General features: G+C 34.9%; 3 long non-coding RNA genes and 1 other non-coding gene across 6 annotated transcripts; 1 reads left to right on the top strand and 3 right to left on the bottom strand.

Annotated features, from left to right (window-relative positions):
- Window positions 1-9,974: 9,974 nt before the first annotated feature.
- Window positions 9,975-17,968, bottom strand: LOC119259647 (uncharacterized). Of its 3 annotated transcripts, XR_008554248.1 has the most exons (5): window positions 17,931-17,961; window positions 14,901-14,976; window positions 14,070-14,291; window positions 13,686-13,796; window positions 9,975-10,447 (listed from the first exon to the last, which is right to left on the bottom strand). It is a non-coding gene; the product is annotated as an uncharacterized LOC119259647 (long non-coding RNA). The 3 variants fall into 3 exon arrangements; XR_008554249.1 differs by lacking the exon at window positions 14,070-14,291; XR_005128517.2 differs by lacking the exons at window positions 14,070-14,291; window positions 14,901-14,976 and having other exon boundaries at window positions 17,931-17,968.
- Window positions 17,969-257,349: 239,381 nt separating this feature from the next.
- On the top strand, window positions 257,350-423,543 carry LOC129146892 (uncharacterized). Its single transcript, XR_008554245.1, has 3 exons — window positions 257,350-257,414; window positions 390,987-391,122; window positions 423,347-423,543. It is a non-coding gene; the product is annotated as an uncharacterized LOC129146892 (long non-coding RNA).
- On the bottom strand, window positions 406,790-566,262 carry LOC119259741 (uncharacterized). The gene is made up of 6 exons (XR_005128543.2): window positions 566,242-566,262; window positions 565,672-565,726; window positions 481,889-481,925; window positions 411,527-411,620; window positions 408,856-409,031; window positions 406,790-407,262 (listed from the first exon to the last, which is right to left on the bottom strand). It is a non-coding gene; the product is annotated as an uncharacterized LOC119259741 (long non-coding RNA).
- A 7,844-nt stretch (window positions 566,263-574,106) lies between these two features.
- LOC119260029 (small nucleolar RNA SNORA41) lies at window positions 574,107-574,239 on the bottom strand. Its single transcript, XR_005128669.1, has one exon. It is a non-coding gene; the product is annotated as a small nucleolar RNA SNORA41 (small nucleolar RNA).
- Window positions 574,240-576,716: the final 2,477 nt, after the last annotated feature.

Genomic DNA, 576,716 nt, shown 5'->3' with positions numbered 1-576,716 from the left:
TATATTTATTTCCTACTTCCAGCCTTCCTCCACCCGTCCTCAGTAATAATACTAATGATTCTACAATTCTTTGCTTTTCTAATTCTTCGAGGAAATAGGTCTTCTTGCCTCCTGAGAGGCGGTAACACCCATTCAAGCAATGAGTTATCATTTAATCCTGTTGGCCAGGTAAAAGACAATGACCACTGGGAAGTAAAGATTGAGAAACAATTTTTCCATTACTGCCAGCTCACTCTTGTGAGAATGTGAAAGAGAGGTATAATGAGAGAAGTAGAAATAGTGTATTTAAATATTATCAGCTTCGGTACTACATGAGGCATGCCAGAGATCATTATATAATTAAGATGATGGTGTATGTGATTTTCCTTCTAAATTTTTCCTTAGAGCATAAGCATAGTTGAATAACTTACTGTATAATCACAAACATTAATGCTCTGATGAAGTACCCTGTACACATTGAGAAGGGTGTCTTACAATGTGAAGAACATTCTCAATTTATTTAAGGTGTGTCCTTGCACTTGTCCATGTATATATGTGCTTGTGTGTTTGAGAGAGAAAAGAAAAGAGACTATCCCTGGGTGTCTTCATTTAATTAATATAGCTATTATAAATTACAGGTTAGTAACTATATGCTTCACTGCTTCTTTATTACTAATGTTGTCTTACACCAATTCTAAGATGAATGTGTTATTCGCCCCCCACATTTTATCTTCTCTGAAATCCAGAATAACTTCTTGTGGATGGTGCCGAGGAGAAGTTTTGCTCTGGCTGTCATCTCCTGCGCACACTCACATTCAGCATCATGCTGGGGAAGTGCAAACTTTGGACATGACAGGCAAAATAACATTTAAGGGCTGATTGAGAAAGGTATATGAAGATGTTAGTCTGAAGCCCTACCAAGAAATACCAATATGAAATGTGGAAGAATAGGTGTAAAGAAAATCCTATAGATAATAACAGGGAACTTGGTCTCTGCAAATTAAATTATCTATGCTCTTTTCTGAATAAAAAGTAGTTTAGAACAGTCAATTTCTGCACATGAACTCTTTAAACACCTAAACCAGATTATTTGGTTTATACTTTCTTTTATTTATATATATATTTTAAAGATTATTTATACAAGCACTGGGTACAGGCAAAAGTGTGGGAGGGTAAGAGAATTAACCAGAGCCAGACTGGGGAACAGAACAGGCAGACTGACAAAGTACACTGCTAAGGGGAGCAGTGGGCATAGCAGGAGAGGTCTGCGCACTATGTGTGACCCTTGCCTGCGGCTGGGGATCTAACCATTGCTGCAGCAGCTGCGGGCAGCTTCGCAGCCCAGCACTCAACTGCTGCACCACTGGGGAGGCCCCTTTCTTTTATATTGAACAAGAATGCTACATGAAAAAAGAAATTTTGAATTTTTTTTCAATAAATTTAAAGTAGAAATCCTATAGGGTCAGAAAATGTAGTTTAATCAGCAATGTAATACTTTGTGGTAAATAATATAGTACATTTTATAATCAATGATGTTTTAGAATCAGTAAAATATGGTGTTTAATCATCCTATCATAAAACTGAATATATTTAAAGTCAAGAGATTTGGTGAGCCAGTTTAGCTTCTTCATTTTATAGAGGAGAAAATAAGATTCAAAGAAATTCAATTATTATTTTTCTGTAATCATATAAGTATCTTGTATAGAAGGGTCACTAGCAAGATTGTAGATCACCACCAATGACTGTTGTGAACTACACTTAGTTTTGATTACATGGTGTCATTTTGCCCATACTGCATGATTACTTCTTTGTTCTTAGTATATAAAAATGATGATGTAAAATTATATAAAATAAAAAAAAAGAATACTGTGTGCTCTAAATCTAAAGGAAAAATATTGGATGGTTTCACTTATAGGAGGAATATAGGGGAACCAAGTAAGACATCAGGGGGAAAAATAACAATACAAACAACAACAAACAAAAACAGACAATTATAAATCAGAGACATACTGCAGGGGAGGAGGAGGGAGAGGGATCAGAGGGAGGGAGGGAGGAACACAGGGGACTGAGGTGATGGTGCACAGGTGCATTGGTGAAGAAACTCTATGGGACTACACCTGAGGGGGTGGAAAAAGCAAAATTGTTTAAATATGAACAATTATGTAACATATATATAAATGAAAAACAATAAAGCAAAAACAAAAAAAAAAGTAAAGTGTTAAAGTATTTCTTATATTTAAGTTTCTTCCAGAGGCATAAAAACATGACTTTTCTGACTTTATTGAAAGTTCTTTGGGGAATAGCAGCAGTTTCCTGAAATTTTAGGGACCATTATTTATGGGGGGGGGAAAGAAAGATAGTGTTCATTTAACATGTAAAGAGAATTCCTGTTTAAAACAAATAAACAACAGGGGCAATGATCAGTTCCCTAAGAATATAATTACGTAGTTCAACTTCTTTTTTTGCACATTGCTATGTAGTATTTATTAATGTTATTGTGAAATTCCAATGGTTTTAAACCTTTGCAGTGTATCAAAATTCCTCATGCATTTCCCTTTTCTTCCCATTTTTATTACTGCAATATACTATATATAGTTTTAAAGTCTAAAATATAAAGGACTTATAATGAAAAATAGCTGTCTTCTCTTTTACTTTGAACTCCAGCTATATTCAGTGAGCACAGATACTGAATTCTTGAATTTCCCTTGGCATTTCTAAATGATATCTATCAAGCAAAAGAGGAAACATGACTTCTTCCTTGTGCAACAATATGTTAGTTAAACAACTTTACTGATGTATAATTGACCTACAATAAATTGAACCCATCTTAAGTGTTTAGTTCCATAAGTTTTGGCAAATGTACTGTAAAACCAGGACTGCGATTGACATAGCACTTATACGATCTCATTTAACATTCCTCTGGGCTCCTTTTTTTTAATATTTTATTTTATTTTCTATATTCTTTACATCATCCCATCCTACCTCTACTCTCTGCATCTCCTTCCCTCCACCTGCCCCTAAGCACTTGCTAATTTGCTTTCTATCACTATAGATTAGTTGACATTGTTTAGAATTTTATGTTAATGGAATCAAATAGATAATTCCTCTTTTCTGTTTTCTATCACAGAGCATAATTTCAGCATCCATGTTTTTGCATGTATCATTAGGCTCTGTTTTTGGCTGATTAATATTCCATCATACAACTACACTATATTACAGTTTGTTAATCTGTTTACCTCTTGGTGACATGATAGTTGATTCTAGTTTTTGGCTATTGCAAATAAAGCCATTAACATTTATATACAAGATTTTTTAATGGAAATATGCTTTTAAAAAATATTTATTTTTATTTATATTAGAACCAGGATATAGGCCAGATGCCCGGGAGGATGAGAGGATTCACCCGGGACAGAGCGGGAAACAGAACAGGCAGACTGACGAAATACACTGATGAGGGGAGCAGTGGGAGACACAGGAGAGGTCTGCTCACCATGTGGGTTGGTCTGAGGCTGGTAGGGATTGAACCGGCACTGTGGAGGCTGTGGACAGCTTCACAGCGCTGTGCTCAACCGCCTGCGCCACCAGGGAGGCCCCTGGAAATATGCTTTTGTTTCTCCTGCATAAATATCTAAAATGATTTGGTTACATGATAGTGATATGCTTAATTTTTTAAGAAGTTCCCAAACTGCTTTTCCTAGGGGTGGCTCTATTTTACATTCCCAACTCTAATATCTAAGAGTTCCATATCCTTACCAACACTAGGGATGATCAATCTTATTTTAATCTTAGACATTATAATAGGTGTGTAGATGTATTGGACTCTTACTTTAATTGCCTTTTGTGTACTTACTGATGATATGAAGTGGAGTCAGTAATATGATTGAATGATTGAAATACTAACCTTGGGCACAAAATTTGAGGAAATGCCAAGAAACTGAGTAATCAAGATAAAAAATATACTACTACCATAGTAAAAAATATGGCTAATATTCACAGTGAACAAAATATTATCATTTTATTTTATTTTTTTAAGATTTTTTTTTTATATATTTATGTATACAAGCACTAGGTACAGTCAGAAGTGTGGGAGGGTAAGAGAATTCACCAGAGCCAGAGCAGGGAGCAGAACAGGCAGACCGACAAAATACACTGCTGAGGGGAGCAGCAGGTGCGGCAGGAGAGGTCTGTGTGCCATGTAGGACCCTCGCCGGTGGCCGGGGATCGAACCGGCACTGCAGAGGCTGTAGGCAGCTTCGCAATGCAGCGCTCAACCACTGTGCCACCAGAGGAGGCCCAAAATATTATCATTTTAAAAACAGTACTAATATTACTAATTGTTCCTTTTACTTTAGATTTCCATATGGCTTGAAACTGCACTGATGTTTGAGATTTTCTCTTATTAACGTCTGTATATTTTCACTATGAATAAATCTTTTCAAAGGTTTTTCTATTTTTTCAGGTTATTTTTTATTATTGACTTGAGAATATTAATTCTTCACTAGCTATGTTATTATACATATTTTCTCCCAAACTGTTGTCTGTTTTTCCTTAATAAAGTACTTCAAATAAATTTCTTAAATTTAATGAAATTATCAATTTATCAATTTAATTTTATCAATTTAATTTTATGGATGGTGCTTTTTTAAAGCATATATTTATGCATACAAGAACTGGGGTACAGGCAGAGGTGCAGGGGGTGAGAGGATTAACCAGAGACAATGGGGAATAGAACAGGCAGAGTGACTGAAATACACTGCTGAGGGCAAGATGGAGAGGTCTGCTGAGCCATGTAGGTAGCTCCCTGGCTGGCCAGGGATCAAACTCGTGCTGCAGAGGCTGTGAATGGCTTCACAGTGCTGTGCTTAGCCCCTTGCACCACCAGGGAGGTCCCAGATTGTGCTTTTGATGTTAGAAGAAAACTTTGACATTAAAAGTTGCAAAGATTCTCTCATGTCATTTTTACTGGAATTTTTATAACTTTAAGTTTTGCTGTGAGGTGTATGATTCATTTTTGAAGGTTAATATTGATACTGGTCAAAAAAGATTTTTTTTTTTTGTCTTGCATATGACTATCCTGTTATCCCAGCACAGCACCATTTGTTGAAAGGTTATCCTTCATTGAATTGCCATTGAGAATCCCACGAAATTTTGTTTTTCTCCAAGTGTTTTGGCTACTTTAAGTACTTTATCATTCCATACGCAATTTAGAATCAACTTGTCAATTTTTACAGCTTGTCAATTTTTACAGCTTGTCAATTCTCACTTGATTGAGATTTCATTTAATCTATATCTCAACTGGGGAAAAATGATATCTTAATTATAATGATTCTTCTGATTCATGAATATGATTTATATATCTTTTTTTTATAGATGTTCTTTAACTTTTTAAGGATTAGTTTTCAGTTTTCAGTGTATAGATTTTACACATCTTTTATCAGCTTTATAGTGTTAGCTATAACACTATAGCTATTGTGTTATAAAATATAGCTATAGCTATTGTGTTATATATAAAATATAACACTATAGCTATTGTGTTATAGCTATGAAATAGCTATTTTAATGGTCTTTAAAATAGCTTCCATTTCTGATTATTTGTTGTTTGAATATAGAAATAAATTGATTCTTATGTCCTGTACTCTTGCTAAACTTGCTTATTAAGTCTAGTACCTTTTTGATAGTCCATAGAATTTTTTCCAAAGATGGTTATATTATCTTCAAATTAAGAATGCTTTTTTTTTTCCAGTATGGATGCTTTTATTTCTTTTACTTGTTTAGTTCTGCTGATCCATCATGGATATGCGTGCATGTGAACAAGTGGGCCATCAGTCATAATTGTGCACCCTAGTAGGGGAAATGAGAGCAAAAGCAGGTGAGAGCTTTTGCTAGCTGAAGTTGCTGGGAAAGGTTAGATGGAGGGGATGTGCAGGTCTTGAATATAGAGAAGTAACTATAGGGTAGAGGACACATGAGGCAAGGTACTATAATTTGGAGCAAAGCTAACAAGGCAGCAGTATCTTAGAATGTGGAAAAGATAGTTGCTGGAATATATAGGATGAGGTTGAAAATTAAAGGGAGGGAGGACATCACATCTTAGAAGAAGTCTATTTGAATTGGCTAATAGTGTGTTCTGATGAGCAGGGAGGAGATGGATACACTTTGGTTCAAATCCTTGTCCTGACACCACTAAGTGGGAGACACTGGCTAAATTAATTCCATAAGCTGCTCTTTGCTGAATTTTATAATGTCCAAATAACACTGAGGATTAAATGAATTGATAGATGTCAAATACTTGGCACATTATAGATGTTCAATAAATAGCTAGTACTGATATTTTAATGTTAACAACACATCTGTGTACAATATAAATCTTCTTCCCATCAAAATAAAACAGAAAACCTCCAGTGCTGTGTTGAATAGATATGAGTAATGGTGAAACTATTCAGGCTTTTACCATTAAGTATGTTGTTATCTGCAAATATTGGGGAGGTTCCTTCTATTTTCTTCTGTTTCTAGTTTTCTAAGAGTGTTTTAATAGAAATGCCCGTTTAATTTTGTCAAAATTCTTTTTTTGTGTTTATTGAAATGACTATATGCTCTTTCATCTGTAGTTTGTTAATATGGCTTGTTACATTGATTAATTTTAGAATGTTCCACTGATCTTCCATTCCTGGGGTAAAATATACTTGGTTGTGATATAGTGACAAACACCCCCAACCCCAGTCAGAATAGTTTCTAATATTTTTTAATGATTTTTGCATTTATATTTATGAGTGCTTTAGTCCTATAGTTTTCTCTTAACACTTTTTGTCAAAATTTGGTTCCATAATATGCAGCCTATGGAATGAATTGGAAGGTGTTTCCTCTTTATTTTTCTAAAAGTATATGTAAAATTATTGTTGTGTTTTTTTTTCTAATTCTTAGAACACACATAGGGATGCTCTATGGGTCTGGAATTTTCTGTGTGGAGAAATTCTTAACTTCAAATTCAATTTTTGAAACAAGTATAGGGTTATTCAAGTTATATATGTCTTATTTAATAAATTTTTGTTGTTTGTGTCTTTCAAGCAGTTTTTACATTGCATATGGGATGTCAAATTTATTGTACATGTTTGCTTACAATATTTCATTTTTTTCTTTAAATGTCTTTAGAATATGTAGCATTGCTATGTCTCTCATTTTTTACATTATTAATTTATGTCTTCTGTCTTTCATATCTAATCAGTCTGTTAGATGTATCAATTTTATAGATATCCTGAAAAAACAGCATTTGACTTTTCATTGTTTTGTTTCCTGTATTATTAGTTTCTATTCTGATCTTTATAATTCTTTCTTAGTTTTTGTTTACATTTTTGAGTTTTAGAGATAAAAATTAAAGTCTTTGATTTGTAACACTTATTCTGTAGTAATATATTTATTTAATGCTAGAAAATAAATATTTCTGCTTAATTACTATTTTGATTGCATCCCCAAATTTAGATATGTCATGTTTTCATTTGAATTTAGTTAAAAAAACTTAATAATTTTTCCTTTTTAATGTTGGTTATTTAAATATACATAGTTTTTAAATATTTAGAATTTGCCACATGTTGATTTGTTATTGGTTTCTAATTTTATTTTATTGCCATTAAAAATATAGGTGATTTGTACACTTTTAAATTTACTTAGACTTCTGGATTTAGACTGCCCTGTGGATAATCTAGCTTGGTGAATGTTTCATGTGTGTTAAAGGAATGTACTTTCTGGACAGCCATATGTATAAAAGTGAAACTAGACCACTATTTTTCTTTTTTTCTCCTTTTTTTTTTTTAAAGATTTATTTATTTATACATACAAGAGCTGGGATACAGGCCAGAGATGTGGGGGGTGAGAGGATTCACCAGAGACAGAGTGGGGAGCAGAACAAGCAGACTGACTGAAACATACTGCTGAGGGGAGCAGCGAGTGAGACAGGAGAGGTCTGCTGTGCCAGGGGGTTGCTCCCTGGCAGACTGGGGATCGAACTCGTGCTACAGTCTGAGGATTGCTTTATAGTGTGGTGCTTAACCCCTTGCGCCACCAGGGAGGCCCTGGATCACTATTTTTCACAGACATAAAAATTAACTCTAAATGGATTAAAGGCTTTTATGTAAAACTCAAAGCCATATAACACATAGAAGAAAACATAGGCACAACATCCCATGGCATTGAGTTTAAAGATGTCCTAGAAGACCTCAACTCCAATATCAAGAGAATCAAAAGCAAAAATAAGCAAATAGGACTATGTCAAACTAAAATGTTTCTGCATAGAAAAAGAAACTATCATTAAAATGAAAAGTCACCCTACTGAATGGGAGAAAAATATGTGCCCTTTATACATCCAACAGAGGGGTAGTATCCAAGATCTAATATCTGTAAAGTACTCATGCAGCTCAAGAACAAGAAAACAACCCAATAAACAATGGGCAAAAGAGTTAGACACTTCTCCGGAGAAACATACAGATGGTCAACAGGTGTATGGGAAAATGCTCAGCATCACTTATCATCAGGGAATTGTAAATCAAAACCACAATAGGATACCATCTTACTCTTGCAAAAATGTCCCATGTCAAAAAGACCAGAAACAACAAATGTTGGCAAGGGTATGGAAAAAAGCATCTCTGGTACACTTTTGGAGGGAATGTCGAATGATCTAAATCTTATGGCAAAGAATATGGAGGTTTCTTAAAATATCAATAATAGATCTACCATATTATCCAGCAATTTCACTCCTAAGTATCTACTCAAAGAATGCAAAAATGGGCCTCCTATGGTGGTACAGCAGTTGAGTGCTGGGCTGCAAAGCTGCCTGCAGCCTCTGCAGCTCCAGTTCAATCCCCAGCCACTGGTGAGGGTCCCACATGCTGTGCAGACCTCTTCTGCCAAGCCCATTGCTCCCCTCAGCAGTGTATTTCATCAGTCTGCCTGTTCTGTTCTTCGCTCTGGCTCTGGTGAATTCTCTTACCCTCCCACGCTTCTGTCTGTACCCAGTGTTTGTATAAATAAATAAATAAAATAAAATAAAAGAATGTAAAAACATTAATGTGAAGGGATATGTGTTCATTGCAGCATTATTTCCAATAACCAAGCCATAGAAACAGCCAAAGTGCCCAACAATGGAAAAGTGGATCAAGAAGATGTGAGATACATAAATGCACACACAATGGAATACTACTCAGCATTAAAAAGGTGAAATTCCTTGCCATTTACTACAACATGGATAGAACTGGAGAAGATTATGCTAAGCAAAATAAATTAAAAAGAAAAAAACAAAGTACCATTAGTTTTCTCATATGTGGAATATTGTAAACAAAAAAAATGAATAATTAAAACTAAACCAAAATAAACCCTAGAAATTTGAGTATAGAATTGAGACCATTAGAGGGACAGGGTGAAAGATGATGGTCAAAATGTGGCTAGAGGGCTGGAGAACATAAGGAGGAGGTGAGCCCAGTTGACTATGGGTTCTTAAATTGTAGATTTGTTGTAGTAGCATACAACTGAAGAGGTGTGACCTTATACCTCTGTATCAAATACAGTGTTGGAAACCAATGTTACCTCAATTTAAAAAAAAGGAATATATAATCTGCTGTTGTTAGGTGGTGTTACTAGGTCAAGTTGATTGACAGTGGTTTTCCAGCACTCTTTATACTCAATGACAGGTTTATCTACATGTTCTGTCATTTATTAAGAAAGGGGTGTTGAAATCTTTGACCATAATTGAGAAATCCAGAATGTTTCATTCTATGACTCTTCTTTCCACAAAAAACCTTCATCATCTTAGGCCTTGGACAAGAGAGTGTAAAGAACTTAAATCACCCTTCAAACTCTTGCACCAGAAATGTCATAAATGGTTACTAACCATTGGCCAGAAATGCATGCCCCTAAATACAGGAAAGTTGAGATTTATGGGAAATGCAAGGGGCATGTGAAACATTTGCCAATGAGTAACCATATTTCCTACAATAAGTGTTATCCAAAGTTAGAGATGAAAATGCTCACAGATTTATTATGGTTTGCCATGTAGGTGTGACTGTTCAGATTTCTTCAGTTTCATAAATTTTGCCTTTGTCTCATGCTGCACATCTTGGACCTTGTGACTTATTTATATTTTTTTATATAAATAAAAGTGCAGTCTTATGAAACCTTTGGGGTGGAACACAGTCATTTGCATCTTAAGAAAAAATAAACTAATTAACAATTTTTTATCATTGTATGCAAGGTATTGCATGTCATCATATTGCTAATTGTATTGTGTCAATAATCTTTATAGAAACTATATTTTATCTCAATTTGTAAGATGATGGTGCTGAAGTGTAGAGATGTGAGTACTTAATACATTGACAAACAGGTACAAAATTTGCAGCGCTCTTCTTTAGACCCAGCATCAAGTTCATTCTTCTCTAGGTTTTCTGTATCACTGTTCAGATGAATTCATTCTTATCCTCAACTTCTGGCAAGTAGATTCACGAGTGTGAGGATGAAAAGAGATTAAAAAAAGATGAGTGATAGTTATATCTCACTTTTACTGATAAATGACTATAGTAATAGATAATTAATGTGTTTCCCAAAATAATTGTAAGTTTTTTGATACATTATTAGCATGTTAATATAACTATCTTTAGATCTTTAGGGGACTATCATGAAGAAAAATTTAGCTCATGAAGAATGTGGTCACATATAATCAGTTTGTATAGCATAATGAATGATATATCTACATATCATGCAAATTATAATGTCAGGTCCATGCTATACATACACATGTGTATACACACATACATAGGTACATTTCGTGTGTGTGTGTGCGTGTGCGTGCGTGTTTGTGTGTGTGTGTGTGTGTGTGTGTGTTCCAAGCTTGGAAGATTCTATCTGGGAATGAGACTATCTCCCTGAAGAATCTGCACCTTGAATGAATTAGAACAAATCCTTCCAAACTCCAGCAGAGGGTATTTGCCAGGAGGAACTGGAACTCTGTCTTACCATTCACAATAGCAGAATCCCTCACCTATGAAGTATAGATATTATGTTTCTGCTATGATGGTGAAGGTCTATAACTCAAAAACCCTCAGGCATGAGGGAGTTACTAAGATCTTTCATACAAGCGATGGAAACATAATTATCACTCTTCAAAGGTGAGATTGAATTCATTTTTATTTCTTTACAAAAGTAGTAAGTAAAGAGAGTGAAATAATGTGAGACACAAATTAACCTCACCAACATGAATGGAAAAATCAGCAGGGATGAATTAGGTACTCTTCTAAATTGAACTGGAATCTCTTCTATGTTTGGTAAAGTTTTGCTTAACTTTTGTTCATATTTAAACAAATAGCTTTCAAGCCTGTATGTACTTGGAAAATTTAAGTACGGTGAGATAACTTTTATAGCATTGCAGACATGTCAGAAAAAGGAAGTGTTAAAAATGACAGGAAAAATTATCTGCTTTCTTGGGCATTTTAGTTTCAATTTCTAGACTTATATGTATCTTTTCCAGGTATTTAATTTTCCTTTTCCCCTGAGTTGACATTTTGCTCTCTTTTCTTCATAGCCTGTTCAGATGTCCCCCCACCTCCATTTCTGTTCTATGCAATTAACACTTGAGCAAAACCATGTATGGTACTCTGCAGTTTTTCTATCCAGGAATAGAATGAAAATCTGTGTCTGTTTTTCCAAGCTCTAAGATTTTACACTTGATCTTAGGGCTTGACAGTCACCTCTTGGCAATTCTGTTTTCTAAAGGAAACTCCAAAACAAGTATCAGGTCTAGAATAGAATAAACAGTTTACACTGTAGGTTGTAAAGCAATTAAAAGTCTTTTTAATAATATTTTTTAGGAGACTGCCAAAACTTTTCATTAATAGGATAGTCATTATCTTTTTGAACAACTCCATTGCTATGATAGATATATAAGAAATACAAGATTTCTATTGTATTTAGCTGTAATATATTTTTCCCATTTCTGTCTCTCTACATCTGTATCTTTTGAAAATGTGCTGGCACAAAATGCCCTCGGTTGTAAATTCAAACCAGTTTTAAATACGGTAAGTGAATTCAAATCAAGTTTCAGTCAGTCAATTCAATGATTGCAGTCATATTAACAAACTAAGGGTAAAAATTTGACTAACTCTACAACCTATATAGGACTGACATTTTCAAAGGGCTAAAAGTTCAGGTCTAAACTAATGGAGCTTTAAAAGGAGATACAAACATTTGTGACCACTGGGTATGTCCTATGTTGTGAAGTATGCTGAGTTAATTTAGTTAAGGTCAAAGTCATGTTTTTAGCAAGGTTGATGCTTTTCTGTCAACAAAGAGAATGAGTGACAATTGCTAAAGTGACCGTATTTTTGTGGAATCATAGTTTTCAAAGAATAATTCAAGTTTGTAAGAACTGAAAATTCCTGAAGTTTCAAAATCTTTAGGTGAAAAACTAAGGTAACAATAAAGTTGCAGTTTCTAAGACTGTATTTGAGAATAATAGGAGTCGTACATGTCCATATTTTGGTCCTTAATTTTCCAGCTATCGATGGTGTCTTTAGAAAGATGTGTTTAACTTCTACCTTGCTTTTCATAAAGAAATACCACAGTGCATATCCTTACTGTGTGAATTATCTAAACAATACGTTATGTAATTTACTACTCATTATGTTACTCTTTGTGCTTATTCACTCCAACCCCTTCACCAGGCCCTGCAAGTACTATTATGCTCCCTACCCCGGCACACCCAACATGCACACCTAATTTAGTCTAACTGCTTCTTCACCTTTCCTTTCTATGCTTGACAATGATACATGGTTTCTCCTCTTCCAACTAAGTCCTGACTATTCCCCTGACCACCAGATCCTCTGTCATTTCTTGCATCCACCCCCCATACTATTTGGACTTGTGGGAGGAAATTAGAGCAGGTGACTCTGTTTATACAAGAGCACTATGATACAAAGGATGAGATGTGTTCCAGACTGTTCTGATGTACATACAACACTGATGTCCCAAGGAAAGTAAAAATCCATGTTTTTTGTTTTTTTTTAAATTTGGGAAAACAAAGAGCAAGCTGACTTCTCTCCAAATTCCTCTAAAGGGAATATAAGCAATAAGAACTGAAGCTCTCACTGATCCCTGAGAATTGAACAAAATAATGAGAGCTAACTCACAAAAGGATCTCAACTAGAAGCCAGGCTAAACTAGGAAATACCCCAGGAGTCCTCACAAATTTATGGTGCATATCTAATCATACCAGAATTAAGGAACTTCAATAAACCACTTTGAAATATTCATTTATAAATGGAAATAAACCTTGGACAGAGAAATACAAGCTGTTGGCAGGAAAGTCTCCCGAGTAAGAAATGGGGTTTCCTGAGTGGAGAAATTCTCCTTTCAGTTCCTGAGGGATGATCTTGCATCAATCTAGATTTCAAAATTATACACCTACATTTTTAAGAATGTTACTGGGGATATAGTACTTTTTTCTCAATTATTTTGTTAACCTGACAGCTTTAGCAGTAGAGGAGACTCATGGTGACAAAAGCAAGTAAAATACACTATTATTTGCCCAGCACCTGTTATGTGCCAGTACAGTGCTCATGTTGGACTCTTATCATCACAGTCTTCTCAGTAACCTTGCAAGTGGGATGTTATTCTTACTATTTGAATGAGGTTCATAAGAAGTGAGTGTGTTTCTAGCGGGGGTGACTCACCTCCATCATGGAGGTGAGATCAGGCTGTACTTCAGTCCATCAGAACTCATTTTTAACCCAGTGTATGTAGTGGGTAACATGAGCCAAGTGTCTCCATGGCTTTGTTTTGACCTGCAGATATATGCAGTATGTTTAGTATTTCAACTCTAAACTTGCAATTAAACCCTTGTAAGAATTATGACTTAAAATATCAATTTTTAAATAAGCAATTCTAAATTCAAAATTCCTGGAAAAAGATACTCTGTAAGACTGTAGAAGGTGCATCCTCATCTGCTATTTTCAGATGGTCTGGAGACCATAGCAGAACAATGAGTTGGTTGCATTCTAACATAGGGCATTCAACATGCCTTTTACTTCGGTTGACTTATTTCTTAACTGTTTTACCTCTTGTTTATCTATTTCCTTTGACTGAAATGAAGGTATCTGTACAAATCCTAGGCTCTGAAGCCTGGAGGTTAACATGTAGGTCTGCTCTGTGATTTTCTCCACCTCTGTAAGTGCACGGGCCTTGTTCCCAGCCGAGAGCAGCTCAGCACTGGGTTCAGTGAGATTTTCCTCTTGACTTCATATAAAACACCAGATGTGAGCTGCTTGAATTAAAGTGGGCTGGAATTGGAGAAAGATAGAAATAATCTTAGCCAAATCACATCCTTTTCTCAAATCTTTGAATTTATTCTGTTTTATATTTCTGGCATTGGTACGTCTCTTCCCATTCAAATAAGTAGAGTGTATCTGAGTGCTGAAGAGTTGTAGGTTTGGCTGTATTTTCTTTCTGCTAGTCTTGGAGAAATGAAAATCCTCCCCTTTGGCCCCTTTGATATTTCTCTTCCTGAATTTTTGGCAACTTCAAGAATACAATAACTAAACACAAGGAGTTTTTCTTCGTGCTATTGCTTTTGTAGGCACTTTGCTACATACATCTCTGCAATATATGTGAATGATATAGGTGATTCCTCTCACCCTGAGAATCACCTGGGGTAATGTTAGGTTGCTAAGATGTTTACTTTGGAACAAAATAATGGTGTAAACAAGTACACTATACTCTGGTTCTGGAAGGGGTGGGAGGCCAGGAAGGGAAGGGGTACCTGCTTTCTTCACCCTCTCTTCAAGTCCAGTGGAGGCTTACATTTCATAACCTTACTGAGACATTTCTGCCTGCTCTTTTAAAATCTGATTCCATAGAAGGCTGCATCTTTGATATTTCCATTTTCTTACCTTTTTGTAACTTTGGAACTGAGACACAATGGATTAATAGAAAGATGAAATAAAGTAGAAATTTCAATAATTCTACCTAAAGAGGAAGAAAAACCATAGCCTTTAGTAAATCTTCCCTTATGGACTGAATGGTCTCCCAGATTCATATTTTAAATCCTAAAGCCTAATGTGGTGGTATTTGGAGATGGGGCCTTTGGGAGATAATTTGATTGGGTGGATGGAGTCCTCAGAAATGGGATTAGTGCCCTTATATCAGTTTTTCTTACTCTCCTGAGAATTGGGAGACTTTCTAATCTCATGAAATATGATAGAACCCCAGGAGGTCCCTTGACCCTTCTGCTCTATGAGGACATAATGACAAAATATACCTTGAGAAAGCATCTCCTCATCACACAGGGAATCTGCCTACACCTTGATCTTCAATTTATTGATCTCCAGAAATTTGAGAAATACACATACCCTACTGAGTCACCATTAAGTATGTTTTTGTTGTGGCGGCCCAGGCAATCTAAGACACTCAACTTTTACTATAGGTGTGATTATTCCAGGCCACTGATAAATTATAATTTAGCCCACTTCTTGATGTGGGCACTGTCTTATGACACTGACTAACCATTATATCAATAATTAAAATATTATTTTGAATTTGGAAATTACAAATTTGTACATCACAAAGACATTTCGTGAATATTTTCTTATTCTAGATAATGTACAATTAAATATTAAGTATGAATAAATATGCATGGCAGTGGCTTTCAGTGGAATGTAAAACACCTATAAAACACAATTTTTTTTAAAAAAAAGATTTTCTTTTTTTCTCCTGGGTATAGGCCAGAGGTGTGGGGGAGGGAGTGGTGAGAGGATTCACCTGAGACAGAGTGGGAACAGAGCAGGCAGATTGACTGAAATGCACTACTGAGGGGAGCAGCGGGTGAGTCAGGAGAGGTCTGCTGCGCCATGTGTGTAGCTCCCTGGCAGGGGATCGAGCATGTCCTGCAGATCAAATTCGTGTATACATCAGGTACTGTGGACAGCTTTACAGGTTGCATCTTAACCCCTTGTGCCACCAGGGAGATCCAAAACACAATTTGTTAAAATATCTAGACATCAAATTGGTTTTCAAAGATGTTGGTTGGGTTGACCAGTGGAATCTCTCTCAAAGGCCAAATATTCCCTTGGTAAAACCATATATCTGCCATTATCTGGTATTTTAATGTAAAAAGGGTAAGCATTTTGGGAAGGAATTTTACTCAGAGTAATTTAAAGGTGATAATGAAGAAAAATAATCCATTTCATAGAGTTGGGAATGAGTTGTTGAGAAAAGATTTTGTCTCTGACATTATGGGTAAGAATAACAAAATGCACTTTGTGCTTATTTTCTTCCCTGGCAAGACAGAAAGAAAATAACTTTTGGACTAAAGCAGAATCTTAATAAAAGCCACAATAACAATAAATTGAAAGCAGAGTTTAATTATTGTTTTTCTCTGCATGATTCGCTCTTTGCCTTCTTTGTAAACTTCCTAGCACTTAGTTTTGATTCTTCTTTTATCCTTCATCTGCTGATGTTATTTACATACAGAATTGTGATGTGTTTACCATATTATTAAAATAGAACTGGATTTTAATTAAATATCATTTCAGGATCACAGCTTCACACTACTTGCCAACACTGATGGTGATCAATAGAAAATGTTGAACAAAGAAGATAAATAGATTTTCAAAATTGTCAAATATTTCTCATTTCCCTCTCCTTTTCCTTCTCCAGTTTTTCCACTTTCCTATTCCCCTCTAGACTAGTTCACTCATTCTCCTCCTCTGTTCTTCCACCTGCTTAATTTTTTGTACACTGCTTATATTTAATTTCCTGTGTGCTTTTCACTCATTCTATAGCATCCATTCAAATGCTGGGAACCGGAGATGTTGCCAGATCATCACGTTCATTAATTCACAAATCTACTTCCAGTTGCCAGTTCCCTTGGATTAGACATCTTTGAAACATTTTCTATTATATGCTTGTTTCAGAATTATAAAATGTTACTTGCTTGATTGTGTATTTATTTTATAACAATTAATTCACCCTGAGCTTTTATTTGGAAAAACCATTTCCTGCAAGAAGTAAACAGTTCTAAGTATTCTGGAATATTATACCTAATTATCCCTTTATTTTAGTAACTGTGCACCATTCCCTTCCAAGTTTAGCATTTTGGTTGATTTAACTCTTGAAGAAATTAAAGCTCTTTGTGAGAAAGGTTTAGAAAAATTCAGAACTGTGGATATGAAAGCACTATGCTGTATTGGACATATGCTTCATGGAATGAGATTTTGCTATGTACTAGCATGAACTTATGATAGATTTCTTCATATGTAGTAATTTGCTTCTTTCCTTAGGCATGCATGTAATTTTGCAAGATTATCTGAATATAAAGAAAGTTTAAAAACAATTCATTAGCAGTAGCTCACCGTTTCTCCAGCCAGGAATGTATTACACTGTAAATATATAAATCCCACAAAATACATGGAAATAGTAGTCCTCATTTTGTATATAATGGTAAAGAATTTCTATATTCTTATCTCCTCTACACACACATGCACACACACACATGTATCTGTGTATACATCATGTACTGGTAAAATGGATCTGGATTTTTAATTTTGTTTTCCTTATTGAGAACTGTCTTAAATTTTTAAAAATTTATCCACTTTTATTTCTGACTAAAATTTCTTCTTAATTCATTTTCTTTTCCTTGCTTAGGAAGATACTTGTCTACCTTTTTCTCTAGAACAATTTCCAGAGAATATTACTGAGTGATTCTGAATTCCTAGTAGTATTGTTTCTCTTGATTATTATGCATAGAAACATATGCAAGTTCCTTTTTAAGGAACTCACCATTTTATACATCCCTCCTCCTTTAGCTGCATACTTGCTCCTGCTTCTCATTTTTCTCAACAATTAGTGGGCAATTGATTATTGCAGACAGGATTTCTCTTCTTTCCCAGATGGTATCTGATATTATTTTGTTCCACAATTACCTCTTATTCAGGGACTGTTTCTATCTTCCATCTCTTTCCTTTTATCTTGAGTAGAATACTAGTATTATAACATCATCATGGATGACATAATAGCATAGAGTGGGAGAGTTGTTTCCTCTATGCTGCTGGAAGTAGTGCTCTGTGGTCTCTGGCTGGTGTACATGGGTAGAACTTATTCATAAACTTTCTTGATAAGTAAATCTGTGTCTTGCCTTCCTACTGGTACATTTACCTCTGATATGTTTTAATGATTTTTAGGATGTAGGACAGTATGAATGAATACATATGTATTATTCTGTAACTTTTAGTTGAGATGTAAAGCAAGCACATTACTAATAACTCGTGATTATGTTTAGCAATGAAAAAATGGTAGGATGAAAAGTAGCAATTGCAGAGTCATAGGAACAAAAGAAAAATATCTTTTTGAGAAAAGCAAACCTGACAGGCTAGATGACTAACAGGAAAAGATTGATAAGTACATTCAAAAAATTAAATTTTAAATAAGTCATGGTAGATTATATTGGAAGTCCAGGAGACAATTTTTCCTGCTAATGTAACCTTTGAAATCATAACTAAATTATATGTAATATTTAAAGATAATAAATATGACATGTCAGACAGAGAAGAGGTTGAATAGGCAGAGGGACCTATGGAGGTGTCAGTATAATCGTCTTCAATAATATTAAAGGAACTGATGTCTAATCAGATTAAATGTTCAAATTGCTCCTTAGAAGTCTTGTAGGTAAAAGTTACTTTTATAAATCTGCTGACATTTTTTATTTGATTTTGCTGGCCGGAGAATCTGACTTTCTGAAATCCTAAACATACTCTGTCTAGCCATCTTGGCTAGTGGACTCCCAGTCATATGTCTCCCCCACACAGTTCTGGGAATGCCAATGAAATACTAGACATAAGGGATTCATATTTTTCTAGGGAAAAATTTCACAGTCTTGCAAAGGCAGAATTTTATTTCACATTGATTAAAGTCTATTCATATAACATTATCTCCTTTAAAAATTTTTGGAAGGAAATAAGAATTATGATCAGGAATGGTAAATGTTACTGAAATAATTCAGGGAAATAACTCTTTCACAACAAGATAATTATACCCTTCAATGCTAATTTGTTGCAGGAATTTGCTGTAAAATTGATGGCCCACAATGACCATTTTGGGGTAGATTAGTTCATAAACAAAATACAACTTGTTTAAATACTACTGTTATTTTATTTTTTCAAAAATAAAAATGTGTCTCTGGGTGAGAATGAATCACCTTGTAAATGAGTCACCAAGTAGCAGGTTAAATCTGCCATTTAAAGACGAGCAGAAGTATCTCTAAATATGTATAATCCCTACACACAAACATTTTCCAGCCCTTTAAATTGGTAGCTTTTTTCTAAACATAGAAAGGATAAAAGGATAAACTTTCTAGGTATGCAGTGACTTTTACTGGTTGCCATTTAAAAAGAAGCTTAAATTAGGTAAAGAAGTGTTTCATCTTGTAGCTCATTGAATCTTTTATCTTAACTGCTTAAAGTATTAATTTTACTCTCTCTTTTTTAGTACAAATGACTATTCCCTACATGAGACACCTTTCCTCCTTAAATTTTGCCATAGCCCCTAGATTTAAATAAAATTAATTCTGAGCAGGCTATCAGTCATTATCTATAGATACTAGGAAACAGGTAAATAATGGAATTATGAAACTCTGAATGTCATCCATTACTCCCTGTGTAAGTTAAGGCAATGGTCCCTCCTCAAGTAATTATGTATTAAAATATTGATGGAGGATGAATCTTCATTCTATCTATTGTACGTATTTTCAGGTTATAGATGTAGCTATTGAGATAGAATGAATATGAACAGTTGTTTTCACATAAAATATTTTCAGCCTTTTCACCCTTGAAATAGTCTATTGTCAAGAAGAATTGTAATTGTCTTTCTTTTTCAAGGCATACTGAATGAAAATGTTGGTGCATTATTATTCTAGATCTATATTATGGACAAATTGGCATGTAAAATCTTTCCAAGAGTAGGGTTATCCTCTTTACCAGTGAAAATGTATGGCACATTTCAGAGAAAATTTTGCTATAAGCAATTCAGGATCACTGAGATTGAGGTTATCTATCTTTAAATAAACATGTTTATGCCTAGGATAGAAGATGAAATCATCTTATATTAACTTGCCTTACTTAGGGTGTATCCCTGCTCAAAACATTGTTCTTATACTTTTGACTTGTTACTTGAAATACTTACCATTAGATTCACTTTTGGGGAGGTTAAAACTCCAGAAGGCTCCTATTTAAATAAAAATATATTACCAGGAGAACTGATTCATCAGTCCACTGTATTTACTCCACCAGGTATGAAAATACCATACCTTTCCCACAGAAAGCAGTGTTTTTAAGTAGTGTGTTGGGTAACATGCTAACATACTATTTCTCTCATTCTTTGATACAACTGTATGTGTTAATATTCCCATTTCATAGATGAAGATAATGTGAGATTAAATAATTTGTCTAAAATGACATAATGATAAATCCAGTTTTTCTTTGATATCTCGTGTAATGAGTGCTGACTTTTTATATGGATATGACTGAAAGAAAAGCTTTGTTGTATTATCTTCATACTAATACCCTATGGAGAAAACTCGCCCTGCTGAGAATGGTGTATATGGGTTAAGTAGACTGCGTAATATTCGGAGCGTCACCCTTACTGTGGCTGCTCCAGAACATGTTCTTCATGAAGTTTTCTTGTTTTAGAATGTGTGGGGGTGGAGGCAGAGAGTGAAAGGTGACTGGGAGGTAAGAGTCACACAAGTTTATCTGAGAACTGCAAAGTGTTCGTAGGAGGTTAATGGAGAACTGGAGTTCACTGGTGGTGTTATGCTGGAGGAAGAACAAAGCCAGACAGCAGGGCCTCAAGTTTATCAAAGCTTTGTATAGCTGCTATTGCCCCTGGGGAAGGAGAGTTTACAGAAATATGTGGAGTTTACAGACAAAGTCTACATAATAACGATTTTCTGTCCAAAGCTGTGACAATTTTTTGATAATTTGTGTTAAAAAGGAATTTGAGTTTCTCAAGAAGAAAAGGCTGAGAGGATGACTTAATTACTATCTTCAAGTATGTGAGGGATTGTTACAGTATTTGGAAGATGACAACCAGCTGTACTCTGTCTCCAAGTGGAAAACAAGAGAAAATGAATTTGCAAAGTGGCAAGGACTTAGAGTAGGGACAAGAAAGAACATGATTATTACATATATTCTTAACCATGGGGACTGTTAAATGCTTAAGCAGGTGGCTTGGGTATGTGGGTGGGGGATACTGCTGACTTTTCTAAGCTGAGGTTTAGGGTATCTGTCCTCTGGCCCACTCCTTTCCCTCTGGGCCAAAGATACACAGTTATTGAAAACAAAATTCTTAGGAGCACAATTGATATGGCTTTGGCACTACATGACTTTTATGATTCCTTTCTAATCCTCTTTAAGTCTCTTAAAAATTTCCAGGCAAGAGAATAGTTGCCCCGATGTGATCATAGCGTTTGGAACAGAATTTAATATTTACCTTTTTCTTCACTATGGCTCAGTTTTGAACATTCACAATTGAAAAAGAATGCCATAGGATTCTTAAATTATTAGAGAACTAATAGGTTTGTTTATCCTGCCACCTGGGCATTAGTAAGATAGCGTTAATGTGTAGATAAAGAAAGTTCCTATAATAGTAGGTCTCTTTTTTGTTTTGCTAAGGTTTATAATGATTTTCAGGGTAAAACTCTCTTCGCAAGATGAAACTCACAGCTGTAAGTCTTCTACCTAGAGAGGAAAAGATTCTGGATGGTATCTGATGATTTTGTCGATGTGTGTGTTTAAGCTCTTAACTGAGAAACTATAAAGTAATGCAAAATCATCTGGGATGACTCCACATAGATAGTCACTTTGGCACTCTGGTCAAAGTAGCAAACAGAAATATTTTTATTTTCAAAGAAGGTAACAATTTTTTTTTATTTTTTTAATTTTTTAATTTTTATTTTTTGTATAAATTTTTTTATATCCCCCATACAATAGAAGGTAAGAATTTAAAACTGTGTTGAAATCTTTTGTTTTCAATCATTTGTTATTATAAACTTACAATTACCTCTATAAATTTTATGCTGTCTTTTTTCTGGTTTAATAAAGTTATATATTATATAACTAGATATTTGTAAATGCAATTAATATAGGCATATGTATGTGCATATCTAAATACATGAGTATACATATAGAGAGTGTTTTAAATAACAACATACTCATAGATAAACTCTTTCCTGACTACCTTTAGTAAAATGACAAATTTCCAATGGTAACTTAAGTTTTCAAAACCCTAAATGATGGCAGAGATTTATTTCATATACACAATTGAAATTATGGTTTATTTAATAACTTTATGTGCATTACACTTAAAAATGTAAAGTATCAGAGTTTACTACTGTTTCCTATGTACATGAAAAGGAGGGGCAAGCAGCTTTATTAAATATAGCGGTATAACTTTTATTTTTCTTAAGGAAACCGTCATTTCACTATAAAATGGCCCTCCATGTACTTTGTGATACCAATGTGAGTTGTTTACCTGTCTGCTAACAGCAATTAGATTTCTTGTTAATGACCAGTTTGTAATTGAATGCTGCTAGCTAGTCATTAAAACCCAAGAGATCAGAGGAAACAATTTCTCAGGCTCCAGGCATCCTGCTTTAGAGGTTTTAAAATAGTTCTATGGATAATTTTTTTTTCCTTTTAAATTTGCTACTAGCACATAAGGATAGTCAGCCACTGCTGTTTTGTTCACTATAAATGCTGCATTAAAATAAGTCATTTTCTTGTGGAATTTCCATTTTGAGATATCAGTTCTGTGGTATATTCTGAAAGCAAGGAAGACTCCCACAATGTCTTAAATCTGACTAACCATGCTGATACTGGCATGCTCCAAGTCTGTCTTAGCACAGGACTTCAGTAAGGACAAGGGACTCAACATTGTCAACACTTCTATCACCCTTTCCTAGCAAACTTGATTTCTTACCCTCTACAATGGAATTTTAAATGTTTCTCTACAATCTCTGAGAAAGAGTTCCCTTTCCCCTCACAACATACTTAAAAATGAAATTGAGTCAATAAAAGTAGACAAACTTCATCTTTTCAACTCTGATATCAATGACAAAATAAAGGAGGCAGATTGAGGAAATTCCCTGTTGAAGAACACTGGGGAAATTATGAATGACTGACCCTTTACCGTGGTTTGTAGAATGGTCAGTGCCCTGCTGTCTCCTACTCCCTGGCAAATTTGGGAAGCAATTTTTGTTTGGGATCAGAACATGTCAACAGAATCTCTTTTTAGGAATTGTGCCTTGGCTCTGAAACCTGACTTTCACTCAAGTTGCTACTCTGCAAATTCCACATTTGATGTGTAGAAGAGTACATTGCTAGTATGTTTTATAAATATACCTAAATATATACATAAGCACAAATACACATACCCGTATAGATAGATAGATAGATAGATAGATAGATAGATAGATAGATAGATAGATAGATAGATAGATCAACATCCTTCTTAGAGTTTTAGAATTTCTAAGGATGTTGGGTTATGTTTTGCCAACCTGATAAGAAAATTTCTCATTCTGATCTAGTCAATAAAGCAATGAGTTTTCCTGAGCCTTCTCAAGGGCTGATTGCTAGGCAGAATAAATGCTTTAAAACTTTTTTGCCCTTTAACTTTATTAAATTCCTGACATTTAACACCATTAGCTGATGGCAGAAGATGAGCCCTGCTTCGTGTGCTGTATCCTGGAACATGATGCAAGACATAAAAAGAAATCTGGACGGAAATGTTGCCATTAGTTTGGAAGTTGCTGTTTAATCTGAGTTATTTTGGGGAGGAAAATGACTCACAGAAGCAAAGTGTTCATGCAGATTGTGATATTGTAGGAGGCTGGCATGGCTCTTCATTAATCTTATTTCAATTAGAACTCTTCACAGCCTGCAATTAGAATGTTGCTGCTGTGATGAATCCATACTGTACATGTTTCAGCGACTGTTTTCTAATGAAGAAAAACAGGCCAGTTGGCATTTTAAAGACAAATTTCCATTTTGGGTAATTCAATAAATGTTTATGCTTTGCCTACTCTCCTTATACTTTTAGATGTCCCTCAAAGCTACTAAAAAGTTTTCAATTAATCCTAATCATGTCAAACATAACTCTTGAACACATTTCTTAGAATTTGTCTTAACTGTGATGGAAACCCTCCCGTAATAATTAGATACTTGTATGTAGTACTAAGACTAGGAATCTCTGACATTTTTCTCAAAGCACCAAATAGTAATTATGTAGCCCCGAGGGTCTTTCCAGTCTCTTTTGGCTGTTCAGCTCTGTTTCAACCGTCCATCAAGAGCAGCCATGGACAATATGTAAACAAATGGGTGTGTCTATGTTTCAGTAAATATTTATTTACAAAGAGAGAGAGCTGGCTTCTGAGACATAGTTTTTGGGCACCTGGCACCCCCTCCTGTTTACCCATTTTTCGGAAGCTTGAGGAACTGAAAAAAATGTTACCACTTAAAATGTTCTATCTAAATTGTCTATATTCTTTAGTCAAATTTATCCTTATTCTTTTAATACTTCTTAACACTTTCAATACTGCTATTTTCTGGATGACTGGAGGATTACACATGAATTTGTATCTACACATATATTTTATTCCTGCTTCATACCGATGTATTGAACTAAATTGGACAAATCATCATCATTTCCTTTTCATAGTTTCCATCACTAGAGTATGAATTTTCTGAGTCATTAAGAATGTCAAGGTGTAACAACAGGAACATTACTTCCTCTTTCAAATGCTCAAACGAAAGGAAAATATTTACTATACCAAATGCCTTGGTTGTATAGTAAAAGAAAATGGACATGTCTTAGTTCTTGATAGGAAAATAGATTCTCAAACAGAAAAGAGGGCAGAGGTCATGTATCCCAGTGTCTCATTTCAGTTTGCAACCTTTTTTGAGAAGGCTAGACAGTTGTTAAGCAGTTAGTAAACAATATAAACCTATTTCTGAGTATTACAGTATATCTTCACTTAACGTTGCCAATAAATTCTTGGAAACTGTGACTTTAAGGGAAACAACATATAATGAATTAGGTCATTCAATAATGTGTCTTTGCTTTGGATTTTTTTTTTTTTTTGAATTCTCCTCAAGGTTATAACAAAACAATGTTATTTGTAGAACTGCTGTTCATATGTAAGTATGGTACTAAGGACTTTAGCAATTCCCAAAACGTTATGGATACCAAATTGACAGATGCTCTACCATGAACACAACTCAAAATTCCATAAATTTCAAAGATGTCTTCCTCAAAGAGCTGATTATTTTAAATCTATCTTGTTACTGACAAGATTTTTCTAAATGGATTCATGTCTTTCATATGCTTTTATCAAGTGAAAGAATTATACTAAATATTGTGGGGTCACCAGTAAAGATGCCAAGGATCTCAAACTTAAGGGCTTTATGGATTAGGAGAAAATTAAGACAAGGTATAATGTGAGTACAATTAGAGAGGAATAAAATATCTGAAACACAGAGGATGAGGGTATATGAATGACTATCCTTTCAAAATTGCAATGTGGTTAGATTACAGGATGATGACATTCATTCATTCATTCATTCAACCATTCACTCAAGGAATTCTTTGTTATCCTTAATCATCATGGTATACCAGGCATGGTACTGTTACAGAGAGGAATCTCCATAAAAATTAAATGTCCTATGTTCACCACCTAATAAATGGTGAAGGTGAGCAGGGTTTAGATGACTTGGAAGAAGACAGAGAAGACTTTAAGGAGGCAAGTGAAAAAGAGGCATATGAAGGCATCCTGCTAAGTTTTAGTCTTGATCCATGGATTTGGGTGACATGGAAGGAGATACATGGAGTCAAGTCATGTAGAGACACTTGGAAGAGACATGGGTGAGAGACTCGTGGGGAGACTGGCAATTCTCTGTCATTACCTTGATTTGTACTTTGATTTTGCTCCATTTGTCTCAGACTTGGCTGGTCCCTTCAGCTCCTTTTCTGTGGTTCACTGCAAGAAGGTGCCTTAGACTTGTGGCAAATTTTCAGGCCTCAGCAACCCTGCTTTGAACCAACCTGTTTGGTTGGGCATTTACCCACGAAGAGATGGGTAACTTTGGGTGTTTCTTTGGGAAACTATATATGTTCTCTTCTTCCCTCTCTATGTACACCATCTATTAAAGTTCTTACACGTTAAAAGTATGCTTTGTTTTTATGTGGCAGATCACTGAACCCACTTAGAACATGTGAGTTTGGGTGCCCTGTTCTACCCCTTAGCCTACACACTAACAGTATAGTGTGACTATATGTTGGAATAAAAGAGAACAGAGGCAGACATGTACTTGATGCAAGGAGGACAAAGGAAGGAAAACTTAATAAAATCTGCAAAGGTCAAGAGTATTTCTCCAGAGAAAGCATATAAACTGAGTTTTGCCAATCACAATAAAAAGAAAACATTGAAAGGACCATTAAAAAAGACAAGAAAAACAGCTGAAAGTAAATCCTACTCTTACTCAAATGAAATAACAAGAATATTTTATACCATGATGTAGTGAAATAAACAATGGACTAGGATTTATAAAGCTCTGTGAGTGTATAAAGTTTATGTTAGCTCCAACTTATCCTTGCCTGAGGCAATAAGGAGTGTTGCAGGACATTAATTTCAGTATGTGCTGCATGTAGGAAAATAGGTCTGTTTACCTGATTTTACTACTTACTATGACACCTTAGGAAGTTATCAAACCTTTTAGTATCAATTTCTTTATTTATATAGGAAACTACAAATAGCTGTCAACAGTTTTTAGGTGCAAATCACTACACAGTGGTTTCAAGATGGCTGATTGTCATCAGTCATGACAATATCAAGAGGAAGAAAGGAGTAGATAATTTCATGTGGCTTCCTTTATAGTTAAGACATTTTCCCAAAAACATCTCACTAGATTTTCTTTTGGTAAGATTTGATCACTTGCCTATTCCTGAGACAATCATTCTCAAGGGGAATCAGATAAACCCTAGGCCAGCCAGTGGAGGTGAAGGTTAGATCTGAATTACCTGAAATGCTTGGCTCTGTGGCTGAGGGCCAGGGACTTATAGAAAATCAGAATTCTGGCAGAAAAGAATGAGATACAGAATTGATAGTGTTATTATTATGAATATTAGAAGTGATTATGTTGAAAAGGGACTAGGACAGCACTGGTACAAAGAAGGCACTTAATAAATGATAAACCATTGTTAATTTTATCATTTCAATTGTTATAGATTCATTTTTATTAACTGCAAAAGTCTTCTCTGTTTTAACATTGATTTTATATGCCAGTTTTACTTTTCTAGTTTTCATATGTGATACTTTTCTAAAGCTTAGTTTTATTCAGGTATAATTTAAAGACAGTAAAATGTTCATAATTTAAGTATGATGTTTGATGAATTTAGACAAATGAAAACATTCTTGCAGCCAAAACACCAAAAGAATATTCCAGTCATTCCAAAGCATTACATCATATCACTTTCCACTCCATTCTTTAAATTCATATGTATGAAATTATTCAGTATGTTATCTTTTGTTTCTGGCTTTTCCCCCTCAATATAATGATTTCAAGGGTTTTTTTTTTTCATGTTTTTGCTGATATTAGCAATCATTCCTTTTTGTTATTGAGTTGTATTCCATTGTATGAATGTTACAATATCTTTGTCCATTCATGTTAATTGACATTTCATTTTCTGGTTTATTGTGAGTAAAGTGGTTGTACAAATTTGTGCTCAGCCGTCTTTGTAGAACTGTACTTCATTCTTATTTAATATACATAAAATTACAATTACTGACCCATTAGTGAGACTTTATAAGAAAAACTTCCAAGTCATTTTTCAAAGTGATTGTACCATTTTACATTTCCATCAGCAATGACTAAGAATGACAGTTATTATACATCATCACCAACACTTGATAAATAATCTTTTTGTCATTCATTGCAGTTTCAATTTATATTTCTCTGATAATTAATGATGCTGACCCCCTTTCATATGCTTATTGGGAATTCATTTATCCTTCTCTGTGAAGTGGATTTTCACATTTTAGTATTTTTATTATAATTGATTTGATGGCATCCTTTATAGATTCTGGATACAAGTTCTTTCTCAGATATCTATCCATATTTAACTCCAGTCTATGTTTTCACTTTTTTTTTTTTAAAGATTTATTTATTTATTTATTTATACAAGCACTGGGTACAGTCAGAAGCGCAGGAAGGTGAGAGAATTCACCAGAGCCGGAGTGGGGAACAGAACAGGCAGACTGACGAATTACACTGCTGAGGGGAGCAACGGGCAGCAGGAGAGGTCTGTGCGCCATGTGGGACCCTCACTGGCAGCCTGGGATTGAACCGACACTGCAGAGGCTGCGGGCAGCTTCGCAGCCCAGTGCTCAACCGCTGCGGCACCAGGGGAGGCCCCTATGTTTTCACTTTCTTAATATTGCCACTTGATGTGCTGAAGTTTTTAAATTAAAGAACTCTAATTTATATATTTTTTGGTTTAGTTTGTATTTTTTGTGTTTCGTCTCTTACATTATTTTTTTCCTGGGAATTTAGCTTTTCTGTTTTGAGAACTTCTTTCTAGGTAACACTTCTAAAACATCTTTCAGCTTCTTGGTTATTGATCAATTCATATTTTCTATTTCCTGAATCAATTTTGGAAACTGTTTTCCACAAAAATAGCCTTTGATTGAGGATTCTATATGTTGATTTTACATATGTAAAAAAATATAATTTGCGTTAGTGAGTGTTATCATGCACGCATTTAAAAAAATGTGTCATTTATTTTTTTCTCTTTCTTGTTCCTCTCTCCCTACACATTAATATACCTCTGTGTTAATAATTTAATCTCTATATATCTGTCCATCCATTCTTTGATCTAATCCATCTACTGGTGACTAGCTTTCATTCTGCAGGTATATGTATCTAGACTTGATAGAGGATCCTTGAGTTGCAGTCTTTTACTTCTTAAGTTGACTTAGCCTTCCCTATTTTTATTGTCATTGGAGTTTTTATTTTTAGTCCTTACAATTCAAATATATTGTCAAACTAAATCTAGATATACCTATTCTATCTTGAATTATGGTAGGAAAGATCATTTTAAATTTGCAAACAATTCTCTCGTTAAGTTTTTTCATTTTTTAATGCATATGTTATTTGTATGTTGTTTTTCTCTTGAAATTGAAAAAATGTATCTCCTGTATCTGTCTGCTAAGACTCTGAAACCTTTTTTCAAATTATTTTTATTGCTATTATTTTCTCATTAATTATTTTAAGATAATTTTTGATCTGGGTGTTTGATATCATATTCTTGTGTGTGTTTGTGTATGTGTAAGCTTATGATTCTAGTATGTGTGTTTATGCATGACTTGAGTAGTGGGTAATATGAAGAGATATTTATTATGTAAATAACCTCAGCTTACTGTGCCCCTTATTGAAGCTTTTCCTAAGCCTGTGACTATTTACACAACATTCTACCTTCCAAAGATACCCATGGCACTTCTTGGTTGATGCCACAATGGTTATTAGAATAATAATCATGTCAAATAATTTTCTCTTGTCTTAGAATATTCTTCTGTTCTAATTTACTCTCAAGCCATAAAACATCAACTTCAATAAAAAGAAATGTATCAATAGCTGTGAGGGAAAATTTTCAAAAGCTCATAGTATGGGTTTCTGTATTATTCATTCTTCCTTCTTGATGGGCAATCTAGCAAGGCTGCAGTTATGAATCATTGTATGTCAACATTAAAATACTGAAATTCATTTCTGTTCTAAGTGCTTTAATGTCACTGTAATGTATATATAGCCCAAATTCTGAATTTTTGTGATCACAACATGTGACATAGGGTGGGACATGTTCTTTCTCTTGTAGAGAGACAGGGTAATGAGAGGTTGGTTGACTAACTTAAAGTAGTTCATCAGTTAAACAAGGTGTTCCATTTAGAACTCAGCTTTCCTGGCCGTCACTGTTTGGGGTTCAGGCTGCATTTTAACATAACTCTTAAATATGTATGACATAATTCTTAGTTTGCCATGCTGCGTTGCTTGTCCAGAATTTCCATTCATCTCAATCTCGTGCATGTCTGATGTCCCATCTTTCCTTCTCTTAACTTCAGTTTAAAATTATAAGTAAAAAAATGCATTATGCATATTGGACAGAATATATGATTGTATTTGAATAAGTAGGCTAACTAATAGAATCAAGCTTTTTTCTTTGCATGTTGGGGTCTATGGTTGCATTTAGCAATATTCAGTCTTTGTGATACTGAATCACTAATTTGCTATTTACTTTGAATATTTACTCCCACACAATGTACTGTGAATATTTTCTCATTATTTACTTGTGATTGAAGTCATCAGGGGAATAATTGACTTATATTTTTAGAATTTTAATTGGCAAGTGATATTCTCACAAATCATAAAGTTATTTTCTATTGTGAACTAATAAATTTAGTGCTAATTGCCAGAAATTAATTTACTCCAAAGCACAATTCTAATATTACAGAAATTCTGCATCCCATCCACCTTGGATATGATGTTTATATAGCCCAAATTTTGACATTTTTATAATAAAATCACTGACATTTTTCCATGTTATTAGCTGTTAGTAGTATATTTAAGAAATGTCATATTGAACAAAAATTTCATAAGTTGTAAAAAGGAAGCTCATAAGACTTCTACCTTATGGATCAATCAAACCAACAATAACAAGCAAAAAACTTGCCCTACTGTGTTATAGAATCTGACTGTAATGATTATTTGAATTTCAGATAAAATAATTAATAAAAAAGAATCAACAACTCTAAGAGCTTAGGTTCTTTTGTCAGGGGAATGGACAGCTAAAATGCTGTGAATATGTACTATGTAATACTAGGTAGTGGTTGGAAGTAACGAATTGGATGTACATGCAGCACCATACTTCTTAAAATGTGTATTTTGAGAAGAGGAGTTAGAACTAGAACTATGTCTTTACCATTTGGGGAAATTAAACACACATTTATATGGACTTAAACACACATACAAAGTTCAGAGGAAATTTACATATTGAGGATCATGTATTGGTCACATTTGCATGGATTCCTGACTGGAGTGGGGTAATAGGAGTGGGGATCAATTATGAAGAGGAAAACTAAAAACAGTAAAAAAAAAATTGGGGCCTTTATATGGACTAAGATGAAAATTACAAGGAAGTCAATGCTCACCACCAGTGGGCTGAATTTTTGCTCTTCTGCGAAGACTATTGAATTGAGACTCAGAAAACTTGATTCTAAAATAGCTCTACCATAGTTGCTATACTACTAGCTAGCAGTACAAATTTCACAAGCCATATAAACTTTTGGATTTGAACTTCCTTTCTATAAGTGCAGGTATCTGCCATTATGCTCCATTAGATTTCTTATAGTTTTAAGCTTTGATATAGATATGTTCATCTATGGCGCAGCGGTTGAGCGCTGGGTTGCAAAGCTGCCCACAGCCTCCACAGCGCTGGTTTGGTCCCCGGCCGATAGGCGAGGGGTCCCACATGGCGCGCAGACCTCTGTGCCGCCCGCTGCTCCCCTCAGCAGTGTACTTCGTCAGTCTGCCTGTTCTGTTCTCTGCTCTGGCTCTGGTGTATTCTCTTACCCTCCCGTGCCTCTGACTGTACCCAGTGCTTGTATAAATAAATAAATAAATCTTTAAAAAATAAAAATAAAAAATAAATATGGATACACATATGTATGGTTACCAGAGATGATATATTTCATTTTAATGATAAAATTCTTGGACAGTAGCCCTTTTCTCTTTTACTCAATATTAGGAAGGAAGTCTCCTCCCCTATAAACTGCAGCTGCAGATGTATATTTTTGGTGCCTGTGATTTGCTGGTGATTCTTGTGGAAACAATAGAACTCACATTGTTTAGATAAATCCTTACTATGCCTAAGAATCATACACTTTCCACAGTAAGCATTGGTATGGGGCCAATAGTTGGATTAGGACTTTAGAAATTATTCACCACTGCAAATATGCTGTCAGAATAGGTTTGCCTCCTGGATGCATTCTTGATGCCTTGCTGCTCTCTCCTTTGTCACTCATGTCTGGTGTCAGACTGGTTTTCTCTTACCTGCCTGCCTGATGATTTGTTGTGATTGTCTTTGTGTGGCTCTGGCATAGATGGGATGCCTCTTTCATACATTTGGTGGTAGTTAGTTGCAGTTGTCTAATACCCAACAGCTTCTATAAAGGAAAGGACCAGATCCCAATCCAGTGTCCTGTAGTCCTTTGCTGTCATTACACTGTCTTATTTCAACTTGGCATGCTGGCCTCTTTTGCATTAAGTAATTGATGATATCTGCCTGTTAATACTGTTGTGTTTTAGCTCAATTAGGTTAAGTTCCACCAACCATTCTTATTTGGTACATTCCTGTAGCACCAATTTCCTTACCTACTTGGCAGAAGAAAAACATGTCAGCTATATAGATACATGTAAATATATATATATATATATATATATATATTACATCTAAACATATCTAGACAAGATTTTCTTGTACTCATATTTTCCTATAATTTTAAAGGAGTTTAAATGATTACCTCATGACAAGTTTGCATAAAATCTTGGGGAATTTCTCATTTCTTTTTGAAGGTTTTTTCATGAAAATCTGCCCTCCCCATTACCAGAGTTAGAGGGGAGACTTCTGACTTCCACAACATGAAGGATTGATTTAACATAAGCCTCTGGAGGGGACCAGTGAAAGCTCCTATGAAAAATCAAGGATATAAATGGTATCATGTTTATATGACCAAATTGATATTTTGGCATGATGTAGACATCCCCAAAGTAGAAATTACTTATCAAAATTAGTTTCATACTAGTAAAGTCCAGGGCTCTCTCTGTAGAAACAAATGCATGACCAATTGGTAGGGACTCTTCTATAACACATGCTATATAGAAATAACAGAATTTTAAAAATCCTGGTAAAATACACAAATCATAAGAGGAAATAATCTATTGTGTATAGCCAGAGGTTACCTACAAAGAACTTGGGGCGGGGAGGTGGAATATGAACCACATTATAAAATATATACTAATTATATGATTTAAGGGATAAAGGGACAAGAATATAAATCAAAATAAAATAACAGAACACTGTGAAATTTAAAGAAGAAAGGACTAAAGGGGGAAAGAATGATGTCGGCCCTCATATAATGTTTTATCCTTGTCCTCATATTTTGTCATGTCTTCATACGTATTTACATTTGTATTTTAACAATACACACATGTATATAGTTGTGTGTATATAGCTCACATTGGACCAAGTTCATTCTAACAAATCTGCTAAAACCAAATTGGTAATAAGAACTATTCTTTTCCATTTAATGATTACTAATTAATCAACTACTTTAAAAAATTCTCATAATGAACAGTTCTTTGTGCTTATGGAAAGTTTCTGAGAAAAGTTCAGTGTTCTAGAAATCTAAGATTTTTGCACCTATTTCTCATGAATAAAAACCTTTCACAAAAAGAGGCAATATATTTATATTATTTAAATATTATAACATAATAAAGTACTTACCTTATTGCAAGTTTGAAACACATGATGTTTTAGGTGTTTTAAGATAAACTCTATCATGGGCAAGAGAGTTTTTTAAGACCCTTTAACTACAATCACTCCTTTAATGGTCTTTTTGTGAGTAATCTTATACTTTATTTCATATTCAACTCTTTCATTCTAAATTCAGTGCTGTGATTACCAAAGTCTCAGTTGAATTTCAATGCTAGCCTTTCCAATTGTTTCCTAAATGCTCAATTCCTTACTTATGTGCAGTAGATTTCTCATACCTTATAGAATTCCAATCAACGTTCCTCAGGGCACTTTGCATTCTTTCAAAATGTTCTTTTCCAAAGTCAGAAATGCTTGCATTGTTTCTCTTCATAAGCAACATATTCTCTTGAGCATTTCAAATCAAATAATAAGTTGATAACTAGATTTGAGATGCTCCCCAGTTTCAACCTGATTTATCATACTTGGCTGAATTTTTAGGAGAGGTTCCAGGAAAAAAAATTAAAAAATAAAAAACAAAACCCAAAAAGCTTCTCTCCATAAAGACTAGCCAAAGAAATTCTTAGAAACAAAAACAGTGTGATTTGAGAGAGATCTTTTACTCCTTTCTATAATTAAATTGCCATTGTCCCAATCAATATTAGTGTAATTAAAATCTTTCATGGTCGATTTTCCTGCCCTTCTATAATTATTCACTGTTACTTTTAAGAAAAGTTACTCCCTTAGTTTCTACAGGTTGTTTTGATATAAAAAGTGTCATTGTCAAGATTAACTGAATCCAAAATTTTGAGAGAGAAGAGGAATAGGGGAGAGGGAAGGAAGATGAAAAATTAGGGATGGAAAAAGAGAACGTTAGATATTGCAATGAATAGACTGGTTTTTACCAGTAGTTATTCTTCCTGGATACTTGTTCAATTCACTGCATTGTTTTTCTAAGTAAACATGAAAAAGAAGACTGGCTTAGTATCTATTCAAGGAATTTCATACATCACATTTTTTATATGCTCAAGAATTTATACTTGTGCAATGGTGTTTTTATAGCTATGAAAAGGAAATTAACACAAAAAGCCCTAAAATTTAATTCTTGCCTTAAAGACATTTATTTTCTTTAGTGAAGTCAAGATAAAATATCAATAGGTAAAACAAAACTTTACACTGGTCATTTTATCTATCGGATGCCAAGCAGTAGAATAACATGCTATTTTTTCTTTATTTTCAAGGACTTGATTTATTCAAATCTTTGTGCTGATTTTGCACATCACATGGCCTTTCTTGGTTTATAATAAGTAGACACAAATTCTGAAGGCTTGAAGATATGCTTTGTGGGATTTATTGAATAATTTTAAGGCTTTGAATTGGAGTTCAACAGTTAAAAATTAGGAAATTGGTAAAAAATTCTAGATTTCTAAATAATTGCAAATATATTAAAGATCCATTGACAATGAGCTTGAAATTCCATAAATAAATAGTTATAGAGGGGAAAGGGTTTATATTTTAGGTTGGGCTTATTGTTTCCAATTCCTACCTGGTCTGTTTTTACCAATTTATGTTAATTGCCTACACACCATGAATCACAAGCTTTCGCTCTCTATTAGAGTTATCTCGAGATTTTTTAAAAGTATAGAAACCCAGACTTCTCACTTGCTGGATTCCATTTACGTTTGTTGGGACTTACATGCCCAGTGGTATGTGGTTATTCTTTTATCTATCTAATCTATATCTATCTGTCTATCTGTCTATCTGTCTCTCTATCTTTCTATCATATATCCCACAAGCAAACTAAATTAAGCAAAAAAGTGGTTTTACTATGTAAAAAGTATGATAGAGAACCATAGCTCTAACTTTTGATTTTTCATCTATTATTTTATATTTTCAGTGATCTACACATTTAACAAGATTGTTTCTTTCCAGTTTGGTCTGCTTCTGGATTTTCATTTTGTAGCACAAATCTCAAACATGAGCCACACTGCTCAGTATTTGTAGACAGTGGAGAAAGCATGCTACTTTACATAATCCAGGATCTGGTCACAGTTTGGCAGTCCAAACTCTCATTTGGGTTTGTCTTTGTGCCCAGAGAGGACAGAGCTTGAGGGAGATGATTCTGGTTAATCAAATTCATGGCAAATTTGTGCATTTCTTAATTTACAATAAAAAGTTTAAAGTAAAAATCACTTCCAAATGGAAGAGAATGCTTGTATTTGTGGGATGGCAAATCCCTTCCCCAGGTGAAAGCCTAGATGGAAAGTTAAGATCAAAAGGCTCTTTTGTGAATCTCAGTTGTCATAACTATTGAGTTGAATGACCAGAACATGAGTGTCCACTACTCACAGCTTCCTAGACATCTGTCTCATACACAAATTCTGCCTGGCATGTTTGATTGAAGTTATGTTTTTGCCAAACCACCTCAAGATGGCATTTGCTGAAACTTGTTAGTATTGGCTCCTTTCAACAAATTGTACATTTCGTTCATTAGGGTTATAACTTCGCTAGTTTAATTTCAGATATAAAATATGTCTTCAAATTCTGTGAGCATCTCAGTATAAATCTCTGAATACTAAAATATTATGAATTAGCTTTTCATGAATGAGTATGTTTTATACTCTAATGAAGTGGGTAGTTCCTTGAGGGCAAACATATAGTGTGCTTTGTAATTCTCTTCAATTGTCACATCCCTATCTTGCTATCAGAAAAGATTTCTGCATACAGAGGAAAGAAAAAGTACATTCTAAGCAATTGGTAATAAACTGGCACATTATCTCATTCACAAATAACATCACATGATATTTATCCTCATGTTACAAAGAAGCAAATTAAAGAGGAGAGAAATTAATAAATTTTTCAAATTTTCAGCTAGTACATAGGCAGAGTGTGGATTTAAATCTTTTTTTGACCTGAATTCTGTGTTTGTGTCTCTGTGTAGTGTTAATATGTGTTTATGGTGTTGTATGGGAGAGATAAATTGTATTAGATTGCCTTCTAATAAATATACTATGTTGCCTCATAGGATATATGATCAATAAAAGTGTTGGCTGTTTGATTTATGATTGAAGAAGTCATATTTAACACTTCATCATTTTCTTAAAGCTCCTAATATTTTCATTTGCTGCTCATAGATATTTGGAAATGGGGTTGAATTTAATTTTTCCAATCATTTCATAGTTGGCATTCTGAGCACATAGTAACTGCTCAATAAATATCTCGTGTGGGAAAAAGTACAAGAATTATAGGGGAATTTTGACTGTAACTAAATTTATGAGGTATAAATAGCAATGGGTGACTTCAATCCTTCTCTTTTGTCTTCATTGAAAATGTAACATAGAATCATTTTTAATACAAAGCTATTGCTACATGGAAAGTATCTAAAGAAAGTACTATTTAAAATGATCCATTGCAAATAGGTTAGAAAAGTAGGAAACAGGGCCTCCCTGGTGGCGCAGTGGTTGAGCGCTGGGTTGTGAAGTTGCCCACAGCCTCTGCAGTGCCTGTTCGATCCCTGGCCACCGGGCAAGGGTCCTACTTGGCGTGCAGACCTCTCCTGCCGCCCGCTGCTCCCCCAGCAGTGTACTTCATCGGTCTGCCTGTTCTGCTCTCCACTCTGGCTCTGGTGAATTCTCTCACCCTCCCGTGCTTCTGACTGTACCCAGTGCTTGTATAAATAAATAAATAAATCTTAAAAAAAAGAAAAATAGGAAACATTTTATTAGAATACCAGCACATAGAGATACACACACACACATCCACACAAACATGCACGCACACATGCACATACTTACACACACAACAATCTGTCTGTAGAATGAAACTTTTTCCTATAAAGTGATTGGGTGGATGGTGATACTTGTATGACTGAGCAATTTCAAATCAGGAAAGTCAAAAAAGCAAAAGCTGGGAATATATGGGCATAAAATGCCCATTTGACCTGGCATGTTATCCATAGCCTTGCAGTACACTGATCAGGGGTGCTTAAAGAAGCAAACCCCAATTTCTTCTATTATATAGCAAATTTGTTCCTAATAATTGCAGAGAAGTATTAGAAAAACACTTCAGTCACTAGAGTGACTCAAGCGCCACAGACAGTCTTTCTGCTTTCGCCCTAGCAGTTTATTTGAAATGTCTAGTGTAGATACAAGTGAATGGTTCCAGATAAAACTAAGTGGTGGTTGGAAATTGAACCAAGATCTCATGAAACATCACTGCATTCTGCCTTTCTTAGGCCAGTGTGCTCCATTTCCTCCCTAAGCTCCCACCTACTGAAATTCAGCAGTATTTGAAATCCTCTCTGAATAGTAGACAACCAAGCTATTTCTGCACACTTGTGTCTGTGTAAGCATCCTCTCCTTTTCCTAATAAACCTGCCTTTGCAAAGTGTAAAAAATAAAAAGGAATAGTGTGCAATATTTTATCTAATGAAAATATTGATACAACACATTCATGAGTTTTATTCTCACTTGTAATTTTATTTTTACAGAAGTTTATTTTCCAAACTCTGTACCTGTTACAAAGTTTTGTGTCTGCATGTAACAAAATGACATGTTGTATTACCTGTGTATAAAGTCCCCTTCAAAAGTCTTTTTCGTTGGTATTCCTAAGGCAGTTAATTACTCACTAAGGATTGTTCTCAAAATGTTGGATTGTTGGAAACGTCATGATGAATTTTGGTAAAGAAAAACAAAAAAAAAAAATACGTCCTAACTTTTCCGACAACCCTATATCTTGAGTGTGTTCTTTATTTTCTGTCTTCTTTTCTATCAAGCCTGTTAAAGATGCTCATTTAAAAAATATTCAAAACTCGGGCCTCCTCGGTGGTGCAGCGGTTGAGTGCTGGGTTGCGAAGCTGTCCACAGCCTCTGCAGTACCGGTTCGATCCCCGGCTGCTCCCCGGCCACTGGAGGAGGGTCCCACATGGTGCGCAGACCTCTCCTGCTGCCCGCTGCTGCCCTCAGCATGTACTTTTGTCCTTCTGCCTGCTCTGCTTCCTGCGCTGGCTCTGGTGAATCCTCTCACCCTCCTGCGCTTCTGACTGTACCCAGTGCTTGTATAAATAAATAAATCTTCAAATCCTTTAAAAAAATATTCAAAACTCTATAAAACCTCAATGAATAAAGGTGATTATAGATCCTTACTATTCATATTATGCTTTGTATAAATATGTCATTATTCATATATACAAAATCCCAAACATTTCCTCCAGGTGCTATAAAGCTGATCTTACACAGTACCAAGAAGGGCCAACAAATTAGTATTTTTAATCCAATTAATTGCGATCAACTATTATGTTGAATTTATAGCTTTTAAATTGGAAAAATAGCTAACATTTATTGAGTGGCTACTCTGGTAAGTCTAGCACTTGATGTGCTTCACAAACATCCTTGTGTTAAATGGACACAGTTCTTTGAGGCAGGTGTTAGTTACTATATCTGTTGGGTAGACAAAGACAAGAAACTTGACCTATGTCACCCTGCCAGGTTAACAGTCTGACAAATGTCAATACACTTGCTGATTTTTCTTTTACTTTTTCTGTAAATACTTTTTAATATGATTTTAAAAATTATTTACAAAAAAAATATGATAGCTATATTCTCCAGTACAGATATTTTATCTGCTTTGGTGTTCATGTTGTGTGGCTTGGTAACATTTTGATATATATTATGAACCTCTGAGTCTTCTTGAATGCATTCAGCTAGCACCCACCCACAGTTACTACTCAATTATATCAATTATCTCCCTTATATATATTTGCATCCTATTATTCATACTTGTTTTTCCCGTTAGCCTCTATTTTTGCCTTTATTTCGAAATGTGCCCTCCCTCAGCAAACATTGAAGAAAAGCTGGGATTATAGTTTTTAAGCATTTTTATCCCAAAAATATTTATGTCCCAAATTGTCCTCCTGATGATACTCATTTTTTAAATGCATGGGTGAAAATGAGTATATAGAGAATAATATAAAGACAGCTATTTGCTCTCTTGCTGGTGGTCAAAGTTCTGCCTAGATCTCTTTGTCCTCAGACAAGAATTCTTATTGAGGAGTTAGCATGGACATGAGAAGACATATTGATTAATACACTAGGGGCCTTAGTGGTTGGATCTCAAGAATCACTAAGACTACCAACTTGCTTTAGCAAGATAGATGCCATTTATTAAGTTACCTTCAATGCACAAAGTATCACATATGCACTCTAAACATTATGTATCTTAAATACATATTTGACTTGACATGTATAAGCACTCACAACGTCTGCTAGTAAAATTAACACAAATTTTTGCTTTTATCATTTTCATTCTCTTCATCATCATCTCATTGAAAGTCTTCAATGATGCAGGCATTATTGTTTTGTGGCTTAGAAAATTGAAGTTAATTGAAGCTGAATTACTTATCTCACAAATAAAGGGTTAGAGAGTGAATTCAGTGTAGATGAATTTCACTTCTGAGACCATTTTCATTCTGCTCTGTTATATTGTGTCCCTTAGGTGGGAATGACCATAGGAAAAAAATTGTTTCCCTGCTTCTGACCTTTACCAGGTGGCAACAACTTCCAACTTTCCCTAGGGGTGCATGTCACAGAGGAAACTATTCCAAAAACTACTGCTGATGTTTTTACTGCACAGACCACTGTTCAGAGAAGTCCCTGTGGCTTTGAGGAGTAAGTACAGGGCTCATAGGGGACCCTCTGAATGTCAAAGATGTTTTGATTTCTTTGCTTATTCCAGGAAAGATAACCACTACCTCCTGTCTTCCCCAGGGCATTCTGATTTTCCACACAGAACTGGACTCTGGTCCTATAAATGCTCATCTTGTCCTCTCCTTTGTCCCTTGTCATTTCTTCTGAACCTGACACCAGCTGTGTGCCACCTATTAACCTGTCATATTCATTGATCTCCCTAAGAAATCAAACTGTCCCTCTAATTCCCCTGTCTGATCTTCACTTGGCAGAACTTACTGACAAAATTGTCCCCTCACAAAAGAAAAGGATATAGTCCAGTCATTTTAGCCTGAATAGCCTCAAATGTTGTGTAGTCAGTGCATGATTTTCTGTACATTTTAAATTTTATGGCCTCATTGAAAATGAAACTGTTTGCATATAACTCTGATTTGACCTCCAAAAGCTGTATGAAAATACAACTAAAGTAAACAGAAGGATTAAAGAAACTTACAAAGAAAATTAAAAAGTCTTTCCATTGGCACTTTCATTTTTCAACAGAAAATAGACAGGGTGTACTTGATACTTCTTAATATCCAAATTTACACTTGGTACTATATTTCTCTTCTTTCACTTGATGGAGATTGATGATGGAGGATAATACATCCCCAGCCTGGCTTAATATGCTTACCATGAAGTTGCAGTCATTTCTGTGTCTGTTTAAATATCTTAGGAAATTCTCCTTATAGAAGGTGCTTCACCCCTACAATGTCACTTCTTTGCCAAAACTAGGTCTTAATTTAGGAATATCTTCATTTGATTATCATTTATTTGTCTATCTAGTCATTCATTCATCTACAGATTCTTTCATTATTAAGCACTGACACTGTGTTTGGGATTCTTGTTAATGTCCAATCATGATAACGTGAGTTATTCCAGGCATTTCAAGTGGAGAGAATGCAGCACAGAAAATAAGTTTAATACATATTGGAAGGGTCAAAACAGCAAAGTAGAAAATGCCAAGTTATTCAAATCTTGGACCTGCTGCCCTTCCTTTGAATTAAAGTTAGCTGTCCTGCAGCCAGTGGCCAGGGGTGGGGGCTGCCATTGCATCTGCTAATGCCAGTGTCTGTAAGGTACCCAAAAGGAGAGCTAGGAGCCTGCTCTCTTGTGGCAAATGCTCTCCTGTGGCAACTGCCCCATAGGTTGCTGGGAAAGGAGACCTCTAGAAATCTCTCTACAGAGCTATTGATTGCCTCTTTCTTGTATCTGGAAGTCTCTTGTGTTCCTTCCACCTTTCATTGCCCTGGCCCTCCTTAGCTAGCTTTTCAATTAGTATAAAAAATAAAAAAAAAAAAAGTCTGCTTTTCAACACCTAGCACAACAACATTATACTGAAAAGTCTCCAACTTTATCCTTCACTTCTCTTTCCCTTGTATCTATTGTTGCATGTGTCACAGTATATCTCAGTTATTTATGGACTTGTTAGTCTATTTAATTAAGGGCTTCCTGAAACTGCCTTTTTTTGTTTATATCCTCTTAAAAAGCACAGTATCTATTCTCAACTAATATTTGTCAAATTTTATTTAAACTGTTTTGAAATATGCAAAGACAGAACTATGCTATATTTTAATGGATGTAACATGCTGGATCTGGAAATGAAATGTTACCCTGCAGGGAATGGGAAGTTGAGTGGGTGCTTTGAAAGACCTTCACGACAAGACGTAACTTAGTGAGTCAGAGGTGGAAGAAGTTAGAGAAGGGCAGTGTGGAGTGTGACTCCATATTTGTAGTGTTTGATAGGAGCTGAGCATACTCATTTTAGCCCATCTCTTCAGTGTCCAACTGTTCTTTTCAGACTTTGGGACTTGAGAGAGTGTTATTTTATCTAACTTATTGTGGAGGTGGGGCTTCTTCTGCAATTAAAAACTATTCATTTTAGAGCTTCCAAAGGTGTCTGGCTGACAGGCTGGCTGAGGTTTTATAATCAACCATTTATAATCATGAACTGTTCTAATTATAAAAGGTAATGTAGTCAGACATTCTAAATTATGTTCCCATTCACTTTGCCAAGTACCTTTTCAAAACCTTTTTGCTCTGGCATTCTATTTTTTTTTTCTTCGTAATTTTCTTTTTATAAGAGAGAAAACTGAGGAGACTCTAACTTCAGAAACAATATAACTTAGAACAAATTTAAAGGTGTGAGTGCAAATGGTCTAAGATAAATCACAATCTAATACTCTGCCTGCCAAATTGAAACTAGTTTTTTCAGGAGTCCCTCTAGAACTCTGGAACTAGGTGCCTGCCTGACTGAACATAAAATAACAGTTATAACCCAGTAGTCCTTCCTGACTTGAAAAATGCACTTTCTATTCCTCCCACAAAGTGTCATTCGAAAGACTGAGACCCGTATGATCTAGGCCAAGGGATTTCAAACCAGGTTCCACAGATTCTTGATGTGCAATGTCCACCAATGTGAGGAAAGTGAAGCAGGGCAGGCAGAACTCCATCTGCCCTGCCACATCTATCTTCATTATCAGCAGACTCATTCTTATCCTTTTATTTTTTTTTATTTAAAGATTTTATTTATTTTTGGGTAGAAGAACTGGGGAGCATGCCAGAGGTGTGGGGGTGGGGGTGAGGGTATTTATCAGGAATAGAGTGAGGGCCAGGCAGATTTACTGAAATACAGTGCTGTGGGGAGATGTTGGTGAAACAGGGGAGGTCTGTTGTGCCATGTGTGTTAGCTCCCTGGCAGGGGATCAAACTAAGGCCTTTGTGGTGATAGCCACCAGGGAGGCCCTTTTTATCCCTTTAATATATAAATCAGTCTCTACAAAAACTCATTTTTAAAAGGAATGCAGATATGTCATTATTGATAAACTTTTTAAAATGCTTATCAAGAAGTTTTTTGTTTGGGCCTCCCCAGTGGTGCAGTGGTTGAGCGCTGGGTTGCGAAGCTGCCCGCAGCCTCTGCAGCACTGGTTTGATCCCTGGCTGCCAGGTGATGGTCCCACATGGCACGCAGACCTCTCCTGCTGCCTGCTGCTCCCCTCAGCAGTGTATTTCGTCAGTCTGCCTGTTCTGTTCCTCGCTCTGGCTCTGGTGAATTCTCTCACCCTCCCGCGCTTCTGACTACACCCAGTGCTTGTATAAATAAATAAATAAATCTTTAAAAAAAAAGGAAGTTTTTTTGTCAGCCTGTCTGAGGAGGTGCCAAAATAGTTTTGTGAGGTTTATTAGGATGATAATAACATTTAAATTGGTGGACTTGAGTAAAGCAGATTGTACTCATAATGTGGGTGGGCCCCATCTGATCAGTTGAAGGTCTGAACAGAGAAAAATATTGAGAAATGAGAATTCTCCTGCCTGATAGTCTTTGAAATGGCCTGTCACCTTTCCTGGTTCTGTAGCAGTTTCTGACTTTGGAACTAGAAGTGAGATTTTTGAACTTACCAGCCTGTAATTGTGTGAACCAATTTCTTCACTTGCACTTAGCCAAAAGGCTGTGAAGTGATTGAACCAATTTCTTATGATATATGATAGGTAGGTAGATAGGAAGGTAGGTAGATAGGTAGGTAGGTAGTAGGTAAGTAGATAGACAGACCGACAGAAAGATATGCTATTGGTTGTGTTTCTCTGGAGAACCCTGACTAAAACCCTTCTGGAGGTAATTTTGAAATAGTTTCACAATTTGTTGGCACTCTTCCTTAAAAAAGGTACAACTTACTTTTCCTCTCCCTTGAGTATGTGCTGGACTTTAGTGACTTGCTGCAAATAAATAGAATATACTGGAAGTGACAGTATGGGGCAAGATTATAAAAGACACTACAGTGTTCATCTTTTTAATAAGTTTTCATTGAGGTAACATTAATTTATAGCATTATATAAGTCAGGCATGCAGAGATGTAATTCTGTATCTGTAAACACTGTATCATGATCACCACCAAAAATCTAGTGTCCATGTGTCACCATGTACTTGAACTCCTCCACCTGTTTCAGTCACCTTATGGCTTCCTTTTTTATTTCCTATCTTACATAACTCTCTCTAGGGGAGAAATGTCCTGAAAATATTCAAACATAACTATAAAAAAGTTCTCATGATGAGGATTGAGATCGTCAGCCAATAGCCACATGAGTCATCCAGAAAGTAGACTTTTCAGTCCCTCTAAAGCCTTCAGAGACTGAAACCCTGGACATCATCACTGCAACATCACGATTGCCTGAGCTAGAAGTTGCTCCCAGTTTCCTGATCCATAGAATCTACCTGAGATGACAAGTACTTACTATTTTGAAGACATTATGATTTAGGGTAATTTGTTTCACAGCAATAGATAACTGATGACCTGTGTTGGGTATAGCACAGTGCTCTGGGCCCTCCATCCCTGAGCTTGGAATTGTAAATGGTTAAATGGACAGACAGAGAGCCAGCATGGAAATTTTCATCCCATTTTCTGTTTGCACCAGGATATTGGAGAGTGGCCGACATCCAGTATGTCTGGGTCAAAATCTGAAGTGCCCTTGTTGATCTGGGCAGGAAGTCAAGACAACTCAAATGAGGATCAATGAGGGCAAGGGCAGGGTATAGGGACTTGAACGGAAATGTAAACCCTTTATCACTACAACGCGGAATAATTGGCTGTGGCGAAACCAAGGTCAGATTCCCTGTGCACTTAAAATAGGTGGTGTTCGATACACATGCATTGATTGACGTTGGTTGATTGATTTTGAATGCTGGACAGACTATGAGTCATCGGTGTTGCAATATAGCTTAAATAAATATGAGTTGTGCCTGGAAAAATAGCAATTCAGCAGTGAGGACCACAGAAAATCATTCAGTCTCTCACTGTGCAACTTAATGGTTCCACCTGCCACAGACCTCTGATTATGATGGAGAGGGAGGAGCTTTCCAGCTGGAAGATGAGTCATGCTACCAGGGGGAAGGGAACAGGGGTTAGGAATGAAGGAAAGCCTTCAATGGGAAAATCTTTAGCAGTAGAGCCTGACCAAATGCTCTCTATTTCAAGTGAGAACCTGAATAGATTTCCCTCTAGATAGACTAGCTGTGTGATTTGCAAAGATACTGAGGCATCAGTATGCCTGGTGAGAGAAAACAGGATGATAAGGGTTGAGTGGGGGTGATTTATGTTTGTAGTAGAAGAGAAATTTGGTGTGATACTTGGTTATAGTTCACACAAAAATGTAATGCAATTTTGTTTTTATTACTCTCTTGATGAAAACATTGCCTTCTTAAGCTTCAATGGAATGAAGAAAGTGTGGTTTATATTCTGGATCATGTTTGATTACTATTTTTGTCTTTGGGGAATTAAGGTGCGATGTGTGGTACCAAGGGGTACATTGCTGTTAAGGTGCTGGTAGAATCTCTGTTTACACATCTTATCCTGGTGTCATTATTTTAGTGCTACTTTTACTCAAAAGGATCCTGATTTGTACAACTGGTTAGATAACAATTTATTTTTAGTCTTAGTGTAAAGGCAACATAATGGAGAGGGTAAAAGTATGGGAAGACCTTGAATGACATCCTTTGTTCAACATTGTTTTGCTGTAATATTGAGGAAAAAATATATTCTAGCTAGGGTTACTGTCTGCATGAAATTTGCACATTCTCTTCTTGTCTGTTTGGGTTTTCTGTTGGGTACCCTGATTTCTGACCCTATCCCAAAGAGGTGTACATTAGGTGAAATGACATGTCTAAGTTGTCCTGTTCTGAGTGATTATGGGTATGGGTGTATCCCACTATGGAAGGAAGTTCTGTCCAGGGCTGGTTCCCACCTTGTACCCTAACCTGTAAGGATAGAGTCCAGCCACCATTGTCTCTGAACTAAAATAAATAGGTTGGAAAATGAATGAATAAATGAATATAAATTGTTTAATATGAGGAATGTTTGGGGGCTTTATTAAGAATTTTGGTGATGTATTTGTGACTAGAAATGTTCTGTAAGAACTTAACTCTTTTTTTATTTTTTAAATATTTATTTATTTATGCATACAAGAGTTGGGGCACAGGCCAGAGGTGTGTGTGGGGGTGAGAGGATTCACCAGAGACAGAACGGGTTACAGAACAGGCAGACTGACTGAGATACACTGCTAAGGGGAGCAGCAGGTGAGTCAGGAGAGGTCTGCTGCACCATGTCGGTTGCTCCCTGGCTGGCTGGGGATTGAACTCATGCTGCAGAGGCTGTGGACAGCTTCATAAAAAGGTTGTGTCTTAACTCCTTGTGCCACAGGGAGGCCTAGAACTTAACTCTTATTTATACCAATGGTCCTATGGTAAAATTGGTTTTGTTTTGTTTTATATCCTTTTGCTTAAAGTCAGTTTTCACAAATTATGGATGATCTTAAATGAGGACTAACTCTACAATATTCCCTGACGGAACATCCCAGCTCTACTATTTAACAGGATTGTGACGGAGAAATTCCTATATGTTTTTTTTCACTATGGTTACTATAAAGTGGGAATAATAGTAACTCCTATTCACATGGTTGGAGTGAAGATTAAATGAGTTATTATGTGCAAAGCCCTGCCAACAGTGCCTACCAAATAAAAATCTTAGCTTTAGGTAGTAAATCTCCCACAAAACTCTTGTACAAAACTCTTGTGGGCCTTCCCGGTGGTGCAGCGGTTGAACGCTGGGTTGCAAAGCTGCCCGCAGCCTCTGCAGCGCTGGTTCGATCCCCGGACACCAGTGAGGGTCCCACATGGCACACAGACCTCTCCTGTTGCCTGCTGCTCCCCTCAGCAGTGTATTTCGTCAGTCTGCCTGTTCTGCTCTCCGCTCTGGCTCTGGTGAATTCTCTCACCCTCCCTCGCTTCTGACTGTACCCAGTGCTTGTATAAATAAATGAAATAAATCCTTAAAAAAAAAAAAAAAAACCTCTTGTAATGAAGTATTACTATACCCCTTTGCAAATGGCTGTGAAGTAATTGAACCAATTTCTTATGATATGTGTTAGATAGGTAGGTAGGTTGGTAGGTAGGTAGGTAGGTAAATAGACAGGCAGATATGCTTTAAAGTATAAAGAGATTAAGAAATATTTTATACATTGGCAAACCAGAAGGTAATAGTGTAGCATTTGGTCTTGATTCTAACCTCAAGGCTGGTATTTGATAGAGTATTCCACAAGGCCAGTTATCCCCACAGACTCTTTATGCTTTTTCTTCATTTTCTAGAAACAAATCAGTATAAAGGGTTATGCCTGCATTCTTAATCTTGTTCAATTTTCAAAGCATCTCCAGTCAGAGGATGTTTTTGTCATCATGGGGGTGCTGTGAAAGGAGGTGCTTTCCATCATCAGATGGTATCTTGAATTCATATCAGATTCACAGAGGGTGGAACCAGGTCAGCTATACACCCAGTGTAATGCTGCTTTCCTTAACCATGTTGCCTAGAGCAGTTGAAAGTCTAGATTCATTCTCATTGTAGAACTTAGAAGAAATGTCCTGTGGGAAAGAAGTGGAAAAAGACCTAAGAGAGCCCCACAGAGTCCCTGTGACTTGAGAAAAGCAAGAGGAGGAATGATTAATATTCACCCAAGAGCAGAATGGACATGGCAGAGAGCCAGCAAACATGGCTGCCTAAACCAGTAGGTTAAAGCATTTGCCTGTGTGATCCAGTGATCAAAGACCAAATGGAATGGGCATGTCTTAGTGAATACAACTTGGATGGAAGATCCACCAGAGCCCAGGGACGTTCCCTCCTTTTAGATCTTCTTACTATGGAATCTTCTTCCCCAACACTTAGATGAAAATCTATCCAATGGACAGAAATTAAGTATTTGGCACCAGTGAAATACAGTATTCCTCCATAATTTAATAAAAATCCAACTTAATGATGGGAAAAAAGTTCCAGTACTTGCATATTTAAGTTTATAGATTTTATATTTATAGATGTATAACTGCTATGCCATCTTGGAAGAGAGTCTTACTCTAGTCTTCCCAATTCCAATTCCCTGAATTTGTTTTCTCTTGTGAGCCTGGATTCCTCAATTTGAACTTTTCAATAAGATATCAAACCCTTGCTTACAATCTGTGTCCCATCTATAAAGTCAGAAGAATAATATATTATCATGGTCATATTGAATATTTGAAGTAATTTAGAGAATAAGCCTATCCTACAGGGTCCAAATACCGTAAATGCCCCAATACTATCACTCCTACTCTTTCTCCTCCTCCTACTACAACAACTAATTATAATAATAAGCATGAAGATGACACCAGGGCTGGTTCTAATAGCATGAATGTTTGATATTGTTATGCTAGTTTATTCTACTTCATATTTACATTCTTAATAGTACACTATTCAGATAATCAAGGTTAACATGTTTACCTAGAACACAATTTAACTTTGTATCTAGGACATATAATGTCTTCACCATATGCCAATTATTTTCCTTTATGCAAAGAGAGACAATCCAGCTCATGTCTACAAGAGTGTGTTTCTTTTATATAGGCAAGCATGGAGAGAATATTTTACTTTTTTAAAAGAGCACATTTCCATACTTATTAAGGAAATAAAAGTTTTTCAAGAAAATTTCTGTGAAAAGTCTAAGATTATTAAAAGTATAGCAGTTGAGGAAAAAAAGAAGCCAGTGTTTAACCTTTTTCCTGAAAGAGTTTAAAGTACTTCACAAAAGCTTCTGCAACTTCCAATTTTATTGAAGCGCTAAAGAAACTAGCAGTCCCCAAGGCTCCGAGATTTAATTTCTATTGCATAGATTGCCTTTCACATCAGAATTAATCAGACTTCATTTTCACTGTCGTGTTTCCCTTCAGGAATCCTATGGTATAAACCTCGAAGGTAAACACAAATATTCATCTACTCACCTGTTTTGAAGAGCCAAACGTTCAGGGACGTAAATCATTGGCAGTGATGGGTCTGTTCTGATTTGGGCCCTATTCATCTTCTCTGTCTAAATGCAGAGTTCCCTTTAACCTCCCCCGAGCTCAGAAGAGAAAATGCTTTTCTCCAAGATTTCAGGGCAAATGAGTGGACATTTATAGTTTTTGCTGCTTGTAAGTAGATATAACACATTTTGATTTTATTTATTTTTTAAGATGGGGAAGCAATCAGATGTATGGAGTAGTAGCACAATCTGGGTACCCAGTTTTGCTACTTCTACAAATCTTCATTGTTATCCTAGAATAATAAGAAAATTACTTCTGAGTTTATAAAATAACTTCTGGCAAAATCTTCAAACATTTGTGGGCCTACATTCTTTGACTATCTCTTTGTTGGTAGAAGCTTCAGGAATCCTCAGAAGCAAAGTAAATGTTGGCCACAGCTCCAGGACTGTGATGTGTTTACAGAATCGGGTACTTATTTGTTTGCAGAAGGATGGGCCTGGTGTTATGTATCCACAGTGGCTCAGGTTTAGTTTACCTGTGTGTTTTCTTTCCTGTACTTGCGCTGTGCACTGCAGAGATGCAAGATGGGGTTTCCCAGAGTGGCTTCTGTAGCAATAAAGGACTTAACAGCCTGCTTATCCCTTCTCTGTTTCTTGCTATTTCAATCCTTAGCTAACTCTGGCAGTTATTCCAGTTCCTAAAGTGGACAAAAGTGTTCTTTTTTCAAATCCCTCTTTTAGGAGAGACTATAGGGAATCAGAAAGGATGAAGTGTGGCTTTGGAACATTTTCTTCCATGAGATAATTAATATTCTGTTCAAATTCATTGATCTCTGGGGAATTTGTTCTGTGTTTGGGTTTTCTCTAAACTATATGCTGGTATTACAAGCAGTAAAGCTCAAGGGATGTGCCTTCAGAGCATACCAAGTATCTTAAACTTAAAAAAATAAAGTACCTTAAACTATCTTTCTTACAACACTTTTTTTTAAGTTTTTTTTTTTTAAGATTTATTTATTTATACAAGAACTGGGGTATACAAGAACCGGGGTATACAGGCCAGATGCGTGGGAGGGTGAGAGGATTCACCAGAGACAGAGCGGGGAACAGAACAGGCAGACTGAGTGAAATACACTGCTGAGAGGAGCAGCGGGCGTGACAGGAGAGGTCTGCCGCGCCATGTGGGACACTTGCCAGCCAGCCGGGATGGAACCAGTACTGCAGAGGCTATGGACAGCTTCACAGTGCAACGCTCAACCTCCTGCGCCACCAGGAGAGGCCCTTTCTTAGAACACTTTTACTAAGGTTTAGAGTCAGGAAGTTTTCTAAGTAAAAAGTTAATTTCAAATTTGATTGTACAGGCAACTTACTCTTCTTTAGTTCATTTTGGAGATAAAGATAACCATTTAGGAATAATAACGTGGCTTAGACTTTCATTCCTGAGGTTTGACCAATAAAGGGAGGAAAATATAAAATGTTACTTGTTGCTGGAGATTTGTGTAAGCCGATACATAGGTCAGCAGCAGAAGTTACTTCTGACTTTGGTGTGTCAGATAACAGGACTCTAAATATGGACTCATGTTGCTCTTCCTGACTATTAAATCTGTATAAGTCCTAGAGACATTATTGTGTCCAAACAAGGAGAGACTTCTGTGGAGCAGGGTGCCTTATATAGGAATCAACCAACTCTTCTCAATGTAGTGTGTGGAACTAATGTGAAACCACAGGGAAAAATGTCTCCATCCTAAAATCCCCTCTACCAAGAAGATCTAACTTTTATATCCTTCTACTGCACTTATGATAACCTCACTAAAATTCCATAAAAAATGGCTTTAAAATTGCATTGCATTTGTGGTTTCTAACTAAACTGCAGGTTTCCTTTGGGTAAAATCTCACTGTTATTGACTCAGAACTCACCACTCTAATATTGAATGGGTGTATGCATTTGAAAATTATTTATTGAATTAGTAAATTGAACTGTGTTAAAGCAAAACTCTGACTCAAATCAGCTGACACTTTTCTTTCATATTTCTATCCACTAATAATAATAATAACATTCAAGTATTAATTATATATCTGACACTGATATGAGAAAATTTTGCCAACAGCCCTTTGGATGTTTGAACCAAAAATGGTCAAACTAAAATAGCTTTGGAATCAGAAAAACCTCAGTTCAAATTTATCCTCTGTCTCTTATTAAGTCTTTGAGCTTAGTCAGTCTATGTGACACTCCAATCTTAATTTACAAATCAAGATTGGGTTCATGATAACTTTCTTAAAGAATACTGTTAATAAGATTAATCTTTGCCTAGCATGCAGCTTGCACCCTTTAGTTGTTATTTCTTTCTTAAAATTATTTTATTCTTTGTATAAATTAGTAGTATAATTGTATAATTGTTAGTTTGATGTAGAGAAAGAAATGAAATATTTTCTTTTAGCCTACTAGTCTCCTAATAGTGGGCTAATTTGGAAACTTTTTTTTTTTTTTGCTTACTACATATAACCTCAATTTTATAATAAGTCATAATTACAATTTAACAGAAACGCTTCTGATTGTTGTCTGTTACTTATTCTACCCAGGATCTTTGGCTGGTTTTTAGATATCTTCTTCTTTTTCAATATATGGTGTGAGTTTTTCGTAGAAGAATATTGTTGCAAATGACCCCAACATTATAGATACTTGACTTTGACTGTACTACCCAGAACAAGAATAAATGTACTACTCTGCTATCAGCAAGAAAAGACAGTAAGGATGCATGTCCAGTCAAAGCCATAAAGAACTGGTACCCATAAGTACAGCCACTGTAACCATAAATAGCTATCCCATTATGTGTCTATGTGCCAGCTAAGGCCAACCTGCTGACCTGTCACTTCTTTGCTTCCCTGTGGCCTTTTTATAAATGGGCAGGATTCATTAAAATCTGTAACAAGCCCTACTCAGATGCTTTTCTTAATGGAGCTTGCTGATTACTGTAATAGATCAGTTCAAGTCTCTTCTAGGAACCAGTATTTCCACAGAAACCAAGAGACCACTACATAAAACATTCTCCACAATGATGCTGCCCTTGGTGAGCCATATGTTGACTAAATAATACAAGCTACTGAAGAATAATTCAGCATTTTGTTCTGAAAATTTGATTCAACACCTCTATACAGACAAAATTTAAATATCAGTGAATCTTGAGGAAGGTAGGTTTATTGGCTGTTCAAAAATGGCTGAAGGATGGCTTCAAGAAGTATGAAGGAATGAGGTGCACCCTACTTTCAAGTTATCACCTTAACCCACCACGTTTTCCTAAATGCTGGCAGCAAACTTGAGATTCCTGAGTCAGACATAAAGGACTTTATTGACTAGTGATGCAACTGGCATCCCACTGGGTCCTCATGTTTCCCAATTTCCGCAGAAAACATGGGTCAATATAAATGAATACTGCATAGGAAGTTTGTTTCAAATTTAGGCAGCCCCAATCTCTTATCATGAGCCACAACAAAGCTCTGTAGTCTTTGCCCCAGACAGAGATACATGATCTGTATTACACAGGACAGGAAACAACTCCACCTTCCGTTTTGGAGGAAGACAGTTCTCATGGATGTTCTCTATCAAAATTTCCATAAAAAAGATAGTCCAGTACAGCACTTGTAGTGCATCTACTTGGAAGGTATACAGAAATGTGAAAAACCTGTAGGGAATTCTCGCTCAACTAATGAAAGCCCAAGGAATCATCTGGCTCTGAATTAACACTGCAAAGAAGATTTGAACTTTTCCCTGTCTAATCAGTCTGCTTATATCCTCTCTCTCTTTTAACTAATATCCTAATCAAAATTTCATTTTGGAAAGAATCAGTGCTAAGGGTCCTTCTTATGGAAACTGAACATCTGAGATGCCATTTAGCATTACATTGCTGAGACTAGTCAATTTGTTGTTTCTCTGGCCAACTTTGTGCATTTGAACTTCAAAGGTTTTGTTTTCATGGTCTATAGCACATAGCACAGGGGAAAATGACAAAACCAGCTAAATCCTCTATAAGCAACAGAGAAATGAAAGCAAAATCTTGTTGTTCAACCAATTTGAGCCCTTTTTTCTTGTATTCTAAGCCCTGCTTATTCATAGTTGATACAGGAATCTATAGAAGAAAGACAAGGAAGACCAAGAATAGGCTCAAAAATTTGAGTGACAACAATGGGTTAAAAGAGAACAGAATTGTATCAATGCAAAATGTATTTAGAAAGAACTTCAGAGAATCAAGAAGAGAAAAGGTCATGATGTGATATTTCTAAGAAATCAGAAGTGAGCTACTGATGTGTCTTTATTACATTTATATTTGTGAAGCATTTCTCACTACTTCTTAATTATTTGTTTTTCACTTCGAAACTTGGTTTTATTATTTCAGCAAACTTTATATCATACTGCTGTTTCAAATGAGTTCATCTTAAATGGAGGTTTTGGCACAATAGCTCAGGTTTTAAATGAGGAAACAGATTCTTTTTAAATTCAGGCATTGGCATAAGAGCTCATTATATTTGAGCCATGTCAAATGTTGACCTGAAATAGGAGGAAAAGTCTTTGGGTTACCACTTAAATTTAAGTAACCTATTTTTCTCTGGGATTTGATAATCCCTACAAAAGCACATAAAACTCTAGCTATACGGTTAGAAACTTTTATCATCTCATCTGAATTACATTAAAAGGAATAGTTGTAATGTCAATATATTGATAATAATTTTGAAAAATATATACAAGCTGAAAGTTTCACTTTCAAAATATAGTAAGAAATAGAGAATATATCTTTAGCAAAGAATCAAAAGACTGTCTAAATGTAATATGTTCACAATTCCAATGTACGCTCAAGGTAACTTCTTACCTAAATATGGATAAAGCATCTTTATTAACCAATTTATCAATCCAAAGTGATCTTTTACTCTATAGTTTGCTTTCATGTAGATGCTACATTTCTACATACATTAGGATTTTATATCTATGGAGAGCAATAAGTGACTGTCTCATCTACTTTTCAATGCAATGTTTGCCAGAGTTAAATGCATACTATCTCTGATTTTGTTGTTTCCCCAGTTCCTTCATTTTCAACTTAAGATGGCTTTAAAGAGAAAAAAATTACAGAAATTCCCTTATCGTTACTCTCTTATCTTCCAGTTAAATGGCATGTAGATAGCACATTGACAATTAAAAACACATATTCTTTAATTTAGGATATATGTTTTCTTTTTGTTTTTAAGTGCTGCTAAAGGACAACCAAAATACTGTTCTTTGATTAAACCACTTTGCAATTTTTAATCAAAGCATGTTTATGGAATATCTAAATGATGTTGAAATTGTGTACTCAGGGACCAGAAAAGAATCGCTTTAAAAATGAGAGAAGTTTCAAAATTAGTATAACTGGCTGGTCTTTAAAAGGAAGTTTTTAATGTGTAAATGGTAATTATTCACTGCAAATTATACACATGGAAACCATTGCTTCCAAGAACAAAGAGTATAGGTGAAGGCATGCAGGCAGGTAACAAAGTGATTTCCATCTGACTCAGAGAATGGGTGCTCATAGAGGTTATAATGGTATCTAATGGGCAAGTAGGATTTTGATAGATTTCTGTTCTTGACATGACTTTAAAGTAAGTAGGGGAGAGAAATACAGATTCTTGAAAATACAACTAGGCAAACATTCAGGGAAGGATATTATGACTCTTCTTAGAATTAAAAATATTCATGGATAAAATTCTCTCCTTGCAGAATAAAAACCAGGAATCTCAGCACCTGGTGAAATAGACCAGGGAATCTCAAAATGAGCTCTGGGCAGTCTGAGAAAATTCTGGCTTGGTAAGGGATCCAAGGATTTCTCAAAAGTTAGTGTGAATTTGAATCACCTGGTTATTTTTTCAAAGTGCAGATCTTGATTCTCTTGCTCTAAATTTCCTTGCTCTAAGGTTGGGCCAAAGATGCTATATTTCTCACAAAGTCCAAGGAAATATCATTAGTGTTCAAAGAACAACTTTGAGTAGATAAGGATTGTTTTCTAGTGCTTATTATAGATTAGGTCTTTAAATATACATTCTATCATGTATTTCACCTCTCATCACCAATACATATGCTTATATATTTTTTCAGAAGATAGTTCTCTATTTGATATATTTTATTTTTTCCCCAGTTGTGTGCTCGCAGCCTGTTTATCTTTTCATTTTCTTTTTTTTTTTTATTTTGGTGAAGCTTAACTTACCACTTATTTTATTTAATGACTTGTGCTTTGGGTGTCATACCTAAATAATTTTTGCCTAACATAAGTTTACAAAGATTGTCACCTCCATTTTTCTCTACCATGTTTTAACTTTCAGTTTCATTTTCGGAATAATTATTTTTTATGATCCATTCTGAGTTAATATTTGTAAATGCTAAGAGGTATGCCCTTTAGTCATGATTCAGCTTTTCTGGAACAAGTTGTAAAAAGAATATCCTTTCTTCATTGAAATGCCGTTGCACTTTTGCTGAAAATAACTTTGTCTGAGGAGTGTGCATCTGCTACAGGGCAACCCCAAGGGGAAACAGGGTGAAATGGATGTGAGTACTCACCTCTGCACTTAACAACTCAAGACAAAGCTCTAGAGCACACACATAGGGAAAAGTTAATGGAAGGTTTATTTACAAGGAAAACAAGAAGAGGGCACGTACAGAGAGAGATTAATTGGTCAACACATCTTATCAGTAACACAGCTAGGACCCTAGGCATGTGCTGAAAGCAAGAAATAGCAAGAGTGTATTAGCCCACTTTTTAAAAAAGATTTATACAAGAACGGGGGTACAGGCCAGAGGCGTGGAGGCTGAGAGAATTTACCAGACAGAGTGGGGAGCAGAACAGGCAGATGCAATGAAAACGCTGCTTAGGGGAGCAGCGCAAGACAGGAGAGGTCTGCCACCATATGGGTATCTCCCTGGCAGGCCAGGAATGCAATCTGCGCTGCAGAGGCTGCGGACAGCTTCACAGCGCTGCGCTCAACCCGTTGTGCCACCAGGGAGGTCCTATTATCCCATTTCTGTTCAGTTTTTTTTTAAGATTTGTTTTATTTAAACAAGAGCTGGGGTACAGGCCAGATGCACGGGGGGATGAGAGGATTCACCAGAGACAGAGTGGGGAACAGAACAGGCAGACTGGAAACACTGCTGAGGGGAGCAGCAGGTGAGACAGGAGAGGTCTGCCCTGTCATGTGGGATTCTCACTGGCTGGCCAGGATTGAACCCACACTGTAGAGGCTGCGAACAGCTTCACAGTGCTGCGCTCAACGCCTGCACCACCAGGGAGGCCCTCTGTTCAGGTTTATACCAAGTATGTCTGCTTAAGTAAATCCTTAGTTCCCGGCAACCCCATCCTCAGGGATTCAAGAGTCTTGTATGTATGTGAGAAAATTCTGTAACCATGAACTTAGTAAGATGTTTTAGATACAACCCCAAACCATGAAATAGTAAAGTATAAATTGTTAAATTTGACTTCATCAAAATTGAAAATTATACTTTTCCAAAAAATAATCTATTTAGGAACTAAAAATACAAGTTACTAGCCATAGTTACTTTGAAACTCACATGCTAAATGACTTAGATGAACATATAGAAGTAATCCTAAAACCCAGTAATAAGAAAACACACAGTTCAGTAAAAATGGGCAAAAGATTTGAATGGTCTCTTTTCAAGAAACAGATACATATGGCAAATAAATAATAAGAAAATTTTTCAACATTGCTAGTTATTAGGGAAATGAAAATTAAAACCATAATGAAATACCACTATGTCTCATTTAGTTGGAATGGCTAAAAATTAGAAAATACAAACAAAAACTCTAACCACATGAAGTGTTGGTGAAAGTATGAAGCAGCTGGAATTCCCATACAATGCTGCTAGGAATGTTGGAAGAGAGTTTAGTATTTTCTTTTAAAGTTGAACATTATCAACCCTTTGACCCACCTAATGTATTCGTAGGTATTTACCAAAAAGAAAGCAGCACATGTGTCCATATAACGATATGCATACAAATCTTATAACTGTGTTTGTAATAGCTCAAAGCTGGAAATAACTACCCATGAATGGGTGAATGGATTATCAGGCTGTAATATATTGTTTTCATGCAATAATATTCAGGCATAAAAAGGAAACAACTACACATGAAACAATAAAGGTAAATCAAAAGAGGATCTCATTATTATTTGCTATGTAAAAGAAGCACAAGAGAGTACTTTATATATGAATCCTCTTATTCAAAATTATTATAAAATTAAACTGGTTATTATTCGCAGAATACCAGATGTTTATGGGCTAAAAATGTGAGACTGACATAGACCAGAGGAAGGGCTTACAGGGGACTCTGAGGAAATATGTGGGGTGATCAATATGTTAATTATCTTGATTCCTGTGATGGTTTCATGGTACATAAATGTTTAAGACTTATCAAATTGTCTATCTTTAATATGTACATTGTATGTCAAATATATGTCAGTAGTGCTATTAAAATAAAATAAAAATGAAAGGTCTAAAATGGTATTAAATCATAGTATTTACCTGGGCCTCCCTGGTGGCACAGGGCTAACGTTCAGCACTGTAAAACTATTGCCAGCCACTGCAGCATGAGTTTGACCCCTGGCCAGGGAGCTGACCCACATGGTTCAGCAGACCTCTCCTGTCTCACCCTCTGCCTTGCTCAACAGTGTATTTCAATAGATCCACCTGTTCTGCTCCCTACTCTGTCTCTGGTGAATCCTCTCAACCTCCCCCCGCCCCACCGGCACCTCTGGCCTACATCACAGTTCTTGTATGCATAAATAAATAAATCTTTAAAAAATCATAGTATTTCCCCCCATATGTCTTATTTCTAACATTATTATTGCAATCATTCTGAAGAGTAAAATCTGGCAGGATATATATTTGTATTTTTAAAATATGAAGCAGAGGGATTATCCAATATCCTTAAGAAAATTATAACACTAGAGAATACCCAACTTACCAATACCATTTTAGAGTGCATTTCTAGAGATTAAAACTGTTTAATCATAGATAAATAATTTAATGTGCAACAAATTGAATATAGGTAGGGGTGCAGGTTTTAGTAGTCATCAACTGAGCAGGTTTTTCTAAGGAAATATCTAGGAGTAAGTAAATTTTCCTCTTGTGGCAAAACTTTCTTACCTGTAGACTCTCAATCTCAGCTAAGAAATTTGCAATAGCGCTTGAGTGGGAATTCAGTGAATACTCTGACACTCAAGTATACATACTTTTCTGTGTCTCCGTACATAGCTGCCATTTCCCATGCATATATTTTTTTGATGTTGGATTTAAGAATATGCAGGATGGTCACTATTATCCTTAAAATGGATTTGATTTTCCTAAATGAGTTATAACTTTAGTGTGCTAAAGGGCAGTGTTTCATTGCTTCGTGTAACCTTTAAACGCTATAAATCAAAACTCTTCAGACTTGTTCAGAGTAGTAAAAATAACAACTGATATTTATATATTTATGAGTATACTCTATATGTGCTATGTCTCATGTGTTAGTTCTCAACTGAGCCTCATATTATTTTTGCCCCAGTTGTTAGGGATTATTATATTGGCCTCCTTTCTTTTGTCTTTACCTAAACACAATGTTGTCACAGTCCAGAGTGCAAATCATTACATGATGGGTATGCAGTGTTTCCAATTCATTTTTTTCAAATTTTAAAGCATGCATTCTTTATCCATCAATACAATAAAATAATTATGTTTTATGTTAATTTATAGTGATATAATAATGAATTCTTATACTTCAGTGAATAAATTTAAACTCATGAATGCCCCATGCAATAATCAGAATGCTAAATGTGTGAAGGTTGTTTCAACATGTGCAAGATTATACTGCATAGAGTATGTAAAATTAATTTGCATAAGAATGAACAGATTCAGAGTAAACGGAGTTTCAAAATATTTTAGGGTTAACACAGTGGAGAATTAGGTACTTGGTAGAGATGAACATTATTGAAATGCCTGTTAACTGCCTCTTTACTGAGGAAACACAACTGCACATGCTATTTGGATGCATTTTAGCATAGTAAATCTATTTCTATGGTTGATTCGTAATGTAACAAGGAAGACAACATGCTCTGCTCTTAACTTCAAGAAACATGTGGGTGCGATGCTGGGTTTTGATGATCCATTCAACCTGGAATTTAGCCTAGACATGATTCACTAAAACTTAGATTGAAAAGAAACAAAACAAACCTCATCTTCCACAGACTTGTGTTAAATTTTGCTTTAGAAACAGATGGCAAAGTAGAAAAGCTGGTTGAAAATTGATTGAATTTGAAAAATCAGATGTGGGAAAATCAAGTAATTCAACCAGTCCAACATAGATTGTTTTGGGGTTTCAGGACCATTCTTCACAACATACCTTCAAGAATGTTTTGTCCCGTGTAATTAGGAACAACAGATGGCAATTATTATTTTTCTATCCTTTCCCTTGAGAAAACTTTATTTCTTACTTTCAAAGTCTCCACTCCCCAGAGCATTTCCTGCAACAAAGCATACATTTACCATCTCTTAACTTCATGCTCTGGATCCTACTTAAAATTTTTCTCACTCCTTGATGTGAATGCCTTACAACAGTTGTAGATAGTTATCATGTCTGTCAACTTTAATCACTGCTTTGCCAAACTCTGTGTGTGTGTGTGTGTGTGTGTGTGTGTATGTATCACTCTCTGAGAGGGATTCATAAATGAAACCTATTTGTGTAATTTTCTTTTCTTTACTGAATTCTTGTTAACTTTCATTTCTAGATTTTATATCCTATTATTGTCTACCTCTTTTCAGACCCAGTTTTCTGGGCATATTCCTATTCATTATGAGAGAGACTTCTGAATTTTAGGAGAAGAGAATAAAGCCAAGAGATGTAATTTGGAAAACATCAACATCAATTCAGAAAATAAAATAACAAATATACAATGTAAGTTGACAATAATGCAAAATTTTGGCTCTTGAGTGACAAGAATGATATATTAAAATGAATTCATCTTTTTTTCCTTTTAACATATGGAATAGTGTTTATTGCTAGACCACACAATCCTGGTGTTGACTTCATTCCTGTTACAAGTGGAAAGGCGACATGATGACCTACATTTTCCTGGAAAGCCAACAGATGAGGCTGACTACTCCTCAGAGATCAGACAAGTTCACCTGTAGAAGTGACAATTTGGAAAAGAGCTAAAGCAGTGGCCTCCAACAGCAGAGATGACACCCTCTAAACCATGTGCAAAGCATTCCATTGGGGAGCACCAAGATAGAACTAGAGCCTATTTTATCTACAGTTAGAAACATCTTGTCTGACCCTTATTTAACAATATGTGGACCCCTGTGGGCACTCAACATTGCTCTTTAGATCAGAACTGAGCCAGATTCAGGACTGAGATGTCCTGAAGGCAAAATAGAAGTTCTCTACTGAAAAGCTCATAATAGTGTGATCCTATGTTTGTTTGTTTGTTTTTATTGAGCTATATCACAATATACTTTTGGCCAGGTCATAACATGCAATATTCTATTATCACTAAATTATACCTCATAAAATCATTATGTTGCTTGATAAAAGTGACTACAAGGAAGAATACTAGTGTAAGGAAAGTGACTGAGAAAATGACACAGCTCATGCTCCTGTCCTTAGTTTGAGCTCTTTGTAAGATGTACTCTGAGGTAAAGCAATTGTGATACACTCATTGAGTATATAGAGTATCTCCAGAAATTAGCTGATCACACTAGGCAGCCTAAGAACCCAGAATAGAAGGACAAAGTTCTACAATGTTTTCAATTGTGTTTCATATTTTGTGATACCCATTCCAGCATTCTGACGTGTTTACAAATCTCTCTTGAGAGCACCTGTTTATTAATGGAATTGAAAATACTTGGGTTTCACAGATAATAAAAATGACTGAAACCCAATGTAAGTAACAATAAAATATATTCCTAAAACTAAAATATATTCCTTTACCAGTAGTACTGGCACAGAGAAAATACTATTTAACATTTGAAGAAAAAATGTTAGAACATATTTACATTGCAGGAGGTGAAAATGGATGGATGAAGGAACAGATGTTTCTACAGTGATTGAGCTTATAATACTTATAAGATTTTGTTTTTATAATGAAATATAAAAGTAATTATTTTTGTGAGCTATTTGATAAAGAAAAGGTAAACTGGCCTATGACTTCCTTAATTAAGGCATTTTATAGAAAATTTTTTTGGTATAAACTCATTTGCAATAGCAGTATGACTGAAATTTAGAAGAAACGATTATGGGGCACTGACACTAACTTAGCATCGTACTTAAAATATTTTCATTACATGGTAATTCATAGTGAAGTAGACAAGATGAAGCCAGAACTATGCAAAGTGCTGTAGTATCTCTCTGAGTTTATAAATAGAAAAATTATGTTAGCTGGCATCAATAATCACTTCTTCTGTGCCAGGTTCTGTTCTTAGTGATTTACACATACTCATTTATTTTGTCATCAACATTTTGTGGTGGGTGTATAATTATCATGTCTTTTTTTCTTTTTCCAGATGAGCTAAGGCACAAAGAAGTTAGTAACCTGCAGAAGATCCCATAGCTACTTGTAGGTGAGTCTGGCTGTGGGGCCAATGCCTGAACTACACTGCGTTTCCAAGTAGGTACCTTTGCGAGTTATCTTTTTTCAACTATACCAGTCATTGCTATAAAAAAAAAAACCCAGATAACCAGAATTTACAAGCTGCAGTCTTTCTAATCACTGCATATTTAGTTGTATTCCTCACAAAAATATTATTGAAAATTTTTTAATGAAAAAAGCTTCTTAATCATTAACAAATACAAGTAAAATTACATTTTTAGTTCATCTTAGACTATCCTTTAAACTTTGGATTTTTATGTACAATTCATCATATACATTGCATATTTGCCCCGTATGGGGTATGTGTGTGTCCTGGTATGGGGATTGTTAAAATCTAGTAAAAGGACGTGTTATTATTATTCATTTTTTTCCCTTATTGTAATTTCTGATACTTAACGAAAATAACTTGAAACACTTCGGTAGTCAGTTTCTCACTGTAGGAGATACCTAATAATCTATAAATAAACACTGAAAGAGAATAGTGATTTTATTTTTTTTTGTAAGTTAAGGTATTATTTTGTATCCTGAATAATTCTATCTTCTCATTTATGGGTTTGTAAGGCTGTAAAGTATTCTTTTTAATCATATAAAAGTCAGAGACACATCTCAAGAGAAAAATACATTAACATAGTATGTTCACAGCTTTTTTCTCTGAATATATATCTATATATATATATTAATATCTTTTCGCGTTGACTTCTGAGATTTTATCTTAATCACTTCCTCCACAGAAGTGAAAGAAAAACCTCTCCTCTTTTTGGTGGTAGGATAAATGATGGTGGGGTTGCTGGTGGAAATAGCATGGATTGCTAAATTCCCTTGCCTGTCATGTAGTGCTGATGGGTGAACTTGAGCTCCAAAACTTTTAGATTGGTGGTGATACTAGAGAAGTATTATTGAGAATTTTGGTGTCTTGTCTCTCAACAATGTTGCATTACCAACACTGAGAAAATTACCAAAGCTTTGTTTATAAAACATCTGTGTTGCTCTATCTCAAAAGAGACATTGAGACTAACAGTCACCAGAAAGTCTTGTGTAAATCTTTTAAAAAATAACTTTTTAAAAATATTTAAAAAAATAATGTAAATAAATAAAAAACATAATGAGAGGGAAGTTTATAAACTTTACAATATTGAAAGAAAGTAAAATTAGGCTTTACAGTGACAGATATCTTATTAACCTGAAGTTTAAAATAATAGATTCTGTGAAATTTTATTGTGTATTTTAACAGATAAACTTTTCTTAAACTTATTATATTCAATATGAATTAAAAAAAAAACAGCTGTTCAAGATCATTTTGGAAATGCAGTATATATTGACATATTCTAGGGAAATACAGTGTGCAGAATCTGTCAGATTTCTTTGACTTTATATGTAAATATGAAAACATTGTGTAACAGGGTGGTCCCCAGGAAAAGGGGAGGTTCTAGGTTTCCTGACCCACCCAAAAGGAGGGTGGAGCTGAGCAGGGAGAGAAGAAGCTGCAGAGGAGACTGAGAAGGAAGGAAGCAGGATGGAGAGCCAGGAGGAGACCTGGAGGAGGCACATGGAATGGAGAGATGTGAAGAAACTGTGCTTGCCTTTTGGTCGTGGACTGGGTGACACAGATGTGGATGAGAGACCCATAGGGAAGTGACCATGGCAGCTTTTATCTTGATTTTGATTTTGCTCTTTTCCTCTGGGCTTGTCTGGTTGTTTCTGACCCTTTTCTGTGGGTCCCCACTGAAAGATGCTTTAGACTTGTGGAAGGCTTTGGGACCTTGCTCTGGGCCAATCCCATTTGGATGGAGTTTTACCCACGAGGGGACGAGTAACTTTGGGTGCTTGATTTAGAAACTAGATTCTTTGCCTTTCCCGTATTGTTTTCTAATTTTGTATTAAAGTTCCTTCCCATTAAAGTCTCATATGTTTTGTGTTGATGTAGCGGACGGCAGAACCCATTTAGAATAGACAGGTTTGCAGGGTTTGGGCTGCCCCTCTCCCTGCCCTGTAACAATTAGAATTAATGGCTGCTTCTCTGTATCTAACAGATGTAAGTGGTAAGAACCTTTAAACCAACTCTGTCCCTCAAATGGGGCAATATGGAACTGTTGTTATAAAGAGTGAAAGATGTGAGGGTCGATATTTTATTTCATGACTCTGTAGAATATAATAGCAGATGGCTAATTAGGACAAGGATTTTTTAGTTAGGCATTGAAATTTTTGAAGTGCCCACTTTCTTTTTATTTTATCTTTTTTTTTTTTTACTTTATGTCTAGAGATCTTCATGTTAAGTTAATATTAAGGGCATGGCCAGGTGAAAATGGAATTACTATCTTTAAACAAAATTTGGGTTCATCCTGCTATTGTGACTTATCTACATTTTAAGTTTCAAGGGTTTTTTACTTCCCACTTGGACCTCTCATTAGTGGTTCATGAATGAGACTTTTTTTTTTTTTTTTTTAGTATAATGCACTTTTCCCTTATCTGGGTTAGGTGATTAGATGTACTTACCCAAGGTCAGAAAAAGGTATCCATTTTGGCACAGGAATGCAGAAGTAGATTTAGTCATTAAGAATTTATTATAATTATTTTTTGTTCTTGGCTGCCAAACAAGAATGGAACATTTATTGTATTTTAATCACTGTAGAATTTAGGAAGGGCAACACACATTAAAGATGATAAATAGATAAAAAAATGTTTTACTCATGTCCACTATCCTCTCCCAGAGAAATGTCAGTTATTGTTAATAAAGTCCAAAATTTCATCCCTGCTAAGCTTCATACTCCTTAACACAGACAATATCAATAACTGAGAGATGTTGTATGGACTAAGATACATATGCCATGCCTACCTTCAGTGGGAAGGGAATTCACTGGAGGCACTTGTAACATCACCAGCCCAGATGTGGTATGTGAAGTTGAGACTATGGAATCTTTTGACTATGAGATCTGCTAACCCAGTGATTCCATTGGTGCATTTCCTGTTAAGTCTGATTAGAAAAATAGGAAAGCTTGATGAGAAAACCAGATTTGGGTTGCATGGAAAGATCCTGGGGATCACCACTGGTACTGTTTGAGTTGCATGAATTTCTTTATATATTATAGAAATTTTAAAGTACGTCTTGATTTAAACCATCAATGTTATTTTTCCTCTAGAATTTGCCATGTGGTATTAAAATATCACTTAATTAGAAAAAAAGATCTGATTAAAAAAAGTAAAAATAAAGTAATTGCCAAATTATGCTTATAATTATTAAAATGGTGATTGACAATGTAACAATGAACTTCTAAGTGCTAGGATTAGGGCCTGTTCATTATTATAGGTAAATGGTTATAATTTCAGGAGATTGTTATAAATTTAGAAGCAGAGTAACCAAAGACTCATGGATACTTGTGGTACTAGCCAGCATTGTGAATTCCCTAGGAACTTCCTACACATGGATCTCCCAAGGTTTCTACAACCATGACTCCATGATCAGAGTCAAACAAAGACATTTCCACTTTTCTTTTGTTTTTCAACAAGAGAAAATCTGAGTGTTATATCACTCAGATTTTAAGTTCTCCCTTGACTGTATCTCCTTTCCTTCAGAATATCTTTATTTTGACTTTAGTCAGGCTTTACTTGCACACAGATATTTTGCACAAATGTTTCCACTGAGGACACAAAATGTAATTTCATCTGGATATCAAACTTCCTAGGGATGAACAAGAATGGTGACAGTTCTGTGATGATGTGCTAGTTACCTATTACTATATAAAAAATTACCCCAAAATTTAGTTACCTAAAATGACAAATGTTTATTTTGTCAATATTTCTGTTTGTCAAGAATATAGATGCATTTTATCTGGGTGACTGTAGTTCAAGATTTCTCATTCATATTTTCTTGGCTGCAGTCATCTCAGGGCTCAGTTGGGGGGTGATTTCCTTTCGTGTTTACTTAGTGATTATTGATAGGGCTCATAGTTGGCTAGTGGCCATCCTTGCCATGTGAACCTCTTCATAAAGCTGTTACAACATGCAGTTGGCTTCCCTCAGAGCGATGCAGCAGGAGTGTAGGAAGGACAAACAAACTAGGGAGAGACTTCTCAAAATGCAATTCCAGTAATACCTCCAGATATTTTTGCTGTATTATATTCATTAGAAGAGTCATAGGTCCAAACCATATGCAAAAGTAAAGGGTGACAGAATATGAATGGGTTAATGAAAACCATCATAGAAGTTTTTTACCACAGATGACAGATAGTAATACATTTCAAAGCCACAATTTATTTTTATTTATTTATGCATATAAAAACTGGGGCCTAGGCCAGAGGTGGAGTGGGGTGAGAGGATTCACCAGAGAGAGATTGGGGAGCAGAACAGGCAGATCTACTGAAATACATTGCTGAGGCGAACAGTGGTCCAGACAGGAGAGTTCTGCTGCTCCATATGTAGGCTAATTCCCTGACCAGGAATCGAGTTAAGGCTAAGACCGTGGCAGTGATAATTTGATAGCAGGGGAGGTCTGCTGTGCCTTGTGGGTCAGCTCCCTGGCCAGGGATTAAACTCATGCCATAGTGACTGGCGATAGCTTGAAAGTGCTGAGAATTAACCCCTGTGCCACCAGGGGGGCCAGCAATTTCCTTTTTATTTTTATTTCAATAGATAATTTTTTGAGCATTATTGGAAAATTAATGATAGCTTTTGTTTGTTTATTAAAGCTAATTGAGGTATTTGGGCAGCAACTAATCAATAATTACATAGGAGTTATTTTTCTAAGTACAATCTGGAGAAAACATCAAATAATTTTTCTTAAAATAATGTTAAATGGGACTTATTAGTAGAAAAGAAGAGAGATTATTAGTTCTGGAATTTTTATTCAAAGGAAAAATAATTTTCAGGTTTGGGTGTTTTACAACAGATTCTTTAAAGTAACATGAGTTTTTGTTTGTCAGCTAGCTTCATTTTATAACCTCTTCCAAATTAGTTTTCCTCTTTTCCTGATTGTTCAATCCCTTGGAAAGAAAAGTATTTCCTGCCTTTTTTATTCTTAAACAGTTTCTGAATTTAAAATAAAATTGCTCAAAAATAAATATTCTTTGAATTTATGCAAAAGATATTGAGTAACTATAGTAACTCTGAAAGAATAGACAACAATGAATACATGTTTGATATCAAAACTCTGATATTTTGAAAATTGATGATCCTTCAAATGAGGAACCATTTTATACAATAGGACAAGAGTGTTTATACTACATTACAAATGAGACCTGCTTTGCCAGCCATTATTTAGTAAAACATCCAAAACATATCTGTAATTTTGTTTAAAAATCTTTGCTATATATCTGGTAGTGGCAATCATTAGGGTCTTCAAGACTTCAAGACCTTTTTAGGACATTTTAATGTTACATGTACTATTTTATATAACCAAATATCTTTCATTCAATAACAAGCAAGTTCCCCCTGAGATATCCTTGAAGAGTTTTTCTCTCATGTCAATAAGCTCATCTCAATGACCAGGCATCTTTTGGCTATATTATTTGTATTTAGTATGGATACCTATTTTATCTTCATAGATTGAAAAATTATTAGTACGTATCCACTTATAAGTCAGCTTATATTTTCTGAATCATTTCATATCATTTTGATATGTTTCAAAGTAGAAGTTATATGCATAAATGGATTCCTCCAAACTACTGTTATTATCTGCTAAAATTTACTAGTTTCCTATCCTATTTTTTTTTTTTTAAAGATTTATTTATTTATTTACACAAGCACTGGGTACAGTCAGAAGCGCAGAAGGGTGAGAGAATTCACCAGAGCCAGAGCGGGGAGCAGAGCAGGCAGAAAGACCGAGGTACACTGCTGAGGGGAGCAGTGGGAGGCAGGAGAGGTCTGCGTGCCATGTGGGACCCTCCTCCAGTGGCCGGGGAGCAGCCGGGGATTGAACCGGCGCTGCGGAGGCTGCGGGCAGCTTTGCAACCCAGCGCTCAACCGCTGCGCTACCGGGGAGGCCCCCTATCCTATGTTTTAATGATCCTTCATACTCTTCATTGCTAATAATTTTTCTGTGCTCCCTAACTTTATAGTTATTTATTTGAAAGTGTTTTCTATTAGATGAAAGTAAGGACTTGAGTCTATTTAAATTTACATATATCTTTCATGTGTAATTTGAATTTAACTTTATGAAAGAGAAATATAATTATAATTTTAATCTATTTAGTGGTTTTTTTAGAGATTTATTTATTTATTTGTTTGTTTATTTATTTATTTGTTTGTTTGTTTGTTTATTTATACAAGGACTGGGTACAGTCAGAAGCGCGGGAGGGTGAGAGAATTCACCAGAGCCAGAGAGGAGAGCAGAGCAGGCTGACTGATGAAGTACATTGCTGAAGGGAGCAGCGGGTGGCAGGAGAGGCTGCGCTCCATGTGGGACCCTGGCCCAGCGGCAGGGGATTGATGGGGATAGAAATGGTGCTGCAGAGGCTGTGGGCACTTTCGCAACCCAGCGCTCAACCGCTGCGCCACCAGGGAGGCCCTATTTAGTGTTTTTTTTTTTTTTTTTGAAACTTTGTTCATATGATCACCATAAACATGGACTGCTAAATTTGGTATTTGATTTGGATATGAAGCAATATTAATTCAAAGACTATTAAAAAAAACTAAATGAAAGTTAAGCCTATTCTTCAAGATTATTATCAATACTTGGGTCTCCCCGGTGGCGCAGCGGTTGAGCGCTGGGTTGCGAAGCTGCCCGCGGCCTCTGCGGCACCGGTTCGATCCCCGGCTGCTCCCTGGCCACCGGAGGAGGGTCCCACATGGTGTGCAGACCTCTCCTGCCGCCCGCTGCTCCCCTCAGCAGTGTACTTCGGTCCTTCTGCCTGTTTTGCTCCCCGCTCTGGCTCTGGTGAGTTCTCTCACTCTCCCGCGCTTCTGACTGTACCCAATGCTTGTATAAATAATAAATAAATAAATAAATCTTTAAAAAAAAAAAAAAAGATTATTATCAATACTTAATTTGGGACTGAACAGTAGTCCCACTGAAATGGAGCCCAGGAAAGAGGAATCTCCTGTTACACTAATTTTAAGAAAGCCCAAGATCTTTAATACTTAGATAAAACAAGGCTTAAAAAAACCAACAAACTGAAAATACAGCTGTTGCACAAGTAAACATTGTCATGAAAAATTGGACTCAGACATTGCTCTGACAAGTATTATCATACATCTAATAAAGTCCTGTTTACTAAAACGTAATCAATTAACCTGAGGGACCAGAACACACCTAACCATGCTTGTGCTTACAGTGTAACTTACTGTTCTCAGGAGTCAGAAGGTTTTAGGGTGAATGAGTAATTTACTAGGTCCTGATGGGGAATGTGGGGGGTCATTAACAGCTGGATATCAGGAGTGGGAGGGCCCGCACAGGTAAACTTTTTCTGAACCCCCTGGTGAAGCAGCATATTGTCAGCCCGCCAAGTTCCCTCTTGTCTAAATCTCAAGATCAGAAGAAAGCCACAGGGCTAAACTGTCTCAGAAAGGCTTTTGTGTGCTTTTATGCAACTTCATAAATTTCCAAATGTGTTGTGCTCAAACCAAACAGAATATATTTCTAATTTACAATTGCTGCTTTGTGAGATGGTGGCCAGTTTTCTGTGCAATAAAATGGTACATCAAGATTTGTAGGCAGTTCTCATTCGAACATAGTGCATTGGGACAAGCATAAATGATACCATTAAAGATTCATTCCACAACCCTCACTAGAGTTTTATACAGCTACATGGCATTACTTATAATACAGATTTAGAATATATTTTTTGTTTCCTTTCATTTTATAGCTTAAATATTTGTGGTTTGTTTGGTTTAGTACCTGTTTCCAAGTTGATGTTTGAAGATAGAACTCCTCCCATTTAGGTTTCTTCTCAGCTATTTCTCCAGACTCTAAAAGGAATGCTTGTGAGCATTTCCTTAAAAGTAAGTGCAGCTCATCTCCTCTGCTCATGGCCTTCTCAGAGACTGAGAACCCCACAGGGCTAGCTGAGTTGCCCTCTCTCAAGCCATTTCTAGAGCAAGAAAATTAATAATGTTTGCACTTAACAAATGACTTTTGGCTTGTGGTTGGGATCCAAATTCATGTGGTGGAACAGGGGGAGAGAGGCAGAGAGAAAAAGAGAATATTAATAAAGTGCTGTTTGTAAAAATTAAGGGATTTTCTTCAAGGAATATATATTAGTCCTTACCTTAGGAGCTGACAAATATACTAGTAAGGTAGATTTGTTTTGGCCATACCCCATTGTAGTCTAGTCATCTCAGAGCTAACTGAGATTTGCCTGAACATACTCTGTGCATTATTCTTTTGGGTCTTCCAAAGCTTCTATTATTTAATGTTAATATTGTTTTACCCAGTATTATATACTTATTAACTTCCATCTTTATTTTACTTTTAAAGTTTTTATTAACTACTTTTGAGTCACAGGATTATTTTATTAATCTATTCATTCGACATATTATCTGGGTCTTTGAAAAATGGCTCTTTTACCTAGAAAAACCAACTTGCATACAAAAGTATGCACATAATCTTTGCCTATAATTCCTGGGATTTGTGGATCCTCTTTAGATCATCTGGACATTCCTCAAATTAAGAACATCTATTCTGTTTCTTCTTTCTCCTCAGCATGTAAATGTATTCTAGAGTGACTCTTCACTAGTTAAAACAAGTAAACAACACAAAAATCTCTCTTAATTTGAATGTTCTAGACTCACCCATAGTTAAAGCACACATTCTTCTTTGGATATTCATTGTCTTCTAGCTGCTACACTATTTCTTCTTTCCCCTTAACAGTTAAATCACTTTCTCTAGTTTCCTTTGTCTTAAACATTCTGAAGTCTGCTGCCTTCTGGTTTCTGTTCCATTGTAATTGCTCTTGGTGAGATCACCAAATAACTTACTAGTTTTTTTATACTAATGATCATTTTTGAAATCCTTCTCTTCATTTCCCCTTTCTTCAGCATAGGCCCTTTCTGTGGAAAGGAAAAAGAAAAGAAAATATTTTCTACTGCCTGTTTTTAATTTGCTTTTTGTGTCCTGATCATCTTGATGCCCTATTTCCTGGTTCTCTTCATCATTTTTTGTTTCCTCTATTTCCTGAGTAAATGCATGTAGTTGATGGTTTCTCATATTTCTATTTCTAAGCGTGCTCTAAGTACTTAACTCTTAAATCTAGCAAGTAAGGTACATTTTCTCTTGACAGACTCACAGATATCTCAACGTCAAAAATTTGACATATAACACCATTCCTTCTGAAAAACATCCTCACCTTTATTTTGTGTCTCAATCAAAAATTATTCCCACAAACTCAGTTAACAAATACAAAAATCTGGCCATTTTATGCTCTTCAACCCTTTTCCAGGACATCTAATTGACCAAGTCTTATAGACTCAAACTCTATCTTTCCACTTCCCTCCTACCCCCATTTCAGAAATATTTATAACTAATTGAATTTGACAAGGGAATTTTAGAAAAGAAATATTTCCAAGTTGTCTTCCAAATATGTATGTGTGTTTAAACACACACACACACACACACACACACACAATCTGCATTGTTTTTTCAGTTTTGAGGCAGAAATTTTTTTTTCTGAGAAATGTCAGTTTTTGCTCTTCTGGCCAATGAGACCCACCCACATTTTCCAGTATAATTTCTCTTATGTAAAGTCAACTGATTGCAGATGTTAATTACATTAGCAAAATACCTCCATCAGCAGCACCTAGATTAGTATTTGATTAAGTAACTGGGTGTTTTATAGCCTAATAAAGAAGGTGACATTTAAAACTAGTCATCATTAATGAGAATAGTTTACCAGTTTCCAACACAGATTTGAGCCACCTGGGGTCTCTATGTTATGTTATCATTTATAATAGACTCTTATCAATTTTCCTGTGGATAAAAGGAAAGGAGATAGGACTGAATTTAATAGTACAGACTTTATAAATGGTCTGTGATGTGTTTTTTGTATCATTGAAATCCTAAAGAAAAGCAACTTGATTATTGAATTCTTATGAAATTACTTGTCCCTGCATGAGTTACTCTTCCTCTGTATACTGTTTGCAAAGTGGGAGACTAGCAGACAGTAAGGAGGAATCCTGAATATCCAAATCTGAGCACTTTAAAAACCTGTTACCTTCTCATGTCACAGCTTGTGGCCATCTTTCTAACCCCACGCCCTCACTACACATACTACACATGGGGCTAAACATATAGGACGTACTCTTTTCTCCTCGAGACCTGACATAGCTTATGGCAGAAGTCCATCGGACTCCCTAGAGGGCAGTGGGCCCCAAACCATTGTAATTAATAATGACACAATCATTAATACTCAGAGGTAAATGGATAGTAGGTCATCAGCATGCTACTAGTGATGAAGGAACAAGCAGAAAACAATGGTCTAATAAAAGAAATGTCCAACTTGAAGGATGTGGTCATGATTACATTCAGCCCATGATTTTTTTGTCAATTTGTTTGACTTTCCTTTTTCTCCCCTGGCAGTTGAATTGTCTGCTTTTTCCTTAAAGCTGTTAAGGCTTGAGAAAGAAAACAACGTAGGCATTTTAATTAACTTAGATGCAGTGTTTGCTTGAAAAATAGTCACTTCGAAATAATATAGTCTCCTCTGCATTGGCAGCTGCAGTTTCAAAGGGTCTACTGGAAGAGTAAGGAATGCTTAAGTTTAAACTAAAAGTAACACGACAGTTACAAGCTCTGCATTCATGCTGTGTTCAAAAGCTTCCTCTATTTCAATTTCCCTTCCTTTTAGAATAAGTAGGGAGGAAGAGAATAAATAATATCTCGTAGAAGGTTTCCTCCTGCGGGACTCCATCTTTCAGCAGTGAGCTACTGCACATTCCCTAGTCAAAGGACATAAATGTAGACCTCCAGGGGGGTTTTAAAGAAAAAGATCACCAGAAAGGTGACACTTCTAGAAATAGTATCATGTTGTTCCCTCATTAGCCTTGGCTGGTGCTGAGCTTCCTCTTGAAGAATTCCTCTTAAAATCCTGCACTTCTAAACTTGGCATCATAAAAGGAAGTGGAAACTCTTCACTTGAAAACAATTTATGTTCTCTTACTATCTGACTGGCTTTAAGACTAAAGAAAGCACAGAAACTAATTTACCTTACCTGCTATTTTTAATTGTTTTTCCTACTAATTTTCTATTGATCTTGTGATGGGTTCTTTTAGATGTGCTCCAGTGATCCTGCCTCTTGGTATAAACACCTTTCAGTAATTCTCTACCCTAGTACGTAGACTGTGACACTTTTCCAGTGAAAACAGATGTGGCAAAAGTGATGGCATGTCACTTCCAAGATTAGGTTACAAAAGGGCTGTGGTTCCCATCCTAAGCACCTGCTCTCCTTTTTTAATGACACACTTTGTGGGAAGACAGCTGCTGCATTCTGAGCTGCACATGGAGAGGTTGATATAGGAAGGAACTGGTATTTTTAGCCAACAACCAGCACAAACTGAGGCCTGACAGTACTCTTATAAAGGAGTTTAAGAATGTTTCCTACCCCTTAGTAAGTCTGGGGAGTCTGTAGCTCAGTCAATACCTGTATTGTAGTCTTGAGAGATATCCTAAGCCAAGGGATGCTGCTAATCTGTGCCGGAATTTTCAGCAACAGAAACTGTGAGATAATAAGTATTTGTTTTTTATGCTGCTAAATTTTGGCTTGATTTTTTTATTTAGCAGTAAGATAACTAACATGCTTTCTATAATACAACCAAAAGACTTGTTTTTGCTTTGTTAGAATATAAAATCCACATACTTAGGGATTAAATTGGCTTTATTAAACAATTAATGAATCTGCAAGTATCCAATTTGTATACTGCAACTGTTGACACAGAATGGAGGATATTTATAGACACAAAGAAGGTAAGACAAAATTATTAGCAAAAGATAAGATTATTTAAGGTAAAGTTACCTTTCCATGGGGAAAGTATGGAGAGTGGATAGGCCTTATTATGCAGATTACCTCACCAGTGCTGATTAGGAAATTTCATATTGGTTTGTTTAGGATTAGACTTTGCCCAGATAATTAGGATTAGTTGCATAGATGATTTGATAAATTTAATAGACTACATTATTAAGCATCAATGAAGAGGTTCTTTTTAATACAACCACTATTTTAATTGATTAAGTTAATTTTAATGCTAGCCAGATTCCCCTCTTCACATTTTTATGACTTAACTATAGAGGCTATATAATTCAGGGTCATTCTTTTTTTTTTGCCTTTAGTTTATATATTTGGAAGAAAGCAGCAGTTGTCAATAAAGACTATATTATATATATAGTAAGGACTATATAAAAGGTGTTGAAAGGGATGTTACTATCACTATTTTTTAATAAAAGATACTTGAATATTAAAACACACAGGAGAAAGTATTTCAAAGGTAGAGGCTTTACCAAGCAGAATTTCCAGATCAGTTATTTACATAAACATGTATTAATTAGCTTAAGCCTAAGATAGGACACATAATCATGCAAATGAGTAGAGAAAAGGAGAATTTCACTATTAGAAACTATTATTACGTTTATAATGGTATAAATGATGGAAGTTGTAGGATACAAAACTGACACACAAAAGTCAGCTGTGCATTAACAATTTGAAGAGGAAATTAAGAAAACAATCCCACCTACTATAGCATCAAAAAAAAAGTGATAAAACACTTATAAATATACTTATTTAAGGAAAGTGTGTCTAATTTACAAGAAATTAGAGACACAGATAAATAGAAATATATCCCGTGTTCATGGGTTGTAAAACGAAATATTGGTAATATGTCACATTACTCAAAGTGAGTTACAGATTTAATGAAATCCTTATCAAAATATCAATGGTATTTTCTTCAGAAATAGAACAAAAGTCTTAAAATATATGTAACTTGAGATGACCCCTTATAGCCAAAACAATCTTGAGATAGAAATCAAAACTGGAAACTTCACAGGTTCTGATTTTAAAACATATAAAATGATAGTAATCAAAATGGTATGTTACTGTTATGAAGATAAACATATATACTACCATGAAACAAAATAGATAGCACAGAAATAAATGCTTTCATATATGCAGTGATTTTTGACAAGTTCTAAGGTTACAAAATGGGGACAAATCATCTCCTTAATGAATTGTATTAGAAAAATTGGACTGGATGTCAACATGCAGAATAAATTTGAATCTTTACTGTAAGCAATATATAAAAACCTAAAGTGAACTAAAGGTCTAACTGAAACACCTGAAAATATAAAGCTCATAGTAGAAAACAGGGGGAAATCTTCATGACATTGACATTGGTAATAATTTTTTGTATGCCATTCCCAAATCATAGGAAACAAAACCCAAAAATAGATGAGATTGCAACAAATTAAAAAAAGTTTCAGTAGTATCTATTATAACTTCTGTTATGATTTTGTTCATTGGAAATGCTAGTCTATAGTTTTCTTTTTTGGTAATGTCCTTGTCTGATTTCAGAATCAGGGTAATATTGACTTCATAGAATGTGTTTGGAAGTGTTCTTTATTTTTCAATATTTTGGAAGAGTTTGAGAATGATAGGTATTAGTTATAATTCTTCTTTGAAATTTTGATGGAATTCAAAAGCCCATCTGGTCCTGGACTTTTATTTTTATGGAGACATTTGATTATTATTTCAATTTCCTTACTCTTGTTGGGTCTGTTCAGATTTTCTATTTTTTCCTGATTTATTTGTGAAAAGTTACATGTTTTTAGAAGTTGTCCATTTCTCCTAGGTTGTCCAATATGCTGCCATATATATATATGCCCATAATAATAATATATATATATAATATGCCATATATATATGCCCATAATACTTTGTTATAATGCTATGTATCTTTTCAGGTTTAAATAGAATAAAGAAAGCAGAAGTCATTTTAAAATTGTTCTGTAGTATGGACATATGAATAATACTTCCTGTAACTTTGTAAAAAATAATTGAAAAACACCTAAAGTTTCTTTCTAATGTATATATTTTTTGAATCAGAAGGTATAAACATGGCTGTTGCCACTCTAACTATGTCATTTGCACTCAAACATTAAATAAAAAAAAAATTATACTTTGACAATTTTTTAACCTAGTGGAAGATAGTTTTTTAAAAATTATGGTAAGTATTTAAAAGCAGTTTATCTACATAGATATAGAGTGTACACATTTTTTAATGGGGGAAATCCAGTGAATTTATTGGAACTAACTTGTGGTGTTTTAGTTTAGTGCTTCTCCACTGGTTTTGTTCCTGGGGACATTTGGCAATGTCTGAATGACTGCTGACATTTTTGATTGTCACAACTGAAGGGACAAGGGCTGCTGTCATCTAGTGGTAAAGTCTAGGAGTGATCTTAAAACTTCAACAGTGCACAGGACAGCCCACACAACAAAGAATTATGCAGTTCAAAATGTCACTGTGTAGCTGTTAAGAAATGCTGCTTTCGATGATAGTGTGTAACAGACAGTCTTTTAGATTAAGCTGCCCTCAAACCTTAACCACAAAACTATAAAGACTGTGGGAGCACTCTCCTTTTTGTTTCTTTCCCTCCCTTTGCCATCTAATTTAAGACCTTATCTCCACTAACCCAAAAGACTGTTCCATCTTTTTATGTCTTAAGTCAAAATTTTTGTGGCACCACTGTGGAAACTCCTAAGACTTGACATACCATAGAGGCATTAATATGCTATTGAGTCAAGCTGTAAATTTTCATCTCATATGCTGACAGTGCTATCTCAAAGATTTCAAAGAGCCTAAAAAAAAAGTAGGTTTCTTAATTTAAAACAAACAAAAAAACAACAAACAACTTTCAGATTTCCTTCACTTATCTTTACTCTCCAGTCTTACTATCCCATATGTGGTCTACCCCTTCTTTTATAAAGATCAATATAAAGTTACATATTGCATGTGATAGTTTACTTTTGTAATGCTTTTGTGACTAGTTTGTTCCCCAAAATTATATTAACCAAAGACATGGAGAGATTTTTCACTGTTGACAATTAGGGGATACCTGAAACCTTTAAGTGGAAATCCACTGACCTGCCACTTCCTTCACGACAGTTTATCCACAGAGCCCAAGCTCTGAATGAACCTGCTTCAACAATTACCACAATTACGTACTTGGATACAGGAGAGATGATGGATGAATGCAGAACATGTTATAACTGATTTTCCCTCATGCAAGCTGGACTCATAGTGGACTGCAATGCAGAGAAAACTGTAACCACATCCTCTGCAGTTTCATTTTAAATGGAAAAAAATATGGGTTATAATAGATGTATCAGTAATTGGGAATAAATAAATATTTTTTCATCTTTAGGAAGTTGAATAGGTTATTACATGCCTGATTGAGATTAACAATGAGCAAGGTCCTCATTGCCATTTGGAAAGTCTACATGTATGACTACATTTGCAAACTCCTCCCACCATTTACAGAATGTTCTGAAGTGGAATAATCAATGATTATTTTCCTGATTATGTTCTTTTGATGAGGTTGCCTCTCATAGTATTCATTCAGCCACTTGACTAGTTGTATGGTAGACTGAATGTCAAAGAGATCTGAGGAGGAAGAATTAGTATTTTTTAAAAGCAGATACTTTAATCAAATTAAATGAGAAAGAGATTTTGCCAACTGTATCTATTTCTGAAATTTACATTGAAAGGGTGTACTGTGTAATCAGAATTCTAACAAGGAGTCAACATAATTCTCCCAGTGAAAAAATGACTTTTTAAAATTTGTTTGCTGAAGCTGAACAGCCTTGAGAGAAGATGAAAAGGTAACCAATAAATTCAGTGTCTTACTGAGAGACTCAGCAAATACTGAATATCACTATTCTAACAAATCTTAATGAAAAGCTAAATCTACCTGTGAACAGAGGGAATTGATTGGGAATAAATTTACTTCATAAAGACTAAAATCAAGTGGTCATGCAGTACTGTTTTGTCAAGTTTGGAAAAGCTTTCTCATTAAAAAGAAGAGAATTCTGTTGGACTTTATCTTCATGATTGCAGGAGGTTCTGAAAAGATCTTGTTACCAACAGCATGACCTGATGTGGCAACTAGAGAAAAGGCAGGAGTAATTGAGACTCAGAGCTAAACACAGCTCAGTTTCACACAAAAGCTGGGATATAAGTGAAAATGGTCCCAGGAGTCTTCCCTCTCTACATTGCCCCCAAAGAATTAATTACAGTGTCTGGTTTAAGGATGTCTTTGGGAAGGAGATGGGCATTCTTTCAGACCTGTGTGGTCTCAGAAGCATATTTGTGCTTAAAATGGCATGTAGAGAGATTTGTGCTGCTTCATTTTAGAAAAATGTGTGCACTGGCCTATAAAAGATTTTTAAACAAGTAATTCAGCATCCTCTCCAGGTTAAAAAGTAAATCGTTGATCCAAAGGTTGATGTTAAGTTGCCTGGTTCATAGATCTGTATAGACTTTAAGATTCAAAATACCATCAAACTGAACTCTCTTTATTTTAATCTTGTAAATATTATTTTCAAATAGGATAAATGCTTTTCTGTGGGTTACCACATGTTTTCAGATTAGTCCTTAAAGTTTAGCATTCCTTTTTGGTCACATATGAAAATTTATAATTACATATACTTGAAAATTAAAATTTTCAGATGAAAATTAAATGACAAAAATAATACTGGGTTAAGGTTACAAATTACTTACCAGGCATTGGACACGGAATTTCCAAAGCTACCCTGGCAAACTTTATACTCATCTCCTGCCCAGTTGATGAGCATCTTGATAAATGAGAAGTAATGATAAATGACACATTCATTATGGCCAGGTTTTGAAGGCAGTTCTCTGGATCTGTTGGTAAAGTGGACATTCTAATACCAAACCCCAGGATTAGGGGGATTACCTCACCCCCATATCCCCAAAAGGAGGAAAGATAGCACTGAACTGAATATGACTAAGTAGTTGTTCTCTCAAAAATTACCGGTCATAAAGTCAGTCTACTCTCTTACGTATAGAATGAGTCAAAGGCAGAGAGAGGGCAGGAATGTCCTGAAGAGATATTCCAAAACCAAAGTGGATTCCTTTTACAATTCAGAATTGAGTTACTCTCCATATTTGAAAATATTTGTGTATGTGTCATTGTTTTTTTCTTATGAAAGAAAAGATTCCTGTGAGATGGTTATTTTCATAGCTTAAACTCTAACAAGTTTGGAATCTTTACCAAATTTCAAGTGAGACTTTCCCTAGGAATTTACAAGATGGAAGTAAAACTGTTTATGGAGATAAGCAATAAATAAATGTCACATCAGAGTAGAAAAAATGCAAAATTGCCATTAGGAGACAACTATAACCTGTGTTGAATATTTCAATACAATTAAAAAAAGAATATGTATGATCTTAGTGGATCAGCTAAGAAAGAATATAGGCAGGATATTTGGACAGAGTTCATGAAAACACTGTTCCTAGAAGAGGAAATCTTAATCCAAAGTCTCAGAAACTCAGGCTCCAGTAATAAGACCGTCTCGCTGGTTGTGTTAATCACTTGATTTCTTTGAATTCCATTGCTTCAATCCCTTGATTGTTGAGCCACATTTGGCTGCCCATGTAAGTCTGTTGAGGGGGATAATGTCCTGCTTACAAGCTCCAAGCTTGTTCAGTACCTGTGAAAATAATTCCTCCAAGCATCTGATTTTCTCTTCCCACATGCAGTCTCAACTGAAGAATGTGATCATCATGTTAATGCCAATATCCTGACCTATACGGAGAGTTACATTTTCTTTAAAAATTAGCAAATTCTCACTCCATTTTATGGACAGGTTTTGTGAGCCTGCTTGAGTTGAGTATGCTCCCAAGAAGAAGATCCACTATTAGAATGCTGACTAAATAAAATTTCTGTGCATCAAAGCTGAAGGAGAAAGTAATAGTGAAGTAGATCACATGATCAAGGCAGAAATTGGGCTATGGGATAATGAAGTATAAAAGATCAAATTTTGCAATGATTACAAGGAATATAGCTGCATAATTTCATGGGCACAATTCCATAAAATTTCCTAAAACTTCTGAACATTCACCAAATGTTGTTTCTACAACAAATTAGAGAACATAAGGAAGCATGATCTGGTCATGCAAATTAGGGGAACATAAGGACATCAATTAAAAATGTGAAGACCTAGAGATCATTTCCTGTTGTCTCAGAATTATTGGGAAGGCTAAATAGACATGGTATATCTATATTAGCAGAGATATGATGCCCAGTGGCACTTGTTACTGAGTCATATTTAAAAAATTCCCTGATTGATTATAAAATGCATCATTGGAAGTATTTTTTCATTTGAAACTTAACAGAAAAAATAGATACAGCAATAAGAAGAAATTATTAAGAGAGGTTATGGGTTTATTGTATATAAAGAAGAAATGAGAAAGAAGAAAAAAGAAAGAAAAACTTGAGGGAAAAAAAGAGGCATATAACTGTGATGGCACTTTGCTGTTTCATTGTAAAGCCCATACTAATGATATTCATGAATATCATAATATTCTCTGACTGGTATTTATTGAACTCTTCTTTATGGTATGTTTTATAAAGTTATTTTTGTTATGAGTTATTTAATCTTTAGAACCTTATGAGTCAAGTGTTATCGTTAGCTCCATTTGACAGAGTTGGAAATGGAGGCTTGGAAGGTAGGGCATTTGACCAATATTACACTAACAATGAATGAGGTTATTACTCAAGAACTCAACATTACATTTTATTATCAAAAATAGTAATAAAGTATATAGAGACATACCAGTGTTTGTGTTTTATGGGGTACTATATCAAATGCATTTTTATGCAAGCAACTTAACTTAAAAGACAGACTGATAACTGGATTTTGAGCAATACTTTGAAGGATAGAAGCTATGCAATTTAGTAGATAAAAGAAAATAGTATTTTCTTTGTTTCATAAAGTACAGGCAATTTATCAGAGTCTCTTCAACACAAAGCAAAATTTAGGGAATAAATTGCACCAGATAATTTTGAGTCTTGTGTCTGTCCTTGAAAACTATACATAGAAGGTCACCAATACAATGTAGAGGAAGAAACAAGCAAAGTTTAAGGTACTTTCTCATAATTCTACGGTGCTTTACACATTGTGATGTACTGCATTTTGTATTTTCTAAGTGCTGGAGTAGATTATTTGGATACAATAACCTCATTAAATTATGAAAACACTAGGACTTGCCTAAGATCAGACAGCCTGAAAGAGGACAGACTTAGGGTTATTGCTCCTGTATCCATTTTCTTTTAAAAGTGCTGAATAGATGAGTCATTGATTTTCATGAGTTCACCATTCAGCACAGGAAAAGAGGTTGGATTTAGAAGTGGAATTAATCAGGCAGAGAAATCATATCTGAGAATATATGTAGAAAATATGGAAAACTGAGAGGACTAGGAGAAAAGCCATTTACTTTCCAGTGACTTTTATTTGAATATTGGACTCATCTTATTGTTACTGTTCACTGTGTTTGTCTTTATTTCCCGAAGCCAAGGGACTAAGAGGTCTATTGAAGGCTGCCTATGGGGGGAGTCGGGGACTTAGCTATACTCTACATTCCTAGGAATACCTTTAAAATATAGTGTCCTTGCATTGTATAATCCTGAAGAGTACTGGTTTACTGAAACCCCAATGCATCAGAAAATGTTCCTGGGAAAGTTGCATAACCTGTCTAAGTGTCACTTTCCCCATAAATGACATGATATAAAATACTGAGAGGTTTGCTGTGGGGATTACGTAGCATAATGCACATGAAGTCCTTTCATAGTAAGCACATGAAGAAGTGCTCAAGTGTTAGTGATTATTTTACTAGAATGTGCATGCTAATGTGCACACTAGAATGTGGGAATATGCGATGTTTCTAACATACCAGCATTTCACTGAGTTTTAAATGCTCTAGGGTATAGCTAGACTCTTGCTTACTAAAGTAAGTCCATATGGATATCCCAAAGTCACATCAAGCTCAACCTTTCTATAACTGAACTCATTTAATTTTCTTCTATTTTTTAAAGATTTATTTATGCATACAAGAACTGAGGTATAAGGCAAAGGAGCAGAGGGTAAGAGCATTAACCAGAGACAGAGTAGGGAGCAGAACAGGCAGATCCACTGAAATACACTGCTAAGGGGAGCAATGGGCCAGACAGGAGAGAGGTCTTCTGTTCTATATGTAGGTTAATTCCCTTACTAGGGATCAAACTCCTCTAATTACTTGAAAGGTACTATCATTCACCTTACTGTCAAATCAAGCACCTGGTTGTAGGAAAGCATCCTTCATTTCCTCCACTTTTGATTAGTTATACACTTCCCCACCCCCATTTGGTAGTCTTAATTCTACAAACAGATTTCTCAGACTTGTGGTTGGTTTTTACATTTTTCATGTCTGTATATTCTCTCCTCCAACTTGTTAAATATATGGAACATATGTTTGCACACCTGACAGTTTTTTACTATAAATATTCTTGAGTTTTGTTCTGGGACACATTTGATTAGTTGGAAACAAGATGGTCCTTTGGGATTTTGCTTTTAAGCTTTATTAGGTAGAGACAGATTATCATTTATTAAACTATTGATATGGCAAAATATTTCTGAGAGCCTTTCCCAGTTCCCCATGAATGATGAGATTTTCTTCTTTGCTTTGGGAATAGGCATTGTTTCCATCCTTCTATGAACACCACAGATTATTTCCTCTAATACTTTTGCATGTGGCTTTCCATGTATGGGTGGAGAAGCATTCAACTGAATGATCTTAGGAACTCTTTGTGCAACTCTCTTCTCTCCAGTATTAATCACATGAAACTAGATATCTTATATCAGGGATCTCAGCTCCATTTCCTCAACCCTGGATATCTGCCATGCTCTGTGTGGGTTGTCCTGCTCTATGTCATGGCTTAGAAAATTTCTTAGGTGGTAATCTGGAACAATTGGTTGGCTCATTTTATTCATCTTAGGAATCAGTGTTTTTTATTAGCTGATGTCAAATATCTTGAGAACTGTTGTATACTATCTGTTTTATTATTTTTTTTGCAGAAGAATAAATCTGTTTCCTCTTACTCCATATTTGCTAGAAGTAGAAGTTCTCCCAATATTCTTTAAACAATATGATAAAAATAGAAATATGAGATCTACACTGTTAACATCCTTTTATGTAACATCCCTTTATGTACAGTATCATTAACTATAAGCACAATATTGTATAGCAGATCTCTGGAACTTACTCATCTTTCATAACTGAAACTTAATACCTATTGAACAGCAACTATTCTTTTCCCTTCTCACAAACCCTGCTAAACATAATTCAATGCTTCTATGGGTTGATTACTTTTGATAATTCATATGAGTAGAACCATGCAATAGTATCCTATAACATTTTAATTATGTTCATTGAAAAAAATTGTGCTATAAAACTCACACAGACTTATTTTAGTATTATAAAAAATATACTTAGCACATGGAGAATGAAAATTAAAAAACCCCTCATAATGCCATATTTCAGAAATAATTGCTTACAGTTTTATAGGTATCTATTTTAAATAGATGGATCATTTTGTGTGATAGCTCACTTTCATTTGATATCTGGAATATTTTAATATGATTAAATAATGTCCTTAGGTATTATTTTTAATTGTTTCATAGTAGTTCATTTTATGGATATACCAATAAATTATTGGGTATAATTGTGCGTCATAATTTATTTGTGTATAATTGTGTGTCATAATTTATTGAATCACTTTTCAGTCAACATTTATATTGTATCCTATTTTTCACTATTATAAATGGTGCTTGGTGATCATTCTGGTAGATTAATCATTTTGCTATTTATCATAATTTCCTCAAGAAAAGTTCCTACAAGTGAAATTACTGGCAGAAGTCCTCCCAATTTCAAAATATGATAAAAAGTGATAACATCTACCTTTTTAACCACCTATTAAGCATATACTACAATATCACTAACTATACCTGCACATTGTGTAGCAGACCCCTAGAACTTATTATTTTCACATAACTGAAATTTAATACCTGTTGAATAGTGACTCTCTGTCTCTTTCCTCCAGATGCTAGTAAAAACAATTCTACTTTCTGCTTCTATGGCCTAACTATTTTCATCAGTATAGGTGCATTTTTAAGTAATTGAATATTCATGTCAAAATGTCATACAACTGGTATCCAAGCAGAACAATAATCTGCCTTTTCTCCTATACTCCAGGCAATCTTAGGTATTGTTTTTAAAGCTACTTTTACAAATACTAACTTCTTGTTTTATTTATATAATTAATACTTATGATCTTTGAATCAAGAAGTTCTTCCTCAGCATTTTAACCCACACCCTCTCCACCACCCACAGCATGCCTTAAAGCTGCCTAGAATATTTTATTTTTTTTTAAATATTTATCTTTATTTATTTTATTTATTTATACAAGCACTGGGTACAGTCAGAAGCGCAGGAGGGTGAGAGAATTCACCAGAGCCAGAGCGGGGAGCAGAGCAGGCAAAGGACCGAAGTACACTGCTGAGGGGAGCAGCGGGCGGCAGGAGAGGTCTGCGCGCCATGCGAGACCCTCCTCTGGTGGCCGGGGAGCAGCCGGGGATCGAACCGGCGCTGCAGAGGCTGCGGACAGCTTTGCAACCCAGCGCTCAACTGCTGCGCCACCGGGGAGGCCCTGCCTAGAATATTTTAAACCAGAACTCAGAAAAGATTCAGCAAACATTTTGACTTGGCATTGTTGGTTTTCTTAATACTCAACAAATTTTAATGCCTGAGTATTATGACTTGACAATTAACACTCTGACTTTTGTTTTGCCTGTGTTTCTTATTTCCCCTCAATTCTTAGTTCACTTTTTCCCCCAATATATTGATTTATACGTTAGCTGCAATTTCTTCGTTTATAATGTTGGATATTGTTTATGGTGACTGTAATACATTTCTACAGCCTTAATTATCCACCAGCCTGCTTAGGACTTGAGAGAAGGAATTCAGAAATTCAAATTCCATTCAGAATGCAATTTAAAAGAAATGGCACATCAAAGGGAAAGAGAAAGACTAATTGCCAGGTATGCATCTTGTATTAGGGCTCAAAACCCTGGAATTAGTTCCAGTTTAGTAGGTATTCTGAATCATTAAATATGAAAGCACAAATAGAATTAAAAAGAATAAACATGGTTGATCATTCTCAAAATTGTCAGTAGTAGTAACATAAGCAAAAATGCAAACATTGGCTTCATGATGTGAAGAGTATCTCATTCAAAGTCTTCTTTTTTCACATGGATCAAGATTTATTACCAAAAATTAAGTGTTACTTAAGTGTTACAATCTACTGATTAGATTATTTCTCCTTTCTCATTCCCTCATTTTTTTCTGTGACATTTATTGAATGCTATGTTTAGGCATTCCATGATGGATGAGATAGCTTCTTCATGCCTCTCCAGTGGCTTATTCTTTCCTGTCACCTGCATGGTTTCTGGATGATTCCATCGCCTTTTTCTTTAGCATCCTCCAACATCCCTTCCTCAAACAGATGAAGTCTGCCCTCAAATCAAGACCCTGATTCCTCTGTTTAGTCAAAAATTACAGTCTCAAATGGATTACAAAAGGGTATGCATATGGAGTTTATTTCATAGCTGTTTCTTGGATTAAAAATAGATTCTACAGGTTATTAAAATGTTACACCTTTTTAAGAATAACCAGATAGCTTAGAATAACCTACTGCCAAGGAGAAAAATAGTTACTTCAGGCTTGACTATCCATTCATTATTTTTTTGCCTGACTCGAATCTTACTCATGAACTAATCCTAAATAGACTCTTAAACCTTGCTAGAATTCTTTTAAAAAGAATCAAATTAGAATATTGGAAGACACATTATTCCAAATTATCAAAATAGAATTGTATCCAGCTTTTAGAACCCTAAGAGAAACAATATTATGTGAAGTTACATAAAGCTTGGTAATTTTTATAGTTTTCCTTTATTTTCTCATGAATTTATTGATAAATATCTGTTAAAACACAAGCTCAAGCCCTTTAGCTCCCATTTCATTCTGCTCTGTGGAGCTGGTTTTCTTCATTGGGTATATTCTAACAATCTTCTAGTAGCCACCAAATGTCCCTAAAACTGCTGAAATGTACTGGCTTCCATCTCTGTGCTGTCAGTGCAAAATAACATGAATGCTTACATTTCACTAAACACTCTACGCAATATAAGAGCATATAGAACTCTAATTTAGTCCAGATTCTCTCCATGTTTTCAGACAGAAAGAAAATACTCTGTTCTAGGCTTATTATTCTACCCACACTGATCCCCAAGTCCTGACATTTCAGGATAAGGAATGATGACAATACTTAAAAATTAAAAGAAAAAATAAAAAGGCTTATTTGGACTGAGTGCCATTATTTTTAAAGTACTTATTCACATTTGCTTCAATTTTTAATTTAAGCAAGTGATTGAATAAATAAATTAGCAAATTCTTACTAGTTTACCTGGTTTGATGATTCTCAACATTGTTTAAATGGTGGAACACATGATAAATATAGTATGCCTTATAGAATCCCATAAATCTGGGCCCTCCTTGGTGACCTGGGGGTTAATCTCAGTGCTACCACTGCAATGGCCTGAGTTAGATCCCCAGCCAGTGAGCAGGCCCACATGGCACAGCAGACCTCTCCTGACTCCCCCATTGCTCCCCTCAGCAGTGTATTTCAGTAGATCCACCTGTTCTGCTCCACATTCTGTCTCTGGTGAATCCTCTCACCCTCCCCCCACCTCTGGCCTGCATCCCAATTCTTCTATGTAAAAATAAATAAAATCTTAAAAAGTGAAAAGTATCCCATAAATCTTAACATCAAGTTTGCATTAGCCAAGTATGTAACTGTGTTCTAAATTTTAAAACATGGATTAGATTTTAATATAGGGAAATAAGTAAAGAAAGTCATGTGGTCAAAATCATGGAATAAAAATAACATTGAAACTATTTTCCTCATTAGATTTACTCTCCTGCAAAATGAAAGTCTATAATATTGATGTAAAAAAGAGACTGACTCCATTTTTTATTTTTTTTTAAAGATTTATTTATTTATACAAGCACTGGGTACAGTCAGAAGTGCGGGAGGATGAGAGAATTCAACAGAGCCAGAGCGGAGAGCAGAACAGGCAGACTGACGAAGTACACTGCTGAGGGGAGCAGCAGGCGGCAGGAGAGTTCTGCACGCCATGTGGGACCCTCGCCTAGCAGCCGGGGATCGAACTCGTGCTGCAGAGGCTGCAGGCATCTTTGCAACCCAGCGCTCAACCACTGCGCCACTGGGGAGGCCCCATTTTTGATATTTTACTGGTTTGGGTTTCAAGTCCCACTACTATTTCTTCCCAGAAAATGCCATTATCTTTCATTCTTTCTGGGTATGTGTGGATTTCAAGTGTATTTTAACACACGTTTCTTGGTGTATAGCCAATTTCAACATCCAACCCCAAATTTGGAGGTGCGGGAGCATGTCCATCTCTACCCCATGGTGGTCACAGTGGATTTTTAATTAGAAATGCATTTTGTTCTATTAATATCATATTTTAAAGTAACATCAGTGAGACTTTTAAGCTATAAGTTAGTTTTAGGGAATAAAAAGAGAAAATTGAAAGCCAGGAAAGAAAGAATGGCTGAATAACTATGAAGAGATTTTTTCAAATTTTGTTTGAATTTGTAGTTGACATTTTTACTTAAAATATTTTGGTTAACTGTGTGACAATTAGATACTGCTGACATGGGGAGCAACATTTAAAATTGCAATTTCTTAATTTTGTAATATATGTAATAATTAAAATTTATTGTATACTATATTGTAGATTCAACAGTATACTAGTACTCACTTAATATTCACAACAATCCTCTCAGATCTGGGCTATTATTGTCTCTACTTCACAGGTTTAGTGAGGTCAAGTAACTTCCCCAAAGCTGAATAGCTTGTATAAAGGAAGCTAAAATATAAAACCCAGGCGATTAAATTCCAGAGTCTTTACTTCCAATCACTGAGTCTTAAAAGAATTATACAACCAGTGCTATTGATACTGTGAAGGTTGTTTTCTAAGAAACCTCTTGCTTAATTTTTCAATTTAAAAAAATAAAGGTGGTGGTTGTTAATGTCTAGATTCAAACTCACAAAGCAATATTATTTTACATTGTAAGAATTTTTATAATAATGGAATTTACTTTTATTTTTAAAAGTCTAAAAGGAATGTTATGAAATAAGTATCACTAAGCAAATCTAGTATTTCCTTCTAACTTTATTTGAAGAAGAATAGTGGACTCTTTTCTGATTCTCAAAGCTATAATCATTAAAATCCATTATTACCTGTTCTTAAACATATTAAAACATAAATTAGCTCAAAAATGGCATTTCATATATGCTCTATTTTTAACTACTTGAGAGATAATAGTTTCTGATTTCAACGTCCATATCGATCTCAATTTCCACAGTGAAGTATAAATCAAAACGAACTGCATTATGCAAACAATGCTTCCTAAGAAATTAATTACATTATGGCAATTTGTTATCAAAACTTGTTCTATTTGAGAGAAGTGCCTGTATTAAGTAAAGAATGGTTTTATTTTTTTCAGAGATTTGCTATTAAAGCACTTTATTTTCAACTATTACAAGAATGTATTTACTACTAATAATGAAAATATTTTTGTAGCCAAATTCTATTTAATAAGAATATAATTATAATTTTATAATAAATCAATGATTATGTGTGTGTATATATATATTTCCATGTTACTGGAGTAATTATAAAGTGTGCATATTTCCTACTGAGCTCATTTTTTGTGAATATAAAATGTTAGATTTTTTTTCCCCTTATCAACAACAGAACAATTTAGGGTCAATGAAACTGCAATGTAATACAAAAGATATGAGAACTAATTTCATAAGTTTGGAAAGAATTAGGTAAGGGTTAGGAAATAGGCTTATAAAATTATGGATAGGTCACCCAAGCCAGTCTACTTACCATTTCTATAGTAGAAAAATTAGAGGATGTTAAATGAAATAAAGGCTGCATCATTGAAACGAATGAAAGGAAAATACACTTTTTACACAGAAGATCCTGTAATTAACCTATGGGCCTCAATGTGATTATAAATTATGGGAGTAAATTACTGAGAATGACTCAAAATAAGCCACATGGAAAACAGTATCTGAGTAGCTCCTGAATAAAAATAAAGATGATATACAATAAGTTGACCAGCTAAGGTCAGGAATAAAATTTCTTGTCTTTTTTGTGTTTGATAATATTATACAATTAGGGTCCCAACCTTTTTCAAGGCCCAGACTGTTATGGAGATGAAACATTGTACAGAAAGGCATTTGTCAATTTTTAATATATACATAAAAGAAACCATTAGCTTTAAGAAAATTACCAACAGGAAAGAGTTTTCAATCCCCTAGGATAATGCAGAAAATACACTCTCAGCCTTAGAAATTTTTTTTCTAATGAGCAGCAAAGGTGAAAATCTTAAAATGTAAAATAAACTGTTTAATGCTCAAGCAAAGTAGAGCTTCAGAGGTGAAAGTATGCCTTCTCTAATGTCTTTCTGGGTTTGGTGGCTGTCATATTGCTGGATGCCATAGAAGTTGCATTGTAATTAAAAACCTACATTTTAAATAATAATCTAACTGCAAGACATCCAGATGGTAACTTAAAATTCCCAATCTGTATTTCCTTGACAATGTAGAGTTGGACTGTGGCTAACCACTGCCTCACTAAAGTGACATAAAGCCTGAGTCAGATAATTTTTCAAATCCCAAATTAATGTGAGTTTAACGAACTTGAGTATATGAATGTAGAAACTCAAACAACAAGCTGGTAGTTCAGAAAACGGACCATCAGTAGTGCACATGGCTCTGATTTCTTAAGATGATGTTTCTTTAGGAAGTCTCTGCATGTTTTTTCCCAAGACCCCCCTGTGAAATATATACGTAGTTAAAGGGAAATACAAGGTATTACTTTGCTGTGTCTCATGCAAACTCTCCAGATTTTGACTATTTTCCTTCTTTTCATTCAAGAGGATTGATATCAATTTCAATAGTATACCGTCAAGAAAGAACTAAAAAAAAAATCACTTCAATTATTCCTTTTACTTGCCTGTACCATATTTTCTGGAGTGACAGTAAGCGCAAAAGATCTATTTTATAAGTTAATATTTTTTCTTCTTTAAATGCTAATGAACTGTATATAGGAATTTATTTTCCATAATGGTATTTGTGATGATGGAAAGAATTGAGAAAGTTTTCAAAATAACTAGACATCAACAAGGCAAATAATGTAGGCAATTCATTAGGGGAGATGATTGTAATAGTGAATGCAATACACTTTGGGAACAGCAGTCTATTTGTTAATTTGCCCAAATAGCATATCTGTGGATCAAAGATTTATTACAGAAATGACTGAGATGCAGAATTTCTTGAAAACATAATTTTCTGCATGTTTAGAAAGCATTTTGTAAGATAGCACAAATGACAAGAATTTGGTGACTACAGGTAGAAAGTCTATGCTGCCTATGAAAATCAATCAAGAGAGAACACAATATTTAAAAAGACTTGATGATAACAAAGATGCAGCTATAGCAACTGCCCTGTGATAATGAAGTGAACAGATTATCAGGCACGACATAATGAATGCCTTGTTTCCAATCAGCTTTTATAAACAAACAATGATGGATCCATCATCCAAAATTAGCAAAAACATCAGAGTGCAATGATGATTTAATTAAAATAGGCAGAGTAGATAAATGCATCAAAAAATAAATGCTGTACATAAAATAATATGCTAGCAAAGTGTTTTGAAATAAAAATCTTGAAGCAGAATTCCTATATAAATCCAATGCTGCTGCTCAACATAATAAATTAGAACCATGATGTATCAATTATTACAATTACAGATTTCTCATTTAAGTTTGAATGAAAATAATGACTGTTTTTATAAGAATGGTTTGAACTAAGATGAATAGTGGCACAAACCTGCAGTAGATAATATTTTGGGTATAGCTTACTATTTCTTATATGAATCATTTATATACTCATTGACACCCTTAAAATATGATGAGACTGCAATTAAAATATGGCATAAAAGTTTGGAAATTAATAGCATTATACAGTGAATTATTTTCTTACATACAGGATGGAACTGATTACTATCTGTAATTTTATAATTTTAAATATTTAGAATGTAGTGTAGTGTTTCAACTATTTTCATTTCATTTCAGTGATACACTTACCATTTCTTGGAATTTAATTTTCTTTTTCAAAAATATGATATGTTTGGCTCTAGAGTTTAAAAATATTAATTTCCATCTTTTATAGCAATTTAGGAATTACTTGAAGCCTGAAATCATTTTAAAGATTTTTGTTTTTGTAGAAAAAAATATTTTTAAAACTTATTGTTTTGACTGGCATAAGGGTCAAACATGTTCAAAAAATATTTTACAAAGTTATCTAACACTTCAATAACAATTTAACATAATATTAAAATATAACAAATTATGTTAAATTTTATATTAACAAATATGTATTCTCACTTAATTTTGAATTATTTTTGAAGTAAAGTAATTCTGAGAATAACATGAATAAGGGATTCTATACCAAAGTTTAAGGGTCAAATTTGATTCATGCAGGTGAAATTTGGTGTGCATATAATTTTGAATAGATATTCTTAAGTCTCTGTTATTTTAAGCAATATAGAAATTCATTGATGTATGCCTCTGTCATTATTTATGTAAAATAGTTCCCATGTGGTCTTTGTTAAAAATTTAGATATAATTCTAGAAAAACATATACATAGAGAAAACTGGGAAGTATTTTTGGAAAATGATCTTTAGCATCCATGTTCTTAGTCTCAGCAAACTGCCAGTCCTTGACATGAGAGACTCCTCCCTTTGAAGTTGGTTCTTGCTCTTTGCAGACATTTAGGGCATGAAAAGAACAGAATCTGAGAAGTGGAAGATAAATGACTAGCTAAAAGGGATATCTTTTATTACATCGGTATACATAAAAGAAGATAGAGCTTCTAGGCTTTGATGAAATTACATTTCAAAAGGTTTGAAGAAATATATAGATAAGAAGGACAGTTTGTGTAGAGTACTCGGTCTCAGAAAGTCAGTTTCCACTTTCAATTCAGACACTGACTATTTTTTTCTTTCACTTTTTTCTGCACTGAGCCACATATTGTCTCCTGTGGACTGGAGATCCTACTACATGGACTTTCATACTTCATCTATCCTGCTCTCCACTGGAACATTCAACATTTTGCTTTGTCTTAGTTCTGTAATCTTGGTACATGGCTTCACTTTTTATCAATGCATTCATGTTCTATCTATTCTTTCTCTCCTCTTTAGATTGTGTTTTGCCTCTTTTTTTATCTTTTTTATTGACTGAAAAGTAGACTTTAAAAATTTTAACAATATTTACCAATGTAGCAAACATATAATGTAAGTCTTCAATGGTATTTCATTGATCATTGAATTCAAGAATAAAATTGCACCTTCTGACATATTTTCTTCTGCACTTTCCTCCTCTCCTTCAGCATTTCAACCTTTCTTAATAGAATCTGAGTTTGGATCAAAGTATTTGTGGTATTTTTTTTTCTTTTCATAGTGTCCGGCATTTCATTGATATTCATAACAATATTTTATTGAAACCTGTCATTCCTTTTCTTGTGTTCAATTGATGTGAGTTCCTCTCTTTCCCAAGAAGAGCAAGTTTTAAATTCATTTAGTAGCTATTCATGCCTTTAATTTCACCAAAATATAATAATATAATCTTGTGTTACTATATTTTCCATAAAATATATGTAGGATTTTTATTACCTTCTGGGTTTTGGTGCTACAGCAGAAAAATCTGAGTTCAGCCATTTGTGTTTTTCATTCAGACATGTATTTTGTTTCTAAATATCTGTGAAATTTAAAAAGTTTTTATTTACAATCCAAAATTTCTTTGGATTGTGTAAATTATATTCCTTTAATTTTTACTGAACATAATTCCTTTCCAAAATACCTTCCTCTGTATTTTAATTAAAAAAATAGAAAAACCTATAAAAAGTAGAAAATTAGACAACTAACACCTGTTTGCCTTTAACATATTATTAATATGGTGCTACATGTATTTAATTTTCCTATCCAGCCATCATCCATCCATCCATCCATTCATCCATCTATCCATCCATCCATGCAGCCAGGCATCCACCCGCCCACCCATCTAGTCATCTACCCATCTATCCATTGTTTTAGATATGGATTTGTAGATAGATATAGAGACATGCGCAATAAATTATGGATAGATGTGTGTCTGCATATATAGGTTTGATTAGTTGGAAGTATGATATAGTCACATCTAATAAATACTGTATAATTTTAGTAGCATCTAATATACCATCTTCCTCTGTTTTATCTGTGTATGATCTCTTTCATCATTTGTAACTCTTTTGTGCTTTTTCTCTTGATTCTAAGAACACTTGGCAAATAGATACACTATTTTTTATCTTAGCTTATTCAGTAATGTTGCTCTTCTTTGATTATCTACAATGGATAATTTAATTCTGCCATTTTCTGGTATATTATCCTCTTTTTGCATATCATCTAGTGTTATTTAGTATCAACCTGATTTGTATTCTCATGATTTTCTCTTCATTTTTCCTATGGCCATTTTAAATTGTATGATGTTGAGAGTTCCAACTTGTATTTCATACTTCCTTTGCTATATTTCATTATGATTTTGAGATGAATTTTTCCCCTCTTTTAAGTGCCCACGATGGTGCTTCTTTTGCTTATGCAATGGGATTAATTATATTTTCTCCAACTGCCCTTACTTTTTAAAAGATGAATCTATTTATACCCAATGCTGACATTTTTGGATTGCACACATCTTGTTCAATATGCACTTGCTTAATAAATGACTTTTCTGATCTACATCTTGAAGAGAGACTGGGATTCATAATTCATTTTAATATTTGGTTTCTGAAAATAACTTTTTTATGCATATTTTTGATAGACTGACTTGCCTAGTTATGTGCCAAGGAAAGTTACTATAATTTAAGAAAAAATAAAATTCCTAAACACCACTGACAAAGGTCTTCCTCCTCTAGAATTTTGCTTAAGGATACCTGACCTCCCGAGAAAAATATGTTCAAATCATCCCAATTCTCTCCACTCTGTCTACCCATTCTGCTTTACTGGGTTCTGGAAGACCAAAAAAAGTAAAAACAAAAACCAAAAACAGAAACAAAACCCACAATAGATAAAGTTACATGGAGGCAGGATTATTATTCTGTCCTCACCACACCAAAACAGTATGTTGCTAAATGACACCATGCAAATAGAATGCATAGTGACACAACAGCTACATTGGCCCACAAACTCAAGGATACTCGAGGATAGCTGTTTAGCTTTCTCACTGGTACCAGCTTTGGTTTCTGAATCTTGAGCAGAAGTAAAATATGGGACAGACATGCATTTTGTAACTTTCTTTCATAATATGATTATAAGTAAAATTCTTATCACTATTAATAAAATTTAAATGATGCTGGTATTTGATAATGTGATTTTTGTCAGTATTTCAAATCATGGAATTTTCAGCATTTTTGTATATATTTTGGGAGATTTATGTAGTATGAGCAAATAACCTAAGCTGTTTTAAACTGGATATTGAAAGTTGTATTTGTTTTGAATGAAAATTTGGTCATTGATCTCAAGCAAATTGTATTACCCCATATTCTCCTCTTTCTTTAAGAAAAGATCATTTTGGGCCTCCCCGGTGGTGCAGTGGGTTGAGCACAGCCCTGTGAAGCTGTCCACAGCCTGTGCAGCAGGGGTTCAATTCCCAGCCAGAGAGACACCCACATGGTGCGGCAGACCTCTCCTGTCTTTCCCGCTGCACCCCTCAGCAGTGCTTTCGGTCCGTCTGCCTGTTCTGCTCCCTGCTATGTCTCTGGTGAATCCTCTCACCCTCCCATGCCTCTGGCCTGTGCCCCAGCTCTTGTATAAAAAATAAATCTTTAAAAATAATTTTAAAAGATAATTTCCTCAGCATTTGTTATTCATGATGTTTTACATTTAATTATCTCATTTAATTATCATGATAATGTGGGGCAGCTATTACTATTGCTTTCATTATGATAGAGTATAAACCTGGGTCTCTGAAAGCATTTGCCCCCTCCAGATTTATAGTGGAAACTTCTATTTCTAAAGTTCTTTCTACCTCTAAAGGGATATTCAAAAGAGAAGAAAATTTGTTTGGTGTAATATTAATTCCTAGTAAATAATTCCTCACATAGATATCAAATGTGAAATCGTTATAAAAATCCATAGTCTTGGGAAAATTCTGTGCAATAGTTTTTGTTTGAAATGATGAATGGTCTGAAGATATCGGTACTTATTTGAAACAATGTATTTTTCTGAAGAAATCTAAATACCTAGATAAAGGAATATTATAAAACTACTTTATTTAGTGCTATGCAAATCAAATATACAGCAAAAAGGTTTAATTACTTTCTAGGCATCCAGGTTCTCCCAATTCTTTCAGATATTTTCCTGAAAAAATGACTATAATATTTAATCAGTTATTGCATTCCCTCTCTATAAAACTCTTTAGCAAAAATCTACTTTGGACTGTTCAAACATAAGTGAGTGTACTTAAAATGCTTCATATAAATGCAATGGAAAGGGTATGGTCTTTTCAATAAAGGTGCTGAGTTAATTGAATATATTAAACAATTCATCTTGCCTTCTACCTCACAACACACAGACACACACTACACTTTAAATGAATTGCAGATCTAAAGGTAAAAGAGAAAATGATAAATATATAGTAGAAAATTTAATAAGGGTATCTTCACTAGCTTGCAGTAGATAAAATTTCTTCAGCATGGTATAAAAATAGCCTTAAAATAAATAAATTGATAACTGGAATATTAAAATCCAGAGCTTTCTGTTATTCAGAAGACACCATACAGAGTGTGAAAGACAATGTATGACTGGGAAAAGTTACTTGCAATATATTAGAAGTTATTTGTAATATATTAGAGAACTTTAACTGGAATATATAAAATCTCCTACAATTTTATAAAATAAATACACATAACCAATGAATAATATCTGCAAATACTTTTTATAAAAGAAAATAATTAAGTAAACCTGAAAAGGTACTCTACTTTATCAATAAGGAAATTTACAAATTTAAATTCACAGTGTGATTTAAAATATAAATTCACATTGATAACACAAAAGAAATGAACATTACATAGCAGTATCAGTCAGAATGTGGAAGTGTAAATAGATGTAATAACTTTGGAAACTTGTACTAATGTGGAACTTAACATTCCCCTGATCTGGCATTTTGACACCAAAGTAATGTCTGACTGAAATGCAAATACGTTCACCATTAGACATATGCTACGATGTTCACAATAATAATTATTAGTAACCTAACATTGGAAGTTACAAAAAGTCCTAGTGGTAGCAAGGATAAATAAGTTCACACATACACTTTGGAATGCTATAGTGGAATGCTGTACATGAGAATGAATGACTTACATTTACCGTGCAAAAACATGGGTGAATATTATAAACAAAGTCTAACGAAAGAACCTAGAAATAAAAGAATGAGCTAAGGCTTGGTTTCACTCATGTGGTGTCAAGATTCAGAAAAGTAATTTTGGTTTGGGGGCAAGAGCTTTTAGAGACTAAAAAAAAAATGTGTGAAAATTCATGATAGCTGTTCTTGATCCTGGCTCTGGTTACACATGTTTACACTGTTTTGGAGAATCCATTAAAGAAAACATTGGTAATACATGAACTTTTCTGGATCTAATTATATGGTAAATGAAAACCTCTAAATATTTACCCTTTAATCTAAATATTGACAGATGGTTAAATCTTCACTTTTTACTGATAGATAATAATATAAAATTCTTGAAATGAATTTTGTAAAAATAAATGTAAAAAGCATTTATTTTTCTTAGTGATATACTACCACATTTGATATACTACCCATATGATGCCATTACATGGAAAATGATCCAAACATCCTAGAACTTAAAGAAATTGTGAAATACTGTATTCTGATATATGGTTTTGAAGCAATTATTTACTGTTGGTAAATAATATCTAGGGGGCCTCTCTGGTGGCCAAGGAGTTAAGTCTCAGTACTACCACTACGAAGTCCTAATGTAATGGCCTGAGTTGGATTCCCGGCCAGGGAGCTATCCACATGGTGCAGCAGACCTCTCCTGACTTGCTCACTGCTACCCTCAGCGTGTATTTCAGTCAATCTGCCTGCTCTGTTCCCCACTCTGTCTCTGGTGAATCCTCTCATCCCCTGTACCTCTGGCCTCTACCCCAGTTCTTGTATTCATAAGTAAAATAGCTTTAAAATAAATCTTGTCCCTGTGCTAAATGTAGTTCAGATTTGTTAAGGAGTAGCTTTTTTTTACTTTTCAGTTTTAGGTATACAATATAATGGTGCTATAATAAGTTTAGTTAATAATCATCAGCACACTTTCCTACTGATAAGAACTTCTAAGATCTACTTTCACAACTTTCAAATATACAATAAACTGTTGTTAAATATAGTCACCACGCTATATATTATGCCACTGAGTTATTTATCTTGCAACTGGAAATTTGTACCTTGTGACCTCTTTCACCCATTTCATCCTGCCTCACCTCTTCCCACCTTTGGCAATTACCAGTTGGTTCTATGAACCTATGAGTATTTATTAGTTTTTATTCAGTTGGGACATTTTTATTATTTTTAAAGTTATGTTTCTTGAGGCAATGTTGATTTATAATACTGTAGGGCCTCCCCGGTGGCGCAGCGGTTGAGTGCTGGGTTGCAAAGCTGCCCTCAGCCTCTGCAGCACCAGTTCGATCCCTGGCCACCGGCTAGGGTCCCACAAAAAAAATAATACTGTATATGTTTTAGGTATATAACACCAATACAAATGTGTGTTATCATTTCACACCCACCACCAAAGCACCAATATTCATCATATGCATGAGTTTTTTTTTTTAACTCCATATAAGTTAATATTACACTGACTTAATTTGTCTTTGTCTTTCTCTGACTTAATTTGCTTAGTATAATGCCCTCCAGGTCTATTGAGGGCAACATTGCCTTCTTTTTATGACTGAATAATATTCCACTCTGTTTGCATCTCACATTTTCTTTATCCATTCATCCATTGATGGACACTTAGGTTTTTGTTCTTGTCTTGGCTATTGTAGATGATACTGTGGTGAACACAGGGGATGATGGTATAGTAGGGGGGTGTTCAGATATTTTTGAAGATCATGATTTTATTTTCAGATAAATATACCAAAGTGGAACTGTTGGATTATATGGTAGTTCTATTTTTAATTTTTTGCAGGATCTCTGTATTATTTCCCATAATGGCTTCACCAATTCACAATCCATGGTATAAGGATTCCTTTTATTCACATCATCATCACCAACATTTGTTATTTCTTGTCTTTTTGATAATATTCATTTTAAGAAGTATAAGGTAGTATCTCCTTGTGCTTATGATTTATACTTCCCCAGTGATAACAGTATTGAACAACTTTTCATGTACCACTTGGTCATCTATATTCTTTCTCTGGAAAAATATCTATCCAGAAACTCTGCCCAATTTTCAGTCAGATTGCTGGATTTTTTTTTTTCTATTGAGTTGAATGAGTTTTTTATGTATTTTGGTTAACTCCTTATCAGATATATAACTTGCAAATATTTTCTCCTATAAGTTGCCTTTTTGTTTAATTGATGATTGATTTCCTTTGCTGTGCAGAGCCTTTTAGTTTGTTGTGGCCCCAATTCTTTATTTTTCATTTACTTAATTTAGCTTCTGGTATCAAATCCAAGAAAAAATTGCCAAGTTCAATATCTAGGAAATTATCACTAGGGATAAATTTTCTAGGAGTTTTAGTGCTTCAGATTTTATGTTTAAATATTTAATTCATGTTAAGTTGATCTTTTGTGTATGGTATAAGATAAATGATCCAGTTTAATTCTTCTGCATGTGAATATCCATTTTCCCAGCACAATTTATGATGAAACTATAATTTGTTCATTGTATATTCTTAACTTCTTTGAAGTAAATTGTCTACATATGTTTGTTCTACTTTTTTGATCTGTGTCTTTATGCCAATATCATATTGTTTTGATTACTATAACTTTGTAATACAGTTTTTAATTAGGAAATGTGATGCCTCACCTTTAAAAAAATATTTTTGTCTTGAGATATCATTGGTTTACAACATTGTATGTGATTCAGAGGCATAGGCTCTCACTTCCTCAAATGCATGTCCTCAAACCACACCAACCACCAAGGCACACAAAATCCTTGACTATAGCCCATTGTGCCCTTCTCTTCCCTCCCTTTCTTCTATCTTCAGCTGCATATTTTTCTAGAGTTTCAAAAATTTTAGATTGTATCTGATCCTTTCTTTGTTTCTTCTATATTTCAGGAATTAACCAAAAGTATTGTAGATCTCCACAAGGATTTATGATGTACTGATCAGCAGACTAAACACATATATACTTAAAATTACCATCATATCAGTGTATGATATGCTTTGAAGTCTTTGTAAGCTTGAAAATCTTTCCAAGCATTGTTACTTTGAAATTTAACTGAATGTCATTAACAAAAATTATAATGTAAGACTAGGTAGAGGCACATATTCTCTGTTCACCTACATTTCTCATCATATGGCTATAATTTGTAGAACACATAGTAGAAATGGCAAAACTACAATCACAGCCAGGAGCAAAAGAGCTGAGTGCCTGCCTTGTTTAAATAGTAGCTAGATATATGATGATAGGCAGTTGTTAAAATTTCTCAGGGCATAATTTTCATCACTGGTTAAATGAAAGGATTGAATTTGATGATCATTAATTTTCTTTCTAACTTCAAGATATGTAGTTCTCATCATAGCACTACTTTTTACATAATTTAAATGTATTTGATGCTTGCTTTTCTTAAAGTATGTATCTCTTTTCCTCTTTTCATTTCTTTTACTTTTTTGGACCCAAATTTTATCTTTACTAAAACCTGAAATTCAGCTAAATTCAAGCTTATTCATTTAATGTTAAGTATGAGAAATATAAATAGAAAATTACTAATTTTGCAACTAATTTAAGCACCTCTAATGATCAGCAATTATCAGAAATAAAAGGGTGTGATTAATACTTTATAAGCCCAGTTAATTAACAAAATCTTTGCTTGTTCTTGACAAAATTGAATACAAAGGAGACATTTATAGATAGTCTCAAAATTACCACAATAGGCATATTTATAAAAATGTCAATTCAAACTCTGGCTAATGTTAAGAAAAGTTGAATTTGAACCAGAGTTGAAATAGTAGTAACACTAAGTTTTTGAAGAATTTACCATGGGGCCTCCCTGGTAGTGCCAGGGGTTAAGCACTGCACTATGAAGCAATCCGCAGCCTCTGCAGCACAAGTTCGATACCCAGCCGGCCAGGGAACAATCCACATGGTGCAGCAGACCTCTCCTATCTTGCCCGCTGTTCCCCTCAGCAGTGTATTTCACTCAGTCTGCCTGTTGTTCCCCACTCCATCTCTGGTGGATCCTCTCAACCCCTTCATCTCTGGCCTGTACCCCAGTTCTCGTATGCATAAATAAATAAATTTTAAATAAAAAAAGAATTTACCATATACACTCTGAAGTTATATCTAACTAGCATTTATGTTCAATTTTTAATCCCCTTTTTTGTAAATCAACTCAGTAGAAATTGTTCAGAAGAGTCTGAAGCTGTACTGAAAGCACTGTTTTGTTAGTATATTTATTTTGTTTAAGGTTAAACTTAATAAAATAGCTCTGCTAATTAATATTAGAAAATAAGCCCATAAAACAAGGCGCACAATAGACAATTTGAAGAATAAAAGGTAATAATGAAAAGGTAATAATTTAAACCTTTTGAACTTGTTTATTGAAAAATTCAGCTGATAATGAAGATATGAGCAGAAAATCTTTCATTTGTAGATATCAGATGGAATTGAGAAGTTGGAATACACAAGAAATATAAATTTCTCAGGCAGTACTTACATTCACTCCCTGATTAAAAAATATTAAGAAATGAAAGAACACCTAAGAGAAAGTGTATATATATATATATGTGTATATATATATATATATATACAATCCATAAAGACTGTGAAAACAATGAGACATTGATGAGGAAAATAAAAGATGGAAATGTCTGACACCAAGGAAAGTAATTTTTTTAGCATAGAGAAAATCCTTTAACAAGCCTATACAGGTGAATTTGATTTTTTTTTTCTTTATAACATCAGCACAGAAGGATAAGATCATGGAACAATAAAGAGGTAAGTTCAAAGAGTACAAGCATCTCTACTTGCCAAAGAGCTTTCAATAGCACCTCTATTCTGCTTTGGAAGAAGAGCTGAGAAAATGGACAATTTCTGCCCCACTGAAAACCTGAAGCTATTGTTGCCAGTATAAAAAAATACATAGATATGGATAACAGAGCTAGAAACTGGCCTTGGCAATTCCAGGAAATGGCTTGAAAGAAAAATATATCTCTATAAATGCAGAGATAACCTGGTCCAAATGAACAAATAATCCAATTACTGTGTAGGAAGTTCCTAAATGCAAAATCATCTAGAGCAGGTGCTACATAGACAAAGACTGGAAAATACTTTAGGAAGTATATAGCGGTGATGTTAAATGAATGATTTGATTTCTTCAAATCAATTTCTTTAATTACTTTTGCAAAATAATTTTGAAATCTATAAGTTTTAAAGGTGGTACTTATTAACTCAACAGCTACATTTTTATAGCTTGAGTATGTTGCAAAATATCTGAAGTAGCAGATGAATGTAGATAATTTGAGTAATAATATTAGAATGATTTTATTTTCATGTGAAGCTATTAAAATATATTCTTTGTTATTTTACTTATGCCCTATTTAAATCTACATGCATTTCAAAAAAGATTCAAGCAAACTTTATGATTCATTGCGTTTTATTCATCAACACATTGCTTTTTAAGAGTTCTTTGATGTTTGAGAAATCTTGTGTGTCTTTTGGATAAGCCTTCTTAAGCCTTTTTCCCTCAAGTCAGAAAGTTATACTTCACTAACTGTAAAGAAACATCCAAGGACTAAAAATTTGCTTTGCAACAGAGAACCAAGGATGTTCCAAGGAGTTGCCGACACACATCTCCTTTATCCAAAAACCAAATCGAAGTCAGGGAGCAAACACTTGACAACTGATCAGTGTATTGGAAAATAATCAAGTGCAGAAAAAAGGAATTAGAAATCATATTGCAAGGCTAGAGGAAAACTAAAACTAAAAATACTGCTACAAACCTAAGGATATTGACAGAACATATGATGAAAATGCATTTTAAATGGGAAGTGCCCAGTGCAAAAGAAAGCATAAGGCAAAGAAAAGTTGTTATTTTTTTCCCTTTGGGTTAAGTTTACTCAAGAGAAAAATATTTGTGCTCTACAATGAATGTTTAAGAAAGAACTTGAAACAAAAAAGATATTGTTTCTCTTTCATTACATATATAATCACCACATTGCTCACTAAGAAGAGATCATTAGTCATGTTAATTGTACTGTAGGTAATATTTACCTTTGATTAAGGGATACATTGGAAAATGGGTATTTATGACTCATATATTTTTATACAATGGAATATAAACTGGAAGGTTTAACTTCAGAAAAGCAAAACAAGTCAAACATGTTCCATGAAGAGTAAGGGCAACCCCAGCAGGATGTAACAGGAAGTTAGTTGGATTTATGTCAGGAATTTATGGCTATAAGTCCTGGATGTAGTTCATCATCCTCAAAGTCACTTTCCTTATTTTCAGTATGAGTAACTAGGTAATATTAAGAAGTAAATGAAAAAATATGTGTACAGGGCTAAGTAGTGTGTTATTTCGCAGTAGAATATCCTTCAAGCAACCTGAAGATGGATTTTAATCTACAGAGAGCTGAAAGGATGACCTTCTCAATAGAGTTGGCAGGTTTTAGAGGGAAAAGCTACAGACTTCCCCGGGTAAATACAGTTTGTACACCAGATGAGTCTATGGTGGTCCCTTTATTTAATTGCACATGTAAATGAAGTACTAGGAGTGTGTGGTCAACCACTTCCACATCCATCATGACAGCTCTGCAAAATGCCGCTCAGATTGTGGCACCTTGGCAACTCCTTTTCTGTTCAACTTTGTTCAGTACATGTTTATTGCTGGATATGAAAAGTTTCAAAGGCAAATAGTACATGATCTGTTACTATTAGAAACTCATCAAAAAAGTTATAATAAAGAAGCTCTTAATGCTTCTAATAAAATTTTAAAGGGATTTCTGGAACAGAAGAGATATTCCAAATCAGCCCATTATATGACTTAAGCTTACACAATGGTATATATATCTACTATATCTAAATACATCCAGAAAACAAAAGAAAGTTGATCACACCTAATCCAGGATTTTCCTACTTACTCCCATTTGCCCTATAAAATTCAAGCCTCTTGTTATCTTTTACACTACCCCCTTTGCTGTATATATTTTGGCAACTTCTCTGTAACAGTGGATTTCCACTGTACATAAACACATTCAACATACTTAAGTTCAAATAAACATGTTTAGAGAAAAGCAAACATTCTCCCTCCCCTCAGTTCACCACTCAGGCACAAAATAAATTACGAACTGTAGCCTAAGAAACCGGCACGGTTTGTGAGTCTTTCCCTTCTGTTTGGTAACATGAGTGTATAATCCAGGAAATGGATGCATTCAAGCCTAAAGTAGCAAATGTCTTGACTAAAACCAATGGGAAAAAAATGAGTCATTTTAATATTTTCTTGACAATTAATGAACTGAAATCTATTGTTCAGCTGGCTATGAAATTGTTTGTGATGGCTTTTATTTGCAGAATTATTTTGCAGAATTTTTTATTTGCAGAATTATTCATAGAGAAACTATGCCTAATGAAGACTCTAATGAACTGAATAAAGATATGAAAGAACTGTTTTATAGAAAAGACTTAAAAATAGTGTATAGGAAAAAATAACATAGACTAGAAATGTCATATATTTACTTAAATTTTTATAGCAGCAAAACAGCAAAATAGCTAGATTTCTAAACGTAGTTTCCATCTCACATTACTTACCCTTGACAGCCACACATCCATAGTACTGTGTAGGGTAGTATATATAAAATGTATACTGTAGTTAATAGGTAAATATGATTTTTCTTAATGATAATTTTTTATGAATGAATTTTGCATTATTTGCTGAGCTTAGAAATGAACTCTCCACCTCTACCTTTTATGCTGAGAGTGCATTTTACTCTGTAATAATCAGCCCCGATTCTACTTTGTTTATGAAATCATCCTTTGTTTGGTTTTTTGATTTTGTGTTTTTTGGTTTTTTGTTTTTTTTTTTTTTACTTAAACCTGTCTGGATAAGATTCCTTCAGATATTGTTGGCAATTTGATCACCCTCTACTGTTTATCTCTTTTCTCTCCAGTTAGATGTTTGGTTAGATTGTGAGATTTTTCCAGAACTGTGATTGACTTTCATTTGTTTGTTGCTTCCATGTATCCCACAGCATGATGACTGAAGCATGTTATATGCATTTTAAATGAAATGCTAGTCTATTTTCCAAAAGTGCACTATGAAGACTCATATACCTATAAAATAAACACATTTCAAACATTTTATTCAGTTGATTAATTGATGGAGCAAGAAGATAATAAAAACAGTTTAAAGAGACTTGTGAAGCTGTGTGTGTGTGTATGTATGAATACAATTTTCAGAAAAGTTAGGACTCTTTCTGGTTAGATGCAAAACAAGTGAAAATCTTCCAACATAATAAACCATAATCTTTGAAATTATTTGTTTTGTAAGACAAATTACTGGTTTCTTTTCTAGATAAAAGTCTACAATTTAACAGGAGTTCACTTAGTCTAATGACTTTATAGTAAATATGATTCAACTTCAGTAGATTCTCCTACATAATGCTTATGTGATTTTCCTGAAGGATATTGAAAGAGGATGCTTCCCTTAATCCACAGGACTGCTGCCCAAGTCTCCAGAAGACAGTCAGATGCCAAGCCTTATATAGTTAAGAAGATGCTGGAACTGGTGTTGAGGTTTGGTGGTAGTCTAGACTCTACTAATCTGAAAGGCGTACTTAAATAGGATTGGAACTATCCGAAATTCTGGAAGTGACAAGACTGTAAGTACAGTAAAAAATTTTGGTGGTTGTTAAAAGTTAACAGGGAGAGAAAGATGAGTAAGTGCAGCATAGAGAATACCTAGGGCAATGAAACTATTCACTATGATACTATATAGTGGTAGATACATACCATTATGCATTTGTGTAAACAGTGCATTTGTCTAAACATTCAATGCACAATACCAAGAGTGATCCCTAATGTAAACTATGGACTTTGAGTGATAATGTGTTGTTGTATTGATAATAGGTTCATCTTTTATAAAAATGTCCTACTTTAGTGTGGATGGTTGATAAGGGGAGGCTATGCATGTATATTAGCAGTTGCTATATGTGAAATTTTTGTCCTTTCTGTTCAATTTCCTGTGACCCTAAAGTACATTAAAAATTAAAGAAACAGGGCCTCCCCTGGTGGCACAGCGGTTGAGCACTGGGCTGCGAAGCTGCCCGCAGCCTCTGCAGCACCGGTTTGATCCCCAGCCACCCGCCAGGGTCCCACATGGCATGCAGACCTCTCCTGCCGTGCCCGCTGCTCCCCTCAGCAGTGTATTTCATCGGTCTGCCTCTTCTGTTCCCCGGGTGGCTCTGGTGAATTCTCTCACCCTCCCGCATTTCTGACTGTACCCAGCAGTGCTTTTGACTGTACCCAGTGCTTGTATAAATAAATAAATAAATCTTTAAAAAAAAATAAAAATTAAAGAAACAGAATTTTCTATTGAAAAGGAAATGTTTCCCACTTTTTAACCTTATTTCCAGTTTTATCTAATTTTGCATAAAAAAGTGAATTAGCACATTCTTCCTACAGGTATGTAGGGATAGTTTTACTAAGGGATTTGCCATGTTGGTGCTGATCCCTTCATTTAAAAATGCAGTCATAAAAAAAAAATGCAGTCATACAAAAATGACCAATTTTACTACTATGCCCACATAATTGAGGTCTCACTGTAATGGTTTAGTGATTTGATTTCTCACCATTCTTTTAAATATGCTGTATAAGTTGCTCTTTGAGAAGGGATTTTTTTTTAATGCTTAGTGACATAAAAGTAATGATTATGATGCAGAAAATTACCATTAAATTCTTTGAACTTTAAGTCAACTTGGAAATGGGAATGGGAATTTATATTTTTAAAAAAAATAATTTGGAGATGGTTATTTACCATATCAACAACTGATGAATTTATTAATCATTTTTAATAAGAAATAAGACATATATATGCAGTATAATTCTTTTAGTGTTCATATAAAAATAGATATTAGAACTACACTGATCAGGGAAGACTTTATAATCCTTTCATTTTACAGATGAGAAAACTCTTCTGTTAGATAGATCACAAAGTTAACATAAAGGCCAGAAATCAAGACATGGAGAATGGGCAGGAGCTAGTGAGTGCTGGGCATCAGAACCATGCTGTGGTTATGGGTATGACTTAGTTACACCTCTGGCACCACAACTACTGCATTTCTGTCACTGCTTCCACTTCATTCCTGAGGTGATAGCTTGTGCTATCTCTAAGAGCAACTTCTCAATCATTCTTTCATTTTTCTGCTTTGTTGGATCTTTCCAAATTCCTTTCTCAAGTAGGAATATCCATTGACAAACTATCTGTGCTTTAATTTCCCCTACATTTGTACAACAGGATACTCACCCCAAAGTGGGAGAATATTTGGAAACTAATAAGAAATAAAGAAACACTATTTATTATACTGATCCCGCCCAAACCTATTGAATGAGAATATTGGAAGAAGTGATAAATATCAGCAACACATTTGTTCCTGTAAATCTCTGACTTTTCAAAAACCATACAACAAAAACCACCAGGTTTATGAGAAAAGTGGAGTGAAGAACACAACACTCAAAATCTTCATTAATCATGTGTAAAAAGACAGGAAGAGAGTGAATAAAGTACTAAAGGTTGACATATGTTAAATGGCTAAGAAATACACAAATACTACAATAGAAATGATACTTTACCCTGCAAAAATACCTGAAATTTGCTTGTGGAAGTGGGTGTCAGTGGATTACAATTTAAGTTATTGGTGTGTTTTCTGAATCAAGAACAATGTTGTAACACCAGATGTGTATGAGTTTGGCTGACAACATGTATGGTGAAGTAAGGTAACTGGTAGGAGTTTTAAGTGTATGCTTGTGTGCATTAGAATATTCCAGTGTGACTTAGTTCCGTTAGATTTTGGAATTCATCTGTGTTTCTCCAGATAAAATCTCACATAAGCAGAGCAAAAATTTGCATCATGCTCAAGTGGTTACCTAATACAGAATAATGTTGAAACAGATTTACACTTCAAAGCAACTATTATGCAAAATTGACTCTACTCCTGTGTGATTCTTATGTAAATCAAAACATTGACATTAGGGGTTTGAATCTCTCTGTTCCACAACTCATCCTATTTAATGCTCTCTATAATGTAGAGCTCATGGTTTCACATTCTCTCTCATTTGCTGAGTGTTAGGTATGGTATAAGGAATGTGTCCCTCTTTTCTTTCCTGTATAGCTTCTCTCTTTTCTGGAGTTGGTTTACAAATCTTCCTTAGAGACTTAAATCACTGTCACCTTTTCTTTTTTCAATCCAAAAGGACTCACTACCCCACCTCAGTGATTTCAGAATTTGTATTTTTCTTCTCAGCCCCAAAGCATATTAAATCTTCAGTGCTTTTTTAGCTTCTTTGATGGTGTCTCAGTTGATGCCTTGATCCTATAGATCTAACTTACTGAAAAGCTACTGATCTTCACCTTCTCTTCATAGCAGCATCTCCCAACTACCTCACCCCACCATGTCTTTTCCACAATGTCTCTGATGCATTTTAGAAAGCCTAAACCAAGTTTTTGTCATTTTTCTTGCTTTTCTCTATTTCTCAGGTAAAATTTAAGCATGAAAATATTTTCTGTAGTGACAGTAATGACATTTAATATTTGGTCTATCTCATTTGCCTACATGCAAGCTTCTAATGTAACCATCTAACCCTATACCTGGCCACGTCATTTCATTGTCTTGCTTTACCAAATGTAATTAAGGCAAGATATTGGGATTCAACTAATACTAAGAATACTGCAGGCTTACATTTTCTTCAGATGAAAAACTATATGAATATCCTTTTAATACAAAGACTTTTCTTCTGCATTTCAGTCTTGACTGCTGTGTTTTTAACTTTTCATTCTGCTGGGGAGATTAAAGACAGCGGATCATTATGAGTCTTCTTAGAAGCCAAGGGACTGCGGTTAGATTAAAAACTATTTATTCTGCACTTTGTATTTTCTTTGGCCCTTATTTTCAGATTGAACATAAGGTATCTGCAGCACAGATTGCTTTCAGAAAGATGAATTTGACTAAAAATCGTACTATGCACTCATTCAATAAACGTTTATTTTTTAATGCGTCCTATAAGTCAGGGTCTATATTAGCCAAAGGCACATAAAAATGAATGAGAAAAAGTTTTTGTCTTTAAGGAACTGCTTTGAATTCCATGCTACTCTGCCCAGAAAAAGTCAATCCAGCTACTGGGAATATTAGTGGCTGACAGTTTTAACTGTGTCTCTTTTTGGACCTTGTCCATAACTAGAGGAAATCACCTGACCCAAGGTAATGCTTACTTCCCAGAGATAGACCACATCCAATGATGGGTCAATATGGCGATGATCATTTCAGGAAACTCTGAAGAGCCAGTCCAACTTTAGAGCTCCAATAAGATAGACTGAAGCATTTGTTTTAATGGAATCAAATCACAGTTCAATTTTCCCCTCTGTCCAATCTTGCTTTTTCCTTCATACACCCACAATCCTTGATTTTGAAAACACAAAAACACACTTCAGTAAATTTCCTACACGAGTGTCTGCATTTCAGTGTCTGAATACTGGGAAATCTGCTTGCAATGAGAACTCACTTGTTGAAGGGACCACTATCTGCATTAGTAATTGTGATGATATTCTGTAAATTACTCTAGCAGAATAATCCCATGTTACAAGAGATGATTCAGATGAAAAGGGTGAAAAAAGTTTTCTAGAGAAGTGACTTCTGAATTTAGATTTTATTTATTTATTTATTAAAGATTTATTTTATTTATACAAGAGCCAGGGCACAGGCCAGATGCGCAGGAGGGTGAGAGAATTCACCAGAGACAGAGCAGGGAACAGAACAGGCAGACTGATGAAATACACTACTGAGGGGAGCAGCAGGCGAGACAGGAGAGGTCTGTTCTCCATGTGGGTTGCTCTGAGGCTGGCGGGGATCCGGCACTGCAGAGGCTGTGGACAGCTTCACAGTGCTGCACTCAACTGCCTATGCCACCAGGGAGTCCCCTGAATTTAAAGATTTATTTATTTATTTATTTATACAAACACTGGGTACAGTCAGAAGCGTGGGAGGGTGAGAGAATTCACCAGAGCCAGAGTGGGGAGCAGAGCAGTCAGAAGGACCGAAGTACACTGCTGAGGGGAGCAGCGGGTGGCAGGAGGGGTCTGTGTGCCATGCAGGACCCTCCTCTGGTGGCCTGGAAGCAGCCGGGAATCGAACCGGCGCTGCAGAGGCTGCGGGCAGCTTTGCAACCCAGCGCTCAACCGCTGTGCCACTGGGGAGGCCCAGGCCCCTGAATTTAGATTATAGATTTAGTGTCAACAACAGTTAAATTTCAGAGCTGTGGACAGGGAGGTAGAGATGAAAGCAGTACATGACAAAACTAGAAGTCAGTTTGACACATTCAGAAAATTTCTTATAGATCAGTTTGGCTTATTCTATATGCTAGAAAGAATGCAGGGAGACCTGATGATGCAGTGGTGTACAAGCCCTAGTTCATGGGGGCCTTGTATTTCCTGTTGTGTAGCTTGCATTGTATATTGAGATCCCTGGGACTTTTAGAGCTATAAATGAGAGATTTAGAAGGTTATATTCACAGTAATACCTATAGGGTTTAGATTAAGGTAGGGTAGAAACAAGGAAACTCAGGTAGAGAAAAGTAAATGACAGCAAGGCTTAAGTTAGGAGTAAGGAGAAGAACTGAGGGTGAACTGTAAAAATTACAAGGGAGAAGAATAGAGACAGCATTCTAGTGTGATCTGGTAGGGCGCATGAAAGATGGGATTTGAGGGACAAATATTCTCATTTTAGTTCCAAAACACTGAGTGTGACATATGTAAGGGGCATTGAGTGGATATCTTTAAGGGAAAGAGGGTGTCCTTGCAACTGCAATGTGGGCTGCTGGGAATGGACAGAGTTAGGAGAGATGTAGAGAAACTAGATCTTTGGAGAATTCCTTATGTTTAAAATAAGAATGAAGTGGAGAGTTCAAACAAACCAAGCTTCTGCAATTGGTATTTATGGGGGTAGTTATCATCTACTTCATAACCATGTAAATATGTTTTAAGTTTTCAAAGTTTTCACCCACTTAATTATTTTTCACAATAGTATTTGTTGAGGCAACTACCTTTACAGTTACCTACAATTCTGTATAAATGAGGAAAGTAACTTAAAGTTAGATTCTATTAGCTACTTGTATTATATAGTAAGTTGATGATTTGACCAGGCCATTTATTTTAAAGAAGACTGGAAATAAAGTTTTAAAGAGAATTCAAATGGATTTACAAATTAATCCTATCTGCAATAGAATGTGATTTTAATTATTAGAGACTCACCAACCCAATGAATATGAATATATTTTAAGATAATCACATGCATGCCATTTTCTATATCCCAAATTTTCTTCATTCTTTTTCCGTTAATACTTTTCTGCCTTAAAGTTAATATCTATCTGAAAATACTGCATACAACAAAAATGTAAATATTGATGATACACATATTTTTGTTATTTTAAATCAAACCTTTTAAAAATATACACAGAAAGTTATATAATCTCACATCAGATTATATATCTCACAATATGGCATATGGTTTCACTTATTCTCAAAGGATCTGTTTTTCATCCCATATCATCCTTAATATGGATGCATATGGCACACCACATATTCCAAATAAGCTGTAGTTCTTATTTTTATCTTTTTTCTTTAGATTTTTTAAATTATTTAAGAAAGACTTTCTCATTTGCTTTCAGAACTTACAGGTATTTAATTAAATTTAGGTGGTATGGTACATTAGTGACCATCAAACATTATGTCTTTCAGCAGGCAATTAAAAAGGGCAAAATATTCTAAATGAATTTTTAAATACCTTCTTCCAATCATTAAGCATAGTAACCACAACCATATTTTGTAAATGTAAAACACTGGCGTACTCACAAGTATGCTCGTCACAGTGCTTTTTATTGATGATCTATCTGAGCTTCATTTCCTCGCTGAGAAACCTTGTCGGTCAATTTATTCCAACATAACACCATTTGGTTGGGTAGTTATTAATCCTGTAATTGTTCACGGCATGCCAGGAATAATTCAGTTAATTATTACAATATGTCTTACTTTGCTGTGCTTCTCGATGTCAAAATACCCTTTGCATGTATTGGAAGAAAAAAAATCAGATGCTTATTTAAATTCTAGACATAAAAATTGATTAATAACTAAAAATACAAAAGAAAGACATTTTTTTGGTTTGTCCTACATAGGATTTCTGCTGGTCTAAATGCAGTTTGATGAATTATCACCTCCTGATTTTTAATTGATCCATGACCTCCATTTTTATTAAAGAATCTGGAAGAAGGAATCATTTTAACTGAGTATTAGTTTCAATTAAGTTCCATAATGCAACAATTCGTCCTCCATCATATTAAAAAGGTAATTTCATTTTTTTCAATCCAATATATGGAAATAGAGCTAATGTCTACAGTTCCATTACAGTCATGAAATTAAATGTTGTGCAGTTAGGTAAAAAGCATGATGATATATATAATAACTTTCATGCACAGAATTAAATTTTGTTAAAGGTATTTGGGGTTGGATATGCCTGAATGGATTCCAGAATGTAAAACCCTGTCAATAAAACATAATAATGTATGGATTATTACATTCCAACACACACAATAGGTTATTTTAGTTCACTATAGAAATGGAAAATGCAATATTCATTACGCAGCACTATTCCTGCATTCAATCAAGTTCAGCTGAGGCCTTCCATAAGAGAAAGGAATATCATTGCTTTACAGTTACTTCAGTAGCTAACTTCTAACTTGCAATAGCAAATAATCACTTGCTTGTTAACCAAGTTAACATCCTTCTGTTGGGTCAAAGGATCAGCATGATTAATTGACTGTGACCAAAGAACTCAGAGGATTATAAAGGCAAAGGTGATTTTACCCCTATTGATGTTGGTAGGGTAGCATAGAAACCAAATAATAAATTAAAAATGCATTCTATTTCATTTGATAAAAGTAGTAGTAAAGTATAAACTCTGAAGTTAGTTTGAGATCACTTAATTTGGAGTCAATTTGATTCTAGATTTGCTACTTAGTTTTATTAGTTTATGCAACTCTTGAAATCTTAATTTATCTAAAAATGCATTATAATATTTTGCAGGTCGGACATAGCAATGGAATAAGACAGTATTGGAGAATCTGCTTTTTAAGTTTTAACATTGTACATGTGAAAAAATAATGTTAAGATTATGAATTTGAAGTTGTTTTTAGAATTACTAGTGTTAATACATATTAGTAATGAACTGACCCATTGATTACAATATTGATTATATTATTGCATATTTTATAATGCCTTATTGTGCTATAAGAGTATAGAGGAGGATACTTTCTACTCTAAGTAAAGACATCTCCCTTGAAGTTACCAGAGCAATGTACTTTGTTTGACTTTGAGAGTATTTGTCCATATGGTGAAAAATGACACCTAGAACACCCTGAAGGACTATTCTACAAATGTAAAGGTAATTGTCAATAAAATGTTCCCTATGAGACTACTGCAGGAAGGGTCTTGGACCTTGGCACTGAACAAGGAATTCATATATAGAAAGTATCAGTTCCAGAATATATTGAATTATATATATGCCTGTGATTGTTTTATTCTGTTCAAATTGTTACCACAAAATATCACAGACTGGATAGTACATAAACAATAGTTTATACTCTCACAGTTCTGGAGGCTGGAAGTTCAAGATCAAAGCACCAAAAGATTCAGTACCTATTGATAGTAAGAGCCTACTTCATAGTTCATTACATACTCTTACTGTAGCCTCCCATGTTGAAAGGTACTAGGAAGTGCTGTGTGATCTCTTTTATAAGGACACTAATTCCAATCCTAAGGCTTAACTCTCATGACATAATCACCTCCCAAAGTCTATACTTCCTAATAGTATCATATTTGTGGTTTAGGGTTTTAACATAAGAATTTGCTGGGGGGCACAAACAGACTACATCCATGATAATTTACAACTAGATTGCTACAGAAATTTACAACTAGACTGAACATAGTAGTATGGAGTATGAAACTGTTAAAATGACAAAATGATCTGTAAAGCAACCATATAGAACTCCTAGAAATTAAAAAACCCGAAATAGGTTAAAGACAAGTTATGTGAAATGTTTAAATATTGTCCAAAAAATATGAAAGACTTTTCTCCTTAGATTTTAGGTAGGGTCTGAAATTCATATCTAGACTCTTCATAGTGAATTTTTAAACTTAAATACACAGGAAAGATTGTTATAACTGATGAGAGAATAAAATAGATCATTTTTGATAGATTTTAATTTTAATTAAAACATGAGTCTTCAATAATAATGAATACCAGGAGATAACAAAAAGATACTTCCAATGTATTAGATAAAATAAATGTCCATTTAAAATTGTATCCATAGTGAAAAAAAAATCTTTCAAAATGGAGAAACAATGAAGATAATTTCTGACAAATGAACATAAGAAGGTTAATACTAATAGACATATATTTTGGGAAATTAAAATGAATTTACTTTTAACAAAAAGAAAATGATTACATGTGCAAGCAAAGAAAGTAGTAAATATCTGGCTAAACAAACATTAATTATAAGAAGTAAAATAATATTTTATGAAATTTTAATAAGTCTATATCAAAAATATGAGACAATTATAACCTGTAAGTTAAGAAAGGAGTGATTGATAGCAAAGTAACATTATGTGTCAGTCAGATGTTATAATGTATAGAACTTCCAAAGTAGTAGAGAAAAAATATGACATAAGAGATATCTGTGCTCTATTAAAAACCAATCTCTGACTAGATATTGGGGTTTTAAAAACACAATTTTCCTTTTAACATTAGAACTTAAAAATAAAAAAAGAAATTCAGGGTGATGACAAAGAAACTTGTCAGTTCTGTCTTAATTCAGTTCTGTCTTGGCAAAATGTACCAAGCGTAAAGTTTCCCTGAGAATTTGTTACTATGGTAATATATTTCACATCATATGGGGGTTACATTTACATTACGTTCATGAACCAGGAAACTATGATGAGAATATTATCTTAAGATTGGCCTTCAACTAGTATTATCACTGTGGGGATTAGTTGAAGCCAAGGCAAAATTGCTTTGCATACATGAGACCTCAATTCGGACTGCACGGGGTGGTGAGTTCACAGTAACAAAGCATACACAAGAAAGCAATATGCACTAAGTAAGAGTCAGCTGAAACAACAAACAGCAGAGTTTTGATAGGTAATTTGAGAAAGATATTTAAACCAGTATACTGGAAATCAATGAAATAGGAGAGTGATGTCAGCAGGACGGCAAAATGGAAACCTCAAATATATTTCCAAAGAGATACCTACTTAACAAATAAAATGATCCAGAAAGTTTCTATGAAAATTACAAAAAAAAGCCAAGAAGTTGCAACATTCCAGGAAAGCTCAAGGCAGACATCATATTGAAATGAATAAGGAAATTATTATATGTCAATTGGATCTGCCCATCCTCCAACCAGTACAGTTCACTGTTATCTTGAGGAACATCCCATTCACACCTTACCCTCAGGAAGGAAAGAGAAGAACCTATGTCCAAATTTCTAGATTTTGGAGGGTCTGACTGAGGGAATGTTTATGGAAAACTGATGGAAATGGCATACTTTGGAAGTCTTAGAGCAGCAGAGAGAAAAACAATTCAGCAATTTTTGTCTAGTCCAGAATATCCACAGTTACATAGATATGTAATAAAGAAAGAAATTATAAGCTCCTGAAAAAGAAACTAGTAAACCTCTCAAATTTGGATATTCCACTCATAAGCCTAGTGAAGATGTGTCATCATAAAATGTTTGAGAGGCTATCAGAATATTAAGTGCAGCTGATTGGCAAAGGTCTTTCCTGAATGAAGAGTTCACAATAATTGTCTTAGAGAAATTGAAGATACTACAAGAGAACAAAAGTTCAACTAAATGAATCAGAGAAAAAGACACATGTACAACAGAGATACGAATGAAAAATGAAAAAAGAAACCACTGGGACTAAAGAATATAATAACATTTGAAAACTTCTTTAGAGGGCTCTACAGCAGATTTGATCAAGCAAAACCATCAGTAACTCAAAGAGAGATCTTTTGAAATTATCAAGTTAGAAGAACCAAAAAGGAAAAGGAATGAAAGAAAGTAAAAATAGACTAAGGGATTTATGGGATATCATTCAACAGAATAATAATTCCAAAAGAGTACCCATAAAGAGAACCAAAAAAAGTGAAAGTCAAATTACTTATTTTAAGATAGAATGGCCCAGAACTTCCCAAGTCCAAGGAAATAGGGAAAAAATGAAATGGTAATAGTAATTACTGTGTTATTTTAAATGTAAATGGATTAAATTCCCCTTTTAAAGACAGAGTGCTTGAGACAAAAAATAAGATCTAACTAAATAATGTCTATAAGAGACTCACTTTAGATATACAGACATACATAGCATGAAAGTGATTTTATATATATAAAATATATATCATGAAGGTGATAGCAGAAAGAGAGTAGGAATGGCAAAACTTATCTTAGACAAGATAGCATTGAAGTGAAAATGTTATGAGACAAAGGAGATTATGTAATGAATAAAGGACCAATGTTCTTAGAAGACAAAATCATAAATAGGTATCTAATAAGAGATCATCCAGGGCCTCCCTGGTGGCGCAGGAGGTTAAGACACAACCTATGAAGCTATCCACAGCAACCGCAGAGCAAGTTGTATACCCAGCCAGGGAGCAACCTACGTGGCACAGTGGAGATCTCCTGGCTAGCCCGCTGCTCCCCTCAGCAGTGTATTTTAGTCATTCCTCCTTTTCTGTTCCCCACTCTGTCTCTGGTGATTCCTCTCACCCCCTGTACCCCAGGTCTTGTATACATAAATAAATCCTTAAAAAAATGAGATCATCCATATACATAAAGTAAATATAGTTAAAAGGAATTATAAAAAGTAATATGATAATAGTAGAAGATTTTAACGTTCCACTTTCAATAATAGAGAGATCTACCAGATAGAGGATCAATAAAAAATATGACTTGAACAACACAGTAGATCAATTGGACTTAACAGACATGTATTTATATATATTATGCATTCTTCTCAAGGGCACTTGAAACATTTTCCAAGATAGGTCACATGTTAGGCCACAAAACAAATCTTAACAAATTCAAGAAGTCTGAAATCATATCAAGGATTTTTTTCAATGGCAATGAATGAAACTAACAATTGATAGCAAAAGAAAAGCTGGAAAAATCACAAATATGTGGAAATTAAACAACACATACTTGAAAAATAATGAGTTAAAATGTAATCACAAGGAAAACAGAAAATATCTTGAGACAAATGAAAAGGAAAGCACATATAACAAAATTTGTGGGATGCAGCAAAAACTGTAGTATGAGAAATGTTTCTACTATAAATGTCTACATTAAAAAGGAAAGAGATCTCAAATCAATAATCTGGTTTTATATCTTAAGGTCTAAATAAAGGAATAGCAAACTAAAATGCAAAGGTAACATGAGGAAGAAAATAGTAATGTATAGGGCAGAAACAAACGCAATAGAGAATAGAAAAACAGAATTAAAAATGACAAAGATAATAATTAGCTTTCTGAAAAGATAAACCATCTTGGGAAAACTATAATACACAAAGTAAAAAGGAAGAGTGATTTCAAATGAAAAAAATCAAATGAAAGATTTCAACTGATGCTGCAGAACTAAAAGGGGGTATAAGAGTCTGAATGGTACATTTCTAGAAAGATAGTATCTATTAAGACAATATCACAAAAAATTAAATATCTGAATAAACCTGTAAACACTGAAGAGACTGAATCAGTAATCGATAACCTTCCTCCAGAGAAAACCCCAGAACTACTTGGCTTTTGTTGATGAGGTTACCTTTCTCCATTGTATAGCTATAGATACCTTGCCTGAGAACAAGTGATTATGATCAAGCATACTGTATACTTACAAATGGTTGCAATTGTAAATTTTGTTATATGTTTTTACTACAATAAAAGAGAAGATATAACTGAAGATATAACTGACAGAATAACTGAAGATATAACTGACAGAATAAGGAGAAACAAAAGAATAGGACATATGTGAAATGATAAAGAATCACATAATACTTTTATAACTAAAGAATATTGTCACAGAAATTTGAAACGCAAAAATGGGTTAAATAGAAGATTATATGGAACTTATGAATGAGTTAGTTAAAGGAAAAGCAGTATGGAAATTACACGGAATGCAGTAGAGTGAGATGCAGAGATATAAATTTTAAACAATTCAAATGCATGGAGGAGAAATATCTAATGAAATATCTAACAAACATTTAAGTTCCTGAAGGCACAGTAGAAGGAATGAGAGAGGTATAAGATTCTAAGTGATATATTTGAAGAGAATTGCTAAAAGATCTTGCAGAATAATCTGATTAATCAGATTTAGGAAATACAAAGAATTCCAAGCATATTAAATATAAGAAATCCATACCCTGATACAAGTTATTTAAATTGTATAATTTAGAGTCCAAATGAAGATATTCTGAGGATTCCTCAAGCTTTGCTCAAAGACATGTATCAGAAGCAGAATAGAATTGAATACTGATTTCTGTGGCAGTTTAGAAATCTTATCATGCTCTTGGCAATATCCTGCTTGAGGATTCCCACTGCTGTCCAGTTCCTCTCAGAGTGTGAAGAACAGTTCAGCATTACACAGATTTAGTCATCTAAGCAGTTGTTTCTTCACGGTTTTTAATTTTGTTGTTATTTTACTGCTCATAGCTTCTGTTAATTAAGGTATTGATGATAAAAGATTATTACAGGCCAAGGAAGATTTTCTTTGTTCTTGGAATGTGACCTACTCTGCTAAAGTTTGCTGTACTTGAATCTTTAGCATGACAAAATCATTGGCTTCTTTTCTGGAGGAACTGAGTTGTCTACATTGTGCATACCCTGCCTTTGAGTTATTGAGATGGTTTATCAGTATAGATGTCAAGACTTTTGTTGATATCATTCACCTGACATAGATCCTTGTCCTTCCTGGGGAGTATTTGAAAGCCATATGTAAATAATTTTTGGTCTTCAAGTCAATTTGGCATATATGTATTGCCTCTCCTATGCATTTATGCAGATGTCAAAAATTATTGTGAGAATTCTTGACCACATTCAAGTGAAGGTGTTTAAAAAGAGAAATGCATTCATTTCATTGAAATTGGATACAATTTTGACTTGAAATTCTCCTGAGTATATATTAAGTTAAATCATGTGACATTGCTATCTGATCATTTGTTCTATAAAAAGCAAAGTATAAATACAGTTTGGTAAAATAGTTGTTTATAAATATTTTATCCACAAAATGATATCATAGTATCATAACACTTTATATTTTATTTGTATATACCCAAAATATTTGGTAGTGACCAATTTTCAGGTCACTCTGCGTGGTGTGGATTTAAAAAGAGAGAATCAGATTGAGAGAAAGTATCTAAAATTTTTCCTTATGTTATAAAGGTAATTTTGAAAATTTTATTACTTGTCCTTAAGCCTCGAGGGACAGAAAAGACAGAGGCTAATTTATTCTCTTCCACTTTGAATGCTCAGCACCCATAGGAGTTCTGAACTAGAAGATAGTAAATAAGTATTTTTTTTAAGATTTATTTATTGATTTATTTATACAAGCACTGGGTATAGTCAGAAGCGCGGGAGGGTGAGAGAATTCACCAGAGCCAGAGCGGGGAGCAGAGTAGGCAGAAGGACCGAAGCACACTGCTGGGGAGCAGCGGGCGGCAGGAGAGGTCTGCGCACCATGTGGGACCCTCCTCCAGTGACCAGAGAGCAGACGGGGATTGAACAGGCGCTGCAGAAGCTGTGGGCAGCTTCGCAACCCAGCGCTCAACCGCTGCGCCACCAGGGAGGCCCGTAAATAAGTATTAATGTGATTACACAAGGAGTGCTTGTATATTTATAGTTGGCAAATTGGGAAGATAAAAGAAAGAAACTGATATTAACTGAGTACCTACTATGTTGTAAGCATTTTTTACTTTTTAATATTTATTAGAATTTCTTGTCACAAAATTAGTGTTTATTGTAAACAACTTCAAACATTTTAGAAATGTGTAACCAACTGAAAGTCCCTCTAACTTAGATCTGAAGGATTTTAGTCTATCATATGTGTTCACATATTTATATATACATACATTTATTTTTTTAAAGATTTATTTTTATTTATATAAGAACAGGGGTACAGGTCAGAGGCATGCATGGGAGGGTGAGAGAATTCACCAGAGACAGAGTGAGGAGCAGGACAGGCAGATGGACCCAGGACACTGCTGAGGGGAGCAGCGGGTGGCAGGAGAGGTCTACCACACCATGTGGGTTTCTCCGTGGCTGGCGGGGAATCAGGAATCGAACCGGCACTGCAGAGGCTGCGTGCGGACAGCTTCACAGTGTGGTTCTCAACCCACTGTGCCACTGGGGAGGCCCCATACATACATTTAAAGCTACCATTATATTCAAAGCTCAAGCCATTGATTAGGGGTTAGTATCATTTTGTTCTTTCATTAGAGTCCTTAACTCTTTGTGAAAATGAGGTGAAAGCTTGAGGAGATGCCTTATGAATATGATCTAAAACATTGGTTCTCTTACCCTCACAGCATTCTCAGGAGGAGGCATATTAACCCTATCCTTAGTAAAGAATTGCAGAGATGTTAAGAAAGGTCACAGTTGAACATCTGGGCATGCTCCATTAAAATTGCACCATGGATCTTGGCTTGTTTTTCTATATAATAGCAAAATTCAAAATAAAAAGAATTCAGTTGTTCTAGACACATATGGTTAGTATTATATTTTCCATTTATATATTGTGATAAATGTTTCAATTTTTACATTTGTTGCCAGCTATGAGAATAACGTTTGGCTTTAAATCCACATGTCAACACTTTAGTTTCCAAAGGAAAACACAAATGGACCAGTTTGGTGGGGCAAAGGCAGCCCCTGGCACCAGTAGAATAAAAATATGTATATGTAATTAAAAACCTTTACACACTAGCATAAGTTAAAATATTAAAAATTATCTTCGGAGGAGAAAAAATTACATTATAAGTGCTAAGAAAGGGTGTATTGTAAAATCAGTAATAAAGTAATTGTCCTAAAAGGTTAAAGAACCCAAAGAGATTTATCCAGAGACCCAGAACAAATTTCATTTGCTTCTGCAGGTCTTAGAAATGCCATTAATGCCTATATATCTGTATGTTAACCTGAGAGCTAGTTTTATGAGAGAAAGCATACCTGAGGCCATTACAGAAGAAAAAATGGTGACGCGCTCTAAACCTTTAGAAACAGAAAGCTGTAGGAGGCTGCCTAGTCATTTGTCTTACAAACAGAGCATATGTTCACATACTGGTGTCTTATAAACCTGAAGGCATCAACTGCATTTGTCACTAACTCCAACCCAATATTTGTTTTCAATCATTTCTAACCCAAGAGGCCTGGATGATACAAACCCAATTTAAAGGCTAACAAAATTGTCTTCCCCTCTCTGTATTGAAACAAGTTATATACCTCATATAAAGAGGGAGGCCTTTACTGTCTCTCTGATTTGGCAGCTCTTATTTTCTTTCAGCGCTTCAGTAATAGTCTAAAAACAATTGTACCAAAGATTTAGATGTGTTCCCGATGCCCAGTTTATAGAATCTGTCTGTGTGTTCACCCAAATTGGAACATAGTCATTTTTATTTTCTTTGATGAAAAAAGAAACCACAGTGATTTTCTAGACATAAAATTAATACATCTGAATTGGTAATAGGATCAACATAGTAGCCTTTCTGGGAGGAAATAAAGCAGGAGAATCAGGAATTGGATTCTGCAGCTAGAGGCCTCTTGAAAGTTCAGACTTGGACAGATTACCCCAGCATACAGTTTCTCATTTTCCCTCTCTCTAAAATGAGGACACAGTTACTTATGCCATGGTGCTATTATGCAGATTAAATCAAAGAATTTAGCACACAAAATAATTGTATCGTTTCTGTGACTTCCTTTCTCATCCATGGATGTTGATTTGATTAAGTTCCACTTGACAAAAATATAATGTTGACCTTTTCCTTTCCCTGAGTGGGATATGGAGTAGAGTCTCCTGGATTTCTGCCTAGCAGAGTTTTATGCTTGCCAACATAAATTATAGAGATAGTTTGGCTCTATAGTGAAGATAGAGCACTAAGAAGTTGGGTCCATCGCTGTCATTTTCCTTTCAGATTTCTCTCATCTGTCACAACACAGTAGTTATGAAAAATGAAACCATAAATTCAATTTAGAGGGCAATTTGCAGCTAATCTTTGGAGTAATTCCAGTGTGAATAATGCAGCAATTTGGATGCATGGTCAGTCAATTCAGCCCTGATTTATTAGTATTTAAGAAATCTTTCTTTCATTAATGATAATTACTAAACAAGAGAAAATAATTTCTCCAAAATTATCTACCTCCCTATCAGTACTTTCAATTCTGAAAAAATGGCTATATTGTTTGTTAAAATTATGGCAAAAGTTTTTTTGTATCGTTATTTAAAGATACAAGATGTGTTTGGATTTTCAGCAATATTTTTTTTTCCAGCGCTTGTTGTGAACTGCTCAGCCCGAGGTTATAGCTGCCTTTTTTATTGTGATATGACTCCCATTAGAGTTAACATTTTGAATATCTCAACAGAAGGACCGTGGGATTTGCCATTGATTTCCCACATTCCTTACACCTTGAAGGATGTATTAAAATCTAGACACAAAAAGAATGACATTTTGTTCTTGTCTGAGAGTCAAGTTTATCTGAGATTTTTTCCTAGTTATTAAAACTCTACATTTTGACACATCCAATATACTTTGAGTCAGTGAACTTGCAAGCGTATGTTTAAATAGAGGGTAACATCACATTAAAATCTATAAAGAGCCATTCTCAGAAAATGTTTACATTCATTTTCTCTTCTGTATTTTATTGCATGGACTTATCTGTTAGGTGGTTAACTGTAGAGACAGCTATTTCAAAACAAAACAAAACAGATATAGAATGCCTTCTCTTTAAATTTTTTTCTTCATTAAAAAAAATATCCTATTAATCCTTCCCTCTCCATTTAGTTTAAAAGAGAGGACCATGAATTACCTGTGTTTTGTAGTATTCGTTTGAGCATGGACAGTGCTTTTGGTCCTAGGTGTATAATCTCCCCCTTTAGTTTTAGCATGCCTTAAAATAAAGGAAATAAACAAGAGATGAGAGATGGCCTCAAGGTTGTCATGGTGAGTCAAGTTGATGGAGGACAAGAATAGAAAAAAAAAAAAAACAAAGCAGAAACAGAGGTACTGCCACAAGACTAGAAACTTGGCTCACAAGAAGGTGGGGGTAGAAGAGATTAACATAGCCATTGACACAGCTATGGAAACCAAGATCCTTAGGAGCAGATGATGCAGTTGACACAGTTGAGGAAACTAGTGTCCTTAGGTGCAGCAGACTAGTATCCTTAGGGGCAGATGCCTAGATTACAAAGCAAACATCCAAGCAGGTATCGGAGGGGAGGGTGCATCCAAAGGTAAAGATATGGAGATTGAGCCCATTGTAGAATCTCAGGTCCCTTTCAAATTCTACATAGTTACCCAAAATTAGCAAACAACTGGCAACTCACAAAGAGTGAGCCTCCCCCAAACAAAAGCAGACTACATCTTTTCAGTCTCTGCACAAGCTTGGGGCAGCAGTCCCACTGCCCACCTGTGACTATGCAGGTGCCTCTTTTCACCAACTCTCTCCCTCTGCAGGGCAGCAGCCTTCCTGCCTGCCCATGTTAAGGCCGCCCGCCTTCACCCATGCAGGCCTCTCAGCAAACCTGTCCCTTCTGGGGCAGCTCTGGTTGCCCGCTTGTGTCTATGCAAGTGTCTTTCCCTAATGAACCTGCCCTTTAAATATAACTAATGTCTCTGTCTCATGGGAAACTCCCAGCGTGTCGCTGAAATGGGAGCTCTGGTGAAATCTTTCCCAGAATGAACTCAAGGACCCCCGCACTCCAAACTCACTGACTCCAAAACACAAACAAACAAACAAACAAAACAACCAAAACACCACTGACAACGACAACAAAGTCATTATAGGTGTTAGATAAGGCAAGCATGGGAGAGCAAGTACCTGTCTGATTGCTTTGTAGATGTGATGGTATTACAGTCTATGCAATGTGATTTAAATTGCAAACGGATCAACATTATCATGAAGTTTCCCCAGAGGTTATATAGTTGTAACTTTTATATATAGTAGGTATTCAGTGAACACTGAATATAATCAAGGAAAGGAGAGGAGAAGACAGATTAACAGTTTAGTCACTGCTTCAGTTTCAGAGACATAAATTGGCAATGCCGTCCTGATAATTCCTAACATAAGTACTCTATATAGGGCACTGGGTACTTGTTCAGCTCATTAGCAAAATATGGATGTCTTTTCCCCTCTGTGGGAATCATGCTCTTGTTGAAGGTTCAAAACTTTCCATCTGAAGAAGTAAATGACCATGATATTAAATTTGAACTCTACATACATTTGTTTGTTTGTAATATTGCTGCAATTCCTTTCTGATTCTTGTGTCTTGAATTTCTAAAATGAGGTCTGAGGTTGAGGTTAAAACCAGAGGAGCAAGGAGAAGATGCCAGTGTTTGTTCAGAGGTAGCTTAGTTCAGCTCTAGCCATTTCTCACCTGCCAAGAGTTAAAGGTCAATTCTCTTATCAGATAACTCTTATAAAACTGGTATAGCCCTATCTTTGTTTTCCTCCTGCCCAATAGCATAGCTCTTAAAAATTGTCCACACACAATAATATCATTACTCTCTTTACTTTCATACCATGAAAATGACTTTAAATTTCATCAGAAATTATTTTTTAAAGTGCTGACTATATTATTTGCACTGGTGTTTTAAGTCATAAGTTGTTTCCCTTTTTAGAAAGGAAACACAGTTTTCTTGTTGCTTTATTTTAATTTCCTATGGTCCGTAAAAAAATGACCGGTGGCTGAAAACTTGGGAAGTTTACATTTTCCATAGCAGAGGAAAATATTTCTCTATAAGACTTCCAGTAGAACTCACAGTCTGCAGTGCCCTGAGGCTGAAGCCCTCTTATCAGGACAGAGAATGTTTGGAGGTAAAAATTCCTGGCCAATCAGAGGTCTCATCAGGCTTTAAATGTGGTGGTTGAGCCAACTCAGAGAGGATTCCCTTTCCTAGGACCTGTGAGGAACTGGTATGTTTTTGTTTAATTTGGCCTATGTGGTTTTTTCATGGCATATTCTGGAGCATTGTTTACCTTACCTGAAGTCATGTAGGCTTATTTTAATTTCTTACTTATTTTAGGTGGTTTAAGCTCTTTGATAGGTGTGTTTAGGTTCATTTAAAGTGAAAATGGTTGTTTGGTCTATTTAAAGTGGTGATTTTTTTTCCTCGCCTAGCATCTGTGTTAATTCAAACAAATTCAGAGTGCTCATATTGCATCATAGGTTTAATTTTTCTGAGCCTTCCAGGGAAAATAACTCAAATTTGCATTTCTTTGAGGAAAAACCTATCCCTCTGTGCTCTTCTCAAACATTCCCTTTTAGAGCTAACTGGTTCATTATTTGTGTTTCTGTTCTGCTTTTTATTGTGTCTTATCATTGCACTTAGATGTTTGTTTGATTTTCTGATGTCCTCTCAATTTTACTGTGCTTACAGAGTGTAATTTATTTTGGGCCACTAGTAACTTTTATATTGTATAATGCATAGGAGGCAATCCATATGTTTGTTCAATTGTTTCAATTTTGCATATCTAATAGCTTCCAGGTGATTCTATTATAGGCATTTCTACTCAAATTGTTTGTGGATCAGGTAAAGCAACATCACCTGGGAACTTCTCACAACTATAAAATGGCATGCCCTATCCCAAACACTGAATTAGAATATGTATTTTCCCAGATGACATTCCTAGATGCCATGTTATTTCTAAATTAGTATTTTAGAAACATTGTGATAGATTTATAAGTGGGTATTCTCAAAGTGTGGTCACTAGCATTAACATCACCTTGAAACTTTAGAAAAGACAAGTTCTGGGCCTTAATCCCAGGTGTGCGAAATAGGAGACACTGATGGGGAACAGTAATAGTAACCAAATCTCCAGAAAATTCTGATGAATGCTAATGTTGGAGAACCCGTGTTCAAAATATCCTCTTTCCCAGCCTCTGAGGAAAATAAAAAAATCAACTAACACCTGGTCTTAACTATGATTAATGCAAAGTAGATTCATGGCATGAATTTTATGAGTGATTAAAATATTTATTTACATTGCAACTATAGATCTGGCCAATGAAGTCATTGATGCAAATTTGAGAATGGAAATGAATTAATTAAATGAGTTAAATTTAAAAACAAATATATAGTGAAAGGGTAATAGCCAAAGGGCATTGAGTTTCTATTTTGAGATGATGAGAATGTTCTAATATTGATTATGGTGATAGTTGCATATAATTGCAAATATACTAAAATTGTTGAATTGTACACTTAATTTTTTTTAAAGATTTTATTTTAGCATAGAAGAACTGGGGTGTAGGCTAGAGGTGCTAGGGAGGGGCGGCGGGACAGTGAGAGGATTCGCGAGAGACAGTGGGGAGCAGAGCAGGTAGATTTACTGAAATAAAGTGCTTAAACTGCTGAGGGGAGCAGCAGGCAAGGCAGGAGAGGTGGGTTAGCTCCCTGGCTGGGGATCAAACTCAGGCCATAGTGGTGATAGTGCTGAGACTTAACCCCTAGGCTACCAGGGAGGCCTGGATTGTACACTTTAAATTGATTAATTGTATAGTACATGAATTTCATCTGAATGAGGCTATAAAAAAAGATATACTTACTTTGGATCAAATTATTTCATACTTGTAGGGTAAATGGAAGTTGTTAGGTTTTTTCCACCCTCCTGCCATTAGCATCTATGACTGGCACCTGTGGTCTTATATGCCTGCCTAATGGCAGACACCTGGAGTTTGGTGTGGGCATGCATAAGTGGGCATAACTGAGAGACCCAGAAAAAAGTACCTCTCTGTGAGGTGGAAAGCATCATAGGGATTTGGGGTGGGGGAGAGGGGGGTCAAATTGCTATCTCCCTGATGGCTTGTTTCCCCTAACCTGTGAGGATGCCAAGGGCTCCAGTGTTCTCTTTCAAGATGCTTGAACTGACCATGAGCTGACCTGGCCTGGGATGGTTGCAGAATACTCTTAGTAATTGAAAGGAATATTAGGTTAAATTTAGTCCAAGCTTTAGGTTTTCCCTGATACTCTAAACTGGAATGCTCCTATAAGAAATGATTTGAAAAGTTACTTGGAGTCTGAGATTGCTCCAAAAATTTCCAAATAAATAAATTTTTCCAGACCCCCCCCAAATATCCTACTAAATCATAACTAATAAATATATTCTATTTGCACATAGCAGGGAAAACCTGTACTCAACCAATGAGAACTTGAAGCTGACAACTTAAGTGATTTACTAGAGATGATAGAGGTAATAACACCTAGACCAATGATTTCTCCAGCGTACCATTTTGTCTGTAGATGTCTTAACTTTATTATTAATAGCCATTTTGGTTTTTATAAGTGAAGTCATCACTTCTGTACAAATATCTTAAATGAATGTAATTAGAAGACAACATAGCAACGCCCTTATTTTGCAGAAGAGGACATTAAGTTGTGGGAAGTATTATGAATATTTTCATTTTACTATATGGTTAAATATTCTGAGCAAAAAAAATGACATGATATAAGTATAGAGAATTATATATACATAGGTTTCCATATCATTCCTCAGATCCCAATGGATTCTGAGCTAGAGTTGCTTATCTTTATAGTGGAGCCATGTGTTCTTGTTCAATAGATAATAAAACTTAGAATGAAAGGCTTGCTTTCTTCTTTTTTTTTGAGTGAGAATAAGTTTAGTTTCTGAAAATTTCTCTCTTCTCAGGAGGGTGCCAACTGAAAGGGCAATGTGTAGCTTATGTAAGTTTCCATAGTCATAACTTTGGGAGTTCCTCTCATTCGCATAGAATATATTTGGTTCTCTGCAATGTCCTGAAAGAGGAAGAATGATATATGAGCAAACATACATGTGAGTAAGTAAGTAAGTACATACATATGAGTAAGTAAGAGTTGTCTCTCTCTGATCCAGAAAACTTGGGTTTGCTTTCAGGATAATATAAACATTTTAAAAATGTGTGAGAAGGTTCACAGAGCTGAATTGACCCACCTGCAACTCAGCAATGTTACAAAAGGGAAAACTTTCTCTCTCTCTTTTTTTTTAATAGGTTATTCTGTTATTTTACTTGGACTTTATCTGTAACATACTTGTGTACTTGACCATGTAGTTACTAGTCAAGGAAATACTCAGACTGTTTGAATCATGCATTCAGTGAGTCTGCTTATTTTAGGAAAATATTTTTTTAGAAAAATAGTATTTTTAAACTATCCTGCTGAATGTAAGAATCAGGCAGACCTAAGTTTTTCCTGTTGTATCTGACACTCACCAGTTCATAAGGTTTACTGTATATATAAAATGGGAATAACACTTCTTATGTGGGTCTTGTAAAAGTTAACAAATGGGCCGTGTTTAATGTCTGGTGCTTTGTAAACCAATGGTTATCTTGCTTCCTAATATCGCAAACTGGATATTAAGATCTTAAGATGTTAAGATCCAGGGATCAAATAAATAATAATGAGAAGAAAGAATGGAAACTAATTTGGGGCTCATGGTTCTTTTTTCCTTTCTTGTAATAGTCATTTTTTTCATGATACATTATGAAGCATAACTAGCAAAGCCTTTCTTAGAGTTTTGAGGGAATTTTACCTTGATCCTCTGTCTGGGTGTGTAAATAGAACTGACAAAAGTATTAGGGGGAAAGCATACAAATTTATTCAACATAAACTTAATGTTTCATGGGAACATTTAAAAGAAAGTCTTTGGAAGTTATATGTATGGAGGCACTCAAAATAGAAGTGACAAAAGTAAAAATAAAAACAATTATGATTAATAAATTAAGATTTCTCTTTTCCTAAAATTGAGATGTGATGATTGGTCTTGTAGGCTACATTTTAATTATCTAAAAGTGAAGACTGAATCTCACTGATTTTTTTTTTTTTTAAGGAGGTACATTGATATTTTCAAGACTTTAAATACTGGGGGAAACTAACTCATATGATTATGAGTTTTTCTCATAATTTAAGATACTAGAATGAACACTTTCAAGTTCTATTATGATTGATCTTTCATTGAATAGTTAAGAAAATTAGATAAAATATGGGTAAATATGTTAAATTTTAAAAATCTACAACAGGAATAAATATTAACTTCACTAATATTTGAATAAAAGAGCGGGGGCTATTACCTGTCTTTGCTTTAAGTTTTCCTCTAAAAAAAATTGTGCTTATATAGCAGATAGCAGATACTAATATTTTGAGTTTGGTTTCTCTCTATGGTATAGTGAACCTAACGGCAGGATACAATCCATGGGCAGAGCTTTTCTCTATTTTTATAATTATTAGTCTCTTTAGTTAGTTGATTAATCCACTCATAATTTGGCAGTGTTTTTTTTTTTTTTTTTAACAACTTATGCCTTTGGGGATTTTCCAAAACATTCATAACAGTTACCAAAAATCAGAAGAGTTCTCTATTTTTTGCTCATGCTTCATCAACTTATATCTTATTAAATTACATAAAGTTTTATGAACAGGTCTAGAAACAAATGTAACTAGAAACAAATGTCTGGAAACAAATGTAAATCATTATGGTTTAACATAACTTTCAAGTGGAAAAGGTAATGTTCATTAATGTACTAGAAAGATATGATTAACTACTGATTTCCTTGGAATTTAATGAGAGTCATGGATTTATTTTTTTAAAAGATTATTTATGTGTACAAGAGCTGGGGTACAGGTCAGAGATGCAGGACGTGAAAGGACTCACCAGAGACAGAGTGAGAAAGAGAACAGGCAGAATAACTATAATACAGTGCTGAGGGGAGCAGCGGGTGAGACAGGAGAGGTCTGCTGCGCCATGTTGGGTTTCTCCCTGGCCGGGGATTGAACTTGTGCTGCAGAGGCTGCAGATTGCGCCACCAGGGAGGCCCTATGGATTTTTTTTTTTTATAACAAATTATTACTTTAAAATTTCAATTCCAAATACTGGATATGCAAAATTTAAAAATAATTTTATGGTTAATATTTTTAATTTTTAAATATATTTTATTGATGAATTTATTGACATTTGTTTTGTGACACAATACTTGGTCTGTCCTCGATGATGTTCCATGTGCTCTTGTGAAGAAGGTGTTCTCAGTTTTTTGGGCAATGCTACATCCTATAAATGTCTGATTTATTTGTTCAATTATGGCTATGGTTTCATTGCTGATTTTATGCTGGCTGATTTGTCTGTTGTGAGAGTAGGGTGTTGAAATCTCAACTACTGTGTTGTGACCAATATGCATTTTTAGATTTGTTAATATCTATGTTATATACTTCAGTGTTTTTCATTTGGTGCATGTTTATTGAGATCTGTACCTGATAGGATGATCAGTGTCTATGTGGTTGAATTCTGTAAGGTTTTCCTCACCTTGTGATCAGTCCCTTGAGGTCCAAGCTGCCATGTGTTGTATTTTTCTGTCTACCCATTTTGCTGATTTAGATGTCCCTATATTTTTAATAGAGCTTCTGTGCCTGTAACTTAGATATGTGTGATTTGGTCACTGGTGGAATTCGGGTCAGTGGCTAGCTCTTGTTTGTGGTGCCACCATTTGCAGACACTAGTCGCAGTTTGCACTGTCAGTGTGCTTCATAGGGTCAGTTCCAGTACAATTGGTTGGTGGGGAAGTGGATTGCATGGAGGGAGTACAGCCAAGCACACTGTCCTCTTTCTTTTCACTGGAGACCCGGCCTGCTTGTAACACCCACACTCCAACGTACGTATTTCCCCGCAGTCAAGCATGTGTGCTTCCACAGTGCTTAGCTCTTCTTTCCCCAGGACCACCAGCCAAATGGTAGCACTGCAGTTTGTATGGCAGCCTCCCACCCTGGACCACAGTCTCCAGGTGTTTCTTTCTACCCATGGGTTGTTCGATGAAGCATGAATCACTTCAGTGTCCTTTTTGGTCTTGTCTGTGCTAGTCTTTAAGATTCCAAGATATGTGGCTGTTTTTCCCCAAATCACATGACTCTCTGGATGTAGTGCTACACTGGGCTAACTTTGAGATAATTCTCCTGTGTGCAAAGCAAGCAATCTCCTCTGACACCATCTTTGACACTTCCCCTCATGGTTGTTAATTTAGATTGGCAGTCTTGTAAACACATGGGTTGCAAACCTATTCAAACAACTTCATGAGCTCTTTTAAAAAATAATATTTTTGAACTTTGGCATTAAAATGTTTTTGGCTGAGTACTGGCCCTAAAATGTGTCTGATTTCACTATGTTCTATGGTAATTTAAGAAATAATCAAAACTGGGCCTCCCTGGTGGTACAGGGGGTTGAGCACAGCACTGTGAAGCTGTCTGTAGCCTCTGCAGCACTGGTTCCATCTGGTCCGGCTGGGGAGATACCCACATGGAGCAGCAGACCTCGCCTGTCTCACCCACTGCTCCCCTCAGCAGTGTATTTCAGTCAGTCTTTCTGTTCTGTTCCCTGCTCTGTCTCTGGTGATTCCTCTCACCCTCCTGCACATCTGGCCTGTACCCCGGTTCTCGTATGCATAAATAAATCTTTTTTAAAAAAGAAATAATCAAAACTAATAATTACCACACTGACAAATTGCTTTATACCACCAAATTTACATATTAAGATGTTTTTCCTCAGTTATTTGAATCCACCTCAAACTATATTACTAATAGGTTTATTTTTTAAAAAAAGATTCTTCAGTTTTGAATCCCATAACTATAGAGATAACTATTTCTTAAAAGCTTTGGATGATTAATCAATGATTTCTAAGTGTGTTACAGATAGAAATTACAGACCTCAGTGATGAAAATTATAAATTATGCTTGTTCTCACCCTTCACCTACGGAGACACATTTGAAATACCAGATGAGTTAAATTTGACTGATTAATGGAAATGAAGATAAATTTTCAAAAGCATCCATGAACTCATTTTAAATTGTTAAAAAGAAAAATATATGTATACTCACTCAAAAGAAAGATTTTGTAGAATGATAATGTGATTTGCAGTCAAGAGGATGAGAAGCAAATATGCTTTCTTAGTGTAAGGTTTCTACTACTCAATTGTGTAACTTATGAAGTCTAGAGGAAGAAATTATTTCAACTCAGTTTGGCATTGTCTAAAAGCTAGTAAAAGGAGACGTTCAAAACCAGTACACCCCATTATCTATATTTCATTTCTTCAGGTTTCAGTTACCCTCAGTTGAAAGTGGTCCAAAAATATTTCATACAATAAGGTACTTTGAAAGAGAAAGAGCAAGATTTGTATATGTTTTCACATTTTATTTAAATTTTATTTTTTATATTCCCCATACAATTACAACCCCCTTATCTTGACCGCAAGCTCTCCTTTCCCCGTCCCCCACGCCCCATAGAGTGTCTCTGGTTCATAGTTGTTTGTCGATTTTGATATTTTCTTTCTTATAGTTATTCTTTTTCCTGGTCTCTTATTTAAGTTTTCTAGGTTCCTGCTATGAGTGAGACCATCCGGTATTTTTCTTTTTCTTTCTGGCTTATTTTGCTAAGCATGATGCCTTCCAGCTCCATCCATGTTGCTGCAAATTGCATGTGTTTATCTTTTTTGAATGCTGAGTAATATTCCATGGTACATATGTACCACATCTTCTTGATCCAGTCATCTATTTTTGGGCATTTGGGCTGTTTCCAAAGCTTAGCTATTGTAAATAATGCTGCTATAAACATACGGGTGCAGGTGTTCTTTGGAATTGATGTTTCTGTGTCTTTTGGGTAAATACCTAGGAGTGGAATTGCTGGATCATATGGAAGCTCTATGTTTAGTAGGTCCAGAAATCTCCACACAGCTCTCCATAGTGGTTGGACCAGTTTGCATTCTCACCAACAGTGCAGGAGAGTTCCTTTTTCTCCACAACCTCGCCAACATTTGTTGTTGCTAGTTTTTTTAATATGTGCCATTCTCACTGGTGTAAGATGGTATCTCATGGTAGTTTTGATTTGCATTTCCCTGATTACAAGTGATGTTGAACATTTTTTTCATATGCCTATTGGCCATTTGCATTTCCTCTTCAGAGAAGTTTCTTTTTAGCTCTTCTGCCCATTTTTTTACTGGATTATTTTCTTTGTTTTTGTTGCGTCTCATCAGCTCTTTTAGATTTTTGTGATCAGTCCTTTATTATTAGTGTTGTGTGAAAAATGTTCTCCCAGTTGGTGGGGTTTCTCTTTGTTTTTATTATTGTCTCTTTTGCTGTGCAGAAGCTCTTTGATGTAGTCTCAGCTGTTTATCTTTGCCTTCACTATCACTGCTTTGGATGATGTGTCTGTAAAGATGTCTTTGATGTGCATATCATGTAGTGTTTCGCCTATATTTCCTTCTATGTATTTTATGGTTTCAGGTCTTATATCTAGGTCTTTAATCCACTTTGAGTTGGTTTTTGTGCATGGTGTTAGGTAGCAGTCAAGCTTCATTCTTTTGCATGTAGCGACCCAGTTTTCCCAGCACCATTTATTGAACAAACTTTCTTTGCTCCAATGCATATTCTTTGCTTCTTTGTCAAAGATTAGTTGACCATAAATCTGTGGGTTTATTTCTGGATTTTCTATTCAATTCCATTGGTTTCTTGTCTGTTCTTGTTCTATTACCATGCAGTTTTGATGATTAAGGCTTTGTAGTATAGTTTGAAGTCTGGGCGTGTGATGCCTCCATTCCCCCCCCCCTTTTTTTTTTTAGGAGAGCTTTGGCTATTCAGGGTTTTTGGTGATTCCATATGAATTTCATCAATAATTGTTCTATTTCTTTGAAGAATGACATTGAAATTTTTATTGGAATAGCATTGAATCTGTAGATTGCTTTTGGTAGGATGGCCATTTTAATAATGTTTATTCTTCCAATCCATGAGTAGGGGATGTCTTTCCATTTCTTTGTGTCTTCTTCATGTTTTTTAACAGTATTTTATAGTTTTCTTTGTATAGGTCCTTTACGTCTTTTGTTAAATTTATTCCCAAGTATTTGATTTTTTGTTTTGATAATAAAAGGGATGGCTTTTTTGATTTCTTCTTCAGATTTATTGTTTGTGTATAGGAAGGCTACTGACTTTTGCGTGTTGATTTTGTATCCTGCCACTTTACTGAACTGATTGATGAGTTGAATTAGTTTTTCTGTGGAGTTTTTGGGGTTCTCAATGTATATTATCATATCATCTGCACATAGTGATAGTTTGACTTCTTCTTTTCCTATTTGGATTCCTTGTATGTATTTCTCTTGTCTTATTGCTCTGGCTAGGACTCCCAGTATTATATTGAAAGCAGTGGTAAGAATGGACATCCTTGTCTTGTTCCAGATCTTTTTTTTTTTTTTATTTTTAGATTTATTTATTTATACAAGATTGATTGATTAATTGATTTATACAAGCACTGGGTACAGTCAGACGCACGGGAGGGTGAGAGAATTCACCAGAGCCAGAGCGGGGAGCAGAGCAGGCAGAAGGACCAAAGGACACTGCTGAGGGGAGCAGCGGGTGGCAGGAGAGGTCTGCGCGCCATGTGGGACCCTCCTCCGGTGGCTGGGGAGCAGCTGGGGATCGAACCGGCGCTGCAGAGGCAGCCGGCAGCTTCGCAACACAGCGCTCAACCACTGCGCCACCGGGGAGGCCCTTGTTCCAGATCTTAATGGGAATGCTTTCAGCTTTTCGCCATTGAGAATGATACTGGCTGTTGGCTTGTCATGTATGGCCTTTATGATGTTGAGGCATGTTCCTTGTATCCTGAGACTTTCAAGGGCTTTTATCATGAATGGGTGTTGCACTTTGTTGAAAGCTTTCTCAGCATCTATTGATATTATCATATGGTTTTTATATTTCTTTTTGTTGATGTGTTGGATAATGTTGATTGATTTTTGGATGTTGAACCATCCTTGTGTCCCTGGAATGAATCTTATTTGGTCGTGGTGAATTAACAAGATTTGTATATTGACATAGCTTTTATCACAGTATGTTTTTATGTTATTGGTAATATTGTTAATATCTTACTATGCTTAATTTATAAGTTAAACTTTATCATAGGTATATCCAGATAGGGAAAAATGTAGTGTTTGATGTACAGTTTGATGCTGTCTATAGTTTTAGGTATCCATTGGGGGTCTTTTTAATTTTTTAAAAATTTATTTACTTTTGCATATAAGAACTGGGGTACAGGCCAGAGATCCAGGGCAAGGGTGAGAGAGTTCACCAGAGACAGAATGGGGAACAGAACAAACTGACTCACTGAAATACACTGCTCAGGGGAGACAGGAGAGGTCTGTTGCACCATGTGGGTAGCTTCCTGGCTAGAAAGGGATCCAACTCGTGCTGCAGAGGCTGTGGATAGCTGTACAGGGCTGTGCTTAACCCATTGCACCAACAGGGAGGCCCCTTTGGGGGTCTTGTAATATATTCAGTGCTGATAATTGATACTGCTTTAATTGGTATACTAAAGTCCTTTAAAATGTGAGAGGGCTAACAGAAAAAAAACAGTGACTAAAAGAACTATATAAGCTCTTGATCTTTAACTATTTAGGAGCCACATTTCTTTCTTCCTCTGCTTGGAAATTATTCAGAACCAGTGCCCTGGAAAAGTGGTCTGCTGGCATCCAGGAATACAGTATTCTTTTAGAAGATAAAGACACAAAAAGCACTGCTATTTTGAGACTTTTTTACTAACCTATCTAAGATATACTTGATAAAATAACTAATGATTTCTATTTATTTGTTTTTCTGAAGAATTTATCAAATAGGAAATAGAAAAATAGATCTGGTTGCAAAGATTGTTCAAGATTTCCTTCCTTGTGTGAAGATATGAGAACTTCTGAAAAAAAAAAATGTTAATCTGTTGGGGAGGCTAAAATACTCTGATATATGGTATATCCAAAGAAATGCATTTCTTGTGCATCAAGAAAATAACACATTAATGCAATTTTAAAAAAGTGTTTCAGAACCAAACTCCAAAGAAATTCACACAATAATTTCTCTTGCTATTTTATCATCTTTGTTGGTTTCCTTCCAAGGTCTTATGGAATGCTTTTCTTTCCTGTTTCTTTCACCAATAGAAAATTTGTATTTTGGGAATCTTGATTTTTATCTCAATTTTGAATCTGGAACATATAGTAGACTCTTCTTCTGAATTGAAACAACATTTTGGCATAGCTTATAAACCAAGATTTCATACTATTTAACTTCCATTTTCACCAATAGATTGTGAACTTGAAGTTTTTTCACACCAAGCACGTGCCTGGCACAAAGACAATAGTTATAAAATCCTTTGGTAAATGGATGACTGTTATTTGCCATAGTTCTGGAACATTCATGGGGTATGAAGAATTTTGAACTCTTGCAATTGAAGAATTTATGTGTAACAATATGATTTTGCCCTCACAGCTACAATTTTGTTGGCTTAATGATAAGTGTTTATTGATGATGTTGTCAATGACAGTCATCAGAATAAAAAATAAAGCAGCACAGACCTCCTTGCAAGAGAAGGATGGATAATAAGTTTCTCTTTCCTATTGAATTACATATTGTACAAACACAGAACAAATATTTATATGAATAGGAAAACAATTTCTCTTCTTTAGACAGGTTAAAATAAGATTTCCTACATGGTGGAAACATAGTCATTGCTTTAGGTAGAATATACAATGCCATGTTTTACAGCCTTAAGGGAATAATGGTTTTTTTGGTCATGCTTTTTATTTCATTTGCATTTGCAAAGTGATTCTTCATTTCTGGAGCTCAAATTGATTCATTTGAGTAGCCTACCAAATCTTCCACTGTGCTTACATTGTTCTCTGACATGTATTTTTTTTTTTTTTTCCTTCATGGCACTGCAAGAATGCTCTATCACCCACCCCTGGTAGTTATTGACAGGCTGCTGGGGTAACTTGGCAATTCATGTGTTTATTTTTATATGAAAGAAAGATAACATTTTTGTTGTTACTCTTCTGCTTATGTAATTGCTGTGCTTAAAGTAAGAATCTTTTGTTTACAGGTTTCAAATTTTGTGTTTATCCATTAAACAGATTTGGAACAGGTAATGGGTATTGAGCTGAGATTTGTACCTTTCATACCCTGTTGATTTTGAGATAAATCAAGATTTCATCATTTTATGAACAAGATAGAAATCTGATTTATAGAAATATGCAAAAAGTTATACACATTATTTCTATTATACCAGTGAGATTTTTATGTTCTAATATAGTTTTCTAAAAATTTCTTACATAAGATATTAGAGCAACTACACAAGCATATTGGGAATTGCCTGCTGTTACGGTGTAAAACAATGCAAGACCCAGGAATCCAAGGCTAAAGCCTAGCATTTTGATTGGCAGTGCCAAGAGATAGTGAACTTCATGGTACATGTTTAAGAAAAACTTGGTGAAAGAAGAATGCAGCCTAATATAAGCAGTTTTACAGGGAAATGCATATGAATTTTTAGTCTTGAAAATTCTTTTTCATATTTATATATGAAGTTTCTCTAGGAATAAGAAAATAACTTTTTGAACAGTTACTTTATGCTGGGCAATGTGCTAAATGCTTTGTGTAATTTAATGTTTAATTTTGAGTTCAATTTTATCCCCTGTACAAGATGAGGAAAATTGAGGGAACAAAGTATATCTGGAGTCCTTTAAAAGCTTCAGGGTCTTTTTCATTTGAAATGGTATAAGTGTGGCTGTGAAGTTAGATGAGAAATACGATACATTTCTTTATGCTTTTTGATTCTGTGAAACTGCTATTCAATTAATCTATACCTGACTGTACTGTGTTGACTTAGAAAAATGACTTACCAACATACAATTTTTTCAAATAAGTAGAATATAAAATGAAGTTAAAAGCATATTTAGATAATTAAGCAACAGTACAATAATCTATTCTTCTTAGTAGAAATGGTTTAGGTTTATAATTTTAAAACACTGGGAAAATAAAAATGTAAGCTGACACCAAAGGCCAAAAGAATCACTATATTATCTATTTATGTAATTTCAAGGCAACTGGCACCATGGTGTCTGTTTTCCCAGATAGCAATATTACTATTTAATCTGTTATTATAAATTTAAGAATTAGCATTAATAGTTTATGCCATTTGATTAAAATGAAAATCACCCCAGACCTTTGGGGATCGTCACCCATTCCTTGTTTATGGATGCATGAAGCTTGAACATTTTCTTTTAGATTTAAGGACAGTGACTGTTCTTGGAAATTGTATCACTGACCCATGTAGTATATAGCTTTCAGGGACTAATAAGTTGAAAGAGGAAGCAGAAAAATTGCCTTGTTGATAATTAGCTGTTCATCATGCAAAGTTAGGATAATAATAAGGGGGCAGGGCATAGAAAAGGAAGTAGGATGGGGAAGGAAGATATTCCTAATGGTCTTAAAATCCAAACATCATATTTTCTTGATCACATGAAAGTACATTTTTATTTGTATAACACAAAAACAATGAAAAAAGTGATCAAGTACCAAAAAGAACTTGATTATTGGCCATTTTTATGATAGACTTTCCTGAGTGTCATAGTCTCACTTAATTTTCATCTAATGTAGAAATTTGAGAGGCATGTTTCTCCACAAGCAGATCCTGGGTAGAAAAAGAACCAGGCCCGGGCCTCCCCATTGGTGCAGTGGTTGAGCGCTGGGTTGCGAAGCTGCCCGCAGCCTCTGCAGCACCGGTTCGATCCCCGGCTGCTCCCCGTCCACCGGAGGAGGGTCCCACATGGCGCGCAGACCTCTCCTGCCGCCCGCTGCACCCCTCAGCAGTGTACTTCGGTCCTTCTGCCTGCTCTGCTCCCTGCTCTGGCTCTGGTGAATTCTCTCACCCTCCCCAGTGCATGTATAAACAAACAAATAAATAAACAAATAAATAAATAAAAATGCATGCCTCTTTAAAAAAAAAAAAAAAGAAAAAGAACCAGGCCCTACTGCAACCCCTGAAAGGACTTTCTTTTGGCTCTTCTGTTTCTATCCAGTGTTAGATATAGATATATCTTGTTTTCACATTTATCAGTTGAAAAATAAGATTGGCACCCACCTTCGTGATAAAACCTGGGGTCAATTTAACATGCAATGCAAAAATACATCTAAAACAATAAAAGATTATTTTAAATACTAGGGAAGTTCTATATTGAATGATTTTCATAATGTATTTCTGGTATTCTGTATAAAAAAAATAATTCCTGTTCGCATAGAGCTTTGTGTTCGCATTTGTGTTGAGAATTGTACTTACCCTTTTTTTATAACTGAGTATATTCCATAGGTGTAGTACATCTGTATGTCTTCTTTGGAGAAGTGTTTGCGTCTTCTGCCCAATTTTTGATGTTTTTTAAAAAATTTATTTATCCATACAAGAGTTAGGATATAGGCCAGAGGTGTGGGGGGTTGGTGAGGGGATTCACCAGAGACAGAGTGGGGAGCAGAACAGGCAGATTGACTGAAATACACTGCTGAGGGGAGCAGCAGTTGAAGCAGCAAAGGGCTGCGCCTTGTGGGGTAGCTCCCTGGCTGAGGATTGAACTCATGCTGCATGGCTACCCATTGCTTCATAGTGCTGAGACTTAACCCCTTGTGCCACCAGGGAGGCCCACGATGGGTTGTTTTTCATGTCACTATATTGTATGGGTTCTTTGTAGATTTTTGGATATTAGTGCCTTATTAGATGTGATGTGACACCATAGTGTGTGCAAGCAATGTATCATCTTCCTCTGATTGTAAAGTTTCTCACCGTCATCCCTACTTCACTGTTGTTACTGTCATTACTTCACCTGCCCTGAATGTCTTTATTATTGAAACTGTTCCATTGACAGTGGTTACTCTTGATGTCTGTGATGTATTTCTAAGATGGTTTATTTTTTTTAACAATTTATTTATTTATACAAGCACTGGGTACAGTCAGAAGTGCGGGGGTGGGGGGTGAGAGAATTCACCAGAGCGGGGAACAGAACAGGCAGAGCGATGAAATACACCGCTGAGGGGAGCAGGCGGCAGGAGAGGTCTGCGAGCCATGCGTGCCGGTGGCCGGGGATAGAACCGGTGCTGTAGAGGCTGCGAGCAGCTTCGCAGCCCAGTGCTCAACCACTGCACCACCAGGGGAGGCCCATTTCTAAGATGGTTTATTTGTTTTGCTAGTACTGCTCCTCCTTGGTCTTTCAGTCGTTGGCCCTCTAGTTTCAGTGTGCTGTCTTCATTCATCTATAGCTATATCAAAAGTTATTTTAGGAATTAAATGGTAATTATATTCCTTCTATTCTTTATACCCTTTTGCTCTAATCCATTCTTACTCTCTCAGTTTTACCTCCTTCCAATGGTCTCTCAGATTTTTATTTACACCATTAAATTTTCCTCAGAGATGTAAGTCTGCATTTTTTGCTTCTAGTGGACATTTCCACTTAAATACCTCATTGATAATCATAATAGCTCCTTCCCTCTTCCCACCACAACCACATTCCCCTACTCCTCCGTTCATCTTCCCACTGCCAGTATAATTGTGAATGTTTAATCTGTTATTACTTTTAATCACTTAGTTTCCATTATGGCTGCTTTATTTCTGTTATTTCTGCTTTCATAAAGTGGTCTCTCACATCTTAGTGCTGAGATTCTTAGGAGAGTTTCTAAGTAATCTATCTGCTTCCATACCTCCCTTCCACTAGGACATCTTCTGCCTCCCTTCCACAGGACATTTTCTGTTTTTGTAGGATTAGACTTCTGAAAATCTAATTTGTATTTATTGCCCCATATTTACACAATTCCAGTATCTCCCTATTGTGGTAGCCTAAGAGCCACACTTCTTTACCTCAGCAGCAGGCCCAAATTACTTCTTAGTGGGTTTTTTTGTTTTATTTCAAGGACATTTTATAACACTTTACTCATTGATCCTCAATAAACTTGCTTTTCTATCATTGATTTCTTTCATTTTTACTTATTTTTATTTCATTTTTATTGAAGTAATAAGGATTTGTAACATTACGTAGTTTTTAGATATGACTTTTTTATAATTTTATTTATTTTTTAAAATAAATTTTATTTTTATATTCCCCATACAATTGCAACCCCCTTATTTTGACCCCAATCCCTCCCCTCCCTACACCCCACCCCCCATAGAGTGTCTCTGGTTCATAGTTGTTTGTTGATTTTGATTTTCACTTTCTCGTAGTTATTCATTTTCCTGGTCCCTTATTTAAGTTTTCTAGATTCCTGCTATGAGTGAGACCATCCGGTATTTTTCTTTTTCTTTCTGGCTTATTTTGCTGAGCATGATCCCTTCCAACGCCATCCAAGTTGCGGCAAATTGCATGTGTTTATCTTTTTTGAATGCTGAGTAATATTCCATGGTATATATGTACCACATCTTCTTGATCCAGCCATCTATTTTTGGGCAGCTAAGCTTTGGAAACAACACAAATGCCCAAAAATAGATGACTATATCTAAGACTTTTTAATTTGCCTTATGCACTAGGTTATGATTATCACTATCACCTAGTTTCCATCTTCCGTCATCCAAATGATCCTTTTTACCCAGCATATCTACCCCCCTTTCCTCATTCCTTCTGGTAAAGACCATTTTGTCCTTACAGTCTGTTTAGCTTGCTTGCCTGCCTGTTTTTATTTATCTTCCATGTGTGTGAAAATGAGGTATTTGTCTTTCTTCCTCTGATATAATACCCTCAAAGTCCATCCATGTTGTCATAATCGGAAAGCTTCATCTTTTATAACTGAGTAGCATTCCATCGTAAATATGCATTTGTGTATTTATAAGAGCATCTTCATCCATTTATCCCTTAATGAGCATTTAAATTGTTTCCAACTCTTGGCTATTATAAATAGTATAAAATGAATAGAGGGGTATATATATCCTTTTTATTTAGTGTTTTTGTGTTCTTTAGATAAATACCCAGAAGTAGAATAGCAGGATCATATTGTATTTCTATTCTTAGTTTTTTGAGGAATTCACCATACTGTTTTCCATAAGGGCTGTACCAATTTACAGTCCCAACAAGAGTGAAGTGTTCCCTTTTCTCTATGTCCTTACCACTCCTTTTTTTCTTGTCTTTTGATAATAGTCACCCTCTCATTTCTCTAGTGATAAGATTACTGACCATATGCCTCTTGGCTATCTGTCTATTCAGATCTGCCCATTTTTAAACTAGATTATTTTTTGTAGTTCTTTATATAATTTTAATACTAACTCCTTGTGGAATATGTGATTTGCATATATTTTCTCCCATTCAGTAGCTTGCCTTTTTGTTTTGCTGATTTTTTTTTTTTTAACGTTGTGCAAAGACTTTTTAGTTTGCTGTAGTCCCACTTATTTTTGCTTCTGATTACCTTGCTGTTGGAACCAGGTCCACAAAGACTTCATATTGGCCAGAGCTATAGAACTTCCTATGTTTTTAAGGTTTCCACTTTTGCATTCAAATCTTTAATCCATTTTGTGTGTGGTATGAGATAATGTCTAATTTCATTCCTTTGCACATGACTAAGAGACTTGCTACTGTTTTCTCCCACTTGATTCGGAGGCCTTTTTACCTCTCTCTATCTTGTTATTCAAAATCAAATTTCAGTAGTAATTTTCCCATGGATCCTCAGACAAATCCACCGAATGGATCTCAGTGTTTCCTGGACTATCACAGTTTCAACCAAATTTTTATGTAGCTGGAGAATTTAAGAATATCACAGTCATTTCCAGTTGCCTGTAGGTCATTACCTATCAAAATGACAGGCAGAACTGATCAGGGAGTTCCTTCATTTACTATCAAGACAGCCAGCAAAAATGACTCAATCATTTGTGATCTGTCATGATCCTGTCACTTTGATAGTAAAGACAGACCCTGTGACAATGCTGTTCTTGTGGCTCATCTACCAAGTCTTTAAGAGGGAAAATGGCAAATTGTAACTATCACTATTCCTCTTCATACTTTGTTTGAAACTGTGTCACATACATTTTTGGGTGTAATTATAAGTTACTACATTTTATTGGTGTAAAGAGATTACAGCTTTAAAAAGATGAATTTATTTTTGGTTGCTGAATCAAATGCAATTTAAAGTTTCAGGATGTTTACATTTTATTAGTAACAAATTGGTAGCACATGGTTTTCTTTCTGTTTCTTCCAAGTCAGCAGCCCTACTTTCACTCTCTATTTTGTTCTATTATCAGAGGAGTTTTTTGATACATGTATAAGCAAATATTTTCTTACAGTGCAGCAGAACTGGGATGCTCAAATGTTTTAACAAATCAGGTTTTCCAGTTAATTTGGGTATATTCAAACCCAAGATACTGAATGTCTTTGATTACTTAGGGGTATTTCTAGATAAGAGACATCCTAAGATTGTATTTCAGCATATTCATCTGCATATCATGAAGTTTTCATGAGTATAAATTATTTCAGTTTTATGGGAACTTCTAATCTCCATTGAAACCAGCAAACTTGCTTGTCACTGCTTTGCTTTCTAAATCTTAAGTAAAAGTACAATAGATGAACAGCTAATATTTATTGACTACCTGGTACAATAAAGATATAAATTAGCCATATTTAGTGAATAAAAATACAAGATATCCAGTTACATTTGAATTTCAGATGATAATAATATTTTAGTATATTTATATCCTGATATTGAAGCAAACATGCACTAAAAATTATTCATTGTTCATCTGAAATTCAATGTAGTTGAAAGAGATAACTTGAATTTTCTTAAAGATTATAAACTAGTAAGTGAAAAAAAACTACTTGTGATCAGGTCTGTTTAACTTTGGAGCTGAAGCTCTTAATCTTATTTCCTTACATTCAATTCCTAGAATTGGAATTTCAGGGTGGGACATTACAGATATATTAGAGACTTTTGATCATCACCAATTAGTCATCTAGTATGTGAACACAGTTATACTCCTACAAATGTCTGCTTTCCCTGAACCCTGGCTAACACTGCCATGATTTTCAAAAATCATTACTAGTTTAATTAATAAAGTAAAAGATAGCACAGTAGGCAATTATTTTCTACTAAGTTGTACTCTTCTAATTATATTCTTCAGTTATCTTCTACTTGTATATCTACTTATATTCTTTGGTGAAGTTCTTCTGTTTTGTTTATTTTTTTAAAATTTGAAAGCCATCAGCTATTATGTTTCTGCACCTTGACTTTCAAAACTCAGTACCTGTCATCGTCACGTGGAGGGCTTATTAAAGTACAGATTTCTGCTTCAGTTTCAGATTTTGATTATGGTGTTCTTAGGTTAGGTCAGATAATTTCCAGTTTTTAGTTTGCAGGTGATGCTGTTGGCCTGGGTGCCACACTTTGAGCATCACTAGTTTTTAGGAAGGTCCAGTGCTTATAGTGTAAAGAATTACAGCTACATTTACCATTCATTGTTTAGCACATTTGTCACTGATCTCAGGGTTGTCACTCTGTGTGAGACAGGTGAATCACTTTAATAGAAATATGAGGGGGCCTCCCTGGTGGCGCAAGGGGTTAAGACACACAACCTATGAAGCTAACCACAGCCACTGCAGCATGAGTTTATCCCCGGCCAGGCCAGGGGGCAACCCACATGGCTCAGCAGACCTCTCCTGACTCGCCTACTGCTCCCCTCAGCAGTGTATTTCAGTCACTTCCCCTGACTGTTCTGCTCCCCACTCTGTCTCTGGTGAGTCCTCTCACCCCCTGCATCTCTGGCCTGTACCCCCCATTCTTGTATGTATAAGTAAAGAAATCTTTTATTTTTAAAGATTTATTTATTTATTTATACAAACACTGGGTACAGTCAGAAGCACGGGAGGGTGAGAGAATTCACCAGAGCAGGGAGCAGAACAGGCAGACTGATGAAGCACACTGGTGAGGGAAGCAGAGGGCAGGGCAGGAGAGGTTTGCCCGCCATGTGGGACACTCGCCAGGAGCTGGGGATGGAACTGGCACTGCAGAGGCTGCGAGCAGCTTCGCAGCCCAGTGCTCAACTGCTGTGCCACCGGGGAGGCCCAAATAAAAAAATCTTTTAAAAAAATAGAAATGAGTATCAAATTTGATAGAGAGCAGCTATTATCTGTTTTAAATAATGAAATGAAAGCATTTTTCAACTAATTTGCTAATGATAAGTAATAAAAAGCATCTGCTTGTTAGGCTATAAATAAAACTTCAGTACTTCTCTTTTGTATAAAAATCTCACCAAGTCTACTAGAACTGTGACATACCTATCCTTAAGTGGTTCAGCAGCTATTATGCATATTTGCATTTGCACACATGTGTACACACACATTTAACATATAATTTGGCACAATAATTGCAAGCACTGGTGAGTAATTAATTAGTGCTGTAGAGTGATGGACCTTCAAGAACTCCAGAGTATGAAAATATACTTCTTTAGAGTATAGGCTTTGTAGATAGGGTCATGCCTATCTTATTCATTGTTTTATTTCTAGCAGCTGGCAAAGAACTTAGTAATGGTGGTGAAGGATATATGTTGAATGAATGTAGAAAATGGTTCAAAGTTGCCTAAAGATTAGATTTAGGATTGCTTCAGAGTTTATTTCATAAGGGGTCTTGGAAAGGGTAAAATCAATAAAAGGTCAGTTCCCAAGAATAAAGACTTGAACTGTCCTTGGGAACACAGTTCTGGAGTGATTTCGTCAGAGAAAATGAAGGGAAGACTTGATATATTTGTAGAGTAAGACAAAGTGAAAAATAAAATGCTTGACTGGAGACTGGATCTAACAAGGAACTACTTTTTAGGTAGAAGAGGGTAGAATAAATGAGTCAGAAATATGTTAAACTATTTCCATCTCCATTTGAGGTCAAAATAACTTTTTTTTGTCTTTCGTAGTAGTGGCATATAAATACGACTATGTGTTCATTTCCAAGACACTGAGCCTTATATCTTGGAGGGCCCAAAATGTTGAGGTATGACTTCAGAAGAGAGACAGAGTAAATGCTTTCTGAAGCAAGGATAAGTCTACTACTTTCTTTTACTTGGCACCTTACAAATATGACCTCTGGCTGATTAAAATCAAACAAGAGGGCGCTGCAGTAAGGCAATTATATGTCTCTAATTGTTTTGCACTTTCTAGAAAAAAGAGCTAATTCAGTCAGATAAGGAAAATATACGACATTGTTCCTTGCTTACCACCTTCTCTTCTTTTACATCTCTACCATAGCTCAAATCCTATTCCATGCCTTACAGGCATATATATATATATATTTTTCTGTTTGAAACTTTGAATATGCCCTTCCTTACCTCTGTCATTTATCCACCTCAACATTTATTTATCTGCCCCGTACATTCTTTAATTTTTAATTTGGAGTTTTCATTTTCCAATCCTTCTTGACTTTCCTATCTAACTCTACATTAAATGCAACAATTTCTTACGTTCCCTTAGCAACCTGTGCTCACTTTCATCATAACGTTAACTTTATGGTATCATTGCATTATATATACATGGTTCCTAATTTACTTTTACCTTTAGCTTTGGAAGTTTTCTTGAAGTCAGTCATCATTATTCATTGAATTCTAGACATTCAGAAAGCAATATAGATGTTCACTACATCACAGCTGAATGAATATACAAATGAATGGAGCCAGCAAAGCTCAGGAGCCATGCACATTTCCAAAGATAGTTTGAGGGGAAAATAATCATGGGAAAATAGGTACTGTGGAAAGGACCACCATATAGTCTTTATTATATTTAAGCTTATACATCTTTCAAAAATCAACTGTTTGAATTTTCATTCAAAGGCAAACATTCTTAGTTGCAAAAAATGTAACCAATTTATAAAAGATATTGAGAGGTATCCACCTTTTTCAAGAAGGAAGGTAAGCTCTGATGGGCAGTTAGGAACTCTGTCCATATTCTATATCAAGCTATTCTAGAGCAAATTACAGCTGGATCCACACACAGGTAAATTATTCCAGGGCCTCTAAGCATTAGGATCCCTGCTTAGTTAGACCTCTATTATGCTATTTTGGGCAATTGAACATCTTTGTATTCCTTGCCTCTTTTATGTAATTCTGCCTTCACATCACTCCATTCCTAAAAGCAGTCTCAGGAACATGTTTCTGACTGGCCCATCTACAGAACCTGCTTATCTGTGTCTTGGTGCAATAGAGACAAGCAAGAGGCTTCCTACTGGGAATGCATAACTAATTGGGTAGAAAGTTACAGAAGAGAAGGGATGCTCTGAAGGTGCTGATAAGATAAGTATTCACTACTTTAAGAGCATACATGGGAACTAGTGGTTGCTTTAAGTAGCTTGTGAGATTCCTTTTCCTATATATAGGGCTTAATTTTATCCATTAGTTTTTACTTCTGGCTTTCATAAATTCTGAAATGTTTTTGAGGCAGAGTAGAGAGTTAAATTGTAGAGATTGTTACATCTTATGACTCCTAACATCTCAGTGCTAATGTTCTTTTCTCTGCTGTTCTGTGAAAGACATAGCAGTACTTAGTTTCATTCTGTGATCTTAGAATGCCCTGACAACCCCAACATTTTTTGTTGTTATTTGTTTGATTTTTAAACAAGTATTACCAATGTTTTACAAGTGAACAATTTGACACTGAAATTACAGCAAATGATGGTAAACTGCAGAAACTCACTTTTGGACATGCCAAGCACTTGATGGCTATCTGAATCTAGGATCACAGAGGAATAAAAAGGCCAAAATTATGGGTTGACACAGGAAAAGGAGCATCTGGTGGCAATTTTAACCTTCAGAGTCTCTTAAAAGGTCATGAGGATGCTCACCTACAAGTTGAAATTATAAAATAATGTTTACTCAGTTTATCTTTTCTTAGCTTTCTTCAGGCAGCTTTGTGGGTCTCAGTTGGAGTCCATGACTGCTGATGAAGTCTTGGGCTACTTCACAGGCTATACTCACCAATAAACATTTACTTTAAACAAACACACTATCTTTCAAAGTATCTCTTTTATTCTATGCAACCAGTGTTAAGATAAGATCACATATATGAACAGGGATTATTTGGCCTAACCCTGTTTTATTAGCTGAAGTAAATAAAGACTTAGAGAGTAGAAAGCAAAGACACTCTCAAATCTCTCAGCAAAACCAGAACTTCTAACATACTGTTTATATTGTAACTATTTTCTTATAAATTTCCATTCATTTTTCCCACTTTATTGTATGCATTGCTCTGTCACAACGTCAAGAAATACAGTGTCTCCGTAGCACAAAAGCCGCTTAACCCTGTAGTGTTAAATCTGTGGCCCATGTTCCTGTTACCCTTTCCCCCTAAAATTGTATGCCAGTGTAGGCCCTCATTTGTTTTAGCTTTTTTTTCTAATTCTATCAACCCTGCTCCATTTATTTGTCATACATGTTTAACTGAAATAAATCATGGATGTGGAAATCATTGGCATTTAAGTGGTAAAATGATAAGTATGGAAGGGGAAATGGTCAGGAGATCCTCAAAAGTCCATTTATAAGTTCAGGTTGTAGAAGAGCAGACTGCATAGTGACTCTTCCTAGACTGTAACCAAAATTAATGAGTTAATTTCTCATGTTTTCCATCCTCATGACTACTTAGATCATTCTGCTCCCTCTGACCATGTTATCTCCTGCCTCATGACCATCCGTTTCACATACAAACCCGATTGGCACTTTTGATGTCAGTCCAACTGGCTTCCTCACTACCTGCCAACTTGGTGTTGAGTTTACCGTCTTTGTTTATAAAGTTTCCCTACTAAAAAATGTAATTACTTGGGTATCTCCCCAAGTAATATGTAGTTTCTCTGGTGTAAAGTTTGTGTCATGTACAACTTGGTCTTCCTCAGTCCTGATGACATCCTACCTTCCCTATTGTTGGCTGTGGGCATGTGAGAAGTGAAGGGGAGGATGAGAAAGGAAAGACAGAAGGAAGATTGGTGAGTAATCTGTTCTGTAGGAGACGTAACACAGTTGGAGTGGTTTAGCACAGATGTAAATCTGCCAGCCAGAATTGTATTTGTTTTCCTGACAACTATGATTTATTTTCTTCATAGAGAAATCTTGGAGTCAGAACCTTTAGTGTTTTTCTGGCCTAGTCCCCTCCATTTACTGATGAAGAAAATAGACATGGGGAAGTAGTGTGCCCCGTGTAAGGTCTTCATGGAAAGCACAGGAGGCAGTAGTAGTCTTAGACTTGGCTTCTCACTCTGCCTCTGCTGTTTTGTTTTGTCACTTGAAAATCTCTAAATCTGTGTATTTTGTTTGTTTGTTTGTTTTTAATCTGTGAAATGAGCTGTCATGTATCCACATTTGTGAGCAACTTGATGTTCAACAAAAGTATTCTGTGGTGGTTGAGGTGGTGTTTTTTGTCAGTATAATTCAGCAGTGGTATGTTGCTCACACGAATTCATTTGAAGTGGCAGTGTTGGTGCTAATGGCTGTTTGTTTAAGAGATGTCAGGCTCAGTGCTAGAATCTTATACACTTGATTCTTAATGGGGGGGGCGGTTATAACACTATTACTTGGTGACTTGTTATATCTTGTAGCAAAAGATAAGCTAACTGTGACAACAAACCCCAAATTTCAGTGGCCTTATATAATTGTGTTTCTTACCCATGTCACAATACTGTGCAAGGCAATGGGAATGGGCCGAGGTCTATGTTGTCCTCTAAAGACGTACATACCTTTTTGTCCTCTAGATCCAGTTAGAAGACTGGGAAGGAAAGCTAAGTGTCAGAGCAAAGGATTTGTAGCAATCTGGTGACCAAGTAGATACCTTCCTACTGACTTTATCCAGAGCTCAGCTTTCTGTGTCCAGATTTTTCTGAAAAGAAAGGCAGTACAGCTGTGTGTATGGAAGGGAATGGGAAGTTTGTTGATAACATGCTTTATCACAAATGCTATTTTTCAGTTTCCAAATTAGTTTCTATAAAAGATGCTGTTTAATCTTCATCTTAAGAAAATTTCAGGTCATGGGAATTATATTTTTCTAAGTAAGACTTTATCAATGCTGCTATCATATATTCTTTAAACAGAGTTCATAAAACTAATTGTAACACACAATAGATCTTAAAAGCCTTTGGCTACATGGCTCTTTACACTTTTTAATTAAGGATACTACATTGTTTTCTTGGGTTTTTATTTTGTAGAATGTAGATTCCACCCTTCTGTACAATTTTTTTTTTTTTGCTTTAGTGCAAGTATGGAATTAATAATGTGTGTCACTTGCACATTTTCCATTAAATGATTTCAGTTTTTGTCAAATTGGCTTCATTTATTAGTTTAGAATTTTGAATACTAAACACTAAAGTAAATTTGTCCTAAAATATCATGAACATTAAGGTTAATCATTGAAATCAAAATCCCTGACTAATTGATCGATACAAATGTTTTATATGACTTAGAAAACATAGTACAGATGATAGAAATTTTGTCTGAATATCTAGGACTTCACAGGAGTATCGTAATGAAATGTTATTTACACACACACAAAAGACATCTATAACCTGTGTTTAAAAAAGAAATCAGCTATTTATAGTATCTTTGAATATATAGACCAGAAACTCATAATTTCTACTTTATGGAATGAAAAGTTAAAATGTTTGATGAATAACTCAGGAAATTATAACTGTTGCTTTTCAGGAAATGAGTTGATTCAAAATTGACAGAGTGACTTTGGAAGAATATAAAATCATTTACAGCTTATTAAAGGGATAATACATTATTTAAGAAATATGAAAAGGTAGGGACTATTATATAGAGATATTGTTGTAATAATAAAGATGTGTAGAGTTACATTAAAATATCCTAGTACTACTAGCAGACTAGCAAGAGTGTTTTTCATTAAAATATGTTACAATTTTTCTTTTTAGAGTGTCAAAGACAATTAGAAAATATATTTGCATTTATCATGTATATAGACAATTAGATAATTTATTATCTTGAAAAGAAGTGAATATAATGCTATGAAATAAAGTTTAGCATTTTAGAAAGATATTTTTCTTAGAGAACAAAATGTCCTATTGGGTTTGCTTATTCTAATAACATTCTCTTTGTATTTTAAAAAGTTGTTAATTCCTTAATGAACAAAAGCTATTTTGAATATTATCTTTGTTTATGTTCTGCTAGGGACCAGACTATTTTATTAATACCTTAATGAAACCACACTTTTTTTTTATTTTCTTTTAACCAACACAACTCTCACTACCCACCTCTGAAGCCCTTTTATAATCTTAGCTCCCAAAACTTTATTGTTTTTGAATCAATGAGGAGAAGCTGCATTACATGTGTCTGCAGATACATTTAGACTTAGGCTAAGTAACATATTTATCTGTGTTCTCATTCAGATAGTTTGTGTTATGATTTTTTATTTTTATATTTTGAATCAAAGTATGAAAAATTGATCCAGGCACATGTAAAAATAAGTCCTTAAAAAGAACAAAGCAGTAGTCTATTAAGCCACTTTCCATAGCTGATTAATCATTTTTTAAATATTTGTATGTCTGGTAATTGCTTCTAAGCTGTGAATAATCATCATTTGACCATATATTCTTTTTAAAGAAAGATTGAGTTCTACCTTAACATTACTTAACCCCATCAATTTCTCCATTTCCTTTATAAGTATCAAATTTTAAAATATCTCTAGTATTCCAATGGTTTATTATTGATGCTTTAAATAACATGCATAAACTTGTACTTCTTGTCTCAGCAAGTCTAGTTCACTTCTCTTGACTAAGTTTTGTGTGCATGTGGCTGTTAGTACATTTATTCTTTCTATCAATATCTGTTGTTCATAACTTTAAAATGTCAAGTTAATAGATTTTAGAATCTTGTAAGTTCAAACCATTATTTACTTTGTGATAAGGAAACCTACAGAGCTAATTGGTATGCCCTGATTAGATTTACTACAATGTGTGTGAAAAAAAATATATATATTTGTGTATCTACTTATATATGCATATATATTAAAACATAAGGAATTCTTGTCATTTAGAATACAAGAAATTCCAAATAAAAGGCCTTTCTTTACCAAAGGAGATATGTATAAGACTGTTTATTTCAACTCTGTTTTAATAGCAAAAGAATTGGAATCAACATAAAAGTACAATAGAATTAGAATATTGTATGTAATTGCAAATGAAATATAATACACATCTTTAAACATAGATAAATTTCACAAATACCATGAGCACATAAAACATTGCAGAAGAATAAATATACCAAGACCTTTATAAGGCATTTGAGGTGCACAAAATATTATTTTTGTTTGTTTATGGATCAGTGTACAAATAATAAAACCATGAACACTCAAACAACTGATTATTTTCTAGAAGGTAGAGTTGGAAAGATAAGGGAAAGGGATCATTAAGAATGTATGCATAATAACAGTAACTATATTTGAAATTGTTAAGCTGGGTTTTTACTTCAATATCTAAATGTATTTTGATTAATTCAGAAAAAAATAATCTGATGTGGATGACATCATTTGAACTTCTGCATCCAAATAAGTCCCAACGCAGTCTAGCCTTGTTGTGGGCCACCATTTGATTTTTGTGTTGTCAGTTTTAACAAATAGAGTGCCAATATAACACAGGCAGGTACTGCCAATTGTTAAAAATTAGAGATCTGGATTTGCAATTGGGAAATGTAAAGAGCCTTATTCAGTATTGGAGAGCTTGGAGGCACTTAAAACCATGCATAGCTGCTGCTTTGAGGATGATTTCCAAGTGGAAATTTCTAAACTTTTCTTAGATGGAAATGGAAGAGCAAGCAATGCTGTGGAATTCTGAGAAACCTTATTAAAATCTGACCTTATAGAACTCAGACAAGAAAAGTGGAAACCAATACATTAACCCCTTTTCTTTGTGTATATTTGAGATTTGACACTTGAATGTTTGTGAATGAATGCTCACATAAGGGTTGACCCTTGAGGTCCAAGGACTTGTTAGCGTTTGTAAGGAAAGGACTCCTCCCAACTAGGTTATATGTTAACATAAAACCCCCAAATATGAGTTCCTGGTATTTCTGGCTTCTTCAAATTGTAAAATTATTATAATGATTTTAAAATGCATTTGACAAGGATTTCAGGTTATATACATGCTTTTTATGTTAAGCACATTTTAATTTAAATGGTCAGTGGTGATGATGAGTGAAGAAATGTCAGCATAGCTACATAAAACATTAGCTTCATAATTACTAGTTTTCCAAATGTTTATATATGAATAATTTATTAATATTCTCAGATCCTACATTGAATCTCCAAGTATAGTTTAGAAATGTGTACTTGATTCTTTTTAGATGGTTCTATTCATTAACTGATTTTGAGGGGGAAAGAAATGGTTAAATGATTTTGCATCAACACTTATATTTAGATTTCTGGTTATTATTTTATATTTCATTTTTACTTGCATATTGATTTAATGTTGATTATCTGATTTATTTGCATTGCTTGATTACAAGGTATGTCACTCCATACATTGATTTGCTCTGCTGTGCCACATGAGAAGATTAATTAAGTTTTGTGAGCAATCATAAACTCCAAGTCATCAGGACTCTAAATATATATATACACACAGAAGCAATGCGTTCTCTCACAACCCATAACCAGTGATCAGCATTTGCTATTTTTATTTCCTTAGTAAAATACTTTTATTATTTAAGAAACTGAAGCAGGATCTAGATAAGTGCAACCGAACCAGATGGAGCTGAGATATTTAAACCTAAGAACATAAAACAAAATTAGTTTGTCAGACTATAGGTGCATTCTAATTTCTTATCTCTGAAAGGGTCATCAAGAAGGTTTAGTGAGATTATATCATGGTTGATCTTCATGGTAAGAACTTCTACAGTGACAGCCTAGATCCCAAATTCTTTGTTAAATATTAGTATAGACTAATTTTCCCATGTATTTTCTGAATCACTTTTATTTTTTTTTCTATATCTTAGCTCTTCTGCTCTGTACACTTAATGAATTCTGTATTTTTATTACCTACTCTATAAAATAGTAGGGCTTGAGTTTTACCCTAATTTGAATTCTGTTGCTTCAAGGATTGCTCCCTCATATAAACATCCAGGTAACGATGCAAGTCTGTGTCCACTTTAGTCTTTCTGTGGTGACATCATAGATAGACACAGCCTTTTTAGATACAGCTAGTAGCTTTCTGAGTAAAAAATACTTTCTTAGAAATGGAAGCTACTGCATCTCTGACTATCTAAGTTTTCTGTTCAGTGAAAATTTCTAAGTCCTGTGTTTCTTCACTAAAATATACAAGTCATAGGCAAACTAGGTCTTTTGCACAAGTATTATACTTTTGGTTTTATTTTTGAAACCTCTCATTAACACTATTAATATACTGAAATCAAAAGTATTTATAAATCTATTTAACCAGGAATTTCACTGGCAATGATTTATTGCCCTCTAGAAGCTCCCAGTTGAAGAAAACTTACGTTAGAGAATCTTTTTTTAATTGATTTTTTTTTAAGATTTATTTATACAAGAACTGGGGTATAGACCAGATGTGCAGGAGAGTGAGAGGATTCACCAGAGACAGAGCGGGGAAGAGAACAGGAAGACTGATGAAATACACTAAGGGAGCAGCGGGCAAGACAGGAGAGGTCTACTGCACCACGTGGGTTTCTCCCTGGCCAGCTGGGATTGAACCCATGCTGCAGAGGCTGCAGACAGCTTCACAGTATGATGCTCAACCACCTGCACCACCAGGGAGACCCAAGAATCTTTCTGTTTGACATGAATTGTAAGTCAACACATGTCTTCTGAGTGTCTGCCATGTGTCAGGTGCTGGGGATGATGAGGGGAAACAAATCTATACTTATGGAATTTGAATGCTGTGTGTGGGAGATGTGAAAGAAAATAATTGGACAAGTAAATAATAGCATGACAAGTAATGATATGTGCTAAGTATGAAAAAGTAGAAGTGGGGAGGGAGGGTAGATATGTAATATTGAAACTAGAGTGAAGTTTTAGGTATATGCCAGGAAAGGTTTCAGAGAGATCACTTTTGAATGGAAGTCTGAAAGTATTGAGGGGACTAATGAAGTAGCTAATTGAGAAAAGAGTATTCTAGGCAGAGGAAAGAAACTGCTCAAGACCCTAAAATGGACACATGCATGGCTTGTTTGTGTGACAGTGAGAGGGTAGTGTATTCTGAGCAGAGACTGAGTTACAAAGAAGTTATATAAGAGAGGTCATGATGAGTAGAATCACATGGGCCATCTATGTAAGATAAAAGAAAATTGTCCTTTTAGCAATAAGGGTGATCTTTGGTGGATTTTAAGAAACTGCCTAACTTTTAAAAAATAATATTCATCTATCTACATTCAGACAAGAATTCAAGATGGCAAAGTCTTAGAAGTTAGAAGATCAGTATGCAGTCTGTTGCTTTGTTAAGTGAGAGATGATGATGGTTTGGGCAAGGGTAGGGGCAGTGGACTGGCAAGAATTAGAATGTGGGAGTAATGAAATAGACTAGTTGAGAGAAAGAGAATGCTTAAAAGAATTTTCTTGTTTTTTGATTAAAACCATTGGAAATAAATTATGTTAATTGAGTTAGGGAAGACTATAGACTCTGTTGCTCTGAGGGGCAATTTCAGGAATTAGTAGTGAAACCATAGCTTAGCTGTCATTAAATGGGTAGTTTTAAATCCTAAGTAAATCTTGTTCTACAGATATGTATGGGAGCCTAGTTCCAGTTCATTCAAAATTGATCTATAGGGTCACACTATTAACTATACATAGCACTTCCTGGGAGTACTGGAAATATTTTGGAGAACTTCTTTTCATATCCTCTTATCTCTCTCTGCTTTTATGTGAGATCTTTCCTTAGAGTTATTCCTTACCTTTCCAGAAAAGTCAGCCTAAGTAAATCCTAAATATTCTTTAATGGGTATTTTCTGGGAATGACTGCTGAGTTTCTCCCCCAGAGAAGCCTTAGGCTGACTTGGAAAGGACTATATATTGCTAGATTCTTATACCACATGACAATATTTCATGAAACTTCTGTGCAGGCCATGGCAGTCTGAAAACCCAATCCTGTGTGGATAGGCATTTTCATGAACTAAGATAAAAAGCTATCAATAGTATAATACTTTGGTGGTGTTCTGGCCCTTCCTACGTTAAGACAATGATAATGCTTATATAGCAGTATTTTTCTTTGTCATAAGGGTATATTTTATATTTCCTTCAATAATTGTATGAATTTAGAGAGATTAATCTTGAGGAATTTTGATTTAACAAATAAACTAGGTAAATGCAAGAAAGCAGCTCATTTTCAGAATATGGGTATTCTAGGGGGAAACTCAGTGCTGAAGAACAGGTCCAATAGGGATAGGATTCTGGTTCCTCAGCAGTGCAGACAATGGCATGATGTATAGCCTCACATGGGGTCATGACAGAAGTAACAGAACTCCATTCTCACTGGGTCCACTGCATAGGTCAGTCCTATTCCCCCGCATTGGGCACATGACTGACTTTCGTCCACCAAAATGCACCAAATATAGTGATTACATCTGAAAAAGGAGGAATAAAGACTGAAGAGCATATATGATAATGTGTCTACCCCAAGGGATCTTTTGATTCTGAAGAATAATTACTAATCATGTTTTTGAGCACCCTTTGAAAAAATAGCATCTAACAATGTATAGCCCTTCTTTCAAAATCTGGATCTCTGTAGTCAGCATAAGGCTTCCTTCTACTGGTAACAATTCCAGAGGAAATAAAGACTGAGGTCTATAAATTAAATCTTTTTAAAAATCAGGTTAAGAAAGAATATCCAATATAAAGCTAAAATTAAGAAAATAAGTAAAAAACAAGGATTTATTATTTAAAGAATAATAATTCCTGTCAAAAAAGGACCAGAATAATTAGAATGTTTATTATAAAATTGGCAAATCTGTAAGGTACTTAGCAAAAAAAGAGTTAATATTTCTAGTAGATTCTATAAATCAATCTGAAAAAGGTGAACACCCCAATAGAAGTATGAGTGAAGAACTTTAACTGACATTTTACAAAGAAGAAATGTAAATGGCCAAAGAGTATGTGAAAATACATTCACTCTCCCTAGCATTCAAAGAAATAAAATGAAAATAACAATGAGATGCCATTTTCACCTACTAAATTGTCAAAGATAATAGAAATTATTATACCAAGTATTTAGGACAGTACAAAAAAAGGCAAGTTCCCTTGATAATAGTTAAGGTTTCTGGACTTAGTTGTTAAGTAAATGTCATCTTAAACTGAGGTTTTAATAGTACAGATTTTGTTGCAGTTCATTTTGTTGCTGAAAGTAAAAGAAACCGACCCTGATAGGTTTAAGCAAAATAAATCAACTCTGGGTGGACTGGGCTAGGGTATCTCATGGAATCTAAAATTGTGCTGAACAGTCAGGCCTTGACAATAGCAGTAGTCTTGGCAGCTCTGGGAAGATGACTAGCAGCAGCCTTGAAAGTGAGAAGAATCTAGGCAGCTCATGAATCACTCTCTAAGATGCTGTCAATGTCACACTGCCCCACTTGGGAAGATCCCTGGAAGGCTGTTTCTAGACAATGTTGTAGGACTCTCACTGAAGCCTTGTCATGTCTTGTGATGAAGTATAATTCAGAGAACTGATCTAATTCATGTTTTTTTTTTTTTTAAGTAAACTAAAAAAGGGTTATGGGAGGATAAGGAATCTAGGTAGAATGATCGGGAATACTACCACCCATCACCTGAGAATCAACCAGTCAATTCGTATCTATTTGATGCAACTATATATTAAGATTTATGCCAGGGCCTCCCCAGTGGCGCAGTGGTTGAGTGCTGGGTTGCAAAGCTGCCTGCAGCCTCTGCAGCGCCGGTTCGATCCCCGGCCGCCAGGCGAGGGTCCCACATGGCGCGCAGACCTCTCCTGCTGCCCGCTGCTCCCCTCAGCAGTGTACTTCGTCAGTCTGCCTGCTCTGCTTTCCCCTCTGGCTCTGGTGAATTCTCTCACCCTCCTGCGCTTCTTACTGTACCCAGTGCTTGTATAAATAAATAAATCTTTAAAAAAAAAAGATTTATGTCAGTAGAAATTAATTCACCCCATCTTACGCTATGCATAATTGTCACTCTTGAAGAAAAATAACATCTTGATATTTTGCAAGCTAAGTTCATTAGATGTCTTCATACATGCTTTTTGGTGCCATGTTTTTGTGGTGGTTCTTTATGTTTTCTTGAAATTTATTTTTTTAAATATTTATTTATGCATACAAGAAGTGGGGTGTAGGCCAGAGGTGCAGGACAGTAAGAGGGTTCACCAGAGGCAGAGTGGGGAGTGCAACAGGCAGACCTACTGAAGTACACTGCTGAGAGGAGCAGCGGGCAAGACAGGAGAAATCTGCTGTGCCATGTGGGTTAGCTCCCTGACTGGAGATTGAACTCATGTTGGCTAGAGCTAGCTTGATAGCACCGACTTTAACTCCTGCGCCACCAAGGCAGCCCCTATTTTACTTGAAATTTAAAGAAGTAGTTCATATGTTCTTTGTTTTACAGATGCTATGTAATTTATTTTACAGAAAACTATGGCTCGGAATTTTCTTTATACATTATGGAAATATTTCAAGTGCACTCAGGAAACTACAATTCTTTTTATAAAAAAGTATGATTAGGGCCTCCCCGGTGGCGCAGCGGTTGAGCGCTGGGTTGCGCAGCTGCCCGCGGCCTCTGCCGCGCCGGTTCGATCCCCGGCTGCTCCCCAGCCACCGGAGGAGGGTCCCACATGGCGCGCAGACCTCTCCTGCCGCCCGCTGCTCCCCTCAGCAGTGTACTTCGGTCCTTCTGCCTGCTCTGCTCCCTGCTCTGGCTCTGGTGAATTCTGTCACCCTCCCGCGCTTCTGACTGTACCCAGTGCATGTATAAACAAACAAACAAATAAATAAATAAAACATGCCTCTATTAAAAAAAAAAAAAAAAGGTATGATTACAAGTAATTCTCTAATTATTCTCTAATAATATTTTCTGTTAATTTACTTGCTAGTTTCAACCTCTAGGCAACATACATCATTAGTTAGCTTTTGAGTTACTAATATCTCAATTTTAAATAGCTATATCTCAATTTTGAATAGTTATAACTGAGCAGTATTAGAATGATTTTGCAATTTATATATGGAAAAAATGATATAAGAACGGCCTCCCTGATGGCGCAAGGGGTTAAGCACCACACTATGAAGCAATATGTAGCCTCTGCAGTACCAGTTCAATCCCCGGCTGGCCAGGGAGCAACCCACATGGCATAGCAGACCTCTCCTGTCTCGCCCACTGCTCCCCTCAGCAGTGTTTATAAGTCATTCTGCCTGTTCTATTCCCCACTCTTTCTTTGGTGAATCCTCTCACCCCTTGCGCCTCTGGCCTGTACCCCAGCTCTTGTATGCATAAATAAATCTTTAAAAAAATGATATGAGTATGGCACAATAACTAAAATCATGTAGACTTTCATTTAATAGCTGAGTGATGAAAGGTAAATTATAAAACTACTCTGGGTCTCATTTTTAAATATATAAAAGTGGAGATATTAATAATTTATGTCTCATAATTGTACATGGTGATATGTGAACTAATGGATATTAAGATCTTAAAAGCAACTGGTAAATAACATTAGTCAGTTTTCATATTATTAAACATAAATAGCAAGTACATTGCTAGATTGCAAATAGCAAGTATAGGGCATATGTGTTCCTATTGGTTAATTTATGACCAAATTCTTAGTTGGGTTAATTTTTTAAGTTTTAAGACTTTATTATTTTTCAGAGCAGTGTTAGGTTCACAGGAAAATTGAGAGAAAGCTACAAAGACTTCCCATATACCCCTGGTTCCCTCACATACATAGCCTCCCTCACTATCACCACCCCCACCAGCATTTACAAGTCATGAACAAATATGAACACACTATAATCACCCAAAGTCTGTAATTTACCTTAGCATTCACTCATGCTGTTGCACATTCTATCCATTTGGGCAGACTTAATAACAACATATTTCCATAACATTGATTTTTAAACAGTATTTGTTGGTATTGTGAAAGGTTAAACAGTTGTCTACCACTGATTATTGTAGGTCATGTTATCCAAATTCACCTTCTGGCCTTTGAAGGCATTAGTATCCACTGTAAGCAGCATTTACAGTGACAATTATGGAGTCTTAAGAGTAAGCTCTTTAAAAGTAAGTATTTATTTAGCTTTTATTTACCTATAGGAACTGTTGACTCAGTTTTCCAGAGATATCTCAAAGAAAAGCATAGTAATCAGACTTAGAAAGGAAAGAGGAAAATCTTCTGAACATAGCAGTAATGTGTGGAATTTAAAAGTAATGGGTAAGGAGGACTAGAGATTAAATAGATGGATTTTCAAAGGAGCAACTTGGGGAAAAAAGTAAAACTTCTGTATGAGATCAGATAATCTGATTTAAATGTGTATGCTTGCATTCTTTTGACAGAAAAGAAATGTAACGGGAAAGTAAAAGCAAGAATGTCATCACACATCAATGAATTTTATATTCAAGGGATTCATTTGAATTCATATTTAGATGTTGAGTTTAAAAAATATCAACAACAGACAAAACAACAAACAGGTGGTATTGAGAATTACATGAAAATATTAAAATATCCTAAATTGAGTGAATGCATGTAATTATAAGATAGGCTTTAGGCCACTTATCAATTATACATTTAAAGGACTGGGGGACAGGGATTGCAGCTGACACATCTTTGTATCCCCCAAAGCACTGAATGCAGTGACTTGCATATATCAGATACTCAGCAAATATTTATTGAAAGAAGAGTTCTTCATGGAATACAAAATAGGTGTAAAGCATTGTTCCTACACAAATAAAATGTCCTTTTCAGGGACAGACATAACTAGCAAATACCCATTTACTGAGCAATATTTATAAAATGCAAAATACATGAAAGTTTACACAATGGTAAAATAGTAAAGCAGTACATTTTATGATTTGTAGAGTCAACAGTCAAATAGAAATTTTAAAAATCACAACTCTGAAGACTTTATGGAGAAGTAAGAATGATTTGAACTTTGAAGAAGAGAAAGTTGAGAAAAGTAGAATGAGAAAATAAAGTAAAATGCTGTTTTAAAACTATCAGCTTCAAGGTAAATTACTAAAATGGTCATTAATATTCATGGTGTTGGAATGAATACAAAGGAAACAAATAGCAATGAATAGATAATACTTTATTCTGAACTTATTAATTCTATAGGAAGCTGCTATTTAAAGGGAGCCTAATTTATATCTGCATGATGGTACTAGTAACTGTCACACTGCTAGATCTATTAGAAGGAAATATGTCTTTTGGTTCAGTTAATTCAATTCCACAAGTATTTATTAAGCACTTATCTGAGCAAAGCACTATAGAATCATCCATGTACAAGCAATTAAAATTTAACTGGTTCAGAGAATATTTGCTACATCATTTCACTTTAAAAAGAGTTAACTGTTACCATATTCTTTCTTGATCTTCTGTAGAAATGCCTTAATTTAGAGGTATGAGATTAAGATAAATGTAATATCACCCAGGCTGGGCATTTCAATTTTCATATTCAAACTGGGCTTAAAGAGATGCATTATTAAAAAAATAACGGTTTGTCTCTTTAGAAAATGTTTTAGCCTTTAGACCGTTGCGTCTCTTAATTTGTTGGATCCTCAGAGCAATACATTAAAGTTGACTGGATAGGTAGAAAGTTTTATTTTGCATATCAGGAAACCGAGGCTGAAAGTGGTAAATGACTTTCCAAGAGCTTTTTATTGGTTAGTTGTTTGAAATAACATCTTAAACACAAGATTTTCTTCTTAGAAGATAAAAATCAAATGTTCTTTGAATTGTATGGCACTATAAAAGATGTCATCCAGTGAGGAAGTACAGAAGCTTTTCAAATTTTCTGAGCAGATTGAAGAGAAATTAAAAACTTGGATGGTCATCTCACTGGTCTGCAAGTGTCCTGGGTCTAACCACAGTGTTATAACTAAGAGAGTAAAATTAAGGGGAAATTAAACCAAATTAAAAATATTTTGATTAGTGTGCACCAGTGGTTTTACCCAGGGAATTTTGCCCTCTCTCCACTCAGGAGGTAATTGGCACTACCCAATATTTCGAATTGTCACAACGGAGGGAGGGATAGGTGTTCCTGATTGGTAAAGGCTAGGGATGGTGCTAAATATTGATATCACAGTGTATAAGACAGTACCCCACCACCAATACTCCTTCCCCTGACACACACACACACACACACACACACACACACACACACATATTTGGCCTAAAATATAAATAGTACCAAGGCTATGAAAAACATACATAAGCAATCAAGATAGGTCAGATCAAATAGGTTGACATTTAAAAAAATTGGGTGAGTTTTGATGTTTCCAATGATTACATAATCTAACTATGTTAGAATTTCTGATTCTTAAATAAGAGATTGGGAGACTTGGTAAAAACAAATTTGCTTATTAAATAGAAACTAAATTTTTATTTCCTGGGTGAAAAACAAATTTACCTCTCATAAATATTTTCTCTAGATAAATTGAGAAATAAATGAGAGAAAATCATTCTCATGTGACCCTTTCCTCATATGTTTATAATTATTATCTTTAAAAACCAGTAATATCGCAGGATGAGGTTTCTGTTTGTATAACTCACCTTTGTTCATTTAAAAGAGAAATTCAGTAAAATAATTCCCGGTCAAGAAAGGAACTGATGACATAAAACAAATGTAACAGAGATGTCCTTGGCAATTTATCACTCCTTGTTTGAATTTCCTGTTGAAATAACTCAGAGTGCAAGGTGGTTTAGTTAGGTCACTTCTGTATTACACAAATACATATAATAGAATCAGTTAATTTAGAAATTAGCAACCAACTGATGTTGGGTCCCATCAATTTAATATTTATAACTATAAATTTTGAATACCAAAGGAAAGCATGAGACTAAAAATGACAGCAGAAACCATTTTATGGTGAATCCTTCATAGCGAGTAGAGGAATATAAATTTTACCCATCTGGTGATAGGAGACATAACTTGGATTTAATCAGAGTTGTATCCAATGTGGCCAGCTCTGCTATTGATATAAATCAATTTGATTGTGGGTGGATAATGGATTTTGTACATCAAGATGGAATAGGAGAGAATTAAAAGATTCTAAGTCTGTTATTGCATCCATAAATATTTGATGAATGAATATAGTAAATGATAAAATTGTATAAAATGAACTTTACTAGCCAAGATATGTAACATGCATACTACCTCCATTTGTTTTTACTCAATTCATTTAAATAATACTGAGTAGTATGTTAATGATATCTGTGTTTTATGACTGGATACAACTCATTTTGGAAATTATACAGCAAAAAAAAAAAAAAAAAGGGCATCTTCTCTTCTCTTACATTTCTAACACACAGGGTAGGAAATGACCAGGACAACTGTAATAATCACACCTATTTGATGAGGGGAACGAAGCGAATCACAGTAATCATTGATTCACACTATCTTGAAAACATACTGAGAGAATACTGTGAGGCCCCCTTTTTTTCTGGGTATAGAGAATATTCCTTGATAAACTTGAGTTCTGGTCCTGCGTGTGGATCCCAAATTATCCGAGCTTTTAATACTACCTTCGGGCAGGCTTTTCTGTTCCATGATGTCCACATCTGAAGGAGGACTTGATGAAAGGGTCCTCCTTGGTGGCTAAACTACATTCACAGCCTGCCCTTTGTCCTTAAAATTTGGTGCCAGTGATTGTTTTTATTTATTTTTGGGGCCTATGTTTCTAGTGCTTTTGGCACTATAGCTCTCTCAAAAACATTTTTAAAATATATTTGATTCCAGTTACTATTATGTGCCAGTATGTCTGTAGACATTTTCACAGAATTATTTTATTGAAAGAAATTTCCAGATGACATCTTAAGCTAAGCAGTTGTCTTAACACAAGGTGGGACAGTGTTGCCTTAGCTTGGTCTTTCTTCTCAGTTCTCTCTTAATCTGACAACTATTTGAAGCCTAAAGATGCTAGAAATAAGAATCAGTTGCATCTTTACTTTGAAATACCAGGATATATTATTCTCTCCTTCCCTTTTATTCCTTCTTGTAAATAGGCCAGTTCTTTCATGAGCTCATTTTTCTCATGATATTTGTTAGCTACAGCAAACAGCAAAGAACCCATGTTAATATTCTATCTCAAAATATCTTTGCCTAAGCCTATAGCTTTATTAGGTATATTTTCTGCCTTGTGAATTACTACAGGTGATATTTTTGCCAAATATTCTGCCATAAATGATGTCGCCATTTGTTTAATTGCAAATAAGTTTCCATGTTTCCTTTCACTTTGCTCTAAAGGCACATGCCACGTATTTTAGGTTTTGCTTTGCCAGCCCACCTCTTCTTAGAATCAATTTTTATATTTATTTGCAGTTGCTGACATGGTGCTAGGAACCCATTACTCTGAAATCTCAGTGGTTTACAATAATGTATATTGATTCCCCATTCACAAATCACTGGTTTGACTGCAGCAGCTGCTAGGCTATAGGTCAGCATTTGATTTGTACCACACCATATCTCATTCAGGATCCTGATTTGAAGGAGCAGCTCTTATCTGAACATGTTGTCATGCAGAGGGAGGAGAGCAGAAGGGCTGAAACTTCCAATGTCTCTTAAAGACTCCACCTGAAATTGGCACCTCTCGTTCTCATTCCACTGGCACCTCACCTCTCATTCCATTGGCCAGTGTACATCACAAACTGAGTCCAAAATCAATGAGATGGGATGCCCACTCCTCTTAGGGCAGGTGGACAAGGGAGAGTAGATCTTGTTGAACTCTAATACAATCCTCTATAAGAAGTTAGTAGATGTCAGGCATATGGGGTGTGTTTAAGTCTATATGTGATCCACTGGAATCAATGTGTCCATGGATTCATGAATATTTCTGTTTTTAAAATCAGTGGCATTTGAAAATGATCACCAGGACTTTCTATCATTACCTTATTCTTTTCATATACCAACAGATACAATTGAGTAGATGAGAATGTATCTATTTTGTCAATGATTTAAAAACATACGGGCCAGAGTTATTGTGTTCAAGATCACTTGCACATTGTGAAACTCAATTGAATTGAAAGTTTCATTTGTTAGCTAATGCTTATTCTTAACTGAGTGAGAATAATTACCTTTCAGAAAGTTTTAGAAAAGACTATTTGTTTTAAATTGTACATGTCCACAAATGTAACACGCTTGCAATGAAATGAAGATCATAATTTGCAACAGATTTTAAGAAATGGTACATTAAAACATCACAGAAAAGTCCAGGTTAATTCTGGTACAGCACCTAAGAGAAAAAGAGTATTCAATAATCAATTTAACATGGGGAAAAGATGATTTTGTTATTAAAAAGCAATCAAAAGTAAACTTCCAAAGGTCAAAAATATAAACTAAAATTAAAAGTATAAATTAAAATTAAAAATGGCTTTAGGAATGACTTTTATCAACAATTTTACTTAAATTTTAATAAACTATTAAATATGATTCAGGGCCTCCCCGGTGGCGCAGCGATTGAGTGCTGGGTTGTGAAACTGCCTGCAGCCTCTGCAGTGCCGGTTTGATCCCTGGCCCGCCGGGTGAGGGTCCCACATGGCGTGCAAACCTCTCCTGCTGCCCGCTGCTCCCCTCAGCAGTGTACTTCGTCTGTCTGCCTGTTCTGCTCCCCGCTCTGGCTCTGGTGAATTCTCTCACCCTCCGCACTTCTGACTGTACCCAGTGCTTGTATAAATAAATAAATAAATATTTAAAAATAAATAAATAGATAAATAAATATGATTCAATGAATGAGAATAAGACTGACATTTGCCATTAAAAACCCCCTTTGATAGGAGAATCAGAAATTTTGATGAAAAAAATTAAAACCAAGAGAAAAATGATGCAATATTGATGATGAAGAAATATGGGAAGAAAGAAGTTTAAAGTAAAAATAATAGTTACTGTTTACTAAACATCAAAGGAGCTTGCAAATTTGCAAAAGTAAAAAGGACACATTGGAACTGATCATAGTGGAAAATATTTTTTCCCCTGGTTTTCATAAATGATCAAATATTGGTCAAGTCTCATGCTACAAGGATAGCATGTGATAATGCTACTCCATGTGTGACTTGAAGGGAAGGGCAGTGATTGATTTGAGTGAGCTTAGATAAGCTATGCATTTCTAAAACTGACTGCTGCCAGATTGTGGGATCTTTGGTAAACATACCAATTTATTATAGAGTGTGGAAGATGTTGAGCTGAGTTAACCAACAATCATGCCAGGCAGGAAATACCTTAGAATTCCACAATAATAACCAAAGTAGTAGCATAATTTTAAATGAAACATGTTAGCAGTTGACCATTGTGTACTATAGGAGATGTATATTAGAATCTTAGTTATTTTTGCTTATAGGTTATAGGTGACTTAAACATTCCAATATTCCTTCACTTGTAAAATGGGAGAATCCATTGTTTTCTGGAATTCTCAGTGAGATGATGGGTTCAAATATTACTACAGTGTTAGTGCCAATTAAAGTCAGTTTTTTGACTTATTATCAAAGATTAGTAACATAAGATTTTAGAATTATGTAATATTGCTATATAAAGGGCTTTAAGACCATATTTTTCCTCTGACTCTTCATTTACTGAAGTTCAAATCATTTGAATTAAGTGGGGTTAGAAGCACTGAAGAATACTCAAAGACCTATTACATTTTGTGACAAAATAGGAATTAAAACTCAAACTTACTCTCAGTGCTCTAGAATACATTATTTTTCAACTGAATTTTAATGAGTGCCTCTGAGGTAGCAGGTGCTATCCTACGAATTTTAGCTCTGTCGGTAGAAAAATTAGAAATTTCTGTCTTGTGAAGATCATATTCTCAATTGGAGGGACATGCACAATGAGTCAATCAAGTAAATTACATAATATAGCAGAAAATGATGAGGGCCATGGAATATATAGCAGGTATGGTAAATAGGGAGTGTGATATTGGGGTCAGGGTAATTTTCAAATAGCAAAGGTCTGATGAGAAGATGACCTTTCAGCAGGATTTGAAGGAGGTGGAGTTACAACTGCAGATACCAAGAATGGATATTCCAGTCTGAGGGTGCAACAGGGTAAATGTTCTAAGTTAGGAGAGTGTCAATGTGTTGTGCAGAAAGACCAAGACTGCCAGTATAGCTCTAGAGATGTAGATTGGTCAAAGCCAAAGAAGACTGGGTAAGAGATATAAATGGATATATTATTATGAGCTATTAGATTTCCTTTCTGAGTTAAAAGCAGGTGAAGAGGGAATGGTTAAGACATGAGTATAATTGACGAGTCTGATCCTGACAGTGTAAAAAATGTGGACTGCGGGAAGCAATGTTGGTTTTAAATTAATGTTTTAGAAGGAAAATGCCTGTTTAACTCATAAGCTGCTGTTCTGTTAATCCAGGAGAACAATCTGGGAATAGGATGGTGAAAGAGGGGGAGTCCAGATAGAGATAAAGAGGGTATGAGAGATCTTTAGAAGGTAAACAGACAAACTGTAGTGACTAATTCCATTTGGGAAGTGAAATGCATGGACAAGATTGTGAAGTGAGCTTTGGCTCTGGGTTGTTTTATGGACAGATACTGTGTCTATTTATTGATAATAGTGAGAAAGAGAAGGCTTTATTTACTTTTGTGTGTGTGAGAGGAATTGGTGTAGGAGAAACAAGATAAGTTCTACTTTTGACATTTTGATTTTGAGGTGTTTTATGGTCTTTAAGTCATGTTGACCATTATATATATTGCAAGGCTTAGAGTGCAGAAGAGAGATTTGATTTGGAAACAACAGTTTTTAATAATCATGCAGGTGAGACTTGAAAAACATGCGATTCAGTAAGATTTTTAAAGTGAGCAAGATGCCTCTGCTGATTTACTCCAGGTCTTTCTCTATATAAAACTGAATATAATGAGCAAAATATTTATTTTAAATGTAGAATACAGCAATGAATTTTGAACAAGTCATCAGTATATCAATAATTTTTTATATCAATCATTTATGAACTCGGTACTGGTGGCATTTCTAAAATTTCTGTAAAGAACTCTAGATATAGGGACAACTTCTCATGGGGATTTTTAATCCTATTGAATGCACAACAATGTTATCCTACTATTGAAGAATAAGGAAGTAGTGTAGTATTATGAATAGAGTTCCAAAATGGAGATCAGTAGAAATTGTATTCTCTTCTACTTCTCGAACTGGTTGTGCTGCACTGAGAAAGTCATCTGATGTCAGTGGAACCCTTCTCACCTACAAAATGGGAGAGTAAAGACAAGTATTCTGACAGTATCCTTTCTGCTCAAATATTCCACAAATCTTAAGTATTTACTAGCTCTGAGTAATTTGTCTTTAAATAATTTCATCTTCTTTATACTCTTGACATTAAATGATGTGGTAAGCAGATCTGATGAGCTCACAGTGTGCTTTAAAGCAAACTTAGAGTTATAGGGAAATTATTAATCTGTTTAGACACAAAACTAATTTAATCAGTTCGTGGTTTTTTATCATTTTAGCAGTTGATTGTTGATTACTGTTCTTGATCATTGCTGAGGGAGAAAGATTAACATAGAGTAAGAAGTTAAAATTTACTCCATGCTTCCCTGTTACCAATAACTTAGCACAACGTGTTTGGGGATATGACTATCAGTTTAGTGAGACTGACTTCATCTTTAGAGTTAAATAAGTTTATAATTAATTCAAAATATTGAAAGTAGCATTTATTTGTATCTATTATATGCATATTTTTCAATTTTGCCAAAACATTTAACTTCAAAAATTTTTTCCATAAACTGGACAGCTGAGTATATACAGCATGTTAAGTCATATTTAATTATAAAATGTATTTTAATCATGGAAACTGCCACCATAATAGATAGAATTATTAAAGAGAAGAACACACTATCAAGTAAGGAATGATTGACTTTTCAGAACTCACAGAACCTGAAAAATATCAAACATTATAAATAAAATGTGCCATTCACTTTTGAAAGTAGGCGAGCAGAGTGAATATTTTACTCAAATAAATCTAATCCTCTCCTTAGTAAAGTAAAATAACAAATTTCAAGAAATAATTTGTGTAAAATCTCAAAAACACAGCCAGGCATGACTCATAGGTATCTTGTACAATTATAGAACACCTGTTTGTCTCCAGGCCTTGACAGAACTACAGCATTAGTGAATAAAGGTCATATACTGGATGTAATATATATTGATTTTAGTAAGACATTTGATGTAGTGTTTAATGAAATCTTATTCCCAAAATAATTTAAATTGGCTTGGCTATGAGAGCAATCACATGTGTTGAAAACTGGCTGAAGGATCATGAACAAAATGTGGTGTGAAATACCTACCTGTTGTAGAATGAAGTACAATTTCAGAAGGTTTACTGTGTTAAAAAGATGTCAAAGTAATGCTTTCACTAAAAAAATCCTTCAACTCAAATATGTATTATCTATATTCTCATTTTTTGATATCATATAAGAATAATATTCTGGGAATCCCAACAACACATGTCCAGATGATAGCTTTCATAAGACTGAAAAATAATTCTTAATAGAAGAAAGTTCTTAATATCTATACAGAATAAGAGAACTCACTATTAAGCTTTTGTGAATTTTTTTTTAAAAGATTTATTTATTTATGCATACAAGAGCTGGGGTACAGGCCAGAGATGCCGGGGGAGGGTGTGTGTGAGAGGATTCACCAGAGACAGAGTGGGGAACAGAACAGGCAGATTGATTGAAATACACTGCTGAGGGGAGCAGCAGGCAGTCAGGGGAGGTTTGCTGCGCCATGTGAGTAGCTCCCTGGCTGGCCATGGATCGAACTCCTGCTGCAGAGGCTGCGGATTGTGTCATAGTGCGGTACTTAACCCCTTGTGCCATCAGGGAGGCCCATTGTGAATCTTTTTAATCAGTGGTGAATTACTCACTCTGTTAATTTATTATGTTTTCCTGAAATAATTTTTACACAGAAGATTCATAGCTCTTTTCAAGATAAGGATTATTTCATTTCAACACATTAGTATTCTCTACATTTTATAAAGAATCTGGGCATGGTCAGGATGAGAAAATTCATAAAAGTGTTGAGAAAGATGGGAAAGTAGCTGAAATTTGTGTATGATAGTCAATTTTCTTCTGATTTTGCGAAAAGTAATCTTTCAAAACTAGGTGTGTTCCTATTAATAGCGACTTCTTTAATTAAATGTACTCTATTGTTAAATATTTTAAACCTGCCTCTGACATGGTAGTTCAATAAAAATACTCTGAACTTCTTGTAATACTTGTTTTCAATCAATAACAAATTATTTCTATTTGTTTATTTTGGTCCTTTGCAGGGATAGTTAATTGTTTATTTAATTTACACTATTTTGTTCCTAGTAGAATTCCACCTATACTGAAAGTAATAGGAAATATTATTACAGCCTGAGACATAAAAGAAAATGCTGTTGTCTTAGAAACAGCGTTTCCACTGTTACCTTCCTCTGGTGGCGCAGGGGCTACCATTGACACACAGCATTAGCATAGGGCTAGGAGAGTCTTTGTAAACTGTCAGAACATTCTATTCTTTTAACTTATATCATCATGTTTTGTATCTCAGAGGATAAATACAATTTTTTAAAGGAAACATTGAGAGTCTCTTGTTTCCAACAAAATAGTAATATTATAATACAATGTTACTTCAGTTTAAAAAAAATTAAAAAAGCAAAGAGATAAATGTGATACTATTAATTTTCTTTCAACCTTTTATTAACTGTGACTCCCCATACATACAATGCTGTATCAGAGCCTGTAGGTTCCAAAATACACACTTGAGAAGAATCCTGAATAATGTAATGATAATAGGTTATCATGATAGAAATGCTTATCACCTAGTGAAGGTATGGTAACCCTTAATGAAATTACTGAATTTAGAGAATGACCATTCAGGGTGCTAAATGTATTTCAACTGTGATATGTTTCTAAAAGGTGTCAAGAAAACAAAGCAAGTCATAGGACACAGAGTGAAAGCTCCTTGCTTGAGAGACACTGCAAATGTAATTACAGATACAGAATAAAATACTCATTATTTCAGCACCTATTTGTCATATTTACTGAGTACCTCCCACTTGCTAGATGTTGCTCTAGGCCACTGGTGTTGCATGATGAAAAACAACTAAATACTTCTGTTCTCAGGAGACTTACAGTCTGATGGGAAGAGACAGATATTAAATCTGTAAAAAGAAAAATAGTTTGCTATTTTGTGTTGTGAGGTAGGGATGATAAGGCAGGAGGGTAAAATCAAAGACAAGAATGAGAGGTAAAGATGAGAAATGTTAGGGTGAGAGGTGACCGTTGTGAGAATAAGGGGTGAGAGTTAAGAGGGTGGGAGGGTTAGAGAGTTAAAGAAGAGAGATGAGACTATATAGAGGATACATTTTTAAAAATCTCTAAGTTAATCCTTAAAATACTCAGATTTCACTCATTCCAGCATTCCAATTAAGATTATTTCCACTATTACACATTTATAGTGCTATATATTCAGTACAATAAAAATGTACAACTTTTCAAGCTATTGGCATTAAATTGAATGCACTGAAATAGAAGTTACAATGTCCAGGGTTTATTACTTGATGCATAAGCATTTGTTGAAATAATAGATTTTGAACTCAATTTTGTAACAGAAGAAGGTATGTATAGATGAAGCTTTGTGGTTCTTTTGCTGTTTTGTATTGTTTTCTCAGATACAACAGGGAAATATATACTCTGAGTTGTACTGTTGTTGAGTTTCTTGGATTTAATAAATACACAGAAGGATATTAGCTAACCCCAAAAGATCATGAGGATATATTTTTGAGTCCTAGCCCTGCCTTTAGTCATTTCCATGTATATTGGTTTCACTGGCCCTTACATTAATCATTCCTTAACAAAAAGAGATGAGCAATACTAGTGTCCCTGTTCTGTAAATAAGAAAGAGGATGATAGGTAGGTTAAAAGATCTGCCTCAGGCAATTCTAACTAAAAGGCTCTGGTAAAGCCCTTAGAAGAAGCTATTTGTCTTAAATGACAGTTCTGAGTTTTAACCACTAGGGCCCAGAGTAAACTAAATCTGAAACAGTATATTGTAATAGAAAGATAACAGGACTGGGAATCAAGAGCTCTCAATTCTACTTGCATTTGCACCACTAACTACCTCTGTGACTGTTAGAATTATTTTTTAAATTGGAAGAGCACTCGTATTATCATTTATTAAAATCCTGTTATTGAGGGTCTTTTCTATACCAGGCATGGCATAAAGTAGTGTCAAAATTTGCTTCCTATCCTGAAGGAGCGCGTGTGCTCACAGGACAAATGCACAAAAAATGAGAGGGCAGCGGGCTCAGCACTAACCAAGAGACAAGTGCAGGATGTGTTGGGTGGAGGGAGAGGCACCTGCCCAAAGCAGAAAGCTGGCTTCTCGGCTACTTGGCTGCAAAGTCTATTGAAGTGAAAGAGAGTTGAGTTTGATTGATGGAGGAAGTTATCTTAGGCAGAGAGAAGCAAAGTGCAAAGACTCAGAGAAAGAAATAATACAATTTTAGATCTATAATTACTTCTGTATGGTTACATGATAGAGGATAAAGATGAGAAGTGTGAGGAAAGTTAGGCTTCTAAGTGTGGGTCAGGAAGAGTGATTTACTTTGATCCTGAATGCAGGGGGACATTCGGGGGAGGTGCATTTAAACATGGAAAGGGACCGACTGACCAGTTGTAGTTGAAATTTACAAGATATACTAGTGGCAGAGTGAAGGATTTATTGGAAATAAAGGAGTTATGAGACTGGAATATTCCAAATATTAGGGCCTGAACTAGCACAGTGAATGTAGACTAGAAGAGGTTGAGTGAAAGGAATTTTAAAAAATAAAATCTATAGAATGTGATTACTACAGGAAGGAAAGTAGAATTGATAATTATGGTAATTTTGACTAGTAATGTAGATAAGGTAAAGGTTTTAGATTTAGCCTGGTATTGGAAGAGAATAGTCTGCAGTAATCTGTAGTCATTTCAGCTGTGTGTTATTGAACATCAGTTTAGGTTAGCATACTAAATCTTATTTAAATATCAGAGTCTCTAGAATTAGTGGGCCACAGGTCCAAAGTCACTCAGATTCAATTTTTAGCCATCCTCTATAATTATCCTAAAGGTAGCCTTCCTTCACAATCTCGAGAGAAATCTAAAAAGCCACATCCAGGGCCTCCCTGGTGGCGCAAGGGTTTAAGGTGCAACCTGTGAGGTTGTCTGCAGCCACTCCAGCACAAGTTTGATCCCCGGCCAGGGAGCTACCCAAATAGTGCAGCAGACCTTTCCTAACTCGCCGGCTGCTCCCCTCAGCAGTGTATTTCAGTCAATCTGCCTGTTCTGTTCCCTACTCTGTCTCTGGTGAATCCTCTCACCCCCCACACCTCTGGTCTGTACCCCCATTCTTGTATGCATAAATAAATAAACCTTTTTTTTTTTTTTAAAGATTCATTCATTTTTATACAGGAACCGGGATACAGGCCAGATGCACGGGAGGGTGAGAGGATTCACCAGAGACAGAGTGGGGAACAGAACAGGCAGACCAATGAAATACACTGCTGAGGGGAGTAGCCGGCGAGACAGGAGAGGACTGCTTGGCCATGTGGGATTTTCACTGGCCGGCCCGGATAGAACCTGCGCTGCAGAGGCTGCAGACAGCCTCACAGTGCGGCGCTCAACTGCCTGTGCCAGGGAAGCCTATAAATAAATAAATCTTTAAAAAAAAAATAAAAAGCAACATCCAGAGGTACAGAGAAGTCTCCGTTCCCAGTGTTCCCCAGGGCTGTCATCCGCCTCCCTCGTACAGCACTCCACCCATTACTTCGGGGAGACCTGGGTCACTTGCCCAGCCTCACCTGATATTCTGAGATAATGACAATTAATTTAGGCAAGTTGGGGTTTAGACTTAGGGCTGGGTAAATACTTCCTCTCTCCTGAATGGAGCATGAGAAAACAGAAACCAATTAAGCTCTGACTGTAAAAGGAAGGAAATCAACATTGTGACAGGCAATATCTAACATGGCTTAAGAATACCTACCTTGAAACTTTGTGAAAAAGGGGGAGGGTGGTAGTGTGAACATGATTTGCAAAAATAAAGAGATGAGGCAAGATTGAATGGAGACGCCAGAAGTGTGTATGTAGTAGGTGTTCAGAAGTTGAGTGTATATATAAAGTGAAAGACTAAAAACTTGATACATTATTTAGTGTGAATCTATTGATCATTCACCTCCCTTTCCTACTGGCCTTTCCTTTAAAAATATTTATGCGTGGCCTTATTTTCTAGGATTCTAGTTTTAAAAATTCCTTGATTTCTCTTCTTGATAATTTTCTTTATCATTTCTCATAACAAGAAAACAGTATTTCTGGTTTTCACTCTAAACAACATGAAGAAATTTCTAAGTGTGTAGCAGATCCTAGGGAAAAATAACCCTCGTAGATATAGGTGTTATTGCCATTAAATTACTACCTTAAGTAGATGTACATATAGGAGATACAGTTAATTTCACATGAAGATGGGAAGGACCGCTTAGGTAATGAACTTTATTGAGAGTGCTTTTAATCCCATTATGCACGTTTGAGGAGCTTTCTAAGCAGGGAAGACCACTGAGTGGATAAAAGAAGCATTTAGTTAGCAAATGCCTTTGTGCTTCCCTGCTCACTGGTATATTTGCTTTAGAAATGAATGTTAGTCACTCGGTAGATTCAGACATGCTTCTCTGACTTGTCTCAAATAAAGCATGTGTGTACATATTGGAGGGGGTGCGATCAGTGTCACGAAGTAACTAAGGAATACATCAAGCAACTTTCCATGCTTATGTGGATTGCATAATTTAAGAATATCCTGGGGTATCCATAAATTATGCATAGGTTTTGTTTTCTTATTTTACATTTTTAGAGTGGAGAAAGATACTTGATTCTGCAATTTCTATACCTTTAGTATTATCAAAATCTTTCACTGTGGAATGCTGTGCATCCACAAGGAGCCATGCCATCTGCTGTTTAAACCATCCTCCTGAGATCCTTTCAGAGAACTCATTTCTCCCTCAAACCCTGTTGTCTTTTGGAGGAATCAACTTCCCATGATGTGTCAAATGTGTTCATTAGACATCGCTTGTTATAACTACCGGAGACCAACTCAGTAATGATTTGGAAGTGGTTAATGATTGGTTTATTTGATATTTTATATATCTATTTAACCTTATGAATACAGGATTTAATATCGACCATATTGTATAGTATGCCAGTTACAAAATACTGAATTTTCCAGTGTTCCAGGTTGAATAAAACTTTCGTGGCTGTATATACTCCATGCTATAACATGAGATATATTTTTCAAAGCTAAGCGTCTCCTTTCCACTTATAACCAACTCCAAGTTCTCTCAGCACTTTGGAACAGTACATATATAGATAAACAACAGATGGCTTTTAAAAAAAAATAAAATAAAAAGCCTAAGAATCCAGGGAAGAAATGCAATATGATTTTGTTTGCTTGGGTCACTTTGTTTTATAAACCATCAATCAGGAATAAGATAATTAGTCAACAGCAAAGGGCATTGTTTAGTTGTTTACTGTTTAAACATCTCACATCATTAAAACATTAATTTTAGGTCACTTTTAATAACTGCAATTGAGGACATGTGTCATATGCTTTAATTGTCTCCTTTTTAAACTGAAGCCAAAGTTTAACAAATTGATATTCCTGTCCCTACAGATAGATTTACTTTTTCTGATGAGTGTCGCTTTTGCTGTACCGCTAGGTGGCAGAAGAGTTTTACAGTTTCTAGCTCTGTGCTTCAGATGTGCTACTAAGTACCCTCTCGGCTCATTCCCACAGCAGCTGAGGCTGATATAAATGTATAAACAAGCAGAAGCTGTATGTGACATACACTACCATTATTAAAGCATAAAGCAACAACTTGAAGCCAAGTTCTTGGTTTCTGATGGTCTGGTGAGGGCAAGGCCTTGCTAACAGTTTGAAGTAAAGGAAGAAATGCTGGGAAAATAACTGTTTCCAGGCCAGTCTTTGCGTGTGTGATTCTCTACCATTGTCCAAGACTAGTTTATGAGAGGGAGACAATTGTCAGCTCATAAATCCACTACTGCTGCAAGGACTGGTGCTTTCACTTGCCTCTGCTGTGGGTATACTGCTTGAACCCCTTTGGAAGAGCTGCAATGAGGCAACATAGCATGAAAGACTAGCAAAACATGTGGAAACTAAATCTGTTCAATTGAAAAACTTGCAGTTTTGAGCCTTCTTAACAGTGAGAGGTTAGTTATGAAGTTGAGTAGGAGTGGAATGTGATAGTAAAACATTTTATTTGTGCATAAAGATGTGCTAAGTTGAATTTTAGGGTATCACCCAAGAAATACATAATTTCTTGCAAACTAGGAATATTAGCGATAAAGTCAGGGAACTGCTTGAGTCATTGAGAAAGACAGGTACTTGCATTCTTAGGCAATGTATGCATGGTTTGGGGAGAGAGGATGGACATTTTATTTATTGTAGGAGGCCGTTGTACTCCAAAAATAAAACCTTTCGAGGCAGTAAAAAGAAAAGAATGTGTGTTCCACAGGTAGGGGAGAGGCACAACCACTGCATTATTCTGGAAAGGCAATAATCTGTAGGTTGTATTCTTAACTGATCTGCCTACATCTGCCATCGCAGCCAGCACCTGGTGCAGGGTGAATGACACACAGTACTCCCCAAATGTCACTGTCCAGCCGTGTCCACCAATTAAAACTAATAAACATTCCTCCCCATGCTGAAGATGAGCCGCCAGCACAGCAAGCAGCAGGGCAGGGGATGGCAGAGCATAATAACAGCAGTGGCAGCAGTGGCAGCCAGAGCCCTGGGCAGCAGGTGCACTTGGCTGGGAGCAGGGAAGGGCACAGTGTGGCGCTGGCATGGCCTGCTCACATATTATGCAGGCAGAGCTGAGTTGTTTACAAATTGATAGCAGAGGGGATTTGGTCGGAGAGAGACAGTGGAGCACACTGCATTCAGTGCTCAGAGAAGCCTGCATGGGGCTTCAGGCTGGCTGGCCGGGAAACATTTATTGTAGAAAAAAAAAATACTTCTAACCCCCAATACACCCCCTTGCCAGGTAGCAAAGACCCTATTACATAGACAGATAAGGAACCTCTGGTGAGAAACTCAAGGATCTTTGAGGTTGAGGGACAGAAGCTCTCTTTCTTATTATTAATTCTGTCTCTTCCAGGCCACATGGATATGGCAAATACCAGAGCAGACCACTCTGAAGAAAAACTAGAGGAAAACAGGGTCATTAAGTGGGAAGAAAGTAAACCTCCAAGAAGATAAGGGGCTACCAGCTTGTAAGGGATCTGTTGCAAGTTCTCAGCATTCAACTAGAGGTAGGTAGGGCTTTGCACAGCCTTCCTTATCAGGCTTCTCTGGGAAAGAGTTAGAGAATCCTGCAGCGGAGTGTGGGCATGTGAGCACTGAAATCTGGGGTGTGGGGCTCAGGAACATCAAGCTTTAGTGATATGGAGGGGCAGGGTGGCACAGAGGATAAAGCATCCGTGTGCAGTTAAACATGAATGGTGTGCAAACTCAATGGTGGGACATCAGGAGTGACTTTTTCTCGGTTTCACTGTTATTTCTACTAAAGGCAGGAAGAACATGTCCTTTTTCCATCTTGTCAGCAGTGCAGCAACCTATGTCAGTCTTTGTTTTCACCTCTGCTGGTTTCAACTCTGCTGTCTGGTGGTGTCAGTGCTGTCAATTTAAAATCATGCTTCTCTCTGTGCGGGCTGTTATGATACAGGACACCTGAAGGTGTCATTTTCCTGTGGTTAATTAACCTTGAGACCCAAGGAACACCAGCTCAGCCCCTTAATTACATTTATGTGTAACCCTGCAAACACAGGGTGACAAAGGGCCACTAACACTGCTGTCATCTCACTGGCCCACCTCTCTGACCCATAAACTGGGGATTGTTATACAATACTGATTTCTGTCCTTGACAAGGATTGTTCTCCATTCTGAGTACAGATGGCAAAGCTTTGCGTGTCTGAGTGGAATCTTTTGGCAGGTGTATGCAAACATTTGTAAAGAATTTCTGTATATGTATATAGACAAAGCAACCTCTCTGCTTCTGCCTGTTAGGGATGCTTGACCAAAAGCTAAAAAAAATCTTGACTAGAATCAGGGTAGTGAATGCAGCAGAGAGTGTGTTTCTGTTCTACTGCTGTCATGGTTTCTAAAATTGAGTCAGTTCCCTAATTGATACACAAATCTTTTTTTTTTTTTTATTACAGTGTTAGATAGTCTGTTGGGTCTTAGACTACAGGAATTACGTGGTTTGATTGGGACTAGAGTGGTGTGGAAGCAAAAGAGAGGAGAGTGGCAGATGGTTGTGTTGTCAAATCAAAAAAGGTGGGAAAGAAGAGGAAGAAAGCAAATGTTGAAGACGTGGAAGTTTAAAATATAACTAAGGAACATGAGCCCAGTCTAGCAACCTGAAGAGATAGATACAAGCTAAGGATTTGGATCACAAAGAGCCAGAAAGATGACTCAAGTGCTTAACAGTGGACTTGGTTTAATTCTGGACAAGGGGACTAACAATGTATAATGTGAAACAGAAGAAGCCAAAATGCAGACTGGTCTTATCAAAGTGCACAGTCCCTGTCTGCCCTTATCTGTCATGCTTGCAGTGGGTTCGTTATTGCCTTACTTAGACAAAATCTAATAATTGCATGTATCTACATATGTGCAAGATAGAAAAAAAATTAAAAAATAATTTCATGTAGATCTAATTTCATATAGATCAATCTGATTTTTAGATTTTACTGTATAACATTGCCTACAAATTGTTTTGCATTTTCTGCTTTATATGTTCCTTTCCAGTCACTGGTGTTTTCTGTGTATTGGCTGATCTTTTGTTCATTCCAGTGTAGACATTGTAGAGCTTTTCACTCATAGGATTCCGTTCTGATTCTGGTGCTAGGTAAAGCTTTCTTATCACTGTAGCATGTAAAAGTTTTTAAAATAATTGAAAAGATGGCTCATATTCATCATTTAACTCATTTAGCACCTCATCAATGCCAGTTCTTTTCTGAACCCTGGAAATACAAGAATTAATGTGATGGGATCTGGGTTCTCAAGCAGTTTGTATTCCAGTATTAAGAACCACAGGTCAATCAGCAGACATACTAGAAGGACATAGAAATGAGTGGACTGACTGAGCAGAACATTTGGGAAGGCGTTACACTTGGAGGATAAGTAGGGTTTAGTGGCCTAGCTGTGAAGTGGTTAGAACTCTGAGGTTTGCGGTGAGAGAGGAGGAGGAGGAGGAGGAGGAACTCCCTCCTTGAACAGGAACAGGAAAGCAGTACCAGGAGCTCTTAAGACATTGAAACTGTGGGGCCTCCCCTGTGGCGCAGCGGTTGAGCGCTGGGTTGTGAAGCTGCCCGTAGCTTCTGCCATGCCAGTTCGATCCCCGGAGGCTCCCCGGCCATGGGAGGAGGATCCCACATGGCACGCAGACCTCTCCTGCCGCCCGCTGCTCCCCTCAGCAGTGTACTTCGGTCCTTCTGCCTGCTCTGCTCCCTGCTCTGGCTCTGGTGAATTCTGTCACCCTCCCGCGCTTCTGACTGTACCCAGTGCTTGTATGTATGTATGTATCAATCAGTCAATCAATCAATCAATCAATAAATCTTTTAAAAAAAAAGACATTGAGACTGTGAACAGCACCCATGTTTTCTCAGGGAAACCTGTGCTAACTCCCCACTTTGGTTTTTGAAATATATTTAAAGAGAAGTGTTTGCAGTGGCCTGTCTGGCATAAATTAGTGATTAGGTCAGTAGCTTTAGCTCTGCTTTAAGAGAGAGTCTGGGAAGAGGGCGGGCAGAGTGAGCCTTCTAGCATATTTGTTCGTATTTACTTATGATTTTTCTTGACTCTGGTTTGATGCAGCCAAAATGAGAGAATGGGAGAAATTTAACAAGATATCTAGTCTAAATATTTTGAGGACAGGGGCCATATTTTAAGATATCCTGTTCCTGCGGTACGTTTGCAATTGTACACAAAATAGTCAACAAAAATATGTTGAATAAAAGCCTGTTTTAATAAATTATCCTGCAAAGTTAATGTCTTTAATGCCATCATCCCTCTTGTAAGAATTGAAATGGTTTTCCTTAAAACTGTAGTTTTATTATATGAATCATTACTATGAAACATATACCCTGCTCTCACATGCCTTTGTGATTTAACCTTCAAATCTACCCCTCTCTGTGTTGCAAATGGATCATGTAGAGATAGTAATGCTGGTTAATTTAAAGAGTATGGGATGTTAAATTGCACGTGGTTTATCCCAAGGAAATTGAGAAGGAGTCATAAATCACCATGGTGACATAGCACATTGTGGTCCTTTGGGGGATAAATACTGTAAACCTTTTCTAATGATTTACGAATCTCCCAAATGAATTTTCATATTGACACAACTTGGGCCACAGCAGGGAATAATTGTTCTCAATAGTTACACTTCCTAAAATTGAGGGGCAATCTTACACTAAAATTCTGCCTGCTAGCTCAAACCACTCTTTACTGTACTGTTGGTTCTTAGTTTGTTTAATAGTTTTAAAAGAGAAATACCATCCATACCCCCAGGGCTATGACTAAAACAAGATTTCCTTTTGTAATGAGATGATACAGTGAGTGACTTTTTAAACAATCCTGATTTGTACTTTCTATTGCTTCTAATCTGATGATCCTCAGGTTCTAAACATTAACATTGCATTATTGGGGTCCTCTGAGCATTCAATCACAGTAGCTCCATTTCAAAGATAGCAAAGATGAGGAAATTTGTCTCTAAAAAATGCAACCTGGTGTCTTTAATTTTATCCCAAAGTAATCTGAGAATCTTTTCTTTACAGTGAGTTTCTCTTAGTACTCTGGTGATGCAAACATCGCAGTTCACAATGGAAAATTTTCAGTTTTTAGAAATTCAAGGAGATTATAAGAACCAGTTTATCCTTGGAAGAATTAGATCAGAGTTGAGAGAAAAGCTTCTTTTGTTAGTTTTGATTATTAAAATTAAATCTGTACCAGGTACTGAGCACTGTAGGAAGAGGCAGGAAAGTTTATCCCTAGGAAATTGTCATTAACATATAGAAATGGTCCTGAAAATATGTTTTTAAGAGAGGAGGTGAAAGAATGATGTCTTAACGTGCCAAATCCTGCAACCTCAAGTAATCAGTGGTCCACAAAGACAGTTTCACTGTAGCTGATATACAGCTGTTCCCTGGCATCCCTTGGAATCATTCTACCTCTTTAATAATGCAAGGTACTCTTGGGATCTAATTTCTGCCTTAAATAATTCATAATGCATGCTTTGTATTAAATGAACAATTTTAATGAGAAAACCATATCTATTTGACTGGGGAATAACTGTTGATTCGATTTGAATGTTATTTTGAATGAACTAGCATCAGATTAACAAGATTTTACTGTATTGTTTTCTCATTTATATCCTAGCATTATTTTTGGCTGTATAGATTTGTCTTACATCTTAGTAAGTTGAGAAAGTGAAAAGAAATTGAGGGACAGAACTTTGGACTAAATGATAAAAATATTCTGGGGTGAATCATTGAAGAGTAAATAACATCAAATACAAACTTGCTTAATTGTGTATTCTTTCAGTGCTCTCTAACCTTAGAATTCTGAGAATAATAGTTGTGCACCAAGTCTGTTTCTTAATATGGGAAAACAATGAGGTCCTTGTAGCATTAATTCTTCTTTGAACCGTTTATCAAGATTTTACAGCTATTTGTGAGATTATTTGAATAATGGCAAGTAATACAATAATACAATAGATTAAATCATAGAGAATACATAATGTTGAATTATGAGTTATAGTAAGTATAGTAATTATAAAATCCATGAGTGTACAGATATAAGTTTTGTGCAGCTAGCATGTAGGACAGCTTCTTCCATATTTGATAACCAGTAAGTGTTTGATGAATGCATTGTAGACAGTATCAGAGGAAGCATTAGTAATATAATAAAATGCTAGCCAGTGTCAAATGAAGAATAACCATGAGCAGACACTGGGCAAAGATTGTACATACCTTAATTAATGATCAGTCCTTACCGCAGATAACCAATGGGGTAGGTCCTATTTCCCTCCCTATTCTGTTGCAGATACTAAGACGGAAATGGTTGAAGTAAATTGCTTAAGTTCACACAGGAAATTTTGATTGTGAACTTAGGTTTCCCTATCACTAAATTGTATTCTAAACCACTAGATAATGCTGTCTGATCTTAAAGGTTTATAGGACTTGGTGTTCATAGAATGTCTCCCATAAAAACACTGAAAGATGCAAATCTGCTTAGCACTCATAAACTGAGTCTGGATGTGAATGTAGGCATTATTCCTAGTTAATATCAGACTGCTATTAAAACGTTCTGCTTAGTTTTAATTTCACAGCTTAAAGTATAAGGAGAATATGGAGACAATTAACTACAGTATCTGAGATATTAAAAAACAACATATTTGTATTCATATAGCCATGCATTACTAGAATCTCACTATCTTCATCTCTCAGTACTTAAAAAGTTTTACAACATAATACAAATAGAAAATACAGTTGCCATCATGAAGATGTTTATATAGTGTTTGAAATAAAGAATGAGGCATGTGGGAAAGACAACATTTACAAAGCAACTTGTAGATGAAATTCAGTTTTCTATCTGATTCATGCTGATTAAAATTGTTGCACATTTATCAAAGTTGACAATTTCAATATGGAAAATAGAGGTTGAATGTATATCTATATAGTGTAGAAAAATGTTTTAATTACAAGAAGGTTAGCCAATATCTTAATAATTAGATGTGAGAAAAAATTTTATATGTATGCATACATACTTACATATGGTAAAGCAAGTATTAAGTTCCTTCAGATTCTTATATTGCCCAAATCTGATTTTTTACTATACATTAAAAGAGAAAATATCATATGGAAACAATATAAGATATATAGACAGAAACCCTGAGTTTCTGTTCCAAGTCCCTTATTCTCTTGTAATTAAAACAGTTTTTGTATAAATCAAATAATATAGACATTGACACTCATATATTTATATGTTTAATATACATATGACCTTTAAAGTATTATGCCCATATTACTATGCTTGGAAATATTAGTCATGGTTTTTTATTAGAATTGACAGTTTTTATTTAAATAGCAATGTTACAGATTATCTGTTCCTGTCTATTTTCAGGTTATAGCAAGGAAAAAAGCGTCCCTCCTACTTCATTTCTCCTTTCAGAGGCTAGCAGGAAATTAAAAAAAGAAAGGAGTTCTATGTAGTATTTCTGACAGCAAATTTCTCAGTATCCAGAAATACTTCTTTTCTCTGCAATAAGTTGCTGCAGATACAAAGGAGCACTTGTGATTGATGACTATCTCTGAGTGCTTGAGCAATAATTCCTGAACACACAGTTCTCGATTAAAATACAAATGCATTTTCAACTGCATATTTCTTTATCTATGTTTTATTCTTACATGACAAAATATGAAAAGAACCAAGTAAAGTTAGACTCTGGTATATTGCAAAAGTGAAACTGAAGCTGATGCAATTTTTAATTGAGGATGGAAGATCTTTTGCCATCCGTCTGACTTATGGGTCCTGATCTCCATATAGTTTTTTCTTTTTTTTTTTTTTAAGACGTATTTATGCATACAGAAACTGGGGTACTGGCCAGAGGTGCAGGGGGTGAGAGGATTCACCAGAGACAGAATGGGGAGCAGAACAGGTGGATTGACTGTAATACACTGCTGAGGGGAGCAGCGGACAACTCAGGAGAGGTCTGTTGCGCCATGTGGGTAGCTCCCTGGCCTGGGATCAATCTCACGCCTCAGTGGCTGCGGATAGCCTCATAGGTTGCGTCTTAACCCCTTGCGCCACCCGGGAAGCCCTAGATACAGTTTTGTGGACTGACCCTTTGAGGAAGATTAGTCTTTCTTGCTGAATAATTTCCCAAATACCTTTTAGAATACAGGTGATCTATTTTTGAATCAAAGCATTAAAAAATGCTATTTGATTTAGAGAATTTAAAACTCTTGGTATGTCTGCTTTGAAGGGAATACAACAGCACCACTGACACCCCTCACAGTGTGGGTGCTGAGACTTGGCACAAGACATCTGAAGGACAGTGGTGGCTTTCTCAAGGAAATCAGATTTAATATTAGCACTTATATATTATAAAGCAGAGATGAAATAAAATGTGGGCTAGATTACTTAGAGACATCGAATGTAATGCCCAGATGTTCAAGCTAATTACTCTTACATATAAGAATATCAGGTCCTTTGACTTATTATGTTTTTTTTTTTTTTTTTTTGAGAAATGGAAACTATTCTGTCATTAGTTTTTTTAATTATTATTGTACAAGAACTGGGTTACAGGTTAGAGGTGTGAGAGGGTGAGAGAATTCAGCAGAGACAGAGCGGGGAGCAGCACAGGCAGATGGAACAAAGACACTGCTGAGGGGAGCAGAGGGTGAGGCAAGAGAGGTTTGCCATGCCATGTGGGTTTCTCCCTGGCTGGCTGGGATCAAAGCCGGCTGGGATCAAACCCTTGCTGCAGAGGCTGTGGACAGCTTCACAGTGCAGTGCTCAACCTGCTGCACCACTGGGTAGGCCCATATTTTGTGATCATTTGGATTCAGAAATCTAACATCCAGATCTCATGAGTGAATTGACAAGGTCTCATTACTGGTAACTGTTGTCACTGAAACTAGAATAAAGAGGAGCATGGTTGCCAGATGTTGTGTTAGATACTTCTGCATCTATTTTTCATTGAATTTATACCATGATATTGTGAAACTTGTTATTTCATGGGTGAGAAACTGAGGCTTGCAGAAGTGAAGTGAAATAACCTATATGAATAGCCAGTAAGAGGCAGCTTTAGGAGTAATCAATTTGTTTTACCCTGTAAGTTAAATTCTGTTCACTGAAACTTGCCTTTCAGATCTACCAGTGCTTGGTTTAATGACTCTGCTCAAATATGGGATATGTATTAAAGGCCATTTAAACTAAGTGATCTATTTAATATGACAGGAATGTGAAGTCCTCATTGAGAGAGCACAGTGAAATTTTAGTTTAAGAAAAGAATTTCCTGAAACGGGAAAGCAAAAAGAACAAATGAAGCTATCATTTGGATTCATTTGAATGATGTAGAATGCCCCTAAATGTCTTCTGACATTTTAGAAGACCATTTAGTTCATTGGCAGATAGGTGCAACTATTTGCCTACTAGGCCATTATCACATGTTGAGCATATGCTACCTGCTTGAAAACACAGTGGAGAAAAAAAAAAAAGATGTGAATTATCTTATTTACCTTTCAATTCTGAAAGATAATTATTTGTTTAAGTAACAAGTTTGCCTTGATTACAGGATATTAATAACCATTAATTATTAAAATATGTTTGTATTCTCAAATATGTTTGCATTTTGCCAAGTCTCATCAAGAAACCGAGCTCAACTAGCCCTGTCTTTTGGTAATGCTTGTAATCAAATTTACTTCCTTAATAAGCTTTTCATTAATAAATGTAAATAAGATTTGGGAAAATATGATGAGTAAACCTTTATTCCACATGTCTACATAAATTAGTATGACAAAATAAGAAATTTTACCTTTGGCAATATGTATTTTTATTTTAAACCTTAAATTTATAATAGTTTCTGGTAATATACTTATTGTAACTTAGCTCACAGGTCACTTTTTATTTAAAAAATATGTATTGGTGACTATGTTTGCTATAAATTGTCCCAACACTGGTCATAGCATGTAAACAACTAACACTCCCAGGGCTCTTAGAGTTACACTCTAGGTGGTAGATATTGATAACAACCAAGGAGAATAAACAAGATAGTGTCAGATGATAAATGTAATGGCATAAGTAAGACAGTGATGATGACTGACTTAGAAAAGAATGCCAGGATGGGCTCTAGGACAGTACTATTGAGAGGACACCTACATGGGCAGAGAATCCAGCCGTGCATAGCATAGATGTAGGAATGGTGAGAATTACTTGGCAAAATATACTCCAGAAGATTAAAATAGTCAGTATGCAAGGGGAATTTTTACATAAACAATCAGGCAAGGATCAGAGCTCACAAGTTGAGGAAGCCATGATAAATCAAGGTCTTTAACTATGCTGTGTGGAGAATAGATGGTAACGAGGTGGTGGTCAACACAAGCCCTGATGAAGGCAGTTCAGGTCTGCAGTGGTAATGTTTTGAGGAAGACAGAGATTCAGAATAGGGTTTGGAGTCACAGCTGAGGATACTAAAATTTGATTAATATGAGTGAGAAATCAAGATTGACTTAACTTTTTGACTGGGGAAACTTGGGAGAGACTGATACTACTTAGATGGGAAGCATTCTTTCATAGTTGAAAATGCTTTGACCTTGACTGGTATGTCCACATTCTCCTTTCATAGAAGGACACGAGTATCACTAAAAGATTGTCGATGATTACAACTGTCCCTGCTTGTTATCTGGATGATTTTGCCATTGTCGCTAGCAATTGGCTTCACTCTTCATGTAGAGCCTTGGGTGAGAGGTTTTTGGAATGCATCAGTGAGCAATGATATAGCAATGAATCATATGGTATCACTAACTTTACACAATAAGTTTATGAAGATATTTCCAGAATATTTTGCTTGGCCCCATAAATGGTAGAGAATTGATGAATGAACCAGGGAATAAATCAGAGATAAGAAATAAGCAATTGGTCACTTTAGGAATTGCTGCCATCCAGTGGGAGCCTGCCTCTGTTTAGAGGCACTATCTATATCCTTCTGGATGCAGTGAGAGTCAAGGACATTATAGCATACATTTATAAAAAAAGCATAAGTCACATGTACCACATAACTGTGAAGTAAAAACCATCCATTTGTGGAAAATTGTCAGTACTTTGCAGCCACAATTCTAAGACTGACAGCACCCTCAGACGACTTTCCACAACTATTTACAGTTCTTGAAGACTATTTAATTGCAGCCTCCGGTGCCCTTGTTACATGACTGTCCTACTCAAAATTCCTCGAGGACCCTCAATTCTTTGCCTTTTAAACTCTGCTCTATATTATGGATCATTTTGAAAATCAGTCCAGCATTAAAGATGAAATATTCAGGGTTAAGAAGACAGAGGTCAGCAAATAAACTGACCCCACCATAATGAAATCTCAAGAAAAACAAAGCATTTAGCTGTAAAAAGTAAGCTTATGCTCTAATAAAAAATGAGGTGTGAAGTTTACTTTATGTGTTTTTAATCCAGTAAGTATTGCAAATCTGTACCCCTAGCTATTGCCCTACCTATTGCCCTACCTATTGTCCACCCGGCGTTTCAATCAAGCATTCTAGTTCAAGTTCTGAAAGCAGGTTTCGGTGTCTTCATCTGAATAAGAGCATTACCAAACAACCTTTAAAAGTGAACTTTGGGGACCTCCCTGGTGGCCTTGGGATTAAGTCTCAATACTCTCACCACTGTGGCCTGAGTTTGATCTCCAGCCAGGAAGCTAACCTACATATGGCACGGCAGACCTCTCATGTCTCGCCCGCTGCTCCCCTTAGCCCTGTATTTCAGTAAATCCGCAGTTCTGCTCCCCATTCTGTCTCTGGTGAATTGTCTCACCCTAAAGCCTCTGGCTTACACCACAGTTACTCTACCCCCCGAAAACACACTTTGACTTAATATTTTTTTTGGGTAAATACTCAGAAGTGTGATAATAAAAGATGTTACAGAATATTTATTTTTAATTACTTCTGGAACCTCCATACTTCCCATAATGGCTGCATCAACTAAAAATCACTCTAAAGGTGTGTAAGTTTTTTTTTTTTTTTTCTCTCTTTGCAACATCTCCAGTACTTGTTTCTTGTCTTTTGGCTAATAACCATTCTCACATGAGAATGGGAGAGCATGTTTTCAAGTGTTTACTGGCTATTTGTATTTCTTTGGATAAGCGTCTATTCAGATCCTTTGCTCATTTTTTAATTGGGTGGTTTTATGGGTTGATTTTTAGGATTTCTTTTATATTTTGGGTATTAACTCATTGTCAGAGATAATATTCAAATGCAAACATCTTCTCCCATTCAGAAGGATCCTTCTGGCTTTGATGCAAGTTCTGTTGCTGTACAGAAGCTGTTTAGCTTGATGTAGTCCCATTTGCTTATTTTTGCTTTTTATCTCCCTTGGCCTTGGAGGTGAGTCCCCAAATACATCTCTAAGGCTGATGTCAAAAAGCTTATTGCTTATGTTTTCTGGTTTCAGATCTTAGATCCAAGTCTTTAGTTCATTTCTAATTAATTTCTGTGTGTGTTTTTAGATAGTGGTCTTATTTTTATTCTTTTGCATGTGGCTATTCAATTTTCCCATCACCATTTATTGAAGAGACTTCCCTTGTAAACTCTTGGCTCCTTCATTGTAAATTAATTGTCCATATGTGCATGATTTTATTCCTGGGCCCACAGTTTTGTTCCACTGTTTCGTATGTCTGTTTTTATTTCAATAATAAGCTGTTTTAATTACTATTACTTTGTAATATAGTTTGAAGCCAGGGAGTGTGATACATCCATTTTATTTTTTATGCTCAGAAGTGTTTTTACTAGTTGGGGTCTTTTATGATTCAAATTAATTTCATGATCTTTTGTTCTATGTATATTTCTGTGAAGAGTGCAACTGGGATTTTAATAGGACTTGCACTGAATCTGTACTTCTTTAGATAATGCACAATGTTAATGCTGTTAATACCTATGATGTATGACCATGGAGTACCTTTCCATTTTTTTTTAATTGTATTTATGCATACAAGAACTAGGGTGTAGGCCAGAGGTGCACGGGGTGAGAGGATTCACCAGAGACAGAGCGGGAAGCAGAACAGGTGGATCTACTGAAATTCACTGCTGAGAGGAGCTGTAGGCAACGCAGGAGAGTTCTGCTGTGCCATGTGGTTTAGCTCCCTGGCCAGGGGTCAAACTCATGCTGCAGTGGCCACTGATAGTTTGATAGAGCTGAGACTTAACTACTTTGCACTACCAGGGAGGCCTACCTTTCCATTTCTTTAAAGAGCTTTATGTATCCCCATGTTTATTGCAGCGCTATTTTACTGAAAACAACCCAAATGCCTATCTACTAATGACTGCATAAAAATGATATGAGGTACAACATACAAGCACACACACACACACATTGGAATACTATTTGCCTACAAAAAGATGAAATCCTGCCATTTGCAATAATATGGATGCACCTATAGGGAATTATATTTAGTAACGTTCTTAGAGAAAGTCAAATACTGTTGATTTCACTTACAGTTTTTATGTAGATAAATCAAAAAACATGAAGTAAATAAAAAAAATAAACTTTTGTACTATGAACAATTAATGATTTTAGAAGGGAAAGGTGTAGAGGTATAGGTAATTTGGGGGTAAGGAGATAATGATAAATTGAGGGGTAAAATTGGAATGATAAACTGAGGGTTCAAATTGGAATTTAACTTAGCATAGTATGCATACATGTTGATTCTCAGTGATACACACCTGGAACTTATGGAATGTTATAATACAATATTACTTTTTTAAAAAGTTGTGTTTTGTGGATTAGGGTCTTTTTGATATACCCTGTGTTCCCCTTTGTCTTGGAGGGTAATATGTAGCTGGTTTCACCAAAATATTTGTATAGTCATTCTGTCCAAAGTTAGTATGTAGAACTGCAGTGGACTGAACTGATTGCAGAGGAAGTGCAGGCCAGAGAGCATTGTATGGTATAGATATGTGGTCTGAAGCATGAACTTGCAAGGAACACCTGGAAATGGAATTAGCTTGTTTATACAGATGTATCCTTGGGGATAGTATCAAGATGTTAGGACTGTGAGTAGCATGTACTGCTTTAAACTGAAATGTTTGATAACAATTTCTGTTTCTGTTTTTTCTTTTTTATATTTTGAGATTAGTTATTTTTTCAGTGGTGGCAGCATGGTACAATGGGGGGACAAACCTGGACTTCAGATTACTGTTCTGATTCTACCACGAAGTGTATGAATTATCTTAGAAATGTTATTTCAATTCCTTGAGCTTCAAGTTTTTCAATTCTTAACTGAAGGTTGTAAGAATATTCAGAACCTAGGGGTTGTGTGATATGATAAAGCAAGTAAAAACACTTTGAAAGTAAATGACCCCTATCTCTAGTCATTAGGAAAAATTGGGCCCATGTTCTGATATTTATTATTGTGGACATTTATTCTATGTCTAATAACTTGAATATAGGATTGAGTGTTAATATTTATTGAGTTCTTACTTTGGGCTAGGAATACGAATCATTTCATTTAACCCTCATCACTACCTTTTGGATATTGGATACATCTGACAGAAGAGAAAGCCAAGGCTTAGAGAAGTTATATAACTTGATCAAGATTACCCAGCTCGTTAATGCCTGAGTTCACATTCTTTTTTAGGTGTATTCAATTCCAAGCAAGGATTTTGCTCTGTATTCTATTTAGAATTGTAGCTCCATGAAGTCACACTCTCAGAATATAAAGCTATAGGATTCCCCCAGCAGTTTTAAAATAAACTATAGGGCCTCCCCGGTGGCGCAGCGGTAGAGCGCTGGGTTGCGAAGCTGCCCGCAGCCTCTGCGGCGCCGGTTCGATTCCCGGCTGCTCCCCGGCCACCGGAGGAGGGTCCCACATGGCGCGCAGACCTCTCCTGCCACCCGCTGCTCCCCTCAGCAGTGTACTTCGGTCCTTCTGCCTGTTCTGCTCCCCGCTCTGGCTCTGGTGAATTCTCTCACCCTCCCGCGCTTCTGACTGTACCCAGTGCATGTATAAACAAAACAAATGAACAAACAAATAAATAAATAAATAAAAACATGCCTCTATAAAAAAAAAAAATAAAATAAAATAAACTATAATAACTCAATTTAAACATGGACTTCAATGCTCATGAGACAGATTATAGTGCCAGCACTGTACTACAGAATTTAATATGACTGCTTTCTCCACAAAAATTATTTGATTTATAGCAGTTGTTGAATGTATAAACCAACTCACCTTAAGATTGCCAGTTTTTAATTTGAAAGAGGAGACATGTTTGTGGGGAACAACAAGGAGAATTAAAAATGTGTTGAAGTATGTATGCTTTGTTATTAGTCACTGTTGTCCCTATTATAAGTGGCTGGGAAGGTAGCATTATCACTTATAAAACTCATCAGAATGCCACAATTTGCAGCTACATTCAGAGAGTAGACACAGAAAGTTCCCTGAGTGCCAAGTAAGGATGTGGTAGTTGCAAGAAAGAGGGAGCTGTTTAATATTTAAAAGCAGTGTGTATGAGTGTCTTCTATGTATGAGTGTATCTCTAATGCAGCGATAGCATCACTTTTATCATCAATTTAGCTATCAGTTTCACTTTCTGAAATTGATTACTTGGGTGTCATTTGGACCATACCGCTGACTTCATGATTACGGAGATAGGAGATGACATAGCATGTATGTGAGTAATCTGATGTTGAAGTTTAGGGATTGATATTTTTATTGTCTTTAAATCTTGGTTTATTTTGTTCTGTTGCTTTGCCCTCCCCCCAACTTGCCCTTCCCCAAAGATCACTTCTTTGCTCAGAAAAGCAAAGGCTGTAATTTCTTCCATTTCCTAGGTGAAACAGTTTCAGCTGACTTTAGCCTGTTTGGCATGGCAATGCATGAAGATTTGCATTTCCTCTAAAGATCCAACTAAGCTCTCGGGTCAGAAACACACAATTGTCTCTGCTCAGAAACAATTTCTTTCTACTGATAACATGTACTTATGGTTTAGTCAACAATATATGGTCAATTATGCAAAAAAAGATTATAAATAATAGAATTCTATATGCAGTAATTTTTACTATTAAGAATATCCTAATGATATTTGATGTACTGGCATAGTGATAGTATCCCTGACACCCTCAAAGTAACTTGCTTTGTAGAGGATTTAGAATATGAAGAATAATAGATGAGAAAATATTTAATGTAGGGCATAATTTATTCATTTAGTTCATTTATCCAGGTATACTAAAAAGAAAGGGCACCAGAAAAAAAAAAGGTCTGTGCTTTTCCTCACTAAATGTTTTATTGTCCTTTACAAAAATATGCATGAAAAGGAATTCTACAGAGCAGAAGAAACATTTATTATAGAAAATGATATTTTTTCTTTTATTAGAAATTATTGGAACTGAAAATGAAGGATGGTGTATAAATGCATATAATGCATGTAAATATTTCAATAAATGTTATCTGCTTTTATTGAGAACGTACTATGACAAAATTTTAAAATGTCTTTTAATCTTTACAAGTTAACTAAATTGGTTATCTATTACTACATAGCAAATCACATGAAGTTTAGTAACTTCAAGCAGTAATGATGGTTTATTCCCTCTAATGGCTTGCATGGATTAAGAATTCAAGAATGAGTTGGCTGGTGGTTCTGGCTTAGCGTCTCCCATAAGGTTATCATCCAAAGATGTCTTCATTTTCATATCTGGTGCCTTGTTTGGAAAATCTCAAACAGCTCTATCTCAGTTTGTCTCTTCACATGGTTTCTCCTCCTTGGTAGACTCAGGGGAACTAGGCCTCTTACACAGTAGCTCAGGACACAAAGGTGCACATTCCTAAATGAACCGAGTGCCAGCTGCTTCACCTTTCATGGTCTGACCCTGAAGTCAGGTGGGATTACAAGGACCACACTCTATTTATAAAAACAGCTAGGAAAATACATGCCTCTTAAAAAAAATTAAAAAAATGTAAAAAAAAAAAAAAACCAGCTAGGAATTTTTGTTCACATTCAAGAGGAGGGTAATTAGATTTAGAATTTTGTTATTTCCACAAAGATATAAAAAGCATGTAGGAATAGAAATATTGCCGTGGTCCTTTCTGGAGAGTACAATCTGCCACAGCAGACTTTATCATGTCTGTTTTGAAGATAAGCAACCTAGGCTCTGTGAGCTTGAGATCCCAAATCACCTAGTAATATGTGGTCACAGCATCTCAGACTTGTAGTGCTATTCTACTTTACTAACTTTAGTGCTTTGGTCTATAGTCCATGCATCATTGAAATCTGTTCTTACAAGAATCATGCCAGATTGCATAAAAATCCTCTCCACCTCTAACCTCACACCTTTGGAATAGCCAGGTGAGTTCATGTCTGCATTTCTTGGCTTTGAGCCAGAGGCCTTATTTCATCACATTAATGCTAATTTGGTAGTGGAGAATAGTAATAACTGTCTTTCTTACCTTGGTAACTTCTGTTTGTATCCATAAATTTACTTTGACTGTCTGTACAATAGACTCATGGAGAGGGATTATCTGATGTGCATGCATCATGTCTTAATGAAAAGTGGAAATGCTCCTGGATTAAACTGAAGTAAAAAGCAGATATAGGAGAGAAAAGAAGAAAGACATAAGGAACGAAGAGAAGTTAATTTTTAAGGGTTGGCAAATTCTACCTGACACAATTAGATTTTAATCTGAAGGAAATGACAGAGCCGATTCTTTCTGAAAATAGATCTTTTAACAGTAAAGTAAATATTCTTGTGAAATCTGCCAAGCTATTTGTGTTTTATTTTAAAAGCTTTTATACATTCCCCAGCTATACAAAGCATTTCAAATATTATGAGGACATTTTTGAATAGTGTACTTAAAAAATAGAAGAAAAATGAGAATCAAAAATTGATTCAAGTGAATTGATATTGAATCAAAATAACATTAAGATATTATTTTGAATCTATGACTTGCTGCTATCTAAATCTTTAAAATATAACAAGAACAAATTCTTATTAATGACTTCAACGTAAAAGTGAGCTTTATAGTATTTGAATGCTCGTATGAATTCACTTGAATGCTTCTATGTTGATACTTAAATAAGTTTTCTGTCTTGCAGGAGTTATGTCAGATTGGAAAGCATTTATGAATTATAGAAGTCTTATTAATCTATGGTTATTGGTTTCTTATGCTATCGTCCAGAGTAATGAAAACTTTAGAAAACCACAGGTTATTTGTTGAGTGTTCTATGTGTGCAGAGGTCAATAACTGTCATAGCTGGGAAAGAATTATTGTACTAAAGATATAGTCAACACGTTATCCATTCTTGAGAAACTTACCACCCGCTGAGCCAACATATGAAATTCCATCATCAGTTTTCTGTCACTAGATCTCAGGGTTTAACACAGCTGTGCACATCCTTGCTCTCTGCCTCTTGCTGTCACAGGACTTGTCTAACCTCTTACCTCAAGTCTATCGTTCAACTTTGTTCTGAAAACTGATGAGATATAGAACACCATGTAATTGGAACATGTGTATCAAAGGTTTTCTATCAATTTACTATACTTTGAAAAAGTCATCATCCCTCCTATAGATAATACACAGGGATGTTATATTACTTTTTTCAATGCTTCAGTATTACTTCCTTTTTTAAAAAGATTTATTTATTTATACAAGATCCGGGGTACAGGGCAGATGTGTGGGTGGGTGAGAGGATTCACCAGAGACAGAGCAGGGATCAGAACAGGCAAACTGATGAAATACACTGCTGAGGGGAGCAGAGGGAGAGACAGGAGAGGTATGCCACACCATGTGGGACCCTCACCCGCTGAACTGGCCACTGCAGAGGCTGCGGACAGCTTCACAGCGCGGTGTTCGACCACCTGCACCACCAGGTGAGGCCCCCGTATTACTTTTGAGACTGTGGTGTTCCTGCTTACATGGGGCCTCTAGGCCTACCTGTATTTGTTCTAGTTGATACTATATCTGGAGTCTGAGAGCTTCCTTCCCCTCTCAGGTGAGACGTGTAAAACAATGGCAGTAGCATGTGTAGAGTGTGTAATGTGGGTGCAGTTGTAAGTACTTTTCTGGTGTTAGGCCACATAAACCTGCCAGCAATCCTCTAAAGTAGGGGATAGTTTCTATTCCACCAATGCAGAAGGTGGTACAGAGAGGTGATTTTCAGAATATGAAGAACATGAGGCCATTGTATGAAACCATGTACTTCAGAACACATGATCTTTATTGCTACTGTAAACTCTATACAATCAATAAGTATATAAACATAATCAAGATGGCAAGAAAATAACAATTACTGCTTAGTACTGGCGGTGAAAACACTAAAGAATCTGTTTCAGAAGTTCAAGTACAGCCTTTTTGCTTTATATGTGCTATTGGTCCTAATTCAGGACTTAGCAAAATTTTGGATATTTTTCCATAGTTTTTCAGTAAAGTGAATTAAGAAATATTGTGATGTGATTATATGGTTTTGTATAATATTGGTCCCCATTACTTTGTGTTCTTTCTTTAAACTTTTAATGACTGCTTTTAAGTTAGTCAAACACTGAACCACCTTCATAACAAAATGAATGTTGCCCAGTATCACTAGGCATTTATAAAGCACAGTTTTTAAGAACTTATTACAAGGTAATAACTTATTACAAGGTAAATAGAGATACTGCCTTTATGTTTTCTCTGTCACTGAAAAGAGATAAAAATATGATTATAATGCCTTAAGCACTTTAAAAATTCAAAACTGTCCAATGCAGTATGAGAATATTGTTTTATTTTGTGGAAAAGTGATCTTAAGCCTATAAGCCAACATCATTAGACAATGGCAGACTTACAGATTTTGGGGTATGAATAGAAATGTGGTTATAAAAGTTTATAGTGCTTTAATCTAATTTATAACTAAAAAAATAAACCTTGAGATATTTCTACGATACAGAGCAAAGTGTCAGTATTCTAGGCCATACTTTGGAGAATTTAATTTATTATAAGTTTTATAAAGTATCATATTATTTTAATGTATCTGTGAATCTTCATGCAACATACAATTTAGTTGTACTAGAACTACATTATCAGGAGAAAATGATTTAGCTCCATGTAAGATTTTTATTTATTTCTATAGAAAGAATTGTTTCCCAAAGAATTTACTTACTTGAAAAAATTATTAATGTTGTGAGGCAAAGTTATCTTTTGACCATCCCAAAAAGCCTAGTTCCCATTCTCCATCATACAGTTGATTCCTTTTACCCTATTTACTTAACCCTTTCTTCCCACTTTCCTTTTGATAACCTCTATTTTGTTCTTGTTTTCTAAATATTTTTTATTTTGTTTCATTTCATTATCTACCACATATGAGAGAAATCATAGTGGTATTTGTCTTTACCTGATTTATTTCACTGAGCACAATACTCTATAGTTCCATCTATTTTGTTGAAAATTACAGAAATTTCATTTTATTTTATAGCTGAGTGGTAGTCCATGTGTTTGTATGTGTGCAAACACATATACACATACATCATATCTTGTTTATTCATCTGTTGATGGACCCTTAAATTGTTTTCAACTCTTGGCTACTGTAGATAAAGCTGTGAAGAGCAGGGGGGTGCATAACTCTCTTTGTATAAGTGTTTCCATAACCTTTGAGCAAAAGGCAGCTTGGTAAGTATGGAGTAAACTTTTTTTCTCCCCTCCAATATTTAAGTATGGAGTGAAAATTTGTTTATCAGTATTTTGTTTTCATCTTTATAATTGTGGTTTCCAGTCCAGCGGTTCTGATAATTTTTCTTATGTAACTATGAACTACAGAGAATCTGTCCAGTACTGATCTTATATTCTATTGACTTCAAGATGATTTTTATATTTAAGAAAGCTAGATGTTTACTCTTTTTTAAAAAGATTTTTTTTTATTTATACATGCAAAAACTGGGGTACAGGCCAGAGGTGTGGGGGTGAGAGGATTAACCAGAGACAGAGTGGGGAACAGAACAGGCAGACTGAAATACACTGCTGAGGGGAGCAGTGGGAGAGTCAGGAGAGGTCTGCTGTGCCTTGTGGATAGCTTCCTGGCCGGCCAGGGATTGAACTCTTGCTGCAGAGGCAGGGGATAGCTTCTTAACTCCTTGTGCCACCAGGGAGGCCTAGGAGTTGTACATTAAACTTTTTCATTCCCACTCAGAGTGCCTCCTGATGATCACTGTTTTACACCTGTGCATTGAGACCTTTCCAGTTTATTACTAAAAAGAAAATCATTTATAAGCTTTGATGTATCATCATCAGAATCAACTTGCACAAAACATACCTGAGAGATTAGACAATTGTAAACTCAGCCACAGCAAGAGATTAACTATTTTTTAATAGTGAGCCTAGCATCCCTGCAGTTCCCTAGAAGAGGCTATGGAAGCTAAGGAGAGTAGCTGTGCATTCTGATTAAGTATTTATTGATATCTTATCTAATTCCTACAAAGCCCCCCACAAGCCAAGAAATGTTAAATTATCCAAGGTCATCTTGAAAGAGGAAAAGTTGAGAACTGTAGGAGGTTTATCTGATTGCAGAGACCCAGTTATTACCTACAGAGCTATACCATAGGTCTCTTCATGTATTGGCAGTATTTCTGGAAATTCTACCCCTTTTCCATTCAATGTTAATCTCTCGATACAACAAGCAAAGATCTGAGAAAGAGAGCACATGGCACTGGAATATATTTCTGAAGTTGATATAATGCATTATTTTATTGTTATATCAAATAATAAATAATGTAAGTATTTTGTGACATAAACCTTAAATGTAGGCAATCTCCAGTCATCTAGACTATGATTTTTATTTGCATTTCTTTGAAGAGTGCATGGGGTTTAGGGCAATGCAGAAAACTCATTTTAATTCTTGAACATGTCCTGTCATTCTGGCAGAAAGGTTCCCAAATGCAGGACCCTTTCCTTGTGCTGAATGTAGCTGTGCTCCTTGTAGCCACGGCACATGAGAGTTGTGAAATTACAGGTTCAACTGGCTGTGAGAGGAGAATGCACAAAGGATTAAGAAGCAATAGTACAGCAAGGATGGTGGACCAAATATAATCAAAGAGCAATGTTGTTAAAGCCATAGCTGCACTGATTTTTCTGAGAATGTATAGGGGTTTTCCAAATACATTGTATTGAAATTAAGCACCTCCTTAAAACAATCTTTTATTGACATTGAAAGAAAATAAGTGTTTAATTTCAACCAGACTTGACAGGATATTTATTTCTACTATAAATTACCAACTGCAGGAATTTGTAAAAATTTAAGTCTATACTGAAGAGAATGCATATATTTAGCATCCATATTTCCTTGAATAGCTGTAAGTGTATTTATTTTTTGTTCTATCCACTTCCCTTTGCATGTTACAATAAGAAGAGCTATTTTAAAAGTCTAATATAAATGACCCTTTATGATCATATTACTGAAACACCTCTTTTCAAATCCTTTGTAGTATTCACATTATCTTTGGATATATCTATTCAAAGTTGATGAGAATACCTTTTCCATCTACTTCATTCTGTTTCTATGAAAATATTTCATCACTGAGCAGCACATTCACATTCATCAGTAATTACTTGTACACTGTCCAATTTGTATCCTGTGAGGGCTTATGGGAGAATAATTGCTGTACTATGTGAAGATAAGGATTTAGCCAATGCTAGCTTATAAAATCAAAACATTCTCCCACTCAAAAATGACCCTGAAATTCTTATTGGCTTTAAAATGTCTAATTATGTGACTGCCTTTCTATACAGATCATTTTGAATGAAAATGATTCACTACTTTCATCCAACCTTTCATAATTATTCCATTTTCATACCTGCCCTCACTTCTTTCTTCTACTCACCTCTTACTTGCAGTCGCTGTGATATTGATCCCTGGTAACTTGAAGAAAGCAGTCAGGGTAGCCATTCAGAACTTCCTGAGCAAAAAGAACTTTACTCTCTCTTTTGCTATTTTAGTTTCATTGAATTATGCTTTTATTGTGTTGGAGGAATATTATTCAGGCAAAGGAATTTAGTCACAAGAAACTTTCTTCTGTATTTGGTATGAAACATTTAGATGTTTAATCACCTGAAAAAGCCATTTACTTCTTTATATATACCTTCCCTATGAGCATAATCCTTTAATTATTAATTGAATTCATAATTCTGGGCTTATATATGGCTTTGTGTTTGACTGCACCAAGTGTTACAGAGTATCTGTTTCTTAATAATTACACATAACATTTTTTGTTGTTTTTAAAAATAATCTCAGTTGTGTTCCCATCCCCTTCCCAGTTGGCCCTTCCATCTGTCTTAAAGTGTTTCTCAAGCTCTGTCTCCCCTTCTCTTTCCCGCCCTCTGTCCTATCTAACTCAATGAACCTCAATGGGCATCTTTCATCTCTACTTCCTTCCCTCTCGCCCTCCTTTGTGTATCTTGAGTTTCATTTTCTAAAAAGTTGACTCAAAAATTATTTTTCTTCTCCAGCATTGATGCTTTCCTTTTTATCCCTGAAGAAAAGCATGTAGATTTTTTGCCTTTAAGAGGGTGACCTTTTCTTTCCATGAATAAAGAAATGTCATGCAAAAACTAAATATAGTCAAGTAACAAAGTTTTCAGAAAGCTTCCAAAGTTTGTGTATTTGTCTATATTTGTAAACTTACATTTTATATTCTTTGAGTAACTTTTTTAGTCCTAAGATTATAATTCATCAAACCAGTTCCTTCCTTTGGTGCTTCTCCAAGGAACATATCCTAATGTCAGGAAATTCTTGTTCATAAGATGTGTAAAGATGCTATCGAGGTGGTAGAACAATAGCTAACAATCTTCCCAACTTCATCCAGTCCAAAGTATAATTTTTATTTGAGTAAATTTAGATGGAGCGTGTTCATGCAAAGTTATTTCCTGTATAATTAGCGATCACCACTAAGTGAAAAGAACTGGATGGATAATGGTCAAATGAATCTGTATTATGGTAAGGATTTGATAAGAAGAATGCGAGGGTCTGTAATTTATGTGTATATATGGAAAGCATAAGTTTTTCTCTTGAAAAATATGAGCACATGTGAAAGTACTGAATTTTAGTATTTTGTGTACACATACAAACACACACACAGTGTGGAGTATATTTAGTGTGCAAAGAACAGCATGAGAAGGAAGCGCCTTGCTATATAAATAGTATATCTTTTCCAAGGAAAATTAAATCATTTCAAATAATATATGAAAAGGGTGCTTACTTAAGTAAGCAGTTGATTTCAAGGCAGAAAATGATGTTCTTCCATACTGCAGCAAGACTGAAGTTTAGAAAGATGGAAACTGAAGCTATAGCTTCACTGTTCCATAGAATCACATACTCATTTTCTTTCCTTTTTTATTTTCACCCCATACATCTCTTTGCAGATAGATTTTCCCTTTTCCCCAATTTCAACTTGTATACGGCGTTCCCTGTCGATTGCTCTAGCTTTGAATAGGACAATAAGACCTTATGTTTAGGGACATGGCGTTATCTAACAGACTTCATGTCACCTGATTCCTTGACTCTTTACTTTAGCAACTTTGGGTCATACACTTATTTTATGTTTTGGTTTATTTCTGATTTGATTCAAATTTTTAATGTTTTAGGAAGTTTATACTAGACCTTAAAGGATAATGCTGTTTTGGTTTAAACTCTCCTCTAAAACAATTGCTTTATTTTGAAACAATAGGTAATTGTATACTTTTAGTTTCTTGGACATTGGATAGTAAACATTATACATATTTATTTATTTTAGAACAGTTAAACTTTCTAATCACAGTGTATGAATTGGAAGGTGAATCAACGTCTCTAGTTCAGAGTTTGACACGGGTCTGGCCTTTTTTTTTAAACTGAATCCTCTCCCGACTGAGTCCTCTGACTTGCCTGGCTGGCAGTTCCCTTATCTCCCTCTCTCCCTTCATACCAAGTATAGTGAGAATAGTCATGAAGAATTTGCATTCCTATGGCACTAACATATTTATTTAGCGAATTTAATTTTTATTTAACATATTTATTTAATGAATTATTTCCCACCCAACTTATTTTTATGTAGCACTTCAGATTTTCTAACTTTTTCAAATGGAGTATGTAATTCACCAAATTCCATGACCAACATTCTGAAGTTTAGAAGGAGAGAAAGTCAAGACCAAGGTTGGATTTCCTTCCTGTGGAGCCTGGCATGATTCTAGAACATTATCTAGTTTATATTGCCTTTTAATAACATGGGAGCCTCCAGTAACCCTCTGCATTTTCTCTTTCTCCATCACTCTGGTATACATGATTAGTTGTTTTTTTTTTTTTTTTATAGAGATTGAAATATGTCTGGTATTTTTGACTGATGAAATTCTGTGGCAGTGGGAGAAGAAATGAAAAATGGCTGAAGATTTATTTTTACTACTTGACCGCTTTTATGTACTAATTTGAAAGAGGTTTCTTCAGTTTTGTTATGTTTTACAGGTAGATGTTGAATACCTGGGCCTATTGCAGTAGTTTTGCCTCATATGTAAACAAGTGCACAGGGCAAATGTACCTACTCTCAGAGAATGAGTAGGTTTGTCGACAGTTAGTGACCACTAGTCATCTTTTACCCTCAGATCCTTTGTTTCTTGACAGGTTCTAAGAACCTGGATGCAGATGTTTTTGGCATTTTCAGGCACTGTGAAAACATCATTTTAAAAAGGAAACAAATTGAAAATGTTTATCTTGATCTACCCTGCTTTCTTCCCCATGACTACTTTCTGGCAATTTAATGAAGATATACTCTACATCTTCCAGTTGAGAAAGAAACCACGAGTGGTTATTAAAAAAAAATAAAAAAGAAAAGGAACAGAACCAATCTTTGTAGTGGGAATACTGAAGATGCAGAAGCTAAAGAGAATCAGCTAAATCTCACCCGCTGGGAAACAGTAAGAGTGGGTAGTTAATTTAGTGTTGGAATCCGTAAAGTATCCTATTAAGGTTATTTTATTATTTTCCTATAATGCTAACATGAAAATGCACTCAGAATCACCAGAGAATAAATATTCTGGAACATGCATCAAGTTCCTTTTTTTCCAGAACCTATGAATATGCCTTCACTGTAAAAATAATTTTAATTTTTTTAGTGCAATCTATAAATGTGGCCTTTGGGCCCAGTGTTTATGGCAGATGGAATGGCTCTATTTGGACCAGCTAAGAAGACATCAATGTTCAGTGGTATTGACACAGCAGCCATAAGCTTCCATCTGGCTTTATGCCTGCACAGCAAGAATAATTTAGCGTAAAATTTGAAAACATATCTTAATGTGTAGTTACACAGGGATTTCCCCATTGACATAACAATTTATTCACTATAAATCCTTGCTAAAATTAGCTATCTATGGGATATGCATATGCACATATATTTGTATGTATGCATGCATATATATCTGTACATACATAATTTAGTGTTGGTCATAGATATACTTTTAATTTCTTTTTCATATATTCTGGAGGTTGTATCTATTACTTCTTCTTGATATGTCATGTTTTCTTTAAGGTACTATTCAACCTAAAAATACTTCTATGTTTAAAAATGCTATTAATAAAATACTTTGATGAATAGTCTTTTTTCCTCTGCATCACAGCAATTTCCTTCATTGTGATAACATTAGTATACAGACAGATGTAATTTCATTTTCTTATTTTTGTGCTTCATTCATTGAGCATTTATCTGAGTCTTAAACCTAATTTCCTTCCTCACTATTTTCAGACTTGCTTCAGTCTATCATATTGATCTGTCTAATAAATATAATTCTTTAAAGATATGATTAGATAAGGCTACCTTTAATATATTTCTAAAACTCACTACCTTCAGTAGAAAATTCTGCTCTATCACCTAGCTTGGCATCTTGACTCAAATTATATTCTTAGACTAAAAATCCTTAGACCGTCGAGAAATTTGGAGTAAAATTTAACCCCCACCTAATTGCCTCAGTTCCCTTTTGTGTGATAGCAAATATGTCCACAGAGGCAGTGAGCTATTAAATGTAAGAAAATAAAGATTAAATTGTCTCAGTGCTCACTGAAAGATGGAAATTACTTACTAATAATCAGTTTTATAATAAAGAATGCTGTGGTCTGGGCTGTATTATTTTCTCCTATCAGCTGGATTTTACTCACCTGTGCCCTACTCTCCCCAAATTGGAATACTTATAATACAGGCATCTTGACTAAGTGGCAGAGAGATTCTGTATCCTTAGGAGAGGGGTTGAGGTGGACTCTGGAACAGACTTTCATTTCAACCCTAACAGAATATGAATTGGAACAGTGATTGCCTTCCCAGTTAATTTCATCCTGTTGCTGCTTCTCAGAAGGAAGGGAGTTAATTTTTTCTCTTCAGTTCTTTATATTACATAGCTAGCAACTGACTTAAAACAAAGATTTTTTTTTTGTCCCTGTTCCCTCCTGCAGTGTAAAAAGAGATTGTGTTTATCAATATAAACAGCATGGATTGTAAACATTCCTTTAATTCCTGACATTTTTTGAGACTGAATTTATGTAGCTAAGATGTTCTGGAATGATTTTCTCTGCTGAAAACTATCTAGGGAACTGTGTTTGGGAGTCATTAGTGTGTCCCGCGTAGGCTCCAAATATGCAAAATGCTCAAAACAGGCTATTGTATATTTGAAATAAAAGTGAACTTCTATCTCAACAAATCTTAGTTAATTTTGACTGGAAATTACTTCATTAAATTTTAATTTTAATTTTTCCTGCCTCGTTCTCCTTACAGTTAACTTTTGAATTTACGAGCTCATGTTGAGAAAGATATAGACAATTATATTTTAGTTTTATATGTTTGTAATCATAACTGTGATAATTTCATAGATTGCCCAAAATGAGAAAAGAATGGAATGGAAAAGTATAAAAGGAAATGGTATTTCAGGGAGAGAAGTAAAAAGAGAGGTTATCAGTTTGATGAGCAAATTTTCATTTCAGGTCACTTACTAGGCTACTGGGCTTTGTGGTAATTTGTTCATTCTTGTTTCATTAAATTGTAATTACTTCTGATATCTCGCTTTATCCCTTTGGCTGGCACCTCTATTAATTAAGCCTTTGGATCCTTTAGGAGATGAATAATTCTCTACTGGACAGTGTTAAGTTGAAGTCAAGAGGTGATAAAAGAAAATTAAGAGTAAAGTCAGAAGTTATTACTTTAAATAGTTTAAGATGTAAAAATGAGAAAGGACAATGTACTTTTCTCCCTTCCATTATTCATTTTCCCATTATTTTTCTTTCTTTTCCAGTTTTCTGTGAAAACACCTGTAGTCTAGCCTCTATCAAATATTGTTTGTAGGAGTGTGTGTGTATTATGATATGTAGTTTCTTCTAAAAGTCAGATGAATTGCTGAATTTGGTGAAGTAATTGGGAGCATATCTACGATGTCATAGCTAAGACCTTTCTGGAGATGAAATTTCAACAGTTGAATCAGTACTGTGGTTAATGGCCTATCTAGATCTGACGCCAGGCTTTCCAGATTAAGTGATGTTCATCTACATGAATGAGTGATGATATACTTGGACATACATAATAACGATTTTTCATTTGATTTTTTTGGTATTATAGACTTAGTGGATTATACACAAATTTAAAGATGTCATTTCATCTATTCTCATGATTTGGTTTATTTTGCTTTATAAATTGTCAGGCTTTGAAAGGCTCTTGATAACCTTACTCAACTCTTTATAAGAGAAGAAATTAAAATATGGAGTTTAAATGATGGACTCTAGTTTCCAGCAATTTGTTTTCTTTTTAAAGATTTATTTATGCATACAAGAACTGGGGTACAGGCCAGAAGTGGTAGGGGTTTGAGAGACAGATGGGGAGCAGAACAGGCAGATATACTGAAATACACTGCTGAGGAGAGCAGCGGGTGAGTCAGGAGAGGTCTGCCGCACCATGTGGATTCCTCCCTGGCCCACTGGGGATCGAACTTCTGCTGCAGTGGCTGCAGATAGCTTCATAGGTTGCTTCTTAACCCCTTGCATCACCAGGGAGGCCCAGTTTTCAGCAATTTGAAAATTCATTATTAACAAATAGCAATAGTAACAGTAACTACATGATACTAAGACTTTTAACTTTTGAATAAACTTTTTTCATCAGGTCTTTTGAAAGGAAGGTATTGTAAGCAGCCATGAGAATTTTAAGGAAATGGAGCAAATTCTAAATGAAAAGGAATTCCCTCCAAATAATTCCTAACTGTAATGTAATCTAAAACTTCTTGAATATAAACAGATGTTTGGGGCACAAAGATGAATTGTATTTGGAGAATTAAGTGAGTATTAAGCTTAAGTTTACCAAAAGTTAAAAGTCTTAGATATTATGTAGTTACTTTTTTTTCAAGGTATACGAGACTTTTCTTTTTTTTATTTTTTGCATCACAGTTCTTTTTTTTTTTAAATGAAATTTTTTTTTAAAGATTTATTTATTTATACAAGCACTGGGTACAGTCAGAAGCGCAGGAGGGTGAGAGAATTCACCAGAGCCAGAGGGGAGAGCAGAGCAGGCACAATGACGAAATATACTGCTGAGGGGAACAGAGGGTGTTAGCAGAGGTCTGCGCACCATGTGGGACCCTCGCCAGTGGCCGGGGATCGAACCAGCGCTGCAGGGGCTGTGGGCAGCTTCGCAGCCCAGCGCTCAACCACTGCGCCACCCGGGAGGCCCACTGTTCATTTTTAAACAATGTTTGTTCCCCCCATCCCTTCAGGTGTAGTCCCCATAGAGTTTCCTTCACCAATAATTGTTACTGTTAATATTATTTGTTAATTATGAACTTTCAAATTGCTGATAACTAGGAGTGCTTCTCCTAAAAATTTAATTTTGCTTAGGTCACTTTTTCCCCAACTCCTTGGTATATATTCCTCCTCTATAGATTGATATTATGAAACTTTTTGAGATTTAAAAATAATTTTCTTGGATTCTGTTCTTTGATTCTTCTTCCATCAACTTGAGTGCCATATGCACTAAGTCTCCAATCCATATTAGGCCATCCAAAGTCATCTGCAATCTTCCATCTTTTTCACTTCTCTAGTTTTAATTGGAGATGTTTTAAGCAAGCCTCTTATCTGCGCTCTCCACACTTAAGTTATACTTGTCTTATTTGTATTTCTCAAATATTTATACTTTCCCCTAGGAATTTTGGCACACACTATTTCTTTTGCATTTAGCAGTCTACTCACCATTTTCCAGACACCTATTATTCATCTTTCAGCACTTAACTGACATAATACTGTGCCCCTTTGGAATAAGTCACTTAATCCCCAGACTAGGTAAACTCTTCATATAATTAGTTTCCGTTCACTAAGATAGCGATGGTTGCTGAGCACAGGAACGGTAAACTAAACATTTATCAGAAGATCATCTATAAAGCATTGTGATCAATTGGCTATACCTAGTGAGTTAAAAATAGACAAGGTGTAATCGAGAGAGAGAGAGAGAGAGAGAGAGAGAGAGAAGTTGGTTATTTGGAAAGACAATAAGATTTTGTGATTTGAATTCAAGGGAGAGAAAACCATTTAAAAAGTTGACTATGAGACAGACCATAGAAAATACAGTAAGATTCTAGCAGATTGGTAAGGTAAATCACCAATACAGAAGTAATATTATAAGTCAAGATTGAAGATAAGAAGGTGGCCAGGGTCAGGAGGATGAGTGTAAAGGAGGATCCAAATTGGAACCATGGAGAGGAAAATCGTCACTTCAAAAAAGAGCCTGGGAGGATGTCTTCTGTTATCCTTGTAGATTTACTCCCTATTTCTCCCCAAACTGTTCTGTGCCCTGAGAAACTGACCTGTTTGTACCATGTGAAATAACTCCCTTGCAGTCTAGTCATATGGAATGTTCACCCAAATAAAGAAGAAACACTTTCAAAAATATATATATATAAAGGAAGAAGAGTGAGTTCAGGCTTTTATTCTCTCACATCTATCCTTGTGGTTTCTCAAAGAATCACCTGATCCTGGATGGAAGGTCACATTTCCTGTAGGATTCAACAACGCCTCTTTGTTTTCAGGTTCTGGTAATAACCTTTGCTGTTCTCATTCTCTGTCTGGAAGTGGTGCTTTCAGTGGATATTACACCTAGGGGATGCACTATCTAACTGTAACTCTTGTTTGCATTTGTGTAAGTAGTCCCTGTCTTCCCAAATTATCCATTTTAAGTGCAACATCTGTTTCCTGCCATGTCCTACCTGACACATAAGCCGATATGCAGAAGGGAGAAATTGTATCATGAAAATCAAATGGGAAAGAGCTTCCAAAAGATAGGCATGGTCGACAGTGTCAAATATTGCAGGCAGGTAAATTGGACCTGGCAATTAGGAGGTACTTAATGACCTCATGTAGTAAGTTTCTAATTCAGGTTTATAGCAGACTTATGAATTCATTAACTGTACTATGACTACCATATAGAAAAACATTGAAGAAGGGTAGACAAAAAATACAAAGTACTGTTTGGGTGACCTTGACTGTAAATAAAAATGAAGAGAATTAGAGGGTTAAAATGATAGTTAAGCTATGGAAACAATCCAAATGTCCAAAAATAGATGACTGGATCAAGAAGACATGGTACATATACATAATGGAATATTACTCAGCAATCAAAAAAGATAAACTCATGCAACTTGCAGCAACATGGATGGAGCTGGAAGGGATCATGCTCAGCAAAACAAGTCAGAAAGAAAAAGAAAAATATTGGGTGGTCTCACTCATAGCAGAAATTTAGAAAACCTAAATAAGGGGCCAGGGAAAGGACTAATAATAATAAAGTACATATCAAAATCAACAAGCAACTATAAACCAAAGACACACTATGGGGGGGTGAAGAGGGATTGGGGTCAAAATAAGGGGGGTGGGAATTATATGGGGAATATAACCAAGATGAAAATGCATACATTGTGCAAAAATGAAAAATGATGTAAAAATATATAAAATTAAAAGATTGCTGGAGGAGACTTGAATATTTTTATTTAAGAAAGGAAAGGTACCAACTGAGTGGTTAAATACAGTAGGTGAAAGGAGAGATCTGAGAGGAACACAATACATTGGGCCAGGGAGAAAGGATGGATTCATGAGCTAAATTGGATGCAGAAAAATGAAGTGGACAGAATCAAATTACATTTTGAAAATAGAAGTATAAAACAAGTAATGATGACTTAATAGTTTCTGCATATTTCATCAAATTATCAGTTCCCTTATATGCTGTTAATTTAGATGGACAGTAATTTATTTTAAGTTCAAACATTTGCAAAGGTTAAAATAATTTTTAAGTTTTGTATGTTTATGTGTTAGAGTTATCTATAGGTTAAGAGTGGAAGGAAGCCCTTTACATTTGTATTTACACATTTTTAATTTCTTTGATATTTCTGTAAATGTAGTAGGATCTTCTATAATGAAATAAAGTACATATTTATATATCTTACATAACATCAATAAATCAAACATTAAGTATAATGTGATAGCATTTTCAGTTAACCTATGTGGCAACATTAAAATAATTCTCATGTGTTTTATCCTCTTTTAGGCGACAAGTAAGTCCTCAAAAATTATTATTTTACAAATCCAAGAGAACAATATTGTGGGTGTATAGATTTAGCTGGAATTGGATAGCATAATGTTAAAAACAAAATTTCTGTTTAAATAAACACTCAAGTAAGTTCAGGCTGCTGTTTTTCTGCCCTCAGATTAACTCTAGGAAAGTTAAACATGAAGGAATTATGGATTCCAGGAACTAAAAACTCCACAAATAACAAATCACCTTGAGAATACAAGAAATACTTAAAGTTTTTGAACTGGCAATGATTCTTTCAAGAAAAAGTTCTGTTTTTGCACAGAATGTCAACTTTGCCTTCTCATAATTTAATGAGTTTGGAGGAAATAAATCTGAAATTTTCTATAAAATGACTGATGGTAAAACTATTGGCCAGTGTTATAAACATGATAAAGACTTAGAAGTGTTAGAGATTTTTTTTTTTGGTCCATATACTTTAGTTGAAACAATGACAAAGGTATAAGAGAGTGACTACAGAACAAATGAACATTTAACAGTGCTAGAAAATAATTTTTCCTGAATATACATCAAAGTTTTGAAAGTGAACTGCTAAAATTTTAAAATGCAATTGTGATAAAGTGTTTATAAAGGCTATGTTGGCATGATAAAAGTAATTTCTATTTATTATGGAAAATATTTGATATATACGGCCCTGCCATTTAGGGAAAAAATTTGCTCCTTAGGCTACTACTTAGTTTTTTCAGCACTTGCTCTGTGTGTATATTTTTGCACAACTCTGAATGTTATGTGCATATTGAAGAAAATAGTTTTGCAAATCTGATTATTTTCATTAACTGGGAAGAGACTCACTAATTGATAACTGCTGCATTGATGTTGGCTTAATGGGCATCTATTTATTGGATACTTTTATTTAAATAGTGTATAAAATCAGCTAACATTGTCTGTGAACACATCCAGTGATCCCTGAAGACCCTCTTAGAAGATCACTACAGGGGGCACTCCTTACTTGGTCTGTTCCCCCAAGGAACACCAAACATCAGAGTGCAGATTTTTGATTATTTAAATGACTGAGAATTCAGGAAACATCTACATGGGCAAAGAGTTAAATGCACCCCTAACATAATATCTGCAACAATTAGGAAGCACCAGAGGCTATAGTCTCATTTAGTAGAAATAGTATGAATTAGTTACTATTTATATATGTCATAAAAAAACAAATTAAGTTACAGATAAGGGGATATAGCTAAAAGGGCATATTCTGAGCATTAATAGTCTACTCTGTGGTATATGCAACTCCTCAAAATCAAGAATGGATTTTAGGTTATACTTTTAGCCTATTTGAAAATATTTGTAAACTGTTCTAGTTAAGCTAAAGGCAATTAAGCAGAGAGCATTATTATAATTATTATTAATAATAATAACACTTAGAATTACTGAAATTGTTATTACCTAATAGTCTGTCAGTTCAAGCATTGAATTTCTTCATAATCTTAAATGCAAACTGTGATATTACATTCAAATTGCCATTTTTTTCTATTTGTCATATGAGGACTGCAAAGTTTATTTAAGTTGCTTCATTACCCAGAATATTTCACATAATTGCCATTAACCATAGCCATCTCTTCTCTATAATATGGCTGAAAGAAAAGAATTTTAATTCTTTTCTCAATTATTAATCAATTTCAGTATTCATTTCTTAATAGGGAATGCTTAATAGACCACTGCTCCCCCTTCTTGACATCTTCCCCTTTCACAGCACTGATGAATGGGAATCAAACTACAGACCACTTACTGATTAGCTGAAAATTTCTAATCATGTCATTTTGGAGTGAGAGTAATTTGTGCAATGGGGTAATAATTTCTTCATAGTAGAATGCCTATTGAAAGTGATTGGTAGGGAATTAAAAAAAAAAAAACTAGACTTAAAAACAAACTGAAAGAATGAAGTCTTTTGATGTTACCAACTGCCTGAAAACTTATATTGCATCTTTTTTTTTTTTTTGTCTGGTTTATGGAGTAACGTCCACTACAGCCCCCTAGAAATATGTGCAATATATATAGATATTAAGGCTTTTTTCTTTGAATTTTAACAGGCTCGGGTTAGACTAGGGAAGGATGGAGCAGTGTACTTGGATCCCTTTTGCCTTTCCTTTGTCTTCATTCTTTTCCTCTCAAATAAGGAGACTCTAATGAAAGTAAGGGCATAGATGATCTCTATTTCATTCCTGCCATGTTCTCTAAGTGCTCTTAGGTGTCTAGCAGATAATAGGAAATGAGCAATTATTTATGAGTAAATGAATGAATCAAATAATTGCTACATTGGGTTAAATTGCAGTGCATTTTTTTTCTCTCAATTCAAGGAACAATTAAGTTTCTTGTGCATCCAATTAGATTAATAAGCACGTTAAGCAAAGTTACTAAATTTCAGAACGCTTCAATTTTTCTGCTACAGAAAAATAAAAATTGACTGTTTTAAAATGAAAGAAAAGATGAAGTGACTCTTTGGTAGATTTTAAAGGAAAATTGGTCATAATGATCTCTGGTTGCAATATTCCTTAAGGTTATATAAAGTGGAATGTTTCTCCCTGAAAGTTGGTAGAAGTGATCATGGGGATAAGTTGAATATTCCAGGAGATTGCTATAATGAAAGAAGTTGAAATGAGAGAATATTGCTAAAATAAAAATCCCAAGTATATTTATGAAAACTCTGCAAATAATTTTGTATAGACAAGAAACAATTGAGATGACATTCTTCAGACTACATTAAAGGGCTCATTTTATATAGCAGTACCTTTGCAATCATCCATAATTTTCACTCACGCCCCCCAAAAAATAAAACTCAAATAAATAAATAATGGAGTCAATTGGCAATTCAAACTGATATGTGAGTAACTTAAGGATGGGAGTGTCACGGTATTTCCTGATATCAATACTGATTCTTTTCCATTAATCTACGTATCTTTAAACTATATTCAGTGATGTTCTGTTCATCAGATATTTTGGAAATTTCCATATGTTTTAGAATTATTTTAAAGGGTTAAACTGAACACATATAAAATGCTAATTCTAGATAATTTAAGATGATTTCTCTCTCTGACTAGATTTCTTAATATTTTAGCATAAAACTACATCAATTTTATTATCGTGGGACTGCAGTTAGAGAACAGTCTACAAGTTTGTTAGGCAGTGACACAATATTCTGGTCTTTAGCAAGTATATCCTAGTATCTTCTAATGTACAGGTACCATTGAAATCCAGCTAAATAAAAGTAATTCTTTTTCTAAACTCTTTATGATGACATTTATTCTTTAACTTCAAGGGAAGCAGAGGCAGTAACAGTATTTTTTTCCCCAAACTAGTCATTGAGCTACAACATTTAAGTGTTATTATATGGTACAGTAAGTGTTATCTTGCAAAAAGAAAATCCCTCTCTTTTTGAACTGATAACTCTCTTAGGTTTTAAGGGTGACTATATAGGTCCCTATTTTTATCAGCAAGTCAAGATATCCTGAGAATAGAGTCTTTTTGATAATCAATACAGAGGAAGCTGAACTCAACCATCCCCCATCCTATATTTTGCTGGGAGAAAGGAACTTCCATGTAATCTATAATTTCCGCTCAAGTACATGTCCAGGAATGAGACAGACTATGTGTGTTAAAATATCTGTCCTAGCCAATTCCTCTCCTTCACTTTTGTTACTATAGCTCAGTCTTCCCAGAACATCTATAATCTGAGAGGGAGAATGGGTTACTGAATGAGAAGGCAAATGAAGGACAATAGTCCATTTTGGTTTTAGACTAAGAAACACCTTACACTAGCTCTCTCACTGACACAAAAATTGGCTTTTCTAATTCAGTTGAGAAGTAAACAAAGTTCAGAAAAATTCAACTTTGTGATTGAAATGTATCCTTCTTATAAGGTAGACTTCAGCTGCTTTTAAATTGTTTAACAATTCCTAAACAGAGCAGATCCCATCTAACTTCTTGCAGAGCAAAAAGCAATCATTTGTCACAAGTCATTTTATTTCCCCCCCCCAACATTTTGCATTCCGCTGTTTTGTTCTAATCCCCCTTTGTTTTATTTGGCTGCTGAAGCCAGAGCGCCTTGCCTTTGGCAATAAAAGCTTATGAGCAAACATTCTCTGTGCCTTGGAAAGCAAAAGCGTCACCCCAGTCTGCGCATCCAACTGTGCCCATCTCGAAGTCCTGAGTCTGTTCTTAAATTGGAACCTGAGGAGGTTTGCCAAGGTAGCATGCTGTCAGGCGGGCTCTGCCAGGCAGGCTCTGTCGGGCTGGTTCATATTGATTTGTGTTGGTTCCCCTGTTTTGTGTCAGTTAGTGATCCTGTCTCCAGCTTTGATTCTTCATTATCTCAATTGCAAATTCCATGAGCACATCATCATGCTGCTAGTGCACCCAGGATTTGAAACTGACAATACCGGATCAATGTCTCAGGGGCACAGCCCTGAATTTCAATAATACAATTAAATTCCTTGAATGTGAGATTTATCCAGATTGTCAATTCTGCATTTTCTGCACGTTTGGTATGTGAAACTACCCACACACAGAACCTGAGCATAGTGTTCCTGTCAGTGCATAATGAAGGAAAAAGACTTGATCGTGAACCTCAGGGAAAGATAATCAAATGTTGAACCTGCTGAGCCTGTTAGATGAAACTGTTAACAAGGCTTGCTCAAATCACCTGGGAAATGCTGTGCAGGGATGGAGATTGGGGTTCAGTTCTGAAATATGTAAGCAGGGTTAGTCTGGATAAGGAGGTCTCAGTGCTTGTTGCTGAGAGCTGTAGCAATCCTTTCGAAGGATATATATTTTCCCTCAGGAATCACTTCAGCACACAGATTCACTTGAATCACTTAAGCTCAATTCTGAGAAACATGCTGACAGAGGAGGTGGTGTCATAAAAGAATACTACATGTTTTAATTCTAATTTTCACCAATACAAAACAAAATAACAAAGTCAGAATAATCACTTCCTTTTGTTGGACTTTTAAAGGATAGATGAGGGTGAATGAAGTAAAAAACAATCATTGCTCTGAACAGGTGCTAGCTATACTTGATGGAATAGAAATGTGGAAGACTCAAGTAACATAAAGTGTTCCTTTCAGTAGACTTGACTTTCAATTTGCTTACATACTTAAGACAATGAGGACTTTATAAACCTGCATCCTTCCTCTACTAAACAAAACTCTATATTCTTCGCTTTTATTTCACTCACTATCCTCCATGGAGCTGATTCTCTTCCTACCTGTGACCTCACTGAAGGATATTAATGAATACAGTCAACTTCCTGCATCTGGTGTGAGGCGACTAAGCCTCTGGGACTGATAAAGCATTTGCAGTCCTGGAGTCATTATCAATTTTTATTTTAGATAGTGCACCATTGAAATCAGAGCACGTGTTAAAGTTCCTCTACCTCTGAATTTCCTACTCCAAGAAACCTTGGCTATTCAAATTTGACATCCAAGGTCACTTAAAATATGCATTTAGCAACAAATGTAAAATTATCTATCATGGAAACATGCTAAAATTTTATGGACACTAGGAGGCTGGCGTGACCAATTACATTGAGAGCAGTGGTCTATTTTAATAACATTGCATAAGTTCATTTTAAATATTTGAAAGATTTAACATCTCAAGTTTACCTGTTAGTATTGTGCTGCAGTTTCTTGAAATGCCCTGGACTTGTTTTTAATACATTTTGAGAATTCTCGTAGGAGGTAAAACTATTTTCTTAAATAGTATACATTCTTAATTTTTATATATCCATGTTCAGGCATTGTGCTCATGTAGGATGAGGAAACTTGGCTGAACAATGTGTTGGCACTTACATCCTGCATAACATCAGGACATACACTTAAACCTCTTTTTGCCTCAGTAACCATATCTATAGAAAGCTGTATGAATTAAATAATACTCATGAAAGCATTTTGCAAATTTTAAAGCCCTAGACAAATGTCAATTTTAATATTAATTACATTTTACCTTCAAAACTTCCTCTCCTGTGACTTTTGAGCATCCACACATTCTGGCCAACCCAAATTCTTAACCACTTCGATGACTTAAAAAATTCTCTGCTTCCAACCCATATTTTAGTCCAGAATTTTTACTTTCACCTATCTAAGGTCACTTTAAAAGGTATTTTTAAGATATCAAAAGTTGAGATCATTATCTTTTTTACCCTTACCCCCATACTCTCATGTATACATCCCACGATGCCAGTGTTATTTTTTTTAAGCCAAAAGAAATCCAGGTATAATCTTTGACTGATCCTCCTCTTCATGATCTTATAACTCCTTACTGGTATAGCTGTATCCAATTCAATCTTCTGAGCTACTTTTATTATTGGCCCATTTCTCCATTTCTTGGACAATGTTCTATGACAAAGCATCAAATTTCTTTGCCAGGAGCATTAAAACTTCCTATTTGAACTCCGTTGCTCTACAGGCTTTTAATCTTCTACTCAAGAAGGGGATGTTACTAAACATAAGTCTTATTTAGTATGTTGGTAAATTCTTTCAGTGATTTCTCTTTGGCTCTTAAAGTCCAAGGCACAATGTTCAGTGGTGAGGCAACTGCCTTTTCTTTTCAGACCTTATCTGTGCATTTTAGTGCCTTAGTCTGGCTCTTATTTTGTCTTAAATATCTGAAATATTTTAAGTATTTATTTGAATTGTAAATTTAGACCTTTTCCCTTTTGTATGATGGGGTAATGAGTGCATGAATATGTTAAAGATATTTGTTATTAAAGCTATTTGAATTTAGGTAAGTAGGAAACAAAATCAACAATTCCTTTCAGCCAGGAGTATAGAGTTCATCAATATAAAATAGTATAACTCAATACCGTTTCCCTTTTTCACCAGTGTCAGAGTTTCTCAACCTTCATAATACTGACATTTTTTTTTTTAAAGATTCATTTTATTTATGTATGCATATAAGAGCCAGGGCATAGGCCAGAGGTATGGGGCTTGAGAGGATCCACCAGAGACAGACTGGGGGGGGCAGAAAAGGCTGAAATACACTGCTGAGGAGAACTGCAGGTAAGACAGGAGAGGTCTGCTGTGCCAGGTAGGTCAGCTCCCTATGTAGGGATCAACTAGAGCCCACAGTGGCTGCTGATACCTTCATAGTGCTGAGACTTAACCCCATGTGCCACAAGGGAGGCCCCTACTACTAACATTTTTTTTTTAAAGATTTATTTTTATTTATTTATACAAGCACTGGGTACAGGTAGAAGCGCGGGAGGGTGAGAGAACTCACCAGAGCCAGAGCGGGGAGCAGAGCAGGCAGAAGGACCGAAGTACACTGCTGAGGGGAGCAGCGGGCGGCAGGAGAGGTCTGCGCACCATGTGGGACCCTCCTCCGGTGGCCGGAGAGCAGCCGGGGGATTGAACCAGCGCTGCAGAGGCTGCAGGGCAACCCAGCGCTCAACCGCTGCGCCACCGGGGAGTCCCCTACTACTAACATTTTGAACCAGATATTTTGCAGATGGGAGCTGTTATGAGCATTGCAGAATGTATAGAAGCATCTCTGGCCTTTATCTATTAGCGTAGTATTGTTAATAAAAATGTTTTCAGACAATGCCCAATACGCCTTAGATCGCAAACCCATCCCCATTTCAGAACTGTAGATCTATGTGTTTGGATCCCCAAAACGTATCACATAAGATGGGGGCAATGGGAGGAGAATTTATATTGGTATACCTGATTGATTATTAATGATTACCCACACTAATAAGCTAACTATTTGGAGATTAAAATGACTCCCCTGAAGCAGAATGTGTAAGGTAATATACAAACAGCCATTTTCAATCCTTTCTTTGGATTAGAATGAACTTTGGGGGCCTCCCTTGTGACGCAAGGGGTTAAATGTCAGCACTAAGAAAGCAATCCACAACCTCCACAGCATGAGTTCCATCCCCAGCCAGGGAGGTGACCCACATGGTGCAGAGGACCTCTCTTGCCTCACCTGCTGCACCCCTCAGTAGTATGTTTCTGTTGATCTGCCTGTTCTGTTCCCTACTCTGTTTCTGGTGAATCCTCTCACCCACCCCACACTTCTGTCCTGTACCCCAGTTCTGGCATGCATAAATAAATAAAAATCTTAAAAAAAAAGAATGAACTTTGGATTTCAGAATCTGTAGGATCAAAGGCTTGAAACATGCCTAGTTTAGGTTCAGATCTATTTTTAGTATTTCAAGCAAAGGGCCAAGAATACTTACTTTTGTAGTGTATGAAAAAGTGGGTAGGTGGTATTTTATATTTTACAAAGTACACAAAAGTAAAAATAAGATTAATTAAAATGGACAAATATCACCAGAGTTATTGAACAATCTACTATGTGTCTATAGCTAGTAGAAATCATAGTGAAGTATGCTGAATGATATTAAAAATGAAAAGCACATTATTAAAACTATTTCATACAGTTTGAATCAATTAGAAGACAAATAGTTTTTAAACCTCTGTAATTTCAATATATTTATGCATCTTTGAAAGGGTCAGAGGTGGTCTTTTACCTACTATAGTGTTGCATTTCTGGAATCTATTTTTTATCATGGAAGAAGTTTACTTTTTAATATCTGTGTTCTGTGACTGCTCATCTGATCAAGAAGAACTATATTGCAAATAATTGTGATCTGGACTTTTGTCTGTGACTGAAGCTGAAGCCATCCAATTAATATATGGTGTTCAGGGAAAATAGCTCATTTTAAACTAGGGTCTTAGGCAAAAGAAAGGACAGGCTTTTATTAACTTTGTCCCTTGTCTCTAGACATATTTATTGCATTCTTCTGGAACAGAAATAATAGAAGCTCAGACATAAGGCCATGTGCAAAAAAAAAACCTCTCAACTGCTGTGAATGTAAATGGCTCTGTCATTTGGTGGGAAACACTATGGTTTTAAAATTTGAAAATGACTCACAAGATTTAGAAATTTCTCCTAGAAAATGAAGACATTTGATGATTAAGAAAGAAGTTTATGTGGAGAGAATGATAATGTCTTGTTTTTGTCCTTGCACATTGGTTCTTATTTGAGTTTGATTTATCTCTGTACTTCTAGCCAGCATGGTCAGATATTTCTATTCTTTAATTTGTATATGAAATAGATCAAATTAATTTGATACTATGAATTTAAGATTTTAGTATATCCATTTGCTGTAAGTTTGTGGTTATCGAGTCTCCAAATTCACTTTAAATTTTTGGCATGTGGTTATTATACAACATAGGTTTTAGCCACTATTTCTTAAGTTACTGTATCAACTAGTGTTATTGATTTTGAGTTCTACCCATATGTGTCAAAATTTTTCAAATATGTTTCAATATGGGGCTCTGAGAGGAAGTTATACAGTGTAATTTTGGTTCATGTCAAAAACATTAAGTTAGAGATATAGTGCTGTTAACACATCTCGGGAAAAAAAAACTGCCCAGGGAATTGGGTGTTTGTGTGCAGAAGCCTAAGCCAAAAGTTGTGGAACTAAAGGCACTCATTCCAAAATTATTGGAAATAATTTTGAAACAATAACAGGTAGAGTGGCAAACCATGACATACATATGAATACATTCTATAGTCTAAGTATGATTATATATATATATTTATTATATAGAAGGAATCTGGGACTTTTTATGATGAGGTTTGCCTATGAGGTCATTTTGAATGTTAAAATCTTGTTATTTTATGCTGTGGAAAAATCATGAGCTTGGGATCATATAGGATTTATAAGATTCAGCGATATAGGCATCAAATTTCAGCTCCATCATTTAATATTCTGCTTAAGTTATAAACGGCAAGTTACTTATGCTTTTTATACTCCTATAAAAAGAGACTTGATTCCTAACTCACAGGATTGTGGGGATTAATTGAGTTAACAAAGCTTGTAAGTGATTAGTGTTGAGTCCGACACATAGTAAATCTTCAACAAGTTTGCCTGGTGACTGCTTGAAGCTGGAAAAAAAAAAATTGAAGAGAAACATGAGATAAAACATTAGAAGAATAAATATCAGGGGTTTCTTTCAGAGCCACACATTCCTTTCATGATAACATACTACATTTCAGAAGCACAAATTGTGATTTGGCTGTGTTAAAACAATTACTCTCTTTTTGGGAAATGTTGTCTCCTTACCACCCCCTCCAGTTCCTACTTTACTTTGCCATAATGTGAATGGCTGCTGATTTCTTTAATTACCAAAATATTTTCTAAAATCAAACAAGCATTAATTTATATTCTATTTTTATCAAATGAATGTTTGTTAAGCACAAGAATGCAGCCTGATTTGTTATGTTGCAACTACAGTTAAACAAGTATTTTAAAGTAACGTACATCCTAACGCACTTTAAATAACTAGCTTGAGTTATGGGGGTGTGTGTGTGTTTGTGTGTGTGTGTGTAGTTTGGAGAATTTGGAGAGTGTTTGACTTCTTTGATACTGTTTTTTACAAGCAAATTAATTTTAGTCATGTAGTAATAAAAATGAGAATCCTGTATATTTATATAATATTTCAAAAATTATAATGTATTAAAATTGTAAATTGAGGCAAATTTAAAAGTTAAATAATAAGTTTATCGTTTTCCTGGTTATTTCTGAGTGACTTTCAATTGATGTAATTTCTTAAGGTCATTCAATTTGTGTCTCAGGTATTTTAATTATTAAAATATTTCCCCAAGAGTGTCACTCAATTAGATAATCTGAAATAAATAACATTAATATCAAGATTTTCAAAATAAGTTAAAAATTAGATAAAATTCATCTAGTGAGAGTCATATTTTCAATAACATCAATAACAGAATTACATGGGTGAACAAATATATAACTCAAATTGTTAAAAACATGTATGTTTTAAAGTAAAAAAGTAAAAGTATTTTTGACAATTTCATATTTTACATTAATCAAATTAAAGACATGTAATTAGCAATAATAACACAATGTACACTGAGCATTTATATACCAAAATTACAACTAAGAAGTGACAAATGTTGGGAGAGATGTTATTCTGTTATTGCATAGCGAATAGTGTAAGTAAATTATGTTGTGAAAAATGTTATTAGAAGTAACATTTTTAGACTCATTTTTATTTATTTTTAAAGATTTATTTATTTATGCATACAAGAGCTGGAGCACAGGCCAGAGATGCGGGGGGTGAGAAGATTCACCAGAGACAGAGTGGGGAAAAGAACAGGCAGACTGACTGAAATACACTGCTGAAGGGAGCAGTGGGCAAGACGGGAGAAATCTGCTGCACCATGTGGGTAGCTCCCTGGCCAGGGATCAAATTTGTGCTGCAGTGGCTGCGGATAGATCATAGGTTATGTCTTCACCCCTTGCACCACTAGGGAGGGCCTTTAGACTCATTTTTAGACAAAGTTGGTAAAAATGATTAAAACCAAGTGTACTTGAGTATTATTGTGGCAACTAGAAGATCAGACCTTTGAATGACTCTTGAATTTTAATTTGCATGTCTGAAAAGTGAAGTCATAAAAACAAACAAGAGTAAAATTTTTAAACTTTCAAAGAAATACTGGCAGAATTTTTTCTCTGTGATTAGTAGTATAAGATAATTTTAATAAAAATTAACAGTGTTCCAGTAACAGTAAAATTCTGAATGACCTATAAAAGCAGAACTAGGAGACAAAAAAACCTAGATTATGATTTTTGGATAAAAATAATTATCTAGTTTGATGAGGAATATGTGAGTCAGTAACGGTTCCTTTTCTTCATGCTAGCATCTGATGGGAAATATTTTTATCTCTCCACTGTATGTATATGTAAAAGATAAATCTTGATCTTCTCCACTAAAACTGCTAAAATTCATAAAAAATAATGGTTTCCACTTCTGGTCAAGTTGGAATACAGAAACCAGATTTTATCTTCCTTTTAAAGTAATTTTTAAAAAATAGTGACTGCAATAGATAAAATGATCATTTTAAATAAACAGCCTTCAAATAATGAAAGACAGATATAACTGATAGATGAGAGGAAAGTGAGGTATTCCATTATACTGATTTGCAAAGCATTTTCAGGATAGGGTATCCAAAGGAATAATCCAGTTAAGCCTAAGAGTATCCAGAAGTTTAAAAAGGGGCATTCAGATTTTGAGGAATATGAGGAAGACAAAATATACTGAACAGAAAGAATTCTGGTGAGTGGTTAGCTAAACACATATTCAATTGGGTACTGATTAGCATATGTCTTAGAGAAATTTATACAAGGGTGAGGGAGGGGAGCAGGGAAGAAACTAGAAAGAATATGAGTAAATAGTGTTTGTGCTCACACAGGAATAGTTCTGTTTCTACCAATGAGACTTGAAACCTCATTATTTATGGGGATTTGTAAAGGTTACTAAAACTGCAAAGTGCTCTAATACTGCTTAGTCAACCCTGTAAAAATGACCAAAAATTTCTAAGTAACCTATTTAGATACCTAAAGATCAATATTTACATAAACAAATACTTCCTACATATGAAAAAGAAAAATGCCACAAAGGAAAATTATCAGGCAGCCAAGTGAAGTAGCAAATAGGATTCATCGTAAGGAGAAACATCATTTATAATTAACAAAAAATAAATAGTAGAATTAACAAATAAGCTCATAAAAAAGTCATTGTAAATGAATTCAGTAGGATCAAAGATCTGGAGGTGACAGGAAAGTTTAAAAATCAGAATGACTTGAAGTAAAAATATGCTCAGTGGAAGTTAAGAAAAAGTAGACACAAAAGAAAGCGAACTCATTACTGAAATTGGACAAAATAAAATACACAGATCAAACAGAATAAAAATAAAACACCAAAACATGAACAGCTATGAAATGTGAATCAACATAAAGAAATTCAATATTCACATAAGTGGAGGACAGGAGAGAAAAGAGGAGAGAGTAATAACTAAATGTATAAAATAGTATTATTGCTTTAAAATATTTATAAATTACTAAGTTAATATATTACATGAATACAATTTTTAATATACATGATGATATGCATGTTATGTACTAATTAAGGAATATAAGAATGACAGCAAATTTCATGTTGAAAGAGTGCATGGAAGAAGATAATGGAACGATATTTTAAAGTACAACAAGAAATTATGTCAGTCTAGAAAAAATGAATACTTTTTCAGACATAAAAACTGAAATAATTCAGGTCTGATATGTACTATAAGAAATGTTAAAGTAAGATGCTTAAGCAGAAGGAAAATGATACTGGGTTATAATCAAGATAAGCATAGTAAAAAAGTTTGGTTAATGGTAACAGTAGTTAATATTACTAATATCTTTACAATGCAAGTTTAAGTATAAGGAAGAATAATAGCAGTGTAATTTATAACATATAAATATAAAATATCACAAAATTTCAGAGACTGTGATTGTGGAAATAGAAGTATACTATCATAAACTTTGTGTTATATAAAGAGTGGTGTATAATATTTAAAAATCCAGTGCCAAATTACACATATCAACTGTAAATTCTAAAGCTACTACTAAGATTAACAGATTCTAGATAATAAAATAACACTGGAGATAGAGAATTTAAATAAAAGCTATAATAAAGTGATATGGTACTGGAACAAAAGCAGACTCTGATTAATAGAATAGAATTGAGATCTCAGAAATATACATTTAAATCGACATTTAATCAGTGACAGAAGAGCCAAGTGTATATATTGGAGAAAGGAAAATCTCCATTAAATGTTGGGAAAACTGGAGAGCCACATTCAAAAGAAAGAAACTAGATTATAATCTTCATACCATATGCACACACACACACACAAATACAAAATAGATTAAAGACATGGATATAGACCTAAAATCATAAAATACAGAGAAGAAAACATGCAAAATACTCTATAACACAGGCTTCAATGAAGTCTTTGTAGATTTTTCTCCAATAACAAGAGAAACAAACGACAATATGAACAGTTGGAGTGACATCAAACTAAAAAGCTACTGCACAGCAAAGAAACTACCACTAAAACATCAAGTTTCCCTAACTGAAGGGAAGAAAATATTTAAATACCAAATATCTGACTGATATTCAAGATCTACTCATAGAACTCAACAAAAAATAGAGAAATATTAATGAAACAAAATTGATCCTTTGAGAAGGTCAATGAAACTATAAAAAATACTATAGCAAAAGATTAGGAAAAGAGAAGAGGATTTTAAAAAGGTACATAAATGACCAATATAAGGAATGAAAGAGGTTACCGATTGTGTTACCGATTCTATACTAGTGTTACCAATAGTGTTACTGATTCTATACTAAAGGTGTATCTTCAACTTCATGCCAACATTTGTAAGATGAAATAGACAGCTACCAAAACTCAAGTTCCACATACAATTTACCAACATACCAGCACTTGTTATGACCAGGCTTTTTAAGTTAGCCATTGTAATAATTTTGTTAACAGTGATATAGAACAACTGGAACTCTTATACCTTACTGGCATAAGTTAAAATTTCATACAGAATTGAGCAGTTTCTTAAAATGTTCAGTATAACTTTCCATATGAGCCAGCTATTCTTTTAGGAATTTACCTGAATTGAAATGAAAACCCGTGTCCATATTTGAACACCAATCAATTGTAGCTTTTCTTACAGTCGGCGAAATTTGGAAACACTTTAAATGTCCACAAAAGGAGATGGGTAAACAAGCCCTGAGGTATACATATAATGCAATCTTACAAAACAAAAACAACATTAATGAATCTCAAGAGTTTTCTGGAATGAAGCTGTACAGACCAGTATGTGCTATATGATCCTGCTTAGTGAAATTTCTGTAACATGGAGAACAATCTATAGTGATAGATCAGTGCCTGCTTAGTTAGTGACAAGATAGTGACTATGCAGTTAACAGACTCTAATAAACTTTTGTGGCTAGTAAATGGGTTCATATCTTAAGGGATCTGTTCACAGGAATTGTCAAATCTTATCAAATTGTCAACTTTAAATATTGATACTTTATTGTTGATTATATAGCTCCTAAAATGCTATGTAAAAAAAAACAGTTCTAATTATGCAGACATCAGCTGTTACAGTCCTACAATTCCCACGTTTATAAAATAGAATATGGAAGTAATATTTTCTTTTTTTTAATATTTATTTATTTATACAAGCACTGGGTACAGTCAGAAGCGCAGGAGGGTGAGAGAATTCACCAGAGCTAGAGCAGAGAGCAGAACAGGCAGACTGATGAAATACACTGCTGAGGAGAGCAGCAGGCGTGGCAGGAGAGGTCTGCGCGCCATGTGGGACCCTCGCCAGCAGCCGGGGATCGAACTGGCGCTGCAGAGGCAGCGGGCAGCTTCGCAGCCCAGTGCTCAACTGCTACGCCACCAAGGGAGCGCCTGGAAGTAGTAATTTCTTTGGATTTGGTATAGGTCAGGCTTTCCAAAATCTGCAACACTTAAGAAACTTAGCAATTATTTGTTTGAGTGAATCTTATTAATAGAATACAATATTTTTACAATATTTTCAACTTTTGGGGCCTCACTAGTGGTGCAAGGGGTTAAGCACCACACTATGAAGCAATCTGCAGCCTCTGCAGCATAAGTTCAATCCCCGTCCAGCCAGGGAACAACCCACATAGTGAAGCAGACCTCTCCTGTCTCAACCTCTAGTCCCCTCAGCAGTATCTTTCAGTCAGTCTGCCTGTTCTGTTCCCCACTCTGTCTCTGGTGAATCCTCTCACCCCCCCTGCATCTCTGGCCTGCACCCCAGCTCTTGTATGCATAAATAAATAAATCTTTAAAAAATAATTTCAACTTTTTTCTCATCATGTTTCTTAAATTGCTTTTTTGGTTATCTTTATTCTTCTCTGTTACCACAAAATAATTGACAAACTTGCAACTAATTAATGACTATGGGTAGTGGTTTTCCTGTATAAAAATATTCTACTGCCACCATATTTTAATTAGATGCTTCATAAAGTTCTATAAAATATAGCATGATTTCAAAAAAAAAGTTACCAGAACTAGTTTATGAAGTGCTAAATAGTCAATTTGTGTGGTTTATTTTATCCTTTGTGCTTTATTATGAATATTTAATAATACACTGTTTCTTTGCCTGTCACAAACCACCATCTATTAGTTTGCATGCATTAAATTTTAATTTTCATTGTTTGATAAAATTTTACAGCACGTTCTCATTGGTTTTGTGTAATTATATGGGTAGATGTGTTTTTTTATTTTCCTAGAGGTTATAGATTCATAAAGATAACTAATTTCATCTTTCCTCATAGTATTCCTAATGTGACCTCAGCATATACTCTAAAGTAAAAGGAATTACACTTATCTCCAGTGAATTTTAAATTTGCATTCTGGATTTCTCTGTGGTGACTCTTAAAATAGAATAAAATTCTGGTATGCCTGATATGATACCAGTATTTGTTTTTATGCAGCCCACTACATGTAATGTCTATTTGTTTTAACTGACTTCATATAGAGGAGAGAAGAGGTTTGTAGTAACTGAGCAGTAACCACACTCCAGAGTAACCTTAGCTCCTAAGGTTACTGTCTGGTGATATTTTAAATTTTGTCTAAGATGTGTCTTCTATCAAAATGGAAAAATATGTAGTTTTACGGTGGTTGCCATACTTGGACATACTTTATTAATGCTCCTGTATTTTTATAGAAATTTCCATATTCTTGTTAACCTTTGTTGAGCGAGAGCAATAATTGTCAGAATTGCATTTATCATCTGAGTAAAACTAAGTAGGAGAGACAACTTAAACATTTACAATACAACAGGGAAAATACTCTGTTATCAGAAGTAAGGATTACACATGCCTAACAAGCTCTTATTTTCTTCATAAAGTAGCCCATTTAATAGATGATGTGTCTATGAAGCATAGATGCCAGCTAAGATTCCATCATAATTTAACTATTATAGATACTAGAGAAAGAAACTAAACATACATATTTAACCACCTCAAGGCACAGATAACCATGAACACAGAGCGTCTCGGTGCTCACAAGTTTCTCACCCTGTTGTGCCACAAGACACATAGATTTCCCATATTTTCTGCCAATACATGTTGTTTTCATTTCCCGTTTTGCAGAGGAACTTCAGAAATTGTGTGTGATTTGAAATTATAGGCAATCTGTTAGAGAGGTAACAAATAGTAGATCCAGAAAGCACAGATTCCATTTTATAAGCAGTATTTTTAGACATACTATAATGTAAATAAGGGCACTATAGTAAAATGGAACTCTTCTCATCTCATGCTTTCAAATATTTTCTATATGAACAGAGAACATTGACCCATTCCTGAAAATATTTAATGTGGTTGATATAGTAAAAGCTGATTATATGGTCAAAATGCTGATTCTAAAATTAATTTTTAACTGCAAAATATTTTGCAATTTTTACATTTTCTAGACAGTCCCAACCAACTACTTGCTGGGTTGAAGTGAGTTCATTGAGTCGAAGGCATCCGGAGATAACAATATATACTTATTGAATATATGAGAACACAGAAAATTTTGTTTAGTTCTAGAACTGAGTTGCTTGCACATAAATAACTCTCCTATAATTTCTTCTGCACTATGATTTGACCTTAAAATATATCTCTAAATGTAGAGTGACAGTCATTTCGATTTTATTATTTCTACATGCAGGTAGAATTGACAGGCTGGCCTTCACTACTCCAGTCAGTCTAAATTCTATTCTGACATCAGAAAACCCATATTTCTTGGGTGATATTTATCTAAAGCCTTTGTAGAATTGCTATTGGGAGTGCGTTTGGTATATCATATTTTCAACTTGTATCAGAGGACACTATAGAAAATGCACTGTTACTACATTTGCTACAGATTCTAGAGGCCATTGTTTACTTTGTGATCACAGGGAGCATCCTGATATAAAATTACACCTGAGCAATTTCTTCTTGAGTCAGTTGCTAAGATGAACTTTGCTGCTTCTGAGAATCTCAAATGTTTTGTTTTTAGTATTTTTTAACAATCAGAAATAGGGAGATGATTATTTCTTTTGTTTTGTGTTGGCAATACATTTTGTAGTATATAGTTAAAAATACTGGATATTTGTAGCTATTTTATTTTTATACTAGCTTAGCTTACTTTTATCCTTTGGATTTGAAAACAGTAAAAAAGAACTAGTTATGTGCCAGTTAACTAGGTTAAGTCATCATTGATTTCTGAATACTAAATCTTATATAAAACTGAATTCAGTAGAAACTGAAGGGTTATAAAATTCAGGGTAGTTCTCCTGTATAACAGGGACATGTTTTGACTGCTACTCTTTAAAAATTTGTCTCTCTCTGACTTGTTTTTCCCCCAAGATCTTAATTACTTGAAATTATTTTAAAATTAGATGGTTATATAGTAACAATTGAGGCAAGTAATCTTTTCTGCATTGGTGAAATTGTGTATTGATCTGTTTTCAACAAATAATTAGGTCTCTCAACTACAAAGTTTTCTCTTTTATGTTATATGTAGTTTATTGATATACAGTTAATTTATAATTTATATAGTAAAATAATCAAATCTTAAATGCACAGCCAGCTGGATGGGCATATATGTTCACACCTGTGTCAAAACCCCTCCCTTAGGTTTTCAATACCCTTCCCTAAAGGTGGCCGCTATTCTGACACTATCATGCTAATTTTAATTCTACCTCTTTTTTCAACTTGATGGAAACAGAACCATAGAGTTTGGAGTTTGTCTTCTTTTTTTTTGTTTGGCTTTTTTTTTTTTTTTTTACTTAAAATAATGGTTTGAAGATTATTTTCATTGTTGAGCGATTGAGAGCTTGCTCTTTTTAATTAATAGTGAATTTTAGATTTTAACTATGTAATCTTCTGGTGGTTGACATTTGGATTATTTACAATTTAGCAATATTATGAATGAAAGTATTGTTAACAATCTTGTAAAAGACTTTATGAGGACACAATACATTCATTTCTAAATACAAATATATGCAGGAAGGTATACTGATTGATTTTAACCAGTTATTGTTCATTTCATCTGTGTATTTGGGAAAGTGAGACCCCCCTAAGATGGGGAAGGGGGAGACAAACACTGACAGGGAACCGGTAAACATTCACCATTCTTAAATTCTGGTCTTGTTGCTTCCTTGTGAATTTTGACAGAAAGTTCTCTACTTCCAGATCTGTGAGACAGTAATCATAATCGAAGTATAGTTAGTTAACAGTGTTAAACTCTGATAAACTCCCATCACATATCTCATAGCAGCCCTGTGTGTCCCTCCCCTGGGTACATGCCTTGTGCTTCTATAGTTTAACTATTAGCTTTATCATTTGTCTGCACTTGGGCTACTGCTCTTCACAAAGGTCAGAGAGCTGTACATGCCTGTGTAGTATTCTTAGTGTTAGGAGATAATCCTTCATGACTTCATCCATCCTGATAATGGACATAAATTCAGATGCTATAATCATCTCAAATTTCAGATATTCATTATAAACATAATTCCCAAATAGGGTTTTAATTTGTAATTTATTTATCATGGAAGGTAGGTTTCAATTAGAAATTCCATGTGCACTTTATTGGTACATGTGCACACACATTTTTTGTGAAGTTTGTGGCTAGTTTATACATTTGGGAACTTGCATATTAAAACAACATCGATGGTGCTTTGTCTTATAACTCTTATCATTATTGTCCAATTATCCATTACTTGGTGTAGATGTAGGTGTAGGACTAATTTCTGAAGAATTAGTTTCAACAGGTTTACTTATCTCTAATGGTGGGTTGGTCTTCCATTCAGGCATAAATCTTCATTTTTCTCCTTATTTTGTATTTATTCTTATCAGGTGGTCAGTGGCACAAAGGGATGTGCTTTGATCCTAAACACGGAAGTTCTCTTTCATAGATTTTGGCTAAATTATCTTAAAGTTCCTGTGCTCAGATTGTTGTTATATGCCTGTTGTGAGACACAGCATTTAGGGAGCATTTCCTGAAGGCCGTGCAGTTCAACCAATAAATGTCTAGTACGCTATGTTGGGCTGTATTATTTTTACCCCTCTTAGGTTTACTATTACTGAATTATGCTTTAGTTCTAGGTCATTGACCTATGTTGAAAGATTTGATTTGAAATGCTATGTGCAATGCATTACTGGAGGAATTGTAAAGACTCCTAGGAAACATTCAGCTCTTTGTCACACAGAGTCCTCTTTATGAGAAAACCAGGAGGAAATTTGCCTCAGGTTTACCAATCAAGAAAGCTCTGCTTCTACTGAAAAACTGATTCAATTTCATATTATGGCCTCTCTGAATGTGGTAGCAGGCCATGCTTTGGTCGCTAGGAACTGCATTTGTGGATCCTTATCCCCCTTTTCTATACTACAACATGGAATGCTTTTTATGTGTGCTTAAGAAACTATCAAATGTGATTATTTTCCATTTATATGACTCCTTTAACTCTGTTTTTTGTTTGTTGTTATATTGAAATATTTGGAAGCTGTTTCAAATCTTTGTAAAAAGGAGTATCAGGAATTAATCACATAGTTCTGTTTGATTTGCCTTCTCTTGATTTTCTATCTTTTAAAAATGTATAATTATTTAATAATATAAATTATATACATGGTGCATATATTCACTATCTAAAATCTGTCATTCATCTATTAATTCAGACACTTTTATATGCCTCCTAAGATCAGGGTTAGTGCTGAGGAGAGATGAAAGGCAATTCCTGAATGAAGAAAACTTGAAAGTGGTAATGAGAGCAGTTGTGAGAACAGAAAGGAGGGACTCCTAAATCCAACTACTTTACATCAGACAAAACTTCACAAAATATATTTGAATTGAATTTGGAAGGATTTATTTTAGCCTAGCCAAAATGGGATAAGAATGGTATGTGTGGGAGAGCTCCTATCAGAGGGAAGAGGCTGTGGAAATTCACAAAGACACAAAAGACATGTGGCCATTTCAAAATGGCTGAGAGTACTCTGCTAGAGGCCTTTTAGGAAGCCATGCTGCATCACTTGAGGTTCATTTTTTTCTGAATCATCAGGGGCCCCTAAAGATTCTTGTGGGAAAACATGGAGCCAAACAAGCAAAGAGACACATTTCTTGTATCTTCTTCCAGTTGTCATTGTGACTTGAAAATATTAGATTTTTCTATGAATATTGGTTGAGAAGTTTGCTGCTCCAAGAAGCATAGCTGTATATCTCATTCATAATCTTCTCAGTTGTTTCCTTTATAAGCCTTTCTGTCCATGAAATTTATTAGAAAAGGAAGACTGTTCTGTCTCCCCATTTTGTCATATTCCCTTTTTTGTTCATTTCTTTAACTATTTTATGGTGAAAGTACACTCTAGAATCAGGTAGCCAGGATTTGAGTCCTGGCTCTGCCACTAATAATGTGCACACCCTAGACAAACAACATAAGCTCTTAGCTTCTTCCTCACATGGCAATTGGGGCAATTAATGAGTAAAATGGGTGTCGAAGTGAAAATGGATGAACGCTTCTTGGCATAGAGTTTATAGTTAGTATAATTCCACTAAAGTACTATAGCAGGATGATTCTATTTCCCATCATGGCTTTTTTCCCCCACACAACTTTCTTCATCAATGTATTTTTGCTTTAGCAAAGTGTAGTCTCCTTTATTTAATTTCTATTCTAAAGCAATTATTTCACCTTACAAGCATCTATATAATGTATATAATCAGTGAAATTTTTAGCATACATGGGCTTTATTTCACTGACATGAAGACAGCATTTGTCTCAATGTCTGCTTTTTGCTTTAATTCTGAAATTTTCACATTAGTATTCTTCAGTCTCATTCTAAGAATCTGAATCAGTATAAACACTTCTACAATTTTTATTTCTGTTAAATGCTTTATAAGTATTCCCTCACAGTAAGCTTTGTGAGGAGGCAATTGCGAACCTTAAACAACTGACTTACGAAACTAATCTTGTTTTATTGTGAGTCACATTCACTCTCTTTCTGTCATAGGAAAAAAAAAATACATAGTATAAATATATATTTTATGATACATACATTTTTATTTTAATCTTTATTTTTTCTAATATAAAAACCTATGAAACACCAACATTGGATGGTATTTTTAAAAACTGTTATTATTGTATATTTATTAATATTAACGTTAATATTAATATAAATATTTATGTATATCCTGCTGATTCCCCAATATGGTTTCAGGTCATTTACAATAAAAAAAAATAGTTACAATAAAACAAAAGCACATAAAAATCAGCATAAAACAACAAGATTCCAAAAGTAAAGGAGAAAGAGCAATACCGAGATCTGGAGGAAAACGTTCTGTAGACATCTCTTTTGTTCTTGAACAAAGAATCTAGAGGGTTCAGTGAATTGTGTTTCTCCTCTAGAAAGCCACAGTTTATCATAACTAACAGCTTGCTTTAAAATATTCCCACACAGGGAAAATGGGAAGAACCTTTTTTCAAGATTTTGCTAAATCATTACTTCCTTAGCTCTGGTCCCACCACAGCCTTCAGAGGCCCATCTTTGTTTTCTCCTGCACTGGTCCAGCTTCCACTTCTCACTTAGGGAATTCTATCAGGTTTATTGCACTACGTGTTTGCTTATCACTCATTACTGTCTCTCACTTTCCTAGATACAAAGCAGTATTTCATCTTCAGAACTGGCATCTGCTTTCTTTTGATATATTGTTGATACAATGTCTCTTTACCTGCATTTTTCTTTTGTCCACAATACAAGTAGGAGATGCAGGCAGAATTGATGGGAGTTATATTTGCTGACTCTTTCCTTTCAGTGTGGGTGATCTTTGTTTGAATTCTGATCCCACAGCTCATTCCATTTCCTCTCCCCACTTCTCTGACCCTGGACTTTTAGATTTGCTCTTCTTGATCTCAGGTTAGCACTGGAAGTTTGGTTGCATAAAGAAAGGAAAAAGAGAAACATATGCATATTATTATATGTAATTGTTCTTCTTGCACATGTGAGGGCTCCTGAGTACCCCTAGCTGTTTTCTATGATATATAGTAGCTATGTAGAAACTTCTCACAAATTTCTATGAACATCCCAGTGCCAAGACTGGACTTTCATTTTCACACATGCTGTATATCACTCATAATGACGTTGTCCAATTTCAGTACTTTTCACACTGTTCACTGCTCCCTGATCTTTCAGCACAAGCCAACAGTCTTGTGAAAAATATCTTTCTCAGTTTGAAGGACAATTAATAAGAAACATACCAGAAAGGCAGAAAGGTTATTATGCCTATTTTCTAGCCAAGCCCTTTGAATCACCCAAAGGCACACTAAGTATTATTTTGACATTCATTATTGGCTGAACACCGACTATGTGTTTCTGAAGACTGGCAAACTGCTTCCACAGCCGGATCCACACAGCATGGCAGGTGCTTGTGAAAGGGACTCATCTGGTCTAAGTTTTCCTGCCCTTACAGCATGCAGAGTTCAGCTGGAATTTGAAACTTGAGTAGAATTTATTTTCAAAGGCCATTAACTGTCCATGAATCTAAAAGTCATTAAGAGCAACAATATTCCATTCATCCCAGACTTCTGACTTATCATATTTCTAATCATATATAGCACTGTAGACTACCACAGTTGTTATTTTGTTTGCCAATTCAGAGATGATTTTTTAAGGTGAAAAACATCAAATGACCAGGTCATAATATGATAAAAATTAAAAAAAAAATGTTATAAGAAAAAGATAAAGAAGAAAAATACTTGCATTAAAACTTATTTTATAGTCCTCAGATTCTTTCCAAATCCCAGCAATTTTTTTTCCCCATCTTGTTTTTTTTTCCCTAGGTTTCTAAACTTTTGTGACACTTTTCCTACACATTTATCTTAATAAATGTGCCTGAAGTCCCCTGGGAACCTCTGTTTTTCCAAATATTCTGCCTTTGGAATATTTAAGATAAATCCTTCTAATTCCTAGCAAGTTTTCATGCCTCACCTTGTCACACACTCCAAGCATTTTGCTGAAAGTCCTTTCACCCCAGCAAATAACCCAAAAAGGTGCATAGGACAGGTGTGAATATTTAAGCCTTTTTCCTGTCCCACTGCGTGCGTCCATCATTTCTCTTCTTTTTTTCCTTCTTAAGCTGTTGCTCAGCTCCATCATGCTGCTTTTATAGCTGCTGTTCAAACTTTAATGAGGACAATCAATGCTTGCTCTGCCTTTTTAAAAAACAGATTAGAATTCTGAAATTACAATGTCCAACAACTTCAATTGAGTAAACACAATTATATTAAAACTGTGAATTAAAAACAGTATCTTACAAATTTAATACCTTAATTTACAGACAACCAAGGACTCTGTATAACTGTTATGCATCCTAAATTGCTATTCAGCTGTGGTGACCTTGCTTTTGCAAAGAGCACTCAAACCCATTTATTCACTTTCCACCCAGAGGAGACCAGTTATAGTTTATCTCCCATAGGGATGATCAGTATCAGGCCAGCTTGCTTCATGACTGTCATTTCAAACCTTCTGAAGCCAGATCACTCATGTTTGAAGCATCAGGTACAACCCGAGAGATCTATGCATGAGTGCTTTTTTTCCCCTGACTGTATTTCCCAAACAAAAGGCATAAGATAAAAATAAGTGTCTTTTTCCTTCTGACAAATACTGGGTGATGTCACTCATATGTGGAATACTGAGAAACAAAACAAGGAAACAGACAATATTAAACCCTAACAAACCCTAGAATGAGGATGGCAGAATTGAGGCTACTACTGGGGGAGAGTAGAAATGGAGTACAAAGGGAGGAGGGCCCATGATGGATGTGGTAGTCCTATGGGTGCCTTGGTGTGGTGAGTGTGGTAACACAGATCTGAAGAGGTGAGAGTCTGTACCCCTAAGTCATTTGCTGTATTGTAAATCAATGTTACCTCAATACAAACAAGTTTAATATGCGGATGTTTGAGCATCACTGTAGCTCTCAGTTGCTTATGAATTACAGTTGCAATTCTCTTCTATACATTTATTCCAAGGCCTGACCACAAAACAAACTCAAGTTTAGAGATTAAACCTGAGAATTACCCAGAGATGGCCTCAATGAGGCCTGTGGGCTCATTCGGGTGAGGGTGGAGGCAGCTGCTGCACCTTCACTGTGTGACTACTGTTGAATAGTGAGCCCTCATGCAGATAGAGTGAATCCCTCTTTTCTGTAAATTGAAGATGAAATGACCTGAGTCAGTGAGCATGACTTCATCTCCAAAGGCAGTGATGACAGACTGTGAATGGTTGGAGAGGGAGGGCCACAGACTTGGTATACATTAGGAGGATTAAATATAAAACCCGGACCAAACACCACACTCAAAAAAAATCCCTTGAATCCTGCACAATGCTTACTTTATTTGCACAGTGTGGAATATTTTACTGAAGCATAACTGAACGGGTCTTATATATATCAAGTACAAATGCCACATACTAATCCTTCTGTGAAGGCTGGGGAATTAGGCAGGCTGGAATTATGCATGGGCTTCCCCTTATGTGCATCCTTCCTTACTTATGTTGGCTCTTTTGTGTTTCATCATGTTTAAACAAATACTCTTGCTTCTCTGGCCATGCTCAGTAAGATGAGGAGGTCCGAGTCAAGCACTGGGAAAATAGGAAGACTATGGGACATCATATATTCAGCTTTCCCCTATTGGGCAATTTCATATCCTTCTCTTTCCCATTAGAAACAATTTGCTTAGAGTTTGCTTTCTTCATTTCTTTAAACAGTAGTTGAATTCCACCTTTGTTGTATTTGTACTTCTATCTAAAAATGCCTGTGACCCTTTACCTGTCCATCCCACTCTTTCTCATGCTATAAGGTCCAGTTCCAGTAAATATGACATTTTCACATCTAGCTTTAATAAGCCCGAATCACACTGTTTCTCATGTTAGCAATCAGGGAGAGGCGCCCCAGGACTGCCAGACTGGCCTGCTCTGGGTGGGTTCTGTTAACCACCTCATCAAGGCAAAATATAGTCTAGTGCATGAGACTTTCAATAAAATAACTTTAATGTGATTAGTGTGCAATAGAGATGAGAAAGAACATAGTTAAAATAGTTTTCAGTTAAAAACCCAGTTACCTATCCTTTCATTGGTAAATGCCCAGCCAAACAGGGTTGACCTAAAGCAGGAACTATAAGGCCCAAAACCTCGCCACAATTTAAGGCACCATCTGATGGGGAACCATAGGAAAGGGACAGAAGGGATCAGGCAGGTCTGGAAGGAAAAGATCAAAATAAAGGCTGCCATTGTCAGCCTCTCCACTGGTCACTTACCAATGTCTCTGTCTGTTTCAAGCATCTCCTTTCATATCCTACGAGTCCCTGGTACAAGTCCAAGCAAGTAGTTTCTTCTTCACATGCATCTCTACTCCATGTGCCTCCTCCAAGTTGTCATCTTGATCTCCTTTTCAGCTTCCCCTTGCTACTCTGCTCCTCCCTTCCTTGGGTGGGGCAGGGAAACTGGAATCTACTGCTCCTGCATCATCTTCCTACTTCCTCTTATGGGCACCCTTAGTCTTGCAAAGTTTCTAGAAAATGCCTCGTAGTCTTGATGGTGGCTTCCCATGCCCTTTCCTGTCTCACATAAAATCTGCCAGATTCTCTGCTATGAGTCTGATATTTTGTTACTCTCTAGTCCCCTGTTCCCAATCAAGTGCTAAACCTCTGGTACCATTTTACTTTAGTTACCAGCTTAATATCTCAAAAGTAAAGATAGAAAATAGAGTTAAAATTTTCCTCCAAATTTTAACATTTCCTCAAACTCTTATAACTCTTGTTTAAATCTTGTGCATTTTCTGAGATATTATGCAATAACTCTTTTCAGTTTCCTTGTGCAATGGCCTGTACACAATACCTTTATTGTGGCCCCAGCTTCTGTTCTGTCTTTCCATTTGTCTCTGTTACCATGTCACACAATCTTGTAATTGAAATTTCTCCTCACCCCATCCTACCTCCTTAACCTGGCACCATTTTACATAGAGAAAATGAAAATAGAGAGTTGCGATGTCACATCTGATAGCTGTCAGCAAGACAGAGCGAGAACCCAGTTCTTCTGATAACTACTTTGCCCAGTTATCATACTAAATTATGAAAGCAGACCAACTCACAACAATCAACAACAACTGATTGCTTCATTAAATGATCAATTCCTCAAATAATTGGAGTAATTTTCAGCTTTATTTTCTGTGGCGATTTGTCAGTGCTGCTTCTTTGAACATCACTTTCTCATGTACTACCAATTAAGAAGTACACTCTTACAGCATGAAAAGAAATGTTTCCTTATGCAAGTTGTTATTTTCTATATATTTCTTGCTTATTAATTCCTTGATCACCATTTTCCTTTGTTCCTCCCTTTTCTCCTATCCCAAACTCTTCTGACCTATTGTTTAGGCCCTGGTCTCTATTCTGGCCTGCTGATCTGCCAGTCTCTCATTATCTCTGATCTTTCCTACCCATTATCTTGACCAGTCCCAGCTTTTGTTTTTGATGGTGAAGTGGATGCATAAGTTATTTTAGACCTGTGTTATAAGTATTTGTCAGTTAATTATTTGGTTATTTCACTTCTATATTGACCTAAAACAATGAGATATAAAATATGAGGACAGGACAATTTCTTTTTCATCTTGAAATACCCTAAATAGGAAATTAAAACAATAGTTTGTAAATAGTGTGCCTAATAAATGAGTTTTGATTTAAAAAATAAATGCAAGACTAAAGTCTATATTCATGGAGTTTTTGACTTGAACTTAAATGAAGACTAAAACAATTGTTTCTTAGTAAAAGCAAAATTTAGAATATTTCTTTCTGGCATAGTGCCAAAGTATAGAAAAGTGATGTGAATCTCATTTTATTGATTCATCTTTGCTAATCTGAAATATATACTTTAATTTTAAATTCATCTTGAACAATTTTGGTATTGTAAGGTTCACATTTTAAAAAACTCCTATCTTCTTTATCATTTGAAAGAGAGTGGGAATTATTACAACTTAATAAACAACTTTAGGGAAAAGAAAATGCTCTGATAGTAGAATTTACTTGATCATAGTGCATCCATGCTTTACTGTTGATGATGAGTCACACTTCAAAGTCTATGTGCTACTGAATTCAGTATGTGCAATGGGGGAATAGGTAACACCATAAAACCTCAAAGTTTCAGTTCCTGTAAGCCTCCTTGGAGCAGACAATCATATCCATGGCAGTTTCTACTTCTCTGGACAGAACAAAAGCCACATTTTCTGTTTAGCACCAGTATTGCTACCAGACAAAATTTGGGATATAATTTAAAATGCAAAGCAGCAACCAAATTAATTAATACAGGTAGTATATATAGCTAGATTACACTCCTAAAATGAGTGCTGGACCTCAGAGGAAGCTCCCACTTTCCTTTGACGGGAAGGGAAGTTCTTCCTTGCATGGTTAATGTTAATGTTCAAATGAGCAGACTAAAATGGACTCTGATGGTTATAAGCTATGCTAATTTGATTTCCTGTCCAATGCTGGTTTTGATGGGAGCTTAGAGAGTTTTTATGTAAATATGGGAATATGGATTTGAAATCCTGGCTTTGCTACTTGCTGTCCAAGTCACTATTTCTTACAGTCAGGGTAAAGAGTGGTTAAGAAAACTGCAGAATAAATACTTAACCAGAAGCTTATGAGGATGGAACTGTGCTTCTTGAATTTGTTATAACTCCACAAGTCACTCCTCTGCCCTGAGAAGTTTGAGAACTATTGATACGTGTCATTTGGGGCAGCTTTCCAAACCTGAAATTTACTTTCTTTGTGTGATATTGGAGAAAATGACACTGCTGCAGTTCCCGGGAAGTCCACAGAAGATAATCACACGCAAGTGGCTAAGTACAACCCAATGTCCTTGTCATTATTACCTCATACTTTAAATATGACTTTCCAGGCGTCTCTATATGCCAGACACTGCCAGTGGTTGTATCCCGTCTCTTCAGGATTTCTTATGACTTTTTGGTTTACTTGCTCTCTATTCTCATTTTGACTGTCAGAATTTATTAGTCTATTCCATGTTGCTAGAAAAATAACTCATTTTAATGGAAAAATCTTGCTGTATCTCTAAAACTATTAAGCTGAAAGACCTTTTTATTAGTGGAAATGTTTCTAGGAAAACATCAGCACAAATTCCAACTTATGGCAAAAAAAAAAAAGAAAGAAAAACTAGAAAGAAAATTTAATCAAGGAACAGTAACTATGCAAGTAAACCTTTACAAACATTTATTTTAAAACTGATTCTGCTCCAGTCTTGTTAAGAATTGTAGATCTCATTTGTATTGAGCACCCCTTGGAAAAAAAGTCTTCACAATGAATTATGGTCTGGATATAAAGTAGCTGTTTACCTATTTCTCTTTACCATAGCAGTATTTCAGTAATCTGGAAATGAAATGACTTGTAAAGGAAGAGTTTTACTAAAATAATCACAAAAATCTTCTTATTAAAATGTTAATTGTCGATGAATAATTGTAGATGAAATAAATACAAGAACTTGCATTTTAAAGACAAAGTAGCTTTGTCTTTAAAATAAAAATTAGATGCAATTTTCTAATATAGCTACTTTGAACCGATGAACATTGTGAACACTTATTAATTACCCATACCAGGTTATTCAAAATAGAACTAAATTGTGTAAAACTTTTTCTTTTGATGCCCAAAGATAGCAAATGAATAGCTTATGCAATGATCATGTGAAACAGACTTGCAGGTATAAGTTTAGAATCTGTTTTTACATCAACAATGGAGTAATCACTGTGAGGCATGACTTGAAAGATGTGGAGACAAATCCTCCAAGCACATCTGAAATGTGTTTTTATTTCAGAAGTAAAGAGTATTAGGGAAAAAAATCATTTATTCAATAGGAATGGATTCCAAAAGTTAGAAACCCATTACTTTGAACTTAACATGTATGAGGGGAACTAGCATATCTAACCATCTAGCTATCTGCTTATTTCAACTTAGTTCAACCTGGGTCTGAAGTGTTAATAATAGTAGCCCTGCACAGTAACTTGGAATACAAAACTAGGCTCTGGAAAAATGGCATATACATGCCTCTGAATGAAGTTTATATATAACACACTTTTCAGATGTACACTAAAGAAGTAACTTGAACTGTTATTCTAGACTACATTTACCTTTGAAGGAGCTGATATTACTGCTCATTGTAGGTTTTACTCTTTTCCCTGTAGTGGCTTACTGTAACCCCAACTTTTTTTGAGAAGATAGTTAATTGTCTTTAATGATAATCTATCCTCTGAGTATCTGGCAAGCAATAGTAAATTGCAAGCAATAGCAAGCAATTTCTATCTACCTGTACCTGCACAAGTCACAACTTAGCCTTTTATGAATGAGTTTGTGCAAGTTTGTTTTAAAGTGTTGTGGGATTTCTCCATAGGTCAGATTCTAAACACACAACATTTTTCTTATATTTTTGCAGGTTTTCTTTTTTTCTGACATGAAGCACAGTTTTACTTTCATAAAAAAACAAAACAAAACAAAACAAAAAAACTGTAGGAACTTTTCCAATACAAACATATGAGACAGTGTATTCTAAGTTTCTCTATAATTCTTCCTGAATTAGTTCCTTTAAAAAAATGCAATCAACTATATTCTTTGCGTTAGGAAAAATAACAAGGATTAGGTTTCATTGTAAAAAATGGTTAATCATTCTAAAGGACAGTTCTCCTTTTTGGTACTCTATTACAAATATACAACAGTATGTAAAGCATGTAAAATATACAACAGTATATAAAGTATATGAAACGCAACAGTATATAAAGTAAAATATTTGACAAGGCCATACCACATCCTACCCTAACTTCTATTTTTGACCAATTTAGCTATTCCTTTTGCTATTTGTCATCTTATTTCTTTTTTTTTAAATAATAAATTTTATTTTTTTATTCCCCATACAATTGCAACACCCCCATTCTGACCCCAATCCCTCCCCTCCCATCCCCTACCCCCCAAAAAGTGTCTCTGGTTCATAGTTTTTTGTTGATTTTGATTTTCACTTTCTTATAGTTATTCATTTTCCTGGTCCCTTATTTAAGTTTTCTAGATTCCTGCTATGAGTGAGACCATCCGGTATTTTTCTTTTTCTTTCTGGCTTATTTCGCTGAGCATGATCCCTTCCAGCGCCATCCATGTTGCTGCAAATTGCATGTGTTTATCTTTTTTGAATGCTGAGTAATATTCCATGGTATACATGTACCACATCTTCTTGATCCAGTCATCTATTTTTGGGCATTTGGGCTGTTTCCAAAGCTTAGCTATTGTAAACAGTGCTGCTATAAACATAGGGGTGCAGGTGTTCTTTGGAATTGATGTTTCTGTGTCCTTTGGGTAAATACCTAGGAGTGGAATTGCTGGATCATATGGAAGCTCTATGTTTAGTGGTCCAGAAATCTCCACACAGCTCTCCATAGTGGTTGGATGAGACTCAACAACAACAAAGAAAATAATCCAGTCAAAAAATGGGCAGAAGAGCTAAAAAGAAACTTCTCTGAAGAGGAAATACAAATGGCCAACAGGCATATGAAAAAATGTTCAACATCACTTGTAATCAGGGAAATGCAAATCAAAACTACAATGAGATACCATCTTACACCAGTGAGAATGGCACACATTAAAAAAACTAGCAACAACAAATGTTGGTGAGGGTGTGGAGAAAAAGTAACTCTTCTGCACTGTTGGTGGGAGTGCAAACTGTCATCTTATTTCTAAATAACATATTTGCATTACTATTTTTTGACTTCTTTAATAATTTGTCTTTCAAAGTTAAACATTCAGTTTAGGCAGCTACCTAATTTATCCACCGATTACATTATGTTGCTAATAAAAGGGGAGAAACCAGAATCACTATGTATTTTCCTTGAAAAAGACAAGTGCATATAGTAACGATGGGCATGAAATGCAGATATAACCAAAATAGGGTTATAAAAATAACATCCTAGGTTCCCTCTCAAATTTTCCCTGACTTCCATGAATCCTGTACAATTGTTGGTGTCCTGCATGCCAAGTGAAAGAAATGTGTCAAGAGGGAAAGAATGTTCTGCCAGATGCTAATGATAGTCCCAGACCAGGAGGAGTGGGATTGCAATTGGATTTGGGAAGATCATTGATAACCTTGACATCAGCAATTTCAGTTCACTGGACTGACTTGAAAGGCCGATGGGAGTGAATTTTTTCCCCCAAGATCATATAATATTTTCAGACGACCTGCCAGTGTATGATTTTAAATTTTTTAAGTTATGTTTATTGTGGTAGTATTGGTTTACAGCACTGAGTATGTTTAAGGAGGAAAGAGTCACACCTCTACAAATATGTATTGTCACACCATGCCTATTCCTGACTTTGCTTCAAAATCCAGCCCCGGGCCTCCCCGGTGGCACAGCGATTGAGCGCTGGATTGCAAAGCTGCCAGCAGCTTCTGTAGTGCCGGTTCGATCCCCGGCTGCTCTCCGGCCACTGGAGGAGGGTCCCACATGGCGCGCAGACCTCTCCTGCTGCCCACTGCTCCCCTCAGCAGTGTACTTCGGTCCTTCTGCCTGCTCTGCTCCCCGCTCTGGCTCTGGTGAATTCTCTCACCCCCCCGCACTTCTGACTGTAACCAGTGCTTGTATAAATAAATAAATAAATCTTAAAAAAAAATTAAAAAAAAAAAATCCAGCCCCCTCTTTTGGTGGCCTCAGTTGTGAAGTCAGATTCCCAGGGTTTGTTTGGGTTTGTTGTTTGTTCTTTTGTTTAATTTCCTTATATTTCACCTATGAGTGAAATCATCCAGAATATTTACTTAACATAATCCCCTCCAGTTCCATCTATGTTGTGACAGTGAAATTTTATCATTTCCCATAATTGAGTAGTATTTGATTTAAACGAATTTAAAAGCTATTGGAAAACAAGGAATTAGAGACATGAAACTAGACAAGTATTTTCTGGGTTGTGTTATAAAGAGAATGATAAAATGGCGTGATAGATGAGTCATATAGTCAAAAGTTTTTCCCCCTTTTTAAATGAGATGAAAAACTTCATGTTCATGTGTTGCTGATAATTATTCAATAGAGAAAAAAATGTTCACATCAGCGTGACACTATAATTACAGTCACTGAGTGGAGCCAGTGTAGAAATTCAGTGGACTAGGGGTAAGGGCTGCACTTAGTAGAAACATAAATAATATTCCGAAAAAAAATGGATTAACACTGTGAATGTCTTTGATATAAAAAAAAAGTTCTAACATTTACAGATCATTATTTTATTTTTTTCTTTTGAGTAAAGTTAATTCCAACATCTTCTCTTGTTCAGAAACATTTTAGTAAAAAGCACCTCCTCCAATTAGGTCAACAGCTTTCTGACTTTTAAACATGAATGTTTTAGCCCTGGTAACACTTTATAATTAGTAAAACACTGACTGGATTTCTTTTAATTACTATAATCCTAATACCATCCCCTTGGTGCTGGGATGGCCAGATGTTCAGCTTGTATTTTACAATAATTGTGTAGCTGAATCTCTAAAGAAGTTTTATTTTTCCATGGAAAGTAGCTCTTGCACATTGTGCTATAAAATTTCAAGTGAAAACTACATATTCTCAAACTGAATGTTATTTAATTTTTCCAAGAGCAATGCTGTATTTATTTCAAATTACAACTTTTGTTTTCACTGTAAATATGAAAAGATGCTTTTTTATAACAAAGAGAAAAAGGTAAAATTAAAATCCAATGATTGTGCAGGCCTGTCATTGTAACTAATTTCAACCATATGGTTGTGTGTGTGCGTGTGTGTGCTAACGGTGAATAAAACAAAGGGTAGAACTGAACAACCTCTTTTAGTTAGCATGTTAATTTCTCATTTAACAAGACCTTTTTTTGAGATACAATAGTTGACATGAATCCCATAAGTTTCATTACCTTTTTTCTTGCCCTTTTTAAAAAAACAGCTTGCACATCTCCAGCATTGCATAAAATACCCATTTGTAATTATGCTTAACCTTTCCAAAGCCTCTGGGTATAGTCTGCTCATTAATCTTTAACCTGACAAGCCTTAGGGGTTGTGGAATTAGTACTTCTATGTATTAGAGATACAGAGACCATAGACTAGGGGTACAAAAGGGGTAATTAAAAAGAGGTAAGAAAGGAAGTAGAACAAAACTAGAGGGATATGATTATATTGTGGTAGGTGTCAGCTAATAGCAGGGACAATAGAATGCAAATCATAATAGATTGAGTTCAAGAAATAAATGAAGCTATACATTTTTAAAAGCACAACCAATTTAATTGTACCCTGTTCTACTCAAGTGAAAATTATTTGCACCAAATTGATCTAAAATAAAGATTTGCAAATATAATAATACAAAGTATGCATTAATTGTGCTTTTATAGAATATTCCTCATATGCGTTTTTGCATGTTGTACAGAAATATATCAAAGGACATATTTTAAGTAAAACCAACACCATTGCCTAAAAAGTTACTCTTTCATGATGAAAAAGTGCTGTATTTTTAGCTAAGCAGATATTCATTATTTTTGTATTGGTTGTTGATAAAGAGAATTAACATAAACAAGATATACATTGCTTCATACCACAGATCCCTACATATCAAATTTACTACACATTATTTTGTCAACTGTTGAAGATTTGTTGTAAAAAAGATTCATGTATGTTTCTGTAAATAATAATACATATTAAATTATTTCATCTGCCTAATAAGGCAAGATTTCAAAAAATTTTATGTTGACATGTTTTATTTTTAAACATTATCATCCTTCAGAAAAGGGAGCCACTTTATGATTGAATCTGTAAGTATTTATCATGAGGAAGAAATGGAGAAATATATTTAAGTCTTTAAACAAAAAAATTATAACCTGATTTTTATGATTATTTAATGGCATTTTATAGTAACAGCTAAAACAATGAGGTTTTTTTCCCCTAATTTTCAGTGTACCTTTTCCTTTACCTCTTTGGTTAGGTTTATTCATAAGCATTTTATTCGTTTTGTTTCTATTATAAATTGATTTCCTTTTTTTAAAGATATATTTATTTATGCATACAAGAGCTGGGGTGCAGGCCAGAGGTACAGGAGGTGTGAGAGGATTCACCAGAGACAGGGTGGGGAGCAGATCAGGCAGATCTACTGAAATAACCTGCTGAGGGGAGCAGTGGGTGAGACAGGAAAGGTCTGCTGCACCATGAGGGTAGCTCCCTGGCCCAGATCGAACTCAGGCTGTTATAGGACAAGGAGAGGGGCAGCCCAAACCCCGCAAACCTGCCTATTCTAAATGGGTTCTGCCATCCGCCGCATCAACACAAAACATAGGAGACTTTAATGGGAAGGAACTTTAATAAAACTAGGAAACAATACAGGTAAGGCAAAGAGTCTAGTTTCTAAATGAAGCATCCAGAGTTACCCGTCCCCTCGTGGGTAAAAGTCCATCCATATGGGATTGGCCCAGAACAAGGCCCCAAAGCCTGCTACAAGTCTAAAGCATCTTCCAGTGGGGACCCACAGAAAAGGGTCACAAACAACTGGACAAGCCCGGAAGGAAAAGAGCAAAATCAACATCAAGATAAAAGCTGCCATTGTCACCTCCCCACGGGTCTCACCCACATCTGTGTCACCTAGTCCACGACCAAAAGACAAGCACAGTTTCTTCACGTGTCTCTAGGCTCCATGCGCCTCTTCCAGGTCTCCTGGCTCCATCCTGCTTCCTTCCTCAGTCTCTTCTGCAGCTTCTCCTCTTCCTGCTCAGCTCCACCCTCCCTTGGGTGGGGCAGGGAACCTCCCCCTTTCCTGGGGAACACCCTGTTGCAAGGCTACAGTGGCTGGGGATAGCGTGATGGTGCTGAGACTTAACCGTTTGAGCCACCAGGGAGACCCCTGGATTTATTTTCTTAATTTCCTTTTTGATTATTTTTTAGTTATGGAAACATGGCCAATATTTTGCATATTGATTATTTTAACCTGCAATGTTGATGAATATGTTTATTAGAGCTAACACTTTGATCAGTTCTATTCTAATGTGTATTAGTTACTTTTCTTTGGAAATATCCTAGTTAGAGACATCTAAGTTTCTTGAATCTTTATCTTTATGTCCAATTATTTACTAAGATTTGGGGTCTTTTCAGGCATTAATTCTTCAAGTAATTCATTATTTTCCCCTCTTCTTTTTCCATCTCATTTTTCATTCTGGAATGTTTATAATATGAATGTTGATTGATCTTCTAAACAATGTTCCATAAGTTACTTAGACTTTATTTTACTTTATCCTTTTTTACTTATCCTTTTTTCTCCTTTGACTTGATGATTCCAAATGACTTCATCAATTTGACTGATACCTTTCTGCCTCATCAAGTCCTCTGGTCAGCCACTCTAATGAATTTTTGGATCAAATGTTGTGTTTTTCAAGTTTGGAATTTCTAGTTCGTAGGGTTTTTTTTGGTAGTTTCTTTATCTTTGTTAATATTCTCAATTTGTTCATGTATTTTCCTGATTTTGTCTAGATAACTACTAGCATTCCTTTATTTCTTTTTAGCTCATTGAGCATCTTTATAACAATTATTTTAAATCTGGCAAGCATCTCATACTTCTGTACTTTTTATTGTTGAGAAGTGTCACTGGTTATATTTTAGTTGCTGAAGCTGGGTTATGTTTCCCTGATTCTTAGCATAGCTTGTAATTTTTTGTTGTTGTTTTGGAGCATATTAAAAATATCTGGGAATTTGGGCATATTAAAAAAATAAGTCACCTCACCTAGTCTTTGTGGATTGACTTTGTGCAGAAAAGACCTTTAAATGGTGAATGTGTGGTCAACTCTTTTGTTTCTATCCAGAGGTAAGGCATCTAGTATGAAGATTTTCCTCTTGGTTGCTCCATGCTGTGTAGAAGGTACATGTATGAGCAACCTACATGCTAGGAATGTCCTCACCCTTTCACTAAAGGATGGAAATGCTATCTTGTCTTGTTCCACAATGGTTTGTGAGACAGCTGCTATGGCCCTTTATACGAACCTTTGGGAGGGGGGGAATGGAGGTAAGACAGGTGTATGAGACAGCTTTTGAAATGTCCTGTATCACATCCACTCACTTCAGTTGATTAGAACTCAAGTCATTTGGTCATACAACATTGTTCTCTGGGTGGTAAATCTGGAAGAAAAGGAAATGAATTTTCATTAATAATCAGCATCTTTGACCATAAAATCTATCATCTGCTTAGGTTTAAATGAGTATAATGAACACTGCTCAGTTATTGAATATGCAAAGCACAGTCTATTCATAGAGTTGCTAGCATACAGGTTAGTTATTTCATGTAATGGACTGTGTATCTTCCTTTAGAGAAAAGGGTGTTTGAAACTCTGATAACAAACTTCTTGTAGCTTCTACTAAGTCCACAGGAAGAATCCAGAAGAGTAAACATATTCAAATATATTATTCTATAGTTTTGCCTTCATTAATCTCCAGAGATAAGCTTGCCAACTTCCAGTGAAATGTGAAGGGAAATAATTTTTTTCTCTATAGTTACAGTCACATCACTAAATTGGAATCATCTTGCAGGCATAGAGGGACTGCTCCTAGTTTCTTTAGTTCTATCTTTATAGGATTTATTTCTGAAAACAATTCCTGGGAATTAATGGTACCAGGAAGAGAATGTTTTACACTTTATAGTCAACAAAGATTTTTCAAACATATAAATAGTTTACTTTTTTGGACAGCAGTATTAATAAAAAGGAAAAATGTTATTGTGTAATGCACATTTCCTCTTGATTTTCTCAAAGTCTGTAATTACAGAAGTAATTAGAATTAAATGTTATAAAAGATGGCATCATTAACTGTCTGACGAAGATTGGCTAAATTATAGCTTTGCAAAGGATAGTATAATGTGGAATGTGAAAGTGCTCAAATATCCAATTTTTCTATCAGTTGAAACACCCAGTTACTAGTGTCTAAAATGTTAACATAATTTGAAAACATCAAGGTTAAGATTTGCAATATCATTCTAGTATTATTCTGTTTTAAATAATGAGCCCATCCAATAAGAGTTGAAAATTAATAGTCATTGGTGTGGGGTGGGGGGTAACTGAGAAGAGAAAGAAAACACATTTAGATAGCCAGGGCTGCAACTGCTATAGAAAAATTATTAGTATAAATAAGAATTTTAGTGTCATATTCTTTACTTCCTTATAACTAAAAGAATATCAGTTTCTTTGAGTTAACTAAATTTTAATTTATCAACATACATGTATAAATATATAAACATAGCTAAATGAAAAAAGCAGCTTTACAATGTGTTAGGTTTTAAAAATCACTTAAAATTATAAATGTTAATATTCAGGATATAACTAAAATATTTTAAATAAGAAAATACAACCATCAATTATAAGGAAATTATCTCAATAAATAACTGTATAGAAAGGAAAATCTTTATTTTTTTCAGTTTTTTTTCCTCTAGTTCAAATTTCTTTCTGGTTCTCATTGTTGAATAATTCTATCAAAGCATAGTTTGTTGTTGTTGTTGTTGTTGTTTTTTACAAGTGCCAGTATTCCTTAGCTACCAAATTATAAAGTTTGGTTGGATTACAACTTGCCTTTTTTTGCTCCGAAGATGTTTTGTTAATGATATAGTTGATCTATTTATCAGTACCAGTTCAGGCTTTGGCTAGCGCTGTAACTTAGAGCAAATAATATATCTTATGTCTGAATTAGAAGTAACAATACCTAATAATTTAGAATGATGTTGTTATTGTTGGGCAAGATGTTAGTTTGCTAGCACTATAATAGCAAAACACCAATTACTAAGTGAATTAAACAGTAGAAATTTATTTTTTTATGGTTCTGGGGGCTGGAAGTGTGAGCACAGGGAAGGAGCTAGCACTTCGGTTTCGCCTTTGTTTGTGGCTTCACATGGCCCTTTATGTGCACACATCTATGGTGGCTTTCTCTTATATTCATATTTGCAATATTCCCAATGAGATAAAATATATGCCAGTACTCAGGAGGCTTTTATTTAGCCATAACCTGATAGCCAAAGGCAGTTTTTAAAGCAAATGACTGCTGTCTATCCAATATTAAAAAAAATGGAAATGTCATTTGAGGAATATATAGGATGACGGGATGGTGATGATTATGATAATAGTCAATGTGATGATGATAATAATGATCTATCATAATTAGATATTGGTATTAATCTGTGAGAATCCCTTTAAATGCTCTTTTTCTGTAGCTGTTAACTTCATAAGACTCAGAGAAATTTAAGCCCTTCATTTATTTGTATATATAATTTCTGCTAAAAGTACATATTTTTTAATATTTCTTGTTTAGAGGTTTTTAAAGTCATTTTTTCATTGTTTTATTTCATCAGACAAGTCATCAACATATCCTTTTATATTTATGAAAATGAAGTTTTCATCCCATCCATTGCTCACTATAAAATCCTATATCAGGCCTTACATGCTTCCCTTATAAATTTTTCATAAAGTGGATCATTTAATATAAATTATAGATACATTATCTTGTAAGATCTTCAACCTTGTAGAAAGTTCTTTTTAAGTAAAATATATCAACAGACACCATGAAAGATGGCATGTAAATGTAAGTTGGGTATTAGACAATGGAGATTTTGATATGTGATGGAATTCTAATTGATGAAATCTATCTTTCTTTATTTTCAACATTGTGCGACTGAAAAATGTAATTTTTTTCATTGTAATTTTTCAAAAATGTAATTAGACAATTGTTGACTGCTTAGGAACTTTCTTCTGAATTATTGATGCATTATATGATCCATGAAGGTAAGGGATTTGTCTTGATCCATTTATCTCTAACCTTTAGACATAGTGTCTGATGCATTAGATTCTTGGAAAATGTATACTGAATGAATGAATTGTTAAAGGAATCAATATTGAGTCTGTGATTCACATTAAATCACACTTCTTGCTTATCGCATATCTGTGGTTGTTCATTAGAGGTGGCTTTGTATTTTCTGGGAATTTGGCAAGGGATGGAGACAGTTTACTTGTCATGACTCAGCGCATATGCTACTTGCATCTGATGGCCACAAATGTTGTAAATCATCCTAAAATGCCCAGGTCTTTCACCCACAACTAAGTTTTATGATCTAGAATATTAATAGTGTCAAAGTTGAGAACTGAAATGTCCTCATTGGCCAGGGTACTCTGATGACCCTATCCTTCCAGCCATATCCCTGGCCTGTTTCTCCTTTGTTTACTATACTCAGGCTATCTTGAACTTCTGCCTGATGCTTAAAAACAATAAGCTTTAGAGCATTTCTGATGGTGGTGTTCTGCTGGGATTTTTCTTTTTTTCATGTTTTGTGTGTTTATTTTTTTTTTATTTTAGGTTACAGCTTTTACAAACATGATGCTAATTTCATCCTAAATACTTGTTTTTTTTTTCCCCTACCACACACTATTCAAAACTTTATTTGCAAGCATGCATATGGGTATGTGTGTCATTTTCTATTATAATTTTCTGCTTATGAGGAGAGGTATTTTGCTTAGTATAATGGTTCCAACATAGTAATTGCTCAAATACTTACTAAGTAACAAAAAAGTACAATGTTGTTGGAATATAATGAGTATGTAGCCAACTTACTCAAGATGAAAACAAAGAAGTTGGCAAGTCTTACAGGCCTTGGAATGCCATTTGGAATTTATCCTAAGTGCAATAGGAGGTCTAGAAGTAAGCCTTCTTTATTGTAACAGTGTTGCTTGACTGCATTGGCCTAGGAGCCAGGTGGAGTCTTCAGGTGCCTGGGGTGAGCATGGATGTGTGCCCCACCCAGTGCCCCAATATCGTTCATGGCAGGTCCATTTCTCAGCCTTTTCTATGCTGGCAAGTGGTCTCTTTCTTACCTCCTTGTGAAGACACTGATTGTCAAGTCCTCAGCTCTCTCAAGTGTAGTTGTTCCCTCCCCGAAGCAGGTCTACTATGTTCTTGGAAGAAGAGACAATTCCAGGGTACTGCTCATCTGTCCTTAGATATGAGTTCCAGGATATACCAAAGTAGCCACAATATCTATGTACATTTTATGGATCTGAAAAGTGGGTCACAAAGAGTCCAAGTTATACAAATCACACCGATAGCTAAGCGCTGGAGCCAGTTGCGTCTAGATGGTTGTCTTTAGAGGTGCTAATTTTGCAATGTAATGATTTTTAATATCCATCACATTCTCCTGGAAAGAAACAGACTTGGAGTTGGAGCTTGTATAGAGACTAGAACCAGGCAAGGGAGGGCAAAAGGATCCTTTATTTCAGAGTCTCTGAACAGTCTGGCTTCTCTCCCTTGGAAATAAGGACACTGCGATTTACCTCTGATAGTCTCTTTTATAAGATTCCTTTGATCCCTTACCGAAGAAAATGCATTTTTTCTTTAAATACATTGATAAATTAAAACACATTTTGGTCTGATGGAAATCATTGTCTCATTGCAATTTATAGATTTCTACCTTTAAGATTAATGCTCAGGAGTTAATTTATCTCCCTCTATTTCAAACTGAGGCTATGCTACTATTGAAACACTTAGAAACTTGTTATAGAACACACATTTTCCCAGGCATCCTCCAGGTTCATTGCTTTAATAAAGTGTCTTATCATTACCCTAGGCTTTTCAGTTATACTCCTGTCCTTAACAGTTTTTGTCTTTGCAGTTAGTATCATGTATTTATTATACAGTTTAATCTTCCAATAGAAAATTCTTAAATACACAGACATCTTTTCACATCTCTGTGATATCTCCTAAATCACTTAGTATAATGAACTGAATTTGTAGAAAAAAATAAACCCAATTTAGAGATAACTCATTAGCTGATAGAAAAGTCTCTTTAAAAATTATTTTTGAGGACCTCCCCTGGTGGCGCAGGCGATTGAGCTCAGCGCTGTGAAACTGTTGGCAGCCTCTGCAGCGCTGGTTCGATCCCGGCCGGCCAGCCGGCGAGGGTCCCACATGGCACAGCAGACCTCTCCTGTCTTGCCCGCTGCTCCCCTTAGCAGTGTATTTCGGTCAGTCTGTCTGTTCTGTTCCCTGCTCTCTCTGGTGAATCCTCTCACCCTCCTGTGAATCTGGCCTGTACCCCGGTTCTTGTGTAAATAAATAAATAAAAATCTTAAAAAATTATTTTTGATAACCCTGTCATACATACTGTTTAAACTTTTAATGAAAATTCAGTTAATATTATTGTTTACTCTTGTATTTGTACATATTTGCTGTATTCACTTAGACATTCCTAATAATTTTGTAGCTTTTGATAACACCATAATTATATATTAAAATCAGAAGTGCACATATTTCATTTCTGATCACTAGTGAAGCCAATTTATTAATTCTTTAGAAACACCATTTGTATCCCTCTAGGTAAGGAATGATCAAGTTAGTGTTGATAGAATTTACTATTCTAAGTTTGGTGATTCTATAAAGATATATGGCAAGCAAGCATATGGTTTTGATAGTGTTGCTTTTTACATCTTCTCCAGACTGGAACATAACCTCTGCATATTTATATTAAATTTTTCAGTGCTGCTCTTGTCAGGGGCTTATTTGTTACTTTGAAAATCATCTAGAATTTCTGCAACCAATCTTTTTTCTATCCCTACTCCAGGTGCTTTTGTGTTTCACTTTGACATTTTCCTATCCAAATAGATCCATTGTTTGTAAAGGCAAAATTACCTCTGTCTGATATTTCTAGTTAAGTTAATACATATTTCATTTCCACATACCCTCTATATCTTTAAAATCCAGGTATTATTTTAATTCTGAGTGGAAAGGGAAGTCATTTCAGTGGTCTCTCATCTTATTAGCAGATGTATATTTGGTTTCCTTTAGGAAATATGTTTGTTATCTTCTAAAAGTCTCAATATTACAATTTGTAGTGAAACTATCCATACCAATAGGTCCTTAACCAGAATATATAAATGTGTTATAAATATTTATAGTTATCAGTTGGCATTCTGAATGTATATGTGTGAAAACTATTCACATACTCATTCATGTAGCTACAGATCACCAATCATATAGTTTATGTTATTGAAATCTAAAATCTCTTTCAACAAGTTGCCCAGACAAGATTGCCTATAAATCATTCATTTTTAAGTTTTTGCTGTTATCTTAGGACATAATAGAAATGGCAACATTTCTTGCCCTACTGGTCTCTCCATCTCACTTTTGTCCCTTTGTTAATTAATGGTAAAGTAAGGCATTTACAGGACTTGTAGCTAATCAGGGAGTTTCATTTATTGGTTTAGGTAAAAGCTTTCTAGAATGTTAATGCATCACCTGAGGTGAGCCTGGGAGCACACTTTTGGCAGGAAATATTTCCAAAGCGGATAGTCTGGAAAGAATACTTAGGTCAAAGCTTGGGATTTACCTCTCCAGACAATTCATATCCTTTGTCTCTCCCCATTAAGTTATTCATTCATTTTATATACTTATTTTAATTGAAATGAGTTTCATTAGATTAATTTTTTTAGAAATATTTGTATGTTGATGTTCCAATAGATACTGGACTTCCCTTTAATCATATCTCTCATCCTCCCCAAAAACCAACCATCACTTTCTTGATACATTTTTCCCCTCACTTTTGATACTTTCATTTGGCAAAGTATTATATTCCAGACAGAAGTTTTTGATGCCCTTTTCACTGTAAGACCTTTACCTTGGCTGATGTCTCCCTAACCTAAATATTTGCACATGATCTCTCCAAATGTTCCAACAATTCTGTGCTAAGTACAATACTTTTCCTCCACAGTGATGGTAATATTTCTTTCTTTTGGCCATTTTGTTAAAGATTATTGCAGCACCCACTTCGTAAGGCACTATAGGCCTGATAGATTATAGAATCAATATATGTAAACTCTATTTCATACTAGTTTTAGCTCCTCTTCTTTCCCAAAAGAGTGAGCAGTGCTTATTATGAACTCCCAAAATGCTGCCACTCATTTATTTCAAAAACTGAAGTTTTCAGATGTTATGTAAGTTATGCTATGCATTCAAAAGTACCAAGAAGCAGCACTGCAGAGCCTGGTGTGCAGAGCCCTCAGGATGCTGATATCTCTTTGACATTGCAATGCTTTCTATAAAAGGACCGGATTTCTCAATTGATGCCATGCCCTTCCCCCCATTAGCAATCCCCCCATCTGGCTTTCTTCCCACTGGGTTTACTGTTTTAGACTAGCTGGGAAAACCCCATGGTACAGAGGCTCTTGCAGATAGCTGAAAACACACAGCAAGACCCACCCACTGATTCCTTTGGTTTCTGATCTTTTGAAACAGGTCTGATTTGGAGAGCTCCATAAGTGGAAAGTTTTTAAAAAGTCTCTGCTCCGCAGTTTTGCAGTCCAAATACATGGCCATACTTTGAATCTGAAGGCACACAGGCAACCTGTTGCTTGTGGATTTCTGAGGCAACCAGCGTTTTAATTTGAAGCATGTGCTTCACATTTTGGAATAAAGACAGTGATTTGGTACCTGCACAGATACAAGCTGTGTCTCCCTCAGGGAACATGCCCCATGGAGTGTGACAATTTAAATATAGTAACAAGTATAGCATTTTGAAATTGATCTCAGTATTTCTAGAATTGTTTCCTGGGGAGACTAACAGGGCACTAAAAGAGAGAGTAGAGGAGTTTTGAGGATATATGGAGAAGGATTCACAGTAATTTATTTATAGTTTCTAAAGGCAGTCTTGATAGTCAGAGCAAACTTAACAGCTTTGTTCCTCAATTTATTCACTAGTAGAGAGAGGATATTTACATATATTTTTCATGGCTGAGGAAATCCAAATTAAAAGAAAATGTTTATTGTTGTTAATGATATTTTGCCCACTGAGGAAATTATAGGCAAATACTTTCTTGAATACAATATTAAATGTTCCTCCGCCCTGACCATGAATGCTCAGCCTTAATGGGCACCTGGCCCAAGATTTTCTAATCCAGAAGCTTACCACTTTGTCTGCTGAATATAAGACCAAGTAAACCGAGCTTTGGATTTGAACAAATTAAAATTCTATATTTGCTTTAGTAAGCTTTCAGAGAAACATGGCAGCTTTGATACTCTGGAATATTGTAGTCGCCAGATTGTCCTGTTTCTTTGTTGTATCCTTTCTACGATTCTATTGCAAGTTTTCTATTTTCAGATTTGTTGATTTTGCAAAAAGTCCCATTTCCAGAAATCATTTCTAACCAAAGTTCTGATTGCATGCCCATTTTTATTCAAATTTATTCTTGATCTGTGCTTTTCAGTACAGTAGCCACTATTCACATGTGTTTATTGACATTTAGCTAAAATTAATTAAATTTAATTAATATTAAAATTCAACTTTTATGAAATTTCTAAAATAGTCAAGCATATAGAAACAGGTGCAGAATGGTTATTGTGAAGACCTAGAAAGAAGGGGACTTAGGAAGTTGCTGTTCAACAGGTGTAACATTATTTGTTAAGTGTTCTTACCTTAAATTAAAAAAAAATCATTTTGTCAATCACACAGCTAAATTTAAATAGCCATACATAGCTATGACATTAATATTGGATTTGCTCAGACATAGAACACTCCTATCATTACAGAAATTCCTATCAAATAGTACTGGCTACATTCTATTTGTTGGAATTTTTTTTCACATCCTAACACAAAAAAAGTCTTTGAAGCAGACAGAGTAAATAGGTTGTAAGTAGCAGACAACAAAATTCAAGCAAGTTTACCAAAAAAGGAAAAATACTCATTCATAAAACTTGAGGGTTGGTTTAACCTAATTCCATAATAAGTTGTAAAAGTGTATTTTTTGTTTGTTTTTCTTGGCATTCTGATTTGTGTCAGCTTTAGCCTAAGGGTTATCTTCTCTACATGTTCATAGGGTAGTTGCCGCAAGTAAGTAGTCCTACAAATGCAATAGAATTACCAATTTTCAGAAGTGTTTTTTTTTTTTGTTTGTTTGTTTAGAAGTAAACAAACCTTTGTTGAAAATCATCACTCCAAATTGCTTCTGTTTCCATTTGCCAAACAAAAAAGAATAGAATTAAATGACTTAGTTTAGGCATCAAAGCAAGGAATATGTGGATTGCATGAATGAAGACGAGGGTAGTTCAAGAGAAGGAATTGTTTGGGGGAAGTTTCCCAAAATGTCTCTGTATGCTATGCTAGTGGCTCTCAACAGAGGGTGACTTTGTCTGCCAGGCAACATTTGGTGATATTTGAAGGTATTTTTAATTGTCATAACTGGAGATATTCAACTGGCATCTAGTGGGTAGATACCAGGGATTACACTAAACATCATCCAATGTATAAAACAGTCCCCCTTACAAAGATTTACGTGGACCACTGTCAACAGTGTGAGGTATGAGAAATTCTGTTCTGTAAGATTGTTTGAAATGGAATTTAGCTTAAATTTTAAAAGTAACTTTAATGACTTGGATAACTTAAAAATACACAGATAAACCTGGCTTCAGGCATGATCTGATCCAGAGATTTGCAAAGTCTTATGTGCTTTTCTTGCACTCCCTTGTAGTTTTCTTGGTTTTTCCATCATCTAGAACTTCAAATTATCTCCCTCATGATAGCAGCAATTGTTGCTACGCTCCCACATTGTTACCTCCCTGTAGCAAGTCATCTGTTGAAGAGAAAATTACTTTTCCAATAGCTTCCCCAAAAGAGAGGAAACTTTTTCAGAACCTGCCAGCAAATAGCTTCTTTCAATTAGCCAGAGTTGTATCACAGGTCCATTCTCAAACCAAGCTATGACAAAGAATTGGTAACTCTCACCTGTTTCACAACTGACAACAGGAGGTGAGTAACTTTACAAAGGAAAACCTGACAACCTGTTTGGGAATGGGTGCATAGACACCTACCAAATATTGACTATAGTATTGGTGGATTGTATGACTATTACCTGTAGCACATAGCAGGATAGAAATGGTGTGTAATTCTAACAGAACTGAGAAGGATAACTACAGAAATGGGAATAGGAGAGTCAAGTAACTTCAAGAAAAACTTGAGTCATATCATAACCAGACAATTGCTTTCCCATTGGTTCCTTGCTATATGATTCTTTTGAATCATCTGCCACAATTTATATAAAACTCCATTTCAAAAATGAGCAACAAACTTGGGAAAAGACAAAGTCACTTTTCCTCATATGAAATTTTCAGAATCATTTGTCCCTTTACCTTTCATTAGTAGAACAACTTGGATAAGTCACTAAATCTCGAGTGACATAGTTTCTTCATTTGAACAATGGAAAAAACAATAGTACCTTCTTCATAGTGCTTTGAGAATTTTAAAAATGATTTTAAGAAGTAATTGTAAGTTTGCAAATGCTCAATCAATATTGTTATGATTGCTGTTAGTTGTACTTAGATATCTAAGGCCATAAATATTCCAATTTCATGTTTTTAATCCAAGAATTACCTGACAATACTTCCATGATGATTTTTTCTAGATTATCTGTGTTGAACTGTGTAATGTCTTTAACTTTATGCCATTTTTTAATATCCTGTTGTCTCAAAATTATTTTATTTACTGTTATTTAATAAAGACTTATGGAATGTTTATTTTCTAGATAGATACAATTTTTCCCTTTTCTCTGAAAATAAGACATTCCTATTTAGTCTGATATGCTAGATTATTTTGGGTATCTGGGAATATTACCATTAATTTATAAGGAAAACAATTTTGAGCAGTCCCAGGCCCACTGAATAACTTACCAAATCATACCAAATTGGAATGTCTGCTTTCAGAAAACAGGATACCTATAGATAAATATAATTATTTAGCACATTTTAAAAATTATTTTTCAAAGTCATAATCTTTATTGGAAAAAAGAGAAGAAAATGTTTACTCCCACTAAACTTAGAAATGTAAAGCTGATATGTGCTGCTGTTGTTTATAATTCACCTTCTTTTACACATTTATTAGCTGAAAAAGAAAATTAAATGTGATTTGAAAAGTTGGGGAAAAGTTTCGATTTAATTTATCCAGCCTAACAAAAAAGGGTTCATCTACATTAAAATAACAGATGGTCTGATGTTGTCTCCACACCTCTTAAAAGAAAAAATAATGAAAATTTCTTGGGTATTCAAAGAAATGAACATTTCTTGGCTATCCCAGACAAGTAGTAGGTGATATGAGTGGTATTATCTTCATTTGGAGCATTTGGAGAGAGCAAAATTGAATCCGAAAAGTTCAGTAACTTACTGATAGTTGTACGTATAGTAAATGGAGAAACTGGGATTTGAACATGAATCTATTTGACTTCCAGTTTTCATGTGTGTGTGTTTCTACTGCATCCTGGCTGCCTCAGAAGCATAACCACAAGGACCAATATAATTTTATTCTGTCAGGAGCTCAACAAGAATTCCTTGTGCTTTCAGTCTGTGTTCACATTTTTATTTTGCATGGAATGCGGGATGCTGTGGCTTTAGTATGTATATATCTTCCCTGGGAGGAAGTATTTATCTCTTTCTAAGGCATGAATTATGTTAAATTACTTCTGCTTATGTTTCCTTTCAGTGTATGTTCTTTTATTTGCCAGCCTTCTTGATACCAGTTCCAAATCCCCTGTGTCATTTGGAATTTATTTTTATTATGGTTCATTAAAACATACTTTCCCTCTATCTAGAAATTCTTTACCCTCTGATTAATTTAGCAACTGTATATGTGGAATTATGTGATAGGCACCATGTTGATAACTAAAGAACTCCCCAAGCTTATATCTACTTCATTAGTAGGGACTACCAGCTTGCAGTTAGACAGTTTGCTTTTATTTGATTGATTTTTTTTTCTTTTCATGAATTCAAATGATTTCCTTCCTTAGTTTTAATTGTAAGCAATTGCATATTTTTGCTCTTGATATTTTAAAATAATGTGTCCAAAAATTTGAGCCTGCTATTTTACTGTAAGAAAGTTTATTATCATAAATTCCCCACTCTTAACAAGCAAATTTATAACATTATAGTATGTAAATGTAGTATTTTGCATGACTTTCAAAGCTATATAGTAGTAGACATTTATATAATTTCAAAACATTTTCATTTGCCTGAGAAAAGATCATTACTAACTTTATCTGAGAATGACTTTTAGAATGAAAAGAGAATAAAATATAGAATGTCAATGACAAGGATGGTGTTAAAGAGGAAAAAATATAATGGGCAATCAGATGCTTACATTTATATTTGGTTGTAGAATTAACAGACAAAAATATGTTTCAAGTAGGTTAGTAGAATAAACATTGTACAGTATAATAAATAATTAGATCTTTAAAATTTTTTTAAAATCAAATCTTTAAAAAAAGCAACAGAAGTTTTGATACTTTTTTCTTATTTTGGGTTATCTATTGTTGTATAACCAACCACTCTAAAACTTAAGATTCTTAACATCAAACTTTTTATTATATCTCCAGATTTTGTGGTTCATGGATTCAGTCAGAAGTCAGCTGGCAGATTTTTCTACTCCATGTGAGAACAACCAGGGTAAGTAACTTGACTGTATTCAGCTGGTGGATGGACTGGTTTGGAGCATTCAAAATGAATTCTCATGTATCTGACACTTTGGCAGGGATAGATTGAAGGTTGTGCTTAGCTGGAGCGTTCAGTTGGTCTCACAACTGGCCTTTTAGTACTGTGGTCTCAGAAAAACTTATTTAGAAACTCAGGATTCTCAGAAAGTGTGTTTCAAGAGACTTGGGTAGAAATTGCAAAACTAGTTTTGACTTAGATTCACAATTCCAGAATATTGCTTGAGTAATATTTTATTTTTCAAGCAAATAAGCTGTTTAAGTCCATAGCCAAGGGAAGAGGAATTAGACTCCTCAATAGGAGGAATACTAAGGTATTTCAGCCATCTCTAATTTATTACATTCTTCTTTTGCTGTGTATAGTATATACTAAATAAGTCAGAGTATTAATTTTCAACAATAATTTTTATTTTTATTTTTTAAAGATTTATTTATTTATTTATACAAGCACTGGGTACAGTCAGAGGGTGAGAGAATTTACCAGAGCCAGAGCAGGGAGCAGAGCAGGCAGACTGATGAAGTACACTGCTGAAGGGAGCAGCGGGCAGCAGGAGAGGTCTGCGCACCATGTGGGACCCTCACCTGGCAGCCGGGGATAGAACCAGCAGTGCAGAGGCTGTGGGCAGCTTCACAGCCTAGCTCTCAACCACTGTGCCACCGGGAAGGCCCTCAACATAATTTTTAACCGTGAAGGAATTATAAATGTTGAGATAGATACTATGTAATGAAGCAAAAAGTTAAATATATAAAAATCACCCAGGTGCTCTTTAGTTAGCATTACTAAAAATTGCCTTCACTGACCACAATCCAATTTTTAATATTTACACATAATAAATAATATTTATTTTTAATGTTTAAATCAACTAGAAATATGTTACAGTGAAATGGATATGGTGATAATACTGGAACTTACACCTCAGAAGAGTGTTGCTTAAGGTTTATATTTTCTCATATTTTGAATTTTTAAGCTCTGCTAGTGATCTAATTTGCATACCCTATAATTCAGTGCCAAGTTACAAATCAGTGAGTGTAGCAGTTGTTTTTAGGAATAAGACTCCTTTTTAGAAAAGAAAAGAGAAGCAAAGAGCTATATAATCAAGAGTTCTTACCAGCTGATAAACTTTGACCTCAAAGCAAATTTCCCCAAGATGTATGAATTGAATTCTTTTAGTCTCATTTCTCTAATGAAGTTACTGTTGGGTGGACATCTCAGGTTCTTCCTCCAGATGTCATGGTTACTGTTCATAAACTTTTCACATTTCTATTCTTGGCTAAAATGATACCTACTGCAAAAATTAAACCCAATTGACAGGAACCAATATGAGATGAATCCTCTTTGCTCTCTCCTAGTAGAATATTTGTTGGATCTTTCTATATGGTTAAAAAGCATCAGAAAATGAAATGAAGATGGCCCAAACTGTTTTGATAATGACTATGGAATGGTTATGATTGTATTTAAATTTACATAAACATGAATATATTAAGCTAGCAGACAAGAATATTACAACTGGAGAAAATTGAAATAAAGCTGAAATATATTTAATTATCTAAATTACTGTTGACATCTATCATTACAAAGTACCAACAGCAGCACAATTTTGTCCTGAGCCTCTAAACACTCAAAGAGCGAGACTACATATATTCCTACAACCCCCAGTGGAGGTATTGAGATTACACATGCTTTCACTAATTTAAAGCGGGACTTTCACACTGGGATGCATTAAAAAGAGAACATTTAAATAAAAAGCAATTTGCTTTGCCTGTAATTGAATTCCCCTTGCTGTTATTGCTAATTATTGACAATATTTGTGATTGACTAAGAAGCTTTTGCATTCAGAGACAAAATTATGTTTCTGCTGGATCTTAGAAGACAGTGGCTGTCTTTTCGATATCAGAGGCTGTTACCATGGAAATGATTGTAATTTGAGAAATGTATCAGCAACATGCAAAAAATTGCTTTGTACAGAGAATTCCCTTCCCTTCACTGCTCTGGGCATTGTACAGTCTTGCATAGTAAGTACATGATAATGACTTCTCGCATTTATATAATGTGCCTTTGTTTTACAAAGTACTGCACAATAGATAGAGCATAGTATATGCAACTAGGAGGGAAGGAGTAGAAACATAAATTGAAGGCAATGAGATGAATTGTGTATTTTAGGACAAATTTATATTTAAATTAGAATATAAACTATGCTTTCAAGCTTCTTAACATGGAGACATGTTTGCAAATAGCAGTGATAGCAATAAGAAAATATCTAATCAATGTTTTATTTCAAAACACATTTCCTATTCATGGAGCTATTACCATTTGTTTTACCATTTATTATCTTTTGATGTGAATAAATGGACTATTAGTCCATTTATCTGATGTGATAAACCTCTTTCCAGAACACTTGAAAGAGGCTTCCTTATTTTCCATATACTTCAGTCTAGTTGAAATTTCCTGAGAAATTCTTAAAAGAAGTCATCCTATAGGGAATTTGGTGTAAGATGGCCTTATTAGAAGTTACTGCATATGGCTCTTACTTGAAAAAGAGAGGGAATGGAGAAAATAAATGGAATTTTTTAGAATAAGTAAGAGAAGCAGAGGTTAGATAGGTAGAAGAACTTTGGTTTCCAACTTTCTGATTTCTTGCTCAAACTGCTGGAGGGTAGGAATTTCCTGCCCTTTTACTCCTTTCTGTTCATCTGAGTTCTGTGAGTGCATTTTTTTAAGCTTATGAATATAACAGATTTAACTCAAACTAAAATAATAGGTATAATGGAATAGCAAGCAGCATATTGACAAAGAAAATGCAGAACTAGATATGAAATAATGGTGGAGGCCAAGGAGAATTCTTCAGTCTGGATCTAAGTCAGAGTCTGTGTGCAGAAGAGAGACAGCTCATTATAGCCTGTCGCTCCTGGAACTGATACTGCATAGCTGATTGGGGCCTCCACTTCCATGTGGCCAGGCTGGAAGCAAACACTGACAAGGACACAACTCAGATATAAACTCCTCAGGGAAGCCCTTTATACTCATGGTCAGCTTCTGTGCCTAATCCAACTAATATTACAGACTTTGGAGCTCAAAAATAGAGCTGCATACATACAAAAAGTAGAAATGCAGTGACACTGCAAAGTAGTGGAGGAGAGGTGGCTCATTTAGTAGATTATATTTGGAAAATAATATTACATGGAGACTAAAGAAAGCTTAATCCCTATTTTGTAATATATACAAAGGTGTAGGTATCAAGTGGATTAATATGAAACGATAAAGCTAGTTGAAGAAAGTGCTGAAGATTATCTCCAAGAGTCAGGGTTTAAAGACTCTTTTTTAACTTAGAAAGACTTGGAAAACACAAACTAGATTTTGAAATGATGTATTTTAATAATCCAAATTTTTTAAAAATTGTCTCATTAAATTTATGGATAAATAATGTCACAATAAAATATTTGCAGTGTTCTAAAACAGGTTAATACCTAGAGTTCATAGGGAACTCTAGCAAAGCAAAACTACAATAAGAATACAGGAAAAATGTGGAAAAGCATATGAATAGGTATATAAATTCACAGAAGATAAACTCAAAGGCTGGTAACTAAATGAAGATGTGTTCAAATTTACTCATGATTCTGAGAAAGGCAAACTATAACCATAAGTAACAAAAATTATGAGCAGGGTCTCAATTTATTTTCAAGGATGTAGAAAAGAACTCAGTAGTGCCCTTTGTGACTTCCAGTAATATCCACAGGTTCCTAAGTGACCTGGCAGTATTTACAGACATGGAGATTGTTGGATTTCTTGTGAACCAGTAGTCTTTCTCCTGTTTATGTGCATATGACTTTGTATAGACTCACATACTTAAATTTTTATAATTTACAATATATTTACAGTCATCCCACATCGCTGACAAAATAGATATGACTGTTTTCATCTATGTTTTGCCTCTGATGGGTAGGAGTTAGGAATCAGAGATCTCCGTATATACTAGCAAGATGTGGAATAATAAGTGATCATTAAAAGCAGAATTTTAATTCAGGTGGCGCTTAGAAAGTGTTTAATGGCAATACTGTAAAAAGAGAATGAGAAATACAAGAAAATATTTAGAATAATATTAGAAAGAATACATTTAAAATGCATACAACACTACATGTTACACAAGATACCTATATATATGTGTGTTTGCATAGATCTTTAAAGTAATAATACATTAGATTGGTCTATCAAAGAAGAGAAAATTGGGATGAAAGTGGGACACAACATAAAACGTGTAGAAGGCATAGCTCCATGAGATGCAGGCATGTGCTACATATTGAGAATATAGTCCTTTTTATACAGGCTGTAAAACCAAATAAAACAAAACAAGGCAATCAGTGCAGAGGTTGATGGTAATTCTGAATTTCACAAAAGATGATTGTCATATAAATGTTAACTTTCTGAGAAAATTATCATCTGATGGATGTTTCTTGTTAATCTGAACATTCACAAAAATGATCTTATTAATTCCTAGACTTCTTTAGGCAAAAAATAAGATTTTTCAATTATATCATTGTATGTGCCTTAGCTGCATCATCTCTTCTCATTACCATCTCTGTTTTAAATAATGTAAAGAGAGGCATGTAGAAGGTATAGGACTAGTTTCAATTCAGTGTTTTCATTCTTATTGTTTCTACACTGTAGTAAGTGCTATCTACAGTTTAAGAGAGGTTTTTTTAAAGAAAGGCACAAATTGAGATTTTTAAGGTGAGCGGATTTTTTTTTTTTTAAATCAGGTTAGTCTCTGAAGAGGAGAAAGCAACATTTCTGTTTTATAAGGAGTATAGGAAGCAATTGCCTTTAATAGTGCAAGCTGAACATGAAGAGGCAGGAGACAATTAAATGTTGGGTGTTATATTTCTAAGGCGGTTCTTAAACTACTTTGTGTGAGCTATTGCATATTTCAAAATTGTCTTTACTCAGTTTCCTTCAGTTTTAGTGGCCAAATATAACATTAATGAAAGAGAGAGAAAATGAGACAAGAACTCATAAACCTATAAATAAAATCTTAATATTTGTTCTGCTAAAGACGCACTCACTGGAAGAGTGCACCACTGCTGATCAGGGAAACATTAAACAGGAACTTTGATACTTTCTGGGATGAGCAAGATTCATAGTATTCATCTTTCCTTCACTTTTCTCCCTTATTATTAAAATAAAGCATTTTCTAAATATATTTCAGAAAATTTAGAACATACTAAACAATAAAATGACTCATATCCCCAGATAAAACTATGGATATGTGAAAACATGTGTAAAGCTAAGAGCTTTCTGACACTTTATAATCTGCTTTTCTGACATTTTTAACACTTTCTTATATCTCTATAATATGCTAAAAATAATATCCTTTCAGATGGTAATGTCTTAAGTTATTTAAGAAGGTTTATAGATTTATTAAAATTATATTGAGGATTTTGCTATTGTCAGTTACATGGTGATGAGTGTTCGAGCATTTAATTTGTTTTGCAAATTAGCCCTTCTATGCCACTTTATTTTAGGTATGCATTTTGTCAAGAGAATATTGCTAAATTTTGATTTCCCCCATGTGAGTCTGTGTTTTAATTGTGCTTTTTAGAATTAATTTAGGGTTATTGATGAATGGATATGCATGTCATCTTAACTTGCTTTATGTTTTTTTTTTCTTTTTTCCTATTTTCTTCCTTTCAGTCTTTTGATTTGGACGGAGGTGAATATTCACATATTTCCTAACTAGTGGTTGCCTTCACATGTCTAGAAAACATCTCTTATTTTTTTCCTAGTAAAAACAGGATCATATATTCTCCTAAGATTTTGAATGTTTGATTTCTTCTAATCTTTCTCCTCATTTTACAGTTATTACTGATATGATTTATATATAACACAGACTATTTTTGAATTTGATTGTTTATATCACATATCCTATGACTACCTATCACATGTCCTGTATTTAGGTTTTCTTTTTGATTGGCATTAATATCTTAGCAACATAACACTACTTTAAAGATATAGCTCACACATTTCCAGAGTTTCTTTGGGTGATCACCATTATCATGGCTTCATATCTATAGTTTCCTATTCTTTATTTTAATTAATTATTCAGCCTTTAAGTACACTTTAGACATAGACATGGAAACTTAAGCTATTTCCATAACTTAGCTATTATTGTAGCAAAGTTACAAAACCATACCAATAATAAACTCTTAGCACCTAACTGCAATACTGAGGCATCCAGAAGAGGTGGGTGGCAAGGAGGGAAGAGGGCTAGTGGGACATGGTAGAGGATTGACATGGGGAGGGTGTGAAAGAATACATTTGTAGAGGTTTGATCCCATAACTTCCCCCAGAGCAGATACAAAGATGAAAAACTATTTTGCCTTAGTAAATAATATTTTGGGGAAAAATAATATATGTGTGTGTTCTTACACCATTATGGTCATCTTTTTTTTTAAGATTTAGTGTTGCTTAGAAGAACTGGGATATAGGGCCTCCCATGGTGTCACAGGTGGTTGAGCACCAATCTGTGAAGCTGTCTGCAGCCTCTGCAGCGCCAGTTCAATCCTGGTTGTCTGGCGGCAAGGGTCTCACATGGCGTGGCAGACCTCTCCTGTCGTGCCCGCTGTTCCCCTCAGCAGTGTATTTTATCAGTCTGCCTGTTCTGCTCCCTGCTCTCTCTCGTGAATCCTCTCACCCTCCTGCACCTCTGGCCTGTACCCTGGTTCTTGTATAAATAAATAAATAAATAAATCTAAAAAAAAAGAACTGGGATATAGGCCAGAGGTGCAGGGGGTGAGAGGATTCACCAGAAGCAGGGTGAGGAGCAGAACAGTCGGATCTACTGAAATATACTGCTGAGGGGAACAGCAGGCAAGACAAGAGAGGCCTGCTGTGCCATGTGGGTTAGCTCCCTGACTTGACATCACACTCATGCTGCAGTGTCTGGCTATAACTTGATAACTGAGACTTTAACCCTTGCACCACCAGGGAGGCCCTCTATGTCCATCTTGATGTAGTGATCACATATAAAGACAACTTTGTAGATTTTTCTATAGAAACATTTTGTTTTTCTTTTGTACTAACATCACTATGGAATTTCCCAAAATATCTTCATACATGTAATACATTTAAAGTGAACATGTCATTTAAAATATTGAGATATTTTAAAGTTTCTGCTTGGATTTTTGTATCTTTTTCTATTACTGCAATTCTGAATTTTTAGCTGATAGGTAATGAATGATCTCTTCAGCAGTTTCCCCTGATACTTAGTAAACATATTCAATTTGTCTGCTGATTTACTTCTACAACTCAACATTTTATACATATGTATTTCCCCCCCTATATTTCCTTTAATTACATTTTCTTTTTGCATTTTTGCTCTTTCCAGTTATCAGTATATTGAAAACCCGGCTCTGTCATGTGTATCCATCTTCTTTTTCGTATGTTCATATATCTCCTCAGAGTTCTGGGTGGGCTCCTTGGGGATGTTTTTCAGTTACTATTTCCGTTCTGCAATTTTCTGTGTGTTTCTTACTGCGTAGCTTAGTTTAATTCACAGCTACAATTTTTGTCTTTAAATACTCTTTCCTGATTTTAGATTAATCCTTCACTGTGACAGTGCAAAACTTTTGAAAACCCAGTTATTTTGTTCTGGAACATTAAGCGGTACATCTATTTCAGGGTGTGATGCTGCTGCTTTTAATTCTTCTGCTTCTTCAGCATGCCCTTCCACCTTGCATCATTTCACCAATGTGATTTCCACTGCTTGCTCATTTCTGTTTGTTGCAATCACCCATGCCAGGATGGGATCAGGTCTCTGAAGCCTTTCATGCCCTTGTAGCCCCAGTCAAAATGAATTTTGACAAAGCAGACTTTTTGCTGCCAATCTGATATGAAGGATTCCCTAGTGACCTAGTATTCACTTCAAGAAGGAGCTCTGCCATGTGACCTTTCTGTTCCTTTCATGCAATGCACATAATTACAAGTCTTAACTTCATACTGACACCTATTTGTGGTCTGATGGCTCCCTTTAAAGTGAAGAAGTGGCCATGAAGCTTTATCAAGGTTCCCTTTGCTTACTTTCCAAACTCTTTAATGAAATAGCTTGACTCTTTTATCTTTCAATTTGTATCTAATCTGGCAGAAATGCATTAAGGTTTATGAAATGTGAATGGTAAATATTATTCTAACTTTTTAGCACTGAGCATTTTCTCTTCCATTTTCACGTTTCATTGGTAATACCTATGAAGTTTTGAGGGGTGTGTACGGGGGATAAGAAAGGTTGTTTGCTTTTTAGTCACATGGTCTCATTGATGCCTAAATTTGATTGAAGTCTTACCAATAAGATTAAAATTGAATATCAAGCAGGTGTGATGAAGGGTAAAATTAAGGAATTTCAAATATTTCCAGCTTGCTGCTATACATGGATGTATGCTACTTAGTAAATCCAGCTTTCTCTCTTGTGGTGATGGTGAACTTGCATATTTTGTTAGCATTGGGTTGTCCTGATTGGCCTTATTTAGTGACAGCCAATACATTTTAGTCAATTTAGAAAGATACTGTGTAGTGAAATCAAGAGAAAGCTTTTGCAAAGCAAGTTGAACTGAGATCTGTGGGCTATCCACATCACTCTGCATTTCAGCTTTCTCCTTCCTCCTGAGATTTGTTTGGTCACCTCTGCATCACAGCCCTTTGAAGACAAGCCCTGATAGCATCAGTGACTAATGATCAGTCCTTGCACTGGGAGCTGAAGAAAGCACCCCAGATTCAACCCTACTTTTCCTAATTAAAAGTGGTTAATAACTCTTTTATTGAAACTAGATTAAATTCTTATTTGGGAAACTTAATTTAAAGTATGACCTGTCAGCTCTGTGGCACTTCTATCCAGTCTCATCTCCACTCAAATTGAAGGAGAGAGAATTGCGTTTTAATATTCTCCAAAAGAACAGAGTGAGCAGGAGAATTATAAAGTATAGTGGTCACTTTTACTTGATATGCGGAGAAATCATATATAAGGAAACTAAAATGCTCAGTTTTCCTTTATGTTTATATAGATACGTGATTCTAAAAATGCTGCTATGACATCCCAAGGCAGATTGCTTTTTATCCTAAAACTGCTGACTGGACATCTCTTCTTACATATCTCTTTTTCACAGACCCCATCTGGTTTTATTCCTTTTCTCTGGACTTCTTAAAGGGTATCTCATTGCACACAGTCTCTGGCCCTGACTTAGACTCTATCCTTCCAGAAGAACTTTCAACCTTGTTTATAATGGGCTCTTTCAGACTGCAGTGGTGCACAGCTAGGTTCCTAACACTCCCTGGGATTCCAAGTCCTACTTAAAAAGAGCAGGCTAGAGGGGGATATTTCTGGGTGAGGGATAAGGACAGAGTTGCTAGGAGCTGAGAACAGGCCTGACAGGGAGGCAGAGAGATTGCACAGTGTTCACCACAACCTTATAAACCTAGAGAATAATTGCAATAAGTAATGCTCTCAGTTTGATCTACACAGGACTTCTGAGAAGGTCAAGATAATATATGTCTATCTATAGAAACAAATAACATAAAGAAGTTGAAACATTTACTTGAGTCATTGTTTGGTCTCCTGGGTCAATGAGAGAAGAGAAAAATTGTGAAAATTGGTACTTTTCAACACTGTTCTTCTTATTGTTCTTTTCAAATAACTAGATGCTAAAGCATTTTAAAATAGAAAGTTACACCCTATCAAATGTTTCACTGAATATTTAATGAACAGGTCTTATAGTCTTATGAAAATATATTCTCAAAATGTGAATAAAATTTTTCATTTAAGGTAGGAGCAGAAAATTGACACTGTAATTCTACTCATACATATTTCCCCTTTCTACATTTATTCTATATTTCTATTATCATATCTTTAACTTCAAAAGCACGACTTTCCTGGAGTTGCCTATTCATTTTATTTAGGGATAGCTGTACCCTAGTGTAAGAGTTTGGCATTAAATGTTTGCCCTTGTGTTTTGACTGGGAACTCACCTTTCTTTCCTATTATAATTTTCATTTTCTTTATTTGTTTGAATGTGTTTTTTACTTTGCTTAGATGTTTTCATTAACTTATTTTCATGGAAGTTAATTGTCTGTAGAGATTATCTGGACATTATATTATGGAACCTACTTCATCATTTTTTGTTATATCAGGTAAAGCAGCTCATGTCTTTTCAATATTTACTGATTTTTTTTTAATTGGCTTTCTTTTTTTAGGCTCATATGCCATATATCGCCTAACTAACATTTATTAAGTCCCCACACTGGTATCCAAAAGTCTTCATTTTCTAGTGATGAAATGTTCGACTTATCTGTGCTTTTGTCAACACTAAAATCAAGCAAGATAGGAAGGCAAAGAATGTGCTAAATTCTGAGTACATTATATCAATATGTTTTTAATGTTTACACTTTAGGTAGTCTCCTGGTAAAGGTCTGTTAGACCTAATTCTGTCCATTAGAGCTTTATTAAAACATTTTTCAAATATCTGAGAGATTTGTTACTCATGAAAAATTTTAGTCATTTAGCAGCATTATTTCCAGAATTCATCTTCATTTCCTAATTTATAATCATGAGTCAATATTTTTTTAATTTCATAACTGCTCAAAATTATGACGTTTGATAATGCTAATTTATATCAATTGTATTTCCCTCCTTGATGGTCCACTTCCCTTGGGGGCATTTTGCTCCTTGGATATTTGAGAGTGTGTGTTGTCTGCGTGAATGTGTGAGTATGTCTCATTGGTTCTGGTCTTCATTCTACATTTGGGTGATCATCAGGCCCACACCACTTTGGGGAAAGACTTTGAGGAAACAATTTGAGTTCTTTGTGGTTGCTCTTACTAAGTTTCTTACAATTTTCCTCTCTTCCTCCCTTTTTCTTTTTGTGTTATTGCTTTGTCTAGTATTCTTTTATTTTATTTTTTTTATCTGAGGTATTTGAATCCATGATTGGATGTTTGAAAGATTTATTTATTTGTTTGTTTGTTTGTTTATTTATTTATTTATTTATACAAGCACTGGGTACAGTCAGAGGCTCAGGAGGGTGAGAGAATTCACCAGAGCCAGAGCAGGAGCAGAACAGGCAGACTGATGAAATACACCATTAAGGGGAGCAGTGGGTGGCAGGAGAGGTCTGTGCACCATGTGGGACCCTCATCCAGCAGCCGGGGATCGAACCTGCGCTGCAGAGGCTGTGGGCAGCTTCGCAACCCAGTGCTCAACCACTGCACCACCAGGGAGGCCCCTAGTATTTAAAAAAAAAAAAAATTTCTGCACTCAGTCTTGAATGTGCAGCATCACTTTACCTTTTTTCACTAAAGTCTCATTCATAGAGCTGCTAGTTTTGTAAGGAGCAACCCATATTTCAAAAGTAACCAATGACATTACCTGGTTAATCATGTTTTACTTCACACATAATAGTGCCCCATTTCTTACCATAAAGGGTTGTACTTTGTCCTATGAAGTAATTTATTTATGGGAAAAAGCATAAAGTTAGCAAAGTCAAAAAGACCTCAGTTTTGTATACATATTTAATTACCATGAAATGAATGTCTTTTGTTATTAATATTTCTTATTAGAATAGCCCCACTAATAAAGTATTTCCTATTAAATAGCCATTGTTGAGGCTTGTATTTGAAATATGAATGACTGCCTTCCTTAGGGAACTTAGTTACTAAGGTCACAAAGAAAGCAATTGTGCAATATCAATAATAATAATAAAATGCAATATTTAATTTATTTATTCATTTACTTATATTGAGGAAATGCTGGTTTACATATTGGTTGTATTTTAGAAGTAGAAGATCCCTTGCTTCATGTGTTATCACCAAGGTGTACGTTTCTGCAAAGCATTCGGAGTCTAGCACCATAGCCCATTGTGTACCCTCCCTCCCTATTTGTTCTTGCTCCTCCCTCAATTTCTATGGATTCCTCGGGTCTGTCATCAGCTCTTAAATGTTATTTGTAAAACTTGCTTTTATCTGACTCTTTGCTTGATTTCTCTATATTCCACTTACAAGTGACACCATTAGGTATTTGTCTTTCTCTTTCTGACTTATTTTGCTTAGCTTAATATTTTTTTTAAGATTTGGGGTACAGGCTAGAGGTGTGGGGGGTGAGAGGATTCACCAGAGACAGAGTGGGGAACAGAACAGGCAGATTGACTGAAATACACTGTTGAGGGGAGCAGTGGATGAGGCTGGAGAGGTCTGTTGCGCCATGTGAGTTTCTCCCTGACCGGGAATCGAACTCGTGCTGCAGTGGCTGTGGATAGCTTCATAGGTTGCTTCTTAACTCCTTGTACCACCAGGGAGGCCCTAGCTTTATGTTTTCCTTCTCCATACAAGTTGCCACAGATGGCATGAGTTTGCCTTTTTGCATCACTAAGTAGTATTCCATTGTGTATAAATACCATATTTTCTCAGTCCATTCACCTGTCTTTGGACACTTAGGTTGTTTCCATATCTTAGCTATTGTAAATAGTGCAACAATGAACAGAGGAGAGCAGGTTTCCCTTCAAATTGATGGTTTCGTGGTTTTTTTTTTTTTTGGGTAGACACCTAGGAGTAGGTGCTAGGCCGTATGTCAGATCCATTTTTAATCTTTTAAGGACCCTCCATACTGTTTTCTATAGGAGCTGAACCAGTAAACATTCCCACCCGAATTTGTTGTTTCTGGTCTTTTGAGGTGGGCCATTTTACAGGAATGAGGTTAAAACCCAACATTATAAAATGAATCTTAAAAGTGGTTTCCCTGTGGTTCTTCCATATAATGGTGTTGTTTTTTTGCAGCTAGTAGTCTCAAATATACTTATTGTAGTAGTGCTAGAATTGTGTTCAAGAATATAAACTTATTGCACCTAGAAAGGCACATGTTCTTCTCGTGGGATCCCTAATCACCAGGCCTCAACTGAGCTATATTAAGGAAGCCAAGTAGCCTGCTACCATAACTGACCTTTTGCCATTTTTAGCTAATGAGTTGTGAAAGGAAAGACCATTAACAAAAAGGAAAACTGACAATTGATAAATCTTTAGTGCTATAACACTGTATTCCTATCCTGAGATGAGTCTTCTCAACCTTTCACACAGTCTGTCAATAGGACTTGTACCTTGACCTGTTGCTTCAGTGGGCGGTGATGGATTTTCATTGTTGCATCAAAACTCTCTCACCTAGGTCCCATTGTAACTGACAGCAAATGTTTCAGGGCTACTGATTTGGGTTGGAGTGAAGTCCACGGCCCTGGAGCACAGCCAAAGTATGTGGGCCCCTCAGGATCCTAAAGCATGGCCTCATTATCACTCCACTTTAATAAAGTAAGCTGCCAAGTTGTTGAATCACTGATGTCTCCAGAAACCTTGTTATGGCCATTTGATTTACTCTTTATGGTATTTGAGATTTTGGAGTAACCCAAGTGGACTCCTTTTTTGCTGTGACCTCATTTTTTTTTCCCCACTCAGGATTGTCTTTTTCATTAGGTTGTGCCTGTGAGTCAGATAAAACTTTTTCATTTTTTTGCAGAGTGATCCAAATTGCTTCAGTAAGAGTTCTGCCTTTCTACAGAACTGTGCTCAGTAAAAAAAAGCAAATCTGTTACTAGTCTTGGAAGCAGAGTACTTCTGCGTTAGGATCTTGATTGGCATGGCTTCAGTTTGGGATTTTGTGTGCTTGTCAGAGGTGAACATTTTTGGCTAAGTAAATAAGCCCTTCATCAGGACAGTCATGGGATGAGGCTGTTGCTTTTTCTGGAAATCAGGTGGGAACAAACTGAACTGGATGTCTGTGTGGCACATAAGAAAAATATGTAAGTTCATTAGCATTTGCAAATTCCAAGTAGCAAGATAAGTCACAGTTCAATAGAGCCTTTTAATCAGAATTCTATTACCTGCAAGGAATTATTGTGTATGCACTTGCATTTCTAAGGACAAAAACAAGCAAATAAAAAACTAGTGAGTAAGCCAAGACATTTTCTTCTAATGGTTACAGAAAAAACACAAGAAGGCAACACCAGCCATTCATTCCAGCACTGCACAGATCCTTCCTTGAGGCTTTTCTGCTAACACCCTCTAGGCCAAATGAAATCACATAACCAAAACCAAAGCCAAGGTTGTCATTATAATCCTTTCTTTCACCTTGCTGTTCTATAATTTTGGACCTATATGTTTCTGTAGTTTTCCTAGTATAATACTATTTAGCAAAAGTAGAATATGGATGATTTATAATAACTTCAACAAGAATCAATTAATAGATTGTGTTTGATTTTAGTTTAGTGATTTTTTTTTCTAGTTTTTAAAATTCTATCTAAAAATTGTGTGAACATTGTTTTGATCTTTAGGGATATATACAATTTCCTATCCTCAATGAGTATATATTTTAGGGGGGGTTTAGAAAAGTAAACAAAAGCTGAAAATTAATATTGTAAGTATTATGACAAAAAGTCACATAGAAAGAGAGAGAAAGTAGCCCCTGCTCACTTCACAGAAGCTATGGTACTTACCCTGAATGTAAGAAAGATGAGGAAAATCTCATGCATGGGGACAAAGCTAGATGAGGCTGTAAATCTTTTGATGGGCCTTTGGTCTGGGCCAATGCACAGAGGGAGAGAGAATATGAGAACGCTGTGTACAGGGAACTGAAGGTAATAGAATAAATAGTATATACACATCTTAATGGTACATCAGAAATCTGGGACGATAGAGATGAAAAAAAAAACTCTTGGTATGCCATGCAATGGTTTGTTTTATGCCAAAGAGAGAGAAGTCATTAAAGCAAGAAGTACATAATCAGATTTACATCACAGAGAGATTATTCTGGAAGGAGTGTCAATTAAAGCCAAACTGGGAAGAGAAACAAAGAAGGATGGTTCAATAATCCAAATACGATGAAAGAAAGAGGGAGGTATAAATACATTATGAAAAAACATACTGCAGCTCTCGTTGATGAATGCTTAATAAGAAATGTAGTGCCTGGAACATGGTAGTTGCACAAGATTTTGTTAATACTGTCGTGCGTAGTTTGAGGTAGCAATATCATTTTATTTTTCTCTAGGTCAATAAAATTTTTCCCAGTATCATTTATGGAATTATCCCAAGTGACCTGCAAAGTCAACTGTGTCATGTATTATTTTCCTTCATAGATTGGTCTTAGATCTTCATATATTTTGCTTCTCTTCATATCTCATATTTTCTATTTTTTGAATATATGTATATATTCATCTCTGTGCTAAACTGTGGCTTATTTGTGAAGAACCCAATATACATGAGAGACAACTTTTAGTTTCCTTAGAAAATTAAAAATGACTGCTATACAAATTTTATATTGGGTTGTGGTACTGATCATAGCAAGCATTTACACTCAGAACAATGCAACATCTAGTTTCAGCTCATTCTTTGTTGTTGTTATTGGTGTCTTTAACTCTTCCCTGAAACTACTGCCAATGCACATTACCATCTGATTGTCACTCTATTTGTCTTTCTTTCACTGGACCTCTTGACAGAATTTCTTCTGTAATTTTTCCCTTTCTCAAAATATTATCTGGTTTTTATGACATTACCCTTTTTTTATTTGCCTCATGCCAATCTATCCTCCTCATCACTTTTGGACATTTCCCCCTAAATTTCTTATATATATATATATATATATATATATATATATATATTTTAAAGATTTATTTATTTATTTATGCAAGCACTGGGTACAGTCAGAAGCGCGGGAGGGTGAGAGAATTCACCAGAGCCAGAGCAGGGAACAGAACAGGCAGAAGGACTGAAGTACACTGCTGAGGGGAGCAGCAGGCGGCAGGAGAGGTCTGTGCACCATGTGGGACCCTCGCCCTGTGGCCGGGGATCAAACCTCCGCTGCAGAGGCTGCAGGCAGCTTCGCAACCCAGGGCTCAACCGCTGCGCCACCGGGGAGGCCCTCCCCCTAAATTTCTAACTCGTAAATATTGCTGTATTTAAAATTCTCTATTTGTCTTCTTCCTACACAATACAAGGCTAAAATCATCCAAAACTATGAAATCAGTGCCATTATTGAGGCTATATTAACCATCTTTTGCTGCATAACAATAACCACCCAAATTTAGCAGCTTAAAGCAGTAAGAGCGTATAATCACGTAGTTCCTGAGGATCAGTCCTCTAGCAGCAGCTTAACGAATGTTATGGCTCAAAGTGTCTGAAAATATTGCAAAATAAATCTGTTTATGGGATTTTCCATTATCTGAAGACATGACTGAGGCTGAAGGGCCTGTTGCTAGTAGGGTTCACTTAGATGTTGTCAGAAGCCTTTAGTTCCTTGGCACCTTAAAACATGGTTGTTCTTTTGGAGTAATGCAAAATACCAAGGAAGGAGACTATAATACCTTTTATGATCTGTCCTCTGCAGTGACATGTTATCTCTTCTCTTATCCTGTTGGCCACCAAGACCAATGCTGATGCAATGTGGGAGGAGATTGTAAAATGGTATTGAAAGCAGGAGGTAAGAATTACTGGGTGCACTCCTGGAGGCTGGCTTTCATTGTTCCATATTTCATGCATATATTTAATTATCAATAGGTGTTAGACACATTATATTTTCACCCGAATTCTCCATATTTTATCAAATCAGCCATCATTTCCTCTCCTTCTGATAGTTTTAGTCTGAATGAGTGACACCATCATCCACTAAGTTGCTTAAGCCAGAAATGTGAAATTATCTTTAACCTGTTCTTCACTACATTCTATTGACATATTATCCCCCCCAAAAAAAATATATATATTTAAATATTTTTACTCCACTTTAATTTACCTAGTTCAGGTCACCCTGGTGTCTTACCTCTGCACTCATCCCTTTCTCTCTTATTTTCTCTCATCCTAGTCCCATCCATGACCCTGCAGAGAGAACATTTTAAATGGAAACTGAAACTTGCATAAAGAACAAATTATATGTTTACTACATCAAAGTCATATGCTTACTACAGATTAAAAGGCAAAGTTTGCCAGGGAAATAGGTTTCCAAAAAAATCTAAAAGACTTCTATAATATCGATTGAAAATAAGAGTTGAGTTATTCAGTTGGATTCTGTATATAACCCACCAATATCTTATAGTTGCAACCTCATTCTCCAACAGTGAATAGTGACATTTCAAGTAGTGTAAATCAGTTAAAAATTGCACATGAATAAAAGTAACAAGTGTCCACAGAGAGGATGCCATTCTTTCTGTACTATAAGTCATTCCAGAGGGCAATAATTGTCAGCAAAATTACATAATTTGCTCCTCCATAGATAGTAAATGAGAATACAATAAAAGTAAACTTGCTATATATTTTATTATATCTTCTTAAAGGGTAATGAAGCAGTGCCCTAGCCCTATTCTTTCCTGTCTACTGTTTCCTCAATATATACAAAACTTGGAGATGTTAAAAAAGAGAAGTATCCTCAACATAAGTTTTTTTGTGCATGTGCTGTAAGTCACAGTACTGTTATTTACACAAGCTGCATCAACATTTAATACTAATGACATCATAATGCAATATGAAGCAGGAAATAGGGTAATTATGTAGTCTTGGTATTAGACATAGTTTTCTTAATAAGAGTAAAAAAATTAACCAACATTAGACATGTGAAGACCCTAAGGTCACCTAGCCCTCTGAGACACAAGGGAAAAATTGTCATAATTAAAAAAAATCACAAACATGTGAAGGCAACAGACTAACTTCAGAATGTGCTTAACTCCAAAGAACCAATGCTTTGAGAGAATTCTGTTATGTCAAAAAATTAAAATAATTGAAGCACATTGTATTTTAAATAAATGATAACAAAAGACAGTTCTTATAAATCACACTAATAACACTAGCAATAGAAATAGAAAACCCTGGGGTGGATGTGGGATGGGAAAATACTCAGTGAAATTATTTGTGGTCATGAGTATTGAAAATATAATGTAGTAACATTAATGAAAAGTAAATATTAATTTTTTTTTAAATTATAAAATAAACTCAACCATTTATTTTAGAAAATAAATTATGCTAATCTTGGTAATCAACTAAGCTGAAAGTGTTAATAATTGATAGTTATTTACAGAAGGAAACAGCTGAATGTTAGGACTTTGTAATATAGGAGTCAATCAAGGAATTATAAATTTACCAGAGAAAACAATTCTGTGACGTAGAATGTGTAACGATATTTATTTCATGAATAATCCAGATTCTCATGCAGAAAATGACATAAAAATCAATATATACTTTTTTTAAATGCATCACTATTTAAAACATTCATGTTATTTAATAACATTCTGTACATTATACTTAAATATTAAATATCATAGCGAATACTGCCTTTCAACTTTATAAGAAATACTTCCTAAATTTGTCTCTAACCTTCAAAAATGAAACTCATCCACATTATCTTTAAATCAGTGCCTTCTGTAAGTATTCAGTGTTATCACAGATTTAGCACTTTCTCAGTACACTCAGGTACAATCACTTGGAGCCAACTTTCATTTTTCCTTTATATTATGTAAATTTTAGAGATTCTAAACCCCATATTTTCTCACATATGTATCTTTACATTTGATATTTAGATGAACCCAGGCCTTAATTAATTCTTGTCTCTTATTTTGTAATCAATTCTTCCTATACTTCCTATTCTTACTCAACTTCATAGGCCCAGAAAGTTCTAGTGTTCATAAAGTCTCATCCAAAATGACAATGTCAACACATATCCACCAAATACCTGCTGAATTCCAGGTGCTGTGCTAGACTTAGAGATGTAAGTACAAAAACAGTAAGCTTAGTAGGGAACCAGCTTTCATAACAAGAAATGATGTTATTTACAAAATCTAGAGAAAGAGCAAATGGCAAATATGATTTTGAGGTGCTTTAGGTATATTTGAGAATTACAATTCTTGCAGTAGATGGAAACAAGGATCTAGAGCTTAGGAATGGGGGTTTATGATTCAAATTAGAGAAACACAATTGAGTCATCAGGATGTCACTGAAGGTTAGCCTTGTATGTAAAGGACATTCATCCATGCGGTCATTGAGAATGTCTTGAATGTTGGCCCAAGGGTATCATCCTGGGGAATATCAAAAAGAACAAAAAAAAAAAAATACACTTCCCCAAAAGGAGGCTAAAAAGTATCAGTCAGATAGTATGAGAAAAGCAAAAATTGTTTCTTATGCTAGGTATCCTATGTCTGATCAAATTGTTTACAAGAATTTTCTGCCTATTTGTATATCTTCTATTTCCTCTTTATACTCCCTATATATTCAAATGGCTTACTCAAGTAGACTTCCAATTATTACCTAGTAATTTTATTCTTGCTGAACTTTTTAATCTTGCTTGTTCTTTCCTTGTCCCCATAATCCTCTTCTTTCTAATTCACCCTGTTGGAATCAATTTTATCTTGTAAGACACATCTCAGATCTGCTATATGAACCTGTGTTGTTTCTAACTTTCTCTTCCATGTGATTATTAATCTACTTTCCATATACATATTATAAAGTTTTAATCTTTTGAGAACCCAGACAATGTTTATATTGTTACACTTTTATCACTGGTACTTAGTAGGTGTTCAAAAATGTTAAGATTGACAAAAATCTCATGTACCAGGAGTATCATTGCCTTTCCCACATTTTCTCTGTATTCTTACTTGCCTACCTCCTAGGAAACAGTCTTAGAAACCTAAATATATTATGGCTTCCCAGTAAAAGTTAAAGAAAAAAAGCAAGTCTTCCTAGAATGATTTTTGACAGTAATCTGATATTTGATGTTTTATTTTCATACATAGATTAAGTTGCAGAAAGGTTTATCAAGACAAAGTCAAAACTTATTCATGCCATTCCTAAGTCTTATGCTACATCTTACAGAAACATGTTTAGCATCAATGTTCTTTCTTCCAGACATAAATACAGAATGCATGCTAAAATAATGAAAATAATTAAAATTAGTATTTTGGACTATCCCAAATTTCTCGAAGTGCACAATCAAGAATTGAAATTATTATGGTAGATTAAAATGAAATTTGTAACACATTCAAGTGTCCATGATAGGGATTTTAATATATTTTTTCAGACTTTATGGCCTTTTCTTTCTGTTTTTATTTGTTAACGATATTACCTATTTGTCAACAATGGCTTGAACGACTAGATGGCATTAATTTTGCCGAGTGTGTGTGTGTGTGTGTGTTTCTAAGTAAGAGGTGAGAGAGTGAGCATGGATGTAGATAATCATATACACATTTTTTTAAAAGATTTATTTATCCATTTATACAAGCACTGGGTACAGTCAGAAGCGCGGGAGGGTGAGAGGATTCACCAGAGCCAGAACAGGGAGCAGATCAGGCAGACTGATGAAATACACTGCTGAGGGGAGCAGCAGGCAGCAGGAGAGGTCTGCGCATCATGTGGGCCCCTCACCTGGGAGCCGGGGATCAAACCTGCGCTGCAGAGGTTGCAGGCAGTTTCGCAGCCCAGTGCTCAACCGCTACGCCACCAGGGAGACCCTCATATACACATTTTTTTTAAAAAGAGTTCCCAGCTGTTAATATCATCTAATATCTGTCCATGCTGCATCATTCATTCAATTATTCATTTTTGCAATTGCTTGTATCTAACCTGTAATTATTCTCCCAGTGGTCTCTTTCTGTTACTGGGATTCTAGTCAATTATGGCTTTCTGTTATATTCTCTACTAATCTCCCCTCATCCATCTTTACCCCACAAAGAATGAAATGCATGGCTAGGTGAAAGGTTGCTTTTATATATATGCCCTTGTTTTATTTCTTTTTTTTTTAAAATACATTTGAAGAATCTCTATTTTTTTAAAGATTTATTTTTTTTATACAAGGGCTGGGGTACAGAGCAGAGGCGCGGGAGGGTGAGAAGATTCACCAGAGACAGAGTGGGGAGCAGAACAGGCAGACGGACAGACCGAAGGCACTGCTGAGGAGAGCAGTGGGCGAGACAGGAGAGGTCTGCCCCACCATGTGGAAATCTCCCTGGCCAGCAGGAATCGAACCGGAGCTGCAGAGGCTGCGGACAGCTTCACAGTGCTACTGTCAACTTGCTGTGCCACCGGGGAGGCCATCTTTTTTTTTTTTTTTTTATTAAGATTTATTTATGCATACAAGAACTGGGATACAGGCCAGAGATGCGGTGGGTGAGAGGATTCACCAGAGACAGAGCTGGGAACAGAATAGGCAGACTGAATGAAATACACTGCTGAGGGGAGCAGCGGGCAAGACAGAGGAGGTTTGCCTCACCATGGCCGGCCAGGGATCAAATTTGTGCTGTGGATTGCTCTATAGTGCTGTGTTTAACCCCTTGCGCCACCTGGAAGGTCCCCCTTGTCTTATTTCTTGTACTTGAAACAGGTTATTTCCTGTTTTCCCTCTCTCAAGTTGAGATTGTTACTAATGTTTCCTTTCATGTCAAACAAGGCACAAAAACAAATTTCACAATATTCACAACCATAAATATTTCTGGATTTTTAAAATTTTTTTTAAGATTTATTTATTTTTACAAGAACCGGGATACAAGCCAGATACGTGGGAGGGTGAGAGGATTCACCAGAGACAGAGCGGGGAACAGAACAGGCAGACTGATGAAATACACTGCTGAGGGGAGCAGCGGGTGAGACAGGAGAGGTCTGCCGCGCCATGTGGGACCCTCTCCGGCCGGCTGGGATCAAACCCACACTGCAGAGGCTGTAGACAGCTTCACAGTGCAGCACTCAACCACCTGCGCCACCAGGGGGGTCCCTATTTCTGGATTTTATTATGACATTTTGTGATATTATTTCTCTATATATTCTTGACAACTATATGATAACCAATGTTACATTAGGCCCAAATCACTTAGATAATCCTTGGAAGATCCATAAACAATTTTAGTGAATATGGTTCCTGCCCAAATAGCTGAAATTTAGCTGAATATCTCATTCCACAGCTCAGATTCCCTATCACTCCTTTATTACATATTTTCTCACATGGATCTCAGCACAGTCTCTCTATGCCAGCAACTGCAAAATTCTAGTTGTCAGTCTCTTCACGGGTTGATTAGAGTTGTTACTGGCGTCAGTGTTTGAGTGCCTTAAAGTTAGCTGCCACACATCTTGATGTATTTTAATTATAGCTTGCATGTATAAAGAAGGGCCCTTTCATTTTTATGAGATACAATATATCATCTGAATAAAACTGACCTTGTGCTAGAAAAGAATGAGACTAAGCATATAGAATACAAATATACAATTTTTAAGCACAAGAAATTATTTTTCATAGATGGGACCAATCAGTGAAATAGCCTCTCAATATTTCTGCTACTCAATTAAGTGTGGTGTTTATATTTTTAAAGTCTCAGGTTCTATTTCCATCCTTAAATAATAAAAATAGTTGGAGGTGCCATATGTTTATTTTTCTGCCCAGTCATAAGGAAGATCACAGACAGAGGTGACCCTAAGCCACACTGGAATTGAGGCTGCTTTTTCACTTCCCCTGTAATGAAATCCCCAGGATAGCATTCCTGATGCCAATAAGATAACCTTTCTTCCTTCCTGAGATCTTCTAAAGCATTAAAAACTAGCCCAAGGGAATATGGTTAAAGGGGGGAGAAAATCTTCCTTTTGTTTCCTTTTCCTTTTCTATTTTTGAGATTACCTTGGTCATGATTTGTGTCACCTTCATTTTCTGCTTCGGTCATATCTTTGATAAAGTTCTAGAGTCACATGGGAAAAAAATACAATGGACTAAATGGCCTTAAATCCCTGATGGTAAATTGTGCCATTTTGTAATTTCAACTCCTAAGAAAGAAAGGATTGTCTGAATTTAAAGAGTAAATAGTTCTAATCTGATTCCTATATAGACTTGATGGGGCTAGTTTGTTTGAATAATTCTTGGTAAAGAGAGCACATTAAGGGTCTCCCCTGGTGGCACAGTGGTTGAGCACTGGGCTGCAAAGCTGCCCGCAGCCTCTGCAGTGCCCCTCAGCAGTGTATTTTGTCAGTCTGCCTGTTATGCTCCCCGCTCTGGCTCTGGTGAATCTCTCAACCTCCTGCGCTTCTGACTGTACTCAGTGCTTATATAAATAAATAAATAAATATTAAAAAAAGAAAAGAAAAAGAGAGAGCACATTAAATGTCCAGGTGTCAAGGAACTCCAATAAGAGACATTGGTATTTAGAGTCTTGAGGAAATTGTAGAATTTGCCCTTAGTCTTACACAAGCATTCCTGTTTTGGCAGCCTTGTCAATGGGTGATGGCACCCCATGTCCAAGGATAATAGGCATTCAGGTTGAAGGTGTTAATGTTCCAAATTAGGACAGAATTTCAGATATAATATGCACATAGATGACTGATTTGATGAAATGCCTAGTGTTTTTAAAGTGATACAAAGAAACTACATAGTGAAATTCAGCATATTTTTTCCAATTTGTGTCATGTGAAAGTTGTTTTCTGATGCTAAGACTATTGTGGGGGGAGGGGGGTTATTTCCCTAACCTTCAAGTAAAGTTTTTCTGACAGCAGAATTTTAGAGATATTATTGCCAAAAGTCATTAAACCTGTTAGATACCGAAGTATTTTTTTATTGTTACTATTTCAAGTGGTAATAACTTTTTTGAAGGAATTTACATTTCCTATTTGTAAAGAAAAATTAAAAAAGAAAAAATTCAGAAATATACTAGAAAGTAAGTAAAATTTATCTATATTCCTAAGATTCAGAAATAACTTCTATAATTGGGTTGAGTATTCATAAAAGCTATATTTATAGTTATGCAGTTGGGTAAAGAGATAGGAAAAAATACTTTCATATACTTTTTTTTAAGAAAATTGTGTTCATATTAGCCATATTCTTTGTAGCTGATTTTTAAATATGTTATATCATTTTCATTTTGCTGAGGTATAATTGATATATGTTAATTTCAGGTATATAACATAATTTAATATTTGGATATACTGTAAAATAATCACCACAGTAGTGATCATTTATTTTTCTGTGATAAGAACTTTTAAGATTTATTCTGTTAACAACTTTCAGATATGCAAGACAGTGTTAGCTATAGTCACTCTGCTATATATTATATTCCCATGCCTTATTTTATAGCTCGAAGTTCTTTTTAACACACTTGACCCATTTTTCTCATTCCCTGTACCTCTCCCCTCTGACAACCAGTTTTGTTATCTGTAGCTATGATCCCTTTATTTGCCCTTTTTCACAGATAAGTGAGACCCTAGGGTATTTGTAGTTTTCTGATTATTTCTGTTAGCATAATGCCTTCAAGCTTCATTCATGTTATCACAAAAGATAAATTTTCATTCTTCTTTTAATGGCTGAATAATATTCCACTGTGCATCTTCTTTTTCCTTCCTTCTGTCAACAGAGATTTAAGTTATTTCCCTATCTTGGTTATTGTAAATAATGCTGCAATGGACATAGGTCTGTATATATATTTTCAAAGAAGCACATTCTTTAGCTAAATGCCCATTTGTGGAATTGTTGGCTTTTATGTTATTTCTATTTTTAATTTGTCCTTTTTAATCACTGCAGATCCTCCCATCATAGATCCCTTGCTACTTTTCCCCTGCTCTCTTTTTTAGGACTCCATATTTGGTTGAATATCTATGAAAATCAATCTGCTTTGACTAGTTGCTGTGAGACCATTACTGGACCTCAGTGCAAGTTTCGAGCCATGCTTCCCACTCATAAATAGACAATTCTGCCTCTCAGGGTTGCATTCCAATATCTAGGGACTCAAAAGTTTACCTACAGTTACTATGATCATTTTGGATGCAGACAAATGTTATTTCTTGATAATACCAGGAAAAGAAACATTGTCTTAGGACTTTGAGCCCAGTCTCTGCAAGAGCTGTTGAGGTCATTGTATTTAAGGAACAGTTTTACTTGTGGTTAGAAAAGACTATTTCATGGAAAGCAGAGTATGTGGCCATAGTATCGAGATGACTGTTTCTCTATGAGCAAGTTCTGAATCACCTGAATCCTTACAATTAAAAAGAGCTGGGGGGTGGGGAGGGCAGAAGTGCCAGTGGATTTAGCAATTATATTGTTTATATGATGTAACCTAAAAGGATTTTCTTCTTGTCTTATGTATAACTAGCATTACTTTGAATATATTCATTGTTTTTTTTTCTTCCTCTATTTAATAGAGCCTGTGAGAAAGAACTCACATTGCCAGAAACTATTAACAATAGAGACCATATTGGTAGATGATTGAAATCATCCATCCACCGATCCATCCATTTGTTCACTAAGCAAATATTTATTGCACCCATATCCTGTCCTGGTCTCTGTGGTAGGCACAAGGAATGAATCAAAGATGTATTTTGTTGCCCGCTAAGTCCCCTTGAAGCTGGGGACAGCAGGTGTACTTTGTTATATATTGAAGTCAGTTGCTAGTGAAGTCAAGAGTGTTAAATATAAAGGAAAGTTTAGGATATATCTAGAAATAGCATTGCTGCAGTCTGCAAAACCTACTGACATGAAATTCTCATTTAAGTACATGAATATTGAGAATCTGGGGCATACATAAATAAAGAATTCACCTGATACATTTCAAAAAGTGCCTTCTGAACTATTTAATTAACAACCTATGAAAAATATACTCTTGAGGCCTAAATGGATAATAGATGTCACCTTTGTTCTATAAAAATGCTTTGCTACCCGTAAAACTTAATTTTAAAATGAACAGTCAGCGTTTGCAACAAGCTGTCTCTCTAAAAGTTCCACCTTTCCTGGTTTGACACAAATAATGAAGAAGGGCAACATTTACCCTCATTGCTACGGTGGACAATTTTATTTATCATTGGATTGTAAGGTGTAGCGTTGTCTCCAGAGTATGAAGATTGACAGGGCAGATGGTCTTTATTGTTCCTAAAGGTCTCTTTAGTAAATGACACACTAATTCTTTAGTACTTGCATCTATCTACCCTCCCCATGCAATTAAAATTTGGTGACACATTTTTATGGTCACTAAATGGGCATAAATTAGCATTAATTAGGGGTATTGTAAGGTAATTCCCTAACTGAGAAGGGAGGAGCACAAGGACTACTAATAAAGTTCTCAAAATCACCTCTAACACTTTCATAGCAAAGAGGTTATGTTTCTATCTTTATGGTTAGGCTTTATAGAATCAAAAAATTGATTTTTTACAATGATCTATTTCCACATGTTTATAGTCTGTCTCTTTCCAAACCCATTCCTGAACCTGAGACACATACATCTTTGGTAAGGAACACAGGCATTTTGGAGTAATTCATTAGTTAATCAATAGGACATGTGCCTTCAAGGCTTTCATTCCACGTGCCAATGTCTAAGGATTCTTATTCTGTGCATAATGGCTACAATAAGTCATTAGATGGAAACCACAGTGAGGCATTTAAAAAGGCTTTGCAATTAGATCAGATGTTAGCAGTCATCCTCCAAAAATCTCCTCCCTCCCAACATCCTTGTACCAATTTAAATTGCTGCAGTCAGATGAGCAAGAATTATTTTTGCCTTTTGATTTACTTGTGATCTTGTGATGTAAAATAGTTAACCTCCCAGTTCTTATTTTGTGCAATGATACTAGCAAAAGTAAATTAATAATAAAAATTCAGGTATTTATATGTAAACCATGGAGTGGTTGGGATGCCATTTAGATAGAGAAAAAAGGAAAGTAATAGGGGCACGATCTAGTAGGATACATTATCGCTCTGTCCTGACATTCACCCAATTACCTTGTGACTCAGTTACCACATTGATAAAGCAACAGTATCAGTGAATGATGCCACAGAAGGCAGTAATGCCTTTTAAAAAAAGGCAGTATATTTACTTATACATTCAGCAGTTATTTATTCAGCATTTATAAGGTGTTGAATGCTGTTTTTACATGTAACTTAGAAAAGATCAAGCAAGGCAGATGATGACACTGCATGTGTTCTAGCAGGTTTACCTTTACAATCGTGCCTCATGCATGTGGGAACATCACAGAGCTCTTCTGACTGCTTTTCTTTCTGTGTTTGAATGCCCACTTCCCTCATCAGTGAAACTTTTATGGTTAGCAGTGTTATCTGTAGATGTTTATCAAAACTGTCTCTTTGAAAGATATGTAGGGCCCTCCCTGGTGGCACAGGGGTTAAGGACACAACACTATCTAGCTATCACCAGCCACTGCAGCACAACTTTGATCCCCAGCCAGCCTGGGAGAAAAACCCACAAGGCACAGCACGCCCCACCTGTCTTCAGCAGTGTATTTCAGTAGATCTGCCTGTTCTGCTCCGTATTCTCTCTGGTGAATCCTCTCACCCCCCACACCTCTAGTCTACCCCCCAGTTCTTGTATGCATAAATAAATAAATTTTTTTAAAAAAAGAAACTATGTAGGTTCTGTAAATATAGAGTATCAGTCTTGGAAATGTGAGGTGATTAGTGTGACTGCCCGAGTCTCCCTTATTAAAATTCAGTCTCATCTATTCTTCATGGACTTTTATTTTTTTCAGTTCAGCAAGTAGAAAAGAGATTAAATATATTTTCTTAGCTGCTACCTTCTTGAGTTTGAATCATAAGCAAATCTGTCATTTTAAGCAGTGAATTGGAAATATTTAACATGTGTCCTTTCCTCAGACATCCCTAATCTTGTGTCATGATATGTTTTGCATTAGATGGTAGTCTTATGTAAATTCTAAATGCTGATTTCAAGGTTTGTTCCTCGAAAAGAAGGTCTTATACATAAAAGGAGTCTGTGTTTTTGAATCTTTCATTCTGTCCATTTTTTAAAAATCATCTGCGTGATGCTTAGTCCTTACTTTGTCAACAAGAAATAGCAGTACTGATTTCTGCTGCTGAATATTTCATATTAAAATTCACAATATTTAATGTTTCTTAGGGAAGAAATTGGCACAACATCTCTATGGTGCATCTGCTGAGTATGGCTGTCAGCTATTATAATGGGGTTTCTAACAAATGACACGTCAAAACCTGACTTTCAAAGGCCTTATGCAGAGTGTCAATCATTTACTCTCTGCCTGTTCAAATGAGCATTCTTCCAAGAGCACCTTTTAGGTGTGTGTGCCCTGACTTTTCATCAAAAATTCTCTCTGTCCTTATTTTCACTTGTGGAAAATCTCCCCTGTAATGGAAATGTGAAAGGATAAAAATGAACAATTTTAAATAATAATGAAGTATTTTAGGCAATGATGTTAAAAACCCAAATGTGGTTGCTTATCATCTTTCCCCCCTACGAGGCTCACCAGAATGAACCTCTTGCTAAATATTCTATAAATATTGGATAATTGTTTTGCATTTATAGTCTATATCAAATTGAGCAACTTTTGCCTTTGAAATTAAAAATAGAAGCATATATATAATATATATATATATATAAACAGAAGCAATATTATTTTAGAACTGGTAATATAAGTGTGTTTTCTTACTTCAAATGTTAATAACTTATTTGGTTCTCCAAGATTTTGAAATAAAGCTGACAATCAATAGCCATAAATCATTTTTAGTCATTATTATATGTCATGTTAGTGATGACTACTGAACTTTGAATACAAATATGAACTTTGTTAATTTTAGTGTTAATTTTAGAAAGCTATTTTTGGAGATAAAGAAGCATATGATATTTTTTTAAAAGGCATAATTTTATCCATGTTCACTTTTCATTCATTGAATAGGATTGAGTTAATACTTATTGTTTCAAATAATGAATAATTTATATACTAATTTCGAGAATCATAAAAAATAACTTTTAAACTAGGAACATACTGATTTCTTTCTCCCTTCTTTCCTCCCACAAACATCAGTTCAATACCTACTATGTTCTCAGTGCCAGAAAAGCATGAACTCTTGCCCTACATCTTAGCAGAGAGATAACTTTAAACAGAAATGGATGTTAAACACTGAACATTGTTAATAGCTTTTCTTGTATCCTATTTTTCCCTGGGGTTGGTTTAGAAAATTCAGACAGCAAAATAAAATGGTCTACCTAGTAGCACAGTTCTAAAAAATGTCTTTTTTTTTTTTTTTTTTTTGTAATGTACCATCTCTTTGTTCTAAGAGGTACACATGTGAACTCCCAGGTACTCTTTGTTAAGTAGATAATTTATGTTATTTAGTTGCCTTGCCAGACAGTAAATTTGTCAGCTTCATTGTCTTTATGTGGCCCAACTCTCAGGAAATACTAGATAGTAAGCCAGACGAGCAAACAGAAACAACCTATTGGTGAGGTTTGAGAAATGCTACCCCAAAATATGGCACTTTGGCTTATTAGATAGAAGGTGAAGGAGTCTCTAAAAATGGCAGAAGCAACAAGGTCACTCTGACTCCTACCTCTACCCTTGCCCATCTTCCCTGAATGCAGGAGATAATACCCAATGTGAAAGGCACCCACCCCTGTACCATCAGTTCAGCAGACACCCTTGGAGATGTCAGCAGGGAGTGGGGATTTAGGGCTGACACATAAGACTAACCTTATCTTCCTGATTAATTCATTACCATTGACTACCTATAGCTCAAACCTCTTTGCCTTGTTAATTCACAAATTTATTGTTTGTCTAAAAGGTATGAAAGATTCCTGTTATGTTCATATCTTCAGCTTTTCATTCTCTTATGAATTCTCCCATGTATATATAAAAACTCAATACAATTTATGGGCTAATCTGTCTTTGTCAGTTTAATTTTCAGATTGAGCCATGCACCCTGAAAGGGTCAGAGAAAAGATTTTCCTCTTCTACACTGTTCTATAATCATTAAGATTAACCTTTTAATTTATACCTCAGAATTTTCTGGTCTTAGAGCCAAATCAGGGTGCCAGACTCCCACAAGAATCTGTTCTTTACTTGCAAAAGTATTAACAAAAAACCCAAGGAAGCCTTCAGCCAAACTTTGTGGACTCAAGAGATTTAAATACAATCTGGAAAACACTTTTTGCCTTCTTATCTAAACCAACACTATAAACCTCTTGAGGTTTGAATTTCACTAATGTTTATTCCTTTTCCTTGGTGACAGGCTGCAAGAATCTCCTCAGGAAGCAAAAAAAAAAAAAAAAAAAAAAAAAAAAAAAAAAGTGCTTTCAGCATGTATTAGAAAGAGCTATTTATTTACAGATATTTCTGAGAGAGTGAGTGAGCAGAGAAGGGAATAGAAAAAATCGGGCATCTCTTGCCAGAATCTGACAGTTTGAACTTTATGAAAGATTAAGAGTTTGTGTGTATATGTGTGTATGTTTGTGTGCTAGTGTGTGTATGTGTGAGTGTGTATTACCATGGATACCTTGGTTTATGGTGTGAAAAAATCTTATCTATTCTCAAAAATCTGCCCTAGAAATGCATACAAAACCCCCTTAATTTAACCAAGAGAAAGTAACTTAATTATGCAAATCAACAGGAGATTGACCCTGCCGTGAATTTTTAATAATACACTAATTGCCTGATAAGGAAATCAAATTAGACTTCAGTGGTAATTTTTTGTCTGAGTGTGCTGGGAGTTATAGAATCAACTCTGTGTTACAATAATGGTCCTGGAGCTGATATTTAGTTTGTCAGATGAAAATACTAGTTTCTCTTTTGGCATGTGTCCTCTTGATTAAGTATTGACTTTTAAAATTTTACCAAGTTCATCTTAGTTCGGTTCTAATGATGTCTAAAATGAATCCCAGTTATCTCATCGTCTTGTTTACAAGACTGTAGAACAGTGACAATTGGTTAACCAGGAAAACAGAATTCTGATGATGACTTTTTTCCTTTAAGCATTAGTAAAGAAAGAAATCTGTTCTTAGGCAGTCAGTTGGGCACGTGAGAAAGCGGGTCATTTGCCTGGTGGGTTTTTGTTATGGAAGAGCTACATAGAACTTTGAATAACTTTTTGCAGGGTACAAAGCTTTTCTCAGTTATATTTCTGTAAAAGAATCTTAAAGAACAGATCAAAATAGTTCCAGAAAGAACACCTTGACTTCTTTAATGGCAAAAAAGCCTTTTGTTCCTCTTCATGTAATATAGACAATAAGTGGTGAGGAAACTTAAATCTAGATTTGTAATAGACAAAATTTCCAGTATACTTAAGAAAGTGTATTGACAAGGAAGGAGAATTTTTCCTGGAGTTGCTCTCCTTTTCCCTTGAGTATTTCTTGAAAAACAATCTCCAATCTTTAGAAAATGAGTCAGGAGATTTTATAAAATTGTTATTCATCAAACGTCTATTGGGACCTGCTTAGTTGAATGGCACAATATCAGGCAGCAGAGGTAAGAGTGGAAATAAGGGAAAGGAACCAAGGATGTTTGTGGAAGTCATGGAGGTTACAGATTGTTACAAAAGACAACTACTCAACACAGAATCAATGCAACAATGAAAGAATGCAAAATTCTATAATGCAGAAATACGGATGCTAAGGGAATATATAACAAGGGCTTATTTAAACCCAGAGGGCCAATTTTTCTGAGCAAACTGGATAAAATTTCACACTGGAAGGATCTGTAAGATTTAGAGATAGTTGCTAAATATGGAGGGAGGACTTTCCAGTTTGAGGGAATTGCATGTATTAAAGTTCTGAGGTCTAAATCGGCATAAAACAAGTAACAAACAAATCCTGTGTGACTGAAATACATGGCACAAGAATGAGTAGAATGATGTGAAGCTAAGAGATGAGAAGAGGAAGGTCACATATATAGTGTAGTAACTTTAAGCATAACTTGTATAATTAAAAAACATTTCCATTTGAGAAAATATTCCCAGCTATCATCCTTGAAAATAATTTTTGAATAACAGTGATTTTATACATTATTCTATCTCTTCAGAGCTGAGTTTTTCAGAATATTTGTTTAAAACAGGAATGGGATCTACTAAACATTCAAAGTCCATCATTTCCATATTCCTTCCCTGACAGGATATTGTGAAAAGACACTTTTCTTTTGCAAATGATATCTTGTTCAGTTCATTTGCCATTTTGGAAGTTCTGCAAAGAATATTACTCTGGAAACCATGGAGCTAGGGGACAGAGTTTACTCTCTTTTAGGTTCAGCTACCTTATTTGTGTGAAATGCAGAATAAGACCTTCCTTCCAGGGTTACTATGAGGGTTGCCAGAGGTTTAGCTAGTAACCATTATAGTGACTTATTATGTGGCAAATACTGTTCCAAAGGTGATTCATGTGTGATTAACATTTTTTATCCCTATTGCAATGCTATTAGGTAGAAGTTAATAATTTTATACTACAGCTGTGTGAACTGAAACAAAGAATAGCTACACAAATTCTCCCAGATTAACAGCTAGTAAATAGAACTGAGACTTGAACCCAACCTTGTTGTACTTCCTTCAACAGATAGTAGAATAAAGACATGCTGTTTCTATTGCAAAGTGTCGAATATTTATTAATCCAAATTTAATTTGTTCATTTTTATTAATGCTGACATATATTTTAAATAATCTGCTTATAGGACATTCATATATTTTGACATATCAGTTATATCTTGTGGCAATTTAGCAAATAATATTAAGTACTAAATCTTTCATTATTTGGGTGAGGATGGAGCAGCAAACTGCTGTTATTAATGATACAGGGGAGGGGATTGGCTGAAAATAAAGGTGGGAGAATAAGGTCCCAAACATTCCAGAGGAAAGAAAATAGTGAATGTTGAAATTTATATGTGAAAGCATAAAAATATATTGCATTTCTGTTAAGTAATGATTGTAAACAATTGTTTTTATTAAACAGAGGAGACAATGGAATGAGCCATAAGGTTCAAGTGAATTTAGCACTTATGACAGTAACTGCAGATGAGTGCATGTTCAGTAGAAATACCTGTTAATTATTACCTGTTTTGATAATAAATTTAGTACATCTTATTTTGTAAAGGAACCTTTATTTATTGTGAACACTAGAGCAAATTTTGTTTCCATTGAGTGTCTAATATCACATGCTCGTGAAACATTAAGAAGCAACAAATGAAATGTTGCTGTAAGAAAATGATGGTCTAAGATGCTGATCAAAGACGTGCCATAGAATTTGGACAATTATTGCATGAGAAGAGCAGGCCTTACACTGGGTAGACGTTTTGCAATGAAAAAGTAAATATTGAGATTTCCATTTAAAAGGGATTTTAAAGAAATTTAAATCAAGAAGAGAAAAGGAAAAAGGAGAGAAATGAACACAACAAAATTTTGGAAGCTGGAACTAAAGACAGGTTGTGTGCGGATGTGCAGTGGGAAGGGTAGCAGGTAGAGCAACTCAGAGGCAAGCTAGTTCCACTTAGTTCCACTACAGAATTCAGAAAAGCATACAAATCAGAATTACCAATTATTTCATAAATTGAAGAAGGTACAAGGGGATTAAAAATGGGGTTATTTGAAAGTCGATCTCTGAAGTACTTGTGTTTCAATATATTTAGAGAGGACTTACATCTATGTCTGAGAGTTTAGTATGAATATGGAATAATAATTACATGCAATAATGAGAAAATACCTTCAAGAAAAGGAAAAGATTACAAAAGAAAAATAGTAGTGAATACTAATACCAATGTAATAAACACAGACATACTGTATTGAAGAAGAATGCATAGGATTTTGTGGGGGGTGGCACAGTAAGCGAATAAAGTCCTCATTTTTCATATTAGAAATCCAATCCTTAAAACCTAAAACAACAAAAAAGAAGCAACCCAATAAGCATGTTGCTTAAAACAAAAAAGTAGATAGCAAGAGAAACAGTCAAAGAAGCTAAGAGTAGTTACCTCTATGGAATGCAGATGAACTAGGGAACAGAAATAAAGGGATCAGCAACATTTTACTTTAAGCCTTGAAAAACCATTTGACTTAATCAAAGCAGTATGTGGTGGGTATCTTTGATAGATAAAACATTTGCATTAAATGGAGGAATACTCTCATATATTAGGAGTGGAAATTCTAAGAACAAAGTTAAAAGTACCCAAATTGAGGTAAAATACATAAGGTTTGTAAATGGTGGGGTGTTATGGAGAATGTGGGCATATGTCTTATAACATGTAAGAGAAAAAGTGGGGAAAGAGGTTAAAGAAAGGCATTTAACATGCTTTTGCTTCTTTTTAGGTTCATATTTAAAGTAGCACAAACTTTCAGCTCTTGACAACCAGCCTGCTGATATTGGGGAATGCAATAAAGTAGTCTAGTCCAATGAGCCTGGTCATATATCACATTAAATCCCTTGGCATGCTGAGTTGGTCACAGCTTGTGCAGTTGCTATTTCCTGTAATATTATGGCAGTGATATGTGTAGATATTTTTCAATCATGCCCAAGAGTAAAATTTTTATTAGTTTGCAAGATAGATAGCTTATCATAATCAGAGACTTGCAGTGACCATTGGAGGTTATCATTCCACCCTACCTTTTTTTTTTTTTTAAACATCCCATATAATAACCATTAGGTAAAGCCTGCTTCTACCTATCTTAAATAATTTCCTCCCTAAGATGGTACACGGATATCTTGGTTCAGGGTTGTTCAGCGTTGAAGAGGTTGTGAACACAACCAGTTACTATGAGGCATTTTTCATGGCCATGTTATAGCACTTCTAGCAGAGGCTGATTACTTGATGATGAGTGTGAATGGAGAGAGATGGATCAGGAATAATTATTAACCAAAGTTATGCTTGTGCAGTCTTTGATTATATGGGGCACTTTCATGGTCCAACTTGATATTTTGACAATATAAAGTTGTCTTCCTTGACTAAATGTAATGTAGGCCAAGAGCTCTCCATGGATGTTTTTAGATAGATCCAGGGCTCACATTTCTGCAAAGAGGAAGAAATAAGGATCTTGAGCAGATTATCATTTGGCTTCTCAGCTATTTGTCCAGACCCATTCAAATACATGTTCATGACTCCACTCTAATTTCTAGGAAATATGGGCCTATTAACAGATTGTATGATGTATCATTTTGTGGGAGCTAGCTGAGGAACATCTGGGTGTCCTTCCTTCTTGATTTGCCCTGATCTAAGAATTGATTCAGAAGACTCCCTATAGAAAGAATACCTGTAAGAATGGTTGTGTTTGCACATGAAGATCACAGCATTACTTATCTATCAAAAATTAAAAAAAAAAATAAAGAATTAGGAAGTAGTGCTTAATATAAACTTAAAATGTAGTGTTTAAGATAAAAGAAAATGTGGAAAATATTCCCAACAAATGAGAAAATACCTATGACAATATTTAGATTTATTAATGCTCAAAAAGTTGATCAAAATTTTAATACTTTTAACCCATTCACAATATGCCTTTTAAACCTCTTTAAAAAAAAGTTTCCAATATTAGTATTGAAATATTTTTTGTCTTTTCTATTTATTTTTGCTCTTATATTTTATACTTTTCTCTGTTCCCATTGTTTCAAGTCTTCTTAAACATTTACTTTTGGTTTATTGTTTATCTTTATTCATGATATCCTTGTTTTTAATCTCATGCATTACAACTCTATTCTTATACTGTATTTCTTTATTAATTGAAGATTAAAAAAGTCCTTGTGAATGTGGTCTCCTCATTATCACATTCTTGATTTGGAAAAGAGAGGTCTTTTTTTCCCCATAGACATAAATGTATACAATTAACACATTTTAATTGCATATTTAAGAGGGTTTCTGTTGACTTCAGAAATAAGTGATAAACTGAATAAGTATGGCATACTTGGTTATAATATTTGCCTTCAAAATTTCTATGAGTATGAAATACTATGCAGTTGATAAAAAGAATGACACAGGTTTCTGTGGTCTAATACAGTACAACAAACTGCCAACATGTTTGTACAGATGTTTTTATCATAAAGATACCAAATAGTGCATATAGAATAAAGTTTGAGAATTTTAAAATGCTCATAACAGTTTTTAGTATATAGTAAATGATAATAAACATTTTTAAAAAGTTATTTTATATCCATCCCTTTAATATGTGTGTGTGTATACATTGTAATACATGTTGAGTTTAGTGGCAGATAAATAAGTAGCTGCTAATATTGGTTACTTCCAGGTCAGGGACCAAGGGACCAGAGAGGGAGGAAGGGAATTTACTTTACTTTTTATCCATTAATATACAGGGTAAGTTTTAACAAGTGCATATATTAAATATAAAATATTTTTTAAGAATCCATAAAAAATATCAGGCAAGTACTAAAAGGAATGTTTTATTTAAAAAATAATATTCTATGAAATTATGGGGAGACTTTACGTTTATATCCATATATAAACTAATCTGCTCTGCATTTTTAACTGTTCCTATTTTATTTTAAAACTTTTATGACCATGTGCTATTTGATTATTTTTAAACTTTGAATCATATTAATTGTTTTTGTCTTATAAACTTGAATTTCTCATTTAGTTGAAGAGAAATTATCCTTTGTTTCCTATTGTAAAATTGATTATTGTTTTCACTATCTCTTATTTTTCTTTTGGGAACACACACATTTCATAACTTGGAACACTATTATAATTCTATTAAAACTATCATGTTTCTTTCCTCATTTCTTTTTTCGTATGTTCCACATGAGCTGTGACTTCCAATATTCTCCTAAACTGGAATAAATGCAGGCTATATTGTTGCTGGTATTATTCCCTTCTCTCATTCGGTATTCTCTCTTCTATTTTGCCATTTTGATAAGTGAACTTCTCAATTCAGACCCCTGTTCTAATTTACAGAGGCCATAGTTTATTGTATATATCTGACAAAAACAGACATCTTATAATATTCTCTTTTATGTGGTAAAGTTTAAGACGACCAGGGTACTTTTTAATTATTCAAAATTAAGGCTTGTTTTCTGATTGACATTTGCAAATAGATTTTTTTTTTAATTCCATCTTCACATCCCTTCCTAACTGTGCACCTGGATCCTGACAGGTTACCTTTCCCAGAATAGATATACTTGGTTCATAAACTCATTCCTTAGACTTCTGGGTTATTTTACTCTACTTTCATGGGCTGAAGCTCTTTGGATGTCAAGTTCTTTATTTTTGATAAAGTAGCAGAGCCAGAATAAATTATTATTTTTTCATTGTAGAAAATATGAAAACCTAGTTCTCAGTATCCAAAATCCAGAATTTTCTTTGTGGTTCTACTTCTTTCTAAATGACTTATTTTCTAAAGAAAGATACTCTCAAACTAGGGCTAAATGTCCCTGATACTTCTACCATTATACTTTCAACCCCCATTATGACATGACATTTTAATTTTGATAGTTTTCTTTATTTAAGTTTTATTGAAATAAGATTGGTTCATAACACTATGTATGTTTCAGTCATGTAGCATTATATTTGGACAACTGTGTGTGTGTGTGTGTGTGTGTGTATATATATATATATATATATATATATGCTACATTATAACTCCCACTAAAAGTCTATTTACTGTGCATTAGCATGGATAGTAATTGACCATCCTTTGTCCAATTTGTCCATCCTAACCCTCTTTCCCTCTGCTAACCACCATTTTATTTCTTGTATATAAGAGTTTTATTTATCCCCTTGTTCCTTTTTTTTTTTTAAGATTCAAGTATACTACTGTATATCTCACATCATTATATACATCATTATGATCATCACCCAGTCTCGTTTCCATTCATCACCATGCAGTTGACCACTTTTCCTATTTTTCTGGAACCTCCATATATCTTCTCTGGAAACCACCATTCTGTTGTCAGAATTTAAGCGTTTGTTTTGTTTTACCTAGGTTTGTTACTTTGCTTTGTTTCTTTTTCTTCAACATATGTGTGAAATCATATAGTATTTGTTTTATCTTTCTCATTTCACTTAGCATAGCATAATCTCCTCAGAGTGTATCCATGTTGTCACAAGTGGCAAGAAATTATCTTTTTTTTTATAGCTGAGTAATATACAACATCTTCATCTATTCATTTGTTGATGAGTTGGGGAAGATATTTGTAAATCATGTATTCAACAGGGGATTAAGATCCAGAATACATAAACACCCTATAAAACTCAACAACAAAAAAACAACAAAATTTAAAAATGGCTGGATGATCTAAATAGGCATTTCGCCAAAAGAGAGATTATAGATGATTAAAGATGGCTAACAGACACATGAAAGATGTTTATCATCACTTACCATTTGACAAATGCAAATCAAAACCAAAATGATATATCAGTTCATACTATTTAGAATGGCTGTTATCAAAAAGACAGACAAGAAGTGTTGACAAGGATGTGGAAAAAAGGGACTTCTTATACACTGTTGCTGTGAGTGAAGTTGGTGAACACTGTGGAAAACAGTAATGAAGTTTCTCAAAAAATTAAGAATAGAAATACCATACAATTGAGCTATTCCATTTCTGAGTATTTATCTAAGGAAAAAAATAAAATTAATTCAAAAGATACATGCACTCCTATCTTCAATGAAGCATTATTTACAGTAGCCATGCTATAGAAACAACCTAAGATCCCATCAATGAATAAGTAGATAAAGAAGATAGCTTTTGTGAACCATATAACTAGCTATACTTTTGCTAGAATATGTTTTAATCAATAGCAAAAACGTAGTGTTTACTCATATATTATAAATATGTAATTCTCTATTTTTTCTAAAGTGTAATCTCTGCACTAATGTTGATATCAGTTTCATTGTTAATCTTATTTGTGTCCTCCATTGTTTTTCTGAAATCTGTATTTTTTTTTTTTTTTTTGATTGCAGTAACTGGTTAGAAACACTGTGTATGATTTAGAGGACTAGGGTCATAACTCCTCTGTTGTATGTCATCACACCATACCCACCACCAAAACACTCAGTCCTTTATCATAGATCATTGTGCTCCCTTCCCACTTTTTACCCACTGTCACCTTCTCTCCCTCTCCAGTAGTCTGTTTTGCAGTCATATTTCTAGGTTTTTAGTTTTGTTAATTCCTTTGTCTTGTTTCTGTACAGATATGAGTAAAATCATCTATTTCTTGACTTTCTCCTCCTTTCTTACTTTATCCAGCATAATCCCTTCCAGTTCAGTTCACATTGTCACAGATAGCAGTTCATTGTTTTTTTAATAGCTGATTAGTATTCTATTGTGTATATAACCATATCATCTTAATTCACTACTCTGTTGTTGGTCATTTAGGTTGTTTACATAACTTGGCTATTGCAAGTAGTTCTGCAATGTTTTTTGAACATGAATAGTAAAACCCTTGAATTCTGTTGGTGGGTTGCAAAATTACAGCCACTATAACAAAAGTATGGTGATACCTTAAAACATATAATGACTTTATCACTCACCAGTCTCATGTTTGAGTATATAGTCAAAGGAATTAGGGTCTTGAAGAGAGATCTGTATTCCCATGTTCATTTTAGCATTGTTACACATTAGATATAATATAAAAAAACAGCATAAATGTCTATACATGTATGAATGAATAAGGAAAATGTAGTATGGACACACAATAGAATATTCATTCTTATTAAGGAAGGGAATGCTACCTTATGTGATAACATAGTTAATACTTGAAGGCATTTTGCTATGTGAAATAATCTAGTAACAGAAAGTCAAATACTGCATGATCCCATTTGTGTCGGGTATCTAAAATAAACTCATAGAAGCAGAAAGAATGGTGACTGTCGGGAAAATGGGAAGTGTCCAATGACTATAAATACTCAGTTACACAAGATGAGTAAGATCTGGAGATCTGCTGCATTTAGTTGATAACATAGTGCATATAGTTGCTAACACTGTATTATGCACTTAAAAGTTTTATTGAGGATGAGATTTTTTACTTAGATGAGATTTCATCTAAGTATTCTTAATACATGAAAAGCAAGGGCAAGGGTTGGACACAAGGAAACATTTGGAGGTGATTGATATATTTATTAACTTGATTGTTGTTGATGGCTTGATGGGTGTATGAGTATGTCTATGCTTGCAAAAATATATAGATTTAATGATTGTATTTTGTAATATATTGATTTTAGCCAAATAAAGATCTTCAACAGTATAGATTTCATTAAGTGAAAAATATAGCAGAAAAATATGGAATGAAGAAAATAACATAAATAAACCTGTTATTTTTAAGTAAAATTTTAAATATTTATGTTTTCCTAGAAACATAGAATAGCAGACAGTAATTCATAAATTGATCAGGTTAGACATTATTCTCCTGCTTAAAAATATTTAGAGGAATTTAGGATGTTTGTGATATCTTTCAAAATAATTTGTAGTATAAGGAGTGGTATAAGATATAGCTCAGAAATCTAATCTTGGAAGTAACTGGCTTAGTAGTTTCGGGAATAAGTTTGTCCCTATCTATCATTCAGATTGGGTGAGAGTTCATTATATCATCAACTTCACTTTTCTACATGATTAAAACTTTCTACCTTAAAAAGCTTAAAATTAAGAATCATAATTCATATTACTCAGAAAATGGAATGGACGTCTTAAATAAAAACAAATTATATTTCTCTTTTTGTTAGGGATGATTATATTACTTTAAAACCCCCATAGATCACAGATATTGTTGTATCCTTTTTCAGGATATTTTATGCTTTCCAAGTACAAAGCTCCCGAGATTGTTGTGTCACTAGGAATAAATCTACTGAGAATTTTTAATTTCAGAATGAGTATGGAGAGATTTATAGGGAAGAGAGGAGTGAACAAGTGATATGGTATAGGGTAAGAGGGTAGAAGGTCTGGCCTTGCTAACTAGTGTGCTAATTTTGTGCTTTATAATAAGAGAAGGAGAGAGAAGTAATTGGCATGTTTAGCAAAAAAAATATTGTAAGAAGACAATTCTCTGTGAGTCTTACATCTTTGTAATAACCTGATATTTTTTTCTAGCCCTTGTTTCAAATCATATTTAGATAGTGAATAGACGTGGATCAAGATATTTTCTCCTTTTGGAAATAAAGGAAGGTATATTTAATGTCCACTAAAATACATATTATGTCTCTCCAGAGCAAAGGATAGCTATGCTATAAAGTATTTTACTTCTTTCCCTGTGATATAGTCCACTGGTTTATTATCCAGCATCCTTTCCATTACTTCTTTAGAACTGAGATTTGAAAACTTGCACAATAATGTTGACATTCTGACTATGTTGTAGCTGTTGAGTAATGAACTGTTCTTTATCTCAGACTTACATGTCTTATTTCTTCTGAGCATCTATGAAACTGTGGAGCCTAACTTTTTATTTTTTTTTTTATTTTTTTTTTAATGTTATCAGATTCTTTTTTTTTTTTTTAAGATTTATTTATTTATACAAGCACTGGGTACAGTCAGAAACATGGGAGAGCGTGAGAATTCACCAGAGTCAGAGAGGAGCAGAGCAGGCAGACTGACAAAATACACTGCTGAGGGGAGCAGCGGGCAGCAGGAGAGGTCTACGTGCCATGTGGGACCCGCGCCTGGTGGCCGGGGATCGAACCGGTGCTGCAGAGGCTGTGGGCAGCTGCACAACCCAACAACCCAGCGCTCAACCACTGCGCCACCAGGGAAGGCCCGGAGCCTAACTTTTTACCTTGAATGTAGGGTAATATCTCAGTTGCTTTGCAGTCGTTGATGAGTAAATAAAATTCCTTTGGTTGGAGGTAAAAAGAAACATAAATGAGAAATCTTGAGGTCTTTCAACTACTACATTTGTTCTAGGAGTTATTTGACTTAGAGCTTTTAAAAATGTATATGGGTATTGTCATTGGTATTTCAATGGCAATTTGAAGCAAAATCAGGTATTGTTAATCAGCTACCTTTTTTTTTAATTTTTCCAGTTTTATTGATATAATTGACACATATCACTGTGTATGCTTTTGTTTTGTCTATTTTTATGTTTATTTTGTATAATTCTTACATCATTTTTCATTTTTGCACAATGTATGCATTTTCATTTTGGTTATATTCCCCATACAATTGCACTCCCCTTATTTTGATCCTAGTCCCTCCCCCAACCCTCCATAGTGTGTCTCTGGTTTATAGTTGCTGGTTGATTTTGATTTTTTCTTTATTATAATTAGTCTTTTTTCCTGGTGCCTTATTTAGGTTTTCTAAATTCCTGCTATGAGTGGGACCATCCGGTATTTTTCTTTTTTCTTTCTGGCTTATTTCACTGCGTATGATCCCTTCTAGCTCCATCTATGTTGCTGCAAATTGTATGAGTTTATCCTTTTTGTATTTACCCAAAGGACATAGAGACATTCATTCAAAAGGGCACCTGTACTCCTATGTTTATAGCAGCATTATTTACAATAGCTAAGCTTTAGAAACAACCCAAATGCCCAAAAATAGATGATTGGATCAAGAAGATGTGGGGGGTGTGCGTGTGTGTGTGTGTGTGTATATATATATATATATATATATATATCACAATGGAATATTACTCAGCAATAAAAAACTCAGCTACCTTTTTAATCTAAAAATCTCATTGTTCTATTTAACATTCAATTACAGTTTCAGAAGCTCATATGCTTCCTTCTTCCATGTTATCATTATCATCAGTACAGTACTCACTCAAATGAAGAAAAGGACTTAATCTTTCTTTTTGGAATATTTACAAACAAATATGTACATATGTGCATACTTGACTGTTTCCCAAATATACCAAGGGAAAAAGTCACTTAAGTCACATTTATTGAATGGCCATTGCTATGTGGAATTAAATCATTCACTTGGAGATACATTACAGGTTATTGCCTCCTATGGGCTTGCAATTTAAAATTGTTGTGATAAATTGTTAATAATAAAATAATGTACAAACCTTTGTTAAAAGACAAGAGTCAGTTCCATGGAATTATGCACACAAAAAAATGAAAAAGAGAAGTTATGCTAGAATGTCAGTGCCTATGAATTTACCAAGAACATTTAATGACTGATAAACCTATGCCTCATTTAATGATTTTTGAGTGTTTTCAAAATTATAACTGGATGGAATAATGTTCTATGAAAAAAATTAGCCAAGTTTTCAAAATTGTATACACAAAAGTATCTATAGTTAGTGAATTTTTAAGAATGTTTTCACCTAAAATGTTTGCTGTACCTGGAATAACTTTGCTACCATCAATCAACTGCCTTGTAATTCTTACCTTAGCCCTTGTTATGTGCTCCCAGCAATCACTGTGTTTGTTCCTAGCATAACATTTATTGTAGCATGCTATTCTTTATCTACTAGACTATAATATCCTTAGAGGGAGAGATGGTTTATACACTATTTTGATACACAATATATATTTTAAATTCATTACTCTAATTTAAAAAATGTTAAATACTACATACTACCACATATTAAATCTTTTAAAAGTAAAAAGGCATTAATGAAAAAAACTAGCAACATTTGATAAATTTCATAGTTTAGTTAATAGTAATGTGCTAATGATGTTTTCTTAATTTTTACAAATACAGTGGTTGTGCTAGATGTTAACATGAGGAAAGACTGCATGACAAGTGTATGAGAATGCTATACTAAAATTATTCAAAGCTAAAAATTTATTTTCAAGTTATGGTAATTAATAATAGCAATTATTATACTATCAGATGACAGTCACGAAATTCCATAAACTAATTGGCCCTGACCTCACCTACATGAGTAATAATGAAATGTATTATTGACCTGTCACCCCATTTCTGCTGCTAGAAGCCCTCCTACCCTCTAAATTGAACTGATTATGTATCAGATATACTTAGGGTGATGGATAAGTGATCACACCCATTCTTGCTTTATGTCATTCCATTCTGGCAACTTCATAAGCTGCTGTCCTCAAAATTTGGCAGGAGTCCCCTTGCTTCTAGCTATGCCACCAATGTAGCTTCTCTGAGAGGACCAGTTCTCAGGGAGTCCATCAGTCACAATCAGGGTCCTTCGACTCTGACAGAATTAGGAAGATGCTCTTGTCACTCCCTGCCATAAAAATTGCACTGTCTGCTTTGCCCTTTTTTCTTTCTTCCTTAGATGGTGTCAGGTGGGACGCTTTACTAGCAGGAGTTTACTAGTAAACTCATGCCATCCTGTTCTCTTGCTTAAAGTGGGATACTCTTGACCTTTCTTCAGCCAAAATGTAATAGGCCCCAAGCCTTCCATGTGTCTCAAAACAGATAATTTAAACACTCAGCTAGGTCACACTCTGCTAGGGTTAACTTAGGGATCTAGGATTAATAGGAAAGTCATAGAGGATGCTAAATTTAGACTTGACTGTGACCTCTCTTTCAGACTGGACTCAGTAGACTTGGTCATCCTGATAACCAAGTATACTCAGTATACTTTATCATCCTGATAAAACTAAAGACCGGTGACAACCATGTAATCCAGTGTGTGTCTGCTTGGTCCAAACTCTCAGAGGTGAAATGACCTTCTGGTCCATTTTAGGAACTTTATTAAGAAAGAAATCCCTGTCTAGGAGATGTTGTTTACAGTTACTTTACACATTTTTAGGAGTTCCTGAATACCAGGGTCTTAAATCCTTGAAAATAAAGATCAATAGATATAATTTTGGATGTATACTTGGAAAACTTGAAATAGCTTTAAGGTGAGTATGGGTCATTTTCTACTTTCATGCATTTAACTGCTGTTGTCACGATTCTGTCAGAGCCTCTGTTGAAAGCTGAGAGCCTTTTCAAGTACTTGCCCCACAGATTTATATATTTTAGTCTAAGTGGAAAATGTCTGATAGAATCTTGATTTCCAGAGCGAATGGTATTGGTAAATTTGTGTAGCTAAGTGGATGTTGCCAGTGTACATAAGAAGTAATTATTCTTCTTAAATAAACCTCTTTATAATTGTCTCAGCATTCTGGAACTTTATATTTCCCCTGGATTCATTCTACTACTCTTTTTTTTCTGGGGTAATAATCACATTGCTTTCTCTTATCAAAAGAATTTCCATTTGAAGTAATGCCAGGGGATATAATGAATATAATTTGTTCTTAATGCCTTTTTCTAATTGCCCTCATTTGCCTAATATTTTATCCCATGTTCCAAGAAATTAAAAGGTTGTTTTATTCCATTTTCATATCATCTTTTTAACTGTAAAATTTTTCATGGTAAATAGAGCTAGGGTATAAGGTCTGAAAAACTGAGTAAATACAAGCAGGAGGATCCCTTGGCTTACTAAGGAAGGGATGAGGGCATGTAAATTAAAGAATAAATAAGAAAAGAAAGAACAATGTTATGTCTGCTGTTAAATGACTTGTTTGTCATCACCTCACATAACATTTGCTCTCACTAAATATAAATAATAACATTTACTAAAATGATGACCTACCTTTATGGAACAACAGAAGAAAAATTACCACCAGCTGTTTTGAGTAATTTGGAATAAAAAGTCTAGCTTCCTTTAAAGAGTAAGTACATAAGACTACAAAGGAAATGAAGGGGAATACAGATTTTTCTTCCAAATTAAAAATAAAAGTTAATGGAAATAAATTAGACCTTTGTGTCAAGACAAATCTATTTTTCTTTCAGAATAACGTTCTTATCCTAAAATTTTACCGACACCCACAGATTTACAGTTATTTTAATTTCATATCATTCAGCTTCCTTATTCATTAAAAATTTCCCTTAAACGTTGAGATTATTTTTTTAAAGATTTATTAATTTATGCATACAAGAACTGGGGTACAGGCAAAAGGTGTGGTGGTGTGGCGGGTTGAGAGGATTCACCAGAGACAGAGTGGGGGACAGAACGGTGGATTGACTGAAATACACTGCTGAGGGGAGCAGGGGGTGAGTCAGGAGAGGTCTGCTGCACCATGTGGGTAACCTCCCTGGTCGGGGATTGAACTCCTACTGCAGTGGCTGCAGATAGCTTCGTAGTGCTGATGCTTAACCCCTGGCACCACCTAAAACTTTGAGATGTTTGACAAAGGGAGAGGCATTCTAGTTGTTTCCTCTACCTACTTGTACATCTGGGAATTTTTGTTTTATATTGTTTTCAATACAATACAGATTTCCAGGACCCACACAGAACTTTTCAATAAGAATCTGTGTGATGGGAAGAAATAAATATATATGTGCATATATGTGTGTATGTATATGTGTGTGTGTACATATCTAACCAGGTCTCAGGGATTTCTGATTTACCAACTGTCATTTGAAAATTGTTCTTCATTATTATTGACATTTCTTAAAAGGGTGTTCCGTAAATAGCATCTAACATTAACCAATAATTTAAAATTCCCCCAATTAAAAAAAAAAACAAAACACCTAGCAGTATCTGTCTTTAAATGAATACAACTCTTCATTTCTACAAATTTTCAAAGAAAATTTTCCAGGTGTACAGTTTTAGAATTTATCAATAGAATAAGCTTGGCTCTCCTCTTCACATGCAGGCAGCCCCTGTTCCTATTGATTTTATTGTCCTAATGTCTTCCAAATTAATCCTTTCCTTTCTGTTTTCCACTACTACTGCCCTAACTCAGGTAATCATTATGGTCCTGCTTTAAATCCTTAGTTGATTTCCCACTGCAGATGAGAAAATCCATACACCTTAACTTTGTGAAAGAGTCCTTAGTAGTTAGGGCCCAATGCTTTTCATTAGTTGTTGTATCTTCTGGTATTTATATATTACCCCAACATGCCTCTCTGAGCCTCTTGTTTCTTTTTTTTAAAGATTTATTTATTTATGTATACAAAAGCTGCAGTATGGCCAGAGATGCAGGGGGATGAAAGGATTCACCAGAGACAGAGTGGGAAATAGAACAGGCATACTGACTAAAATACACTGCTGAGGGGAGAAGCTGGTGAGACAGGAGAGGTCTGCTGTGCCATGTGTGTTGCTTCCTGGCCGGCTGGGGCTTGAACTCGTGCTGCACAGGCGGCAGATTGCTTCATAGTGTGGTGCTTATCCTCTTGTGCCACCATGGAGGCCCTGAGCCTCTTGTTTCTATTTTTTGTTTGTATTTTTGTCTAGCTTCCACATGGGGATTAGCATAAGACATGTTTCTGGAGATAATGTGCAAAGTGTCATATAAGCATTATTAAAATTGGAATGATAGAATTAAAAGAATTATTAAAATTGGAAATTTTAGAAGTGGAATTTTATGGGAAAGGTAGGTTTTTTTCTCCCAAGCAAAAGAGATAAAGCAATTCTACATAAAGCATCTGCACTACTCTATCACTTCCTAATCCACAGTTCATCCTGGGTTAGAGTTCAGGACAATATTTTCCATTATGAATTCTTACTAGTAACAATCCAGGGATATTTTCATGAATATATGAAATCCAGGGATATTTTCAATAGTAAGGCTGTCTCCAACAGTTAAATCTGGAATGTGCATTTGCAGAAATCTGCCATGTTCATCTGTGACCTTGAAGCTTCTTCCTAAAATGAAAATTTAGTTCGTATTTCTGAAGAACCTGGTACTTTCAGGTACAGTATAAAGCTCCAAGTTAAATTTCTTAATCCTGACTGCTAATATCTTCTGATATTTCTAAATAAGTATAGTGTTTATTTCTTAACTGTATCAGCAATCACAATTCCTACAGCATAATTAAAATATGGTACACATACTCAACATATAACAACTTCTTCTAAACATACTAGGCATACTTGTATGCCTTGTAAATTGCATACAAAATCCATAAACCAAGTGAACTCAGTTCCCTGGTGGCGTAAGCGGTTGAGCGCCGCACTGTGAAGCTGTCCACAGCCTCTGCAGTGCCAGTTCCATCCTGGCCAGCCGGCAAAGGTCCCACATGGCACAGCAGACCTCTCCTGTCGCGCCCACTGCCCCCTTAGCAGTGTATTTTGTCAGTCTGCCTGTTCTGTTCCCCTCTCTGTCTCTGGTGAATCCTCTCACCCTCCCACTCATTTGGCCTGTACCACAGTTCTTGTATAAAAATAAATAAATCTTAAAAAAAAAAGAAAAAAAAAAGAAAATTGCCATCTTAAAACCCTTTATTTTAGATGAGAGATGCAGTGATATAGCCAAATAATAATTAAGGGGTTTCAAATGGTTTCGTTAAGGGATATTTGTCTCTCATCCTTACCCTATGAGACTGTAGTCAGTGAGATTGCTTCCCCTCTAATTCTTCTGACCCCCTCCTATGTAGATACAGGTTTGTTTACAATTACCCACTATGAGATATTAGCACTCATCTCTTATTATGTAATCACAGTACTTAAGCTCAATTGTTCTAAAACCCTATGAGGGCACATACTGTCTCCATTGTAGACCTTATAATAATCTTGAATAAAAGTATAAACACCTGCCTCTGGACTGCTTCTCCAGTTTAGTCATTCACCATGTCCTGCCTCTAGGTCAGGTTATCACTCATCTCTGTCTGCTCGGGAATGTGGGTTCCCAGGGCAGTCCCTAGCAAACCAGGGATATTGATCTTGCCATTTGCACCCTTCTCATTCAGTGAGTTTGCTGATATTTGATCTGTGCTTGAAATATGATATGGCTTTTCTTCATTTCCCTTACTCCATCCTTCGTACTCTGCTTTCAAAACTTAGCTTAGGTAGAACCTCTAGGAATTTGTCTTTGAGCTACTTCATTTCTTGATGTAAAATGCTATTTCTTTGTACTCAAGGCTTGGGTTGTGTTTGTCTTCTACTTCTCGATGATAAGGTTCATAGTGTAGCCCCAAAAGTAACTCAGTAATTTAAGAAGTAAAGTTTACATGATTTAGCTAAAGGAAAGAATTTCTGCCCAGAGAGGGAAAGTAGCAGTCTTGGCCTCACATGCTTTCTAGCATTCAAGTAGCAGTAGTGGCTTTCAGTTAATGAGAATTCAGTGTTTACCAGGTACTTTTCAACATGACCTTGTTTACTTTCCCCACATCCTATAAGATCTCATTATCTTCAAAGGCAGGTAGAAATTTCTCCAAGGTCAAGATGTTTATAAATATAAGTACACAGAGAATGGCCTGCTCTTTACTACAAACCTTTATGGATCAATAGGTTTCTAAGATCCAACATCTCTAGCTTTTAGAATAGCAATACAGCATATATATATATATATATATATATATATATGTGTATATATATATATATATATACACATTATAATATGGAAAACCCTATTATAGTGTGGATACAGCCTGTGATTAAACATATTAACAGATGGAAATTCCTAGTAAATAGCATGCAAAAAGGCTATAAATAACTTCACATCAGTTCAGATTAGGTTTTGCCACCCATTACATTTTGAAAAAGGAAAGCATTTTCAATTTATTTGTGTGTATTTTAGATTAAAAATCATGGATGTGAGGTATATTTAGGATTTGCAGTCAGGTCTGTCTATCATCATGGCCCAGAACCTTATGGTATATTTCCTATTAGGCTAATCTGCCTAACTATGATATTCCAAGGAGCTTTCCCAGCCTAGCATCTTAGCTTTCCTACTGTTTCCTGAAAAGGGAGCTACTTGCTTTGACATTGTAATATATTGAAAATAGATTGTAGTCAAAAAAATATTTTTAAATTCTCAGTACAGTTTTCCTATACATACTTAATGGAATATAGTACCTCTGATAGTGGCTAGATGTACTCAAGAGTGTTTAGAATTTCAATATATTCTTCAGTAATTATTGAAAGTGATGACTGCATATATTTATAGTACTGGGCCAAGTAATAGAATTTTTATTCTATCATAACTAATGGTTTTTTGTTTTGTTTTGTGATTTCATGTTATTACAGCATATGTATCTATTAACATTAATTTTATCTTAAGAATGTTTTGAGGGTTTCAGAGTGCATCCCTTGGGAAAACTTAAAGTTCCCTGGAGTCACAGTGAGTAGGCCTCATAAACTCAAGAGTTGGCTATTACACGATTTAGCACATGTGGATGATTTGTCATTTGAAAGCCCTAAACACATATTTTGCTTAAATTGTTCTCATATTCTGCTTTACTTCAACTACTGCAGAATTTGTCATTTCATCAATCATATTTATTAAGATTTCCTACTCTTAAAATATTCTCCAGTTGATCTCAAATTGCTTTAATTTCAGTCCTGACTTTTTGTACCATTTCAGGGAAAAATTAATACATCTTGATTAAGTAGTCATTAAAATAAAATGAGAAAACAATCCTTGAGAGAACTAGGCAGGATTACTTTTGGAAGCCTGGTTATTTCCCTTGTTTATTCATTTTTGTCCTTGTGGCTCAGCCTGCAGTGAATCTCCTCTTTTGTTTTTGGTAGAAATTATATTGTGGACAAAGAAGGTAGGCGTTGATGTGTGTAATATCATTTACCAATTCTAATTTTTATGTTTACGTGGCTTTTTGTTTATTTACATATTAAGCAGATTGGCTAAAGTATTATAGAGTAGATTTTAGCAACATGATATTTTTCATCTCTCAGCTAGAACAACATAATAATGACTCTTGACTGCTCTTTATTCTGATAATGTTTTTCTTTGTTGTTACTATTTTATATAGTATAGATATAACTCCATTTTCACATTTAGATAAAATATAATTTTTATCAAAATTCAAAAAGAACTCAGACATTCTGTTGGTTTAAAACATCCAGTGATTTGGCTCCTTGCAGATAAACAGTCTAAGTTTCTCTTTTCCACTGATATATTCGTCATTTTTCAACATAGTAGAAAGAACACTGTTTGGAGGGCTGGCGTATTTAAAAAACATGCATGAACTCATTTGCAACCCGCAGACTGCATGACTGCAGGTCCATGAAACAGTGGCCATGGGTATCTAATGGGTTTCTAGAGCATTAGAGAAAGTCAGTTTGGTTAATGGAGAAAATGGGCGCACTACATGTGTCCTCAAAGTTGTTGTATCTATAAAATCGATATAATAATCACTAAGACAATGATTCTTATTTTGCTGTTTCTGTGATTTTTTCATGTTTTCTCTGTATTCCAAATTTAAGTGTTATATGAGTAGGCAGTAGGAGATTAGAATGAAAGATGCTCAATCTGACCCTTTAGGCAAAAGAATTTTCCATGGCACTTGAGGAACTGTTTGTTTGGTTATAGAATAGTTTCCAATTATTAAAATAAAAATAATAGCAGAATGGTGGTATTTTAGGCTTTGGGGGGTTAATACGTGACTGTGTCTCAGTTTAGCGACACTTGAAAATATTGATATGGGCACAGTTTAGGAGACAGAGGGGAGGGTATTTAGTGGGGAAGTGGGAGGTCTCCAAGATTATCTTTATTACCTTGAATTTTGGAGGAATAACATTTCATTTCATAGTATTCTTTTCCTGGGTGTTCAAGTAAAACATTGCTTGGTAATTATTTAGTAGCTGTTTGGGAGAAGTTTACTTTTTAATCAATTTCCCAATAGTTCTACTAAGAATTGTAGTTAGGATTTCCTGTCTATGTTAAAAGCTACCAAATTTATATTTTTAAAAATCAGCCCATCTTACGTTTTCTGCTTACTCTGTTTAGATAGTTATTTTTTGAACCTACAGATTTTATCCACTTAATGGCAAATGAGTTAATTTCAGGATGATATAATTCTAATGTCCTAATTCAAAGATGTGGCCATGAAATTTCTACTTATTGGACTATATATATAGAAAAATTAAATACAACTTTATTGACTCTTTTGAGATTTGCAGTGCTCCTATTTTTTCAGAATTGTCTAAGAATCCTTGAATTACCTGCCTAGAATCTCATTCTAATGCTATACTTTTTTAGTCTTTTTCTCTTGGGAAAATTGTATTTTTCTGGATCTCAATTTGCACTACAATTTAACTGAATTCCTTTGCAGGAATTTGTTATGCAAAGATATTTTGAAAAATACGAAGCACTATACACAAAAGCACGGTATTACTACTTTATTAGTATTTTTATGTTTATAATTAGTTTACAAATATTTCACCTATTTAGTTCCTTGAAATACTTTATTGAAAAAGTTCCTCTTTTGCCCACCAGTTTGTTCTCACAAATAGTTGAGATGCCATTATCACAACTCTGAAAGTTCAATGTAACTAACCCTCTTTCTGATCATAATGCAGAGAGTTTGTGAAGGCTCTCATTTCAAGCTGTTTTATCTTGGAAGTGTTGAATGGGAAGTTTATTCAAGCCTGGATCTTCTGTATACAGAACCCAGTAATTATATCAAGCATTGCATAACCCTGAGACTGATGAGGTGCACCTGCCCAGAGCTGAAATCTTCAACCATTAGCTCAGTAATTCTATGACCGGGGTTGACCTGTCTTTATGGTTAGGAAACTGGGTATTTGAGCTTTCAGAAAGTCTGAGGTGGTGCTTATGGACTTATGTATCATCATCTGCACCTGTCTGCCCTCTGCTGCAGCTTCTGGGGTGCTGAAGTTCATACCTCACTGCCTCAAAGAAAGTCGCTGATCTGCTCACACTGTATATGCAGTAGTAACCCATCCATGCTAACAGTCTAACGACTGTTTTTTCTGTTGTTCCTTTTTCCAGGATAATAGTATTTAGTATTCTTATCTTATCCTTAATTCACACTTTGTAAATGATTCTCGGATATAGAGGAAAGCAATAAATTTTATTTTATTATTTCTTAGATTGCGAGAAACCACAAATGGACCTGATAGGAAAAGACTGCCAATCATCCAGAAACACTAACCTTTGATATGAATGAAAATACTAAAAGGGAATTGGCTTATCTCCCTTGGGAAGGGACAAGCTGTGCTCTCTTTCTAGAAAGAAGGGTGCATGTAGATATTTGGTGACTGGAGTCCTGTGGCAAAGACCAGTCATTGTCCACCAACATCATGTTGCTCTTTCTTTGATCACATGCTAAAGGTCCAGGTCCTTTGCAGGTGGATTTGGAAGGTGCTCCACTGCACAATGGCACGAGAGCAACCTCACTGAGAAAATAGCCTTCAGTGAGGAATGTCCTTCCTGCTTTTTATCTTCTTTTCCGTTACTGCATTATATTTGCCTGAATTTACCTATAAATGAAGAGCTGAACACGCTGGAGTTGAACACATTCATGTTATGAGCATGAATCCTGAATAGTTGGATTATGAAGAGCCATTCCATTAACCTAAACACCTTCTCTAGACTGTATATGAGTAAGACATAAACTGCTGCCTGAAGCCACAGCAATATTTGGAATGTTTGTGCCTGGAACCAGCTCTTTCCTTATCATCTGTCTATAATTACTTTAATTTTATTCCATGGATGAATAGGCATTAAGAGATCTTTTTTTTATATCCCAATCATCTTACTCAAATGTTTTTGCTTAGTACTACTAGCAAGACTAAAAGGTAGAGATCTCTATATTTTCTGTGGATAAACTGAAGCTAAAAGGTTTTTTCACAGTACCAGAAAATGGCAGACCTAGTAAGTTAACTTGGAATGAACCCAGAGCCCATGGTGCTTTTAGTATTGCTCTGAATATAGTTGTGGCTGATTACACACAAAAAATAAGTTCAAATTGAACTTAAAAGGAATTTAATTTTTTAGAATCTGTCTCAAAAGTATCAGTTTCCTACACTGTTATTCATTCTGTAAATGTATCATTACTTACACTAACTATACTTTTTATATGGATGAATTGTAAAGTATTTGGATTATTGACAACTTTTACTTCATTAAACAACAAAGTAATATTTCTATTTATATGTAATATGTGTGGATTCCCTCCACCTGAAATTTCCTTAGAGTGGAAATTAATCTGTAAGCATATAATCTGTACATATAAGGGGTAGCCTGTGTTGATGAATTCATCAAAGAACAAAAGGTAATAAAGGCACAGGGGTTTTTTGACTGTGGATGTTTAAGTGACTCCGGAAGACAATATGTGCGATGCAGATATACTTCACACATATCATGTATCTGCTAGCCATAAAATCGTGTCTACTCAGGGGTCTCCTAGTGTGCTGTTCAGGGAAGGGTGTGATTATGTCTCATTGAAATTTCATTCTCTGAATTTGGCTTCTCAGAAATAGCTACATTTTTTTCTCCCAAGGCTCTGTTTTAAGTCAAGCTTCCTTCCTCCCAGTGCTCCTCTGCTCTTCATCTTGTCTTTTACCATTATATGCAGTGCTTTTAATTTCATTCTCTGCTTTGCTATCCCAGTTTGAGCTCTTTCGAAATTATTTCAGAAGTAAAGTTTATAACTGGCCACTTTCAAGCCTTTCATGTTTAGGCAGAAGGTTTCCTGAGTTATACATAACTGTTAATATGAACTATAAATGGATGAAATAAAATTAGATTTAGGACTCAGTGGATTTTCATGTCTAAAATAGAAAACTACTGTTCAGGTAGGTTCTTCCCATGTGTTAGGCCATATGAAAATTGCTTTAAGAATTCATATAATGGATTTGATGTAGTATGTTATATTTTATATAACAGCAGCTAGTGGTAGAGAGGAATCACATTTATGTGGAGACACAGTTGAACTTCTTCCCACTTGCTTTGACTTCTTCTAATCTGGACTACCCTCGTGGGTTAGCTGATGTCAGGGAACCATACTATCAAGCTGACCACTGCTACTTTAAACAAACTCTACATCACCAGTCGCTAGGAATGTCTGTTATCCTCAAACACCCTCCTCTATTGACTAGGGTGTGAGGTGACTGCCTGGCTACCCTCTAATGGCATGGAGTTTATATTTGCCAGTGTCAGCCTACTCCCCCATGTTTTATCACAGATATCTGCTCCCTGACACATGTAATTTTCCAGAGGTAGATCATTCAGTTTTGCCTACCAATTTTCCCCCTTTCCAGTGCAGGCCCCCAATTCTAAAGCCCTTGATGTGGTCATACTCCCTTCCGTCCACAACAGATAGGCTCCATGTCTCAGCTGTCCTTCCCATACTGGGGTTACACTGTCCCAATAGCATTCCAATATATTTCAGGTTTTCTGGCTCTCTCTGACATCTTGGTTTCCTTTGTGCAAAAGATGGTCATCCAGTTGCTCTCCAGGTACTATTGTCTTTATCTGCAGTTAATTTAGTTGTGAATGTTTGGGGGAAGAGAGAGTCCAGAGTTTTCAACTTCCCACCATCTTGCCAGACTCCCACAAGGTAAAAAATAGACTCCCCCATTTAAAAAAAAATAAATAGGCTAATTTTAATAGTTGCATAGAATAGCTTCATTAAATACTGGGTAAGCATTCTTTCAAACAATGATAGTATTCCAAAAATATCAAACAATGATAGTATTCCAAAAATACCTTAGTGCATATAAATGCAACTAGCCTATTTTTATTATAAAACTAGTAGTGTTTGAATTTTTACACTATGTAAATCACTGTGTTTCCTACAATATTTATACACTATAAACATACTAGGGCAGTAAAGCTGCTTCAGTTTCAATTTCCCATTTCTTTCCATTTCAAAAAGCCCAGATAAAACTGGTTCAAATTTTAAATGAAATTCATAACACTGAAAGGTCCACAGGTTAATTAGGTCAATAATTGCCCTTGCTTTGTTTTTGTAAAGTTCTCTTGATGTTGCTTTTTGTCTGTTTTAACTTTGCACTGCCTTTGGAGGATGGGTTGAAACAGCAATTAATGATCTAACCTCTTTTTCCAAAAGGGTAAGTGAGACAGTGGTTCTCAGCATATGATCATATAATCCCAGGCTTCCTTGATTTCCCCTAAGTATGTGTGCTTACACACACACACACACACACACACACACACACACATCCCCCCATCCACCAGTGCCAACGGATGCCATATACTTATTGGTTAGATTATATGAACCAATCTCTTTCTCAAGGGAGTAATGATAATTCACATTGACTTGTAACAATTTGTCCAATTGTTTGGAACAGGGGAGGATCCATCTAATTCAGCTGTCTGATTGCTTCACTAAGGGAGGAATTTAGAGGATACAGGAGGCAATCAACTGCCAGTTATTATTGCTATTACTTTATTGGAAAAGTTATGAAGATCAGCAAATTCAAATGATTTGCCCAGACAGTATGATTTAGATCTGGAAGATGAAACTAAGACTGACTCCAGAGACCATACTATTAACCAAGTCACTCTTCATTTTATCTTTATGTATTAATTAGAAAACAGAAAGAACAAAGTAAATTGTCATGTTATTTTCTATGTATCACAACTTGTTTTCCTTTTCTTTTGTGTCATGGTGAGTCATAAAATGAATCTATGTCCGTGCTATATAAAGAAAGGGTAAGAAGCTGAACTTAGACATTGAGATTCTATTTAATTTTATAAATCATTCTATGTTCCTAGTATAGGGGTGTTCTCTGGTTGAAATATAATTGAAATAATAAATATAAATAAATGCAATTGAAATAACACCAATCAATTCTATAGAATTTGCTATTTGTCAGGCACTGACTATGTGTCTTATACATAATTGTTTAACTCTCTCACAATACTATGGAATAATGAATAATTAATTACAAACATAGACTAAGCTGCTATTAGGGAAAAAAAAAAAGTACAGTTCCTTGTGAAGATAGAAGTTTATTTCTCTCTTGCTCAATAGCTCATGGTGGGATATAGACTTGCTGTGTAATGGGTCTGTCATCCTCACCTGGCCCCTGACACCTCTGGGTCCAGTGCAGTAGCTTCAATTCTTGCCAATTACCAACTGCTTAGGGTCTAAAATAGAAACTAAGCATGATGAGAATTAGAAAAAAAAAATGAGAATTAGATGAAAATTAGAAAAAATGCCCATTGCTTTTCATGCACTGGTGGCCACAATCCAGACACATGGTCACATCTAGTTGTAAGGATGGTTGGGAATATAACTCTACAGGGAGTTATATGACTAGTTGGAACTCCTATATGTTTCTGTTACTAAAAGGAAGAAAGGGAAACTATATCTTGCAAAGCAGAAGATGTTGACTCAGATAGGTTTTACCATTTTTTGATTTTGCCATTAAAGGAAGTGACGCAGTGTTTTACACTCATCAGTGATAGGATTTATCTAAGTCATCAGAGATTCTTGTTTTAAATCACCATGGAATGTTGCCTACTTTGAAAGGTTTGATATACAAGCTATTAAAGCCTTTATATCAGGCTATTAGTCCCCTTCCCCCAAATGTCTTTCTTTTCCTTAAAGATATAATTTTCTTATTTTGGTGAGAAATACTTTTATTTTTGAGCATTTTAAGCCATTGTTGGTATGTCTATAAATACACATATAGCATAACTTAGATTTTCTAGTTGCTTATAGGAAAGAAAAGAAACATCTGAAATCCTTTAGCCAACCCCACTCATTTATTTTTAAAACTGCATTGTTCCAAAGTGAAGTTTACTAAGTGTATAATAGAAACAAGAGAATAATTAGGTTAGTTTTTCCTTGTATATCTTCAACAATGAAGACATTATATTTTCATATAAACTGATGCGCTTACAAACTATAAAGTCATCTGACATAGTACATTCTCTTCTCTCCCTATACTAAACTATGATGTCCAAGAGTGTATCATATGGCTAAAAACAAAAAAAAAATGTAGCCGCAATTACCTGCATGATGCTTGATGATTGGGTCACCACACATTTTTGTGACTTCACACAACTGGAGAAGTGTTGAATTGATCACAACTAATTTCATTGGATTTAAATTATAGATAATGGTTGTGTGTTTAAGATAAATATTTGAATGACATTGCTAAAACATTCCCAAATACAATTTGTCATGAAGGCCACCTTCTTGAAAAATTATGAGTAACATAACTAAAAAAACACTTTTTATGGTCATGGTGTTGCTTGGTATTATGCTTCCTATAATATGATAGGATTTCCTAGTGTACCCAATATGCCACATAAAATAATGTAGGGTATTGTCAGGTCTCAGTTGAATTTCTACTGGTTTTTCTCTCTTTATGGTTTGGTGATGATTTAGTAGTCTTGAATGTGATGTCAAATAAATAAACTAGCATTCAAATGACATTACTTATATATATATATATATATATATATATATATATATATATATACTTGTAGTCATTCATTCATCCATTTATTTGCTCATTTTGAAAATCTTTGTGCATTGAATATGTCCTTTGTATGGAATATGAAAAATAAGGATACTCAGTTTTCTTAAATAATTCAAAATTTATATTTTGGGAATAAGATATACACACACATTAAGAAATGTAAAAAGGTAGGTGTAATTTAATAATAAACTACATTTAATTATTTCTATAGGAGATCAACAATTAAAGGAGTCACTATTTTTTAGCATCCTTAGGAAATGATTCTCAAATATGGTGGGATTATATTTGAGATATGATCAAACACTGTTAGAGATAAAGGAAATAGGTGGGGAATTTTATAGACATCAAAGGAAAAATCAAAGGAAATGGCAGATTTTGTTGGAGAGTGAGGGCATGAAGGAGCAGGTTAGAATGGATTTTTGTGTTGTGGGGCAGGAGGAACATGCTTGTTGAGGTGATGTGAACAGGAATTCAGGGATTTGAAAAGTCTTGAAAACAAATGGAAGCTTCCATTATTTCCTCCTGTAAATTTTTCGGTGGACTGTATATGTAAATACTTTTCTATAATTTTCACTTTGCCTGAAGCTATATTCTGCCTTGGGCTATAATATTGTCACATATTATAGATACTGTCAAGTTTGTTTAGTATTTGGATACGTTTTATGCAAGAAAAACTCATGATTCTGCAGTAAATAATATTAGACATTTTGAATTCTGTAGAACACTCAAAATTAATGTGAACCATTTGCCAGAATATCTATATTTTCATTTAAAAATGTGTTATATCTATTTTATGATATCCTTATGTCTACTCAGCAAAACAGGTAGTGATAACTACAGGACTGTCTTTTTTTTCTTATGAATTGGACTTAAAAATGATACTTCACTAATGGTGCTTTACATGATGACTCTTTGTTGGCTAATTTCATGTTGGTTTGTTGTTTCATATTGTAACTGCTTAGATTGCAACATTTTGAAAACATGGGACAATATTCCTTTCATATTTTATTGCTGTCATCAAACAGACTGCAAAACATATTAAGTATGTTATATATGGAGTGAAATTTGACCAAATTAAAAAGATTGCATATCACTACATTCAAATCTTGCTACTATTTTAATTATAAATTAATTTTTATAATTAAAATTTCACATAGTGCATTGATTTGAGTTATTTATAGGATGAAATATAAATTGAAATGAAGAAATCATTTAAAGAACATGCAAATGAAAGTAAAAGGCCAATAGAAATAGAATTTCCTTTTGATGTATGTTGTTTCCATAAAAGTCATTGGTGATATGAAAGTAAATGTGAGATTGTTCATATTGCTTTCCTCTTGTATCATAAACAATAAATGACAAGAGAATACCTTAAGTGTGACTTCTTTAGCTGTTATAAGGGGGTTGTAAAAATACCCAAGTAAAGGAGAATATGATAGAATTTTTTAATCTTATGCTTTAATGTCTTCCAGTGGAAACATAAAAATCTAGAAAAATAGTAAAATAGATGGAGAGGAAAAAAGAACAAGCATGAGAAAAACAGAGAGAAAAGAGGATATGAAAATAGAGTATATGTGTCCAAGTGGAACTGAGGCCTTTTTATATCAAAATTATTGATGGTGGAATGTTGGGTTTCATTTCAAGATAAGCAGAAAACCAGACTATACAATTGTTATAAAAAACTCCAGTTAATATTATTCCTGTAGTGACTCAGAAATATGAAGGGATACCACTAAGTGTTTTGGAAATTAAAACCTGAGTTGCATTATCATAGTCAGAGTAAGAAATTGAATATTTGTAGTGTGAATAAGTATATTTTCACAACTGATGGAGAATAAGTTTTAAAACTTGAACATCTCTTTAACTATGACATATTTGACCTAAGTTTGATATAAATTTGTTGTTTCAAATTATGTGTTTATACATAAGTAAAAGGAAATGAACATATATTATATACACTTAAGAAAAGGTGTGTACTAGTTTGTCTTTGGATTTGTTTGTAGGGCAGAAATACTATGTTTCTTACAGTTTTTGCTCATTTAGCTTTAGTATCTTCTGCTTATTTTTTCCTGAAACATTTATTACAGTAATATTTGCCAAATGGTGATTCTCTAGTATTCCTCTTTATTGATTGGGATTACTCCCCATTTATTATGTAAATTATGTAGACTAGCATAACATCATAAATATCTGACTTTTCTTTCATTTCATATTTCATAAAATGTATGCATTTAAAATCTATAATTCAGTGATTCTAGTATTTTTACAGGCTCATACAAACATCCCCACCTTCTAATTGTGTAACAGTCTCATCATGTCAAACACCCAACCCATTAGCAAAAACTTTCTATTCCCTACCCATTCCTGGCCTGGCAACCACTAATTTATTTTCTGCCTCTATGGATTTACCTGTTGTGAACTTTAACTCTATATTTTAGTTCTCTTATGCCAACAACAGTCCTTTCTTTCTCTTCCTACCAGTCCACACACACACACACACACACACACACACACACACCCCATTGTTCCATTAGAAATGTGTTTTTCCATTCCTCTGCAGCAAATAACATTGCTCCCATCCAATGATCTTCAAATCAAAATATTTCTCAAAACTGACTTTATCCTATAGCTTTGCCTTTGAACATCTGGAAGATGTCAAGATTATAATCCTGTATTTTCTAATAGTAAGTATACTTATCCTCTGAATATTAACATTTACATGGTAACTAAAGAGAAAAATCTTAACTATGAAATATTTTTTATCCACATGAGTTGCAAATAACAGACTTCATAGATCCGTATGAGTTTTGCCTATAATTACATATAATAAGCTGTGATATTTTGATGTCTGAGAAGTAATTCAAAATGCATATTGCGAGACATTCCACATAAGGAAAATAATATCACAATTTCTGCATATTAGTTACAGGGGTGACTTATTTCCCAGTCATTAAGTTTTGGGTCCTTTTAAAATGTTGCTATTATTTGCAAATGAAATAGTTGCAATCACCTGCATAATGAAATCCAGTTCCCTTGCTTACTGAAATATGCACTACAATAGTGTAAATTATATTTCTAGAATTTTTGAAAGTTTAATGGCATGGAAGAGAGTGAGCATTTTTTTGGAAAAAAAAAAACATATGGAGAGCAAACTATCAATTTAAAATATGTCGCTGTATATTTTGAAACTGTACTAATATAGACATTCATTTGTAAGCTCCTATAGTTTATTAAGCTCTTTAATTATATGTTACCTTAAGAGTAATTCATAATTTCTTCCTAGTGACAAAGTTTTATCTTTTCTAATTAAAATATTTTCAGCTATAAAACAATTCAGTGTTAGTGTTTTGAAATACTGAACCAGATGTTTAAAAATATTTTATTCTTAAAATATTCACCCAGTTAACAATTATAAAAAGCATCCAGATAGACTGCACTCACACTGCAAACCTTGTTGATCAAAAAAATGACTTTTATTCACACATATAAAATGTGTGACTATGGACAAGCTTCACAGATTTTATTATGTGTGATTCAATCAGAGAAGTCAAATCAACTGTTTGGAGTCATGTTTGGCATGTAAATTTATCTCTCAGTCAACAGACGGGTTACATGTAAATCTATAGGTTTGACTAAGCGACTATAATTTAGAATCATTGTCTAGCCACACCCAGGGGTGCAGAGTTTGGCTCTTTGCCATTGAAAAAGAACAGAAAGGGTGAGTGGTCTGTCCAGTAGCAGGCCTGGTCCAGCCATGGAAGTGTGGACTGAAAGCTGAAACAAGCAATGGAAATGCTGGTTCAGTGTGCTGCTTTGGTTGCTAAGCTTGCCATCTGTGCTATCTAGTTTTAATTTCTAATCTGAACAAATGGAAAACCAGAACAAACCCCTGGGAAGCAGAGCTGCTCCTATAATCACATGACTTTGCATCTCATTATCAAGCAAGAATTTTCCATTTAATTAGTCAGTAAGTAGTATTTGGCTTTTGTTCTTAGTTTTCACTCCTTGATTCTTTGCCTCTACAAGAGATTTCGCCTTCTTTCTGTTTCTGTTTCAAAGACTTTTGAATCTGCGAAGGTGTTTCTCACCTTGAATCTGACCTAGCACCTTCCATCTATGAATGGCTTCCACTGGTAGTTTTGGGGAAATAGCCATATCTTTCTAAACATGGTAAATAGTTTAGAATTTATTAAAGAGGAAAATGTGATTTGTCTTTGCTCTTATATTTACTTAGAAGTATAAACAAGGGTCTTTAGAGTGATTTAAGTAATAAAAATTGCCAATGTTATTTTGGACAGTTATAATTTTACCTCCTTAACTTCTGGGCACAATACTTAGAACACTGTGCCACCTGTACAAGCTAAGGAATACATTAGACTTGTGCACATTTCTTTGTCTTGTACCTGCTGCTCCAGAAACACAAGTTGGTAAGGGGCTTGAGAAAATGGTTTGGTTTTCTGCGAAAATGCAAAAAAAAAAAAATTACCTAGATTAAATTTAGACCCTTGAAACAACCTTGAAAAGAGAGAACCAATTGTCCTAGAGAATTTCAGCGGCACATAGCATACGGTTCCAGTGATGAATCCAAAAGAGTGAAATATCAGTGCTAGCTCGTGTCCTTAATCCTTAACGCAAGTATTTGCCCCTTTGATCTTATTAATAATAGGTTTACTTCAAAGCAAATGACTGTTCGTCTTTCTAAGTATTTGAAAGATTGTCTTTGAAGTCATTCTTTTGAACCCTGGGATTCTGAAGCAAATATTGACCTTTTCCTCATTTTATGCAAACTCATGTACAATATGTAGAAAGTCAAATCATATGTTGTTATTACTAATAACAAGGAGAAATAATAGACCACTAATAATTGTGAGGTAGTATTTGGTTACTAATTCATTGGGCATATGTATCAAGAACATGGTACCACAGTCCCTTTGCAGCGATGTCAATTTAAGAACTGTTGATAGCAGTAATGGTAGTGTAGCTTCATGTTTTTCAAATTTGTGCATGTCTATAACCATGAGAAATCACTTGCTACTGAGAAGTTATAGTTCTCTATGCCCCTCATGATTGTTTTATTTCATGTGGAATGATTATTATATATGCATGTATATGTGTTAGGTTAGAAAAGAACTTTTACCCACACAAGGTTTAAGAAGGGAAATGCAGTCACAAAAAGAAAAGAAATGCAGCACTCCACATCTTAACACAAATGCTGTTGTAAAAATGATATATTCACATTTCTAATGACAGATTCAACCATTAATAGGTTGGAACAAGTATTAGCTGATCGTGTAGTACTTCTCTTTGGTGTCTTGATGAAGGTTGACATTTTTGACATTAAGGGTTAATTAGTTGCCACTCAGAATGAGGTCACAAATGGCTAATTGCACCTTCAGCTAGGTAATTACTGTCATGTATCAAATTCTCATTCCATGTAATTATACAGGAATCAGGTGCTCTGACTGCTCACCTAGGGATACGTTTGCCTTCCAAGTCCTCTCTGTGGGAATTCCAAAGTTTTACACAGGAGTGAACTCACTTGTAATTTGACCTGATGACTAATTTGATATGCAGAAGATTCCATGGCACCTTTTTAAATAGTGGTCCTAAGATGTCAACCAGTTATGCTTTAATGTTTCTGGCTTCTCTGATTCTGTAATTTTGCTGCTGTCAGCTCCGATATTGCTGCTCACAGGTTAGATATTCATTAAATTCATCTGGACAATTCCAAACCTTCATCTTCTTTCCCCAAAATAACTGCTGAAGCTTACCTTATCATCAACATTTACACAAAATGCCTGGATGCCTCTTAAATAAGGAGTCAGAGGCAAGGCACAGGTATATGAAATGAAGATTTCTCTTGGACTGATTCTGTATGTCATAGGACTGGCCAGCACCTTGGTCTTGCATCATTGCTCAGATAAGAAAGAAGAAACTCAGTCATTTTAGGAGGGGGAAGACATAGTATTTTTAAATTTATTCTTCTCCTTCATACTACCTGAATACATTCCTGGGGTAGATTAGAGGGGGAAAAAAAATCTGATTCTCAAAGGACATGGTTTAAGTCATGATTAACTTAACTATTTCTATACTCTCTGGTCTGAAGCAACAGTCAATATTAATAGTTAGAAACATTAGGTTCTGCACTAACAGGTTTTACTTCCTCATTAACTAGGTAGTTTAAATATCCCACAGGACAATGAAACCTGAAATTTATAGGTAGGTCGATCAACATACTTTCTCTGGCTTGAAGAAAAAAAGTCTTGATTCAGTTCAGTTAAAGAGAAAGAACGTGTGTATGTATTGTATGTATGAATGCATATGCACATATACATCTAAGTATATATTTTCATTTATGAAATTTTAATGTGCTATATAAAGGTTTCATTTGTAGTTCATAATTAAAATAATTTCTGATACTGTGTGCATTCATACCTTGTGCTTGAGAAAGTCAAGCACACTTAGAGTTGCTGCATGCACATGGTCTTTAAGAATAAAATATTTCCTCTGGGTCTAATAATATATTTCTCATGCAATCCTTCTGCTAGCAGAAATCCCATGGAAGATATTGACAGTCTCATAAATGTGTTTCAATTCAGTCTTCACTGAGGACATAAAATAGAATTATTTCAACTCTTCTCTGTCTGTAATGGACACACACACAATGACTAACATCTCATGGTGTGTTAGAGTTTATAAAGAAATTTCAACATGTTATTCCATTTAATCCTCACTAAAATCCTGTGAGGAAGGGCTCCTGCAGAAATGATTTATTTTGTATATGGGATATAGTAAGTAGGTGCCAACTTGCTTGTCTCCAACTCCATACATTTTTCACTATGGGCAACTAATCATATTTAGTTATAATAGGTACAGGATGTTGTGAAAATTTTGATCTATTAAAGATGTCAGTTTCTGCTTGCATATATTATATCAAAATATATTTTGTGCTGTTCTCCGTTACTTCTAATTTTATATCAATGAAAATCACCCTGGATAATAAACAATCAACTCTTAAATGGAGATCATTTTCAGATTATACTCTTTTTTTCTAATCAAACACAGGAGAAGCTTCTGTACATTCTCTAGGTAACAAACCCTGGGGCTTAAAATGGCGCACACACACACAGAAAAGTAGATAACTTTGAATTGGGATCTTGAGGACAAAAAACAATAATAGCCAACTACGTCTCATCACAACCAATAGCACTATTGAATTTCTACTTGTTAAGAATGGAAACCTAGAAGTTAATTTACAACTTTCTGAAATCTACATTATAGTGGGAAAATATATATTAAATAAGTTCATTTAATTTGGGCTATTATAACAGAATGCAATAGACTGGGTGGTTTTAAAAATAGCACACTTTTCTTTCTGATGGTTTTGATGGCTGGGAAGACATCCTATTGCCTAGACACCAATAGATTTGGTGTCCATTGAGGAGTCAACTTCATGGTTCACACAGTTATCTTACCATGTTGAAAGGGACATTAGATCATTCTGGCTTCCTCTTTTATGAAACCATTAATTCCATCAATGAGGGCTGGACTATTAGGACTTTGTCACTGCCACAATGTTGCACCTCCTAGTACCAGACTTTGGGGATCACCATGTGGATTTTGGTGGAAGATAAACTTTTAGGCTGTAGCAAAGGGTAATGTTGGTCACATAGAGTGAGTTGAGAAGAGTTCCTCCTCATGTTTTCTAAAAAAGTTTGTGTAAGACTGGTATTTTATTTACTTGGAGTATCTTCTTGGAATATTCACCACCGACGTCATTTGATGTAGGTTTATTTTCTAACAAGCTTTAAAATCACTAATACTGTTACTTTGTTATATGCCTATTGAGTTATTCTATGTCTTCTTGAGTGAGTTTTGGAAACTGTGTCTTTGTAGGAAATTGCTAATTTCACCTTTATTTTCTAGTGTGTTGTTTCTGATAATACTGTTTATAATGGACCCTTAAAATCTTAATTTCTTAAATATCTGGAAATTTCCTCTCTCATTACTGGTTTTAAAATCTTTGCATTTTTTTTTTTTTGGTTTGACAGGCAAATTTTTAATCAATTTTTTTGATTTTTTTTCATGGCAATTCAACTCTAATTTTAATTGTCTATTTGTTCTTTTGCTTTTCATTGATTTCCATTAGTTTCACAAAGATTTCTTCTTCCTTTTTGCCTTATGTTTACTTTTTTCTTTATAGTTTGTTAAACTGAAAGTTTAGTTACTAATTTGAGAATTTCCTTTTCTTTATAGTTGCTTAATGATCTAAATATTCATTTTTTGCCATGTTTTAACTGCATCCCATCAGATATATTTTTATTTAAAAATTTTCTCTATTTCTGGAATTTGTCCATTTGAATGGTCCTTGTGAAACCTATTCTACAGTCAGTGGGTAAAATGTTCTAATTATGTCAGTTTAAGTTAATTTATAATACTGATAAATACTATATCCTGCTGATATACTGGTTTTTCAGTCATTGACAAACTGATACTGAAATCTTCAAATATGTTTGGTGGTTTCTTTTCTTACCTTTCAGTTCTGTCACATTGTAGTCCATGCATTTTGTTATTTCTTTTAATAATAATTTTGGTGTGTTTTTATTAGATGTCTATGCATTTATATTTGTTATATTCCCTATCCTTTTTCCTCTGTTTTATTTATAAGGGTTAATATTTACTGCAGTTATCTTCAAGTTCACAGATTGTTTTTCTGCATTTTCAATTTAGTTCATTTATATTCATTTAGATTTAGATTTCAATTTCAGTTTAGTTTAGAAATTAAATTTAACTTCTAATAATTTTAATTTTTTATGATTTATTTATTTTTGCATACAAGAGCTGGGATACAGTCCAGAGGTGCAGGGAGTGAGAGGATTCACCAGAGACAGTGGGGATCAGAACAGGCAGATCCACTGAAATACACTGCTGTGGGGAGCAGTGGGTGAGTTAAGAGAGGTCTGCTGCACCATGTGGGTCACCTCCCCGGCCAGCCGGGGAATCCAACTTGTGCTGCAGTGGCTGTCCATAGTTTGATAGCACTGTCTTTAACTCCTGAGCCACCAGGGAGGCCCCTGCAATTTTTATGTCTTTCTTGAGATGTCATATTTTTTAAAATTAGTCTTATTTTTAGTACTTGAAAGTGACCTCTTTTAATTTTTTGATCACATACTTGTCAAAACTGATTTGAAATCATTGTCTACTAAATTCAAAATCTGGTCTATGGTGAGTCATTTTCTGTTGACTACTTTTTTTTTTTCAAAGATAGATGACATTTTCTCTCATAGCTTTTTATTGACAAGTGAAACTTTAGATATTATAAAATAGAAACTATGGATTTTATTTTTTCCAAATTTTAAAAAAGTTGTCTTATTTCATGTGCAAATTCTATATTCTAGTGATGTACAGATATCTCTTTTTTTAATTTTTTTTCCTCCTTTCAGAATTATTCCTTTGTTGTAATATTTTTATTTATTTTTTCATAGAAGAACTGGAGTATAGTTAGAGGTTCAGGGGGATAAAAGGACTCACCAGAGACAGAGTAGGGAGTGGAACAGGCAGATCCACTTAATTATACTGCTGAGGGGAGCAGAGGACAAAACAGAAGAGGTCTGCTATACCATGTGGGTTAGCTCGCTGGCTGGGCATCTAAGGGGAGGGGAGAGAGCCAGCTTTGTGGTAGTGCTGAGGCTTAACCCCGAGGCCACCAGGGAAGGCCCTCTTCTCTGTGTTTTCATTTTGTCTGATTTTCACTCTTTATCATGGATCTTAGGAATTGCCCCAAATGTTTGCATAGTTCAAAGATTAGCCAAAGATTGGGGAGAACAGAACTTTTACCTTGTAAGACTTTCATTCTCTAATTGTAGATCAGTGTGTGGATTGGGGAGTGCTTAAAGTTCATGCAATTTTAACATCTCCCTCAGTTTTGCTTAGCACTGGGACTCGGGTCTTCCCAATATATACCTATCATTTCCTTTTGCCCAGGTATGTAAAGGCGTATGTCTTGCTCTTCTATGGATTGCTTATTAACTGGTATCTTTTTTATTTCTGAATTCTCTATCCCTCATCTCAAGTAGAATCACTGTTTCTTTTTGTATTGCTACTTTTACTAACAGTGATGCAAGTTGTGGATTTTTGTCCTTTGTTCCAAGCCAGTTAACCTATTCCTGGTAACAAAACTGATGAGTTTAATAGTTAGACCCACTTGAATAAATATTTTGTGCTATTAAAAAGAAATGATTGGGCCTCCCTGGTGGCGCAGCTGGTTGAGCGCAGCATTATGAAGCTGTCTGCAGCCTCTGTAGTACCGGTTCGATCCCCACTGGCCACGGAGATGCCCACATGGCGAGGTAGACCTCTCCTGTCACGCCCGCTGCTCCCCTCAGCAGTGTAATTCAGTCAGCAGTGTATTTCAATTCCCCATTCTGTCTCTAGTGACTCTTCCCACCCTTCCGCATATCTGGTCTGTACCCCGGTTCTTGTATACATAAAATAAAATTAAAAAAATAAATAAAAATAAATGTTTGCTAAATCTGCAGTGCTTTCAAAGAGAAATCCAGAAATTAAAGATTTTATTCAGATTCCATTACAGTAGCAGAAAGAGTTCAGTATAAAACTGAGCTCAATTCCACTTAAAGAAAAGGCAGAAAGCCTTTTAACATCAGTGTGCTATGGGAAGATTATAAGGATGAGAGTGGGTATTTGTCACTGTGATTAGGCTCTCGGTTTGTTGATTGACACTATGTAGAGGAGAAACAAACTTCTCTTTTATTTGTGACAGGTAGTCTTGCAGGTTGAAATCAGACACCCATAAAAGTCAGGGGCTCACCCTTTCACAGGGACTAAGGTAAAACAGGGGGAGTTAATTGTTGTAGATGTTTGAATTTGAAGGGATGATTCCTAAATCCTTAAGGAGACTCAACTGGTAGAAGAGTTCCATCTCAAAGAGACAGATATAGAATTTACAGTTGTAGGTTTTCTCAGGCAACCATTTTAACGAAGAGTGAGGTCATCCTTGGGACATGGCCTCAAACTGCTAGAAGTCATGCTAAAGTTTTGTCAAATCTCTAAGTGCAGGGGTTTGGATAGAGTCGTTTGACCAAATAGTTTTGTAGTTCTCAGTGCCAGCTGAGCTAAATATAGAGGGATGGGCTTAGCTTCGCACAGAAAGGACACAAACTCCAACCTTTCTTGCATCTGAAGTTCTAGTAGCTTTTTCCATATAAACATTTAATTTCCAGAGTCTGAAATGGCAGGTATTGATAAGTTTTTTGAGTTTTATGCTTGTTTTTTGGGCAGAAAATTTGCCAATTTTTTCACTCTACCATATCCAAAAGTCTCACCCTGGTTGATTTATCTTGAATGAAAATTTTTCAAGAGAAAAAAATATGGCTAAGAATAAATCTAATGTATTATGTTATTTGTAAATATGCAGCCTTGAGTAAATGACTAAATCTATATGATGACTCTCTTGTGTAAATACTGTTACTCTAGAGAGTTGTTTGTTGGAGAATTAAAGGTGAATTATAAAATAAAATCATCTTAAGTTTCAAATTTATTTTACTGTGATCTATACTGTCTCAAATTTTTACTATGTAGACTTTGGCATATTTTAAATAAAGCTTGGGAAATAATTTATGCATGAACATTTTACATTGTTTACCTTGAAGTTATTCAGCAATTTTAATTCTATCGTTATCCATATTTCACAGAATTCTGGAATTTGAAGACAAGAAGTAAATTTATTATTAGGTTTATTTCTTCTTGTACTATTCTACAAATTATACTTATTTGCTATTTTTCTTTCTTTTTCATCCCAAATAGTCTTGTTAGAGTTTACCATAGTTTCCATCTGGGAAATAACTACAAATCTGCTTCAAGTGGTAGACATTTCATTCTGCCCCTAGAAGAAAAATAGGGCTTAAGAGAAATTTTCATTCATCTGTTATGGCAACTAAAGAACCATGGCTGAATATAAATTATATTAGAAATATCTTTCAAGTATTTCTACCTGCCAACTCTGATCTTGCAAAAATAAATATTGTTTTTTATGGCTGAATTTAACCCTCCCTACAATTAGGGTAAATAATGACTGTTCACATTGTTAATATTTAGAATGAGGGGAAAATTAGTAATTTAAAATTTACAAGTTGTTAAACACCATTTAAAACTTAAGAGAATGCAAGTATACATTCTGGTTCATGTATTGTTAAAAAATTAAATATGAAAACTACAACCACATCTGAAAATTTATTTAATCAGCTTCAGATTGAAAGGAAACAAGAAAATTTTAACAGATGTTTTATAATACATTTTTATATAGATCTTTCCTATTTAATTAAAAGTAAAAAGTATCAGTTGTGTGTGCTTTCCCCAAGTCTTTGGAAAATTGATGCCTCTGATACACTGTTTAAACATGTGTACAGTTGGGGCCTCCCCTGGTGGTGCAGCAGTTGAGTGCTGGGCTGCAAAGCTGCCCGCAGCCTCTGTAGCACTGGTTCGATTCCCGGCCGCCTGGGCGAGGGTCCCATATGGCGCGCAGACCTCTCCTACCGCTCACTGCTCCCATCAGCAGTGTACTTTGGTCCTTCTGCCTGTTCTGCTCCCCGCTCTGGCTCTGGTGAATTCTCTTACCTTCCTGGGCTTCTGACTGTGCCCAGTGCTTGTATAAATAAATACACAAATCTTAAAAAAAAAAAAAAAATGTGTACAGCTTACCAAAAAATATAGAGGGTTTATCAGTGAATTTAAAGAGCATTATGGGGCCTCCTTGCTGGCTCAAGGGCTTAAGAAACAATCTATGAGGCTGCCTGCAGGCACTGCAGCACGAGTTTGATTCTTGGCTGGCCAGGGAGCAACCCACATGGCAGGGCAGACCTCTCCTGACTCCCCCGCTGCTCCCCTCAGCAGTGTATTTTGGACAGTCTGCCTGTTCTATTCCCCACTCAGTCTCTGGTGAATCCTGTCACCCCCCCACACCTCTGGCCTGTATCCCATCTCTTGCATGCATTAATAAATCTTTTTTAAAAAAGCATTATTAACATTAGAAAGATAAAATCAACATTGTGATCTCTATAATCTTCCTTCACTAATTTCTAAATCTTAAATTCTAAATAGTTTGGTTTCAGGTTAAGAATGATGTTTTCAAAGCAGAGGCTCTCTTTATCTTTATCCATTTTTTTTTCTTTGTTCACACAACTTAAACAAAAAGAAAACACATAGGTTCAGCTCCTTCTAGTCAATGATCTTATTAAATTCTTTGCACATAGGAGTTATTTTTCAGTGAGTTTTTAGAAATTAAGATTAGAATGGCCACCATTCTGATTTTTTGTAGAAATTTTACTTCTGTTAAATTGCAGAGCTGTCATGTGGTTCTACTCTGTTTCTAAACATCAATTCCATTGTCATAGAAAGTCTGATTCTTAGTGACTGATAGTATAGGGGAAAAAAAAGCTAACAAACAAAAAACAAACCTCTCTTCCTGAGCATAGTAATCTAACAAGTGTGCTGTTACTTTGTTTACCTTGTTAATGCTAAGATGTGGCTATAATTATTTAAATGAAGGAATCATTCTGAATGTCACATATTCTTCCCAAAATTTTGCTTATAATAATAATTTCAAAACTGTTACCATATTTTAGAGTTTACTATCAGTAACCACATCAAAAATTGTATTTCTTTTGAATACAAAACTCTAAAGATATTTCTAACTATGTTGACAGCATTTGAGGGGAGCAATCCTATATTGTGAAAAAAATAAACAAGGTTGTTTAAAAAATAAAAAACTATTTCTATACTCAAAGGCAAGAAATGATACAAATTGAGATAGAAGGCTGTCTCAGAACTGGAAGATCTAGTTGCTCCTGTTTTTTTTTTTTTTTGTTTGTTTGTTTTTTTTAGATGTTTGAAGCTAAGCCTTGTACAATACATTTTCAAAAACTTACCAGCCAAATCCATTTTGGACAGTGTTACAAATAACAGAGTCACTGTAATGTTTTCCAAACAACTTATAATTTATATATTATACACAAACCTGGAAGTTTGCCCTCAATCTGATGATGTTGCCAAGCAAAGCAACAATAAATTATGACCATCTTGGGGAATTGTACTGCTAATGAGGTAACAAGACTGGATGGTGAGAGCCTGTGATAATTTTATCCCAAAGCTAACTTCAGCCCCTTAAGTGTCCTCTCCTAGAGTCTCTCAAGGCCGTAGAGCCCCAATACTTGTGATCCAGTGTCTGTCACTGAGTAATAAAATAGAAGGAACCTGGGACTCTCAATGAGTATTGATAGAATTATCTTTCTAAAGTGAACCACTCTCTTTGGGATTTAAAGCATTATACATGTAGATTCTCTTTTTGGTAGAAACTTAAGATTTACCTTCACAACTATACTAGGTTTCAAATTCTATAACCCCTTAAATTTGTATACAATCTTTCTTAGCATTTTACTTTCTAAAATGAGTTATTGGTTGCTTAGCTTCTGCTTGTGGGAGTTATCCACAGGGAGTCTTAGGCAAGACTCAGCTTTTAAAAAAAAAAAAAAAAAAAAAAACTAAAAACTATGGATGATTTCATGGTTTTTCAATGATTGTATGCCAGTTTTTATATTTGTCTCTCATTTCATGAGTTTTGCAACAAGTAGGTAACAGACTCTTAAATTCCATGATTGAGCTGTGCGGTTTTTGGTTTTTAAAATTCTCAATTTTAACATATGTGTTAACTTTAAGCTATTGGGGGTACAATTTTCAACTCTTGGTTATAATTAACTCCGTTTTATTGATTTTTTTAATTGTAGGGAGACACTTGATTTTCTATTAATTTTGTAACTGCAATATGATATAGGTGTTAAAACCCTGGCAATTATAATCTGGCTTGTCAGTCTTATAAAATATATGGCAGTAATTCTTGCTTACCAGTTGATGTTTATAACTTGCTTCTGAACTCTAAAGAGTTCCCTATCTAGCACTTTTATGTATTTGTGGTAGGAGTAGAGATTTTTCCATATACTTAGTCTACCTTCTTGTGCAGAAGCTGAGATAGAAATAAGAAATTAAAGTATAGGGGATTCAAGGGATGTATGCACGGCTATATTCTTTGCAGTACTATTTACACTAGCCAAGTTACAGAAACAATCTCCATGCCCATGTACAGATGAGTGAATCAAGAAGGCATAATATATTTACACACAATGGAATACAACTCAGCTATTAAAAATGAGATGATATCTGCTATTTATGACAACCTGGGTAGAACTGGAGGGTATTATGCTATGCAAAGTAAGTCAGAAGGAGAAATACAAGTACTTGATGATTTCACTTACATGTGAAATTTAGAGAAACAAAGAAACAAAGCAAAATAAGAACCCTAAAAATCTGATTGTAGATTTAAGGCTACCATAATGGAGGGAAATTTTAGGGGGTAAAGGGTGAAATTAGACTAGAGGACTATGGTGGAGACTGTCGGTGCCCTTTGGCGTGGCATGGTGCCATCTGGAGTGGTGTGAACCTGTACCTCCAAATTGTGTACAGTGTTATGAACCAATAAAAATAATACCAAAAAAAAAATAAGGGAATAAAGAATAGTTCCAGACCTTTCAATTATTTTAAAGAGATCCAAAAGAGTAAAGATAAGCAAAGGATAAAATGCCACATTTGACAAAATAGGCATCAAGAATTTTAATAATATAAGCAAGACACGAGATCAATGCGGGTTGGCTAAAAGAAAATCCACACCCTAACCACAGCTTGATGAAACTTTAATGCATCAGAGATAAAGTTGAAATGCTAAAAGGTATCAAAGAGGGAGGTAAATTCCCATAAAGGAGTGATAAACAATATTATTCTGGACACATGAATGCAATAAGGATTATGAAATAATATCATAAAAGTTGTAGGAAAAATAACAACCTGAAGTTCATTAGCTACAGCTACTATGTAAAACTGAAGGGGAAATAAATATGCTCTCAGGTATACAAACATTTATAAAACTTCCCAGTTATAGCCTTTTGCCTAAAGTAACAATAAAGGATATACTTCTTCAAGGATAAGAACCTAGGGCCTCCCCGGTGGCACAGCTGTTGAGCACTGGGCTGCGTAGCTGCCCGCAGCCTCTGCAACACCAGTTAGATCCCCAGCCACCAGCGAGGGTCCCACATGGCACGCAGACCTCTCCTGCTGTGCCCGCTGCTCCCCTCAGCAGTGTATTTCGTCAGTCTGCCTGTTTGTTCCCTGCTCTGGCTCTGGTGGATTCTCTCACCCTCCTGCACTTCTGACTGTACCCAGTGCTTGTATAAATAAATAAATCTTTAAAAAAAAAAAAAAGAGCCTAGAAGAAAGTAGTTGATACAGAGTTCAAAAAGTCATACCAACATAAATGTAATTGCACACATATTTAACAATTTTTTAACATTATTAACAAGTTCAAATAAATACTGATATGAAGAATAATCTTGAACTAAAGAAAAAATACCTGTTGAAATTCCTGCATTGTTTATGAAAATGGAAATGCTGATTAACTCATAATTAATCATCACTATAATGAAAATAAAGGAAGTTTATATAAAAATGAAAAAAAGGAAAAATAGAAAGTAATGCAGTTATCTATCCTGAATCCACCTGATCCAATTCTGCCATTGGTTCCACTCAGCTGTCAATTTATAAGCATAACTATTATTTTAATATTGTGAATTAAACAGCATTTACCATGTACTCACCAAGTTATAAGTATTCTTGCTTCAAAGATCTGAAAAACAGAATCTTTGTGACAGTAATCATAAGATCTTAAGCTAAAACCTGAGTTATCAGATCTCATGTTTATTGTGATATAAGACAGGTAAGGATGCCTATCTCTGGTTTTTCAAGGACCTCTAATATCCTATGACAATTGTCATTGGAAACCAAAACCCTCTTCTTTCATTTTAAAAGCTATCACTGAACATGAATGGAGCTTTTGACTTTAAGACCTGAAGGTGTAATGCCAAAAGCCTACTACTATTTGTCTCTCTGAACAAACTAGGCAGGAAAGCAGATATCCTTTTATTTGAAAATGCTGTTTTCTGAAGTAGGACTTCTGCATTGCCTATCATTTAATGCACTTTGGTTTGCACTAATTCAATGTGATGAAATCCCTTTGAGACTGTGACTGTGTCTATAAGAGCGTGGAAAAATCAAATTAGACCATAAAATTTGGCCCATTCAATTTACATTAAAAGAGAAAAATGTGCTAAGCAAGATTTTCTGTTGCATGTTTTATTGTGTTGAGGCTTTGAAATTTGGGGAGGAGGAAATTGGTGAAGCTCTCAAAAATAGCTTCTTGAATATGATTAAACAAATATGAACCAATTTTGTTTTAAAATCAATTCAGATAAAATACAATTAAGGTAAATAAAAGAGGGAATATTAATAGTTGCTCTAGTTTTAAAGCCTATTCAGTGATGGGGAAACCTTATCACCTTACAGTTTTTGAAGCTCATAGCATTGGTTGACCTTGAGGAATTATACAAACTTTTCTTTTGGGGGTTTGGAAATTATTTTATCCACATGGCAACATGAATTTATTTTTGAAGATTGGTCATATGTTTTATCCTATTGAACATCTTTCCTTGAAAAATTTGAAACTAGAAAACATATAATCTGACTTTTATACATTAAGAAATTTGGGGAGCCAAGACACAGCAAAAGAATGATTTTCACTGTGTAGGATTCATTATTAATTCTGGGTCTACCAGTCAGGGATAGGATTGCATGTAACATATAGGTCTACAAAAGAAAAAGCTTTAGCGATTATATGAAAGAGTGCTCTGTGGTTAATCAGTATACTCTACTTGCCATTAGTTTTAAATATCATCCTTTGGGATGAATATTTTTGTAATAAGCATAGATATGTGAGTAGCCAGCCAACATTTGTATCAAATTTTCCATTTCCTTCATTTTCAGAGAACTCAAATAAGTTTCTATTTATTATTGTTATTTTGTGGTAACATTAGTTTACGACATTGTGTTTTAGAAGTATAGGATACCCCATTCAGTTCTATAGTCAGCTTTCTAGAGTTTGTTGTTAGTTGGCCTTTATCTCAACCTTTGTTTGGTTTCTCTTTTTTCCACATAAAATTGACACCATCTAGTATTTCTCCTTCTGACTTATTTCATTTAACACAATTCCCTTTAGCTCCATTCATGTTGCTGTCAATGGCAAGAGTTTACCTTTTTTTTGATAATTGAGTAAGAGACCGTTGTGTATAGAACCTCACTTTCTTGGTCCACTCATCTATATTTGGGCAGTAAGATTGTTTCCAAGCTTGTCTTTTATAAATAGTGTTTGCACATTGGTCTACAATATTGGAATATGGGTGAGTTGGTGGTAGGTACAGTTGGTAATATCTGATGGGGATACCCTAATTTTAATCCATTTAAAAATAAATATTGCTGCAATGAAAATGGGAGTGCATAATTTTTAATTCTCTGGGAAGATACATAGGAGAGGAATTACTGGGTTATGCGATAGATCATTTTTAATCTTTTGAGAGACCTCCATACCGTTTTCCAGAGGCACTGGAGCAGACTATATTCCTACCGACAGTCCATGAGGGTTCCTTTTTCTCCACATCCTCACCAGCAATTGTTGTTTCTGGTCTTTTTGATTTGAACCATACTCTTTGGTTTGAGATGGTATCTTGCTGTAGTTTAGATTTGTACTTCCCTGACAAGTTGTGATGATGAATATTTTTTCATGTGCCATCTGTTTTTCTTCTTTGGAGAAGGGTCTATGTACTTTTTCTGCCCATTTTTTGATTGGGTTCTTTGAGTTCTCATAGATCCTGAATATCAGCCACTTGTCAGATGTATAGTGTGCAAATAGTTTCCCCCTTTTTGTCTTAATGAAAGTTAACATTTTAAATTAACAGTATTTTGTTGTCGACAGGGTGTCAGCTTGGGTGACTTCACTCTCATGCTAGCAAGGGGGCCCTTTGGCACTATACTTATGTCATTGGGGGTCATTATTTAAAAAAGGGATGTAACTTGCTAGGAAGTCAATGAAGAGTCATTTTATGGGAATAACATAAAATCTACCTTCTGCACACCTGGTAATATAGTCTACCAATATTAAAACTGTAAGGCTAGCATATATGAAAGATAAATATTTATAAATTTAGGAGATAATTTCATCCAAAGTATTGATTAAGGTAATTGTCAGATCACTGTGACCATCAAATTCTCACACTCTGTAGGAAAGAAAATTAGTACATGTTTTCATTCCTACCGAGCTTCTAGATCTGTAAGATATGCCCTGATTCCAGTTACTATTTAGAAAATGTGGATAACCAAATGACACAAAAGCCTTGATATTTTAACATTTGGATGCTTAATTTACTTTTATTCTAAATCTCTCAGCTGAGTTTTCAAAATATTCGATTTACACACTGCCTAATTTTGAGATGATATATTTATTCTTCAATATGATGTGACTTCAATTGATGTGACTTCTATAGATATTATATCATGGTACAACATAAAAAAAGAAGTGGAAGGAAATTAAAATGAGGATTAACTAAACCAAGCTAAATGAGGATAGTAAAGATTCATTACACATTGCTTTTTCCAATTGCTATGGATCAACATCAAAATTTGTTCCCTTTAGGATGGGAATGATATTTACTGGGTGTGCAGACACTGGACTAGGCTGCTACATACATTATGTCATTTAATCCTCCCAATGATCCTGTGAGAAAGAAAGCAGGCTGGACATGTAAAATAACTTAAAATGAATTGAAGGCAATATATCTAGGTTCAGTCACTAAAGATATTTTATCAATTTCAGTATTTAGATTGTACCTCAAAATTAGCATCTGACACAAACATACACAATCACGCACAAATTTGTGCCTCACAATACCTCCTCTACTAGTCCCTTATTGTAAAAACCTTCAGTGAGTTTAAGCACTGTCCTCTGAGCTCCTGGACTTCAGGACCTCCATGAGGAAGTCTGGAGCTGCTTTGGGACACCTAGTTATTTCTCTGCAAGTTATGCTTATATTCCTTGCAAAAAAGCCCCATCCTAGGGTCTTCCACATGCCAGTAATCATTAAGGAAAAGTTACATTCATTGATAACATTACTCAGATATGTTAACTCAGAAATCAACTCTTTCCTGCTATGATTGACATTTGATGGGTTTTAAAGAATCAAACTGACATTGAAAGTCTCTTATATGACCTATAGAATAAGAACATCCCATTTGTGGTTGACTACATTCAGATTTTTGGTAGAATATAAAGAACACCTTTGGGTAGGTCATGCCAACTGTGCTTACAGTGCTAGAAACAGTTTATATTTTATTTCTAGATGGAATGCATTTATGTGTGCAATTCAACCAACAAACAGCACTCAAAACTGATAAAATACAATTTAAATAAGAAAAATAAGAACAAAAACAAAAAACAAAATTGTCCTTCTGGTCTCTGGCAGTCCAGGAGAGAAGAGAACTTGAACAGTCACAAGATCCAGTATCATTAAAACAAAAATATAACACTGACTCATGAAAGGTAAAGCTTTTTAGGGGAAGAGTTGAAGCAGGGGGCACTGAGGATTAAAGGAATAAAACCTGGGTTTTTCATGCAGATGATACAGGACAAAAATATCAAAAATGTACTTAGTAAAATCTCTATAAAACACCATTTGACTATAGATCTATAGTATGCCTCAAGTTATTTAGGTCACATAGATGGACTTTGCAGAATTGGTCCATGGTAACCCAGTTACATAGTAATGCCACTCAATATTTGGGTAGATACTATTCATATAAAATATTTCAACTAGTAATTATTTTGCAGAAAACAAATTCATTCTCTCTCTCTCTCTCACACACACACACGCACACACACACACACATCCATATCCACATATTCATGTGAATCTCATATTGAAACCAGAGTGTTTAAAATCAAATAATTAACACGGTACTAGTCTGTATGGCATAATGTTCTCCAATAATCTGAGGTGATACTAGTTACAAATATATAGATATAGAATGTGGAACCCTAAAGAATATCTTAGAAGTAGACTGCTTAATTTTAAGTGGAAAAATGTATTTGGATTTAACCATTACAGAAGTTGACCTTAAAGAGTCCCTTCCTCCATATGCATGTGTTAAAATATAACATGATGAGCTATGTGAATATAAATGTTATTTCTCCTTGCTACTTATTTTAAGAATACAGGTAATTTCCTTTGCTTTTATAGCATTTCCTTACTCAAAGAAAATCAAACAGTCATAAATTAGAAATGCTTCTAACTTAACAAATCTAAAGTAACTTCTGTACAATTTACAATGTAATTATGTAATTGACAATTATCAATGAACAAAATGTGTTTTAGAGAGTAAAATGACACGTCCCCTATCTAAAGATACCCATGTACTAATAGCTGTAATGTGTGGATTTGTTAAGTTACATGGCAAAGCGGAATTCCTGTGGGAGATGAGATTAAGGTGTGAATCAGCTGACTTGAGTAGGAAGAGTGCAGGGTTATCCAGGCACAACCTGTGGTAATCGCGAGAACATACATGTGGAAAGAGGAGGCCAAATTTGAGTGATGCTGTGTGCGAAACCTTCATCCTGCCAGTGCTGGCTTTGAAGTAGAGGAGGGTTCTTGGGGCCCATAAATGTGTGAAGTCTCTAGAAGGGAAGGCAACCTGGTGGAATCAAATGTGGAGCTTCCAAGCAGGCATGTAGCCCTGCTGATCCCTTGATTTAGTGCTATATTACTTCTGTTGGAAATCTAACTTTTGGAATTACAAGAGAGCAAATTCTTGTTTCAAGTACTATTTTAGATTTGCAGTAATTGTTTTCATCAGCATTAGAAAACTAATATAGTATGCTTTGTAAAATACAGCATTATGTCCCATGTTTGTAATTTTTATATTTGTCTCCATAATGTAAAATACAAACCCTGAGTGGATGGATGGTATAGTAAAGCCCCATAGACACTCTCCTTTTATACCTCAATTAACAATTTTTATATCAACATCTTTATCTTTGATAGTTGAAAAACTAGTTCTCTTACTTGAGCTCCAAGTATTCTCCTGTCAAAATTAAATAATAGTGTTCATTGATCATTCTATAACTAGATTTAAATTATTCCATTTGAGTCTTTGGATATTAAAAAACTAATCTTTTTCAGAGAAACCGAAAATCATCTTAGTTCCTCAGAGTGACAATTTTAATATTTGAAATTTTTAAAACGAAAATGTAGGCTTTAGCATTATTCTTGATTGAATAGTAATTGATATCTTAACAGAGGAACTTTTTTCAGATATGAAAAAAATAATTGCAGAAATATATCTCATTGAAACACTGAATATTTTGATCCTAACTTTATTGTTCCTTGGCATTTTGGGTATTAATGCTTGCCCTTGGTGATTTTTTTAAACCAAAATAATTCAACTTCTTTCTGGTTATTTCAATATGTATCCATAAAAGAACTGAGTGATTTGGTCTAAATAATGTGTCATTATGTGGTAAAACTACAGAAACTCTAAAGAGACTTTTTCTTATCTGTGTGTGCCATTATTAATCTCAAAATTTGCATGATAAAGACAATTATAATTAAATGAAAAATGTATCACCTCTTGCACGATGATTATAGTAAGAAAACAATCAAGGGAAAACAAATCTGACAAAAACAGAACATCAACAGCAAGGGGACAAAAAGGGTGGGGGAATAATTATCCATTCACAGATAGATAAATAAAATAAGGAAAGTAAATGAGCAGATGGAAAAAAAAAAAAGTCCAGAAAACAAACTAACAAAGCATAAGTCCCAGAGATGTACTCTGCCTCCATGGAGACAAATTATCATAACATTCCTCTTAAATCTAAATGGAGGTGTGATTTTAATCTGTGAAGTTTTTTCTCAGACAACTTTAGAAGAGACATTCCCTTCCTTTTAAAATCTATCCTGTGAAACAAAAAGAAGCTGACTTACTTAGTGTTTTAACATTAAACTTAGAAAATTAATTTTCCATTAATGGAAAGGGATATGATTTTAGATTAATCTTTGGGGAGAACAAAGTAATAAAATCCATTATCTATAAAGTTGATCAGAATTAATAAATATAGTAATTTTAATCAGGCAAAAATAATTTTCAAATATAAAATCTCAGCTAGATTTCTCAAATAGCAGTGATACTATTTTCTGAATAACAATTTATTTGTAGAACTGGGGGTTTACATTCTGTTAAGGGGATAATTATGCACCTTTCCCTGTCCACAACAATGGAAATAGACTCTTGCCAAGTAAATACTCTTTCTGTTCTTGACGATGGTAGTTAGCAAGACCAGTCAACTCTGCGTCCGTGGGATCACCCTTCTCTACAACTGTCACTGTCTTCAATGATCTTCAGCTCTTCGTGCCTAAATGAATCTAATCATATCCAATATTTTCTTTCTGCCTTATTTCACTCCTGTGCACTCCGATTTCCATACTGATTTTAGAAAAATCTTTCAAAAAACTTAAATGTGAATGTTTACTCTCCCTACTTAAAAAGTCCAGCAATAGCTGCCATTATCTTCAGCATCCTCTGCAAGCACCATGTATTAACCATGCAAAACCCTATCTGTTGATCAAGTAAATTCCTTCCTAGACAGTATTTCCCTTTTATTTTGCACAACTAGACTTCTTTCAATCATGTTTGTATTGCTACAATGCCATCAGGTTAGTGTATTCATTCAGTTAACACTTCACATAGTCTCTGATCATTCTAAGTGTTTGACAGGGTCTTCATTCTGCAGGTACTGTCCCTTTTGTCTGACAAGTTCTCTTTCATTCTTTGAATCTGAGTTGGAGCATTGTATACCTAGTGAAAAGTTTTCCCTACTTAGTTTTGCTTCCAGGCAGAGGGTCCATATTAATCAGTGATGCACTTAAATTTCAGGGTAGAGTAGAGAAGAATAGGGCTTTGGGTGTCAAGTTTTAGAAATGGGTCATTTCATATAAAACACTATATACTATATATTTTGTGGGAACTACTAAGCCTGTATCCCCTCAACTCATAAAAACTCCCTGTCAGCTTGTACCATTACAGCTGGCATGTTAAATTCCCATCACTAAAGGGTAGTGTCATGGAGCACAGGCCAAATGAAGCTGCTAATTATCCTGGTGCACATTCCTGCAATGTACATGCAAAATTTACCAACATGTTCACTCCATATGTGTGTGGATATATGTATATATGCATGCATACATATTATATATTTAAAGTTTGAATTATTTTATAGCAAACACTAGACTTTTCCTCATATTTTCAGATAATCCCAGGGTATGAATTTATTCCCTTCTATTCTACATAAACTCGGTAAAAAAAAATAATAATTCTCCAAAATGTTATAAGATGAACAAATAGCACCCATACTGAAAGCTTGCCTCAGTACTTCAATTCACAAATTTGGTAAAATGAAACAACAAAGGGCAGAATCCTGAAACTTTACTTCAGGAAAAGGGAAGTCAGTTTTCTGTACCACGCGTATCTTGTCCAATTCCTTGTAATTTATATTCCAAGAACCTGTGGGGATCCATTTTTTTCTCCTCCTCAAGGGCATGCCATTAGTAGTCTCCCCGATGCAGTCATGAGTCAAACTAGGACAAAGAATATAAATCACAGTTCAAGGTCTAAAAGACTAGGGCTCTGTCCTCAGAAATGGAGGAGGATTCATAAAACAGCAGGCTGAAAGGTATAGATAAATACCAGAAAACTGATAGGAAATGTTGATGCCACTTAAATACTGGAATTATATATAGCTTCCAGAGGTCTGAGTATGAAATGTGACAATTTTACTAGAAGGGACTACTATTATATAAGGTAATACCTTAGGCTTGCTGTAGAAAACCCAGAGGACATATGTCATTTATTAAGCTATTTAGAAGGAAACAGAGAAGAGGCAATAGATAGCAACTAAGTGGAGAAAAAAAAAAAAGCTAGTGTTAGAGGAAAAGTATAAAAGTATCCTTTGCTTTTACTTTACTTTTTTTTTTTTAAATAAGCAGGAGTGTTACATTTTTAAAACTTTAATGAAATTCTGTAAAATGTCTCCCTGTCAAGTATATGCACCCATTCCCTGTCTGTGAAAACATCTAATGTTACTAATTTCTTGTATATTCTTGAAGATATATAAGCAAATGTGATTCTAGTACTTTCATCTTCTCTGCTTTACACTAATGGTATCATTTCCTAATATCTGCTCCTTTCTTCACTTAGCAAGGATCGTGCCATAATGCTATATATGTTTCCTCTGTTTTTAAAGGCTACAGGATATTCCAAGTCATGAACATACAATAATTTTATTTATTCAGTAAATGCAATACTTCCAGTAATTCTTCCTAACCTCTCAATGCACATCTCCTCAGGGGTAACAACTGGTTGATTTGCAGATCAGTTCAAGAAGGTTGAGTCCATCCATATCAGTGCGCATTGCTATCATTTATTCTTTAAGGCCCAGGTCTGGGGAGGAGTGGAGAATTCCACGCTTCCTATTATAAATCACTCTATCAGGAGTGTTGCTATTGTACAACAATCCACTTGTGAATCCTAGTACCTGCTTACAACTTAATTAAGCTTATTTTTTAAGATGTATTTATTTTTGCATACAAGAACTGGGGTACAGGCCAGAGGTGCGGGAAGGTGAGAGGACTCACCAGAGACAAAGTGGGAAGCAGAACAGGCAGATTGATTGAAAACACTGCTGAGGGGAGCAGCAGGCAAGACAGAAGAGGTCTGCCGTGCGTAACCCCTTGCACCACCAGGGAGGCCCCAAGCTTATGAAATAGATGATTGAAGTTGTCCCAAACTCAAATCTCCCATGAGGTTTTTTTTTTTTTTTTTTTTCTTTTCACAGAACGTACGGTAATGTAGCTTCAACAGTCTATACTCTTTTTCTGGAAATGAGTGATTGATTCCATTTTAAGATGTATAAAGTTATTCAAACATTTTTATGATGATATTCATATTTCAACACTTGAAATTTTCTCAAATTAGATAACCCAGTTTTAATTTGGAAGACAAATTTCTATCTGAATCAAATTCTAGTTCACAACTTTCAAAAAAAAATCAAAGATTATATCAATTACCTTATAAATGGAAACTTCCAGGAAATCCTCTCAGCATAAGACTTTGGGAGAGAGCACTGATTATTTTTCTCTCCTTAGACAAGTTATTTCCCTTTAACAGTAGAGTCTCTCCTATTTAAAATATGAGCATACAGAATCTTAACAGTAATCATAGTTAACATGACTGAATGCTATAAGGGACACAAGGTACTATTTTCTGTAACTCTTATAAAAGCTATACTAGTATCATTTCTGTTTTATAAATGATACATTTTCTCAGCATCACACAATTAATAAATATCAATGGCAGAATCCAGTCATAGAGAATGATTTTTCAATTGTGAAATCTATGCTTTGAGCACCAAATTGTCATTTTTCTCTACTTTCTATAAAAGTTTGTACTGCTGACATTCTATTTGCTTGGTCCAATATGTTCTTAATACAAGGTACATTAATTGTACAGTTTTTATGGTATGCCAAACACTAACATTTCCAATTGTGTGATATAGGAATTAATGTAAACAAATATTTTCAGAGCACTAACTGTGTAAAGCACTTTCTGGATTTTCAGGAAGGGATAGCAGTGTCATTGTCATTACCAATAATTTTAAGAACCTATTATTAACCTGTTGTCACTTCTGCTTTCCAAACAATCTCCATAATCAATTCATCTAATAGTCTGCATATTGCTTATACCTTTTTTTTTTTTCAGACTAGAAATATAGGAATCAAATTACTATGGGGTTTGTCAGTGGGGATCTTCATATTTATCTATATGAAATAAAAATAAAATTAGAGATATATCCAATATAAATTTTAAAAAATGCCACATTATGAAGAAAGAAGCATTAGGAAACAATGGTAGTGCCTCAGTAAGCATGAGACAGAGATGTAATAAGGCTGGATTCAGGCCCATTGTGAGCCTACACAGTGCTGTCCATTGACTAGGAAATGATCTCTCACTGCCTTTCTCCTCTCTACCCCCTGCTACCAATGACCCTTGAAATCTTTCAAGTGCAGAGAATGTAGATGGTGCTTTGGTCCTCATTTCTCCAGATGATGCAATAGTGAGTCTTGGTGCATAGTTGGTAAGCATGCAGACTTGTCTGTATGTTGCACCATCTGTTCAACTGACTTTAGCATACTGGTCTTATCTCAGTAAATTCTATGTCTGTTTCTTATGAGCTACCTGATCTAGATTAAGGCAATATATATTTCCTGTCCTTAATTTAGTTGTCTGTAAAGTCAGCAGTTGGCTTCTTTAGTACACATGGTTCTTTCTAGCTCTAGGTTCTGTGAGTCACAAAATATCTGAAAGCACAGATTAATTTAATTGGTGTTGTTAGAAGGTCTGGAATCATCCTGAACACTGCTTGCCAAGGAACATAAATAGAAAATATATATGTGTTGTGAGACATATATAAATTACATGTAAATAATGATTTTCCTTGTATGGTAAATTTACAGGAGACTTCAGATTGTATGCACACACACACATACATATATATACAGAGAGAGAATGTACATAATATAATTTTATGTACTTTCTAAGATTTTCCTAATATTGTGAACAGAAAATTTATGACATATAACAATGAGAAATGAAGTATAATGAAGAGCTAAGAAAATGTTGGGAAAAAAGTAACTACCATAGTTGGCACAGAGTTTATTCTTTATAGAAAAGATGGATTTTGTGGTAAAGAAATAAAGTTGTGACATAGTTGGTATTAAATACAAGAAGCTCAATGAAGAGAAGTGTGGCATGAGAAATGTTCAAGTTTGGGAGGGAGTCAAAATTAACATTTGGTAAGGGATGTGGAGTAGATCTTGAAAAATAGTTATGTTAGGGATGGACAGTATGGCAGAAGGTTTTCACAAAAGTTTGTCAGACAGTTACCTGGTTATATAATTCTTCCCCCTTGCCCTAGTCCTAATACTTAGGCAGTATTAGTTTTTTCATCCCCAGGAACAGGTATTTGAGAAGGAATGATGATCAAAATCAGAGAAGCAAATATTTTCTTAAACTAATTCTTCTCTGAGTGTGAGTTAGTTTGTCACTTTTCTGATGAATTTGAAAGAAGAACATGAAATGAGGCAACCCTTTAGCCAAGGGCAGTTTTCATGTGATGTGGAATTTTAGCCTCCAGGTGATTATGGTAAAACAACTAATATATTTAGGAGAAATATATTAGGCAACACATCCAATTGTACCATCTGGTTAATCACCTACTATGCCCACTGAGAACTAAGTCAAGAATGTTTACCATTAGAAAATGCTTTATGTGGCCACAAAGTGGATATTTAAGAATTTAGCCTTATTAATTAGTGTAAGTTGACTTTGTTAGGAATCCAATGATGACACTGTAATTTTGATGTGTAATCTCCCTATAGGAATTCTGGGCAGCTGTCAATGGGCAGTGTTATATGACTTTATGAGACACCAAGCTCTGTCATTGCTGTTTTGAAAATTTTTACTTTCATTGAGGTGGCTTCATGGTCTCCAATAATTTAAATCCTGCACAGTCCATTTATGTGACAAACTCCTACTGTTTTAGAAGAAACTCAAGTGTGGTTGTGACAGGTGGCCATGTAATTTAAACAAACTGTGGTGGTTTTGAGGTCAAACAATGCAGACTTAACTTTCTTAGAATTTCTTTGGATGCAGATGTTGCTATCTTTTTTATTGCTGGAGTTTTACCTGTGAAAACTATATTTGTTTATTTTCTACAAGTGTTCCTTGAGGCAATAGCAGCAGGGAGGGTTAAATCTTTACTTTTATTGTCAAAATGGACAGTCTATAAAATATCCAGGCTGTTTTTCCTCTTGAGGTCACATTCAAACATCCATATTCTTTAGCATGGAGTTAAGAGCTTTATAAAGTAAACAGGCATGGCCAGTACTATCAGAGTACTGGCTTGGATTCTGAAATATGCATATGCATCAGCACTGGATCAGAAAGAAAATTTAAGTCAGTATCTACTAGAATGTCCTAATAATGTGCTTAGTAGCAACTTTATTTGTAAACCTTTTGGGGAGCATTTAAATTAAAATAAAAGGACAAACAGGGTTTAACAATGATTGTTCATAGTATCCTTAGATGGAAGTAATATTTTACTCCATTCTGAGTACTTTATTTGCTAAAGGGCAAATGATAACTTTTCTTATTAGTGGACTCTAAAGAATAGGGTAGAATTAGTTTTGAGGACACAGAAGAATTAGGGTAACTTATTTCAAGCATACAATACTCCCCCTGCCCCCAAAAGGTAACTGTGTAAGGTGATGGGCATGTTAATTAGCTTAGTTTTGGCAGTTATTTTAGAATGAATACAGTGGATCAAAGTGTTATACTGTACACTTCAAATATATACAATTTTTGTTGATCATACTTCAATAAAATTAGAAAAATAAAAAGTAAAAAGTAAATAATAAAGCAAGATGATGGATAAAGAATTCTTCTGGTTTGCCCAGTCATTGCTCAGTCTCAGCACTGACAATTCCATGGGAAGGAAGTCCCTAATTCCTCAAATCGAGAAGGGTGGCCAACCATTCATTCCACTTTTTCTTTCTCTGCCCTGATTTTCCCTCTCTTTTTACAAAGTTCTTAACACTCTAACCAAATAGAATGCTGTTTAAATCCATTATCAAGTAAGTATTTGACTCAGTGGGATTTGTTTTTTGAACATCTACATTGAGCATGGGTGACAATATACAGTGATATCCATTTCCAAGAACCTTTGAAATACCAGTTCAAAGAGATGTTGGCCTTTCTCAGGTAAAATGTAGAATCTATTTTTCACCCTGAGAAATTCAAACTTAAATCTGCAAATGAGTGACTTAGAGCATAAATTAATGAGTCTGTGAGAAGATAACTGCCAAATTGCTAGACAGCATGCTGGAAGGCTACTTAACAAGAAACCACTGAGTCCTTGCTGAGCCAACTTATCAGGACTTTTTAAAATGAAAGCGCCTAAAGACAACCTTTCTGAACCTGTTACAGCAAAGCCTTATTACCAGAATATGTGCGTGCTATTTTTTTTTAACACTGGGCTTGAGGAAGGGTGCTCCGAAGACGGGAAGGAAATCACTCTCTGTCAGTAGACTAAAACATGCAACTATCCTAAATCCTACCTCCAGGTGAAGTTGACAAGAAAATCTGTGGAAAAGCTCCCATTTTATCTGGGGAGTTGCAGCAATTCAGGAGAATATAATAGTTTTCAGTATGAATTTACAGCACAGCAGCCGTCAGAGATAGATAACTTGGTAGGGGTCCAGTAGGTTCAGTTACTCTGAATATCTAGGGTGCTAGAAAACTATAAGCAAGACAAGCACAGATGTTGTTCCTTAGGTGACTTACGCTGACAGAATTTGCTTCTTTATTCCTGGTGTCAAATCAGAAAAAGGGCATTTATGGCAGTGTGGAAAAAATCAAAACAGTTTCATAGTCAACGAACTTGAAAGCTTTCATTTTAGACTTGGCTGTTAGAGTGCATAAAAAAGCAGTTTCTTTGAAGATTAATAAGGCATATTAATGCTATAGGGAGATGCTTTTGCATATGTAAAGTGAACATTCCCATGAAAACAAATCTAGGGAACTAAAGTAAACTTCTCTTCAGTATTGTTTATAGAAAAGAAAGTCAACAAAAGCAAATGGTGCATTTCCTCAGGACTGCTTTCCTTTACTATAAAGAAGCTTTGATTCAAATGATTAGACTTTAAAATGAGGAAATTATTTTATGTAAATAAATGCCAACACTGTGAGAAACATCCAACCCTCCCCGCTAAAGTGAATGACACTTGGTGACTTTAACTGCAAAAAGATTAACAACAGATTTGGTTAAATACATCCTTATCTCCTGCCCCCTTTAAAAAAAATTCTGTTGAATCAGCTTTCAGAACAACTGATCTGACAGTTTCTGGACTGGAACTGAACAGTGGTCCCAAGCCAGGTAACTTAGACTTCACTTGTAACAATGGTTAGGATGAGTCTATATTTGTCTGCAATATAGTCTGGAAGGTGTGTTTCTCCTACTTAATCCTCACTTGTAGTTTATTTTCTGGGCATCTAGAACTTATTCTTAGAAGTATATTGCAGAAAAATTAATGTTAAATTCCTCTAAGGGAATTACAAGATTCTGAATTTTAGCTATTAGCAGAATTGCATGGGGGAAAAGGTGGAAGGTGTATTTTTTTTTTCCATTACATATTTTTTTTTCCTGGTAATTATGACATTGGCATTTCTTGTACTTTGGCTCACCCAATTGAAATTTGACACCGGAGATATTAGTGAAAGAAAAGACATTTAATTTTGTATGCACGTAGGTCCATAAGATAGGGAACATAGTGAATGACCAAAAAAAAAAACAGTTTTATAGCTTTTGTGACAGAAAGGCAATACATGGTGTAACTCCAGTCTGGGTGCAGAATTAAAACAAAACTGAGCATCCCTTACTTCTAAATGGGCTTCAGGACCCATTTAGCCATGAGCCAGGCATCTTATTTCCTTTTTCCTGTAGCATTTTTTGTTCTGGAAAGTGAGCAGTCACCTCATGAATAGTGAATGCTCTTCTGGTCCTGAGCTCTGACACACAACTTGTCAACTTATAAAAAATCTGTTTTTCTCCATCATTTAAATTGAGTTAGGATAATTTGTCCCCTTATTTCACTCTTACAAGCCCTGCTGTTTTTGATAGATAATCAGAAACAGGAAAAGGACTGCCATGACAAATGTGATTTCAACTACATCAAAAGTCCCCTGCGTGACATTGCGTCTTTGCAGTGGTTAAAGATGGAGAAGAGTTAAAAGGAGAAATTAGTGATTTATATCCATAAACATGGAAAATTCAAATTTTAGGGGGGAATAAAAAAGTTGCATTCTGATAACTTTAAACAAATATGCACAAAAATATTATGGCAACTCTAATTTTGAATAGTTTCATAGCCAATGATTTATTTTTTTTAATGATGTTTTCAAACCCTAATCCACTCTGTCCCAAAGGTCTAATTTACTTATAAGGCTTTAAAACACCCTGTGAAAACAAATTGAGATGAAACCACAAAATTGTTGCTATTGACAATAGAATAACATATGAAAGATGTCGAGAAACTCAGACTGGCATCCAAAAAATAAGTAGCCCCAAGTTTTCCAGAAAGGTCAATAATGTTCTGTGTGTAATTGTTAAAGAGTTACATAAATATATAAACATTTTTCTCATTGCTGAAAATCAGTGTGTGTACTTAGTCTTAAAATCACCACTACCAGGTGCTTAATATTTTGTTGTTCTTGAAATATTATTTTCGAATATTTTATTTTTACTTTTCCATTTTAGATTATATTTTCTTTTTTAAATCATTTTAAGTTCATGTAGCTCACTTGCATACTTTCAGGCTTTTAAATTAGTTGCATTTGCATTAGTGCTATCTGTTTAGTAACTATTTGAACTATTAATATTGAAAGATTATGAACTTCTTTCTGATTACAGATTTGGCCATACCCAGAATTGTTAATATGTCATTTTCTAAAATATTGGTTACTTCTGTTAATTTTTCTTTCTGTGTGTGGACATTTAAAAGTTGAATCATAAATTGTTTCAAAAAGAATCATAAAAGAATCATAAATTCTTTCAAAAATTTTTGGAGAAAAATTTCAAAGAAAATGGCTTTTTGAGAAAAATGCTCATTACTTAAATGATGTAAGAAGTTATAGAACTCTCAGTGTATATACCTAAAGACATTAAGAAACCTGCAAAATCACTAAAAATTGTACATGATGCAGACAATTTCATAGATATGTTCATTCAAATCTTTCAGAATCGACTCCTTTTTTTGGCCACTTAGTAAAATAAAAAAAATTACCTTTGCCAGTTGCCCCAACTCTGAACAAAATCCAGCAAAAATAAGATTAGAATTGTATGAAATTTCTTAGGACAAATGTCACGTGAATGAAGATGCCAAAATTCAGAGTGAAGTATTAGTCTGTATGAAATTCCTAAGTGAACCATAGAAAGGAGAGTTGGTATTTGGATGTGACTATCATCTGGAGCCTCTCTTCACAAGGCCCCCATTGTGACAGAGAGAATAAATAATGACTATAATATTTCATCCCTAAGTGAAGCTTAAGATCCAAATCCAATTCAGGCCAGGGATCTAAAAACATCTTTGGAATGCATCTTTTCCTAAGCTAATTTGGCCTAGTTATCTTCAAATCTAACTTGTTAAAAGTTTGCTCTATTTCATATGACATGTCTTCTTGCCATCTTCACAAAAGCACCCACAACAGAAAAGTGATGTCAACATCACAATAAAAAGGAAGGCTTAGTCATAGTGACTATACTAGTTGATATTCCCACCAATGGAACGCAAAAGTTCTAGTTTCTTCACATTCTTGCCAATTCTTGCCATTTTCTGTTTTGTTTTTTGATAATGGACATCCTAACGAATATGATATTTCACTGAGGTATCGATTTACATTGCCCTGATGATTAATGATGTTGAGTATTTTTTCATATGCTTGTTAGTCATTTGTGTATCTTCTTTGGAGAAAGCTCTATTTGTGTCTATTTTTACCCATTTTCAATTAAGTTAATTGGTTTTCTGATAATGAGTTATAGGAGCTCCTTATATATTTAGAAGTTAACCTCTTATAAGACATATACTTTGCAAATATTTCCTCTCAATGAGTAGGTTGCCTTTATTCTACTGAATTTGCCTTTGCTGCACAGAAGCTTGTGATTTGATATCGCCCCATATACTTACTTTTGTGCTCACAGACTGTAACTTTGGTATTAAAGAAAGAATTGTTAAGACATTTGTTATGAATCTTTCCCCTATATTTTGTATTATTCAGTTTTTTTGTATAATCTATACAGAGACACAGCCAATAGGATAAATTAATGGATGGAGAGATAGGATGTGAGAATTTATTAGGAATTGGTTCATGAAGATTATGGAGTCTGGAGTGGCCCAAACTCTGCCATCTTCAGAACCAGCACCATCTTCAAAGTCAGGCTGAATCAGAAGGTCTGAGAATCAGGCGTTTGTGATGTAAGTTATAGTCTGGGTGCAAAAATACAAGACTCAGGATAGAAGTCTCAGGGTAGAAGATAATTGTCTCAATTTAAGCAGAGAAATCAAACTTGACTTTTTAAATCTATTCAGGCCCTCAGTGTATTAGATGATGGACAATCACTTTGGAGAAGGCTATTTTCTTGACCTAGTCTCCTAATTCAAATGCTAATCTTTTCCAGAGATACCCTCATGGACCACTAAAATAATGTTTTACCAGCTTTCTGGGCATCCCTTAGCCCAGAATTAACCATCATAGTTTAGTTCTAGGATTTTTATAGTTTCAAGTGGTACTGTTCAACTTCCAAAATCAATTTAAATTTTGTGTATTGTATAACATAAGTTTCCAATTTCATTCACTTTCTGTAGCCTTTGAATCCTTGCAAAAATCACCTGATCATGTATACATTTAGGTTCACTCCTGGGTTCTCCTTTTCTTCTATTGGTCTGTACATTTATCTCTCTGTAAGTATCATACTTTGTTTTATTTACTGTAACATTTACTGTAATCTTTACTGTAACAGTGTAATACTTTGAAGACAGAAATATAAAATGGAGGTAACTTTTTAAAAAACATGTAAGTTCCATTTTATCTAGCAGCCCCACTTCTTCATAAGTATCCAAAAGAATAAAAAAGCAAAGATATTTGCACACCCAGGTTCATTGCAGCACTATTCACAATGACCAAGAGGTAGAAACAATTAAGTCTATCAGTGAATGAATGGAAAAGGAAAAGAAAATGTTATATACTCACACAATGAAAAATTTTTGTCTTAAAAAGGAAGAGTATCTTGTCATGTGTTGCAACTGGGATAAATGTTGAAGACATTATACTAAGTGAAATAAACCAGTCACCAAAGCATAAATACCTCATAACTCCACCGATACGAAGCATTTAATGTAATCAAAATCATAGAAGCAGAAAGTAGCATGGTGGTTGTCAATATTTGGGGGTGAAGAAGAAAGGGGGAGTGGCAGTTTAGTGGGTATAAAGTTTCAGTTAGACAAGTTGTAAAAGTCTAGAATCCTCTGTGCAACAATGTGCATATATTTACCAATACTTGAAACTTTATTAAGAGGTTAGGTTTCATGTTATATGTTTTCTGCTACAATTAAAAAAAGGTTAATCTGATGCAATCATACATTTCCTTAACAAAGTGAGTGCTAGGATCAGCAATGTTTCATCATGCTGCTAAAAAGATAGAGTTAAATATTTTGAATTGAATAAGAGAGCTGATAGATTAAATAGTGATACCTTAATATCTTTTGTGTCTTTTAGCACATCAATATCTACTTAGTAATTACAATGAAAAATGCAAAAATATCTCCCTTATAATGCCACCAAAAATATAAACCATCCTAGAATACATTTAACAATATGCATAATAACCATAAAAAACTCTAAAACTGTCCTAGAGAAAGAAAACAAACTGAATAAATGGAGGTTGATAGATGTATATCTGAGAAAATGTAGCAAAGCTGTACCTTAATGTTGAAAATATGTCCATATTTATGGGAATACCATATTTTTTTCAAAACAAGCTAAAGTAGTCTAACAAATATTAAAGTGAGTTGCAGCAGGAAGGTTATTTTTCTTTAACAGTTCGAGGTGAAGACCCTAGCATGTCGGGTGGTGCTATAATCCTTAGCATATGGATTCCAGTTTACCTATTTCCCACCAAGCTACAAGTAAGAAATAGAGAAGCTAAGACAAGTAATCTTTAAGGCAATTTCCCAAACATTCACCCATTTCACTGGCAGGAACTCAGTCACATCTGGCAGTTTTGCCACATGTTGCCAAGAAAATTAGGCACGGAACTCTATATCTGGTCCCAACCAGGGTGGAATCTCTCCATGACTAGTAACAAATAGACTTAAAACTTAGTGGAGGATTATCAGGCTTTGGTGGCGAGCATGGGATAAAAACACACATTGGTAGAGGTTTGAATCTGTAACTCTTACAAACATTCAGAGACTTGGGAACCAAGGAGAAAAGTTCAGCTGAGTTGTCTTGGCTCAGGGTCTCTTCTGCAGCTGTAGTGAGAACGACTCTGAAGTTGTAGAAGTGTGGCCTGATGAGGCACTTAAAGGCCGATCATTATATTTCCTTCTCTTATTATCACAGAACATTTCCATGTGACCCTGTCAAATGTACCAGCTGTTGGTTTCTCCCCACATGGCAGCATTTGAGGAGTTCAGCTGCTTACATGGCAAGTTAGTGTTCCTTAGGGAGCATTATCCAGAGAATGAGGTAGAAACTTGATTGCCTTAGGAATCACTTTAAGAAACCTCAAGAAATCACCTACTGTCTTCATTGAACTGGTTTTGGTCATAGACAATGCCCACCAGATTCAAGAACTGAAGACATAAAACTCACTTTTACAGGGAAATGATGTCAAGAATGGAGAGTAAATGCTGAAAAATACCTTTTTAGTGTCTTCACACACACACGATTTTGGAAGTTAATCCACGGTCCCATTCATACTCTGAATCTAACTTAAAACTAAAAATCTAATGCTTTTTATATGTATTAATTCCAAGAATGAGTTGTAGGGATTTGAGAAATAATAAGATTGAAGATAAACATGCCAGTATTCATAGAAAATTAAAAACAAGATAGCTCTACCTAAACACACTATTTGAAAAGAGTTGTTTGGAACCATTTAGTTCAATTATCACAGATGTCAAATCCCGCTTGACAGAAGACTTCTTGTCCCAGAGACAGTAATTTCTTTGGTTAAGTCTGTTTTGACAACCTTTGGTTCTTTTCTCTAGAAGGAATTTCCTCTCTATAGCCTTTCATAGCCCCTTCTTAATCCTTTTTTAAAAATATATATTTATTTACGCATACAAGAACTGGGGTACAAGCTAGAGGTATGGGGGTGAGAGGATTCACCAGAGACAGAGCAGGGAACAGAATAGGCAGACTGACTGAAATACACAACTGAGGGGAGCAGTGGGCAAGTCAAGAGAGTTCTGCTTTGCCATGTGGGTAGCTCCCTGGCTGGGGAACAAACCTGTGCTGCAGTGGCTGCAGATAGCTTCATAGGTTGCATCTTAACCCCTTGTGCCACCAGAGAGGCCCCCGTCTTAGCCCTTTTTATATTCATCTTTCCCCATTATGCCCTGTAAACTCTCTTTTTGTAAGTTTTGGGGAATAAGGAGGTTTGAATTACCCAAGAGTTGCTTTTGGAATAGGAACAATCATAGCCTCTCGTTAGGCTTATACTTTATTTGACAGCTCCCTCCAAAATTTAGTAGTTTCTGATCTACTTGCTTCTAGTCAATTCTATGGGGAGTAACTATTCACAAAGATCTCTTCTGACTACAGTTCTAAAACTTGCTGAATATCTTCTTGTATTGGGTCCTGAATTTATCTACATCATCCCTGTCTGCCTTATAATGGGTACTCCCTGAAGGGATTTGTAACTGTCAATTCATGTGGGAGGGCTACATCCTTAATCTGACCTTTGCTTCTGGTCTGCATTTGGCCAATAATCTGGCTTTGTATATATAGAAGAATATGGATCTTCCTACCAATTAAAGGCCCAAGTTTCTGGATATTCAATCAATTTGAATTTCAGGCCATCTCTGCTTACAAAATGTCTATTTTTTTTTTTTATGCATAGAAGAACTGGGATGTAGGCCAGGTGTGGGGGTGAGAGGATTCACCAGAGACAGAGTGGGGCGCAGAACAGACAGATTTATTGAAATATGCTTCTAAGGGGAACAGTGGGTGAGGCAGAATAAGTCTGAACCATGTGGGTTAGCTCCCTGGCTGGGGATTGAACTCAGGCCTTAGCAGTGATAGTGCTGAGACTTAACCATTAAGTTTTCTTTTAATAAAAACAAGAAACTACCATCACAATCAAACCTATATTTTAAAAATATCTCTCTCATGTTGTAACCTTGACAGATAATTAGTCTGAATTTCAATTTATTACAAACTAGTATTCTGCCAAATAGTTTATCTTGACATGTAATGGGTAACTAGCCTGCAGGGCTATAATAATGTATGTGTTCATTCTCATTATGAAACAATTGCAAAGGTAATCTTATATACTAAGTTAGTTTGTGGCAGTATCCTATATTCCAAAACACAGTTTGATTTAAGGCAAGATGCTATAAAAAATCCCATCATACACTATTTTAAATTAAATTTATTTTAAATTATTTTAAATATCCCATTGTATACTATTTTAAAGACTTTTTTGCATCAATTCAAAAATGAATGACATTTTAAGAGATCACTCAAAAATTTTATTTACCACTTCCTTGTTGTGGCATTAATCTAATCACCCAGTCATAGTTAGTTGTAAGGCAAGGTGACCTGTAGTTAGTTAACATTTGGGCTATTTTATTTACAAGGAGAAAAAGAGAATGAGAAGTTGGAGATGGCTAGAAGTTTCTATGACATCCAGGTAAAAGCTAGTATAAATATTTTTTTCATTTGTTTTTTAAGAACTTAACCAAATTAGTGTAAATTTTTTTGGAATCAAACTTCAGAATTACAGAATTTCTAAAAATAAGATATTGCAGAAAGAATTTCTCCTAAAAGATATTTCAATATATGCAATAATTAAAAGGATATGATGCCTAAAGAAGAATAGAGAAATAGCATAAAGGGTATACTACGGAGATTTGTATCTCATGAATTGTAAAAACAGCGTATGTTAAAGATGATATTTTAAGTTAGTAGTTAAAAATATTCATTATTAAATCATATTTATTTTAAAATTAGGTAAACAGAATGAAACTATAAAAGTCCTGGAAGAATAAATAGTTGACTGTTTGTCTATAAAGGAAATGGGAAAATTTTTCTAAAAGTGCTAACAGACCATAGGTTTGAGAGGGAGCATGAAGGATGATGTTGACATAAATGACTGAAAGATTGTGCAAGTTAAGAAAAAGAACCATATATTGTAATGAAATGCAGATTAGGGACCTCGCCTGGTGGTGCAGGCGGTTGAGTGCCTTGCTGTGAAGCTGTCCGCAGCCTCTGGAGCACGGATTTGATCCCAGTGGGCGGTGAGGATCCCACATGGTGTGGCAGACCTCTCCTGTCTCGCCCGCTCTCCCCTCAGCAGTGTATTTCGTCAGTCTGCCTGTTCTGCTCCCCACTCTGTCTCTGGTGAATCCTCTCACCCTCCCGCGCATCTGGCCTGTACCCTGGTTCTTGTATAAATGAATAAATCTTTAAAAAATAAAAAATAAAATAAATAAAATGCAGATGAATTTTGGAAAGTCCATGTAATATAAGGGATTCATAACTTTAAAGAGTTTATACTTACTAAAAATGAAGGATAAAAAGATCAACTTTTATGGAATAATTATCTAAGACATAAATAAAAGAATATACATAGATTCTTTTAGAAACATATGGTTAAACGGTACCATTTTCAGATAATCAGAACAAGAGATATTTTTTTAATTATCAAAAAGTAACTAATATTGACAGGTTTATCATGAGATGGGAATATTCATATAGTGCTAAGGAAAGTTTAATACTTTTTAGAATGACATGATAATATTTATCAAATCCTTAAAATGTTTATACAATTAAAATGAGCAGTTGTAATCCTTGGGAAGTTATAATAATGAACAGAATTGTGCAGATTTAGAAATACTTACCTATAAAGATAACCCTCAACATGCTTTTTGCAATAGTAAAACTTGGCAACTTTGTAATAGCCCTTCAAAGAGGTTACATACTTGATGCATGTGTATAATGACAAACAGTAAAATTTGTGTGTTACACACATATACACTTACACTTAGAACAGTATTAGTAATTTTAAGAGAAAAGATTAACAAAATCATAGCTAATGTACATATATACACAAATGCATATATATTATATATAGATACACAGAAAAATGTGTATTTTTTTAAAGATTTATTAAACATACAAGAGTTTGGGGTACAGACCAGAGGTGCGGGGGGTGAGAGGATTCACCAGAGAAAGATTGGGGAACAGAACAGGCGGACTGAATGAAATACTCTGCTGAGGGGAGCAGCGGGCGAGTCAGGAGTGGTCTGCTGCACCACGTGGGTTGCTCCCTGGCAGGCCGGGGATCAAACTAGTGCTGCAGAAGCTGTGGATTGCTTCATAGTGCTGTGCCCAACCACCTGGGCCACCAGGGAGGCCCAAAAAAATGTGTACATTTTTTCTCTGAAATGTGAATATTTGAGGAAGTTTATGACTAGATGAAATTAATTAGGTTAATTGAATGAACTAGCTGAATCAGGTAAAAAAAGTATCCTGTTGTGAATTAATTACCCAGTGAATATAATTAGCTGTGTATTTAGTGACTAAAGGGGATCTTTTGGCTGCAGTTGAGTGTTTTATTTAGATTATACTTAATTACATTGTTAAACTTGTGTGTGGCTAAAATTTCATCAACATATATTAAAATGAACATTATTCATTATACCCATTAATAATGGTACCTATATTTATATGCTACCATCATTCTGAAAAAATATCTTAAAAATTCAGAAATCATGTGTGTATGTATATAAGTTGAAACAAATATTGAGTGACATCATTTTGGAATATAAGCCAACACTGCTGCTGTCAGTATTCTGTACTTCGGCTCAACTTAATCCAGGGTGTTATATAATATCCACTTTCAATTTGAAATGTGTAAGCTAAGTCATCTAGTTAAGCAAAAGCTTGATAACCTAATGTAACAGGCTTGAACATCCGAAATAAACTAAAATCTTTCATGTGACAATTGACTCACAAATGTCTGCCTGGGCAGATGGTATTGGTTTTAAAAGAAAGGCATAGTTTGCCTGGAGAATTTCAGAGAAATCTGGGCATCATTTTCAGACTCTGGTAAAGCAGAAAGGTGTCATTTCCTTGACAGTCCCAGCGGTTTCCCTGTTGCTGTTTGCATGACAGATGCCATGAACAGATTGATGTGTAAAGAAAGGCAAGGTACAAGAAAATCATACATTAAAACTCATTAGCTGGAGATCAACATGCTCTGCAGGGAGCCACTCAGAAGCATTTTTTGATGTATGGAGAATGTTTAACATTCTTAATATATGTGCTTTTTAATGTGATGGGACTGGATTTACATATGTGGTGCTTGTCTGAATGAGAAGAAAAACATTGTAGCTTTATGACAAGTAGACTTCCATGAATATGTAGCAGAAAGGAATCAGTTTTAAATACAACTTTCAGTATAAAATGCACTTTATAATTTGTCCTGAGTCTGTGAAACTAATACACAATAATGGAACTGTCGATTACTGTCTGCAACAGCAACAACAAAAAGAACCACAAAACACAAACACAGCTCAAAAAGTAATATTGTGAAGAAAAAATTGAAAGTCACAGTTTTTGTTTTCACCAATTTTCATTTTTATCATTTTCTCAAGAATGTGAAATCTAGGAAGGAACAATCAATCTGTGAAAATAATATATTGATATTTTTGCCAAGGCTGTTGTATTATTGATCAAGGATTTTATTAAAGAATATTTTCTTTTCTGGAGAAAGGACTGGGGAAGACTCCGAACTGTTAACCCAAAGAATCATTTAACATATTCACAAATTTGTAGCTATTTTGTGATATGTATACTGTGCTTGAATAAGAATTTTCATTCACAACATTATCCAAATTTCTCAACACTCATAGTGATACACTCACGTCAATCATAATAGACACTATTTAGAAACCAAGTGCCTATCTTACAGTCAATTTAGCACTGTGCAGTAATCACAGGTGCTAGGCCAGCAAAGGGCCAGGAGACTGCAGACCCCTGCAAATCAAAGAGGAAGAACTGATAGAAATTCCAGACTCCATTTATCACACTCTAAACACCAAGGCTAATTTGTCTAAATGGCAAGTAAATATGCCCCATTATTCACACACACAGATGAACCTCCTGTGAAGAGTTTCTACAAATTATTTATAGAAATAGATCAATGGCAGTCTTAGATTGACTAAGGTAAATGTTAATTTATGATAACAGAGCATAAAATGATCTTCATCTCCAATTTCCTCTTTAATTTGCTTCCATGCTGAATAGTATTCTCCCTAGTGGGAGAATACTCCATAGTTATTTCTGCCTCTTTTCTGTCATCTTGTCATCTTTAACATTACAACACTCTCTCCCAACAATGAATGCATCACTTAGTAGGCATCCAAGCTAGTGCCTCCACCCTGCACTTCCCAAAAATATCTCTCTCCCCTCCCCCACCTTTAAGTATTGTTTCCCTTAGTTCTCCTGGGCAGAGAATTATAATCCTGCATCCCATGGGCCATATTCTGTAGACTGTGTTGTAGTTCTCATACCTTCCCATGTTCCTTTTTGACCATAACCCACTCTTACAAAATTCCTTTCATTTCTGAAGTTTATTGATTCTAGCTATAACACCATCCAAATACCTTATTGCTCTTATTTACCAAAATCCTGACTCTTCCTATCTTCATTGTGAAATCTGGCATGTGATTAAACTTCTGTAAATGTCCTTGTGTTTGACCCAGAAATCCAAAATGGTTTGACGTCCTTAACACCCACAACCCTTACCATCTGTTCCCATGCCCACAACATGAAAGTTATAACTGCTCTAACCTGCACTCATATGAGAAGATGCCTTACCACGAGCACTTGCCTTCTGTCTTTTTCATTGCCTTATTCTCACACATGTGTTTATGTCATTCTGACATCTTGTTGCTTGATCTCACTTTCTATCTCCATAGATCACCTCCTTTATGGTTTCATTTCCTTTTTGAAACTTCAATCACAGTCCTTTTCCTTGACCTTGCATTTTTGGAGACAGCTTCCCTAAGAAAACCCACCACTTATCATCTTTAGTCACATATTTGGACAGCTGAAAATGGCCCCATGAAATTACATAACTATATATTTTGGTGCCACAAACATGATTTTAATTCCCATTGTGTCTATCATGATCAGCTATCAGAAGCAACCCATACTGTTTAGCTATATTGTCAGGGCCTTTCAACTGACAGAGACATGCTATCTAATGGCTCATATATTTGAAAAGTTTGGGAAGTGATTCTTAACCTTTAACATTCATGAGAATCCCCTGAAGGACTTGTTAAAATAATATTGCTGGACCCTCCTCTAGAATTTATTAGTAGCTGTGATGAGGACTGATAATGGGTAATTTGACTTTCCAGCAAGTTTCCAGAGGGAAGGACCACACCTTGAGAACCAGTGGTCTAGGTGCATCAGTCTCTTCAAACATATTTGGATGCAGATACTCATATATATCATAGTAAATACTGATAAATATTGATAAATATAGATAATATGACTATTCTCTCTTTTTCTCTCTTTCTGTCCTGCCCCCAGATCTCTCCCCTTTTTCTTTTTGAATTGACTTCCACTTTTCAGTCAGTGTCTAGTCCGATGGCAGAAAAATGGTATCAACATATCTAGGATTTAATATCATTTTTAACTAATACTCCCAGAGGGAAAAAGACTCCCAGAGGGAAAAAGACTCCCTCCCCCATAACTCTTATAAATCTCCCAGGAAATAAACTAGAAGGAGTCAGCCTTACTTTTATCGATTGAATTGAGTTGTAGGGGCCAGGGAAGGGGAGCACCCACTAAGAAAGGATACAGTTAGATCATTGTCCTCTACACGTGTTTTATGTCTCTTTACTATGCTCTTAAGACACATACAACATCCAAAGGATCTTCCTGACAATTTAACGAAAACAAGAGAGTTACAAAGCAAGTCATCATGAACCTCTTGTTCTAAACCCACTACAAAAATAATATATGTTTGTGACTTAAAAAGAATATGTAAAAGAAAGGAAAAGAAAAAAATAGCAAGAATACTCGAGATGAAGAGCAGAAGAGCAGTCTCACTGAATAGGAAAGAAAATGAAGTAGTTGTCTCTGGAATCAGGAAATTATTGGATCACATGATATATCCTCACCTTCTTTATTTCAATTTATGAGAAAAATGATTTCTTTTCATAACAGTAATATCATGAAAAGAACTCTTATTTCCAGAGGGAAATTCATTAGTCAGTTCTCCCTTCAGGTTTTTCTATTTGTAACCTTCATTCTCACTTTAACAACTTTTAATAAGTCTATAAATTTAGTCAGATCTATCCAATTTACCATATGTGATTGTATGTTTATGAGTTCAATCAAAAATTAGCTTACACTGTACCTGCTTTTTCAAAAACTAAATGCCGTGTAGATATTTACACAGCAATAAATATTCATTTATTTCATCAGCTTAAAGGCTGAATACTATTTTACTCTAAATTACAATATAAATTATTTAAACATTTCCTGGATGCTGAATATTTAGGTTGTTTCTACTATTTTGTTTCTATAAACAATGCCACAAATGACATCCTTAGTTATTTTCTATTTTAATATTCATCTTTTTAGTTCTGTCGTATAAACTTCCATATGTGGAATTGCTGGGTCAGAGTATATTCATTTTCAAGTTTCTGATTTGTCTACACTCCAGAACCACCACAGTGTTCACTGGGCTCTTCAGTGCTCTTGGTCTCAGTATGTGCCTACACCTGGTAGTACCATCTTTTAATGTTGACTGATGTGCTGAGTATAAATTATCCCTTTTGTCCATTTATTTTGCATATCTTTACACATTCATGCAGTTATTTTTATAGATCTGCATAGTTGCTTTTTTTGTTCTTAGTCCTTTTGTTCACTTAGGATAATGCTCTTATCAAAAATTGTGAACTTTTGTTTTGACTTTAAGTATATCAGGTTTCCCCTGGTATTTTACAAGCATTACTTAATTTAATCATCACAATAACCTTTTGAATATTTACCATGATTATTCTCATTTTACAAATAGTGGTCTTAGAGTAGATAGGTTCCTAATGTCATATTCTAAATAGCATATAAACAATCACATATCTGCTGGAAACCAAAAGCATGTGCCTCTTATTTTATCACTTTTAAATTCCTTATTTAAAAGCTGTCTGCTGTCTACTACTACTGTATTTTCTTAGTTCACCTTTATATCTCACTCTATCTTTTGTGGTAGTCTTTAGTCTATCTAGTCTTAAAGTTCTCAGTTTTATCATGCAATATACATCCACACAGATCTTTATACATATGACAGTATTTCTTCTTGGGTTGAAAGCCTTAAATGGTCCACACTGCACAACCCACACTGTATATCAAGGCCACGATACTTCCATGGCCTGACCCCCATTAGCTATATTCCCTAGCCTGCCAACAATATGAAATTCTTTTCAATCTTACTCATTTTATTCTCCATACATCAAAACAATTTACTTTCACTGCCTTGTAACCTTTAATGTAAGTGCTCACACTTACATAAATAGGTAACAGTGAAGAACATTTTAAGTTAATTTAGTACTATGAGATAAAACACAATAAAAGAAACTTCCAATTAAATAACCTCAGCAAAATCATAGAATTATCAATTAAAGTTGTTTTTTTTCCATTACATTCATTTCAATACCTACTATCAAATTATCTTACGTTTAATGACAGTTAAGCATCATTTTCCATGTAATGCCTAACAGGAAAGGAATATACTACTTATAAATTTCTGTAGTTTTTTAAGTGTGAAAGTCAGATTTGAATATTAGTTGCAGAAATAATTGTTTCATCTATTTACTTCTGTTATTTAGAATCCTAAAAGCACCTTAAAAATATAGCACTGAAACAAAATGTTTTAGAACTATGTAGACATTAAATTACTGAGCTACCCATGCATAATTTGGATAATTGTTTTTAGAAGATATCCTGTTAGATGAAAGTCTGTTAAGGGAGATTAAATACTATGTATACTTAGATAATTTACTTTTCAAAAATTTGTGGCATGTTTCAATAATTTGCATAAAACTATCACCATTAGGCCAACTTGCCAGTACTGGTATAAAGAATCTGTGAGATGTTTAGGGAGGTTGCCCCACTTTTATTTCAGATTCTTGAAGAAATTGAATCAAAACTAGTCAATCCATACAGTAACAGATACCTTGTGGAATTTTAAACGTAAACTGAAGCCATAGAAAGGAGTGAAGACAGATACTTACTCGATGTTACTAGGTATCAAAATAATCATTCAAGACAGGAAATAAATGAGGGAAGGAGAGGGAGGTTAATAAGGTAAGGGAAGGGGTTCAGACTGATGTTTGCCTAGCTTAGATATCATCAAAAACAATCTTAAACTATTAGGTGAACATGGACAGGAGTTAACAGCTTAACAAAGATGGTTTTGCATCTGTATGTCTAAGATTCCTCATATAAAATAGCTAGGGCAAGATGCCTGTGGGAATATATAATCTTTCAGATTTTTAGAAAGGTAAATATGGAAAATGTACTTTATGAATAACACTGGGGAAGCATTTCATAATTAAACATTTATTTTGATTTATATAACTTTTCAAATAACATAAAATCACATATCATTGTAGTATGTTTCTCCCAGAAAAGAATCCTTGTGAAGTTAGGGTATATTGCCAAGTGAGAGTAAAAAAAACCTAAAAGTAGTAACAAAAGCAATCCCACAACTTTGTTTTTTCCTAAGTGTAGATTTTAGGACTGTAGATAAAAGTTTGTGGCCCTGTAGTAGTACTTGCTTGTGCAATATCAAGCATATTTTCAGTGTTGTTGAGAAAAAGAATTTATATATCTGAAAAAAGTCAGACTATGTCAGCATAATGTATTCTGTATTCAAGTAGTGTGACAGCAAGGTAAAGTATCAAATCAATAGCATGTAAAAAAAAAAAAACATGTTTAAAGAAAAAAATTGTGCATTAGGGTGATTAGGGAGATTTACAAAAAGTTTTGCTACAGTTTCACAGGTGTTTATAGATTAAAAAGTGACAAAAGAGTCTGTTCATGCCTTTATCCATTCAATTCCAACTGAAGTTGTGTTGATGAGATGGATCAGTGTGAAAAGAGTGGCAACAGTTTGTTGTAAGTGTTGTCTTAGAGATATGACTCGGCTTCAGTGGAACCTGAGATCAGAACACCCCTCTTTGCCTGAAGTCTGGAGGCTTTACTGAAGAATGTATGGTTGAGTTGAGTTTTGGTGGATGAGATGATCTCCATTCACACTATGCTAAGGACTGCCAGTGCTGTCATGCATATGCTAGAGGTTCCATAACAGCAGGCATATGGCAATGGTTCATATTGAACACTGGTGACTCACTGGCAACAATTGGGTTTTTACACAGATGAGACTGGATTGGCCAGTGTGCAAATCACATCAGCCATGGCTCTTCACTGAGTGTAGCCACTCTTTTAATTGTCTGGATTCTGTTTCAGCACTTTCTCTGTGTGTGTTTACTCCATTCTTACGTCTTACATTTCCCCTTTCTGTATTTACTTGCATGTTGAGGTCACGATGGAGAGGAAAAGATGTGAAATATGACTTAAATTTTATGAAAATGGTTTGAAAAAATATTGCCATGATTCATTTAATAAGGTAACAGCCATGCAACAAAAACATAGGGGAAGCATTGTGATGGAAACTGAGTTTTTTTCCTCAAAAAATGCACCTTAGCAAACAGACATTGTGAGACTTATTTTTTAGCTGCGTTGTTGCAACAGCTTCTTGTCAGTGAAATAGAGGAACTCAATATAGGCAATAGTTGTAGTTACAATATTTGCCAGATTCAATGCACATAAAATAATAATAGAGGCAGTCATCTCTAAAGGCTAGCAAACAGCAGACCAGCTGAGCCAAGGCCATGAAAGAAAAAAATATTTTTTTTTTCCAAAAACAAAAAGAAACTGGGAGCCAGCCAACCCCACTGCTTAAGAATAAAAAGGCTCAGTTGGGAGCTAAAAAGGAGCATAGTGGCACTGGTCTGGATCCAAAAATTATAAAAAGGAAAGAAAGAAAAAACACCTAAGTTAAAGAAGGAGAGAGAGAAACTATAAGACCTTAAACATGACTGCAGCCCCTGAGGGTAAAGGGAGTTTTCCAATAATGATGACCTTTAGAATCATCTGTCATTTCTGTACAATTTAACGGAAAACATCTAACATCTACCAGACACAGTTTGCTATTTATTTCTTAAATACTGAAAATTTATCCAGAAACCTATCCTAAGGGTCTTTGACTCTTTCTGTATAGTGTGTGAACCTAAACCATTTGACAAACAAAACTGTGAAGATTCTGGACTTATGATTAGATTTAGTGAGTCTTTGTTTGATACTCAAAAGAATAATAAAAAATTTAGTTTGCTCTATCAAAAATCCTTCACATGTTTAGTTACACAGCTGGTAGCTCTAGAAGTGGTAGCCTTATTTGCTTTCCTTTTGGGGTGATTGCTTTGCTGAAGTTTAAAAAATTACCAGGTGAAGTACTAGTAATTATTTTGGATTATTGGATTTTGTATTATTGGCAAGAAAGAATGAAGATCCTCGCATATGTTTCTCTCAGTGATGGGATAACAATAGGAACTAGGTTTATAGTTTTACATATTCTCATACATTTGATATTTTGAACTTTAATATCTAGATTAATATTTTTTTTCAAATTGAAGTTATATTAGTTTGCCAACATGTATTGCAGGTTTGCACCTCTTCTGATGTGTGTCACAACAGAATGCCATGTCTGCCACCAAGGGCCTCATAATCCTCCACCATAATCCATTGTGCCCAATATCCTTTGCATTCCACTTTTACCCTCCCCCTTTAGTAACCTCAATTTTCCAGTAAGATTTCTAGGGTTTGTTTTTGTTTGCTTTTATCTAACCCTTAATTTTGTTTTTCTATACTCTGTATATAAATTTTCTTGTCTTTCTCCTTATTTTGATTACCATAATCCCTTCTAGTTTTATCCACAAATGCAAGGAGATCATCTTTTTTTTTTTTTTTTAATCTTTCTAGTATCCCATTGTGTATATATACCACATCTTCTTGATCCAGTTACCTGTCCTTGGGCATGTACATTGTTTTCATAATTTGACTGTTAGTAAATAGTTTTGCATTTAACAAAGCCCTATATATCCCTTTCAAATTAGTGTTTTTCATTCTTTGGCTACATACCTAGGAATTGTTGGGTTGTATCATATATTTATTTTTAATGTTTTGAAAGAACTTTATACTATTTTCCATATGACGTGGACACTTTACACTCCGTCACCTGTGATGTGGTTTCCTTTTTCTTTTCTGTATATCCTCAACACCACTTACTGTTTCTGGTACTTTTGATATGGACCATTCTCACAGGTATAAGATGGTATTTCATTGATTTGGCATTGTCCTGATAAGTGATGATGATCACTTTTCATGTACCTGTTGGTGATCTCTATGTCTTCTTTGGAGAAGGGTCTGCTTATTTTTTTCTGCCCTTTTTGTATAAAATACATGCCCATTTTGTATAAAATACATGGAAGAAAATAGGACATTGACCCTGCAACTGTGTTTGGGGACTCCACTCCAACTCAAGAGAAACAAAGCAAAAATAAACAAATGGGACTACATCAAACTAACAGTTTTTTTTGGTTATAGTTTTTTTTTTTTAAAGATTTATTTATGCATATAAGAGCTGGGGTACAGGCCAGAGATGCAGGGGCGGGGTAAGAGGATTCACCAGGAACAGAGTGGGGAACTGAACAACAGACTGACTGAAATACACTGCTGAGGGGAGCAGTGGGCAATACAGGAGAGGTCTGCTGAGCTATGTGGGTCACCTCCTTGGCCAAGGATCGAACTTGTGCTGCAGTAGTTGCGGATAGCTTCCTAGTGCTGAGGACTAACCCCTTGTGCCACCAGGGAGGCCCCAGTGCACTCTGGTATTTTTGAGTAAACTTGTGAACTGGGCAGCACTTTAGGCATTTTTTTTTCTTTCACTTTTTAAAATGAGTGTTAAATGTCCTAAATAGTGGTAGCAGAATTAGTCCAGATTAAAGAAGTCTCCTCACTAAATTCTAATAGGAGTTATAATAGGAGTTCAGTAAAAATGTTATTGAAGTTGTTATTTTCTCCAAAATGGTGGTGAAGCAAAGAAAAATACAATTCTTATTGGTCAGACTGCATCCCAAGACTGCCTGAGTCTCAAACGTTATACTTGGGGAAGGACATAAATAGAAAAATATCTTCTCTAATTCACTACTCTCCCCAACATATAAGTAATCAGTTAAAAGAGAAATTGACTAGAGAAATAGATGGAAAATCACTTAAAAGTAGACTATCCTACCACATGACTAAGGATGTCAGTACTTAAGTATCTCAGTCCTGCAGAAGTAGATGCAGGATGATACCTGTGCTTGCCTGCCAGGGCTGCAAGCTGGCCATGAACTATGTTTAGGGATAAGTTCCCCTTAGAAATAGGATACATTCCTATTTGTTCAGTTCATAATTTTCAGAACATTTAGCAGCATCCAAAAAAAGATATGAGTCCATGTTATCAAAAATAAAAACAGGCTGTGCGTGCCATTAGTTTGCTATCCCTAATGCCAGCCCCTACCACACTGTCAGATTAAGAAAAAAAAGCAAAGTAGAACAACTTTCAAGTTATAGCTAGGATGGAATTTTTTTTATGAGATGGGGAGATTCAAGGAGAGATCAATGGATTTTTACTAGATCAAATAAAAGATATGTTCTCCTATAAAATGAAAAGAAAAACATGTCATTGGAAAGACTGAGGAATAGTCTATAAGAAGGCTTAAGTCAAGAAACAGAAAAAAGTAACAAAACCATGAATTATATATATATTTTTTTTCAAAACAAGCTGGTGTTCACACATAGTATATACACATGCAATAAAAATCAGTAGTAAAGGTTTTTTTTTTTCCTTTTCTCTTAGAGCTAGAATTTTGTAAAATAAAAATGTAGCATGAAAAAAGCACATAATTACAAGTTCTTTAAGTTTTGACATTTACTGTCTTAATCATAAACTCCAGAGATATCAATTTCCTTTTAAATTAAAAATCTTTCTATCTCTGGTCTATAAGACAGGACATGTTATCGTATCTTAGAGATTTATGCACAAGGTAGAGACTGGCAGGTTTTATCAACAGTCCAAATATCTCCAGGGAAGTGGTTATTGACTCAGGTTGGATTAGTTTATACCCAACTCATTGGACATACATGCACAGAAATTGATCCAGCTACATGCATGGGGAAGATCAGAGACAACAGACTGCTGAACTAGGACTTCAGACTGCTGAACCCCTCATGTCTCTAGCACTAACTGAGTTGTCCACCTGCTTCTGCTGAGAATCACATTACCTGTTCAATACATCAAGACCTTTAACTCCTTATCTTAAAACACAACACAATATACAACCCAAACTATCTTCTTATGCTTCTCAGCCAAACTTCTCCCCCCAGCCCTTTGCTTTTTTCCCTTATAACCCCTATCCTGATTATTTTTTAACTGGCTTTCTAGAATCCGTCTTTCATTATAGATATATGTCTTAAATCCTAAGCTTGTGCATATTATTTTCTCAGAACTAGTTGATAAAATTTAACTGACTCTCAGTCTAATGTACTAATCTCCCCTGCAGCTCTGCTAAAGGGAACATGGGATTCTCTCAAACTCCCACACTACTGAGAACAAGGAATCTGAGGTGACATTGGCATCTTCCCAGTTCCTTATTTCCAATTTCAGATGGTTATTCTACTTCCCTTCCATATAAGCACTTTGCTCCTGAGGTTCACGACTTCAGACTATAGCATCTTCTATCAGTATTTGTAACTTTGTTTACTATGAGGGAGTTCCCATCCCTCATTCATAATGGATATTGACATCTAACTGAAAGTGTCCTCTATTTCAATCATCAGAAAAAAATATAACAACACAGTCTTTCATAGTGAAATTTTTTTAACTAAGACTAATCAATTTAAAGTTCTGTTCCTCATGTTTTTAGAAAGCCCCAGATTTTGTAGCAGACCAAATTATTATACCTCTATAAATTTAAACTCTAACATGTAATCCTGATCACATTTGTATTCATCTCTTTCAATTCATTGTTTAAGTAAACCTCTGATTCGACTGAAAACTTGAACTTTTCTGCCCCATCTCTCTCTTGTACCTTTGAACTTTCTACCTAATATAGTCACCATGCAGTAAACTCAGTCTCTTGTTGGTTATTCAATTGCTCTATAGCTTGTGCTCTATTATACTATTATAAAAATTTTCCTTGGATCAGTACTGTTATTCAGTATTTAATATCTTATATATGGGCTTATGCAAAGCATTATTGGAAAAAATCACATGGTATGTGGATCATTGGAGAAGAGCATATGGGAGGTGGTACTTCAAATCCAAGGTCTTTACTCTGGGTTTGTCAGTACTACTTACCAGCAATTTTACTTATTTATGGTCATCATTCTTTGTAACAATTTGCAATAAGCTCTTCAAAATATTCATTACTCTTCTGAAATAATTTTCTGGAACTCCCTGCACATTTGAAAGACTGATAGTTTTCCTTTAACTAGAACGAAAAAAAAAATCATTATTACAATATTGGCATCAATTTCAAGAATTTTGAAGGATCCTGAAACAAAACTTTATATGATGTGGGTGACCTTGAGTCATTTTGTGTATCATGAAAATATTGATTGTAATAAATACCAATTTTAAAATTTAAAAATGCCATATTTAATTATGAAAATATGAATGAAGACAAAATAGAGGCATATTTCAAATACTATATTTTCTAAAATTGTAGTGAATCTCATTATTTGTGAATTTCATATTTGAAAATTTACCTACTTGTTATTTGTGCCTCCAAAATCAATACTCAGCTCTTCCATTCAATAACATGTAGAGTAGGGCAAAAAAATTGCCAGGCATTCATGTTGTCAAATGTGGAACAAGGTTAATAGTCTGCCTTCTTGTTACAGCTCTAATATTATAAATGTCCTTTTCATGGTCTTAGTGCCACATTTTTGTAACTTTTGTTGGTGATTTGACTCTTTAAAATGGCTTCCGTGCTTCACACTGAAGTGTTTTCTTGGGTTCCCAAGCACAAAAGGCTTTTATGTCCCTGACAGAGAAAATACATGTATAGGATAAGCTTCATTCAGGCAAGAGTTTGTGTTGTTGGCCATGAGTTCTATTTTAATGTACCATCAATATATATTAAATAAATTGTCTTTAAACAGATACATAAACCAAAATTATATATTGATCAGTTGATGAAAATATAGTTAGAGGATAACAAGAAACTAATTCCCTACTTCTCCTAAGAGCAATAGTTCAACATGCCCTAGTTCAATGTTGATGGCTACTTTACAGAATGTAATTATCTGAATAATGGAGATCTATCATATATAGTTCCTAATATTACAGGGATTTGAAGGATTGTGATAAGTGATTTCCTTCTCTACTCTTGGTGATAATACAGTCTCAATTGGCTATACAAAAATAATACCAGTATGAGCCACAATGCATTAAAAATATAAGATGGATGAATTTGTTATGACCACTAATTTGTTTATTGGACATTCAATCAAAGTCTCCAATGATTTTCTTTTTAGCTTGTTGTCCTGGCATACCAGAGTCAAACAAACATCATTCTTATATCAAGGATGCTCAATGAATTCCACAATTCAGTAATAATCTCTAATTAAAAAGTCACTGCATCATAAAACTGACTAATGCCCCCAAATGATAGGAGCTATAAGTTATTCTCAAAGAACCCATGAGGAATGTTAAGAATCAGGAATTAAAATTTAAAATGATTAATCAATTACAGGTAATATGCTAAAATTTTACATTAATTCATTTAATCTTATGATTACCTTCTCATATCTCAAAAGTATAACCTCCATTTGTTAATGAAACAACTGAAACAATAAGTTAAACACTAAGCTCATCCAGCTAATAAATGAAAGAATAAAAATTAGCAACTATTGCTATCTGATTCCAGAGATCACATGCCTTTAACTCACAATTGTGATTTCTATTTTATTTCTTTGCCTCTCCTTTAATTTGTCTGCAAGTCTTTCAACCTTCTTGTAGAAACAAGATTCAAATACTTAATATTATTTTAATCAATATTATGAAATATATGAAGAGTTAATAAAAGTAAAATAATTATTTTCCTAAGGGACTTTCATTAGACAATACTTCCTTTTTAAAATTTTGCTGCATTACTAAAGTCAATTTTTAAATCTCTGATTGCACTTTATTGTAATTTTCTCTTAGAAAATAATTGTAATTGATGGTAGGGCAACCCAGTACAGAATAGTACTATTTAATCAACATTACATTTCAATTATAGTTTTGTTGATTATATATCATGAACCAACAGCCAGGCTTTTAGTTAGGAAAATCCATTTTGAGTTCCAAGTTGTTATTGGAAGAACGATTTACTTCAATTCATTGAATTCTTAGGAACTCTTTCCCCCAACCAGCTGGACCATAGAAAAGGAGAATCCCTACACTAACAAATCCTCCTCAATAAATTCTGAGACCTGCCAGGAATTATTTTCACAGGAAACACTTGGGAAGAAAATTAGAGCTTCAAATATTGAATCCCGAGATTTACATTTCTTGTAGTGGACCAGGCTTCCATTTGCTGAAATCATAGACCAATAGCTCAGTGCCTACTAAACCATGTGGTATGATGCAGGGATGAGTCCTTAGTTGCTAGAAGAGTACGCCTACAGTTAGCTGGGAAGGGTATATTACCTGCCTCTTATTTGCCTCGATCATCAATATCACAATGTTTCAAAAAATGTGTCTAAAATATTAACTTGTCTTTATAGGGAATTCATAAAAGAAAAGATATAGAGCACTGATATCCAATTGGAAACTACTTTGAAAATATTATTCCTGTCCTAGAAATTTAAAATATAATGTGCATATTTATTTCTGTTCTTTACACATTGAATTTATTTCAAACTGATTTGGCACTTTTCTAGATAAAGAAATATTTATAGATTAGGCATTTATAGATTAAGCGCATGGCTATATGGAACTGATGGCAAAGATTCAGTGTGTGTGTTTGTGTGCGTGTGTGTATGTGTATATGCAACAAATAGGACAACAAATGTTCATATATAAAAATTGCTGCCATTTGTAGGGCAGATGCACTGTTGTCTCAGTCCAACACTAAACTTTAAGTGTTACAGTAGAATTCATTTCCTGGCATTTGAATTGATTAAGGGCAAGTAGAAATTGAATGTTCCTTCTGTCCACGATTTTGCTGAGAATGTTGGCTAGTCTACCTAATGTATGACATTTCCATACACACATCGTAGAGAGTTAAAGAGATTTACTCTTTATAACAAAAACCAACTTCTAAAGAAACTAGAAAGTTCCTCTCTTTTTTTGACTTTCCTTTTAAAAAAGTTAAGGCCATCCATTATTTAGTGGAGATAGTTTTCTGGTCTTACTCTTACAAAGAGGGGTTCAAGAACACCTGCACTCTTTTTGTGTTGGTTTTTAGACAGGGGTACATCTTTTTTTAACTCATACATCATTTACCACTTTCGAACATTCCGTGTAGGATTGCACTTATTTTTAAACTTTTTTTGTATGTGAGGAATGGAGAGGAAATAATAAATGAAGCACAACCGAAAAGTTATTCTCCACACTCTGACCCCGGACTGTGCAGCTAAGAGTTGTACTTTGTAAACCCTCACCATGCAGAGCAAACAATGGAGAGTTAGACAAAAACCATGCTGAAGTGTGCTTGTGGAAACATACTCTTTCTGAAGGCATTTAAATATGTATTACTATTGGATTGCCTCATTTATTGTTGGTATTGATAATTTCCAAAAGTGTTTAGTTTTAGATAAAAAACTAAACGATTTTTAGTTCACCTATTATTTTAATAATATATATTTAGAACTATATTTAGTTCACCTATAAATGCTTCACCTATTAAGCATTTATAGATTAAGCACATGAATATATGTAACAGATGGCAAAGATTCAGTTACATATGGATATGTATTACAAAGGATATATATTTCCCAAAAGTTTACTGACAGATTTTATGGATAGGTTTTACACACAAGGAGTTCCCTTTAAGGGAACACAAAATAATTACAGTATCATGAGATGGGGTAAAATGGAGATATATACTATGTACAAAGGCATTATAGGACAGTGAGAAACTATATCTTGGAAACATAAACTTCACTAGTTTTAAGGAATGCATATTGAATTTCTTATATATTGTCTTTTATCAGTATTACCCCAATTTATTGATATATCTTTATATGCTTTCTTTGCAGAATTATTGAGCTCTTAAGTAAATAAATTCAGCGGGTTCTTCTTTTATTTCCTTAAAAGTATTAATATATGAACTCTTCAAAATTCAGCCTTGGGGGTTTACGTATAACTCATGTGTAAACACGAAATAAGCTAGGAAACAGGCCATTTTGAAAGCTGTAATTATATTTTCTTATCTAAGATGTTCCCACTATTGACAATTCTCATAGACTGCACCCAATATCTCTCTGATTATGTTGACTACATGTTTTTTTTTTTTTGTTTAAGTTTTGCAGGTAACCATTATCCACCTGAAGTATATTAGTTTCAGTATCCACAGTGTCTTATTTAGTTTGATTTTTTCAATTAGTATCATCTCTAATTTTTATTTTCCATTTTGTAAGGTTTTATTTTATGTTAAGCAGATATCCATTTAAAATTTGTTCTGGGATGAATGAGGAAGTTGGCAAATTCCCCACCCCCCAAAAAATATACATTTAATGGGAAAACTACTTCAGTATTCTGGAAATCAACCAAAAACATACCACAGTGAAGTATTTCTGCTTGAAAAATAGTTTGAGATATATTTATGCTTGAAAAACTATTGAACTTCAGGTAAAAAGTGGGAATCTATCATTCTTATCTAATTAGCACCCCCCCTACCACTACTCAAACCTCCTGGATGAAAGGCAGACTGAGAACTCTGCCAACTGTTGCACTGCCTTAGTTAAAAGGACTCAGTCTTTGGGGTGGTGGGAAATCCTATAGCTGGACAACTTGCCAGTGGAAGAGACTTCTTAGACTGGTGAGTGGGGAAGAGCAATGTCTCTACTAACCTAAAATTACACATGTGCTTGGGGAAGTATGAAACGTCATCCCATCTGAGGCTGTGTGCACAGATGGCAGAAAGTGAAGAGGGCGTAACTTGTCAGATACTCCTACCTGATTCTGAGACTGTGTGTATGTAGGAGATATGATAACCAAAATCTGGTAGACTTGCAAATAATCCAAATACTGAGTAAACTCCCTCCCACAGTTTTAACACAAACGTGTAAGAAAAAGTGAAGTTCTCCCTTTTACCAGAATTAAGTAAATATTAATCTGATGTAGTTACATAAATCAATTGCTAGAGCAACCACAATAGCACAAAGAATGATAAAATTTCACTGAAAAAATTTAAAATGTGCAAGATTTATTCATTAAAAACTATAAAACATGGCTGAGATGAATTAATGAAAATCTAAATAAATGAGGAGTCCTTATTTGTGTTAATGGATTTGAAGATTAAATATTATCAAGATTGCAATTTTTCCAAAATTGATAATACAGATTCAGCACAATCTTTATCAAAATCCCAGCAAAATTTTTCTACATATTAGCAAGGTGATACTAAAGTTTAAATGGAGAAACAGAGTAACTTGAATTGCCAAAACATTTTTACTTGCTTTACTTTTTATTGAGGTAACTTTCATTTATAAAACTGTCTGATATAGGGGTATAGTTCATACCTCTTCAGGGGTATGGTACCACACTGCCACCACCAAAGCACCTGTAACCCTCCATCACAGTTCAGTGGGTCCCCTCCCTTCTATGCCCCACCCCCACTGGCCACCCCTCTCTTCTGGTAACCTCAATTCCTCAGTCAGAGTTCTAGGATTTGTTTTGATTTAATTTGGCCTATTCCTTTGTTATGTTTCTTTATATTTGTTGTGCAGTAACATAAACATTTTTTTTTTACTTGTCAACACTCTCACAGACTCAAGCAAACAGCATATCCCTAAAATCAAGAATCAGGTAGTTCCCTCTCTCTCTCTCTCTCTCTCTCTCTCTCTCTCTCTCTCTCTCTCTCTCCCTCCCTCCCTCCCTCCCTCCCTCCCCCTCTCTCCCTCTCTCCCATCCCCTCCCTCTCTGTCTCTGTTTGTGTTGGGGGGGGGGCATAGAGGGGAAAGATTCCAAGAAGAGTGTATTATTAGGTGAACTAGCTTAGTGATTGTGGAGAAATAGTTTTGGGTATAGATTTCATAGATTTTTACTTTTATCAGATGAGTAAGCTTTTTGGTGTGGGTACCATGCCTGCCTATACAAATCACCTATAATCCCTCTTTCTAGGGCAAATAATATATTTTTTCAGAAATTCATAGAGTATTCTTATATAGGAACACACTTTCATTGACAGATTTCTGAATAAATTAATTCATTTAAAATGTAAAAACAAGAATCCTATTTTTTTTCATCCAAATGCCAGGCTACAGCTTTATATTTGTGCCACATAAATCCTTTCCCGATATGATGTCTTAATGACTAACTATTTGGAAGGTTTAGTCTGTCATTTAGATCAAACACTCTTTGTGTGTGTGTCTTTGTCATTATCTGATCTCTTCGTATAAGCAACACTGTGTTTTAGTCTAATTCTTTGACAAACACCATAATCAAGGAAATGATGATAATTAGATCAAAAGTCTGTTTTTTACCCCCCTAACAAAGAGACTGTAGGCAAAGTCTCTGGTAGAAGTTGCCATTACTAGCAGGTGCATGGAGCTCCACACTATTTCTGGGTTATAATACTAGATGTTGCTTTGGGTAATACTATATTTTTTTCAGGATTTTTTTCCAAAAGCAAAATATGATATTCAATATGTGGTATGTTGAACTTACTTTCAATCTGTCTTAAATTGTACCGATACATGCCTGCAACCATGAATAACATGAAGAATAATAAAAGATCATAAAAATAAAGCTAATTTTAAGTGTCAAGTATGCAACCAAATAGCTAAGAACTGTCATAAGAATGTAACTGGTGTTTTATCAACCAGTTTTTAGCATAAATTAGTTGGCTTTCGCACAGTCTCTGGCACAGTAATATTCTTAAAGTCCCTGTCTGTTTCTGAAACATGAAAGAGATGTTAAACCATCCTCAGTACACTTCCAATTAAGTCATTTTAGCACCATTAACTACAGACACTTTCACCCATAGGTTGCCAGTATGTAGTTTATAAGCCAAAAACAGAATGCCGATTATGTAGTGTTGGGGTATATAGTGTTCAAAATTCTAATTGAGTTGTCAACATTTAAAAATTAGGATATTTTGCCTAAAAAACAAAGCTGTTTCTTTTGATAATTTAAAAAAAATGTGATATTGGGTTTGCTTTTCTACAATAACCTTCAGGCACTAGCACCTGGTCTTGTGAAAATTAGATATATTTACTAGTTATTATAAACAAGAGGTTATACTGATGAACTGCAAGTATAGAGATACAAAAGTAAACCTCCATCATAAGAAATTGATATTGGAATACTTCATCAATTGAGAAGTCCTAACAAGTATACTACTTTGCATTGTCAGTATTTCTACAAGAACCTCACAGCATCCTAAGATTTTCATTTCTCTGCAAAATTCTTTGTTCCTATCAATTATTAGATGAGAAGTAAACATCTTTCTGAATCTTCCTTCTTATAACATCTGTTTTTCTGAATCAAACTCAAAATTTATGAAAGCTGTTTGTTTTTCATGTAGAATTCTATATTTCAAAAATAGCAAAGTAACAATGAAATAAAATTAAAAGTCAATATTTCCTCACCCATCAAAAATTTTGTAAATTGTTGTTCCAAGGACAATAAAAAGACACACAAGCATTTTTGTGCATTACAAAAAAAGGAAATTAAAAAGATTTTTAAATGAGAAAACAATTGAGAAAACACACATAGGTGCATGTCAGAACCGAATATTTTTTAAAAATGAGAGTGGGGGGAAATGATAAGACTATGAGAAATAGTATGGTGAATTCAAAAAAATTAAAACATTTATTACATGATCTAGCAACCTCACTTCTGTGTATTAAACTAAAGGAATCAAAATTAGGATTTTGAATCAAGCTACCTTTCTGAGATGTGGAAATGACCTAAATGTCTATTAGCATATGAGTTGCAAAAACATACCATTCTATGTGGTAAATGCCTGAAATGGACTATTCAATCTTAAACAAGAAGGAAAGTCTGTAATAAGTAACAGTGTGGATTAAGCTTAAGAACATTATCCTAAGTGAAACAAGCCAGTCAGAGAGACAGATACTACCAGACATGAAATCTGTAGGTACCTTCATCCTAGATTTCATCGTCTACAGAACAATGAGAAATAAATGTTTGTTGCTATAGCTGTCCAAGTCTGTGGCCATTTATTATAATAGCCCAAAATTATCAAGATGCTGGTTAAATACATACCCAACTTAGATTTCTAAGCAAAAGTGCCTAGCATCTTAGTTTCAGTCCTAGCCTGGTGTTGTCTTTGCATTTTACATCTGAAAATAGTGTGTGAACTAAGTACTTACATTGTTTTTGTGTAATTAAACATTCCACTGCCTTCAGTTCTTTATACCAACAAAAAGTGCCCCAAAATAAATTGGTGCCTAGAGCAAGAAACAGAAAAAAAAATGTTTATTTATGGAACACTTCTTAATTACAAACTGAAATCCCCCATAGCACCCTATCACATTAGGAACAAAAAGGAACTTAGTGAAAACTGATTTAAGATTTTTTAAAAAGATTTCATTTATGTTTTTTCATATAAGAATTGGCGTGTAAGCCAGAGAGGAGTAGCGGGTGAGAGGATTCACCAGAGACAGAGTGGGGAGCAGAACAGGCAGATCTACTAAAATACACTGCTGAAGGGAGCAGCAGGTGAGACAGGAGAGTTTTGCTGCACCATGTGGGTCACCTCCCTGACTGGGATCAAACTCAAGCCATGGTGGTGATAGTGCTGGGACTTAAACCCTAGCCCCCTGTTTTAGGTTTGTAGTACTCACCCATGGCAAACTTCTTGAATCCATGTATTTAGTGCTTTAATCTTCAGAATAAAATGGATTTCTTGAGCAGTAAATCTTCATTCAGTGAAGAAATATTTATTTAGCACCTTCAAAATGTGAGACTCTGAAGGACATGAAACTAGAGCTGTAAACAAATGAGAAGTCATCACTGCCTTCCTGAATTTTCTAGTGTAGAAATTATGTAAGAATGTGGGTGTGATATTATTTGACTGATTTAGAGAATATTAACAAGAATTCAAATTCCAAAATTTAGAATGTAAGTAGAAAAGAGATTTTTAAAAAATTGACTTAGACTGAACTTAATAACTCATAATATTTTGTCTTTATGTTGCAAATACATTCATGTAAATTATTCTGACAATAATCTATTGAGGCCAGAAATTGTCACTTTTGTTATCAGATAAATGAAAGCTTAGAGACATAAATGCATTTGTCCAAGTTTATATAGGTTCTATGGACAATGTTTTTCATTCTGATATATATATATAAAAATATATAAAATCTTAGAATATATATATATATGTATATATATATATATATATATTGCATAGAACTGGGGTGTGGGCCAGAGGTATGGGGTAGGGAGGTGAGAGGATTCACCAGAGACAGAGTAGGGAGCAGAACAGGCAAATTTACTGAGAAACTGCTGCCAGGAGCAGCAGGTGAGATATGAGAGGTCTGCTGTGCCATATGTGGGTTAGCTCCCTGGTTGGGAGTTGCACTCAGGCCATAGAGGTGATTGTGTTGAGACTTAACTCCTAGGTCAACAGGGTGGCTCCATTCTGCAATATTCTAAGAGGAAATCTTATGACCACTATGACTATGGAGTTGCTTTTCTTGGCTCAAATGCTTCTAGGGACCTGTGAGATACTCACAGGCAACAGCATATTTCCACTTAAATAAACAAATAATGGAAAAACATGGTGTATGTAACAATGTCTTTGGATTTGCTAATTACTGCTCCTTTTCTCATTATGAAAGCCATGGGAGGAGTAAAGGGGGGGAAACAAATTGAATGATAATCATGAGACAATAATTTTGTCAGATAAGTCACATATTACATTAGTGGAATTGTTGTTTTAGTCCCTAAAGTCCCTTTCCCCTTCGTGTACAATTCCTGCCTCACTACCCCAAAGACCAAAAGCTCCAATGTGCAAAACCACCAGCGGTACTCAGATTTAAAAAAATAATAATAACTCACAAGATTCAATCACATTTTTCTAACAATTTGAACACAAAGAATGGGATTTATGTATGTATGTATGTGTGTATTTTTTAAATAGAAAATTTTATTAGAGAATGGTTTAAACCTATATAAAAGAGACTTTAATGAACCCCTGTGTATCCGTTTTCAGTTTCAGCTCTTTTCAATACATAGTGAATTCTGTTTCACCTTACCTCAACCCACTTTCCAACTCCTAAATTATTTTTAAGCAGATACAAGACATTGATTTTTCCAATTGTAAATACTGTAGGATAGAGCTACAAAATACAGGAACCTTTTATTGATAGCATAATTACAATATCATTATCATACTGGACAAAATTAACATTAATTCCTTTATATCCTCAAATATTGAGTCAATGTCCACTTTTCCCCAATCATATTTTAAGTGTTTATTGTTGGTTCATATCAAATGGGATTCAAATTAGGCCCATTCATTGTGGTTGGTCCATATGTCTCCTTAAGTATTCAGAGATCTGTAATCTCCCCTCCCACCACCATGTATGCATAGATACTTCCCACTTCTCTTTGTTCTTTATTTTATATAAGAAATGTAGTTGTTTGTCTTGTGGAGTCTCCTGTAAGCTGTATTTTCCTGACTGTATACCTGTGACATTGATGGCATGATGCTCTACACCTTTATTTCCTGTTAAGTGACAGTAAGATCTAGAAGTTTAATTAGATTTAACTGGCAATGAAATTCCCCCCAAGAAGTTGATAATGTCTGATTTTTTCTCTTCTTATGCTACTGGCATTGAAGATCCTTGCTGAATTTATTAGGGTTTGCAAAATGGTGGTCTTCTAATCCATCATTTAATTTTCATTTACTAGCTGAAATACTTCTATGAAGAAATATCACCCCATCAACTACTTGGGTAACTCAAGGTGCCATTAGTATAGAAAAGGCAGAATAAATACTTGTTCCTTTCCCTTTATTTAAAATAAGTTGGTATTCTTACATCCATAAAAGGTACAACTGATTTTTTTAGCCTTATGATGAACTCATATTTATTTTGTGATTCAATTCACAAAATTGAATCTTAACTCATGGTTTATGGTGATTAAGTTGTTTTCTAACACCATTGTTAAATTTTGGACAGTTTTTGACTTCTCCCCTCAGGTGAAGTCCCCATATTTCTCCACCACCATAGTACTGGTGATCCATCTCCCCCAATTCTTATGCTCTTCTCTCCCCTGTTTTGGCCCCTCTCCCTTCTTCTCCCCTGCTATATACCTCAGATCTATGTTCAGCTTGTGAGTTTTGTCTCAATTATCTGGCCACCGTTCTAAATTAGAACATCACTGACCAAAAAAGATAAATAAGCAGACAAACCAAATCAAATGAGATATTTAATTTCTCCATGACAACAGGTGCCTTTGACGTACTGAAGATATATTTTACTTACTATCAATTTATTGCTAATATCACAATAGCTTTTATTGGTGTAGGTGATTTATACTATAGTTGTCTTTATTGCCTGGCAGGAATATGCTGGTATTGCAGAATCAGCAAAAGAGACAAACCCTGCCTATGCATTCGAATGTCTAATTCAACAAAGATGGCATCCATTAAGACAGGAAAGAAGTAGATAGTACAATGAGAGAAAAGGAACTTCCTTTAGGAAGTGAGGCTGGCAGTCACGCAGTAAAGATTATTCATAAACTTCTGAAGTTCTCCCAGACAAATTTCAACTGAAGTTCTATTGTGGTATTATGGGAATTATACTTACCATCAGTGTATTTTTATTCATTCCATGTTTTGAAAATATGAAATTATTTCCAATTGTCAGTTATTCATATCACAATTTTTTAAAGCAGTGACTTTTTTTTCTTTTTGCCTAGCAAGATGCTAGTGAAATTACTTGTTAGCCAGTTACAGTGAACCTAGATGTGTTAAAATACAGCAGTTTTTTAAGTGTCTGTTGGAGAAATTATACCTTAAAATATTCATGGACACTTGTAACTTTTTTAAACACTTTTCATTCATGTGAACTTAAGTTAGTTGAATACTTTGGGGGTCTTAACTCATGATTTATGGTGATTAAGTTGTCTTCTAAGTCGAAAAGTTTCTAGTCAAGTAAAAGATACTGAACTATTGAGGTTATGCACCTGTGTGACTTTACTCATCTCCCTGTACCTCTTCAAATTTCTGCAGGTAATAAGAATACCTATATCAATATTGTTATTAGTCCAAACTATATTGAAAAAGAAAACAATTTTAAATGCAGTAATTTGTTCATGTAATACCAAGTTCCTATTTAAAGACATTCTAAGAATGGGTGAAGAAAAAGTCATCACATTCTACATAAAATATGTTGAAATTGACATACAGAGTATCACTTATATTACTGCTAGGTACTCTGATTCTAGGAATATAAATATTAAAATATATAATTATTTTCCTTCAAGTCTCTCACAGTCAGGCAGGGAGGGCAAGCCTTATATATCTAATGCAGTGGACTAAGTACCATGTTAATATTAAACGAACATTGCTAAGAGAGCTAACAGACAGGAATTAATTCTTTCTTGCATCACCAAGTAAGGTGTCACTGAAGGGTTGTCCTTTAAACTATCTTTCATAGGATGAACTGAATTTTTTCTAGAGAAGAATGAGTGAAAAACATTTGAGGCACAAGTAGTATCTACAATAAAGTGTTAAAAGACAATTTAAGGAAAATAGCGTACTTGTGTCAAAAATGATAATGTGAATGAAATGATTGGACACTAGGTATGCAAAAAACCTATGAACCTTAATCTCTATGCAACAAACACCAGAGAAACTGGTTTTGATTTATACCATGTAATTTGTTAATATGGTTATTATTTTTCTTTACTATGCAAAGTAGACAGAAGAAATTTTGTAAATGGCCCATAAATTAGCCTTCCTGATAACCTCTTTTGAAAACAAAACTTGATAGTACTACAATAAATATTGTTCTATCCATATTGGTAAATGGTGAATTTACCACATAGAAAAAATATATATACTTGCCTACTTATATGGGCATATGGATTCACATTTTATAGAGAACATTTTTTAAGAAAAGAAGATACTAAATTAGTTGTGTGTTACAGAAAATAACTCTGTTGGGATTTGTTTGAAGAGAGAGATACTTTGTAACAAGGCGATTTATTCTTGAGAGAGATGATGCAGTTAGGAATTATGCCAGAAACTGTGTGAATGAATAGTTGGGGATACATATGATTAATGGAGAATCCATTGGCTAGAGTAAATAATTGAATAGTGGAAACCAGCATATGTAAAGAAATAATAAATTTTCCTAGATTGGTTAAAGTGATCCAATATAATAGGAATGCAAGTTGCAGCAAAGACAAGTTTTTGGGGTAGCATAACAATTTATCTTTAGAAACATTCAATTCAAGTACCATATATGGAATTAGGTTGATGTGTCTAGCTAGTGATGAGAAATTATATTGATTACATTGTTTTGAAGTGTTTTCTATTAGTGAAATAAGGATATCTAAAAAGTATCATATCAGCTGGACCTAGCTTTGTAACAACCTATTCAAAAATAACGTCTTAAAACAAAAACATGTATTGTTCTTCAGTAGTCTGAGTCAGCTAGGAGATTAACTGATCTGAGCCAGCTCAGTTGATAACAAGGGGGTTTAACATTGCAATTTGGTTAACAGGTTGACTCAAGTGTGGCTTTTCTAGTACAATCTTCACATGTTTGGCATTCATCTGGTTGCCCACAGTGGTGACTAGGATGACTTAGCTATGTATCTCATTGTATTCGGTTTTCTGGACTTGTTCTTATGGTAGCAGAGCAGATCTCCAAGAATGTAGAGAAAATATGAAAGACCCTTAAAAGCTTATTCTTGGATCTAGCAAATTACTTCTGTCCTGTTCTTAAATAAAGCAGGTCACAAATCCAGCCCAGATTCAAGAAATGAGACCACAGAATTTACCTCTTTTTGGAAAGATCTGCAAAGCTGGATTGCAAAATGTGTGGTAGAGGAAAGGTTGGCAAATTGGGGTCATTTGACAATTAATAAACAAGTGATCAAAAACATATTTAAGTATACAGTTTATGATATTAAAAATTCTAGTAGATAATCCACCTTTTAAGAAAAATATTCCCAACCAATTAATCATGTATGTGAAACTCTGAAAGCACAGAAAGCTTGCTTAAAGGCCACACATAATTATTTGATCAGAACCATGTGATAAAGCAATTAAGTAATTATGCATTAATTACTCAGAAGAGAAAATTGATCCTATTATGAATCTTTTAACTGAAAGAAAGCCAAAGTTCAACAGTGCTTCAAATTGTGCCATAGTAAGTTTTAAATTTAACTAATGTCAAATAAGATTTATCCAGTATCATTAATATATATAGGAGATAAATAAAAAGTCAAATTCATCAAATGTGGGGAGCACCATACTTTTAAAAATTAGTTGTGTTATAAGAGAGCATACTAAACAAACTCACAATAAAAAGCACACACACAAACTACCAATAATGAATACGCCTAGAAGCAAAAAATGTATCCCATAATTAAGTGTGATAAATGTGATATCACATTTATATTTAAGTGTGATATTTAATTGTGCACAAATAGTTACCCCAATAATGAACAACTCTTCAAGTAGCAGTCATGTTTACTCAGCAACTAAGATATATACAATATATCTTGCCAATACAATATCTGGACCCAACTATTTAATCTTTTTGTGCTCAGTTTATCTAAGTGCTAATTTTATTACTTTCTGTGTATTGTGTTACCACTTTCACTTACATTCCAAAGGTCACTTCCACCTTCCTACCTATAGTGAAACCCTAATATTTAAGAAATTGATAGAAAATTATTTTAAACATGGTGGAAGAATCACTTTTTTATTTCTTAAGACTCTAGATGAGAGGGGTTCTGAGGAAGAGGAGGAAAAATGGTAGAGTGAAGAAATAACTGAACTGAAGAAATAACAAAGTTGAATTTAGAAAGAGGGCTTAGAAGGAGAACATAAGGGACAGTAAAGAATGTCCCTCTTTATCCAGGTTTTGCTAACTTAACATCTGTGGACACATCTATGAACAACAGACATGTAAGCCTCATTACAGAGTATTTACAGAATTAGTAACTGAATAGAACCAATGAGGGAAGTTCTCCTTCAGTGTGGCCATGACGTACCCACACTCACAATTGCAAATGAAATAACCCTCTGCAAAATAAGGAGGAACAAATGATACAACTATTTATTGGAATTATGCACATGTATATATGTTTGTGCATAAAGTTTGTGAGGATGGTGATGACGGTCATTTGTTAAAGACTTAGCAGGTATGTCAGACCTGGGCCATTTTTAATGGAAAGAACTTGATGGAAAGCATTGATTTGCTTCCTAGGAAAAGTTTTGACTACCAAGACAAGACCCTGCAAAAGTGGAGGAATAGGTTCCTCAAGGCTCTTCCTTGGCCTTGAAGTTTGAGATTTGAATGCTTTCATTTGTTAGAGAAGATTGGACTCAAAGTGCTAATACCTAGAAATCTGTGTGGTTATTTATTTAAAAAAAAATAACCAGAAGTCACATATCAGACTGGACCTTAGCAAACTCCTGAAATAACAAATGGGGTGTGATTTGAATGTATAAACATTGAAACTCTAAAAGCTATGGTACTCATCTACAAAATAATGAGAGAACATAAAGATATCTGTGCAAAGAATTTGAGCATCTTCTATGCTCAGTGCCTGGAGTAATGCTTAATGAAGTGATTGTGATTCTCACTTTGCTTTATTAAGAATGTCAGTGTTTCTTAAGTGCCCCTTCTGCTTGATGTAATTTTCCTTTAGATTGTTAATATGTTCAATCACAAAACAAACTTGCTATCCCAAGGCCCATTCTTTCCCTCATTTTAATGCAAATGTGTCTGTGTCCCATATGCTATATGTTGCATATTTTGATCTTCATAACATAATCTTACTTTCCTATTGTCCAAGTTCTGAAGGTGGGAAAAGTGTGAATGATTTCTCTGATGACCCACATTTAAGTTATACTCATAAGAAATTGTGAGCTATGTTTCAAAAAGTGTCTCTCAGTAGAAGATAGTTAAAAGACGTTATGTAATACAAAATCTCTCCTGGTCTCTATTCCTGCATGAGACTGGAGGTTTAAGCAAAAATACATTAAAAGGAAGCCCAAGAAAACCTACATGGTTACTGACCTACTTTTAGTAATTATCAGAAAGGGAACCTGGATATGGTCAACTCTTTTTCTAAATTAAAATTTAAAATACTCTGTGGTTTGTAAGCTGATAAGGACAGGGATTTTTCCTCTAATTTGTTCACTATACCCAGTGCCAGGAATAGTACCTAGAAAGTGCTCAATAAATCTTTATGGAAATGATTATTAATTAATAGAATACTATATTAGGTTCTGAGCATCACATTTTAGTTGGAATAAAAGGAAACTGAAATGTGTCAGAAGATAAATGACCTAGAGATACAGAAGAATGAAGGATTTGCTTTAAAAAGGCATGGATATTTAGTTGAGAAATAGAATGCTTTGGGATAGAGCAATGGAAACATCCTCTTAAAATATTCAAAGAGCCAATCGATAGGTGAGATTTAAGTCGACTCATTCTCTTGCCCTACAAGGTAATATGTAGAAATATAGGAGATACCAGGCTTTCATAGGAAGAACTAATTTCTACCTGTGCCAATTTCTATTGATGTGCAATATTTTATTAGAGTCAGATAAATTTCTCTTAAGCTTCTCCTCAAAATTCTATATTTAAGATTGGATTTGTTTAGCCATGAAATTATTTTTCATTATTAAGGGTTCAGCATATTTCCTTATTGTATTTCATGATTACATGCCTGTTTCTTGAAGAAATTGGATTCCTTTTATTTTTCTATTAAAATCTATTAAGAAAATGTGTGTAGGAGGATTAAGTATAAGGATACTAATAATAACTAATACCTTTACACAACCCTTGTCAGAGTAACTCAGTTGTATCTCTATGGTTTTCCAAGGGATCCAAGTTGTCTTTTTTTTAATTAAAAATATTATTAGCCCTTAGCTTAGATATGAATAGAATCAGGTTCAACTTTAATAGTAAAGTTGAGTTATGATAGGATCTCAAACTTCTGTATATTAAGCTAGGCTAAATGCCTAGTGCCCAAGAATATTGATGGGAGTATATGATTTAAAGATATGTAGACAAGCAAAAATACAGAGTTCTCAAATAGTCTTAGAAATAAGTAGAAAATTGCATAAAAGTGATTAATCAAGAGATTATTTTCAGTCATTTTCTTTTTGTATATAAAATATTCTAACAAAATTTAGATTAACATTCACTTTGAAGAATATACCTATTAAGTGAAATGAGTTGCAATTAATTTGGGAAATAAAGTAGACAATTTTCATTTTAGAAAGTACTTGTATGTGTGTACACACACACAGACACACACACACACACACACCCTCCCCCCCCCCCCCCGGAGAGATACAGAGATGGAGGGAAAGAGAAAGCCCTAGTGCACTTGTTACATTTGTTTAAAGGCTTCCTTCTTCTTCCTTTAGGTACTTCAAACTCTTTTTCATATTTTCCTTTAAGCTTTAAGGAAGAATTGTTTATTGCAGCCTTTTATTTCTTTACTTTCTGTTTACTTCTACATCCCCCTCAATCTGGCTTCCATTCCATTTTTTCAAATAAAAAGACTTCCTGTATATCACTGAGAGTTATATCTGTACCTATTAGTCTAAAGATCAATTTCCAATATTCATCTTACTTGACTTTGCTGATCATTGATTTCTTGATGAAATTTTCTCTAATTTCAATAACCTTATTAACTGATTTTTACAGTTTTAGATCCCTCTTCTTGGGCATTAAATATTGGAATTCCTCCCATCTTGAATCTTTCTCTACTCAAATTATTCTTGAAAATCTCATACCCAGAGAATCCCATCCAAATCCATGCTTATAGTCATCACCACAAATTTATATCACCAGCACCAAAATGGGTGTCCACTTGCCTACCTAAGTTCTTTCTTTGACTATTTTAAAGCCATTTTGAACTCAGTGTGACTAAAATGTAATTTGTAATATTTTCCCTTTTTCCAGTTCTATTTCAACCTTTTCAAAGTTGAAAAATACATCACTTGCTATTCATTCTTTTATATATACTAGAAATCTAGGTATTAATTTTGAGATCTTGTCCTTCCCTGTCATCAAGTTCTGTCAATTTCCCCTTTTAAACTAATTTTGAATTTGCACTATTCTTGTTTACCACCACCCTACTCCAGGCTAGCATAATTTCTTTGTTGGATGTAGGTGTAGCTGCTATCTACCCCCTGCATCCATTTTGGTCCCCATCTCTCTATTACAGCCTCAATAAAAAATAAATGACTTCACTTCCTCTGTCCTATATAAATCACTTTCCATTATTGTGTAGTACGCACAAGACCCTGCGATGTATAGAGTGTATAGAAACCTATAGGACCAGTCTGATTACATGCTCCTCTTTTCCATATTGTCTCCACTTTAGTCACGCTGCCCTCCATTCAGTCCTGTCATCTTCCCACCACAGGGCTTGTGATTGTATTGTCATCTCCCTAGTAACCCTTTTTTTAAATATATTTTTTAGATTTTTTTATTTATACAAGAACCGGAGTACAGGCCAGATGTGCTGGAGGGTGAGAGGATTCACCAGAGACAAAGCAGGGAGCAGAACAGGCAGACTGACGAAGTACACTGCTGAGGGGAGCAGCGGGTGAGGCAGAGAGGTCTGCAGTGTCATGTGGGACCCTCACTGGCGGCCAGGATAAAACCGGCACTGTAGAGGCTGTGGTCAGCTTCACAGAGCTGCGCTCAACCACTTGCACCACCCTCTACTTTTATCCACCAAGCCTTCCATCAGTTAATGTTCACTCATGCCTTAGATTATGAGTTATGTCTTAAGATAACCCCTTCCAGAGGTCTCTGAAAATGGATTTCCTCCATATATATATATACCCCTTTAGTATTCATTACAGTGATAATTTTACATTTTTTCTATGAGATTCTTTGATTTTTGCCTCTATCAGTTCTTCATAAAGGCAGGGATGGTTTCTTCTTTTTAGCCCCATTTCCAGCACCTAGAAAAGCTGAATGAATGGCACATATTACCATGCCAAGTCATATGTTGGCTGTCAAATGAGGATGGACTATATATATATATATATATATATATATATATTTGTAGTCTTGCTACATATAGTAAAGCTGTGGGATAGAGAAAAGGCAGGTATGTGGTGACGGTAGAGATCCTAGACCTGGACAAGTCTCCTCAGAGCAGTGAAGCAGTGAAGTGATAGGGGTGTGCCATGCATTTGCAGGGAATTAAGGAATGATTTGATTAAATTCAATATACATATTTTTAAGATTTATTTATTTCTGCATATAAGAGCTAGGGTGTAGGCCAGAGGTATGGGGGGAGAAAGGAGAGGATTCACCAAAGAATGAATGGGGAGCAGAACAGGCAGATCTACTGAGACACACTGTGGAGGGGAGCAGGAGGTGAGAAAGGAGAGGTCTGCTGCACCATGTGTTAGCTCCCTGGCTGGGGATTGAACTCATGCTGCTGTGGCTGAGGACAACTTCACAGTGCTGAGATTTAACCCCTTGTACCACCAAAGAGGCCCCGGTATACATTTCTTAAGAAAAATACTTACTCTATGACAGCTCTGTATAGAAGTGTTAGACATGCAACTGTTATGTAAAACCAAACAAACAAAAAAAACACACCTGTCTTATAAATCTTAAAATCTTATCAAAACATTATAGAAGTATGACAGGAGTAAGCTAATAATTTTTATTTAATGCTCATTTACTACTTACTATGGACATGTATTATGATAAGACTTCAAGTACATCTCACTTAATCTTCATAAGTTTGATGTAAGGAAGATGTTAATATATCAATTTTGTAGAAAAGAAAATTGAGACTTCAAACTGTAATGAGTTATATCCTAGCCCATACAGGAAAAATGAGGCACTATGTGGAATATACCTCAGGTATATCTGATTTGGAAATTAATGAAATGAAACTTAAGACCAGTTCCTATCAAATTTTAGTAGTTTATGGACCCTCATTAAAAGAAAAATATTTCTCAAGTTTTACTATAGAAATAAATTATCATTATGGTGAAGATTCTTAAACATGGGCACATAAGTAACTGAAATTCTTATAAAGTTGTAGAATTATAAAAATAAAGCAATATTGGGTTTTGCAAATTTTATGCATCAAATAAAATCAAAATGTTACATTCAAAATGTAACATTTTTTTGAAGTAACATAGTTTTGCAACATTGCTGATGATTTAGAAGAGTAGGATCACCCACTTCAGGTTTTGTTGCTATATCACACCCATCACCAAGACACCCCCAGTCCTTCACCACAGTCCATTATGCTCCCTCCTCACTTTGCCCCTCTGGTAACCTCAATTCTACAGTCATATTTTTGGAGTTTGTTAATGGTTTGGGTTTATCTGATCCTTTGCTTTGTTTCTTTATATTCCACATAAAAATGTTCTGTCTTGAATTATTTTGCTTAACATAATCCCTTCCAGTTCTGTTTATGCTGTTGCAAATGATAAGAGTTTATCTTTTTTATAGCTGAGTAATATTCCATTGTATATAGATAACCACATCTTTCTAATTGACTCATCTTCCTTAGACACTTAGGTGTTTCCATAGCTTTTCTTGGAGATAGTGCTTCAATTAATCAAAGTGCATATATCCATTTGAATTAGTGTTTTTGCATTCTTTAGGTAAATGCCAAGGAATTAAATTGCTGGATTGTATGGAAATAAGAGTTGGCTGTCAAATGAGTAAGGGTTATATGTGTGTGTGTGTGTGTGTTTAGTCTTGCTACATAAAATAAAGGATTGAGGTAGTGGGATAGAGAAAAAACATGTATGTGGTGAGGGATCCATTTTTAATATTTGAGAAATCTCCATGCTGTTTTCTATAGGAGCTATACCAGCCTGCGTTTTCACCAACATTTTGAGGCTTCCTTTTTCTTCCCATCCTTGGCAATAAATTTCTTCTAATCTTTTTGATATAGGCATATTCCCAGGGTGAAGAGATATCTCATTAAGGTTTTGATTTGCATTTCCATGATAAGTGATGAGTGAGCATTTCTTCCATGTGCCTGCTGGTCATGTGTATGTCTTGTTTGGAGATGTGCCTGTTAAGTTTTTTCTAACCAATTTGTTTTGCTTATTTTCTTTTTGTTGAGTTTTATATGCACTTTGTAGATCTTAGATATCAGTCTTTATCAGATATATGGTGTGCAAATACTTCCACTCAGTAGGGTATCCTTTTGTTTAAATGAAACATAACATTTTAATTTGAAGCATTCTGGGGGTGCATTATTATTTTTGTAAATCAATGTTTTCTATAATAAATTTTCAAATGTGAATTATGTATTGATGACTATAGTCCAACCTGTTTATTACTCTGCATATGTTATATTTTGCTGCAATTATAACAATGCCAAATCTCAAAGGATTAGCATATAGAATTCTATCTCATGGTCCATGTCAGATGACTGTCTTGGTCAGGGTTTGCCATCTAATTTCAGGACCTTCATGCTAGTACTAAAGCAGAGAAATTACTGGAAAGATATCCAGAATTATTTCATCTGCCTCAGCCCTGAAGATTGTTCAGACCAGTCAAACGGCCCCATTGATATAGATCAGAGTAAGAGGGCTGGAAAGAGCCAACTATTTTTGTCCAAAAACAACAATGTGATATTGTTTGTTATATATAAATAATGACTACCGCAATTCTAAAATTGAAATTTTGTGCCCCAAAATTATGAGTGTTCATGCATAATAAAGGACAAGTTTATTGTCTATTATTAGTAAATTATTAAACATAAATACATAGTATATGTAGATAATTGGTAATTTTTTTTTGATATTAGTACTAGAGCCAGTAATATATGTCTCTTGATATGTTAAAAGCTAAATAATGATTGCTATTTCTAGAAGTGTTCTCTTGGTGCAAACTAAATTATAAATATGGACCATAAACTATTAGGCAATATTGGTTAAAATATGGTCATTGATATAGATCAGAGTAAGAATTTTTAATTATCATCAAAAGAAAAACTCAGTGTTGTATAGACAAGTCATGGCCACAAGATTATTTTACCAACCCGATAGCTGGAGAAACAATATATTCTATCTTTAGAGCTAAGTGCCAATGAGTGAAATACAAATCGAATGTTCAAGAACAAGGTCATTGTGGACTCTAGTGGTATTTAAAGGATTCTCAGGCTGGAAGCACTTGACCTCTGTGCTTTGGTAAATGATAGAGCTTAAAGAGGCATAGAGGAGGAGAGAATTGAAATCTGAACACACTGATCATCATAAAAAGGAGAAGGCAGGAAAAGTAAGGAGAGGTTTATGGGTGAAGAAGTTAAACTTATTTGGAATAAAGAGTTTGTTCTAAAGAGTTTTTTAGTATTTCCTTTTATATATGAGTAGTCAGAAAAAAACCTGACTCAAAAAATATGTCTCATTGATGGTGTTTTGGGAAAAATACTGTAATTTTTTTTTGGTGGCCAGTAGTTGCAACTCTGAAACATAATGATTGCCATATGTTAAATACCTGTGATATTGTGTTAAATACAGGATATTGTGTCAGATACTTTACATAAAATATCCAATTTCATGATAACTTGAATTCTGAAAGTTAATCTTAACATTGTTCCAGAAAAGAGAACAGAAGTTCACAAATATTGGGTAGTTTCTCTATTTACAAATAATATGTACACCATAGGAAAGGTTTTAACCAGTTTGACAACAAATTGAAGTTCTTTTTACTTCATCTTGCTAAGAGAGGGTTGCACATCTGTGGCCCTTTGTTAAGCAAATGTATTCATAGGTAGATGTCCACCTCCACCTCTGTGTACTCATCTTTACTGATGTAAATTTTGTTACTTTCACAGGACTCTACATATAAGTTGTAATTGATCAACATTGCTACTAATACAGCATTCGTTTTTTTTCATTAAAAAGTGGAAAGTCAAGTCAGAAATGTTTCTAATACCACAATAAACTATTGACTATTAGGTTCTTATTAGGCAGTATGCATTCAAAGGATGAAGCATAGGAAAGTAAGAATGAATAACTAGTAAATTTCATTGTTCAAAAGTGGGGGCAGAATCAAGGTTTCTTGCCCTTCCTTGGATCTAATGGAGCTTATTTAGTGGAGAAAACTACCTGAAAAAATACCAAGTTTTGTTTATAAAATGCCTGGCAGTCTATATAGTATGATATTCAAATTGTGTTAATCAAATATTTGTGTTAAGTATTCTCTAAACACAGGCCACTAGGCCTTGAAAATCCTCCCATATCTATTACTTTAAGAACAAATGTTCAAGTAGCCAACATAGCCCACAAATTAATGTAGTCTTTGCCTCTTCTGACTTTCTAGCATCAACTGATAAAGCTCCCAACAGTGCTTCCACATTCCTGCTGCCAGACAATTTCTGAGATGCATGCTGGACAATTCTCTGAGTGCAATATAGAGTAGGTAAGAGCAGAGTCTCTGGAGCCAGCTCATGAACCAGGTAAGTCACTTAAGTTTGCTATACCTCATTTTTTTTCATCTTTAAAATGGTGCTAATGATAGTACCTACTCCAACGTGTTGTTATGAGAATTAAAAAAGTTAATTGTTAAGTGTGTGGAAAAGTACCTGGTCCTTAACACTTGCTTAATAATATGGCATTGATTGAAAATACTTTTTTTTTTTTTTTTGTAAAATGAAAGAAACCACAAGCACAAAGAATTAAGGCACATAATCCACCCTGGAAATTTTGGACTGATTAACAGAAAAAGTTATGGAACTAGAGTGGTGGTGACAAAAATGGAATGTGTGCTGAAAACAAGTTTGTTCTATTTTGATCAGTTGAAATGTGGGATAGACTTGAGAATGTTTATAGAAGAAAGGAAAGACTCAGAGCAAGGACAAACCTGAAGGTAAGGGAAGCAAATCCAAGAGAAGATAGCAGAGTATGAGATCAATGCTGTAAGTGAAATAATTGACTTTAAACAGAAGGAGAGACAAATAATTGCTATGAATTCTTTTGCACCCCATTATCTTAAACCCACATTTCTGTTTAGAAACCATGAACTATAATGGGTATCACAGCTTTCTTCCTTATTGAGAGATGTCTTGTGTCACTGACTTTCACAAATTTTCTCTACTTTGTATGCTGTTAACTTGATGTTTAATCCATAAACCTGCTGCTTTTTGTGCTTAGAATGCCTTTTCCTTTAAATTCATCTCTCCCATACAGATTTCTCAATTAGGTGACTATTCAACCATTGAAACACTTTTTACTTCCCAAAAACTTCTTTGGCATTTCCAGAAACATAGTAAACACATTAAGGGCATTGATTGCATTCTCATGCCCCCTGAGTGGGATGTCATCCTTTGGTCCCCACTGTTTGCCAATAACAGCCTCACAGAGAAAAGCTACAAACAGGGCAGGGGCTATGTTCATTGAATCTACTTCTCAGATCACAGCATAGTTTCCTGAGTTATATGGGAACTTATGTGCCATTTGATAATGAGAACTATCATTTGTATGTAAGAAAGCTCTTAAAATTGACTTAACAAAAGCAGGGCACGGGAAATGTACTAATTTGTCAGACCATCTAGCAGCTTCAATCTTAGACATGTTAGCTTATGAATTCTTTTAGAATTTTTGAAAGTTATATTTGAATCTTAGATTTAAATGCTCACTCATTTATTTGAAATCATTAGGGATGTGATTTCAAATAGAAATTTGGCTCTAGAACCAACAACTAAAACTATGGTACATAGTTTAGTTTCTTTGTATATTTAAAATTACCTAGTATATGGACACCTTCTGGACATGTTGTGTTTTCCTATCATATGCTCTACACCTGACAAAAAGCAAAACTTTCAAGGCATGTTTTCATATAATTTCCCCCCCAAATGTGTGCATTTCCTTTTATTTTAAGTAAGATGGGAAAATAAGTTCAAAAAATAACTCAGTTACATTATCAAAGAAGAACTTAGGAGTTTAGCTATAACATTCCCATTAAGCCTATAAAAGTGAATAAGTAAAGCCATGTTCTGACTTTGTAACTTTAACCATTAGTAATCATCAAAACACTGTGAAAAGTGATTTCAAGATCAAAGCAAAACAGCAACTTGAAAGGCAGAGAGCTAGTGCTGAAAAAGCAGGGTCCTCATATTATAACCCCTGTTATAAGGTTGCAAGAAATCAGGTAAACAAGACCTGGATATGAAATGGACCTCTCTGAGAATCTACCAAATTTATAAGTATGTCTTATAATACTGCAGTTACTTTCAAAATATCTGCTCCATTCCACAGATGAAATCCAAGAGTTCTTTGTGAAATCAATAAACTAGCTTTAATCCCCTAAACATTATGGTAAGAAGACCATGTAATGATCACTTAAGCCTATACATTTTGAAAGGAAAAGATAATGCTATTCATAATTGCACATCAAAAATTCTATTAATTTGGCATTTCCTAGGCAAATGGAGAAGTATCCTTCCATGGTGCCTTAAAATAAAATGAATGTTGTTCACTTGTCCATAGATTAACATTGCTTTTGAAATCTTACCCAAGTCTCAGTCACTTCACTTTGTGTGTTGCCCACTAAGCATTCCTAGTAATCGCAAATATAGGTGGCATGTTACCTTTAGGTTATTATATCACTTCATGCCAACCTTAAGACACTTATTATACAAGTATGAATCTAAATGCTAATACTACTACTATATGCAAATATTCTTGATGAAATAATCAATATCATAATTTATAACTCATTCAATATTTTAGGGACTTATATACAAATATCATAGAAATGTTGAAAAATACAATCATTTTTAATCTTCTCATTTTAAACAAAGCTGTTATAGCTTTGTTTTTCCATCTTTATATTCTGTATGATTGTATATGAGTCTCCATTTTCAAACCATCTATTAGTAACTTTTCTATAGCAGAATATGTATTACTATGGGAAGAATCAGTATCCAATTCTTACTCAATTTGAATTTAATTTTATGTTGTCATACAAACTGTAATTATAGCTTCATAGTATGTATATAAAGTTGGGATTGTGCTCTACTTTAACTCATCATGCCCTTTCACTGCATGTTTAAAGTGACACTAGTTTTTCACTATGCTAGCACTAAAATGATTATCTTATTACATACAGCTTTTGCCAGCACTTGAAATTTTATTTTATTTTTAAGATTTATTTTTATTTATTTATGAATATAAGAACTGGGGTCTAGGCCAGAGGTGTGGGTGGGTGAGAGGAATCACCAGAGACAGAGTGGGGACCAGAACAGAGGATCTACTGAAATACACTGCTGAGGTGGGCATTGGGCTAGACAGGAGAGGTCTGCTGCGCCATGTAGTTAGCTCTCTGGCAAGGGTCAAACTCATGCCAAGTGGCTGGCGATAGCTTGATAGTGCTGAGACTTTAACCCCGTGCCACCAGGGAGACCCAACATTTGAAATTTTAAAATATATACCGATGTGCATATTTACTGGACCACATGTTACAAATGAAAAAAAAGTTAACTTTTTCTTTTTAGTACTAGAGTCAAGAGTATCCAAATAAATTTAATTGTATCCTAATTGACTTATTAGAAAAGCATCTGTTTAAATATATTTAGCATGCTTAATGTGATTTAAAATCATGATTAATTTATGACATTTCAATACTAAAATATCATCTCATCTAGTTACCAACCACTCATGTTCAGCTCTTTTATTATTAACATGGTACGCATCTGACTTAGGGATTCTGGTTTGGTTCACTAGAAATGAACAGATACACAGCAATGCAGTAGCTAAAATGGATATGTTAGCAAATGAAAAGTGACAGTATTACTTAAGCATAAAATATGTAGCACTTTTTAAGCCACAATTCAACATTAAGGAAGACAAACTTGTTACTCCAGCTAAAATCTGTCGTTTCAAAGTCAGTGAGACATAAACTAGCTCATCCTTTATGAGCAAAACTTTTTCTACTGAAATATTTGTATTTAAATAATTTTGTCATTATTTTATTGCAAGTAGTGGTTCTAGTCTTGATGCATAGGCATGTGTATATAAACCCATTTCATATCATGAACTAAAAGATCTCCCTGCTTGCTTTCGATAGTTGGTTTCTAGTTTGGTATTCTCAGACTATATAGTCCAAGGATATGTTGGGTATGATTTCAGTTTTCATGAAATTATTGATATTTCTTTTGTGTCCCAGAATGTGGTCTCTTCTGGAAAATGTCCCATGTGTGGTTGATAAATATGTGGATTCTTTTTTTGGGAGTGCAGTTCCGTGTGTCTGTGAGGTCGTGAGGTCTAATTCTTGTTTTAAAGCTATTGCATCCCTGTTTATTTTGTGTCTAGTTGATCTGGTGAGAGTGGGGTGTTATAGTCTCCTACCACAAAGGGTTTTTTTTTCCAATTTTTTTTTCATAGCCCCTAGTGTTTTTCCACATCCGCCGTTGTTCTTCCTGTTTGTTTGTTACCTGCTGATCTACACAGAGGTGCACAGTTGGCTATAAAAAAGGAAGCAAGGAACTTTACTTCTGACAATTAATTATAGGATGGTTTTGCCTAGAAATCTTCCCTCAATGTGTTGAAATAATCCTTTTGAACAAAAACCAAAGATAGGTGTGAAATAGACAAGGGCATTTCTAACTAAAATGTTTTGTGGTTACATTAATGCATACCACTGATAAAATCACAAGCATTTTGCTAGCAGTATCACTATTCACACCAACAGGTATAAATACACCCAGTAGAATTTACAAACCAAGAGAAAGCAGAGAAATGAAAATTAAGAGATATATTTGAGTTTACAAAAGTGCATTAAAGAGGAATCTAGAACAATTATGCTTTAAGCTAACTTCATCAAAAATTGAGAACATATAGTAGTAAATAATATTTCCTAGAAAATAAAGAATGATAAAAGGAATTAAGTTGTTTTGCTAAAGACAGTGTTATCAAGAAAAACAGATATGTGCTCAAATTATGTGTTCATCAAATCTCAACTCCAGTGAACCTTTCCAGTTTCATCTTCCTTCCATGCCCTGTATCCTTTGCTGCTGGGAACTGGCCATTTAGCTTAGAAAAAAAATCTTTGTTAGTCCCACCTCTTACCTCTGTTAGACTGTCTCTGTCTTTCAGTTTTCCTCTGTTAATGGAAATTCTCATAAGTCAAAAAAGAAGCTCCCTCTAAGATACCTACATCATCTAATTCATACTTAATCCCTGCAAAAGTTGCTTAGCACATTGCCTTGGCCTACAAGTCAATACTCTGTAATTAAAATCTTCATAAGTTAGCACAAAAATGATACTCTTCCTATAGAGTAGAAGGAAGACTTTCTGAAACAATCATATGAGTAAATATAATAAATATATACATAAAACAACTAATATTTTTAAGAAAATGTAATACCCTAATAATATAAAGTCCTTTAACTATGAGTCTATGTCCTAAAATTTTTAAGGAATGATTTCATTTTAGTTTGTCAAATCTCTCTTAGGTAACTATTATATTCCGTTTTATGCAAGCTCTGACATGGTGCAGATGACTGCATGCATTCTAAAATATCCTGCTTTTAGTAACTTCATACTCAATGCAATAATATTTCCAATATTTAAATTGTTTCAGTATAATAACTCTAGATTATGGAGCAATTCATAGACTAAGGGAACTAAGGATTTTTTTTTTTACAAAAGAGATACTGCCACAGTGAACCTGACACTAATCAGAGAATAAATCTGTGATGTGTGCAGTCTGACATAAGAGTTGGAACAACTGAATGATCTTTTTAATTTCCAGAATATAGATCCTTGTGCCACTAATTTATCCTCCAAGCAACTATATTCCATATACAATATTATAATTTCAGTTATAAATATAGTACAGTATTTGTGATTTTTATCATAATAAAGCATTGTTATTTATAAAAAATTTCCTTTAAATATCTCATTTGAAAATAATTATTGTGTTCTCCATTTTATGTTTTTTTCACATGTTAGAACCATCTGCTTTCTATATGAATAGAATTCCAATTTTAGAGCAGTAGTCAAATGAAGTGATTGAAGTTTCAGAATTTATCTCCCAAGAAAGCATTTAATATGGAAAAGATGTTTACATTAAATATTTATACTATATTGAGTGAAGGAAATTGTTTAGTCAAAACATACAAACAATAAAGAAACCTGTGTTTTCCATTCACTTTTTCTATCATAGCCACTTTTTTCTTCTATGTAGGTTTCAATAGAAATATGATGTTATTGTATCGAAGCTTACATAGAGAAAAGAGTATAGAGATAATGGCTTCTTATGAGAAAAATGCTAAGATGTTTCTTGTATTTGTTGGTTTCATTCTTGATTAGATAAGTTAGTGTCCCCAGATGCTTATTCTCAGAATTCTTATCACCAAATTGGAATCCCAGGTTCCAAAACACAAAGGGACGTGCTTCCTCAATTCTTCAGAGTACAGGCACAAGAGCAGAATTCTTATGCATTATTCATTTTATATTGTAGATCAGCATTTCCCCCAGTGTACTTGAGTCTCATTCTGGGAGGGAGGGGGTGCAAATGATTGACACCAACACCCTCATCACATCCCAGATGGTCAGTGTTAACCTAGCATGGTTATTTAGCATCCTTGCCAGTGATTTAGGTGGTCATATAGTTTAATTATAGACAATGGGCTGTAAGGACAGATCAGGTTGGTGAAAGGAGGGAGAGAAAGAAAGAATGGGGGGGAGAGGCATAGGGAGAAGGGGGGGGAGAATGGGGAAGGGAAATAAAAAGAAGGGACAAAGGAGGAAATTAATGGAAAAAGAACACTTGCTACCATGTTTCATTCTAGAATCAAACTGAGGAACTTTAAACACATTAAGGATATCAGAACTGAGAACTGCAGAAAAAAAAATGGGGGCTCTACTATGACATAATTTTTATTCATAAAATCAAAAATAACTGCCCATTCTTCAGAGTTTTTGTTCATTGAGATAATCTCCTTAGTGTTTTTCTTAGACTATTTTTTAGAATAGTTTAAAATTCACAACAACATTGAAGGAAAGGTATTGTGGGTTTTTTTGTGTGTAATGTCTTTGGTTTGAGTATTAGGGTAAGGCTAGCCTCATAGAATGACTGTCAGGAAGTGTTTCCACTGTTTCTTTCCTCTGAAAGACATTTTACAGAAGTAAATTTCTGATTCCCCTTAAGTGTTTGATAAAATCCACCAATAAACCTAGCTGGACCTAGTGCTTTCTGTTTTGGAAGGTTATTACTAATTTGATCTCTTTAATAGATATAAATATATTAAGAGGATCAGTTTCTTCCTGTGTGTTTTGGTAAATTTCATCTTTCAAGGAATTGGTCCATTTCATCTAGGTTATCAAGTTTGTGGGCCTGCAGGTAGTCATACTATTGCTTTATTCTTTTAAAGTCCAGTGGTCACACCACTTTCATTTCTGATGTTAATAATGTGTGTCCTTGCTCTTTTACCTTTATCTAACCTAGCTAATGGCTTTATTGATTTTATTAATTTCTTGTTAAATTACCAGTTTGGGTTTTCATTGACTTTCTCTTACTGACTTACTGTTTTCAATTTCATTGATTTCTGCTCTGATACATACATACTGGTTTTCTTCTGCTTAGTTTGAATTTAATGTGCTCTTCTTTTTTCTAGCTTCCTAAGTGGAAATTATAATTATTGGTTTTAGATCTTCCCCTCTCAGGTCTACTTTTGCTATAACCTGCAATTTTTTGATAAATTGTGTTTTCATTTATTTAAAATATTTTTTAAATGCTTGTGAATTATTTTTGACATATGTATTATTCAGGAATTTTTTTTTTCATTTTCATGTTTTGGGAGACTTTCCAGTTATTTTTCTGATACTAATTTCAAGTATAATTCCATTGTGGTCTGGAAACAAATATTGTATGGTTTCAATTTTATTTTTTATTTATTTTTTTTAAGTTTATTTATGCATACAAGAATGGGGGTTCAAGCCAGAGATGTGGGGGGTGAGAGGATTCACCCGAGACAGAGCAGGGAACAGAACAGGCAGATCTACTAAAATACACTGCTCAGGGGAGCAGGGGTGAATCAGGAGAGGTTTGCTGCTACGCCATGTGGGTCTCCTCCCTGGCTGGGGATTGAACTCATGCTGCAGTACATTCATAATGCTGCATTTTAACCCCTTGTGCCACCAGGAAGGCCCTGGTTTCAATTTTAATTTTGTTTAGGTGTCTTTTATGGCTCATTATTTGATCTACCATTGAGAACAGTCCTTGTAGACTTTAGAGAAATATATTCTGCTGTTCTTGGTGAAGTAGTCTACAGATGTCAATTATAATCTGTTGAATGAGGGTGGTTTTTAGTTCAACTGAGTTTTTACTGGGTTTCTGCCTACTGGATCTATCCACTTTCGAGAAAAAGGTGTTGTAGTCTCCAACTATAAATGTGGATTCATCTATTTCTCCTTGCAATTTTATTAGTTTTAGACTGACATAATTTGACACTACTATTAGATGCATACATGTTAATGGTTATTTCTTCTTGGAAATTTGACTCCTTTATCATTATATAATAACCTTTTGTATTACTGATCATTTTCCTTGCTTTGACATTAGCTCTGTCTGAAACTGATATGGCTAATCCTGTTTTCCTTTGATAAGTGTTAGCTTGGAATATTTTCCTCCATCCATTTACTTATAATCTTTATGTGTTTGTATATTATATAATTACGTAAGTGTGTTTCTGTAAATATATATTTTGGGTCTTGTTTCTGATCCACTCTGACAGTCTTTGTCTTTCAATAGGTGAATTTAGACCACTGATGTTCAAAGTGATTATTCATATATTTCAATTAATATTTACCATGTTTGTTACTGTGTGCAATTTGTTTCTCTTGTTTTCCCACTTTTGTTTCCTACTTTTTCCTGTCTTTTGTGGTTATAATTGAACATTTTATATGATTCAATTTTCTTGTCCTGCTTAGCAAATCTGTTATAATTCTTTTTTCCAGTGGTTACCCTAGAGTTTACAACGTATACAGTTAATCCACTTTCAAATATCATAAAACTTCACAGATGTCAGTACATTATAACAATCCCATTACCTCCCTTCATGCCTAGATCTATGCTTTCATTTATTACCCTCATGTATAAACATGCAAAAGCAGATATACATGTGTATGATATCTACTTAAGCATTAATAATCAACTATATTGGGCCTCCCCGGTGGCGCAGCGGTTGAGCGCTGGGTTGCGAAGCTGCCTGCGGCCTCTGCGGCGCCGGTTCGATCCCCGGCTGCTCCCCGGCCACTGGAGGAGGGTCCCACATGGCGCGCAGACCTCTCCTGCCGCCCGCTGCTCCCCTCAGCAGTGTACTTCGGTCCTTCTGTCTGCTCTGCTCCCCGCTCTGGCTCTGGTGAATTCTCTCACCCTCCCGCGCTTCTGACTGTACCCAGTGCATGTATAAACAAAACAAACAAGCAAACCAGCAAACAAATAAATAAAGCATGCCTCTATCAAAAAAAAAAAAAATAATCAACTATATTGTAGGTATTATATTAAACAAACTAATGTTAGATTAATTACAAATAAAAAAATTGAAAGTTTTTATTTTACTTTCACTTTCTTTCTTTCTTAATGGTCTTCCTCGTTCTATGTAGTGCCAAATATCTGACCAATAGTATTATTTCATCATTTCTTCTGAAATAATTCTATTGGCAACAGCACACTTTTTGTTAGAGAAACTTTTACACCCTCTTTATGAAGGAAAACTTTATAGAGTATAAAATACTAGGTTGGTGGTTTTTTTTCTCTGATCACTTTAAATATCACTTCACTTTAAAAATCACTTCAATCTCTTCTTGCCTGTGTGGTTTCTGAGGAGAGATCAGATATAATTCTTGATTTCCTTCCCCCAGCTTCTTTCAACATTTCTTTCTCTTTCACTTTCTGTAATTTGAAAACAGTTTTTAGGTGTATTTTGGCAGCTTCTTGGATCTGCAATTTGGTATCTGATGTTATTTAGGAAAATAGTCAATCCTTAGCTGATAAAAATGTTTCTTCTGATCCTATTCATCCTCCTGGTACACTTACAGTAAGTATTTTATACATTTAGTAGTTGTCCTAAAATCATTGGATATTCTGCTCCATCTCTGTTCTCTTTGCTTTTGATTTTCAAAGATTGCATTGATAAAAATTCTCTGAATCATAAATTTATTCCTCACCTATGTCCAGTGTGCTACTAAGCCCATCAAAGGCAGTCTTCATTTCTGATATAGTGCTTTTTATGTCTATCATTTCATAGTTCTTAATATTTTCATCTCTCTACTTATATTGCCCCTTCCATTCTCGCATATGGTATATTTCATTTCTTAAAGACCTTAATAATTATTAATGGTTGTTCTTTTATCACTTCTGCTCTGATTCTTCCAACAGCCTTGCTATGTCTGGTTTTGATGCTTTGCTCTATCCAAATTGTGTTTTTACCTTATCCCTTTATTTTTTTAATCATAATAGACATTATATCAGTGATAAAAGGAATTGTTGTAATAGGCATAAGTAATTGATGACAAGGTGTGGAAGGAGAGTATGCTTTCTATAGTTCTATCATTAGGTTTCAGTTTTTAAGTCCTTTAGTGATTATATGCCTCACAAGAGTTTCTCTATTTCTTCCACCTTAGGTGGGACAGGATGGTTGGAATTAGATATTTCCCTTACCCAGGTCAATTAGTTTCCATTAATATCCCAGCAGTTTATGTTCTGCTTAACTGCTTTCTCCTGAGGGTAGGCCTTGTTAAGAACAATAGTTCCTTGGTGAATTAAAAATGGTTCCTTTTACCCACCCCATACAGATAGCCTCGGTGATATATTTCTCTCATTTACTATGGAAAAACTAGCCTATTTCCTAGAGGTAAATCTCACAATATTGTGGGGGCCTCCCTATGACTGGGTCCCCTTAGAATTTTTAACTCTGAGTAGTCCACACTGAGCCATTAGCAATTTTTTTAGTTACAGCTCAGGTTTACCCCCCCACCCCCAAATTCTTTAGATGGTTTCTACATGTGAGTCACTGTTCTGATAAACCAAAAGTCCCAGAATTCTCCTCTTTCTCTCTAGTCTTAGAGTCAGTAGCCTGTGTCTGTCCCTCTCTTAAGGATCTAAGAAGAGTTGGGGATTTTTCCTGTTCAACTTTTTACTTATGATATTGTGGCAACTCCCAAATTCCGTACATAAGGAGAGGGAAACCAACAGTTCTCCTACCTTAATTTTTAATCCATATTTACTTGTTTTCTGATCTGTGACTGAAAATATGTAATCCATTTTATAAATATGTAATCCATTTCTCTAATACATATGGACATTCAAAGGAGCATATTTTGGAAACACTCTAATATCTCATCTCTTTCTATTAGCTAAAACAACAACATATTAAAAAAACCCTATAGTGTTTGATTTTACCATTTGTTTATTTTCAATTTTGTGAAATTTTATTAAAATTGGTCATAGTAACAACATAAGGAAAAACTAGTTTTCTGTTACTCTGTTTTTTAAATTTCATTTTGATATAATACTATATTTTGTATTGGTGGTCTATTTGCATTTTTACTGATGAAATCATTGAGGCATTCTTGTGCCAAATTTTGAATCAATGGTAAACCTTTTAAAGAGTAGTTGTACTCGAAAGCTTGTATCATGCTTCAGAATTAAATGTTAAATATTTTACCTCTATTTCTGAGGTTTAGAAAGAATAGAAATTGTGCTAATAATATGAAATGATGCTTGAATTGTTTCAGCATCAAAGATGAAGAGATTTAGAGTAATTACGTCAATGAAGTCAATTTATAATTTACATAGAAAATTTCAAATATTTAAGTGCATTGCAATTGAAAATGAATCGAGATAAAGAAGAATTGCAAAATAAGAGGTTAAATTGAATTTAAAGTTTGGCAAGAAATTGAACTTATATCCTCAGAGAAATATCCTTCTTTAAATGTAAAACATAGTATATAAAAGCCCCATTCCTCAAGGGATCATCTTAATTCAAGAGATAGCATTCAGGCCTTCAGAGCAACAGCTTTCAGAGCTCTACAACAGGCAAGAATGACCTTAAATGAATAGGATTTTTTTCAGTTACTATAGCTGAATGCCTCTGAAATGGGGAATTCATGCATTTTACTTCGCTATGGAAATCATCATATAAATGGGATAGTCAGTGGAAATTTTAGCTTATATGCAGCAAAAAATTATGTCATTTACAATGATAGTATAATTTACATCATGCATTTTTTACTTATAAATTTATATCAAAAATAATTTAGTGGTTATATTTTAATTCATTTTAAAATTAACCTTTTTGGAACACTAAAGTACTTTGAAATGGCTAAATAGAGCATAAAGTCATAATATCAAAATACGGCATGTTGAATTGATAGTCAGCATTTATCATTTAAATTCAGCACAAATCAGCACCAGGCAAAAGTCATTCTGTGTCAAATCCCACTCCATCATTGAAATACTACTAATCATAGCTGATATTAATAACATCCATACCATATATAAAAAAGATAATCTCTGTTGGAAGATTATCCAGACATTGTTAAAATATAAAAATATAAGAACAAAATAAAACCCATTCTGAGGTGGTTAAAGGTCAGAGGAAAGGATACCAATTTCAGGAGACTTACTTACCATCAGGTTAACCTATTACAACTGTATAATATTGTTTCTTCTCTTTCCTGAACTATATAAGCAGTCTTTGTCATTTGGTTAAATATCACTGATCGTTGTCGGTACCGTGTTATGTGAGTACATCTTCTTTTCAAATAAATTGTAACCTCCTGACAAGCAATGCCTATAGCTCACACTTCATTTGTTACATTTGTAGAGGGACTGGTCCCACAATGTCAGTCCTGCTTGCTCAAAGCACCTAGCAGAAAACTTTTGTGGTGTATTTATTGACCATGGAACACGTTTCCTAACTAGAAATGATTCAAAGAAGACACATGCTGGTTCCTGTATAACACCCACCACTAGTCCGGCCCTTGGTACACAAAAAATGTTTAATATATATATGGAAAAATTTTGTTCCTTCATAGAGTTAACTGTGTTAGTGATAGGAAACTTTTTTGTGATTGCAGTAATTTTGGTTTATATCACTGTTGATGTGATATAAACCATTGTTACCATTCCATGCCCACCACCAAGATGTGATAGGAAACTATTCCATCAGACCATTTATTATTTAAGTGTTAAAATATTATTCACACTTAACCCAATTTTTAATGTGCATATGTATATATATACATACATATTTTTACTCTGACAGAATAATTCTTATTTTCCCAATACTTAGCATTTTTACCTTCCAAGGAATTCCTATTATCTAGGAATTAGGGTTTACCCCAAGATGATATTTTTTTGTGTTTTTTTTAAAGTGCATACAATATGTAAAGTTATAAAATTTAATGGTTCATCACAATCTCCATACAAATTTTTTTCAACAAGCTATTTTTATTAACTTTCAAAATTCTTATGAGACTTGAAGCCATATGGTTCAGGTAATCCAATGAAGTAATATAAGTGGAGGTAACTATTTGTCTTGGGTGTAAAAAATTCACAATGTAGCTTCATCTTTATTTTTGGTGATATGTTACTATGAACCAAACACTCCACAAGAACTACATTTTCCAAAATACTACAAAACTATTAGGTGACCATTTATTTGCCTTGTTTAAGATTTCTTTTGGCAAAACTCATTTTAAAACTTACCTCAAAAACAGTGGCTATACCATTTTGTTAACAGCATAATAATTCTTCAAAGACAATCTATGTATGGGAATTTAAAATTTGATAAAAATCAAAAGATACATTCACTTCACATTGCCCCTAGAAAGCTTTTCTTCTAAGTCATCAAATTTCATACTACTGAGAAAAACATTTATATAGCATGCATTATTGCAAAGATTTTTAATTCTTTTATTTAGCACCAAATGTTCCTCATGGAGATATTTACATTCCCCTTTGCTGTTGCAGTGATAATAGAAAAACATACTCATACCACCATGGAACCTTAATTCAGCTGGTTTTTGCCTAGTTAATTGAGTAAAAATGAATATATAAATGTGTAGATATATATATTCAAACTTCATTTCATGTGAATAAATCTATGTGATGAGATAAATTTTGGTTTGGCAATTGGCCAAATAGGTTACTTCATGGTTTCACAACTAATCCACCCTTTTTTTGGGAATCTTATTGAAAAGGTAGTAGAAAATCAACTCCATTGACTCTATTCTGCTCTAAATTTATGAGATCAATTAGCATTTGTGCATAATGCACTGACATCTTTAGTGATAACCTTATAATAGATCGGGGTAATGTTGTACCTCTGGGTGCCATTCAGTACTGTTAGGCATTCACTGATAGTACCTCAGGGGAAACTCATAATATTTAGTTATTTTGAAGTCTCTTTAATCATTCATATCAAAGAAGTATGGTGTGCTGTTTGTATGTTGTTTTTTTTTAACTTATTAGCAATTGCAACTGAGTTTTGGAAAGAGGATTTGTCTAATTCAGAGAACTAAGCATAGTTAGGAAACAGTAAGCAAAAGGAGGCACAGAAGCAGAGAGGAGAAAGACAAATTCTTATTTCATGCATATGTGGAAGACAGAAAAAGAAAACAAGGGTCAGACAAAAAGAAACCCTAGATACCTGACTGTAAAAATGAGGCTACCAGAGGGAGGAGAATAGCAGGGGGAGGAAGTGGCCCAATGAATATGGTAAAGGACTGTGCTTGCCTAGGCTGTGGGTGTGGCGTGGTAACATAAAGCTGAAGAGGCGTGATCCTTTACCTCTGACTGTCCATGCAGCAATCTTGTTTGGTGATTTGGAGGATACTAAGTGAGGTTCTTAATGGATCCAGCTTATTAACAGTGAATTATGCCGTCTCTATAGTTGATAGTATTCAAGCGTGTATATTTTTTCTCAACTATGTGTGACACTACAGTTAGCCTGTCTTTGACATTTCCTGCACTGGTTTCCTATGAGGGAATTGGTGGGGGAGGGGGTTGGTCCCAGAAGATTCATTAAGTTGTATTGAGTATGTCTGCTTACCTCATGGGCAAGGCGAGTAATACCAAACACAAAACACCTGTGCTCTCAAGTTAGCTCCAATTCTGTTTCTTTAGTCAATTTGAGGTTTTGTTTATTATTTATAGCTTTCTGAATGTGTGGGGACCTAATTATTTTTGAAACTACTGTATACCCCACTCCATGTCATGTTGGTTGCAGCTGGCTGGGATCTCATCTATTCTTAGATTTAAATTTGAAGCAATATTCTCTGTGGAGAGCCCTTTTCTCCTGTACATGCTCCCCTCAGTAATCTATCAAAGTGCAAATATGAGAGTGTTTGGGTCGTGATTTATGATACCCTCAATCTTCTCAAAATGTGATTAATTTTGGTTATCTTTTTCTAGGACAGAAAACAATAGTGTATTTAAAAGCACTTAATATCATTAAATTTCAAAAAGGTTGTGTTAGTGTAAGTATACCAATCATGTATTTTGAAGCAAATGATACAGTAGTAAAACATTAATAATAAAAGTGGTTTCTGTAACTCATGAAAGAATGTATCTACTCAGATATATTTGCGCGTATGTTTTTTCAGCAAGATTTTCTCAGCACTTAGTAGCTAAGGCTATATTTTTAAAACTGTGTTCAAAGAACAATCCAACATCAGAAACACCTAACCTTTTTCAGAATGCAAGTGTCTAGCTCAATGCAGACTCGTTGGCTAAGACCATCTAGAGGTGAGGTCTAGAAATTAGATTTTTAACAAATAAAAGCCCAAGGTAATCCCATGTTTGAGAATCTCTGACACTCAAGAATAAAATTGTTCATTTCCCCAGCTTTAGTTCTTCAGCTATTTCAGGCAGCTGCTGAACAGGCAGAGTATGGCTGGCAGATAGGACAGAACTGCTTCAATCCACATATGCATTAATTTATCATCCCCACTACCTGCCAGTCACTACTGCTGGCCTTCTTGTTGGGATCTGAGACTACTAGAGGGAGCAAAGGCACAGATTTTGCTTAGAGTTTGACTTTAAACACCCAAACAGCTGCAATAACCAAGAATCCGAAGACTCGTTCTTGGCAGCCAGCACAGCACCCCCCCACCCCCAAGAGTGCTGCTGGCCCAGATTCCGTCTTACCACTAAGCAAATTTCTCCATTTTCCTCTTATTCTCTTACTTTACTTGAATGAGTGGATTTATCTTGTCACACCTATGCCTTGGTAACTCTGATGACCTCAACCACTGACAGACCACCTGTTACAATGTTTATAATGGAAAAGAGTAACTGTATCTCTGACTACTCTTCCTTTGTGTTTCTCCAGGTTTCATTTTCTTTGCCCTTTCTCTCTCTGTAGCTTTTTCTTGAAATGTTCTCAATTCCCTTTACACTTTCATTTAAGGAGAATCAATCTCTTTCTATAGCCTCAACAAAGAACTTCATATTCATAATGTCCATACATTTAGCTTTAAATGCTTTCAGACAACCAAAACCTACTTTTCACTGCTATCAACATTTTCATCTCCATGTCCACTTGTATTCTCAAATCTGAAAATCTGCAGTGGGAACTTTTCCTGACCTGAAAAGCAAAAAAAGGGATCTGGTCAGAAATGTTGTCTCTTGAATCAATAGTTATCTCTATCCCCCCAGTTTCACAGTATAAGCATATTACTCAACTTTGTTGTTTCCAGTCCCAAATTAACCCACTAAATTGATTCACTATTATTAACAATACTTTAATGAATTAGCAGGGACCTTTTGGATAAAGTACTTAGCTCTACAGGAGATATTTTCCCATTTGGATTATTTCCCCTTTCCTAATGAAATCATATATATATGTTTTATATTTATATAAACTTATATATATAATATATATAAATATATATATTTATTATATATATAAAGAAAAAAAATTAAGCCAGACTTTTTATATATAATATATAATCCACCCTTTCCTTGGGAATATATATATATATATATATATACATACATCTGGCTTTTTTATTTATATTTCTTTCTTCCATCTGGGCACTTTGTGTTATCATCTTGAAGGTCAGTGATTGGATCTTCTGTTTGTCCTATTCTTCTATAGCATTTCCCAGACTTTTTTTTTTTACCACATCTATTGATGTATTGGCATCTTGCACCTTTGTTATTTTCTAATTCTAAGCCTCAGTTTCTATTTTCTGTTTGTCAGGCCATCTGTTTATCTGAGTTTTCTATAAAATCTTTGAATTTCTTTATCATGGCAATTTTGAACTCTGAGCAGAAGATAAAAATCATCCATATCTTTACAGTTCCATTCTAGGTATTGTTCTTTCCTTGTTCGGTCTGCCCATTTTGCTGCTTTAAATTTCTCTATTTTTATTTGAGTATCCATAGAAGCAAGAAATTTTAATACTTCTACTTTTCCTATAGGCATAGCTGTGATTTTGGTTTTGTGTTTTTAGCTATTCCCAACTTTATTTTTTTTTAAAGACATATTTATTTATACAAGAACCAGGGTACAGGCCAGATGCATGGGAGGGTGAGCAGATTCACCAGAGACAGAAAAGGGAACAGAACAGGCAGACTGACAAAATACATTGCGCAATGTGCAAGACAGGAGAGGTCTGCCATGCCATATAGGTTTCTCCCCGGGGCTGGCCAGGGTCGAACCCGCGCTGCAGAGACTGCAGACAGCTTCACAGTGCTGAGCTCAACTGCCTGCGCCACCAGGGAAGCCCCCCAACTTTATATAATTTTTGAAATTGGACTTTTCTGCCTTCCATAAGTCTGGAGAGCTGAACTTGAAGCTGCTGATTGGGGAAAGGGGGTGGCTCATATTTGGGGCACCACCAATACCCCTCCTCTCTTGAGCTCCAGACCTAAGTCTCTACAGTCTGTGTGTTGTCAGGGCACTTAATAAGATCAATACCAGCCCCAAAGAGTAGGGAAGGGGGAGCATAGCCTGGCATACTCTCATTGTTCTTTGCACTGGGGACCTTAGCCCACTGGGAGCAACCCAGCTCTTCTGTGTGTGTGTGTGTGTGTGTATATATATATATATATATATATATATATATATATATATATATATATTTCCTCTCAGTAAGGGTATGTGCTTCCAAGTCAGTGCTGCAGTTTGACTTCGATCACAGGTCACAGCCTCCAGGAGTTTTTCTCCACCTACCTCTTTTTTTTTTAATGACACAAGGTACTCCTCCAGTGTGTTTCATGTTGGTCGCCAGTGTCCAGTTTCATTCCAAGCCACAGGCCCCTCTGAGTTTAGTGCAAATCTGGGTTAATTTTTAGATTATCCTCCCAGGAGTGAATATCATCTTGGTCCAGTCTCAAAGTTAGAACTTTCTGCAAAACATTTCAGAATTTGATTTCCAAAATTCACAATCATGAATGCTAATGTCCCAATGGTTGGCAGTATAATTGATCTTATGGGCATTGTTGAATATTGACCATTAACTGGGGCACATCAGTTCAGCATGCAATAAACATTTGTATGAAATCATCAGCAATTTAAATTAAAATCTTTGCTGTAGGTCTGTTATTGATATAGTCAGAGTAATAGAAACAATAATATCCTGAAGTACACATGCAAATATAAATGAAGTGTTTATTTTATCACTTTTAGCACTTTATGTGGATTTCTCTGAAATAGGTTCTGTTATCTCCATTTTCTGGATAAAAAGCATACATGGAATTATGAAGTGATTTTCTAAATATTCACATAACTTAAAAGCAGCAGAAACAGGATTTAAGACACTGCTGTGTGGGTTCTCTGTGTATGTAAAACAATACTATTGAAGTATAACACTTTTCATGATGATTATCTTTAATTATAAGTTATTAAAATTCAGTACCACCAGATTTAAATAGCTAGGGATTAAATTTTGTAGTTTAGCCATCTAAGGAAGTTATTTTCATGCGTACAAAGATTTATAAGCCATAGATGCTGACTATAGATTGAGAATATATCGGACACTTTTTTTCCTTAAATTACAGTTATGACTAGTTTAGTTTTAAGTATTAAATTACCTCTTAAATTAATTTTTGTCCTTCAACACTAACAGTCACTTTTTAAGTCCATATTGTCTACAATTTTAGATTGATTTCCTGTCATTATATTTTGGCTTGGTGTATAATTGGTTACATGAGTTTATAAGTATGACAGCTGCTTAATTTGGTCTAGGTAAAGAAACAGCTTTCTGATATAAACTACTGGTAAGAAAAAAGCAAATATAATAAACTTTTCACATTAAAGGATATAATGGCCCTAAAGTACTCTAATGACATAAATGGATATATTGCCCATGCATTAGAAATACTTTTATTTAAGCTTTGATACATCTGTTCTAGTTATTTAAACAAAAAGTTGAAATAAGAGCAAACTAGAAAATATTCTATTTGTTGTCTTATTAAATCTGATTTCCCTAGAATGCAAAATAATATAACTTAAATACTTATTTGTACACATTTTAAACATGTTATATTTCATTAATAAATGTACTATATTAAGGTAGATTTTTTTAATACATCTGAAGCAAAGGTGCTTTAGCTATTAAGTGTAATTTTATCAATTTCACTTTGAGAAAACAATTGCTAACATTTAATGAGTGTTTTCTCTAAGTCATTACATGTGCTCACTTAATAGTCATTAATAAACACAAAATTATCAAGTATTTTAATAGTTATTAATACTAATTAGTGTTAATTATTAGTATTATTAAATAATAATTAGTCCATGTTTTTCATTTCTTGTGCTGCCTATGTGGTTTTTGTATCAGGGTAATGTTGGTATTACAAAATTTATTAGTGAACATTCCCTCTTGGATTTTTAAAACTACTTTAATCAGGATGGACATAATTTCTTCAAGACTTGATAACATTCACTTGTAGATATCTGACTCTGGGCTTTTTGTTTTGGCGGAGATTTTTTATTACTGTTTCAATATTCATTATCATGATTAGTTTTGTCAACGCTATCGTTTTTTCTTTAAGGTTATTGAATTTATTGGTGTGTACTTGTTCATAGTAATTTCTCATCTCACGTTGGTTAGACTTGGCCGCTCTTGTGGATGCAGCCTTGACATGTGGCTGTTAGTTGCTCTGGGGCAGCTGTGCTGTGTGAGACACGTTGTGATGCTAGGCTGCCTGGGGCAGAGGTACATCTTTGTTAACAATGCAGGGTCTTGTAATCTGGCTGGTGGGGGATAGCTGGGCTGCTGGTGGCAGTGGCCATGGTACCTTGCGAGGCTGCTTGAATTGTGGTCCATTTGCTAACTAGGCAGCCTGAAGGAGGTGGCTTGCTGACTGTGGGGGTGTGATCTGCTTGCTAGCAGGAAGGTAGAGGCTAGCACAGGCTTGGCCTATTTGTTTGCTAAGAGTGAGCCCACTTGATTGATGTCTCAGCTAGCTAGGCTACTTTACAGGAGTGGGTGGATCTCTCGTCAGGGGTTACCTTTAGGATATAGTAGCATGGGGGATAGGTTCCAAGATGGTGTCCACCTATACTGTTATTACTGAGGTTGCCAAGGTGGTACCTCCCAGTGATTCCAACCCAGCGATAGTTCTGAAAGTTGCTTCTCAGGCCAAAGCTGTAGGATGGTATCTGGTGCTATTCAGGTCAGTGTTGCTGCATTGTGTCCCAGGGTAAGTGAGTCTACACTTGGCTTCTTTATAGCCTGGAACCTAGACTGTTCTTTTTACTCAGCTTTCCTGGGCTTAATTTCCTCTAACACTCAATGTTCAGATTCCAGGGACTCATCTCTGCATTGCTGGATAGGAGGCTTGGGATACTGAGAATGGGGTATAATCCTCCTCCCTATTCCCAAAGAAAAGTTGTATACCTCAGAGATGTAAGCATGTGTCTCTGTGTCTCCTACCAATCTGGATGCTGCCTTCTTGGTCTTTCTTGTAGAAGCTCCTCTCTGGATTTCAGATCTGTTTTTGGATAGATGATTCGTATTTAGTTGTAGATTTTTCATGTTCATGAAGAAGTGAGTATAGTTCCCCCTATTCCACCACCTTGAACCCCTTATATCCCAACCATTTTCTTACATTCAAGATAATGTAGTATAACAATTTCTAATTTGAAGGAATTTTTTTTTTTTTTAAAGTTTAGTTTTTTTTTTTTAAAGGTTTATTTATTTATTTATTTATTTATTTATACAAGCACTGGGTATAGTCAGAAGCGCGGGAGGGTGAGAGAATTCACCAGAGTCAGAGCAGGATGCAGAACAGGCAGAAGGACCGAAGTACACTGCTGAGGGGAGCAGCGGGCGGCAGGAGAGGTCTGCGCGCCATGTGGGACCCTCCTCTGGTGGCTGGGGAGCAGCCGGGGATCGAACCGGCATGGCAGAGGCTGCGGGCAGCTTCGCAACCCAGCGCTCAACCGCTGCGCCACCGGGGAGGCCCATAATTTGAAGGAATTTTAATAAATTCTAGTGAATGTAAAATTCTGCAAAGCAAATGTACTCAGTTTTTTTAGCTGTATAGAGACAAATTTATTAGTAAAGGTCAATACATATTGATTGCTTAATGAAAATGAATTCTAGGGAATAGGCTTGTACTTGGTAGCAAGAGTTAGGGATACCTGTAAGCAATAGTGTTATTTTATACCGTTTACTTTTTTACAATAACCATTTTGACATTTGCAATTAAAAGTTAAAAATCCCAGCCAGAACCTATGGACAGTGCCACAGATGGCATTGTATTATATGGAAGAAAAGATGGATGCTGAGAGGGTTCTGTTTATCTCTATTGCTCATGTATAAGACTCAACATTAGAATGAAAATTTTAATAAAGTAGTGGTTATTATTATGAGGCATAAAATATTCTATATCCCTTTCTCTACTCATAATCTAAGCATTAACTGCAAGTGGCTGAGGCTTAAGGCATTAATTCTCTCAATGTGACTTAACATCAGAATACTGTTTCACTCTTAAATAATTGCATATGGAAGGAAGAAATGTAATTTAAACAAACAGGAAGCTTCTCAATCTGTTAGTGGTAATCTTTAAGAAATACTTCAGAGCCATGGCAATCCCTACCCTAAAAGCAAGCTTAAAACCTAGCAGTTTCATACACAGTGTAACGAAATTTAAACTATACTATTTTTAAAGCTGCCTAAACATCCTAATTTTCCTTTAATTTTCTTCCTCTTTCAATATCCATTATCTTTGTATGCCTAGGGATTGTGCTTAAAGATTCAAGCTATTGCCATAAAAATAGAAATGCATTTTTAGTAACCATTGCTATTATACTAAAAATACATGTGGATCTATAAGATTTCATAATTTCAGGACTCTTTTCCAATACCAAATACCTTGAATTTCCTACAGTTGAGCAAGAGAATAATTTTGCATTGCTTTTCTAATTAAAGTGCAGAAACTTAATAGCTTTGGACATCTCTGCAAAATGAGTAAATGTGTACCCCTGTCTTGACATTTCCTCCAGCATTGATTTGAAAACACTAAACGTATTTTTTGTATGGAACCAGAGCACAAAAATCCACCTAGTAATTGTTTTCCATTGATATTCCCTTGGTGAGTTTGTATTTGAAGGATAAGAATTGGCATTTATAATTTAGAGTTGGTCAAATTATGGAATTTGTAAACTGAAGCTCTTTATTTTTATTACTATAACCTTGCAAAGTCATTGAATGTTTTTTACAGCCTATTCATTTATCTCTGATTTCAAAATTGATTAAAGAAATAATTTTGCCTATAGGACAGAAAAGGGTAAATTCCTTGAGCAATTCCACATAAAATACATTTCTTACAAAACTTATTTTGACAATTTAGGATCAGGGAAACACTAGGAAAGCAACTTTATATTAAATATTTTAACAAAGGAGACTCTCAATGCAAGGGCTAAAGTCTGGTCAGCAGGATGACCCCCAGATTTGTGGCAAACTTGGAAACTTGACTTCACATAGGTGTTGAAATATGAATAATGTCTTATTATTGATTATATGGTAGGAGGTAAAAAAAATCAGAATAGTACATCTGTGTGACTGAAATAAAGCAGTTGCATAGGTTAAACTATAGGCAATTTAAATAATAGCTCAGCAATATGTTCACCTTTCCCAAAGTTTGGAGTAGAGCTGCAAGAATACTGAAACCAGGAAAATGTATGCTGCTTCCATCTCTCACCACTTTCTGTAAGTTATAATTGAAGTTAGATTGAACCAGCCTAAAGGAATGTTGACCATCCACTCTTAAAGAAAAGAGAAGTTCTATGTAAGGGCTGGGCTTCTCTTTTTCCCTTTTCTTTGAGGGACAAGCAGGATAGGTCCCTATAAATATTCCATTAATAAAAAAAAAAAGTATACCGAATACAAGATTCTCAGGTAAGAGCTGATAGACTTCTCTGCCAGGAAGTGTCAACCATTCCCTAGAACATCTACATATAGTTGGTGATTCTCAATCTTAATCTTCAAATTTGACATTTAAGATTAGACAGAACACTTTCAGCATACTCCCAAGAAAATACATTAATGTACATCTTTTATTTCTCTTATCCTTCTGATACTGCCGTCCTTTCTACTTGTCTGTGCTAGGAGAATCAAATATTAGTCTGCATTCTGTACTGTTATCTCCCTGATGACCTCCACAACCACTGGAACAAAGACCTTTTTGTGAAAAAGATCTTATTTCTCCTCATGTTCTCCTTGATTGCTATTGTTGTATTTTATTTTCTTACTTTCTCTACCACACAGCATTGCAAGCCATCTCCAAATCCATGTAAGAAATAATCCCACAGAAAGGATAATGAGCATGTCTCCTTCATAAAGATTATAACTATATTTCCTTGCTGAGGATGCAAAGAAGGTATCTGAGGCAAGAGAATAAATCAATAGTTTAATCTTTTAGGAATCCTTCAACACTTGAAATTACTTTAGGTCAATCAACAGAAGTGTTTTTTTGCTGTTTTCATTTAATAAGTTACTGAAAATCACTTTGTCTTATGACTTCAACCTAAGGATAAACATATTCTGAATTCTGATCACTTACTACACCAAGATCTCTTGGAGGACATATAGGTATCTTTCTGTGCATGACTGAACAGAGAGCTGATGAGGACATACACCAATCTATAAGAAGATAGTAACAATACTTGTGCAAAGACAAGTACTTAGAGTATTTACATTATATTAACTACTCTGCTAAGGTGCCTTCCATAGACTATCACAATCAGTCCTCACAGTAATCCTATGAGGTAGGTACTGTAATTCCTATTTTACAGATGAAGAAATTGATTTTCAGACAGGAGAACTAGATAATCCAAGCTCTCACCACTAGTAAATTTTTGAGTCCAGATTTGTATGTGGAGGTTGATTTTAAGACATGACTTCATGAACTATGCCTCCATTCTACTCCCTACAATCTGTAGGATAGGGGCAAATTTTATTAAACTATTTATGCATTGATTTTCTCATTTACAACATGAGGATAAACATTCCCCTAATGGGTTAGTGTGATACTTAAATGTGTTAGTATTCATTAAAACATAGAGAGTAAGGCCTACCACATATTGAAAGCTATATACCTGTTATATTTTTCATTTCAGATTCTCTATGTATCCTGTATTTATAAGTGTGACATTAGGTAAAACTGTAAATATTTAGAATTTCAAAACTACTATTTGCATGAAACAGAAGAGCAGGCAGTATAAAGGAGTAAAAGAATAAGCCCTGTCATATCTTTGGTTAGATAGACTTGCATTGAAATAACAAGATTTTAAAAGTTACTTTTTGTAATTCATTGATTTTTTTTCTGTAATTAATTGATTCAAAGACTCCCCTCGATTTCGACTAAATGTTTCTAGGACAGACTTGGAACACAAAATTAGAAAAGTTGTCCTTGCAGATCTGATACCAGTAACATTTCTAGAGTCTCTGGCTAATCATACTTGATCTGTCCTATTGCACATAGGTGAAATAGAGATTTCTTAGCCCCAAAAGTTTTTGCATTTAATTATATATTTTAAAGCAAAATGAAAATGTTCAAAATCTACAGCAAAGGAAATTGTCAAATTCATTGATAAGAGTACCCTCTAATAGTAAATAATATGCTGATGGAAGCATAACTTTCAGATTGTTTCTGGTATAGGCATGTGAATATTTTTATTCTATGTCCAAATTCAAGTTTTATTAGTTTTTTTCAAAAAGGAAATATTATATAAATTATTTTTATTTTAAAACCAAGAACTGATTTAAATAGGTAAAGCAAATAAAAACTGACCCTTAAAAATGAATTTTCTCATTCTTTTCCATGGTCTTCAGCTGTGACAATGAGCGAAAACTCAATAAAACTGTACAGTAATGGAATTATCTCTGCTCATTTACTTTTTTGAAGTATTTAATATATCTAAAACCTTAGTACTCAGAAAACATTGCATTGATGTGGTGAGATTATTTTAAACAGGACAGTGAAAAGAATTTTATCCTGGGAGCCAGGAGACCTGAATTTTTTTCATTATCAGGTTATAACTTGCTTAGCCTCCCAGACCTCATTTTCCTTATCAGGATATGGAGACTTTGCCTGAATTGTCCTTCTTCTAGTTAACTGTTTCTTCAGGTTTTGCTTTGTCATCCTACCAGTTAAAACTCTTCTGTTAAAATTCTAATTTCATCTTTAATTTCCTTTGAGGTATTTGACAGAACTTCAATTCAGTTAGGCATTTATTCTCTATGTGTTCCACTACTGGACTGTATAAGCTCCATATGAACTTAAAAACTAAGTCTTCTTTCCCTACTTTTGGCTCAATTAATAAAACGATGATAACCAAGAGTCACAAACACTAATACATTTAATTTGTAAATACAGCACAGAATTTAAGAACTAGTTAACTGGGGGGCATTTACCACCAAGTTATTAAAATTTAAAAAATGCTATTCATGACAAACTAAACCCTTGTAGATTCAGGATTTTGTGACTTCTTGCTCCTAAGAGTAGGTCATTTATACACCTAAATGACATTAAAAGAAAGCAAAACAAGAATTGCTTATAAGATGGTGTTCCATCAGATGGTTAGTAACATTTTTCTGTAATGTGTTTCTTATTGCCCTCCCTTGAATCATCAGTTCTTTTTTCAGTAATCGCAATTGCTTCTCCAGGGAGCCAATCTTTATGAACTTGACCTTTTCTTACTGTCTCAAACTATTCTTATGTCCCATCTGTAACTGTACATAAATGATCCCTAAGTTAAATAAGGTTAATGGTTTTAAAAATGCATTGAGAAAATCATTTTTAAAAATTATCACCCTCTTGCAAACTTTTAATTGGCCATGGGGCTCTTAATACTGAAATCTCCTTATGTATTTAAATATGAGGTTAAATATGCAGTATGTTTACAACTTGTTTTGCATAGCACTTTAAAAACACTTATCCTTTCAAAGTAAAATGTAACTGTATGGATAAAATGTATGCTTCTCAAAGAGATGGAACTGTGCTTTTAATTTCTTCAGTTTCCTATACATGGTGGACACTCAATAACTATTATTGACCAGAATTGTAATACTTTCTAACCTCACTCTCAAATGCCCTTCAAAGAGAAAATTTAAATAACATGAAATGTAAATTAAAGCTATGAACAGAAAACTAAAACTGCAAAGTATTTATCAAAAAAAAAAGAGCTACACAGAAATTAGTCATTCAATGTCCTTGACTGTGTAAACCCTTCATTTCTCATTACAAAACTAGTGATAATATAAGTAAAAGTTTAAATTTGTACATTCTTCTCCAAGCTAAAGATATTTTCTAACTACACTATTAGATTCTGTAGATAAAACTTTCATTTCTTCTATGCATAATTTAAATGATTATGGAAATAGAAGTGATACACCTAGAATGGTATAATTATATTTCACAACCTTGATCCAATCATGGAAGACTAAATGTATCATTAGTACTTGTTCCCTGTGTCTATTAGAAAAAAATATGCACCCAATATTAATCTTGTCACTGAAAACAAAAGTGTGACTTAATCTTACTTCTTTTATAATTTGTTAGCATAAAAATATTCATTAAAAATCCTAAAACTCGCAAAAATACATGAAGCAATTCTGCCAGTCAGTATCCAAAATAGGTTTTTTGAGGGACATATCTTTAAAGATTAGAATTATAAGATACCAGCTCCTAGCTTCAAATATTAAAATTTTTAGTTGAAATTAATATTAGTAATAATTTTTAAAATTCTTGCAAATTTAAGAGTAACTTCCACATAAAACAGAGATTAAGTCTAGTTTTAAGTATTTCTTATATGTTTAGTTTTATTTGAATGTACATTATGTATTACCACAAGAAACATAATACTGCCAAGGTAGAATTCTTTGTCTTACATATTCAAATCTCTCAATAATATACACTCTGCAGAAAAAACAATTCTAGAAAGGGAGATAAATAGATAAATTTCTCTTAGATACATTATCTAAGATAAGAAGGCTTATTTTAATCTCTTAAATAATTCCTTAAAATTTTTAAAATCCTGGAACTAAATCTCTAACAGTCTAATAGAAACAAAATTCCATGCAATGAATTATAATTTAATGTATTAAAGAAACAACTTCATTTTTCTAATTAAATAAGATTACTGAATAATTGATTAAAGACTTTTTGACAGGAGCTATGCATTTAAAGAATATTTAGACCATCATCTGTTGACAGTGTAGAAAACCAAGAGGATGAAGAGAGAGGAGAAGGTGATGAGACAGCAAATAAGGAGAGGAACAGTAGGAAAGAAAGCTGACCACAACTAAAAGGACATCCATTATTATGAAGTATTAGGAAAAATATCCCTTCATTTATTTACTGTCTTCTTGTAGTTCTGTATCCACTGTAACCTATTCTTTACAGGTAAATGAGAATATCACTGCTAATTATGGGAGAGAAATGTATCTGTCTATTTATCTACCTCCCTCCCTTTCTAGAATTGTTTTTCTGAAGAGAATACATTATCTAAAATTAATCCCATTCCTGGAAACATATTCACAATTTTGTTAGCATAACCTTGAGTAGTGAGATTGCAACTATGAAAGCAAGAAAAGTTTCTCTATGGGGTCATATCTACTCATTTTTGCATAGCTTTCTGCCCTAAATTGCTCACAGTGAACTCAATATGTAACATCCCTGAAGTGATACTATAGTTAACATTTTTTAATGGGAAGAAATGTACTCAATTCAGTTCACTGTAATTAAATAATCACAAAATAATCTAAGGGACTAAAAATATCATTATTAATCTGTTATTCTTCTAGATAAATTTACTTTTTAAAAAAAAATTTTAACCACATTTATTTACACAACCTTGAAATACAGGCATTATACAGGATATATAATTTGAGAGTGAATGCTTTCTGCAAATTTACAGATCATATAACATACCCTAGCTACTCTCCTGACAAGTAGTTCAGCATATTGGGCCAATCACAACTCCCATTTAAATGGCTAAATTGCTTTCTCCAATTTGCTTCCTCTTTCTCATCATTAGAACTAGCACGTTCATTTGCCTATCTTCAAATCATTCCTCGCGTCAACTTTTTGGTTTATTTTTCCATTCTAAATATTTTTTCTAGGAAGAATCTCTACTGTTTGCTCACTTAACTGATGCAATCACTGGAACATAGTAGGCGCTCAATGAATGCCTCTTGAAAGAGTAGCAGTCCATGGTTAGATATCAGTGATGAAGGAATTCTAAAGCTAACACGGTTTTGTGGAAAATATCCTTCATTTAGTCAATAATATTGTTTTGATATGAGCCAAAGAAATATCCTGTTGGAAGGTTTGCATAGGAAACAAGGTCAAATTGATGAGAATTGATATTCACACATTGTGAAGTAATAGGAGAAATAAACATTTAAAAGTGAATAACCAGTATAAACAGAAATATGAAAAAAAATAGATTCTCAAGCTTTAGTGACTACAGTAATATTTGCTCCTTTGATGCAAACAAATATTATTGTTTATCTACAGAATTTCCAAAGACTATGTCTTTTTGGTACTTATTTCAATTCAGCCGAGGCATGTATTGGTCTTTGACATCCCCTGATAGCATACCTGTATTCTTCCCAGAGATTTGATATTTTACTGCAGGTATTTTTTCCCCCTCATGTCATTGCCAACTCATCTATTTCCATACACAAAGTAACTAGCCAATGTATGCCACTACATTTCCAATCTCACAGAATCCTAGGCAGTATTATTGCAATTCCTTTCTCTACCTCAGACATTGTGAAAGGTATTAGTTGTAAAGTATTGTTGAGTTGACAGGTCTGGAGTTGCTGCTGACACTGTAGAAAAAGACTTCCCAAAAGGTTAAAACCTACATTTTATCAAAGAAAACAGCAATGAAAGATTTGAACTATTGTGTCTTGAATTATGGCTGGCTGAGATACTCCACTGAATCACTTAATCCTTTTAATACCCACCTATTTTAGCTTTTATATAAGCATCTGCTCATACAAAGCCTGCATCAAACTCCAAATCCAGGAACTATTAGAACTGCTTGTAAGACTGATGGACTGTGCTGTGAGCTGTGAAAAGATTCAGAAAATGAGGGAATCAGTTTCACTGGAGTCCAGGAGATGCAAGCACTTAGTTACCCAGACTCAGCCTTCTTGCTTCAAACTTATTGGATTTCTTCTAATACCAGACTGTTTCTAACACCTAAGAACAAAATGGTGTCAGGAAAGCAGATATGTTGATGTAATTATTTTTGTTAAGCTGCTAGGCCTATTGATTGAGACTATCATAGGAAAAATACTATAGTGGCTGTTGTGCCACATGACTTAAAAATCAATTATAGTTGAGTTCATGTCTCATATGACAAATCTAATGGAAAAAGATTGATCTGTTTAGTGCAAGGTAAGTACTTACTAAGATTTTATTTTGTTATTCTCTGAGTAGGATAAATGAAGAATAGAGAAAAGTCATTCTGGTGTTTCTTTCTAACTCAAGCCTTGGGTGGCAATAAAAAATTCTAGCTCCTGTCTCCCGCATCCATTCCCATCACAGAGAAAAGTGAATAAGAAATTGAGAGAAGTGAAGAGGACTGAGTTAATGAAACAAGAAGCCTTCCTACTAAATAAAGGGAAAAAAGCAATTTACAGGACAATGCGAAAATTGCCATAGAAGTAATTCCAAATATTGTATCCATTAAAAATCAATGTAGCTCATATTCTGAACATTTGAACCAAAACACACACATATACAACAAACGCAAATACTATTTCCAACATCTCCTGCTAGACTCCAAAATATTATAGGGAATTCATTACGTTAGTAGTACCAGTTCTGTATGTAGGCTTTCACAAATTTAAATCTTTAAAATGTGAAAGCAAACATTGGCAGGTGAGGTAATAAACAGCTCATGTCCAGGGAAATTAGTTCTAAAACAGATTTTCCACAGAATTTAAGTACTGGATGTCAGTGTAAAAAGGTACCTTAAATGTTGTAAAATGTGTCAGTACTTAATCAGTGAACATCAACTAAAATTTAGAAATACCATATCCTTTATGAAATTGAGGCCTAAATATTTTATTTCCCTTTCTTGCTGTTTTTAATGATTGACTATTATTAGACTTTCCTTGCCATATTCCTTATTAATGCTTCTCATGATATTCCACAGCTTAAATCTTTCAAATATTTAGGAGAAGTATGAATAGCACCTTTATCCTCTTGCAAGATAATGTAGTATTCTGCTTACATTAAACTTAGTGAATAATACATCTTTTTACAAATAGAAGTTTGAAAATTGTAGCAGAAAACCATATTAAGTTGCATAAGCAATAACCATATTCTTTATAACTAAGATAAAAATGCTCAGAACAGACATAAAAGGAGGGTGCTATCCACTATTCTGTCTTCTAACTCAGTGTAGTAAAAAAATCTTGATTAAAAAAACTAAGTCAAAATATCAAGTATAGATATAAATAAGTCAAGGAGATATTCACGACCAGTACACAAGAAAGGGCAGCAAGCTGTACATGTAAAAGGAGAAAGGAGTGTAAACTGGATAATGCAAATACAATTTGATTATTTGTTAGGAACCTATGAGCCCCAAAAATCAAATAGGCACAAATGATTAATTCTGAAATAAAAGTAGACAATACAGTATAAGAAAAAATATAGAAACATTAGATGAAAGTGACTAGTGGTAACCAGTTAACCTAAGATGAATACAGGTTAAACTGAAAATGAAATGTGACAATGCTTGAGTCTTTCCTCTAGTGTTCTAGAACAGATAAAAATGAAATAATCTTCCTTCAAATTAAGAGCAACATACTCATAGTAGACTGGGTATTAGTAGTGCTATTGGGACTTATTATTCTCAATAAAGGTAATGTCAATCTGGATAGCCATTTAAGCATGAATGTGACAGATAAAGAAGAATATTTTTAAGTGCAAAGGGATTTTTTCCTAAATTTAAAATCTTTTGAAAATTATTTTAGATGAAAATGTGCTCCATGCTCTGATGATAGCACAGCAAATTAAATACACTTGAAAAAGGTCTGTGAGTGATCTTTCTAAAAGACGCAATAGTAGGTGCAGTTTTCCGCTGGGGCTCCTCATTTCTCTATATTGCCTCTGTAACCTCACAGAAAGAACAAAACCACTGCTCTCTCCTCCCTTTAAGTTGTTATTTTTCAATTGTTCCTCCTAAATCTGCAGTTTATAAGTATTGACTGAACTAATCAATTACAACTTAGTATCTTTTTAATGCATGAAACATTTTTAACATAAAGAATGGCACTTTAATTGAAAGATTTATCCTGTATACAGTGAAAGAAAATGAAGATGAAATGTGTTTGTGTGACAGAGAGAGAGAGAAAATCTGTCTGTGTACCTATAGAAATTTCTGCAAAGGTTTTGTGTTAGTGTGAGAACATTCATAATACTTGCAGGTTTCTGAGCTTCTGGCCCTGGCTGAAGTGTACATGATTAAAGTCTGCTCAGGTTTCCAGTGAAAACAGATATTGTAATGCTAGGACAAGCCATTCTCTTTTTGTATCTTGATAGCTTTTGCAATCAAACAGAAGACTTCTTTTACCTTGCCTTTGAATTTTAAAGAACTCTAAAAATCATTATTCTATCAGAATGTCACAAGTGCTTTTAAAAATTGTCCAAATGGAGTCTTTAATATATCGAGGGGATGATGCCATGGATAAAGCATCTGGAAGGATGCTTAGTTGCTATGAAAGGGGGCTTTCTCAGGTTTGTTGGGGTGGTTCATCCCTAGAGGATCTTAAAGCGGGATAGGTAATATCCATCTGGACTAGTTGCGAGGTAGTTTCTTTTAAGTACAAGAAGCTGCCTATAACTCAAGCTCTAAACCCAAAGGACTATTGACATAGCACTGCTTGATAATGATGATGATGCACAGTTTGGTGTTTACAGTTATCAGCAGCCTTAATATATTTAGTCATCTACATTAGTGTTCCTATGTCATTTTTTTAGGCATCCCTCCTAATTCCCCACATTTTTCTAAATATATCTGAAACTACACTGTTTAGTACTCTTTACTAATAATATCTAAGTCTCCTGTAATCTGGACTCCAGTCTCCTTTTCTTACTCTTCATTCCTTCATCTGTATCCTCCAATCACAGCGGAGTAACTAGATTTTACTGATCTCTAAACTACACTCACTCATATTATGTTTCCTCAGATTTGCCAGTGCTCATCCTTCTACCTGGACCAAACCTGTCTGTTCTTGGGCTGATAAAAATAGCCTCTGTGGCCTCCCCAGTGGCACAGTGGTTGAGCACTGGGTTGTGAAGCTGCCTGAAGCCTCTGCGGCGCCTGTTTGATCCCCGGCTGCTCCCCGGCCACCGGAGGAGGGTCCCACATGGCACGCAGACCTCTCCTGCTGCCCGCTGCTCCCCTCAGCAGTGTAGGTAGGATTTGGATGAAACTGTAGAGGGTGGTAGCCTTAGAGTCATTAAGAAACTCTTTTATCTTAAGGAAATTGAACACTGGAAGGATTTTAGAGAGGTAAATTATGTTTGCATTTTAGATGAGGATCACTTTCTAGTCAAAAATAGTCAGCTTGGACCAATTAGGGATGAACATTTTGATTAGGAGAGGAATTGAGCCGATGGTAGTAGTGGGGCATCAGGAATGGACAGAAGTGTAGGTGAAATTAGATTGGCAATACTTGGAGTCAGAATGAAATTTAGGCAGGTGATAGGTTTCTACTCTCCTGCCTTTGTGGTGAGTTTTTTGAAGACAGTCAGGTATTCTCTCTCATTGAATCTAGAAGATCTGATCCTTGTAAGCAGAAGTTGCTATTTTTATCCAAATTTAAGGGAGCAACTGAAGGTCAAAGTGACTGCTTGACTTATTCAAGATCACAGAGTTAATAAGTCAGAGGTGAGGCCATGCCATTCAAAATAGTCTGAAAGCTATTTTAAGTTATTTTTAGCAAAGAAAACAGGGATCATTTGAAGCTGTAAATGAGCTTACACTACAAATGGAATATTTTTAAAGGAGGTGGTATGCAATCATAAGTAAAAATAAATGCTGCCTGTTGAGGTCAGGGGTCATGCAACTCTCACCTCATTTTTGCCCATCAGTGGCATGGGTCACTGCGCAGGGTGCAGCCTGTGAGGCCAGAGTTCTTCCTTCATGTCTTCATTCTCCCCATTTGGGAGTCACAGATAGTGTCTCAATAATGGAGGCTCCCCAACCACTGGGTCAGCACAGCCTGTGTCTCCTGGTTGAAAGTCATGGCTCAGCTTAGTGAGCCTGGGATCTCAGGACTCAGTGACCCTGAGCTTTTATGAAAAAGCAGGTGGGGGAGTCTTTCTCAAATCACAAAGAGGTAGTTCAAGTAAATAATCAGACATGCAAACAGGGTGGAGAAGGCTAGAGGGAATGGTGCTGACCTGCAACAATCCTTCTATTTACAAGGATCAGATCCTCTAGATTCAATGACAGAAAATGACCAAATAAGTCAAGGTGCAAAATTGATTGTAAAGGCCAGATAGCTTGAGGGACAGGAAGTTTGACTGTCTCTCTTCTCTTTCTCTAACACCCTCAGGATGACTCTCCAGGCACCAAATCAAACCCACTGAAATAAATTGGTGCCCTCACTAGCCAGCCACTGTAGTTGCTTATCTACCCACCAAGCACTATTCATGTAGAACACATCTCCCCACTTGAATTAAGGACAGCGAGCAGGAATAACTCTTTAGTTAATATGCCTCTATGCTATGAAAATGTTTCAAATTTTCCACTTTACCAAAAAAAAGGGAAAACTGCCTGCTTAAAAGAAGAGAGGAAGGAGGGAAGTAAAGAGAAAGGAGGGAGAAAGGAATGCAGGAAGGGATAGTCAGTCATATGGGACAAGCATAGAGGAGAGGCTACTGAATGACAGAGTGCCATAATGTTTATAAATTATTCATTCATTCTTTAAATAAATTTATTCTGCTAAAAATATTATATGAACACTTGACTCCCCTGCTTCATGTAGTCTGAATTTTCATACAACTTTGAAATATTAATTTGTCATTTACAAATGACAAGTATCCCTCAGTCATTCTCCCTGTCACATAACAGGTTTCAGTAAGAAATTTTACATTTATACTCAACCCTTACATTGCCTCAAGTTTAAAGTCATTTCCTGCTTATTTCTCTTTTTTCAAATATTGTAACAATGTTGATAATTATAGGGTTGTCTTCTAACAGAATGAGAGGAATCTAAAATATCCTGGAATGTTTTGGTACAAATGCCTTTTATTTTTCAACATGCCAATAGTAATACATAACTAAATACCCAATGGCATGCATGAATAGTATAATTGGAAGTGAACATAACCTGAGTATCTGCCTAAAAGGGGGTTCCTGATATATACCTCTTGAGATGGATGAGTCTTGAATCACTCATTATGTCAAAGAAATTTGGGTTGTATCAGTGATCTTGGCACCACTGGCAGAGTGAGAAGACAGTCAGACAAGTGATGAGAAACAGGCTGTTGCTATCAGATTAACTGGGCAGTGGGGTGGGACAGAGGCAGGGCGCTGGGGAGAAGGAATGATATGGAAATGGACAAAAAGGGAGCAGATAGTAGATGAGACTTAGGTTTCAGAATCAGCGCTGCTGGATTATTCTATAAATGGACTAAGCAAAAATTTAGGTGGGGAAATGCATGAAATCCATTTTATTGGACTTCCTGCTGCACTTTCTTTGCTGGTGAATATTGTTATTATTTTCAATTACACATTCAGAAGATGCAATAGTATTTTCACTACTAAAATTCCCTAAGGCCTTAATCTGTTCTTAGCTAGAACATCAGCACAAGTCTTTAGTGTAGGACGGTCAATGATGCAGTTACTGAAAATATCAAATTATCCTAACAAAAAACACTATTTAGATATTTAAGCTAAAGCCAGATATTAGTTCTGCTATTGAGGGCAAATATAGTCTTGCAATACTTAAAGAAGTCTTCACAACAATGTCAAGAATTGTATAGAATCTGATCATTTACTGGACTTGCAATCTATTTAGCCAGTTTTGTGGAGGCTGGCAAAGACAAGATGCCCAGGTTAGAAAAAGTATTTTTATCACAGCAATAGTGAACTTGTACCAGTTTACTTAACACCACAGCCTAATATGAAAAGGGTCAGATGGTACCTATTCATATAGTAGATGGAACCACAGGAGTGAAATCATGAGTTTAAGAAACCAAAATCTATATATGTGTAGTAAGCATACCCATTATCCTTCTGGAGGAGACACTATACTTGTCTTCCAAGGTTGTTCACTATACAAACATAACTGAAATGGGTCTAGAACAATGGCTGTCAGTGCCTTTGCTCACAAGATATGAAGAAACACTAGAACTGATTTTTAGTCATCTACTAAATCACTCTAATAGACTGACACTTCGGGGAAACACAAACAGTTAACAAGGGATTATAGGTGAGGCCTAGATGCTTAGGTTTCAAATCAGGTAAATAGCAAAGCCCCACTATAAAATACCCAGGTTTCTCCAAGGAATTCCTGTCAATGGTATAATATACATATTAAATTATTTGAAAAGTAGTGATGATTGGTTTTCACTGGTTCCAGACTTACTGTATTAGTAATGGCATTGTCTAAGTGTATTTTTGTGAGAGATTATTCAGATTGAATCTATTAGGGAAAAGTGATCCAGGGATATATAATTACCTTTCCACAAAAGTGCATAGTGATTGTAATTTGTGTAGTAATATGAGGAGCTTTACTTGGTGATGCTGTGACATCCAAGGAGGTGCCCTCCTGGAAGAGCTAACATCCAGAACAGTAAATCCTTCAGGTGGTAGAATGTCAGGAGCCCTCTGAGTCATTCAAAGAACTGAGTGATCTTTACAATTAGCATCTCAAAGGCAAACACTTGGCCTATAAAAGGAAGACCCATGATTCCCTCAAAGTGATATTCTAAGAGTTACACAGAATAAATATAAAAATGCTGTTAACAAAACAAAAAACAGCATCAAATCGTGTTCTATGAAAATTATCAGCTGTTGCATTCTTCATAGAAGTGGTCATAAATGATACCTATGAGAACAGTAAACTGGTCAATAGGACAATATTGATGTGAATTTCAAAGAAAAAATTTATCTGAAAAATACAAAAAGATAAAACCAAGGTCATAAGAAGACAATGTTTAAAAAGCTGTACTTTTCATTCCCAAACTCATTTTTATGGAAAAATAAGTGACAGCTAAAATAAATAACCTTTTCTGTAGAATATTAACTTGTCATTAATTTGCAATCTTCTTAAATACTGAATTTATAATAACTAAAGGTGTTTTCTTCCTTTCACGAAACTTGCTATTTTCTATTTCTGCCATTCACACAATATTTTCCAACTGTACTCTTCAGTTAGTCACAGTACAGTCACAGTACAAATGCATATTTTAAATACACATTTAAAAATGTGTATTTAAAAATTCATTATTTGTATGAACCATGTTAAATGTCTCCAAGTCACTTGTTTTCTAATTTTATATTGATTTATCAATAATTTAGAATTAGACTGTAACTTTGTAAGAATATACTACCATCCTTCCTCAGCCCACTTTTTTTTTAAACTGATAATCCTCCATTTTTCAGGTTTTGGCATCATTCACATCTGTTGCATTTTCTCTGTCCCTTCTTATAACCAGTGGTCACACATCCTTTCTGTTATTCTGCATTCAGTTATCATTTGTTAATAAGCAAACTGAGTCCCTAGGATGTTATGAACCTTTAGGATTATAGAAAGACTCATTTTTGAGGTTCCTTCCTACCAATACAGCATGTCTTTATCTCTCTAATCCAGACTAATCTGTCTATTCTGTTCCAGTCTACATGTCATTAACCTATCCAAACACATGTATAGTCACAAACATCATGAAGGAATTCATGCTACTTACTAAGTCTATGTGTGGGCATAGAAGTAATTTAATGCCCACACATAATTAAATTAATTCTATGCCCTGGTTTCAAAATACCTTTACAATTCTTATTCTATCTTTTTCATAGTATCTCCATGCTTTTGTGCAACCTGACAACTTGACATTACCTATACTTGCCCATCTCTGAGATGCTATTCCCTTCACATGAAACACTCTTCTACTTCATTTCAAGCTGTCAAAATTCTACCAATACTTTAGGATCAACTGAGAGTATTATATGAATCTTCAATTATGTTCTCATTTCCTTGAAATTTTATATAACATGCTTGCATCTCTCCTATTGTAATGCAAGATTTCTGCATTTAATTGTATTTATATGTGCTTGCATTATTGCCTATCACAGTCATTAAAAAATTTAAAAAAGCAAAATTAGAGTCTTGCTTTTTTAAGTTTTACTTTTGTTCATACTACATATGATAGATGTGTCTTTATTAATTTTCCTGCGGCATTTATTTTCCTTGAAATTAATCTCCCAAGTGTTACGTGAGATTATACCTTTCCCTCACATTTCATTTTTTTTTTGCACAATGAAACAGGAATGAGCACAACTCAGAAACAATTCTGTAAGAAATGTTGCTTATTATCCACCTGAGTGTCTGAAGAATACATCTTTACAAAGTAAATTAAAATAATATAACTGAAGCCATTTTGGGATTCATTTCACATGAAACCCAGGCACCAAATATCTCACACAGAGTTGAAAGTAAAATAACATTGAACTCTAAGTAAGAAATAAATCTTGAGCCATATCATATGTTTACATTCAGGTTTCAAACATTCAGGTAAGAAAATCCAGAGAACCTCAGTCTAAAAAGGGCTCTGTGGCTAACTAGCACAGGTAAATGTTAGCCGACAGAAGAATTGTGATCTCAGCTTGGAGATTGACGGACACTTCAGCTTCACTCTCTCTGCACAGACTCATCTTAATATACCCCTGAACATCTGAAATAGTAAGTATGTATATCAATTACAACTATTTTACAACTATTTCCAAGAGCAGTTTTGATAGAGATTTCCAACCTCATTTCCTTGAGCATTGGAAAAAGTGACAGCATGAATAATTTAGGATAATCTCTGATCTGGTTTTCATCAAGGTTTTCTTCTGTCCTTGGCTATGTGTAATCTGCTGATTCTATTTTGTGCCTCACATCTGTCTACAATTCACACTGATTCATACCAAATCTGGTGTAAGAACAGCAAATTCATATAATCTCCGCTAGTAAGTCAGACTTAACTGATGCTTTTATCAATCTATGTTCTGCAAGAATTGCTTCTACTCCTATTTGTTTGTTCAAATGCCATGAAAGCACAGAAAATGATTCCTTATATCAATACTATCAATAAGTTGTATGCGTGTATCTAGTAATAGCATCTTGGAAGAGCTTTACGTCCCAGAAATTTGTCAGAAAACCACTTTTGTTCTGAATGCTACTGAGAACAGTATTTCTCACTTAACAATAGCCCTTTACCCCAGGTATACATCCTGTGACTCATGTAGGTGTAACCCCAAGGGATACAGCTGAAGATAAAATTGCTAGGTGGCTGCCCCTGGGTATTTTGTTGTTTGTACCATCATCAAAATAAATCATATGCATGACTCATTGTTCTATGTGTTAGGCCCCTTCAAAAATCATGGATCAACATGAGAATGATCCTGTCCCTTATAAGCTAAATTCAACTTTCTCTCAAATAGGGGTAATAAATCTAGACAGCAAAGATGAAAAGAATTCACTGTTTTCCATCACTCTGAAAAATGTCATCTATGTTCATAGCACAGGAAGGAGCAATGAAGAATGGAGATGTGTTCAGCATGGGAAACTGAGTCGCAGCCTCAAAGCTTTTACTTTGTTTCCTACACTCTCCTGTTCTCAATTGTCTGTTTTTTAGGTCATCTTTGGCACTGGCACATCAATTAGTTAAGTCCTTGCAGCAGTGCATTGACCTTTTCTTCCTTTGTTTGATCCACTGTGTTTCCTAAGAATTAAGAAAGTGAGGGCTACCGATTCTAATTAATTATTGATATTATTTAACTCTGTGCTCAAGTGTGTTTGTTGGAGTCATATGCAGAACCTCTCTATTAAACATATTTTCACATTTCAAATGCTTCTTGGCATTTGTGTCAGTCATTTTGTTTTTCTCAACATTTATACCATTTAATCAGTCAGAGAAGAAGTAGTGGGTGGTTAATAAGTTATTTACAGGGAAAATGAAGCAAATAAGAATTAATGAAAGACAATTAACTGACATCACTAAACAGACCTGACAAAACTTAACTAGCTCAAACAGTTTTAATAGGCATCAACTTCATATAATGTTACAGTTTATAAAGTGCTTTAAAACTTTCTAATAGAAACTTTAACCAAGGGCTTTGGGGCTCTGTTTTATATCTTCCATTACTTGTTTTTGAAATACATTTTGTTTAATGAATCTGAGATTTTCAGTAGCAGTTGGCAAGAATAACCATGTAATTTATCATCCAAACCCCAACACTGTTGAGAGTATGAGGGGATACCATTAATATCATTCCTGGACCACAAGTGTAAAACTACAACATGTGGACATGTAAGGTTGTGCTCTGTTGTTAGGTAGGAAAAGATCAAATATCTTTGACCTCTTATGAAAGAAACAGTGCAAACCCCAGAGAGAATATGAATGAATGGATAAATATATCAGATTTGGAGACTAAGTAATTCAATTAAAATCTTGCTTTTTCCAGGTAATAGCAGGTTAACATGGCTCAAGGTATTTTGGTTTCCATTCACACTTTGAACTACTGCATTGTATTTACTAACTAGAACATAATTTCCTAGAATTGTGCTGTCAGTATTAGCAGTTAAATGTGACATTTTTTACATGTGGCTTTTAAATGTAAATTTGAAATATTAACTTTTAAATTCAGTTTCACAACCTCACTAGCCACATTTAGATGTGGAATAGCTATATGTAGCTATTGTCTTTTATTAAATAGTACAGATTAGAAGATTTCCATCACTGCAAAATATTCTATTGGATAGCAGCATGAGGGTCAGAATCACCATTATTTCTTGCCTAGATTTCTTAAATCCTCCTAAACAGTCAGATTTATTTAGTAGCCAGAAGATTCTTTCCAAAGGCAAACCTTGTTGGTTCTCACTTATTTAAAACCATTTAATAATGTCCTTTGTTTCTACCACTACCTTTATGGTCTACCTGCTCTACTCCTCCCAACTCTTAGTCAACCAGTGCTCCTGCTTCCAACCTGCAGACCTTCTTCCACTGCTATTTGCCATGCTTCCTCCTCCAATGTCCTTTATGTTGTTTTCACTGCCATGCATACCCATCTCTGATAGTCTCCACATACATTTTCCTACAGAGCCATTCTAGTGTCACTTTCTAGGGTCATCTCCCCAAGTCTTTTTGATTAAGTCTCTCTGGATAACAGTTAAGCATCAAATAATTTTCTTTCAAATTGCAGGCAAATTTGTATTTTTGGGTTTATGTCTCAAGTAATTTTCAAGAGTTAGAAATCCTCACTGTTCAATATTGTATTCTTAACATCTGACAATATAGCAGGCACATAGTAAGAATACATGAAGGAATGTTTTTGCATTTGGATATTTGAATTCCCTCCACAGTGGCTTCCATAAAGCTTGCATTTATGGAACAAAAGAAATGACTCAAGGCTTGAGTAGACACTACTGGTGCCACTATAAAAAGCTATAGTTTTTGACATAGACAAATCAATCAGAAAACTGGGATTTATCTCACAGCTCATAAATTTTCCTCATGCTGTTTCAGTTTGATTTGAACTAGCATTCATTAATAGAATTATTTGTGTAAATGTGAACTAGAAATCTGAGTTCCTTCTTTAAGAATTTTAACAGTTAATATAATAGCTTGCTATAGGGAGAGAGTTGTAAAGTGTCCACCTTTGGAGAGTTTGAGGTTCTGGTCCCAAGAGAAATAGTCCTTTTTGGGTTATTTGATCCACAACCAAAAGAGAACTTCCCTCTGAATCCCCCTTAATGTTCCTATCAGGCCAGCATTTTAATATGCTTGACATTTTTCACCTTACAGCTAATAGAAATAGTAAGTTTAGGTGATTAATGGTGTTTTGCTTCATAATTATTATTTACATTCAACTTTTATAATATGTTTCAACAGGATTTCAGTGGTGAAATCAATATATTTTATGTCAAATATGGTACTGGTCATCAGGTTCTAATCATCAAAGAGTAAAACTACAATAAAGAATTAAAATAACATGGCAAATCATAGAATGTGTTTGTCCATACCTTCTCTTTAGAATCAAGACATTAAACTATAGAAATGAAGGTTAATCTAATTGAAACAAGTGATTGCTGATTAGATATAATTGAACTGTTAAGGGTTTCCATTGGGCATTATGTTTTACCTCCTAAATGGTTATTAACATTTCTGATAATAAAACCTTTCACTCTGAAATAAATATGCAGAATCCCTAAATACATGTACATGGTAATGAGATTTCTTTATTATAATTTCTATATTATAAGTTGCCTCTGTCTTTCCTTTTCTCTTTCACTGTCCTGATGTCTCCCTATTAATACTTTTAAGCTTGATATGCATAAATAAGGAAAAACTCTCATTTGGTTCTCTCTTTAGTGTCATTGGCAACTAGTATTTAAGAGTTCCTCTGGGCCTTCCAGAGATGCATTGTGATAATGATAATGACTTCTAATTATTGAAAATTTAGTAATCACTTTTGCATATACTTTCACATAAACATTATGAGGTATGTATCATTACCCTTCTTTTAGAAGAGTCATATTTTAAAGCTATACTGACCTAGTCTAACCACATTTTGTGAGGGTGATTCCAAGATTGTACTGTGTTCACTTATGCTTACAATATTTTATCATACAACTGTAATTGATAAGCTTAAGTCCACATTCCTGAGGCTTGCTAAGTGACAAGTCATCATATAAAACTTAGAGATAATCAAGCATTGAATTTCCCCTATGTGGTGATGAAATTTTCTTCAGTGTAGAGTATGGTTAAAGCAAAATGAGAACTTACCCTAAGTCTGAATATGAGGTCTACTTTTCACTTTATAAACCCTTGGGAGAATGCTTTGCTTTGATTCTCCCTTTTATAAAAGGCCATACTTTTCTTACAGGATTCTGGCAAGGATTAAATGTACAGTTCTTTGAAGAGTGCCTGGCGCTTACTTATCTCATTAAATGCTGCCTTCCATTATTACTATTATTGGTTTCATAAAAACTGATAGCTTTCCCTCAAAAAGCAAACAAAATATAGTGAATACTTTAGAAATAAGAATAACATGAAAAGTTTTGAGCCCAAACTAAACAATAGGGAATATGTTGGCATTTAAATATGAGGAAACCAAGACTTAGAATAAGTAATTTTAAGTAACTGGATATGAAGTCAGACTGCTTCTGGACTCATAAGGATTTGAGGACAATGAATTCCAGGATGAAGAAGATCATCAGGTATGTTAATATGGTTTTCTACTTCTTCCCCACTGCATGGTTTCAGTCAGTTATTTTAGGGTAAGGCCAGGTTGTCTGTATTTTAACAAGTTTCTTACACAATTATGATTATATGAAGCTTCAGGACTCACAGACTTATTAAATACTTCAAAAAAAGATCAATTAACAGAGGGAAGCTGATTGTAAGAAGAATGGGATAAATATAGGCTTAGACCATATCAGAATGAGAAACTAGTCCAGTCAGAAAGACTGGGAATTTTGGGGTTGATATAGAAGATCCTCCTTCCCTACATGTGCAAGAAATACTCATGGAAGTTTAGAGCAGAAAATATAGCAATATGCAGAATTTGACCACTGAACTATATTTACTCTTTAGAATTAACTGTTAAAACTCACTAAATGGTTTCCCCATACCCGTTTCTCATGATCAACCATTAACTGACTCCAACTGCATTCCGGGTAATTAAATTGATTGTATTATATCCCTAACAGAACACCCTGCTGGGAAAGACAAACACCTTGACTCCTGTCCCTAGAAGGCTGGCCTCCCAGACAAGCTCTAGGCAGAGATAGGGATGATTAACATAGTCCCTGGAAAATCTGCAGGCAAAGCCAGGCACCAATGGTGGGAAGAGAAACCATTAATCTTTTCAGCAAACAAACAACACCAAAGGGAGACATTCCACTAAGAACAATTAGAAAGTTCACTTAAGAACTCTATATATAAATCCCCCTTGCTCTGACAACATGCGCATCTTGCCCCAAGACCACCCGCCTGCCTCTAAGCAGGTATATCTTTTTTTAAAATAACCCTTCCCCTTTCAAAAGGATACCTTTGCCCTTTTATTTTTTTTTAAGATTTATTTATGCATATAAGAGCTGAGCTGTAGGTCAGAGGTATGGGGAGGTGGTGGTGATAGATTCACCAGAGACAGAGTGGGGAGAACAGGCAGATGTAATGAAATACACTGCTGAGGGGAGCAGGGGAGACAAGAGAGGTCTGCTGTGCCATTTGTGGGCTAGCTCCTGGAATTGAATTTGTGCTGCAGTGTCTGCAGAGAGCTTGATAGTGCTGACACTTAACCCCTTGTGCCACCAAGGAGGCCCCAACCTTTGTCCTTTTAGAAATGCCCATTTGCACCTATACAATTATCCTTTTTTCTTTTCATCTTTCCTAACAAACCTGCCCTTTTCACTTACAATAAAACTTAATATCTTACTCACCTATACGGACTTGTGCTTTGACTTCTTCACAGGAAAGAATTGAAGAATCACCAAGGTCCCTCAGCACCCCATCATTACCACTGGCGATTCTCAGATAGTTCCTTCAAACAAAAGTGCTGCCCATTTATGAGAGGGCCTGGGGGTGGGGGACGCTGAGAAGAGCACCAAGTATAGCTCAGGAATCTGCATGTACAATATTGTTTGCCCTATGACCTGTTTGCTCTAAGTTAACGTCCCAGTCCAAAAGGCCACTGGAAGAGTAATGGACCCCATTTCTGTCTGAGACTGAGCCATCCAAGAGGAATGAAGTATTCTAAATCCAGAAGCCAACAGAGGGGGAACTACCAGGAAGATGGGATGCCATAAAACCCCCAGAATTTGCTAACCACCTGGAGTGAATAGCCTTTCACTGATAATTAACCGTCTTTGTTTAACTCACTATAAAATAGCCAGTTGGAGATAAGGTGTTAGAACAGTTTTCTTTGCAGCATAATGCTCAGTGTTCTCAAATTAGCTTGCTGATCTAATAAAAGCCCATATTAAAGATTTAATCCCTGTCCTTTGTCTTTTGATTTCGACAGTTGCACAGTTGCGGCAGGCAAAAAGAATCTGGTATCTCCCTGCAACACTTAGTCTTCTAGCCCTGGAGTCATTTCCTTTTGTATGGGAAAATGCCATGTCGCTAAGCAGCATGATTACTGCAGAAAGTAAAAACTTACTTAGAGGTCCCTCCCATCCACATAATTTGTTTGGCAAACCACCTTACTTCAAGCTTATACATGGCGGTTCTCAAAATAAGAGATACATCATCAACTTTGTTTTCACCAAGAACATTGAGAGAAGCTGACTTGGGTATTGCATGGCATGTTATTAAGAACAAAAGGCAACAAAATCACTCTCATCCCCAAATAGGATTATGAAAGCGTCTCACATTTTCCCCTAGTGACCAACCTCTCAAGTTTCCCATTTTTTGAAAAATTAGAATTGATAGAACTTGAGTTAACAAATTCTCAAAAATAATCAGATAACAATATTTGCTAGAGAAAGAATGGTGACCAAACAACATTAAGAACCATTGTTTCTAACTCTGTGCATTCAATTAAACAATGACATTCCATAGCCAACTTTCTGTATTTCTATCTTCCCTATCTGGAATAAGAGAACAAAGTAAATGTGTCTTAGTGAAACTACCTTATTTATATCCCACAAAGTTAGTTGTCTTCCACTCATTCATCTTTGTTTAGATTCATACTCAAGTAATTTTCTTTCCACGAGTGCCTGAGGACACACCTTTTACCTCTTGTCATCCCAAATCAGCTATGTTTTTCTGTGTTTCTAACAGCCCCTCACCTCTGTCCTTGATTTGTGCTTTTGGGAGAGCTCCTTTGTTTAAACAGTGCTGCTTCCTTTTTTTTCCTTCTCACAATTTTTTAATGTTTGTGTCTAACCAGCTGGTGTGAAAATATCTGTCTTTGCAGAATGCATTAAACATTGTAATATTTTGCCCTTTGACACACTTTGTCCTTTCACAACTCCTTTAAACTATTTCTGCACAGCCAATCCTATGTTTAAGGGCTCTCAAGATTCATAACATCTTGTGCTTGGGCGCCCTACTTATTTACAACATGCTTTCAGCACATCCATATAAAATAGGCAAATTGCTCACTCCAGAACCACTTCTCATAATTTAGTTTCACCTTTATGTCCCCCTATCTATATTGAATAGAGGCCTATCTTTTTTCTGTTTGGCCTGTCTCATAGCCATGGGCCTCTAAGTGAAATATGTAACCTGACTCAGCTGCCACCATTCCAGTTGTAAAAATCCACATATCTGCTAGTCTCTCTGTTGGACTTTTGCAAAGAAGTACTTGGTAAAAGTGGATTTTCTAATAGATACATATCACATATTTTAGTAACAGTTAAAAAAAAAACTGTCTTCTGATTGCATTTCCTCAGCAAATCATAGGCTGCTATTTCTAAAGTTTCCTAAAAGACTAAATGAAGGCAGCATTTTTCGTGTATAAGGCACTTTATAAAAGATGGTAATCAGGAAGAATCCATTATTTATTTTAACTTCTTGTGATTTATGAAGCAAATACTAGTATCCAAGTCTTCTGAATCCTATTCAAAAGGATTAGAAACAGAGCAAGGGAATAGGATGGCCAAATGCAATATAACACACTTGCATCATTTCTTCATCATCTTGCTAAAACTGCACAAGAAATGGGGGAAAAACAGTTGAGGTATACACTGCACCCATCCAAAATCTCACTGTGTCTTCATGGGATAGAAAATATTTTAATTGGACTTTGAAGCATATACAAGAGTTCACTAGGTATTACCAGACATAAAAAAAGTGTATTCCAGAGGTAAAGTCTCAAGGCACCATAAGGAGAAGAACCATGCTTATATTTCCAAATTCAAGATTCAGCAGCAGCTTTAGATTCTGCCTTAAAATGGAAAAATAAACTAATTTCTACAAATTCAGAAAACATACTATTGTAGCCACAGAGACATTTAATCTGTAGATTTCTCTCATGAAATATTAGGAATGTGAACATCTGGAAACTAAGGTAAATAAATGCTGCTTTCAGTCTTTTGTTTGGGAAATCTCAAAATAAGTCATTTGTTTCAGAATATGTAAAAGCTCTCAATTTTAGGATGCTTTTATAAATTAAGAATTTTTTTTATAAATAATGTTACTGGATCCCTCCCATAAGTCTGTAAGTAATATTGCTATTATTTACTTGGAAATTTGAGGTATCCTATGATTTGCTCAGGATCACATAATTAATCCCAGAGCTGGAATAGAAAATAGGTATTTGAATTCCTTGTCCAGTGTTCTGAAAAAATAAGCTAACTTACAACAATTTCTCAGATACAAAATGTCTTGGAGGTAAAAGATAAATCAAGATAATCATAAAAAGAAACCAGCTATGGCAGAGCTATAAAAAGGTCAGTTTGTTTTCACTAACCCAAGATTATTTATTTTCACACATATTAGCACTTATGGGTACTCTCCCACTGCCATTTTGTGCTGGCACCTTACCTATTCCTCCTCTGGATGCCTAATAATACTATACCTGTCCGTCACAGGCTTGAACCTCCTACTATTTTCCTCAACCTAATTTCTTCTCCGTTGAATGCCACCTGGAGACTATAGACCACTGAGGACATTTATTTCTGCCCAATGAAGTATACATCCTCATTTCTTTACTTGGAGGCCTCACCTTACCAGGACATATTTGAGAAAATCAAGAGTAATGCCTGTTGCTCTAACATAGTTGAAAGATAATGCCACCTTCCACTTTTAGATGTGTCTGTGTTTCAAAACACATATGTTCTCTGGTACCAGATAATATGTTAATTTGTGTTCCTAAGAGAATGGAAATACTATCATAATTTTCTAGTTGAATGCAAAAGGAAACCTGCACTACTGTATTCATAGCAGTACTATTTACAATAATCAAGATATGGAAATAACTGCTCAAAAACAGATGAGTGAATCAAGAAGATGTGATATATATATACACAATGAAATACTACTCAGCAATCAAAACATACAAACGTGTTGTTTTCAGAACCATGGGTGGAGCTAGAAGGGATTATGCTAAGCAACATAAGGCAGAAGGAGAAAGAAATACTGGATGGTATCACTTGTTTATGGAATATAGAAAAACCAAATGGTCAGACAAAGACAAACCTGAAAACCAGCCCTTGGAAACTGTCACTGTGGTCCCATAGGAATACACAAAAGACAAGGACCCCCAGTTGTTTTCCAGTGACACAGACATTTACACACACATATATGCATAAGCTCAAACATGTATCTCCCTGAGAGTCCCCCATTTCAAGCTATAGCTTGAATTTACCTAGCTGTCTCACCAAAAGCACTGGAGACACTTCTGAATCCTTCCCTTTTCCCATACTCCAAATCCTGACAGCTTTATATTTAAAATATATGCTGACTCTCAACACTTCTCAAAACATTTATATTTGCTACTCTATACAAGCAACCACCATTGATGGCTTCAATTTTACAATAACTTCTTTGTTGTTCTCCATGTTCCATAAACACTTGTTACAATTTATTCTCTACATAATAACCAGGATCTTATTAAACATGAGCCAGATCTTTCACCATCCAAATTACTAATTACAAATTAGTTTTCCATGAAATCTAGAATAAAACACAACTCGCTACCCCTACCTACAGTGCCTTGTGTGATAGAGCCATGATCTCTAGAACCTGCCCTACTGTTCATGCCCTTTCTCACAACTCTCCAGCTACACTGCCCTCCTGACTTCCTGGAACATGTTAAATCCACTTTTCTGATCAAACCCACATTTCTTCCTGGTTGAACAAAAATGCTCATCCCGCAGGTATTTGCGTGACTCACAGCTCCTCTTATTCAGGAGGTTACCACCAGAGAGAGGTTTTCACTGATTATCCTTTCTGAAACAGTTTCTCACTCCCCCAACCCTTTCAATTATCATATCTTGTTTAACCCTTGTTCCTAAACCATCATAAATGTTTTGTATCCCTTTTTTAATAGATTTTCCAATACTCCAGTAGAATGTTGCTATTACAAATAAAACTGCAGTTCTCACTGTTTTATCCCAAGACCTAGAAAAGTGTGGGCCATTCAGTACAAGGACTGGCTTAGATCTGATGAATGAGTTTATGAATAAATGAACTAATTCAAGCAATTTTTGTAATGCCTAACAGGACTATATACAGAGGGCGTTTAGATATGAAATAAAACCCCAAACTAGTCAAGGGACAAACACACAAACAATTTCAGTGTCTTTCCAATGCCTGTTTGATTGACTTAACTGGTAGTTAAGAGCAGTTTTCATGTTTGGAAACTATTTAAGATTACATTATGATGTCAAATTATGTGACCTGAAGAAGTTACTTGACCTCTACTTTAATTTCATTGAGTTTTATCTCCCAAAATTATCATTAGAATTACATGGCATAAAACACAAAGTGCTTAGATCAGTGCTTGGCACATTGTAAAAATGTTCTACATCTTTTTTTCACTCATTTTTTTATTCATTCCTTATGTTATTTAATGAATGATATTCCAGAATTTGCTGGATCTTCCTGCTCCTTTCATTGATACTGAATGACACTTGCTAGCTGAAGCAGAATGTTTTGAAAGAAGATATTATGATTTCAAACACCATGGGATTGTTTGATGGTGGGAAGTAATGTGTAAGCACTGCCCTAATCCTGTGGATGTTGGGCACAGTATGGCTTTAATCCTGAATGCTCCACAATCCTCTCACTCCCAGTGGAAATGAAACAGCGCTAAGTGCTAGGTTTACTGTCAAGTGCTCAGTGAATCCCTGATGAATCAAATTAGATTAGTCACAGTCTTTTTCTGCCTTCAGATATACAAACAGATGCAGAACAGCTCACTATATGAGATTTTGGGCTTTATTCTCTTATTAATCTCTTTCTATTCTCTTTGTCATTTCCCCCCTCACCTTTTAGCTTTGGAGGCCTGAAATTGCCAATTCGGCCGCTTTAGAGCAGGTGGGTTAGCAGTGATTTTATGAAACATGTGGATAATGGTGTTTTTATTTGGGGAGTGTTTAGATTTGTCTAAAAGAGGGGTTGCTGCTACTTTTACTACAGCTGCTCTTCTCCATTTAACTCCAGACACTTCAGGAAGAAGTTGTAGGGAGTAATAAATTATTTTTTTTTTATCTCAAACAGCAAAATTTGTAACAAACTAACTGAATTCCACCCTCTCCAATCCCATCTGTACAAACAAAACAAAACAAAACAAAAAACCTACCCTGGTGAAAACAAATATTTTTATCATATAAAAGATGTATTTGTTAATCAGAATTTCCACAACCTAGCACCATCATTTGAAATTAAGTTATTTGCTTTCTATTGCTAACATAGCAACAGCAGTCATGATTGCAGTAAAACAGAGACCCCTGGGGTGAATAGACTGCAAATGCCACCCCAGTGCTTGGCCAGACCCAAGGCTCTGTTGAATCTATGGAGTCACCACAAATAGCACAGCCTTGCCTTTCACTCTTCTTTCTGACCAGAAGGCTAGAGGACAGTCACAGCCCCAGGAGGGACAATTTTAGAGAAAAGAATCTAGATTTTTAGGGCCTGATTTTCACTACACAATGTGGCAGGATCCCAATCTGTGTTCCCCTCAATACTATGGAGCCAGATCATCGTAATTTCAGACTAAAATAGGTCGACCTAGTGGGGTATGTTTCACCAGACAAGAACTCCACATGGAGCACAATTATTCTTTTTTTTCAATACCTACGATGTCATCTAATGATTGAATGCATGTGCGTATGCACGTTTTGGTCTCAGTCCTGACTCTTAATTCCTGTGTAAACTTGAGTCTGTGCATTTGTCTCCAAGTCCATGCTGTGATCATAATTCAGGTTGATATATTTTACCCCTTTATAATTGGAGGCCAAGCCCTCAGATTTGGTCTTGCCCAAATCCCTGTTTTTCTGTGTGGCAAACAAAATGATATTATCTAAAATGAAAATTTTATCAAGACAGTGTTCCACTTAGAACTATCCAATGGCTTTCTATCTCTCTTGGTTTTAAAATTCAGATTCGAGTTTGTGCACTTGATTTCTAAAACCCAACATCATATGATCCAATAAACCAACAGCATTATCACTTCCCACCTCCATGTTTGTACTATGTGATCCAGTCACACTAAACAACTTTAATGCTAGATTTTTTTTTCACATTTTAACATCCCCAATATTATTCTCCATCAGTGATATAATTGCAGTATTTTTTCTTTCATATTGATACACAAAATTATGTTGTATTTTATATTTGCTATCAGCCTAGATTTAATAATTAAGTTAGTATTTTAATCCTTGAGTTTAAATTCCAGTCCTTGGCACACATAGGCAGCCTCCCAGCATATTTACCCAGTTATCATTTTCCTGGAGGAATGCCCTGTTATTGTCCCAACTTCACAGAACATATATATCTCAATGCAGTGTTTTTCAGCCAATGTTTATATGAGCCAAAAATATATATTTATGGCCCCAAAGTTCAATGAAATATTTTTTTAACAAAATGACTTGCTGGGAAATTCTTGAGTTATAATCCAAATACTGCTAGAATGCCGGAGTCATTTTTATAGATACTGAAAAGTGTGCCAAATGTCACAAAGGGTATAAGCTCTTTGGAAACTGCTTCCAGTAATAAATGCAGCAGTGTATTCTCAGTGTGAACAGTTCTGTGTCACTGTATGCCTGTCCTAAATGTGCTGTTACAATTGGCTCTCATATATACTATTTGTACATAGATTTTGTAATAGTACTCAAGAACATCAAGAACATCATGGGGAAGTAAAAAGATTGAGTAGGATGATAAAAATAGATTTTACTGCATACACAATGTATCTGTTAATAACTATATTAAAATCATTAGTCATGAGAAAACTTTCTACATTTTGCAATGAAATGATCATTTCTTACTTATGGATAACCATAGGCAGTTTTAGTTATATTTTAGGAAACTGCTTGAGGATCTGAGGTTGAGATGTGCAACAGATTTTTCAGCATCCTTTTTAAGTAGTATAGAACCACACCTTTACCATGGCCTCATGGACTTACAGAAATGGGAAAATGATTAATGTACAGCAAGCAATGGCATAAAATGTGTGTACTGCTCATATATTTTTGACTTTCCATAGAGTATGAGATTTTGCCATATTGCGGTTTATTTTCTAAGATGGCAGGCTAACATACTACTGTAATTATCTTTATCTCTACAGACACGGTGACCAGCACTAGGGAAGAAGCAACTGCATTTGGAAGTAAACTGAGGACTTGATTGGTGTCTGCACAGGAGGTAAGATAGAACCCACAGGAAATATTAGAAAATCCTAAGAAATACTCCCCCTGGAATGATATCAGGGCACTGGGAGAGGCACATGCCCCTCTCCTATCTGGAGTCCAGGGATTTCACCTTGGCCTATAGTCCATTGCAGCTGGGAAGGCATCCCCTCCCTGAAAAAATACAGATGTGGGAATGGCATTGGACTAACATACCTGGGTCTGATGGCAGCTAGCTTGGGGATCCAAAAGTCACCTACCCTACCCTCCCTCATGGATTCCTGGGCTTACATTCAGCTCCTAACCCACTGAAGATGGGGGAGTCCCACCTTCCCTCATCCCCAAAAGAACAACTGGTAGCTAGCCTGATGGTTCTGAGAGGTACTTGACCCTCTCCCAACCCAAATTCCAGAGAATCCAGAAGCTTCTAGCTGAAACAGGGTGAGTACATGCCTCCTCAAGAGAAATCCTCAAGAGATTGCTGGGTGGGTATTAAGCTGACAGCACCTCCAATATTTGCTGGAGGCTACCTTGGGAGTAACAAAGAGCACAATCACCTCCCCTGTCTGGGTTTGTCAGATAGCTGGACAGCCTAACTACTACAGAATATGTAACTTTACCAGGTGACTCTCTGTAACCCAAGCCCACACCCACTGGTCAAATGCTTATGGCCAAGCCTCAGAGAAAAGGACCTGTCAGCAAAACCTGTTAATATCAGAAATAGGCTACAGTTGATCCTTCAACAGTTGAAGGGTCAGCTGTAGTGTGGGGATTTGGGAAAGTACCACCAATGAGGTCTACCTTGACCTTGACCAGAAGGACATTGCAGATCCCTCTCTTGACTCAAGTGACTATAGTATCAAGAGAGGCTAATGTCCTTTGTAATCTATTGCAGCAACCTCCACATTTCCCACATCTCTAACTCTCACCTTATGACTAGGTTCTTGCATCACCATCGAGTGTTGGCTCTTGTGGTCCAGTTTTCCTGATGAGTGATGAGATTTCATCTAACAATATAACAGCAAGCACTACATCCAAGACCAACAACCTAGTCAAATACCTGTAACCAGCCATTCTAAAGCAAGACCATCAGATCATGACTTAGAAAGAAAGCAGTCTAGCTTAATCCATAAGAGTTAGGAAGCAGAGGAATATACTGAAACACAGATCAAGACAAAACCCTGGGGAAAATCAGTAATAAACAGAATTTACCAAATGACTGGACAACTTCAGAGCAACATTCTTAAAAATTATTACTGAAATTAGGAGAGCAATGGATGAACAAAATGAGAAGTATGACAAAGATAGAGAAAATATGAAAAAGGAACAAACAGAAATCTTAGTGATAAATGCAATCATTGAACTTAAAAATACAGTAGAGAGGTTCACTAGTATACTCAATGAGGCTAAGGAAAAAATAAAGAGATGGTAGATAGGGTACCGTAAATATCCAAAAATACTAGTGAAAAAAAATAAGAAAATATAAGACAAGAAAAGAATCAAGTGAAACATCATTTACATCTTACACTTTCTGAAGGAGAATAGGGAAAGAAGCAGAGATCCTATTCAAAGAGATAATAGCTCAGAAATTCCCCCAAAGTGGTAAATGAGAAGACATAAAGAATCAGGAAGATTAAAGAGTTCCAAACAAAAGAAGCCAAAACAGATGCAAATCAAGACACATCAAAATTAAAGGTAAAGGGAGAATCTAAAATGCAGGTAGAGAAAAGTTAAGAGTCACATATAAGAGAATACCATAAGGCTATCAGCCGATTTCTCAGCACAAATCTCAGCACGCGAGCAGATGGAATGGCATGACATATTCAGTGTGCCAAAAAGGAAAAGATCTCCAACCAAGAATCCTCTAGCCAGCTGGGCTAATACTCAGAATTGAAGGAATGATAAAGAGATTTAGAGAGAAAAAAACAGATGAAGAAATTTATCTCATCCAACCAGTCTTGCAAGGGTCTTCTATAAAACAAAAGGAAACCTCACATAGAAGCAACAAGATTCCAATGAAAAAAAATATGGGGGAAGAAGGGTAAAAATGGATGCTGACATAAAGGAGCTAAATAGTGACTTACTTTCAACTTAAATAGGTTATAAGTATAGAAACCTACATATAACCCACATGATAACCTCAAAGAAAAATACCTAGAAACACAAAGAAAATAGAAATAGAATACAACACTACACAAAAGGTTGATTTCAAAACAAAAGTGAGGAAAATGACAAAAAAAAAAAGAACAGAGACAAACTGCAAAGTACCCAGAAAAAAAAAAAAAAAGCAAATGACAATAATAACTTCCCCACATATCAATGGTCTCAACTGTCAAATCAAAAGGCACAACGTTCACTGAATCAGAAACAAGACCCAACCTTCTGCTATCTCCAAGATCAAAATTAAACAGACTCAAAGTAAAATGCTGGAAAACAATCCTACAAGTAAATAGTACCCTAAAAAATGGCAGGAGGAGCCATAATTAAAACAGACTTTCAGCTAAAAATGGTAACAAGAGATAAGGGAAGGCATTATAATAATTGAGAGAACAATTCATCAGGGAGATACACCAATCATCAATATATATGCACCATATGAATGAGCATCAAAATCTGCAAAGGGATTTTTAACAAAATTAAATACAGACTTCACCCAACACAATCATAGTAGGAGGCTTCAACACTCCTTTATATCAATGGACATATAAACCAGCAAAAAATAAAAATAAAAAATAAACAAGGAATTGGTAACCTTAATGAGAAATGAGACACGATGGGTTTAATAAGCATGGGCTTAATAAACACTGTAACCCCAAAATACTACACATTTTCAAGTACACATAGAACATTCTTGGGGCTAGGCCACATGTTGAGATCACATGTTGGGGCACAAACAAATGCTATTAATTCATGAAGATGAATATGTCAATTATCTTTTCTAATTAAAATACTATCAAATTCAGGCAAAAAAAGCAGGACAACCAATAAATATATTGAGAATCAACAACATACTACAGAATAATTGGGTTAATGAAAAAATCAAGTAGAATTTAAAAATTACCTGGAAATGGATGAAAAAGAACTATCAGAATCAATGTGGCATGGGAAAAGTCATACTAAGGGAAGTTTATAGCAATACAAGCTTACATCAACAAATAATAAAGATATCAATATAACTTTGTACCTTAATAGACTAGAAAAATAAAAACCAAGACCAGTAGAGGGAAGGAAATAAAAATTATAGAGAAATAAAAGAATGAGATCAATGAACCAAGAACATTTTCCTTGAAAAGAGAGCTTAAGAATTAAAGAGATAAAACTCTAAAATGAGAAATGAAAGAGGTTAAGTTACAACAGTCATCACAGATATACAGTAATCACTGACACTACTATTATGGACATCTTTATGCAAACAAATTGGATAATCTAGAAATGATGTACAAATTCTTAGCTCATACAATTTCCCAAGACTGAATGAGAAAGAAACAGAAAATCTGAACAGACCAATTACTATCAAGAAGTAATACACAAGACAGTAATAATTTGCCCCCTCTTAAACACCCCAAAAAGCCTAGGACCAGATGATTTCACTAGTGAGTTATACCAAACCCTCAAAGAGGAACAAAAACTCATCTTGCGCAAGTGCTTCCAAAGTTTGAAGATGAGGAAATGGTTCCAAACACATTTTATGAGGCCAACATTATCTTGATACCAAAAACAGACAAGAATATCACGCACAAAAATACACAACTACAGGTCAGTATCCCTGTTGGGCATAGATACAAAAATCCTGAACAAAATCTCAGCAAACCAAATTCAACAATACTTTAAAAGAACCATAGACCATAACCAACTAAGATTTATTCTAGGGATGGGAAAGTGATTCAACATCAGGAAAGCTGATCAGGGCAATTCATACATTAGCAAAAGTAAAGTCAAAAGCACATGATAATATCAATAGATGCACAGAAAGCATTTGCCAAGATCTAACATTCATTTATGCTAAAAACACAATAAAATGGGGATTAAGGGAACATACCTAAAGATAATAAAGACCATACATGGCAAACCCACAGCTAACATCACACTTAATGGTGTAAAACTGAAAGTTTTTTCTCTAAGATTAAGTATACCCTCATCTCTATCTCCTCTGTGGCAGTACCTTACTGACCATTATATAAAAAAAAAAAACACAGAACAACTTGTGTGACTGGCTTGGTCACTTGTACTGCTGCCCTTTTATGAGAAAATCATTCCTCCCATAAAGCTGTTCTAAGAACAATGATGTTCTAAGAACAATGAGAGACCACAGAGTAGTTGGGATTCAACCCACTGCTAGAATCAACTCCTGTTGATCTCTGCTCATATTTGCTAAGTTCCATACATAAATGTGTGATAAAGAAATAAGTGGTTATTTTTACAAGTTAATAGTTTGAAGATGGAGTGTTAGTAGAAATATTGTAGCATGCAGCTGACTAGTACTATGTAAAATATTTAATAATGGAAAAGAGGCTGTTGATCAGAGATTTTGTTCAGAGCATCTCATTTTTGGAAATAAGTTATTAAACAGAAGAAATATCAAACCATCTTGTATCCTTTCCACCAACCTGTGTGACTAAGTTATTTTTATTTGCGTATCTATCTTCTAATCACCTGACCTGGGCTAAGGGCACCTTTGCTTATTCTTTCATGCCCTCACTCTATGTATTATGTAGCACATATCAAATGTTAACCTAATTGTTTATCAACAAGGTTAGCTGGAATCATACATAGCTGAAGGATAGGGACAATTTATATTCCCAGCAGTCAACATGATGCTTGGCACACAATAAACTCTAAAAATTCATTTGCTAAATCAAGTGAATTTTCATATTAATTCTGTTTTTAAACAGTATGCTGACTAGAAAAAGATACTTTATTTTTATAGTCTCAGAATCCTTTTTCTGATGAAAGGGTTGCTCTAAAATATATCTATGATTACATTTCTATAATAAATGTTCATATGCAAAATTTAAAAATTAAACTTTTAATCATGAAGTTTATATTCATGTAAACTTTCATTAAAATAATAAAACAAAAGGGATTATTTTAGCTATAATATATCCTTTCAGTCTATATATCATCTTACATTCATTATATAATAAACGCACATTTTATATTAGGTATTTATTCTACACCTTTTTATAGCCTACATTTTATTTAATATTATATTTTGTTGTAATATTTCAGTAGAATGCTTAGTACACTGAATTTCTATTAAAATAATTATAGCCTTTAAAATTACAGATTTTTGTCATAATTGTAGCTTTGATTATACCGGTAAGTCTTAAGATAGTATTTTTTATTTCATTTTGGATAAATTTGTTCACCAGTTTGCTTATTAATGAATTAAGCACTCTTATTATGCTAGTATACATAGCACTGTTTTACGCACTGGAATTCCAGATATGAAAGAGATAAATGTCCTATCTTAAAATAATTCCTAGTGTTTAAATACTAGCTAAAATAAATAGTATAGTATAAATAAAAAACCAAGCCTTACCTGTGTATGGATAAACTATCATTTCACCTTTTTTTTTTTTTAAGATTTATTTATTTATTTATATAAGAACCGGGGTATAAGCCAGATGTGCAGGAGGGTGAGAGGATTCACCAGAGACAGAGTGGGGAACAGAACAGGTCTACCGACCGAAATACACTGCTGAGGAGAGCAGTGGGTGAGACAGGAGAGGTCTGCCGCACCATGTGGGACCCTCGCTGGCTAAGGACAGCTTCACAGCACTGCGCTTAACCGCCTGTGCCACCAGGGGAGACACTCACCTTTCTTTTCAATGCTCAAAGAACTATGTCTCTACGCGTTGGAGCTTTTCCTGCATTCCTATAGTGCAGCTTCTAATGAACAGGTATTAAATTCTTTTCCCAAGGACCTCCACATGAAGCCATTTACTGCTGTGGTCAGTCATCTTCTCAAAGCAATTTATGTTATCAAACCAGAACACTTAACTTTGGCTAAGAAAATAGTTACTTAACTGTGTTTTATCTACGAACAATAGATAGATACTTTCCTTTCTTTACATCTGTGTAACTGGAGAACTTTCTCAAATTGCTTTCACAAAAGTGAATTTAAGTCACAATTTGAAGAATAACTGCCTGCAACTTTCAAGTGACAGTTTTGTTCAAACTTTTTTCTATTATTTAAAAAAAAATAACTTAGGAGCTAGGCATGGGACCCTATGTTACTTTTTTTTCTTTTTTCTCTTGAACTATAGTTACCTTGGCAGCTAAGATCCTTTGATATGTTTTATTAAAAAATTTATTTCACTGTGGAAAGCAAAGATCTGATAAGTGGATAATTATTAGTGTCCTATTGATGCTTGAAAATTTGCAGGCTGAATAAATAATCAGTATCCATCTGTGAATAAGAGGTAGATACTCTAGATTGGAAAGTTAGATTAGCCATTTCCCAGGCCTCCTTTTAGCCAGAAGTGGCCATGGGTTTCTTGTCTGCTAAGAGGTGTAAAGCCTTTGCTCTGAAAAATAATAGCTGTAGTAGCCTTTATTCTTTGCCATTCTCTCCACCTAAAATTGGAATATGACAAAGTATAGTTGTCATCCTGTGACCATTAATAAAAGAAACAAGAAGCTAAAAATATAGGAGAAAAAGGAAACAGTACCGTCCTTAACATCACAATCGAGTTACTAGACTAGCAATAAATTGACAACTTCCAGATTTCCTTTATGTGAGGAAGAGTAAATTATCTTTTAAATCACTCTTTAAAGAAATACAATATTATTCAAGTGTTCTCTAAGCTTACAGGTTTTTATATCTAATCTTGCAGTGACTGACAGATTCTGTATCTTTATATTTGTAGTAGTATTTATCTATATCTTTTGATGTCATCATGTTCAAATGTTTACCATTCTTATCTCTACATTGTGAGTTATGCCTTATATCATAAAAATTACATTCCTGGCTTATTAGTTTTACCTTATGTTATTTCAATCATTCCCTCATTTATTCATTCATCAAAAATATGGACTGGCTGCTGTTTTAATCAAAGTTTATTTGACCCCTTGTTAAGTAGTCTTCACAAAAGTAAGAAAATGATTTTCAAAACTTTTTACCCTATTTAAATGTTTTCCCATTGAAACCATGGCTGATCAACCCTTTCAGCAGCAACAGTTGGGCAGGGTAACCTAGCTTTTGTTTTCAGAAATTTCACAGCAGCAACAGGGTGTGAAGCTTGACTATGAGTCATTTAGCCAGAACCAAGAGATCTTTGACACTAAATCAAAAAGACAGGAACCACTGGGGCTGCATTTAGAAGCAAGGACGTCCATCCACCAGGAAGATCTGGTTATCTGCAAAAGGCTTTTCCTAACATGGGATGATGTGTAACTATCCAGTGCACTTTTCCAACTCTGCATTCCTGTTTCTCTGTCTACCTTTCCCAATGACCTCTTGCCAAACCTGCATTCCTGTGCTCCCTGCTCACTCCTCAGCCAAAGGAATTCAATTCTTTTGTTCTTCCAAGCCTGCTTCAGAAAATGTGATATAAACCCATTTTCCCAGCTGTCTTAGGGAAGTAAATCTGAATCTTAAGGCTCCTACCTATGTTTGTGTAGTTCTGCATTGAAGTCATTTCATTTCTCAAACATTGGTTGCATATTTTTGGCATGTATGTGCATGGATGAGACAAGTTCTTGATTGATTGGTAGCACCTTTAGACATAGAATTCCAACTTCCTGACAACTGCCTTTTAGTACCTTTATAATCTAGTCTGTGCAGAACCATGTAACTTCTGCCTTACACCCCCTTCCTCTAAACCCATGCTTTATCTTTTTTCATTGATGATTTCATTTTCTTTTATTCACTCAGTAATTTTTGCACTTGCTAATCCTCATGAGTGGGCATTTTTTTACCCTGATTCTTCCCATATCTGCCTCCTTATCACCCTGCAAGTTCATGTCAGCAATTATGCTGCCAAAAAATCAACTCAAATGGTGTAACTTCATAGAATCATATAATTCAAGAATACTTCAGATATAATCCAGCCACTCATGCTTCTGATATTTTACAGCCCCAAAGTAACTCAGCCTTGTAGTGATGTGTCTGAGATAAAGTTCTCAATTCTACATGTGTCAAAATAAAAGAAAAAATAGGTGTTTATATAAGATCTTAAAGACCCAGGAAGAACTCTGCCAAAAACTTCCTAGCATCTCATCAATCCACTGATTTACTTACTAGGATGGCAATACCTTAGACTAACTAACACTTTCCTGTAACTGGGGTTCAACTTGTCATATATGAGCAAGTAGGATGCCTAAACAAAACTGGGTTTTGACAAGGAAGTATATTAGAGGAGAATGGATCCTGGCGAGAACATCTACAAAACTACAACTAGGTTTTATTATGAATGTGACTACCATTTCCCCCCAAATGAACCCACTTCTCTAGCCACCCTATTTATTTCCTTCATAACAAGTTTCACTTGAGATTTGTATATTTTATCACATAACAAATGTTGCACTCTAGTTCATGATTCATCAGGTAAAGTGTGTGTGTGGGGGGGATATACTGATTCTGTAATTTAACTTGCAATGTATTTAATTAAATGGATTAGTGGAAGAATAAATAGATGTGCACATAAGTGATAAAACATTATCACTTATATAAAATGTTACACAGTTGTTTGTATATAAATATCCACTTAAAATTTACCTCAAAATTCTTCAAAATGTTGAGTATATTTTAAGTTTTAATAATAAAATGTTGAGTGGATGGTTTAGAGAAGTTGCTCTGGTAGCTGGCAGTGGCACTGGGAGTGACTTAGTGTATAGACCCTCGAATTGAAGGCCAAGTATCTTAGCCTTTTGTACCAGTTTGGCCTTTTCACCAGTCATCTGGGTTCTCTGGGCCTCAGTTTCTACATCTACACTTAACAATAGATTCTTAAATATTTGTTGAATTAATGTTTAACATACTAATCTAAAAATAGAAATGAGTCAGATGTTACCTATGATCTCTGCTCAGTCATCAATAATATGACTATTATTATTAGGTCCCACATCTGTACGATGATTTAAATTTTTTTAGTAATATATGTAGTGCTTATAACCATGAAAATTCTTTCAATAATATATAACTTTGAGAAACTAAAATTTATATTTGCAAATGAATGGCAGGTCTCAGAAACAGACCTGTAAAAAAGGCACGTTAAGTGCAAGTCTATGTGAAATATAGCATCAGAATTACACTATTCTTTTTAATGCTTTCTCCCAAATTTAAAATGTTTAAATAAATGTATATATACTTCCTAGAGTTTAGAGTTTTGATCTAATAGTAGCCACTCTGAAAAAAAAAAATACTGTAACACTTTGTTGTGTGGAACTATAAGCATCCTTATTACTGATTGAAGTATAAGTTGTTCAAATATTCCTCATAACTTAACTGGTATGAGTGGCAGTGGAATAATGATTAATATGAATATCAAATACTTCCTTGTTAGAAACTATATTCTTACTTATTGAGTTTCAAGCTATGTAGAAAAAAAAATAAAACAATTTTGACATGACACCCACAAGTTCTTATTACACTATTCCTGGTATTGAACTAATGATAACCAAAATAATTCAATTTATATCAGACACCCAGAGTGCACAATAAAATATTCATTTACCTTACATTGCACAAAAGCTGTTTCTTTTAACACTTGTTTCTTATATAGGATTGCTGTAATGTGGTTCCCAGTACATTAAGCAGCAAAGTAATTATTATCCTCTTTGTATATAACCATCTAAATTAAATACCATTAAATGAAATGCTCTCATAAATACTGTATATCTTTATAGAACTATTGTCTATGTCTTCCCAAAATACCATGCTCAATTGTTCCATTGGAATTGGTGTTTTGTTCTCACAATAATGTGGATAAGCCTAAGGCTGCATCAAGGAAGAAGAGAGCCTTATGGCTTGTAATGCATTGGAACACACAGGCTGTCTTTGGAGCCATCATTTAAGGACTATGGCTCCTTTCCATACCACGTTCTCTTTTCTGTAGATCACTTCTTTTATAGATACTTCATGAACCCCTTGGTCATGATCTTTTTAGAAATCTGGGCTCTTAAAAAAATATCTTTGTGTGCTTAGCATTTTCTGAGATATAGGCACTTTGCAAGACTGCCAATGTTCAGGAAATATCTATAGAAGAATCACAGTGTTGAAATAACACAGTGGTTCCCAAAATTGTCTGTACTTTAAATCTCCTGAGAATATTTTACAATGTGCCAAATCTTAGCACATACCCTAAACCAATTAAATCACAATCTCTGAGATGAGCCAAAATCACTAGTATTTTTTGAAGTTTCCCATTCCACGTGATTCTAATATGCAGACAAGTTTGAAAACAATCAGGCTATCATAATAATCCAAAATGTAGAGGAAACATGCTATACATTCATCTGTGGACAGACACATGGGTTGTTTTCATATTTTGACAGATGAATATATAAAATGCAGTTATAGATTATATATTAATGAAACATATTGATTGTCTTTAATGAGCTATCATATACAAGAAATACTATATGGCCTTTAAAAACAGAAGGAAATTTTACCATTTTTGACAACTTAGCTAAACCTGGAGGGTTTTATGTTAAGTGAAATAGGCAATACACTTGATAGAGAAAGATACATACTGTGTTGTTATCACTTATGTGTGAAATACAAAACAAAACAAACAAAAAAAAAAAGATCTAACTCAAAGAAACAAAATACAGAAGCAGCTCCCAGGAGCTAAGTGAATAGGAGAAATAGGGAGAAGTTAGCAAAAAGGCACACATTTTCAGTTATAAAATTAACAAGGTGTAAGGATATAATTTATAATGTGGTGACATCAGTTGATAATGCTGTACTATGTTACTGAAATTTGCTAAGAGAAAAAGGTAAAAAAAGTGTGATGTGAGGTGATAGATATGTTAATGGGGAAATTATTTCACAGTCTATACATATACCAAATCATCACAATGTACCTTAAAATACCTTACAACTTTGTCAACTATACCTCAATAAAGCTCAAAAAATAGAGAAAAAGCTACTAACGCCAAATAGCCTTAAGTTAACTTTTATAGTTTTGAGAAGGAAAAATTCAAGAATATGACATAATTCTTACATCATTTTTTTCTATAGATAAGATATTTAAGTACTTTTGAACACCCTATCTTCCCTAAAGGCTTGTTTACCAATAGCTACCAAATTATACACATGTGGCAATTTGGACCCTTAAAGTATCAAGTTGGAATGAGTGTGTCTTTGGGAAGGTGAGGGCAGCATCATAAGTGTCATTTGTCACTCTCCTTCAATCTACAGCTGGTAAGACATCTATAACATAACACAAGTTCCTCTGCTCAACATACCAGGATGTTGGTGAGATCCATATGTTTTGTCTGAAGGTAGGTGGGTTAGAACTCAGAGACTTGAGCAGAACTAGGAGAAAACAATAGCGGGGCTTGCAAAACCAACACAGTACCCTGGCCTGGAGAAGGCAGGAGTGACATAGGTGCCTGCATGCATGGTCCTAGTGAATCCTACAGTAGTAGCAGTGGGGTTCACAATACAAGCCCAGAACCCTGCTGAGAAGAGCAGTAAAGTTGCCCATTCTTCCTATTCTTCCCCCCCACGACAATGGCACCACGCAAAGCACAATAACCATCCTGCAGTTCAGTCCAGAGCCTAGATAGAAGGAGGCAGCATTAGAGTGTGTGCATAAGATCAAGTCTTTGGTATGGGATTTCCAAGGAAGAGGGCAGCAGCAGAGGCCACACCTGCAAGTCAGAAACATAACCTCCAACCCACTTTAAGCCTGTCTGCAGCAGTAGCTATCAGAAGTTCCATCTACTTTCCCCAATGGGTAGATGGGAGGGGGTTAGTTGCTGAGTCCTAACACAGTGGTGGTGCCCACCAGTGTGGGGCCCTGGTGGAAATAACTGTAACAGTGTCAAATGACCAGCAACCCGGAGGCATAAGCATCAAAGACAAGAGCACCAGTGAGTTTTCTGGCAGAGCGGATGATGGAAATTACAGGCTATCAAATATAACCATGGGAAAATGAAGGAAGAGAAACCAAAAATGTGTGTGATAGCACCACATACTGTAAAACAAAAGACTCTAACAAGCTCTTGAGTTAGGATCCAAGTTTTTTCTATCAATAAGATATTTTTACTACTTCCATGAAGATTTAATTAATGCACTGACAGAGGAACAACTCATCAAGCATGGTGAAAAATGTCAGTAAAATGGTACTGAAAAAAAAATAACAATTCTCCAGAAAAGAAACTTAAAGTCATCAAAAAATGTAATCTGTTTGATAGATAAGTCAAAATAGATGCCAGAAAGAAATTCAACAAGCTACAAGAAAACTGAGATAATCCAGTTCAGTACCCTCAGGAATAAAACCAATTAACAGATGGATTACATTATCAAAGATATTGAGACTCTCAAAAAAAAAAAAAACAACGAAATAAATATAATTTTAAGAAATAAATCCGAAGAACTCAATAAATGAGATGAAGAATGCAACCAAAATCATTGGAAATAGATTATGGAAGAAATAATTAGTGATATAGAGGATAGAAATGTAGGAATGATTCAGGTGGGAAAGGATAGAAACTATAGTATTTTTAAAAATGAAACTTCTTGAGAAATAGCCAACTTCATTAGGAAAGTTAAGGTAAGGATAACGGGTATACCATAAGTGTGGGGTTGGGGAGAAAGAAAGGGAAAGGAGAAAGTAGAGAATTTATTTAAATAAATAATAGCTGAGCACCTACAAAACCTGAGATAAGAACAGGATATACAAGTTTGCAAAGCTAATAGAGTACCTGATTATCTCAAAACAAAAAGAACTTCACCAACATATTATAGCAAAGTTTTTAAAAGTCAGTGATAAATGATTTTATTTTCTTAAGATTTATTTATTTATACAAGACCTGGAGTAAAAGCCAGAGATGGGGGAGGGTGAGAAAATTCACCAGAGACAGAGCAGGGAGCAGAACAGGCAGACGACCAAAATACACTGCTAAGGGGAGCAGCGGGCAAGACAGGAGAGGTCTGCTGTGCCATGTGGGCATCTCCCTGACCTACGGGAATTGAACCCATGCTGCAGAGCCTGCAGACAGCTTCACAGTTCTGCACTCAACCCGCTGCACCACTGGGAAGGCCCAATAAAGAATTTTAGAAGAAACCCAGAGGAGGTGGACTATCCCATTATGCAATCCATATCTGAAAAGAAACTCTTCAGGCTGGAAGAAATACAAATCAAAACTACAATAAAATATCACCTCACAAGCATTATAATGACTTATCAAAATGATAAGAAACATTCAGTGTTGATGTGGAGAGAAAGGAAACAATTGGTACCATTTGGAAAACTGTATGAGATTCCCCCTAAAATTAAGAATAGGAATACTATATCATCCAGCAATTCTACTTCTGGCTATTAACCCAAACAAAATAAAAACACTAATTTGAAAAGATATATATATATATATATATCAGGCCCTCCCTGGTGGCACAGGAGGCTAAGTGTCAGCACTATGAAGCTATCCACAGCCACTGCAACACGACTTTGATCCCCGGCCAGAGAGTTGATCCACACAGCACAGCAGACTTTTCCTGTCTAGTCCACTGCTTCCCTCAGCAGTGTATTTCAGTCAGTCTGCCTGTTCTGTTCCCCACTCTGTCTCTGGTGAATCTTCTCATCCCCTGCACCTCTGGCCTGCACGCCAGCTCTTATATGCATATATAAATAAATCTTAAAAAAATGCATCCCTACTTTTATGCAGCATTATTAACAATAGCCAAAATATGGAAACAACCTAAGTATCCACCAACAGTTGAATGAACAAAAGTGCACGCATATACATGAACACAACGGAATATTACTTATAAAAGGATGAAATCCTGCCATCTGACAGCATGAACAGTGTTGAAGATATTATGGTAAGTGAAATAAGTCAAGTGGGGAGAACAAATACTATAGGATTTTACTCATGTGGAATATATAGAAATAAAGAAAATGAGCAAATAAATGAAAACAAACTCTTAGACATAGAGAGAAGATTGGTGGTTACCAGAGGGTAAGGGAATTGAGGGATGCGTGAAATGGTAAAGGAATTAATTGTGAAGGATGAAAATGAGACTTTTTAAATTTTATTTATTTTTTAATTGAGGTAACAGTTTACAAAACTAGACTTCTGGTGATGATCATTATATAGTACATATAGATGTTGAGTTATAATAGTGTACTTAAAATATATATAATACTATGTACCTAACACTTAAATAATGTTATTAACCAATGTTACCTCAATAAAAATGTATCATAAGCAATGATATGTCTATTAAAAAAAAATGAATAGTGGCTTTTTGGATATTAAACTGGGAAACTTTAATATGACAATGGAGACAGTAGAGACATATTAAGGTCTGTCCAAAAACAAGGGGGAAAGGCAAAGAAGTTACATAGTATCTTCTATGTTTTAATAAAAGAAAATATGGAAAAACATAAACTTTTGTTTTGTAACCTCAATCTTTGCACTTTAGTAAGCCATATTATACACAAAGAGGCATATTATGTTTTGGGTTTTAGAATGAGTCACTACTTTTTGAAATTCAGTCAGATTTTTCCCATATGATTAAGTTAGTATGCAGAACAAAGTCTGTTGTAAAGATAACATGTGGTCTGTAATAAATAATTTTTAATTATATGCATGATATAGGACACATTACTACATAACTTGACTCAGGGTCAAACCTAAGATAGTAGGTTAAGCACATTATAAAATGATCTACCTTTTCACCATTGCTAATAGTCTGTTGAAGTTAACTTTACCCACATTTCCCCTTTTCTTGGTTTATTATATCTGAGTAGGATTAAGTCCTATACAGAAAAAAACTAAAAAGTTTTAATGAAAACTGTAAAATAAATGTTTGTTTTGAATATTATCAGAAAAAACATCTAGAATTTGTTTAGTAATGAAATGTGAAAATAAGGACCTTAATATCTACATGAAGAATAATTTAGGAATTCTAAAAGTTCTTAAATGAACATAAATCTACATCTGCAAACAAGATGAAGATAGTATTCTGCAGTTGATCCAAATATAGTAAATTTCCCATCAATTTTTAATATATGCATATATTATTTATTTTATTCATTATTATATATTTGAAATAGGCCTATGTTATGAATTCAAAGGAAATATTGGGCATATAAAGGATATGAAGATAAATGAAATTATGTATTGACTGTAAATATTCTTGAATTAAGTTTAGAGCAGGTAATTTTACAAACATCTATTGGCTTAGTTATGGCATATGTATCCAAAAAATGCCACTTTCTCTTTACTTAATGACTCAAGGTTATAGAAAAGGGGCCTCTGAAAGTAGCAAAGACCTTAAGCATTTCATATATCTTAGTTGTTCTAGGAAAAAGTAGATGTTTTAATTTTCATAAGTACTGATTGAAGGCATAGCCATTATCGATTTAAAGGATAAGGTTGAAATTTTGATATAATTCTTCCCCTGCTTATGTATAAGCAAAAATGGTACTATCAGTCACCTCTCACTTGAACAAGAATTAACATGTTTGTATAAGCAATAAGAACATGGCTTATGCATGTGTTTTGTTTTGCACATTTAAAATATTTTAAAATTATTTGTATTATACATTTAAATTTTTACAACATGTTTAAACTTAAAAATTGGGAGATTTTACATAAACAACGTGATCTCTGGTTTAAGATAAAAAAAAATACACTGGCCCACTCTCACAGAACCTTCCTTCCACATTTCACTGTTTGGGTAGAAATGACCACCTGTTGCCCCCTATAGGCAAACATGAATTACCCAGTTAGGCATAGTGTCCTCACCTGGTTCATATATATTATCTATTTAGCTCCCACACATCTGAAGTATTTGGCCACAAAATTTGTAGGAAAAGTGTTATGTTTGGGAATACATACAAACACAGTATGGATTTAAAATGTTGGTGCATTCAGACACCCAGGATTCTAAATTACATCATACTCATTTTTTGTTAGTTGCTGTAGAGTTGTGTAACATATTGAAATTAAGAACAAAAATACTTCAGAAGATAGAATGAAAATATCTCTAAATGCCTAACTCTGAGTCCTCTTGTGCTGCTTTTGATTGAATTTATAGTTTTTCAACTTGAAAATGATTACACAGGATAACTATACCTGAATTCATTGTTCTGTACAAGCATGTGTACCTCCAACAGCTAGTTGGCTAACAGTGAAAATGACTTGGGGAAATTGGCTGTTGGCTACATAAATATCATCAGTGAAATTCCAGAACTGGCTGCTATATCAAAACATGCCATGGCACCCACACCTGACCTTCCCTGGGCCAGTGTCTCATTTCAGACGCTACCATGATGGGCAGCTCCATGTGACTTCAGACACACCTTGTGCAATTGACACATTACCTCAAGCAGGACAGTGAATTTGCTTACTTTCTTCCAGCCAACATCTTTAATCCTGGTCTACCTGGCCCATGCAAAGGTATAACCTGAAAGAGTGTTTAGTGCCGTTGAAGGAAATCGTCAACAATAGAGCCAGTGGACCAGTGGACAAAATGCTCTAACCTCTTGTCCTTCACAATATACATAAAATAATGGATTATACTTTCTATCCTTTCTCCCAGTACTATAGTTTGAAAGTTGCACAGAATGGAGAAAAAGCACACAAAGGGAAGATTATATCCTAATACCCACAGTCAGGTGGCAAGGGCATTTTATTCACCTGAAAATTAGTAGCATGCTTTATATTACCAAAAAGAATGGTGCCAAGAGATAAAGTTGATGAATATCATTTCCTTATTCAGTTTAGTGCACAGCAGGCAGAGTGCTTTTTTCTTTCTTTCTTTCCTTTTTTTTTTTTTTAAAGGGAGACATAAATAGAAAACCACAGGCAGGAGAGAGACAAGCATATGGAAGGAAAGGCCAAAGAAAGGATGTGGCAAAGAGCATAGAGACACAAACTGTACTTGACAATTACATCTGGAGTGACACAGAAACATGTATGATAATTTAGGTGAAAATAACTTCCTGATTAGTCCAACACTTTAGAACTTCAGTAGCATTTATTTGGATATAGAATTTCTTTAAGGTGAAAAAGTGACACTGTTTTACTTTTATATATAAGAAAGATCCTCAGTTCCAATACGATGCTTGGCAAGATGTACTAGCTTTTCAATAACTGTATGCTGAATAATGAATGAATGATGTTCAGAGACTGTGAGTGAGATACTGTTAATTGCTTAATTCTTCAGTGTGTTTGACTGAAAATTTTCCTCAGATCTATTTATTAATTACTTTCTATCCCAAGTGAATGATGTTACACTGATTTTATCTTAGCCTTATCTCTCTGACAACAGAATTCAAATGAGAAATCCTTGCTTCAGGGGCCAGGGAATAACATTTTTTAATAAATTTGCCACAAGTATTCATTAAAAAAAACACTTAGAGTTTTGTATACATCTCAGTCTAAGCAGTCCAATATTGGTTTAAACAGGACTCATCCATATTCTTTCTTTTTCTTTTTTTTTTATTTTATTTATTTATTTGTTTGTTTGTTTTTTGTTTATACATGCACTGGGTACAGTCAGAAACGCGGGAGGGTGAGAGAATTCACCAGAGCCAGAGCAGGGAGCAGAGCAGGCAGAAGGACCGAAGTACACTGCTGAGGGGAGCAGCGGGCGGCAGGAGAGGTCTGCGCGCCATGTGGGACCCTCCTCCGGTGGCTGGGGAGCAGCCGGGGATCGAACCGGCGCCGCAGAGGCCGCGGGCAGCCTCGCAACCCAGCGCTCAACCGCTGCGCCACCGGGGAGGCCCCTCATCCATATTCTTGTAGGTCCAACTATAAAATCTGGCATGGCTTCAAATTGTAAGCCTTGGATAAATTTTGAGAATTAAATAATCAAAGTAAACTTCACTTAGTTGGCATTATATTCTGTATTTGAGAATAATTAAAAGGTCTAATATTTTTGCATGTAGTTAGGTATTGAGATATACAGATGAATAAGAATCTCTGCCCACTGTGGTAGATATTGTAATTCCTTTCAGCCATGCAACATTTGAATCTCCTTTGCATATTTAGGAATATTTAACCATATGGATATTGTTGGGAGAGAGAATTCCCTATGACAGAAGCTCAAAATGCCAGATTCGTGCTTTTTCACATTTCCTTATAACAGAGACACAGTCACGTGGTGTAGTTCTGCCAATCAATGACATTTGTGCTGGCTTCCACTCAGTAACTAATGACACCAGAAAATGGAATCATGTCTCTCTCTTCAGGGAGGCAAGCAGCAGTACTCAGGTTTACAGATTGAGTTTCCTATGCAGTAGGAGCCCCAGGAAAACTATTACACCTGGTAATTGGTAATCAAAGATGGTAGCAGCTTCTTCACCATATGAACTCTACACATTTTTTTTAAGATTTATTTATTTATTTATATAAGCACTGGGGTACAGTCAGAAGCACAGGAGGGTGACAGAATTCACCAGAGCAGGGAACAGAACAGGCAGACAGACAAAATACACTGCTGAGGGAGCAGCAGGCGGCAGAGGAGGTCTGCGCCATGTGGGACCCTTGCCCAGCAGCAGGGGATAGAACTGGTGCTGCAGAGGCTGCCGGCAGCTTCGCAACCCAGCGCTCAACCGCTGAGCCACCTGGGAGGCCCTCTACACATTGTTTTGTAATGAGACTGCATTCATATTCTTCCATTAATCTGATCCCTGTTAATTCGTTTAGCTGAAACATCTTTTAATTAAGTGTTTTTTGCTATCATTCACAATGAAATTGTTGATTACACATATTCCTTTTAGTCTAGTATTACCAGGCAGACATATTTCTATTATAAGTTATGTTGATATATTCTCCATAATATTAATAATACTTATTTTTAAAAAATTCATAAAGGTAGGTAGGGAAACTAACATTTATTTTAAACCTTTCAAATCTTGGTATACTACTTATTAACATTTTGTATCATTTACTTGTATATAAATTGGATAGCAACAAAATAGTAGTGGGAAAACTGGACAGCTACATGCAAATATTGAAAAGTCCATTTTAAAAAAAATCTATTTTATCTTTCTTTTCAAGTACCATACTGTCTGATTAGTATATCTTTTCAGTGTAGTTTGATATCTTGGCATGGGATACTACCATTCTTTTTTTTTTTGACAGGATTGCTTGGTTATGTGGCATTTTTTGTGGTTCCACATGAATTTCAGTAATGTTTGTTCTATTTCTTGAAGATTATCATTGAAATTTTGATAGTGATTACATTGAATCTATATAATGCTTTAGGTAAGATGGTCATTTTAACAATGTTAATTCTTCTAATCCATAAGAAGGTTATATCTTTATCTTTCATCTTCTATTAATTTTAATAGATACCAGATGGTGACATTTATATGTATAATATAGAGGAACAAAGTGTCAGATACAACTAAACAATAGCAAACCCTAGAAACCTAACTGTAGAATTGAGTCTACCAAAGTGGGAAGATCAAAGTGGGGAGGGAGCACGATGGATTTGGTGAAGGAATTTAAATGCCTTTGGGGTGGCTGTGGTTTGGTAACATATACCTGAAGGGTATGATCCAATACCTCTAAACCATATACAATGTTGTAAACCAATGTTATCTCAATATATTTTGAAGTATTTTGCTAAGAGGTATTATAAAATTAAACAATAATATGTATTTAGAGTGTACAACACAGTTCCTGGAATATAGAAGATTTTCAACAGAAGCTTCAAAGCAGTTCTCATGTTGGTTTTATAGGCAGAGTGGTTGTAAAAGAAATATGGGATAGGCCAAAATTTAACTAGCATCCAGTAGGCTTAAACTGAAAAATAAGATTGATTTTGCACAGAAACTTATGTACAGATATAAGTAATTTGTACAGATATAGTAATTTGTTGTCAATATATTTTTGAAATATGAGATTTTGCACAAAAATATGTACAGATGTAGGTAATTTGTAATCCTATGTTTATGTGCCCTCTATTAATAGGAAGCATTTTATTCAATTTTATTATTTATAAATCTTACTCAAACAGTGTCAAGACCAGGCATAACCTCTGAATTTAGATTCATGTATACAACTATCTATTTAATTCATTCTATTTGATGAGTATAGGCCCTGTATTGTACTCACTAAGATGCATACTGCATGACTAAACAACAGAAATTTATTCTCTCTTAGTTCTGAAGGGTATAAATCTGAGAACAATGTTGGTGGGGTTCCTTCCTTCTGAAGGCTATGAGAGAGAAACTGCTCCATGGCTTTTTCATAAGTTCACAAAGGCCTTCTGGTAGCCATGGGACTTCCTGTACTTGTAATGCAGGTACTCAAATAACATCATTTCACTCAACATCATTTATAAAATCCTCCAATGTTAAATTAACATTATTTGAAAACATGCTTTCTAATATAGGTCATCTTAAAGCCACACTTTCTAAGAACCTATCAATGATGTTAAATGAGAAACTGCTATAGCTACATCATATCAGTTTCTGATTTCATTTTTACCTAGCATTGTCCCTGTACGTGTGTGTATACCTCTATGTTCAAATTTCAATATTTATTAAAGACAGAGTTATATTGAATTAGGACCTATTCTAGTGACTTCATCTGAAGAGTCAGCTGAATAGGGCCTAATAAAATCCCATTTCCAAATAATGTCACATTCATAAGTATTGGAGGGTTAGGACTCCACCATCATCTGGGTGCATACAAGTCCCTAAACTCTAACATATACAAATACAAACATTTTCTTTATTCTCTTACTTCCACACGTCCAAATCTTCACTGATATGTTCCTCCTATGATATTCCCTATCTCGGAGAAATGGCATCCCCATTCTTTTATAGTCTCAGACCAATAATCAGAGATAAAATACAGGGCATGGGTGAAAACAAGAACTTTGGAGCCAGTTCTTGCTGGTTGTAGAAACTCGACAGGTTACTTAACCATTGTATGGCCCAGATTCTCCTCTATGAAATGGAGATTATACTAACCCACCAATTAAGAATCAATGATATACACCAATTAGTAACTTCTATATTTGTGGAATCAAAAATTTTGCTTTTAAATTCATAATTTGCTCTTGGAGGAAAGATATTAACCTCACACATAATAATGAAAAGATAAAATATGTTTTTCCTTAGATATTCATGTGTGCAAAGTTCTTATGGTAAAATATATTTATTGGGAGAAAAATACACAATGCTTGATAATCAAAACAATCTAGGATTACTGAAGTTCCTTCAAAAAGTTTATATAAATGTAAATTGAATAAATTTTATTTTTTGAGAACTGAAAATCTAAAATCAGAGAAAAGTCATTTTAGGGAACACTTTCTGGACAAATATTCTAAATTTTTTTTTCTTAAAGAAGTGATAATCCTATTTTTTCATGTATATGTCTATTAAAAATGTGTGAAAAACACCATACACAAAAATCAACTCAAAATGGATTAAAGAACTAGACATAAGACCTGAAACCATAAAATACATAGAAGGAAATATAGGCGAAACACTACGGGATTTGCACATCAAAGACATCTTTACAGACACATCACCCAAAGCAGTGATAGTGAAGACAAAGATAAACAGCTGGGACTACATCAAATTAAAGAGCTTCTGCACAGCAAAAGAGACAATAACAAAAACAAAGAGAAACCCCACCAACTGGGAGAACATTTTTGCACCCAACACTAATGATAAAGGACTGATCACAAAAATCTGCAAAGAGCTGATAAGACTCAGCAACAACAAAGAAAATAATCCAGTCAAAAAATGGGCAGAAGAGCTAAAAAGAAACTTCTCTGAAGAGGAAATGCAAATGGCCAACAGACATATGAAAAAATGTTCAACATCACTTGTAATCAGGGAAATGCAAATCAAAACTACCATGAGATACCATCTCACACCAGTGAGAATGGCACATATTAAAAAAACTAGCAAAAACAAATGTTGGCGAGGATGTGGAGAAAAAGGAACTCTTGTGCACTGTTGGTGGGAGTGCAAACTGGTCCAACCATTATGGAGAGCTGTGTGGAGATTTCTGGACCTACTAAACATAGAGCTTCCATATGATCCAGCAATTCCACTCCTAGGTATTTACCCAAAGGACACAGAAACATCAATTCCAAAGAGCACCTGCACTCCTATGTTTATAGCAGCACTGTTTACAATAGCTAAGCTTTGGAAACAACCCAAATGCCCAAAAATAGATGACTGGATCAAGAAGATGTGGTACATATATACCATGGAATATTACTCAGCATTCAAAAAAGATAAACACATGCAATTTGCAGCAACATGGATGGCGCTGGAAGGGATCATGCTCAGCGAAATAAGCCAAAAAGAAAAAGAAAAATACCGGATGGTCTCACTCATAGCAGGAATCTAGAAAACTTAAATAAGGGACCAGGAAAATGAATATAAGAAAGTGAAAATCAAAATCAACAAAAAACTATGAACCAGAGACACTTTTTGGGGGGTGGGGGGGGGGAGGGGAAGGATTGGGGTCAGAATGGGGCGTTTGCAATTGTATGGGGGAATATAAAAATAAAATTTAATATTTAAAAAAAAAATGAACAATGATGATGATGTAAAAAAAAATTAATATAAAAATGCCTTCCCAAAAATAAATAAATAAAAAAAAATGTGTGAAAAACCAAAAACCAGTGTGATTTTGCAGTGTTAAATGAATAAATAGATTTAGAATTGTAATGTCACAAGTAGAAAATGAATCACTTCTTTCTAATAGAGGGACTACACAACAATGGCAAGTTTTCAAAATAAAATGTTAATTCAAAATTATAATATTTAAATATAAAATGTTATAAATTCTTTATTTTATATAGACTTGTTTTACTCATTTAATGCCTTCTAAGATTTATTAGAACTATGGACTGTACCTGTTCTGAAGAATCACAGAATTGAAGTGTTGATTCTAATTTATACCTAGCAAGACTGATGTAGACAAAGGGAAGCAGTGTATCTAAACAGGTATAATTATTACTTTAAGCTAGAACAGAAAGACTGGGGTTCTTACTGGCCAGTCCTGATTTTTAGCCCACCCTGAATCACAATGCGTCCTTTTACGAAGCTATTATAAAGTGAATACAAGTGTTTTTGCAATATATGCAAATTAGAGCGGAATTGTAATTATTTCATTATACTTGGTTACTTCAGGTGAAAGCATTTAATGACTTATTACTTCAAATACTATAACTTACTAATTACAGTTAAAGTAGTCGTTGATGAAAATTATACTTTTCCCTTCCCAGTAAAGTGGTTCTCTTCCTATGTCTACATTGTTTTTATGTATCCAGTAAAAGATTATGTCAGGTTAGGAAAGAATGATTTTCATAAAAGGATCTAATTTTATGTCTTGGTATAAAAGATTTCTCAGATTCCTTTAAATTTTGCCCTTAAAAAAGAAAAATCTAGGTATACTGATGTCACCAAGATGGCAAGAGAGGATCTTCCTTGCTTGGCTCCCAGAAACAACAACTAACATTTAGCCAGGTGCAGTAACCCACTGAGGAAATCCCACTGTGTGGTGATGAGGCTGAAGCCCATGCTGAAGCCCAGAGATTAACATTAACTCTACTGAAAGGGAAATTGAGAAGATCCACACATTGTTGTGAGGAAAGTTAGGTGGAGACAGAAACACAGTGGTAGAAGGGGCAGTTTGTAAGGGACTAAACAGCAGGACTCCTAGCTCAGCCAAGGGCCCTGGGTTAAAGTCTCAGCACTATCAAGATATTGCCAGCCACTTCAGTATAAGTTGGATCCCCAGCCGGCCGGGGAGTCACCCACATGGCGCGGCAGACCTCTGCTGTCTCACCCGCTGTCCCCTCAGCAGTGTATTTTAGTACAACCACCTATTTTGCTCTCACTCTGTCTCTGGTGAATCCTCTCACCCCACACATTTCTGCCTAGATCCCAGTTCTGTATGCATAAATAAAATCTTAAAAATATATAAAAAAACAGGACTTCAGTGCTGACAAGATGTAGATAAAAGGGAAGTGCCGTGCACTATTGATTGGATTGTTGCAGCCATTATGGAAAGACAACATGGGGAGTCCACAAAAAAGTCAAGAGAAATAACATATGATTCAGCTAATCTATCCTAAATCCCTGGGTATTTATCCAGATTGTGAAAACACTAATTCAAAGATATATACATGTACTTCTATGTTTATTATAGCATTATTCATAATAGCCAAGTGTTGGAAAAAACATAAGTGCCCAAGGGCAGATGAGTGTAAAGAAGAGGTGGTATATACACATAATATAATACTACTCAGCTCCCAAGACAGATGAAACCCTGCCATTTGCAATATCTAGTCCCAAGGAGGGGACCAGAAGGTATTATGTTCAGTGAAATAAGTCAAAGACAAAAATTTATAAAGTACATAAAGAAACAAATAATGAACAAAGTGAAAAAAAAAAGAAATTTTTAGATAAAGAACAAAATAGTAGTTACCAGCAATGGAGAGTGAAGGGCCTTGTAAACCAGGTAAAAGGGGTCAATTTTATGGTGAAGAACAAAATTGGACTTTTACCAGTGAAGATAATACAGTATGAACAAATGTTAATTTATCATGAGGCACACCTGAAATTTATATAGTGTAACTTTACTTCAATAAAAAGTATGAAGTTGGAATAAAATTTTGCACTTTCCCAGCGCCTATGTCTTAATTGTCCTGCTTTAATGAATCACTATGATGTTTCAGGCTGTGAAATGTCATTTCACTGGACTCTGAAATCTAACCCACCGCATTCACCATCTGGGGGTTAGACATGGATATTCCCTCAGGACTCTTCAAGAATTTGGCATAAGGGAAGAATGAGTTTTCCCTTCTTACACATACTAAGTGTTGTCAGTGAATTTTATGAAAAGCTGTTTGTCTTTTTTCATTTTTTAGCTCACCTGGAATCATAAAGTTGGTTCCCATATGAAGAAGCCTCTCACCGGGAGATAAAGGGCTACCAGGGTATGCAACAAGTTACCATTTGCTTCTGAGGAGAAGTTATATACTATTTTAGTGAGAAATAGTAAGTAAAGTTCATCAATTTTTAAAATCCAAAGATGGGGTTTCACATAGATACTGGACTTGAATTTGTAAAACTGCATGCTGTAATTGAATCTTCAATGCAGTTTCTATTCAATGTAAGTTTATATTAGAACATGCTGGGTTGCTAAATTTTATGAGTATCTACAAATGGGCATATTTATACAATGCTGCTTTTGCCTTCAATGGCACGTCTATTCTTCAGACAGATTGTTTACATTATGGGTTGTTGTTAGCAACAACAACAAAAAACTCCGCATTGTGCTATAAAGAAGGAAACATTGAGACACACAGTTGTATTCTTTCCCATAATCCTCCTACAACAATATAATTGCTGTTTAGTTAATAAGCCTAAGTACCAGTGATGAATGTAAGTTTATGTATGGCATATTGATGATAATATCTGAGTAGGATAAGCTGCCAAATGAGAGGCAACGAAAAAGAAATATTGCAGTCCAAATTGCATTCCAAATAACTATTTTTCTCTCTGTGCAATCAAAATTGTATAGTGTACAGTTATTTCCATAAACACCCATTGGTGCTGTAGAATAAAAATAATAACTTCATGTGATTCACAGCAGATGCTTGTAACATAACCTACACACCTGTGGTGAATAGGATTTAGTAATTTCTCCATGATTAAGGAAATGTATGCTTACGGCTCTGCTATTGCAATGGGTTGTTTATCTTTTCTATTAGACTTGTAATTAATCATCAAGGCATGAACTGCTTGATGCCAGGTAGATTTAACATTCTGCTCTGTAGGTTAGGATTGGATACAGAATGTGTTGCACCATAAATGAAACACACAAAATGCTCTACAATATTTCTTTGTTTGCCAGCCACGTATAGGGTAAATGAGATGTAGTAAAAGAGAGAATCTAAATCCGCAAAGTGGACCTTTTCTTACTTCAAGCTAAATGGTAGATCTTCCTTCTTTACACTTCCACAGTTTTAACAGACCTATTTTGCTATTGTTAGCGAAAGGAAGAAAGGAGTTTCTATTAAGTGGGCAAAGTACACACTAAATAATAACAAGATAATAAAGAAAACATTGTCACAGTCTGCATGAAAAGAGGATCAAGTTACAGAAATTTAAGTGTCCACTAAGCAAGCAAAAGCTCTTAACAAATTCTGGTGAAACGTTCTAAATAAACTCATTATGCCTAAGATGCATATGAAGGACCCTGCATCTTCTAATCATATCAAGAGAGAAGAGAGATAGGTAGAACGCTGAAGTCAATTTATTGCGTGTTGTACACAGCCTTGAAAAAGAACTAAGACACTGTAGGTTAAGAATGAATCTTTCTTTTACCAAAACTGTTCTCCAAAAATTATTTTGCCGTTGACCTCAGTATTATATATTCACCATGGAGTATGTGTACTTGAGAACTTGTTCTGCTTGCAAAGGTACTTTAATATTTTAAATGAATAAGGACTCTTTTTCGGAAGATTTTGAACACTAAGAATTGGTTCAACACCTCAGAGCTTTGTATTGAGCTGTTTATTGACTAAGGAAATCATTAGAAGGTAAAAGAAAACCTACGTCCTCTGTCAGGTAGCAGTAAGTAATTTAGAAATCTTAAATGGCAACACCAACAGAAGGAACCTGTGATTCTGTATTTCTGAGTAATATACAGTACTGTAAACCCCTCACCACTATACAAAAAAAGCAAAGTATTTTAATAGGGTATAAAAGCATGTAGGAAATAAAAAATTCCTGTTTTTATATTTCAAATTGTTTACATCATGACATGTAAAATGAGAATTTACTACATCTATATTAAGATATCAAATAAAAAATTGAATTTCTTGAAAATGAGGTAAAGGACTAGTTGCAATACTATAAAAATATCTGAAATAGAAGTTGTTTCAATAAAAATTATCCAAGATTCTTTGTTTTACAATGAAATGACTATATTTTAATAACACTGTTTTAAAACTACGGCAAGCTATGATCCATAGCTGTCTCTTTTGTAAACAAAGTCTTATTACAACACAGCCAAACCAAGGCCTTTATTTTCTATGGTTATTTGTGACTTACCACAATGGCAAATTTCCCTAGTTGTGACAGTGGTCCACAAAGCCAAAAATATTTACCTCCTGCTCTTTTACATTAAAAAGTTTGCTACAGGTGCGGCAGACCTCTCCTGTCTCTCCTGCTGCTCCCCTCAGCAATGTATTTCATTAGTCTGCCTGTTCTGTTCCCCACTCTGTCTCTGGTGAATTTTCTCACCCTCCTGCACATCTGGCCTGTATCCTGGTTCTTGTATAAATAAATAAATAACTCTTTAAATTAAAAAAAAAATTGCTACCACCTTGAAAAGTCATTTGAATTTTACTTAAGTGCTCATGTCAGCTATGAAAAATGGCAGCAAATCCAAACAAGTTACTCCATCAATGAGCAAAGAAAATTGTAAGCTTTGAGACACTGTTGATTTAGGACTTCTTCAAAGCCTAGGGCTGACTTTACAAAATTAAAGGATCTTGTAAATTATTGCCTTTATTTGAAAGATATTAGTTCAGTATTCTCCTTCCTGACCTACATAAAAACCAATGGGAAGTATTGATTTAAAAATGAATTGAGGAAACTTATTATAAAGTATATTCTCAACCATTTCCTTTTCATATTCTAAGATGTTAAGTTGCAATTTTTAGGTAGTTTTTCCATACAGCAGACTTGTTTACAATTGACTAGCCCTAGGATAGTACTAAATTATTCCAGCAATGTACACCTTTGGGGCTAGTAAAAAACCTTCTTGGAAAGAAAAAAAAAAAGAGAGAAAACAAGCAAGGACATATAAAAGTAGCTTTTTCTCCTGGAAGGTTCTTCAAGTTCATAAGCCTCATAGGCATAGGTAAAAGAGAATCAATGGAAAATAATAGCTAATGATACTAAGGAGAGCCAAATACATATAAATATTATGCTCATACTTATTTGTCAATGCATCTCTGCTCCACATTGTCATGAAGAATCATTAACAGAGGAAAAGAAAAGTCAATCAAAAAATATTTACCAAATAACCCTGTATGCTGCCCTACGTATACGTTTTGTTATAAATTTAGAAAGCAAGCATGTTTTGGAGGATATGTGATGGTCAAATTGCTCCGTAAAAAATTCAGTACTATATACCATTCATTTTTACAGACAATGCAAAGGGGAAGTTAAAATAACTCTGAAGAAACAGCCCACAGTGCATATTTAACATCTTAAAATGCCATATCAGCTTAGATGTTTGAGATGATGGAGGTGTGTGTAACTGCCTCTCATTTAATAAACTGTCATTTCTTTTCCTACAAAGAATTTAAAGTTAATTTGTTATTGTCTCCCTCTCTGCCTCCTTAGTTCCATGTGCCCTGCCATGTACAATGTGTGCTTTCTGCCCTCCTACTCTCCAATTATCTGTTTGACTTTGAAATTATATCACAGACAATAGAGGAAAAGAAATCTATGTTTCAACACTAAATAATGAGGTAGTTTACTCAATAGGGATATTCAGGATGCTTTTATTTTTCCCTCTGTGTAATGTTTGTAATCTCTACCGACTCTTGTTGGCATAGAATGTTCTATAATCTTTTCTGGTTCGATATTTGAGGATTGTGAAAATGTATTGTATTTTCTTGTAACAAATAAGCATTTTTAAAGGTCTGTGACTTCTGCTCAAATTCTGTATATATTGCAAATATCAGTTGGAATTTTCACTCTGAAAACTGAATAACTGCTCTTTACATTTAAAAATATGAGGGCAGATGTGATGTCCCTTTCTAGATATGCTTCAGCCTTGTCTGGAGTAAATCCTCATAACTCTGTCCTTAACATACTCAGATTTTAGAAATTCGAGCCAATGTGTGTGTAGTATGCAGAAAGTAGATGTTCTGTTTTATCAGTGGGAAGCACATGAATGAGAGATTACATCCTCTGGATTATTCATTATTCATTTGTGTAGTCATTAAAGTTAAAAAAAATCTAAAACCCGGGCCTCCCATGGTGGCACAGGGGTTGAGTGCTGGGCTGCGAGGCCCACAGCCTCTGCAGCGCCGGTTCGTTCCCCGGCCGCCGCCAAGGGTCCCACAAAAAACAAACAAACAAAAAAAAAAAAACAAACTAGAACCCATTTTTCTCTTTATACTAGTGTTTCAATAAGGAAAAAAATCCAGAAATGCAGAGAAGTTGAACTCAAGGTAACATCTAAGTTTCTGGCATCACTAACATGTACTGTTACAAAGTGAATACTGATCATTTCTGGCATTTGATTTCTCTTTGGAAAGCTTATTTTAGAACTTGCTGGTGGTTAGGGAGAGTATCATGGGAAAGGAATGAGAAGCATCAGCTGTGCATAAAAAATTGTTTGATGGTTTAAATAAAATAATGTTTGTAAATACTTAGCACTGTACCTGTCATATGTAAATGTTCAATCAAAAACTGCCTGTTATTATTCCTCCTCTTCTTCCTCATGATTTTATTACCAAGCATGATGATTTAAGTTTGGGTATATTAGAACCAAGCTTTTTTGCCCCTACAACTTTATCATATTTTGCTCTTGGGAATTTTCCGGGATTTGTATATGGTTCCATCTATTGTTTCATGACTCAATGTATCAAATACCTCATTTTTTGACTTTTGTGATTATAATCTATATACTTTTATTTAGGATGAAAGCACCACATTTCAGGAAATATGCAGCAGTAAGTACAGAGGTTAACATTAATATACATTATATAATATGCATTTATAAAATTTTCCTACTCATCCATATCATTACTTCTGTAGGTGAACAGGTTATACCCAGTGCCTCTTGTCCCCCTCAACAAGAGGCTTCCATTTATGCGCACTGTCTTATTTGCCCAAAATAGTTTAGTGAATAGGTATGACTCTCACCCCATAAACTAAATTGCACAAATACATGGCTTTATTTTATATTTTAAATTACCCCTACTTGAAGATAATAGTTAAGTTTCTGTTAGAATGAAAGGGATTGAGTCTAATTTCTGGGGTGTTGCATATAATAAGTTAATGTTGAAGGTGGGGACACTTGAGTCATCTGTTCGCTCAGGCATAGACTGATACCACATGATCCATCAAATTCCATTATTTTAAAAAATATAATTCTCTCTCAGGATATTCCCTATCCCCCTCTTCATGACTTAGAAACTGGAGCACTAGTCAGTAATGATGTGCGATATTTTAGGACTACCAAAGGGTTTGCATTTTTTATATATAAACACTAGACCAATATAGCTTTTATTATTTTGGTTTTCAACCTATTGCATATATCCCTTTTGGAGGAATGTGACAGTTGGTCAATATTTTAAGTGCAAGTGTAAAAAGAGAAAATACCAGACATGGGATAAGGCTAATATTTCAAACATTTGTTCCTATCAGGAATTAATGCACAATAAGCCTCACATACATTTTCAGATCTTCCCTTTCTCTATGTCTTTTGGATCCTCAACTCTCCAAACCCAAACACATGGAAGATATGCTTTCAGAGGAGAAAACTCCTGTATTTGCTTGGATACAGCCAATGCACCATGTTCATGCCCTCTCCCTCGTTTATGCACAATCTCCACTTATGCACCAGCTCGAAATGAAGAGAAAGTGTAGAAAGGGATCACAAAAGATCCTAGTCAAAGAAAGAACAGAGCTGGAGGCACCCCTAATTTCAAACTATTTTATACAACTATAAAAGTAGTATAGTATCTTCATAAAAAACAGATATAGATCAATGGAACAAACAGAGAGCCCAAGAGCCATAACTACTATTTCCCATTCATAAGAAGGGATCGGCTATCATTCACTGTTGTTACTTCCAAGCCCTGTTCAACTTGAAAGAATAACACTCAAATGCGGGTACTTGCTTTACCCTTGTGAAAACACATTAGATACGTATTTTGTTTTTAAATTTATTTTACTTTTGGTCTGAGAGATGAAAGAGTTCATAAAAGTCTTGGCAATACTGGCTTGATGAATATATCTTCAAAATGGGATTATTCACTCTCCAGTCTTGCATCTGTCACTCTGATAGAATACAAAAGGACTGAGCAGGTTTGGGGGAACTTGTTAGATTGTTTTAAATGTTTATTTTCACCAATATCCAAATGTGTGAATATAAGAAAGTTAATGTTTTAGAAAACAGTTTGTCTTTGTTCTTTTTTAGTATGCATGCATTTTTATATCAATCTGTTTTGGAATGAAGCATATTTTATCCAGGAAGGGTTTGTTTCCAAGACTATGATGTTGGTCAATGCATATATTTCATTATATTGGATTAAGAGCATGACACAAAGCCAAAAAAAAAGTTTCCATAAAGCACTTTTGTGTTAGGTTATTTGTGTGTCTATGTTTTTATTCTTATTAGAATCAGAAGAATATATCATATTGTAAAATAAGAGGCATTATATCTTTGTTTTTATGTTTTTAAAATGCAAATATACAATGATTGAAAGTGAATTGGATTTGCTTCCACAACAATTGAAATACTTGTACTGTTGGTTCAACATGCAGGTATAATTGTATTAAAACATTTCTTTCCTTTGGTATTTGCTTATAAAAATCATAAGTACTTTAGATAATATTCAGTTTTGGGTATTAAGTTCTGGTGACTAAAATGTGTTCCTTAAAGCCATATTAAATATAAAGAACTTCTAAAAGTTAGCCCTGGAGATGTAGTAAGTTTTCAGGAATTTCCTATTCAACATTCAAATAGAAAATCTGTTCACTTGGTAAAGAGAAAAAAAATGAGAGAAAAAATGAAATTCAGTCTCCAATGAAAGTCTGCCTTCAATGAAGATGTATTGATTTTGTCATGGTCTTATGAATGTGTCATGTTGTAATTAGATATTTGCTGAACAATTTTCATAGGGTGAATTTTGCAGACTGAGGGATCATGGACTATAACCTTCCTAACATTATTCAGACCTGCATTTAACACCTGCTTCTAATTGCATAAAAACTAAGCCCCAATTGATTTTAATATAAAGATGACATTCTATTTTCACCCATACTTTTATTAATTCAGTGCTAACTTAGGATTTTCACTTTGCATTGATTGTGTTAATTGGTACAATAGAATAACCTCCCCATGGCTGATCTTCTATCAAGTGTTTTTAAGTCAAACTCAGTGCTGTATTCCCATTCTCTCCTCATAGCAACACAATGACGTGGGTTAGTCTGCACAGCTACTCACATAGCTTTGATTATTCATTTCTGATATCTCTACCCTTTATTTCCTAGAGAGTCATTTTCTGTGTTTTGTGGGATTATCAGGAGAATCCAATGGAAATAGTTTTGGTAACATTGTTCTACTAACTTTATAAGGGCCTAAAATATTCAAGGTATTAGAACTCATAGTCATTTTTCAAGTGGAAAGATATCTTTCTGGCCATAGCCTTTGAATAGATATGGGCTCACTCTAGTTCCCAGAGACAATAGATTTAGAAGGAATTTCAGAAGTATTACTTTGTTTTTATAATTCCATTGGTCATTTCCTTAGCATTTTAAGTTAAACAGTCTTCAGGAACACACAATGCACTTAGAATAAGTCTCGACTCTTTGTAGGTCAGAATAGGTTGTTCTTAGTTTCCTTTCCCCTGAACATAATCCTGTTTACACCTGGTCTATTAAAGGAAGTAGAGGTCCTCATTCTATATTACCTCACCCACTTCTAAGGGGAAAATATCTTGTGGGAGGGTGCAGAGTGAAATGCGGTGAAGTTTGTTCCTCCTGACAAAAGATACTCATATTAGTACAGAAAAGGAGATGGGGATGTCAGATTCTCAGGGGGGAGGGTGGAAGGATGTGAACTATAAAGTTTAAAAATAATCCTAAGAATTTGTATTTTTATCTCCTTTAACCCCTTCCATCCATTCTCATTGAAAATATATATAGAAAATAAAGTTATCTAGGAAAGGATCCATATGAATCTTCTTTGAAAATGTTGTATTTGCCATAGCTTTTTAAAAATAAAAAATGAGGGGCCTCCCTGGTGGCGCAGCAGGTAGACCACCATGCTGTGAAGCTGTCCACAGCCCCCTCAGTGTGGGTTTGATTCCCAGCTAGCCAGGGAGCAACCCACATGGCGTGGCAGACCTCTCCTGCCTCTCCCGCTGCCTCCCTCAGCAGTGTATTTCATCAGTCTGCCTGTTCTGTTCCCCACTCTGTCTCTGGTGAATTCTCTCATGCTCCCGCACCTCTGACCTGTACCCCTGTTTTTGTATAAATAAAAACAAACCTTTACAAAAATAAAAATAAAAATGAGGTAAGAAAATGTTATAAAAATGAAATTGTTCTTGTTTATCTTAAATAATAATATTGATGAAAATCTGAACATTCCACCTAATTTATAGTGATCAAACATATAATAAAACTGGTTAGTATGCAGACCCCAAAGGAGAAAGGCTTCAAAGAAATTAGATAGCAAAGAAAATATAATTTATGATTTATGACTGCAGTCAGTTCTGTGTAATGTGTAAAAGTGAAGACCCTGCAATGTGCACACTTAATTTTTAATTGCAGCTTGATTATTGTCTGATAAAGAACAACTTAATCAACTTCCCCAAATCTGTTTCCTCATCTGTCAAGGAATATTAGTTGCTTTTACCCTTATAGAAAAATTAAATAAGATGACGAGAACAAAGACAACAAAACTTGTCTCAACAAGATGTTAAGTTTCTTTCAATTAATCCATGTAGAATGAGAACTGCCTTTTACCCTGCTACTAATGTGCAATTTTTTTCAGTGATGTCATTTGTAAAGTAACCTTTGTGTTTCTAAGATACATGCTAAATGTTCTAGATGGTAACACAGTAAGTGACATGGTATAAAGGATTGATAAATAAAGCCACATTGTGAAAATAATAAAAATGAAAAGACATGCAATGATTTAGTTGTCACTATTTTGATAGAAAAGATCTATACTAAAAGCCAGTGTGTACATATATATTATTTTTGAGTCAGTTGATGCTTACTGAGTTCCCAAAAGGTGCAGAAAACTTTTCTAGATGAAATGAGAGGTGATAAAATATGTTAGATGCATCAATCCTTGACGATTTACATTATTTAGGGAAAATAGTAATTTCTGATGTTTTAGACTGACTACTCAACTACGATGCAAAATCCATTGACCAAAATGAACATATCACCTCTACGACAGATGTAAATAGTTAGCAACATAGACGAGTTTAGAGCCCAGCTCTTGAAATGCCTGGATCTGAATCTTGGTTTTGCAGCTTACTAACATTGGAAATTATTATCTGTGGTCATCTAACTGTTAATGGGAATAAAAATAATACTCATATCATGGGATTATTTGAAGTATTAAAGAGAGAATCGTTGTTAGGGTTTAGCATAGTGCATACATGTAACACAAGCCAAATTATCAGCTTAGCTGACTGGTCACCCTAGGTTTCTGTTTTCATGCCTTGGCTGATCTCCATTAGTAATTGAAAGTGTTGCTTACTTCCAGGCTAGATTAAATAAAGATCCAGGTTTTGTCAATAGTGTGTTTAATTAAGCATACTAGATAAGAGTATCAATAGGAACTTGAAAGAAGCCTTGATATGGATAAACTTAAGGAGCGCTAATATGGAATGTAGGTAAATGATTAAGCATGTACTGGTCTCTTTCAGAAGATTATCTCTAGATGCACGGCCATGGTCTTATTGAACTGTGATGTATTCAAGTAATAATGTCTTTGGTAGGTTCTTACACTTCTTTATACTATTTTGCACAATTTGGGTCCTAATTTGAATGTACTAGAAGTTCATCTGCATATCAATTGCCTGGAATTCAAAACATTTTTCAACAGGAATAATATCTGAATGGTAGTTCTCAGGCCATCCTAATGGATTCAGATTTTTAACTGAAAAATAGTATGTCAACTCTGCTTGACTTTCACTTACAACCTGCATTTTATAGTTCTACTTAGTGTGCCAGAAACAAATACTCCTGTCAGCAACAGTGGTTCACTGGACACAATAGGACAGGCACATTGGTTATTCTGAGTGCTAATAAATTATTTGTTAACTCCCATTTCTGCATAAGATCATTTGCCTACTTGTTTTTGTACATTTGCCAAGGAGAACATTTGAATAATATAAACTCATAGCTGGAATAGTTATAGTCCTGCTATTCTACATGATCAGATATGAACTAAACTACTTTCCTCACTCACATGTTCCATCTCCTGAACAGGGCTAAGAAAGAGGGAGGAGGGGCTTTATATCCTAAAGAGGAGTGTGGTGGGTTGTCCTGTAAAGAGCAAGGCCCCCTAGGCAAATGACAACATTTTCATGGATTTCCTCACCTACTCTCCAGCCTTCAAGCCTCCAAAGGCTGCTAAAATTGTAGCTACTATTTCCATAACTGCCATTGACATTTGTCATTCCAGTCCCCACTCCAGATAGAACACTACTCTTCTTTCCATTCAAATCCCTTTTTCTACCACTCAGAAAATTACCATATTTTTAAAATTCCATATGAATGTATGATTAATGATCTCATTGCTTTCCTAATAGCTCTAAAAATTTCCAGGATGTCACTTTGCAATTAAGATTTAAAAACAACCACCTAAATCCATAGCAGTGGCAAAATAAGTATTTTCTTATTAATAATAAAGAAAATGTTTTGCAATATATTTACCTTGAAAACACATGGCAAAAATAATGCACACATTTTATTGGATGGTGCTTTTTTAAATGCTGCATTTCAAGAAGCATAAAATGGACTCTGTATCAACATACTAAAGACTCCTAAACAGTAGCAAGATATCAGCTGTCATTATGTGTCATGGAGAGTCACCCCTAAAAATATCTCACACAAAAGTGAAGGGGACATTTGCAGACAGCTTTGTCATTTAGACGTTGTTTTATGGTACATAGATCGATACTAGCTGCTGTGTTCATCATAAAATGATTTCCCAAATTTAGGTAGACTAAAGGTCTCCAATTAAATGCTTTGATCCTATGGATGCAGTAGTTTTGGTGTTTAACTTCTCTGTGTAAAGGTTGATGCTCTAGTGACAATTTCTTGCCTTTCTTATTTGAAATGTTTGTTTTCGCACTCGGTGTCATACAGCTTATTGGCAACAAAAGCAGTTTAGTGCCAAACATGTAACACATTACACAATATACCTTACCTTTTATAAACCAAAGAATCGATGCCACTGTATAGTTTTATCTTTACCTTGCTGTGGTCAACAGGAATAAGTACATAAAGAGATATTACATTCTGGAACTGCTTCTACCATTTTAGTAACAGCTGGAATGCTCTGGATAAAGCAACATGATTGGTGACCTTACTTCTTAACTTCTCTGTGTCCTCCTACATACTGGCCAAGTTATAGGATAGGTATGCCAGATACCCATACTCAGCATTTTTCTCTCTCCTTGCTATATCTCAGATATCTGTTCCTTTTTTCATATCCACTCCCAGAGCTTATTTTATCTGTGATCACAGAGTTCTGCTTTCCTTTCTCTAAATAACAGATAGTAGGAAAAACACTGGAATGGGGTCTGGAGAGAGCTCTATCAAAATGACATTCTCTTCATTTCTTCCAATTTATAGTACATTCTTATTGTCTGCTGCTCAGTTGAGATAAAGTGAAACAAGCAAATAAAAAATAATAGTCATATAACATTTGTCTTCACCCTGCTTCCTTGTATCCACAAGTTTTACATGGTGGTGTATGGAAAAGAAAGAGGAGAGAATTTGGAAGCTGGAGGGAGAAGAAAAAATGATAAAGTGATAGTCCAAAGAGAACTTTGGAGACATCCCAATTGAGCTGATGGAAGGTAGAGTGGATTTTTATTTGAGATAGGAAGATTAGTGCTAATTTTTGTTTTTAGGTTGGTACGGAGATTTAAAATAAAATTAAATTAAAAAAAACTATTCCTGAATCCAAGCCACAATGGTTTAGTCAGAAACTTAATTCAAAATAGAGTCCATAAAAAACTTGCTTCAGATGCCATTTTCTTTCACTCTTTCACTTCTGCTATCATTCACAAGAGTTCTGTAACCATACCCTCTTCCCCAGACTGGACTGATCTGTATTCTTTCTATTCCATTACAGAATTAACCTTCCTAAACACTACTATCATGAGCCTCCCCTAGTCAAATACCCTGGAGGTGGGAGACATGTCCACATCTTGTTTAAGGTGGAAGTGTAGTAGTGTTACCCAGCCAATGAAAGGCTAGTGGACCAATGAGTCTCTTGGCCATTTACCCAACTATTTTCCATTAGTTATCTTCTGCTACAAATAGACTGAGCATTTTCCCTAACTGAATGGGCATAAAATGTTTCCAGACTACACTAACCTGCCAAAAGGGACTTCCTAAGAAGGATAGTCCAACTCTTAGAACACATCACTTTATGAGAAGACATTCTGTTCCTCTGTAATGCCATTTATATCCTCTGTATATCAACTAGCCATGTTGGAGTTAGCACAAACTGCATTGTCACATTTTCCCCATGTAAAGAAAAAAAATAATTTTTATATTCAAATGGTTCCTTCTCTCTCCAAATTATCCTCTTGGGCAGTGTGGTTGACAAAGGAACAGTATCAGCATCACTAGGGAACTTGCAACTAAATTATGACTTCTCTGGCCACAGCATCTCTGGTGATGGGGCCTAGCAACCTGTTCTCAGCAAGTCATCCACAGGATGATGCGTGTAACCTGTGAGCCTGCTCTAATGCCTACCATGCTTGAGTACACTGTTCAAAATAAAGTGGGAACTGGTATAAAACAAACATACACAATACTCTTCTAGGTCAAATCCACCACCGAAAAAAGTGTTATTATTAGTGTCTATTAATAATATAAAACATTATTTGACATTTTGGGAAAACAAACCCCATGAGACCTTAGCTTTCAAGTAGATGCAGACATAGATCAAACAATTCAACATCATTCAATATCACTATTTGTTTCCCCAGGCACAGTTTCAAGAAGGACTATCATAAATCTCCCATTTTACAGGCTAGGAAAGTGAGACCAAGAGTTTAAGTAACCTATCCAAGATCATGAAAGTAGTTCAGAGATAGCAGGGGTTTTAAATCAGGTTATGTAATATGCCATACTTAACATTGCTCTATATTACCTTTTACATAAACTTTCTCTTGTCCTTCTAACAGTAATTTTACTTTTATGAATGCATAAAAGTGTAAAACTTACCATGTTCTCCCATCATGTTTTCTTCAGTCTTCTGAATCATACTAGCTTAAATAAGGCTTAGTAATGCAATATGACCATCTCCATCACATAAAATAATTTTGTTTGCAACATTTTTGAATACACTTATATTTTTTAATTTTTTTAAAATAAATTTGGTAAGGTTGCTTTATATTTTTAATGTACATCAGAAGGTAGAAAACTATAGATATTTGTTCCACGCAGACACATAGTAAATAAATCACTTCAAATATTACATATAAAATATTATTTACAGACTGGTAAATATTTAATAGCATTTTGTCTTCTAAGGTTTATATAGTGTTCCCCCACATAATATTTATTTTACTGTTTCTGAAACTGTGCATATCTAATATATCAGAAATATATTGCAAATTGAATTATAACAGATTATAGTGTAAGCTTTGCTAACAACATCTGTTAGCACAAATTGTATTGCAGTGTATCAAATATAACTGTGATGCAAATTAACACTAAAAAGATCCAGTAGATTTTTTGAACTAGTTATCTAGAATGTAGCTAAAGATTTTTAAAATGAAAATAGAGGCTTTTTTCATTTAGTTAACATTAAAATTTGGATATATGTTTTTAAACACTCATCTTTCCATCACTCTACCTTCATTTTAACACTTTAAAAAACATTGGCATTTTCTTCCCCATTGTCCAACATAAAAACATTTGAAAATACAATCCCGTAACTCAAAAATGCTGTGAAGGTAAAATGCATCTTGGGGATTCAATCACCATTTGATTTAATGTTGACTGTTTAATCATATTATAAACTTCTCCAACCAGCCTGCATAATTGCCTCCTTAGCAGAAAAGAGTAAACAGCTTACCTTGCAACTCCTGTTCCTTAAGAAGCCCATTACATTCCTGAAAACATCAAAAGATTTGTCAGCACTTCCATTATCAACCTTCGTTTTCTAGAGTTGATAGCTGGTTATAAAATTTTACTCTGGGCTTAAAATTGACATTTAATATTTTGACCACGGAATAAACAGTCATATCCTTGCAGGGAGGGTGAGGTTCATTCACTATGCAATTCAAATTAGGCTAAATTGCTATTTCCCAGAAGACTGCAACTCATCATCATCGTCATCATCACTACCTTTTATTTAGCATTTATTTCCAGATACATTATATAAACTATATTAAATTCACTGTAGCCAGTTCAACAAAGAGGTTGGTATTATCTCAGGTTTGTAAATGAGGAAACTGATGAAGTCCTTTCCCAAGTTTATTCAGAAACTTAGCTCAAATGCAAGTTCAGAGTACCATGGAGCTTTACGCTATGAAATTATTGGTGAACCTCATCCCTGTAGAGGAGGCAGGAGGGACAAGAGCTAACAAAGAACAATAGAATCTTTACAATTCAACAGTCAACCTACTTCACCTCAATTGCCAGAGGCGCCTGTCTTATTTCATAGCCAATTATAGCTGCCCTGGATATTTTTGCTGTCTATCTTGAAGGGAAAAATTATACTAATAAGTCAGGATGAGAATAAGACATTCCACTCATTTGACAGCTTGCCATGTTTCCATAAAAAACTATTTCTTTAGAGAAAATGAGTTTTGTAAATAATCACTTTAATCTGCAAATATAATCTAATAGGCATAGATATTTTTCTTAAAATATAATTCACTAATTTAGCAGTCATCTCCCACATATGTTCTTTATGACTTCTTGTGACTTCTTCAGCAAAGACTGTAAATACTTTCTCAGAGAGAAAGTTTAGGCATCTGACATCTAGACTAATATGACAGATCACATGGCTCAGCAAGCTAGAAATTCATTTTAACTTACAAATATATCTAAAATTGTTCTGTGAATAAGTGCTGAACAGTGTTGATGATTATGCTAATTTTGTGGTATCTTGACTTTGGGGGTGAAAGTGAATTTCAGAGACAAATCATATTCCTGTTTTAAAAGGCAGAATATGTTAGCCTTGCTGAAAATTTGGTTTCTGTTCATTATTTTTTCTACTTTTCCAGTTATGGCCATCAAAATCAAATATTTATTATGTTTCTACTAGGTGAGTAGTACTGTGTGTACTCCTCAGAACAAAGCTAAAGCAAACTGAAATCTTTTCGATATACCCGGATTGGCCAAGGCCTATTGATTTGCTCTTTTAGCCTGTCTTTATTATTGTGAACTGATGAATTGGAATGACTATGCAGCAATCAGAACAGAAAACTTACAGCAATAATAACAAAATTGCCTTACTATATCCTTTAATATCATCTACATTTGACTTCATGTCCAGGCCCTCGGTTGTTGCAAATGTATTTGAGAGGCAATGCCATCAAATATTTCATCTGCATAGATATAAGGATAACCAGTTCTCAATTTCAGTGAGGCTGATTTCATCTAAAGGGAAAGTTGATTTTTCAATTTTTGATTAAGAATATCACTTAAACTGATTAGACATCTTTAGATGATAGGTATAAACATGATTGGATTTTATTCCTACAAACTGCCTATAATTTGTGGTGGCTTAAAGGGAATGGTATATATAAAACAAAATATAACAGTTATTTTCAACCCCCCCCCCAACTGGATTATCTTTATCACTGAAGCAAAGGTAAATCCATTTTATTACAGGAAAGTCATCACTGAAAGCAGTAATATTCCAGCATAGACACCTCATCAGGAAAAGCAGACTCATATTCCTGCCCTAATGGCCATTGGGAAGCTTGTTCCTAAGCAAGATGGTTTTCAAAGCCATGGCAGTACACCAAAAAGGTTTTGAATTTATATCCCTCTTTCCTCTACTCCAAAAATTTAAGTGACTAAACACCTATTTCTTGCATATTTCTATTTTACTGTTACAGATCTTCAATAATTTTCAGACCTTGTAGATGACAGACATACCAGGGAGACTGAGTGGGTTGATCAGGAAGCCCCAGGTTACTGGGTTTATAATGAAATGGCTTCTGATCCTGAAATCTATGTCAAGACAACTTGCCTCATGTCATTTGACTTGTCTGGGGCATCAGGGTTCTTATACTCATTGCTCCTTTGCATGCATTATGAAATTTCCTAGTCAGGATTTCACCTTGACCACAGAAAATTCATAACTGCTTTGAGTTGCCTTAATTCTGTTTTATACCTGTCTTAGAGAAGTACCTAATGCAAATTGAAAAGCAAAATTTTAGGACAAATAAGCATGTTTGTCTGTTTCTTTCTGGCTTCTTGCTATTACAACTGACAAGGTCTTGTTTGACCTCTTAAAGGTCCAATTCCTACACAAGGTGACAGAATAGTCTGGCCAGAAATGGTTATGGCATCACAGAGAGGCAGCAACGATCCATCTTGGTGCCTCAAAATATCCAATTCTTTTCATATAAAGGAGATGAAGTGAAACTGAGGTAGGCCATAACAATGTTAATTATGATAGAGACTAGTTGGACACTACACCAAGTTGTTCTTCCCAGCACATGTAAGTCCACATTTCTCAGTCTCTTTTTGCAGGTGGAAGTGGCCCAACGACTGAATGCTAGTCACAAAATCTCCAAAATATCATATTTTTTAAAAAATTGAACAAAAATATTAAAATTTATATGGTAACACCAAAGACCTCAAATTGCAAAACTAATACTGAGAAAAAAGGAGTGAAATGGAGGTATCACATCACCTGACTTCAAATTTTACTATAAAGCAACAGTACTAAAAACAATATGGCAGTGGCATTGTTCCATAGATATATGGAACAATGAAATACAATCAAAAGCTCAGAACTAAAACCACAAATATGTCAGTACCTAATCTATGATAAAGTAGATATAACTATAAAATGGGGGAAAGTATAGTCTATAATAAAAGATGCTGGGGAAATAAGAAAGCATACATAACAAATTATACTGTATCACTCAACTAACTCAATATACAAAAATAAACTCCAAATGGAGTAAATATTTAGATAAAAGACCTGCAACAATTCATAGAAGAAAACAAATTCATAGAAGAAAACATTGGTGATAGAGTCCCTGATCTCACTGATAAAGACATTTTTGGTTACTTAAACTCTATGGCCAGAGGACAAAACAAACAGAATACAATAGAACAAAAACAAAAACAAAAACAAAATTGTGATTACTTCAAGTTTAAAAACTTTTATAAAGGAAAAGAAAATGCAAAGCTATTAAAAAGACGCCCTATTGAATGGAAACATTGACACAATATATAATATGAACAACCTGTTTAATAAATGAACAGCAGATATGAATAGACAATTTACCAAAGAGGATCTCCAAAAGGTAAAAAGGTGTATGTAACAATGTTCATTATTTCTTCTAATAAGAGAGATGCAGATTAAAATCACAAAGAGATGCCAAGTGAGTTTGTCTCACATTAAAAAGACCTCCAACCACGAGTGTAGGAAAGTGTGCAATGAAAAAGGGCATTACACTCTTGGTGGAAATAGAAACTCGTAGAACCACTGTAGTAAGCAATCTGGATTTACCTTAAACTAAAAATGGAACTACCATAAAAGCGGTAGTTCTACTCATGGGAAATATTCAAAGAATGTGAAACCAACACCATAACATATGTACGACGATGTGCATAGCAGCATTATTTGTAATAGTTAGTACATGGACTACTATACAACCATAAGAAAAGTTGAAATACAGCCATTTTCAACAAAATCAAGGCAATTTCAGAAAATTATGTGTAAAAATAAGTGAGAAAAATAAAGATACTGGAAAACTAGAAATAGTATAAAACTTTCAAAAGCCAGTGGACACCAATAAACTTCCTGAGGACTCTAAAATTAGGGGGGGAAGCTGGAGGGAAAGGAAAAAGAACATATAAAGGATGATGGGGGGGAAATATAAATAAATATGACAAATATAATACACAGCATTACATCTTATTAAATACTGACTGTTTAAAATATGAATGTATGAGTTTATGTCCTTTGTAGACATATATGACAGTGTAGAAATTGGAGGTATACTCTAATTTTACTTTTTTATTAATATATTTTGATAATTTAAGTACTCTCTAGATCAACTTTTTATTAAAGATTATTTATGCATACAATAACTGGGGCATAGGCCAGAGGTGCAGAGGCTGGGGGAGGAGAGGGGTGAGAGGATTCACCAGAGACAAAGTGGGTAGCAGAACAGGAGGGGAGCAGTGGGTGAGAGAGGAGAGGTATGTTGCACCATGTGGGTTAGCTCCCTGGCCAAGGATAGAACTCATGCTGCAGTGGCTGGCAATAGCTTGTTAGCGCTGCCTTTAACCCCTGTGCCACCAAGGAGGCTGTCTAGATCAACTTTTAATGACACAGTCATAAAGCATGTAAAAAAAAAAAGGTAGAAAAAGTATTTGTTCAAATAAAGAAGATAAAAAAACAAAGGGATGATAGATTTGAATGCAAACATATCAATATTGAAATAAATGTAAAAATATTATATACTCCAATGGAAAAACAGATTACTAGACTGGGTAAAAGAGAAATAACAAATTGATAAAAGAAAATAGGCTTTCTGAGGCCATTTAAAAAAAAAACAATTATAGAAGAGTTTCAGTAAAAATTTAGTAAGGTAAAGCAAATAGAAAACATAATAAATGAATCAATATATTAATGAGCCAGCTCACTGGCCATATCACTAGCATACTCTAGCCAACATGACAAAAAAATATGAGAGCAAATGCTTACACTGAAAATAAGAATGGTCAGAAACACAGAGTTTTAAAAATTTTTAAAATACCATGTTGGATAATCCTGTACTGATACATAGAAAATGCATAAATTTCTTAGAAAACCATGTTAACAAAAATTTAAAAAGTGGGAAATGGAATCATCAATCATAACAGGTTTCATTTAAAAAAGAATCAAGGTATACCTATAAATAAAATCTTCTTCATTTCTCTCATGAAAGAAATCTATAGATTTTTCATGCAACAGGAAAAGTATATTCACAGAACAAGGAACATACAAAAGTTTTTTTTTTTTTTTTTTTTTTTTTTTTTGTGGGACCCTCACTGGCGGCCCGGGAACGAACCAGAGCTGCAGAGGCTGTGGGCAGCCTCTCAGCCCAGCGCTCAACCACTGCGCCACCAGGGGAGGCCCAAGTTTTGAAAGTCCTTCATTTAATGAAATCAGCACAATTTTAAGAAAATCTGAAAAAATACTTGTATGAAAATAAATCTTTCAAAACTATATCATTTACAAGTGATTTGAAATTAGCTTTGTGCTTACTATATTATTACATATATTATAAATATTGAACATTAGGAAGTCTATGCAATTCATAAATCACATCATAGAAGGCAAAATAATGTGAAATGGAATTTAATAAATACATTATTCCTTTTTGATAATTTTTAGTAAATTTGGAGAATACATCCTTAGCTAAAATCATGAAGACAATTACCAGTGTTATATTTAAGATGAAATATAAATGAAATATTTCAAAACTCAGATTTGTAGAAAACTACTTTCAGAAGATATAACACATGTTCAATGGATAAAAAATAGTCCCATATTTATACTCAGAGTGTACATTTGTATATATGTAAGAGAATCTAAGAAATCCTATAATAAAATCACATTTTTAACTTAAAGCATTGACAGAGCATTTTTTCTTATCAACTACAGTCACTGTATTTTACATTAGATTACTAGAACAATTCATCCTACAGCTAAACGTTTGTACCACTTTACCAACCTCTTCATACTTCTTCTACCACTCCATAACCCTTGCCAACTACTTTCATACTCTATTAGTATGTCAATTTCCCTTTCTTTTTTTAAAGATTCTATACATGTAAGTCATGAAAACTACCTCTGAGAAGCATGCATATTAAAATGTAGAACACTGCAGGTTACCATTTGCAGAAACTTAACACTCAAGGCACCTGTACTAAAGCCAGGAAAATGATAGGTTCTTCATATTCACACAAATTATTTAGCTCCCTTCACCCCCATTAAATCCCAAATAGGAAGGGAGGAAGGTTAGAAGGGAGAGAGGGAGGGATCCAGAGAGGGAAGAAAGGAGGCAGAGGAAAATAGCTGAATGGCTAATATCAATAAAGAAACAAATTTTATCATTCTCAAATTTACAGGACTGTTTAATTGGAGAAAGTGAAAATACTTTTTAAAAAGATGTATTTATTTATGCATACAAGAGCTTGGGTACAGGCCAGAGATGCGGGGGGGAGGGGTGAGAGAATTCACCAGAGACAGAGTGGGGAGCAGAACAGGCAGACTGACTGAAACACACTGCTGAGGGGAGCAGCAGGCGAGAACAGGAGAGGTCTGCTGCGCCATGTGGGTTGCTCCCTGGCTGGCCTGGGGATTGGACTCGTGCTGCAGAGGCTGTGGCTTGCTTCATAGTGTGGTGCTTAACCCCTTGCACCACCAGGGAGGCCCAAAAGTGAAAATATATATTTTTTAAGATTTATTTATTCATTTACACAAGAACCAGGGTATAGGCCAGATGCGTGGAAGGGTGAGAGGATTCACCAGAGACAGAGCGGGGAAGAGAACAGGCAGATTGACAAATGCACTGCTGAGGGGTGCAGTGAGCGAGACAGGCAAGGTCTGCAGCACCATGTGTGACCCTCCCTGGCCGGTCGGGATCGAACCAGTGCTGCAGAGGCTGTGGGCAGCTTCACAGTGTGGCGCTCAAGTGCCTGAGCCACCAGGGGAGGCCCAAAAGTGAAAATATTTAAAACCAAGATGTTTACTCAACTAGTCAGTTACAAAGTCAATGTATAAAACTTAGCATTTCTTTTATATTTTCAGAAATGATGAGTAACAAATCACAGGTGGAAAAGGCTCCCATTCACAACAAAAATAAAATTAATTGTATAGCTAAGAATAAATTTTAGAATTAGCACTTACATGCAAACTCTTTTAAAAAATATTAGAAATACACCAAAATGTACAAAAATGTGCTGTTTAAAAAATGCTTCACTGTTTAAAAACTGCTTGTTTTTAACATTAACTTTTAAAATGTACATATAAATGTAGTAAAACTATCTTGATTGGGTAATGTTCATATTTTAAAGGAGATAATTTGCTTCAAATAATTCTTTGTGTTTACTGTTATATCAATTTTCTCTCTGGTTTCCAGGAAAATTTTCCTTATTAAAGTGAAAAATTCTAAACCAAATCCAGAAATATTAAAATTTAATTGATAGAAAAATCATTTGACCGGCACACTGCAAAATAGTAAAACAATTATAAATATGATATACTGATAAAAAATAGGCAGACATATAAATGAAATAGGGCAAACTGTTCAGAAAATAATTTAGCTACAATAATAGTATGGCATAGATAAGTAGCATGGGGCAAATTTAAAAGCAGTGTCATACAATTGTTGATGAAAAGAACAATGGTCAAGCCAGAGCAGATAAGGAGTTGGGAGAAAGCTGATCTCATAAACTGCCAGAGGAGAATGTAAATTGGAATAAATTCTCTGAAGAAATACTCATAAGTAGGTTTCAAATACATTCAAAAATTTTTTTTGGATTTTATTTTTTGTATATAACATCTTTTTTTCATTTTTGCACAATGTATGCTTTTTCATCTTATAGTCCCCATACAATTCCCACCCTTCTTATTTTGACCATAATCCCTCCTACCCCCCTCCCCCAGTGTGGTAGTGTGTCTCTGGTTTATAGTTGCTTGTTGATTTTGACTTTTTACTTTATTATAATTAGTCTTTCACCTGGTCCCTTATTTAGGTTTTCTAAAATCCTGCTGTGAGTGAGACCATCTGGTATTTTTCTTTTTCTTTCTGACTTATTTCGCTGAGCATGATCCCTTCCAGCTCCATCCATGTTGCTGCAAATTGCATGAATTTATCTTTTTTGATTGCTGAGTATTATTCAACTTTTATAAGCTCTTTGATTTCCTTACTTCCTTCTCTATCCCTTTGACCAATATAAATCTTTCTATAATTTTCAAAAAAATAATCACAAATTTCACAAATATTACTCTTAACACTGTTAATCTCAGTGTGCTTGAGACTGTGGGTGTGTGTGTATGCATAAAGCAATGACAATAGGAAAGAATCTCATATATCCAATAGTAGGGGGGGCTGGTTTAAATTTAATTATATTTCAGATATATAATATGAAAGTAGCAATTATTTAGACTGGGAAGATAAAGTTTTGATAGAAAACTTTTTTTCACAACATATACTAAAACTTTTACACTATATGAATAGACACACACAGTGACATGCTGTGTGTATTTACCATTGATATTGCCTAAAGCTAGGGCTGGCCCTCTCTGCCTCTCACTCTGTCTCTCTAGAAAGTTACATATAGATTTTATGTATAGAGTTATATACTTACAGGTCATGATTATATTAATTCACTGGTAAAATATTTTAATCTATCTATATTTGTATATCTATATATGCAGTGTTTTGAATTTGTTGTTTTTCCATTTTGAATTACTTCTAATACACACCTTATTCAGGTTCTAAAACTGTAAGAAAAGTAACAAGGAATGTCTCCAGTTCTTATTTTAACAGAAGAACAACTGATTGGTCAGGATAAAACAACTCTTTAGTGAAGGAACCCTAAAATGAAGTTGACCTTTCCCTTGTCAGTAAGTCTTTCTATGAGAGGCTGCAAATGTGTCCTCATTGAACCATGCAGTTGAAAAGGGGTGGCTCTTGGGTTGCAAGGAAGAAAAGAGAAGGAAGCACTCATGTTTTCAGTCTCCCATCCTGTGTCCCTGCCAGTTTATCTGCTTTACGTACCCATGTTCAACTAGATTTCTTCTCAAGAAAGGAGTGTTTTGCTTTAAACAGCTTAAACCTTTTAGATTATAACAGGGAACTAGCATTCTAAGTGATTGTTTTTCCCTTTTGCTGCTACTTTGCAGACAAGGAGAAAATCCTTTATTGATTTTTGGCCATTCATGTCTCCTCTCAATTACTTAAATCTCATGAAATTTTAGAATTTGAACTACTCAACTCTTCTATCTAGTCTCTTTTGTTAATTGGGACTGTCTCCTGTCTTTTACAGGTGAGGCTTTATTTAGACTCACATGACCTTGCTTCTGTCAAAGGAAGACATCAACATCCTAGTGAAAGCTTGTCTCATTGGAGTCAACAGAGTCAGAGAGTCTCTCCTTTCTAATAAAGGAGTAACATTTTACTAGTAGGTTCCTCTTTATCCTGTCGCCTTGCACTATATTTTCCTAGGACCTCTGTAGTTCTCTTTGCAGGACTTCATTTTCTTGATTTGTATGTTGCAATGTATGTTTTTACATTGCTGCCTACAACATCCTATGTTATTACTGGGTGAGGTGCAGGCAATAGCAAATGTAATTAAGTCATTTATTCCATGAAATTTTGCTATAACCAATTTTATGAGGTTCCCAAACTATTTAATTTTGAGAATTATGCAGAACCCAGTACATTTAGTTCACTGTAACCTCAGGAGGTCTTTGTTATAAGAATTCCCTTGTAGAAATGTGTTTGATGTAACAAAATCATATCTGATACATCGATACACATTGCCCCTGCTGCAAAAATCTGCAATTACAGACTCTAGCTCTCAACTCAAAACAAAATATCATATAAAGGAAACAATAATAATAAATTACCCAGTGTATTCCACATATATTAGAAATTAAAAAGTGGGATGTTTTCAAATTAGATTTATATCCCATTGTATTTATGAAGAAAAATAATGATATTACACAATTTCTGCAATCTGTCATATGGCAACTGCTATGGTTGTTTACCAACTCTACTGAACTAATTTTCTTTCAGTTTTATTTTTTGACAAAGTATAACACATTATGGGAAAATAAATACATGAGTGATTACTGGAAAACATGTAATTCTTTCCTTATAATTAGTAAAATAATCATTCTTTTACTGATAAGAAAAGTTTATGTTCCTGGAAATATTTACACATAGTATTCCTCAAGTATCATAAAAAGAATGTCTAAAAAAGGCCAGGTATACCCAAACATATATTTTAGTCTATTTCACAGTAAAAAAATCTGACTAACTCAAAAATAAGAAAACCTGTGTATGAGAGGCAATCATAAGTTTTATTTTAAAGTATGTGTCTAATGTTTAACTGTAATTAAAATAAAAAATATTTGCTCATTTTCAAGTATTTATGCTGCCTTATGAGACTTAAATGCAATGATGGCCCAGCTTGTAGAAAAATATATTCATTTTACTGATTCCACTTTTTTTTTTTTTTCTGGTTTCTCCTTCTCCTTTTCACAGCTTTGTCCATTTTATCTGCTCAGAAAAATAAACCCGAGAGCTTACTTACAAAAAAGGATAAAATGTCACCTCCAGAGCTTTCATCAAAGGCGAACTCAAACTAAATATTCGAACAAAAGGCAAATGAACAATGAGCTAAAACATGATAGCAAATATATAATGAGCTACCAAAAAAAAAAAAAAATAGATCGATAATAGCACTTGAGATCTCTAGAAATTATACTGTCCCTGCTCCAACCAAGAGACTATTTTGCTGCAGTATTTTGTGAACAGAGCTCTCCTGTGGGATCGGGCTGCAGAGGACATTTTAGTGGGAGGAAGAGAGCAATAGGAAGAGTATGATTCATGTTCAGCATCTCAAGTGGAGGATAGAGTGCAAGCATTGAATAATGAAACAAAGACGAGATATTCAGCATGCCAGGAAGGTTACTGTTAGAGAGCTGTTAGAATTATTTAAAAAGGTTAGTCTATGAATAAACATGCTTCATCAAGGTCTCTTACACATGCAAAGAGAGATGCTAATGAATAATAAAAGAGTAATGGGGACTGGCGAATAAATTAATGTTAATCTTATCCAAAGCAGATACAAATTAATATTGGAGCAACATTTTTGTAATCACTTCTCAAGGCAAAAATTCAATTAATGTGACTATATCAATATTTCAAATCTTAGTCCCTTGAAAGTATACTTGTCTCTCTTCATATAAGCTTGCTCTCCTCTGTGAATGGTTGCAGCTCCTTTTGTCAATACTTGGGGAGACTTCTAAATGGTTCAGTTGGAAGAAATTGGGACCAGTTTTATAAACCACAAAGCTATGATGCAGAATTGCCGTAGGGTCTGATTCAGTTAGGAAGTTAGGTTTAGAGAAGAGTAATGACTTTGGAGAAAATAGATATGTAAGCCCAGAATAAGTTTCCTTGCTCATTAACATATATACTATTTTATATATACACACACATATTCATAAACATGAACCCATGTGCACAAACACACATAAAGGAGAAAGCTGATTATGGTTTCTAGAGAACCCATATTTCAGTGTGAATATTTACAGCACAGAAAAAAATTATTTGATATTTGTACTTAAGTAGTATCACATCAAATGGAACAGCACCAAAAAACATATCATATCACCACCAAAAGGAATCTCTAGTTCTAGCAGTCAGAAAACAATTATGTAAAAGAAAACTGAAACAGATATGTGAGTCTAAGTTAAATTTTGTCCTTTGTCATGGCCAACACTGAAGACAGAAAAAGGAAAATAATATTTTCCTAGGAATTATTAATATATCTGATTTTTTCCACTATCACCTGACTTTATTTCACGTCTTTTTATTTTGTTGGTAGTCACTAGCTACATTTTATGTAGTGAGTTACTCCTCTTGTTTGGCATACAATATAAATGCCTGTCATAGTTTGTTTAAGGTGTCAGTGACTTAGAAAAAGTTTATGAAACTAAATGGACTCCTCGAATAAGTGTTTTGCAGCTGGGAGAATGTGTTGTTTATGTTATAATGCCCTGACAGGTTTATATAATAAGAGGTGCTAACGCCACCATCCTATGATAGATTGGACTTATTTGAAGCATGGTGCTGTAGACAAATGCTGTTGTTTGCAAAACCAAATGACGATCCAAAGCAAGTCACCCTATTAAAATAACTGTCTGGACAATCTCACTTCTGTAGTTTTAATAGACAGTGTATCATTCTCATAATGAAAGAAACATGAAATAGTTTCCATACTGAATGAGTTCCCTAGAGGTGCTGGGATTTGTCTCATTATATAAAGCTTTTCCATCACCCTTGCAATACCTCTTCTCATCTTTGCTTCTCATCTGAGTGGAGAATTTCCTGTCAACAGCTTTAGCCTAGCTAAACCTGCATAGCACAGAAGAAGGATATATTAGAGATGAGATTACATTTTTCCATTTATGTAGAAAATCATGCCCAGTGTTCCTGCTTTAAACGGATTACTCTATGATGTAGACAGTATTCTGTACTCTCATTAAAAAAGGCAGTCTGCTTTTTTTTTTTTTTTTTTTAAGAAGTTGGATATAGCAGGAAAGACTATCTGAGATTTCAAGCTGTTAAATTCATCAGGGGGAGAAAATCACCACTTGTGTATTCTCCTCAGATGCCTTTGGTAACTAACAGTCCAATACTGTACTGATAGTTTCCCATGGCCAGCAAGCTTACCACCTGCCTCAATAATTTTGACTGGAGGAAGGAGGTTAATATGATGGAATAAAATGAACTTTGTCAAGTAATATTAAAGTTCAGTTACTAACCCGCAAGCCCAAAATTTTTCTGAGAATGAATGGCTCTGTGTGCTGCGATTCTCCTTGAATTTGTGCTGCTTCTCTTTGTTTCAGTTCACATATTATCCTCTGGGCAGCCTCACAACAATTGCTTCTTATCCTCTATGCTCTTTTATATCATCAACATCACCACCATCCCCATGATCATCACCAATTATCACAGGCTTAAAACATATACCGATGTCACTTCATCATTGAAAAGCCCTTCTGTCTTCTATGTTCTTTTTACATACAAAAAAAATTGAATCAGGATAATTAATTTCATCAAGACCACACAACAGATATAGAAGAATCAAGTCCATGTTTGAATTCAAACAAGGCTGATAACCTCTCCGTAATACTGGTTCAGCAATGATGATCTAATACTATTGTTCTTCAGACATTCTATTTTTTTTTAAGATTTGTTTATGTATGCATACAAGAACTGGGATACAGGCCAGAGATGCACGGGGTGACAGGATTCACCAGAGACAGAGTGGGGAACAGAACAGACAGACTGACTGAAATACACTGCTGAGGGGAGCAGTGGGTGAGACAGGAGAGGTCTGCTGCGCCATGTGTGTTGTTCCCTGGCAGTCCAGGGATTGAACTCATGCTGCAGAGGCTTGGATTGCTTCATAGTGCAGTGCTTAACCCCTTGCACCACTAGGGAGGCCCCCTGTTCTTCAGACTTATTCTATAAATTAATCCAGTTATCATGTATGTACATAAATTGTCAGATTTGGAATAAATCTCTTGAGGACAGAGATATTCCTTAAAATGTTCCCATCCAGGGGCCTCCCAGGTGGCTCAGTGGGTTAAGACCAACCTATGAGGCTGTGCACAGCCACTGCAGCATGAGTTCGATTCCCCGGCCAGTGGGGGAGGAGACCCACATGGCGTAGCAGACCTTTCCTGACTCGCCCACTGCTCCCCTCAGCAGTGTATTTCAGTTAGTCTGCCTGTTCTGATCCCCATTCTGTCTCTGGTGAATCCTCTCACCACCCCCCACCCCGCATCTCTGGCTTGTACCCCAGCTCTTGTATGCATAAATAAATCAATCTTTTTAAAAAGTTCCCATCCAGGATATCAGGCTTAAAGAACATTGTGCCTTGATTTAACATGCAGTAAGAGGAACAAATTAACATTCAAGGATTTATTCTTTGGCAAGTAATGAAGTGATTTAATTTTGATATGGATTGCTAATGGTTATGCTGGACATATCTTTAAAGACAGGTCGAACAATGAAGTGATGCCTAAATTTTGTTCATTTCATTAATTTCTTACATAAGATTTTCTTATTTGCAAAAAGAATTTAAAATTTAATTGGTGATGTAAAGGTCAAAAAACATGTAGAGCCATTATTGCTTTTAATAGAGAAATTGACATAAGCAGACAAACGCAAGATAAACGGAGTAAAATAAAAGTGATTAAAGAACTTAACTCCCTAATAAAGAGGAAATTACTCAGAAAAAAAAAAAAAAAAAAAAACAAAAAACAGCCATCCAACTCTGTAACAGGCACTGGTCACAGATAAAGACTAGAAGAAGGGTATAACTGGTGGTGCAAGGGATTGAGTCTCACCGCTATGAAGCTATCAGAAGCCACTGCAGTTAGATTACCTGCCATGTAGCTAACCCACATGGCAAAGCAGACCTCTTCTGTTTCACCCACTGCTCTCCTCAGCAGTGTATTTCAGTCAGTCTGCCTATTCTGTTCCCCACTCTGTCTCTGGTGAATCCTCTCACCCCCCTCCCCTCTGGCCTGCACTCCAACTCTTATATGCATAAATAAATCTTTAAAAAAAAAAGGCTAGAAGAAATTCTTTCCTTAACTTATAGGTAAATTTATCAACTAAATATAGCACCCTCTTCCATTCATTCTGATTCATTCCATGTTACTTTCTATGGAATATAAACAAATATATTTAAGGTTCTCATTGAAAATCAACACTTGATAGTTTACCAATTGAAAGCAACAGAAAGAGTATTCTATTATTTTCATGGATATATTTAGGATTATAGTTCCCCAGAATCCATTTTCTTTGGGAAAATGTCATGCAGTGATGGTTCAAGACATATATTGGTTCTCCCCATGCAGCTGAAAAGGTTGTACGCAATTCTTTTAACAACTATTTTCTCTTACAACTCCAGTATTGCAAAGGAATGTATAGTCTGACTCTTCAGTCAGACCCACTGAATCTTGAAGAATAATGCAAAGATTGAAAAAGTGATTGAGTTTTATTCAAACCTTGGTACACTGGTTCCTGCTTCAAAAATTTCTAGTACATCCAGGATTCTTCCAATCTTTGTTTACCAATTTTACCTCTGCATTAGTAATATTCTGTATATCAATGCAATTATTTCTTTGTTCCTATAGGATTCTTTGTATTGCTTGTAGTTAACACAGTGAATGAGCAAAATGCCCAAAAGCATAATTAAAATAAAAATTGTCACTATCATTGATAAACAGAATTTAATATTCTAGGCCCAACCCATAACATTATCAAGGCCAAGAAGTCATCAGTTTGATCGTCATATTTGTTAAAGGGAATTTCCTTTTTCTATGTAATCAAACATCAAGGTTAATGGTCCATCTCTCCAAGATCTCTCATATCTGTTTCAAACATCACTGCTTACACCTTGACCCAGGCCACCATTTCCTTGCTTTAGTTAACAAGTGCAATGCCATTTTATTTGTTCATTTTTTGCTCCACTAAAATCTATCCCACTTAGCACCTTGGGAAATATTTCAAAAATACAAATTCAATCACTTCACTCTGCTGTCAAACTTCAGTGATCACTGCCAATTGTACTGCAGATAAAATCCAAACTACCATACTCTGGAAAGCACTGGATAATCTAGTCCATGACTCATTCTGAAACATGACCTTGTATTCTTCTTATCCACAAGCAACTTCTACTTTCTTTTAGTTTCTTAAAAAGTACAAGACTGTCACAATCTCAAGCTTTAAGTTCTCAAAATAAATACAACTTTAGCAAATTGTTTTTCCCTTTCTAGTTTGTTTTCACTTACTTGCCTTTGTTTACTTTATTGCTTTGTCATATTTTAATTATGTACTGTTGTTCACTTGTTTATTGTTGGTACAGTCAGTAGAATGTAAGATCCATAACAACATATTGGTTTACAGATTATCCTCTGGGTATCACAGTGCTAGCCCACTTTAGGGTCCCAATAAGTATTTTGTAGGTAAATAGATGCATGTCTTTTTATATAGATCAAAACTGAATTTTTTTTAATAACATAGTTCGCTATTGTCTTTTCCTTAAAATGAAAGTACTTTTTGTTATTATTCAACATTTCATGTTTTAGTGCTTGAAAATTTAATACAAACCTTTATGTAAGCTTGTCTTTTATAGAATATAAAATGAATAGTATTTTTGAAGTGTTAATGCCTACTTCCTTTGTTTTGCTTAACTGCAATGAGATTAAATGAATACAGGATAGCAAGAAATCTTCTAAAATACCACTAGAGAATAGACTAATAAAATACTCAGGGTGTCAAGGGAAACTTAACACATCTTCCCTTTACCTGTAAAGCTGTTCTATGTTGTGAACAACAGAAGATTCCAAGTTTTCACACAGATAGTAGAATGCTACATTTGATCTATCATGTGCTCTGTCAAACAAATCTCATTTTGCTTCTCAGAACAACACATCCAAAGAAACTCTCATTGAAATGGTTACTGAGTTAGATGTTAAGAAAGCTCAACAACTTCTGAGAGGAATAAGTCAAATGCTTCTGATTTACAACAATTATGATAGTGATTTGAACTTTGCAAGTCAGATCATTTCAGTTGGAATAGCAACATATTTCTCACTGAAATATAAGGAAAGCTGTGCTCCTTTTTCATGTCACAGAGATCATGTACCCAAATGAAGAATGAGTTTAAGCTAAAAGGAAATGTGTGCAATACTGACCTACTAAGAAAATATTTTGAGAATACAAGTAAAATTTTAAAAAATCTGATTAAGGAAAATGTGTACTCTGATTTCCATTTGAAATATAATTTTCACACCTGGGCTATAAGGACACATAATATGTAGTGTGACAGAATGTAATGGTTACCAGAGTGAACCCCCCCTCACCCCTCAGGAGTAAGGAAAGGAGGGTGGGGAGAGAGGCAGAGGGGCTATGGGCACAGATAATTTGGTAGAGGGTGATGGAACATGTACACACAATAAAGAGCAAAAATATAATCCCAAAACAAAAGTGAAAAAGTGTGGTGTGATATGTCATTTGTTGAATCTAGTCTAGATAAGATTAACACAGAAGTCTACTAATATTTGATCTCTCTTTGTTAGAATAATATGTGAGGATATTTTATGAGGCAAGAGGATCAAATTTTATTTTTGGAAGGAAAAGACAAGAAACTTTTTTTCTTATTTAGTTTTCCGATCAGGGTTTGATCTATAATATCACTAATTTTATATTAAAATGATCTCATTTATAAAGATACTACAAATGATTAGTTTTTCACATGGATAAGACATAGCTATTCTGAATCCAATTTAGCAAATATTAATTACATATCTTCTATCTAGAAAGCACTATGAAGTGGAGGTTTTTCAAAGGTATATAAGCTCTTCTCAAGCAAGTCTCAAATTTACCAGGACACTTAAAAGCAGCACAGATTTCAGAAGGCATTTAGGCTCTTAAATATCAAGGAGGGTAATCTCTTAGAGATAATGTTAAAATGCAGATTCTGCTTATCTAGGGTGGAGCCTAGAATCTGTGTTCTAATGAGTTCCAAAGCTTGGGTTTCCCCCTCTATCTGAAATTAGAACATTCCTATTTGGTATGATTGGGTAGATTATTTTCTGGGGTCTGAGAACATTTACCATTAATTTATATGGATATATTTATCAGCATTCCAAAGCTCAAAAGGTAACCTGCCAAATAGGAACACTGTATTTTTAATAGTGGGGGAAATATATAAAGTTATTGATGCTGTTATGGAGACCTGATTTTTTTTAAAGATTTATTTATTTATACAAGCACAGAGTACAGTCAGAAGCACAGGAAGGTGAGAGAATTCACCAGAGCCAGAGCGGGGAGCAAAACAGGCAGACTGACGAAGTACACTGCTGAGGGGAGCAGTGGGAGGCAGGAGAGGTCTGCGCGCTATGTGAGACCCTCGCTGGCAGCCAGGGATCGAACCGGAGCTGCAGAGGCTGCGTGCAGCTTTGTAGCCCACCGCTTAACCGCTGCACCACCAGGGGAGGCCCTGGAGACCTAATTTTGAGTGTGAAAGTATAGAGGAGAGTGGTTTTAAGTTTGTCTTAATCAATGAGTGATTAAGAAAATTTACTAGAAAATTATACTTTCAATAAATATCTGTAGGATGTTGAATGGAGATATTCTAGAAAAAAGGAAACTAAGCCATATATTCTCTAGTTTGCATGGAAATTTGATTATAATTTTTATATAAAATTTATAATTATTTTTGTAGGGCAAAGTCTATTGATCCCTTCCTCTATGACAGTTATATAAATAGTTAATACATTTCAGGATTTACCACTGGTTTTGCAAATGTGTAATTCTGAAAGTTATAAAGACCATCTTTGGAAATTGAATTTTTCCAAGGACCCTCTTCCCTGACATAGCTGAAAATCTCCAAAGATGATCATCTATAACTATTACGACATTCCATGAGGTCTTACTGTAGATACAATTACCATCACCCTTTCCTTTTGCTATTTAAGTTCCTGCCTGCCTCCTCCTAGTCAGAAGGAAAGAGCTCCCTGCTTCTTGAAATGTGCTGTTCAGAAGGTTTCCTCACAGCAGAGAGATTAAGACCTCGATAATGTGAACCTTCACTTCTCAGAATAAAAAGAACATGGGAGAGAGAAGAGGAAGGGCCTGGGCTGGATCCTAGCATATGGCTTCCATTTCAATTATAGTCATTTTAGGTTCTGCCACTCATTCTGGCCTTTTCCTCAAGACATCTCTTCCCTATTACTTTATCTCTTGTGGATTCTCTATTCTCTCCTTTCAACTGACCTCAACAACAACTTGGTCTTCAGGTAGGTCTGTTAATAAGGACAAGTTCTTTGCATTATGTTCCTACAACCTTTGTAAATTAAGAAATTTGGTTGGATAATGTTTGAAGAAATTTATACATTATGTGACATTTTCCTCTACAATTCAAACTTTGTGATACATTTAATAGATTGAGCTGTTTAGAACACTAAGGGGACTTCTAAGAATTAGCCATTGTGTAACCCTACCCCTGGCCTACCCAGGTCTCAGGTGTGGCTTATACATAATCATTTCTCATCTGTGTATTATCATTTTATCCCAGCAGTCACCATTTAAGTAAGGTATCATTTCCATTGCAAGCAAAATTTTAACCATGGGCAGAAATGAAACCTCAATAAAATATAAACTTCAAAAAGTCAGACAGCTGAGAAATCATAAAACCAAAAATGTGCACCCACTTTTATTTGTGAGATAGTCTCAGTGAAATAGCAGCTAATACTTCTTTTTTAAAAAAGATTTATTATTTATTTATTTATACATACATACATACAAGCACTGGGTACAGTCAGAAGCACGGGAGGGTGAGAGAATTCACCAGAACCAGAGCAGGGAGCAGAGCAGGCAGAAGGACGGAAGTACACTGTTGAGGGGAGCAGAAGGCGGCAGGAGAGGTCTGCGCGCCATGTGGGACCCTCCTCCGGTGCCCGGGGAGCAGCCAGGGATCGAACCGGCACTGCAGAGGCTGCTGGCAGCTTCGCAACCCAGCACTCAACCGCTGCGCCACTGGGGAGGCCCAACAGCTAATATTTCTTATGCATTTATGTGTGTTAGTTCTTCTAGCACTTGACATGTGATGACTCATTTATTCCTCATAACAAGCTGAGGACATAGTTTTGTAGATGAGCCCACTGAAGCACAGCAACTCATTCCGAGGTCACATAGCAAATAAAAGGAATAACTAGGATTTGAACTCAGTTATTAGAGATCTAAGGCCATATACTTAAGCATTATCTTTCTGTCTTCTTATGGAATATATATCAGAGGTAAAAGATTAGTGTTGTTGACTATTACTATAATGTAACTAAGGGCCTCCCTGGTGGCACATGGGGTTAAGCACAGCACTCTGAAGCTATCCAAGCCTCAGCAGCACAAGTTCGATCTGTGGCCAGCCAGGGAGTAACCCACATGGCATAGCCAACCTCTCCTGTCTGGCCCGCTGTGCCCCTCAGCAGTGTATTTCAGTCGATCTGCCTATTCTGTTCTCCACTCTGTCTCTGGTGAATCCTCTCACCCCCCCCCACCTCTGGCCTGTACCCTAGTGCTTGTATACATAAATAAATCTTAAATATATGTATATATATGTGTGTGTATGTGTGTATATATATATACACACATATATATATAATAAAATATAGCATTTTATATATATATATATATATATATATATATATTGCTCTGCCAATAGGAAACCCATAGTTGGAGAATAAATTAGAGGGGGAAAAAGGAAACAGCTATTTTGTGTGTGTGTGTGTGTGTGTTCGTTCCTTCCTCCTTCTGTGTCAGTATCATCCTGTGCCTTACTTTGGCAGTGCAATTCATTCTAGTTCATTGTAGTTGAATCCAGTGTAGGAATTTTCTGAACATTTGTAGAACCATCTCCATTGCACCTCCTCAGAAATACCAGCACAAGACAACTGCTCTGACTAACAATTCCATGGAGTCCCTCTTCTGAGCTTAGAAATACCAGCACAGAGTTAGAGGCATCTAGTTAACCTGCAGAAGGTTAAACATAGGAATTGCAGAATTCTTCCTTGAAGCATCTACATTTCAGTAAGTTCAGTCTCTTAGTAATGGAAATTGCCCTTTGCAAATAAAACCTCTATGATAACTTGTTCTTACTGTTAAATTGGGTGAAAGGTAAGGTCTGGATATCTTATATATTAATGTGATTAAGGATTATCAGACTAGCTAATAGTCCCATCAAAAACACTAAACATCTCAGCTCATGAGGATAAAGTTATAGCAAGTTTCAATGAAATTGAGCGTAACAAACACTAGTATAGTGTTATATTATTATAGATCATAGAAACCAATTTTTCTAAACAATATCTGGAAAAGTGTCATGAAACGCTACCCAAATGAATGACATATATAGTTCAAACTAATATAGCTAATAAGGTCATATTATTTAAATACTGACTTTGTTTCTAATATCACACTTCTACACAGTAAACCAGCAATAGAATTGATGAGAATGAATATGAACAAACGTCTGAACTTCTCAATTCCTGGCTGAACAATTTCATGTTTGATAATTTAGGAAGACTGAGGGATGCTTTGTGTCATCCACCAAGGAAGTCATCAGGTTTAACAGGATAACTCTAAAAAGTACTCAGAGATCCTGAGGGAACCATCCTGTGTAAGCATGGGTGCTTACTGTTATTATAAAGTAGCAAGTGGTCCTGGGGATGTGGTTAGACTTCTAAGAAACTCAGCATAAAATAGCAGTAAAAAGAAATAGAAAAAGACTAAAGAATAGTAGCAAAAGGGGAAAAAATTCTTTATAAGCATTAGTTAGAACCAAAAGTCAAAAGACAGACATTTTCTAGGTTACTGATCAGATGCTGATCTTTCCTCGTTGAGCTCTCTTCTGGTAATTGTGCAAATGGGCTGGGAATCTAATGAGGGCCATCCTTCTCAGGACATATCAAACATCCCACCCTGCGACACAGCCAAAAATACCACAAGAAAGAATGGCCCTTCTCAGAGCATCCAGGCCTTCCTTTTCCAGATGGATGGTATAATAAAAATATTCTTCCAATTATTTCAGAGTCTTGAAAGAGAAAAGGAGAAGATACAGCTTAAGTTCAATTCTGAAAAGGCATGTAGCTGTCAGTGAAGCTATTTTTGAACAGGTTGGCCATTCCTAGTAAAGATTCTTTAAAGAAAACTTTTCTTTCTTTAAAAAAAATATTAGCAGGAAAGGAAATGATGTACCCCTTCTATCATAGTAGCAGTAGCAGCAATACAGTGTGGAAGTTTATGAAGTCATTTGTAATCAGACAAGACCTAGGTAAATACAGGAGTACTGAACTCAATTTTGCAGTGACATAAAAAATACTTTCTCAAAAGATTTCTTCAGATAATTGAGGATCTAAGTTTTAAGAACTAAAGTGCATTGCTTCCTAATTTTTCTCTTCAGAAGGACCCTCAGCTCTCTTCATAAGCTTCTCATAATGAGTGTATGCAAATGCCATCCTAAAGGGAATAATAGAGTATCAATGACTAAGGCCAAAGCTGAACCTGCAGAATGTACTAACAATGTAAATGGTGATGCCCGTCCATCAGTTCTTGCTTTAGCATGTGAAATGAAAAGGTCATCAATAGCCAAGGAGATACTCCTCCTTGGGGTGCATATTTTGTGTGAATACAAATTCCCTAAGAGTAGTAATGCTGGTGATTAATGAATTGTAGAGAAGTTATATATTTCCAAAATAGAATCCATAAATGAAAAGGAAGTTGAAGGGACTAACTTAGTAGGCTACAATAGAGACCATGCCTGACTTGTAAAACACTACATTCATTTTTATAAATAGTACTGACTTTTATGGGTGTACCATGCAATTCTGTTTTTCTCTCTGAATAGATCAGAGAGACTAAATGTACATTGGACAGATTTGTGAGTGGTTAGAAGCAAATTCACTAGTTCTGAGTTTTTGTTCTGGTTATTATAAGTACATGATAAGTAGTGAGGAAGATATGCAATCCTTTTTAGTTAGAACTATCTTCAGAAAAGAGTCAATATCAATCTCTTGCTGCCAATATCAATCTCTCAATCTCCCAAGAAAGAGTTCTTTTGCAAATTATTAAAAGCTCCCTATACAATATAGGTTTTTTTGAATTTTGGGTAGAATGTTATGTCATTTATTAATTCAAATGTATTAATCTTTCTTATGAACACATCCCTGGTCTATGCAATATTGATACAGCACTTCTACTTTTTTAATCCCCCGACCCATTTTCTGTCTCATTCTCTCTTAACCTCAACTTCATTTTCTTTATTGGTAACCAATATTTTCATTTATTTTTTAAAGATTTATTCATTTATGCATACAAGAGCTGGGGTACAGGCCAGAGATACAGAGGGTGAGAGGATCCACCAGAGACAGTGTAGAGAACAGAACCGGCAGACTGACTGAAATATCCTGCTGAGGGGAGCAGCAGGTGAGACAGGAGAGTTCTGTTGCACTGTGTGGGTTTCTCCCTGGATGACCAGGGACCGAATTTGTGCTGCAGAGGATGCAGATTGCTTCATAGTGTGGTGCTTATCCCCTTTAGCCACCAGGGAGGCCCACCAATAGTTTTTAATAAGCATTTTAGTTTGTCAAATGGTCCATTATGTCAATTATCTAATAGTTGGGCCACTTTCATGCAGAATCTAGTAAAACCAAACAAAGGGTCAGGAAAAAGACAAAACTGCAAGTTGACCATACATATGAGGCATACAGTAGGGGAAGGGATGGAGAGGGGTCAAAATAGGAGAGGGAAGAGCACAAGGACTATGGCTATGGATCACAGTACTGTGGTGGTGGGAGAACTATGAGGACAGCACGTGAGACGGTAAATACTGCCCCCAAACTAACAATGATGTAAGATTTAAAAAAGTACTAAAATTTAAAAAAAAATATTTAGAGACATTCAGAAAAACGTCAATTAAAACTAAATATAAGGGGCCTCCCTGGTGGTGCAAGGGGTTAAGATGCAACCCAAATGCCCAAAAATAGATGACTGGATCAAGAAGATGTGGTACATATATACCATGGAATATTACTCAGCATTCAAAAAAGATAAACACATGCAATTTGCAGCAACATGGATGGTGCTGGAAGGGATCATGCTCAGCGAAATAAGCCAGAAAGAAAAAGAAAAATACCGGATGGTCTCACTCATAGCAGGAATCTAGAAAACTTAAATAAGGGACCAGGAAAATGAATATAAGAAAGTGAAAATCAAAATCAACAAAAAACTATGAACCAGAGACATTTTTAGGGGGGCGGCGGCGGGAGGGGAGGTATTGGGGTCAGAATGGGGGGGGGCTGCAATTGTATGGGGAATATAAAACTAAAATTTATTATTTAAAAAAAAAAAAGAAAAAAAAGTCATCAATTAAAAGTAAGAAGAAAAGGGAGCCCTGTATACTTGGTGGGAATGTAAACTGGCACAGCCACCATGGAAGAAGAGTGTGTATAAAAAACATGAGATAATGCTTGTCCAATGGAAGCTTCCCTGCCATTGGATGCTCTATCTTAAATAGTTTTTCCAGACTCCTTAAAAAACTAAGAATTACCTTAGTATCCGGCTATTCCACTTCTAGATATTTATGTGAAGTACAAGAAAACACAGATTTGAAAAGAGATATAAAAGCCTATGTTCATTGTAACAATAATATACAATAATAGACAAGATATGCAAATGAACTAAGTGTCCTTCAAAGGATGAACAGATAAAGATGTGATGTTTGTGTGTGTGTTTGTGTATACTTATATATGTATATATATGTATTTCTTAATAAAATGAGTAATTTTGGCATTAAAAAAAAAAAAAGATGCAACCTATGAAGCAATCCGCAACCACTGCAACACGAGTTTGATCCCAGGCTGGCCAGGGAGCATGCACATGGCCCAGCAGACCTCTCCTGACTCACCCGCTGCTCCCCTCAGCAGTGTACTTCAATCAATCTGCTTGTTCTGTTCCCCACTCTGTCTCTGGTGAATCCTCTCAACCCCTACACCTCTGGCCTGTACTCAAGTTCTTGTATGCATAAATAAATAAATCTTTAAAAAAAATAAAGATAAGAATTAAGTTGGTATGCAGGCAGGTAGCAAATATTCCAAGTTACTTATTAACAACTAATAAATAAGAAGTTGCTCTCTACATGTAAATAATAATAAATTACTCCCAAATACTCTAGGTTAAAAAAAGCAAAGAATCTAGATGTCTGGCTCATGAAGATGTGGTATATATATACACATTGCAATATTACTCAGCAATCAAAAAAGACAAATTCATGCCATTTGCAGCAACATGGATGGAACTGGAAGGGATTATGCGCAGTGAGATAAGTCAGAAAGAAAAAGAAAAATATCCGATGCTCTCACTTATAGGAGGAATGTAGAGGCACCAAATAAGGGATCAGGAAAAAAAAGTAATTATAATAAATTAAAAATCAAAATCAACAGACAACCATAAATTAGAGACATTCTGCAGGGGAAGAGGAGGGAGTAGGATCAAAACAGGGGTGGGAAGAGCACAAGGGACTATGGTGATGGTGCACAGGTGAACTGTTGATGGGAATTTCATGGGAACGACACCTGAGAGGAGAAAGCATACATTGTACAAAAATGAAGAATGATGGAAAGAATATATAAAATAAAAAAGCAAAGAATCACAATAATTATTTTGATTAACTATGTAGCTATGAAGATAATAACTTTTTTCTACCTGATAGAATTAAATACTAAATATAAAATGCCCATTATTAATAAACTCTTTAGAATTCAAATATCTGAACCTAAGTAAGGTATGAATAACCTGATAATATAAAACAAAAGAGTAAAATAATCTCAAAGTATAAAATCCCTTAAATGCTTTCCTTTATAATTCATAGAACATGCCACAGGTAGCAATCCAGGGTAGAAGAAGCTCCAACAAGGAGAAATATGTTCATGAAACTTGGCATGAACTAGAAACCTTGCAGCTGTGAAACTTGCAAAGAGAAATTCAATAATGTAGCCTGCTGGCAATTTAGCCTAGCCAGAATCACTGAAAATTATATATATATGATATTAAAATTCTGATGTCTTGTTCTTATGTCGGAAGTGATAATGACAAGGGGAAAAAGGAATCCATTGTTATAAGGAAAACCAAAGGACCACACAAATGGCCAAGCATGTCATCGAAATGAAGACAGAATAAGCTTATCTTCCTGAAATGTTTTCTTCACACTCTAGCTAAACTTAGTTGAAAAGTGATTCTACTATATTTAGAAGAGTTTTTTTTTTTTTTTTCAGCTTCATGTAGAGAAAAATCTTCTCTTTCTAGTCAAAGACTCTCTTGCAGGAAACCATACAACTTCATGAAGCTGCAATCGCAACAGTTCAATGGGCAAATCTACAGTTCACAGTAATTTATTCTTTAACTCTATTCATCTGACCTGGACACAATTATACCTTCATTTATTCACTCATATCCAAGACAAGTGGGAGACAGACACTTGGAAATTTAATTACAAATATACGTATAAAAGTGCTCTGATTTTCCGATACAGAGAAATTTATCATATTCAGTAACATAAAACAAAAAAGATCAAAGAATTGCCTCTTATTTCTCTATATCCATATTATTATTTTTTTATTCTTTAAAGATTTATTTATTCATGCATACAAGAACCCAGGTACAGGCCAGATGTGCGGGAGGGTGAAAGGATTCACCAGAGACAGAGTAGGGAACAGAACAGGCAGGACTGAAGACACCGCTGAAGGGGACAGCGGGTATGACAGAAGAGGTCTGCCATGCCATGAGGGATTCTTGCCCGCTGGCCAGGATCCAACCCGCACTGCAGAGGCTGCGGGCAGCTTCACAGTGCTGCACTCAACCACCTGCGCCACCAGGGGAGGCCCTATATCCATATTAATACCATACTTAATGCTAAATTTTTCTTCATAACATTTGCCTGCTTCAGGTTGAAATGTATCACATTTATACTTTAAATGTTGCTGGTATTTAGAATAATTAATCTATCCTTGTAACTTTTGAGTTAATGTCATCATAATCACCAACTATTTGAGTATAGATTAACAAAACTATTTGAAATCCATTTGTAAAACTGTATCAAACTTGACCCAGAATTTCTACTTCTAAGAATTTATCAGATATATTTGCATGTTTTTAAAATATCATATGTGCAAGATTATTAACTAAATATTTTTTTTCAGGTAAAAAAATGGATGACATATTAGATCACTATAAACTAGAATCACAAGACAGTTGTTTTAGTATATGTTAGACTAAAACAATAAAATCCTTTTGTGAGAACGAAGATAGTCTTATTTAATAGACCTTATTTCAAAGTAAAAACTAGACATCAACATTCGGCTATTAATCTTAACTCACAAAAATATGTTGTTGTGAACACAATTTCACCACTTGTAGCATGAAAGACTGAATAAAATTTGGGGAAATGGGACTTAGATTTTGGTTTACCAAAAGCAAGAAATTTTAATATTCTACTAGATCCCGCTAATCAAAGGAAATTTCTGTAAAGAGGTGAGCATAAATTTGGAAAATACTGACAGGATGTTTGTCTCTGAAAAGCTTGGAAAAGAGTAACTCTGTAGAGATCTGGCAATTGTCCCTCAGCTAGATTATATCTACGAACTGAAGAAATTCTTGATTCTTACTCTTTCCAGTCGGGGGGTTCAGCCACCCTTGAATCATTTCTAAAGCAAAATATTAGAAACTAAATATGTATGAATGGAATATGCGTTAGGGGTCTCCCTGGTGGCACAACAGGTTAAGACGCAACCTATGAGACTGTCCGCAGCCACTGCAGCACGAGTTTGAGCAACCCACATGGCGGCCAGGGAGCAACATGGCACAGCAGACCTCTCCTGGCTTGCCCGCTGCTCCCCTCAGCAGATCTGCCTGTTCTGCTCCCCACTCTGTCTCTGGTGAATCCTCTCACCCCCCACACCTCTGGCCTGTGCCCCAGTTCTTGTGTGCATAAATGAATAAATCTTTTTAAAAAATGGGATATTGGTTAAATCAGTTATGGTGTAAGTAGAAATTATAGAAAATAATGAGATGACTTACTTATGTGGTAATATGGGAAGATTTCTAAGATATGCTTTTACTTAAATATTCAAATATTGCTTAGGATATTATGTAAAAGAGGAAGATGTATACACATATCTTCAAAAAAATCCTCAAAAACTAAATATTTTTATTGGTGTTTAGGGGAACTAGGTGGATGAGGAAACACTATGAGGAATAATTTTCAATGCATACTCACGTTTCTTTTTAAATTTTCCATTAAGTGAATGCATTACTAAGTAAGAAACTTATCTAGTAAGAAGGTAACTTAGTAGTGTTGCTTTCCTTAAACTCTGCAATCCCAAAGCAAGGTCTAACCTAAAGACTGGTCTTTGGGCCTCTCTGGTGGCACAGCGGGTTGAGCACAGCACTGTAAAGCTGTCTGCAGCCTTTGCAGCACTGGTTCGATTCCCGGCCAGCCAGGGAGATTTCCACATGGTGTGACAGACCTCTCCTGTTGCACCCGCTGCTCCCCTCAGCAGTGTATTTCAGTCAGTCTGTCTGTTCTGCTCCCGCTCTGTCTCTGGTGAATCCTCTCACCCTCCCACATCTCTGGCCTGTACCCCAGCTCTTGTATAAAAATAAATAAATCTTAGAAAAAAAAAAAAGACTGATCTTTGGTAAACTCCTAGTAAATGATCTCTTAGCCCTTGGTATATTCTGCCTGATAAGAAGGGTTCTGCATAACTGACCACCCGTATTTCAGCAAATACCTCTTTTGACATGTCTAAGGCATTGAGTCACACTCTACCCTTTGACAAGATAAATTTAGCCAGATAATGTGATTTATGGTGAACATCTGGTTTTTCCTCTCAGAGAGTAGAATGTGGAATTGAGTAACTAAAGTTAGTGAATGTAAGTACTACATGCATAGTGAAACCCAATAATATATTGAATAGTAAAACCTGGGTGAGCTTTTGTGGTTGGCAACACTCACACATTTTGTCATCTATCCTTACTGGGAGAATTGAATATGTCCTCATGTGACTCTAGGGAGATAACACTGTAAGCTTTAACATGGCCTTCTAGCCTTTACCCTATGTATCATTTGCCTTTGCTGATTTTAATCTGCATCATTTCATTATGGTTTGAAAAACACAGGAGTGCAACAGTTTTTCTCAGTCCTATTAGTCCTTGTAGGGATACTAATAACTTTGTATATTTTCCAAATCAAAGTAGAACTTTCAGCTACATATCATCCATCATGTATTTAAAGAGGATTAAAATAAGGACAAAGTCTCAGTTACTTTTGATACCCCAGGAAAAATAAATAAATCCATTGCTAGCACATAGGAGTAGTGACTCTGACTATAACCAAGTTCAGTTCTAAACATTATGAAAAATCCTGGAATAAGGTCCTCGTCAAGAATTGAAGAGGTAAAACTTAGAGTGAGTTGATTAAACTTATAGCACAGAGTTATTATTACACCCTTCATAGAGAGTGAATCAGAGGCTCTGAGCTCTGGAGTTAAAGAGTAATGTTAAAGAAAATGATAAAAATACCATTTTACGCAAATAAGTCTTTCTTACTGAACATCTACTATGCTCTGCTATTGGTGCTATTTGTTTTGCTTTCATTGTTTCTAAAGCACTTCAAAGTAAACATTTTTGTTCCTATTTTACAGATAAGGAAACAGGCTCAGAGAGCCTGAGAAGATTATAATGAACTTCACGAGTAGAGGAAGAAGTTTTTCTACTGAAATAACTAATATTTTTATACTTGCTAGTGTAATATAGATTCAGTGTAGCTATTAATACTCTATGGGTACATTATCTAAAAGTTCAAACTTCATTCGGAAAGAATTAACAGATCTAGATGAAATAACACTAGTCGAGGAAAAGCCAAACCCCAAATATAAAGCCCTGTCTAGTTGATTCTGAAAATTGCATTTTCTTTCATTTTGTTAAAGTCCCATATAAAGATAGTTTTTAAAAGATTTTAGACCAAATTTATGTGATGTGTAGAGAAATAACGAAATTATTTTCTAAGGTTCACAAAATGTTTAAGATCTGTTTTTAAGAATTTTCAGTAAAGTTACATTCACCTATGAATATGAACTAATTATTTACAAAAATTAGTTTAAAAAGTTCTACTTTGATTTGCAGAAGAATATAACAAAGCAATATTACAATTGTAGGCATTAATATGAATATATGTGAATAAAACTGTCTAATATTGACAAAATTAAATGTATGTATATCAAATAAAAGAAAGTGAAACAACTGTAGCAGTCTCTAATTTCAAATGAAAATAAGGGATTCCAGATACACAGTTCTCAGACTTTGATACTTTATGCCTGAAATAGCTATTTGTACTTTGAAATTATTGATATAATAAGTCACAAGTAATCACAGAAACAGTAAAAAGTTTCAAATTGCATTAATAGATAGAGCACATATGGTAACATCATAGTTATTAACGTAGGTATTAATTTCCAAGCAATTTCTTCAAACCTCTTAGATGGAGGCTAAAAGCAGCTTTGTTTGATGACCCCATCATTGCATTATTACTGAAGAATCCAACAGAATTTAGATTACTAACTAAATTAAACACATTAAAAGCTTATCTGAAACTCCAAATTATAGCCTTTGAAGACTCAAAAAGTCAAGAACACAAAGACAGCTATATTTAAATGATTTAAAAGTTAAAAAACAACACAGCTGGAAATGTACCATAAGACATAGCACTCATAATACAGAACTGAATGGAGTTTTCACTGATGTCTAGCCAAGCATTCTAAGAAGTTTCAACTTAAAGATGACATACATTTCCCTGAGGACATGACCATATTAAACATAGCGTGGGTTTTATTTTTAAATGGAAGTATGAAGAACTGTCTGAATCTTCACATACTTCATAAGCAATAAGTAAATATTACCCCCAAAGGCAAGTCAGATGCAAAGATTCTCAAAAGATTAGTGAAACACATGTTTCTTGAAAATTGGTACTGAGGAAAATGATGAGCTAACAGAACTTTCTCAGTCATCAATATTTTCCCAGAAGATCATCTATGAACATGATTACAAATCTAGCAAATCAAGGCCGTGGGACTGATATGGTATCACATGCTGAGATTTTACGTATGCTCAAGTAGGATCACTGGAAATCTGATGGAAACTGAGTTATTATATGTGACCTGACTTGAATCTTTTAAAATAAATGAAAAAAATAAGACAGGGAATACTCTTTAATCGTCTACTTATCTCCACTCTGTTTAAATAACAAAGGAAATTCTGACTAATTTGGAGGAATGGAAGAAACAGTGCCTTAAGTGAAATGTACTTGGTACTAAGATGGAACAATTAATGTAGGAATATTAAGAAACTTCAAAATTTGTTTAAAAACTTTATTGATTCTTACTGCCTTACTTTTGTCCTTTTTATAATTTACTTAGAAACATATGATATAATGCTTGATTATAATGAAGAAAAACACTTTCTCTGACTTCTTCATAATTGTCTATTTTAATTAGGAAAACTAGCAATTGCTAGCAATGGATTTATTTTCTGGCCTTTCAAAAATAACTGACATTGTCCTTATTTTAAGCCTTTTTAAATATGTAATGAATGATATGTTGCTGAATGTTTCAGTAGCAGTCACAAAATATATAATTAATTTAGTTTGGGATGTTGGATTCAAATTATCAACTTCCTGGAAATTTGGGACCTAAAAAAAGGTAACACAGGGTGATGCGTCACTTGGATCTGAGAAACAACTGACACTTCTTAATATGTCATTTTGACTTGAAAATGTGATGGCCTTGTCTATATAGAGAAGCTAAAGACCTTTAAGGATCTTCCTCTGTTTTTTTGACTCTGTGTTTTAGTATGTATTTTTGACCTGGGTTAAGTGCCCTTCCAAAGGAAAAGATTAGGAAAGGCTCTCTCCTTCCCCTACAACACTTTTTACATTGCCAAAAAAGAAAAGTTAATTTACTTTTGAATTCTTCTCTTTCCTAAACTTTATTTGGCATTTATATACTAATTAATCTTCATTTTACATGTACTCTATGAATCTAATTTTTCAGGTTTATTGTTCTAATCTGAAGTCACTAGAAGAACTTCATAATTACCTGTTGAGTTTGTAAATACAAACCAAATGCAGAATAAATCAGTTAAGATGCCACTGGAGATTATAATCTGAGGATGTAATGGTTTTTGACCCCTAATTTACAAAGAACAATTTAAAAAATAACTGAGACACAGATTCGGCTAAAGCCTAATGATTATGTGAGTGTACATGTATGTATTTAAAAATCAAAGGAATGGGGGCCTCCTTGGTGGCACAAGGGGTTGAGACACAACCTATGAAGCTGCCCATAGCCTCTGCAGCACGAGTTCAATCCCCCAGCCAGCCAGGAAGCAACCCACATGGCACAGCAGACCTCTCCTAACTCGCCCGCTGCTCCCCTCAGCAGTGTATTTCAGTCAATCCTCTTGTTCTGCTCCCCACTCTGTCTTTGGTGAATCCTCTCACCTCCATACCTCTGGCCTGTACCCCAGCTCTTGTATGCATAAATAAATAAATCTTTAAAAAGAAATAAAAAAAATAAAATCAAAGGAATACTATAAGTTGTGCCTCTGAGTCTTAAAAGTATAATAAAAACATATTTTAGAAAATGACACATAGCATTCTGACATGGCAAAATTAAACATATTACTGGAATACGTCAGTAGTGAGAACTGCTGTTTTGATTTTTACATTGATGACTGCTGGCAGGGAATTCAGACGAATTTCTCATAATATTCTCTCCCTGTCTTTTTTGTTGACAAACATGTTTTCTAACAAACTTGGCATGGCATTACATTGTAGTAATGACTGTATTCATAAATGTCATACACAATAGTACATGTACTAGTAAAGAATTAGGAATTCATTTAACTAAGTGAGGAGATACAATTAATAAGCCATTCAACAATTTGCTTAAAATGGAAAAAAAAGCAGACTGATTATTCATTTACACACACACTCACACACACACACACACACACACAATAGAAGAGAAAAATCTTTCATTTTGTTTTTTGACTTTCTTTGGAATTTGCGTCAGATTAACTAACACTGAATTTGTGATATTTCAATTTTCATAAAATTTTGACTTCTCATGCAAATTTTGTTTGAATTATTTAGTTTAAATTATCCAATTTCAGTGCATGAATGTGTTAAGCTCTTGATCTCAGCTTCCTAATCTATAGAACAGGGAGAGTCATAGTCACTTCTGCATAGGATGCTTGTATATTAAATTAATTGTAAAAGAAATAGACCAGTATTGGCATATAGTAATCACTTAATTGCTAATGTTTGCTACTGTTATCATCATGGTTCGTTTTATATAACAAGCAATTTTGTTCTAGTAACAAGCAATTTATATACTTAGAATAATCTATAGAAAGGCTTTAGTGTTATTTTAGAAAGAGATCTCTTCCCTCAGGAAGCTTGCTTCTCTATTAGAGCAAAATGAGAAACCTTTTATTAACCTATCCTGTCCATACAAACCCAACAATTCTCTAAGATGGGTATTACACTTATCTAATTTATGGAAAAACTGGGGCCTCTGAAATTGTAAATAACCTTATACCAAACAGTAGTGAATGGCAGAATCAAATTCAAACTCAGTCTTTCAAACTTTTTTTTTTGCTTGCTAACATTTCCCTTTGAAATTTTAATGCTAGAATCAATGCTTCATGTATATGACATAGAAACATGTCATAAAACATGTCTGCCATGTTTAAAACTGATGAAAAATGACTTTTAATAACAAAATATTATAATCACAATATAATTAAAATATTTTAATTAAAATAAAAAATATTTTAATTACAAAAAGAATATAGATCCCGTATGCAGGTATTTTTTTCTCTTTTTGTTTATCACCACTTATCAAAAGGGAAATGCAGATCAAAACTACAAAGAGATACCACCTCATACCTGTGAGAATGGCCCATATTAAAAACAAATACAAGAATACACAAACAAAAAACAAACAGGCGTTGGTAAGGATGTGGAGAAAACAGAACCTTCTAGGAATGTAGACTGGTCCAACCCCTAGGGAAAGCTGTGTGGAGTTTCCTTAAAACAGAGAAAATAGATCTGCCTTACAACTCCAACAACTCTTCTCCTAGGTGTCTACCCAAGGAACACAAAATCATTCATTGACTCGAAAGAAAACCTACAGATGAATGGATCAGGAAGATGTGGTATATATACACAATAGAACACTACTCAGGGAACAAAAAAGATAAGCGCATGTTGTTTGCAGCATCACAGATGGATCTAGAAGGGATTATACTAAGCAAAATAAGTCAGAAGGAGAAAGATAAATATCTGATGGTTTCACTTATACATATAATATAGAGAAACCAAACAAAATGTCTGACAAAGGCAAACCTTGAAGCTGAACATAATCCAGGAGAAAAAGAGAGGGAGAGAGGAAGGCAGAGGGGTGAAAACAGGACGGAGCATTATACATTGTATTATGACTAAGGCTACCAGAAGGGGGTTATGGTGAGGTGGGAGCAAAGGGGAGAGGGCGTGGATTACTGCAGCTTTGACAGTTGGTGTGGTGAAGGAACATGCAATTATAGAGGTGTAAACCTATACCCCCGAGACATATATTGTGATATAAACATTACTTCAATAAATATTACTAAGAAAAAAAATCTTTCAAGTTATTATTCTTTATATCTTCAGTACTGCATGCCCCCAAGGACTTTAATATACATACAGTGGAATCTTTACTTCAGTCTTCCCTGTCAAGGGGAAACAAATTCTGCCTCTTCTGTAAGAATGACTGCTTTTCTCTGAAGTCTTCACTTTGAGTCCTGCTACCTTTGTTGTGATAATTGCCAATTTCATCAAGACATAGATCTCTAGGATTGAAAAGGCCTTTATAGATTGTCTAATCCAGTCCCTTCCTTGTCAGTTAAGGCATTTGAGACTAGTGAGGAGGCAGAGATCTCAAAAGCAGACCACTGTTGGCAAAGCCAGAAACTGAACTTGTTCATTTTATTGTCAAGAACATGACCTTTCCTCATACCATGCTATTCTTCCTTGGATGTTTTCTCTGTGCTCTTCTATTTTAGAGTTCTTTAATGTCACTTACTATATTCAAATAATAAGACTCAAATACAGATGCTATCAGTCCACTGGATTACTATACTTAACTCTCTGAGGGAAGTAATAGCAGAGTAAGCACATTCTTCTGGTTTTTAATCATTGTTTTTATCATTGGATTTGTCTACAGAATACTTGTGTTTAAAAAGGTCTGTGTGTTCTCTAGATGAGGTTAACTTGTGCATCTAAACTAGGTATAAGTTAACCCCTATGAAGTTTAATTTACAGTGGTCCTTGCTTTTAGCATAATATAGACCATTTTCAGTTCACTTTTAATCTTTAGAGCTAGCCTCACTTGGCTTATGGTAAGAACTACCTGGAGAATATATTCAGTGTTTGTATAACTTGAAGTGATTTTTTTATTTGAATTACAAAATTTTGTTTTTGCAAAATATTTACTGTGATTTTAAAAACTTCAAGTATTTTTCATTGGCTCTTAATTTTACTAATACCTCAACCAGAATACCACTAAATTATGGGGAAAATTCATCCTCCCTTCACTTATAAATCTTAACAAGATGATTCTTCCTCATGTTGACATTCTCCAGGCCTAATCATGGGGGTGCAGTGGGCATGACTTGGCACCTGGACCCAGAAACAGACTTAAGACCCCACTCCTTCCTTTGGTCAGATGTCTCTTTGTATTAAAACACTGGAGTTGTATTCTCAACCCTGTAGATTATCAGAAAAACATTTGATAATACCCAGGGCATGTCTCCAAATGATGTTTTTTTGTGAAGGTGAAATTTATGTAGGGAAAGGTCAGGCTAGAAAATATGACACCTATACTCAAAGAACCTCTTGAAATACCAGATTTTACATAGTCTCAGGTCTACCTTGGTCATGAATCAGTAAGGATGCCTATAATTTGTACAGTACACTTTCATATTTGTTTGGAACAGACTCCTCTGATGCTATATTGAACATACTGACTATGTCACTGCTTTGTTACCTTTTTTAAGATGATGCTTTTCACTGTCACTATTTTGAAGTGTTAGAAAAATTTCAAGTCTGATCTCAAATGGATTTGTGATGACAGTCACATAGAAGATCAATCATAGTCACAATTCCATTGTATCTTTCAGAGTATTTTCAAAGCACTTTATACTTAATGACTAACCAAGCATTTCTAAAAACTTCTGTAGGAGCAGTGGGTTATATTTATCAATTCAGTTTGAATACTATCTGCTAAAATGCATAAGTAATTTAGTACACTTGATATATTTTCTAAAATATTATTCTAAGTGAAGATTGTATTTTTCAATTAAGATTCTTAGAGTCATGTTTCATATTAAAACAAACACTAAGGGAATAGAAGCTTACACATTCTTCTATTCCTGAAGAGAATGAATATATGAAAATGTGGGAAACTAATATCTTATTTTATACAAATGCAAAGTATTTGCATCTGTGATATTCTTAATAGCACTGCATGTGAAGATTTAAAAAAAAAAATGTCCTCGTCTGTTTAATCATAGACTGGTTGGTATCTATCACCTTTACACTGTCAGTGAACCTTTATGGCCCTATGAAATGTCCCTGTATCAGTGTATCCATAGGATTTTTTTCTGTTTTCTAAGAAGTAATGTGCTCCTAAAAAATATGAACCAAGATTTTAGAAACCAGAGGACCGGCTTCAGATTTGCCACTTACAACTCATGTAAACTCTGAAAATTCACAACCTTTGTGGGGCCTACATTTCCATCTATGAAATGGGAGAATACTTGTTTTGTTTCCTTCCTATTGTCTCATTGCTTAGAATAAATAAAAGTATTCCAGGGGCCTCCCTGGTGGCTCAGGGTGTTAAGTGCCACACTGTGAAGCAATCTGCAGCCTCTGCAGCAGGAGCTCGATCCCCAGCCTGCCAGGGAGCAACCCACATGGCACAGCAGACCTCTCCTGTCTCGCCCACTGATTCCCTCAGCAGTGTACTTTGGTCAATCTGCCTGTTCTGTTCCCTGCTCTGTCTCTGGTGAATCCTCTCACCCCCTGCATCTCTGGCCTGTACCCCAGCTCTTGTATGCATAAATAAATCTTTTAAAAAAATTAAAAAGTACTATAATACAGAAACATAAATTTGAAGGGATATATACACTTCTATGTTCATTGCAGCCTTATTTACAATAGCTAAATAATGGAACAGCGTAAATGCCCAGAATAGAGAGAGGATCAGAAAAATGTGGTACACACCCACAATAGAATACTACTCAGCTGTAAAAATTGATGAACTATTTGTGATACACGGAATGAACTGGTAAGAATAATGCTAAGAGAAGTAAAACAGAAAACAGACAAAAGTCTCACATATATGTGAAATAGAGAAAAACATAACCAACGTTAAGTCAAATATACAAACAGTAATAAATTCCTAACATCTGACTACAAAACTGAGGCAATCAGAGGGGGGAGGAGGTGGGGTAGGAGGTGCCCAGCAGAATATAGTGAAAGATTGTTGAGTTACTTGTGGTGGGCAGGGTATGAAAGCATACATTTGTAAAAGTTTGAACCTGTAACTCCAGAGCAAATGCAAAAATGTTAACCTACCTTTCTTCAATTAACATAATTTGGGAAAGAAAAAAAGGTATTGTAAAGTTGTGAAGTCCAATGCATAAATAAAATGTAAATATTTGAAATATTTTAGGTTGTACTTTTAAAAATGGTTTGACTTCTGCTGATTGATATCATGTATCATGCATCAAATCTAGTTAGCCAAAATAACTTTCTGAATGTCATCTTTAAGCCAATCCACTGTCATCAAGTTTTAGTTAAATAAATTATTTATCCTCACTTTCCAATGTATTGAGTCCAAGTGAGTGCCTCATTCAACCCTCCATGGCCAGTATGTGTAAGGTTATGCTTCTGGCACCAGATCGCAGCTCCTCCTAGGTGTTAAGGGCTGGGATTTGATGTTTTATTGATTGATGTATCTCAAACCCTAGAAGAGTAATGAGTTCAGACAATGTCTCAAATACTTTCTGAATGTGCACCTCCTTGGTGGTCCAGGGGTTAAGACTCAGGGCTACCACTGCTATGGCCTGAGTTCAATCCCCAGCCAGGGAGCTACCCCACAGCAGACATCTCCTGTTTTGCCCACTGCTCCCTTTGGCCGTGTATTTCAGATCTGCCTGCTCCCCACTCTGTCTCTGATGAATCCTTTTACCTGACCTCCCCCTGTACCTTTGGCCTACACCCCATTTCTTCTATGAAAAAATAAAAGTAAAGAATCAAATACTTTCTGAATAATGAAAGATTTTCTACCCCCTAAAACCAAAAACTATCAGAGTACAAGTGGGAAAAATGGTATGTTATCCAGGGCTTATTTTTTGAAAACAATGATTTATGCTCATTAGGATGCTCTTTTCTCCTTTCCTCTCAACACAAGTTGGTTTATGCCATCATTCTAGGGAAAACAGACTCAATTCTTTCATAAAACTCATTCATGAACAATAACATTCATTCTTCAAGGTTTAAGAACTATTCAGTGAAGTCCACTAGAATAAATAGTAGAGCATTTTCTCTATCACGTCTTTTCCATTATTGAAATCCTACATTTGTTTGCACTGTTTTTAATAGTAGACATTATATGTACATAGTGAAAAAATCCAAATAATACTGTTACTGGTAAGATAGTTCAAATTTAATGTGCTCTTAAATTACCAATGGCACATACATTATTTCAGACACATCTCTGGATATCTAAATTGTATAGAAAAAAAGCAAGTTTCAAAAGTATTTTTACATACACTTTTTTGCAATTTGCTTTTTTCCTACATATCTTGATGTCAGTTTACATAAATATTTTTTCATTTTTACTGGCCATAATATACCATTTGAGTATGCATAATTTCATTATCTGTTATGCATAATTTTACTAGTAATGTTATGACCATTATGTTGTTTCCAATTTTTTTATTGCAACAAACAACATTGAGACAATTACACTAATCTAAGTGTCTTGTGTTAAAGTGTGAAAACATCTGCAAGGCTTAATTCTAAAAATGAAATGACTATCAAATGCTAAATGTGACATTTATTTGGCAACTTAAAAATAAATTTTCTTGAAAACAAGTTTTCATTATTTGCATCTGTGTATCCCTTAACTCCATCATCAACAGAGTATATATAATCAATCTTCCAGTTAAAAATATTTGATAGTTAAACATATTTAATATTTTCAATTTTGAATGAATTTTTCTAGAGAGGAGTCTTGACAGTATTTTTCATATACCTGAAATGTTTTTATTTTCATATGAGCTATCTTTCCATATTTTTTGCCTACTTTTCTATGGGAATTTTCAGATTTTCATTGATTTCCAATAGCCCATTTTCAAAAGAATTAAATATTTGCCTATCAAACGGTTCAATATCTTTACTTAATATCAATGATTTTATTTGGATAATTCTTTTCATGCAAGAGTTTAAAACATTTTGTGCAGACAAATTTATTTGCATTTTATGACTTGAATTTTGTATTCTACTTCAAGATTTGTCCACTGTAATCTCAAAGCAAAAAAAAAAAAACCCTTACAATTTAATATTGAATTTTCTCAGTCATTCACTTGCTGTTTATTTTATGCTATGAGGTAATATAATCCAAAGTTATTAAACTCTTTTTAAGAAAGTTTTTAAACTCTTTTTAAGAAAGAGTTATTTCATCAGGAATTATAGTTTACATTTATTTTAAACTAAATTCCTATTTAGGCATCTATTTTTGAGTTATTTCCACTGATCTCTGTGTAATTTCGCCTAATTACTCAGTTGCATTAGTTTCTAAAACTATATACATATTGAAATATATCACAGGGCCAGTTCCTGAACATTATTATCCTTCTTAAAGAAACTTCTTGGCAATAACTTCAAGACTTTTATTCCAAACAAATCCTATAATTATCTTGTCTGGTTGTAAATAAATAGCTTCTTTATTGTTACTATATAAAATTTATGATTACTTATGGAAAAGTGATATCTTCATGACATAGAGTCAAGGAAAATGTATGCCTCTCTATTAAGGCTTTTTTTTAAGGCTTCCATTTCATTTTTTAAATTTATTCTAGTTTTTGTGCTAAGATTTTCCAAGGGGCATTTATTTTGTTAATATTGTGAATGGCTTATTTTGTTCCTTTATGTTTTCTAGATTGTCTTTCTAATATAGCAAATGTGCATAGTATATATTTAACTATTTAACTCAGCCACATAAATATAATTATTTTATATTCCATTACATGAGTTTTAAAATAGTTTCATAATTTCATATATCTATATATTCAATTATCTTCTCCACTTTAAATGCATGAATTCCTCTCTGAAATATTCTATATTTTTTATATTCAAATTCCTTTAGGCAATCGGTGCCTAATTTGATTCTTCTTTAAAAGTGACAATGACTTTATATCTATTATTGCATTTGTATGCATTTGGTAAACAATGAAGGTTTTGAGGATTTGTTAGAGTGTACACTCTGAGTTCATATGGACATGCACTATTCAAACTCACATCCAGGTCTGGGCTATGATTTAAGGTCTTCTGTCTTCTGGTTTAACACAGAAAGAGCTTGGAAGTCCTTACTCCATTCTAATAAGTAAATGGCTGAACAAATGGAAAAATTAAACTACTTTTTACAAGATCTATTAGAAAAATATAGTCACAGGACAAATTTCTGACCCACAATTAGAGAAAGAAATAGGATTTATTCAAACACATCCTACCAAAGTTAAAACTCAGGAATAAAGAGCTTATAGGGCACCAGTGCCAGGGTATAAAAAACTTTAGTATAACTGATAAATTGATAGATACTTTGTATGGACAATTCTATCTTAAAATCTCCAGAGAGATTCAGATATAAGGGAAACACCTGGCAAAAGTCTTCTATGGCCTTTCATTTGGAGGAAGGAAAATTGCCAACTCTAGTTCCCTAAACATTCCATATGGATGATGGTATGCACACTTTAAGTTCTATGCATCCATATTTTTCAACCTAGATGGAGATGTGGAAAGTGAGAAATAGACTTAAAAGCATTGGTGAAATACAAAGTCTGTGGGCATGGGATCATTGAAAGACTGAGACTTACTTATCAAGTTATGGAACTCTTCCCATTACCATATATCTTACCACTATATTACTATCTGCCTATTTATCACAGTTCCTTTTACCCAGAACATTTCAAAAAAAAATCATAAAACAAAATTAAAGGCAAAAATATCACAGTTTGAAGAGATTAAATAAGCACAGAACCAGAGTTAAAAATGTCAAGGAATTTGGAATTATGAGACCAGTATTTTTTTTTTTTAATTATGACTAACATGCTGAAGTTTTAATGGAAAAAAATAGAAAATAAGCCATGTCAAACTAATGATGTGATCAAAGTGATGGAAATAGTAATGAAGACTTAAAAACAAATGCTAGAGAGGGCCTCCCTGGTGGTGCAAGTGGTTAAGACGCAACCTATGAAACTATGTGCAGCCTGTGCAGCATGAGTTCGATCCCCAACCAGGGAGAAACTCACATGGCACAGCAGACCTCTCCTGACTTGCCCACTGCTCCCCTCAGCAGTGTACTTCGGTCAGTCTGCCTGTTCTGTTCCCCACTCTGTCTCTGGTGAACCTTCTCAACCCTCTCACCTCTGGCCTTTACCCCAGCTCTTGTATGCATAAATAAATAAATCTTTAAAAAATTAAAAAAATAAATGTTAGAGAGTAAAAACACTATGTTGCAAATAAAGAACACATTTGTTAGGACATTGGACTAGACTGAGAAAAAGCTCTATGAATTTGACACTATAACAAAAGAATATTCTAAAACAGGAAATCGAACATATAAGAGACTGAAAAAAACAATATCTAATACTGCTGCACAATTGTAAAAGGTGGATAAATAACAGTAATTGTAGAGGGAGAGAAAGAGAAAGGACAGAAGAAATATGTGAAACAATAACTAAGCATGTCCCCAAATTGATCTCAGTTCAAGTTACAGGTCCAGAAATCTCAGAGAAAAATATTCAGGACAAATCCCAAAGAAAGCATCTGGCATGCCATATTTGACTTAAGAATATTTAAGATAAAGAATACATCCTAAAAGAATACATCCTAAAAGCCAAATTCCTAATTTCATAACCGACTTCTATCTTTCATTCAGAGGAAAAAATACCTTATCTATAGAAAAACAAAAATATTAATTATATCTGATATCTCAGAAACCATGTAAGTAAATAGAGAATTGAATGCAATATTTTAAGAGCTGAGAAAAAAAAATTGTAACTAGAATTCACTAACCTGCAAAAATATCCTTCAGAAGTCTAGGAGGAATAAAGATTGTTTTAGACAAAGGAAAATTGAGAGAATTTGTTGCTTATTATTTTCATGTATTCCTTTTTCAACTCTTCCTTTGTGTGAATGAGTTTCTGACCAATATTATTTTACCTCTAATTTCTTTTACTATGTCTTTCAAGGCACTTCTACTGGCAACAAATTTTCTCAATGAGAGAGGACACAATACCATAGATTCTAAGAGAATAAAGGAAAACTATGAATAATACTATGCTCCAAAATATGATAATTTAGATGGAAAGGATCTACTTCTTGAAAGACACAAGCTGCTAAAACTCACATAAGAAATATACTATTGGAATAGTCCTATATCCACTGTTATCATTGAATCAATGACTACTGACATTCCAAAATTCAGCCCAAATGGGTTCACTGGTGAAGTCTACCAAAATTTAAAAGAAATAAAACCTACTAAACATAGAGCTTCCATGTGATCCTGCAATTCCGCTCCTAGGTATTTACCCAAAGGACACAGAAACATCAATTCCAAAGAGCACCTGCACCCCTATGTTTATAGCAGCACTATTTACAATAGCTAAGCTTTGGAAACAGCCCAAATGCCCAAAAATAGATGACTGGATCAAGAAGATGTGGTACATATATACCATGGAATATTACTCAGCATTTAAAAAAGATAAACACATGCAATTTGCAGCAACATGGATGGCGCTGGAAGGGATCATGCTCAGTGATATAAGCCAGAAAGAAAAAGAAATATACCGGATGGTCTCACTCATAGCAGGAATCTAGAAAACTTAAATAAGGGACCAGGAAATTGAATAACTATAAGAAAGTGAAAATCAACAAAAATTATGAACCAGAGACACTTTTTGTGGGGTGGGGGGAGGGAGGGGAGGGATTGGGGTCAGAATGGAGGGGTTGACATTGTATGGGGAATATAAAAATAAAATTTATTATTAAAAAAAAAAAAAGAAATAAAACCAAATCCCTACAATGTCCTTTAAAAGGATAGAAGTGAAGGGCCTCCCCTGGTGGCAGAGTGGTTGAGCGCTGGGCTGCGAGGCTGCCTGCAGCCTCTGCAGCGCCGGTTCATTCCCTGGCTGCCTATGAGGGTCCCACAAAAAAAAAAGGATAGAAGTGAAAAGAATACTTCGTACATCACTCTATGAGGCCAGAATGATTCTAATGCCAAAACTGATATTATAAAAAATACTGTTATCTGCCATGAAAATAGATAAAAAATTCTCAACAAAATATTAGCAAATAAATAGAACAATATACAAAAGGAGTTATATGCTACATCCAAGTTGGATTTATCCCAGGTATATATACAAGGCTAGTTCAACATTTGGATATCAATTAATCTCATATCAACTAACTAAAGAAGAAAAATCACAAGAATACTTTGACCACGCCAAAAAAAAAAAAAATTTAACAAAATCTATTACTTAGTGATGATAAAAGTGTCTCAATAGAAGGGAACCTCTTCAACTTGATAATTTAATATCTACAAAAACATTGAAAAAATCATAATAGTGAGAAACTCAAAGCTTTCTATCACTTTTCTGAAAAATCAGACCCCTACATACAATTCCTGTTTGTCATCTCCTCTGGCTTGTCTGGTGACATCTCAGATTCTATATGACCAAACTGAATCCCTGATTTCAAATGGCTCAATCATCAGCACCAGATTTCAATTATAAGAGTTCTTTGCTAGCTTCCAAGCCAAATTCCTGATGTCATAACCAACTTCTCTTTCATTCAGCCTGTTAGGATTTCCTGCTTATTCTACCTCTAAAAATAGTTAAAATATTTTTTAAAGATTTATTTATTTATTTATATAAGAACCGGGCCAGATGCACAGGAGGGTGAGAGGATTCATCAGAGACAGAGTGGGGAACAGAACAGGCCGACTGATGAAATACACTGCTGAGGGGAGCAGTGGGTGAGACAGGAGAGGTCTGCCATGCCATGTGGGACCCTCGCCTGCTGGCCGGGATTGAATCTTCATTGCAGAGGCTGCGGACAGCTTCACAGCATTGCGCTCAACCGCCTGTGCCACCAGGGGAGGCCCTAAACATACTTCCTAATGCCACAACTTTTATCTCATTTTGAGCATGTCCTCCAAATTATTCCAGCATCTAAAAGCAGTCTTCTTTTTCCAATTCTCTCATTTCTCACCCTCACCCTAGTTTATTTTATACCCAGAAGCCACAGTGAAATATTTAAAAACAGGGGTTAGGCTATGACACACTTCAGATCAAACTCTTCCATTACCTCTCCATTTTACTCAAAGTGAAACCAATGACTTCATAATTTTTTGAAGGTCTGAAATGATCTGATCCCCTCTAAGTCTCTGACTTCATTTTCTGTACCTTCCCTCTCTCCATATCAAGCATGTGCTGGATTCCTCGCTGAGGTAGAGCAGGCACATTCATGCCTTAGGGTCTTCACAACAATATTTTGTCTGCACAGACCAATAATTTTCCAGATATCCAGGATCTATTCTCTGACCTCCTGCTCTTTGAAAATACCACCTTCTCTTGGGCCTCCCCGATGGTGCAGCGGGTGGAGCGCTGCGCTGTGAAGCTGTCTGCAGCCTCTGCAGTGCAGGTTTGATTCCCAGCCGGCTAGGGAGATACTCACATGGTGCTGCAGACCTCTCCTGCCTCGCCCACTGCTCCCCTCAGCAGTGTCTTCAGTCCTTCTGCCTGTTCTGTTCCTCACTCTCTCTCTCTGGTGAATTCTCTTACCCTCCTATGCCTCTGGCCTGTACCCCAGTTCTTGTATTAATAAATAAACCTTAAAAAAAAAGAAAATGTCACCTTCTCATTGAGACCTACTCAGACCACTCTATGTATCCACCTCTCCTCCTCCAGCATGTTCTATCATCCTTACTCCACTTTATATTTATCCACAGTAGTGATTACATCCTAGCAGACTATGGAACTTACACATTTATTATAACTGTCTGATTTGCCTGATGGAATAAATATTTCAGTAAGGCAGGGATTTGTGCTTGTTTTGTTCATTGCTATAGCCCCTATACCTAGAATATTCCTAATATCTAATAATCGTTTGATAAGTTTGTTGACTAAATAAATGAAATAATTCATTAAATAACTGAGATAGGCATTATCATTTAAGTTTCACAGATGAGGTAAATGAGGTTGAGTTGTGTACAAATCATATGGTTAATAATAAAAGCACTGGCTTTAAAATACAGTTTTTGATCCTTGTCTATGAATATTCCTTACACTACATTTCTTTCACTACATTTGCCATGTATGGCAATGAAGGAAGAATAGGAGGGCAGGAAAAGGTTTTATGGACTCAGTCAACAAGTCTTATTTAAAGTCTATATCTGATGAGTCAAGCAAGGTGGGAAATATTCATAGTTCCTTCCCTCTAGGTTATGTAAGTTAAGAATTCTAAGGGTAGCATGAATGTGGCATTGTGGTGAAAAAGTTTTTTTTGGGGCAGGGTAAGATGATCGGGGTTGAAGATGAGAAATTTTCTCTCAAAAGGGTTGTCCCTCTAGCAGCAAAGAGAGTGAAAGGAGTCTGTGGCCCCAAGTTTGCTACTGTGTGACATGTAACACACTACTTCACAACTTTCTCCTCATTTGAAATGGGAACATTAAATAGAAAATGCCAAAATATATTTTATATTTAACATTATTTTAATTCTTGTTTAAAGATTTATTTATTTATGCATATAAGATCTGGGGTACAGGACAGAGATATCGGGGTGAGAGGATTCACCAGAGACAGAGTGGGGAACAGAACAGGCAGACTGACTGAAATACACTGCTGAGGAGAGCAGTGGGTGAGACAGGAGAGGTCTGCTGTGCCATGTGGTTTGCTTCCTGGCCATCTGGGGATCGAACTTGTGCTGTAGAGGCTGCTGATTGCTTCATGGTGAGGTGCTTAACCCCGTGCACTACCAGGGAGGTCCTAACATTATTCTAATTCTGTTGGCAAACTAGATTACAAAACCAGATTATAATCTTCACTTAGGCACTTTTATTCCCTAAAGGTTCAAATGTAGAAAAACAAAGTGTATCAAAGCTTCTTTTCCTGCTTATTTGATACTCATTTTCATTTGAATAAAAAATAGGAAGTGAATTCAGAGTATATTTCTGCTTAATTTTATATTCTGCCAAGTTTTTCCTAATTTTGTTGGGAAGTTTAATCTTTCGTATAAAGTTAAGGCACTAAGATGCAGCTTAAGCTTTTTTCTAAGCCTAAGCTATAATAAAATTCAGGTTTCTTTTAAAATCAAGAATTGGAAAATAGGTTTGGTTAACATGTAGAGAACAGATCCTAACATTTCTAGTTTTTATTAGAAAACAAGTATTAATATCTCAGTAGTTTAACATACTATCTTTCATGTTGTGATGAAGTATTTTTCTTCTGCTAAAGAGGTGCATTCATCATTACCTCTGCCAACTCATTTTAGTGTTCAGAATTTGAAATACCAGAATATCTGCACAAACATTTGTTTAGTGCAGGGCACATGTTTGTCACCAGTCGAACCTGAGGTCTACAGAGCGGGAGCAGTGAAACGTGGGCTTGCCACAACTCTCCATTGGGTTTCTTGAAAATCTGATTCAGTGTCACCCAAGAGCCTATGAAACATGAGCAGGCAGGCAGGATCACTAATAATGAAGTCCTGGCAGGCAGCCAACCTCCATGCAATGAAGCCCGCTCACTTTAATGTAGCTCCAGTGGGCTGGATACAGGTGGAGGATGGATGACAGCAGGATGCTGAAGCAGCTGCTAGGTGATAAGCTGAAGTGGACCAAATACATGTGGGCAGGAAAGGAGCAGTGTAGATATTAGGAAATTTGCTAACGGGCTACTAAATATCACACTGCAGCAGCATCATACTGTCTAGTTGTAGACAGGCAGATAACAATACCACCAGGGAATTCATCTTTCCTATAACTTGCTGGGGGTAAAAGATGAATTTTTTCAATTAATATAAGGGAACCAAGAAACGGAGATAAAGTTCTTAGAATGCTGGACTTTTATTTTGACACGCATTCCCTTGAATAGTCAACAGACGTCTAAATGTTCTTATTTTCCCTCTATAAAATCAGCAGGATCTACATTTCTAGCATTCACAATATATTCTTGTAGTTGCTTTTTCAAATTCTGTAAATCAGCATGAGAAAAAGTATGGCATGAGCAAAGGCAAGGTAATAAAAAATGAAAGAACAATTAAGAAGTAAAAAAAAAAAAATCTACATGACTTTCAAACAATTAAATCCTCTCCTGGTGGGCTTTGTGTATTTTTGGAGATTAAATTAGTCTTAAATTGTTGCTAAGGCTTAAAGTTGTTGAATGAAAGAGTAAACATTATGTTAGAAAAATATACTGAAGAATTGTTTAGAGGGAATATTCTATACTTTAATATACATTTATATGGATAAAATATTTTGTAAATGCAGTAGGTCATGAGTTATTAGTTGAATGACCCATTCCTTGGCTCTTTGATTGTGTCTTATATATTAATGCTCATTTCGCATAAATGACTGCATTTGACAGATTGTATACGCGGGCATTGACCTTAAAATATTTCAAGTATCTCCCAAGCCCTGCAACAAACTACTATCCATTCATTTTACCTTTTGTTGCTGAATATCTACCACAAACTTGATGTAGTATAGGGGACTGTGCATACAAAACTCAAAAAGAGACATCTAATTCTTAATTCCTCGAACTTGTATATTTACTGCTTAAATCCTACTTAGCATTGCTCAGGGATACTAAATCATTCAATACATAATATCTGCTCATAAAGTCAAACATTTCACTGGAAAAGTATGAAACATATGAAGAGATAATAAAAAAGATTATATGTAATAAATACCTAATAATGATTTAGAGCAGATAAACTTTTCTATAAAGTGCAAAAGGAAATATTTTATATGTTGTATATCAAATTTTCTATTATACCTATTCAACTCTATAAAAGCATAAAAGCAGGGATTGGCATAAGCAAATTTGAGAATCCAGGAAGATGGTGGAAGAGTTAAGACTCTGGGCTTGCCTTCTCCATACATTTACAACCAAAGTATAAGGAAATACAGACAAAGGAACTGTAGGATGAGCAGAAGACCACTGTATGCATAAAGACTACACAGCAGAGTAGGTCAGAAAAACTGAAAGGTAATTGGAGCATTACCAGGCCAAAGAAAATCAAGAGAGTAAGGGGAAAAATGCAACTTGGAGCCTCTTAATTGTTGACTGAAGGGCTCATACCCAGATTATAGATTTTAGAAAGTGGTGGATAACCTGGCAAGGGGGCATATATCATTGAGGTACAGGAAGAAAGATCTACCTCTGTAAAACTATGAGACTAGGGGAGCAGAGATCTGTGACAGAACTGGAGTAGTAGATCAACTTCTATAAAGGCAGATGTTATACTTCCCATAGCAGCAAGGTACCCAGAGCTGGAGATTGAAGACCTTCTTACTCTCAAGAGTAGCTTGAGGAATGAAGTCTCTGAAAAGTGATGATTGTTGGTTTGAGGTTAGGGTTCCCATGTGTGAATGGCTGGGGACCAAATCTTGTGGCGAAGGCTAGAATGATTCAATTGCACCTCTATACAAAAGAAAATCTTCTCCACAGCTGGTTGTGGTTTCATGTAAAACACCTGCTTCATCCCCACTGGGGACAAAAAAGAGGTAACTACATAAGGTGAAGACTAACATTAACCAGATGCCCGAGTGCAAGGTCTCTATACTTGAAAGGCCCAGGGAACAAACCCAGGCCATAATTCTACTACAACAATAATAGCCCTTCTTTGCCAGTGCTACAGCTAATGAGAACTGGGAGAGGCTGCAGAGGTGGTGGTCTTTTGTGAAATTCACATACAAACTTTGAGAAACATGTACCCCTTATTCAAGTGTAATCAAAAAAATGGAAAAGTAGCCTGCCACAATGTACACCAGTAGCTCTTGATTCATTCTGCTCCTGGCTGCATCCAAAGGAAAACAAACAACATAAACAACAGCAGAAATAACTAGCCACAGAACTTGAATACCAGAACAGAACCACAGCTGAGAGGTTGATGCTAGTGTGAGATTTTTCCAGATGCTTTGACTGAGAATTGAACTAGGGCTAATGGTCATTGTGTATGCATAGACCCAAATTGATTTAGGCTGATGGAATAATTAAAGAGGTTTGATATCTAGGTATTTAAGTCTCCTAATATCCTCCTGGCATTAGAGTTTCAGTCACCTACACAGGCACAGAGGCATCAGTCCATAAAGCAACAGATACCCAAGGATCCAGGGTAAAAAACCTACAATTATATCCTGCAACCTATAGATGTAATATAGGGCAAATCACCAAGATGAGAATACTCTTTATGCTAGTGCTTAAAAACTAAAAATGAGAGGGAAATACCACAAGGAAGGGATAAAATAATCCAAAATAAGTCCTAATCCAAGAGATTTGTGTAAGAGGCTTTATGTAAGTGACTTGTTCATAATAACATTTGAGAAAAACAATGGATAAAGTAGGAATACATTAAAAATAATAGAGAAAACATGAGAATGTTTTAAACAGAATTAAAGTACTTCTATCATACCATAACTGAAATTAAAAAAAATATGAAGGCCTCAATAGCAGGTAAACACAAGCAGCTGATAGAATCATAAAGCATGAATGCACAGTGGCAGAAAACACTAAAATATACAGTGAAGAGAAAAAAGAATAAAATGGTGAGAACAGAGTAAGTGTTCTTTGGAACATATGTAGAAAGAATATCCATATCATGAGGTCCCAGAAGGTGATGGGAGAGAAAAACATAAAAAATATATATATATTTAAAGAAATAATAGCTGAGAATCTTTTTAATCTGGGAAAGGAATCAAATATCCTGATTCAAAAGACACAAAGACTAAAAATGCTCAAACAGATACACCACAAGACATATTTTAATCAAACTGCTACAAAGTGGCAAGGAAAATATACTAAAACCATTTAGTAACCAAGCTATATACAAAAGAACACCTGTTAGATTATCTTGAAGCTTCTTTGCAGGCAAGAAAAGAATGGCAAGAAATATTTATAGCCCTCAAAGGAAAGGACTTCCAACCTAGAATACTTTACACAGACTATCATTTAAGACTGAGTTTCATAGAAAACAAAACAAAAGAATAACAAATCTGTCTTTACAAAAATACTACAGTGATGAGAATAAAATAACAAACTTCATGTATCAGTAACAGACACCAAAATTATATAATTTAAAGGTGGAGAAGAGTACAAAAATGTGAACAATTAGAGTTTGCTATCACATCATTAAATGGTTCACAACTATACACCATTACATATACATTTCAGTACTACCTTAAAACAAAAATCTGTAGAAGTAATATATAAGACAATGGAAAATAAATCCAAACAAAACAAAACATGAAAGGAAGGTGTCAAACATAAAAAAATAAACTAAAACACATAATAAAATAAACCAAAACACAAAAATATATGTAATATTTGTTATATATTACAAATATACATATATTTCTATAATCAACTTAAATGTAAATGCCTTCAGTTCACTAATTAATATAAAGAGTGACTGAAAAGATCACAAAATAAAGTCTAGCTTTTGGTTGTTTATAGGAAACCTATTTAACTAATAACGACAAGGCTCAAACTAGAAGATTAGAAGACTATTCTATGAGCAAATGGTAATTTTAAAAGTCAGGAACAGCTATATCAAAATAAACAGATTTCCAATTTTAAAAATGTAACAAGTGACATTACACAATTTAGGGACCCTTTAAACACACACACACACAAACACACATATATATCACATAATATATAATATATATCACCAGATAATGACACATCTCTCTCTATATATATATATTTTTAAAGCAATTATTAATGCCCTGAAGAGACATGTAAACAACAACAAATAATAGTAGACATTTTAAAACTCCATTTAAAACTATGGACAGATCAGTAAAAAAAGCATATATAAAATTTAATAATGCTTTAATACATTTAAGGAAACAATAGCTTTAAATTATATTTTATCAGAGAGGCTCAACAGACACCTAAACAATGTTCTATCCAAAAACAGTAGCATATATAATTTTCTCAAGTGCATATGAAACATTCTCAATGTTCAGACATAAGTAAATTGTCAATAAACTTTTAAAAACTGGAATCATACCAAGCATTATTTCTCATAATAATGAAATATTCTTAGACATTAACCATAAAATAAAATGGGGAAAATTTCAAACATATGGAGATTAAAAAAAACAACATGCTGACAATAATCACTAGGTTAAAGAGAAATTAATACATAGAGATTAATGGCAATGAGAACAAAAGCTATAGAATTTACTGAATTTATAGAAATTGATACAAACAAAAGCAAGAAGTGAAAAGTTATTTCTTTGAAAGCAAACAAAATAGACACACCTCTAGTAGATTTAGTAAGAAAATAGGAGAAAACTCAAATAGAATCAGATTTGAGATTACAACAGATACCTCAGAAATATAGAGGATCATAAGAGACTAACACAAGCATCTTTTTACCAATAAACTAAATAACCTAGAAGATATGGACAAATTCTTAGAAACATGCAACCTTGACAGACTGAATCAGGAAGAAATAAAAAAAACAAACCTGTATAGAGCAATTTCAAGAAGAAAATTGAAAGAGTGATGAAAAGTCTCCCCTCAAACTAGCCAAGGACCAGATGTTTTCAATAGTGAGCTCAACCAAATATTCCAGGATGAAATAATATCAATCATTATCAAATTCTTCCAAAAAAAATCAAGGGATTACCTCTACTCACCTTGTATAAGGCCGCTGTTAGTGTTGTAAGAAAAGTACACAAACACATTACACAAAAAGTAAACTATAGACTAATGTCCTTGGGAGCATAAATGCTAATATCCTCAAAAAAGTATTCGCAAATATATTGAACAATACATTATAGGGATCATATATCATGACCAATTGGGATTTATTCTAACTACATAAGGATGGTTCAATATTCAAAATTTGATAATTATAATTTATAAGATCATAACAATATATGCATATAGTAATTTACATACCTCAACATAGTAAAGTCATATTTGAAAACCCTCCAGCTAACATCTTAGTCTTGTGAAAAACAAAGATCAGAAATAAGGATGTCCTCTTTCACTACTATTACTCAATAAACTATAGGAAGTCCTATCGTCTGAACAGCTAGCCAAGAGAAAAGATATAAGAAGACATTTAATGGAAAAGAAGTAGAAAAACTAACACTATTTTCAGATGATATAATATACACAGAAAACCCTAACAACTGGACTGAAAAACTATTAGAAGCAATAAATCAGTAGACAAAGTGACAGGTTGCAAAATCAATATGAAAATATCAGTTGCGTTCCAATATGCAAACAATGAGTCTGAAGAGAAAGAAATCCAGAAAACCATTCCACTTACTATCACATTAAATACAGCAAAACACCCAGGAATAAATTTAACAAAGAAAAGAAAATCTGTAAAACCAAAAATGCAAAGATACTGTTAAGAGAAAAAGATGCAAATAAATGATATTTCCTGTTGATGGATTGTAAGAATTAACACTGTGAAAATGGTCATTTATCAAGCACAATATACAGATTCAAGGCAATCCCTATCAAAGTTTAAGTTGCTTTCTGCAGAGAATTTAAATGAATATTACTAGAATGTATGGAACCATAAAAGATCCCAAATAGCCAAAGCAATCCTGACAAAAAAAGAGGAAGAACAGAAGTATCACACTCTCAAACTATACTACAGTTACAGTAATTAAAACAATATTGTACTACAATAAAAATATACAGACTAAGGGACCAGAATCAAATGCCCAGAAATAAACCCACATTTACATGGTCAAATAATTGACAACAAAATAGCCAAGAATATACAATGGAGGAAGGAAAATATCTTCAACAATTGGTGCTGGGAAAACTTACAAAACAAATGAAATTGGACTACTATCTCATACCATGCAAGAAATTAACTCCAAATGGATTAAATACTTGGGATATAAGGATTGAAATAAAACACTAAAAGAAAATAGAATCATTACATTGGTTTCAGTGAAGTCTTTGGGGACAAAAGCAAAATAAATGTGACTACATCAAACTAAAAAGCTTCTGCACAGCAAAAGAAACTGGCATTAAAATAAAAATATATCCTACAGAGTGGGAAAATATTTGCATATCATATACTGGATAGTGCTAATATTTAAGATCTACAAAAAATTCAGTATCAGTCAGCAAAAAGAATTTAAGCCAATCAAAAAATGAGCAGAAAAGCTAAATAAACACTTCTCCAAAAACAAACAAACCTAATGGTCAACAGGCACATAATGATTATTATCACTTATTTTCAGAGAAATACAAATCAAAACTAATGATAAGATCTCATCTCACACCTGTGAGAATGGCCTAGTTAAAAAGACCAGATAAGTGGTGTTGGTGTCACCAACACCTCACCAATAAGTGTTGGTAAGGATGTAGAGAAAAAGAAACACTTGTATACTGTTGGTGGGAAGGTAGGCTGGTCAAGACCCTGTGGAAAACAGTGTGGAGACATCCACAAATATTCAAAACAGATCTATCATATGAAGCAACAATTCCACTTTTAGGTATCTACTCAAAAATTCATAAGCACTAATTCAGAGGAAGATGCAAATCAATCCCAAAATGACTAACACCTCATATTCCTGAGAATGGTCCATACCCAAAAGACTAGAAACTATATCAAGGATATAGAGAAAAACCATTGGTGGGGATGTAGACTGATCTAGTTCCTCTGGAAAACAGTATATTTTTCCTCTAGAAAATGTTAAAAATAAATCTTCTATATGATCTAGCAACTACAAAATATCCTAGTTTATCCAAACAATGGAAATATACATATTTGAAGGGATATATGTACTCCTTTACATAGCTGAGTTACAGAATCAACCTAAGTAACAAGGACAGATGAGTCAGTTAAGAAGATGTAATATTTATATACACAATGGAGTACCCCTCGGGTATAAAAATGGGATTAAAATCTTGCCATTTACCAACAATTTAGCAGAAATGGATGGCATTATACTAATGAAATAAGTCACAAGGAGAAAGACAAGCATCACATAATTTCACTCATATGCAGCATGTAAAAAAACAAAGCAAACCAACACACAAAAACTAGCTCAAATTATTTCTTGAAATCTCACTGCAGAACAGAGGCTACTGATGGAGTAAGAGCAAATGGTGTAGGGTGTTCAATGGACTATAGTAGATTATTAGTGCTATGATGGAGGGATGATTTGATTACATACATTTGCAGAGTTGTAAACCTACATCCCTATAACATATATACAATAAACATAATTAAAACAATGTACACAGACCAAAAAATGCATTACAAGTATCATGTATCATAATCAAGTGGGATGAATTCTTGGGATGCAAAGATCCCTGAAATTAACCTATTAACCTATACATATAAATTAATACATTACATCAAGATATAAAGGATAAAATCTATAATATCAATAGACGCAGAACAAGTATTTGACAAGTTACAGTGAAAACTTTCAACAAGGGAGTAGAAATAACCTCCCTCAACATAATAAAAGCCACATATGAAAACCTATACAGCTAATAATATTCTTAATAGTGAGAAACTAAAAACTTTAATTTTAGAACAAGGCAAGGATGCTCATTGTCATCACTTCTGTTTAATTTAGCATTAGAGGTTTTTTTTTTTCCCAGATTTACTTATTTATTTATTTATACAAGCACTGGGGTACAGTCATAAATGTGGGAGGGTGAGAGAATTCACCAGAGCAGAAAGCAGAACAGGCAGACTGATGAAGTACACTGCTGAGGGGAGCAGCGGGCGGCAAGGGAGGTCTGCGCACCATGTGGGACCCTCGCCCGGCGGCTGAGGGTTGAACCAGCGCTGCAGAGGTTGCAGGCAGCTTCACAGCCCAGCGCTCAACCACTGTGCCACCGGGGAGGCCCAGCATTAGAGGTTTTACTTAGAGCAAACGAACAAATAACAATAACAAAAGGAATCTAAATTGGAAAAGAAGTGAAACTATGATTATCTGTATATATTCCATGACTTCAATGATAGAGATGTCTTCCGGGATTTGACCTCTACAGCATGAGAAATAATTGGGGCTACCTCATATTAAAAATGAACTCTCCTACACTGCTGGTAGGAGTGCAAACTGGTCCAACCACTATGGAAAGCTGTCTGGAGGTTCCTCAATCTACTACAAATGGAGGTTCCTCAGTCTATTAAAAATTCCACTCCTAGGGATCTACCCAAAGAACACAAAAACACTGATTCAAAAAAAAAAAATACCTGTACCCCTATTTGTATTGCAGCACTATTTATAATAGGTAAAATTTGGAAACAACCCAAATGCCCAAAAACAGATGACTGGATCGAGAAGATGTGGTATATATACACAATGGAATACTGTTTAGCCACATGGTTGGAGCTAGAAGGAATTATGCTCAGTGAAATTAAGTCAGAAGGAAAAAGAAGAGTATCGGATGGTTTTACTTACAGGAGGAATATAGGAAAACCAAATAAGGGATCAGGGGAAAATAACAAAAAAAAACCACAACGCAACAAAACAAAAATAAACAGATGACTATAAACCAGAGATGTCCTGCAGGGGTGGGGAAGAGAGAGGGATCAGAGGTGGGGGAGGGAAGAGCACAGGGGACTGTGGTGATGGTGCATGGGTGCATTGGTGGAAATTCTACGGGGACTACACCTGAGAAAAGAAAGCAAATATTGTTAAAAAATGAATGATGTAAGGGCCTCCCCTGGTGGCACAGCGGTTGAGCGCTGTGCTGCAAGGCTGTCCGTAGCCTCTGTAGCGCTAGTTCGATCCCCAGTCACCAGCGAGGGTCCCACAAAAAAAAAAAAAAAAAAGAATGATGTAAAAAATATATATTTTTTTAAAAAAGCTTCTTCACAGAAAAATAAATATTAGCAAATTAGAAAGCTATCCTACTGAATGGATACACATGACAAATTAATAAGTTGTTAATATCCAAGTTATTAACAAAGGACTCATTCGATTACAGCTACAACAAAAACCACATGGGCAGCATGATATGAAATGGCAGCAGATATGAGAAGACAATTTTGCAAAGAAGATATACAGGCCAACAGATGTGGGAAAAATGCTCATCCCTTCTAATGCGTTCTCTTCTAGTAATAGAAATGCAAATCAAAACCACAATAAGATATTATTTCACACTGTGAGAATGGCATATATCAAAAGAGATTTCCAAAAATAAGTGTTGGACAGGATTTGGAGAAAGAGGAACATTAATACATTGCTGGTGGAAATGTAAACTGGTATAGTCATTTTGGAAAAAGTTTGGACTCGCATTATAAAACTAAAATTGGAAATACCATATAGTCTAGCAATTCCACTTTGGGTAACTATCCAAAGAACATGAAGATATCAACTTGAAAAATTATGTTCTACAATATTTATTGCATCATAATTTATAGTAGCTAGGATATGGAAGCAATATAAGAGTTCACATGTAGAACACTGGATAAAGAAGACACAGAATATCCAGACAATGGAATACTATTCAACTCTAAAGAAAGCTCAGAGACTACCCTGGTGGTGCAAGGGGTTAAGCACAGCACTGCGAAGCTATCTGAAGCCTCTGTGGCATGAGTTCCATCCCCAGCCGTCCAGGGAGCTGACCCACATAGTGCAGTCAACCTCTTCTGTCTCGCCCGCTGCTCTCCTCAGCAGTGCATTTCAGTCTGTCTGTTCTATTCCCCACTATCCCTGGTGAATACTCTCACCCCCTGATCTCTGGCCTGTACTCCAGTTCTTGTATACATATTTTTTTTTTTAAAGAAAGCTGAAATGCCAGAATTTACAGCAAAATGGAAGGAACTAGAGAGGATTATCCACAGGGAAGCCAGAAAGACAAAGATTGGACAATCTCATATATGAATTATATGATAAAATAAAGCAGATGAACTAAAAAAGCAAAATAATTATAAACTCATGACATGGGTAATGGAAATAAACTTTATGAGGTTGAGAGAAAAGGGGTAGGGAGAAGGGTCAAAGAAACTTAAAGATGGGGTTGGGAAACCACTTTATGGTTTTGCACATGTATTTTCCAAGTGACATTCCTTCTAGCAGATACTTTCTTCTGAATTATATAACTTAACCCCCCAAATCAACAACCTCCACCTGACTTCTATCTTAACCTTCAAAGGGTTTTCTTGACTTTCTCAGGAGTTTAACACAGAGCACATCTGCTTCTTACCACTATTATCATACTTCTTACACTGATTTCCTATTATTGAGTCTTTTCTCCATTAGATTTTAGGCTCCTGAAACACAGAATTCTTTGTCTCAGTAGCCACAACTTGTGTCTGGTACATGTAGGCACTCAAATATTTAGAGAAACAAATGAATGACAAGTTCCCACTCCCATATTACTAATTATGAGCATATCCCAGAGGCTACAACAGATCAATTATTTTCTTTCCATTGAGTGATAGCTTCTATCACTGATAGAAATGATAGTTATTTCATCTTTATAACTCATCCAATGTATTCCCTTATTTTAATACAAAGTCAAAACTACATAGAAGTTAAAAACACTGTTATCTGTGGTGGGAATGTTTTCTATCTTGAACAAAGACAACTTTAGTTCATTACTATTATCAGCTGTGGTTTTTTGGATAAGTCACAGACTCTGAGCTTTATTTTCCACATCTATCAATAGGATGATAATAGAGTTCTCCATGATTGCTCTGAAGATTGAAATAATGACTTCTAAATCCCATGAAATATAAGCCATTATGACTTTTAAGATTCTTTTTCATATTCAACCCTAATTCCACCAAGTGAAAAACTGTTTAAAGTCACAAGGAACAGTACCTGCCTTGGAAATTATGTGGGATATTATTTCCAATAATTACATATTCACCCCTCATTCTTATCTTAACTGTTCCTACTGGATATTATAAATGCTGCAACAGCTACACATTTCCATAGAATTATTTATTTCTGCCTTTGGTTCTGAACCTCTAATAACAAATGGAAAATTAAGGCATAAAATAATTTAATTTTCTAATTAAATAGAACTAGAGGACTAATCATGGTTCTCTAGTTTTTAATGAGAATGACTGGTCTTTAGATAGAGGTGTTAAATGATCAGTTTACGAAGAACATATTTAGCAGGAATTGGATATGCACACCAGGATTCATTTTCTAGAAATTCACTTGGCCAGCAGAATAATGATTCTGTCTTTCTCTTGCTTGATGGGAATATGGCTATGCCTCTAGCAGATTCATGCTGTTTAAGTCTGCATATCCGCTATCTGTGAAAGACAGTTTGGTCTCCAGAATGTTAACTCGCATTTACAATGTTTGCAGGAACTTGCCGTGCAGGAGTGAATCTTTAAAGAGACTTACTGCCACTTTCACCACTCATCTTATTTAATAAAATGAAACAGTGGAGGTGTTTTAAAAGTCACATTTGTTCTGTATGGCAGAAGAAAAGCAGCCCATTTCTAAAACAGCTGACTTGAATGACAGAAGTAACTGTGTAGGTCATTCACATAGATCCAATAAAAAACCTTTATTTATGCCATACATAAGTGTGCATTTTTTTTTTTTTTTTGCAATCACCACTCTTAATTTCAGCTTGCAGTAATTGGAAAAGAGATAGTAAAATAGATAATTTCCAATAGTGAGTTCAAGTCTCATAGTAAGATAGAATTTTTCACCACTGGATAATGACAAGATCACAGTTTATTTTGGTCAAAAACAACATTTTTGTATCTTCTTTGTCTAAAGGAGAGTCTTCTAAATTTTGTAAATTGTAGAGAAATTCAACTGGGACTGGGGAGGAAGTAGAAAAGTGTATTATATGGCATAGAAATACTTAATACTAAGATTCTTATGGAGTGATGAGCCTCTTGAAAGAATACTGACACTGAGGTCAGACCTTGAACAGTCCAATTTCCACATGGCAGACTTCTGAAAACATGCTGACCTGGGAAAGGAACACCAATTCCAGACTTTTCCTTCAAAGTTTCTCATCTACCTTCTAAATGGGGGTCAGTGTACATGCCTCAATGGAGTTGCTAGCAAATACAACAGTTTCCCTTCCATTCTGAATGTTCTATAATTGGAAACACAATGAATAAAACAAAGTCTGATCAGAGTCAGAGGAGGGGCAACTTTAGGGAAGGTGCTCAGGAAAGGCCTTTCTGAAAATGTGACAACTGAATCATGATAGGCTAATGCTTGACCAACAGGCTTAGTAGAGGTCCTGAGGCTGCAAGTACTTTCCTCTGGGTTGAAGTATAGGCATGCTTCACTTAATGCATCTGAGAAATGTATCATTTGTGATTTTTGTCCTGTGCACATAAGATGCAATTACACAAACCTAGAGAGTACAGTCTATTACCCACTTGGCTAGATGGCAGAGCCTATAGGGCCCACCATCATAGTGGTGGTCTGAACTGATTAAAACATCATTAAGCAAAAGTGAGAGAAAGGACAAGAGGATGTGGTGGAATCCTGATGTCCAAGGTTCTTGGTGCTATTATAACCAGAATAACCAGTTAATTATTAACTCTCAAGCATAACATATTAATAAAAGCTTTTACTTAAGTCTATTGCTATATTAAACCATGTTCTGGAAAATTCATTCCTGAAAGTGTCCTTTTAGTCATATTTTATAAAAATCTGTACAGTCTATGGGAAAATATCCTATCATATATTTGAGGACTCTTGTTTCAAAGTCGTACGTCTTCTGTCCTCCTGATACAAAGGTATAGTTCCTTCACAAAGAGTAAGAAGGTAGGAGAGGGAAAAAGACAAATAGTTCTTTCTTTATTCCTGATTTAGGTTTCAGGCCCCTCCTTACCAGCTCACACTGCTTTGCTGGTCACATTTCTGGCCTTCAGCCTCTGTGTGGCAGGCTCTGACCTGCTAGGCCTGTACCATAAGGGTGACAGTTCTTTGGAGTCTCTGCATGTCCTCCCCACTGCCCGGGTCTCTGATTTGGGATTTCTGACTCCCACTCAGGACCCTTTGAACACCCACACTGGCAGTCTAACTGCCAAGAGAGTACAAGTAGAGGCTCATACACTGTCAGCCAGTCATCACTCTAATTGATCGTTGTCCCTGCTGAGAATGGCAAGGAGTTAGGTCAGCAAGTGCATTGCCTAAGCAGGTATCCAACTGGGAAACAAAATGCCAACCTCTCTTTATGGCAGCAAGATCAGTGATTATCTTGCAGTCTTCCTATCATCTCTTTGGAGAGCTGGATACCTAACCCAGCAAGAAGAACACTCTCCATAAGACAAATGATATTGATGACCACCTTGCTCTTCTTCCTCTTCTAATTCATACATTAGGAAGGGACTGGGTAAAGCTGTTGCTTCTTGTGACATTTGATGTCTCTGGCAAAACTGAAAATTGACAAATAAAGTTGATTTTAATATCCAGCTATACTTGCAAAATAAAGGATTGATGTCATAGCATCGTGGCTTAGAGCCTTTAGAATATCTGACCAGAGTTCTGGCTGCTGGATTTTAGGTGACATTATTGCATGAATTAAATTCTTTCAGTGCTTTAAATTTTAAATATAGGAAGATGCTAATTCCTATGTCATGGCATTTTTAAAAAAGTAAATGGATTAGCCCTCTGAAGCATATATAAAGTAGTAGCATAGAGTAAGGACTGACTCAGTGAATCTTACCTTTGTTAAGCAGTCTAATTAATAAAGATTTTTTGTGATGACTACCAAATTAAAAACTTCCTGGGCAGGGGATAGCAGAGAATGGATGGGAGCAGAGAAATGGAACAGGCCAAGTGAAACCTTAAAGGTATTTGGAATACAGTGATATCAGTATAGGTGGCAACATAGTCATCTTCATTATGTTTCTAAATAGTATAGCTGTGAAGACTTGATAAGGAATTTTTCATGGGACCTGAAGAAAAAAGAGAGTAATCAAGGATGGCTCTGACATTTTCAGCTTGAGAATCTAGAAAAGCTATTAGGTGTTTAAAGGCAGGAGGTTATATGAGATCCAAAAAGGTAACAAATACATAGGATCAGAATGGAAGAGAATAAATTATCATTGTTCACAGATTATTTAATTTTCTACTTAGGATTATTTGGATCATCATATGCTATTACAACTCAAACATACAATATAGATTAAAAACAGCTATATAAATAATTGTTTCTGGTAGGCAGAATAATAGATCCCCAGTGATGTTTATATCTTTACCTCAAACTATGAATGTTACCTTACACAGCAGATACTTTGAAGATGTGGTTAAAGTTAAGGACATTGAAATGATGAGACAATTTTGATAGGTTCAATCTAATCATGAGGGTTAAAATCTAAGCACCTTTACTAAGTGGATCAAAGAGAGATACAAGGATAGGAATAGGGTCCAAAAGATGGCATTATTAAAAGGATTTTTCGCCCTCTGCTGGTTGAGAGATGCAGGGGACTATAGGTAAGGAATGTTGACAGGTCTTTCCAAGATAAGGTGGCTCCCTAAGTAGTAACCAACAAGTAGAGACCTCAGGTCAACAGCTGCATGGGCCTGAATTCTGATGCCTGGATGAGCAAGTAAGTAGATTCTACTCGAAAGTCTCCAGAAAGTAACACAGCATGCCAACACCTTGATATTAGTCTACTGTGATCCATACCTGACTGCAAATCTACAGAACTGAAAGGTAATTTGTATTGTTTTAAGCCACTTAGCTTTTTTTTTTTTAAGATATATTTATTTATTTATACAAGCACTGGGTACAGTCAGAAGCGCAGGAGGGTGAAAGAATTCACCAGAGCCAGAGCAGGGAGCAGAACAGGCAGAAGGACCGAAGTACACTGCTGGGGGGAGCAGCGGGCAGCAGGAGAAGTCTGTGAGCCACGTGCGACCCTCGCCCAGTGGCCGGGGATCAAACCGAAGCCCGCAGCTTCGCAGACCAGCGCTCATCCTCTCCACCACCGGGGAGGCCCTAAGCCACTTAGCTTTAGGGAATTTATTACAGTAACAAGAGAAAAAAGTACACACACCACAAATCTTACTCATTTTTTTTGACATTTAGTTAATTAATAGATTAGTTACAGTTTTGTAATATTTCTAGCACTCAAAAAGAACTCATTTGTCTATTTATAATTCATACTACTTCTTATTATTAGGCCCAGACAGTGAATATCTGCTTTCTCTCTTTTCATAGAGATTTGGCTTTTCTGGACATTTCTTTTAAATTCAGTCATAGAAGTTATAGTCTTTTGCACTGATTTCCTTTACTGAGCAAAATTTTTAGAGGCTCATCCATGTTGTAGAATGTATCAGTCTTTTGTTCCTCTTTATGACTGAGCAGTATTCTATTATGTGCCCAAATCACAATTTTTTTAAGATCTTTTTTTAAAGATTTATTTATACAAGAACTGGGATATAGGCCAAATGTATGGGAGGGTGAGAGGATCCACCAGAGACAGAGCGGGAAACAGAACAGGCAGACTAAATGAAATACACTGCTGAGCAGCAGGTGAGTCAGGAGAAGTTTGCTGCACCAGATAGGTTGCTCCCTGGTCCGCCGGGATGGAACCTGCGTTGCAGAGGCTGCAGACAGCTTCACAGTGCAGTGCCCAACCGCCTGTGCCACCAGGGAGGCCCTCAAATCACAATTTTATCCCTTTACCACACATGGGGACTGGCTTGTTCAGATTTTTTACCGTTATGAAAAAAAGCTATAAATCTCCATGAGTAACTCTTATTTCAGGCAGGTACCTAGGAGTGGAGTTGTTAGGTCATAGGGTAAGTTTAACTTTTTAAGAAACAACTGAAAGTGTAACATTTTACATTCTTATTAGCAATATATGTGGATTATGGTTTCTCCATATCCTGGCCTACACTATTGATTGCCTGTCTTCTTAATTATAGCTCCTCTAGAGGGTGTGAAGTACTATCTCATGTGGTTTTAATTTGTTTTTCCCTAATGACTATTGATGCGGAGCATCTATTCATGTGCTTGTTAGCCATTCATGTATCTCCTTTTGTAAAATGTCTATTTGGTTCATTCACCCATTTTTTAATTGTGTTTTTTCTTATGATTATAGAATTCTTTATATATTTCATATACAAATAGTGATGAGAAATTTGGGTATTCCTATGAAAATTATTTGGATCCTTACCTCATTTTACACATAAATAATTAACTTAAAATGGATCATATACCACAATGTGAATGTTAAAGCCATAAAACTTGGGGCTTCCCTGGTGGCGCAAGGGGTTAAGCACTGCACTATGAAGAAATCCACAGCCTCTGCAGCACGAGTTCAATCCCTGGCCGGCCAGGGAGGAACCCATATGGTGCAGCAGACCTTTCCTGTCTCACCCGCTGCCCCCCTCAGCAGTGTATTTCCTGCTGTTCTATTCTGCCTGTTCTGTTCCCCACTCTGTCTCTGGTGAATCCTCTCACCGTGCCCCCCACCCCGCATCTCTGGCCTGTACCCTAGCTCTTGTATGCATAAATAAATAAATCTTAAAAAAAAAAAAACATAAACCTTCTAGAATAGGCAGGGGAAGATCTTTCCCCCATTGAAACGGCTTTGTACCTTTGCTGAAAATCAATTCAACATAAATGTTAGGGTTTATTTCTGAACTGTGTATTCCATTGCTCTATATACGCATCCTGACAACAATACCATAACTTCTGTCATGGTTCTTTTTCAAAATTGTTTAGGCTACTATTGGCTTTTTTCATTCTTACTTAAATTTTAGAATAAACTTGTCAATTTTCTTTGTCCAAAAGAAAAAAATATCTGCTGTGTTTTTAGAAGGATTTTAAACCTACAAATAAAATTGTGGAGAACGTCTATCTTAACATTATTGATCTTTCAAATGCACAAACATGGAATGTTTCTCCATTTATTTTAGGTCTTTAAAAAAAATTAACCAAGTTTTGTTGTTTTCAGAGAACAGGTCTTGAACTCTTTTTAATAAATTCATTCTTAAGTATTTTATTCTTTTTATTGCTATTCTGAATGAAATTGTTTTTCTTGATTTCATTTTCAGAAGTCATGCATACTTATAAAAAAGGGATGCTTGAAAGTTCATGGAGACAGTGGGTTGAATATTATTGGATTTTGTGTTAAGCACCCAAGGTTATAAGAAAATATATGCCAAATTTATATGTTAAAATATTTTGTATTAAAATTTTGATCTATATACAAAAATGATTTAAACATTCATGAAGAAAACTAAAGCTGAAAAGGATACTAAGTCGAGATTGTTAGTTACAAAAGAAAAATAAAAGAATGAAAAATTAGCCAAAGTTAGATGAGCAGGACCCTGACAAAAATAGCAATAGGGACAAATGTACTTTCAAGATAAGCTTAGGATGAATATCTATTCTATATCAGGTGAGCCAAAAATAAGATAGTCTATTTAGAGTCTATCACCAATCTGGCCTATTTGAGGGGGGCTGGTGGAAGTACTCATTCAAGTGAATGATTTGCATAAATGAAATTGGTACAAAGAAACAATGCTTCATTTTAAGCAATAATTTTGACAAATATAGTTTCTTTTTAAATTAAGCATATTTAATGAGTGCTTCCTTTATTTTATTTAATACATAGACATTTGAAAGGAATGATTTATAGTTTTATAGTTAAGTAAAAAATCTAATACCAATCAATTTACTTTGAACATTACTCACACTGTATAAAGTTGTTGTAAACATTAAATGAGTTACTATCTAGAACAGTACCAAAAATTGGCAAAAAAAAAAAAATCATTCAATAAATGAATGTTAGTTGTCTGTTTCCTTTCCCTTATCATTCATGTTCAGTATTTACTAAAAGTAAAATTATGCTTGACATTCAGAAAAGATGTTTCCTCTCCTTTTTTTGTACTATGAAGGCAAAATTAAGATGAAAAATACTAACAGAAATTTCACAGTACATATCCTACAAGAAGGACAAGAAAATAAGCCTGCAATTAGATAAAACTGCATCCTTTTCAAAGAGTTGTATTATTAAATATTCAAGATTACGTGCATTAGTGAGAACATAAACTCCAAAGACATACCTTTTTGCAGGGCTTCTGACAGTAACTAACCATTAAAGAAACATTAAATGAAGCATTGAAAGGGGAAAACAATTGAAGAAATGGACCAATTTGAACAACTCAAAGGTACTGCTTTAGATGACACAGTTAGAGAACAAAAGACAAAAGGGAATCAGAAGGAAACAATCATTTAAAGACAAAGTGGCCACTGCCCATTGATTGAGAGGTCACACTTTAAATCATTTTGACAGTTGAAAAGAAAGTATAAAGTTTTTCCAGATGATAGTTAAAAATTTTAAGTAACTTAATATAAAGAGAAGGACACTAAAGCTGACCCAGAAAGACTAAGATTTAGTTGCAGAAGATATAACTAACATAGAACTAAATTCAGATAAAGAACATTTAAAAATTGGATGTAGAATAGATGAGGGGAACAAGTCCCTAACTTGGCATTTTCTGGCTCCTTGGGAAACCACATTTCCCTCTAGCAATAGTCTACCCTTCCATTCAGTGTAAGTATAATCTTATTTTCCCCAGCATTATCTGGGTTTGTGACAACTTTCATTTTTTCTTAGCTGAGTCATTTATAAGATATTGCTTAGGACAAATTCTCTCAAGATTTAGACTGTAAAAACAATAGTAATACCGGAAATACTTTGAGCCATTCTTCATTCCTCATTTTATAAATCCTAAATATGTAAATATTATCTATCAAGTTTGCTATATAGTTCTGTAAAATATGTTAGATGAGAGTCACCTAAATGAAGTATGATTTGCTTTTCATCTTACAAACTGGTGATCAAACATGACTGGGCATTCCTCTTATATGGGAAATTTATTTCCTTGGTTGCATTTTGAAATGTTCAGTGTTCTGTCACTTGGGGTTATGCACATATACACAGAGAAACCTAGAGAAGTGAAGGAATTAACTGGATGATTTGAGCAAATGCCCAATTTTCATCTGAATTATATGAATGTCAGTGTATATGACAATGATTAGGTGCTCTGCTTTGGAAGTTCAACATGTCTAGTTGTGAATTCACTTTGTGCTGCATAGTCTCAGTAATATTCTATTCTCTTATAAATTGGTATAATAATAACATTGAAATAATAATTATAATCATAATCCCAGTAAAGATTAAATGAGATGATAATTGGAAATTCCTTACGATGGTGGTGGAAATAGTAGTTATTTAGTAAATTTTAGGTGCTGTCACAGTAAAAATATTAAAGTCACAGTAATAAAAATAGATGTGGTATTAGTAGTAGTAATGGTGGGGGAACTATTCATAGAAATTTTAGTATCAAATTTGGCCTGAATTATCAGAATACATTTTTAATTTTTCTTTTATCCCTGACCAAAGGAGAAATGGACAAGGCCCCTTCATCTATAACTTAAATAAAAGAGTGGAGGAACTCTGCTCAGTCCAATTTTTGTAATAATCTCATCCCTTGGCAACAATCACTCTTCAAGACTGGAAGTAGGGTTGAGTATTGATCAGTCACATTTTTATGATATGACCCTCATGTGTCCAGGAAGATGACCCTGAATGTTAAGAACACAGGAAGGATCATGAGGCACCAAGAAAAATAACAGCATGCAATTGCTTTCCTTATTCAGAGGTGGCAAATTAGGGTTCTAAGACATTGAGTAATTTTAAATTCTCACAGGTATAGGGAAAATTTAAATGTGTCTCTTTCACTGCAAAGCTTGAAGTCTGTGCCATGCTGTTCTCATAGTTTATTGGATAATATTCATATAATAAATTCAATTAGGAGGTATTGAAAATCCATAGGCCAGGAAATCCATATTGGGTCCTGAAATGAAAGCACTAATTACAATTCTCTTGATAATTACCATTCCTTCAACTCAGTACTACGAAAAATTTACTAAAACATTGTCAAATTCACAATGAACTGATGTGTTTTCTTAAATATCCCAGATATATCCATTCAACACATTCCAGTTGTTATCATTTTATCAATTTCTAACAATTAGATCATGCTTAGTAGACCCTCTCATCAGTTATGCCTCCTAAAAATCTGGAGATACTTGTGTTTCCTTTACTATCCTCCAGAAAATCATATTGAGCCCTTAAGAAGATAGATTTATGTATAATATAGCTCAGTCTTATCTATTATCTCAGCATAATTGATCATGATTAAATATGTGGGTCTGCTCATCCTAAGTGGCCTGTTTGGCCACCATTTTTTGTTACCTGCAGTTCTGCATTCCTTTATAAGGTTAGAACTGTCTGGTTAATCAGTCATAGGAGCCTAATCTTACAAGGTGCCTTTCAAATCAACCAAAAGCTTAAAGCGTAATCACTCTGGGAAGGCTATGTATCATGAGGTATGACTGGTAAAGGACCTTATGACAAAGGACCCCAGAAGATGATCAGTGGAAAGCCTTGTTGATAAGATTGAAACCATGGCTGGGGATCTAGAGCTTGCTCTCAATTACAACACCAAGTTATCAAGCAGATGAGAGTTGCCTGGAAGGCCAACACACAACCCCTAATACTATAGATGACAGAGCACATTTTCTAGTTTCACCCCTTTGTTGTCTTTTTGTCCTCCTTCCTCTCACAATTGATGCTGTTTAATTGTTCTATCAATAAAAAGGCCAGAATTTTGCTCTTTGGCAGCATCCTGAATCCTATAGCTTGCTCCACAACTCCATTTTGTCAGGGCACCATTGCTAATGCAAGATAAATAGGAAATACAGCTTATTTTTTAAATTGTATTAGAGATCCTAAAAGTGTCCAAATGCATGCAAAAGAAAATTCCTTAATTCACTATTATAAAACTGGTTCTTATTACTGAAGAACCTGAATATATTCATTCTGTAACTTCTTTCCTTTTTTGACTCATAAAATTAGTAATTTAATCAGTTTCCTTTCCCAACTTTAGCCTTGTTATTTTATTTTGATATCAAGCATCAAAAATATTCTTTTCCCTTGTGCCTCTTGAGATATTACAACAAACAATAATACACATTCTACTATGCTTTGTGGCATGATCAATAATATAAATAAAATGTGCCTTGATGTAATTTGCTTTTTGAAATGTTAGTAGTTACAATTTATTAAGCTATTTATAAGGTACAATTAAGCTTTGCTATAATTACCTGACTTTTATTCCTCTGTCTACCATAATATTCTTTATTGTTGCTACTGCATAAATTGGTACATGATGATTTCTTTCATTTTATAAATCTGAATTTTATTGTATAGTCTAAAGTGATTGTCTCCTTTGGTTTAATTGCAAGCCTGCTTTAAAATGTATTTACTTTATTTTCCTACTAGATGAGAAGTTCAACTTCTATATTATGCAAAGAAGTCCTATTTTTTAAAGGAATTCAAAAGTTAATGTTATCATAATCCTAAATAGATGAAGCAATGGTGAAGAAAACTGCAGAGCAAATATGAAATTTAATAATGGCCTTCCAACAGCTTGCCTTCCAAATTGTTAGGAATTCATTAAACAATGGTTGAGCAGCACTGACAATTAAATTACTCTCATATGAGGTATCTAGCCATATTATGAATATTGCATTCTACATAACTCACATTTCTAAAGGGATGTAGACAACAAATTGGATTTCAGATAATTAACATGAGACTTGAATTCAGTCTCCAGACATATCCCACTCTGTTTCTAAGGAAAAATAATTGGGATGTAACTGTACAAAGAGGGTTAACATTAAAAATGTTAAAGAAAAAAATAGAGCACTTGTGTCTGCATTAGAAGCTTATCACACTGTAGAATAGTCAAGAGGCAGAAATTGTAACAGTGAATAACCTTCTATAATTGCAAATATTTTGCATAAATTAAGACTTTCAAAGCTCATATTCTATAAGGTAGCCACTCTTCTGTTTCCCACAGATGGTTAAGCAATTGCTAAAAGCCACACTGTTAAATGTGCCACAGCTAGGATTGAAGCTATAAAGTTCAAAATTATAACGACTACTCCATAGGTCTTTTAAGACACATCGGAAGCATCATGCATACTTTTACTACTGGACAACTTTTTCAAATTCATGTTTAGTGTCTGTATTTCCCCCTAAAAAGAATGAAAATATTCTACTAAGAATACTTAGAAAAACAAAAATAAAAAAGATAGAGTGCTACGTGTAAGTTATTTTTTTCATTCATTGGGTGGAGCCCACAGGAAGTTGGGAAATAAAGAAATATATGCAGGGGGCAGGCTTGATTGTGAAACAGAAGTTATAAAAAAGTAAAATATTTATCTGCCTTTCCTTTAATGCGCTTCTTTTAGATGCTTTGGAAATAAACATCTTAAATTTGAGAAAAGTTTTAGTTTCATAAAAATTCTGTAGATAGGGGCCTCCCTGGAGAAGAAAGGGGCTAAGTCTCAGCACTATCACACTGTCCTCAGCACAAGTTCTATCCCGGCCAGGGAGCTAACCCACATGGTGCAAGGACCTCTCCTGCCTTGCCCACTGCTCCCCTCAGCAGTGTATTTCAGTCAATCCTCCTGTTCTGTTCCCCAGTCTGTCTCTGGTGAATCCTCTCATGCCCCTCACCTCTGGCCTGTACCCCAATTCTTGTATGCATAAATAAATCTTTAAAAAAAATTGGAAGATAGTAAAGAGAGTTTCCATCTTCCTATACACAGTGTGCATAATTATTTGTATATCTGCCACAATTTATCAATATTGATATAATTATATTACAAAAATTGAAGATATAATTAATTTGAGGAGACTGCAAATAATGCCAAGTAAAAGAAATATTGAAAATATAGAAGATAATTTTTAATAATTGAGATTGGTTATGTTTACTAATATTTACAAAATGGGAAATCAAATAAAATGGGAGTCTATTACTAGACTCTTTATTTTGTTCCATTGATCTATTTATCTTGATGGAAAGATCACACCTTTTAGTAAGCATAAGAAGAGTTCAAAAGAGAAATTAACAGAATATTCTTCAGAATTCAAAAGACTTATATTCTCCAAATCAACTTACGAGTGAGTGCTATAAAGATAAGTTCTAAATGCAATGAAAAACTTAGTTACAATAATGAATACTCACACAGATATCAAGCTATTAAAAGCAATGGCAGAAACCAGATGAAAATATATACAAAAGAGCCATTGCCTAAAATTAAGACATTTAATAGCGTAAGTTGAATATGGATGTTTTTAGGCATGGATTGAAACTTTACCAGAACCTCAATGTGGGAGATGAAATATATACTTTTAGGAAGAATAAAATTAAACTGTGCATGATAAAGTGAACTCCAAGAAGTAGTGATCAAAAGAATTGAGCAAATTTAAATATTATTTGTTATAAATACAGTAGTAATTATGATGGAGAATATTTGAGGTATAAAAGAAAAATACATTATTGAGTTAAAACAGAAATAGGCAAAGATTGTATTTTAGCATCTCTAATAAATTAATTTGGAATGTGTAAAATGAAGTATTGATCACATGTTAGTTGTAATTGCCAAAATAGAACAAACATGTAAATTTCAAGCCAGAAAATAACATATTTTAAAAACCTTTCTATCCATGTAGAACCAATGTAATCACATAACTCCATAAAAGCAGAGGCCTGAACAGAAGGTACAGAAGCAGAGAGGTAGTCTATGGAGAAACTGACCCTCTGCCATTATATTTTAAAAAGAAAGAAAGGATTATGAGCCAAGAAATAGAGGTGTCTTCCAAAAAATGGAAATGGCAATCAAAAGTAGAGCTTTGAGAAAGGAATGTGATCCTGCCCAGACTTTGATTTTCATCTACCAAGACTCATCTATGACTGCTTACTTCCAAAACTGTCAGATAATAAAACTGTGTTGTTTTATTTTGAGATATTTGCAATACTTTGTTAAGAGTGGCAATAGTAAGCTCACAGTGATGTTAAACAAAGATAAATACTTGGTACTTGAGTAAATTTCCACCACTAATAACAGCAAAACAAGAAAGATAAGCAATTAGAAAAGGTAATTTTAAACACAGCTATTATTTATAACAATCCCAGAAAAAAATAAAGTAGAAAATAATAAATCTGACTAGACATGTAGAAGTCCTTGAAGAAACACTGCTTTTGAGATTGTAAAATATCTTTGGCAAAATCTTAGCAACCTCTAATAAACATGCCTGTGTATGGGTTCTAAATCTCCGCTTCTTTTTCCAACTGGTTCTAAGTGGAGTTCTGAAACCCGAATTACATCTATGAAATTGTGAAGGTGGAGGAACTGTTTCAGAAGAGGACAGAAGACAGAACATTCCTTTAAGAAAGGTCAAGAAGGGGCCTCCCTGGTGGCGCAAGGGGTTAAGACGCAACCTGTGAAGCTCTCCACAGCCACTGAAGCACGAATTCAATCCCTGGCCAGGGAGCTACCCACATGGTTCAGCAGACCTCTCGTGACTCGCCTGCTGCTCCCCTCAGCAGTGTACTTCTGTCTTCCTGCCTGTTCTGCTCCCTACTCTGTCTCTGGTGAATCCTCTCACACTCCAGACCTCTGGTCTGTACCCCAGTTCTTGTATGCATGAATAAATAAATCTTTAAAAAAAAAAGGTCAAGAAGTAGGAAGAAAATTTGCTATAGAAACTGAAAAAATATATCTACATTGTTGGTGCAGGAGAGCAAAGTGGAAAGTTCCCTGAGCTTAGGTTTCTAAGGGAGCCTGAAGTGATTTACAGACATTAGCACAAGAGTTTTAGTTAAGACCTTATCTTTCATGTGGTAGAAAGACAGAGAAAGGTTTAAATAAGTGAGTGACCTTAAAAGGTTTGCATTTTTTAAATGTCTGGAAGGCTAATCTGTGGATTCAAAGGGGGATGAATTCTGAATGCAGCAGACTCTGGCTTCATTCATTTCTTCATCCAGTCAGTCTAGTCTAGACAAAAGTCCCTGCCTTCAAAGTACTCTCAATTTATTGGAAAAAGAGAGACACTGAGAAGTGAGCATAATATATAGCTTTTTAGATGCTGTGGAAGCAGAGAAGGGAAATAGGAAGTACAGGGGACAGGGTGGTAAGAAAAGACCCTGCTAATAAACTGACATTTCTGTAAAGACAGCAAGGAGGAGAGAGAAAGATGGCTGGGAGAAACTGGAATATATAATTTACAGGGCCCAGTGTGTGTTGGTGTCTGTGATTACAAATGCTCCTCTATTAAAAAAAAAAAAAAAAAAAAAAAAAAAAAAGGGCCTCCCTGGTGGCGCAGGCAGTTGAGCACAGCGTTATGAAGCTGTCCGCAGCTCTGCAGTGCCTGGTTTGATCCCCGCCGGCCTCGGAGCAACCCACATGGCGAACAGACCTCTCCTGGCTTGCCTGCTGCTCCCCTCAGCAGTGTATTTCATCAGTCTGCCTGTTCTGTTCCCTGCTCTGTCTCTGGTGGAGCCTCTCACCCTCCTGTGCATCTGGCTTGTATCCCAGCTCTTGTATAAATAAAAATAAATCTTAAAAAAAAGTTAAAAAAAATTATTTATGCATACAAGAGCTGGGACGTATGCCAGAGGTGCAGGGTTGAGGGAAGGATGGTGGTGAGAAGATTCACCAGAGAGAGTGGGGAGCAGAACAGGCATCTACTGAACTCATGCTGCAGTGGCTGCCAGTAACTTCACAGTGCTGAGACTTAACCCCTTGCACCACCAGGGAGGCCCCTGCTCATCTATTTTTGGAATTCTCTGCTCTTTTCACTATTGATCCTTAAAGAAAACTTCGTTTTCTGAGAACACTCTTCACCATCGGCCCTATTTTTCTTCCCAGTCTAAATCTCAATTTGAATATTTTCTTTAGAAGATCTTTCTTAACTTTTAATCTATGATATTTGCATGGCCTATGCACTTAAGACATTGAACTTCCTTTTCATCACCCTTTTCATTTTGCTATAACTTCTCTTTTCTTCTGCTTGGTAGTGACTGACATTAAGGACTAAGTACTGGACTTCCTACATCTTGCACCTATTCTACAGGATAACAAAATTACTGTAGAAATCTGTGGACTAAAATAAAAGTCTTGCTTAAGACACACAAAGTTTGTTTTGAGTGATGTCTATCTTAGGTGGCCTTTATTCTCCTTTGATTTAATTTGCACACTATCTATTGAGCAATTACTTATCGATCACCTGCAATGTATCAGGTACCACGACCAGTGTTTGGTTTTCAATGGTGAACAAGGTAATCAAGGCTACTTTGCTGATCACTTCTTAGACCAAAGGGTACATATCCTCAACAACTACTGATACTTAGAAGAGGAAAGCCATTAGTTTTGTTTTGTTTTTTTTGACTCAACAAAGCAACACAAGTGCTTTTATCCTCAACAAGCACTTATAGGCGAAACAACGTTGATGAATGTGAGTCAGTTCCTTCCGTAGAAGACTCCTAATCTATCAGAAGATGTTGACTATAAAGCTTGGGTGAATGAATAGAGAAGCTATATGACTTGAGATACTGGAAAAATTCATATGCAAATTTGTATGTTATCTAGATCTTCAGTCTGGAACTGCGATTTCTCCAGGACATTCCAGAGAAAGATAGAATAAAGTAAGGTTGGCACACAGAAAATTTCAGTGATGTTTCAAAATTTTTAACAGGTCTTAATATAAATTAAATATTTAAATAACAGCATATTAACAAAAATATGTCAATGCCTAGACTAACGAGAGTTGCTATGGGAATGTGACACTTAGGCATAGAGATTGCAGGTGTAGCTATTTCTCTATTTTAATCTTTTTACAAAGTGTCATAAGAGTTACAGTGGTCAATATATACCTTGTAAAAATAATTGCCTCTTAATAACGTACATGCAATTTTTTAAATCTTTTTTAAAAACACCTACTCTATTACATTCTTCCACTAATTGTTGTGAATTAGTTTAACCCAGAGTCAATTTACATACTTATCCCTCCAGCTCTATGGATTCAGCATCAGTCATAATTGTTTTTATATTTTAGAAATTTTAACTCTGTACAGAACTGCTACCATTAAACCACTGCTTACTCTATTGAAACAGATTGAGCTTATCTATACCCACTGGTACAAAGCGCAGCTTGAGTGCAAAAATGCTTTTATTTATGCAATCTGCATTTTTCTTCAGAGTTCATGATTTTTCATTAGATTCTCAAAGGGGAGAAAGACTTGATAAAAGTTCAAAAGCACTTGAAAATCTTTTTTTGCATTTTGTCAGTTCTTAGAAACCCGAAAAGACTCCAGTGAAATATTTTCATGAAAGGGACATTTTAAAATATTTTTCATATTTCAGGAAAAGTTACTTCTCATGGATTCAATAAACTAGTCATTTATAGTTGCTAATTTTGTTAGCTTTCCATGGATTAATCTAGACTGGCAGCTGCTAATGTCTGAGCTGGAATCCTATTTGTTGTAGTATATCTGGTATTTTAGAAAATACATGTCACACAGTTGGACCTTCATAGTTATATAAAGTTTAAATGAGTGAAAGACATGAGCTCTATTTTGGTTTAGTGCTATTGGATGAGTAAGAGCCCTGATGACACTGCCTTGATATGGCTTTTTTGGTGACTACATCCATTTAGTGACAAAAGCTATTTGGATAATATTCTCTGGGGCATAGTAACTATCTGATAAATACAAATGCATAATAACCCTTTATCAATTAAAACAAATTGATGCCTGCAACTGATTTTATTTACTTAAAAACAAAATAATTAACATATTTCACCTTCAGGTATTCTATTATTTGTAACTTTATTTTCATCATTCATGACTAATTTTGTTGTCCTTTAATATTATAAAGTTGCCAGTGGGGAGTCTGAACTGAAATGCCTGCCACATAAGGATAGGACTATATTTTAATGAAATCAGCAGAAGTGAGTCTCAATGCATTTTCATCATAATTCAGGCCCTAGTTGAAGCATGATAAATGATCCTTGTCCTTGATCATTATGCTACCTGAGCAGTGATATGTCATTCATGTCTTCTCATTGTACTTTTGGAACTGCCATGGGGGTAGCAAATGCATGATAAATATTACTTGATTAAATTTATATTTCAAAAGAATTCAATGCTTTAGAAAAATAGGAGTAGCAAACTTAAATGTAGCTGAAATAATATTAGAATAAAAAAGACTTCATCGACTATCCTTGGTTCCATTTTCTTTTCTTTTCTTTTTTTACTCAAACAAAGATCCAGATATATTGAATATTTTCCTAAAGATGATTACCAGTTACAATTAAGTTTAGAATTAGAACACAGGTTGTTCATTCATACATTCATCTCACAAGAATTTATTGAGTGATTACAATGGTCCAGGCACTATACTAGGCATATATTGAATTAAAAGACAAAATTCTGCTTTGAAGATTTTTGGGTCTAATCAAGGAAAGACTGGTATTTTAGTAATTATAGAACAGGGTAAATAAAAATAGCTCCAAGAGAAGATATGAGGCCACAGGAGATGCAAAACGGAAGTCATTTTTATGGGAATAAGGAAGAATTCATACAGAAAAGACAGGTTGAGAGACAAGCAAATGTAACTTAAATGAAGAGTTGAGGAAAAACTGAAAGAACTATGTTCTGATCATGATGGAACTTGTAATTCAACGAAGAAGCATGGACTTGAAAACAAAGAAAAACTAAAGTACTTTAAGCTTGGAAGTAATGCAGTAATACATCTTCTGTTTATAAAAATATTTCTGGTTGCACAATATAGGTTGGCTTGCAGCACTAAAAGACTAAATGCAGAATAACTGTCATGATGGTTTTATAGATATCCAGGCAATAACCAACATGGTAAATATTTACGAGTATGATTAAGACTAAGGATATGAAAGTACAGAAAAATCAACAAAATTTGCTCCCAGATGGAACAAACAATGAGCTATTCTAGGCAGAATTCCAGTCTTGTGTTAATGCAATTATACCATCAATTCACTAATTGGAGTACATATACCCTTGCAAGTGTGTCAGAGCAGAGAAGTTCAGGATAAAAATGAGGCTTCTGGCTAGGGCATACGTTTTATTCAGTTTAAAAAAAATTACTTTTACCCTAACATAAAACTAGATATGAAATTCACTATCTAGTTTAAAAAGGAAACTTCAAAGAATTTTATAATTTAAGGTAGGTGACTTGAAGCAATGAATGCTCCACAGACTTAGAGTTCTTGAAACTTCTCTACCATTAGGGTTTTTTAGTAGATCATGTGAGTAAAACTTAACATGTGCAAGTTAATTAATCTTAGTTCCTAAGAAATTTGATTGGCCTGTGTGCCTGTTGCTATTTTTGACACTATTTGCAATGCTGGAGAAATTAATGTATGTGTTGTAGTTTCCATTTATAATGAGAAAAGTTCTTTCTATCAGGTTTCAGATATGTCCTGTATTATTGATTTTTTTTTCTAAAAGTTATTTCCTAAATATGAAATTCACATAACTGGCATCCTGTATTTTTGTTACATCTTACAACTCACTTGTTGATGGTCTTTCCCTTTTTGCACACTATAACATTTTGTGTAGCTTTGAAACAAATATTTTAATTTGAACTTCAGCTATCATTTCATATTTTAATAGGCATCTTTTTAAGATCCCTTTAAAAGGCATTATCCATTTTATGTAAGTAACTAGTATGTTGCCACTGTTTTGCAAAACTTAGTGTATACATCAACTACCCACATTTGGTGACTTTGTGCTCCTCCTTCACATCAAATGAGATAACCTAATTTTCATTTAATTTTAACACATATTCTTTTTTACAGAATTCCACAAGGAAATCTAATGATCCACAATGACTCCTCAAAATTAATTTCTACCCCACTTCTGACAAGCAACTTATTTTCTACACATACACACGCACAAAAAAAAAAAAAGAATCTAGTAACACTACTACTACTACTCTACAACTCCAGAAATATGTAAACAACCATTCTCAATATGTTAATATTCTTCCTTAACCACTTCATCTCAATGGTAGATAGGGTTGCCTATAAATGTCTGCTAAAAAAAAAATCCAGTAATTTATAGTTGAGGTTGTAATTTTTAAAATAAAGCTGTTATTTATTGGATAAGGAAATGGAAATCAATCCTGGAAATTTTCAATTGTTAGTATATATGCACATTCCCATAAATTATAAAGTAAATCCTCATTTAATACCAACAATAGACTCTTGAAAACTACAACTTTAAGTAAAACAAGTGTAAGGAAATGAGATCCTTAAATAATATTTTAAGGTATTTGTGTTCATCTTATAATCAACTTTATAATGAAACAATAGTGAATCAAATGACATTATTTGAGGATCTGTGTTTATAAAAGGAGATTAGTTTATATTTTTCATTGTGTTGAATATGCTCTGCATATTACATCAATACATAATATTGCCTTTCCTACATTCTAAGATTAGACCATTTTAGAGTATGCCATAGCACTAAAAGTCACATTTATAGAAAAAATAATTATGTCCATACAAAAAATAAACACACCTTATAAAACATACCTTGACTTACAAATGTACCATTTGAAATAAAATGCACATTTTAGAATCAACATAAAATAGTTGTACAACCTATTCCATTTATTAGGAAATAGACACTCATGATGTGTGTTAAGAAAAATGAAATCCATTGTTCTCATCTTAACACCTTAACTCTTTAGCCAAACTATTTGAGTATGCTTTCTTATTCTGTCTCTACTCACAAGGATTTGTAATTAATCTAAATAGTCTGATACAAAAACACTCCTGGGAGCATGCCTGCTTTATATTATTTTTCCAATATAATTTCTATCATAACATCATGAGATACATTGAGATAAAGACTCTTGAATCTTTGAGACTTTGTATTTTGTTGATTCAATGTAGTAGAGGGGTAAATGAGCTCAAGGCCTTTTCTGAATAGTTTTCCACTATTTTTCTTTAGAGTATCTCTGAAAGTACCATTATAGATAATAAAATTTGATTAGGGAAGGAGACTAGAAGACTTTCTCATACTTAATAACTTAAACTTGTTACGACTTTTTAGGAAAGATTTTATAGTTCTTATTTTAACATGAAATACTTTATAGGAAAGCATATTTGATGGAACAATATTCAGGTATCCATTGATCTCTAATTTTTTTTTTTTTTTTTTTGTGGGACCCTCGCCGGTGGCGGGGGAACAAACTGGTGTTGCAGAGGCTGCAGGCAGCCTCTCAGCCCAGCGCTCAACCGCTGCACCACCAGGGGAGGCCCATCTCTGTCTCTGACTTAATTTTAATAGTAGCAGAACCTTATCCTTTATCTTTAACAGTAATAAGAGTTTCTGATATTAATTTCTTTTAGCCGAGTCATCGTTAGTTACAACAATCCCTGAAGCAGAGATTGAGGAGGGGGAAATGTCTATAAGATCCAAAGTATGATATTAAATGGTACTGGGAATACAATAAAAACTCAAATACTATGCCCACCTCCAACTGATCATTGTGGTAAAAGATAATATGCTAATATGAACTCAGAATTTTTTATTCTGCAGGTTTTAAAATTCTAAAATAATTGGACACTACAGGGAAAATTGGTGAATCAGAATAAAAGTGGTCACCCTTTTATACATAAGACTTTCAGACCTGTGGTGGATATGGAAAAATAAGGGTTTAAAAGATATGGAGGGTTTAACAGGCAGAGACGAAAAAGAAAGAACTGACATACATTCATGGATATAAAATGATATAAAACTATTTGAGAGTAATTGATTCATTAGTTTTTGTTGAAAACATAATAAGGACCTAGTCAAAGAAATCTTTAATCCACTCAAAGTAGTTAGTATTATATTTATATTCTGTAGGCTATAGGCCTAGAAAATTGAGAGACATTTTCGCTAGTGTAGTAACTTGGTTGCAACTACTTATCTAGTACTGCTTTCTAAAATTAATCAGAGGGGGTCAAACAGACATCAGGAAACTAGCAGAGGAGACCCATTCAAAAAAAATCTGTAATAGCTCAGTAATGAAGTAGTAATATACTATTGGCAATGAAACTACAAAGAAGAACAAGAATGAAGAACACTTTATAGAATAATTAAATTATGACAATGGATCATTTATAGGAGATATAAAAGAAATAAATATAACTTAAGCTTTGTACAGGAGCAAATGAGAAAATGTTAAACACATTAACAAAAAGGGAGATCAGGAATACAAACTCAGGATGGAAGGGAGTTGATGTATGTTGCTTTACATAGTCTGTTTATGGGATGAAAACGGTATAAATAGTTGCTTGTTGATTGATTTTTACTTTATTATAATTGTCTTTTTCCTGGTCCCTTATTTAGGTTTTCTAAATTCCTGCTATGAGTGAGACCATCTGGTATTTCTCTTTTTCTTTCTGGCTTATTTTGCTGAGCATAATCCCTTCCAGCTCCATCCACGTTGCTGCAAATGGCATGAGTTTATCTTTTTGATTGCTGAGTAATAGTCCATAGTGTATAGAGACACACTATGGGGTGGTGGGGGGAGGAGGAGTAGGATCAAAACAAGGGGTCCTGGGAATTGTATGGGGAATATAACCAAGATGAAAATGCATACATTTTCATGAATTGAAAAATGAAAAATGATGTAAAATATATAAAAATGAAAAATGATGTAAAATATATAAAATTTAAAAATAATAAAAATAAAAAAGAAGAGGGCATAAGTAATGGAAAAGCAGCTGGCTTGAAATGTGAGATAAAAAGAAATCTAACCTGAATATACAAATTTGGAAAATGTAAACCAGATAGAGAAAGGCAAATACTGTTGGTATTTTGTAAAATTAAAAGCAAAGTAAACCTCAAAGAGTATAAAAATATCAGAGATTTAGGGTAGGAAAAATGGGAAGATGGTAGTAAAAGGTACAAACTTTCAGTTATAAGATGAACAAGGTCTGAAAAATCTTATGTATAAAATGGTGAATATAGTTGAAAACACTAATCCAAAGTTACTGAGGAAAAAAAGGCAATGTAGACGCTCAAATTATCACATTGTGCACTTTAAATATCTTACAATTTTATCAACTATGCCTTAATAAACTGGGGGAAGGAACAAACATTTGTATATAGGTAAAATTTAAGTGCCTGAAAGTAAATTAGATTTATCTTTTCTCATTAATTTAGGAAAAAATTGATGAAGTTGAAGATCATTCTCTTTTATAATTTTTATAATAGGAAAATTTCTTAGAATTCTTACATTACTCTTAATGATATAACAAATATGCAAAAGTCTTTTAAAAGACAAGAGATTTTATCTAAAGATAAAATTAAAAATTCTTTAAATCAAAATTTTTAAGCCCATTCATGGACAGATGTATTTGGCAACAAAAATATTTTACTAGGAATCACCTTTTTAGCATATTATATATAATCATTATTTTCCTCATCTCTTTATGTGATTCTTTATACAAGAACTTTTTATACTCTTAGTGGAAGACTTGAAAAAAAATACCTATTTCAGTGACATTGGCTTTAATTAAAAATGTATGACAGAAAAATTCATCACTTTAGTAATGCACTTACTTTGTGTCTATTATAGATAGCCTTTGCTCTCAATAAAGTTATATAGGCACAGTTGTTATCTAGTCATAATAACATGATTTTCTTAATGAGATGGTTTTACTTTCACTTCAAAATGAAATAATATATTTTATTGTACTCTCCTCGGGCCTTTTTAAATTATGAAAGCATAATGCTTATTAGTGACAAGTGAAGAAAGCAATGGATAATATTCTCTTGTCCTTCCTGACTGCCTCTGAAAATAATAATTACAATTTTAATTTGAAGATGAGGCATATTTTAAAAATGTTCACCATGTGAAATTTCTAGACTGAACTATACACATATTTTTCATTGTGAATCATACAGAAGCTACAAATTGTTTTCAATCATAAAAACAAATATATTGCTACCATTGATTTAAACTTAAGATTTTCAAGATGCAGTCTTTCCCAGTTAGTGATATTAGTGGCATACACTTTTAAAAGTTTAATTCCCACTATTGCAGAAATTACTGCTATTAGGAAGTTTTAACAGGGTCTGGCCATTAAGAAAATACTATGCCAACAAAGCTCAGCAGAATCATCTATTGCATGGGATTTTTTTTTAAATCAAGATGAAATTTAATTAGTGAAATTATACTATGTACAAAAACCGTGGATTTAGTCAAAACAAAATTTTTAAACATTTTTAAAATGTAAAGTACAATTTAGCTTAAAATTCCTTACATTTTCAATTACTATAAATAAGTTATTTTGTTACTATATTGTTAAATATTGCTTCCACATACAGTGAGGTGGTTACATAAAGTTGCAGTTTTCACTTTAAAGTCTTAATTTAAGCACGAAGTGTGGCATTTACATTCACTTGATTTTCTAAAATTTTTGTACTTTACTTTTTCAAATCCCTTTATATCCTTCAAAGAAATATTTTGTGTGTATTTGCTTAGAATTTATTTTTTTTAAAGATTTATATTTTTATACAAGCACTGGGTACAGTCAGAAGCGCGGGAGGGTGTGACAATTCACCGGAGCAAGAGCGGGGAGTAGAACACGCAGAAGGACCGAAGTACACTACTGAGGGGAGCAGCGGGCGGCAGGAGAAGTCTGTGCGCCATGTGAGACCCTCGCCTGGTGGCCTGGGATCAAACAGGCACTGCAGAGGCTGAGGGCAGATTCGCAACCCAGCGCTCAACCGCTGCGCCACCAGGGAGGCCCCTTAGAATTTATTATTAATGACTTCTTTTCTATGACTATAGAAAATGTCTTATAAAATGTGATCTAAGACTCCATTTCATCAATTCTAAAACTTATTGAGTAAAATATTCACCAGCTAAGGTCCTCAATTATTTTTAATGTTCCAGCTAATAATGGAAATATATCACTTCATTAGTATTGTATTTTTTTTTCTTTTCATTACTTTTAGTTGCCCAATTGCATTTTATTCACCTCTGTGGAAGCAAATTTTGAGTCACTGATCTGTAGGTGATGCTTGGTTTTGCTGCACCTCTTGGATGAAAGTAAAAATTATTTATAGAAATAATTTTCAGGAAATAATTTTCAGGTAATAAAAGTTCAGATAATTTTCTTACTAAAAATCTTCATAGTCAAGTATGTGACATTGGAATAAAATTATTAGTAGGCATTGACCATCATGAATCCTAGAAGTGGAGACATAAATGTTTAAGTATAAATTGCCTTAATTAAGCATTTGAGAGATGGAAAGATTAGGTTCAATATGGCTTCCTGGTAAATGGACTTCACATCCATGTGAATAGAGTTCTTCCAAACCATCTAACTAGATTTTTGTCTTCACCTCAAAGTTTCTTGTATTTTATTAACAATTTCCCAAATCATATACCTAAGAACACGTTGTAGTTCAAAGTTGAGGCAGGAGGTTTGAATCCATTCTATTTTACTGTGTTCTGTTTTACCTCTCACTTGAAAGGTTTTTTGAAAAACTTACTAATTATCTTATTACTTTAGCATGGTAATCTAGTATTGTCAGCTATGAATTCAATTTTTCAGATTAGATCAAGCCTAGATATACCAGTTGTTCTTAAGAAGATCTATTTTCACATATGACCCATTAGTCCATGATTGATCAACAGCAAAAATTAGATTTTCAAATTAATACACTTGACACAGTTCACAAAAATGACCCTCAATTGAGAAATGGAACAGAGTCCACTTTGGAAAGCAGATTGTTATTTAAAAAAAAAAAAAAATGTTACCAAATGAAGGAAAACTGAGGTTACATTTGACTCTGTGGTGGTCAGGGCTGGTTATGCAGGTGTGAAATGGGTATAGAACTTTCTGAAAATTATGGGTTTCCAAAAGTCTATGAAGAATAAAAATGTGTGGCGGACCAGAGAAAATTCCCTGGTTTTACTTCGCTTAGGTATAAACTGAAACAATCAAATCTGCATAACATCCATATTGTACCAGATGCTGTTACCTACTTGTAAAGCTGTGTTAATTAAGGTCATTTAATGTTTTCCTAACTGATCATTTTGAGAATAGAATTTTGTTCAATATAATTTTTAAAAATTGTAGCCTTCTAAATAGTTTAATGCTAGATTTTACAAATTGTAGGAGACTGTGCTATATGTCCATTTTACCCCTGTCTTTTTGACTTGCTGGTCCATATATTTTTTTACATTGTTTCACAGCTTTTGTGTCTTATCCATGGATACTACAGGGATGTCTTCAAATATTAACTTGTAACATCTCTAATAGTTTTTGGCATTATATAATCCCTAAGGAAAACTGTGGTCATGTGCATTAATTATGGCTTTTACTTATGCAAATTTGACAAGTCATTGGAGGGTGGAAATGAGTATGAAGTCCTCTCTAGTTATCTGATTTGTCATTTGTTTCACTGTATTAAGAGGAATTGTGTTAGCAATGAAGTTACCTCAGTCTTAGTATTACTCCTTCCATCTCTTGTTTTGTGGAAGCTCTCTTCTTATTTTTCAGTGTTAGCTTTTTGTTTTTTCTTTTTTTTTCTTTTTGCATGTTCTGTACCAAGCTAACATATTTACTCCACCAGCATAACACTACAATAATTGCATAACACTACAATAATTGTAGTGTTATGATTTCTACCATTTCTTTTCAGAGTTATCCAAATATAATAGTGTTCCATGAATTATATTTTAAGTGATAACTGCATAAAAATATGAAATGCTGAAAAGTGAGTCAAGCTTATATTATGCATGCAATGTAGCATACCTGATTTGCTTCCCGTCTGAAAGTTCCTTAGATCTTCATAGGACAACACCTTAACCTGTAAAATGATATTTTGAGAACAGATATTTCAGTGAATCTAAATTTAAAGTTAGAAGATTATCTCTAAGGTCGATCTATTGGAATTACTTATCTGAGCCAAAGTAATTCAAGTAATTCAGGTGTAGTGAAACACTTCTAATTTTAAATTCAGAAGCACTGAGGAGTGAGTTGGATTATCAGCTATAGCACTTAGTTGATCCTCTTTCTTATCATCCTTGACTTTTAAAGCCTGGCCTTTTAAAAAATGTGCTTCAGAAATCCATGTGCTCACAAGCATTTGATTCATTAATTTTGAAAGACTATTACAAAGGTCTTTAAGTGATAAGTTCAGTGATATCAGAAACCCAAGTGTGAATATACACAATTAAAAAAAAAAAAGAACTCTGTAAAATGTCACAATGAATCAGGGGTTCCAAAGTGAATCTTGGATGAAAGGACAATTAAATCCTAACAGGCAAGTCATAATTTATTTTTGGTAGGTGGTGGTTTTCATGAAGTAGGAATTATACATACAAGGATAGTCATAGGTGGCGGTGGCAGCAGAGGCAGCAGCAGCAGATGCATCCATCTTCACGCCAGCCAGTCAGAATCTGAAGTGTTTATACAGAGAGGCCTTAACAAGATTCAGTCAAGTATACCATCCAGATGATCTCAATAACAAATTACTGAAAGGTGCTTCCTTTCAGTGGCTCCAGGAGGTAAAGCTGAAAGGTCATCCATAGGGCATGTCCTTTCTGTGACCTCCACCAGTCACCCCTAGTGATCAGCTCTGACAAGTAAAAAGGTCCCCCTTTTCCAAGGTGTGCCCTGGAGCATCCCACAGTCTGAATCTTCATTCAATGGATCCTTTGATTTTAGGGGTGGGCAGAGAATAAAGAACTTCCTTTTGTCCCTATGTTATGTTTTCAGTGCAAACATTTGCAAACCCTTTATTTTTAATTTTGTTACAAAGGGATAAAGATAATACAGATTGTACATACATCAAACTAAACTTCTAAATAGGTACCCTAAATTGTCTCGTTAGTCTTGTTGGTCTAGACATAAACTAAACTATATTTCTTCTCTCCCTATCTCTCCCCCATCCTGACCCTCAACAACTTTTCTTTCTAAAGGTACAATATATTTAGCAAAGAGTAGGAATGACAATGCTGCCACTTGCTAAAGTCCCAATTTTCATCTGATATATATGTGTATATAATGTATAAGTCTATAGATGTACACACATACATAATATGAAATTTTACATTACAATAGGATTAAAAATGAACAAAATACTGTTTCAGATTAAATTATTTGTAAACTGAACTTTTGGTGATGATTAAACTGTGTTCAAGCAATGATATTGTAAAGGGCAGGACAGGACACAGTGCAGGTTTTCAATGATCCAGCAGACTGGGTAAAGGAGAAGTCAGAGTCCTCAGTGGCTTTTTGCAGGCTTTTATTGGGATTTGCCCGGTACACAGCAGGCAGGGATGCTGGGGGGCCGGGAGGCTGGCAGGCCTCCCAGCCCCCAGCACGTCTTCACTCTATCTGGGCTCTTCGGCCTTCTCTCTGCTTCTCTCTGCTCTTCTCATGGCTCTGCTTCTCTCTCAGCTTCTGCTGGCGTCCCTGTGACGACGCTCTTAAAAGCCCAGTCTCAGCCCAGGTGAATCCCATCTACCTATGCCCACACCCTACTCCAGGTGCCCGCCATCAAGCATGCATTCAGGACCGCAAGGATCCATCATCTATCCTGATGGCGGGAGGGCAGAAAAGCCTGACATTTTTCCTTACCCTACAGATATAAACTACTTTCAACTAAGAAATCAGGTAACATTTTAATATACTGTTACCAATAATTTTTAACTTTGTTTTCCCATTAGATATAGCTTATTATATTCTTGCTACTGTACTATTACAGTATAGGTAAAAGGGTCTTTAAGTTGTTTTGAATGTAAATAATTTACATTATGCTGTAGGAAACGGGACAATAATGACAACTGATTTAGGCCTTGAGGTAGAATTAGAGTTAGTATAGGGAGAAAAGAAAGACTGAGTCAGGGCTTTTAAATTTGGGGAAGATTTTTCAAAGACAGGCACAGGTTTGGGTATAATGTTTTGCAGGTCAGTGAGGAGAAGGAGCTCTGCCATGAGTAAAGTGGGCTATTGCACGAGATGGGAATCTTTTTACAAACATGTTGTGTCTCCATCAGGGAGAAGCTGAACCACCTGGTTGGAAGGTGGAGCATTACTGCATGAAGAGCAAACATGCTGTAGGTACAGAGGAAAAACAGAACAAAAGAAATAATTGCCAAATCTTAGACTAAAACAGAAGCCACAGGTTAACAATGAATAAAAGAATACAAACAGAACCAGGAGTCAGGAACACACAGGAATTTGACTCCACTAAGTCCACTTCAGCCATTTGTTGCAGACATTACTAAGTAACCATAACAATCTTTTTCTTCAGATAAACCTGATTAGCCCCATCATCACTCAGTATTCCGTGAATTCCTTTTTCATCATTACTGACACCTCAACATCTTTGAATACCTAAGTGTTAGAGGCAATATAGAGAGAAGTCTGTTATTTTTTCCTTAGGGTAAAGGAGATAAATAATTTGATTTTATTTTGTCCTCTATGGCTACTTTATTGGTTGTGATGCCAATTAAAGAGTTTATTAAACTGTGCTTCTCAAATTTTGGTCTGCAGACCACCTTCAGCAAAATCTCTGGACTCCAGAATCTCCGGACTCCTTTATTAAGGCCTGTTGAATGAGAATTCAGAACGAAGAACCTGTGTTGTTAGTATCACTATGCAAGAATCCATTACACAGAAAGTTTGAAATGCACGATCATAAGGAGCCATTTGGATGACCTCCTTGAAGAGCAAAAATGCTGATAGAGTCAACCTGGCGTAGTTACTTCTCCTTAATGATACCTAGAGTTAAATTCAGCTTCAGGGAGAAACCAAACATATTAGTTGAGATAAAATGTAACAGAGTAACTGTGTGTACTAGATGGAAACATACATATGCATTACACAATGCTAAAATAATATATTGATATGACTGTATTTTTCCTGAGTAAACTATCAGTGGTTTAGAGGAGTATAAACGCTTGTCCAGGAATAATCAGTGTTTGCTCCTGACCGAACCTTCTTTCGTTTCTAGCCTGTCGGAGCTGTCACTGTGTTAGTCTTATTCCTTAGCTTATGTGTTTAGCAACCCTAATGGAGTGCTGCCGATTGTAAGCTCCTAATAAAGACTTATTAAATTAAATTGTACTTGATTTTCCCCTCTGGCGATGCAAAACAAAGTAACATCCCATCCAGCAGTTGTGAAGGAAAGAAAATAGCTTTTCAAGGGTGGCCAGATTCAAGCCATATCTTGTTAAACAACATATTCAGAGCTAATAGTGAAGCCAAGTCCTAAAATTTAAAGCCATATCCCTCTATTTTTTCCTTCTCCTTTTTTTTTTTCACCTTGTGTCCTCCTCTTACTTTATTACTTCTTCCTAAAATGTGTTTATCCCCTTGCTCATTTTCCTGTCTAGAGGAAATATTTGCAACTTATAACTGCCCATAATATGTTTATTCTATCTCTCTTCAACTGTCACATATATCCTACTTTCATATATTTATGGGGTATAACTCACTGTTTATAAATAAGTGTCTCTAAAGGGCAGGTTCTCTTTAAGTCTCCAGCACCTGGCTGTATAAAGCAGAGGTGGCAATGTTTATGCTTACCCAATTATGCTTGCAAAAATGAATGAATGAATCAGGAAAGTCAGTTTGGGGAGGACTGTATAAGGAGAGATTCCTTTTGCCTTCATTGTCACTGTAAATTAAATGTTCTTGTTAGAAAAAGTATCGTAGGCCTCCCCTCGTGGCGCAGGCGGTTGAGCGCAGCACTGTAAAACTGTCCGCAGCCTCTGCAGCGCCGGTTCGATCAAGGCAGGACGGGGAGGGTCCCACATAGCGAGGCAGACCTCTCCTGTTTCACCCACTGCTCCCCTCAGCAGTGTATTTCGTCAGTCTGCCTGTTCTGTTCCCCACTCTGGTGAATCCTCTCACCCTCCCGTGCATCTGGCCTGTACCCCAGTTCTTGTATAAATAAATAAAAATCTTTTAAAACATTATTAAAATTAAAAAAAAAGAAAAAGTATTGCCCTTATTTGGATAGAGTTACTACATTGTTTCTTAAGTATAACTACCTTATATTTGCAAAACACCAGTGGGTATTTCTGAGATCTTCATTTGTGCATAGTACCATACCTACCAGGTAAATACAAAAGGTAACAAGGAAATTTGATTACTTCTTGTGAGTCATTTACTTTCCACTTACGAAAGCACACATGTATGTTTTAATTGTTCTTTTTGGAAGTTTCAGAGATAGTAAGAAAAGGTTTTATAGTACTTAACAGTCTATAGAAGTAAAAAAAAAAATGAACTATAAGATTTTATGACAAAGACAGAAAGCAAGATAGGGAAGACATGCTATTTAAATAAACATGCTATTTAAATGTATTTGAATCCATTGTCATTGTCCTGCTATGACAAGTGGTTGCCACTGTATAAGGTATGTTCTATATACAGGTATTAAATGAGTGAGAGAATGGGATTCAGTGACCCTAAACCAAGTCCAATTATTCCAATGACAGGAAAAAAGAAGTCCAGAACTTCTAATACTTCTTTGAAAATTTGAGAGAAATTTGAGAAAATACCTTTCTCTAAAATACTATCCCCAAAAGCAGTCTAATCTCTTGCCTAAATGCCAAAGACTAAACAGTAATCTATTCCCTCAGGTAGTGTATGTTGCAGCTTTATATTCTGTGAGTAAAGACTAGCAGAGATAAAATATTTAATAGAGATGACATATCACCCTGTCCCTCTAATTTATATTATACCAGACCATCAAATTTAGCTATAAATTATTTCATATCCCTAGAAATGCTGACATTTCTGAAAGTAAAGGATTTTTTCACTTTTGGTTTCAGATTACTGACTTTGTGAAAGGGTTGTGTTAATTTTTCTGGTCAAGTGTCAACTGATGAATCCCAAAAGGCACAACTAAAATGCTATAAACAAACATCTTGTGGCTTTATCAAACATGTTTAGCCATTTGTGAGATGGTAACTTTCCCTTGGGCCCCAACTAAAGGGAAAACAAAAAGAAACAAATATTTTTATCTTATAAATGAACACTAGTCTTGTAATGATATATATATTAAATTTTTATTTTGCATTTGAGTACATTTTATTGCATATGCAAGACATCCAAAAATTTTTAAATGTGTGTACTAAATAATATCATGAAAAGGAAGCTAGCCTTTAAAGTCACCCTTTGTAAAGGAAGGTACAAGGTTATTACACATATTTTCTCTGAATTTTCCTTGTAATATGAATAAGTACACATGAAAATTTGGTAAATGTCTTTCCCTAAGAAGATGCTATGCATTTTAGAAAATGTATGATTTGGCAATTACTAAATAAGTTATTCATTTCTTATGCATAATAAATAAATAGTTGCATTAAATATATGTAACCTGTAAGAATGTGACTTATGGTTGCCTCCACCAATACCAATGTATGTGCTTTGCTCATTCAATTTAATAATACATTTTCAATAATAAATAAATTAGGTAATAAATTTGTGTTATATGCTAGAACCTAGAAATAACTCTCCTTCCTCTTTCTCTCTTCCTCTCTCTCTCTCATACTCAGTACTCCACTGAAGTCTACATTTTTTGAAAAAAATAAATGTTTTATCGTGAGAAAATAAACAAATCAAAGGAAGAACAAGGCAATAATAAGTATAATCAATAATTCTTAATAACTTCCTTATAATTTTATTACTTTTTCTACATTTAAAAATCTCTTTACTATTTAATCTTCATAAAACCCTGTGAGGTTCTAAAATATTATTTTGACAATTTAACATCAGAGCACATCACAGTCCATTGAAGTCAATGATAGATCAGTTCTTATAGGAAGTAGTAATTTGTAGCATATTTAGTTTGACAATACAGTTTTCTTGATTTCAGCTCTATATATTTTCTACAGAACAAGTAAGTAGATTATATTGGTTTATAATTCCCCCATTTAACTATGTGAACTTCATGGCTTATCCTTCATTTATTCTTAAATGTTTTAAATTATTTCTCTTTACCTTTGCTTTCTCAGTCAATAAAATTTAATTCATTTGCTCTTAAATCCCAGTTCTAATACCTATATATATCCCCGACACCAGCACCACACAGAGTTTCTCTCATGCTCAGAGAGGTCACTCCAAAACTCTTTCCTTTGACTAATCAATAAACAGACTACTTGTATGCTTTCACAATATCTGTGGAGTTGGCTTTTCAGTCTTGATCAGGGGGTCTCAAGAGCCCTCCTCTGGGTTTGGGAGTAGGACATCTCAGTATATTCCTTCCATTCCCAGTGGGAGTAGCCGTGGACAGAGGCTGGCTCATTCCCAGCTTATCTACCTGTATTGGAGGGAGGGATTGGACTGAGGGAATCCTGGAGCCTCTTCCTTGTTCAATGAAAGTGGAAGAGATAACCTGACACCTTTTATAAATTAAAAAGATAGTAGACAGTGTCAGATCAGTGCCTTGCTATAACTAGTGGTTGCCATTAATTTTCAACGTGTTTTTAATATGAATTTATCATTGATTGACTCTGAGGATATATATGTACTTAATTTGCAAAGAAAATATTGAGGATTTTGTAAGATATTTGATTGCTTGCTTACCTAGGACACAGCATAATTTAAAAAAACATAGGTATTAGAATTACATAAATATAAATCTTAATTCCAGTTCTACCTCTTACCAGCTATGTACTTCTAGAAAGCTGACATTTTTCAAATTTTCAACAAGTAAGATGATAAAGAGTTATAATATTTAAATGAAACAGGCATGCAGGTGCTCACTAAATATTATTGCTGAGTATTCTCATCTTATTCTCTGAAGAGCTAACCTATTTTTCTTCCTTCCTTATTATTAGATAATATCAATTGGTTTCTTCTGGCATAAGTTGGAGTCAGACAATGAAGGTCAACAACAGAAGAAAGGAGAATGAGAGAAGTATTTCTTTTCCTAGGTCCCTTCCTATTAGGTTGCCAGGAACTACCTCTGGGTACCAAAAGAAAATTCTGGTGTCCAATCAGGTAGTCCTTCTTCTACTTCACAGATTCCAACTTTGTTCAGTCAGCAATCTCACCCTCCTCTAAACAACTTAGGCTACAGGCGGTAGTGGCTTCCTGCTGTGGTTCTCTCTAGATGCTTCATTAATTTCCTAAAATCATCTCGCACCATTGTAAATAGTTCATTTATTAAACTCTGATCAAACACCACTTTTCTATAAACCACCTATTCTCCAAATGGGACACTGACCAAATCATTATTGCAATGATTGTTATTATAATTATTGAAGAGTGGTCTCATTGAATACAATGCCAAGTGTCACTATGGAGAGTCATAGGAACTGACTTGACATCTTGAAATCTACCAAGTGATACATGAAAATGAAAAAAAATATTAATCCCATGGAAAAGTATCTAAAATGCCAGATTTCATAAATGAATTCAGAATGGTATATATTTGTTGGGAAATGTACTAATTTACCAATTATTTTTATCTGTATATACATGTAATACTGTTAAAATTGCACAAAAATTATACATGTAGGGCCTCCCCTGGTGGTGCAGTGGTTGAGGACTGGGCTGTGAAACTGCTCGCAGGCTCTGCAGCACCGGTTCAATCCCCGGACATCGGAGAGGGTCCCATATAGCGCACAGACCTCTCCTGCCGTGCCTGCTGCTCCCCTCAGTAGTGTATTTCGTCAGTCTGTCTGTTCTGTTCCCTGCTCTGGCTCTGGTGAATTCTCTCACCCTCCCGCGCTTCTGATTGTATCCAGTGCTTGTATAAATAAATAAATAAATAAATAAACAAATAAATAAATATTTTAAAAAAACAAACAAGGTACTAAAAATAAATTACACATGTATCAAATTCAATAGATTTGCCTTTTATGAGACTCATGAAAAATGTTATAAATGCCTTCCTGAGGGTGGCTAGGATAAGGATTGCTAAGAGAGACACCTCTGCCTCTTCAATTCTGGAGAGGCAGCAGAGTGATGGCAGAGGAGAGACCAAGCTGATCTGACCAGTACCTGAAAATCCAGCAGCAGGTTCACTGTGGGGAATGGCTCTACACTTTCTGGGAAAGGTGGCTATCAACAAAGTCTCTTCAACTGCAATGTGAAAAGAAAAGATACTGAGTGTTGGTCTACTCTTTCCTTTATTCAACTTGATATTTCCAACCTAGGCCAAGACACTTAACACACCATAATTTGTTTTGAAATGGACCTTCTCCTTAGCCAAACAATAGAACACACTTTGGTTGTTACAGATAAGTCCACTTTCTGTTTTGCTAAGAAAGAGGTATTTAATCTGGTACCCATTTCTTTCCTATAGAGGAATGCCCCAATTGCTACCATCAGAACAGTTGCAGACCAGTAGTTATAGAACTCAATGCTGATCTTAATGAATAAAATGTTTTAGCACAAGGTATGAGAGAGAATAGAAGCAAAATATTCTTTTAATTTAGAATGTTTTAAAAAAATTACACACTGATGTTTGTCAGTTACTTTCTCTGAAGCAGTTTAAGACATATCAGAGAAAAGAGCTGATTCATTTTACAAAGCCAGAGCAAAATAAATTAGCATGAGAGATTCTCCTTCTAGTAACTGTTGAGAAGATGAGCATTCATTTTCCTCCTTTCCTATCAGCAAGATTTCCAATAATCCGTAGTTTCAGGCAATTCACTCCTTCTACCTCAATTGGTTGACCCAGGCACTGGGATTGATTGCTACAGGTTTAATATAACTACAACTAATAGCTTGTAGATTGTTTTATAATCAAGCCTTGCCTGAAATGTCTGTTAAAGTTTGCCCCAGGAATAAGAATGTCAAAATACTTGGGACAAATGACTTTCTCCAAGTCAGGTGTAAAAATACTTCCTAACAAGATAGCAGAATCATTTGTTTCAGAACCTACTAAGATTTATAAACACAAACAACAACTAAAATAAGACAACTTACAAGTGTTTTAAGTAATAAGTCAAATTGTTGGGGACCTTGAGAAATATTAATTCATGGCCTATTGGTGCTATAAGAGGCAACAGAGAATCCTGAGGCCTGTTTTTACTTTTTCCTTAGAATGCTGGCAACAAGTCTGGCATCAATGCACACAGATAATTGTCTAAAACTTTGAACTTCTTTCAAATGTGGACATTTTAAAACATTTTTTTACTTACTTTTGATTTGAAATATGTTTTTTCAAGAATGAACTTCTTATGGATTTAAATACTGAGAGTGAAGACAAAGTTGAACTGAATTATTTGGGTTCTTACTGAATAATTCTTTCTGTGATGTACCTTTAATTTTCTTTATATTACTCCTGAACATTTACTTTAAAAAAATGTCTAAAAAGTCTTTTATTTTCCCAAAATACAAATTTAGTACATCTTAAGTACATGGTAAAATATTTACATAAATGAAAGCCCTGTATTTTTAAAATATGGTTAAAGTGAAAAGACTGCTGAAAATCTCGAACCTATTTTTGATCACAAAGAATTAGGTAAGGATGAGAAATATAATTTTGAAAAGATTTTATGTATAGAATCTAATAGATCTGATTGTTGTTGAGGCTGATGAAAATGACCTAGCTAAATTAACATAGAATTAATTATAATTTGTTTACTCTTACCAAGAGAATAGTGTGACAAAATCCCAAGTTTGCTCACAATGTCCAAAATAAATTTCTTAGGTTTAATTCAATATGTTTTGTTAATATGTATAATGTAAGCAAGTATTTGTAAAGTGCTTATTTATAAATATAATACATCCAAGTATATCTCATTAGATTTTGATATATCAGAGAGTATTTCAAATTAATTGAAGTGTGAATATAATTAAAACCTTAACTTAAGAAACATGACATCGCAAGATAACAAATATCACAATATTAAACCATATTGTTTCTGGTTTAGTATCTTACATCCAAATATTTCTTCTCAATGTGTCTGATGCTTTAACTAGTGCCTGAAAAAGCTAGTTTGCATAAATATTCAAGAGACACAACGATGAGCATTTCTTCACACTAACAGGTTTCTTATTTTAAGGAAGGATTATCTTTTTGATTAAACGCAAAGAATTAAAAAAAAAAATCCAAGCTTTCTGAATACTTTGGGTATGGATATGTTTTTGATGAAGGGAAGTTTGTTTACACTCATTGTAAAAAAGCATATATCATTATTCTTATGCAAAATCATTATTCCTGTGCTAAATCATTATTTATGAGGGTATCTTAAAAATAACAAAATTGTGAGCCCTTTAATCTAACAAGTGGTCATTTTACTTAAATCATATATTTCTACCTAGCTGTATTTCTGCTTGTGCACTTGATTTTATTTGTTCATTTTGACATTCGCAAAGCACTGCATCATGTAATGCATGCATTTCTTGTCACCATTTAGTCAATTACTTTAGCCATGGTTGGTTGAAGGTTTTAGATTGGCTTGTTTTTTGGTAAGATGGTCTCTGAGATTATTTGAAATACTGTGAAAACAAAAGTATGCAAGTATTTTGTCGTTGATTTCTTTTAGTTTTTTTTTTTAAGATTTATTTATGCATACAAGAACTGGGGTACAAGCCAGAGGTGTGGGGGGTGAGAGGATTCACCAGAGACAGAGTGGGGAGCAGAGCAGGCAGATCTACTGAAATACACTGCTGAGGGGAGCAGCGGGGAGTCAGGAAAAGTCTGCGTCACCATACGGATTTCTCCCTGGCCAGGGATCAAACTCGTGCTGAGTGGCTACCCATAGCTTCAAAGGTTGCATCTTAACCGCTTGCACCACCAGGGAGGCCCAATTTCTTTTAATTTTTGAACATGCCTTAGTGCCTTTTGGGAGAGGGGGGAGTTGGTTCAGAATAGAAGAAAACTA

Source organism: Talpa occidentalis, unplaced genomic scaffold (assembly GCF_014898055.3).
Source record: "Talpa occidentalis isolate TD23 unplaced genomic scaffold, MPIMG_talOcc4v2.1 talOcc4.5, whole genome shotgun sequence".
In the NCBI taxonomy this organism is placed as follows: domain Eukaryota; kingdom Metazoa; phylum Chordata; class Mammalia; order Eulipotyphla; family Talpidae; genus Talpa; species Talpa occidentalis.
Note: the sequence above shows the minus strand (reverse complement) of the source record. Positions and strands in the feature narration are given on the sequence as shown.